At 32.5% G+C, this 418,772-nt stretch overlaps 1 protein-coding gene across 6 annotated transcripts; it reads left to right on the forward strand.

Annotated features, from left to right (window-relative positions):
* Positions 1 to 24,648: 24,648 nt before the first annotated feature.
* LOC124536407 (tyrosine-protein phosphatase Lar) lies at positions 24,649 to 411,035 on the forward strand. 6 transcript variants are annotated; one of them, XM_047112939.1, is made up of 26 exons: positions 24,649 to 25,020; positions 45,818 to 45,868; positions 199,409 to 199,514; positions 291,704 to 291,820; positions 297,594 to 297,725; positions 307,449 to 307,628; positions 350,168 to 350,362; positions 366,517 to 366,627; positions 379,910 to 380,035; positions 380,444 to 380,593; positions 385,697 to 385,830; positions 386,007 to 386,157; positions 386,856 to 386,879; positions 388,737 to 388,837; positions 389,506 to 389,568; positions 390,643 to 390,772; positions 392,000 to 392,150; positions 392,733 to 392,869; positions 393,819 to 394,115; positions 397,590 to 397,729; positions 398,674 to 398,876; positions 398,962 to 402,091; positions 402,333 to 402,443; positions 402,841 to 403,010; positions 403,836 to 403,971; positions 407,201 to 411,035. In XM_047112939.1, the coding sequence occupies exons 2-26, from the start codon at positions 45,848 to 45,850 to the stop codon at positions 407,267 to 407,269; spliced, it is 6,285 nt and encodes a 2,094-aa protein (XP_046968895.1). In that variant the 5' UTR covers positions 24,649 to 25,020; positions 45,818 to 45,847; the 3' UTR covers positions 407,270 to 411,035. The 6 variants fall into 6 exon arrangements, with proteins under 6 accessions (XP_046968895.1, XP_046968896.1, XP_046968899.1 ...); XM_047112940.1 differs by having other exon boundaries at positions 386,874 to 386,879; XM_047112943.1 differs by lacking the exon at positions 393,819 to 394,115 and having other exon boundaries at positions 24,651 to 25,020.
* The last annotated feature ends 7,737 nt before the right edge of the window (positions 411,036 to 418,772 follow it).

Raw genomic sequence — 418,772 nt, forward strand, 5'->3', positions numbered from 1 at the left:
ATTTATGTTTTTCGTAATGTATGAAAGGTTTTTTTTTTTAATTTCATTACAGACTACAAATCACTTGTTTAGATTTGGCGCCAAAATTTTACAACCTTTATTAAATAAAACTTTTTAGTGTCAAATACATTATTTGAGTTACGATTGGGGTTTGTCGGTAACAATTTTCTTTAATTTTGTTTTCATTTTTTTTTTTATTAAATGTCCGTAGCACAGCTCTCTAATCAGCCAGTAATTTTATTCCGCTCACTAAAATTAATTAGTTGTTAAATCGTAACAATTTAGTAAATTGCCATCAAGAATCTTCTTTATTTTTCTGCACATCTATCTTAAGCTCTTAAAAATAAGACAGGAACCGATTTTCTATGTGCAGCTATCGTCCCACGATCGTTAGGATAAAAAGGGCTTATGCTGTTAATTAATATATGTATAATATACTTAAAAAATGGTTTCTTTAATTTGTTAATGTTTTCATTAATATATAGGTGTAAATATTCATTAAGGATTACTTTTATCATAGCAATATTTAAGAAAAAAGAAGAGAAATGAGATTGATTAGAGACTCATCACTTCCAAGCCTTTGGAGTATCTGCATACAATAAAGCCGATAAATTTATCATTAATCAAAAAAAATCTTGAATGTGTGCATATGTTATTTCAAGTCCTATTTATTATTATTACTAGAAGAAAATTAATAAATGAAATCATTTTATCATTAAAAAAAAATAAACGTTTTGTTATTAATATACTAATGTGTACCTAATAGTTAAATAATTAAAATTTGGTATTCGTGTTTGTATTTTAATAACATAGACAAGTCATACGTGTTATTGACAAATACGTAATTAAAGTATAAATTTTGTGGAAAATTTTCTATAATTAGACTAAATTATCTAATTAAAATAATCTAATTAAATTTTAATTAGATTATTTTATCGTTTGAAGAATACAATTGTAGAAATTGAAAGAGGCACCGATTTCCTAATTATAAGATTAAAAAAACTTAGTATTATGTGTTCAACACATACTAGTGAGTGGCCCGCGAAACTTCGTGTTTATTTAATATTTTGTTTAAGAATTACCAAACCTATTACAAGTTTTGTTTTGATTTCAACTTATTATCTAAATTTAGCTCAAAAACGATAGAACATTTTTAAAATTATTTCCTTAACTTCAAATAGTATACTTTACTTCAGATATAATTAGGTTTTATTGATAACAATTTACTTTAATTAATGAATTAAATTAAATTTAGAATATTTTTTCTCAATTTACATTAACATTTACTTTTTTATTTTTAACATTTTACATTTACTAAAATATTTTTATTTGAATGAATTTAATTTAATAAAATATGGTCAATACCAAAATCAATGACGTGTGTGAATGGTCAATGGTGGTCCTTTAATGACACCATGCTGTTGGTTGTTGACAATTTGTATCTTCAGTGAGCTTTTTGAACTGATTTGAGATATGGCAACCTGTGAGAAGATATAAAAAAACCCTGACTTTGCATAAAGTTTCTTCTACACTTTTGTTAATCGACATGGCAAATGCCAACTTGACTAGCAATTGGCGATGCTTCAGAAGGTCTAGCTTCACGTTCTAAATGCGAAGCTGGCTGACAAAGTTGCGAGGTGGAACTCTCGATACGTTGAGCCTGTTAAAAAATTCATTTCGGTATCGAGTTTTCTCTGCCAAATCGTCCGTGAGCACAGAGTCGATGCTTTTGTAGCTGGAACTGACTCGGTAGTTAGTCCTGTTAATTGATTCGTTCGCAATTCTTAGGTGCAAGAATGGCACAGTCACGGGTAAATCAGTACCATAAATATATCATCAATGTCGTCTTGTAGGTACTATAATCTGCTTATGGTCACTGATAAATTTAGAATTCAAAAGGGTTTTTGCTCGATTATCACCGAAATGAAGAAGATACGCATTAAGAAAGTTTCTGCCAATGTAAACTGAGCTGATACTGAAATCGATTAAAATATACTTGCTTAGGCCTCCGATTCAAGTTCGCACTAGCAGTCAGTTAAATTTTTTTTACGTATGTCGTTGTAAGTTTGCACGTTTTTTTTATGCACAATCGTAGCAGCTTTTTCTAATCAGGATGTCACTTTTTTTTAAATCATTTCTTTAGAAAATTTCAGCTGTCGTCCCTTAATCACCGGGACAAAAATAGGCTTGCGATATTAATATATCCTTTATTAACTGTCAATTATCAACGCTTAGTATTGTTGTTTTCGGGTCTGATGGTGACTGATCCTAACTTGCAAGCGTAACTTGTAAGCATGGGCAGTGGTGACTTAACATCAGTTGGGCCATTTGCCCGTCCACAAACCATGATATAAATAAATACATATCCCGATTACAGGATTGAATTGATTCTGTAAATGATTGCCTAAATGTACTAATTTGATTGACTGAAAGTGTTAATATGGGTTCTCTTGTTCCATTAAGTTTAAAATTATAGCGAAAATTCTAGAGTTAGGAATGTAATTATCGTCTGCAGACTATTTAAATAAAAATATAATTTTATGAATTATGCTGTTATATTCTATTATATTATATTCTGATTAGTATTATTCCAAACCGTTTCATCGACATAGCCCACCGGATTAGTAAGCTGAAGTGGCAGTAGGCTTGTCATATTTGTCGTAGAACCGACAACCGTTGGGGAAAACGTGTTCTAGAGTGGAGACCGCGTCTCAGCAAACGTAGTGTAAGACGTCCTCAGGCACGGTGGAGTGACGATATACGCAAGGTGGCAGGCAGGAGCTGGATGCGAGCAGCCGAAGAAAAACCACAGTGGCGTGCACTTGGAGAGGCCTATGTCCAGCAGTGGACAAAAACGGGCTGATGATGTGATGATGTGAAACCGTTTCAATTTATTAAATTGTACCAGCACTCATAAGTAATAATTGCTTAACGAATACAAATATAAATAAATACAATAGTATTTATATTTGTACTAATTATCGCCCGCGGCATCGTTCTCGTTTTAGATTGTTGGTTATCATGTGTTAAGCCAAAAAAAGTAGCATGTCATTCCTCGGACTTCAAGTTTGCTTTATACGAAAATTCATTAAATTCGTTTCATTCGTAAAAGACAGACAGATAGACAGATAGACAGAGGTACTTTCACATTTATAATATCAGTATAGATTGATTGTTTCGGTTGTATCACACACCATGAAAATAACCGTCATGCATCTTAGAAAATTATGAAATAATTACAAGACAGAATAAAATAATCTATCCGTAATATCGTTAGTTTGCATAAAGAACGTTGTTTGAACGTCAGTTGTATTTCTATATTAGGTTATAGAAAACAAGTATCATTAATATATGTCTTAGAAATAGTTACTTATGTAGTTACATTTATATTAATAAGCCCGTAAATTTCCCACTGCTTGTCTAAGGCCTCCTCTTCTATTGAGGAGAAAGTTTGGAACGTATTCTACCACGCCATTCCAATGCGGGTTTGTGGAATGCACATGTGGCAGAATTTCGATGAAATTAGACACATGCAGGTTTCCTCACGATGTATTCCTTCACCGCCGAGCACGAGATGAATTATAAACACAATTAAGCACATACATACATAGATATAGTGGTGCTCGCATGTGTTTGAACACCGAAATCATCGGTTAAGACTGGGCTAACTCAGCTCTACAATTATATTATAATTATGTATTTAATAAACTCATATTATATTTTTGTATCGAATTTCATAAAACTAAAATCGTTTTTGAAATAGAAATTATTAGAAAAACAAAAAAGAGTCGCACATGGAATGACCATATGAGATTTTAGTTAATTGGATTTTTAACGAATTAATGATAATTATGTGTACTTGTGTATATGTGTATATGGAAACACGATCTTAGGAGATAGATATCGATAATATCTTGGCACGTCATCCAAGAGCCATGGCAGTAAATCCAAGTCGATGTTCCCATATCGCTATTGTTAAAGCTAATCTCTATAACCATTAAAGACACTGCCAATAAACCATATAATATGATGTCTATGTTTGTTATTATATATAAACTTATTTTATCCTATATTTCATTTACAATATTAAGATTAAATAATCTATATTTTTCATGTAAAAATATGTAAATGCGAATGTAACACTGTCTTGTGAAACAAGCTTTAACTCCATGGAAAGCCATAGACTAAAAACCTGACAAGCAATCTCTAACACCAAGTAATAAAATGAAAAACAGAATCATTGACGACCTCCGTGGTCGAGTGGTGTTAATCCGGTTTTCATGTGTACGCCACTCCGAGGTCCTGGGTTGGATTCCCGGCTTAGTCGATATAGATTAACATTAGTTTTCTATGTTGTCTTGGGTCTGGGTGTTTGTTGTACCGTCGTCACTTCTGATTTTCCATAACACAAGTGCTTTAGCTACTTACATTGGGACCAGATGTATGTGATGTTGTCTCATATTTATTTAGTTATTCATCGATGGCTGGGTTTTGCGCAGATCCGCCTGGATGAGTTCCAGTTTGAATAGTAAACTAGCCAGTGTACTTATTTTGTTACTAATCACAATATTTGAATTTTACTTACAAAATATATCATAGTAGTTGTTCCCCGCTTCGCTCGCTTTTCAGGGATTGGTTGTCATGTATGAGGCAGAAAAGTAGACTATGTCCTTCCTTCAAGTTTGCATCATACCAAATTTTATTACAAACCAACAACAACAGCCTGTAAATTCTCACTGTTGGGCTAAAGGCCTCCCTCCCTTTAAGTTGAAGGTTTGGAAAATATTCCACCACACTGTTCCAATGCGGGTTGGTGGAATACATATGTGGCAGAATTTCTATGAAATTTGTCACATACAGGTTTCCTCACAATGTTTTCCTTCACCGCTGAGCACGAGATGAATTATAAAGACAAATTAAGCTCATGAATCAGCGGTGCTTGCCTGGGTTTTGAATCCGCAATCATCGGTTAAGATGCGCACGATCTAACCATCTCGACTCATAAATTTCATTAAATTCACTTCCATGGTTTGTTCGTGAAAGACCGACAGACGGACTGACAGAGTTACTTTCACGTTTATTATATCAGTATATAATTCGTATAGATAATATTATACATAAATAAATCTTTTCAATGATAGTTTAAGCATATTATTAAAAAGCCTGTATTTATTTAAATCAAGTTTTATCTCAATGTTAAAACAGTCGTTTACTTAATTGTCAGCTTTGTATAATTTTTTTGTTACTGAGTTTTAATAGATGGTAAGGTTTTGGTAGATGGAAAAGATTTTTCCATTAAGAAATCACCCTTAAAGTGATGCTAGTACTCCTTTTATGCGTTATACAGGTTTTATATAAGAGTTCATTTATCTATCATTTGCACAAACTCCGACCTACTGGCGCCCGCTATATGAATTGTGTACCCATAAGTATCTCGGATGAGAGAGCAAATGATGTAAGTATTGTTGATTAGACAATATGACATTCTTGGGTATCTTGTAACGTATAAAATGTGAATATTTTTACGTACACTATCTATAACGAATCATGGATTAAATTAGCTCTTTCTTTCGTAACATTCGTATTTAAAGTAATAGCCGTTATGATAAATTTCTTAAAAAAATCGACATAGGTACTAATAAATTCTTCAAGGTAATTTTCAACTTTCATATCGTTGAATTAAATGTAAAAGTATAACAAAGGGCGGAAAGTAGATTCTACCGAAGGGAACCGACAAGGAACTCAGTAGTTAATTTTTTTTCCGATAAGAAAATCATCATGAAGTTTATAAAAATCAACGTAAAATTTCCTGTAAATATTGATTCACAAGGCTATTTATTCATAATTTTTGTAAAATATTAATTAATTTAAAAATTTATATATACTTATAGTACGACACAAATTAGATGTAGCATCGGAAAATGCAATGAAATGAAAATAAAACCGATTACTGCCGATTATGGCGACGAATAGCGTCGAATGGCGCGATAGGGAGCTATGTCTATTGGTTACACAACCAATAGACATAGCTCCCTATCGCGCCATTCGACGCTATTCGTCGCTATAAAATCTCGCTTCAGAGAAACCAAGTGCATATGAATCGACGTGTCAAAAAGATGAATATATTAGGTCATATGATATTACAAGTTATTACGTTTGTGTAAAGATCATATTCACATTAGAAATAAATATTGATAATAATTTGGGATAGCGTACTCAATTCGGATGTGATCGGTTTTACGAATTTTGCCGATGATCTAACTACATAAGCGGTTGTTTAATTTCCAGTTATTATGATTATAATAAAACGATTGTGTATTTATAAACGAGAACCTACCCAGTATAATGATCTAACTTTCCTAATTTCGTCTTAAAGTACAGAACTGGGCCTTAAGCCGTGACCTCAGTGTATTAGCTTTCGTCTACGTACAATGTACATATGACAAACTGTAAATTGCCTGCCAAGTTTTGTTTACTCGTTTCGAATTCAAATCTCTATCTATTTGGTTTATGAATCAATTTCAGAAGTATGAAGGGTAATCGTTATCAACGTATTTACTGAACATTAAATTTAGGTAGTAAGTGCTACATTTAATTAAATATATCTTTAAAAATTTTGATCATTGTATTTTTTTATGTATGCAAAGCATCAGCATGTCATTGATCAAGAATGTATGTCTAATGACTTTGCCGACTTTTATTAAATTAAGGTAATAGTTTCATTATATACGGCTTCATTAGAAATCTATTATATAGATAATATGATTGCGTGAGTATAAATAACGTTTCATAGCTTCTGATAACCTATAAACCGAATGTGCCATGTGCGAATATTCCATGCCAACATAGTGTCCAAAACCAATTATCTCCGCCACTTGGCACGCGATCTACGAGCTGCGTGAATTTATGAATCTGCTTCGTGATCTATGATGTCTTTGAGTCTACATCGTTATTAGCTAAGAAAATATTTTGAGGTCAACACTCTGTATCGTATTCTGTACAAATGTTAATTATTCTTGTTTCTTATAACCTTATAACTATACTAGCAACCCGCCTCGTTTATTTACGAAATCACATAACAAACTTTTAAAATTATCAGTCCATGAATTATATAGATGAACATTCCTCTCGAATTATTCTATGAATTAAAAAAAAACCGCATCAAAACCTGTTGCATAATTTGAAAGATCTAAGCATTCATAGGGGTATAGGGGTAGATCAAGCGATTTTATTTTATACTATCTAGTGATGATATCCACATCTAATAATATTGCTGGCCATTGGACAATCTCCTCACTTCTTAAGGAGAAAAGAGTACTTGGAAAGTATATATTTCATTCTTTTGTCGTGGTTTCTTGTTTCATGACGAAATAATGAAAAAAATCCTAAAACATTGGATTACGTCAAGTAGTATAAACAGGTTTCATACAAAATATTTTCATTGTCAACTCAAAAGAAAATAATGTCATGTTTTTTGGAACAAAGCTGAGCTAATGAAAAAAAAAATTCACAGAAATGTAAGTCGTAAAATAATACCGCCTTTGTAAAATATCTTCCATTCATTAAAATGAAATGTACGAACTACAATGGGACCTACGAAACTGCAATATCTTACGCTGTGAACAGCCGGCCGGTACTGTGAACTTGCGTTGTACCCTCGTTTTGTGTTTCATTAAAAGGTTTAGTTCGTTTGAACTTGAACTATTTCTGTTTGCATTATTATTTCTTTGCCTGTAGGCGTAGTATGGTGAGTATAATAGATTTACCTTGGCATTTCGCTCTTTCAATATTCTAAGTTGACTGCATATTTATATTATTAACGATTATCATTAAGATGATTTATTTTCAGCGTCGTTAATACTTTTGCTAGAGCTTTGCTTTTAACGTCTGCCTGAGTATAGTTCGCTTATCAGTTACCTATCGTCTAACAGCAATTCTTTGTTTTACTATGTAATCCGTTTGGAATGACGAGTGAGCCAGTATATGTACTACATGAGACATCATATGTATATTCAATTCTGTTATATCGTCTCTGTACATTAAGAGTGTAAAAGGTATATTCATATCTTGTAATTAGCAGTGCTACTCTGTGCACGTTTATCAATGCAGTGGCTATTTACAACCAAAGAGTATTTTTGCTAATCTTGCCTCAAATTGATAAAAAAATTAATTTAATGCAGATTATTGAGATTGTGGAATAAGGAGAATTTGTCCGTAAATTCTATAAACATAAGTTTATGAATATGATTATAAATGTTTCTTGATTACCGAGACATCAGACAACAATATACTTACCTAAACCCTTACCCTTATTTTTCAAATAACTACCCTTCATTACCTCACACTTTATAGAGAAAGGAAAGCAAAGAAATCATAACTATTCTGCAAATACAATGCAAGGGGTGGTGAACCATAAAAACCGCGATCCATTTACAAATTGCTCAGACGCTTAAATGGAAATTCAGTGGAATTCATGCGGTTGTATAAATTTGAATGAACGCTGGTTAGAGGTTTGTATGGGGGTTACGCTTTTCTGTAATACCACTAGATTGTGAATTGTTAAAGAAACCTTGAGAAAATTTCTTAAGTTTTGAAAAAATAAATTCAATCACCTTAAATAAAATGTTTCAAAGATAGCTTTGTTAAAGCTTACATAATTACTTATTACTCCTCAAGGTAACTTGTCTTTTAAAATACACGGTATTAATTATATCAAGAGTAAAATATTATAGCTAAAGAAAATATAATTAAAATGAGGCTAACCAAGTAAATGAATCATACGAGCAATTTGTCACCGACAATCATCCGACGGAGTAGAAACGTAAGAAATTGGAAAAATCGTTTCGACTGCGACGTTTGACTTATCGCAAAATTGGTAAATAATTACTGCTTATTTTTTATAAGTTAAGAATACAAATAAAACATTACAGCATAATACCTATTTTAATATTAGTCATTAAATATTTAATTGGCCTTTATTTTTTACAATGCTTATTATTCGTTGTCATCCATTAACCAATATTTTCAAATATGTTGGTAATTTAATTGTTTAGTGTTTAATTTTAAACCTTTCGGTTACAAGTTGTGAAATGCGATATTATTTACTAAGTAAAACAAAAATCGATAGCTGCATATTCTCTTTGCAGAAGGGCAAAATAATAAATACGACGGATTAAAGTTTCTTACACAGTTTCAGTGGTAACAATCGCAATCTTATAACAAACTATTTAGAGTTTTAACAAACGTAATAAACTTGAAAACAGCCTTCGGCGCGGAATTCCGCAAGTTCTACTTAAACTTATAATGACATTTAGATATTCTTGTCATCGGGGTCGCTAGGAGGCGGGCGGGGTGGCGAGCCTCGTGAAAATTATCGAATAATATTTCTGAATTTTCAGCCATTTTGACATGTAATTTAGCGGGACTTCATCTCCGAAATGATTTGAGAGTGTTATTGTCTGACGTTGACCTGAAATAATGTTATTGGAACTTCTTTCGCCCTTTTTATTTCTTGGATTGAGTGAACGTCATTAGAGCGGGCATTTAATTTGAATGTTTTATCGATAAGGATAAGGAGAAAGAAATGCCGACTTTTTTCATTAAGCAAATTGTTCGCGTAAATCTTGACAAACGCGGTCGGTAATGAGCGTTAAGAGTCGCGCTCTTGAATTATGAGACTGAGATGATGTATAGGCATACCTAGTATAATGCCGTGAAGTTTTTTAACTCCTAAAAGGTTTTCCCGTCTGACGCTTCTGACACTAGGGGGCGTAGCATCCTGTTTGTCATACTGTCGTGATACACTTCGCCCTGCACACTAATATAACAGTCTACAATATTTACACCCCGTTCCGTGACGACGTCGACTTTAGTGTACCTGAGTCATGCTCTAATACATATTAATGGTGTTGTTGGCATTTGTCTGTCTGAGAACAATGTCTTTTAATTGAAACTGTAGTTATAAGTTTGATGTGTTGGGATATAATTTTGCAAAATTTGCTCATCATGTTTTAACAATAAATGCTTACGATTTACGAATAAATCTATTTTGAAATGAAATTTGCCTATTATATTTTATCTGGTGTTATATTATATAATAGTATTAATATTTCATAAGCTTTTTATGTTGTATCTAAATTAATATAAACACCATAGATTTCGCAATAAATTTTATACATATTTATATTATAATACATCAATGAACAAACGCATTAAGTCTAGTTAAAAATGAAAACAGGTTATTTATTTATTTTTTCTCTACGTAATTTGTGGTTAGTGAGGTTAAGGCACGGTTCTTAGGAGTATTTGTATTTAAGCGAAAGCCATACATTTAAAGTACCATGCAATTAGTTAGCTTTATTATTCAGCTAGAATCCTTACAAGTACATTTTCAGTTTTACAAATTGAAATGTTGAGTTAACTTTAAAATTTATATTTTTTTTATTACCGATTCCAATCGAAGCAGCATAAAGATTACAAACCACAGACTATTGAACTTACTTCATGCGATTTGATAATATAGCTCAGCTATATGATGCAGTACAGTATTTTATGAGTACATCTTTATTTATAACTACCAACCCTCCCCGACTTCGCGCTGGTACTTTATATGTAGTTTGACCAAATTACATAAAATAATTATAAATTGTAGTCTATGTGTTATTCTAGTGTATAACCTATAAGTTATTGTAAAATTTCATACAAATTCGTTCAGTAGTTTTTTCGTGAAAGAATAACAAAAAACAAACATACATAAATACATACATCTTTGCAAACTTTCGCATTTATAATATTAATAGGGAACAACACTATCACACTTATATTTACTTTTGTTGTAATTAAAAATTCCCATAACAGTTTCGTTATATTTCGTCAAGTTTGCAAATCCATAATTAATATCATAGATTAACCATTCGCTCGACTAATTATATCACTTTAATTCGCCGTTAATTTTATTGTTTATATGGCTTATGTCTTCTATTCCTTGGAATACAGTAAATAAAGATGCATATTTAACATGTGAATAAATCGCTAGTATAACTACATATGTTATGTTGAATAAAATTAATTCATTTTTACAAAAAATGCAATAAATGTTGCAACATGCAGTGAAAGGTATAGTATATAAATTTGTGTAAAATATAAAGCTCTAAACTGAGTTTGCAGTTCAACCTCACAGCACGCAAACATTAGTTTAAAAAGCTTTTATCGGCCGTGATGTCATTGTTCCCGAAACTACATACTTTGGTTAAACGTGTCTGCATCGTTCCATCATACTTGTCCCATGAATCAATTCCGAGTGCATCCTAACATTACGTATAGACTAAGTAGCGAACAAAAATGTTATCGTTAAAACACACTGTTTTGCAATACATTGACGACATTGTTAGTCTTAACCAAGCCAGTGTCGTTCACGGTGAGCATTGAAATACTACCGCAACATAATGTAAAGAAAATGTGTTCCACCTGAATACGGTAGTCGGCGAATGTGTTAGCAATAAATGCCAATATTGGGCGGGAAATGTGAAAAGCGAGGAAACATGACGTTGCTGTCCAAGATCCGCCATTTTGTTTGTATCGTAGTGAATGGTTTGCGACCTCTGTAAAGAATATATTTATTAGAATTATTTTTTTTATTTAAAATTGCAAATTAGAAGCATGATATAAAAAAGCAAGTAATGGTTTTTGGTTAAGCCTACTTTGGGTTCCTTCAAAAATCTAACTAGTTAATCATCTTATAGTAAGTGTAGAATCCTTTGAAATCTTTCTACTTATAAGTTAACCAAGGATATAAGCTTTGATTATTTATATGTCTAGATAAGTGTCAAAACTAAAACGCGTCGAAAAATATAGAGGCTGTCTGTTGGCCACAAAGTACTACTAGACTAGACTAGACTAGACTACTATAGTAGTATGATGTCTACGCACACTAAGATAATAAAGTCAGCTCGTTTGTTCGAACTAAAAAATTACCAATATTTTGTAGTTTGACACTTTATCTAGACATATATGTAGATATCCATTTTATAAGATAAATGATAGGAGACGAAAATACAGACAATAATATTATATATGTTTACAACTCCGAGATGGATTGCTTTCATAGACTTTAATTTCTTAGGGAAATTGCTAGTGCTTGTTTTTAAATAAAGTTACATGTTATTATTATGTAATTATATATGAAAAAATAAGTCGCTTTCTGATACTGTCTGTATCTTCGCTGCCTTCTTTGAAACTACTGGACGGATTTTGTTTTAAATAATTTCTACAAAATGTCTCAGTGAATCTGTAACAATAATGCTTTGTTACAGACAGACGTTGGCTGTTAAAATTATATAGATTTGAATCTATAAGCCTCAAGTCCTTTTGATCTATGTTTAACAATAAATTTATAACTCAACCAGATTATATATTTTTTTGCTTAATGGTGCTGATGTCATTTTGATTATTAACAAATTATATTCGTGCGAAGCCGAAACGTGTCTACATATACTAAACATCATATAATCTAACGTTATTATAATTTTAAAATTTTATTTTGTGACCATAATAATTTGCGACGTAGAAGAATGCTATAAATGTTATGGACACTTATTTTTTACATAATTTTTACTTATTAAGTGAAAATATAAATTATGCGTTGATATGGTGAAATCATCTGGAATTAATATTTTTGCCGAACACCTTTGTTTCGCAAAATACAAACACACATACAATAAAACAAGATCAGATCAAACCGTATTTTTATTTTACAGTTGGCCAGCGCCCTATCATTTACTTCATTCTTCTAATATTACCTAATCTAAATAACGCACAGGTTATTATTTAATCCGCTCCACTGAAACCAATCAATACTAAAAAACTTATACCAATATTTTTTTCTTGAATGTCTGTAGTATTAAAGAAGGTTTTGCTATTGAGTATTATTATATAATTAGCATTGCTTTGTAGTTTAACCCGCTTCTAATCTAATTTCATGTCAAGGACATAAATATATATTTAAATTAACGCGGGTTGAATTGTGACACTTTAGAAGAGTTTTTTAAAACTAGCCAAAATAGACCTTACACTGCAATATATTATTATAAATTATAGGAAGAAATTATATTTAAGTTATAAATAAATTTCAGTAGGGACAATTGAGCTTGGCATCCATTTAGATTTAAATAAAACTAATTATAACGGATGAATCGCGTATATTAATTATTTTTAAACATCCCGACGTTTCGAGCACTTTGCAGTGTTCGTGGTCACGGGTAGACTCTACTAGAGGTTGTTGTAATTAGTTTTATTTAAATGTGTAATAATCGCGAAAATTTAAGACAACATTATCCATTTAGATCTCACTCCTTCTGTCATTGAAGTCAACAATCAGGATTCAATCATAATACTGAACTTGGCTCTCATTTTACATTTATGTTTTTGACGGGATATACTATATTATGTATGTCTGATACTGATATTTGTTTAGTTTTGAAAGTTCGTACTTCATCGTTCATTAGCTAGGCCCTTTACCTGGAGTGAACGTCTATTTAATGGGAATTTAATGATTTACGACATTTTTAACTTTTAACGCTCTTTAAATAATTTAAACCGCTGACAAGGATTTTAGCCTACATTATCTATCAGTATTCCTTAAGTGGTTTAGTAACTAATTGGTATCTGGATTAAGTCAACATAAACCTCGGATTAGCAGATTAGTGTGGATTTCGTCAAGTGTATTGAAATCGTTTTATTTCCATTGATCGTTAAATAACTCCAGTCTTTTGTCGGATCGTGAGGTCATTCACTCGCACTATCATTTCGTCTTGGAGTGATAACAGGAGCTGATATCTCGGATCTCTCGGTAAATTCATCATTGATTATCTTGTTACTATCCGATATACTCAAAGGTTGTTATTGCTGTATTATTTGTCAATTGTTAGAATAAATAAAGTTTCAACCGTTTTATATTACTCGCTATTAAATAAGAATACGGTCAATTCTGTACTTCATTAAATAACCATTATTTATTAATAATGAAGTGCAGAATTGACCAAGTAAAGTACTTAAATTATTATGATTTGAATTACTGCAGGGTATAATAAGTATAATATATTATACAAACCTGTTTGTAGTCCTTTGTAAGACAGGTATCTATTTAATTGTTTCATTGTTTCGGGCTATGTTGGTAAAGGGATACGTTTCCTTCAATAAAATTTTACACCTCCCTTCGTATAGGATGACATTAATCTGTGATTGATGTTCAATAAATGGTAAGGCTTTGCATACGCCCATCAGGGTAGGTATCACCTATTGATCACTTATTCTACCGCCAAAAATAGCTATATTTATCTTTGTCCTGTTTCAGTTAAAAGAGTGAGTAAGGCAGTATAACCGCAGCCACGGCCATCTACACATTCTTAGTTCCCAAGGTTGCTGGCCGTAACGATGATGAGGATCGGTAATCGTGTAAGGCGGAGTGGTAATAAAATACAAAAATATAATGCTAACATTCAAAGTGCATTTTAGCCCTTTTAGAGTTCACTATAAAAAATGCTTAATATACAATTACTATAAATATAATTTGTTAACTAAATCGTAGAAGGCTCTGGTAAGTATATTCACAATTTTATGGATGGAATAAAAATAATCATTTTAATGTTTATTTTCTTTTATAGGAATAAGATGTCAATTTTTAGTTCCAGTTATTTACCTTGGGTGTTGATCATTCAATAAAACGAAGCAAAGAAAACCTTAATCATTTTTGAAAAAAAAAGTCTAATACAGTGTTGAGTAAAAATTATAATAATTTTATGAACTAACATTTATATCAAGTAAACCTATTTGTCGAGATTATAAATACACATAGTTATAAAAGTAAATGCTCTCCAAAGTGTTGATGAGCATCGATTTTCTCATTTCCAGGACCCGTCGCGACACTTCTTAATAAGGATTCTTTCAACTTTTCATCTATCTCATCTCTTGAAACTGAGACGCTTAATTAATCATTTTGCTTTGCTTTATTCTCGGATGCTTTAATGAGAATTACATTTTTCTTAGCGTTAATACGTTGTAACATGGATAAAGGCATACTTAAAGGTATGTATTATAGTTATGATTCAATAACTATAATTATTATTAATCACTACATAGCATAAAACAAAATCGCTTTTTCTGTTACTATATCCCTGTGTATGCTTAAATCTTTAAAACTACCCAACGGATTTTGATGCTTTTTTTTAAAAGATAGAATGATTTGAAAAGAAGGTTTTTATATATAATAAATGGACAATTTAGTAAAGAAACATTGATAATTTTATAAGTATCCACTGTGATGTCATATCATTGCACCCGTGCGAAGCCGGGCGGGTCGCTAGTTATAAATATTTAAATTCAGTGTAAATATACTGTTGCCATTAGTCAATCTTCATAAACTGTATAGAAAGCTACGAATTTTATTTCGCACAATTAACAAGAGAATTTAACGAAAAATAGAGAATAAATCTGCTACAAAATTACATACAGAATTGATATAGTTTAGATCTCTCGTACGGAAATGACGACGCTGACGCTGGAAATCTTATGAGTACTTTTAAATAAGTTCAAAACTGTTTACGTACAGTTTTATACTGTTATTAGAAAATTATAATAGCCAATACTTTTTGTGAATTAATGTGTATTTGTGATTATAGATTGGGCGCAGTGGTCAGAACACGTGACTCTTACCCTCATATTGCAGCTTATAATATTCTGCCGGTAAGTGAAAACATCGTGTGAAAACTTGCATCTGAGATGAAAATTTTCCATGGTAGGATTATATTTCTCCTCTCTCTCTCTCTCTCTCACTGCAAATATATAAGGCATTTTTGCTCTCCAGTGGGACATTAAGACCTTGTTACTTTTTACACTACACAGTCCGTTTGGTCAGTCGATTAAAATACGCCTGACACTAATAGACAATATACTCAGGCCGCCTCTCTGAGACAGATTGCAGAAATTATTAGATCTAGAGGCTTGTTAGATGTGCAAGAACTTGGATTTTATAAATGATTTAAAGTCTATAACTATTTGAATCCTGTTGTAACTACATAGGTATTAGAGCAATTACTGCACGTAGAAAGATCTATGTATATCATCATATATATATCAGAAGTCAGATTTTTTGTCTTCCATGTAAATAATAAAAAAAAAATGTATTCATAATTTATATTTAAATTGTCTGCTTTGAATTTCAGTCCGCTGCGAGACAGCGTGTTATCCAGAACTTTCGCTCCATTTCCCGATGGTTCCTGCCGATCGGAATGCAGAGACGCCATTTTATAAGGTTCCACTGTGAAAATGTAATAAGAGCGCCTCTCGATACGATTGGAGACAGATCAAATTAATTAATTTGAAAGAAAAATACGAGTACAAAGTGAACAAGCTCGATTAATTGGTTTGTTTGCGACCACGAAAAAAGTAAACGAAGAAAACACGCCTCTGATTGGTTATAAACATATCGTTAAGAAAAATAATTTATAAATAATAACAATATACATAGTTCTTAATGATGTTAATCGAAAGGAGAGCCCCTTGCTTGACAATGTGAATTCAATACAAGTGTTGCAATATTTTAGTATTGGAATGTCAATGATTTAATTTATTTTACATTTAATCGCTACACTTAATGTTTAAATTATTTTATAACTAATATATTATATACTTATTTATTTTTAAACTTACCTTTTGACTATAAAAACAAAAAGAAACCCTTTAATTTGGAGTGGTGTTAAGAGTGCATCTTGCAATGGCATAAAAATAATTTCACAACACAAGCAAATTACAATATTTTAACTTTTAACTAGGTATATATTAATTTTGCAATTTTCACAACTTCGAAAAACTATTAAGGTATTATATTTATTATTGTATATAATAAAAATTCAAGGGAATATATTATGTCTCGGTTCTAAAGATTTGGAGTGAATAAGAATTCAAATCATATTTGTATAAAAAGTGCCTTTGTTGTATACCACGAGCTCTTTCAACCTTGTTTCTATTTGATTAAATCAGCGTTGTTGGGTTTTCAATATGATATGTAAATGACTTAGATTAAATGATGTTTAGCGAAAAGTGTAGGCGGTATGTAGTGACTTATAAAATTATCCTGAATTTGACAAAGTCGCAAGTAGTGTAATAATTAGTTTAGTGAATAGTAAACAGTCTTATTTCATCAGCTATTTGAAGACCATCTTATGTATAATGGCTTAACGAAATGTCATGTGAACTCTAAATACGTAGACCGTGAATACGTAGTCTATACTATTTTCCAGACTGTCCTGGAAAAAAATATTCCAGGACTTACAGCAAGGGGCGTGTCATTAATAAAAAATCAGAATAGCTCGAAGGAGCAAAAACTTTAGAACCTTGCAATCTTTCCTAGCCTGGTAGCTTTATACAACATGGCACTTTCAGAACATTTAATATAAGATGCAGGACCCTTGAGGAAATAATGTTAGCTCATTAACGTTGAAAAGATACATTAAAAGTTAAAGAAGTAATACGTCTATGGATAAAAATAGTTGAGCCTAGACTAGAGCAACATATACTCGCCCAATCAAGTTAATCTCTCAGAAATTTGGTAAGCTCGTGTAACTTTGAATGGTAATATTAGAGTATTCAATTCAGTACAAACCTACTACTGGTTCGGAATGTAGAGTCTACCAAAAATCTGATGAAAAGTGCAGTGGATATATCTTCAAACTATTATTAATCTTTAATGGTAAACTACGAATTATTACGTATTTATTTTGTATAATATATATTGTTGTTTTTTTTATCAAGTAATAAACCAGTATTTTAACAGTGCTGTAGTGAACATGATATTTAAATTTATTAATATATCAAGTTAAAAATATCAACGGAATTCAAATAGAGGAATATTCCGGGAAGGATGTATTGAGTTTGCAAAGTCGGAAACTTGTGTTATAAAAACCTTTTATCGCTGTTACCTTTAACATTTTTTTTTTATGATATAGGTTGGCGGCCGAGAGTATGGGCCACCTGATGGTAAGTGGTCACCATCACCCATAGATAATGAAGCTGTAAGAAATATTAACTAATCCTTATATCGTCAATGTGCCACCAACAATGGAAACTAAGATGTTAAGTCCCTTGTGCCTGTAGTTACACTGGCTCACTCACCCTTCAACAATACTGAGTACAGTTACTTGGCGGTAGAATAACTGATGAGTGGGTGGTACCTACCCAGACGGGTTTGCACAAAGCCCTACAAACAAGTGGATTTTGTGAATGTATGTGTTGGCCCGAAACCTCGAATTTAAGAAAAATACGTGTCCAGAAATGATTATTTTAATAATTTAAAACTGTTTGACTGTTAAATTAATATTTTTTATTGAATTGTGAAATGTTAAATTAGTCTGAAATATTTTAGCATTTGTAAACAGCTGTTATGTTGAGTGAATAAGTCTACCCACCTATTTTTGTTATAAAAGATCAAGTGCCCGTCGGTATCGACAGGCTTGGTCGAGTCGTCGGAGCGATCGGACCGCCTCATATTGGAATAAATCAGAGAAGAATATTCCCTGAGTTTCATTTCAAACCCCCGAGGATGGATGAAGATCGAAACCCTGACACTCGTCATGTTTTTTAAAAACGTGCTCGGACATGCTACTCCGTTATATATATTATTTTTTAATATATTGTTACGCAACTGTAACTTTACTAATTGTAAAGAATATCTTATCATTATTGAAATAAGAGCCGATTATTATATGTTATGGCCTATATGTATATTGTTCTATCTGGTTTGTCGAATAAAAACTATTTTAATATCTGTGTCACTTTAGCGTTACTCCAAAGCTATGGTTTGTGAGATATACCTAATACAGTTCAACATGTCATCTTACATCAGTAAGTTTTTTAAGAGCGTATGCTGCGCCGTTTTTCAGGGATCAGGGATGATAAATGAGGGTTCCGTTGTACTATCGAGTTTAAAGTAATTCCTAAAAATAGGTATGTTGATAGTATCGGTTATCTAATGTAATAAGCCCGTTATGAATTAATACTTGTAAAAAAATTGCAAATTATGTTTTTAGCATTTATTATTTGTTGCTACAATTTATCAATTCATTCAATTTCGTCAAAATTAATACCTGTTACATAGAAAGACCATTTATGTATGCTAAAAATAAAGAAGGAGTTAAAATTGATCCTTATGGGACACCCATTTTATGCACGTACGAGGAGGTTCTTGGTGGTAGGGCTTTGTGCAAGCCCGTCTGGGTAGGTACCACCCACTCATCAGTTATTCTACCGCCAAACAACAGTACTCAGTATTGTTGTGTTCCGGTCTGAAGGGTGAGTGAGCCAGTGTAACTACAGGCACAAGGGACATAACATCTTAGTTCCCAAGGTTGGTGGCACATTGACGATGTAAGGAATAGTTAATAATTCTTACAGCGTTAATGGTTGTCTATGGGCGATGGTGACCACTTACCATCAGGTGGCCCATATGCTCGTCCGCCAACCTATACCATAAAAAAAAAAAAAAAAAATAAATAAATAAAAAGGTTTTATGCAAAAGATGTTAAAGTTGATCTGTGCCGTTATCAGTCTAGAGATAATCTTATTTTAAGAACGAAAGATGTGTTGTGTTAGTAATAAGCTATTGTATATAGAAAAAATATGTAAGTAGAGACTGAGCCATGGCAAGGTAAAAAAAGAAAAATAGGCGGTATGAAACGGAAGCGTATTCGTAATAAAATAATTTTATAATACTTATTTAATTATTTTATTTAATTCAACAGAATGACATAAATTAATATGTTTTGTGTTTATGGCTTCTATCTGTGCATGCATATTTATCTCGGAAATGAGGGTAAACGTAGTTCCCCTACCCAAGACGTGTCTGCACGCTCATAATTAATCGTATGACGATGTCATTACATCGTAGCTTGTAATTTTACATTTAAAATTAACAAACAATACAATTTTAAATATTATTTTTATAAACTAATGACCCTCTTGGCTTCGCACAGGTGCAATATTGATACTAAATATACTTCAGAATTTGTTTATTAACTGATTAGTGGGTGGTACCTACCCAGACGGGTTTGCACAAAGCCCTACCACAAAGTAGTTTTTGTGAATGTATATATGAGGCTATCACCTTAGAAACTTCTAAAATTATCAGTGTTTTTTACTATATTTTCTATGTAATTTCCTTCTTCTTGAATCACTCTCTATTAAAAAAAACCGCATCAAAGTCCGTTGCGTAATTTTAAAGATCTATGGATACATAGGGACAGACAGCGGTAAGCGAGTTTTTATACTATACATATACTATGTAATGATGATAATGATTAAATATTAATATTTATAAGTACATTAATTACGTCGTCGAAGCGTAAGAACCTTGACGTTCTGTTTTATTTTGTTGATATAGAAATATTAAGTCTGCGGCCTAGACAAGAAACTAATTAAATTTATGACACAATATTATATACAGTAAATTATGACTCAACTAATTTAATGTCTAGTAAGCGTTTTCTTCTTTATAGTAGTCATCATGATTATAATTTGTTCTTTTTTTAATGTAGTGGCATATTTTATACAAATTCTATGGTCGTGACTTCGCTTGCTTTGACAGTGAATGTGAAAATATACTTTTTAAAATACAGAAAACATTATTCTTATGACCCATAATTTTTTTGTTTAATTTGACGTTTGAACAAAAATCGTTTTAAAATATATATGTATATAGCCACAGATCCCGATTTCCTAGGTTCAAAGTCCAAGTCAGAACTATAAAAAGTAATTAAGTTTTTTAATCGAAAAATCTGTCAAGGCGGTATTATCGAGACTACTAGACTAAACTACAATATTTGGATAATTTCTGTAATTGACATAACATAATAGCTAAAACGGAAATTACACTACTCGATATATAGTAAGTATTGTTCTATATGTATGTATGTGGGTATGCAACTCAACTATGAGTGCAGGCAATATTGTCGAAGAGGGCTTCAAATGCAATTATGAGGAAGTGTGCATCGCTCGGGGACAATCGCGTCCTACACATTCACATAGACACGACCATATGTGATGGTAAAGATAATTTAATTTATATGACGTTTTTGCAGTCATAGCGCCTTTCCATCCTGTGTATTGTTTATTAATAAATCTTAGATGAGGGTTACATATAGCGATTACAGCGATTTAATGCTAAAAACATGAATAGAGCGTGTGGCGTACTTAGCGTAAGCATCGTCAGTGCGGAATCTACGGTTGAATAACAAAGACTTAAACCTGTATTGATTAAGGTAATCAATAAATAGTTATTAATCAATAATTTGTAACGTTTGTAACAAATAATGTCTAGAAGTGATCTATACAATCAAAACAAAATAAAAAAGGGGAACTGACGTTCCTAAGTTAATCTAAGTAAATCTTTTTTTTATCATTATATTGTCGTAGCGAGTGGGCCACCTGATGATAAATGGTCACCACCGCCGATAGACACTGGCGCTGTGAGATATATCAACCATTCCTTTTATCACCAATGCGCCACCAACCTTGGGAATTAAAATGTAATATCCCTTGTGCGTGTAGTTGCACTGATTTACTCACCCTTCCATCCGGAACATAACAAAACTTAGTACTGCTATTTGACGGTAGAATATCGATAGGTGAGTGAGTGATTTAATACAAATGAATAAGTGGTACCTACCCAGACGGGCTTCCATAAATACTATAAGCCAAGTAAAATATTTCTATCATGTATTTTTATTCTCAGTTTTACATCTTTCTCCTAAAACATTTGAAATAAATTTAACAACTATAAACTCTATTTAAAATTTACGTTACAATTTCCAGTTTTTCCATTTATAACTTTTAAATCTGAAGCAGTGCGCTGCCACTTGATCGACTTTTAAACAACGATAAACTCTGAAAACTTTGATGGCAACCCTATCTATACTTTTATATATATTTAATAGGCTATTGAATTTTAAACGATTTTTATTAGGATAGCTGTTTTTACCGCTTTAAAAAGGTATAAAAATTAAGTGTAATTTAATTTAGACGACGACGATAAACATGCTCACCTAATATTAATAATCCACTGTCATTAATTGGTCAGGATAAAAGTTACATGCATTCCAATGCGATCAACCATTGTTTAAGATGACCGTAACATCTTGTGTTTATACACTGGTACACGAATTACAAAATAATTATATTTAAATTACAAAATCTAAAGCTACGGAACAATCACATCCAATAGATTCTACGCACACTGCGTCCCGGCTTCGCGTGGGTAAGACATTGCATTGAATAAGATAAACATTCGGTAACTGATCTATTATCAACACAGTGATTAAACGAAAAAAAAGGACTATAGATTTGTTATTTGCCCCTATTTATAGATAAGGATATAGATATAGAGTTGTCAGCGCCTGGATCGACAATTTCCTTTAAGGCTACATATTAGGCTATAGATGACAAAATATGCAACATAGCAACATACTTTTATATAATACCGCCCTAATTTCACTCTGAAACTATAAAGTAATATGATAAAAAGTTAGGCATCAATAGTAACAGCTTTTCGGGAAACTGGAAATAATAAAACTTACTACATATTAATTTTTAGTATAAGTGTCTATATTACTGATCGAATGGGGTAATAAGTAGGAGAGACATAGTGCGATACATCAAATATCAAACAAGGAATGGCTACAAATTTTAAATATAATAAAATACTACCCACAGATACAAGCTAAGTTCTGAAACATCTGACATGAAACAGGTGAAATATCACCCCGTTAAAGAGAAGATTTGGGACAAAATATTTCATACAATTCTAATATTGGTATCTATTGACCATGTTACTTAATAAAATCAAATCTTTGTAGCTTTGTAAAACAATAGATGTTCGTACTATTTCACACATGCTTGATTTAGTAGAAGTTAAGAGTATGAGCCGAGATGACTTAGCGGTTAGAACAAATCTTAACTAAATATTGGGTTAAAGCGCTTTATTTTCAAGAGTTTTATTTTTCTTTTTAATTCGTCTCGTGCTCGGCGACGACGGAAAACATCGTAAGGAAACTTCCATATGTTAGGTGAAAACCAGCTACAGCACACAAATTAACGGTCATAATTAAACAGTTCCTCAGACTCTAGCTTAGATGATAATAAACAAACGTACCCCTCGCCTGCTCTTATTGTTATTTAAAACGACACGTTTTTCGATACGGAACCATTGTAAGTTAGGGTGATACTTGGGCATATTTCCCGAGGGCACTATAAGCACAATATGAGAACGCAGGGATTCATCCTAACGAATGCACTTCAAGAGCTACGCGCAATCAAACGTGCTATGGTTTCGAAGAAAACCACTCAAAGACAACCTTATAAGAAGCTTATATGATGAATATTTCGCGAAAAAAGACGAAGAGAAAAATAATCATTAACGTTATATTCAGTGAAATAGAGAACGTATTATTTTTTTCCAATTTTATGTACGGAGTGGAAATATAAAGCATATATTTCTTGTAATCAAGATTCTAGACTCTACAATTGCTACACCAGCCTACGCACGTATACAATCATTGCGGAAAATATTTTAAATAGTTACAAATATTAATATACGTATCTACTACCACATACCTATTCTAATCAAAATGACCGACATATTCCTAAAATATATAAATTTATGGACGAATTAATATCGGATTCCCGTTATCGTATTAATTAATTACGTACGTCCTGAAAGCTCAAAAAGATGTGTGTTTTTGTTAGTAACTTTAGATATTTTCTACAAATTCGTCATTTTCTATTGAACACGCGATTTATAAATATTAAAAAAAAATCATAATGTAATTTGACTAGTACTGGATATTTCGGTACAAAAACAATATATATTATACCGAATCGTTGGAACGGATACGATCGAATTGTTGGAACGTCTCAGGTTCAGATATCAATACTTAAAATATAATGCAAAAAAAGATTGTAAATTAAAATAATCGTATTGGAAAAATGTCATGTTTATTCATTACTCTCGAGTTAAATAAAACCTACTCGTACGTTACGAGTGAATTAAGAGGTCAAGAGCGGAGTTCCAGATTAACGTAGATTTTTAAAAAGAGCGTTTATTTTTGGTTTCATAAAATTTAAAAAGAAATAACTGCTATATTTGTATAGAAACTACAGTCGGCGTAAAAACAAAATTAGTTATGTGTATATTAAAAAAAATAGCGATAAATAATAAATGTAATAAACTTTAAAATTATATTATAATTATTGCAATCAATTACAATTAATTAGTTTATAAATTAATTTATTTGCGGTTACATGAAGAGCGATATGAAAAAGCCACAGCTTAATAAAATGATAGCCTAGTTAATGCAGTATCTTCACAGAGGACGTTGACATAAAAAATATATTTCATTCTATCCCTTTCACTCATACATCCATACTCTTCCGTAAATCGAAATCAAAGCTCGTCGGGAATCAAGCGCTCTGAAGTTGATACAATATCATGAAGTGAGCTGCGAATCGGGGAACGTTCGGAACACATTTTCGTGAACTTCACTCATAACCGACTAAAAAAGTTTTTAAATTTTAGGTAAAATTAATTACGGATGTTATTGATTTCATTTGCTTAGATAATTTTGTGACGAAAAAGTATAAATCAAATAATTCATCACTTCGCATTTACAAATATTTAAGGTTCGTTTTCATAGAAATGACAGCTTTCAAACATGAAGTCACTTTGAGCCGAGTAAACGTTTTCAACAATCAGTGAATACTTTGCAATCTCGTATGTGCGGAACGTACCTGCATATGGCGGACGCTCAGTTTGTGTTTATGTCAATAAAAAACTGATTTTCGTTTGCGCGGGTGAGGATTTATTAAAATTTATAAAAGATTATGTGCAAGTGGAATCTGTGAATTGTGTGTATTTTTTGTGATAATGTTTTACGTAACTGGACTCAAAAGCAACTTCATATCTTCATTGGACTTATAAGGGTATGTATTTTGTATGTTTCTTTATATGTTTAAGGAATGACTGAAAAGTTTAAGGGTTAGGGATTAGGTAGGTACGCTTAGATTGTTCCCTGACTTTTGGGTGTCAATACTTTGTGAATACAACGAGTAAAGCAGAGATATTAGTCTTAGACCGATTGACCCTTTTCTCGTAGGTTATCAGACAGATGATAACTTTTTGCATATTATTGATGTCGTTATTGCAAAAATGCACAAGATCTCAACGTATTTCAAACATAAAAACAAAACACTACCTCTAGTTAGGATACCCTTGAAATGTAATTGTTTGTTATTAGTATTTAGCGTGAAAAACCATTTCGTATTTTCTTCGATAATTTCTGTCACCTAGACTATAAAAGATTTAAAATACTCTTTTATGATTCAAATTAAGTGAAATAGGCGTTTTTTATTCTAGTTCATATTAAATTTATAGTATATATAACAATATAAGGGTATGTTTTAAAAAATAATTATTTAATAAATTTGAATGTAATATTTATAAAACACAAATCACACTATTCGGTGGATTCCCACACAAGTAATGCATAGTAGTAATTCACAATTGTTTAATGAAACAGCTGTCAGTATTTCCAAATGAGTACTTAACTATGAAAACAAACAATGATAGGTTTTTTATTTATACAAGAAGTCTAATACAGAACACTGGTATGTTTATGATTGGCCACATGTGTATCATGTCTTTATACTATGATTCATGTGCCATGTGTGGCCAGTGATTTATGATTACCTAGTTTTAATTTTGAATTTCAAATATGGAATCCATTCAGGATATGGTGATTATTCAAATGAGAGATGGCATTTTTCAGTGATGTATCACACAACTCTGATGTATAACTTCAACACAGTTTTGACATTGTATTATGTTTTTTGTGATAACTTTTGTAAGAAAAATATGATATCCAAAATGTGTTTGAAGGCAGTTTATTCTAAATATGTCTTAACTAAACATTACAGATTAGTGTGATGTTCTTACTTAAAATAATTGTGCCAACATATATATATCTACTATGATAGGTTTAAATATTATGTGAGTGAATCTAAAAAATATATATGTATGAAATGATTAATGTTTTAATTGTTTTCGCAACAGGAAGTGATAAATTGTTGATAATTTCTATTAATATAATTTAATTATTTTATGACAGGATGTAGATTACTTATTATCCTATATTCAAAGTTGCTCTTTATTAAAACACTATTAAAATGAAATAATTGATTTATGAATGTCAAATTTTATGCTAGATTGTTTTGTTAACAGTACTTAGTGTTTTAATTTTCTGTTTCAGTTGGATGAAAATGGTTTAGATTCAGTTTAAATATATTACCTACTCATACTAACTAACTAAGTGAAGATTGTAAATTATTTCACGGTATGTAAATATTATTTGTTACATTCTATTTATATATTTATAATACTGGTTGCACTGGTTATTGATTATATCATTATTATGTTATTTACAATAAATAATGCCTTTCTATTTAGACTTTCAATATTCTCCAAGCAGTTATAAAAAAACTGATTCCGAGTTCCAACTAATCATTTGTCATGTATAGTAAACATGGAGAAATCACATTTGTATATTGTTTGAATTTTTGAAAGGAATATCCTAAAAATGATGTTGCATTGTAATTTTAATGTATTGCGTACAGTTATGGTGGAGAGAAACTATTTTTTTATAATACTATACCACCTGTATCTCTGTTCTGTACTATAATTTAAATCATAAAATAAACTTATTCAAGAAATAAGCGAACAATTAGAATTAACTTCTATCGCTGTTTTTTTTTTAATTTCCCCAGTAAATACAACTTTGTGTTTGTTTTACTACTTAGTTTCATTGAAATGCTCCTGTAAGAATTTAAGCACCTAAGCACCTGTAATACTAAAAAAGCAAAAGTACAGGTAGTGCCTGCTTTTTTGGTATTACATGGAAGAATTTCATATTTCATATTAATATAAATGAATGAATCAAATAATTTTTCATATCATATTTCTTAATTTTTTATTATATTATATATATTTATTAAATGTTTATATTGTTGAAAAAAAAAAAAAACTTCAATGTATATATTTTTTATTACTTTCTAGTCGTATTTTTTTCGTGTTTCCATAAAAGTAAATGTAGAAACATACTAACTTACATTTAATTCTTAAATATATAATATTCGTCGACTTTTAACTTTTGTTGCTTCATCACAAGACGAATATCTATGCCCGACTATGTGTTTAAATATCAAATTTAATATGTTTGATTAAAGTTTACGATGAATGTCTGTTCGTGTTAACTTAATCACGAACGGTGATTGAATCCACGATAGTTCCCGGCGAAGCCTGTCGTAGTGATCACGTTGTTAATCAGTCATTACTTCTATACGTAATAACAGAATACATCCCATTATAAGTTATAAAAGTGTTTATAAAATCAACCTGACTTAATAGGCTATTTCACAATGCGAAAAATAAATTGTGAATTACTGTAATCAGTGTATATTATGAGTTTAAAAATGGTTATTTACTAACGAAAGTTGAAAATAATACTTAATTTATTCAAAAATCCATAAACAAAAATGCATTTTTTCTAACGTTTGTCACGTGACACAAAACGATCCTGATTGGCCGAGCTTATGATGAAGTCACTTTCTTGTTAAACTTGCTTTTCTACTATATACACCACAGATTAAAATACAGGAAAGTGACGTCACCGACCCCATTGCAGCGCCATATTGTCCAAGTAGCGTTTTTGCGCGTTATTTAAAAATGGGATTTTTAATACGATATTTTTCGGCAAATATGTACTAGAAATAAAAAAAATCAATTGTTACTGGGTTCCTTAACTTCTACTAAATAATATAAAATTGATTTTAAAAACCAGTCAAGTAGCCTATTCTTAGTATTCAAAGAGGTCTATCTGTTTTTGAGACATTAAAAACACACACACGACAAACAATTAACCAATTCCCCTTCGACCGGAAAGGTAACTTGTTAACGTGTTGAAATTATTTTTGTTTACTATCAGTTGTTGCACGCGACTATGCTCGCGTTTAAACGTTGGGTTCGGCAAGTGTTGGGCATAAAAAAGTAACTTTCCTTGGAGTTCAAGCTTGCTGCTTACTTAATTCCATCCAATTCGGTTCAGTGGGATGTGAAAAAGTAGGCAGGCAGACAGAGTTACTTTCGCATTTATAATTATTAGTATAGACTACAAGCTAAGAGACAAACATAAGAGAAACATATATTTTTGGTGAATATTTAGGAGCTTTCAAGACAACACTCGTCAATATCTTCTGTTGCTTTTTGTGTGATGGTGAGTTTATAAAGTTACTTAATTATATACCCGTTAGTGTACTGCTTTCGCATAGTAGATGCAACGTATATAAAACGTTACTATAGACTATACCAATAGCAAAAGTATTAGAGATAAATAAACAACACTGACCTTGAATTTACATGACTATTGGTCGAGATGTTAAATGTAATCTGTGGTATTCATTATGGTATTGCAAAACGTTTTTTTTTTACTTTGGGTTTAATTTGTGCCAAGAGGAAATAGATTATTTCGCCTCGTAAAATGTTTCACGGATGTTATCGGAGCTTTCAATGTCAGATTAGAACGTTTGTGTACAAATAGTTTAATGGAAAACTAGTGTGTTATAAATAGCAAATCATCATATTAGCAAATCAATTTTTAAAAGCCGGCAACGCACCTTCAAGTCCCCTGGTGTTGCAGATGTCGATGGGCGGTGGTAGTCACTTTCCATCAGATGAGCCTCCTGCTCGTTTGCCACCTATCACATAAACAAAATAAAAATCGCATGTTATGTTTAAATCTATGGTTCATTCTTACTGCTTCACTCAGAACCATTGGAATCCTAACTAATATCTTATAATTAGGCCGTCGTCCCCTCTCCTAACACAAGTGATAAGCTTAAAAGAAGGTTTAAATAGGAATATTAATAATTCCTTAATATATTTGGGCCATTGCTACTAATTTAAAAATAATAATTACGAAATAAGTTTTTCTTAAAGAAAATAACGTAGTCTATCGATTGAACACCCCCCTCCCCTTCCTTTGCACGCAGCAAAATCATGAGTGGAAACTATACTCGTTTACAATACACAGGCATATGTAATTATTTTTATTGATATACTTATGTAAAGGTTTATTAATAGTACAACTACTGATTGCTTCGAAACAACATTCAACCTTTGACATTTCCAAAGCATTAAACTTTATTTACATGGAAGAAAATACTTCATACGAAATATTGAAACGGTGTCGGAGGTCGGAAATATAAAGTAATGCCCTCACTATACTCATGCCGTCAGTTTTATACGATTTCTCTCTACCTCTCGTCTTATCAAATAAATGGTGAATAAATCTGTTTGTGTAAATTATGGAGTAAGTATGTAATATTTTACGGTTTCGCATTATTTTCCGATTCGATTATGGGCAATTCTAACAAAACTTTTTTTGTTAGAATTGCCCACTATACATTTGTTGTAGACGTTATATAACTGACTTGACTGACTAAACTGTATACTTCATATTTTCAGCGCGCTGAGCCGCTGGGCTCAGCTAGTCTATTTCTATGCCAATCCACTAAACCGCACTATATGAATTGGCGGATGAGCAAATAGGCCAAATGGTGGTAAGTAATCACCATCGTCCAAAGCCATTGGCGCTATAAAAATTGTTCATCATGTATTATACCTTACGTTGCCAATGCGCCACCAATCTTGAGAACTAAGGTGTTATGTCCGTCACTCACCCTTCAAACTGTTACACAAAAACACTGTAGTATTTCTGTTTAGCGGTAAAATCTATATTATACTATTATAAATGTGAAAGTAAGTCTGTCTGTATGTATGCCGCTCTTTCACGATCAAACCAATGAATCGAAGTAAACCTTTACTTTAAGGAAGGACATACGCTTCGATTTTTGTCTAACACATGACAGCTAAATCCCTGAAAAGCAAGCGAATCCGCGGGCGACAACTAGTATCTCATATATGAGTCGGAAACCTACCAGAAAACCAGCGCTACCCACTCCGTCTCTTCGGGGGGCATCACGGGATCGTTTGCGTGCTAGCGTGACTATTCTAAAATAATAACTAGATAAATGTACATAAGAAAAACAAGGTAATACATTATTTAAATATTGTTAAATCTTTATAACTCGAATCTTGTTAACTGTTTAACTAGTTTCTAACTTAATTATAGCCGATATGGCGTAGTGGTTTGAACGTGTGGATTGGACGTGTGAGTTGCGGATTCAAGTCCAGGCCAGCACTAAATTTTTAATCGGAATTTATTACGGTTTATAATGTTATTAATTATGGCTTATGTTTTCGATGTATTAATATGCTTAATTTTATCAGTTATTTTTATTGAAATCGTCATTAGATCTTTTTTTAACTGTTTATAATATCAGTGAAAAATAAAAAATAGAAAAGATATCTTGCTTAAATGTGATACATACGTAATTGCAACTCATGATAAAAGCCACTTCCCAATACAAATCTATGATGTACATTGTACAAGCTTATACGTGCGATTTTTTAAATAATAAGATAGTATCAGTTATTCAACCGCCAAATAATAGTACTCAGTTTTGTTGTGTTCCGGTTTGAAGGGTGAGTGAGCCAGTGTAACTACAGGTACAAGAGACATAACATCTTAGTTCCCAATGTTGGTAGCACATTGACGATGTAAAGAATAGTTAAATATTAACTTACAGCGTCATTGTCTATAGGTGATGGTGACCACTTACCATCAGGTGGCCTATATGCTCGTCCACCAAATAATACCATAAAAAAATCTCCTTTCTCTGTAATCAATATCTAGTCTAATACTAAATATCTGGTAATATTTATAATACTTTCATTCGAAATTCAAGGTCTAAAATCAATTTATTTATACCCTATTCCAATCTAAGAATTAATTAAGATAAACAAACCTTCGATTAACATATTCCATTTGATTTGTTATTAGCTCCGATATATTATAAACATCAACTATAAACACTTCTTGGTTAATATACATATCTTTTATATAAAGAAGCTATTCCACTTAACTACTTTTATATCTTTAATACTTTTCCCAAATGACAACTTCGCCTACATTCGAAATTCTACTTTTAAAGAACACTTAATTAATACTTTGTCTTATCAAGTTAATTGAATATCGGGAGTTGTTTATTTGTATTTAATCCTATGGTTAGTCCATGCATAAAAAGTTTTAAATTAGAACGTCGTAATGTTTTCTTTTTAAAAATCAAATGGGTTATTGTAATATAGGTATAAGTATTTTAAAGTAAATAGGGAACTGACATACGTACAGACTTTATAATACTATTAACTTTGATTAAATGAAGTCGACTAATTAAACCGATGGTTCAATAATGTGTTTTAGTGATGGAAACTGAATTAGAAAGAGATCGATATATCGTACCCTAGAGATAAAAAATCCACTCCCATGCTGTATAAACAAACCGGTCTGTCACTTAATTGCAACAAGAAACTATTAAATTTAACTAAGCTGCAAAATTCCCATCAGAGGAACTATGTACATAATAAACGGAAGCCAGCTTAATAAGCTCCCGAGTAATTGGGTTAAAGTACGTTGTGCGGGGCACTCTACGCTGGTGCAACACAATGGAGGCATTACGCGATCATATTTTAGATTTTGTGTTTAAATGTCACCTTATAGTGTAAACAGTGCCTAATGTAAGTTTTGTTATAACAAACTTTTTGTTATAAGATCAGTTTTTTAATAAATACCTAAAGTTAAATAACTTCAATAAGCAATGTTAACAGCTGGTGGAAAACGCTGAAGCAAAAAAAAAAAATATCTGAATATTCTCGTCTTATGTCAAATTACTTTTTATTCCAATTGCTGTCGAAACGCTTGATCCTTGAATTAGTGGTGCAAAAAGCTTCATCCAAAGTATAACACCTCGCCTCATTGCCTCCACTGGTGACAGGAGGGCTGATTCGTTTTTTGCCCAGAGGATCGGAATTGCGATTCAACGGGGAAATGCTGCTAGCATAATTGCCACTATTTCACGTGGTCAAGATTTATACAGTTACTAGTTTTCGTTCATATTTGTATATATTTAAGCATCTACCTTTTGACTTCCAAGCAGGACATATTAATGTAAATAATTGTACTAACTAACATGACTTTTTGTTTTTTAAATGTTGAAAAAGAGTAACTACTGCGTTTCTTGCCGGTTCTTCTCGGTAAAATCTACTTTCAGAACCAGTGGTAGCTTCACTTAATTGTAAAATGACAATTCAAATATGCTTGTAAAAGCCTACTTGAATAAAGTTAATTTTTATTTGATTTGATGTAATGTTCATAATTTTTATGTTAATAAATACCCGACATAAAATGGGACCAAACGGGGAGGTAGCCCAAGCATAAAAAGATTTTTCCAAATCAGTTTATAAATGACAGACACAATAGTCTGTCTATCTAACAAACAATAACAAAATATACAACTGAATTGATAATCTCCCTTTTTTTTAAAGATGCTTTATATAAATTTTATATTTATTTTAGTTTTATAGGCTATGGTTCTTTTAGCCAGTTTTAATATCGGTGTGATAATATATGATGCAGGTAATCTTAAAGTATTGCTGATTTTTTTTTACATTGCTATTTAACCCCGATCTCAGTCTGACAGCTGTTCTTGTTTTTTTTTTTTAATTTTGACAGCTGTAACAATGAAGTTTAATTGGATATTTGTAGTCAGTTATGATAAAAAATATATCAGGTCGAAGGATTGGAGGTATTAAAAAAATCAAATAAATGTAAGAAATTTTGACGCATGGTTTTACTACCAAACTAGCTGTGCCCGCGACTTCGTGCGCGTTTTAATTTAACAAAATAGTTTTGTTGTTACACCAGCTTTCTGTCAGGTAATCTCCCAGCATAATCGGGACAGCCGTTCCAGAGGTTAGCCAGGACAAAAAGACAGACAGACGGACAAAAAATTATAAATAATGTTATTTTGTTATATGTACCGTCTTAGAAAATATCATACCCATGCATTTACATAGTTCAAATCAGTTATTTTAATATTACAGACACTCAATTTTATGGTATGTAGGTGTATAAATTAAATTATTAAATAATATATGATTTTAATTATTTTCTATTTTTATTTTAATAAAAATGTAATAAGCGTATACACTTTATAAAACTACCTAGTTATTACAATTAATCTTGCGTTATAATCATTTTTTTCTGCTTAAATTTCAAGTATAAGTACTTAATTAATATGCTTTGTTTTGATTGTAAAATATTGATGTAAAACATTAGGTAAAGTTTTTCAAAGTATTCCTGTGTATTCGGCGATAGGCATTGATTTAAATCAATATATTTTTTCTAAATACATAATTTTAATTAACTTCAATTGATTAATTAGAAACTACACATTCGGTAGATTGGAATATCTTGTAACTTGTAAGTCTATAAACTATTAATTCTTTACCTAAGAGTAGGTATTTAATATTTGAAATTGGAACAAAATCTCTCTTTCGCTCTAATTATCACGAAGGTCGAATTTACGTTACAATAAAGCCATAAAGGCAAGTATAAATAACAATAAATATAATTGTACTGTTTTCTCGGAAGTCACTTAGCGATTGACGATTATATTATAACTAAAGATTTTAGGTACACGAAACGTCTAACTTATGGAAGTGGCAAGGATCCATTCCAACCCAAAAAGACTTAAGCTCATTCCAGGATTTTATAAAAAAAGTTTTATATCTTTGGAGTGATTTATTACGAGCCAATAAAATTATTAATTACTAAGACTAAGAATTTTGGCGAGATTTAAAAGAACTTTGGGCTTGATGTTTTAAATATTTCATTTCAAGGATTATTAGGTTCTCGTGAATTATTATAATTATTAATTAATTGTACGACTGTTAAATAGTATGATAATTTTACACAAAGAAAATACGTATTTGTGTTGAAGCATCGCGTGAATTAATAATAATTTTGCGTCCCAGGTGTACATAAATATATGAAAATTCTCAGATAACATTACACAGACGGTGTTTACTGAGTTCAATGACTACGTTTGACAAATAAATAATATGGCAATAGTCTAACAAAATCTAAATTGCTAATAATCAAAGTAAGTATAATAGAGTTGCGCAAAAGTACTGTTCTTTTATATTATATTACATGCGGCAGCTATGTAAATAAACGAGCCATATCGTAACTAATCGATATTAAATACTTATACATCAGATACTGAGATTGTTTGCTACGATATCATATATTTATGATCTATTTATTTAAACACTTTAACAAATATTTTAGCAATATCTTTAGATGAGTTTTTATTTAAATTAATATTTATTGAACCTATCAAATAGATGTAGTATTTTGTACATTTAAACTCGAAGATTTTAATAAAAATGACCTTAATTTTTTTGTAGTAGTTAAATGGGACCAAACGGGAAGAATATCCTTTTTATGCGGTATTAAATATTTAAAAAAACGAAAATGACTACCTACGTACTTCGGTTTTTGTGATTCGGTGTCATTTTTTTTTTATTGTCTTGTCCCTTAATAAAGCATCTATGCTTATTATCGAATGACTCAAATGGAAAGATTCAATCATTGCCTTATATCTTGAAGAAACGGACAATTTGTATTTTTTTTTATGTATATTACTTGCATTTGTACACACACAATAGATATATGTACAATTATATAAATTGAACAGATTTTTTGTAAACGTATTGGCTCTCAATTTTTTTGAGTCTGTATATCTGTATATATGTAAGCTTATGTATTTTGTAATTACATTAGTCATCGTATCGAATAAATTTTTTTACATATCAATTTCGTTGTAATGTAACCAAGAATTAATATTATCCTTGTTACAATTTTATGATATGCTTGAGCGTATTATGTACGCCGTAGTTTCCAATTATATTAAATAGCTCATCAAGTGTAACTCATCTCGTCTGTACGATGCTGTCAAGGTTGCGAGTTCCTTGTACAATCTTTCGGTTGTTTTATTAAGCAAATGTGTATCGTTTAATGGAACATAACGTGTATTAATATATTCAAATATTAATAAACTTTAACGTACTCTTTAATTTTTTTATGTACGAAATTAAATTATAAGTCACCGAAATCAAATATAAATAATATTAAAAAAATCAATAATATTGTTACGAGTTTGTTTGGAATTGAATGCTGCAGAATTGATTTATTTGCAATATAGATTTGAACGATATTTTCTTCCTCAATAGAGTAAATTTAAACTATTTATGCGTTTGTATGAAATACCTATTGAATGCTGTGTTTAGAAAATACTCCGGTTGTCGATTATGTAAAATTTAACGTAAATTTCACTGCATATTAAATACTGAATAAAATTTTATAGTTTTGTATTAATATAAGTAAGTCTTTAATTCGATATTTAATAATAATTATATATATATATATATATATATATATATATATATATAGGCTAATAATAATTATATATATAGGCTAATGTTGATATGGATCGAAAAACAGGCTTATTTTACGTTTTGTCTTTAAGCTTCAATTTACATTTATAAAATTTGTGACGTGTTTGAAACAAACAACATCTTAAGTCCTTTATATAACAATGTTCTAGCAGTTTAAACCAACAGCATAAGACTAACTTCAATGTTTATATGCACTGTTATACTGAAAATAATTCTATGCGCTTAGCTTAAAACGGTATAAACTCGTAATAAACAAACTTACTCATTCAATATCTCGAATGTATTTTTTGGTCATATTATATGTATATACATTATGTACATTGAATACCCGATCGTCTGTTATAATAAATATATTTTACGTGTATTTTTTTTGTCTAAGAAATGACAGATAATGGCAACTTATCTTTTTTTTTACTTTTGTTCTGGCGCTATCACTCATTTATGTCTGTGGTGTACCAATCATTGACGATAATTTAACCATTTCTTAAGTTATTTACGTCAACAAAGCAACTGGAATTTGCGAGACGACTTTCTTCAAAACTAGTGAAGTATCGAATTTGCTGATTGAACACTTCATCTCGTTGGACCATTTGTCAAAATAATATATATACTATATACTAACTGAATAAAATGCAAGCATGATTGCGCACTGTTTCTCACGGATGTCAATTTACAAATTGTAACATTACAGTTTACGCTATGTAATGCTCAGTTATTCTCAAAACAAAACAAAACAACAACAGCCTGTAAATTCCCACTGCTGGGCTAAAGGCCTCTTCCCCCTTTGAGGAGAAGTGGAACATATTCCACCACGCTGTTCCAATGCGGGTAGGTGGAATGCACATGTGGCAGAATTTCTATGAAATTTGTCATATACGGGTTTCCTCACGATGTTTTCCTTCACCGCTGAGAACGAGATGAATTATAAAGACAAATTAGGCAGATGAAACAGCGGTGCTTGCCTGGGTTTGAACCCGCAATCATCGGTTAAGATGCACGCGTTCTAACCACTGGGCCATCTCGACTCAGTTATTCTCACATTTGTAATATGTGTAATACAAAACAATACTCGAATCTAAACTGTTACATTACAGGCAAATGCTCCCGTCTAGGGACCGCTCTTAGTAGTTGTTGTATTTCGATAAACACATAACAAAATATCATACATTTCAGTAGGGCCGTATTGAGCCCTTAAGAAATGATTTATATTTCTTATGGTTAATAATATACAGATGAAGTTATCCACCAATCCAATTTACTTGTCTATATACATATAATAAATTTAGAGTGTCTGTTTCTAATATTAAAATAACCGCTTTTTACTAAATATTTATGTAAGTATGTTTATATGGTAGGTACATATATCAAAATTACATTTATTTAACTTTTGTCTCTCTGTCTATCTCTTTGTTTCGGCTTATCTCTTGAATGGTTTTGACAGGATTTCCTGGCAGATAGCTGATGTAATAAGGAGAAACTTGGGCTACAATAAAAACCTTTTTTTTAAATTCAAATGCGCACAAAGTCGCGGGCACAACTGGTCTACAATAAAAACTACGTCACTGTATATAAATGTATCAAAAATAAAGACATCAAATAAAGGTATATTCAGTATTGATTACATGCATGAAATAACAATTTAATTGTAAAAAATTAATGTGTGCTCCGTGATTGTTGAGTTTATTGTCGGTTCTCCGTTCCTTTTCCGTCGAATTTGCGTTTCCAACTGGTGACTTCATATTAAATTGATAACGATAGGTTTCATAAACGAAGTGAATTGTTAACTGAATAACGTATTCTTTTAATTTAATTATTTATTGACATAACTGCGCTTTTCATCGTAACAGCATGTATGTCGCATTGCTGGGTTAAGGCGTCCTCTCCTTTTGAAGAAGAAGGTTAGGAGCAGACTCCACCACGCTGCCCCAGTGCCGGTCGGTGGATTCACATGTGGCAGAATTTCGTTGAAATTAGACACAGAATTGTAAATATGAAATAATCTCATGAAAAATCAGTGTTGCTTGCCTGGATTTGAACACGCAATCATAGGTTAAGATAACCACTGGGCCATCTCGGTTCTTCTACTTATCTTCACTTACTACGTGCCAATTATAATATATAGATAGTGTTTCATTCGTTTAATTTTCATCTCATCATGTTTGTTTAGAGTTAAAATAGTGGTTAATTATACCGGACGTCTAAGTTTAGATAATTACAGTATAATAGTGATAGGAGCTTAATGTAGCTTTATCATTTAAGCCCGAGTTTATATATGTTTATGAAAGAGGATGTTACGACATAGACTTATGTACGGTTTTTGACGAGAAAAATGTTAATCTTAAATGCTTGGTACATCAAATTGTTATGAAAGATCAAACACGGGGTATTATTGTATTAATATGTTTTAGTTACTAGATTATAACAGATTAAAAAAATGTGTATTGTAAATGTTTTTTATTAATGTGGTTACTCTTTTTAATAATTTGTTTAATTTTATTAAGGATAAATAAAACATATTATTTTGTTGTTGAAGATAATACCCACTGAAAATCTTTATTCCGAATCGATGGTAACTTCGATTTCAATGTGTTAATAAGTTTGCTTCCGTGCATGAATAAAGTATATTTTATTTGATTAATGAACTTCCTTAATAAAATTTGTATTGAGATTGTACGGTTACACAATGCATTGTTATAACTATTTCAGAATGCCAAAGCAGACGTATAACGTGAATTTTACTCGTTTTATAGTTTAATAGTAAAGCCGGAAGTAAAATGTGCGATATAAATTCATCATCTAAACCAAGAATTAGCTGACGTTGAAAGCTCATTAAAATCCTTCCTTAATTGTTCGCAGTAAACAAATAAAAATCCTGTAATTGGTTTCTTTGTTTTCTGAACACAATGGACCTGAAACAATGGATTTATTTATAATTTTTGTTAATATTTTTTTCTTATACTCAGTCCTTAAAGAATGGTTACGTTTATTTTGAGATAAAAAATGATATTAAAGCGATTTATTATGTGTCCAATTAAATAAACGTTCATACGTCATGACAAGGATAGTTCCATTAACAGCCGAGAAGTAGAGAATCGCTCGTCTCGCCCGACTGCACTGATGACTCGAACTGGGGATGATCGTCCACTTGGTTATAACAACAGTTAGGCGTCCTCAACACTGAAAACTAAAGGTCTTAACTATAAAGCATAGTGCGGGAATATCGCACGATACCCTATTTGTGATGTGGCAACGAGAGATTTATCAGCAGACTTCGTTAGAATGGAGAACGCGCGTCCGAGTGCGATCGTGGCGTTGAAGCGACGGGAACACTTAAAAGCTCAAGCGTGGCATGTACTTCGCGTGGAACGGTATGCGCGCAAAGGCTTTTCATCGACTGGCTTACACAGAAGTAAGATTTGACGTGAAACGACGGCCATGTGTCACCAGTTTGGCATGGTCCAATACACCTTCCAGTATACGCTAGAGGCGTGTACAACGTAGTGAGACGGATCTTGGTTGACGAGATTGAACAAAATTAATCCCTTGAAAATTGTGTGGTGTGGTGGCTTTGAACCCGCGATAATCGGTTAAGAAGTTTTTTATCAAAGTTCCATTTCGGCTCTCGTGCATTGTATGTTTTGTGAAAATAATAAGACAAAATTAAAAACGGCTGTGAAGTGATGTCGTTGAATTTGCAACGATGATTCAAATTAAAACAAGTTGTCTGATGAATCCGTTAATATGAAAATAACTTTATAAATATGACTGTTACATTTTTGAGTGATCTTACTGATTATTTTTGATTAAACAATAGGTCAAAACATACTACTAAGTTCATGTTAAAAATAAAAGCATCACAAGTCATTATTTTGGCGGCGTCATAGTCGAAAGAGGTGGTAAATGAAAACTCGACGCTGCTAAAATCACTTGTGTCTACACTTGTGCGAGGGTTTCCTTCAACAGCGTCGATTTGCAGAACCCCGAACCCTATTTCATGTGGGCGCCATGTTATTCCCCCAGGCGCTGTTAGACTGGAGTACATTCGAAAAATCCAGACGAACATGTATACCTACATATGTGTTTGGAAACTTTTTAATAAACTTTAATATGCATATGTCTGCGATGAAATTACTTTACTCGGTGTTGGATATAGTTTTATTTTTGTTTATGAGTGACTTCAGACGCTTATAAAAAAATATACCGAAAAAAAATGATTTTCAATATTTTAGGTTCAATAAGTTTTTATTCACATAGTACCAAAAGTGCAAACACTGTTTCGTAGTAGTAAATAATGTAATGATGGTCGGTGTATTTGTTTTTGTTGAATCTTTTGAAAGCAATCTATAAATATGTAAGATTAATGTTGTATTACAAAGCATTTTCATTTGTTTGCTTACTTTAACTTTCTCACTACTTACTCTTTACGGTTGTGAGACGTCGACGTAAGAACGATACATCTCGAACGAGATGATCACGTGTATAAAAATGATCGTAAACCCGAAATTAATTCCGTTATCCTGTGTAGCTGGAGACGGCTTCGAGATCAAACGAGAATAAATACACCGCTTATCTTTGTTTGAGCTTTTCTCGGTCAACTTTGAGATTACTGAGATGTGCTAGATCCAGCGTCTAGATAGATGTTTGTGACGTCTCCTAATGGCTCGGATATAATACTAAATAGGGTTACATGTGCCGGGAATATTTATCGAAACGGTTTTATTTATAGCTATCATATGTTAACGTTTAATAAATTTGATTTTGTTTACACGATTTGGTAGTGCAGTTTTTGTTGAACGTGGTTTTATGTTATCTTTGTATGTAACGAACGGTTTATGGCGTTTTAATTGGTTGTTAGTGGTTGTAAAATGTTATAAAAAAATTGATCTCAAGTTTCGCAATTATAAATGATTTTATTATTTTTAAAAAGGCTCGTAAGACTATCTAGGTGAAGAAAATATTCGAAACTCATGCAAAAAGATACCAATGGAACGTTAAGAGTAGAATTCAGTTATCATCTCTTGGCAATCGAAACTGTATGAAGTTTAAAGACAATTTAAATGATATGTAGGTCAATTTATCAGTTTTTTAATTCTATATTTAAAATTAAAATCGTTTTAAAATAAAATACTAATATATCCTTGATGATACTTTACTTCTAGGATGATGTTTTTTATTAGCATATGCATATATGCATATTTGTGTCATCGTCCCACGTACATCGTATTGTACATATGTTAGCGTTTGTCCGTGTACAAATGTTCCTCCTTCGTATCAATGTCCTTTAGAATTCTTTGTTGGCAACTAAAAGATATCGCAGTCTAGTCTCGCTCTCGTTAAGTTTTCAGAGGTTATTGACCCCCATATAAAGCTTTTTTGTAATTCTATCGTTTATATTTATTCGACCGAAGATTTTGTTTCATAAAACGGTTATTGTCGTATCGCTGAGTTAGTAATGAATTGGCTCTTATGGTTTATTCATTTCAAACGAAATTGGTACCAATTTGTAAGGAAGGGAATCGTACTTATTACATATGACAAAGTTTATTTGTTTCGTACAAGTAATATGTTCAGTGCACTCGCTAAAAAATACTGAAATTTAATTTACCTTAACGGCTATTAATTGAAGAATAAAGTTTTATTGAAACACGTGTTCGTTTATTATAAAATTGTTATTTTTCAAAACAAAAGATGATTCGAACACGCGTAGTATGTACGGGCGATAAAAAACAAAGTTTGGCTTTGAGCGGCGCTTGAAATATTTAACATTATTGAAGTTATTGGTTTGTGTATGCTTCGGTAATACAAGTTACTTTTCGTTTTGGATTCGAAATCATAAAAGATAATTCTACTAACGGACTACTCCTTTGTATTTATCAACAACAACAGCAGCCTGTATATTCCCACTGCTGAAGGCCTTGTATTTATCACTCAAGAAAAAAAAGTATAAATGCCAGATTCTTATTTTGAATAATACTTATTCCAATTAAATTAGTTATTTTTTATAACAGTTGTAATTTAATAAAATGATTATTTCACGCTTATTTTTCATCTTGCCACACGACATTTAGCACAATTATTTGGTGGCGGGTGGGTTAATGGGCTTCTTGATGGTAAGTGGTAACCAATAGATGTTGGCGCTGTAAGAAATATTAACTACTAGTAGTCGCCCGTGGTTTCGTTCCCGTTTTAGGGTGTTGGTTGTCATGGGTTAGACAAAAAATGTGGCCCTTCTTGGAGTTCAAGTTTGTTTCGTAACAAATTTCATCAATTTCAGTTCAGCGATTTAGTCGTGAAAGAGCGACAGATAGGCACACAGAGTTACATTCACATTCATAATATTAATATTGATTATTTACGTAGCCAATGCTCCACCAAGCTTAAGCTAAGATTTCCCTTATTGTACACTCAGTCTTCTAACCGGAACACAACAATACTATGTATTGGTACGTACCCAGACGGGCGTGCACTAAGCTAAACAAATAATAATCCTAAAATAAAATCACCTCAGACGTGTTACCCGTGCTTTCAGTGTTTCTCTTCTATTGTTTTGATTTACTTTTTTTTATTTTCCTGCATGTCTTCCCTTCCACTATCACAATAAAAACACTTGATATCTGATTACTGTACAAAATTGTAACATATAAATGTATATTGCATCTATAATACAAAATGTTAGTGAGTATATTAAAGCCTTATTACAATCTTGAAAGTATTTGATTTTATTGGTTATTTAAATATTGTTCTTTGTGTTGTGTGTTTTCACGGAAATTAACATCTCAGCAGCAAAAACATTAGCAGGATCCTGGCGGGCTGTTAATACGTTTATTGATCCCGAGACCAGATTGCATTTCGATTTTAAATTGAAGATTATATACTGCATGTACGTTAGGTCTTTTTTTTTAAATAATATTTATGGATTCATAACTTACTAAAGTTTTTAATTTATTTTATTTTTCAATACTTTATGTGTACAAAGATGTGATTAAGATGCAGGTAGATTTTGCCTTTAAATATAAATTATTAAACTTATATAAAACTAGTTATTGCTCGCGACTTAGCACGCGTGGTAGTAGGGTTTATGGTTAAGAAAGTATATCGTATATGTCCTTCAATTTTATTAATTTCGGTTCAGTGGTTTTGCCGTGAAAGCATAATATGAAGCGTAATATTCGCATTTATAATATTGAAATAGATTTACAATACTTCAATGAATATCTGAGTCATGAGATGTTTGAAAATGAGTGTCTATGCTTTAGTTGAGTGAGCTCTAGGCACTTATAAGCATTATGTTTGAAATGTTATCTAAGATGAACATAAATTTAACTGTCTAAATAAATTTCTACAGATGTAGAACATTGCATAATGATTTTCTTATCTTATTTAGTTATATATTTTACTGGCACACATGAGTGTCTGTTCGTAATATTAAAACAAACTGTTTTTACTAAATCATATGTATTTATATATACGGTACATATACCGAAATATATTTTTTTACAATTTTTGTTGTCTGACTGTTTCGGCTTATCTCTGGAACAGCCGGATCGATTTCGACGGGACTTTCACTTGCAAATAGTTGATGTAATAAAGAGTAATTCAAGCTACTACTTTTTTTTTAATCGCGATCGAAGTCGCCGTCACAGCTATTCATCTGATATAAATTAATATTATTTATGCTGCAGGATTATCTATGAATTATAATTTTTTATATGTCTCTTTATTATGAGTATTTTTTTATTATATTTTTTACATTAGTTATTGATAAAGTTAAAAGTATTGGCGGGATTTCATTATAAAATCGAATACTTTGCTCGCTTCGAAGGAAGGATATATTGATGTTGCGAAGTCGGAAAGTTGGTGGTACAAGTTTGTACTCACTTCTCGTGTTCATACAAAGTTTATCACGGCTTCTATCAAAATAATCAACATTGCTGTGGATTTAAGTAATATTGCTGTAAATGTCCTGTACTATATTATTTCAGATATCAGAAGGACTGTTCGAGATTGTAAACATACTAAAAATATAATGCAGTACTTTTCGCAAAGACCTGATACAGCTGATATTTTTATGTCATAACAATTACGCCATAGACTATGAAAGTCATATGAATAAGAATCTTTTAATCGATCTATATGAATATCTGTTAGTTTTCTTACTTTTATATAACTCGTACGTACCTATGCATTTTATTTCAAAGATTGAGACATACTGAGACAGATTTATGTGATAAATGAAAAAGGCATTGGATCATTGAATATAATTGAAATTATCACAATGCTTGTGTCACAGCTTTATTTTGATCATATATGCTTAAGGAGTAATTACGTATTTTCAAAATCTCACACAAAGCAAGATTTATGTTTAAACAAATGCAAAATGATCTATAATTTATTCTAAAATTTCAATGTTTAAATGCTTAAGTTATTTATTTACTCTCTATTGAACCCAATCTTTAAAAATAACATTTTTATACACAAAAGTTGCATGAGTTGCAACAGGCGGCAAGTTAGTCAGTTAGTAAAGGATAGTTTTCATATACGGAAACAAGTTGAGTTATTTTCTTAGGTATGTACTAAGAAGATTATGCACATCGCAGCAACGAGATGAAGAGCTTTCCCTTCAACACCGCAATGGTTATCTAAGTTTGTTAGCATTCTCACTTTTCCTACACAACGTTTCTTTGTTTAAGTTACGATATTTGCATCACAAGCCAGTTATTTTTCATTGAAATAAAACTAGTTATAACGGATTTGAATCGCGTATAAATATCAGTCATCAATATGTCAAAAATAATTAATATACGCGATTCAAATCCGTTATAACTAGTTTTATTTCAATGTGTAATAATCGAGAAAATTTAAGACAACAGTTATTTTTCATTCAATGTATTTTTCATTAATTATATTTATAATCATTTTATTTATAGTACACTTGTTCCATTTATTTAGCACAGTTTGTCTTAAAATTGTTTGAAGAAAAGGCCTGGCAGATTTTAACGGCTCCTTGCCAAATATATTTGGGTATGCTAATACTGGTGGGTTTTCCCATCATCATACAGATCGATGAGCGCGTTTAACACAATAAAAAACGCTTAGTCAGTCCTAATGACCCTCACGGAATATGAGGGGGTGCCGATATTCTGCTCTTCCGAAACCAAACACAGGTTTTTACAGGGAAATAAACTTGAAAGAATATATATATTGGAGACCTTTATTAAAGCGTTTGTAAAGTACAACACAGGAAAAACAAATATAATAATAAATATTTCTTTAGTGTAAGTTATTGCTGTAAAACACGACAACAGTGACCCTGTTTTGATGTAAGCGTTGTTGTTTTTAGCGTTTGGTTTTGACCAAATATTAAAAATATTGTTTCAGATAAAAAAAAGAGGTCTATGTCCTTCCCGGGAGACAAACTGTCTGTGAAGAGTAGAAATCAGGCCATTATTTTCTCATTTAAAGTATTATCTACATATATATATTAACAGTATGGCGATCGAAATATGGACGATACCTACATTTCTATTTCACAAAACCTCTTTATTTTACAGGATATCGCGATCGTTTTTATAAACACATGTAAAACAGATGGTAATGTTTTTAGACGTGTCAAATTAGCTCGTAGATCGGTACAACTTAATAGGACACATTATTTTTATGAATGTTTGAGTTATCTAGTTAACACTTCTATATTGAATTACGTATATTTACTTTTTATTATTATTATTTTTTGTGACACTAGACAAACTGGCATATGAGCCCGTTGGTAAAAGGTCACCACTTTAATGCGCCACCAACCTTGGGAACATATTCGTTCCTAGTTACGTTGGTTTACTCCCCCTTCAAACCAGAATACAACAGTAAAGTATTGCTGAAGGTAGAATATATGATGAGTGGTTGGTACCTGCTAAACATTATGTACCTAATTAAAAGTAAAAAAAATATTTATACAATGCTTCTTACTTTTCATTTTCGTGTATCTTTTTATCGTCTATTTTTTTATTAAAAATATTCAAATAAGAATGCATTGACCTATATGGCTGATGTCTCTCTAAATAATGAAATGCTGATGTACTATGTGTGTATTTTATGTTGTCTTTTAGGGTGTGTAAACAAACCTTTGATCAAAAACAAAAGAGCGGTACATGCACTCCTGTGTCCAGCCTTTGTTCTCGATTACAATGACGCTTGCCTTTGAGGGCATTTTTTTCTTTCCGAAAATAACATGTTTTTTTTTCTCGTTTTCAGACATTTAGTTGCAAAACGGTGCGGGCCACGATGTTTTCCGAGACCACACCCGTGAGTATTTAGTCATTAAAATAATAATATATATAAATATAAAAAAATTGCCACTTGCATATCACAACCCAATTTTTTAGAAAAATTGTACAGTGCCATCTATTGTACAGATCAAGCGATGCATAGGCCCTTTATAAAAGCTTAGGTTTGACTTTCTATCTAACGTAGTAAACGATAGATGGCGCTGTTAAAAGTACTAAATTGTTGTCACTAGATGGCGCGATTCGCCGACGAGAGTATTGTAAGGAATTTGCGATTCGACTTTTGAAATGTACAATTTTCACAACCCTTACACAGATGGCGTTACAGTCTATGTTTTACGTAGTATTAAAGCACGTAACCTAAAGATGTCACTGAAGTGCATATCACTGTAACTTATTACTTTTTTATTTTATGCAGCACATGTTAAATAAATGTCGCAATAAGTATGAAATAATTAAGATTAATGGTTTGAACTTGGTTGTAAATTTTGAAGTCGGTTATATATACACTTGTACGAATAAAATGACTATAAAAATATAGATAGGAAATAAAATAAATTGAGCAATTTTTTTTAGTATTACACTACCCAAGTAGGTATTGTTAAAGCTTGTTGGGGTTCTATTTTGAGTATAAATAAGTTAAAAGATTGCGTATGAACCAAGTCTCATGGGTGTATCCATTGTTCGAGGCGCGATAAACCATTAATTTATAGAAAGCGTTTCTGGTTCAATATTGTTCGGTATATCGGTTCATTAATAAAATATAATATGCTGTTACACTGCGAACAACAATAAGCGTCGATGGGTTTAAATTGTTAAATATGTCGGTTAGAATATTAAATATTCGTTACGAATCTTTCAGAGGCGGTTCCAAATAACTAAAGTTTAGTATGCGCCTATTCACACTCGCATGAACGTACATATTGAATGAAGTCTATGCAATAGACTAAAATCCTACGTGTCTGCGAATAAAGCTTTGTCGTAAATTTAAGCACGGCGCGAGGAGCTCCGCCCCGGGCGAGTCGCAGAGCGGCACCCAGCACGCCTGTTCCGGATATTCAACGTTACGAATGGCTTTATTAAGACTAAATATTACAATTTCCCAGCAACTATTGCGATAGTTGGAATTGCTAATGCGACGACGAAGGAACCGAGTGAAAAGATGCGATTGCACCCGGCCCGCCCGACGCTGCCGGTTTCCTGTTTTATGAACGGCGAAATTGCAGTTTCACGCCGAGTTGCTAACTAAAGCGGGATGTTGTTCTTTACACTAATTTAAACTATTCATTTCCGCGGCTGACAGCGTTGAAATTGCTCAGTTCGGATTAAATGCTTAGAATTTTTCCTCGTCTGAGATAAAAAAGTAACATTACTTTTGTGTAATTCCACTGCAACTTATCATCGTAATCGCTGAGGAGAAGCAATAATAATGTCTTGACGCGCAGTGAGATAGTCTGTTAGAAAAGGGGCCGCGTTTCGCAACCACAAATTACTATGATTTAATATTGCTTAGTTATCTGCGGGTCGGTAATTTGTTAGCGCGCCTCTCGGGCCTGCGTTGGGCGCCATTGTTGCTCCGCCGCCGTCTTTTGTTCATCGCCTGCCCTGCACGATACGATCTTGAGTTATTATGATTAGGATTCTTTGCCGAGTGAAGCCGACTCGCTAATTCGCTAATTATCGCTTAAGTTTTACTAATTTGGAAAGTGTGCCGCTATTGTTTTACGATTGTCCTTGTTAAGCAAAGGAAAACTTTTGTTTCATATTTTTAAATTATTTTACAAGTTTTTTATTTGATGTAAGTAAGATAAATGAATGATCTAAGTATTATATATTCTCTGATCAATGTTATATTCATTAGTTATGTTTAATATTGAAGTGTAAGAAACCCTTCGATTTGGTTTTTGAAAGAAAAAGAAAATAAATGTATCACTGAGAGATGCGTCTGAAATAATTTTACTAGATTAAAAAAACTTCGTTTCTTTATAATATAATTAAAACGTTTTTAAATGAAAATGAGCACTTGCAGTCGGTAGTTCAAACATATTAACTAAATGCACGAACGTCATTAATATGCAGCACAGTGCTTACCTTAATTAAAACATAGATAGATAACGCGTGCAGCGCTAAGTGTCATTTCATTAACAAAACACATATGTCCAAGTGACCGACTGTATTAATAAATGTCGCCTTGGTTCACGGAGTCGATGGGGTTAATATATCAGCTGGCGTCACGCGCTCGACATTCATTTCATATAGTGCCTGACGAATCGATAGCGGGTGGCTTTTTCAATTAGTGAAAACATCCAATTGTCATTGTGTTCATAGTGTAATTGCTGGTTTGTTATCCATCCATCTTGACCGGTGTAATGGGAGCCCATCAGGGAAATGAATCGCCCCGCCGTTCGTCGATCGAGCGATTTTGTATAAGTCTGCAAAATTGCTTTTAGTTTTCATTTCTAACGTGTCATTAGCAAAGTCTTAGTATCCAAATTTATGGTTGTTTACGAAATTGTTTTGGTGACTGTCTAAATATTTCATGTCGGAATTGAAAACGATTACAAGGGGATAGAAAATTCTAACTTAACTCGATCATAATTTTGCGATGACACTGTCGTACCATGAAAAACCTAATAAAATAATAGAATATTCATGTGTTTATGAATTAGTCTTGTTCATATAAAACACATTTTTATGTACGAAATTATGTACATTAAGTTTACTTATCATCCGACAAATACTAATAAGGTCATTTAAATTGTTAATTCTTATAACTGTTAAAAATTCGTAAATCATTAGATCGGGATCTAAAATATAGAGTAATAAATAAATTCTCTTCGTTTATATTTTCGCAGGCGAATCCGTGGCGTGGTTCGCTAGTGAATATATAAATTCCATATGTTTCGGCTAGAAGTATTGTGATGCAGGCTTGCAGCGCGCGTGCCACGCTCCATTCATTAGCCGTCGAGTGCTTCCGCGCATTTATCAATCCGCCCACTGGATGTTAACCTTTTATATAACTGAAATGCGTATTATAAATAAGATATATAACATTACGTAATGTGTGCAGTTCGAGATATCTCTGACACGGCCATTAGATGTGCGACGTAATCTTACAGCTTGCTCGCCACTCCCATTCATTAGCCGTCGAGTGCTTCCGAGCATTTGTCAATCCCACTATGTTTTATGTATTTACTTTTAGTAAGACGAAAAACGTTGCATACGACTTTAAGTAGCCAATTTGCAACTCAAACATTATTGTAACAAGGTTTGAACATGTTTTTAAATATGTATTTTTTTTAGTTATTCGGATTTAAAAGTTATTTTTTTTTTAATATTCCTTTTGATATTTTAGCAAGTCAAAGTAATAAAATATGCAACAGTAATAAATATATACATACATACAAATAATATGTATGTATTTTTTATTATCATAAATTCAATTTAGTATGAGAATAATTGTCAGTATGTGTTTTGAATGTATGTTTTTGTTTCATATTATACGTCTTATTGAATATTCAAGCTCTACACAGGGCACTGTAAACATTGACTATGCATACGCTGAAATAACCATAGGAAGGTACTAAGAAACAAGATTGGCTTGATTATGTCAATTGTTAATTAAAATTTAAAATCTCGTATCAAATTTTAAAACTAGCTTCATATTTTAAGATGATAATTTAAAGCAAAAAAAGTATCTAAATATGTAAACGTAACACGGTTTTATATTTATTCTTAACGTTCATGACATCGATATGCTTCTGATATTCTGCTACTGTGGTATAAATCAATATCTATAAGTGATCTTCCGAGAGGCTGAGCGCTCTACCAGAATACTAATGAAGCGAAGAAGTTAAAGGGTACAGAGAGTTCTTATTAAATTACATTCTAAATTATCACTTTGTTATGTACATTTTATTTAAAACGAAAAAAAGTTAATAGAAAGAAAGAAAGAACTTATAATAGACTAGTTATCGCTCGCGGCTTCTCTAGCGTTTTAGAGTGGTTGGTTGTTATATATAAGGCAAATAAAGTAGCATATGTCCTTCCTTGGAGTTCAACAACAATCAACAACAGCCTGTAAATTCCCACTGTTGGGCTAATGGCCTCCTTTGAGAAGAAGGTTTGGAGCATATTCCACCACGCTGTTCCAATGCAGGTTGGTATTCCACCAACCTGCATTGGAACAGCGTGGTGTTCAATTTCATAGAAATTCTGCCACACATGTGGCAGAATTTCTATGAAATTTGTCACATGCAGGTTTCCTCACGATGCTTTCCTTCACCGCTGAGCACGAGATGAATTATAAAGACAAATTAAGCACATGAATCAGCGGTGCTTACCTGGGCTTGAACCCGCAATCATCGATTAAGATGCACGCGTTCTAACCACTGGGCCATCTCGACTCTCGAACCTTGGAGTTCAAGTTCGCTTCATAGTAAATTTCGTTAAATTCGGTTCATTGGTTTCACAATAAAAGAGCGATAGTCAGACAGACAGACAGAGTTACTTTGACATATATATTAGTAGTATAGAAGTATAGATTAGTTTAACGATTTCTCAAGAACACCTGCGTCAAGATTTTCATTGTTACCTCGTGTACCCGGAGATAATAATTGAGCACTACTCATTAAGGCCGCTTGAATTTGAGTAATCGAAAATTGATACTTAAATAATCGTTTACTCAAATTGTTTCTTAATGTTTCGAATGTTGAATAATTGTACTTAATTGTAGTTTCCTTTAATTCGAACATAGAGGCATTGTTATGTAACTAATTTAGTTATCTTGAATTTGTTTATATATAGTTTTAGAACCAGAAGTAGGAAGTAGGTTAACCTCTAAAATAATCTTTACTTTAAAATAACAATCAATCTACCACAAAAGAAAAAAAATTAGTCTACAATACCATTAACCATCAATAATCACATTACACAGTAATAATCATATTCGCGATCTCAATGTGTCAACCACGAATCTCCCGCCTTTTTTTTTAAAGGGAAGTTGTGTGACTTGACGCAGATGCTGCTTGTTTATTACAACGATACATATAGCTATTTGTACACACAGGGGCGATGACGCCATTCAAAAGAAAATAAACACGTAGGATTCAAAACTTAAATTTAAATTTTATTATAAAAAATATGTGAGAAGACATACTCCACCTTATATAGGTAAACATGTTTCATCTAAGTGTTCTTATTAAAATCTTAAGTGTCCTTAAATTCATAATGAGCCTGGTGTTAGCTATTTTTAGTTTTTATGACTACTGACCAACAGAGCATATGCTTGATCGGATTGTCCTCATCCAAACCAGTGACTCTTTTTAGTAATTATTTAAACCGAATTATACCTTGAAGATTCTACATCTCTCATGATCTTATTTCGTAACCGGTTAAAGGACCAGTTAATACCATCTGGTGTGTTTTTAGCCTAGTCCTTTGATCAACGACGTGTGTGCAAGGGTTGTGATTTCAATGACATTTTACAAAAAGAGCAAAATTGTTTATTTTGTGATTCGGTTTATTCATTTAAATAAAGCGAAAATAATCAACCTGAAATGTATGAAGAATGACATCAATTTGTTCTAAATGTATGTATGTATATGTTTTTAGTGAGGTAGGTATCTATTAAACTTTATACCTATGTTTGATAGACTCAGCTCCATCGACTCTTGTAGTTCGTAATCCTGAATAATGAATATTACTCTTATTACATTTTTCATTACTCAACTTCTTTTTGATTGCGGCTTTGTTTGTTGTTGCTTTACAGCCGTTCACAATTTCATGGAACTGTCATTCTTACAGTGTCAGCGTATTTTGTTGAATATATGTCATCCATGAAAAGATATTTCATCGTAAAGAAGGCTTAAAATAAAAATAATTTCAATATAAAATGTAACGGTTCACATGAAATAATTTAAGTAAAGCTTAATGAATAAAAAAGGCATCAATTTTGGTTATCTAGTTAGACCGATTTGCGGGTAACCATTTGACCGCCAGCATACTGTAGCCGTACGGATCATAGATAATATATTCACCGATTAAGCTCCGTTCGTTCTGAGCCCAACTCAAAGCGGCTGCACAGCTAATGGCACCAATTTAATTACCTCCTGGGGTTACAGGACTTAATTTCCGTCGTGAAATCTCAAGATCTCTCAAGTTGTAGTATATTAAGTTCCTTAATCGCCACTACTAATTATCTCAAAACGTTATAATAACATTATAGTATTATTACGCAACCATTTGAGTTATACAGACGGTAGTTACATAAATTGTTTATGTAGTTTATAAAATATACACTCAAAAAAAGCCGAAACCAGAGATGCGCACATCTGATTAGTGATAATGAGATTGAGTACGTAATTTCTCATGTTTAATATGTAATGCATGGGGATAACGTATGCTTTACATTTTAACTTGGATTAATAATTCGATTGATTACATGAAACAGAAGACTCTAAAACAGTTTAAGAACTCTCTTAAGAGCACTAAAAATAATCCGTTATTTAGCGCTAAGCGTTATTTATTCAGCCCCGACAAAGTAATTTTAAAGCGGTAATTTCAAGTAGTTAGGCGGTTCATACTGGGCACTATATCATTGTAATCCCACTCATAGTAGATTTTAATATCTATTGCCTGACGTTATCTTAGTTTCTGTTACCAACGAGATACGATACAAGGGTCAATTCTCATTTAATATTCCGCGTCCACCTCGGTAATGGAATATCGTTGTGAACCCGACGCCCGATACGATCGATGTATATTTTATATTCGTAAATTGCACGAAATGATGTCCGTCCGTAACCCTTGTCAAGCCACTAAAATCCATCCAACGTATGCATTACTTTTCGTCCACAATCACCGGTGCTCGTTTTTTTTTTAGCTGTCCCATATTGGGCGCCAACGCAACGTAGCTTGTACAAATATTTAATTGCCTGAACTAGAACAAATTGTTTCAGTACCTTGATTATTTTGTATGTTGTGAGTTAAAATTTTAATACACGGCTTAAAATGTATTTAACGCTTTATTGAGCCGTTTTAAAATTTAATAGCTTTATCAAAAATATTCGCTACATTAAACGCTTAATTTTTTTTGTGCATGTCATGTATGTGTAACAATTTTATTATAGCCTATCTATATGTCCCCCACATAATACAAATTATATTCTTTTCATGTTCTATGTACGGGGAATGTTCATCACATCGCATTGATACATCGGTTAAAAGAATTGTGTCCCGCAGGAGCCGGTCGTAGATAAATTATGTGTAAAACACGACTCGACTGCCGCCCGTCGAGCTCTTATTTCATACTTATTGAGCCACCATTTTTATCTTCCCATAAAGCGCAATAATGCAGGACGCTTTTAAAATTATATGCACTGCCGGAGGTGGGTTTTATTCGAAGAATATTATTTCACTAAACACGTACAATGTACGACACGAATTTCGTCGATAAAGGTTTTTTGTCAAACAATTTTTTAAAGTAAGGTTTTGGGGTTACTTCATGAAAAACATTTTACATATATATATAGTCATTTTGTAGAATTCCCATACATTTATATAATAGTTAAGTGTTATTGATTCAAAGTTTAATTTTGAAATATATGTATAGATCTATATGTATCATTATAATAATAAGTATTCGTTTAGTATTATTTTTTATATATATAAAGGGTGGCATATAAAATCGCATTCGTGAGATAATTTTAAGGATGTGTAAAACGTTAGATAAGTAAAGAAAACATCCTCCTATTTCGTTCGTTTACAGGGTAAAAATAGAGTTAAATCAGAGGCGTTAACACGTCGCTCAAGCCGGGATTGCAGTGAAATTGTTTCGCTGTTATGTAGGGCGTTTAAGCGTTTTTACTCGGTTTGCTAATGGACGCGGACTTTACTTACCGCCGTTCCGTTGTGCGCTTGTTTAGTATTAATTGCGCCTTTTGTCGCTTACAGCTGCTGTCTCGCCAGTTAGGGGATGCTATTGTGGTTATGGTGCGAGTGGGACATCCTTTTAGCCCCTTAACGGCGTGTAGACGAACAGTACAAATTGGTCCGATTTTACCGTTTTGTTTCTTTATATAAAAACGCATTATCGCCTACCTTGTATACAGGAACGGAGGTGTGAGCCTATTTTTCGTTTTTAACTCATTATTTTTGTCGCTTCGGTATAGCATCTCTTAGCCAAATTAATTATTTCGTTATTTTTCTTCGAACAAAAGGCAAAGGCCATGTAAAAGACATTCATCTTCAGTACGGATTATGTAATTAACTTTTAAAAAGGAGTTTGTTTTTCGTATGCCTTTGTTTTTAACTTGCGGTCTCCTGAATGCGCAGCTGATGTCACTGTTGCTTTTTTCAGCGACAAAATAATTTTATTTATCGTCGCCAGGCTCCGCTGTTTCGGAGCTGTTGATACTAAGTTTTAATTAAATTATTCACTTGATAATTGTTGTACCGTTCCGATAGTGTCGTGCTTATGCATTGTCAGCGAGTCTGACACGAAATACTGGGTCACGGTATATTATGTATCATTTAATTACATTTTATAAAATTAACGAGTTTGTTTAAAGTCATACTTGTCTTATTTATATTCTGTTGAAATAAGTCTTTGCTCTAAGATATTTTTTTGGATTGTGCTATACTAAATATCTTGTAAACTTCTCTGGTAATTTCGTAATTGTAATATGTTCGTGTGATCACAAGAAAATATTTTACAACAATTATCGTTTTATTTACAAATTTAAAGAAATGTCAAAAATACACAGCTTTGAAAGTTGTAAGGGCTTATTAATTGATATGATATATCTATTAATAAGCCCTTAAAAACGACACTGCTGATTTAGGTATATCTATGAAGCTTCTCTTTGTGGTGAAAATGCGTAGACTTAATGATCTATGATTTTCATACGTACGTACATTTCTAAAATTAATTTGTGTATAGTTGGATTATGTAATTTGATCGTTGAAAAGACTAGGTACCCAAGTTGCGTGGTAGCTTTACATTTAATTTAATATCATAAAATGACTCAATAGTGCTCGTAGGAGTCTGCTGGAATAAAACGTAATTAGATTTTTATTTAAAGATAATATTTGAAGTTTATTCCATTGCGCTATTCACCGGGCAGGTAATTATCACTTAGTCAAAAATAATTCGTATCATATAAATGATTTTTAAACTTGGTAATGATTATTATATATCAATAAAAGCAGTCGTAATACTAATAATTTGTTATGAGAAATATGTAGATTAAAATTACATTAAAATAAAAAATCTATATTTTATAAACAGGTGTTTGTTATATGGTATGGAAAAGCATCAGAACAGCCTTGAAATTTTAAAAGATTTAGTCTTAAATCGTAAAAGTTTTTGAACATAAAACGTCTTCAGTACGAAGTCGGTTATACTATTTTTATTAATATTTATCGAGTAAGTAATTTTTAGACATAATATATCATTATTTGTTATCAATCAAATAGAGTTTACATTAATGCTATATGTAAATATTGTAAGGGTAAACATTTTAGTAATAATGAATAGCGCTTAACAAAGCCTGTCATGTGTTGTATAAATGGTAATTGTACAAAAGGCCGTAAGTTGTTATATTATCAGAAATAGGCTCTTTTGCGTAATTTAAATTTAACCATACGGCAATATAACAAGAACATTGTTTCGTATGTTAACTTAACTTTGTCGGTACATAATGCTAAAAATAGTATTTATTAGTAATTTCCAAAGGCATTATTCTTTATTTTTTGGCTTAAGCTTAACATACACTGTTTTATAACACCACAATATACGAAAAAGGCGAACTGATTCATACGACTAGCTGCGTGTTTCGACGGCAATCCGCGTCGAGAATGAATTTTGCAGTGAGTTTCCCGCAACCATACGAGTTATTGAGATGCTAAGTGGTGATAGTTTTGATGCATGCATTTCATATAAAAAATCAATTAGTTCGTACCACCCTCGGTTTGAAATGCCACCCCGGCGCTGTTCTCCCTTGAGAGAGAGTTGAGCCGAAGCGGATCGTGGCTCTGTGGGGGCAGCGTATGTGTGCCCATGTGAAAACGATCCCGCAATCTCTCCGATTTGCGCGATATAGTTGAATAGATTCAGCGCTGTCGCAACGATGTGCTATGAAAATTCGTAGTCGTCGTAATAAAAACTGTTGATTTTTGGGTGGAAATAAATAAACGATAACTGTGAATGTGCAACGAATGAATATTGATAGTAGGTACGTAGGTTGATAGCTTACAATTCACAGATTTAGACAGAGAAGAAAATAAATGTTGCCAACTTATAATAATATTGCGTTTTTATTTTCCCACATAAAACAAAAAAGTTTCTTCTGTTAGACAAAGATCTTAGAGATTTGTAAATGATATTTTGATTACCTTTAAATTTTTAGCAATGATCTATCTATCTATCGTAAGATAAAATACAGTAGAAGCCCGATTATTCGGATCAAATATATACTATGAATGTAATTCACTTTTTAATTTGAATTTGTATCCTCGAAAATGCATTTTCTAAGTGTAGGAAACTTGTTGAGCTAAATAAATACAAACTGCCGGCAGAATGTTGTCGCGATGGAATAATATACATTAACCGTATCCTGGGTTATTTATTAAGCTGTGCGGGTAATAGACTACACGGCCGGGTAATGGCGCCCGGGGTAAAAAAAAACAAAATGGGCGACGAAGTCTGGACACCTGTCGCCCTGCGGATGTTACTTAGAGCTGTGAGAGAGGAAAAAAAATATTTGATGTCTTATAGAGTATATATATTAGTCAAATGTATACAGAGTTGTTAATTTATGTGGAATGGTTGTGTTGGATTATAATGTGTTGGATTTTAATGCATATTTACGATGGCTTTTTTAATTTTTTTAACATTATTATTGTGTGTGTGTGTGATATGTTCTATAAATAATTGTCCCTATATACAATTAAAGTCAATCATCAAACTCGATTAACGTAATAAATACACTTTCATTAATACCGGGCAGGTTATGTTGTAGTAATTAGATAAAGGTATAATAAACAATATATAGTAATTATTTCTAAAGGATTTTTTTTGTAAATATATTCTATTCGAGCATGATTTGTGCTTCATTTAAATAAAAGATTTAAGAATTAATATTTCGTATAACAGAAGTAATGAAAATACGTACAGTATTATTTGTACTGTATTATTATTAATACAAATTGTTCTTGCATATTTTGTAAACGTTAATATAACGCTTTGTGTCGCCTATTTGTTGTAATTCAACTATTTGACCGTATTGTGCAATCAAATCCAGACTTAATAATAAAAGTAAAAATATTTAAAACAGCAAAATGTTATGTCATCATCATCTCAAGCGGTAGGCTTCCCCCAAAAATATCCACAAAAGCCTATCTTTCATTATTGACATCCATTTCCTTCCCGTGACCTTCACCAGATCGTCAGTACAAAATGTTAGGGCAGGTAAAATGCACATCGTTCTTGCCATCACATATATTATCTTTTTTAAATCTCTATTACTTTTATGAATGTAACTGACGATTGGAATATTGTCATATGGCACAATATGGTCTAAATATTCTACAGCCATTACCTAAGGATATAACTCTTTTGTTTTGTGCTGTGATTGTTCTATTTAATAATAATATATAACGTTAAATAAGTTATATTTAATACTGTGCCTATGTGTGAAGGTGATCTATCATCTGTAAACAGGCACACAATATGCTGCCTTCCAAAAAACTTTTAGGTACTCCCTTACTGAATATTTCATTAAGGTACTTTTCATTATTATTTAGTGTATATAAATATAAGTTGGTAGTACTACGCTAAATATATTTCGATGAAAGGAAGGAAAAGCGTAAATTGAGCGTTTCGCTCTTTATAAATTAAGGATTACATGAATATTTATCAACTAATGACTCCCTATAATAATATTAACATCTTAACTTCCCTATAAAATTTTAATGACACATCAATGAAACGCTATCGCTTCTGGGAATAAGGGAGTATTTTGTAAATAAAACCGTCGGCTGTAAAGTGCACTTTTATCTTTGTAAAGATACTATTTGTCGCCCGCGGCTACGCTCTCGTTTTACTGGTTAGTTGTTAGGGGAAAAAATGTTTGAGTTTGTATGAAAAATTTCATCAGATTTGGTTTAGAAGTTTGTCCCTGAAAAAGCTACAGACATATAGAGTTACTTTCGCACGTGTAATATTATACATTATATTACCACTGATGTTGTTTCGTTCATGGTAACGTGTAAGGAAATCTTTCATCCACTTATCATATATTTTACTAGTGTGAAGGGTGAATTATCATTCGCCAATCACAAACGATTATTGGTCATATACCTCTCCTAATGTGCGCCAAAGCTCCTAGTTAATCGCCTACCGTATCCAGTCGGATCCCACCACCATCAGTAATCGGTCTACATACGCTGCGTCTGGCGATTCACCGTCCATGAACGGGAAGCGGAAAAAAACAAAGAAATACCAAGTTTTCATAGGTTGTACGTTAGGTATGATGTAAAAGCCACTTACATGTAAAAGCCGTTTAATGGAAGGTAATTACATTTTCAAAATGTTTCTTACTCAACTCTAGCCGGCAGTATAAAAGTAACATAGAACGATAACATTGTATTAAGACTGGTTAATGTTAAAGAACATCATACCGAGGAAGTGGGTACTACAAAGTAATTGCCGTCGAAAAGGCAATTAACAATGAAAGTTTGGGACATGAAAGGAAAACTTCCAATTAATTAATACAATGTAGGCTTCAAGTGTCGTTTGGCACGCAATGTTGTCTGTCGTTGAGGTTTCGATGACTAAACGATATGTCGTACGACTTCTTTTAAATATATATCAGCAGGACTTTAAGAAATTTGAAGATATTTTAAAGCTTTCATATAATTCGCCTTCAATGAAATGGGGCAATGTTTCGTTAATAGTATCTGCTATATATTTCGATAGTGAAATAATAGTATTGTCAGTTTGTATAGTATAACACGCAAAATAGCTCCCTAGATAGCTCGCCGACCGTACGTAATAGATGCAGAGCTCCATGATTGATTTGTTATCGTCAGACGGACGGCGTCGATCTAGGCTAATGATTTTGCCGAATTTAATACTTCCATCGATCTAAATGAAATTTGAACCTAATTACTGAGTATTTGTCATGGAACTTTTATATTTATTTAGATTCAGTCTCGTATTACTTAGAATATCAATTGATCTAGGTTTGGAATTAATGAGTTTTTTGAGAAAGAAATCCGACATTATTGGATAAAAGATGGCCTTAACTTATTGCATTCTGGTAAACAGATTTACTTATAAACAATGACGTAATAATGAATTATTAACTATTAAAATGCCAAAATATGCACTCAAAATGGTGAAATATGCACAAAATATGTACAATAAAAATAACTTTTATAATTAGAATTTGACATTAACTTAAAACTATAACTTCTAATTTATTATAATTTATAACGCTAGAAATTATATCATATATAGGTTTTACATGAGTCATATATATTGGAGAAATGAAAATGAAATAATGGATATGTAACTGCGTAATTTTTTTATTGACTTAAAAAGTTGGTGAAGTTTTTGTAAGAATATCAAGTCATTTCAAGATATAACATAGCCGAATTAATAACCAATATATGTAGTGTGAAAGAATATTCACATGCGTCAAACGACAAATCGTCGGGAGTGCAGGGGATCCGTTTGACAATTTCTGCAGTTGTGTTTAGGAAATGTTAGTGGCAATGTTCGATTAAACGTCGCCGTCGTGATCATCAGCAACACAGATACGGCGCAGCTGCCAATACGTGCGGTCTGGTCGACTTCGTAATCTTGTTGTGTTCGCCGTTCGACGTTCAATGGTTCCTTGTTGATGAACCTATATTCGTAACTTGTAGGCCCTAAATCAAGTTGACAGTATGTTTAATAATATTATGGACCTCGTTCTTTAGGATTTATTTTTATTGAGTCAGGAAAGTTATCAAAATAAGAGTAGATTTGAACAAAGAACATGATCTTCATCTAGCTGTCTGGCTATTTGACGGATCAAATTTTTTTTTTAATTAAAATATTTTATTGTATATAGTATTACTAAAAGTCATGCGTGAGTCTGTTCACAGTAAACCTTTAAATTAGCTTGTACCAGTAGCTAAACTCAAGCTACTGGTTCAAGCTAATTTAAAGAGTACTTTTTACCACCTGGCTCTAACATTATATTAGCGTGACGGTTTTATTTTGAGTATCAAATATTTTATTTTAATTATTTTAGTTATAGTATTTAATAATAGAAATGTGCCGTGCTCACAACCATATTTGAGTATCGGGACACAAAGAAATCATAGTACAAACATGATTATTGGAATTATGGCATTTAAAAAAAATGTAGTGTTGTTTTTGCGATGTATCAAATAAGTTTATCAGACAATTGTAAGTAGAACCTCTTTTGACAGTTGTGTGTATGTACATAATTATGCATCTACACTAGTACCAGCGATAACGTGCGAAGTAGTGAACTATAGTTCAGAGTAGTTGTAGTTTTTTCAAAGAGAGATAGTTGTTTTCGAGTCAGTTCTGGCTTACGATATAAATAAGGTGCTTTTAGACAACAGATGCGTGCTAACAGCCGACGATTATTTCTTCTCGACTCATCCATTAGTACTGCATTCACTTCACTACGTTCCTTAAGATGTGTCCAGTTCAGGCGTTGTGTTATATTTGTGCTAGTGTTTGAACTATTGTCATTTAATACGTCTATGTGTGTGTGTGTGTGTTGGATTATATTTGTGTTAGTTTTTGAACTATTGTCATTTAATACATGTGTGTGTGTGTATGTTTCGATTATGTTATTACATGTGTGTGATATTTCGTACATATATTTGTTTGTTTATATTTTTTGTTTTGGCTAGTTTGTTTAACATTTTCACTTAGTCTGGAATAATCTAGGACAATAAAGAGTGTAGTGCATGCAGCTTAGTTTCACACTGATAACATGATAAAAGTTTAAGGAGTACCTAGACATTACGAGTTTTTAAGGTTTTCTTGTATAAAAATAATAGCACGCTGGTTTTTAAGGATTTCATAATACAAAATACTTTGAAGATAGTACAGATTTTATAGAAGTACAGATTAAAATGGTTATTAAAACAAACATATCTCGATGGGACAATTTTATAAAGATATTCTATGATATTGAATTTCCGTTATTTACTCAAAATCAAAATGTTCTTAATTCAAGTTTCTTTCCAACCAGTAAGTATGTAGAAGATTGAAAGAAGCAGAAAAAAATTGTGTGATTACGCTTTAAAATAAAATATGTGTAGAATTTTTAATTACATAATCTCATCACAAGCTTAGAGTCGGTATAGGGATTAATTCTATTTCCTTTATTATTAATATTAATTCTGTATGTTATTATATACATAGTATTTATGACAAGTATCACGTTGTCATGTTAACGTTACATCGAGTTGAATACACATCCATCGCGCAAAAACAAACACACTAACGTAATTACGTGTACGACCCTTGAGATCGTCGAGTTAATTAGAATTTTATAACGTCATAACAAACTCATATGTAGCCCGCATGCAAAAATTTAATATCACTAAAAATTTTACTAAAATAAACATTGCTAGAAATTCAGGATCTAATGGAACATAATCTAAAGAATATAGTTAAGTTGAAATGTTTATTGACTTTTTAGTTGTGGTAGGAATGTTTTTTTTTTAATGACAATACTAGAAATGAGGCTTTGTAAATATTGATAACGAAAATTGAGTCATCAGTGATGTAAGTTCTAGTAGCGTTTATTACTAGATTATGACTAGAAATTCTATAGCTAGAGTAGTGGTTGTACCAAGTAGGTACAACCACTACAGTACAGTATTTCAGTAAACCATTTTTAATTCAAATCAAATCAAATCAAAATAAACTTTATTCAAGTAGGCTTTTACAAGCACTTTTGAATCGTCATTTTACAATTAAGTGAAGCTACAACCGGTTCGGAAAGTAGATTCTACCGAGAAGAACCGGCAAGAAACTCAGTAGTTACTATTTTTTAACATTTAAAAATACAAAGTCATATTAGTTAAATACAATAATTTAAATTAATATATCCTGCGTGGAAGTCAACAGGTATTCGTAGTACGTACACTGCTTGTACACTGTTAAATATTTGACAATCGATACTTATATTATAAATAGGAAATTAACTTATCAGTCTGTTTCTTTGTTGCTCTTTCATACCCAGACCACTGAACCGCATGTAATGAAATTTGGTAGCAGTTTGGTTAAAAGCTTGAACATCAAGGACGGAAATAGGCTACATTTTATGTCTTACCTAAACACAAGCAATGCCGTGGGCAACAATATATTTTATTTATAAACTCAGTGTGGACTCCTCGTTTCGTAATATTATTCAATTTTATGCTAAGATCTGTTCTGAATAATAATATATAATATGATCAAATATTTGTGTAAACACAATATATTTTTCCGTTGCGATACAACGGAGAAATGCTGCAAGCGTTCTTGTCACAATTCCTGGCGGTTATGATTTGTACCGTAGCTATTTTCAATTTTGATTTTGTATGCTTATTTGTGTCTTCAACTTCTAATAATATTTATTTGAAGTTACCTTGGCACTTAGATTATAAAGGTCTATTCAGAATGTCCTTTCGACGTAACAGATTAATGTATGTTATATGCTTTTACTAACCGAATATGCGCTATTTAGCCTTTGACTCAATATCTCTTGATCGGTACAGCCCATGGGACAAATACCTAACGTCCTGTGCAGCCCATATATCACCCTCAACATTCCTACGACACGTTCGCTTTAAATCGCGCTATACGGTCGCAGTTAACCTACGAACTGCGACACTTACAAAGCTAGCAATACTTGTATATTGAAGCGTCCATTATCCTGATGAGACGCATCCACAGTTACGACTCAGATACACGGATCATTCGCATTACATATGCTTACAAACTGAGCAACGTATGTGTTTCGTATTGTTCTTTGTGTATTATAAAGGGCTCGAAATAATTATCAAAATGTCTCACAAATCAATGAAATAAAATAAAATTTAATAAGATAAGATAGATAAATATAAAAAAAATGTGTTACCTGATGAATTTTATGTTATGTAACCGAATGTAATTTAATAAAGAGCTATTATATAAACGATGTTATCTATGATGAATGACAAAAGACATTTCGTGAGAAGTGTTAAGTCAAATATAATTATGACGTCATTATAGCTTTACTAATAAATGGAAGAGTCGATTTGAGTATTCTGTAATGTTTGGATAAGTGACACGATATATTAAGTCTCGACGACGCTTGTGATTGCAGGTTTTAAATAAATTCATTATGATTTGTAAAACAAGCGATCCGCACCGGCTTCGCCCGGGTGCAAAGCTGATACTTAGATATACATATGCTACAGAATGTTTTACGACGTTCGCAGTTTTTCAGTCATTAAAAAATAAAACCGCTATGTCCTTACGTTCTAAAATTGGTTATATCTTCGAGAATAATTATTTATATTACATACTGTAAATGAATGTATTTATCTATGATAAATGCGCAATGTATTTATTGTGTATTTTGGTGCTTAATTGGATAAAGATTAATGCCGTAATACTTTAAATCGCCGTAAATTCTTTGTGTAATTTTAAAGATCTAAGCATACATAGGGACAGACAATATTAAGCGACTTTGTTTTTACTATGTAATGATATTTATCTATATGTTTGTAGTATAATTATATAAATATTGAAAAATATGATTTGTGTGCGAACTGCGCGTTATACCTACCTAACTTGAGAATGGTGGTCTGAAGAGTTCTTGTTAGTTATATCGTAAGCAATAAAAATAGGTTTCTTCTACCGCGTAATATTATTAGGTAATATTCAAATTTTGTGTAAAATATATTTAAAAACCGTTGTGATATATTTGTGATATATTTATACGGAAAAAGCTGCAGTCGTTTTCGATGAATCCAAATGAAAAGTTGCAACGTTTTGTATTACCGTTTATATTTACTCTTTTTAATGAACGTTTACTTTGACGGCGGAAAATTGTGTTTTTATTTAAAAAAAAGGGAAATAAAAACAATGCGACTTGAATAAATCGTGTTATTTAAGGATCAAATAATTCTTTAACATTTATTCATATCTTAAGAACTTTTTAAATTGCTATGATATATGTGTTTTAAATTTGTTTCGTTTGTAGAGACAACAGAGTGGTATAAACAATTTCTTTCCCGTACCCTTCGTGTTACATCACATCGGTGCAAACAAGACCCTTGAGGCGGCTAATTAAAACTTTACTCACATTAAACATAGAAAAGCGATTAATTAATCGATTATACTTATTCGTTTTTTTATTTTATTATAACTTAGATTCGAAAATTAAAATTTATATGAATGTTCGATATTTTTTTTTTTTTAATGCGATGTTATCCTTGGAAACTAAGATGTTATGTCCCTTGTGCCTATAGTCACAATGGCTCGTTCACCATTCACACCGGCGCACAATAACACTAATTACTGCTGATTCGTGGTAGAATACTTGATGAGTGGGTTGTACCTACCCAGATAGCCTTGCCTAAAGCCCTGCCAAGTAAACCTAATGCGTTTTATTTATTGTATAATTGGAACAGCCATGTTTTCTATTTCATGTTACACAATAAGAGCGAAATCGTTATCTTGTATATAAGTAATATGTAAAATTATAAGCACACAATACGTTTATACTACAACTTCTTAGCATTTTGATATCCTTTCTGTATTAAATTATATAGAATATTAAACGATCTACTTAAACTAAATAGGAAAGTTTTTACAATTGCTATTAAATGTTATCATTATTTTAGTTTTCTTATCCTTATAAACACTTAAGTATACCCTCGAGTCTAGACGAGCGAAACTCTTTACACTAAGGTGTAGTAACTCCGCTACTTTTTCTCAGACAGAATGGAATATGAATACACAATTATTATTAATTAAATTCTTTATTTTAAAAACTTAACAGACTTCTTAAAATTGAAATTGATATGTCGTAGTTATATTGTTGTACATAAATTGGAATGTCTTTATTTAAAATACGTTTTTTTAATAATACTCTGGAAGCTGTAATGCGGTCTTAGTAAATGAGCGTTTATTGTAAATACGCCACATAAAACGCTGTTGCTTATGGTCTGTGACGACAGCCAAACGTATCTTAATCAGCTACATCATTAAGGGGAGCACGTGATCGCGGAAGCTGTTGGAGCGGTCACAATATGTGAGCCTGAATTAACACTTACGGTTTATTTAGTATCAGCGATGTAAAGTTGATTCCAACAATAACGGCATACTAAACTCCTTGACATTGTCTACGGAGGAAGTTTGTGAGACTTGTTCACGGCTATTGAATTATATTTTAATTATGTTCAATACCTACAAATAGTTCAAATAATTATATTTATATATTAATAGCTTAAGCTGATTATTATATCAGTGATTATAGGACGATAGCTGCCCATTTAATGTCGGTTATAGTCTCATTTTGAAAGAGCTCCAGTCGTCGATGTGCAGAAAATTATAGTTTTTTTTTTTGGTATAGGTTGACGGAGCATATGGGCCACCTGATGGTAAGTGGTCACCATCACCCATAGACAATGACGCTGTAAGAAATATTAACTATTCCTTACATCGTCAATATGCCACCAACCTAGGGAACTAAGATATTATGTCCCTTCTGTAGTTAGACTGGCTCACTCACCCTTCAAACCGGAACACAACAATACTGAGTACTGTTATTTTGCGGTAGGATAACTGATGAGTGTATGGTACCTACCCAGACGGGCTTGCACAATGCCCTACCACTAAAAAAAAAAAATAGATGATTCTAAATGCAATTTATTAAATAGTTACATTTTAAAAACATTGGTTGATGTTATTTTAATCATCGTTTCCATTGTCATGGAACAAGTAGTGTAGATACCATCGCCGTCGTCGTCGATCGTTAGTAAAAGACGAATGGCTGATAGTCTGAACACTCGCGGTTCATTAATTATTACTATATTAATTGCTTGTATTAGTATAATGTTGAGACGCGATAATTAAATCTGTATTAATATTGTAGGGAGATGAAATTTGTTTGTTTGTATAAATTGGATGGTATCCGCAACTGATTATCCAATTCTTTCAATAGTAGAAAACTACGTGATAAATTATGTTAGTATTGCTTATAAAAGTAGAGTATTTTTTACGAGAGTATCAAAAATATTAATATAAAGCATTGCTTTTACAATAATTTCTTAATGCAAGTTAAAACATTAATCAACTTTAATCATACTGATGATTTGTTGTCTGCTGACAGTTATCAAGTCAGCGTGTAATTTGTTATAAAAAAATATTACGTGTGAAACGGAATAGATTATTTTTAATTTGGCCAAGTGCTCACACGCAGTAAATGAACTAATCACTCTTGGCATACGCAATCAGCTGTGTAGCGTCGCTTGATTGTTACTTTGCACGCTAATTCGTCGCAATTGTTACACGTTTTAGCCTAGATTATAGAATTATGGCTATATATTTATCATGGATTTGTAATTAGTCATTATTATTCCCTTTTAATACATGGATATACATCACCAGTTTACGTTCATTTGCTTGTAAATATATGTTGGTAACATGCAGATTATCATTTCGAATTCTTTATTGAAACTTAAAAATAACTATGGCCTTTAAAAATATAGTTTCCAATTTGTTACTTCTTTTGGACTATGTAGTTTCACCATAACAGTATTTTAATTATGATTGTACATACCTATTTTTGACATAAGAACCCACAAACAGTCAATGTAAAATTGTGTTCAACCGATCAAAATCAATATTTCAACTTTAATCTGTTTTACCTATTACCAGAATTTTCCTGAATAATAAAATAATTTTAAATCAAAACTGTTTCATTGGATTCGGGAAAAAGTATTTTTAACCCTTGTTTATTTTCATTTTATAGGTATATATTTGCCATTTTTTCGATGACTTGCTGTAATTTTATTAGGCAGTGACATATCCCCATTATGTAAACATTTTTGGACAACTCATAGAATTTTTAAATGACCAATATAGGTGAAATTCTGAAGGTGCAAGATTATACTCCAAGCTTTCTCAATCTCTTCTGATTGGCTAAAGATGTCTGTGTTGTGGTCTGGTGTTTTCATGAGGATAAGCCGAAACCTTTGATCATTTTGGGTGTTTTTTTTTTCTATATCTTGTTTGAAACTTATCATCTGTTAGCACTAGTGATTTAAAACAATGTTGTTGTCCGGTTAAATATCTTAACACTTCGAATCCCAAAATTCAAACAACATTAGCTCATTTCGTTAATCGATTTCTCTATAGTCTATGGAGCTTGACTGCTCTTTGACCATATCCTTTTTCGCGCGTTCTTGCCGTAGGTAATCCACTTTTCATCACCAATGTCTCTTAAAATTTGAATGGTTTTATTATATAAACACATACTCAGAATGAGGTAGTGGAACCCAAAAATACCGAGTTTTTTTGTGTGTTTCTAGACTGCTTTGTGGACAACCCTTAACTCTTCAACTATGTCGTAACTAGTAGTATGCCAATTGTGCACATTTTTTTCAAATTTTTGAAAAACTGGGCACGATTGGCATGATTGTTTTGTCTGCAGCATATTTAGAGCGATCTTCATCTTTGACATCATAATACTCGGACTAAAAAAGCTTGAACCAAGTTTGAGCCAATCTATCTGATACTTCGTTAAGTCCATAAATGGGTGCTTTCGTGGCTTAATTCTCTTTTTACCCTTTTTGTAATAAAACTTAAAAAAATCTTCGTTATATACTCTGTTTTGGGGGACCAAAAACTATAGAAAAATCACAAAAACAGTTTCCATTTTCCTATATTTAAAATGTTACTTTGTACTTAATATGTTATCTATTTATGGTATCAAAAGTAGATACAAATCATACCTACAATCAAAGCGATTTTACTGCAACTTTTTACTTATAAAATACTTTTTTGATTATAATTAAGGGAAATTAAGATTTTGTAACGGGGATACTCCCATTCGCACCAAACAGATGTTGCGTGTCTAATTACTGGTGTAAATACAAGGCTTGTATTCAAAAGTTATTATTACGCATATTAGTCTATACAAGATTATATAGGTGGTTTATTTAGGTAAGTTATTATTCGTCGATTTTCATGCGACGTTAATAAATTTGTTTGTGTATACTTGATGTGTATAATTTCATTGTTGAAAATGGTAACTACTGTTCCATGTTCAGTTTCTGCTCCGTATAATCAACATTTCGAATCGATGGCAGCTTGAAAACTTCTGCGTTAATTGACGATACAAAAGTCCTTTAAAAGACTTCTTGAATTGAGTTTATTTTTGTTTCGTTGAATGTATTTAAAATTGCGTATTGCTGATATTTTTCGTATGACAATTACTATCTGCTGAATATTTTTTGTATTGTTTTGATTTCATATGTTTTATCGTTATAATAAATATACCCTACATGTAATAGTTAAGTTATAAATAATTGTCTATGTTATGTTGATTATTACTTTTTATATATTTTATGGTGTATTCAAGTCGACTATAACCTTTCATAAGACGTGCAAAAATTCCTCATTTGAAAATAGCGTCGATGCTTATAAGTTTTTCTATAGATCTTTTTTGGGTTCAGTGAATATGAAATGGTTAGCCATCCCACGTCATGCATTTATAGCATAACGACATCTATATTCATAAGTATAAGGATCATAATGAATTGTACAAATCCATAAGGTGGACGATATGTTGACGAGCACTCTGATGGTCGGTAAACAACGTTATCTCGCGTCACTCCACCGTTTAATGTCAAGTGTCGTGATGTGACAGGGGGCCGGACGTCTCTGTCATTATGTGACGTAATGATAATGACATTTGCAGTGTCTCGATAACGTTCCGCAATGAAACAGATTCAGTAGTGACGTTTTAACAATGATCATTATCGTTAAATTAATTTGATTGTTTTTTTTTTTATCTTAAATTTATGTAAACTTTAAAACAACGTAAACATTCCACATAGGTTTCTTTTTCTCGTGAACAAGTCATTCATAGATAATATCAAAATATCGAGTTAATAAAATACCTGTAATAATTCCAAACAGTAACTCTATTGTACTCTGTATCTAAGTTTAGTTTTATTATTATTAAGAATAATTTTATTATTAATACTTTTTCCGTGTTATTTTATTTATAAAAAAAAAGTTTTTAAAAAAAATAACAAAATAACTTTGAAAGACTTCCCGATAAAAACTCTTTGGGTATCTAATTTATTAATAACTTATTCATGAACATATTATAACATTTTCTTTAATAATAACTTTGGTTATCAGAAACATCAAACCGAAAAATGTTACTTATCGTTTGAGTTCTAAAATGTAGATATACATCTGGGAATTATCCGTCCGTTCTGGGGTTCTACGTGAGATGAATAATCCGAAAAGTTCTAACTTAGACGTTGTCATTGGATGATGGTTTCTCAGGCGGGACACGTAGCTTTATAAAGAAGTGAGGCGCGGTCGTATAACATTATCATAGTTTTATCGCATTATGCTACGCCTACAAATTAACTGTTAAGTCTGATATTATTCGCTCTCTCTCAGCCTCTAAGGTCCAATCAATGCTAGGCATAAAAGTTAATCATATTCAAATCGTGATATATCTTTCTTAAAATACAAACATTGTACATCTCGCAAAATCCATTAAAGAGATAGATTCATACTTACAGCTTTCACTTTTATAATACGACGTCTGTGATACATTTTAAGTGTATTAAAAAATTCTGTAAAAAGTTTCATAGTATCTTAAATAAAAAAGCACGTAAAAAATGTAAACATTGAACAACTTAAGTGAGGAAAATCTACACTGGTCGTTCACCTTTCAACGGCAGCCTCCTTTTCAGGTGCCCCGCAAATTTGAGAGCAGGATAGGTATTTTAAATTGTCTGTCTGCTCCCTAGAGGCCTGTGCCATTAAAGAGAGTGCGTTTGAAGGCCTCGCTACCTAGGGGAATACCCGGAATATGAATAAACGCGGCACGGATGGGTGCTTCTGCATTAATCTGCCTTGCCTACGCTATTTGGACGAAAACTGTATAAGTAAATATAAAGTATAATTAGAAACGTGATTATTTATTAAAAGTAGAAATATTTTAATGGGACGTATTTATTGTAACAGTTTTAAAGAATGGTTCAAGAAGCCTATTTATTGGTTGTCCATCAATATTCGGTGATATATACTCGTCTTTAGTAATATTGGAAGAAATTTTTGCTTCTCAGAAAATTGTTGTAGTTCTGAAAATTTTAGATCTTCTGTCACAGGCTAACGTCAGAAGCTCGTTCGGCGTAACAAGTGTCTCTAACTACACGTTGGAAATGTTTTGTCAACACACGCTTTACTTCCTTTGATATTATCTGTACTATTATTATAGATACATGTTTTTTCGTCTTTCTTTCTTTCAATCGAAATCCCAGAAAGTTGCGATAGTTTATGTATAAACTTAACAAATAATTATCTACCAAATTGATTCTGATATTTCGGAATTGATATGGTGTAAACTAAGTACCTAATTTTGGAAATATAGAAATATTTTCTAGAATCACACGTTATTTCACAGACGGCTAAACGTTCTAAATCTTATTCCTGTACACAAGGAAATTGCTCGCTAAAAGTTGTCTAATTTATACGCTATTTCAGCTTCCGAGCGAGTGGAAAGGATTAGTCTTCTCGTTGCTTCCTGCGGATCGGTTGATAACTCCTCGCAACTTTTATCTTTATCACCTCCGGTATTTATGTCTCTTACCCTTGCAACTATATCACTAATACCTTTGAACAGATTGGAAATGGAAACTTCGACCTCCTCTTTGGTTCAAACGACTTAGTGTTCTTTTTATAGAACGCGTTGTTCTAGCCGTAGTTCGTACCACTGTGTTTACAAACTTGTAGGCATAATGTTTTTAAATAGTATTGCTAAAATATGTCTAGACACAGTATTTTTTGTGAAGGGAAAGTAGAAAAACGAATTAATCGTTAAAGTAACTCAATTAATTTTGGACCGTCGTGTCGTCGTCGTATCGTAAATTTAAAACGATATTATTTCCGCACTACATTAAAATAAACGGCTAAGCTTTAGATCTATTACGGTTTGACATATACGATTCAAAGTTTTTATTGGGTTATCGAATAAATCCATTTGCGACTAAATTAGGAATATATGCTGTGAAATTAAATGTGTCTCAAAATCAATATATTTTTAATTTCTGGAACAGTATACTTCTCCAGTAACAGTCTGTAAATTTCCCACTGCTGGGCTAAGGCCTCCTCTTCCATTAAGGAGAGGGTTTGGAACATATTCCACCACGCTGTTCCAAAGCGGGTTGGTGGAATGCACATGTGGCAGAATTTCGATGAAATTAGACACATGCAGGTTTTCTCACGATGTTTTCCTTCACCGCCGTGCACGAGATGAATTGTAAGACAAATTAAGTACACATATGGCCTATATGTATCTCAGCTCATCCATACTTCTCTAGACATCATAATAATTATAGACACATCTATGCGTTTAGCTTTACTATATCTAGTATTAAGGTATCATTTCAATCGTCATATAACCGGATTAAATTAATGTCAAACTACCGCCGCCGCAGCCACCCATAGAATCGGCAAGAAACTCAATAGTTAATCTTTATCTCGAATGTAATACGATTGAATTTATATGCTCTGTATGGAAATCACCGAATACGAACTCCATGGTTTTTTACGTATATATTTATTCATGTTTTATGCAAAAATATTATTATTAGGCAAAGTTAAAAACATCTGCAGAATCTTATTATTGAAATGAATAAATTCCTTGCCGAGGAAAAGATGTATTGTATACATTGACTTTGTGGAGTCGGAATCATGGCGTTACAAGTTTACATTTACTTTTCTTGTTTTACAATGATTGTCGCTGATTCTTTAAAATAAACTGTATTATTTATTTCGTGGTTTGTTAAAATTTATCTAAACAATTAAAAAAATAAAATTGGAGTGTCTGTTTGTAGTATTAAAATAGCCCTTTTTTACTCAATGCATATGTATGTATGTAATATCACAATAACATTTTTTACAATTTTTGTCTGTCTGTCTGTATGTTTGTTCCGGCTAATCTCTGGAACGGGTGGACTGATTTAGACGGAACTCATTGCAAGATAACTGATATAATAAGGACATAGACTAAACTAATATCGCTAAGTCGCGGGCACAGCTAGTACTTAATATAGTCTTGCACATTTTTTGAAGCAATTGTAACTATTCCTATACTAAAATGAATATTGTATCTGTTTATTGCCAAATTATAAATCTTTTCGTTCGTATCTCGTAGCGTTTATAAGGTAATAAAGTCAGGTTGAAATATTCGCTCATGTCATTCCAACGCATAGTACGTACACGGGGCTAGATCATACCGCCCTGTCCGCCCGGGTTGAGTGAATCCAGCTATACTTGAGGGAACTCCGCAATTTACATAATTAACTAACTTCCTAGCGACTTCGCATCAACCTTCGCTGGATAACATCTAGTCTTTTATTCCGTACATATTTTACTCGGGCGCGTCGTCGGGAACGTCATAAAATGTTTTCGGCTTTTGAGTGAATTTTAACGCTCTCGCATCTTTATGATGTTGTTTATGTTCGATCGAGCTTTTGGGATGCGGTCTTTATTTTGTAAGGATTATCTCTGGAATTTTCGTTTGAATACAAAATTAAGGATATACTGAAGTGAAATTTTGAACAAACCCTAAAGTAGATTGTACAGTTTGTTACTTTTTTTTGATTAGTTGGAGTGATTTAATAAATAATTCATTTCGTACGACGATTTTATTAGTCATATTACTTTTGAAATCATTGACCTGAATTGAAGTTGTATCTATAAATCTTATGATATCAATGTACATGAAATTAGTCTACATTATATCGTAATACAACGCTGTTTATATGTTTAGTTCTATTGACATTACTATCGACATATTACCATATCCGCTACATAAGCAGGTACATAGGCTGCATTTAGATCAAAGTCAATAGATTAAGATAGTCAATATGCAATGTCGTATCGAAATAAAACGTAACGTTTAAAACGCTAGATAATCGTAAGTCTCGTATACGGAAACCAATTTAAAATTCAGCATTGTCACGCTCAACTTATCCGGGATCTCGAAACAAACTACCAAACAAAATTTCGCCGCGACAACGAATGAGCGAAGTTGGTACTCATTCGCGATTTATGATTCCCTGAAAAATATATTTAAATACGGACCGTGATATACCGTCGGGGCGGAGTTTGGCAAAGTTACAGGAATGTCCGATGCCACGGAGTTACTGCGTGCTGGAATTGTAAAAACGAGACGATGTGGCAAATGAAGATTATTTATTGTTTTTATTATATCGTTTAATGTGTGTTCTCTGCATTTACCTATTTCTGATATCACAGAAGCTGCATTTTATACAAAACTATATTAACTAAATTCTATATATGCAGTATAGACTGATATTTTGTAATGCACATAAAAGGCTTAAAATGTCGTATAAATTTTATTTTATTATAAAATTTCTTATCAATTACATATATAGATTTTGACAGTGTCTTTATTAATATTGAAGCTTTAAGACAATACATTGAAGCTATTTCCTTCCAAGTGTGTCACTTGCAAATAGCACAGATATAATTTGAAAATTGAATTTGGTGCCGTTTATTCAATTCAGCATTTTCCGCTGTGACTCCGGTCCTTAACATTGTTTCCATAACATGAGACGGGGCCTATGTGTCAAGGCTTGTAACGACCCTCAAAAGGGTCCGTCCCTTGTACGAAGAATGAGCGTCAGGCGATCGGATATTTTGCTCTCATCACGTCTAATTTCAAAAGAGCTCATTTGAAACAGGAATACCGATGGTAGTGAAATTAATCACATCATTAAAATAAATGTGGCTTAATAGATTGAACTTATGAGATAAAAAAGAGAAAAGTTAGAATTACTATTACCTTTTACTAGGTTTAAAAGCGAATCCATACAGCTTTGTTCTTCACTTTTCGATACATTAACAATCATGCATATAAAATTAACAATTATTTATTAAGATGTCTCAGCGTAAGCCTTATCTATGTATAAATGTAAAACTTTTTAAAATATGTCTTCAACGAACTTACGTAGAATAATTTTGCGACATTCTTATTAAAGATGTTTCGGTCTCGGCGGCATTAATTTGGTAGCAACTCTCGGCTTTTTAAAAATTCATTCTTAATCTCCGTTGCGAGTGAAGCTGGCTCCGGGGCCGTATTCGAATCTCACTGGGTATTCCTCGTTGAAATAATAGTACTGATAAATGCACGATACTATAATTTGTTTGTCGCTGAAACAGATATGGCTCTTAAAATAAATGAAACGCCTGGCAAATTTACTTATTTATATTTCTTAATTAGGTTATTGTATTTATTTAGTTAGTACATAGTTTGGAATGCTATTGCAGATCTTTATTGGTTTATTTAAACTACCGGCTATTTGTTATAGATATACCAAGATATACCTAATACTTTTGTCGAAATTTCGCTTGTATGTATTACTTCTAAGCTTTGTTGATGTTAACATAAAGTAATAGTGAAGTAAATAGTGTAGCATACATATGAATGTGATATTGCATGATAAGTCAGATCGAATGCTGGTTAAATACGAGAAATTCATTGATAGTAATGTCTAGTAATATCGGTACATAATTATGTTTATATAGTACGTGGAAGATAAGTTTCTTAAGTTAGGCTGTTCTGTCGCATTATCTAGTAACAGCCTGTAAATGTCCCACTGCTGGGCTAAGGCCTCCTGTCCTATTAAGGAGAGCGTTTATGGAACATATTCCACCACGCCGTTACAATGTGGATTGGTGGAATACACATGTGGCAGAATTTCGAAGAAAATTAGACACATGCAGATTTCTTCATGATGATTTCCTTTACCGCCGAGCACGAGATGAATTATAAACACAAATTAAGCACATGACACAAATGAACCCAGAGTGATAGGTTAAGATGCACGCGTTCTAACCACTGGGTCATCTCAACTCTATTAAACTATCGCATGTTAAATTGTAAAAATGTCGGTCATAAACAGTAATATTTAACCGCACTATATACTGAAATAGAGATATATACATACTTTGTATCAGAAGGATTCTGATACAGCTTTTGTTTTTAAATACTATATCTACGCAGCCATTCGTGACTAATTTACTAACCGGCTAACTTAGCTCGGATGGCACGGTATATATGCTTTGTATCTTTAATAGTATAAGTATAAATTGTCCATTGTAAATTTATATTTAAGAAAATAGTCGATCGTGAAAAATGTTTAAATATTAAGTACGTCAGTTTTAAATTATTTCAGATTATTCGCCGATCGGAATTGAAATTTTATCAAACCAACCGTTAAATTTGATACAGCATCGAGTTGATCTATTTTATTCTCCTAGGCAATTTGTACGTGACCGCTGATCTCAAATAGTAATAGATATATATCGATTGAAATGTTATATTTCATTAACTTTATGTTTGAATAATATTTGCACTGTGGTTTTGTGTATAGATTGAAAATGTTCTTTCGTTCCATATATTTTTGTTAAATATTTTGTGATTATCAACAGGAACGTGTCCTTGTTTAACTTAATTGATTTTTTTTTATTGTCAAGTAATATTGATACATACGACTGAAGCCAAATAACTTATGTAACATATTATGTACTGTTGTCGTCTAATTTTGAAAACATTTTCTATAATCAGTATCTGTAATTATCGTAAGTGTAACGGAAATATTTAATGCTATTATTAGTAATAACTGCGGTTTAATTAGTAGTATATATATATTAGAAGTCCCTTGTTAATTAAGTTCCATACAATATATATACTATTGATATTCATTTACGTACAATGATCGAAAGTAATGTATGTTCTCTTAGAATACGCAACTCCACGAACGCATTGGATTCGTTTAAATGGAACTGGTTTATATATATATGTATATTGTTTATTCCTATATATTTTGTGTTAGACGATACTAAAAATTGCTAAAGAAAATCTTAGGTATTTAATAATAGGTATTATGTATATTGTAATGTTGTAGCAAATAAGCTTTTAAGAAGATTACTTACGTACAACAATATAATATAAAGCAAAATAAATGTTCTGTTTATATTATATGGAATTAAATTATATTTATATATATTTTTAATTTAAGGTGATTAAATCCAATGACAACGTAAAATTAACAAGTAATGTACAAGGTTCCTACCCTTTTAAAAACCAATCAGGCTCTCATTCCCGATTCGATGGACCCCAATTTTTGACGTGATTTCGTTTTGAAAGGGTTCCACGTCGCACTTTTCGTTAATTTTTCGTCCGATTTGCTCTAAGTCCAATTAAGTGCTTATGAAAATTAATGAAAGGCGATTTAAATTAATCTATCGAAGTTTCTTTTTTTACGTCTATTTTTGAATTTTTAAAAGTAGAATTTAGTAGCAGAATACATCTATAATATTTTTAAGTGGCTTTTTGTCTAAGGTAGGCTGTTAGTGTATTTTAATTTTAAGTAATGCTTTTCTTATTTTAGAAAATAATTATGATTCAAATATAGAATACTCAAGTAGGCTAGTTGCAGCACTTTTGAATTGCTATTTACAGGTTATGATTTGTGTAAACGTAGCTTTAGCACCGGTATAGAATGAAAATTCAACCGTACAGACATGACGATACTATAACGCCTTTTCTCAATTATCTACATGTAATTAAGATTATTATTAAATATATGAATCCTGTTCCATATGCATCTCGTTTAATGTTGTAGAGTTTAATAGAATAAGGCGCCAATGTATTCGTTCTTTTTTTAAATTTTCAATTAGACGAATATTAATTTATTAGTAAATGTTAAATTATAATGAGTAGGTATTCCTTGTGAATACAGTTTTGTGTAGGTATAATATGTAGCATCGTTTGTTCACTCGTTACATTTATCAATCGATTTATCGTTTGAACATCGTACGAATGAAGTCTGTTTCTCTTTAATTCTCCTAATGGAACACTTCGTTTGTTATGTAAATTGTTTCCTTTCCACTTAATATAACATAGATCACTTTGTTTCATAGCTACAATGTAACGATTTGACTAACGATTATTTTCATTGCTTTATGTATGTTATTTGTAGGTATATTCGTTTAATCGATATTTTATAAGGAAGATTCTATTAGTAATAATGAAAGTCACTACTGAAAAGAATATATAATTTAGAATCTTCATATCTAGTCATACAAATATAAGCAAACAATTAGTATGATTTGTTTAAATTTTTCGAGCCGAGATGGTCCAGTGGTTAGCGGTAGCGAGTTCAAAGCCAGGAAAGCACAACCTGAATATTCATGTGCTTAATTTGTATTTATAATTCATCTCGAGCTCGTGAGGAAACCTGCATGTTTGAAGTTCAACAAAAATCCGCCACAAACCTTCTTTCAAAGGGAGATTAAAACTCAGCCCAGCTGTGGGAAGGATGGAGAGTGGAGACTGTTGTTGTTTGAACTTTAATATACTTTTTTTTTTATAATAAAGAAATTTGGTAGATTTAATTTAACATATGCGGCAATATGGGTGTGCGTGTCAGTTTTTGTCGGTAGCGTTTCATAACAAACGTCAGCCGACGCGTGCGGTCAGTGCGGCGAACCCAAACGACACGGTGACCGCAACGCTCCGGATCCGGCTGCTTAGCCCGTGTACTGTTTAATGTCTTGTGTATCTTGCACTTGTGTTGTATAATATTACACTACAATACTTGTTGTAACAGATTTTCGTATTTTTATAATTGACTTACATACCTATATTTAGTACCAGTAATCGCCCGCGGCTTCGCTCCCGTTATAGGGTGTTGGTTGTCATGTCAAATCAAATCAAATCAAAATAAACTTTATTCAAGTAGGCTTTTACAAGCACTTTTGAATCGTCATTTAACAATTAAGTGAAGCTACCACCGGTTCGGAAAGTAGATTCTACTGAGAAGAACCGGCAAGAAACTCAGTGGTTACTCTTTTTTAACTTGACTCGTTTTTTCTTTCATTTAAATATAATTATTTAAATGAATATATCCTGCTTGGAAGTTAACAGGTATTAACTCTACGCTTTTCTATCATCTTTAAAATTTTGTATCGAATAATATGCTTAATAAATAATAAAATATATAAAAGTAGCTTGTGTCCTTTTTTGCAGTTTATGTTTGCTTCATACCAAATTTCATCAAATTCGGATCAGCGGTTTGGTTTTGAAAGAGCGACAGGCAGACGGACAGACAGAGCTACATTCACATTTATAATATTAGATCATTAATAGTTATTGTAACAGACTTTCGTATGTCTGTTTACTTATGTATATGTATTATTCTTTAGCGATGGAAGAGCGTGAAGTATTGATTATTTTATTGTGTTTTATTGAGTACGGCCAAGTGTTAGCGTGTCGAGGCAGTTATCACCCACTTATCAGATGTTCTACCGCTAGTCAGCATACTTGTTTTGTTCCAGTTTGAACCAATAATTGCACTCACAAAAGACACAACATCTCAGTTCTTATAGTTTTTGGCGCAGTGGTGACCACTTACTATGATGTGGCCTGTTCGCTCCTCCATCTACCTATTCTATTAATAAAAACTTATTAGTATACTATTTTACTGTAACTACATGTTGGTTGGTAGCTACCTATTTTATATGTAAATTTCATCCCGATAAATTGAAAAATACATAATAATACTGTAACTTACGTCACTTTGCAGTATTAAATTGAAGCTCGATTTTGAAATACGATCTTTTCCACTAACGGCGACGTTATAATATGACAAGTTTTTTATTTGATTGGAAGTTCTTAGTTCGATTTTGATAAAACAATATTTGCGCTCAGTAGTAGAAGGATTACTAATATAAAATTTAAGTATTATTACATAAAGGTTTTAATAATATTTTGTGTTATATGTGCGTTTTAACTATTCATATCTTCTTTTTATCTAAAAATAAGCGTCTATTTTTTTAGTAAATTTTAGTCTAAATGTGCACACAGTCCCTTTATCATGTGACCAAATATAAATCTGACGCTCATCTCGTTTTTGCGGTAACTTTACAAAAGAGGAAAATTCAGTATCCCACAAAGACCAGCCGACCCTTTACCCTAAACTAGCCATGTCTAAAACACATTTCCTTTCACCCACCATAGGATTAGACAATGCATGCGGGTCGTTGAGGAATCATAAATCACGGCCTGATTAATGAACTGTATAAGAATGAAGCCACGCCTGATAATGTGACCGCGAGTGTCCTTTGCGTTACAGTTTTTATAATATGTCACCGTGTACGAAAATTTTGGTCTGAGGGATCTGACGCACGATTGCGGAGTCACTTTGTTTTAATTATCCCGCTTGGTCGCACAGATGTGATCGCAGCTTTATAGATGTCACGTCAGGATCGGTTTACGCTTGATCGCGTAGGTGTGATTACCTCTTGAATGTAACAATAAAGGAACTTTTGGACTAAACGCAATATCGTTCTAGAAAAGAAAATATTGCGGTCATAAAGATTTTTGACTTAAAATCAAAATATACTTTATTAAAATTGCTCATAAAAGAACATTTATATTCACGCTCCTTGAATAGTTATATCACAATGTTATCTCCGGTTCGAAAAGTAGAGTCTCCCTAAAATAACCGCCAAGAAATTCAGTAGTTCAAACGTCAATAGCGCAATGGTTTAGTGGCCGATTAGCAATGTAAACAGTTTCAGGATCGATCCTGACCTTTTGGCCTTTCGTCTTCCATACAACTGATGAGTTTAACAGGAGGTTAATATGAATATTACTTCTTCCTTTATTTACTAATTGGGGTTTTTCCTTTCATTCATAATTTATCTGATTTGATGTTATTTTATTTTATTTTTATATTAAAATCATTCATACAAAATTATATACGTCATGATTCGTTCAGAATCTTGAACATGAGGATGTAGGTTAAATATTTCATAAAAATAAAACGGTTATTTTCAGCTTAATCAAGCAATTGACATCTATGTTTATAGTCGGAAAAGCTATCTCTATATACTCTGTGTGTCAAATGAACAACGTTTTTTCGTCCAATTTCCTTTTTTTTTTGGTAAAGAATAGTAGAAGATCATATCTACTTTTCTTGAGGCAAGTTTGTCGTCCGGGATCGTCCTATGTGCGTGTAATTTATACTAGTGTCAAACATCTCGCTCGTCCCGCTCAGTTTGCCAGACAAGAGTAAAAGTTACAGCAATATATTGTTAAACTTAAGGTTTTCTTAACTTTTTTGGAATGACCCTTTCCAAAGATATAAAAGGTACTTATAATGTTATTGTTAAGAAATAAAAATGAGATTTAATCAATTGCGTAATAGTTTTAAAGTAATTATATAAGAGTTTACGTTTTAAAAAGAAGTGAATTTGGAAAAATATATTAAACTAACTTTATCCTGACTTTATTACATATACGGCAAAAATTTTGTATACATAATCACATTTATTTTGCTAGACTGTATTGTTAACATCACAAAAAGGGTATGCAACATTTTAGTTCAATCGATTGAGTGTGTTTGGCTTAAAATTTAATTGCATGAGGATCTCACGTCCTACGCAATAATAACAGGTACTAATCCAAATTCCAATTTCATAGTAATATGAAATACGTTTAAAATAGACTAGAGCAATCAATATTTTTGTTCCCTTTTCATATTAAATGGTTCGCATATTTATCTATATGTCATAAAAAATCAAAACTATCTAACGTAATAATTAAAAAAAAGTCAATTTCATGCAAAGCAATCGTTAAGTTTAACTCATCGAGTTAATCGAAGCAGAAAGCAGACATCGATCGATGGCGAGACATCGAGCTATGCATTCGAAATCTATGAACTGATAACATTAGGTATCTGTTCGTGTCGTCAATAATTCGAACGTGGCCGCCGTGACAAACAGTGGCGCTTCGGATGTTTCCAATTTCCTACTTCCGTCGCAATAGCTGCTAACGCTAATAAATGATTCGGCTTCGCCTCACGACAGAATTAAGTTATGTTAAATTGATTCAATTAATGTTACTGTGCTGATATATTTTATTATATTACATGGAAGCTAAGTAATAGATTAATTCAGAATATTGTTATGATTATTTACGTGAATGGGTATTATATAAAACGTTTTAATAATATAATAATAAATAAATATTGGAAAACATCACATACAATACTCTGATCCCAATGAAAGCAGCTAAAGCTCTTCGTGTTATGGAAAATCAGAAGCAACGAAGGTACTCCAAACACTCAGACCTAAAATAACATAGAAAACTAATGATTTTTTTCTAAATTGACTCGGCCGGGAATCGATCCCGGGACCTCGGAGGGCCATGAAAACCAAAACGTAAGTGACTACCTATAGGTCTGGCAAGCCAGACATAAAATAGGTTGATCGAGTAGTTTTGAGATCAAGTCTTACTTTTGAATAGGTGCAATGTTATCGTTAGAATTGAAATATCGCAATAATATTCCTAACTATATTATATATAGTAAAGAATATTATTTTAATGCTACATTATAAAAATAAGGTATATATATTATCTGTACGATAATAATATCAATAAATGATGAGATATTTTTTCTAAATTCAAGATTTTGTTTTTGATTAAATATAAATTATGTTCTTGACATTCGAACCAAAAATCTTAAGCTGGTACTTCTCAGAGATCGGATTTTTAAGGAATATAAAGGAAGATGCAATGTGAACATGGTTTCGGTGGTATTCTTATTTATTCTTGTAACTCCTTACTCTCGGACAGAGATTTTCGTCGTAACTATGAATAGAATTCAAATCATCATAGGTTTTCAGATCCTTTGCAGCAATTTGAATGTGAAATTGTATCTTATTGAATTTTTTAAATTCTCAGTGCTTAAGTATTTTGGAAATATTGTCCGAATCAGATAGAATGCTTTGAGAATTGCACAGTTTTGTAAAAAAATTATCTAAGTTGACAACAAATTACAAAAAATAAATATCAGTTAAAATGTACGAGTAAAGGATTGAAAAGAGAACTTATTATTTGTATTAAAACATTTAAGACACGTTGGACATAAGTTACACGAACAATTAGAGCCTTATTTAATTATAATGATGGGTTTAATCAAAGAAATGTTACTGATTTTTACGGAAGTATCCGAGAGTGTGGCGACTTGCGATATATCACGATCGATATAACACAAATATAGTAGTTTTCGGTTTTTGAGTTACTTCCAATTATATTAGAGTTTTTTGTAGGAAATTCCAAAATATATTATAGATATTTTCGATATTTTACTATAATTATATTATAATAAGGTCAGTTTTATCTCGAGTATAGATAGATAGATGTGTATTTTATTTAACTTTAAAAAATTGTAGTCTGCAAGCACTTTGTACGCAAGTTATTCCATAAATTGCACTCCGTTTGATGGGCTGCGTTAAAAATTTAGGTGAACCTGCGGTAGCTCTTACCGAAGTAGATGCTATGAAGGTAAACATTTTCGAAGCAATCTTTAAATTACAATTTTTATACGACTAAAAAATAAATCCTTTTACTTAACTTAAAGTAAAGCATAAATAATCTCTCTTCTTTAAAATTAGAAATGGTATTAACCGTACATAGTTTAGATTGTAAATAGTTCTAATATTGACAGCTTATTATTACTCTTAAAATATTTCTTTGCTTTTCCATATAAAGATCTTCATTAGAATAATTAGTGAAGTTGACGTCTTCGTCGCCAGTTATTTTAACTTTCCCGGATGACGTCATACTATTTCTAATATAAAAAGTTATTTTAAAATAAATGGAATATTTCATTCCTCCATACAATATCGTTTTTTTATCCCAGAGGATATTTAACACAGTGTAAATCATTTGTTTTCGTACAGCAATCGTGATGGGTCTATTTACTTTTAACACTAACTACGTTAGGCCTGATACAAATTGTATTTGTTTTGTTATACGAGTCTCGAGAATGTATGAAACTCGCTGGGGACCCCGCGACCTGATGACATAAATATGGAGGTAAATAACCCTTCCCACATGTGACATGGGATTATTTTGACACATGCCAAGTGTGATTTGTGAGGGCATGCATTAGCTTTTTAATTACGCAGAAAAAACGCGCATAAATATATAGATATAGAACAAATTCAAAACACACATTCGATTTTCAAAACGAATAACTACATTTCATTTCGTTTGCGATTGAAACAATGTGTTTAAAAGATACTTACATTACACTTTACGTTACAATAGACGTTAATTATGTATACGATACGATTGAGACGATGATGTTAATACATATGTATGTATGTGTGTGTGTGTGTACAGAACTAAAGGCCGGTTTTTTATATTTTTTACGATCTTCTATCTGTAGAGTTAGATAAATTGACAAAACTTCCAATGTATTTAAATATTTAATGTACTTTTTTCTTGGCAGAAGATATTTCCAGTCAGCATTTTGTCTTGTAATTTCCACCTTATATTTCGTACAATTTTATCATAAGTTATAAAGCGATTTTAAACAAATTTTCAAGAGCGTAAAATAAAATTAAGGTACTAATTTGTTCCATTCAAGTTTGTCTTCGAGTTGAAATTGTGAATGTGTTAAACATTTGTGAAATAAAATGTCTAGTTCGTTACTTTTAAACTCAGTCTCTTGGTGTATTTTTTTTTATTTCGTGTGCTTATTGGTGCTCGTGGACCGGTGTGGACTTTGTGTAGATTTAATATGTGGTACAGTTGTTTTAATATATCATTTCATTAATATATAATACGAATTTGTTTCGATTAATAATGTAACCTATCTATAATACGATATATATGCATCATTCAAAGGCGCTTTATATAAAATTGTTTAAAAATAGAATCGTCATCATACCAGTCATTATACTAGACTGATAAGAGACGTTTTATGTAAAAAGATACTGAGCTTAATATGGGTAACTATGCTCTACTTCTCTACTAAAAGTATATGATTTCATTTAAACGTTTTCATTGTATTTCTTTTTATATACGCTTGTGTGTATAGGCAAGGATCATAATTATTGTATATTGCCGATCTGATGATAATAATACAACATCTTGTCACTTCTTTTGTCAACAACGAGGTCTAAGATTACGACGCTGGTTCCTGTTTTATTACCTTTGTTCGTTCATTCGTCAAACCGAAATGCAGTCAAAGAAACGATCGCTGTTTGAAGAACAACTGATGAACGGTAAGTCACAGACGAGTAAGCACAAAGCGCTACCATTGATTTTCATTACAGCCCTCAAGCGCCCTATAATTTTGTCTTTCTTTATTGTAATGCGATTTTTAATATAACTGAGTTTCAATTGTCGTCTGCCCTTTGAGAGTTATCGAGATCGAAGGACTTGTCGTGTAACTTGAAATATATTCAGGTGAATTATTGTTAAAAGATTGAATTAGCTCCGGGCGTAGCCATCCGACATAATTATCCTTTGAGTATTCATAAACATGATGTTTTATAAAATTGGTATTTCGATATTGAGACGGTATTTAAATTTCGAATAGTAAATCTCTTTCTCAAAAACTATTGTATCAAGTAATATTTTCCTTTATTCTAGAAATAATGTTTTGAATTATTTTATATTTTAGCGTCGGTTACGTATGGCTAACAATAATAAGTTAGTTAGTAAAGACTTAATCTTTTATTTTGGTATGGTTCCACGTTCTTTTCAGAGTGAAGAGATACGTAGTATTATAATCGACTGTTCTTAGAACTATTGTTTATTAAAAGAACGTTGTTGGGCGCGCCTAACTAGAAAATGGAATGTTAAATTTAAGCATTATTTTTTACCGACATTAAAACGAATTTAAAGTAGACTACAAAGCACTTTTGAGTGTCATCGAGTCAACGCGGTTTCTGAATATCAATTCTAATAAAAGTAATCTCACCAGTGTTCTTTTCTTACAAATCTTGTATATACATATGTTCTTTACTAGGAAATTTGCAGTCTTTTTATAACGCAACGTGTAGTATATTTCCTAGTATAGGATACGTTGGCTTTTGACCTGACAACATCTGAGTGTTACGGTTAATTAGTTATGTTTTTTCAGAAATTGGTTCACATTTCTAGTGACCCATGAGCTGAAGACAGTCTTGAATTTCAAAGAGGTAATAGTGACAGCTGTCCTGGTTACAATGCAATAGGACATTCTTTTGGTTGACGTGTTTTATTTAATTTATGTTATTTCTGTATTTCTTTTATCTAACTGACTCTCTATACCTTTAGCTACTTTATACGGTTTTATTTATTATTCGAACTTCTTTGTACTATTTTACGATTTTATGTATGTGCACATAGTTACACTGGCTCACTCGCCCTTCAAACCGGAACATAACAATAAACTACTTGATGAGCGATTGGTATATACCCAGACGGCTTGTACAAAGTCCTACCACCAAGTAATCTTAGCTATCTTAGCTAAAGTATCTTTGATTTTTATAATTTTCATTGTATATTCTTTGAATTTAAGTTTGTCAGTAAATATGCTTAGTTATAATTAATATTATAACGACTTATCAGAATGTCTCACTAAACTATGTTTATGTATGTCTTGTTTCATAATCGTGTTAGAGCGAGCACGTCAGGCAATTGCTGCAATTGACATTAAGTGGATCACACATCGATGTGTTATAGCCCGACAAGTAGATAAATACTAGTAAATGGATTAACTAAAGTAGCTTCGGTGTTTCGTTGCTTATAAATAAAGGATTAAGAAGCCATTCTTCTACAATGTTCGATGGTTTTTTAATTGCTTAAAAGCAGGTTAGGAGTTCGCGTCTTTATAAAAACTCGATGGTACTTACGTCCATTGGTTCTATGAGAAATATTAAGTAATGTGTCTTTTGTGTACCTGGTTCGATATCCCGTCTTATTTTATCTAGTGCTATAGTTAAGTAGTAAATATTAACTTATTCCATTTTGAAATTTAGTAACAATTATGAATGAACTAATGCTTTTAAAAACTAGGTAAATTTACGACTATCGTTGATTTATTCTCGAATTTAAACCGTTTGTTATAGAAAAAATGCGTATTAAAATTTATTGCAAAAAAAATTTTGAAGCTTTTATTAAAAGTCATAAATGTACGCGCTATATCATTCTACACAAAATAATGGACGGTAAAAGTGTTAAGTTAGTATTCGTTAATGGAGGATGAATAAAATATATCGGCAAATATACACGTAAATAAACATACGTACGTACACATTTATATTTGTGTAATAGACTAACGGCTGCGGCTATTGGCTAACATTATTTTTTTCTGTTTTTTGTATTTGTGACCTCACTTCGAAACAATTCGTATTGTTTTAAACCCTTAAAGAGTTCAGTATTAGTTGTTAATTTGAAGTGTTGAGTGATAACGTGATAGTGTAACTAATCCAATGAATATATAAATAAATCAATAAAAAATTTGCTCGTTGATATGACGCGATGTACTCGTGAAATTTGTCTGCTTGATTTATATTCACGAACAGAGATAAATGGCTTAGTAAATGGAACGCACATAGATCTTAGCCGTTGTTAGTTAAGATAAGTTTTATTTGCTTAGTACCAAGCAACTCTGAACCTTGTCTTTATACAGAAATAATATAATATAATGAATATACTGTCAAAGATATAATCTAATTACAAAACACTCAAGAATAGAAAACCTTTTACAACAACAACAACAGCAACAGCCTGTAAATTTAGCACTCTTGGGTTAAGGCCTCCTCTCCCTTTTGAGGAGAAGGTTGGTGGAACACATGTGGCAGATTTTCTATGAAATTACACATACAGGTTCCCTCACGATGTAGAAAACCTATTAAATAGTTTAAAATATAAATTATAAAATGCTTTCATTTTATAATAGACTATGTACAAAGCCCCGAGCTATCAGTCGATAGAGCATCGAATGCACTACGAGCTATAAAATTTTGATGGCCCCATAAAAACATGAGTGCATTCATGTGATATGTGTATGACTTTGCATTCACGCTGTAAGTACATTAGTGGTATTAGGAGTACTTTGTTGATTGCTATTTCGCGGTTTTTTTCTTTGTTTTTAGAAATTACATTGTCGTATCGAAATAAACTTTGAATTAGTAGTTATTATTGGTTAGTTTATAGTGTTAGGGCAAATTTTATAGCGAAGTAAAAATCGATTATGTAATGTTAGTAATATAGGAATAAAGTAATTGTAATATACAATAGATGCCTTGGTTTTGTTACTCGCGTCAATGGATATTTTATTTGCGTTTCCATTTTGCAATACAACATGTGTGAAATGGAATTTTTTTTTTTTAATTTGAATAGACGTCCTTTTTTCTTTCTTGTGAAAATAAAAGTAATGTGTGAATGTCAAATGTGGTTTAGAAATGTTTGGCTTTGCATTCTTATTTATATTCAATTTTTGATTTTAATCACATTACATAATCACTTTTGTTCTGGGCTTTATTTGGAAGAAATATAATTATTTTTTGTACGCTTTTAACATTAATCTCGTACAATGCCTTAATAACGAAAGAGAGGGAAATGTTGTAAAATTTAACGGTTCATTAAGTCGGGAGTGGTTTGACGAAAGTCGCATTAAAAGTTAAATGAACTGAGCCCCGGGCACGCAACTTTTGTCTATGATTGGATTAGAGGCTTACTGGATACTGGTAACAGGCGATTTGTTATTGGAATTAGCTTATATTTCGTAACCGGTTACCGGAGGCGTTTTGCCTTGCCTCAATTACGTAGGTATATAGATTATTTCGTTCTTATTGATTGATATTTAACTTCGCTGTATTCATTTACATTTTTTATGTATGCTATGAAAACTTTTTATTATATAAGACAGAATGCTTCGTATATGTAATTTATGACCTTTTTAAATATAATTATATTAAAGTTTGTATTTTAAGAGAGATTTTGTCATGTTAATTTCCATGAAGTATTTATTTGGATTTATAGTGTTTGCACAAATATATTGATTTAAATGCGTAAGATTGCTTCGGTATTTGAACTAGCGTTCGACCTTGAGTTATTGCTGACTGCGGGACCCATGACATTTTCTAGACACTTACGAAGAAAACTGACAATGGAAAAAAAAGGATCGCCTACTACGTAAACTACAAACTGGCTTGTACGATCAAAAATGTTACTTCAAGAGTATAAATCATGTTCTCCTTAATTCGGGCTTGGTGTAGATACTTTGGCGTTATTTGACCGAACCGGCCCAGTCTGATTTCGCACTTAGCCCCAATGGTTGGTTGGGAAGACCGCTTGAAACATAAATTAGCGTATCCAAACCGCAAAACGGTGTTCATCTTAATTCATTTCACATTCTCAAGTCCTCGTTGAATCTAAAATAACTCATGAAACCCTCATCATAGTTAAATGATTTTAATACGTTTTGTAAGACCTAATAAATTATCACCACGGCTAATATCGTTACAAACGTTTATTAACACAACATGACATAACTAACATTACGAAGATATTATGCCATTAAGTTTATAATAATTCTATTAATTTTTTAAATAACTGAAATTTGACCGTTTCAAGTCTGGGTAAGCACCAATGATAATTGTCAGGATATCTTAGTGTGCTAATTGATTTATTTAATTCATGTATTCAAACAAAACATATAAAAACATTTTTGAATAAGCGTGGGTCATGGATGAATATGTCGATAAAATATTGACGAAATATGTCATATTACGTCAATAAATGTAGCATTCATTATAATTCAAATTTATAATGAAATCAATATGTTTTATAGTACATTGATGATTTTTCTCTATGAATATAATAGCAATAACGTGATATGGCTCGTCATTAATGGGGCTATTAATATATTTATGACACTTTAAATGGGTCGCTGTGGCGCCTGTGAATAATAGATTCGATTTGTTAACAACATATTATTATACTTGACATTTATTACGGTTATCGCTGCGAAGATAATAATTAACACCAAAGTATTCCGTACGTACCGTTTTGAATTCCTTACAATGAATGTATTAAACTAGTTTTGCCCTGTGGTTTAGCTGTATTAAATTTTGATTATGCATGCCCGTAACATACATGTTCCTACGTTGTTTGACGTTTATGGTCACTGTTTCGCTTCTTATGGTCGTAGCGTTAAGTTATATCGCTTATACCTTACGTAATAAAGAATTGTTCATATCAACGTGGTTGTTTCTGATACAACATTCAACAATACAAACTAATCAGCTAAACTATATGTCAATATAAATAGAGTCTATACAAAAATGCAGTTACGAAGCATAAAGATTGAAGTTATGCTTTATAAGTTTGTAAGCAGTTGCATAAATTTTAATCCTAGTCAAAGTCAAACGTCGCCAGACTATCTCAAGTGTGACGTCAACATAATATACTCTGATGTTTAGAAGCACTATGTTGTATTAAGGCTGGATTAACCATGTCGGGGCCCCTAGGCAATGCACGTCTCGGGGCTCCTTTACCCTTTTCTAGCTTCCAACAATATATTTTATCTTCCACAACGCAATTTTGTTCAGAATTAGGTGCGATGTTTTTTTCCAAATAAGAGAAATATTTGTTTTCAATTATTTCATTAACAATGAGGAAATAGGGGCTATACTATCTGGCCGATGAGAACTTCTAGGCAGTCCTTAATCTGCCTAGTTTATAATCCTGGCCTGGTTGTATCGTGTGTTATTTACACAAGGATTATGGCGCACTACTCGTAACACCGGAACACCACAAAAACGCTCGAAACCTTTGACCTTTCATGGTCGCAGTATCGTTTTTATTTGTAATTTCTATATGCTATCATGATTTGAATGTGAGGATAATAATAGTTAATAATAAATGTGTTTCAGATATAACAACGGTATAAATTATTCGTTTGCAATTAAATGCGACGTCGAGTTTAATGTTTCACTTAAAAGTGAAGTGAGTGACGTCACCTTTGTTTGTTCTATAAAGATTACTGGACACTGTTGCTGGCCGCTTTTTTTTAATGACTACATCGAATCCATCTATCCGTGCCTCAACACTGACAATGGATATAAAGGCTTATCTGCGAGGGACAAATAGCCCGTGGCGATGAGATGAAAGGGACTTAACAAGGACGTGTGAATTTCGTCCTGTCTGCATTTATATTATGTTCAAATGTTATTGTACTTTATCGTCGTAGATTGAAAATTATACAATGCTTTGAGGTGTACGGTAAATAGGATTATATTCCATCGTCTGCAATTTGAAACTTTGCCGGTTTAATATTTCGTTACGGAGGATACAGATGATTCAATTGCACATTTGATTCATGACTTCAATTTTATTAGCAACGAATCAAATAATAATAACATTAAGCCACTAATAAATATAATTCATAGTAATATATCACAATTTTAAAACGTCGTATCGTTATGCAATTTTCATAATTGATTCGCTTATCTGTAAAATTAAAAGATTAAAATATTGTTGAAAAAACCGACCTCTCATTAAAATAAATATAAAAAATAAATTAAAACAACGGTTAAGGGCGGATATCACCGCTATATAAATCCAGCCAGGGGCAGGTAAACAAAATTATGTTTGTGGGCTTCAATAAAAAGTCGTATCTGATTTATAGTGAGTATTACTTACGGGGTGCGGGCGTGAGATACAGCTACTAAATGTTGGTTTTCGCGTTAAATTGATAACGCACGATCTTTGGCGGTTGCGGGGAACCGACTGCGGTCTTTATGGATATTTATTTTAATGTTCGATTTAGTGTTTGTGAATAATGCGTATATCTTTCTTACATTTAAATTGTTTGTCATAGCGATACTTCATTTTTCATTAAATGTGTTTTAATTATATGATTATGAATGTGAATTGAGATAGGTTGTTTTGAGTTACATATTTAATATTTTACATGATTTTTGAAATTCGAACCGAGCTCCCCCGAGTCATTTCGCTCAAATGTGCTTTGCCACAACATCGAAAAACTTTGTTAATTTAACTTAGTCGAAACAGTTTCTAATTTTAGTATTATGAAGGAATTCCAACCCTAGTTAGGCTTGCAACTAGAATTAAAATAGTAATTACAAAGCGCAGGTGTAAACTACCTATGTTATCGAGTAACGTGTTTGAGATAGTTGAGGGTATTCATGTGTTTTATGAACATGTTAACGGGACCGTGATATCGTGATAAAGTCGTATACGTTAATTGCAAGGGAATTTCTTTATTCTCGAATATGAGTTTATTCACTTAGGACACCAATATTTTGAATACACATACATATTGTTGGTGCTTATTATTAAAATGTTTGCTTGCTTGGGGTGTATGTGTTGGGTCAATTAAATTAATTTAAATTAAGGTGAAAATACGTTTATATTGTAATAGGGTAGGGTAATATATCTCTAGTAGTCCAGCATCGGAAGATGTGATCGATGTACATCTTGTTCGTGCTCAGTAATAACCAGTCTGTAATGATTCGCAATCTCTCGTCCTGTGGCGCATTAGAGAGCCCTTTTAATGTTTGAAACATTACATTTATGTTGACATTCTTACGACGAAACATAGTGTTCGAACCGAATAAAGTTACGCCTCTCGTAGATATTCGAATAGTAGCTGTTTTTCTACATTGCGTCGGATTGTTTCCGTACGACGAAATAACAGCCTACATAATTATTTTGAAAAAATATTTCCATATTTCTTTGAAGCTCATGCCTTTTGAATTTTAAAGCAGTCAATTATTAATTTACATTAAAAAAAATGTATTGAATAGCCGGTACAATAATAAAATAAGTTCTGTTAATTCTGTAACATAGAGGAGGCACATTCTGCAATCGCAAATTGCTTAGCTCATCATCCATTTCCATCGCTATTATTATAAGCAATGCGGTGTTTGCTCAATGCAATTTGGTATTTAGTTTTGATTTAGTTAGCTCTTAATTAGAACATTAGTCTTTATGAGTATAACATAATTGTATATAGGATAAGATTTTAATATTCCTTGTATACATTGTCTACTACTTTGATCAAAACTAGAAGTGATTATTTTTTTTATATATATCATTTATTCACTTTGATTTTTGTCTATTGCATATATAATTTATTAATATATATATTTTTTCTGAATATGCTATTTTATATAACAAAAATGTTAAAAAATTGGTTATCTTTATAGGTTAAGATTACGCGAATTTCGAATTTTTAAATACTACACGATTTGATTGGAAAAGAGCCTGTTTTATTAATAGTTAGTTTAATTATAAATTATTATGTAAAACAATAAAATTCATATTCGAAAGCGATGGTTCATTCTTGATAAAAATATTTTAATAAAACACATAAATTTCTTGTATAAAATCCAATAGCGAAAATATATTAAAATCTAAGAGTAACTGCGGTACGGAAACTCCAAATAAATTAAGTGCTTAGATTAATATAACGAACGCGAAGGGATGTCTGGGACCTTAAACGTTCGGGATTCCACCGGCAAATGAGCGAACTATCGGGATTTATTGCAATTTCCTCGGTTTATAGCGGAATGCCGTATCGCTGCTGCTTACTTTTAATTTACGAAACGAAGTTTGCTTTGCCTAGCGCCGAAATTTGTACCACGTTCCCGTAATTTGATTTTTTTTTTTGCGGATTTTAAAACGCTAAACGGTCTTTTGTAAAATTTATGACCAGATTTCGTAATTTTTATGAGCTTGGTTTTATAGCAGTCGGTGAAGTGAATTAATGAAATAATACCGACGAGTTGGGAGTTAATCGAGTCTTTAATAATGGTTTATTAGCTGGATTTGTGCTTTCTTATCGTTTTAGCATGCATGCAATTGAATTTAGCTTTGTAATATATGTGCTCTAAGAATTATTCGGTAAATATTAGACGCAATTAACCCAGCTGATATGAATGGGCAGTGTATAATACGCTATTCATAATTGAAAATTCGATATGGCTTCAATTTGTGTCAAATGTTTTATAACTAAATTGTTTAATAGCGATTGGAGGCCGAATTCAATGTACAATTTTGCATGATTACCCGTAGATTTGGTTTTACATTTAATTATATTTAACACAAAATCACTTTTACGATAATTTTGCGCTAGATTAGATAATCTATATAGATATTTACATCAGTAGATACTTTATTTATTTATTTAGTAATAATTTTAAACTGACCCGTTCTTTAGTCTATATATGTATATAGCAGATAGTTTACATGACAGCGAATTTCGTCTGGGCTCAAATCTCCAGTTGGTTATCATCGGTATATTTATATATACAGTCAGTTGTTGAATTTATTATTTTTAAGTTAAGAAATTCCCAGTTTCAACTCGGATAATAGGCCTTTATTTAAATTCCTTATTTTTTGTATCGTATTTGTAGTAGTGCTGATGGCCCTACTGGCCTTTACACCGGTCTTTGGAGCGAGTGCTAGACTCAGCCTTGGAATTTAAGATCGCACCTCGGTTCAGAACATAGTCGGTGGGTTAAAATTCCTGTGCCACGGGAAAAAACGTACAGCTATGAAAACCTTTCCATTCTTGTCAATATGTTTAAAAAAAATACTTTAATGTGAAATTTATTAATTTGATTTGATTGATAGCTCCATAAAATAGACAGACTAAACGAGAAACGTTTGTACTAAATTATAGGAACTCGTAACATACGTCTTTCGCTCAATTTATAATTTATAAGCAAACTCATCGCGGCAACTTGTACAATGGTCTCGGAATTAACATTTATATCCGAGCTGAGAGCACAAAGCGCGATCGTCGAAACCCTAGAACAAGTTCCCTGTCTTGCTTAAATTATAATGTACAGAGCCGTGGGACCCGGAGTAATACAGATTTGTTCCGGCTGCTGGACAGAACACTTTAGCGTTGACTCCGACTGTATCCAAAAGTTTTTCCAGCTGTCTCTGGGATTTATTCAACTAATTCAACCTGTTATAAATAAGTCTACAATTGACAATCAAATTTGTGTCATAACCTAAAATTTGAATAGTTTAATATAACTAAACAAATAGAATTTATATTTTAATGAATATTAAAATTATGGGTACCAACAAAAACAGCGGTGCAGCTGAGTAGATAGGTTATCACGAGACGCTATTGGTCCAAACAGTGACAGCGACGATGATTTTTTTGAATGAATTCATACGGTCTGAAGTAATTGTAGCGTATTCGCCGAATCTTTTAGTAACAAGGAAGAATCAAATAAATGAACTTTACAATGTCAGAACTGTGTGTGTGTTACTTCACTTGTATATGTTCTTGCTAGCAATGTATTTTTTATCACTTAAATGTAATCTTAACTAGAAAATAAATTAAGTTCAGTAAGTCGAAAAGATATAGATATTTTTTGTACGACTTTAATATTAGAAATTAATGTATGCTCTTTCCTATATATGTCTCATACTTTTATTTTTAAAAAACTATCCGAAAAGTCTAGTCAGGATTCAAGCGCAGGATAATTGGAAGATAATAAAAAATATCGGGCCGATGCATCCAAGGTACATAAATAACGCAACGTGATTTTTTTTAATTCTTATCCTTTTCATCGCATTGGAGTGCTTTGCTGTATCTGAAATGGGTCAAGTAATAAAGCGTCCACAATCCCCTTATGATCTCTCGTATTTACAATACTTTTTCTTTGAATCCTCAAAGTTGAATACGACAATCGGTCGGTTAGTTGTATAGCAGGCGGCTATATAGTTTTCTTTGTAATCTCTTTTGTGAAATGTTTTTGCAAAATGCAATAATATTCTAGAACTATCGTCAGCCTGCAAAGAGAGTAACAATGAAAGACTTCTCTTTCTTCCTTTTGTTGTTTGAGTCGGAGTTGATTTTTAATAGTTTTGTTTATAATATTACGTAACTTAGTAGTTATTTCATTTATACTCTGTATTGAACTGTTCTATTCGCGACTGTGTTTGTGTTGATTATTTGGTTAATTGAAGTGATTCTTTTTTTGAATTAGACCAATTATATACCTTTCAATATAATGTCTTATAGTTCCGGTAGAATAGATTAATCCTCGCCGTGTGCAAAGATTTATTTTAAGTTCCTTCACAAATAACATTTCCATATGAATGTTTTTATACGGTGGTCTGTTAACAGTAAGGGGAACTACACTATACACAATAGATAAGAAAGTCTTCAGATGATTACTGGTACAGAAAGTATTAAGCAATACCTGTCTCTTCTTTCGAATATCAAATCAATGTTATCTGAAAGAGGGAAATTATTGTTGAACGAAACTCTCGACGAAGCCGTTAAATTTTAAGCCTAAGCTAAAAATGGTGACGGTGACCAAACCGTTATTTTGTATCACAAGGCTGTCGATGCGAGTTTTTATTATTGGTATAAAATGTCACCACGATTTCAATAAAATCGAAAATTAAAACTTGCTCTCTCAAACAGGTAATAATGTCGGTTAATGTTATAATAACATTTCCTGGTTTTCGGAAAAAATAACAAACCAAACTAATACAAAGCAAATGATATACAATTGAAATTAATAATAACATAAGCTTATAAATACACAAATAAAACCACATTAATCTTCATTTGACAGTTCATAATTAAAGTTGTAAATATATTTTACAATATACTCGTGGAACTATGGAAGGTTCCACATGAAAAAAAATAGTGTACCGGATAATCATGATGCACGACATCTGGCTGCCATCGATCATTCCCTGCAATTTTCCGGAGCCGGCCCAAATCTCGCCCTTGTCGGATTGATCTGACGTATTAATGCGTCACTTCTACTCTTTTTACAAGCCATATATTTTACGCGTATTGTTTACATTACGAAGTTTTTATAAAGTCATTTAGATGTATATTTTTTCTATGACTTTGAAAAGCCGATCACCGTTAAAAGTATTGTTCGTTTTAAAAGATTATTCGTGCTTGGTTTATACGTTATAAATATTATATGTATTGTAAATGGATTAACCATTGTAGTAAACATTTTAACGTAAATGAAATTTGTTTGTTAAAATCTAAAATCGCTGTAAAAATAACATTTCAGCGGTTATAGTGAATAGCGGTTGCGATAGAATATTCTAAAGGTTTCTCGTAACGGTCTAATTTCCACGCTCTTTGCAAACAAAGGCGTGTTGAAAAAAAATGATTTAGTTGCATTTTATGTCCGTTCAGGGAACCATGCGAGAAATTATATTAAAACTAAGGTGTTTAGGGAGCCGTATCTAAAAGAAAGTAGTTTTTATAACGCAGTTATAATTGCAAAGCAAATTGTAAATTATACGAGATATAGAAATTAATAATTATCTATGATTTTTTTCGTTACATATAATTGGTATTCGATTCGCATACGAATCGATTAATAGCAAAATAAAAGTCGAGACTAAAATCGATTTCACGCAGCGTCCTTTGTTTGTAAGTTTAACATCTCAAGTTGCTATAGCGTTTACCTCAATCATATACATATACGTCGTACATTAAACGATAATAACGTTTAGGATATTAGCATAATGTGTCGTGGACCATTTGGCGATTTGTATCAGAATTGAGCATTTCTATGTAAATACTAATCGTGATTGTTGCTTGCGTACGATAGTGGAATTGACTATGAGTCCTATTAATTACGGTGATTGAATATATTCAGGTTAAGTTATTGCGATGTTTGGACAATAGTGGCTTGTGTTTGATCAACAAATTGCTACGTGATTATGATGTCCGTTAAAGCATTTTAAGTTTCGATTATTCTTAGTCTTATGTATATTAATATTATAAATGTGATAGTAACTCTATCTGTCTGTTTGTCGCTCTTTCACGACCAAACCGCTGAACCGAATTTGATGAAATCTGTTATGAAGCAAACTTGAACTCAAAGAAAGGACATAGCCTACTTTTTTGCCTGACACATGACAACCAACACCCTAAAGAGCGAAGCCGCGAGCGACTATTAACTACCTATAGGATATCGAGTATAACTTTACCCCAATGTGTGAAACATCGGGGTAAAGTTATACTCAATATCCTGATATTGATACAAAATAATGGTTTGGTCACCGTCACCATTTTTAGCTTAGGCTTAAAATTTAACGGTTTAGTCGAGAATTTAGTCAAAAAATAATTTCTCTCTTTCAAATAACATTGATTTGATTCTGATGAAATAGCAATATGATTTCCGTGCACCGAATGCGAGTAAAAGTTGAATTTACGCCGAACCATCAATATTCGTAACAAAAACAATTTCAACACTGGTTGAAGTTTATACAAGCACCGCTCAATTATCGTGTGCTTAATTTGTGTTTATTATTCATCTCGTGCTCGGCGTTGAAGGAAATCATCGCGAGGGAACCGGCACGTGTGTACTGATATTCTGTCACAATTGAATAGACCAGACTCCGATGGTAGTCACGTGATAAGGTAATACTCTAATATTACTTTCATTAGTCATTTTGGTTTGCAAGTTTCCTTATTGTTGAATAAGTTTTTTAAAGTAATGTAGATTACCGTGGTCAGATACGATTAATAAAAAAACGGACGATCAATCGTCATGTTTTACTTTATCATTTGTTTGAGTGCTTTAATCGCAGTTTAAAACTTCAAAAAATAATAATAAAAGTGTTAAATATTTTTACTACTTTTTGACATGAGAGAAACGAAGGTTCTAATCAATAATAATTTCATTTGAAAGTTGGTATTTTTTGTAGCATTTTTATAGCGACACGGCACTTACCCATCGCAAGTGCCGTTTGTCGTACTTTTCCGTACATTTCCGTCTCTCAATATATTAAAAAAATGTAAATAATATTATGAAACATCTTTAAAAAAGTTGTTTGTCATTTATATTTATAAATGTTATGAAAAATGAATAGTTGACGGAGAAGAGTAAAATTTAAATTGATCATAACCTAAAAAACTTTAAAAGGCGCCGTTGTGCTGAAAATATCTCAATTATGCAAGTATGTTTGATCGGAAACGTTAATGGAAAATGTGGTATTTTATAAAATAATAGATATAGTAAAAGGATGGCATAATTCTTATTTATAAAGGCTGTATTAAAATTGAAATAAAAACACAGATTGTTGACAGTAGCTTTTTTATTTATTTAAAATGATATAATGTAAATGAAAACAGTCGAAAGACTGGCTATTTGTTGACAAAAATTAAATGGCACTTGTGAGGGTCACAAGGATCCTAATAACTTCGGTTGACGGCTATCTCGCAGGGTTGACGTTTAAACTTAACCCGTAAATGTTTACAGCGGCTCCCAGTAGATGCCACTTACGGGACAACACATAAAACTGTCGACCTAAAGACGCTGGACAGGCTACGTACGATTCTTCACTGAACTTTAATACTAGTACTACTACTACTACTACTTGCTCTTGTACACACACACACAAACACACACACACGTACGCTGTATTTCGTGCATGCTTTTGTGTAAAACTAGAACTATTAAAAATGTAATAACTGACGTTAAGTGTTTGAGAAATTTTATTGAAATAAATATTTCAAAATAAATATTTAATTGTTTATATAAATTTATAACTATTATGCAATCAAATAGATGTGTCATACATTTCAGGAATAAATTACTATTACTTTTAAATTGACACCAATATTTAAAACCTAGACAACATTATAAAACCTTTTTACAGAATTATATGATCGGGACGAAATTCGATTTATAAACTTTTTAATTTTTAATCTGTGATTTCTTTAGTTACTTCCAGAATTTTATTTCACTGTAGAAGCTTTAAGCAGATAATTCCGGCTAGTTGCGTCTGAGTCGTCACCTGGGGACGCCTAATTGCTTCAACACATTTCCCAAATGCTACACGCAGTGTTTTACTCGTACTCGAAATATTTGAACGAGACTCGTGTACTTTGACGAGATTTCATAATTTTTTTTTTCGATTTATGAAGCTTGTTCTATAGAAATATTATAAAAAAAATATAAAAGTAGATCTCGTTTAAGTTACTTACGAATCATAAAAATTAATAGCATTATATAAGCCACAGAATACTCGAATAGCATTTTGTTATTTATCTTCTCTCATTCTCTTGATATTTAGTTTCGAAATTTGTTCAACTCTATTTTGATAGTAATAATATGTTCAAGTTCAAGAAATATATTTAGATTATCTTGAGATAATTTTTATGTGCTATATCATAAGTGTATGTGACTATGATTATGGTTCCTCCTTGAGGCAAAAAAAAATTCTAATGTAAAGCACTCTCCGATGATACGTATCACGTGTCGTGCAATTACGTCATAATAAAGATATATTATTTGTTTACTTCATGTCACTCCTTGTAAAACGCCTCTAATTGTAATTGGAAGATGAGAATCCTCTTCATAAAGTGATAGGATGTAAACCTAACAGCTTCTCTTAATACACTCTTATTTTATTAACGAAAATCGAAATATACTTTATCCAGTAGGCAAACGTAAGCGGCACTTTTGTATCGTCATTCTGGAAAATTAAATTTAATGTTAAAGCAGGTTCGGAATGTAAGAGGTTTTACTGGAATGAAACGGCATGAAGATCAGTATTTATTTTACTTTACCAAAATATAAAATAAATTGTATATAAAATTTATTTTCAGGGCACAATCTTAATTGTAGGTATATAAGAATTCGTAGTTAGAATATTTTGTTAAATTCCTGGTTTTCTACTTCCTATTTACAATAAGCTCTGGATATTCCTTTGTAATGGAAAGCATAAATCTAAGAGACAATTTAGGGTCGGGACAGCTGAGGCGACCGCAAGCTAAAGACATGGCAGTGTCCAGCTTTAATGCTTCTTGACAACGCCTTACTCACTACGCAAACATACTTACGATCATTTCCTGTTTTAATTAAAGCAGGGTTCATTTTTGATTGCTCCGCAATATTTTTTCTGCAACTATTTCAACCTTTACAAGTACAGGTATTTACAGTGTAATGTCCAAAGGTCGAGACGATTTTTGTCGACGAAGCAAATTAACGTAATTAGAAGCTACAATTAGTGTAAGTAATTTGGATCTCGTATATTTACCACTCGGATCGGTTAGGCAAAAATGTGTTACTGCTGTCAATACAGAGCTATTATAATTGTTTTTTGATTGTTTACTTTCATTTTTGTAAATATAACATCCAGAAAATGCTCCATTTTTTCTTGCTTGCTTAATGAAAATGTCACTTTATATATCGGCTACAAATGCATGTTATAAGCGCACGTGACGTGCCGAACCGACGTAGTGTATTGATTAAATTATGTAATGTTAAAAGTTACTCTTAGGAGTTTTTTTTGACACAAATTCGATTGCGATGCTTTTGGACGAATTGCATTTTTTCTCAAATAAATGGGAAAATCTGTAACGAAGTTTTATACCTCTGGGAGTAGGTCTGATGGAAATAAAAAGATAGAGAAATGCGGCAGTCCGTCGCTTTCATATGCTCCACCTTTGCCGCAATACCGCTGATTACGATGTAAGTCCAACAGCAATCCAGTAATCAAACGGTTAAACTCCGCACCGTATTTATTCTTTGTTCGTTTTCTAAATGTATACACACGTACAAACGATTATGGGGCTTAATCAACATGCACTAAATGTAATGTTACGACGTAAGCGATAAAATATTGCCATATTTCACTTACAAATCGATTTGAATTCTTTGAGTTTTGAACAGTAATCGTCGATTTGACGCAACGTTGATCATGAAGCAGAAGACGTTCAATTTGGCTAAATTAGAGTTTGTAGTAACTGCTAGCGTATCTGCCTTCAAAGATTTCTAAACTGCAGATGTGACTGTAATTCACTATTAAACGTCATTGTTCTTGCCGTACTTTTGACAAGAGTCAGCAGTTTCACTAATAGGATGATGATCTTCAGTTCTGTTAGCTTCAGAACTTTTTGGCAGTATATTAATCATTTTTATTAATTAATTTGCTACGAAACTTTTCAAAAATGGAACGATATTTTTTTAGCACAAATTTAATCAAATGTTTCTTCTTTGATTTAAAGATCAATACTCATAATTTGAGATGGAATGGAGTAATTTTTAGTCCATTATAAAGTATATTTGACGTTATTACATAAGCATATCATATAGTAATAACCATATCGCCGTACAAAAGTGCTCAACGAACTATAAGTGTACTTTACGTTTTAGTTTACAAGTTGCATTATTCAACTATCATGCCCTCGGTGATGTAACTGAAACTTGATGTTATTGTCCTCGAAGTTTTCTACTTCGTGAGTTGGAATGCGTTCCTTAATAGTGTGTCTCAAACGTGCTCCACTGGTATTTGTTAATTTCGCGGCATGTTTACTTTGCACGTTTCTCTGTATTAGATTTAGCGAATTTATCCGGTTCCATATGGCCATATGGCGCTAATTTCCTTTTTGCAAGATAATCTCGGATAGTACGTGTTGATATTGTTTTTGGTGAAGCTATATAGTACGATGAAATAGGATTAAATGCAAATTACATGGAGAATATTAAATTAAGATGTCAAAATTGCAACGTGTAAGAGAATTCTTGAATTTTTGACGACCCCCATGGTCGAGTGGTGTGTACACCTGTTTTCATGGGTACGCCATTCTGAGGTCCCGGGTTCGATTCCTGGCCGAGTCGATGTAGATTACAATTAGTTTTCTATGTTGTCTTGGATCTGGGTGTTTGTGGTACCGTCGTTACTTCTGATTTCCATAACACAAGTGCTTTAGCTACTTACATTGGGATCAGAGTAATGTATGTGATGTTGTCTTATATTTATTTATTTATTTATTTAATTTTACCGCGATATTGCAATAAAAAATGATGAGGGTAAGTGATTCACGGCTACCAATCAAATCTTTAATAATGGGCTGGATTGTTGCTCGCTGCACTCTTTCCAACTATGCAACTAATAACGGAGCACTATTTATGACTGCCTCGCCGCAGTAATTGCAACTTATAATGATTTGTGGTCGCCCCTGTCTTAAAGTTCCTCCATAAGCTTACGTGTTCCCATTTAATGTGACGAGTTTATTCCTTTAGTTCATGAACTATTCGTATTAGCAAGACTACTCGTGTCAGTTATCGAAGTGTTTCGAGAATTATCGGTATTAATTGAGGACGGCGGGGGAGTCAAGTATCGACATTAGGTTAATGTAGTATGTTAATGCTTACGTTTAAATTCTAGAACTCTTTAAATATTTCAGAAAAAGTAAGGACTAGCTTAGATATATTTGGCATATATATATTTTTTTGGACAATGGACAAACTATGGACCGATTTAACTGAAATTAGGTTTCTAAATAGTCTTCTCCCTGAGAAAGGATATAGGCTACTTTTTAATTGAAAAAAGTGTTGTAAACATATGAACATAATATTTTAAGTTAATTCGTGAATATGTATTCATATTTTCTATGAGCCAAGTCGTAGATAACGGCAAATTTATTATATGAAATCAATTTAGACATAATAAAATGAAGCATTTTTATTTGAAAAGGCATAGAAACCTCCTTTAAACTAATTCACTGGTTATTCTTTAACAATTGTTCTGCGGGAGTTTATTATGTTATCTTTCCCCTCCCATTTGCTATCCGTGTAGGGCTGATTGCCTCCCCATAAAACACCTCGTTCTATGGAGATCCTACCTGATACGATCTCTGATGCTCCATTTCGGTTTATTGACTAAATAATACCGCTTTGTCCCCTTATAATTGTTTCCCTTTCTGTCCTTTATTTGCGTGACTGCGGGCTTATGAGATGGAAGACGAAAGTTATTAGATTTATTCGTTATAGATAATCGGCGTCGATATTTTATTCGTTAAACTTGAATAGTTTTTTACGCATAGTTTTGCAAATGTCTACTTATTCTTTTTAATTGGAAACGAAACTTTATTACTTGATCAGCATTGTTATAAGTATTATATTTTATATGTTAACCTAAATAATAACTAATTTTGTAAATGTAAATTTGTTTAAAATTTATTGTTTTTTCGCATGTTTTCATCTGGTTAAGTTTTAGTTAACGATTCACGTGTAAAACGGGTCAGGTTAAATGCAGCAGCCATTGGACACCTGCGCTTCGATCTATAGCGGGGACATGACTTTAATGTATTGGCTGGACCACGCTTAGAACGAGTTTTTAGGATAATGGCTTAATTTAGATAATGCTCTGGACTTAATTTTGTCTTATAAATGTACCGTTTTAAGATAGTTTGCTTCTAAATTTTTAGATATTGTTACGTTAAATCCTTTATAGTCTCATGAGATTGTTTGTAACGATTCAGTTTTATGATAATCTTAAAACTATAATGCTTATAATATAATTTCTAGTATTCTTAATCCTTCAACAAAATCTTTATTGAATGCTATAAATCTCTTATTTTTTAATAGTTAATTGGTCTGGCCACGCAGTGGTCGGAGTTCGAGCCATTGCTTTTAAAAATAAAAATAAGTCTTGACATTCCTAAAAGATGCTTACATAAATTGAATTAATTTTTCCCGTAAATAATTTCGAGTTATTTGAAAAGAAATTAATGCTTACCCAAGTAAAAACTGGTATTGAACCACAAACTATTATATGTGTGACATGTGTATTATGGGCATTAATGTTTTTTTAAAATTTAATATAGTTTATTGTTAATAATATGAATTAAAATTTTAAGTTACTGAACTTCTCCAGTGGATTTTAAATAGGCGTAAATATATTTAGAAATGTTTTAACTTATTCTTCATTATAAGGTTTCCAGTGTAAGAATGTATCTCAGTCATTATTCTAGTAACGATTGTGTTCATGTGTTTTAAAATGATTTGTCGATTTCAAAGCTTTCCTATTTCATTTATTAACAAGCATCTCAAATGTTCGAGATTACAAGACTTGTCCTCCTCGTTATTCCCCGTTATACTCGAACTTTGAGAGTCATACGATCCAATTCTTTTCAAATAAATTTTATTTCACCCAAATTAAAGGAAAATAAACATCAAATATTGCTAAATCAATCAAGTTTTGTTTTTCTTTTGCGGAGGAAAATAAATGATCATACATTACATGCGAGTCATACCTACGTTTCCCAATATCTCAAATTGATATTTGACATAGTATCTTCCTCTGGGTCATTTCGTGACATTTACGGTTCCATGAATAGTTATACGTATATTATCTGAATTTATGTTTGTATATTATGTTGATGTTATACTAAATATGGTATGAAAGTTAATATAAATAAATATTGTACACTAGAATGACAAAAATGAATACTAAAAATGTGTTGTAATCTTACATGCAAATTAATAAATCAAAGTAAATTTACATGCACCCGAATACTTAATTGTGATATTTACAAGATCATATTAATTGAATTAATTTACCCTTCGTTTCCCATAATATACGAAAAAAAAGGGTTTGTTACCCAATTTATGATGATGGAATATATAATATAAAATGAGTATATTTCTTTAGTCACTTACTATTCTCGAACAGCAGTCACCTTAGGTGGGAAAAGTGCCAAAGATGTTTTATGAAAGAGATATCTAGAAGTGTATTACGATCGAGAAGTCGCATTTCGATTCGAAACGTAAGGCGTTCATAAACATCACACACGATCACTCTAAACTTTCCCAATGCCGTGTGGGGCTCGTTATTTTCTCACAACGCTGCAAGCGCTTGCAGCTCTTGTCACATCCTACGACATTTCCTATCCTTCTCTTCGCCGTGCAAAAACCTGAGATAGATGTTCCTCCACTTAATTTTTACTCAATTCTCGGCTGGCACATATTACGTTAATTCGTTCCAGGGTGCGCACTCAACACTAAGTTAGGGCAGACGTGAAAGTTGTTTTTCTTATTTATTTATAGTTCCATTTGAGCTATAATCCGTAATCAACTCTGTCTGTCACGAAAGTGACTCTGTTTGTCTCTCTGTTGCTCTGTCACGGCCAAAAAACTAAATACACGAATTTGATGAATTACATAGGCTACTTTTTATGCGTAACATTTGACAACCAACCCGAAAAATGGGACCGAAGCTGTATTTGTATTTTCTTCGTATTTTTCCTGAATTTATTAAACTTTTTTTGAATACAGAAAGAATATTAGGAGGGCTTTAATGGAAGGCGTTGAAGTTTTAGTGTACAAAATGAACACAATCTAGGCGTAGAGCTTACGGCGTTCGTTGCACAGAATATTGCAACGGTCGATATAAGTACGTTGCAATGAATCTCTGAAATCTAAATGTTTTGGATAAGGCACGTCTTTAATTTTATAATTATATTGAATAAAACATATTTGTGTTCTATTTGTGAGTTGGACACATAATATATTTGAATCCAGTTTGAGTATTTTTAAAGTTTTGCTTGTTTATTTAATAATTTTATTCATCTGGCTGTTTTATTTATGATTATTATTCGAAGTAAAATATCTTGAACATTTACTTTAGTAGCTAATCTACTTCGGCCATATCTTGTCTAATGTTTTCTACCTCCGAGCCTGCTTATTAGTACCGGCTTCCGCTTACTCATAAACGCTGTTCGCTATTTTCTTTCTTAGTGCACCCCGCAAAAATAGGTTTAACGTGCGTTCAACCCGGCTTACAGGGTGTTAAGTTTAAATGAGAATCACCTTTTAATGCGCTACGTTTAAACCACCTTGGAAGCGAGCACATGGAGTATACAGAGTGTTAAAGCGTTCTGAACTCAAAGTCTACGTATGGAGATGACCGCTTAGCTAAAGTGGATTATCCTCTTGTCAGTTTTCATTTCAAATAAAAGGCTAATTTTAGATGTAATAAATGCGCACGTTTGGCTAAATTCTTGGAAGACTGGAGGACTTTTGGAGGACTGAATGTCGTCATAATATTTTTAATGCAGTTAATGCTATGTTTTTTTATTTTTTATTGTATAGGTTGGCGGACGAGCATATGGACCACCTGATGGAAAGTGGTCACCATCACCCATAGACAATGACGCTGTAAGATATATTACCTTACATCATCAATGTGCCACCAACCTTGGGAACTAAGATGTTATGTCCCTTGTGCCTGTAGTTACACTGGCTCACTCACCCTTCAAACCGGAACACAACAATACTGAGTATTGTTATTTGGCGATAGAATAACTGATGAGTGGGTAGTACCTACCCAGACGGGCTTGCACAAAGCCCTACCACCAAGTAAATGTTATTATCTAAAATAATAAAATAAGTAAGTGTTATAATCTAAAATCTTTAAATCTTTTTGTATTGACATATATGTGTATTTGATTATTTTTCTTTTTTTTAATTTGTGTATACCTTTTCGACTAATGAGTCTTCATTAGCATATATTAAAATGTGAGTTTATTTATGATCGTGTCATGTTTAACGACATGTTTTTTCTTCGTATTTCGCTCTATAGTAATTTATTAATGATAAATTAAATGAATTGTGATACTTTGAATACGTTCCAATAGGTCCTGCCAATACTGCTGTTATAATCGTAAAATTTTATCGCATTTAAATTTTTATTTCGACTGTGATTGTTGTTTTATTTTATGAATGCTTAAAGTTATTTTTATAGTATTACTACTGTTTTTACAAGTTCCTACTAAAAAAAAAACGTTTAAATGACTAAAGTCTGCAAAACGTAGCAGAATTTAGTTTCCGTATCATTTGTTTAAGCGAATCTCGAATAGATTTCTTCGTATCAAAAGAAGTTTTGGAATAATATATCGACATTAAACTCGAGTCTTACTTTAAGTAAAAGCAGGGCTTGGATGCTCTAAAAAAAAAAGATTCATAGATCTATGCGTATCTCCGGATTTTCAATAGAGAAGCTCAGACGGCTAATGTGGGGTTTTGAATACACAAATGTAATTCTTTTGTTCCCTTGATAGTTACAATGGCTATTATATGTTATCAAGGCCCCGTGTTACGTTGAATATGATCTTTTTATTTGCCGTTTGCTTTAAATGCCCCTTGCTCGGGATAAATTCTTACTGTGCGAACACAAGGGACTAGACGTTTGGTTTTTTTTAATGGATTTAACATGATTTATGCGGGGAAAAGTGTATTGATAGAATTAATGTTGCTATTTAATAATGATTGACTTACATTTATTTTAAACTTGCTCTCCAGGATAAAAATAACTTTAATGGTCTTACGTTTTGACGATTGTTATGTCGTGTTGCAGTGTTGGCGTCGGGTTTAAATATTAATTAATAGTTCTTGAGAAAATGTATGTAAAAAATTAAAAGATGTTCATTCAATGTAAAACTCACAATTGCATTTTTAATTTTCGACATTTAATCAAATCTTATATGCACACATAATGTAGTATGTGTACATCGTATGGTTGCTAGGTGAATATATAATGAGTTAAAAGTGCTGGAATGCTACGTGCTAAAAATAAGTTGAAAATGGGTTAGCATTTTTTAGCAAATCCCTCTAGTTTTAATTAAAACTTGGCGCTAGTTTGGCGAGAATCATATTCATTGCGTACTGTAACCGTCCCGGAAGGGGCATTAGATGTAACGTTGACATTTATTTCGAAAATTCGGACTGCGGATAAATTCGATTTTAAAGACGGAACAGTTAAAAAAAAAGTATGTTCGTTAAGAATTTTTATATATTAAGTAAATCTCCTGATGATAAGCAGACACTTCTCATATATATTGGTATTGTGACGAACTAAAAAATGATATATAAATACCTTAATCTACATATTGTCGGAAAACACTGTATATTATATTTATGCCAATTTCTGGCTTTTGACTGCTGGGCTTAGGTCTATCCCGTTTAGAAGCAAATTTAGGAGCATGATATGGCCGAAGCTAGTTCAAATGCTTTTTAAACTTTCGAAAAGGAGTTTGGAATTCTTGGCATTCATCATATAATGCCATCCATAATTGAACTAATTCATAAATTGTATTCTAGACTTCTATAATAGATATATATGTATATGGATACTATTATTTTCAATAAATAATAATTAATGTATATATGTATATAACTGCATTTCTGTTTTGTATTGTATGTAGATTTGAAGTCAAAATTCTAAACATTATAGCCATATATTACGCAGTTACATGTTTGTTATGGGCCGTTAACATTTTCAATAAAAAATAATGCGCCCGTTATATCTGCTGTCCAGTTTTTGTTACGGTCAGACCGAGATTGCGCGATAAAGTCTGAGCTTTATGTCTAGATTACGTCTAGATTAAATTTATTATGAACATTGTGAACCGAGATGGTTTAGTGGTTAGAACTCGTGAATCTGGAGTTTTGGATCACTGGAGTTTCTAGTATTTTTTCTTATAATTTACCTACATTTGTGCTGTTGAAGATGGAGTCCATACATTGGAATAGATTGCTGGAATAAGTTCCAAGGTTTCACCAGTATTTATTAATAGAACCAACCAGCAGTTGTAGTAGTAATATTATGAAATGTTCCAAGGATAGATGATGAGTCTCGTCGACCGTAGCGATTCCTGATTTAGGTTATGCTTCGTATTTTCGAACTATATCTGACGTAGATACTGACAAATATCAATACTCCGTACTGCTGTTCCGGTTTCAAGGTTGACTGAACCAGTTTAATTACAGGCACATGAGACATAACATCTTACATCCCATAGTTGGCAGCGATGGTTGAATAAGTGGGGTAATCCTAGTTACGGTGCCATTGTTCGTAATTGAATATGCTCGCTGTCTTACGATATAAATAAAAAAATATTTAATTGTTATACTGCCTTAGTAAATCTAAGTTGTACCACTGTATACTTATACAGACTTGGCAAACATCATAATAAGATTTTTATACTCGCTTGTATTAAATTCGTTTCATGTCATAATTCGGTTATGTAATTTTCTTTCTTAATTACATGCTTTTATTTAAATAGATATTATTTGAATGCTTAATTCGTCTATCATTGGTATATACTTATAACATTATTTTTATATACGTTTTTAGCAATCGTATTCTTAGTAGGTAGATATATAAAATTGACTTCTTAATAAATAAAACTAATAGATCATTCATTTCATTTATAATATGGCTATGTCATTTCACGTATCAAGTAACTAGTTCTCAATGCCTCTAAATCATTAAGATGAGGGGTAACATGAAACTGTTCTAAGCACTGTATGCTTAACCCGAATTCATTCGAGCCAATTTCCACTATATCAAAATGTCACGCACGTCCCCAAGTTCGGTTGCCTTAATTCATCAGGCACCAAGTTCACGCCGATGCTGTATAATGAAACAAATCCAAACTTGGAATACCTCTAGGTTACCCCACAAAGGACTGCCCAATTGTTGTCAAATGAAGATTCGATTGGGTCATAATGAATTAGTTCCCATCCAATGTCCCTTCGTTTACAATCGCAGGGGCTCGAGATAAGCGTGTCTCATTGTTATTGCTATACGCATTTGAAAATTATTTATTGAATTGGTTTGTTACTTGTGCAAAGATCAATTCAAATTGAAATATTCAAATTCACTTCAAGTACTTACGTTCGAATCTTTCAGAGAACTCTATAAATTCGATCTTTTTAAAATACTTTAATCACTATTTACTTCACTTATTCAAATCGAAATGAATAAAGAACCTTATTTTATACATCTGTATTTGAAATACTCAATCGAATGATTCTTGACATTTATTTAATTTTGATTACTTTAGATTTTTAAAGAGACCAGAGATTTTATTTACATAAAATTCAGGTAGAGGTAATTTACGAAGGTTTTTTTAAATTCAACGTTTGTCTACATTTTGTTTTATTGAAAGGTGGTTGTTGCTTTGCTGTTTGTCGATAGATTTGGTTGTGTAGATATAGTGAATAAAATCTTACGGCCATAAGCCATTTTCTAATCTTGTTTAAAATACTTCAAACTTACAAATACTCTTGTGAATCAGATATTCGTTGCTGAGATCAAGGCATTCAAATTAATAAATATTTATTAAATGTACTTTGTTTGTATAAATAGAATTTATTAACAATGGAAAAGAATGTGTAGCTTAAGAAAGTAGAATAATGGCTTCGTTTTGTATTTTATTGGATCCGAAAATAATGCTTTTGTTAAGTCACTTGTATTTTTATAATTGTCATTGTCACATGGATGACAATCATTGTATGGGCGTTGTTATATGTGTTTTTACATATATTGGTATATGTTTAGAATATAATAGAAATATATATAACTCGAGATGGAAACAGATATTCATACATAACTATGACATTTAAATGCTTATTTTCTGAAGTGGTTTTTGGACTACAAAATGTAGTAGCAGTGCAAGCAGCTCTTTTTTCATGTATAGGTTTTTATTTAAATGTTCCACTGCTGGGCAAAAGTCTCTACTTCACTGGACTTGGGCCGCTTTTCCCAATAACGAGCATTGGGTTCTCACCAATGCGGGTTGTTGGATAAACATTTGGCAAATTTTCATCCGATATGGGTACGTTTGATAGTGATGTTTACAGAGTCACCAAACTCGAGATTAATTATCAACATTAGTTCAGGAAAATTCAGCTGTGCTTATTCAGGTTAAGATACATGATTCACAAGATCACGACTATATCCATCTTTTTCTTTATTTGAAAAAGTTTGATATAAATATTATACGGTAACGCAAGAAATAATAAATACATAAATTACATACATTCGAACATCAAAAAATATTTGTTATAACAAGTCGTCGTTATAATTGTATATATTATGGTAATGACGATATAATAACTGCTTCGAACGTAATGTTTACCGCATTATATGGAAATTCGTAAAACACAACCTAACACCCGGCTGTACCACATAAGGCGACAGACAAATTTATCTTTCCGACAAATGTGTCGTATGTATATTGGCGTATGTATTTAAACAGCACTTTTCTCATTAGTGAAATCCATTAGGCTATCGGCCACTGTACATTTACCGGACGTTCTGATGCGCTTTAAATGTCGGTTCGGATATTATTAGCAGACTTACCAACTGCTATTTCTTCGCGCCTGTTATCGGTATAAGAGTATGTGTGTGTCGATAGTGGTTCGGCGACAGGTCTGTCGGCGGTACTTAATATGAATCGACTCGTAAGATTTAATTAGTCGTTTTGTAACTTGTAAGTCAGATTTGAATTAATTCCATTCAAATTCTTCGCATAGGTCTCTTTGCCTAGTCAAATGGGGACGACGCTATCCATTATTGCCTTTTGAACAAACATTAGGGGTTTACTTCGCTGAGTATTATCTCTTTTGTCCTCTATCCTGATGCTGGAAACAATTGCCTTTTCTATATCTAGTGGCGTCCGAAAATGTTGCTTACGGACTTAAGTACCAAATATATATATTGATACTACAGATAGCTCATATTATTGAGCTATAAGGAAAATATGTCTTATTGGTCCGTTTCGTACAGATTTTCGTTTGTTTTGCGTGATATATTTGTTTCTCAGAGGGCAGAAATTCTTTCAAAATATCATTATTTTGTTTGCAATCTCTGATGCTGTACAGGAAAAGTTTGTTCTTTATGAAGTTATTGATTCTACTGACTAATCTTATCGTGCCTTACTCGTCGGTTTTTCGACATTTCGATACTTTTTTAAGCTTTTTTGAAAACGTATTTGTGAGTGTGATTTAATATGGCCGTATGAACTCACTGGCTCACTACAGAGTGACAGAGTATCCACTAAAACCACCAGTATTCTCTACGTCTTTTGTGAGGTGACACGTAACCGCTTGTGCATCCTACCGTGACGCGCCGAGCCTTATCAAACCTAGGGTAGATTAACACGTAAAAGTATGTCGATCAAGGGGTTGATAGTGTACGTTATTATATTACTTTAATAAATTATGTTATTGTTTTAATGATGAGCAACCGTGTCTTGAAATGAATTGAATGATCAACGTGTCCACTAAAGTAAATAAGTGTTTTTTCTGATTGTAATGACTTTCTTAAGCCATTGTTTTGTTATAATACGATGTATGTATGTATGTAATCTAGTTCATAATATTTTTTGGTTATTCCTTCGTATTAATTTTAAATATTTATCCGGAGCGAATAATACTTCATTCTTGTTTAAAATCAGCATCGTATGTCTGTTTGAGCGCGGCGGTAATATTTATAGCTCATAAAGCACGCTCCAGCAGAAATAATGACCGGTGTCGGGTTATATATGCTATGTCACGCGGAGCAGCGGTTTGTGATACACAATTCGCTTTAAAACAAAAATTGTTATTGTTGTTTTTACCTAAGGCACATTTTTTATCGAAATATTCGACTTAAGAAATCTCAATTCGTTGAATTGTTTTTTTTTTTAACAACCTTAGATACCAATATCCTCAGTCATGATACTCAGTCTATGAGATTAGATTTTGTATCCTATGGAGAAAATAAATTCATTCATTCATTCATCATCATACCATTCAATACACTGGTAAGACGTTACATATAGAAACGTTACAGTTGAAGTCGACCTTGAAAGTATTCAAGAAATGGAACGAAAGCTCCCTCAAAAATCTATACGAATCAATAATCAATAGGAAAATATATTTTTTTAAGATTGATGAAACGAAAAGCAAATATGTATGTGATAAACAAAAATAGACCAAAAGATCTCGACTCAGAGCGCTAATGAGGTCGTGTAGATGATTGGTAGTCTGCACTGTATTGCTTCCCATAAGTGAATTGAATAGCCCACTATGTCAAGAATCATGAAAAGGGTTCCAATGTCAATAGTTCCCACATATATATCGAATCTAAGTTTATATACCTACTGAGATTCTGAAGAATGACGTCTTTGAACGGAATGAGTGTTTCAAGGTCGAATCGGATTAGATGTCGATGCAGCGTTCTGTGTTTATCTTTTTACATCTGGTACGTATTAGATTATTGTAAAGAATGTTTGCGAGTATAAAAATAAATAAGTAAATATTAGACAACATTAAATACATTACTCTGATCCCAATGTACCTAAGTAGCTAAAACACTTGTGTTATGGAAAATCATAAGTAACGGCGGCACTGGTCTTGGTATTAACAAATTGTATTTATTAAAGCGTACTTGTTTGCGTTAAAAACCAAAGACTATTATTGATATAGTCGTTAATGTCACATTAATAAAAAAAATTGACCGATAACTAAGCTTATTTAGTTATAGATTTTAAGTTCGATTTTAAAACATTTAATTGCTCATTTAATATTTCTTTAATAATAAATATTTTATTTGTAATAATCTTATTTTATTGCGTCGCGTAAACGTTATCGTATATTTAAAATACTTTTAACGTCTAGACAAATTTATTATTTCGTTAAATATACTTTTAAATTAAGTATTTAGTCTAAGGATAATATTTTATTGCTTTTCAGAAAGCGTAAAGTTGTGAGACGGTTTTGAGTGTTTTTTTTTTGTTTTAATTTAAGTCTTCTTTTCTTATTGTTGAATACAAAAAAGTAAATGTTTTAAAAACTTTTATGTTATTAAACATGTTTAATTCATATAATACGGTTAAACGAAAAAATTGTGTATTATTAATTATTCTATTTAGTCTGTCGAACTATTTTAATGAAAGCAATATTATTATAATACTGTGTGTAGTATATACAACAGCTTTTAAAGTAAGGTAGTAAGTCAGTTACATATTGACAAACAATAACGACACTTGATAAAAATAGTTATTCTGATTTGCATTTTATATATCTTATTCATAAGTTTCTATCAAGAATATTGTTGAAAATGAGATCGCTTTAAGGTCGCCTAAGCACATTGTAAAGTATTCTATAACCTGTGTTGACGTTGTATTGTTGATTTAAAAAGTAAAAGAAACATATTTCATATAATGTTACAATACACTTTAACTATAACAATAACTCGAGCTAATCATGCAATTCAGATAATATCAAAATTATGCGTGGCAGTGCCGCCATGCCTCACTCGGTATCGGTTAGGAAGCTTGCCAGTTTCTTTGCTGGTCGTACGTCGTATGGTAATTTTACCTTCCTTCCATGTGGCCGCTAACATAAATAAGGTGCCAGCCACTGGCCTCGTTGAAAAATTACCAACTTGTACGGAAACAACGGCTTAGTCTATCTCGATGCAGTCGTCTAATTCACTTCGTGTGATATATTGTTATGTTAATTATATCTGTGCTCCTGTTAAGCGCTGTATTATCTGTACTAATATTAAAATACTGGAATGTTTGTTTGTTTTAAAACGCCTATCTTAGGTTATTCATATATTGTAATAAGCTGTTTAGGTTTGAAAGACACTGGCCGTTTATTTGGGAACAATAAACGTCGACCAGTAAATTTTAACTCACAGTTCCTACGTCAGTAATCATGTGTATTGAATATTTATAATCTATATTTGATGCGGTCAAATCTGGAATCATAACTGTTAATTGTTTATATTTGAAAAGCACGGTCCGCTATGTTGTCCGAACTTTAAAGAGTATTATGAATATCTATATACCTTAGATGTGATCAAATAATTTAGAATACATAATATGCTTCTCAGAAGTATACGATGTTATGGTAAGGTCCACGACGGTTATATGATTATATTAATCACTATTGAAGTTACTTTTAACATTTACAATACTAACAATTTAAGAAGTACGAATGCCTACTCGACTTAGAAAGTGATACAATTCTGAAGACTAAATAAACATAACAGTAACATTCGAATATTTTCAAAGCCTATTGTGAACATTGCAATGAAGCGAATTCTATTTTTTTAATCAATATTTTCGTAATCAAAATTACTTTCAATGTAAACACGATAGTATTAAAATATAATTCAATGAACACTCGTTTGAATGTAATGATTACTCGTATAGAGTATCCCATTTTGTATAATATGACAACTTTCTGATTGTTCAAAGTTCGTCCCTAATAAGGCAAGTTCGGTAGAACTTCGTTTCAGCCCTTTGGTTGAAGAGTTAACCAATTTTACGACTTGTAAATCAAAAATTATGGACTTCGTATGAAGTAGGTATATCCTTTGTTTAAAATATTATGTTTCTTTTATACGAATATATATTAATATGTTTTCTCACTATATACCATATTAATTTTTTTCAAAAGGTTGATATTTTGTAGTGCTATTCCGCGTCGTTTTATCCGTTTTAAATTTTACGACACATTATAAAGTATATTATTTTTATACATATAACAAATAAAACATGACGTTATATAGTCTGAAATATATTTCAATCACTGGGCTATATAACGAAAAAACATTGATTTTTTAATCGAAATGCTAGGATTCGGAGAGTATTTCGCTTAAACAAACAAACTAGATGTTTTGACAGATTTCTTTTAAAATATTTATATAGATAAAAGTCAAATAGTAGACTTCATATCTGATATTGAGTTGCTTACCACGTAATCTACCTCTATGGATGACTAGTAAACCGATGGACCAGTAAAACAACAGGCTGATAAACATAGTAATATAATTGCAAATAACTAATACCATAACGATTGAAGTATCATGGGCTACATTAGAAATATTCACCGTAATACTGTAATAACACTAAGAGTCATAATAATATTATAAAATGATTTCTCGATAAATATCAAGACTATTGACAACTTGGTATTTGAGTAAGGGAAATTTTGATTAAAACTACTTAAGGTATTTTGATTAAGTGAAGTGAAGCCGAGTGTACTGAGTTAGGCAGGATGGGTTGACGACGATAACGACCAACCCGAAGTTTGAATCAGGACTGGATTAGCCTGGAACTGAGGTAAACGCCGTATGTTCATGAATAGGATAGATATATGTAGAGGTACTAATCTATACCATGAATTGGGATACTAAAAACAACGTTCTTTTAATAACTCAATAATTTTTATAAGTCCAGGTATCCATGATATTTCAGCTGTTATCTTACCCAATAAATATTATATATGTCGGCGCGGAGCCACGAATTTAAGAAAAACACGTGTCCAGAAATTATTATTTTAATAATTTAAAACTGTTTCATTGTAAAATGAATAATTTTTAGTGAATTTTGAAATGTTAAATTACTCTGAAATATTTTAATGTTTGTAAACAATTGTTATGATGAGTGAATAAGTCTACCCACCTATTTTTGTTATAAAAGATCATGCGCCCGCCGGTATCGACAGACTTGGTCGAGCCGTTGGAGCGATCGGACCGTCTCATATTGGAATAAATCAGAGAGGATTAATTCCTGAGTTTTATTTCATAACACCGAAGATGGTTAAAGATCGAAACTCTGACACTCGTGACGACAGCTATGCTGACGTCATGTTTTTTAAAAACGGACTCGGGCATGCTGCTCCATTATATAATATTTCATAAATAATTAGGTCGTGCATAGGTCAAAGTGCTTATTAGTATGTTGATGATAATGCAATGATGTTTTCTTAACTATGTACATTTTTAATAAAACTAATATATACACTAGTTAAACCCCCGACTTTACTGGCGCGAAATTTGTAAAACTTTGCCTATAGCACACCAACGGTCAACCCTTACGCCCTCGAGGGATAAATTAAAAAAGGTTGCCTATGTCCTTCCCCGGTACTCAAGTTATTTCTATAATAAATTTAATCTAAATCAGTTCAGAGGTTTAGGCGTGAAAAAATAACAGACATTGCTGCATTTACAATAATGGTATTGATATTCATTTTCTTGTAATGAGATTATATTATAATGTTACTGGAAAGACTTGAATTGAACGTAACAAGTAAATCATCGATTCAAGTAACTAACTACTTTAATTATATCAATTATAGTAATGAAGGAGTTTTTGTTTCAATATTTACTTTTTAGTAAATATATGTAATTTTTTACAAAAGTAAAGGACTTAGATTTATAAAAGGTATCGTATACTATGTGTGATATTATTGTACTTATTATAAGTAGTTTAGTTCGAAATTGAATTAATGTTTATTTTAATGTCGAGAGTCGAAGGATTTATTATCCAAAGTAAAGACACAATCCCGGAAAATGCAGTTGTGTTTAGATTTATTTTGTAAGATTTTCATAGAAATTTACGCTAGAACCGACGACATTCCAACTGTTATTAAGCGCCTTAAGAATATTCTAATGAATAAACATGTCCACATGACTCGTTGTATACACGTGCACGAATAATTCTATCTCAAGAAATAATGCTTTGTTAAAGATCTTCATTATAAAGTGGAATGCTCTTTACGTATAAGTGTACAGTTCTATTCTTCTAAAATATATTAAATTTGATTGCAGCTATTACTTCTATTACAGCAGTGTATTTTGTTAATGATGATGTCGTTCTGAACGATTTATGTCACGGTGGCTCAGTCAAAGAAGATCAGCCAACTACGTTTGAGTAGTGCATAAGTGTTTGCAAAAATACAGGTGCCCATAATCCGATGGGACGACAAATACTACACGATTGGAAAGAGCTCAGGCGCAGGATCAACAGCTTTACGTGTTTTTCGAGGCACGAGAATGTTCACACATCCAACTCATATCGAATAGTTTTCCATCAAATTATGCAATAATTTTGTATCGACCCTGAAACTTAAACACAGGACCTCGGATCTCTCCGGCCTTATATGTAGCCATTAGACCAACTAGGCATTCTCTTCTGTTAATATAGGTTATGTAAACATCATACGAGGCACTGGCTCTGATCCAAGCTTACTCTCAATATATGGCACAAAGAAAAAAATCTCCAATACATGTGTTACCGTACAGAACGTTCCACTAAAGTCGCCGATATGCAAATCTCTATTAGCCTTCGGAGATGCCTAGCGCTCGTTGCTTTTTACAGCTAGAACTGTTAAGGTTAACTGCATTTCTTTCCCGTTTAAGCGAACTTAGGCGGCCTTAGCATGAATGGTCCCTTTGGAAACATTATCATTGGTGATTATGTCCATACCCTTGTAGGTAGAAAACTATCCGGACGCTTATGACACTTTCTAAGTCTTAAGCTTGTTTAGTTTAGTTAGTTACGTTTACCTACATCATAACAAAGTTTAAAGATGGTGATTATGATAATATTACTATTATGTACTTAAATGGTTTGGCTAACTGGGGTTTTTTGCTGTTGCAAAAAAAACCCCAATTAGCCAATTATTGTTACTATAAGACGTAAATAAAAATGAAGATATATTTAGTAGTAGGTAGATCTTAGAATAACTACTTGAGTTCGGCAATGCCGAAAATGTTTTGGTATTTAATTAAAACAAATATATACAAACTGTTTCTATTAAAGCGTTTGCAATTGCAATTCCAAATATAGTTTGGTATTGATCGGAAACAAAAATGTCTCCGTCGTGTATCCCAATTAGAGCTGACATTGATTCCGTCTGCAGGCTTCGGATGGCTGGACCGAAATAAACGTTCGATCGATACAACTCGCTACCGAATGTAAACTTTATGAGTTAGAAAATTCTAGCCGGGAGGCCGATATCCGGTTTTAACAACAGAAATAAAGAGGTCGTACCTCACATTTCGAACACACTTTTTACTTGGTTATGAGCAAACCGTATCGGATCTACAAACGGATTGCCAAGGTTTTTACTGCGTACAGTCGAAGCAACGTTTTCGTTTCAAGTTTCATTTTAGATTCTGTCCGTATTGCGCAAATTATTAATTTTATATGAAAGCTTAACTCCTTGTTAAATTATCTGTAGCATTGTCCGTGTTGGACGTAATGTTAAAAGTTGTTTCATCTACTTACAGTTTACATTTAAATTGTACAGTATTGTAGAAGTTGTAAGCGGTTTATTAGTTGCTCATTTGGTAGACTGCTGGAAATTTCAGGAATATCAAGAGTATGGCATTCTATACACGCCCCACTGTTGCGTAGATAACCCACTTATGAAGAAAGGATCCGAAGTTCGAATTCGAAGAAGCAAATATTGTCTTATCATTTTCGAAACAGATTTGAATTTTGCAGCTAACACATGAAGTTACTTATAAACAGACACAGTGACCTTCGAATAACATTAAATAAGTCCTCACTGGAGTTAATTATTCAACCGCCAAACAGCATCACACTTTGTATTGTCGTGTTGCGGTTTGTAGGGTGAGTGAGCAAGGGTAATTAAAGGCATGCGGGATATAATATCTTAGATCCGATGTTTGGCGGTGCATTAGTGATCTTAGAGACTGTTATGTATCAAATAGTTAGCGCTGATTAACCATCAAAAAAAATATCTTCAGCTATATGAATTTCATTACGTTTTGGATTTTTAATAACGCAATACAGAAAAAAAATCCATTTTTTCTTAATAAGGGTATGTCTTAGAAGAAGTGTATTCGTTACCTCGAAGAGATTAAATATATCAATAGTAAATCACAACGTATGCATTCAACATTTCAAAGCAATGGAAGCCACATATTGAAGCTGAGTTTCGATTGGAACTACGCTGCGGTATATCTGGCTTACGTATTTGAACAATACCTTTAAAATACAAAGCAACTTGCAAGTAACGATCGCGCGTAGTTACCGCCAATATGGCTCTTATGTTATAAGCCATATGAAATATTTGTTTTGTTAAACGGAATTTTACGTTTGTATCGACAACATAGTCTTTATGTTGGCAATTACGCTACAACTGTAATGTTTTCTACGAAACAATTTTTCGATTATCTATGATTATATTGTAATTTGAAATGTCTGTAAACTATTTGATTATTAAATAACTTGTCTATTTTTAAATTAAAAATAGTATATATTAAGCAAGGAGGAAAAACGAGGTCACAATGTATGAAGCTACGATGTCGTATCGCTTAACTTCTTTATTGCTTGGACATTCGAAAGTCGATGACTGAAATTATGATAGATAGAACTGAGTAAGTTATCTGTGCTTGGTGATAAGGCACAACGTTGTACGGAGAGATCTGCATGTGTAGGATTACAGTTTGTCGTATTTATATTTACCAATTTTCAATGCAATGCAAGCTACGTTACAAGTATTAGTTCCTTAAAAGAAAAAAAGGAATTTGGTTATATTGGGTCATCTACATAATTCAACTTTTTTTATAGCAATAATATTTTTTCCACGAATAATACATAGTAACCAAATTAAATATAAAATAGGTACTGGCTATAGGTATAGGCATAATGATCAACCCTAAAGTAGAACAAGTTACGTTTTACTATTATTTCATTCATTTTGAAGAGATCTATTTGGTTAAAAAAAAATTAAAATTAGAGCCTTTCTTTCTCTTTCTTTCATCTGGTTCTATCTCTCACTGCAAAAACGAAATATGTCAAATCGATGCACTTCTGCGTATATCCGACAATATAACATACCCGACGAATAACACCATTGCAAGCATTGTGTATCCAATGTAAAGCGAAAAAAAAACTGTTGTTTTATATCGAATAATAAAAAGCAAGCACGTCATGAATACACATTTTACGATACTTACACAAACATTAAAATAAAAACATTTGACTTTATAAAATTGAATATTCTGGTCGCATCGTCACTGATGCAATTGTAACCGCGAAACCACTTCGTTGTCAGCAAATTAACGTTCATTGTAACAAGCTAGTTATATTGTTATGTCGTTTTAAAAGTAATTATATAATACATATATCATCATTACATAGTATAAAACGCAATCGCTTACCGCTGTCTGTCCCTATGTATGCTTAGTTCTTTAAAATTACGCTACGAATTTGGATGTGGTTTCTTTTAATAGAAAATAGAATGATTCAAGAGGAAGGTTTTTGTATATAACACATGGAAAATATAGTAAAGGAACAATGATAATTTAAGTTTTAAATGTGATGTCGTAAATATCAAATTCTGTAGTATATTTAATATTGGTATTGCACCCGTGCGAGGCCGGCCGGGTCGCTAGTTAAATAAATATTTGTAGAATACATTTTAGTTTTGTTATTTTTTTTGATATTTTAAATATGAAGTTTTGTTAGTAGCATATCACAAATGTTTCCCTTGCTCCACTGGGGACACACATATGCCAAAATTTCTCTCCTGACACATGTCGGTTAGGTCTTTTTACGATGTTTTTCCTTAGCGACAAACGCGAGTTGTTTTTTAGTATGAACTTTTTTGCGTATGAAAAAGTCACCGATCAACCTTTGGCTGAAAGCATGTTATCCTTCGTCACAAGAATTCTATTCTTAATTTGAAAAAAGTCAATGTATTATTACGTCATGACAATATTAGACGTTTTTATTTAGAAGTAATAAGTAATTCAACGACTATAATATTTTACGTATTGTTTGTTAGTGTCCAATTATATTATTAAGTAATTATCGAAGGCCGTGTGTTAGACATATTAAAAAATAATTACCGTCTGTGATATTATCTTCCCTATTGTTTTCGTTATGTTAAGGGAACAGTTTCGTTATAGAATTTTACGATTCAGTATTTAACATCTGAAAAAGAAAATAAATTACTTTACGCATCGCGTATTTTGTTCTTACAAACACACTGCGCTACGAGAGTCAATTTGGGTTACTTTTATTGGTATTTGCTATTTCGGTTTCTCAACCGGTTACAATCTATTTATAAAGGAATATTTCAGTAACACTGTGGTACCTACATTGTCTATGGTTTCATCATGAAACAGACGCGTCGAAATCACTTCGTCTACACGATAATGGATTCCCGAAACTTGATGCATATTCTTAGATAAATAACGTTGTTGGAACTGGAATATTTGCTAACTAGCGATCAGGCCCGGCTTCGTACGGGTGCAATATTGATACTAAATATTTTATAGATTTTTTTAATTTACGACTTCACATTAGAAACATCTAAAATTATCAGTGTTTCATTACGATATTGTTAATGTGTTATATGCAAAAACCTTACCCTCGAATCACTCTATCTATTAAAAAAAGAACACATCAAAATCCGTTGCGTAATTATAAAGATCTAAGCATACATATGGACAGATAGCTATAAGCGACTTTGTTTTATTCTATGTAATGATAATAATTATATATTAAACATTTCCCGTGAAATTAAAAGATAAACTCCATACCAGCTTTACGTCGAAACTTTAAGTACATAGTAAATTTAACCAATAATGAACCGACACGAGCGTTGTCGCCTTCGCAAACACTATCTAATACTTTAATATTAATAAGCATACAATTTTCATTATTGTCAATAACGAAGCACTAAATCATTCATCCATATTTGAAGTTCCATAATAAATGAGCCACGTTAACGTTAATATATCAGTAAATATTGCAGGTTGTAGTGATCGTAGTTTGTTTATCTAGCCGAAATATAATCCTCTATTTGTTATGTATAGTTTATTTAAATATTGCCCGACCGTTTAAACAAAGATAGAACGAATTAATGTTTTTTTTCGCTAATTAATTTTATTATTATTTGTATAATCTGTAGAAACTTTGAACTGTAACTATAGTGTATATATATATATGTTGCTCTTTCACGGACAAACAACTGAAAGCAATTTGATTATATTTGGTTTAAGGAAGGAAGGAAGCTTCAACGCGAAAGGGCAGAGGTTACTTTGGTTATTTTTACGTAATAGGTAGGCCGTCAGGCACTTGGGACACCTAATGGTAAGTAGACACCACTGTCCACCCACATTGGCGTCTTGAGAAATTTTAATATTCTTGATTTGACTAATGCACTTCTAAGTTTGGGAACTAAGTTATGTTCCTTGTGCCTGTAGTTACACTGCTTCACAGACTCTTCTAAACCGAAACACAATATTACAAACTATTGATGTTTAGCACAATTTAGGGTTTGCTCAATGTCATACTAAAGTAATCTTACTTACAAAGTTTTTTATATTAATTCATTATTTTATATGGGATCCTTAACAATAGACGTTATAGATGCGTCTATATAACTATCTTTATTATCGATATAATCTATCTTTATTATACATCAGATGGCCCATCCATATGCTTATATCATAAAATGAATATATAATGTATCTCCTTATTTTTGCCTGTGTTTTTAATGCCTTCGTAAAAATGTTTTAGAATTTATTGGTTTGAAAATTATTGTGTTCTATACAAAAACTAGAAGCTGTGAGTATTTTATAAGGAATGATAATTCGTAAGGAAATGTAATTACTCAGTTCTTGCTGGTTCTTCTCAGTAGAATCTACATTCCGAACGAGTGGTAGCTTTTACGTTTAAATTAATCTTGTAAAGCGAGGCTTCGAACGTAAGAGCCTTCTAAAATATATTATATTTTGATAATGGTTTCCCAACTAAGGTATTTATTTACCTCCTAAATTACAGTGCACTGAAGTGTCAAAAAGAAATGTTTCTATAATAAAACTTAATAAGTTCATTCACGAAACAACTTTGTAACGCTCCATTACCCACACTTTGATATTGTCTTTCCTTATATATAATAAAGAAGGTCGAAATGTCTTTGTGATATATAAGAATACGTAATTTAATATACATAAATACATAAAGCGATCCTGATGGAATGTCGCGTCTAATATTTCATTCTAGGATATGTGGGCGCGTTGTTTTAGGTAATCTCTTATCTTTACAGTAAAATGTATATAACATTTCTGAATAGTTTTCTTTTCGAGTGAACAAAAAACAATATTTTAATAACGTATAATGTTATTAGTTTGAAAGACTCCTATTATAATTATAATAATACGAATACTCCTAGTTTGTTGCATTAATTAATATTGTGAAATGTAAATATACGTCTTTTTGGCAGTGAGGTATCAATTGGTGTTTAAGACTGTTATGTATCTTTTTTCTTTACAAAAAGTCGATTTCCAGTGACTCATTTCAAGTAATGATCCAGTCCTCAGATAAATAAAATTTGTAATAAATAACGATAGAGACATTTGCAGGTCACCCACTATTCTATCGCTTGATTGAATCGTTTTGATCATAAGATAAACAAAAACTTTTCAATTACTAACGCTGTTTATTTTAGAAGGATATTTGTTAGATTTTTCAGTTTCAACTCGATTCTCGTGCGCTATTACGCTATAGGATTGTGTTACAATGTTTTAACAATTTCAACGAGCATTAAGTATTTTATTTGTTAATGGGTTTATTGATCTGTCTGTTCAGTAAAGGTTCAGTGTATATATGGTTATGATTTCGATTTAAAAATGCTATTCTTTCCTGTCAGATGTATTCAATGAAGTTACTACATATATCTTCGGCTTGTATGCCTATATGTTTCAGTGCAGGAGATTATTTAGGTAGAGGATGTGATATAAAGAGGAAGTAATAATGTAGGTATATAAAATATTTTTTATGTTGCCTGTGCATATATGTAAACAAAACTAAAAAAAAATACCTTTTCTGTATTCCAATAAATATTATGAATGAATCAAAAATATATACACGCAATGACATAAATTGTGTATATTATATGGGATTTTTATTTTGTTATTTAATATTTTGTAGATTTTTTCGTTTATCTGGTATCATCAAAGCCTCTTTTTGTACTATTTAATTTTGCTTGTACCGTACAAGAGGAAACTGTTTAATATTTATTAATGTTAATAGAAACATGTGAACGACATCAATTTCCAATCTAGTTCCATCTGCCGACATTTTGAACGATAATTTTACTACAAAATGGCAGAGTTAACTGAGGATAGTCAAATATTGTATCTTCATATAAAACTGCGACGCAGTCTCGGGCACATCGCTCGTAGTCAAAATGAATTTGTTTAAAGTAAAGATACAACAAGTTAGTTATATGAGCGGTAATAAATTTAAAAAACGTCATGTATGAATTATAGCATAATAACGTTTTAATAAAACCGGTTAGAAAGCACCGCGTTAAATTCAGAAATGTTAGAATACTAGCCTTAATTTAGTGCACGCTGCGTTCCAAAATTGGAAACTTGCGGCTAATATCTCTCGCTTAGATTACCGATCTCAGATTAATAATTAAAAACAATAATCGTTTTATTTCGTGTAAATGTATCATTGCAAAGGACTGCCTGTTTTTATTTTTAAATTTAGTTGGAGTTATTTCTTCTCTATTGTGTTATTTTATAGGATTTATCTTGTTTTGTTTTGGTTCCACTTTACTCACACTTTTAATTAAGTGTTCTCATTTTCATTTTTTTTATTTTCTTATGTTTTACGTTGGCGGACGAGCATATAGGCCACCTGATGGTAAATGGTCACCATCACCCATAGACAATAAAGCTGTAAGAAATGAAATATTAACTATTCCTTACATCGCCAATGTGCCACCAACCTTGAGAACTAAGATGTTATGTCCCTTGTGCCTGTAGTTAAACTGGCTCACTCACCCTTCAAACCGGAACACAACACTACAGAGTACTGTTATTGGCGGTATAATAACTGATGAGTGGTTGGTAACTACCCAGACGGGCTTGCACAAAGCCCTATTATGGTCCTTATTTAACATTATAAAAGACGATACTTATGCCCAACTCTGTTATTTAAGATTTTGTAAAAATGTATGGTTTAATTAGTTGATTGATTAAAACTTAAATTAAATCCAAACTAAATATTATGTTGTGACGTTTAATTTCACAACGTAATGAACTACCGGCGCCCACTGTAAATAGTGCATCAGTTGATATGTCATATACCGAAGCAGTGCATGCCAATAAATCATGTATTGCTGATACACAAAGAGCATTATTGCATGTTTGTATTTGCTGTTCAGCTATTCCTCGCAGACTACAGTCCCAAATATAATTGCGTCGTTCGCAGTGCCGGTTTTATTCAGTTCTATCCGGTTCGTACTGGTTTAGACCAGTTCAGACTGGCCCGGAGCGGTACGTTGGGTCCGCGCGACTGCCTATCGGATTGACATGTAATTTGTGATCACACAACTTTGTTATCTACATGTCCTGTGAATGTTTTACTTGGTAGGCGAAGTTTTTTCTATATTGTGTTTAAATAAAAAACAATTAAATAGTTTTAAATGTCTCGACGAAAACTTTACGTTTTTATTAATTTTATTGGTACGTAGAGTACTTTCGCGTTGGAGTTTAGTTTCTTAAATACACTTGAGTAAAGACTTGAGATTTAGTAAAAATAAACCTAAGATCAACTGTTGAAGTTTTTTCATATTTTATTCAAATTATTTCTATTACTTATAAAACCCTAGAGACGACCTGTAAAACTGAAAGTTACAAAATTATGCCAGACTTCTTTTTATTTCGATTTCTTCGTCGTAGTTTCTCAAACTTTTAACGTTCGGGACTTTAATACATTTCTTAATTTGACATTTAAATACTTAATTCATTAAACAGTATAGAATACAATGTTTTAAATCTCTTTAGCACTAAGTAGGAAGAGTAATTTCTCATTTTCGTAAATAGCGATCCTTACTCCTTTCCGAATAGTCCCTACTACAGTTCTAATAAACACTCTTGTGCTGCGAAAAAATGAATTCGAGTTGAAAGTGTTTCTCGTAGTTCACAAATTCTTATCGATAGTTATATATTTATCTTGAAAATATCTTCTGGAATTTGTATGACCACAAAACAAAACTAAGTTGTAATTTTAAACAAAATATGAGAAGTGTTCACTTCTTGTGATCATTAATAATAATAAGATAATACATATTTAAATAAAATATTGTATAAGGATCATAAAATTTTCTTTTTTTTGTCCAGAGGACATGCGATTCTGCAAATGAAGTAAATTTTGTGGGCATTCTTGCCATCATTCCACGCGGTCATGATTTGTGCAATAACTATTTTTTTATATTTATTTGTCGAATATTAAAGATTAATTTTTTGTTCCATTTTAGAGTAATTAATTACAAATTAGAATGATACAAATATGTTTTATATCTTATTAACCATTAAAAAACAATTTCTTGTTAAAAAAAGCATTCGTAATCTTAATGACTTAAAAATAATTGACGATGTTAAGTTTGTTAATAATATCACAGGAAAAAACAAATATACAATATTGGTTATAGGATAGAATAGAGGGAAATTTATTGACGGTAAAAAAAACGTTATGAATAAAGTAATAAAGCCTTTCCTTTACTAGTTTTTATAGTACACACAGACAGAACTTCATTTTATAAGAAAAAAGATTCGAAGCTTCACTTAATCCCCGCGATATTTCTCTACGAGTTCGCGGCTATAAGAATGTTGAAGTTTTTAAAATACTCGAGAAATGCGGATAGTATCATAATAATACCACTATGGGATAAACAAAATATAAAAACGTGGCAAATTTATATACATTTGATAGACTTTACGTCCTTTAAGGTTGTTTTGAAATTAAAAATGTAAAACATATTTCGATGCAGAGAGAGTTACAACTTCATGATCAAATTTTATAGTAAAACTTTTCTGTCGCAATGAAAACCTCTCACAAGTAAATTACACGCATTTTTTTAACGATAATGTAATGCATATAAAAAAAATGATTGTACGTATAACTTGTAGTTATCTCAATGTACGTCATATTTACTTGGTTTTATGGTATACAGACACCACTAATTATAAGTAAATTGGTAGGTGTATCTGGCATCGTGTATCGGTGGTAGGGGTGAAAGCATTAGGTGGATTACACAGAGAGCGCCCGACGCGCGAAATGACAACTTAAGCACCTGCTCATCGTCTTAATGTCGAGGCGAAAACATATCCAGGGGGATGATAGAGAGCTATTAATAGAGGATTTAAAACACGATGTAATGAGATAGACATCGCTAAATGCATTTGTTTATTCGTAATTGAAAATCAGCTTCCAAGTTACAAGACGTTAAATCATCTATTTGAAATTGGAAATAAACAGTCGTTTAATACTATCGATCGATATTAATTATTACATATTTTATTGATTTGCATAGTTTGATTTTCTGTAATCCTTATTAATATTATAAAGGCGAATGTGAGTTCGTTGATTTGTTACGCTTTCACGTATCAACGACTCAACAGGTGATCGTGAAATTTTACACACACGTGGGTAGGAGTACAAATAAAATTGTTATATGCACCATACGAGACCACTGCGAGGCAGACTAATCCGTGGGAGGAGCTATTTATGAAAATAAATATTGTACTAAAAATACCTAAATGTCTACGTGATTTATTTATATTTAAGTTGAAATTCGATTTAACGTTTGCCATTAATAAATAATATGTACATATTATGTATATGTATATATTATTTATTTATATTATAAGCTAAAAACACAGATAATCATTAAAATTTACCACAGTACGATATTCATCAAATCAAATAGGTACGTCAATATTATTACACTTTATTTTAATTTTAGTCGCTACGGTATAAGAAGATATTACCATTACTTTTTATTTTACAAAACGTTACATCAAATAAAAGGAAAGTTTGCTGTTCATAATAAATGAAACTTAGTAACAATTTTTCTGTTATATGTTATTTTTACAAATAGGCGGAATTGTTTACTATAATATGGTTAAGTGATCGAATTAAACTGTTATTTAAAGATAAAGTAATTCAGGTTCCTTTTTAATAGAACAAGTGCTGAAGCAATTTTCGTCTAAGTTGGGTTACCTTTTACCCAAAAGCCAGGATCCATTTACTATTGAATGTAAGGTAAGCTTAGACATAAGGTAGATAAATGGGACGTTTTGCTAAAAGCTAGGATGATGTTCTCTTAAGTATACGTATATACTGAATTCGAGGTGTAAAATTTTAAAATACTAATACTTAAAAAGACACATAAACTATTACAAAATATCTCCATAAAATTTGAAATAAATAATGCTTAAAATATGTTTCTGATGTTCGTTTTAATATTAAAGCGACCTGGGGTTGATATTTAAAAATATTTCTAAAAAATATGATTCAAAGAGCGATCCCTAAAAACAAGACGTCTCGCCGCCACAAATGTAAACGGTTCGGTTAGTTTTTTCGTCGTGTTAGTTTTCACTTTTAACTTTATTCGTTTATAAAATCGCACAGAGCGTGACTTTTAAATAAGATCGCGTTACACGGTGATATTTTCCGAGGAAGCGCCCTCTAGCGGCGTGCATTGTTTCCATATGCAAATCGAATGCAGCGTCGGAGTCATGACGTTTCAACTCTACTCTCAAATGCAAGGGATGATAGTTTTATTGTTAAAATATTCTATATAATTTGAATGAATTTAATTTTCAGATTAATACACTTTGAACATAATTCTCATTAAATGGTTTTTGGTATTCATTACTTATAATGAGATTATTCATACGTTTTTGCATTTATGTGTTTTCTAAACTTTAGTTCAATATTATATTTTTTATACAGATTATATTAAATTATTTACACTTTTGATAGTAGAAATCGAAGAATATGTTTGTGTCATGTTATTAACTGAAAAATACCGTCTGATATGTATGTATGTACACAAAAGTAAACATTAGACAATCTGATATAATATAACTTTCACGTATTCTAAAACACGTGTAAACTCCGAACAAAAATGGTTTCCTCACGCAGTTTGTTTGTTCAAGTGCTTAACCCTTGCCGGATCAAATTTAGTTACAATAAATATTTTCACACAAACTTTTCGTACGCGTCTCGTGTCGGCTCTCAAGTATATATTTCGATGACACAATGGTGTGAACGATGGAAATACGTTTTATTTGTTTCCATGACAATATCTCACCTTTTGTTTCTATAGCATATTACAGTAATACCGGTGCTGATGAAAGGTTGTGTATCTTTATCAGTATTTCAATTTTCAGGAGGCGTGAAGTAAAGATTATATTATATTTAATTTATTTTTATTATATTCAATGAAATTATATAATTAATCTTATTTTTATGTACATATGTTCTCACTGCTAATTATTAGAAATAGTTGAATATATAAGTGATGAAAATCTTCAAAATATTGAAAAAATATATATCCATATTTTTTCCCTCAATTATATATGAAGATATCCCAATAGCTAACATCGCTAACACACCTTATCAAACATAGTCGTCGTATAATTAAATATGTATTATATACTAATAGCAATTAAAAGATAATTGTTTCTTCATTCTTGAAGTCGTATATATTCGATTTGAATGTATGTCACGAAAATGGTAGATCGTTAAACGACAACTCTACGCTATTTGTAGAGTTGAATTTCAACGTTATCGAATTTCTAATACATCAACACGGGCCAACCATGTACGAAAAACTTTATATACACTGTTTAGAAAATTGTTGAGCCTTTGACCTCACATGTTTTAGTACATATCTATCTCTTGTGCTCTTAGACATATTAGGATCATATATTGACAGGATTCAGCGACTATAATTACGTTTAAGTTAATATTGTAAAATAGGATTTAATTACATTTGAAAATATTGTTCCGCACTTTATTGTTCGGTAAAAAAACATTCATAAAAGTATATAATTTGTTAAGAAAAGTAGTCTAACGAAAAGGTAAAGGGAAAACAAACTATTCTATTCTATTTTTGTATGTAGGACGGTAACCGTTATCTTTATAAAAGTAATATTTTTAAACTAATAATAAACTGCATCTTTCTTGTAAGTATTTTAGAAAAATATGACGTAATAATAAGATAACACAATAACAATTTTTAGTTCGGAAAACTTAGGCCTCTCTATATTCTGTTTATATAAATGGATTAAATATACCATTTGAATATAAATGTATTGAGATAAAGAACTTAATTAATCCATTTTATGCATAGGCAATAATAAAACCAGTTTTAAAAGTTCGAATGTGAATTGCAAATAAAAAAAACGCAGTCAGTGAATTGGTCCTCATGAAGCCGGATGTCTGAAATCGAGTTAGTGTCAGCATTGGCAACTCTTAGATAAGGCTCCGACGATATCGGATGCTGTAAGAACGTGTCGAATGATAACATTGTTTTGTACAAACATTTTTATCATTAATCAATAAAAGCAATTATAAACACTATCGCAGTAAGCATTTGTGATTATCTTTAAAAGTATCCTGGACAAAAATAGCCTTTACATGGCGTACTTCCTTTGAGAAAAATGTTTGGATATAACTCCATCGCGATGCTCCAATATGGGTTGATACAATTTCATTGAAATTAGGCATATAATGTAGGTTTGCTCACGAAACCTTTTTAACGGACGAGCACGAGATGAATTATAAACACAAATTAAGCACATGTAAATTAAGTGGTGCTTGTATGAGCTTAAACTCGTAATCGTCGTTTAAATGCAACAAACAAACACGAACAATTTCTAGATTACGTTAAATACATTAATTTCCTTTTTAACTTGTATTATTCAGTAAGATCTCAAAACTGCTACCTATATACTACCTTACTAAATATATATTGGTAATTATTCTTTATTTAATAACGTTTCATGAACAGGAAACTTAGTTATTTAACTCGGAGCTTTCCTATAGAACCTTATGTATTATGGATGACGGGACTTGTAATAATTAGGCTATTCAAGCTCGCCGTAGGCGTACGTAAGATATCTTACACGAGTATTATTAAGAAAAAAATCTGTTTTAATATCGGACTGATGATTCTTATGGCAAATTATATAGATGGAGTTACAGATGATTAAAAATTTTTGTAGCTTTTGTTTGATAAATTATATTTTATTATTGCAATACATTTTTATTTTATTTTGCCACAATCGTTAACGAAATTGCTGATATGGTTATAAAACTTCAATTGAGTCTTATGAAAAATACGTGAAGAATTGATATAAGACTTTTGTGATCATTTAAAAAAAGTATCTTTCCTAAACCAGAAATGTAGTTTCCAAACAACACAAGGCAATAGTAACAAGTTATCATATGGCCTGTCCACTCAATAATATTCGCTGACTTTAGAAACATTCATACAATTTAACCAGTAATGTCGCTATCACACGCCGCCACCGGCTGTTTTTTTTTGTTATATGGCATCATATTGTAGTTTAAGCCCATGTGGAACGTGTATCAAACCATCCTTGCTCGTTCATTTTAAAGTATTTTAATTTAACACTATAATGTTTTAATAAAAAAATTGGTAGAATCTGTATTTTATGTTCGACATAGTTCAATACACCAGTGTATTGAACTATGTCGAACATAAAATTAAGTAAAACGCTAAACTTTATAAAAAGAAACATTGCACTGAAATTAGAAATCAAATTTTCATATAACCACAATCCAGAAAAATAATGCGTTGGAAAATAAAGACAAAGTAAGATATAAAAAGAGGTTCTATAATATATTTTTAAATATCAAAATGTACCTATTTTTGTATATTTAACATCTGTCCTCGCTATCCCGCAATCTGTTGGAGTGATTTCGTAAAAAGGGACGGAAGTGTGTTACAGAATTGACCAATGGGAGTGCGCCGTGCTGGAGTTAACGTCAGATGGTACCAACTCAATACGAGAGACTAGGATCTTTTTAGTTGACCTTCTACAAATGTTTATTTTATTTTAAAAAAGCAAAATAAAAAAAAAATATACCAAATCTGATGATGAACCAAAACCACAGTGAATGAAGAACGGAAGAAAGGTATTGGCCTAGATGTAGGGTATTTTAAGAGCTATAATAATAATAGGATACTAAACCTTACAATATATTTGAAACTAGTAGTCGTCCGTGGCTTCGCTCGCAGATAAATGGGGTTTCTTGTCATGTGTCAGGCAAAAAAGTGGCCTATGTCCTTTCTTGGATTTTAAGTTTGCTTCATACTAACTTTCAACAAATTTGTTTCAGCGGTTTGGTCGTAAAAGAGCAACAGACAGACAGTAAGAGTTACTTTCAGTTTTCACATTTATAATATTAAAATAAAACAGATTTTAAAAGAATAATCGTGTTATTAATTTATACTATGTCAGATAGTAATGTTATAAAGCCCGCTTGTATTTAGTGTTGTACCTAAACATTTTATTCCTAGCCTGTTTTATATTTTTTATTCAAAAATTGTTAGGCTATGTTTATCGAATGTGTATTTGTATGTAAATATTTTAAAAGTTAGGCTACTTTCAGAACGCCTTATCATAAAGGACGCATTCATAAAATTTCTCACTGAATAAGGGGATTTATATCAGACCTCGCCGTTGCACTGTGGTCACAGCTTTACCGATGGGTCGCAATAAACCGCCGGCTAGTGCTGCATATCAGAACCGCTCTCCATTACCGCGCATTATGTATTAATGCCCCGAATCCACTGCCACTGCATATTGAGCTCGACGAATATAACCCTTCATGATAGTGTTATTAATTGAGAACGTATTTTTTTTCATGAATATTCGAAATTTAAAATGTCATTAATTTGGTTTGTAATAAATTAAAGTTTTTTTTTTTAATTCCAATCTCTATAATGGACAAAAAATGTGGACGCGTTCCAAAGTATGCCTATTCAGTTGAATACCTTATTGGAATATTTCTGACCAGAAGAATCGTCATGAAGCAAATATTCGTCTTCTGTAGTCGACGCTTCACGACTAGTTATGGACAGTTACTCTGATGTAAATTTTTTCCCGATATCGATTTTCTCACAACTTATTTAGGTTATCGGAGTGTTTAGAACTTATAATATTTTTGGCATTTTTATCTTAAATGTTGTCAATTAAAAACTATACCTTAGTTTTCAGTATGATAGAAATGTCGCAGAAAAATCCAACTGACCTACAACGGTCCAATCAAATCAATGATGGTCTTATAGATCTCTCGATCCGTAGTTAGTTTAGAATATAAATGCTCGTGTGGTAACCTGAATAAAACTCATCTAAGAGTCTTCTTAAATTACGATACTTACATGATACTCAATAAACTGTACATTTGTTTTCCTTCAGTATTCTTCCATTAAATATTAAACGCGTCGAAAAAAATATCGTCATTGTTTTTAGCTTTAACAAATTTTCATGATATATTTTTTTATTCAACGTGTAATATGTATCGCTTTCAGCGTTATCGAAGGAATGGATGAAATTTCACATGTGATGTATTAAAAAGATGAATCGCCCCCTCACGTATCCGCGGAGGAGTGTAATAACGTCATTATACATTATGACTTGCATTATCCATCGAGATAAAATAATATGGATCCTTCGAATAATTTATCTGGCCCTCTTATGAAAAGACGAAACGAAATTTAATCTTAGACTGTGGTTTAATTTTTTTTTTCATTATTTTTGTCTGTCATTTCAAATGCTGGGTTGAAAAAGAAATTGTCGAACGTAAGCTTAACACAATGCTTTAATATTAGTTTATAATAAATATTCAAAAATGTATTTTAATTCGTAAGCTATAGGTAAATAAGACTTACTATTATGAGTATTTTATTAAATAATTATTCCTGTACTTGTGTAATTAATTTTTGTGTCCATAAAAGGCACGTCCGCTGCGTTTTTATTTCACGTAGAAATGAGTAATCCCACTTGAAAGTGGCAATGTATCGGTCATTTATTTAACTTCGTCGTCGTTTAATTAACATACAATATAATTTAATTTGTGGTAAAGATGAATAATGAGATTTTTGTGGGTACCTGCTATGGTATATTAATATTATAAACACTGTCTGTTCGTCTGTTGATTTTACATTGCCAAACCACTAAACCTAACCTGATGAAATGCAGCAAACAAACTACTAGACTATTTTTATTGACAACCAATCCTTAAAATGCAAGCAAAGCCGCGACATCTATCTATAGCGATTAGAAATTCTTGTGTCTTTCACGAATAAAATATATTTATAGACGTATGAGTTTCAAGTTTTGTAAATAATAAAGTCGTTTTCATATATAAATATGTTTAAAAATTAAAGGCTAATTTTATATGTTTTGTTTAATTGCATTTCGCATTTTCTTTTATCGAAAATTACACTCGTTTTTTTTTTTTTAAATTAGCAATCAGACTATTATTGGATTGCATGTTGCAAGTGATCATCCTGCTTATCAACATCGATGCTGATAGAAATATTAACCCGTACCTTTCAGCTTCAATGCCAAGCGTATAATGGGAACCACGCTCGTGGTTGTATAGCTGTGCCTATAATTACTCTAGGTCACTCACCTCAAAATATGAATTTACTAATATATTATCACTAGCGAACCGCCTCTTCGCGCGGGGCAATACTAATACTAAATATGATACAGAATTTGATTAATTACGATATCACATTTGATACTTCTAGAATTATAAGTGTTATATTTACTGTAGAGGCTATGTATTATATACAAAAACCTTCCTCTCAAATCACTCTATCTATTAAAAAAGAAAAGATCTATTCTGAATCCAAAATATTGTCAATATAATAAGTGTTACTTACTGACACTAAAACATTATTTTGAATTATGTTTCTGTTAATCTTTGATGATATTTATTTTAAACATAACAAATGGTATATTTTAATTGTGGCCCTAAGCATCCGTGAGTTGGTTTCATCTCAGTTTTCTATGTAAATCGGATCCGTGGAGCTTAGGCGGCGCGGGTAAACAATGAGGTTTCCTCCATATAGCGAGATGCGGAAAATTCGAGAAATATATGCCGTTGCTTTGAAACAGCTTTTTGTTTTCTGGGATTTATTATATAATTTTTTTTTCAAGTATGACATAATATCTCTGTTTATATTCTAGAGTTTCACTGATAATATATATTTGTATGTAAAGTAATATATTGAAAATGAGTATAGTCCTTGTCTTTCAGAAGAGGATCTGTGTAAAATTTTGAATATTTGGGATGTTTAGCTTTTATGTTTTTAGTTTTAATATAAATTAATTGTTACTTTTTAAATTATTTTGGGGAAAATTAGAATCACACATCTTGAACGCAAAGAAGCGTCGTGCAATGTTATCTTAAATAAAGAAATTGATTTTGTTAATTTTGTATTGTGGTGGAAAAAAAATACTTTTATTGACCAAAACAGAATGTAAGTAAATAAACAAAAATTTAAATTATTCGATTGTTCTGATTGGTGCAATAGTAAGAGCTACTGGCTGTTGTAATAACTTTTGTGTGTTCTATTTTATTTACGTCGATGGAAAATACTGGTTGCCATACAGTTGTCATGGTTTGGATGTCAATATCTGCTATATACATATTTCGTTCAAAAATACTGTTTAAAGAGCTGAGAGGTATAGTAATATTATTATGTTAGAAAGAGATGAAAGGATACGACGAAAATTGTATAATAAATAAGCTTTGAATGAAGTAAGTCTGACATTTTCTAAGATAGGATGTATCTATCTATTTTTCATTTTCGTTGAAATTTTAGTTGATTCGAACTTTGAATGACGTACGTCTTGATAGCGTGCTACGAGGTCGCAACTCGGTTTACAAAGTGGACGGTGGGGTGACAAGCGCATCTGCTCGTAACGTTCGGCAATCCCCGTAACAATTCATGCGTTCCTTTTGTTCGATGGTCTAAGTCATGAAAGTTATTTTAAGAATCAAAATGAATATTCAGATTTAAACTGATATTATCTAGATCTCGCCAAGTCTCCGACTCCGCAAATTCTATAAATCTTTCTTGGGGCAAGGTATCCGTTTCTATAATAAAATTCCACAGACATTTTTAACTTTGCCGTTTCGTAAATTCAAATCGTATGTAAAAAATACATTAGTAAAAAAGGCGTATTACTCGATACAAAATTTTGTAGATGATAAAAAAGCGTGGAATTAATACCTGTTGACTTCCAAGCAGGATATATTAATTTAAATAATTGTATCACGTAACATGACTTTGTATTTTTTAAATGTTGAAAAAGAGTAACTTCTGAGTTTCTTGCCGGTTCTTCTCGGTAGAATCTACTTTCCGACCCGTATTAGCTTCACTTAATTGTTAATTGACGATTCAAAAGTGCTTGTAAAAGCTCACTTGAATAAAGTTTATTTTGATTTTGATCTCTATAAATTTATTGTATCGTTTTTAGTGTCGAAAGAATCAAGACGTCCAAGATGTAGATAATGCATGTCTAGAATAAAATTCAGCTACTTTTTATATAGCTTGAAATTAGTTTCAAACATACTCTTAAGATTTAACGTAAGGAAGCCTCAGACCACCTGCGACCATTTACAGGCTGTTACATGACTTAACTACTTAATTTTAGAGTGTACAAAAATACTGGTAGTTAATGTTTACGTCAGAGTGAGGACTTATCATATGAAGAAGTTTAATGACTTAGAAGTAGAGTCGAGTGTGGGAAATACGTAATTATGGCGCATTATTAAACACGCTTATATAACATCTTAGGTAACTTTGAGCCTTTAAGAAGCGTTTATGGTACGTTACCTCAAATGAGATTCGAGTATTAAGAATTTTAGAATATTTTATCATAATAGCAAAAACTTATTTTGTGCGTTAGTGATCTTGTAATATGACTCGTAGTTAACGTTGTCTTAATTTGATTATTAGACTATTCAGTCATTAAATATCAGCATTGTAAAGTGGTTTATTACGTTTGGAAAACGTAGTTGCAGAACAGCGATTCATTTTATAATAGTTTCTTGCCGGTTATTCTCGGTAGAATCTTTTGTAACCGCAATGAAACTGAAACATGACGATTCAAAAAGCTATGCAAATGATTAGAATATTTTGTATTTTAATTTATTTAATCTTACCTTACTTACCTTACCTTCTATCATCATGTCGTCATGTAGTCATATCATGTGCTATCTGAATTCAAAACTCCGCGCTATTTTTAGTTATTTCATACTAGATAAAATCAACCACTGGAAATAGTAATTAATTTATAGTATTCATATATACATATATTTTCATATAATATTACTGTATATATAAGGGAAATAAGGAATAATTTGATATTACAGCTACACGTCAACGCGTTGCCATTAAGCTAATGCATTTCGCGAGATTATATTAAACGCTACTTAAGCCCTCCGTATCCTGGTATTAGGTATCGGAGGTAAACAAATGGTGCATGTGACATGTTTTCGTAAAGAGCTTTCTAAAATGACAGCTTTATAATACGACGAAAGTGACGATGTCACAAACAATGAGATATCATTTCTAATTTATGACTTTTCGCTTTGGCATAATTATAATGTTCAAGTCGTTCGTGTTTACGTATTCAATAAGACGAAACAGCAGTGTTGCTATCTGTTGTTGATTTTTATAAAAACATCACTTTATACCTATTCTGAATATGAGATATGCTCCAGTAATCATTACAATGTTTATATTAAGGTTTCATTTCAATGTAAAGGGATATTCTGATCGGGATGGTTTTGATTAAATATTATTGAGATTTACTGTATCTAGCAATTTTTTTTGCTCTTAATAATATCGAATGAAAAAGCCATTATTAGAAGGAATAGTGAAATATTAATGAATACCATAACTTATACAGGAAATTAAAACAGCTGTTCGCTAACGAACTCGCCGAGATAATGACCGTTGCATCAAGTGTAACGGACTAATAGTTGTGGACGTTTAATTGAAGATCCAATTCAGGAGCAAACTTCCCAGCTCCGGGCAAGACTATGAAAACTACTGGCTCTGCAAATCGTGAAGTTATCGGTTGAAGCGCTAAATTGTTCTTCCTAAAGTAAAACACCCGCAATTCAAAAGCGCCACAAAAATTATTTAATTTAAGACCGAGCGTAACGTTTAAGTAAAGGGTCAAATGTAATCGTACGTTTGAAACGATGAAAAAATATAATTCCAGGAAGCTTGTTTCGGCATTAGGTAATAAAAGATACTGTTATTATCAAAGTCGTAGTTATAATAATTTTGGTCGCATCTGCTCTGAAGTACGGCAACATTGTGTTTCTACCCTCGTATCGATAATAACTTTAAGTTTGTGAGTTTTAGGTGCCGTGGGCCGGTATATTATTATAGACAGAATTGCGTGAGGACGATAGTAAACATGTCAATGAATGAGAGTATATTGTTAATAGTATTCTGTAAAAAAATGTAACTTTATTGAATAACGTTCTCTTGATAAAAACATAACTAAACGAATAGCTATTATTCTTAGAATATTTTATAGTAAACGTCCTACTAATATTAGAAATTCGAAAGTCTGTTTGGATGGATGTATGTATGTTTGTTACTCTTTCACGAAAAAACTACAGGATGGATTAGGGTGAAATTTTCAGTAATATAGGAAATACATCACATAGGCTACAATTTATAATGATCTTATGTACTTAGGTTATAATATAACGATACATATAAAGTACCCGTGAGAAGCCTTGGCGGGTCGCTAGTATCATACATATCAGTTATACGATCTTAAAGGTTCTTGGTGTGAAATACATTTAAGGTATAAAAATGTATTCTATGCGATATAATTTAATGTGGCTCTGATAACGTTTAAGACGCGAATCAAATCAAAGGATCGTTTATCATTGTCCAAGTGAGACACAAAGCACTCGTCGGTCTCGCCTTATCATCGCCCGTGATATGGCGATCTTAATTACGATCGTCATCTCTGAAATAGGTTGGGAATAATAAATTACATTAATTAAGATTCACACTTTTTCTTTGACTCGTGTTAATAAATACGTTATTATTGACATGAGTTAAAAAAATCTATAATGAAAGTTTTTGACTCGCAAAGAAATATTGGAAGGATTACAAATAAATGTATGTAATAACGACTTGATTAAGAAGGTTACTTATGCGTATATTATAACTTGCACTATTTTCCAAATCAATTGCAGTATTCATTTGTACAATTTGTACTTTAAAAATCTTAGTGTCTATGCTGTCTCTGTCTTCTCTATTTTTGCTGTATCTCAGTGTCAATTTTCAAAAATTTAGTGTCAAAGTGTCAACTTTAGTTACGTAGACATATATTTATAATATTTGTTACGTAAATGACACTATATTATTTTCGATTTTATATAAATCTTCATATCATAATCATCTTCAATTGAGGGTTGTTTTTTTAAGTAATTCAGTCGGAATTACTTATTCAGTTCGGAGTGCTTATTTTGTTAGATAGTTTAGACTGTGATTCCATGATTTCAAGTAAATATAATTCAATTACGTTGTGAAACATATTCGACAAGAACCCAACAGTTATAATTTATTCAGGCGTAACAGTCTCTCATATCGTCTTAGTTTCCACGGTTGAAGCCTGATTTGTACGAAATAACCCGACTATATAGAATGCTTCGGGTGTCAAAATGATTATTGTAAGAATAGATTCAATTTCTTATATAATATATACATATATAGAGTCCTACCGACTTTAGGATGTTTTCCCAAAAGTCATCGCAAACGCTATATCAGAATCTCCCACAATGTGGTATAAGGCTCGGTTTCGGACGCGAATATAAAATGACAAGTCAAAGTTTTGTTTTTTTAAATCATACTTGTAAATGTCCAAATTACGTCGCAAGACGTTGGAGCATTAAGAGAAGTAAAGTGTTTTTAAGTATTAAGCATTCAAATGTTTTTTTATGCACTAAGACGATCATAAAATCTTTTTGAGGGTTATGAATGAGAACCATTTAAAAAAAGAGTGGAAATGACTTTACAGTGCACAAAGCCAAAATGATCTCAACTCAAGACTGGAAACTGGCTGTAGTGATGAATAAACATTTGAAACACATTCATTACGTCTATATAATTATACATACATAGTAATTTGGCACTCGGGGATCGTTTGAACGTTGATTTGATGTTATTATTATGTGCATAGTTAGCATTAGTGAACGCTGGCATAACACATAAAAAACAAACAGCTACGTCATAAAGGGATGGTTCACTCAAAATAATTTTACGAAGTAAAAATAAGAAAGGTGAGGCATTCAGTTTTTTCTTTGTTATTAAAACTTGTTTGTTTTTCAGCTGTGACCTTAACAAATTTTTTTTAATAATTATGTTTGTCTTTAAATTATACAGATCTATTTTATACAATATACACTGTTTTTTTTGTACATAACAAATGTCAGTGTTAGACTAAAGACTAGAGAAAAGACTTTTCCCCAGCTGTGGGATTTTACGGATGTCTTTTATAATTATGTAAAGTTTTTATTTTATCCTAGAGAACTAGGGCAAGCTGTAATTGAATATAGAATACTTTTCTCCGAGAAAAGTAATGTAAGGCTTCGCTGGAGTTGGTAAAAACAGTATACGTTACATAGCCACATGTCTAAAGCTAACATGAACGAAGAAGCGGGTGGCTGAATCTCGTTTTAATAGCAAAATGGTAAAGTTTATTGATTTTTTTACTGGTTTATTTGCCCATCGCAAATTCAATATGTCAACTTAACCGTAGTCAGGTAAATAAAAGCTTGGGAGAAAAAGCATTACCACATTTTCTTTACTTTTTTAAATGTTTTTATTTTAAACTAAAAGTAAATTTATAAATTGTATTATTATTTAGGTATCAGTGTTTGAAAACATATATTGATCTAATGTCATGTCAAAATAACAAATCTATGATAAAAAATGAACTCAACTATACCTATGTCGTTCGAGCTTTGCACGTCGAGTACTCTATGAGATTCAGCATAGTATAAAACTTTCTCGTTACTAAAACTATGAACCCTGTCATAGTAATCAATAAGGACTTATTTGCCCGTCCTAATAAAATATTGAGAAAATACTAGTATGGTATGGAATTGCACATTCGTTATGAAAGAGCTAATTTAATGCTAAGAGGTTATAAGATCTTTAAAATATTTAAGTACGCATCTACTATTTGCTATAAATACACATATTATAATCGATTTAAATGATAGCTTTGGTTTTTTTCCTTATTAATTCAATATATTCGTAATATAAGTCGAGTACGTTGCGATGTTTTTTTTTATTTTTAATTAGTAATATTTGATATTCGTACGTCTCCTATTTAACATTCATGATATTAAATGTATCAAATCTTCAAATAAGAAACAATAACAAATTGTAAAAAAAATCAGGTTAGTAGGATGAACGGATACTTAGAATACGTGCAAAACAAACATTTATTTTTATGATTGTTGCGTCATGTAACATTAGACTCCCAAGTCATATGTGCTTTTTTTCATTGGAATACACATTCGTTAAAATAAAGGAATACATTGTCTATTTATAAAATGTCATACAAATTCACTCAGCTTTTGAGAGTGTTATTATTTTGGGAATCAAAAAGCGTGTTAGAGAGTGAAATGTGATAACATTATACACGGATGTATAAATACACAAAAGCGAAACAGCCGAATTACAAAGATCTTAAAGGGATTCAGTTCAGCCGAAAATGGCTTCAGAGTTGAGAAATTTTCGACGAAAAAAAAATTCGACTTAAAATGACTTATTGTGGTCTCAATTAAAATATAAACAAAATACTCGGTAATACCGTGGTCCGTTGAAAAGGAGACGCGGATTTTAATTTTTATACGGATTCCGTAAAAAAATCACAATCCGCGGCCGTTTTATTTGTCTCAACAGTTTCTTACGTCTGTTGCTCGAAAAGCCTCTTTTCGAAAGCTGAGACAGACAAAAAAAGGTTTTGAAGGCGATTCCGTGACGGGCGTTCTTTGCGAATCGTTATTATTTTACTCGATCGTAAATATAGTTCCTTTGTGTGTTACGGAAGCTTGTCAAGGAAATCGTTAATCCTTTTAAAATCTTGAATTCTCGGATAGTGAAAAGTTTTCCGTAATCTGCTCTGATAGCAGAAATCGTTGAAAAGTCAATAGTTTTTATTGGTATTCTACGTTTACTCGTCTTAATTCGAAAAGGCAAAAAATGTTTAATTAGAATTCAGATAATGGTTATGTCATTTACTTTAAGATCTCTATATCGATAGGTATATGTTTCAAATGTAAATATAATATTTAAAAAAAAACCTATTCTATAAAATAATTTTCCTGAAAACATGTGAATGAGCTAATGTTTTACGGATGATTATGTTCATAATTTTTGTCACCAACATTTTTTTCTTCGCAAATATGGACGCTAAGCCGAAAGATAAGTTATAATAAATCCCTGAGCTGATCTTAAGCGCAGCTCAACCCATTTCAAATCGGCTTTTAACTTTCATTCAAAGAGTCCTCAAAACCGAAACAGAACAAATTCTCTATTTTTACTGACACTGAAGTTGAGACGGGACTCATTAAAAACTCGCAGGTCAACGTCGGAAGTTCTATTTAAATCTATATCTTTCGCAGTGAGATAGGCATATAATTGTAGTTCTTATTGCGATCGCCGTAAGAGGTATAATGGTGTAAAAATTGATACTGTTCGCAGAAAGTCTCAATCGTAGCAGTTAGTGAAAAACCGCAGGCGAAGTACAGGCAACCACAACTGACAACAAGATTATCGGGTTTCAGAGTTAAGAATTGTAATAGAACGGCCATACCAGCATTTATATTCATTTTATTTATGTATTCAATATTTCCGCGGTGATCATTTTATATTCAAAATTAAGCAATAAAAAAAGCATATCTAAGCAGCAACATAAATATAAGTGAAGTCATTTTTATTGGCATTATTAATACTTGAAATAATTGTAAATGTATCGATTCGGTTTACTAATTAATACTAATCAATTTCAGTGATAATAGATCTCGAAGAAGAGAGATTTTGCTTTTATTTCTTGAATCTTAAGATGTCACTCGGTAAATATATCATTCGGGCAGCTAAAACGTTCATCTGTCGTTTTTTCAGGAATTAGTGAGATTACACGGACACTTTGAAATGTTTTGGATAAGTTTACGTTTTATCTTGTTTTATTTTATACTATCACATTGATTCGTACATAATATAATTTAAAAAAGTTAAAAACTCTTTCGATGTGCAGATATTCGGTAAAAATATTTGCAATGATTTTTTTTTTTATTTAAATTTTGCCCATGTTGAAATTCAATAGAAAGGTTTAATAAGTATTATCTAAAAAATATTATCAAAATATATGCACTGAATTTTTTTGACGAAATCGCTCTTTCAATGACACGAAGCAACAAAGCAGTTAATTGAAACAGTGAGTGAGCGAAGCTACGGGCTACGGGCGGCGGCGTCAGTGCTACGTCGCTCGTCGCGTGGAACGCACGCTGCTACGCCGTGCTACTACGTAGCTGATAGAATAGTGTGTGAACGTGTTATTACATGTAATGTGCCAGTGTAACCGTGGTCGGAGTTGGAAAGCGCATTATTTATAACCATTATTAAAGGAGGTTTTTGTTTTTTTTTTTTTACAATGTGTATATTAAAAGTGAGGTTCGATGTGTGATTTCGGATAGCTATTGGTTATTCAATATAGGTATGATTAAGTAAAAACTATGTTCGAATAGTTAATGAACACGTTCCCTCATATATATTTTTTACTACGGTATATTTGACGACGGGCACATTTACTTGCTGTTATAAAGTTTAAAAGAAGTCAATTGTAGTCTGTGAAATATAAATCACTTATGTATTAAAATATTATATAATAAATAAATTTACATAAGTTATGTTGTTTGAACAAACAATTTTAAAACATGAATAATACTAATAATGTCACGTTAGCTCTTCGATATTACTCATCAATTCGAAATTGCTAACACTCAATAGCAACGGTAACTGCAATCGGAACGAACGCCAATTATGGCGTGTCAGTGGCGATTCAAGCGCTGGCAAAATAGCGAATTACTTGAATCGCCTCGAAAATGTTACTAAAAAATAAATCACTTGCTATTCAAAAGAAATGGCTATAGGCTATTAGATAAATTAATTTTCTTTTAAATTTTCACCTTGTTCTTAAAACGTAATAAATTGATAAGATTTTCTTGTACATTTTTTTTATTTTTTATGAGGCAATGGGTTAATCGTAAAAAGGATATTAAAAGTGTTCTTTTTTTAAATTTTATAAGTCGACATTTCCAAAAGTGAATAAAACGAATATATTTCACTGTATAATTGGAATGATAGGTCATTAGTGATTTGGTTTTAATTTAATTTAAAATAATTTTGTGCCATTATTATATGCTCAATGCATCACTACTTCGGCCACTTTTCCATACCTCTTTAGCTGATTTTTAATATGGTTAGCCATCATTATAAACCGATAAAATTAATCAATTTTATTAATGTTCATTCATATTTTCATTCAATTTGATATGATTACAAATAAGAAAAATAATATATCTACTTACATATAAAAAGTTCTAATTTGATTATTTAGAAAAAAAAAACATCTAAATTATTACTACAGCTGTATACGCGATTCTGTAATTAGTGTACGCAATTAAAACTCGTTCAAATGGTTTTATTTCAAAAGTGTAGTAATTGTTATTACTTATGGAAAATACTATAATTATTTTTGTATGATGTAATGTGTATTTGAAAAATGTTAGCATCAAGTAAAGTTGAAATATGCATTCTAATGCATATTACTGTATATATTTATATTTGCATAACTATATGGTTTTATTCATCATTTAAATTGAACCTCGGTCTCGATAAATGCTGATTTAAATATAACCGATAAAACTTTTTATTTAGACGTCAAAATTGCTTTTTTTTTTTAATCTTCGTTGAATTAGAACTATTTTCACCTTATCTAAGTACAACTATAATACTGAGAACAGTGAATAGGTCAGGGCCGGTACTAAGAGTCGAGTCAAGTACCGAAGGCGTTACTGAGTTGCTTTAGGGTCGATACACAAAGCACGCAACACTTGCTGTTAATCCTGAGAAACGATACTCGCTTTATTTCTTTGATTTTTCAGAATACGTGTGAATTTTGAAATAAGAAGAGTAGTAAGTACCTGCGTAGTTTATTTAAAGTGATTTATTTTTTGAAGTGTTTGGTTGGGGTTTTGATGTCAAATTTAACAGCTTGATACAAAATGAAATGTTTTTAAAACTAAGTTTCGTTTTTGTCATGTGTAATGAGATACGTACGTATGTGGTCTTTTTTATAACTTTGAAATCTTTTGAAAAATGCGTTATTTAAATATAAGATCTCGACTTTAACGTAAATTTTCAACTGTCAACTTTACTGCGACACAATATATAATGAGATAGTTTTTTCATGAAGTTCGCTGCGTTTTAAATGTCAATATGTGAGCGTTGATGATGTCAAATCATCATATAACTTATTCAAATCTATCTAGTGATTCCGTGATGCGCATACAAACACTTAGCTTACTTTATTTTTAAGTAACAATTTAGCTGTAAGAGAAACACAGTTAAATCGGTTTTTTGTAGATAAACATTAAACATTTTAATATATGTATCATCTTGTGATTTAAAATAAATGGTAATACTCTGCTTGAATGATGTAACCATGCTGACTTTGTTATATTAACATTGAAATGGTATGGTATGGTAATTTAGTCTGGTGTATTAAATTTACAGATATTGTATACATAACTTTCTACCATAAGAAACGATACGTCTGTCTGCATCTTATATTTTCAGTAACTTTTTGCCTTCGTTAGTGGAAGGGGCGCGCTCTATTTTTAAAATTGCAACCGCTTGGTAGTTGTAACGTTTATTTTAATTTTTTAAATATGACATTTAAAGTTTTTATTTATCATAAATTTGATATCTTAATGTTTTATCCACGAGATGTTAATGAAATAAATATTGATTTGTGATTAAGTTTCTCCAGATATTAAATGTTTGTATACATAAAAATATACGATATAATTTAGATTAAATCATATACAAACATATATTAAATCTTGATAAACAAAAATATTATACGATTACTGAGGCTATGTAAATACGAATCCAATATATGTACGTACAATGGATGCCTGACTATTGACTGAACGATAAGGAAAATATTTATAACGCAAATCTCTTCCGAAGAAGCTTAAATGTACGTACAAACTATTGAATATTAATACTAAATATTTACATAATATTTTTCAATTGTAAAATTTACAATACAGCGATGTTTAGTCAAAGTTAGTCTGATTAAACTTTTAACACAACAAGAAAAATGCTTAATATGAATTTAGATTTGACATTTTTTTATTACAGAATCGACTGTCGTCATCCTTACCCTCCTTAACACTTAATATATATAATTATAACTTGTATTTCATTAAAGAAACATTATCTTTAGCAGGAAACTAAGAACAGTTAATCGTTCTATATTTCGTAAACTGATACATTTCGTATAATTGGTATAATATTATAGTAAAAATTACACCGCTATCAGGATGGGGTCAGGCGTGATATTAGTTCATAACACGCAACTTACAATGAGACACGCGACGTTTCGAATCTTAAACGAAATTTGTAAAAAACGGTTCGATATTACTCATATTTTAATCATTCATTTACTTAATTTTTAAGATTATTTTATTTATTTGTAAATATTGCTATTACATTCTATGTTATTTTAAATATCGAATATTTGCTTATTAATGCGAACATCCTTTCAAAAGTATTTGTCTTCCCATGATCGATGTCAGCCTACGCGATTATACCTCCTTAAGAGAAATTAGTCGACTATGAAAAATATAATAATGTATATATATTACACAGAACAATGACACTGTCTCTTTTATTTACCCTCTTGTTCCGTTTAGACAACAATTAACCACAGTCACTCACTATCAGCCTCAAACTAGGCTACTATTAACTTATTATCGGTAATAATGATGATAGAAATAAATAAATTTTATGGTCCCGGAATTCGAACCCCGGACCTCGGGATCTGTAACTTCGATTCTCGATAGTCAAAGGAGTATCTGACTCGTAACTATTATTATACATCTTAATAAACGTGGTTTGTTAAGAGGTTGTATTATAGGTAGAGGAAACACTTTGTGGTATTAAAATGGTGAGCATAAGCTACATATTTAAATTTAAAACATTGTAGGATATAAGAAAGCAATATAAAAATAAGAATATAGCAACATTTTTATTTTAAACAACACAAAATCTCTAAATAAAGTTGTGTATTAAATATTTCTAAATCTTTTAAGATTGTTTTCTTATGACCTTTTCTAGTTTTTTTTTATTTTTTTTTATTGTACAATGTATTCCCGATGAGTTGTCTAATGAATGATTAAAAATTTCTTGTTTCGCAACACAGAGTAGGTACGAGCAGCGTACAGTTAGCGGTAGCTTTTAAAGATTTTCTACTAACTTATTTACGTGCTGTGCTTCTTTAAAAGGGATTTATTGCTTCACGTTACTTTTTTCAGAGAACAAGAATATACATTGGTTTTAAAAAAGTATACCTTTAGTTATTTTTTTACTATTATTCTTTATAGGGTAGGATTTTTGAAAGTATTCGTTTGTTTTCATTTGGAATTTATTACACCTAAAAGTTACGATATCTATACTTCTATACTAGTCGTATTATAAATCTGAAAGTAACTCTGTCTGTCTAACGCTCTTTCACTACTAAACCAATGAAGCGAATTTGATGAAATTTGCTGTGAAGAAAATTTGAAGTCCAAGGGGTCCTCCCTTGGACTTCAAATTTTAATAGGCTACTTTTTTCGTAACAACTAACACCCTAAAATGCGAAACTGTGGGCGACTACTAGTCTAACATAATTTGTTATAGGAGTTAATTATGATAGAGTGGGTGAGAGTTGTAAAAAGCTATATTTTTTATATCTAAAAGACTAAATATATAAAATATATTATTCATTATAAATGTAGTCATGATATTAACGACTAGGGAAGAGTGTTTTCTTGCAGTTATAACTTGTAAATTGAATCGTTATCAAACGGAAGGATCATACTTTAAATCAAATGAAATAAAAATCTATATTTTTCCGTATTTAAACAATGATCATTTTTAATAATGATATATGAAACTAATTATTATCAATAGAATCATTATCGAACCAAACGTTTTCATCACTAATATTGCTAATAATATTATCGTTAGCCCTTTTTTACTCGTTTTTCATCGTATAATATTTCCGAAAGTTCAGGTCTAAATTGCTAAGTGGTTTTAAATGGTCATTTTCATGTTCAGAAATCGGTATTTATTTTATCGAAAAATAATAATGCTATGTGCGTAAAAAATCTATTGACAATTTTTTTTCTAATTTTTAACTGTTTCTAGTAACCTATGTTTTAAATGTTTTATGTTTGAAGAAAAAAAAAAGCGTAAGTCCCTATAATAATTTATTTGGTAAACTAATTGTGCATATTATTCGTACTTCTTTGTGGAGGATGATAAAATGGAGAATGTTATAATAAAGTTGATGCTTTGATCAAACATTTCGCAAATATCTCAACAAGTTCTCGTGATTTACGTTTCGGAGATACGCTTGCTCAGATTAAATCGAGTGTTTTAAGTTGTGAAATCGGTCGCTTGTCAACAGATCGTTTTCATTCACAATCAGTTTTGCATACACACAATCTACTCTGCACACACATAAATTGTACGGAGGGATCTTTGTGTGTTGAGGCTAATTGATTTCGGCTGGGCCCTTGTTGAATACAATAGCCCGATTGCCCTTCTGTGGAATAATTAACACCAGATTATGGGCGCGTTCCGTACCCTTCGTTTACTTACTTAATGTATATCAGAATTGCATTCTTTATGGTTGCTTTGGTCTTGTATTACTCGTTTATTAAAATGGAAGGACTTTCTTCATTTTATATTGTAGACGTTGATTAAGTTTATATGTGCGCGCTAATAAAGTTTATGAATAATATAGTCTATTTTAGGCACTACTATTCTTGGAAAATATGGCTATGTAATTTAATACAGTTAAATTATTCGTCAGAAATTGATGAGTTAACTAAATAAATACTAATTTTATTCATAAATTAATCGATATATTGCTATGTGTTTGATATTATTTGTTATTATAACTTACAGATTTTAGTTTCAAAATTGTAAATCAAAAATAAAATATTTACATATAAAATAGTAAATGTCGGAATAATATTATAAAATTGCATAAAATATCTTCATCATAAATTAAAAATAATTACTACATAAATCATGACCGCGCGGAATGGTGACAAGAATGCTTGCAGCATACAATCCCGCCCGTTGAATCTCAATTTCGATTCTCCGAGCCAAAAAATGAGCTTACTCTTGACAAATAGTGACATTTTTTGTTACTACTTTTAGACTTTAACTTCAAATGGTATGAAATTAAAGTTACAAAATTACAAAGTTCAAAAATAATTATTCGTCCACCCACGTACGTTAATAACCCATTTCCATTATAATTATAATCCATTTCATTAATTTTTGTACAAGGCATTTAAAAAAAACGACTTAAAAAAATCTTTTCTCTGAGGTTCATGACATATATAAAGCTTTGATAAATTTTCGTTGAGAAGATCATAATAATTTCGATTCAACATACAAAAAAGTAAGTGTAAGAGAATGTTTGTGTGGCAGCTTAGAAGGATTTTTTTATATTTACCAAAATCGTAGTTATCCTTATTGCGACAATAACGCTAATATTTCTTTTGCTGTTAAAATATTCAGATCACTCAGACACCAAATCTTGAAAGTTGGTTTCGCCGAAGATTTTTTCTGTGAATAAAAAATAATGATCTGATTGGTAAGCCGAATAAAACAAAGTTTTTCTTATATCGTAATTCACAGTATCTGCGTGATTCAACGACTGCACGACAAGCTTTATACATTAAATAATTGTATAACAAAATATGGGATCAGTGCTATTAATTTTGATTTAAGTTTGAACTAATTGTATGAAACGAACTACACACGGTAATCCACATGTCGCAATGAGGTACTCTGTCAATCAAAAGCTCCTCTGAAAGGCAAACATGCCAGAGATCCGACAAACCGGCTCTAAACATTGTATGTTTTGTACGCCAGTCACGTGCGATCATCTGTAACCGACAAAGGAAAGGGGACAAAAGCCAACCTTCTTTATACCGGGATGTAATTTATAAGCTGGAAGCGGCGCTTCGAAGTCATTTCTATTCGTTGAATGAATTTATAATTACACCAAAGCTTTTTTTATCGTGTGTGTCAAATAGGTGTAACATACGTGCTGCGATTTAACGATTCTGGCGGTGTTTAAGAATAACATCTTCTATTATCAGAAATGTTTACTAGTATTAAGACTTTAATAAGTATTAAATAATAATTAAGATTATTATTGGAAGCAAATATTTAACATTCCCTCGTCTTGCTGGTATTAAAAATAGATAAATTTCGTCAAAATGACTTGTTATGTTTAGTTACTTTAGAACATTGTAGTTACATAAAATTCGAATTATTGTTTATTGTCACAATTTTGTTCTGAATACAATTAGGTTAATTTAAAAACTCGTAATCTTAATATGTAAATTTTATCGATATTAATATTTACGACATACTATTTAGCGGACCTATATAAGTAATATAAATTATATTAGCAATGTAAATATATGTTTTCGATATATACAACTGTTCATATTTATAATATTGATAAGATTATCACAAACGCTGATTTATTCATCGCTATCGGCTATAGCTTGGGCCGATTGCGTACAAAATCCGAGCACAGTAGGCACTTTTGCTCTACCTCCATACCGTCACGGTATTGTCTCTGCTGCATTATCGTAATTGTGAGCGCATCCTATGGGATCGACATCAGCCACCAACTCTGGATATATACACCATTAGTATAATAGAGATTGCTTAATTAAACGATGTCAATTCTCCCGAGGGTTAACTTCTTCGGTACGTTAACGTTTCATAAACAGTGCGGTGGCGTTTGGAATCGAGCTTCGGGTATCATACGCTTCACTGGGCATTCACAAATAAATGCAAATTAGTCAGTTATAGTTAATTATGTTCGGTTTCAAAATGAATTCGAAATGTGTTTTGAAAGTGAAACTTGGAGATGACCCATTCGTCGAGTGGGCGTATGATTTTATATTCATTTGTGGCCTTTGATGTCCGACCACGGACTTAATAAATTCTGCTTGTATTCTGTATTAAATTTTATATTTTAAAAGTATTATTTAAATCGTCTTTTCATATATAACTCATCTTCACTTGTGAGGATAAAGGTTTTAGGAAAATTAACAACAAATATATAACTTTAAAATTCCGAAATATTTATAATATCTTATTCTTATCTATTCGCATTTTTCAACAATTTATAATGCACAGGTTGCAAGTATGTAGTTTCAGTAAAACATGTTAAACTCAAAACAGGGTCGTTATTCTAGACGTATATACAACATATCGGTAGTTTGCAAAGGATGGGGGCCAGAGACAGGTGCGCTCGCGTTCGGTCCAAATCGTTAAGCTTGAACTGCTCGAAATAATAAGTAGTTCTATCGTTTGAGTTGCGGAGGACGTCGCCGGCAATTCCATTCAAAGGTAGAATGAAGATAAATGGTGGAGTCGGCTCTATAACGAGCCGGAGTAGACTGTTTTCAATTTGCCCACGCTCTTGGTTCGATTTAGTGTAAATTCGGAAAATTTCTTTTATGTACCTATGCTAGATTCAGGAGTTGAGTTTTATTATTTTATCTCGTTTGCCGTTTGGTTTTGCATTCCCTGTACATTTTCTGTGAAGATTTTTCCCTATGATATCTCTATGAAAAAAATATTTTCTTTATTCGTTATAGCATCGCATGTAATGAATCGTCGGATTGTGTTTAGAATTCATATTCGAACCAGTATTATATATTGTTTCTCAGAAAAGTCAAGAACTTTTTTCAAGGTTCATTTGAATTATTAATTAAACAGTAATTCTATTCAATTATATATTCATTCCAATATATTTGTAATTTTGCTTAGCGGGTTCATTACAAATTCGAAAAAGGCCAATTAAAACGAATGGGTTCGACGAGGCGGATGAAACATTTCGTGTCTCGGCTAACTTGGGATAGAATGAATGCCATGAATCGTGAATCGATCAATACATGGTTAAATGTTACGATAATTATTGCTCTCCGAGAGAATTGTTACGATAATTTGACGTCACATAAGTACATGATACAATGGAGCAATAGCAATAGTGCTTATTCGTTTTTTTTTTAATAATCTGTTACTATGACGTAAGATGAGCTGTAAAGTACTATTATGTTTTTGTTATCTTACATAGTTCATATTTTAATGTGTGCGAGTGAATAAATTTAATTGCCTTGCATTTTTATTGATTCATATTATTGATACATATGTTCTTTTTATAGTTTTCATCCATCCTAGACTAAGTGCCAGATAGATTAAGTCAACCCAATAACAGTATTTTAACAAAGCACAATAATGCATGTTTAAAACATATCGTTAAAGATATGTTATTTTAACTAAAAATTGTTGAAAAGTAAAAATCGATCAGTTAAAATTATTCAGTGGGCACCCAGCTATAGTCTGGTGCATAATTCATCTCAATATGGGACGAACGGAAGCTGCTAACGAGATCTTTTTACACGTCTCGCTTTGTGGGCGTTCGTTTGTTTCTTTTTGCAATTCTTGGAAATGTTTAGGTTTTTCAAGTAATTTTATGTAGTATGCTCTGAGTACGTGTTGTTATAATTTATGCGTATATGAATATAGCATTGCTTGTGTATGTTTGTTATTTATACTATGACTTTTTGTTCGTTTATTTATTTTATTGTAAATAAAATTACATGTCTAATAAAATATGTAATTTATTGCTTATATACCTTTTTGTATATGATGGTAATAATTATTTTCCTAATCGAAAAGTGATCGAAAAATCTGATTATAATATACAACATTATCTATTTTTATATATAAATATATAACGTCTCTTCGACTGTAAAAATCGCTATTGTCGTATACTTTTCGTTTTTGAGGAAAGGCTCTATAAGTACAAGATAGTCGATCTAGAACCCTCAGTAGTGGAACCACTCTAATAGGGTAGTAACCCTAATATTCAACCAACCTAACAAACTACGCAAGTCCTCATTATTTATAAGACGGAATCATGAATAATAATTGAAATTTATGTCGTGTGAAAGAGCTTTCGCTCGCACACGTTTTTGAGAGATTGTTTGTTGACAAGTTGATTCGGAAACATTATATTCGTATATGTAATTCTTGCTTTGCAAAAATATGTATATTTTTCAAATCCAGGCTTTTTCAAGTTAAGCAATCTGATTCATCTAAAACAGTGTATTATTTTGTTAGTAACAAATAAATTTTACAATTAAAATAAAAAAAAAAAATACAATAATAAAAGCTGAGTATTACAAACCTAAAACAGTGCATCGACAATTGCAAAGTTTAATTTTTAGACAACAGAGACCAAATGAACATTAATTAATAAAAAAATACTTTTATAACATAAATGTCTTAATATTTTAAAATTAACTGACACTTCACATGTCATTAAAAAAAATATAATATCATTTTTACTGAGTCAACCTCCTTCGACTCAACTGCACAAAGACAAACAACACAAAGCTTACATATATATGGGTGTGTGTGCTTAATTTGTGTTTATAATTCATCTCGTGCTCGGCGGTGAAGGAAAACATTGTGAGGAAACCTGCATGTGTCTAATTTCATCGAAATTCTGCCACATGTGCATTCCACCAACCCGCATTGGAACAGCGTGGTGGAATATGTTCCAAACCCACTTCTTAATGGAAAAGGAGGCCTTATCCCAGCAATGGGAAATTAACAGTCTGTTGCTTTACTATACTTATTCCTTTAGTGTATAAATTTCATTGAATGACCCAAAAAAAAGGCATGAATGTTTACTTTTTACCCAATATACATATAGTATATATAGCACATAAAAAGCACGATACTAAACATTTTATTTAAATTTTGTTTTCATATTAAGCGACCGTTTTTAATTAAAATTTTTAATCTTGTGACAAATGATTGAGATTCGATCCAATCATAAATCATGCAAGTGTATTCAAACGTTCCCAAAAATCGTCATTTTTTAAATACCTCACCGCGTAATCCAGCACGCGATCATACGTGAAATTAAGTGCCACTTTCAATTATCAACGAAGGACTTCAAACGCCCTGGGCTTTTTGGAAGCTATGAATTTGACGTAACTGGTCCAATCTTGAAAACTAATGATCTGTAAAGTATCTCGTCGGATCGAGTAATTTTTCTCCCCGACCCGTCCCTTCGTCTTTTAATTAGGATTATTATGTTTTAATGGGTTCATTGTTATCTGAATAAACCACTGATTTAAGAGTTATATTTCGTTGTACTTGTTATAGCTGTTCTGATTTGATTAAATTGGCTAAAATATACTGCTATAATGGCGTTGTGCTGGTGTGTTCTTTCTCGTCTACACACATATACACATCACACGATAATTTTCGTTTTAAATAGCGAGTTAGCCAGTGTAATTATAGACACATCGATTGCGGTGCATTAATTATTTTAGGATTAGTTTATATTAACACTTCAACACAAATATATCAGATCGCCTCAAAATCAATTTGCTCATTTCAATTGAAAATAATGCTAAACCTGTACCGAATATTGAATTGAAAACGTACTATGTTATTTTAATGTGTTATTTAATATTGTTTGTAATAACTGCTGATGTTTAGTATTATCAATGATTTAATAGATATTTTATTTTTAATAACAAAAAGCGATTTTACTGTAGTCTGTAGAAGTACACACTGTTTTTATGTAAGTACTACAATGATGAATGCTCTCATCTTTTCTATTCGATCCCTCTTATAGTGCTCACTACTGTCATTGTTTTGCAAACGATTTTCAATTTTATCGTCAAAGCATCGAGTCCATTTTCCTACAGAGCGTTGTTCATAAGTTTATTCGCTACCCCAGACATTGAGGCAGTTTTAGGCATTGTTATTTACTTAGGGTCGGGTTGGTAGCCTCAACAAATACAGTAGTGCTTGAATATTCGCTCCGGTAGCAAATGTCAAGTATAGTGTATGTAAACGCAGCGAAAACAGGAAAAGTTTGTATTGTGTTTCTACGCAATCGTACATATTCTAGAACGTACGGTTCCGACGCATGAAGTATGCATGCATCATCCATTAGATATTCTTTGTTTATTCATCAATAACATTTTTAATGTCAATATTTAATGTTGTTATTGTAGAATATCGGACGCTCATCGTTCTATTTTAAAAAATAAAATATTCGAAAAAATTGAATTTTATTCAGATAATAATAAATAAATAAAAAAAAAACTTTAAATTTACACGAATGTCGTTATAAGCTCTGAAAAATTTATGTTTTGAATTGTAATGCCTATGAAAACAGTTGTTGAACGTAGAATTTTAACAAGGTTACTAACAAAAAGCTTAATTAGTGGAGAGCGGAGGTTTGTTCAGATAGACAATGGAGTCGTGGCCTAAAAACCACATTTTTTACCGCAGTTACCAAGCCCTGGGGACCACATACTGGCAAAGCATTAGCAGTGCGCTTGCTTTCAAAGACTTTTGTTCATTTGTCAGTATAAGACTAACATGTATAGCTCTTCATGAAATATAACTCACATCTTTCGATGAGTCCCGTCTCAAGACTAAAAGTATAAAACGAAAACCGTTTTATTTATAAAACGTCTGAAACTTGCGATTTGTTTCAATGAAATAAATTATGAAAAATGAATTATTGATAGATACGAACGAGCTTCCTTAGTTTTGCGTGGTTATTTTGAGTCAGAAATATGAGTGATATTTTATTTATATTCAAAATTTATCGTGTACGTTATCTGTTCATTGGAAGGAAATTTTATAAATAACTTTTTTTTTTTGATAAATTATTTTAAGCAGGTATAAGGTTATTTCGAAAATATTTTTACAGGAACGTCGTCGTCGGGAAATTCACGAGGAATTTTATTTTTAGAAACCTTATCGTTGATTTAAAACGAATAAAACGTTTTCAAGTGTAACTTTACTGTTTATTCATTTTCATAATGGAATTCGCGAGTCACGCTGAGATATGAAAGAAGTTGCGTTATTCTAGGTTGTACTGAATATAGTTTAAACGAAACTTAAAATATTGAAATTCATCTGATAAGTTATATTAAAACTATCAAGTCATGATCTCTTTCTGAAATCAAAATATTCTTTATTCCAGTTCGTTCTTAAAATAATTCTAGAATTGTCGTACTGAATAAAATGAAAGCTATGAGCGTAGAATCGGTATGAAATTCAAATATTACCCTTTTTCACAAATGAAATGCTTAGTATGTTTTATCCTAATGTTTTAAATAACCTGAAGTGACTCTCACTTTCGCCGGTCTTCTAAAAGTAGGCTCGAACCAGTCGTGAACTGAAGAAAATAAATCATTCATCGCTAATTTCGCCAACAGGGAAAACTGAGAAAATCCAAATTCCGTGTCGGTAATTAGGAGTAAGTTGGCAACAAGTAAGGTACAGACCGTAGTTACGTAGGATAAAGCACACTTATATGTAACTAACTTTATGAAAATCATCCTTAACCCCTTGTGATAAGAAACAAGAAGTTGCACGGTGTACTCGTTCAAAAGGCACTAATCTGACCTTTTAGTCGGACACTAATGTGGGAATGTGGTTAATACTAACATTTTTAGTTGTGCGATGCTACTTTAGCTTTATATTATGTATTAATTAAGAACGCAACCAGTGGCCTGCATATTTTATAACGGATAGTAGAAGGTTCCTATCTAAATGATATATGATATTTATATTTAATAGTAAGGTATGGTTAATTGTTTTTATGGGAACGTTACAAAACAGATGGTTATATATTCAACTCCTAAACAGCAAAGTTTTTGACTTTATTAATATTTTGCATAAAAACTAATATTTTAATTATATATATTTTCATTGTTCATTAAAAGACCTGTTCGCTTTCAGCGAAAACAATTTACCGCGAACCCAGGAATAGTAACGATAGTCGTTAACGTTTACGACACCCACGAACGTAATAATGGCAAGTTTATTACGTTTTTACTCTCAGTCCGTTATCAAAATCATACTTAGCTTTATTAAGATAAACGGCTCATTTGCTTTTACGACTAGCATTGCTATTACGATTCGACACTTTAAAAACCTTTGCGACACTAAAATTTGAATCCGAAACTCAAATAATGTCGTTGCGATACGAACTATCGCGTAACTAGTAATTTGCTTGCAATTGATTTGCAGTTAAAACTTAAGAACTGTTTTGAGCAGTAAACACATCATCACAAATACACGAATTAAATTTGGAGCTAGATTATGCTACTTGTATAACCAATCAAAAATTTAAAAAAGTCACCAATTTGTGAATATAAGGTAAAGTTTTTAATTATTTAAGCATCGATTTCCCGAAGCCAATTTGATACGTATACACAATTAATTTTATTTACAATATATTTGAATTTTTTAGCATGTCATTCTTACTTGAAATTAATCAATATTTGGTTTACATGCTACGTACTATAAAATCTTCACAGTTTGAATCGTTTTGAAAATATCAAAACCTATTTATTTATTTTATATCGTTTAGAAAAGACTCAGTTTTGTGTTTTTAATTACTCACGTAGTTGCATTTCATAATATTAACAAGAAGTTTAAGACATAGTTTTCCTGTTTAACTAGCAACTCAAAATTGAAACTTAACCCGAAGACTACTTAACTAAGCGTGTGCAAAATGAAACAACGCAAAGTAAGTATACTAAAAGGCAAAACATGATACGGCGTAAAATCTTTACACGTCCGCATAAGAAGTTGAGAGGCACCTCGTTAGTACCATTTTGTACAACAAAGGCTAGTGTTAGTACCTAACAGTATGGCTACTGATACTATAAATAAATAGTGTTAGAAGCATTACTTTTATATATTTTCAAATTACTTGTGACATACGTACGAGACTGGGGACTTAAATATCCGAGTCCGTTCGCATCTCTCTAATCCCATTGACCATAAAGGATGGTTATAATTTCTTACGTAGCCAATGTATAGTGGTATTTAAACTGCCAACCGATTTTCAAGGAAAAAAAAGCATTATTAAGAATATTCTTTTGTACAACGTTATTTATTGGAACGACAATTTGTCTAATGGTCTGCAGTAATGGTCGCAAGATGTCAAAGAGTTTGAATCACTTTAACAAATGTTTTCTTACCTCTTACCTTACGTACATCACGTTGGTAAGTAAGCTTTCACATTATTTTTGTGTGTGTTTTTTCCTCTCAGATATCTTCAGTCGAACATTTGAGTATATAATATTTTTTATATGTTTCAAGGTTATGTGTGATTTCTTTGATTTTATCGTATCGTATTTTTTATCTAAAACGAATAATAAAAAATGGAGCCAAAAAATAGTTCGTTAGGCTTCGAAGTACGTTTTAAGATAACGAACGATTTCTCTTTGGTAGGGGCCGGGATCCTTCAATACCTACCTAAACAAATTACAAGCGCAGGCAATACAGTCGGAGGAGTGAAAAATAACCCCGACGTAATCAGCCGGTGGATGGGACGAACCGTGCTTGAAAAGAAACAAATTAGATCCGTCTCAAGAACACTGCTTTTCAAATAGATCCGGGGAAAGAGACCCGCACTGCTAATGAAGGGTTAGCTGACGTACGCAACCGAGAAATACTCTCGTAATATATAACGAAAATAAAGAAACCTTTTTTTTTTTTAAACCGACATGATATATCTTGTGTCTATTTTTAGTGTTATTTTTCTACGTCCCGTTTAGAATACACCTGCCTGACCTACCGTCTATGGTTACCGGAAATAAGTTTTTATATAAAACTAGTAGTCAGCGTTATTTTCACATCTATAATAATATTATTATTAAAAATAAAATATAGATTCTAGAAATTTCTATTTATATATGATTTGAAATCCTATTTATCGTAATGTCGTTTCGGTAGTTAAAAATGTTTATCCACCTATCATGAGCAAGAAAAAATGTAACATTCGGAAATAGAACGTGTTTATATTTATATCATAAACAAACCACCTAACGAGCAATCATTTAAAACGTTTGAGAAACAAATACGAGGGATTCGAAAAGAAAAGGAAAATATTGGTTTATACTTCGAATAATATTTTATGTGGAAATGAGTTCTCAATTCCGGTAAGGCTTCGTCGTAGTTATCGGGAGCTAACGGGAACGTTTCTCACACAGGAGATTTCACGTCTCGATACATCGAATGACGTTCTTGATGTATTGTTGATGAAATCGATATCGTTACTTTGCTCGTTGAATTTCGTATTAAATATGCTATTTCTCGTATGCAGTGACAATTTTATTTGAACGTGCATTTATACAAGGATTGTCGCTGTTATTCAGACATGATCCCTGGGTTTTATGCAGTTTTTTTAGACCATATTACCAATTATGTAAGTGTGTTTACTATGGTTATTAGATGTCTTTGTAACGTTCAAATATAATTCTAAAAATTAATATTGGAAGAGTTATTCTTTTCAAAAAAAGAAATCATTTCGGTTTGAAAATCAATACAATAGAATCAAATAATTTTCCACTCGAAAGATATTGCATTCCGTTGAAAACCTTCGGATTTATATATTGGGTGGATATCGGGGCTGAATTACAAAAATGAGAGAGAAACGATTCTAAGGAAAGTAAACCAGAATAAATTTAAAAGTTTGCCGAGGTCCGGCGGAGTCAATTCAATGGCGAATCATATCGCCCCAATTTGAGGGTTTCTTTCGGATTGCGTTCATGAATGGAGTATTATTTAAACTCGCTAATTGAGCTACCCGATAATATTGCAAATTAAATATTGTTTTTGCGGGAAAATATTGAACAATGCTTTTTTAAGATTTATTTAAACTATACGATAACATTTTTCTTTTACATTTATTTATAAGAATTTTATCCGAGCCGGGAACGTATAATTAATAAATTTTCTGCTTCATTGAGCGAAAATTAAACCGTGTGTACAATCAATCAGAAAATACTAACGAGAATACAACATAGTACGTGTACGTGTTTCACAATATTGTGTTCGTTGATTGAAACTTATAGCAGTCTGGGCCAGTGGTAAGAAGATGTGCCTTATTCGATGATTCTAACTTCAAATCCGAGGCAAACATCGCTGAAAGGACGTACTTTTTTTTTTTTAATTCGTCTCCATAGCGGTGACTGATAACGTGGAAACCAACATGTGTGGGATAAGAATCTGCGCAGTGTGTCCAAACAGCCCGCATCGTAGCAGCGTGGAGGAGTTTTGTCTGAACCTTTTCCTCTGATAGTAGATTTATTGATTTGCCCAACAGATTCTCAACAATGATTCAAGGCAATTTTTGTTAACATAAACAGTATACAGTAGAAGAAGTAACTGCTTCCTATCCAATTATTGTGATTGCTGTATATTATTGCTACAAATCAGTGTATTGTTGTATTAAGGTTTTTTTCTAATCCGTCGAAGAAGATAAAAGAAAGAGTGACGTGTGATAGTGACAGGGACCGCGATAATTTTTACTTTGATGAAGGTTAACAGCAGTACATGGCTCGGGACCGCGACCGTAGTGGAAATATTGAATTATTGCTAGAGAACCGAATAGCGTCCATTTTCGAATGCGCTGTGGTATGTATCTACCTAAATAATTTCACTAACTGAAAGAACAGTTGTTATTATTCTTATGTATTACTAGTAGGTACCAAAGTTGCATCAAAAAAATTGGGAACTATTTATTTCTTTGTTAAGTGTTTGAAGTTGGTTGGTTTTTACTGACAAATGGCTTGTTGAATCGCCAGAGCAATAAATCACGAATCAACTATCATTTAAATTAATAAAATGTATCTCTTAAAACTATTTAAAAATAAATTATAATGCTATGGTGTAAAAGTAAACTGAATAAGTAATTATTATTTTCTGTGGGAGTAGTAATACACGAAAATCCTGCACTATATTTGGAAGAATTCGATGAAATTTTAACCATTATCCAAACGATAATGGTAAATGGTATACTAAATATAATTGTAGCTCTAAATTTAAATCAACTTCCTAGACTCCCTTACATACATATGTATACATATATATGTATAACTTAATTACAATATATCGTTCATTCAGATTAACTTTAATATTTAAAAAAAAAAACAGTATCAAGTTTTTGTTAAGCTTGCTTAGTTTAATTGTTATATATTACGATTTTAACTCTGAAATCACGTGGTCTAACTTTTTCTTAATTTTACTATTATATAGTGTTATCTTCATAATTTCGTCGTATTATTTGACGCATAGGGCTTAGCTACTTAATCTTATTTACTACGGACGTTTCAAAAATAACTTTTTCAACTTAAAATTGCTGTTATAGTTGCCAAATACACACGCTCAGGCTATGTAATATAAATTAATAGTGAAATCTATATAAGTATAGTTATACCAGAAATATTCTTCCATAAATGTCATATAAGATTATTTGTTAACTGTATTGGTGATATATTTCAATGTACCTATAACTCCGCGTGCAAAGATTTTTTATATAAAAATATATTTATTTTTGATCCCTATTTTAGTTTCAATTTTCAGTACTATCGTTAGGACCATAAACATTTTCACGTAGAGTTTTTCCTTTAATTTGATGCAATAAACCGTACTATTGAAAATAATACAATTGATTTTATATAAAATACATATCGATACTGTTTTCACCGCTCACAATGAAGTATATTTTACGAAATATTATGATTCGCGTGGCAACGACTACTTACCGCAGCGGACGGCCACCGGAGCGAAGTAGAGTGCAGGAAAGCTTCTAGAGTGAGCTAAGCCAATCCCAAATGATGTTCCACATAGCCGTGAATTTTTCTCTAAAATATACGATATTTGCTCCACCAACTAAATTGAAGCAATCGTGTTTTACATCGTAACAATGTAAACTATCGAACGAATGAATAATATTACAGTAATTTTATACGGGATATTTTTATTTATTTTTTACTTTTTAATTTTTGAAGTTTTGTGTGCGAATATCTAGTTCACGATACTAAAAAATATGGTAAATATTCCATACTAAATAACTGTAATCATAAAAAAAACATATTAATTTAAAATGTTGAATGAATAATATATTGCATAAAGAGCATACAGTCATAATGATCATTAGCGAAGCCAACAATATTGCTACTAAATATCACAGATTAATAAAAATATATTTAGACATAATAACAACTAATAAGATCGTCGCTATAAAGTACTAAGTGAAATTTCAGCTTTATAAAACTTTACGTACAGCACACAAGCCGTCACACCCAATTTTACCTCTCAAGGAGTGATTTAAAAAAAATAGCCTTTCAAACTATCTCCATATCAAATTTAATCTAAATTGGTTCAGCGGTATTAGCTTGAAAACTAACAGAAAGAGTTACTCTCGTACTCATAATGTTAGTATATAAAGTGTTGATTTTACATATCTTATACTGAATTTTTATTCATATGCGAATATCCGATTATTTCTTCTTAACGCTATTTAAAAAGAGGATGAGAATAATTTGAACTATCTTCGTAAGAGCCTTGCATATTTAAAATTTCATGCTTGATTTATTCTAACATTTTAACCTTCCCGAAAATGTATTGCCTGGCTTCGTCAACTTAACGTTTAAGTACTTTAAAGTGGAATTTATGCGAAATTTTACTGCAGTTTATTTTAAATTAAAAGCATAGTAATAATTAAGTAATTTTAAGTTTTTTTTTATAGCGAAACTTTTGTAAATATAATTTAAACTTTTAATTATAATCAAAGATATGGTCAATAAAGGGTTGATAACTTATTAAAAACAACGACAAACATCCCCTAAGTTCACCGATTCAGGATTCACGTTAGCGAGGTTGTTTTAACTTTAGATTACTTACCTTCGAACAGCAATCTGCGTTACACAGTACTGGGCGGAGACAACGTTCGTATTTGTATTAACATCTTGATTATATTTGTACGTATGTAACTGTATGTAGAATGGATGCTGTTTGGATACTATTGTTGTAGATTTTGATATATCTAGTTTATCGAATATTGATTCCACAAGCATGCTCGGTTGCTAGGCGTGAATTGACGTATTAGAAAAACAGCTCTCAAGTGATATTTATCACATGTATGTCGATTATAATATGCTGAGATAAACTATCGCTGTAATTAAAGTATTTCTTGTTTATGAATGAAGTTCGTTACTTCATTGGTTAAAAGTTTTATATATATTTATTATATTAGGTATATATGTATGTCTACCGATCTCGCTTATTGCATATATTAACAAACGAAACATAATTTGTACCGTAAATACTAACTACTACCCGATCTCCGTTACACAGTATCGTTTTACGTTATAAAGTATTTTCCTATACGATCGCGACATTTGTTGTCGTTCGATGTAACAATGTCAGGAAGCTATAATATTAACAATAAGAGTTATTTAAAGTAGTGCGTTTACGCACATAGTTCGCGCAATTAAAGTAACTTATATACATGAATTGTTGCGAATACTGTGATGTATAAATAGGTGTTTAATTACAGCCAAGAAAATATTTTATATATAACACGATAGAATCAAATATTATCAAAATCTAAATAATACGAAAGAGAGCAACTGTAACGAACGATTAAAGTCATGGAAACCTTATAAAATATAACTAAATACCAAGAATTTTTACTCTTGAAATAGTTTCATAATAATAATAATGAAACTTTATTGTGAAAAACCAATTATGCACAGAACAATGTAGCCTCAGCTCTTGAACTAGATAACTGTGTTTCAGGAACTAGTAACTTCAGTCAAACTACAAAATATAATAAATGATAATACAGGAGTGCATTTAGCATTCCTGCGGTAACTTGTGTGTATTTATGTGGGTGTGTGTGGGTGTATGTGTTATGTAATTTAGAAATATTGATAATAAATTTAGTATTATTATTTTCTCCGCCTTCAAAAGTTAATACACAAAAAAGTCGCAGATCTGATATCCATTTCCTCGCTTTGACAAACTATTATCTCTTTTATTTCCTGTATCAATTTATTTTCGTATTACATTGTTTTGGCTTCGGTTCCATCTCGTTGATGACATCTCTTTTATTTGTGCATTATAATAAATTTATTATTTCGTTCCTTGGTGATTAATATGTTGGCGATAATGGCTGGTTTATTTTTAAAATATAAGTCCGATTTTTGATTTTTCGCTATTTAAATTTTCACTAGCTAGTGATTAAGTGGTAAATGTTTTAAGCGTTAAGATTATACTGCGTTTTTAAATATTTCTACCAGGCAATCATTAAATATAAAATAATCGTCCTTAATCAATATCAATAGAACTCAAATTGGACATTACATTTTTTATATATAAAAAAGAAGCTAAATGTATCTTTATTTTTTCGTCATTCTTACTCCATTAATTTTTAAAATATATTAATATGTAAAGGCACAATCAGAAGTTAGTATTTTAATAAAGCTATCAATGTTTTTCATTTAGAATGAATATGACTAATGACAATAAACACATGTATAAATGCGTTTTACAAGTTACAGGGTTGAAACGTCAAGGGTAGCTCGTTTGTACTGGTTTAATATAGAGGAAAAAGGGCCGATAAGTGAGGCAGCAGCAAATTGAACGACTCGTGTGCGAAGGATGGGTTACATTTTTCTTTTGCGTTGGTTTCATGCAATCTATAATGCGTATACTGAAATGTATGTATTGATTCGATATATGATGGCTCATTACAGGGCCGTAGCCAGGATTTCATTTCGGGGGGGGTTCGTGTTCCAGGAAAAAAAAAGCAACAGGTTTATTCTATAATAAACATAAATATATTAAAATTATACATAATTTAGACACATATTAATGTAAAAGACAACCGACGACTTATTTTATGTTATAGGGGGCAAACGAGCATGAGGCTCACCTGATGGAAAGTGATCACCACCGCCCATGGACATCTGTGAGGCTTACAGGTGCGTTACCGGCCTTTAAGAAAGGAGTACGCTCTTTTTTTTTTAAGGTTCCGAAGTCGTATCGGTTCGGAAAAAGCGTCGGCGAAAGCTGGTTCAACAGAGTGGTTGTGCAAATGTCTTAAAAATCGTGCTGTTGTGGATTTTTGAACATTAAGGTGGTGCGGGTGAAACTCTGAATTTTGACAAGATGTCCGAAAGTGAAATTCAGCAGCCGGAATTATTCCGAACAATGCCTACGAACATTTTCCGTGTAATATTCGGTCAAAGATGCAGAGCGATCTAAAATCTCTACGCAAAGCCAATAGACCGGGAGATGATAATGACAAAATATTTGGTCACTTGTACCAGTATGGCGGTTCTTCAGGGGTCTAATCACGTAAAGGCAAAAAGGAAAATGATAGTCGTAACGCTCGCACCGGCGGCCCACTCGCGTGGGCGTTAATCGAACGCGTCGGAAAAATAACGAGTGTCGAACGATTTGTTCCACAAAAATGCTTGTATTTTCAGATAGTCGAAAAAAAAGAAGTAGGCGGTAGAGTAATGCCATACTTCTCGAGTGTGGCTTACAGCCCGCCATACCGACGCGAATACGTTAATTTTATTAAAACAATTCAACCATTTGTACCAGGCTAATTTTTGCATAGCTAATCATCGCCGAGTAGCCATTCACGAAAATCCCAATGGCCGCCATACCACTGCAAAGAAGTAATTTTTTTTTGTCACCAAACGATTTTCAAAATGCAAAATGATTTTCGTGAATGGCTACTCGACGATGATTAGCTATGCAAAAATTAGCCTGGTATAAATGGTTGAATTGTTTTAATAAAATTAACGTATTCGCGTCGGTATGGCGGGCTGTAAGCCACACTCGAGAAGTATGGCATTACTCTACCGCCTACTTCTTTTTTTTCGACTATCTGAAAATACAAGCATTTTTGTGGAACAAATCGTTCGACACTCGTTATTTTTCCGAGTGGGCCGCCGGTGCGAGCGTTACGACCATCATTTTCCTTTTTGCCTTTACGTGATTAGACCCCTGAAGAACCGCTATACTGGTACAAATGACCAAATATTTTGTCACTTTCATCTCCCGGTCTACAAAGGATCAAGCAGGTCGAAAAGGGCTTGACCGTAGATAATTCGAGTCGCTCTGCGTTGGATACGGACAAATGGAAGGAGCTAGTACTGAGGAGCACGCACACAAGGGTGAAAGAAGTATTCGGGGCAGCATTTGCGCCTTGTATAGTCTTAGGCGATGGGCTGATGTGAAATACTGTCCTGCCTTGGTGAGCACATCGAGCTTTTATTATGCCAATTTGGTTTTGCGTTTCAATTGACTGCGGAACTGAATGAAGTTCGAAATATCCAAGCGAAGTATTCCGATACTAGCTGTAGCGGCTATTGGAATCTTGTGAAATCGTGGAGATACGAAAAATGGTAATTTTTTTAGCGGCTAACGCGCAAACTTGCCTCTTTTTGGGGTTGAAGTGGACTAATTTTAGCCGGAGAGTCCGAAACTTCTAAGTGAGAGAGTAAGCCTAAGGGACTGCTAAGAGAGAGCACTTCCCCGCCATCAAATATTTTAATAGCAAAATAGCAATCATATTGTATAAACTATGTTTAGCTGGCCCCAGTTCGAGCCGTTGTTTAATGAAGACTCGTCTGTATACCAGTGAATGTTACAGATTTGCAACAAGTCACCGATATGCAGAAGAAACAGAGATTAACGACTTTTAAATCAGAGCATGCACCATATATAATGACTTTAATGTTCCGATCTACCAAAAAGCTGGTGAACCAATTGCAAAATTTCCAGGGAAGCCCGTAGGGAGCTTCGAAAGAAGCGCTTTGTGCCATACACTATCGAATGCCTTCGCTATGTCCAGACTGACCGCCAATGCTTTCCTCCCCCATATGCATAATCCAAAAGTGAACCAATTTTAAGTACTCACGTTTATAGCTTTTTTCAAAATTTGTCAAAAATGCAACTTCAATAATTTATTTAAAAAAAGGTATCAATTAAAATCTAGGCCGGCAGATTATTTTAAAAACATAACCGTTTTCTTAACTTTCCAAAAATGTATAAAAAAAAAGAAAATGATTTCAAATCAATCGAAATAAATTGATCAGAAAGGACGCTGGTGGAAACTCGTAGTCGAACATGAACGAATTCGTACTAAAGGTAGACACGAAGAAGTCCCTGTCCAAGTCAACTTTACTTAAATTAACTTTCCTTTCAGGGACTTCTTAGTACCTAAAATGATTCATTTTGTTTAGATTTATTGTCGTACCAAGACCAAACGGCTTAATTTTCTGAAGAAACCGATAAATACTTACGTTTTGTTTGTTTAATTAGCGCAAAATATTTTTTTGATAATACGATAGCGGTTAGCGAAAAAATTTCGGGGGGGGTTTGAACCCCCAAAACCCCCGCCTGCCTACGGCCATGGCTCATTATTTCAATTAGTTTGTGATTTAAGTATGCAATAATTAATAATATAATAATAATACTCGATTCGAACGTCGAATAATATCTTCCAAGCTTTATAAAGCAAAGTATAGAGGAAAAATAGACTGGTTACATAAATATCTATATTACATCATATCCATAAAGCTACCCATAAATATATGAACGATCATATAAAAACAATATGTTTACTTGTATACAATAAGCAAATATATTTTACATGGAATTTAGATAGTGAAGTCATAAAACGTTTAATGAAATATTTTAGACACAATTTTTTTTTTGTAGGGCATTAACCTAGCACGTTCGGGTAGGTACCAACCACTCATCAGATATTCTACCCCCAAACAACAGTACTCAGTATTGTTGTGTTTCGGTTTGAAGAGCTAATGTAACTACAGGAACAAGATACGAAACATCTTAGTTCTAAAGGTTGTTGACGCATTGGCGATGTGAGAAATGGTTAATATATCTTACAGCGCCTATGGACCGTGGTGGCCACTTATAATTGATATAAAAAAAGACATTATGGTTTTCTTTACCTATTAGAATTAATTATGTAATATCGCTGAACTGATATTGTGCCTATAAATAATTCTTTCTTCGTGATCATTCAATTGTTACAGGCAGGTATAGATAATCCAATAAATATTTACTCTCTCTATTGCATTTTTTTTTATTTATTCACATCCCCGACGAGTTTGAATAGATACAAACACTTATAATCGGCGACCTTTTCAAGTTAGGCCGGGCTATATCCCTTTGTCCGATGACGTAATAATAGCAATGCGATCTTTTGTTGCGGGTCCAACCTTTACAAACATGAATGCGTGTTTGTCTTCATATGTATTATTTACCTCGGGGTTTACGATAACAGATAACTTATTTTGGGGACACTTTGATTTATTCGACCAATATTTTTCCATTGATGATAATTTATTTTTGCATTTGTCACACTCGTTTGGGTTTCTTTTTTATATATTTCATGCCATATTGTTATGTTATTACAATGTATAGTGCCATTAGTGGTAAATGTATCGAGTAAATTAAATAAAATGCGTCCCTAAGTGTCGTTATTTCATTCTCACGTATGTGATCTCAGGATTGTGTGAAATGTGCCTACGTCTGAGCAATTTTATTAGCTAGGTTTATAACGAGGTTACTCAGAGCGCTAATGTTTATTTCCTTACTCGAAATGAACACACAGTGAATAGGCTGTTTCAGCGGAATTGACGCACACAAACGACTAATATAATTCATCGTGCCGCGGCCGAGAAAAAAAATTACCCAATAACTAAGTAACACGGGGAGCCGAGGCAAAAACGGGATGGATGTACAAATTTGTGCTTAGTGACTTATTTATCTTCGGCGTTCTTAATTAACGATTTTTTTTTTTCGGGAGAAACCACCGCAGATTTCTTTTCGAATATTCTTTTTTTTTCGACCGAGGCCGCTCTTATATTCATTAGAGACGTGACAGGCAAGAAATCCTGCCTAATTATTCATCAGGTCCCGCGCTAAATCGTCAGTTTCGCGTCCTTTTAATGGAGTAGAAAATAAAAAAAATGCTTAAAACATAACAAGCGAGGCGTGTCCCGTGTTATTCATGAGTCCGTAAGTCCGAACAGATTTTATTCTTTAATATTTTGTAAGCCGTGACGATGATATGTAAATATCTTTCTACCGGTCAAGTTAGCCTGAGTCTAATCCATCACGCTTCTTTATTGCGATTTGGTGATTGATCTTTACACGAGCTGTTTATTAAATGCCTTATAAAATAAAAGTATATTTTTAAAATTACTCAACTGATTTTAATTTAACCTATACTGTTCCCTAAGTTGAAGTACGTATATCTTACTTAGATTAAGAATGACGACTTTTAGTTTTCGAGAAATTCGTGGACAAATATACAAAAGTACATACAAACATACACTTACTAACTTAAGCATACGTGCTTGGAAGACTAAATGTTTCAACATACTCAAATATAATTAAATTCTAACAAAATTACAAACATACATGTCGAACTGATAACCTCGTTTTTTAGAAGTCGGTTACTGATAAAAAATATATAAATCATTTGCAGTTCAAACAAGAATTACTTGAATAATCGTGTTTTGTTTAAATGTCAAGGAAATCTTTCTAATTCTCCTGTAACAATAGAGTGAGAGAGGAAATGTTTGCTAATAATTAATACAAGTCTAACTCTAACTTTGAGAACACTTTGCGAGCGAAGTTAAATTAAACGCTGTACATCGACGCGTATCAAGCGCGAGTTAAAGTGCAGCTGTGGTTTTACGCTGAATTGTATTGTAAATTAGTTTTAGTTTTTTTGGAATCTTAAACATTTTGATGATACTTTTATAGTCTGTTAATTTAGCTTATAATTATAGTATTTGAAAAAGTACTTGTTCAAGTTCAATTCATCAATGTGATTGTGTATCACTTAAACCGCTTTGTATCGAAGAACAAAGAATTTAATTTGAGCCCAAAGAGACCCCTTTTGATGGCCTCTTAAACAATAGTTAATTAAAACAGTTTTTATAGATAGTCCAAATACTAGTCTTTCATTCATAATCCGAGTGACACTCGCCGAGTTCTTGCTCAATTTCGTGGAACTGACAAGCGCGAACTCGAGTGACGTATTGATACTACGATAACCCAATGCATTTGCAACTGTTCAGTCCACGCCAAAACTTCGAATCCGAACCGAGCTCGACACTATTTTGTTAGCTAAATATAACATTGATATATTTCGTATTTGCAATGATGAAGTTAGAAAAATACAAATTCAAATTTTGTTAATAATTTCGTTCCAAATTTAATCTTAATGTGTACTGTAAGCTTACAAATTGTTATAATTCATGATTGCCGAAGAATAGTTTATTATTTTATTATTTTTTCCATTTATAAAAAACTAGTAGTCGCCCGCGACTTCGCTCGCGTTTTAGGGTTGAAGTTGTCACGTGTCAGTATAAAAAAGGAGCCAATGTCCTTTCTTGGATTTCGAGTTTGCTTCATAATAAATTTCATAAAATTCGGTTCAGCGGTTTGGACGTGAAAGAGCGACAAACAGATAGACAAAGTTACTTTCTCATTTATAATATTATTATAGATTAGCTCTTAATAGTAGTAATCTTAATTCTCATAACATGTCGCTCGATGGAACTAAACCCTCGTCTGTTTACGTCACTCGTGTCAAGATCTCCCTTAATGCCTACTGTTTCTGTATCGTTTGTTTCTATCAACCGATCTACCAAAATTCTCTCGATGTTAATAAATGTTGCTTTTTCTATTTTAAACCAAACATATTATAAAAAATAAATTCTTTGAATAAAATCTTGGATCAAATTACCGTGTAAATTCCCGAACATAAATCCTAGTGAGCTGTTGTTATGTATTCGTGACCTATTGTATTATTGACCCTTTTTGTAATGTATGTGCTGTGTGTCTTAGATTTTGAGGCACTACAGATGTGCTAGATTGAAAAACTAACATTAAACAGTAAGACAAGTGTTGACTTTTTGGATGTAATCCATTCGATATACCCGATCATATTTGTTGCTTCGATTTTGATTGCATGAGTTATATAGTCATCGTAAGAGAGTGTGCATGTTTTCACATTGCACACACACACAGATTAATATCATCAGATCAGGTTGTTATACCGAGATCACATGGAGGAGCATCAGCTTTTATACTATCCTATGTACATATCTAATCCTGGATTGATGCTTTGACTCTTTCTAGAAAGAAAAACACGTTATTTAATTATCATTCTAGAAATTTGAAACTATGGTCTTTGAATTTACAGCCTTATAATTAGACAGCTGGACTGTTTAAATTTCAAATGAATATGCTTCGTATAATTAAAGAGCTGGTATCAGTATTTACGCAGTTGTCAATTTAGCAATTAAAATACATATAAACTAGTATTACAGTAAATGTTGGTATTGATAATGTCTGGAAATATTTACATAATTACATACGTGATCGTTGTGAGTATTATACGATAGTATATTATAGTATACTATAGGTATCACAAGTACTATCATATTTATTACGTTAAAAATTACTAACTAGCCAATAATTCTAATAATTGCGATGTATTGACAAGATATTATAAATATGTTCTGTAAAATTTAGAGTAACTTTGAATGAAAAACAAATGGACTATCTGAGCTGTTATCACCAAATATCCGTCTTTCACATTGCTGTGTTTGGTTTGTAAGGCAAATGATTTTCTGCTTTCAGGGGTGAGTTTTTTTTTATGAAAGGAAATGTTTTTTTCATAACATCACACCAATTAGATGTTAAGGGTGTACTCATACAGAAGAAGACCATTGACGACCCTGTGACTTCTACATCGTTAGAGAGACCAAGTGTTGTGATAATTTACCATCAGATGGTCTATTTGTTCATCTGTCTTCCTTAAATAAATTATTAATCTTAATAAATGGTATCAACTTGAACGAACTTGGTAGGGATTATTTCACCAATCTTAAGGCGGAAAAGTTAATCTTACTTCTCCCTGTATTTTCTCATGATCTTGACATTTGAAAAACATCAATTTAAAATCAGATTTTCGAATCGGTCCAATAGATGGTTTTGTCTCAAATCTCACAGTTCAACTCAACAGCAATCGGGGATTAGGAATTTGAAGAGGTCACAGTCCCGTGCTACGTAAACGTATTACACCTTATCCGCGTCTTGCGTCTTGTATGGCCTTACGAAAAGAAAACCGCCGTGGAAAATTTTTGTCAGGAGTTTATTTGATGTAGCGACATCACGTGTATACAAATATTTGATAATCTGCTTGCGTACCCTTTCATCCGCTTAATGAAAGTCATGTAAATCGAGTGTGTATATAGAATGTAGTCTGTACGTATTTACTAGTTTCATTTAAATCCGTACCTACATGATTAGATTTTAAACCCTTTGTCGAATTCGCTTTTCATTCTATAGTTGATCCAGATCTCTTTTGTTTATGGAGTTTACATATGTTATATATATAAAAATACCTAAAAATTTTTTTTAATTCGTATAATTGTTTGTGATCCGATTTTTAATTTCATTCTTATGATTTATAAGCTACATAAGTCAATATCTATAATATTATATTCTATAATAAATACATAAATTACTCATCGTCATTCTTTAAACTTAAACCGCTGAGCCAATTTAGATAAAATTCGTTTCGGAGATAGTTTGGTTGTGGCCTAGGAGATACGCTACTTTTTTTTTTAAATTCAGCCCTCGAGAGTAAAGGTAATGACGGTTTGTGTTATATTCAGCTAGTAAAATTATAATTCTCATAAAACATAATGTAGTACAATGGTCAGTTATTTTCCGAATACTCTTAAAGCTCAATATTTCCATATTATTTTAATATTACCTCACTGTTTGACAGCGACCATGTAAATTGATGGATGAGTTCTATTATTTATGAATACACCGAACTTTTTGATGTAGACGTCAGGTTTAGGATGGCCTATTTACTGATTGCGTTGGTTGAGCCCAACGACCCAATTACTTTACAGTATGGGTCTTCAATTGTGGTGTAACTTGTATTTGTAACTCAAGGCTTAATTGCGATTGGCCGGCCCGGAAACTCCAAGACATTTGACCAATAGGACAACGAGAATAAAAGATAGACTCAAACATGTTATGACAAGCAAACAAATCAAGTACAATTTGATTAATTATTAGTAAAAAAAAGAAGCTTCTTTTTTAAAGGAAAATACCAAGTATTTCATTTAATATTTACGCTATTACCTGCCCATCTTGTTATCGTAAATTAGAATGAATCTCTTTTTTTTCTAAAGGTAACATAATTTATCCTATTGTTTGAATTTCATTATCAATTTGAATCTCTTTCAGCTGTTATGATATTGAGTAACAACGTTGAAATATTATAAATGGGACAAAATCAGTGAAAACAATGACAAAATAATGTAGAAACCTACGTTATATCGTTGCTGAAATAAATTACAATGTTAAGACTGGTCCATCAATAATTCGTATATTCCTATATCATCATACATGATTTAATTATTTATTTATAAATTGTTAAAACATATAATTTCATTGGAATGAAATAATAAACGCTGTGTAATCAATTTTTCTTGGTAGAATTGACAATCGAATCGACGGTTATTGCCTATGTAATACACTCTTGAAATTAATTCAATAATTTAAAATTCCTTAATTAATAATTATTTTAAAGTCCACTTTAATTACGGGTTATTATATTTTGCGAATGCGATTTTATTTGTAATGTAAGTTATCGATATTAAATTCGAATAAAACAATAATCGATGTATTGAATAATTGAATGCTGATATATTATAAATATATAAGATAATATATCTTGCTCTATAAATCAAGATGTACAAGTCATGTACGGAACTGTTACGTGGAATACTAAATGCGAATTTCAATTTTTACTTTCAAAATCTTCGTTTCGCATAAATCTCGCGGTGAGCTGTCGTAGATAAACGTGTCGGACGTTACGTTCTGTGACGTCACGCCCGAGATACGGAACCCCGTGACAATACATTTACAGTTAATTGATTAATGGGTTTTTTAATTTTTTTATGATTTATTTATATAACTTTTGAAAGGATATTTCAAATTGTGGTTATTATCGGGATCTATTTCAATCGAATGATAGGATAAAATTATTAAAATCTATCGAGCTGAGTTGTCAAATCTGTTTATATAAATGACTAATATTTATAGAGTAACGAATACCTATAGTCATTGTACATATAACCTGTCTGTTGTTCTTATTATGAATATGCGTGTCTGCTAACATATATGACTCACAAATAAATGAAGACTTAATAAAACCTTTAATGGTAAAGTTCTGTGGACAAAACAGACATCCTCTTTGGATAGTACGTTGATTACATAATACAATTAGATTTGGATGTCATACTCTTCTAAAGATAAAGTTGGTCTGGCTGAAGTAAAATTTTTTTTGTGATTACAAGAACAAGGTATCATAATTATCTTTTCGTAGCATCTGTAAGTATCATTATGTTTATCGTTATATTAATACAAGAGGTATTAAGCCCGACACATGAATAATAATTCTCTTATGAATATGATTAGTACTCTTTTGTACTTCAGAAGATTATGTAAAGTAGAATTTATTTATAAAGTAAAATTTTTAGATCAAAGTTGAGGGAGCATGTTTGTATGCAAAGTTGGTAATTGCTTCAAGTAGGCAGCTTGATATATGTACCATGTGGTTGCTTTGAAACGTTAAGCATTTAAATTATATTTAACGTGTATTTTTATGCTGAAAAAAGGTATTGGGAACTGTCTAGTCTTTATGTGATTTTATCAGAGAGAAATATTTTTAAAATATAAGTTCGCTGTACATGAATGATCGAAAATAAATATTTTTGTAAATAATTTATAATACATAAAGGTAATAATAAAATAAATATATTCTTAGTTCACTTGTGTAATCACTATGGCGTACTGTTAAATGATGGATCATATTTTCTCCCAAGTGGACATTTTTCTTTTTTTCAATAACTTTCTCGACTTTCGTATTTTCTTCAATATCGAAAATAGTCGATACAGCCTAGCGATAGATCACGTGGATCCTAAACGAATAATACGGTGGGTTTGCACGTGCTTTATTTGCGTTTTTAATCACATACAAGGCGGTGAAGGGAAACGTCGAATGAAAAGCGTGCATGAGGTACTTATTACGTCTACTTTAGCGCGGTGGTCTAAGTTCTCAACTCGAATCTTGATGTTTATTTCCTCGGAAGACAAAAGATAACTTAAAAAAACTCCTAAGAAACTAACGTGAAACAAATCTTGCTCAACACGCTATTTTGGAACAAAAAGTTTCACATCCCGATGGAACCTCATTAAATAAAAGTAGGAAAAATATAAGATTACTCTTCAAGGAAATAGCGGTCAAGGATGGATAATTAGGTATATATTGATTTTCAATTGTGTTTCGACTGTTATACAGTTCACTGTTGCTGTTTCTTCTTTCGAATAATAAATTACTTAGGATAGAAAGAGAGAAACGGTTGTGTAACTGCCTGATACAGCATTCATTATTGTTATTTTTATTAAATTCGTAGGGTAGTTTAAAATTAAATACCATCGTTTAACTTTCGTACTGGTTCCAAAATTAAAATCGGATCGAATAAGCGGATATTTTTTGTCTGAAAATTTTACATGAACATGAGCGGATTTCGTAAAATTTTTCGTGTAATTTGACGTAAAATTTTTCGTGTAATCTGAGACTTAAGTTTTTGTTCGAGCTTGCCGTTATTGAATACCTCGTGTATGAGACAAATTCTAGTTTTATTGCATATGCAATGCACTAAAAAAAGTCATATATCAATAATGATTGGAGTATTGTACTGTAAATAAAAGCGGAAACTTTTTTAATTACGTTATAACAGTCATATTTGTTTTGTCGATTCGTTATCAATATAATCTATTTTAACAAATGAATATTCAATATGAATGTTTTAACTGAAACTAAAATTAACGTTCATAAAAATGAAAAAAACAAATGCCTGCGCTTTGGAACGAGTGTAATATGTTATCATTCTTTAACGTAACTTAGGTACATTTAAAAATATATTTATTAACACGTGCTATATCGTTATTAATCAGATATTAAAAGAACGTTTTTTTATTTATCACTACATATCATAAAACAAAAACAAATGCCTGCGCTTTGGAACGAGTATAATATGGAATAATTCTTTAACGTAACTTAGGTACAATTAAAAATATATTTTAACACGTGCTATATCGTTATTAATCAGATATTAAAAGAACGTTACTTGTTTATCACTACATAATATCATAAAACAAAGTCCCTCAGCCGCGTCTTTTTCATGCGTTATTCATTAATACACAGAGGGGTTAATTATTAACAAAAATGTTATAGTCGAGCTATATAAACTTTTGTTTAGTATTTTATTACACGAATAATGTATGCACGTGTCATTTTGGTAAATTATGCAATATATTATATAAACATGAACCGTTTCCTCGGAGAGCATTTGAAGACGTAACGTTAATGAGAGAAGATTTTATACTTCATTACGTAACATAAAGTCGTCAATGATCATTTGGAGCCATAAAAGCCTGTTTACGTTGCCTGCAACGTATTTCATTCCAACCTAATCTGATTTTATAGCGACTTTATACGTACACACTCGAAGGATGGAACACATGTTACTCGTAAAGCAGATGGCCCTATGGATAACATTAGTAGATTAGGTAGACTGCTTAAACAATGATCCGCCGCACAACATGCGGCAGCCAATAAGACTTGATTAATAGAGCTCAGTTTTAGAATGTTATAAGTAATATTTTAGTGTTCGAATTTTGAATTTAATTTATATAAATTCAACATATATGACTAATCCAGCTATTTTAATTTATAACAATAGAGCTAGCAGTTCTGGTTGACTGAGTTTTAAAAATTATTGTTATTATTTAAAAATAAAACTGTAATCGAATTTATTACTTGTTTATTTTATTAAGATAGTACGTACATCATACTATAATAAATGTATGATGTATATAAGTAGTTTTATATGAAACATAACTCAGTGGAAATTCCATTTTGGGAAGTGTGCACCGTATCTTGGATAGTTTTTAAGGAATAAAGTTTAGCGAATTTAGCGCATGTCTCGCGCCGAGTGAGATTCTGTGATCTGGAGCATGCCACGAGTTTTGAATTTTGAATCATGTTCGTTGAATACTAGACAGATTCTTGTGAGTTTCGTATTGTTGTCGAGTTTATTTTACTTAAAATAATTTAATTTACAAAGAAGGGCAGACAAGGCGGAAAACCAAATGACATAAAAAAAATAACAATCAAATACCCTATGATGCGTTTTATAGTTAAATTAGTATATATTATTATACAGTCTTCAGTATTATCACTACATAGTATGTATGCTTAAATCTTAGGTATGCTTCCTTATGTACGCTTAAATCTTTAGAACTACGCAACGGATTTTGATGCGGTTTTTTTAATAGATAGAGTGATGCGATCAAAAGATTTTTATATAATGTGAATGTATTATGTAATGTAATACATGAAAAATTTAGTTAAGAAACACTGATAATTTTACAAGTTTCTACAGTGATATCATATCATTGCACCCGTGCGAAGCCGGGGCGGGTCCCTAGTTAATTATAAAATATAGTTCATCAAACATTCGCCCACGAGGCCACGACTCACGGCATGTTTGTTTAAGTTAACCCTTGAATCCGAGCTGTAGCTAAACATTTGCTTGGACGTTTTCATTACCGGTCTCACACCAAGTTTCATCAGCTCGCCTCTAAAAGCTTTCTCAATTGTGAATAATTAAACCTATTATTGCAAACTCCGAATTGGCTTAATGAAATCCTTCATCCCTTACTAATTCTCTTCTTTAATTTTGCCTTGTTTCGTATAATTTTTTTTTTTGATCGTCGCGGAATTAATTGATCTCGTCCCTTGCATTAATCAATAAAATAAATTGATCTGATTAGAATTGAGAATGAGCTGATGATGTTTTTTGTTTTGAATGAAATGTTAATGGTTTAAATTTTAAGTACGTAAGTTTGAAAAGGTTTTTTTAAAATTAAGATGACATTTCCCATCGGTGTGAAAAGCAATAAAATTGTTTTACCTTATTAAGTTTAAATTCTTAAATATTTATTTTTAATACTTTAAGGTAGACGCTTATTCAGCGTCTAGAGCTAATTAAATTCTTGTCAGGTCCGTTGACACCCCTCTCCTAAGCCCGATTCCCACTTTCTTTTAAAACTCCATAACTTGTGTTTTAATTTAATTATGAATATTATAATTTTCGCCTCGGGTTCACTCTCGGACGTAAATTGGCAAAGTTTATTATTTATTGTCCCGATCCGTTATGAAGTTGCGGCGACATCAACGATATGGTATCTCTGCCAGCGTGACGTAAACAACGACAATTTCCAACTTAATATATACTTGATTACTACTGCTCTATAAATAAATATAACATATCATAAACATCAATCTATCAATCCGCACTATCAATCATATGACTTATTATTATACATACAAAAATGTATAAAACATTGTTTGAAACGTAGTGACACGTTTTTTATTTAAATTTTCTGGATAAGGATCCTGTATATCCAGCATTATGCGCTTCGGTTGAATCAATCCGTATTCAATGAATATCCGTCGATTGATCAATAGTTCTGTATATATTGTATTCATGACGTATAATATATAGAACTTTTATCGTTTTTCCTGATTAACTAAGGAATAGAAACCAGACAACATAAATACATATTATATGTATGTGTGTACATGCCAATAAGCTTTGAGAAGGCAATATCCTGCAGATAACACTGATGTATCCCCCGTTATGTCCCGGCTGCTCTTAATGTAGGCCTGACAATTACTGTTGATATTCTTTATGGAAGAAGTCTAAGAAAAAGGTATTATCTTTGTTTTTTTTTTTTTATTTTATTTTATTTACTTCTTCTTTGTATTAAGTACAACGAGCACTTCTCATTTAGGGTTTTCGTACTAAAACAACTACTCATGTAAATAGGAATTATAACTATAATTTTCGCCCGCGGATTCGTTCACATATTGTCTTCGTCGTCAAGTATTAGGTTTATAAAAAAAGTTTAGCTTACCAAATGTTGTCAAATTCAGCGCAGTAATAAAGGTTTAGCTCTGAAAGAGCAACACATAGGCAGACTTGTTATTGACCATAATGTTTGAGATGCGGCACTAATATTAAAATCAATCATCTTAAGCGTTACTTGTTTTAGTATAAAGATCAAGTATTTTTGTGACCATGGGACATTTTATTTTTATTTTAAATTTAGAATTAGTTGTATAATCTCGACAAACTTTTAAGTAAATATTCCTAAGCCCAGTTTCCAGTTCGGTCAGCTCAAACTCAGCCTCAACTATGAGTATATTTAGCGCAAGCTATTTATTAAAGTCAAATGTTTATCAAAGTCTATATTAAAACTGATACTAAAGTACTTAATGCTTAAATTAGATATAATTTTTTACAATTTTAGAATTTTATTAAAACGAATTAGCGGCATCAATCAACAGTCACAGAACTCAATTTAAGGCAAGCGAGAATATAACTGTTTAGAGTTTGAGATTGGCCGCGAACTGTCATACACATTCGTCATCGTCACTGTCACTCCGATGGACAATTTTGTATCGTTTCAAAACTATTCGCGACTTTTATAACCTTTTTAACGTTCATTCTCATAAATACAAACTTTGGATGAAGTGTTTAAATTTATTATGAGCTATAAATAAAACATTTTGTCGGATAAAGTTTCCGTTTAAAAATATTAAAATATCGGTCCAATAACTCCCAAAAAATATCTCGATAGTACCAATAATATCTCTGTCAAAATAAAGTCTATTTTTATGGGTAACTTTTAACCATCCTATCAAAACCTTCCGAGTATATTTTTTATCGGGGAGTGTTTTGTTTCTTTGTAAGGGAAAAGTTGAAGCTGGGCAGGTAAGCGTCGAGAGTTTATATAACTCATGGATTTATAGAGGCCACCCGGAGAGTTCTAAATCTATATATTTTCTTTTTTTCCTTACAACAACATGATGTACGATTCGAGTTCCGCGTCATTTGAAATTCAAATTGATCCTTTTTCTATTATTTCTATATTTTTAGAACTCTCTTTTAATGTTCGTATCGTTTAAATATTTAATCAATGTATTTCATTAGTTAAAATGTAAAAGGAAATAATTAATGGTTGGAATTAAAATTTTCAAAGAGTAGGATAAATAATCTGGAAAATGATTTCCCATTTAACTACGTTTCCATAAAGGTCACTCGGTATGTGAGACGTTAGCATAAAGTTAACTTCTTTATACTCTCATTTCCTTTTAAAGGCACATTAACTATCTCAGGCAACCGTTATGTAAAGTAAAAATCGAGTGAAATCATTACACTAACGTAGCGAAAAGTCCCAGGGTCCCTCGTTATAAGTGTCGATGCATATAACTTAAATGACGATAGTTCCAAGTAAAGCTCTGGAAACGACCATTAGGCACCAAAGTTGGCGCATCTATGCGCTGCCTCCATTTTACCGTCTTCCTTCGTTCCCGTCGAAACGCCGACCAAGTTTTTGGAATAACTTTTAATATGGTTTCCTATAACTCTATTCTATCTGCATTACGCGTTGCTTTGCCTCTGAAAAGTTAATACCTAATTTTGTTTTGTATATTTACATGAAATATTAATCCACGAACATGTGTATTTCAATGAAATAATAATTCATAGGAATGGAAATTATTATGTTGTTAAGATATTACATGGTAATTAATCTGCATGATGAAATGGAATTAAAATGGTAATTTTTAAGAAAGGTAGGTTTTTTAAGGTAATTTGAATTTAATTTAACGAATGTCGACCTTTCTAAAATGAAATAAAACTCCCAAATAATTATTTGAAAATCTTGTAAAGAAAATAAGTTTATCTTTATTTCTGTGAGTAATCGAAAAGTATAGTGGTGTTGATATTTGGCTCGCGGCCACAGCTTAAGATCCAGCGCCCAATAATAAGCACCTGCAAGGAGAATGTGGTTAGAATTCCATTTCAAATGTTCAAAATGCATGAACTGTTATATTTTATTGCAACTCTAATGCGATTACTGCCGAGCCAATAATTCTACTAATTATATTTGTCTTATGTAACATGCTGCATGAATCTGTCTTGAGATATATATTGTTTTTAAAAATAGTCAACGAATCAAACATTAGAAGAAAATCTTTTTCCAGCTCCAATGTGAACAATAACGGAATCATTGTTTCACAACATTTTAATTATAGAAACTATAGCTAAGAACAACTTACCTGTAATTCAATTACAGTTTGCCTGGTGTTGTTTGTGATAGGACTGTATCAGTTTTTGCTGAATAAGGGGAGCTCGTTTATTCTCGGAACTCGACTAATTGTTACGCCTGAAAATTTTCTAATTCTTACGGTTACTGAATCTCTTTATTTGCTGGTTATATTAAATGGTTGTTGTGATCTTTTGTACGCAGAAGATCAAGTGGACCTGAGTGTAATCCTAAAATGTATTTACACATTAGCTTCATAAGAAAAATTCCGTGCATGGACAATTCGCCGCTACTGATGCAACAAAATGTTCTGCCCCAATATGCTGTAATTACATCGGCTTATCCACAAACCTCACACTTCAAATCAGAATACGGAGTACTTCTGTTCTGTGGCGGAATGAGTAATGAGTGTGTGAGAGCTCTCCAGATAAACTTGCATAAACTTTGCCACTAATTTAAGCCCTTGTGATCATCAATTCTTGATTTTATTTTTAAACATTTACATTTGGTTTCTTTATCAAAATAAAAGTATTTGCATTTCTGCAAATTCCTCTTAAATTTGTCAGCACTGCCTTATCGTTATCAAATTTTAGTTCAGTTGAAATTTTTAGTTCCATAAACTTTTCAAACAATAAAACATTTGAACATGCTGGATCCACAGACACTAAGTCAGACTTATCGAGGCGTATCTTACTTAACCATTTATTTCATTCTCGCCAGTGATTCTATCGTGTTTGCGATAGTGTCAAACACGGTTGCATGCGAATTTCTTACCACGTACCGTATGTATGTAAATGGTAACGCTTCATAAAATTTACGTTTTAGTTTATTACTCTGCTGTTGAAGTTTTAAACTATTCTCGGTATTGTTTCGAGTTTGCTTGAATGCTATAGGTCTGTTGGAGTGAATTGTACATTTAGTGAGAAATGACAATGTGCTTAAGTGTGCGCCCTGAGTGACGGCACCGACCGCGCGGATCCGCCAGCATAATGCAATTGTTATGCGCGTCCGCTCCCAGACCGGACTGTCTCAAACATTTCGAATATTTATTACGTTCGCAGCGAATTCGCATATGTCATGTGGGCAAATTTATATTAAATTATTTACAGTGAATGTGTTATGTAACACTACAACTGATATAAGTAATATTTAAAAAAATATGATTTAGTTGATTCACTTCTCTTAATGGTACATTTGGTACTATGTGAAGATAATTCCGAGTACTTGGTTCTATGTTTAATGATTTTTAAATGTGTTTTCCATTATTTTTAAAATAATACTGCTTTTATGCCAGACGTACCAGTGGATGAGCACGTTATGGATATTAACCGGATTCACCGACACGTACAATTGTTAACATTACGCAAAGCAAATGTTAACAGCAAATTAACCGTTTGTTTCGAATCAAAGAACATAACGGTATCGAAGCAAAACATGTTCGGAAAATCTGCGCTATTGTTGTTTGTAATTGCTCACGGTAATTCGAACTAAAGTGGATACTTATACTCCACGCATACGATAGTATGAAGCTTCCTAAACAAAAATCGGTCTCAGCCGTTTTCAAGGACAACTTAATTGCACAGAAAATATTGAGCCAATGTTTGAGCAAACACATGTGCGCTATATGCGCTCACTTTCATAATTCGATGGGAAATCCGACGCGATTAGTAAGAGATCAAGCGCAGAACTATTTGCGTTGCAAGGCAAGGAAGCGTCAAATTGTGATCTTCTTTGCCAACTTCGGTTTCCAGCTCTAGGCAACTATTGTTACATATTTTAAAAGAAAATTTCTATAACTTGGCCAAACAAGGAATTGGATCCAAGGTTTCAAATCTTACCACTAGACCAAAAAAAGTCAGTTTAATACACTTGTACCAATACATTCGTAAATTCTTGCTGTGAAATCTTCACCGTTACTTTACCGAACTGATATGAAACTCATAATAGAAACCGTATTTGATACGTCATTATAAATTCAATACGGGTAATGTAAAATTCATGAATTTACCTTGAAAATATATTGGACGGTTAAATTACGAAACCTGTACTATTGTAGAGCTTATTTTGAACCATAATATAGGTATTTTGCGTCAGTATAAATTAATTATTGAAGAGATTTTATTTAATGTTGGGGCTTTTTAAAAAAACTGTCTGCGTTGGTACCACTCACTCGTCAGATATTCTTCCACCAAACATCAATATCTGGTACTGTTATGTTCTAGTTTTGAAGCGTAAGTAATCTTCAGGAGCTCCCAAAGTCGTTGGAGAATTGTTGTGACATATGGAACGGATAATATTCCTTCGATCGTCATATTCTATAAGCGCTGGTGACCACTTACCATCAGATAGTTAATTAGTCCGTCCGCAAAAGGCAGCTATTTCATTTAGAAAATGAAATATTAGATTACCTTACTAAATAAACATTTTCGTTAAATAATTATATACATTATGATGACGTCATGAAACAGTACATATGTATAAAGTGACTTTAATACTAGTATTAATATTATTCGCAATGAACTCACCGTCTATTCTACCTTGGCTCGTTCTGATATATCAAAACAATGAATGCTAGTCTGCTATTCAAGATAAATGACATTATCGGGACGAGAAGTCTTGTTGTGCGAAGCGTTGCAATTAAAACGGAGTATGTTTTGCTGTAACAGCCGCGAGTATAAATGTGCACGATTTAAGTTTATACTTTTAGAAAATTTTATATTTTACTTAATTAAAGAAAATGAAATATTTGTTTTTGTAGGTACTACACCAAGTTGTTCGTATTTATTTACAAGTTTAACCTCTGCCTTTACCTGCGTGAAATTTATATAATTGTTACTTATTTTACGCGAAGCCGCGTGCGATAACTAAGCTATGAACTAAGAAATGTTTTGCGTCAGCATCTAATCCGACTTTATAATATATTACTAACTATTTAATAATTATATTCGAACTTTACTTGCGTAAGTAAACTTCCCAAGAATAGAGATATAATCTTCAGTGTAGTCCAAAGCACCAAAGGTTAAATCCTTAAATATAAGACGTTGCTTTTGGATCGCGTCCCAAATTGTGTTACGTTTAATCTGGGCTAATATGCCACGAAAACGTTGCCTCCGGAACGACTCATTCTCAGTCAAAATTCGCTTTGCTCGTTCGCTAATTGTCAAAGTTGGTACCGAGACCTCGGGCGTTTCTGATATCAGTCGTATGTTGAATAAAGTTTGGCGAAATTATCGTTTGTATTGCAATAAATTCCTATAGCGTGATATTGGGAATGAATGATGCATATACACCTGAACAGGGCTCATGGAGCATTGTTACGCAACTTGTTTGTTGCCTTTTTAATTTATTGTAATCGAGCTTGTCCCCGTGACTACGCGCGAACCTCGGATACGGAAATGCATTTTTATCTTCGGGAATCCTTTCGTGGTCCTACTTATGTAAATAATGTAGGACTAGCGGCCTATCCGGGCTTCGCAAGGGTGGACTAAATTTTTTTTGTTAATTGTTTACCTTTTATTTATATTTTTTGTTGTTTTCTTTCGACTTGTCAATTGTCAAACCTTAATATTTTATACAATCAAACTTTTCTTGAATGCCTCTGTCTATTAATGAAAACAGCATAATAATCCGTTCAGTAGTGTTGGAGTTCATCTCGAACATACAGACAAACAGATGCGGCCGGTTCTTTATTTTGTAATATGTAGTGATTTGCCTACCTGTATCATATAGTTACAACAACAACAACAATTATTAATTAATTAATTCGTATTATAAAGTATTTTTCGTTTAATATGAATAAAATCTTCGAAATTGCTCACAAGTTTTAAGCAATGAAGATATTTGTGCGGCGTATTTCATGTTACAAAAATATGTTTGGTAGAATTAATTCGTATACGAATATATATTAAAGTAAATTTAATTCGTTAAACCTAAATAGTTGACTAACATCGTCTTATTTCTCTATGAAAATTCTCTATAGACGAAAAGTTATATAATATAATACAGAGCACTCACACGAATTCTATACCAACTAGTAAAAAGGCCAAATGGTGTAATGATCGGCTGACCGCAATCAAACCGGTTTTATATCCCGCATATTGCTCCATTACCCGGTACACACGTTCTCACATACTATTTAACTACCTTACTTGTTGTAAATAACATCTTGCTGATTTTGCAGGTTGCTTGAACGACTTCGGAGTACTTTATGCCGAACTTTTATATGTAATACTTTCGTAATAATGTTTGATTATCATTTGACTTTTTGTAAGTATATATATTAATCTGAAATTATTTTACTTATATTAAAGTAGTCGGCCGCAGCTTCGATGGCATTTTAGGTTGTTGATTCTAAAGCCTTTCTATGTGCTTTCTTGGAGTTCAAACTTCCTTTATACCAATCCTAAATCCATGGTATAGCAAAATTTTAGCGTTCTGTCTTGGCAGCGATTTAGTGCGGTGCCATATTATTCAATTCTTTTCTTGCATAAAAGCTATCAAATAATGGTTTGTTTTATTTTTATGTTAATATTCTTATAAAAAAGTAAAGTAAGTAAAGTAACAGCCTGTAAATTTCCCACTGCTGAGATAAGGCCTCCTCTTCCATTAAGGAGAGGGTTTAGAACATATTCCACCACGCCATGTGGCAGAATTTCTATGAAATAAGACACATGCAGGTTTCCTCACGATGTTTTCCTTCACCGCCGATGAGTTGAATTATAAACTCAAATTAAGCACATGTATATATAATGGTGCTTGACTGGGTTTCAACACGCAATCATCGGTTAAGATGCACGCGGTCTAACCACTGGGCCATCTCAGCTCCTATATATAAAAGTATTTAAGAATAATAAAAGTCGTAAGCCAAGTGATAATATAAAATAATATACTAATCTTAATAACGCAGTTTTGAGTTTTAAACGTTTAAAGGTATTTTTGTTTGAGTTATAAGTTATATTAATCAAATTATCCAGAGAAAATGTGAGAGAAAAGTAATAAATAAAACACATTATCTTATTAGTACCGCAATACACAAATTGAAGTAATAAATCTTTTAATCTTAATATAACTTAGCGAAGTTAGCAGCGGCTTTTACGTGATGTAATAATTTCACATGGAATAGTATATGAGACTAAATTTGGAGCACCATTAGGCAAAATATTATTATCTCCATACGACCGAAAACAAGTGTAATTACGTGTTCGAATCGAGCAAGTTTCGAGTGTGTAATAACATTGGAGATTGTGAGAAGAAATATTATTGCCGTTGTTGGAACAGCCGTTCGACGTCACGACGTTATGATGATAATAATGTTTCTACTTTACGAGGTTTTTTTTGACATTCTCGACGCGTTTTCTCTTGTCACTTCTTCATTCATAAGAATTTAGTTGTACGACATGTTGGGGTTTACTTCGAAATTGTTATACGATATATCAAAATAGATACAATCCGCAATGCTAGAATATTTACAGATTGTTTTGGTATACGCCTGAAATATATGCAAAAACGTCGACTATTATTGTATTATGTTCAAGTACCATGGATTAACTTTTCAAAATAAAATAAATATGTTTATTTTAACCTCATTCGGGAAACGTGACTCTTTTATCTAATATATGTCTTTGTAATTTTATGTGGCTTTAATAATATATATGAAAAATTGTACTTTTATATCTGTATCTAAAAAAAAACTATTTTAATTTTAAAACTGAATATTTTCATTCGAAAATATTAATTGATGTATTGGTAAAAAAATATGTCTATAAAAGATAGTAAAAATAACAGACATAGACTAATGATGCACCAGAACATTCTAAAAAGATTTTTTAATAAATTCATCATTTGCTTTATCAACCACATGTATTATGTATTATAATTTAATAACTAAAACTATGAATTCAGGTATATAATTAAATACGTCTAGTTGAAGGAATCCTCTCGGGTTAGCACTCGTTTAGCGAAATGTTTGCATACGAATACCGGGTCTCATTAAAATAACAAAGATCACGTCTTCAACAGACTTACTCAATTAATCATTGTGTTTACTGATTAACATTCCTATTCAGACAACTTATCTAGTTAGTGGATTTACATCCAGATGGAATATCTAAGTTGTTCTGCGTTTCTCGAGCCTCAATTGTTGTGAACTTTCGAAATAGACACGCTAACGCTCTGTTTCAAACGCCGCTCCCGTCGCACTAGCAACAACTGAGAGCAACGTAATTAAAGATTTATATATAAAATAATACAAAAAAGTTATAATACTTATTCCATCTCATTCGTCCGCTATTCGCGTCTCTGTCACTCCTTAAGATTCACATGAAAAAATGCCAACATAAATCAATTTGATTTTGTGTTTCAAGTGCGACTCGTTATTGATACTTACTTACATCTTGCTTTCGGTTTGCTCGGTCTGTTGGGTTTTGTCGTTTGTTATTCTTATTTATTTCTATAAGTCCTGCACTACAATGCCCAGGAATCGGTCTTTGGTATTGTAGTGGAAGGGGAGAAATATATATTTTAAAAATGACAATGTCAGCATTCATGTTAATACATTGTTACTAGCTCAGTGTATTTACTCGTTCTTAATTTAAGAAAAGCCAAAACCAGGACCTACGTGCTCAGAATATGCGTGTACTATTAATGCTAATATGACATTATATCTATTTATTAATTAAAACAAAAATGATAATGACAAGTAAATAATATTTGAACTGTTTTGCTGACGCTACTACTAATTTAATATAAATAGTATCCATAATTTATACATTGTTTTTACATTATAATGCTATTTGTGTCATTCAAATGCGTTAATACGCTTTGATGTAATTATTATTAATAGATTAAAATTTTTCATTAAAATTTATGACACAGCTTATATTTAATCTGTACTTTAAGCCTAATGCTTATTACATTTTTAATATTATTTTTTGAAGTTATAATCTAGTCATTTTCTAGATATTGACACAATTTTATGATTACTTATATTTTCTTCATTCAGTATAATAATAACAAAAGTTATATATTTACTCAAAAAAATAATATCTATATCTACAACTGAAATTTTATTAATACCTACTGGGTCTTAAGAGTCCTAAGAGTCTTTTCCGTTGATTAAGACTTACGGTTTCGGTTTCATGGTAAAATACAATTGCATTAAGGTAAAATAAGCCATCTGTTACCTCCTTTTCCTCCTTTCATACCTTTAGCTAAGTAAAATGTTGCGTCCATCACACCCATGCCTCAATACGGGTTAATGGAATGTTTGGCAGCTTTTCGGCCTACACATACAGGTTTCTTTACCATGTTTTCCTTCACCGCCGAGCACGACGTGAATAGTAAACTCAGATTGAACACACGATTGCTCAGTTTTGCTCGTGGTTGTGCTGCGGGTTTGAACTCGCCGTATACGATTTCGGTGTTATGACTCAAATCTCACAATATGTTGAAATTCATGAAAATTGCTCCATTTTTCTACTGTTCACAAGATTGGTAGCGCATTGGCAATGTAAGGAATGGTTGATATTTATGACAGCATTATTGTTAATCGGTGGTGAATATCATTAAGCCCATTTGTTCGTCCGCTAACCTATTAAATTAAAAAATCGTAATCGTAATAATATTAATAGTAAAGTAAAAATAATAATAAAGTTCTTTGAAAGTTACGTATATTTGGGATGTTAACGTATATATACGTGTATATAGATTACGAGTAAAATGAGTTAATGATTTACTTTTCTGAAGTTTTGTTAAACGCAAAGAAAGTTGCTATTGCTTAAGGATACTTTACATCTAAAACATTTGTTCTTAGAAACTTCCCTTAGACCTCATCGAGATCTATAAGTTTGCGTAGGAAGTTTTTTTATGTACCTATAAAAGTGTTTACTTAGCGTTAGTCAAAAACACGCCTCGATCGATATGTTTTCATCGACGTTGTAATTACAAAGTCCAATAAATTAAACCAGTAATCACTTAATAAGGATTTGTAATGAATGAAAAAGGTTCGATTTTTTAAACGATGAAATACTAAAATATAGAAAGCTATTTATAGTATTAGATAAGGCATACGGGAAAAGGCTATTTTGTTAAGCCCTCTGTTAGACAAATAATAGACTTCATTAGTCCCTGAAGCCAGTAATAACTTAAAGCAAGCAAATAAATCTCAATCCGTAGCATTGTATTTTTACTGCATTCCTCGGGACTCTTGGACGGATATTGAATTTTCATACAGATCGTTTGTTATTGCGATCGTTTTTATTTATCGTACACTTTAACCGGCACGAATGTTGACAGGAAATTAATGCATCGGCTGATTCAATTTGTATTAACGAATCGAAATTTTGCCTCATACATTTTAAACCATTGTATTTGATAGCGTTTGCTTTGTGTAAGGACTTAATCAGGAATAAACACATACACACACATACTTGTTATATGTTAACTGTTAATACTTTATTTATAATCAAACGCCAGAACGAATTTGTGGATAGTTGTAATAAGTAAAAAATACGTGATTCGAACTCTGGTACCTCCATAAACAAGTCCGCTCACCAATATACCATAATGTCACCATGATGTAAATATATTATAATATAATATATTTGTGTGTTGAAATTATTCGTACGTATTATTCAGAAAGGCGTCTCTGAGTTTGAAAACTGGAGTGCTTAATTTAAATATTTTTTGCGAACTGCGGTAATAGCGAATACCGTGAGGAAATTTGCATGTCTTTAGACTTAATCTAGGATTTGAACACGCCAACAGATAGTGGGTTAATGTTGTGTACTATTATTAATAGAGAAGTTTGTGCTTCGCTAAGATTAGTTTGCAGTTTACGAATGGAGTACAAGAGATAACGTTATGTGTGAACTTTAAAATGATTATCATACAAGGATTTCTTAGAATGATTTACGTTATAGCTGTGCTTTGTCCAAGTTCCTCTGGCTAAGAACTCATTCGTAACATTTCTACTACCAATTAGTTTTTTTATGGTTGGAAAAGAGAGTGTAATTTCAGCCATAATAAAACAAAACATCTTTGTATGAATTGCTTTATTGATGATAATGAAAAGGAAATTTTAGTATTTTTTACGGATGGTGATGACCACTTAATACGTTATGGTCGGTCTGCATTCTTTGGTCAATTAAAACGGAAAAAAATAATAATTAAACAGATAATGTTGTTTTAAAGACGACAAAGTACAGTCGATTTCCTTGCGTTATACAATAATACCAGTATAAATCATTCGAACTAGTCTCTTACTTTAAATTATTATCGAATGTCATCTTCTACCCTGTATAGATATTGTACATGCCTATTCGTAAAATATACCGGCACCCGAAATTGACGCACCAGTTAGTTCGGCCGATAGGTTGTTTTGTTAGACAAACAATAACAGTTGTTACTTCGTGTATCGTGAATGCATCAGTTTGGAAACGCTGTTAAATATATGCGTACAAACAGACCGCTGACGTGGCGTTGTATCGGAACATGTCGCCGTTCCCACGCACGGTTACAGTGTTTTCCGAAACGTTGCGCACATCGTGCTGTCACTTTCGATGCTAAAGGAATGTGATAACGGCACGCGCCATCTGAAGCGATCTAGATTCATTCCTTCACGACATTAATGTTGTGTTTGTATGACGTAAACCAATATTTAAACCAATTATTTAAAATAAAAAAATTAATGATTCTTGCTTTGTATCGCAGTGGCGTACATTTAATATGTACGCCATGTAACATGATGTGACCACTTGTATCAGGGTCTTTGACATAATACATATGTTGTGACCACTTGTATCAGGGTCTTTGACATAATATCAACTTATCAATCAAGATATACTTTTGTTAATGTCGGCTTTTAATAAGCACTTTTGAATCGTCATTTTACAGGTTTGTTGTTTCTTAAAAAATTGGTACATGAGACATGAAGTATAAGAAAGATATAGATAGACTTTTTACGATTAGTTTATTACACAGATTATTGCTAATCATGTGATAAAAGTAATAACATACATCAATAAAACCCGTGACCACCTATCCAGTAGTGTGATATTCAATGCAATGATCAGTGTCGCAATCGATCGTTTAAAGCGAATCAGTCATGCAAGCAATTACACGTTGTCAGTGGTCATCTATCCACTTACACTTAGACCAACATTAACAAGCACGATCTCTTCAAACCCAACACCGCAGCCGAGCCTCGACCGGCTACAACATATGTCACACCTCATTAAACACAAACAGAACACGGCCGCCCATGTGAGTTGTCTAAACTGGCTCGCATGTCTAATGGTGCATAAAATGGCTGCCGGGACGACCATTAAACTACGCTGAAGTCGCTAATAGCTTATTACTACGACCAATTAAGATGCATATTGAAGATGGCTTTCAGAGGTCTCAGTCTCTAGAAGATTAGAGAATTGTGTCAGACCTAATAACGACGGAGACTTTAAACTTCATAAAGGATTTCTCTGAGTTTCGTATGATATAAATATATAAATATTGGATAACATCACATACATTGCTCTAATCCCAATGTAAGTAGATAAAGCACTTGTGTTGTGGAAAATCAGAAGTAACGACGGTACCACAAACACCCAGACCCAAGACAACATAGAAAAATAATGATCTTTTTCTACATCAACTCAGCAGGGAATCGAACCCGGGATCTCCAAGTGGAGTACCCATGTTAAACCAGTGTACATTCCTCTGCCGCGGAGGTCGTCAACTCGAATAATAGAAATTTGTTAAATGAAATATATTATGATGCTAGTAAGTTTTGAAAATATTACTCTTTATTAACTCGGATTGTTGATTCTACTTAAATGTTAAAATCAGATCATTCTATATGAGCTTAAATGAATTATTGAAAAGCGTGATTCTAGGAATGCTCATGTATTTTATGCAGAAAATATAGATTTCATTATCTTTAGTTTGATGTCTAAAAAAAAGTAACTTTCGAGTTTTTGCCGATTCCAGTGCCAGCAAACGGAGATATTTAATTTATGTTGTATAGTGAATATACAAAAATGCTTGTAAAAACCTTTTAGAATAAAGTTTGTTTTGGATTGCATGTAATATTGTTTTCTAAACATTTCCAATTTATCAGAGCCAAGTCTGTGTTGTAATGAAATAAAAATATATAACACAATATTCCGAAAACTTGTTCCTGTAGCTCCATCGGTTAATAAAGCGACCCTTGCTCATATTAAATTTCCATCTCGTATTCCTATACATTTCTCGGAAATATTTGCACCATACAAAGTTTAAACTCCCGTTTTACCAATTAAGGTTTAAATTTCGATAAACCCTTCAACAAACTTGGCTTACGTACAAGAAGCCTTTGTGTAAATATCCGTTCCTTTCCTTGACCCAGGAATTTGGGATACCGTTAATGACATTTAATCAGCCCGTCGAAGAACTTAAGATATTACAAATAGACTGATGTGTGTAAAATTATAACTCTCTCGGTGGTGTACAATTTAGTCAGATTTGATAATATTTGTAGATCAGTACTTTAAAAGTTAAATATTCCTATAATACTACCCAACAAAGTTAGACAAAGTACATGAAATAAGGCGTGATATTATAGTTCAAAGCAAAACAAAATCCAAAAATGCGGATTATGAGTAGCCTGTCTAAATGCAGATGTATTAACATCACCGATATATATTATGTAACGTACTTACTTTATAAATATTTGGTTGATTAACTTAAACAAATGCTAAATCAATACATTTTGTATTAGTAGTTAGGTAAAAGTATAGAAAGCCTCTTGATAAATACACTACGAATACAATCATTATCCCACGTAATACAGAAATATAGCTATCTTGATGACAAGGATATCGAAAAATTGGATTTATTTACGATTCGTTTATTTTCTGTTCCCATCATCAGCGTCAGCTGTCAGATCGACTACAGTTGTCATTGGGAGTATTTTCGATTAGTCTGCAGATTGTGAAAATAATGATTCAAATATTTAACAATAAAAATATTTATACGATTCGCGTTTGCTCCGAAAATTTCACGAAAAAAAAACGTACATACTCGTACGTCAGCCATCGTAGTTCCCGTATTTGCCCTGATAATACTGACAGGGAAGCCTAGGATTAGCCGCGGCGGTGACAGGTTGACATTTGTTTTCCACCACGAGATAATGTACAGCATCCCCGCGAACCTGCGAACCAATTTATCATGTAAAACATGGCTGACAGTAACAAAAGTCATATGCAATTTTAGGTTGTCGTAATTTGATTTATGATATAAATGTTGTGATTCTTTTTTCACATTTATTTAGTTGTAACGTCAGTGGTTTTGTTTGCGTGTGTTTTTAATAACACTAGCGAAGTTTTTCCTTCGAGGCATTAATGTTATTACTTTTATCACTCCAATAACAACAGTTGGGAACTTAGGAAGCGAATCGCTTCGCGGCGGCGCCTTCGTATACCGTTGACCTATAGACTTCATATTTCATATGGATTAATCATTTGTTACATTGTTTGTAGCTACACGTCTATAATAAAGATATTTTTAATGCAATAAATTTTAATTGTTCTTCATATCTCCAATGTACCACCAATATTTGGGAAAAAGTAGGGGTGACTCACTTTTAAACCCGAAACAATATGTGTTGAATGGTACCTAGACGGGTACTACTAATATAAGTTATTTACGAAGGTTAAATTGTTAATAGTTAGGTTTATTATTACATAATTGTTACTCATTACAAAAAAAAAAAGAATTCTTGCATGCCTAAATACGGGTCTATGGGATATCAAAGAGGTAATACACTACCCTAGACGCCGTAAGAAAATATGAAATCAAAAATGTAGTTGTTATTGAGGGAGTTCGCAAATGAGGTCGTTAGTCAGTTAATTAAGATCAGGCGTGATTAAACGTTTCCAAGTTGCCGCGTGATAGATGGCCTGAGCAGTTTCGTTCTTATTGTTAGGGAGTTGCTCGGTCAAAACTAGTTTTGACATCATATTTCTTGTGAGTTTTCTACATCACGTTATTTATGACTTTGATAAAAAATAATTGGTTAACAAAGTACTGAGTCAGTCACTATGTTTTTGTTTAGATTTACTTGGTTACTTCTAAGGAACTCTAGTGAAGTATACTGGTTTTTATGAACCGAATCTATGTCGCTAATTGTGTCTGAATTATGCAAAATGCAAACTTTGCCTTTTCGTAAATTCAAATCGTTTATAAAAAATACTTTGGTAAAAAAGGCATATTTGTCGATACAAGATTTTGTAGATGATAAAAAAGCATGGAATTAATACCTGTTGACTTCCAGGCAGGATATATTAATTTAAATAATTGTATTAACTAACATGACTTTGTATTTTTTAAATGTTAAAAAATAACAACTACTGAGTTTCTTGCCGGTTCTTCTCGGTAGAATCTACTTTCCGAACCGGTGTTAGCTTCGCTTAATTGTTAAATGACGATTTAAAAGTGCTTGTAAAAGCCCACTTGAATAAAGTTTATTTTGATTTTGATTTTTCGTAAATTTTATTTGAAATTTCGCCGTAGAATTTAAATACCGTTAGATTGCAATCTATCTTGCGAGATCGTTAACTAGTGAAACATCGTTAACGGTGATTCTACTTTTTACAAAATGTCTTCAATTTCGATAGTTAATATCTTTAAATTAGTTTTTTCAGTCATAGCAAATAATTAATATTTTGAAATGATTATAGTAAAAGTGATTTTTTATGGTATAGGTTGGCGGACGAGCGTAGGGGCCACCTGATGGCAGGTGGTCACCAGTACCCTTTATTCTTGTGTATTCTTTACATCGTCAATGTGCCACCAACCTCGGGAACTAAGCTGTTATGTCCCTTGTGCCTGTAGTTACACTGGCTCACTCACCCTTCAAACCGGAACACAACAATACTGACTACTGTTATTTGGCGGAAGAATAACTGATGAGTGGTTGGTACCTACCCAGACGGGCTTGCACAAAGCCCTACCACCAAGTAAATAAATGAATCTAAAAAATATCTAAAAATAATATATTTTTTACATCAGGTCTTCACGGTGTATATACAGAATTTATATTTATACTAGTTTTTAGGTATGGTCATAAGGTGTTATGCATACGTAATTGCTTATATCCTCATTATATTTGTTTCTGTGGATTTGTGTTGAAAGATCAACAAACAGACAGACAGAGTTACGTTCGCATCTAGATAAAATTTGCATTCACTGATATCTTATAATTACATACGAATAGATCTATTCAAACACAATAAAAATAAATCGTTAACACAAAGTAACCAAACAGTCGTTTGGGTAATATTATAACCAAAATATTTATTTAATCTAACCTTACCTTGAAAGAAGATCTCATTTGGTCGACGAGGTCGTCTTCTATGACATAATATAATTTTGTATTTATTTGTTTTCTATGTAAATGTTTTGTCTTGGCATCAAATTAGGTTACAAATATAACTAATCTTTGACACACAGACAGCGAACCAGTGATCCGAATATTCTTCGAATATTTACTTTAGCAGCCGTTTTGGTCGAGTACGTTTATAATAAAGGCGAGTTACTCCGTGCTATGCAAATAGCTCCAGTCGACGGTCACACCTGGTCCGTTCTTATTGAAAGTTATAAGTCGTGCAAACTGTTTCTGTCTCTATCATTCAATATTTAGTTATATAACTGTCTCGTTCTAACCGTGAAACTGAGAATTCTTTATTGAATTCCAAGGTGAGTTTCGTACTCTCGCTAGCTGCATTTATTCAGATACGAGAGCAAACTTGGATGAATGGTGGAAGTTATTTCAACTCAAACTTCAGTTTCCATAAATTATGGTGTCATCGGAATAGTCCTCGATATTGAGAGGGTGAACGGAGAGACTTTAAAATATAATGCTTTTCGATTGCTTTCTCAAACGATTTCATATATCATTCGTACGATCGAGGGTACATTTTAGTTTTATTTTATGAGTCTAGGACTTTACACGTCCCGTAATACGCGTTGAGTGTTTAATTCGAACGTCCTATTTGTTGATTTATTATACATGTATATATATTTAAAATGGTTAACTATTTGTATATATAAATTTTTACATCTCGCCTAATCACGTCATAATGAGAATAAATAAGATTTGGATGAAACGTAAATAATGGAATCGCTTTGAAGATATATAGTTGCACATTTTATTTGGAAATTTAACTGGGACTGGTCCTGTTCTTGTTTTATGTATTAAAAACTATTTCACATATGGCAGGGCTTTGTGCTAATATGTCTGAATTAGGCTACCACTAATTCATTAATTATTCTAACGCTATACAAATAAACGCTCTGTGTTTCTGTATTATTTTACGAGTGGGTGCGGAGTGCGATTACCAGAGAGTGATACGTATTAGAAGTATCTCAGATTACATAGTTTGACAGAACACAGAACCTGGAGATGAAATACAATAAATAACCCCTGTAACCATAAATCTTATCACCAAAAAAAATATACTTATTAAAAGAAAACGTAATAAACTTGAAATTTAATTAAAAGTGCAACATTTCGATTAAACAAACTTTGCTCATTATAGCGAAATAACCTAATAGTCGCGCGCCGCGATCACTGCCCTACTTAAGATCCATTGGGAACATTTCTGACAAAAACTTTCTTTAATTTAACTAACTGTATCGCGTTTTTGTATACTTTTTTTTTTTTAATATACCAGAAAAACATTGAGTGATTTATTGTTTCGAATCCTACGAATGTCTTTCTTTCGTAATACAGATTCCGAATCGTCCTTTCGCTTAATCATTTATTACCAAACGTCTTAAACTCTACTACGTCGACTATGAAAGACTGATGGCTACATAAATTTTAAAGAGAACAATGGCATCATAATGTTGATAAATTTCAACGACTTTTCGAACCAGGGTTCTAACAAAGACATACATCAACTTATGATTAGAACTTTTTAAATGAAAATGTAATGTCAATCAACTACAAGATATGTATTAATAATGTTTACGTCACATGTCGACAACAGATATCGATCGATATCTGCACGTTGCAACTAAATGTCCAAAACTAGCATTTCATAGTTTTCGGTTCAATTTTGATAAATTATCGCCCTTTGTACGTTACTTGCGGGGTCTTATCCTATTTATATCGGCGGATATATCATAAATCCCATTGTCAGCCCACATTGGGATTTCTTTTGGTGGTGGGTTTTAGAAGCATAGATAGTTTTGATGGATTTAAAAAAACCTCACAGAAGAAAATTCTCACAACATGAGTTCAGACAGGATGACATCATTGTCGTAGGTCTGAGACCATATTATCGTGGCGTATTATATCTCATAATAATGATCGTCATATATACTTTTGTTCCTGAATCTTTACATTATTTAACTTTTAGTTATCATGTTTTAAAATTTATTTACTTTGAAAGAGAACAATTTGTCAATAAATTGTATTCTCATTTCTTTGAATCTGACGGCACATATGTGATAAAATATTATATTCAATAGGTTACGTCATAAACGCCTACGAGTGCTACGCACGTTGCTACAATGTATTACGTTGTAGCACATTGCTACAAGTGACTTATGCATGCGCTACTACGATTCAACTGTTACCGATTTATGATTCAATACATGCCTTTGCATTTCATGCAGCCGTTCACGTCGAATTTCACTTTTATTTTATAAAAATAACCAAACCTTCAAAATCATTTAATTAAATAAAATATGAAACAACCATGTGAAAATATTGCTAAAATGTAGAATATGAAAAAGCGCTTTCCAATTCCGTTTTTTTTAAATGTCACATATCAGCGAGAAACACGATCATTAATTTCTGCTGACATGTTACAATCGGGTCAATCTCGTTACAGGTGCGACCTCAGGAGAGCAGCGCTTATGATTTTTATTTCAAGGAATAAAAAATGTGTTTGATGAAAAGAAGATTTCGCTGTAGTGTTAATAGACGAACGTACAAGTTTTCCGTGTTACAAAGATCCAGTTGAGAAGACAGAAACGCAATAACAATGGAATATGGTTGAACTATCGCTTTCATTTCAACCGAACTGTGCTTCCGGAAAATGATTACGCGCAGTGAAATACTCCAGCGTGAAACACGATATATCGAAGAACAAATAAAACGAAATGAAATATAGTTGTATATAAATTATATAGTTACTAATCGTTGTCCTTTACAATACTCTCTTAGCCTAATATTTCGAATTTTTTAATCATCGAAGCGGTTGTCGTATTTTTTGTGATATAATGTTGTTAGCCTAAATTCTTGAAAGTTTATCGTAAGTGGCAAAACTCGGTTGTGATGTGTATAGTGTGTAAGCAGTAAGTAATCTTGGAGTATCATTATTTGGATCAATTTTGCTCGCTCGGGGCAGAGTTGGTGGGTCTTGGGGCGAAGCGTTTGGAAGGTTTGGAGCCTTAACGAGGCGCGGGAGAGCCGCGCGGTGATGTTGGGTACGGTGCATTGTCACGTGGTATTTGGCGCAGGCGCAGCCCGGCGCCAGTAAGATGCGAGAGCGGCGACGCGCGCACCACCGCACCGCCGCTCTGCTGATCGCCTGCCTATTCTTCCTCTCTCAAGCCGACGCTGCTGGTAAGTTCTATCCTATTTTAGTTAAGCGATGACTCTCATTGTTTTCGATTGTAATATCCCTTGACAGCATTACTGTTGTAATGTAAGTTTCGTTAATTCTAATGAGCTAAAATTGTTTCTTGCAAAGAAAAATTTCCATGTAATTTGTGGTAGCTAAATACATTTAAACGGTCAAGTGAAATCGAAATAAATGAGAGTCTCACTAAGTCGCATGCTATTATTAAGTTGTTACAAAAACACTTTTGGTATGTAAAGAACGAACTGACGACGTACCAACGCGACGTTTAAATAATAAAAGTTTGCGGCCAATCATTTAAACATAGAACACACTAACTTAAAAAAACATACAAGGGAACCAGACATTTGTATCAAATTAACAAATAAATATTTACCTGTAAAATGTTACTGACGCTACATTTATAATTTGTCTTTGAATTAATAATATTCAACCTTGTGGGTAAAATGTAAACTAGGCGTAACTTCATACATCTTTAAATATAAAAATATACTTCATAAAAATCGGCCAAGTCGTAGTATAAGTATTTTATTTGTCATACCTGTAAAACTCGCTTGATTCTGAACTATTCATACGAGTATTAAAGTTGTACGAATACTAAAACTATCATTCAAATGTATTGTTAAATGTCAAAAGATGACGACTATCGTTAAAAAAACATAAGACTGAATTCGACCACAAGCGAAAGTACTCTACCGAAAATTGGCTTCAATTCAATATTTATTCTGTTTTTGATTGCAGTCATGCGGAATAATTGTTAGTAGAAATATTTTCTTCGATGAAATATTTTTATTTTCAGAACCATTGATATCGAAAGATGTATCATTATTCGTTCTTATATAACAGAAAGAGATAATGAGTTTAATTTCCAATCTATAAAATCCATTTCCAACGAAGAAATGCTACAATATAAGCTGAATAATAGAAGCTAATCAGTCGGCTACTTATAACAATGCTACTTGAAAGTAATTGAGATATTACGTAATATAAAATGTTGGATATTTCTGATAAATAAAAAGCTTTGGAAACGAGGAATGCTCAGTTCTGCATATTTGTTTTGAAAAGTTTTGAATTGTTTCAATTGAATAGTTCATTTTATTGAACTTCGCTTTCTCCTACATCGAATCCACAAACGCTAAATTAATATTACCCTTTTGAACTATAACATTATGACTTGTAACCGAAGTTACGTAATACAAAAATTTAATTAAAGTTTCGTATAAAACGTCACATAATGACGATTATGATGATGCTGCTGACTATTTCGGACACGGCGCAAGTTTTAAGTGAGACTTGTCAAACTTCACAGTACACATTATAGCACAGACTCGTATGTGATCTCCATTAATCTACACTTAGAAGCCTATGAGACGGTAAATTCATTGAGACGTAAGGATATGTTTTTCAAGGCACGGAAGTGTACATACTTCATTTCACACTTCAGGATTTTACTGGGATTTTTTGATGGAAAACCCCAATATTTTATTATACCTGTAAGATGAACCTAAGTCCTCGAGACCAAAGGCCATATGTGCTGACTAGAACGACTAAGCAGTCAAACGTCCGATGTTCACTCATTAGCATAGCGAGAAGGTTTTATTAACATAAAACTCGAACCAAAAATCGCATCCGTGTCCCGGGTCTACCCATTCCTGCATAATTATGTTTCACTGCTTTATGAAAATGATATGTTAAAATGGCTTCACGCTCTGAAATTAAACGTTGAGTTTTCAGATACGAGTTACCTTGTAACGGATAAAAATAAATAATGGGCCCGGTCTCGTACACGTCGATTACATGTGAAACTCAGACCAAATGAAAATTTATATCACAACCAAAGCGGTAATTGGAAATGGTTATTCTTTATGAAACACTCATTTGCGATACTTTCACGCAAAGAATTCGACACTCGTAAATATTATTCGGAGAAAAGTAATCACATACCTTACTCAAACGAAAGTTTTCATGATGGAATTATTTATGGCGTCAACTGCTGTGATGTGTGCTTATTCGGATCGATAATCGCTTTTATTTATTTGTATTTTGTTTTGTTTATAATAAACTCGATTTTAATTGGTCCTCACCAACCATTAGACGCTGTGCTTCAATATTACAGTCATGGCGATTAAGACGTTATGTTACTACTGTATCTTGTAACACAGGTACATTTGTTGTTTGGAGGGAGAATATCACGAGTGAGCTGTGCCCGACAGACAAGCTCGCTTCAGACCTCGTTAGCGCCAGAAGAGAAATAGTATTGCTTGAAACAGGCTCTCCAATTATAAGATATACAGTAACCAGTGTATAACGGGAACACTTATTGTTATTTTAGTTCTTAAATTGTTATAATGCCATCGTTACTGACACGCGGTGTCTCATTTGCATAAGCGGCCCGAGCCGCGGCTGTGTCGGCGATAAAACGACCCACACCGAACTTATGAACGCAATTAATGAACGAAATGATACAACAACGAAGCCAACTTCACTGAATTACCCTTTTTGCAAAACCCTATACAAATTACACTCGGCGCGGCTTCAACATTATTTTTCGATTAAGAATTTTATTGCGCTCGTAAAAGGCGTTAAAAAAAAATTCTTTACGTGTGCACATATTGGAATAAGTAAAAAAGATTTCGTATTAGAACTTTACGACAGCCAGAAAATATATTACAGACGTGACTATGTTCGTCGGTCTCGATTACGCCCGTCGATTCGATTCGACGAAAAAATTACGCCTCTGCTAGCTTTGATTTGCATTTTAATATACGCAAGAGGATAACGCGGAATGAACCTGTCATATTGTACCGGAGTGATACATTATGGACCGGCCGATTACAGTTAACCGTGTGTACTTTATTGAGCCGTGGACGGGCGGCGCTTGGAAGTAAATTGTATGCAAATTTACTTTTATTTTATTTCAAATATCACTTTTGAGAGCTAAGTAGCTTTATTTTTAGTACGGTCGATGTTTTGTCCACAGTGTTATGTATTCCGATGCCAGTGAAGTAATATTTAAACAGAACTAAATTTTACGAGTTTTAATTATATTCAAAAGAAGAGACGTTACGTTCCTCACGTGTAGTAAAGCACACAGGCAATCAATAAAGTAACGCATATGTTATAAAATATATAAAGAACCAGTCACACATGTGCGATCAAGCGAAGCGAACGTGGAATTTGTATAAATGCGAGCGAGGGCGGACTATGGGACTCTGTATGTCTGAAGTGAGACTGCGGGTCACATAGTGTAAAAATTGCGTAGCATATTCTCTTTCCGTTAGGTATTGTAGACGTACAAATAGTGGGTAATTTTATTAGAAGTCATCACTACATATTATAAAACAAAATTTCCGTTTCGCGTCTTTCTGTCCGTATGTAATGTAACTAAACGGATTTTCATGCGGTTTTCAGTGATAGATATATATGATTACTAAGAAAGGTTAAGGTATATAATTTATTAAGATTTTTGTGTGAATAAGTTGAAATTGAACGACAATTGTTAAACATGTCGTAAAAAATTAAAGACTTAATATTTTTATTTAAAAAAAAAAACATGTCCCGTGCGAAGTTGGGACGGGCCACTTGTCGCTTATATAATTTATTCCCCGTCAACGGGCAACTGCCAAACATGGGAACTTGATATTTTACTCCTTGTGCCTAAATATACTGGTCGACTCTCTATATATATAAGCCTAACCATCTCAGTACCTATTATGCCATGTTATGTTTCTACAATAATGTAGAAATTATATTAAAAACCCTTGACCAGTTCTGTTTGGCATGCGTTAAAATGCATTTTTCAACATATATTTTTTGTAAACAATTATCTGTACGACTCGCATAGCATATATTGTACGTCGATGGGACTGTGTCGAAAAACAAAACACAACTGCTAACCAACAACTGTAGGAAGTTGTATCTCTATTGAATAAATGCTATGTATTGGGATGTGCATAGTACAAACGAACATTACATATGTATATAGAAAATAAAGTTATAAATTTAACACGATTTTTTTATTCATTTTACGCAACATATAAAGCTATTCGTTGTAAATGATTAATACATAATATACAAATGTATCTGTGTGAAAATAATTCGTAAGCTAAAATAAAGCATATTCCGAGCAACGATGTGCGTTGCAAAGATAATCTAAATGCTAATACACCGTCACGTCGTATCAAGGATTTGAGAGCCATCGACTGCCGCCTTGTTTAGACGTTTCTGAGATTTCGCGTCAGTACGTTCATTGAAATTCATTAATAAGAAAAAAATATGAATATTTTTCAACAGTAATATGGAAATGTTTTTGATTGATTCGATCGATTGACGGCTGTGTTGTGGAATATGTAAGGAGTAGATGTTATATTTTTTTTATTTTATTTTATAAGGATCTCCACGTTAGTACACAAAAAACTTACACTAATACATTCACAAAACTTAACCTATACCTATGCACTCACAATTATGTATTATAATTTGTTTGCATCGAATCGAGAGCTTAGATGATCCAGTGGATAAACTGGACTTTAAGTAACGGTCGCAGATTTGAATCCTTGCAAGCACCTCGAGTCATCTCGAGCTTGGGGAAAGTATATGTCAAATTAATTTTTGAAAAAACCTCTAAAACTCTACCCATTTATGTAGAGCTGCACGAAAATTATTTTATAAATATATAACTAATATGAGTGGAATTTTTTAGACGTTTTGAATAAAAAATATTGAAAATTAAAAGAAACAAATATGAGCCCACGATGCTAATAATTCTACAGTCCCCATAAGCAATCACAGTTGTATCCCAAACATCCCCTAAACATACTCAGGGGGGGAACCACGAGCCGCTCCAAGCAACAGCTTCATGAATATTTAATAGCTATAATTTCGACGTACTTTTAGGTAAGTGTTATTGTTTCCAACACAAGTCTCGTATCGATGAAGTGTACTCGTGTATTCGCTCGAGGCGCAATATATTGTTATAGCGAATAATCATATGCGCGCCTTTAATCGTCTATGATAGAAAGTAAAGCGTGAGCGCTTTAGTAATCGACTATAATATTACTTTAACTATATTAAAACTACATACATACAGGTCCCACTGCTGGGCTAACACCCACTAACAAACCATATCCTCTGTCTCTGAGGATATGGTAGGAAGTAATTCCATCAAGCTGCTATAACGTTGATTGGTATATACAATTTTTTACTACGATATTTTTCGTAATTATAACCACAAATTAAGTACAAGGAAATTCAGTAGTGCTGCCTGAGTTTGAACACTGGGTTTTTTTGGCCTCCTAATATTACATAAGCTAGCAATGTTATTTTATTATTAATTGTAAATTTTTTTTATGACTTCCAGTAGACTAATTTACTTAAAGACTGAATAAATTACTTCAAAGAAAGGATATCTTATAAAAATGATGTTAATATTCCCTGCTTGAGATTTCTACGCTGTTTGACCGATTACTATAAACGTTGTAACAGCTTCTCTTTATGAAGAATATTTTTACTACATTTTAATGCAACTGTGATATTAAAATTTTTAAGAGAATAAAAAGACAATATAATTTTCTTCTTATTTCATCTAATTAATATATAATATGGTCTAGTAATTGCATAATATTTATTAAAACATCCCGATTGTATAGTTTTGTTTATATAAGATATTTATCCTACCCATTTTTATAAGATATAAATTGACAGTGGTCGTAAATGGTGTGAAATGAAATATGAAATGAGATGTGAAAATGGTAACTACACCATTAAAACGAATTGCATTTTGTATTTTAATTGCATTTCTGTATTTTCGTTAAATTTAATATAAAAAAATGTATTTGACCTATAACCATTATCTTGGACAGTACTAGTATAAAAAAATAAACAATCTGTTTCCGTGAGTAAACTTTAAATATTTGACTTAAAAGATAGTCGATAACCTGAAATCGTATTTCCTAAAGTATATTGGCGGCATCCGACCTCACAGTACACAACAATCTTGTCTAGGTTAAAAAACAAAAATCGAACACCACAAAGGATTTATCGTGAAAAATCTCATCTCGAGCGTCTGTCGGCACACCGACCGATAGATATTAATCCTGGCCCAATAATCGCTTCTGATAAGAGAGATTTCCTTTCAATCCCCAGTAATAGAAAGTTTCAGCTTGGATGCTCTTGCTTATGTAAAAAATATCCTGGAAAATCAGTTGACTGTGATATTATTTTATATTGACGTTATAGATAGGTCGATTTTTATACCCTCTGCTTTTAATTTTTTATTATAGTAGTAAATTTTTAGAGGTGAAGTTCTTTTTATTTCCTATTTTTGACGTTCTGTATTTGTTTAACTAGAAACAAGTAAAACTAGTGGTGTCTTTTTCTTGGATGTGAATGGCAATAAATCATTGGGATAATAAATCTATATTACCCAATATTGTAAATGTTAAATTAACTCTGTCTCTCTGTCTGTCGCACTTTTGCGATCAAACCACTTAACCGAATTTGATGAAATTTGGTATGAGGCAAACTTTGACTCCAAGAAAGGACATAGGCTACTTTTTTGACTGACACATGATAGCCAACATCCTAAAACGCGAGTGTAGCCGCGGGTAATTCCTAGTAGTAAATATAATTTCGATAATAACGACAATAGTTTTGTGATAAGACGTAAATCAATAACATTTTCAAGTGGCATTAAAATCTATTATCTCACGTTCGTCTGCGAAGTATTACTTCCAGGCCATTAATTTTTCATTTCGTTCTCGAGTGTCCCATTGACTCGACTCGGAATTTGAGCGACAATCATCCCTATAACTTGTTTGTTTTAAAACGTCGATATTAAAGCGTTAAAATTGCTTAAGGCAAAATAGAAAATTATTCGTTTCAAAGACGTCTCTTCAGATTCTATCTCGACTTGCGTTCGTAATTACCAACTAACGTTGGAAAAATTGGCGAGCGGTGAAAAACGGTGGGTCTTTTACGGAGGCAGTGAGCAAACAAGCCCGGAGATAAGGTGCATTCAAGACGAAATTGTGAAAGCGTTCAGAGTTCTTAACAAAGAATCTTATTAACCTTATACTAACTAATGAACAACGATAAGGTCACACAATGGTCCAAACGAAGAACCAGAAGACCTCTGTAACGATAATATCGGTACAGTCATTTTAAAACCATCCCGAAACATATTACACCGACCCCTCTGCGCTGTAATAATGTTTTACAAATTAATAAAATACATTTTTAATGACGACTTTATTAGAACGGAACAGCGTTACTGTGAAAGCAATTTGTAAAGCAAATATTTAACTGAACAATATGTGTGACATGCAATTTTCGGGCGAGAAAGTCGAGTGTTCGAGTACATTAAATGTGATATATTAAAGGGTTAATAGCCGATAACTTTGTATAAAGCCTTCAGTAGTCCCCCATAATTCAATTTAAATTTAATTTTGTATCGATACGCAAAAAACGGCGATTTAATCTGATTGTTACGCATTTTCCAAAACAGCGGTGCTAATGGGTTAGATTAACGATAAATAAATTGATTAATAAACTCTTTTTATGTACCAAAAACATAAATTCGTTTGAATATCACATCTCATTACATGGTTTATGTTAAAAAACTTCACAAGAAATATTTTCTCTTGAGAAATCTTGACCATGAATGTGCGATAAGTTTAAAGAATCGAATCGACACCGCGCTTCCTCGAAGTCTTTTGAAAGCGCGCTATTCAGCTTCACAAGTGCTCGTAGTGTAAGGCTTGTGGGTTGAAAGGAGATGTAAACACGATACATGCATAGTTTAAACTGTCTTTACTTTGCCAAAGTTAATGGGACCGGAGGTGCATCGCATGAAAGAGTGCCCTATCTGCCCAGCTAAAGAGCCTCGCTTGAGTTGTGTTGTCGGCCGTTTTAGTGCCTATGAATAGATGACTATGCTAAAATGTATTTTTTTATAGAGATTCGTTGGCAGATTTGATATCGACGTTTCGTTAGTTTTTTTTTATTTTTATACTTGTAAGCTTTTAGTAATACAACGCAAGGCTTTGTGCAAGTGTCTCTGGGTAATTGGGACTTATACTCACTCATCTCGATCGTCAGATATTCTACCGCCTAAAAGCAATTTGCATTGTTGGGTACCGATTTAAATAATGAGTAAGCCAGTGTAACTACAGCCACAAGGGTTCGTGTCAGTTCCCAAGAATTGTGGCTAATTTGTGATAAGTGATAGTTAATATTTCGCACAGCGCCAATTTCTATGGCGTGGTGGTGACCACTTATGGATTATTTATCCGTCTGCCATGTTATATTTTAATTACAAATTGTAAGAAAATATGATTTTGTTAAAACTGGCGTTATAACAATATAATAACAATTTATAATCTATTAATATCTATATTGTAATAATAAATATTTATGTATTTAAATCATAATCATATATAATGTGTGTGATTCAATTAAAAATCAAAATAATCAAAAATCGCTAGATTTATAATTTAAATTAATCCAAATATGTGCATAGTATAAAGTTGGTGTACGTGCAGCCTATCCTAATGGAAATAGGAATGAAGATAAACAAATCCTAAAATTACGCATTCCGAGCGATTTGCTAATAGCTCACGATTAGCAGATCGAATGAAATACTTTAATATCATATTGAGCACTAATAGCAGTTCCTTAATATATTATATAATATATAATTGTTTGTAGTTTCGATAACATCTTTGCCGACGTTCAAAATGATGTGGTTTCGTTAAGCCATCAATATATTTGATATTATATCAAAGTCGTCGGATTTCCATTAAAAAAAAATCAGTTTGTATGATATCGGTCGATTTTGACGATGAAAATAAATGTATTCTATATGTTTGGTTATAACTTTTTTATATATTATTTATTAATAAATTAATAATTTTAATTTTAATCATTTCAGTTTCTATGTGAGATTTAATAGTAATGATTTAATAAATATTTTATTATTACTAGGATAACATGACATCAAAGAAACGCTTGAGTGACGAATGTCTCTGTTGGGACGAAGATTTTAGATCGATCTATCTGTTACTTCATATCGAAGACCAATTTAAATCTTCGGTATAACCTTCGTTTCAAGAACGGTCCGCAGAGCTCGTTTTGCTTGGCTAAAGCCTCGTCATCTGTCGAGGAAGTTGTTGCTTATTCAAACATATCGCTTCACTGCGGATAACACAAGTTACAGAATTTCATAGAGTAATTGTGAAATATTAGAGATATGTAATCGGGTTTGTACCCGTGATGATCAGCTATAAGTTACTAGTTTGAACTGCTACGCCATCAGGGTTGAATTAATGAATGTAATGTTTAAAGGAATTAACATAAGCAGTTCATTCCAAGCGAACTATGTTGTTCGTCTAAAACTCAATATAACTTAGACAATAATATTTGTTATGCGTAGATTATGTAGCTTAAACTAGCAAGACCCGAGGCTATAATAAAGTTCACAAAATAATATAGTCAACGGCATAATGTATTTTCTGCTACCGCGCCCACTTTCTGCCACGAGTTTTGAGTGAATCTAGGGATCAAATGTGATGTGAATGTCTCGGAATAAAGCTAAATAAAAAATTAATCTCGAATCTTGCTCATAAGAAGTTGCATTTTTCATGAGGTTTTTTCGATTTTGAGTTTGTTGAAAATCAACATTTAAAATATTTAATTTCAATACTTCCCTATTCTATCATCTGACGTTTGTAACCATGATGTACAAAGTCACAAAAATACTTGTTAAAATTAAGATTAACAAGTCCAACCTCATTTTATTGTAACTCCTTGCTGAGTCCCTGTGGTCCACCTCCTTTGCTAATAAATAAATGATTTCATAGTCAATATATGTATGTTATTGACGAAAAAGACCCACTGAGTTTCTTTCGCTGGTTCTTCTCAGGTCAGGGTATTCTCTTTTCCGATCTGTGATAGTGTTTAATTTGACCATCAATAAGTAAGTGTAATGCTTCCATATTGAATAAAGAAATAGAGTTTGAGTTTGTCATACCTCATTATTTTTTCTCATTAATTGTGTAAAATTCTAAAATTGGATAAAAATTGATATCGATGGTTTTCTGGCACTTAAAAACTACACATCAGTTTTCTTATCCAATGCCCCAAATCCATTATTATGCATTACAATAATAGCCTTCGAAATCGCTAATTTTTTAAATAACGAAAGCATCGTTGGAAATGTAATAGCAAATTTCGCATAAAAATTCTCTTTACAGAAATTTCAGTCGGTAAATTAATATCTTATTCTTCGCGTACTGTGTTACTTTTTTAACGTTATCGCAATACCGCGCCAAAACCTCGGACGGACTTTATTAAAACGAAAAGATTAAAGTTTCACATAACATCTTAAGTTCCGCTCGAAATTCTTCCGTAATAGAGGGCGTAGATCATCTTGAAATATCGTCGGTTCTGTTCTCCGGCTCAGCGGAATAGATGAAACAAGTGCTGTGCTGGTTGCAAGGTAATTTATTGTTTAACGGGGTATTAGCATTGCTTCGACTGAAAGAGGTATAGTACGACACAACTTAGATGTAGCATCGGCAAAATTCGTAAAACCGATCATAACCGAATTAAGTACGCCATCCCAAATTATCAATATTTATTTCTTATATGAATATGATCTTTTCACAAACGTAACAACGTGTAATATCATATGACCTAATATATTCGTCAATTTGACACATCTATTTTCTTTCTCGGATTGAACTGACGTCAGAATCTATAGCGACTATAGCATCGAATGGCGTGGTAGGGAGCTATTTCTAATGATTGTATAAATCAGCAGTAATCGGTTGAAGTTGTGACGTGACAATATTTGCTATATATATATATATATATATATATATATATATATATATATATATATATATATATATATATATATATTTGTTTTGATGTATATAATATGTATATATTAATAATACAGGAAAATAAATAGCTTCGAATATTTTAACAATATTATATAAGCAGGTTTGTTTTTACAAAATTTGTTTGTATGTAGGGTTTAATCTCCGAACTAACGATCTATATATTTAATATTTAAAAACATTCACTTGTTTTAAATCTATATTAGTATGGATTATATTGATATATTTTGTTAATAAATTAATCCCGTGCTTGCTAGCTAAGCCTGGACCGGTCCTAATATATAATAATATGGTGTGTTTGTTATTTTTTTGTGTGAAATAGTTTTCTCACTTAAAGTACTTTATCGTAAACGTTACAATCGTGTTGTCGACATTTGATGCCGTTCCGAATGCATGTATTATAATATTATGAATGTTAACGTATGTTTTTTTTTCGTTGTTGATCCATCAATTGCATTCGTCTGATTGACAGGTTTTTTCATTGACTTCGAAATCGATGAAGTCGCCATATATAGCAAACCTTTTTTCTTAGAATTAAAATAAAATATAAGTCTTTTTTATCTCGATTTATTAAAATATAGCTTTAGTAATTTAGTAGCTCTTTATGGGTATTAATTTTGTTAAAACGTTTTTCGTTCTTCGTTCATTATTAATAGTTCAAATATTATAAAAGAATTCACTGTTTCGGACTTATTAATGTGTAGCTTACATGTTTATATGAATATTTATTAGATTTTTTTGTAATGAAAATCTATTTACTGAATTTTTTGTGTACAAACATATGTATATATAGCCTTAGTAAAGATGCACTACAGATCTAGTTATAAACCTTTCATCGAAACGGATGCACGGATCTCTTTGTGCTTTAATTACATTATAGACTCCAATCGTACATACAATATACTGTACGTTTTTAAACCGGTTTTAATGACATGTTCTGGCTCGAGTGAGTCCCGTATACGATGTTTATATTCAGTTATAAATACGGCCGGCGTTATTACATCCAGACAGGTAACATTTGTGCCTCAATTAAAACTTGTATACATTTCGTGATTATTTTATTTTGCTTATTAACTGATTGAAGGATCTTTGTTTTAAAATAATGTGTGTATTTTTTTCATTTGCAATGACTATCGTCGTCTTATGAGTTGACATTTGGATTGAAGATTACTGGTACACCGCTAATTAGTAGTTCGATAGAATATGTGTCGGATGTTAAGACTAATGTGTATAGAACGTAAAGTCGAGGTGGAATTATTTAAAAAAATAGCCTCGCGTGTTTCGTAACGGATGGCTTCCAAACGAGTGCATCGTATATACATACATATGTTATAACTACAACTGCTATAGATGTGACGTGATTGGGTAGCTGTTGTTTCATTAATATTCAATTACAGTTTGATCAAGGTCCGCTTACAACACGCTCTATTTATAGCCTTAACTAGTTGTCTGTCCCGATTTTGTATGGATACAATTCATATATAGTTACCTACATTTCTCATTTTACCCTTGTGTTTGCATTTTCAGCAAACTTTTAATAGTGATCGTCTTCGCGAAAGAAATAGTTAGCTTCAAACTGATACAATAAAGATAAAGAAAAATTATTGCGATACATTGCATTTTTCGGCTTCATTTTGCTAATGTGCATGTATTATGCATATAAACCTTTTTCCTGAATCAATGTATTTATTAAAGACAAGCGCATTAAAATCCGTTGCGTAGTTTAAAATATCGAAGCCTTTAAATGCCGGGAAGACTTTCTAATCTTATATAATGATATAAAGTAGAAATGTAATGTAATTTATCTATTACAAGACATATCGTAGAGTTCACTCAAATGTTTTAAATAATTCATGAAAGAAATACATAGATATCATTTAACAAAATTCTTATATTATAAATAATAGTTTTTTATAAATTGAAGTTTGAATGTTGTCACTTGACTTGAGGAATTTTTATTACAGCGTGATAAACAAATATTTTATTAAAAATAATCTTTATCACATAATACTGAAAGAGGTACGTCAGCATACTATCTAATAATTCCCCGTGCTCACGGCGCGTGTGATTGTTTACGTCACGGCTTACTCTGTTTACCCACGAGGGTAAGGCTTTAAGTTTACAATATGCTAAGCGTTTTCGAAAAACAAAAATCTTATTTTACAATCTTTATGTTTAAACTACTATTTTATTATATACCAGTAACTGATAAAATAGTAATAATAATACAAGTCTATGAAGTTTGATAGAATGTTAACCTACGCTATACCTCGTAGCGGAGATTAGCAGTTTTAATTAAAAGCGATTCCTTTTTAAAAGCTTTGTTAGTTATAAGCGTCTTGGCCACAATTTTAATTATTTGTGTTTTTATTTGGGTAGTACAAACTTTATGGTCAGTTGTAAAAGGCAACATCATTTATGTAGCTCTATATTTTAAATATAAAACCTTTTTAGACATGTTAGCCACAACATACATCAATCTATAAAAAAGCTGTAAAATTATAATGAAGAATCACTAGAAGCCACAAACTTTTATGCTTCAGCAGATTCTGAGGTTGGAGTTATTTACGCAGCACCTATTATTGCTTGCTATCGGCGCTTCCCTTTATGCTTTATTCTTAGAATATTTACTTAGATGTAGATCTTTGTGTAAGCCTATATAATTTCAGCAACACTTACTATTATTGTGTTTCTGTTTCAAGGGAGAACCATTGTTAAACAGTCGTAAGGGAAAATATATCTCAGTCTCAAATATTGGCGAGGCAACTGAGAATGCTTAAAATTACTTATGTTTATTGGCAGTGGGGACCACATCCAATCGTCGCACATTAAATAAAAATATACGCTGGCATCAGCATCATCCTCCTGTCCTTATCCCAATTTACTGGGAGACGGCGCAGCATGTCTTCTTCCATACTTCCTACCACCCCTCTCTACCTCTATTTCCATCCACATTCATGCTCAACGTCTTCCTCATTCCTCCACATAACAAAACATAAAATATAAATCAAATTGATATATAGCTTCGTATAGCTCAATAGTTCAAGTAAGTGAGTTACTTAGCACACGTTGTAACCACTTTTGGTCAGAGTACGTCGCACTCTGGAATTACCTCTTTCGTCGTAAGATGTATGACGTGGGCGTGGGAGGTGACCTATTTAATTATTTCGTTTCGAGTGATTACGAAGCAAGTCGTACGGAATAATTTGAGTTTATAAGATTTCCTTTATAAAGTTTCTCGGTTGAGTATTTTTTTATAACATGTAAGTAATGTTCAGGGAAAAGTTTGGTATGATATAATTAGAACTTTTTTAAACATTTTAAATTAAATTCCGGCATTTGTTGGTCGTAACAATAGGGTTTACGAATTAAGAAATATTTGTATACTTTTTTTTTTAAGTTTGTTTCCGTAAAAGTATAAGGTTTTATTTTGATGAGAATAATTATGCATGACACATTTTGTTGTGTAATCGAGTGCTTGGCCTCTTGAGGATAATATATTGACTGTGTGGAGCCGGAAACTTGGAGTTATAAGTTTATCCTCACTTCTGTAGTATATACATTGTTTGTGCCTGCTTTTATCTATAATGTGCCTAGTACTATTTTTTTTGCATACCTACATATGATTTGTAAAACAAAAATATAAATATATATTTTTATGTTTTTCTTAATAAACAATGATTTTATTATTTCCTAACATCCAAAATATAATAAAAGGGAGGCTCAATCAATATTGCCCTCAATTAATGACGACATCGTTAGTAATGCATGACGTCACACATGATGACAACGGGCCAATTTTAGTTTTAGTCAACCAAATTAAAATCTATTCAACTATGCTAACTTTAATATAAATTTTACACTATTTCGGTGATAGTTGTAGTTGAGGTTATAACAGGAATCAGAAGTTAAAATTCACATATGTTACATATGTTTTTAATGAAATATATTGGCGGACGGCAAATGGGCCTTGAACTAATGGTAAGTAGTCACAACCGTAGACAATGGCACTATAAATTTTTATAACGATTCCTTGAATCTATTGGAGATTCTACCTTGGGAACAAAGTTGTTACATCCTTTGTGCTTGAAGTTACACTAACTCACACTGCAGAATAGAACACAGTAACATAAAGTATTGCAGTTTAGCGCTATATGTATGTGTTTATGATAAGTAAGTGGTACTAACCCAGACGGGCTTGCACAAAATCTTCATCATCATCATATCGGCCGTCCACTATTGAACATAGGCCTCTCCCAATGACTTCCACCCTACCAAAAACACCAAAACACCCAAGCACCAAGTAAATATGCTTTTAATAATTACTATTACAATACATATTGTAAATTATAAGTAAATAAACAAATTGTAATTTTACGTTTTGTATGTCGTTACGTATAAAAGAGCATAGTTTATCAATATAAAAGATTTGATTTGAGTAAAGGTGTAAAATATAAATATCGAATATACAAATAATTGTTATAGTTTTAAAACGATCATATTTTTGCAGATAAATGAGATACATTTGCAACAAAAATTCCGCCAACGACCAATACAAGAGCAACATCAACGATCAAACACAGACTTGTATTAATATTAATCATTTATTTCACAATTGTTTTAAATTAACTTTTCATAAAATATGGAAAATTAATACATTTTAAAACTTGATTAACCAACCAAATATAATTAGCATTTTCAATATGCAAGCTTTTATTATACTTACGTTATATTGTTTACTGAATGAAGTTTAAATTGTTTTATACCAAACGTATTTATAATAATTTAATATTATGTTAATATTGGCGAAGTAAACAATGATAATAACTTAAATACGCAAGTTTTAGTGCTCTACGTCCTAAATAACCAGGAAAGTAGAAAGTATCAACGAATATAAATACTTAGTTTTAATGTAATATAATTTGTCAATTATCAACAACAGCACAATTTTTAAGACATTCTCTGCCTTGCACATCCACTTCGTGGAACTAGCTCTCGCCGTCTGTTTCCGAACCGATACGCCTTGGGAAGCTTCAAGAAAACAGCATGCTCATTTCTTAAAGACCGGCAATGCATTTGCAAGCTACAACGGGGATTGTTGCAGATGTCCATTAGCGGTGGTATTCACTTTCCATCGGGTGAGCCTCCTGCTCATTTTTCACCAGAACATGAATTTATATAGTTTAAATCTAAAAAAAAAATAAACGCCGTTTTGTAAAAAGGTTCGATCTTACATAAAATACAATTTCACTTATTTTAATTTTATTCGAAATGAAATTGTGAAAATAAAACGTAAAATATATTTTGTTTTTTTTTTTCTCTACAGTTTTTATTGAATAGTAAATTGTTTTCGCATGCCTCAAACTACGTTATATCAAAAAATTAAGCCAGTTAACTCAAATTTAATATACTACGTTCAAATTTCGTCCACTTCGTGTATGTAATTAACATCTTTTCGTGTTGCTAAGAGTGAAAAATATTCAATTTTGTACGAAAAATCAAAATTGACATCACAAGCCACTGTAAAGAGAAATAGAATTATCCTACATTTGTTCATCAAAGTCTTCTGTTACACTAAAACTATAACATGATTTCGTATGATTTTAAAATAGAAGCATAGTTATGCACTAGTTAATGTGAATATCTTGACATTTTTGTAAGTTGTAACCAGAATTTGATGATACTTGATTCATTCAGTAGAGCTAGACTTTGAGGGACTAATTTTAAATTGAAGACCTTCACAAATTGATCTTTAGCGTAATACAGATAGTTTACAGTTTTAATTGTACATAGTACATGTAAATTGATGAATGTATTTTTATGTACTTTATTATGAACTGTAAGTATATATGTACCTATTTTTATGGAACATGTTATGAAAACTAACAGATGAAATACGATAACAAAAATTATGTTTTGTAGGTCACGTGTATTAAACACAATAATTACCTAACGTATATAGTATGAATTAAGGTGAATTCAAGAAAAGAGCGTACTCCTTCCTTAAAGGCCAGCAACGCACCTGCAATCCCCCTGGTGTTGCAGATGTCCATGGGCGGTGGTAGTCACTTTCCATCAGATGAGCCTCCTGCTCGTTTGCCACCTATGCCATAAAAAAAATTCAGTTAAACACGATTCATGGTTCATCTATTTCATTCTTTATAATAGAGTTACGTCATCGTAATCATATAATAAAACCTTTTTTGTAGTTTTAACACAATTGACATTTAGTCGCTAGTTTGGTTAGTGGATTTTTTATAGGCTCTATTAAAATACATATGTGGGGTTTTGTTCTATATTTTTTGTCGGACGGGCAAATCAACCAGGCTTCATCAACCATAGCAACTAGGATGTTATGTACCTTATGGTTTCATTTACACTGGCTCGCTCATACAAACAGTAACACAACACCACTAATACTGAATACTACTGGTTAAAACATGTATGGCGGTTTTAAAGGGTAGCCTGATGGTATTCCGTCAGTTCGGCTATATAAATTTTTAACGCGAAACGTATGAACCACTTCTTAGAACCAAAATATATCGACAAAAAAGATATCTAATTATACTAACACACTAATTTATGTTTTAGCGCTTTGGTGCTATGATTAATTGTAAGTATTGTTATCCATCCAAACGGCCATGAAACCTATACTATCGTTGTAAAACTGTTATGAAGAATTTAATTAATTGCTATCAGACCGATAAGTGGTTACCGCAAATACATCCTTTTAACTTCGCTTTCGACCCATAGATATGCCAAGTTTTCATATATCATTCTCTATTTTTATGGGTTTCACATCCGCGCTCATTCGTACATGCGTGACGATTACTTAACCGTTAAGTTATAATTTTAACCGTTAAGTCTAGATAAGTGGATTATCCCTATTATATAATATATAACGTACGAATGGACGGTATTATAATTAAATATTTGTCATCAGCTAAAGTAATAACACGAAAATATACTTAAATATATATTAATAAGTTATACGAAGCCTAATTAATATTAGGAAATTAAATAATACTCGTGATTAATGTAGAGTTTCAGTTAAATTTTGTATAACATTCGTAATTTTATCCCAACACCGTTCTAAATAACAATAGCTTTAATATTTAACGCCACACCTGAAGTCTAGAATTAAACACACCAATCCATTTAGAACGAAAATAACTCGCTCGGCCATCAACGCGATTCAAACTCGTTTCCGCATCCATTAAAATTTATGAAATCACACAACTCAAATGTTACTCGTTCGAATGCCTTTATATTTATATGCGGTTTAGTAAACTACAAAATACGAAAATTAAATATTCCATCACCGTTCGAAATGTTTAATTACGAAAATAATTGCCCCTGAAGGAACGTTGTTAAAAATTTAAGAAAGAATTTTAATTAGATGTTTCTGTGAGACGCTTCGAAATTACGATACGATACCGGTGTACCTAATGAATTGGAAAATTTGTAATTTTTTACACGTCGTTTCAATGTTTAGTCATGATTATATCATTTTAATTCATAATCAAAATAAAGTTTTTTAGCAATTAAATCTGAAATATTTTTTTAGAATGTCAGTTTTATTTCTCGTCTGAAATTTGCAATCTGTTCTCTATCTATCAAGGTTATTTTAGTCTATTGCTGGATGTTGGCCGCTCCTAAAGTGTATCAAGTCTTCTGTCTTTCTTATATACTAAGTGAGAGCTCATCCATCAAATCGAAATAATCTTTATTCAAGTAGGCTTTTACAAGCACTTTTGAATCGTCATTTTACAATTAATTGAAGCTACCACCTATACACCTTTCTAAAAAGTTTTTTTGTATAAAATTCAGACTTTTTATAACGAAAGCTTAAACTACACTATATTGTTATATACTATATTGCATTTATAATATTATTAAGTAAGATTCTAAAGAGTGTTGCAACTTTTATTTTCGAATGAATAAATCAGAATCAACTCCCATCTCATCCCGATGTATTCTTCTATATTTATCATTCTAACTTTTGCATTCTGTAAATATAGCAAAGTTTTACTATTAAAATGACACAATATTCTGAACTATTCCGTACGGACGCTTGTAAATGAATTATACAATGCGAATGTGTGCGTGAGTATAAAGTCGTATGGATTTATATGTGTGCGTATCGCTTGTTCTATTGTTCAGTTTCCAAGATTTATGTTATATAATATAATACGATCGCCATAATGTAATATATATTATGTAGTACATATTATGCCTATTGCAATTATATATTTATAATTATGTACTTCTATAGATACTCAGTCCTGGTAATAATCAAGTATATAACAGTAGTCAGAAATAACAAATAATTTCAAGTACAAACGAATCTTCAAGACTCGTGTGCAGGGAGCGCGTTTTAAAATATGACTCGGGAAGTCATATCTATAAAAGTTCACAACAGGTGTTAATATTATCCAGTAAATTGGCTGACGCCTCACTCCTTTGAGGAACTCATGATATTACACTATACACGCTCCTGAATATTATAGTCCATGTAAAATTCTATAGTGATAAGAGCTTTTCTGTCTTATTACTCTCTTTTATACACTCCATTCTATATAATAAACACAATTTATATTGTGTTCCAGAACGTTCTAAATTGTCGTCATTACTTTAATGGATATTTTATATATTACTACTTTTGCCCGCGGCTTCGCTCGCTTTTAATGGTGTTGGTTACCATGTGTTAGGAAAATAAAATATTTTTTCTAAAAAATAACATCGATTTCAAAGTGATCATTAAAAAGTAATAAAATAATTTGATTTAAACACGTATTATTGAAATCAGCCGATCGTATGTAAATATTTCTACATTTTCTTTTTCGCTCAAAATCATCCGACTACACGATTTCTCCAGGATCACATCATCAGACTTTGATATCCTCATCATGGTACCATCCCAGAAGTATCTTCTTTCTAACTAAAAAAAATCATCAAAATCGATTCATAAATGGCGAACAAACATAAAAAATATATATATACCGGTCAAATTGAAGAACACTCCTTATTTTGAAGTCGCTTAAAAAGTTGCCTTTCTTGGAGTTCAAGTTTGCTTCATACCAAATTTTGTCACATTCGGTTCAGCGGTAAATGTCCCGCTGCTTGGCTATATCCTCCCCTCCCTATAAGGAGAAGGTTTGTAGCCGATTCCACCACCCTGTGGATATGCGGATTTTGTGAATACACATTCGGCAAAATTTCATTGAAATTAGACACATGCAGGTTTCCTTACGATAAACCGAGATCAGATTTAATCTAAAGTCTAATCTGATGGATTAATTAAAAAACTTTAATAGTTCAACATTTTTGTTAACTAAATTTAAAAAAAAAAGTATGCACTGTTATGTATAGTCCGTATAGAACTTAACAAGAATTTCAAATATCTCGAAACAAAGGTTACCTAATGGTATATTCGAAGAAGCGAAAATGTCGTTTAATATCTGTTATTAAAATGAAATTTTTAGTTTATAAAAGGGAATGTACATTCGCAAGAAAATTATTTAGTCGCGTGTGTCATTAGTTCTCGACAGGAAGACGTTGCCTGAAAAATTGCATGACTAAAAGTTTTACTCCTTTTGTCAGCTCAAAAGAGTAATGCGGTACAATTATGCGACTAAATTTAAAATACCATGTTGTCTACTATAATGTTACCTTTAAATACTTCTTCGAATTTGGCTGTATTAAATCTGAAAATGAATCAGCTATTTTCGGATGAAATTAAGTCTTTGACGTTTATGATTTACTTAGTTTCGTAAATGCTTCGTCGTCTGTTTATAATTATTGAAAAGTAGGTTATGTTATAATTTAATTACAGTTATATTTAGATATTATTTTTAATTGGTTCCAAATTACAATACTGTTTATTCTAGAAGGATCTTTAAAACATTTATGAATAGTACATATAGTGAGATTACTTTGAATGTAAGGTTGCCAAAGCTTCGGAATTAAGATTATATCTGGCAAAGACGAGAAATGCTGTTGTGTAGAATCTAGATCTAGGCAGGCTTCCTAACCCTTCAAATGCAAATACCTTTGGGGCATGCATTTAGCCTCAAACCCGGTATTACATACCTAGTTTAATTAAATTTCATATACTACTAATGTATTTTTTGGCTTACTTTTCGAATTTTGTAGAATAAAGAGCTATTTACCTTGATCCAAATAAAATTAAATTGTAATGATAAAGAAGATTGTAGAGACAAAGAATAAAAATATCATTATCGATAATTGTAAAATATTTGAAAATAGATTAATAGTTAAAATATATATATTTGAATAAATTTCTCGGGTGTAAATGTGAAGTCCAAAATATTTAATCTCCAGACGAATCGGTAAAGGTTTATTGCATTATATCTATATCTAAAGTTAAATAACCCAAGATTATATTAGGTTATCGGAAGCGAGGTCGTCCGGTGATTTCCCGCCCGATAACCGGGTAACTAGGTAAAACTGTGTTAAGGGTTTAGCTAGACTCCTTATTGGGTACGATTACGCCGTCGACGGAATTAAATGTAAATATAATATGTCATGTCTTATCGGATATATGTTGCATGCACATACCAAAACTATTATTATAATTATTATATAAGTATGCTTATTGTTAAGTAACTATGCAGTTTTATATTCACAACGTTCAAGGTTGTACATTTTTTAACGACATGTGTTTATGCAAAATTCCTTCATGGAAATTTAATTTTACGTGTTTTATGCTAAGTTACCAGTTTACTTCGTTTAATTAAAATATATGTACAGTTTTATGTGTCATAATTTTTTTTTATTATGTCTAGTTGTTGAAAGAAATTGATTATCTTTCACAAGAAAAATCTGCTTTTGAAGTTAGCCGTGGTCGTAGTTTTAGATCATTATCTAAACATAGAGTTAGTCCTTACTGTCGGCACGTGGAGGCCTCACATGCGGTCGATGCCGCCTTCTTAAGTTAGTCAAGTATATTATATATTCAATATTAAATTAAATATGATGCAGAAAATATAAATTTGATTTTAGTTTACTATTGAGTTTCTTCCTGATTCAGTGTTTTCAGTTTATGATGAACTATTATTAGGAATACGCTTATGCGTCAAGCACCGATCCATGTTGTCTGAGATAAGTTTACTCAATGCGAGCTGACGAATGTTGCATCACTAAGCAAAACACGTATGGGAATTCAAACATTTGGGTAGAATCGGAAATGCGTCGTGAAGCCTACAGGGAGCTTGAAATCTCGAAACGTTCGAAATTTAAATTTTGGCCTAAAAAAATTCAAATAATTGGAAGAATTTGCCATGATTTTCGGCATACTCATTTAAATAATGATGACAATTTTGTTATATTTTTGTAATGTAGTTTGTGGTGGTTCGAAAGTTTTTCTTAAGAAACCAACGCTATATACTCGTACTCTAATTATTTTTTATTTTATAAAAATAAGTTAAGAAAAGATCATCTAGATCTTCCTCAGGATCAAGTCGAGTATCAGAACTTACGGTTCAAAATTAGTTTTCGGAGCTCAGTTAAGATACGTCGCATTTGCACGCGGATCACGTATCGAGATACGGAGATACGAGTAAATCGGAAAAGCATATGGAGGTTTCCCGGGAGATAAGAATACGTCATCGACTTCTTTGAACCCGATGTTGCTTTAAGTGAGCGAAAACATTCAAAAACATTGGATATAAATTTACGCGATACTATCTTACTTGTTTGGTGTATTGATTTACTATTTGTAAGATACGATAAGTGAGAGTGAATTAATTTCGCTTACAAAGTAAGTAGTATTAACGTTTGTAAATTACTTATTAATTAATAGACTTTTAAAATTTATTAATAAGATGAAAATATATTTAATACTGTCAATTTAATATGACAATAAATCGATTTAGCGATCGTCTTTTTTTTAGGTTTTTTTTATTATTATTGAGATCTCAGAGTTCTCAGAGTTATATATTTGAAAGTTTCAAATTCCACACGAACGATTGCAAGAGCACAGCTTGTGTAAACACAAAAATTATATTGCTTTAATCTATCAAGAGTGACTTTAGAGCAAATATTTCAAAATTTGATGGATCACATTCCTCTTTATACGGTGAATTTTCTCAGAGCTTTCAAGTAGTTTCGGAATATTCTTTAAAAAAAAACTGAAGCTTATCAACATCAGCCTGTAAATTTCCCACTGCTGTGCTAAGGCCTCCTCTCCCTTTAAAGAAAAGGTTTGGAACATATTCAACCAAGCTGTTCTAATGCGGGTTGGTGGAATACAAATTGGTAGAATTTCAATGAATATTAAATAATAAGATACAAGCTGGTTTCCTCGCGATGTTTTCCTTCAACGCCGAGCACGAGATGAATTAGAAACACAATTTAAGCACATGAATACTCAGTGGTGCTTGCCTGGGTTTGAACCCGCCATCATCGGTTAATATCCACGCCTTTTAACCACTGGGCCATCGCGTTTCAAAAAAGCGTATCATTTTAAAACATTTCACGAAAATGATTTAGTAACACGTATACCAAATCAAATATCTTGTATTTCGTCGTTGAGGAATCTGATTCGATATATTTTATAAAAGTTTAACTGAGAGTACACAATAAAGTAAAGCAAGCCAGTCGATCAGTCTCAAAACGCTGGTGACTAAGGCTGTAACGCGAAGCTGACGCCGAGTTTTCAAGTGAAAAGCTAAATAGCTGAATTCACAGTGGCTTTGTGAACATTTCACATATTTTCTCGTACAGTCGACGGATATTGTTCTCGATATAGCAGCTGAGCCAACTGAATTGCCACGACTTGACGAATGGGTAATGAATAGTTAACGCGTTTCGAAATGGATGCATTATGGATACGCTATTGTCCGGGGATTTACTTGCCGTTACGAATATTGCCGGATGTTGAGAGTTTTAATTTAGAAGATAACACTTTCTCTTAAATAAATTCTGATTATTGTTAAATTGCGCGCGTTTTTTCAATGTATTTATTATTATTAAGCCACCTGATGGCAAATGGTCATCTGACAATAGACAATGGGTGCTATATGAATTATTAACTATTCCTTTCATTACCAATGCTCCAGCAATCTTGGCCTCTAAGATATTATGACCCTCGCGCGTGAGTTATAATGGCTTAGCACCCCCTACCTAAACTAGAATACAAAAGTACTAAATATTGCTTTATGGCGGTAGATTATTTTGTCAGTTGGTATTACCTACCCAGACGAACTAGCAAAATAGTAATGTCAAAATTTAGTAGTTGGTAAATACAAAACAAATAGGCATACAGGAAAATCTATAGATAAAATTAACCGGTAACATTTGCAGTGAGCTAAAAACTCGCACCGCTTGAAACCGATACACAGGAAAATATAATTACGAGTGACGAGATAAAACAATCGAAACTAAAAATAAAAACGACTAAGTGACCATTTTGCCACTTGAACGGCTTTTGTTTTATTTCTCGTTAGTTTTATAGATCCACGGTTGGTCGGATCGGATGTTTTGCTTATACAATTGTACTTTTTCAACCGTGACATTCGAATAGAATATTCGGAATCCGTTATTCAAATTTTCAATATTAGACGGCAACGTTGTGGAACGCTTGGACCGGAGCCAGACGATTAAGTAATAGTTAGACCCATATACATTTTTTATTTCACTTTTTAAGAGGCTCCCTCGTACGGGACACGTAAGCCTCTAGGAGTGAGCCTAAGAGTTTTGAAAACACGAATAATTATTAATTTTGCTAATTAAATTTGTTTGTCATCTTACTTATTTACGAAAAATTAAATCCTCTTCCCTTACTGTTTCTCTTTGACGTAGCGAATAATAATTGTCTAAGTCGTTACGTTTATATTAGTCTTAAACAGAAGTCGCGAATAAGATACTCTTATTAAATTTTATTATAGAACTGTGATTCGTCATAAACAAAAAGCTTGTACCAAATTGCCCATCCACAAAGTCCTTACTCGTTTTAACAAAGTTAAACATTATATATTCTTATTTTGCTCCTTTCCGTACGCTCCGACCCTGTTATTACGAACTCTCGAGCATTTCGACACTCCTGAAGAAACATTACTTGACTCTTATTAATCGCGTCCTGTTTCGCGATTTTTCCGTCCTGACCGCAAGGAAGTAATATTTTTTTTGCCTAATTTGCATTTTGGTTTTATCGAACAAATTTCAACGTTTGTCGTCATCTTTTTAATTTTTAATATCTACATACATACCGTACATTCCGTAACCAAGAAATGCTGAAAACATGTGTTACGTTGAAAATTGAAGAAATAGTAGTTGTGTGTAAAATGATTGTGATGGAAATGTTTTTGGATTCATAGAAAACGGAATATAAAAGCTTACGTTAAACGTGCTAGAAAAATGGATAGAAAAATAAATTTTCGAAGCAAATCCGAGATAACCGGTCAGCCGTTCGATCTCATCAATCATTAGCCCGGCCCAGGGGCTGATAGATGTAGCCCTGGACGAGATTGCGGGCCTCCCTTGACGTATCAATTTATAAGACAAAGAATGAACTGTCAGTCTCCCAGCGGATTAGCGTTGAACGTTCACTCAAACGACGCTAGTTACTTCCATAAAGACACTAAAGTTTCATAAATCAATTAATTTTCCAGAACAAATTATTTCCTTTTTTTGCATACAACTAATTAAATATCAAAGAGGTGACTCGTTTCGTGAAAATGTTAGGTTAGGCAATAATCCAAATCGAGTTGTGTAATATTCAGAGGAAACTTTATAATTAAAATGTAATCTTTCTTCAAAACGAAATCTTTGTTTCGTTTTGTAATAACTAATCTTTTAATTTGTGTAATTCTCATTCGAGAATTTTGTAGATCTAATCTTTATCCACGGAGCTATAAGGACCTAAAAACATTTATGTTTTTATGTAACAAAGCGGTGCTGTTTTGAACATTGTTACTATTTTCTGAGAAGATACAAACCTTTCGGCTTCACCGTATATTATTGTAGAGGTTACTTGTAAAATATTATGTTTCCGCACTTCCGTGGCTTTAACCTGCGGTTTCATCTATAAACTTAGTTATTCAACAAACTCGAACTCATAAACAGTGCTAACATTATTACCTGTGCCGCACATAGTTCGAGAAAGCCGGTTGTATTAAAAACTCCTTTCAGTCGAACCGAAGTTTGGATAATGTTCGCATTTCGAACTTATTAGTATAACAACAATGAATCATCACGCGTCCGCAGTTCGCATATATCATCGTTAATTTCAATTATTTCGTGAATTGTTTTATTTATTGTATTTACATGTATACAAATACAATAAGTATTTGACTTATTCAATTACAAATAGAATTAATGATTATTGAATTATTATTCGGAAACACGCGGGAGTTGGAAAACATTCGATATTATCGGATATTTTCGGAATTAACGTACATGGATTAGGTTTCTATAAAGTTTGATGTTATCAATGCGGTGAAGGTAATTATACGATAAGGTCAAATTTTATTATGGTTACGTTTGAGTATTAAAATTGGTTAAAAATTAGATATTTTATTTAAGTTGATTCTGAACTGTTATTCGGGCTGCGTTCTTTTAAATTTTGTTTTTATCCAAGCAAATTATATTAGTATGTAGAAAAGTATTAATAGTAACATTTGTTTGATTTTTCAATCTTATTCATCTTTAGGTATATAACATTTATTATGTAATCTTCTTTTCGCCTACATATTAAATAAAAAAAAAACTTTCTCCTTCAACTTCGATTACATTGTAATTTTTCTTTTCCCTCTTTTACAGATAATATTGATAATCAATTTTATAAAAAAATATATAATATATCAAAATTTTACCGTCAATTTCAGTCACAATTCGTTACTATAGTAAATTGGATTAAAAGTAGATTTTTAAAAAAAGCACTCAAATCTCAGCACATTTTGTAGACGATGAACAAGTTAGGAATAAAAGAAAGATGGTAATGCTACGGACATTTCCAGGAAATGTAACAAGGAAAGATAATTGTTTTCTTGATTAATTCTGAATACGAAACCGTTCTTCCATTCCCGGCGGAGATCTGTCTGTTTATACCGACTGAATTGAAAGAATCAAAGAATGTTTTCTTCGACAAACCAAAAATTTGTTTACATGTGTTCATAAACTTGTACAATATGTCTTCCGTCAATTGTAAAACAATAAGATTTTTTATTAGATGTAAATTCCTCAAAATATGTTTTAATATTATCAAATGTACACATGGTGCCGATTTAATGAAAGTTGTCCTTCTGTATATCAGAAGATGCATTTGCACAAAATATTTTTCTCATCTTACCTTCGATGATCTTGCTCAACTCTTGGAAATTTAATATATTTAAGTGCTGCGTTCATTTTTACGTACTCTCCGTATATTATTATGTAGGTAGGGTTGAATGAAAAGGCCATACTTTTCATACCTTTTCATTCAAGATAAGAGTCAGCTCGGTAAAGAGTCTCGATACTACAGAATGATTCTGTTCATTTCCTGTGATTCCTCTAAATGCTTTTCCAGTCTCTTTTGAGCGAATGTATTTGGTAACCATAAACGTTCGATATGTGAGGTTAAATCTTTGTTACATATTAGCCTTCTTTATAGAACCTATTCACTCACACACTCATCTTCTAATTTTCGTATGTGTACGTGTGCTAATATGTGACATGATACATCATTGAAATCAGAAATGTTCAGTTTGGTGTATGTAACAATACACGAAATTGCACATTTCTGTATTCTGAGATCATATTGGATATTAATCCAGACCGACATTCAAATAACCACCCAGCTACCGATTATTAGCCTTTGTTCGGCTGACTGCTGTGGTTGTGACTATTATTCTTTTCGACTCGAGATTGTTCGACTTTCGACTCGAGAATTCGAATCCTTTTTGTAATCAATATTTGTATTTTTAACCATTCAACATTGCCGAAGTTTATTAATGTAACAAAATGAAGTCTAATTGTAAAAGGCTGGATGCTATTCAAATGTCAGTGAATGTTTTCAGGCTCATTTTAGTCCCTTGAATATATCGTACGTATATTCTTCATGTTACATTTTTCGTAAATATATTGGAGGCGATATTAATCTAAAAAATATTCAAATGATTTACATTTTCAATACAATTACGACGTTACTATAAAAACATATCATTTTGGCAGTACAGCTCTTGTTTAGTAAGTTTTCCGTCTAGCTTCGAAACTTGCTCACTAAATGATGTCGTTGAAACGCAAGACTCAATATTTTGACGCTCGATACTTTGTGAGCGGAACAACTGAAGTTGTTTGTTTGTACGTGAAAATGGTTCCGTATCTGCATGATCAGAAGTTTTGAAAGCATACAGCGAGCTGAAATTATTTGCACGATGTTCACGTGTTTGTTAATTGTTCATGACACAAAATTAAAATGGCCGTAAATAAAGTCACTTTACATAATGAGATCTATTTGATATCAAATTAGTGTTTCCAATATCAAATGTCATTCAAGTGTTCTAAAGTTTCTCGCGTTTACTCACAATTGTCTAGCTAATGGTAAAATATTTTCATGCCCTAAAAAAAGCCTCACAATAAGTACGTAAACATAAATAATCCATTCGAAAATAGAAAAAATGTAAACGGTTTTTTGGAATGATAGAAATGAATTCCTTGACTGAATCGTACTAACTTTACCAAGGTCGGGTTCGGCTTACACTTAGCGTACAAATGGCGGGTAAATTGAACTTCCTAAAGGAGGCTCGAATCAGCAATTGAATGGTCAATTCGAGGGCTAGTTATGATACGAGAATAGTTTAACGATAAGAGGCTCTTAAATATTACCTCCAAAAGACTAATCGCTCGTTCGTTACTGCTCGGGTATCTAGACGATAAATAACACGAACAGTTTATGACCAGTCGTTTCCATTAATATCAATAAACTAAAGCAAATATTTAATGGAAAAAAAATATTTTATCTTTATTGTAGGTAAATTACAATACAATATTTTACATCTATTCACTCTGTAAATGTTTCTATATGATTAGACTCGACTTTAATAATATTTGATTATTGTATTCGAATATCGTTAAGCGTAATTTTAGCGCTATCGCTCCAATTGAATGGGGCTGTAGATTTTTATGTGCTGTTTCGCGATTACTATCAGTTTTATAGTTACCGTTTGTATAAATAGGCCCTTATGTTATCTTTTATCGGTTGTTCCACTTTTGTCTACGTCCAATACGCTTCGATAAACATTATGCATTTTGTTTAAACTGTTCCATCGTGGTGTATCAATACATTAATTATTAATAGCTTTTGTTACTAGTTGGTAAATTACCATTAACGCTGTTGTTCGATATGTTGTAATTTAAATGGTTAGTTTTGAAAATATTTGTATCTGTTTAAATAAAACCATTTCGTATCAAATCGAATTATCATGAATAATTATGTAAAATGTAATAAATCAATAAACCTAAACAAATTTACAATAATCCATAATTTATCTTTTTTTAAGAAAACTTGGTTGATCTATAAATCCTTCCGTACATTAATTGCATTTTAGTTTAGTCAGTTAGTCAGAGCAACAATGCAATGAAAGGCAACGAGATAACTATTTCATGACACGAGATGCAAGCCTCGTAATGTCTATATTTTAAAAACCACAATTAAGCTATAAATTGTCAGCTACCACAAAAATAGAGACAATCGCTGACCAATTGGCAATTCGTGCTCAGAAATCTCTAACCGTTAATTAAATTAACATAGCCGGTACTAGTTCAGCGTTTCGAGTAATTTTTTTTTGCGGGTCGCTCCTCCCTTTACGATCGCCCATAAAAGAGAACGGTCAATAGTAACTAGCTCGACCCGCGAGCAGTATCTAGTTTCTGTTGGAAAATTGCAAGTGTCCAGATTCAACTTTTTGTAGCCCAGCGTGAAATTTGTTATACAAAACTGGTACTGAGTGTTCGTATTTCGCTTCTGTTATCTCTTTAGCCATTAGCAAACGTTTTATTGTTTTCGACTGCATATTTAGTGCTCAAACTTATATTTGTTCTAACTTTTTTTATAGTTCAAAATTGTTTTGTTCAATAGTTTGCATTTTATTTAACTGCCGAAACTTTAGTGTTGTTTTAATTTATTATAAAACTAGTCGTGTAAAATTATTGTAGCGTTGGTCTTTTACTTATAAATAGAAGCGCAAATCCTGACGTCCATGTTTCTTACTTAAGAAATTGAAAACCTCCTTTAAAATGTTTACTTTTAATTTGCATCCCTTTGGGTTATGGATTTTTATAAACGAAGTGATTGAAAACCTGATTTAATTCATTAACATAATCCTGAATTATGACATCTACCATAAGAGGTAGAGGACCAATTTCATAAACAACTTGAGGAATTTCACAAAAAAACGTCCTTTAGTGGTCTTTTTGACGTTCCTTAAATAAGACTATGCCAAATTTCTGTGTCAGTTTTCGTTTTCGATTTTTTTGTTATGAAGATGTCTTATATTTAAGTCATAGGTTACCATTGGTTTTATCGTTAGCTACTGATGTTTCGGATTTCCTTCGCTAAATTAATATTAAATCACGGCCAACATTTCCCTGTTTTAATGAAACAATGCGATCTGCCATTACGATTCATTTCGCTTCGGTAACGTACTTTTTTTCTCCTCGTAGTGGTCGTTACGAGTGGCCATAAATGGAATGGCCACAGAAATGGGCGGTCGAAGTTGCCTTACGGACTTTCGATGGACTCAATCGTTCCGCCTTTTTCGTTTTCAGAAGAGGGATAGACAGTTCGAGGTGATAGCGAGTTGAAATATTAATACAGTAGAATAAAAGCATCGTATGTACGTGAACGCAATTCTTGCAACTACTAAGAGATTCTAAATTTGACACCTTTCTCAACATGAGAAACATTACAATGTGCTATACCAACCCAGTATTGTTTAAGTAAGTATGATTTTGCGTGTCCCGTATTTATAGAAGCATGTAACGCATCAAAGTTGGCTTAACATTAAATCGCCTTTTGCTTGTAAAACATTTTCGTCATTACAATTAATGTGATACATATTAAATTATTATTATTTTCTGCAAAATATACAAGAGCTTTAAAAGTGTTCTTAATGGAAACAGTATTATAATCACTACTCAGATAGCTGAGTAATGATTTATATTGGTCTGTTTTGGCGGATGGCAAATTAACGAATTATAAAGTTCTTGGGATATTAAAAAGTTGTTGCCCATAGCTGCGATTGTGTGTAGAAATTGATATTTACTTTTACATGTTATTCTGACGTTTTCGATCATGAAATTGACCTTCCTTAACCAAAAGTAGCCAAATACGCGGGAGTTATTAGTATTCAAATGTATGCTCCAACAAAGGTGCACTGTTTATTCTCTCCCATAATCCAGCGCGGCAATCCGATATGGCCCAAGATAGTTCTGGCGCAGCACCAATAGCTTTATTACGTGCTTTGCGAGGCTTGGAAGAATAAACATTATATCTTCCATATTCCATTTTACTGGGAATATCACAGATAAATCCTATGATTTGTTACTGGTCGGAACCGGTTTTTAAAACTAGGTCTTTAAGGTTTGTAGCCTTATAAGTCAATATCACCAATGAGCTAGTTATTTTTTACGGTAATAGTTAAAAGAAAAAGTTAGAGTCAGTCAGAATATTTACTGTTATTAGATAGTATATTTGAATAAATAAATTATAAAAAAACTATTTGAAACAATGTGCGATAGCCATTTCTTCACTCGATCATAGCATGTATAGATGAATAAGAAAATATCACAATTTCTAATAGAAATAATTAGAAAATAAGTGGTATTTCAATTTAATGTTATACGAATATACTTACATAGAATATTTTCATAAAATTTACTTCATTTGTGTTGTGCCTTTGTGGTTATATACTTTGCATATATATTAATAGCTTATACTCGGCACGTAGCCAAAGTGTATCTCTTATCGTATGAATTCACGTCTGAAGGTTGCATTTTAACATTATCATTAAATGTATAATAAAGTCACTTGTCACCAACTTAACATATGACAAGGTATATTAATTTTGACAACCGGTACGAATGCGTGACAGTTTTAATTTGATGACGTCAAATGATGTCTATATGATTGAACTCTCGTACAGTTGTGAATAAAAGTACAATATTCTATCTTTGTCTTCTTTCCAGGTATCATAATTTTAACGAGAGCACATATAATCCATAAACATCTAGATAGACAGACGTTCTATAAATATTACAGAAATCAGAAATACATTCTTGAAAGTATCTTGTCGGCTCGTACATTAAGCTAATTTAAAACTTTTCAAAATGGAAGTTACTTTTTGTTAATGTACAGAATTGATGGAATGATGAAATGCTGTAATAAATCTCTTATCTGAAACAGTACCGAAAACCCATAACGTCCAGTTACCACCTAATCAATTGGAAAAAGGAGATGGATCCGCCCTGGGGACTGTACCTTGCCACGAAATCCATTACGCACTTTGTACTCTGAGACATTCTAGTTGTATACGATCAATGTGTATAACCTTTATCTTTGAAAGATCATCCATTACTAAGATAAAAGGTTTTATTAAGAGAGCGAGATTCAAAGATACGAATTTATTCATCTTATATAATTTCAATGATAGATTGTCAGTTTTCTGGAATAAGTTTGAGTACGACCTATTTGTTACGAATATTCGAGTAACAGGCGAAAAGTCGTTTCGTCTTATTAATTTTGTAAAAATACCACCAATATCTAAGTGTAAATGTGAAATGTTTAATAGAAGCCAGTATGATGTATTATTTTTTACTATTTCACGCCTTTAGATATAATGTCGCTATTGACCATATTCTGCTACAATGCAAATCTGACAGAATGTCATAAACAAAAATTTACGAAGTTGCATACACGCTCTGGTGACTCGCTGCCTTATTCAATTTTAGTCTCAACTTTTGGCTCCGTGCCCAGATGAAACGACAACCCCGCGAAATCCAGTCGCATTTTTATTATTTATTTTAAAGAAATCCATCAGTCTATCTGGTTCAACATAACACATTTATCAAACACGTTCATTAATCATAAAACTGCAGGATGGTATAATCTATTTATGCAATAGTGTAGAATTTAAATCTTGATAGTTGTATAAAGTCATTTCTGCCATTATATATACTGTCATTATTAAGTAATACTTAAAGTAAAATATAGTATGTATGTACATGTAAGGTCTTACATAAGTTTATAATAATGTATCTGTCATACGATAAGATGTAGAGCCGGCAATATAATAACATGATATAATATGATAATTAGACGTAATGTAAGTGAGACTTGATTTAACATGCGTAATTACAAAGTTCATAGACCTCGTAGGAATGGCTAGCGCAATATCACGCAACCCATATTCCCAGAATTAACTTTATACAATAAGTTTGTAAAACGCCTCGTCTATCATCCGAACTCACAAAGCCTTCTCAGTACTTTAGAAGTATTTAATGGTATTTTACGGTACATAACTTCTAAGCGAATGGTTTCAATCTGATTTTTATGTTCACATTATAGTAATGTGAACGAACCAACTACAATGTAGTATTTGGAACAAATTAAAGATATATGTATACCAATTTAGATGTACAAATAGCCAAAACGACCGCGGATTTATTGATTTCCAATATAATAATAACTTTGTATATCAGTTAATATTGCTTGCGTTTGACTTCCAATTACCCTAATGAGTGGTTACAGTGTGGTTTACATTGTTGCTTTCGAAAATTGACCGCTGCCTATATGATAACATAGTACCGTAGGAAATGGTAGTACTTTTTATTACGTAAACGCGACGAAGTACCTACTTTAATAACGAATAATAAAGTTTTTTTCAATTTTATATTTATTCGAAAATAAAACTAAATGAAAATAATTTAATAATCTATATCTAAACTTTTTGTTGCATTTAAAATATTCAAATAGTTAAGGCCTCGTGTTCTCTACGCGTTAAATTTACTAATCATATACGATTGCATAAGATCATCTTATTTAGAAAAAATTAAGTTACTATAAAATTTTAACAAATTGAATATCGTTCTTTTGCCAAATACGGTATCAAAATATTTTTTCCATAAATATATAGTACCTAAAACTGCGTTTATTTTACGAACATTTATATTGGCGCCCAGAGTGGGACACGCGTTCAAAGAGTAGATAATAATTCAATTGAAGTACTTCATAAAATTATTTATTGTATGACATATTTTGATAGAACCACGAACATTATTTAATGTTTTATTTGAAGTGAACTTATGTTTGGATTTCAAGATAAATTATTAATACTAAACGTTAATAAAACAGGAAACTATTAACGTCCTTACTGTACCAGATTGACATTTTATTATTTACGCGTACAATTTTTGTTATTTAATCATTTTAATATTTAATAATCAAAGATCTGTAATTTTTAGCATATTAATCGTATTGTACGCTATATTATTGATTGATGTTCAAATATATAAATGTAGTAAAATGTACCATAAGTAGAGAATGGTAATTAAAAATGGAACCGTCGTATAATCACATAAATTGCTGTAGATAGTAACGGTCCAAGGACACTTACAATACAAGTTGAAAATTACGAGTATAGTTGTTTTATTTCACTGTAGTCGATCGCCTATTATCATATAAATAATATATCATTAGAACATTGTCATAATTATGAATATGATAGTGATACTGTACTATGAGCTGTATTATTTTGTTTAATAAAACGTATAGTCAACGTAATATTTTACGGGCCGCCTAGTGACGTTAAAAGTCGCAGATTCGATTTTGACCCTTGATTAATTCCTTGAAATTAACCGTTGCTATTAATTATTAAAAAATGTGTTTTTTTAATCATCTGTTATTCCATACTTTGTGATGATTTTTAGTATATGACTGTTATATGCCAAAATTATTGGGCGCCATATATATAAGCACTTCCAATTTCGAAAAACTGTAAATATACATCATCTCGTATTGCTGTCTCAAAGACAAGACCAACCCTTAGTCAAAGGTAAAGAAAGAAAGCGACGAATCTAATAAACGGGCCCAACGTCCATTCCGTTTGAACCGACATCCACGATACAAAGATCTTTGGGTTACATCAATTTACTGTTCGTTAGCGTCTATCAAAATGACTTTAAGGGATCGTAGTGGGTCAAGTTAGGTTGGTGTCGATACACGTCCAATTCTGTGAAATGGAAGGATATACCCTGAGGACGGGCTTTCACAATAGACCTTTCAGAATGAGGCCCATTAATTCGCATCTTTGTTTTATAAAACCCGATGTGACAAGAATCGACGTTATGTGAGCTCATTTAACGATAATTCAGGCTAAATGTTCTCGCCCAAAAAAACGTTTAAAGCATCCCTTTTGAATTAATCGAATCGAAACGCAGATCCTAAAAGCCGAGTTACACCGTCAAATGTTTTTCACGTTATTGTTGTATAAAACATTTAATGTGTCGTAAATCACATAGAAACGAGCCAAAATATAATCTCGTTTTCAATATGTCCGTCGGAATTACTATTTAAAATTATGTCATATGGTACTCATTGATGGACGTAAATAATCGTTATATTCATCGTCGGTATATTTTTGAATTCATGTTAAACCTTTTTCGATTCATGTTAAAACGCACTGAAATTACAATACTGATAATATTCATACAGTCTTTAAACTTATTAAGATAGAAATTGTTTTTTTCTTTTATCAAAAAAATTGTACACGAAATAAATATAGAGTTTGTTGAGCCAAAACGGTAGAGATAAATCAATTGATAAGTAATTATCGTCACGATTTAATAACCCACTTTCCGAAATGATCCGAAATGATCTCAATACGAACGTAATCCATTCGGAGATTATCTGTCACCAGAACACGCCATCCAATACGACACGTTTATTGAAATAAATCACGTCCACAACGAACAATGCCGTTCCCGTTCACATGTATCCGTTTTTTTTATTAAGCAGGACGACGGTCCAGGCCAATGTTCGGGGATTTACGACTGTTTGCGGAACGACGAATCTGTACGTACAGACCCAAAGTGGCCCACGCGAAGGAACATAAAATTTGAACTACGATTGAGTAATACGATAAAAAAATGTTTTATTATCTTTTGGGGCTGTGATTACTTGTTTTGGTATTGGGATCTCGTATATTTTGTAGTCGCTTAATCATTTGTTACATTTAACGTTTGTAATAAATCAATTATTTAATCCTGTATTAGAATTGTCAAAAGCTTTGAATGATATACGAGAATATTCACATGATATACTATATAAGAAAAATGAAGGAGTATTCTAATTTTTATATTTAATGACTCCGGAAGTTATTTCTAGTTAAAGTCAAATAAATAATATAATCATAGCAGTGCCTTTATATCAACAGCGTGTGCATTATACATATGTCAAGATAAGTTATGAATACCGTAGTAACTTGAAAAATGGTGGAGAATCGGGGACATATTTGCTGAGCTCTCAGAGCTGAAACTCGATTAAGCGATTTCATAGGGAACGTAGTTAAATTTTTTGATTGATGTTTTACCCTCAAAAAGACAATATTTGCAATAGTATAATAAAACTGAAGTATTAACCATCTGAATAAGTCAGTTAGAGGCATGTCAGATTCTGCATATAATTAAGAAGTGGTTCTTAGATGACACTTTTCTATGCTGTATTCCTTGTTTATATTCAAAAACTATATTATATGGTAATTGCCGTCAAAACTCAACGTATTTCCCAAATATGATATTATTATATAAACTAAATAGTTTACCTTCTGTTGCAACCATTTCCATACTAAAGCATTTCGCATATAAATTGTAATGAATACACGAAATTTCTTAATATTCTGTTGATATAGGTTGCAGTTTATATAACTTAATGTCATTAACCAATTACAAAGAATGACAAAGTCAACTAACATAAACAGCAGAACAAATTCCGTATTTAATAGGCGCTTGTGCTTTGTGCAAGCCCGCCTGAGCGGGTACCACCCTCTCATCAGATATTCTACTGCCGAACAGTAATACTTAGTATTGTGTTCCGTTTTGAAGATTAAGTGAGCCAATGTAACTGCAGGCACAAAATCTACCTATAACATCTGGGCTTCGAAGAACGGTGGTACATTGCTAATGTAAGAAATGGTTAATACTTCTCACTGCGCCATTTTACCATCAGGTATTGCGCCGTGCGCCTGTCTATTACATAAAAGATAACCTAATAAATGATCATCAGGTAAAAGCAAATATCTAATTGTAACAAAATAATAGTCATTTTTATTTGTAAAAAATATTTTAATGTTAGCAAACTTTATCGAAAAATCCGTATATAAGTATATGTATATTTTTTTTTACTACCAAAACTCTTTCTGATCAGCATGTATGCGTACAAAGTAGCGCATTTGCGTTTGTCCAAAAAAAAAACAGGAAATAGGGCAGGGGTTGAATAAATTCCTTTTTTTTTTCAGTTACATTTTCGCAAGTTTTACGGAACAACAATTTATTATCAAAGGTTTTATCTATTTGCATTCTTTTACATTTTGTTGAAGATTAGTTAATGTCGCTTGGTAAAAAAATGTATATAAGTTTAGTTTTGAAAAACTATATTCCTTACAACTATATTATATATTAAAATTACGCCGTTTGCAATGTAACGTGTATTTGCAATTGTAAATGTGCTTCCCAGTAGTGTAATTTAGTTACTTTATATTAAACTCAATAGCCTACCACAATATTATTTATGATTATAGTTTTAAAGGATAAATAATCGCGTCGAGATTGAGAGATTTTATTATTAAATCTTTAAATATAAGCAATTTACTAAAGCAAAAAATATTTAATATTATCCGGTTGAGAGGACCAAAAAAGATTTGTCTTTGAAAAAGATAAATATTATCTTTAAAAATAATCATAAAAATAAACTATAGCATATTAAATTTTTATGTAAGTAGTTGTCTTAGGTTTGCATTTAAATCCTTAACTGTCAAATTCCACCTTTAAAATATTTTTTTATAGTTAAATATCAAAGAGTAAACTTCGCTATGCAAATAAAAGACGTAGCTTATATTTTCCCTATTTATGTACCAGCAAAATATATTTCACATGTATTTGTTTGTATAATTCGAATTTTATCATATTCACTAACGTATGCAAAGTTCTCCAATATGAGAGAATTCGATGAGATTGTTCTGAGAATTTATTAGTACAAATTTCACCCTTGAATCTACATTGAATCTCAGATTACTAATGAGAGGGTGCTAAAGGAAACGAGTTCGCATCACTTCCTACCTCGCATTCGATAGAGTAATGGAGCGTTGGTTTACGCTCAATATACGCCAAATAAGACTTTATCATTTCGCCAATATTCCACATCCGAGAACGAAATATGCTTCTTGACACACTGCCAAGAATAAATCAGATTGAACCCGCAGTAACCTTACGTTTTCTGATCCTTGGTGTGTATTCAGTGTAACTCCTAAAACTCTTTTATTACGTATGTTGAAATATACATTGCTTTTTTTCCTATCTTGTTTATTTCATGAATTTACTTGACTATAGTTTATTTAACGTAAAGTTTAAATGTAAATTAATGTATTGAATCTATTAAACATATGCACGCTAAACGCTCAGTTTAAATTTAATTCAGAGCTAAAGAAAGCTTCATTGTGCCGCTAGTTATTCCCGGATTGTTACCCAACTATTGTGGGCATAGTCTGCATCTAGTGTGAATAACCACCGGATAGTATTTGCATATTGTTTCCACTTGTTTTTGAGAATTTACATTCCGCTTAAACAAATATCGTTGAACAGCTATTATGTACTTTTCACAGTAATACAGCATCGAATGAATTGCACTTATCATTGCTAATTCGCTGTCGAAACTAAGTAGTTCTTAGTAGTTTATATTGAGTGAGTGAGTGTCTCCGGTGGCTGGTGAGCCAATGTAATAAAAAGCGATGCTAAATCTGAGATTTTGTAGCTGGTGCGGCATTAGTGGTACAAAGAGTGATTTATATCTACAATGGGCACAATACATATAGCGCTGGTCACTTTAGATATTAACTTTGCTCATCTTGTTTCGATTGTGTTGTATTGATTGTTGGGAATAAAAATAAGTTAATTATTCAACAATTCACTTAATAAAAATAATTCATATAAATCAGGTATCAGTAAAAAGAATTCATTTTTAGTCGTAGAATTTTGTTGAATAGATTTTAAGTCTATTGTTAAAAGTGTTACTCGGAAAGTATAAATCCGTCTTTAATTTTTATTCATCTGCTACTCAATGTAAGAGTTCCTTATTTTTTATTATTTTCAACATCAACACGAGATGAAAACTTTGCCGAGAGGCCTTCGAAACTTTTCACAGACTAATCCCGCGGCAACCTCGCTAAATTCACGATTTACTTTGTTGCACAGTTCGGGCTTAGTCGAAGCCATATTTTTAAAGCTATGGCAGAATTTCTATCGCGGATTTAACGAAACGTTTGTTATCATTAGTTTGTAAACTTCGCTTCCAGTTATCGTCGATACCCGCGTTCCCATACAATAATTGATCGCGGTCGCAAACTCCCAACGCCGGCTCACATTTCATTTATACCTCACTGACCGAGCAATTTGTAAATATGTCCAACTAATAAAACTCGCTTCCGCTCGAGTTTATAAAGAGATACAGTCCCAAGGTGAAATTACTTTCGGACTTTTATTGAGAAACTGAGCGAATCCCGACCGTAACAAAGTTTGAACTGACCGGCATCCTGCTGTCCAACTTTTGCACCAGTTCCCGTTATTGATATCGGCGAGCTTGGGAATGTCCCTATAAAGCTACAGATGCCGCGGGAACGGTCCCAATACACGCTCTAATACCAACAATAAATAACGCGGAAAATTGTCTCCACTTACGCACCCCCCATTTGTCATTTCTAGTCTATATCGTCTCATTGTCTTTCGGTTTACGTAACTTTGCATCCCGAATGTAATACGGTCTAGCAAATAGGGCGTAGTCTGTTTATTTTTATTCTGGTACATTTAACGTAAAAAAAAAGTTGCAGGATAGGTGCTTTTACGTATATGAGGTAATATGAAAGCCTCACATATCACGAACCGTGTCATGACATTTTTCACACACAGTTGCCGTACGTACGCTTTTACGGAGCACTAACCTAGCTCTGCCACCATTTAGCGATACTGAGTTACGGACTATTTGCGAAGAACATGCGATGGTTCCGTTTAGAAATAGAAAACGTACCTACCATATTTGGCCGTATTTAAAAATAAAACAAAAATATATCGTATACGCTTTATGATGCAGTACTGGAAACAATTTTTCATTTTAAACCTTTTTGGTTGCTACAAGAGTTAAATAAAATTGTATAGTCGAATTTTTGTGCAATTTTTCTGTATGAAACATTTAAAAATAAATTATAACGGATAATTGTTGCTGCGTTTGCAACTTATATAAAATATCTTTTTTTAATTTTGATACAATTTAAAGGTAGAAAAAACAAATAAAAACTCTTTGATCTAAATCTGCAAGAAATGTTTATGTTGTTTTGTCAACAGTACCTTTATTTCTCACTCGAAGTCGTTCTCTTCCCCTGCCGCGTGCACGTGCCGATTTGATTTATGACCCACTGAATAAATAACTTGGAAGACTTTACAGATTTTTTTCACAATATTAAACGGTGTACATTTTTATCAACTCATCAACAATACAGTCACGCACGTTGCGGTAAAGCAGGATTCCCTTTGGAATTTGTGTACATGCCAAGAGAAATTATGTAACTGAGAACGAAATGAATAGGATATTCGGTAAACAATTCGATTTCAATATACTTTACATGAAGGCTTTAACAATATTATTAATAGTTCCTGCTGATATAAGACGTTGCCGAAATTAAACACTTTACCAGTCTTAACGAGATCAAATTATTTTAAAAAAGTTTTTCCTTTGTATACTTGGATAGGTAGGTGGGTTTCTTATGTGATATTGGTAGGCTGACTGGCAAATAGGTCACCCCATAGCAAGTGATCACCGTTTCTCATAGATAAGGGTACTGCAAGAAATATTAATGTGAATACTTTATACCTCTTACTCTCAGTTTAGTAAAAAAGACCGCCATCTTCAAATGAGATTCATGAATTGTAGTTTCATCGGCTCTTATCGCTCAATAATACAAAACAAAGTCACTTCCCGCTGTCTGTCCCTTTGTATGATCCTAATTATAATCTTTAAACTACGCAACGGATTTTGATGCGGTTTTTTCTATAATTTTTAATAGAAAGATTGATTTTTTTAATAAATAAATAAATAATAAATATGCGACAACATCACATACATTACTCTGATCCCAATGTAAGTAGCTAAAGCACTTGTGTTATAGAAAATCAGAAGTAACGACGGTACCACAGACACCTGGACCAAAGACAACATAGAATACTAATTATAATCTACATCGACTCGGCCGGGAATCGAACCCGGGAACTCGAAGTGGCGTACCCATGAAAACCGGTGTACTTACCACTCGACCACGGAGGTCGTCGTATTCAAGAGTAAGATTTATATATGTATGTAATACATAGTGTAGTAGAGAAATAACGATAATTTTAGATGTTTCTAATGTGACGTCGCAAATATACACATTTTTTGCGCTTACATTGCAAATGCTGGCTGCATCATACAAGATAGATTAAAATAGCGAGCGGATCGCTACTCATTAATAAAACGAAGTATGTTTTTTTTATTTTAAATATGTGTGATTTGCGCTCACTGCGAATTCAAAAATAATTGAAACATCACGTAAAACACTTTGCAGTCAGGAAACGAGTGCTAACAAAACATTTGGACAACATTTCACCTGTCATTTCATCGTATTTGATACGGAACCGTTAAAATGTTTCAGATGGCCATTGTTAATTGATATCAGATGAAATGCCTAATAATTTAACCGAATATAATATCGCTTGGTCGCTCGTTAACCAAATCCGAATAATTAATTTACGTGGCGAATACGTCAGTTTAGCGCACAAAATTAATTAGTGCGGATGGATTGTTTCGATTTCATTACGAATAAATAGTTTTTTATTTTATATATTCGATTCTAATAATGGGAATATTTAGTTGTTAAAAGACGTGTATCATTTTTATAAGAATAACGAATCATTTTGTCTTATTTATTAAGTTTATAGGATATTCGTTTGTACAGTTCTTTTTTTTATAATTTAATAATTGGAGTTTTCAAATTTAGTATGATGAACGCAATATTTCTTTCTGATTTATCACGAATCCCGGTTCATTCCGATCAATGTTCATTATACTTTAGTAAAGTATTTTTTTGAAGCTACCACCGGTTCAGAAAGTAGATTATACCGACAAGAACCGGCAAGAAATTCAGTAGTTACTCTTTTTTTAACATTTAAAAAATACAAAATAATGTCAGTTAAATATAATTATTTAAATTAATCCTGCTTGGAAGTCAATAGTTATTGACTTCACGCTTTTTTATCATCTATAAAAACTATTATATATATCATCACTAATTGTATATATGTATATATAGTAATATATAATACTAAACTTATATAATAATTTTATTTAGCAATTGATTTTAAAATCCGTCGCAAAACGATCGTATGCATTTATACCGTAAATAATTCATAACTTGGCCAAAGCAAACTCGATATTGAAAGAGTTACTGAACCGTATCTAAATAATGTTTGTTTACTTTACCTGACTTTGCTCGACTTCTTCGAAAATGTTCAATTTACTTTAAAGGAAAATTGCTTTTGGACTGTTAAATAAAAAATATAAAGTTCAACCTTATTTCAGAAGTATCTCTTTGTATAAGTATTAGTTTTATATTTAGTTTGATATAATTTATTAGTGTTCTATTTATAATTTTTTTTTTAAATTAACTTTGAAGCCAAAATGTAAGTTCGTTTTTAAACAAAGGTTCAGTTGTTTGACATGAAATGCGGGTCACAATTTCACAAAATATATCACTTTAATTCCATTATAAAGCTTTTAAACAACATTAAATTGAAATTTGACTACACAGGAAGCGTTCTTATTAAAGAACGTTCTCTTCAGAATAAATATTAAAGCATTTTTATTAGATCTGTGTCAAATAACTTAACCAATATAACGAGTTAATAATCAAAATTATGATATTGACGTTTGTTGAAACAAGTCGTATTCAAAGCCATTTTTTTTTTAATTATCGGTCAGTGTATTTCTCTGATCATTTGTTTTGATTCATTAGCTTTAATTCTTGCAACATTTTGTGATTTATTTGTACTAAAAGCAACTAGTATCGGCTTAAGAAGAAACTGTGATACCTAAATCGATTGAGTTGCCTTGATCATCGGTAGAGATTAAAAATAAAAGAGCAGTATAATAAAAAAGTTACCTACAGCGACTAGTTGCAAAAAATTTATGTATAATCTATATATATTACGTGTCATATTGATAATATAACAAGTAAGTTAATGTTACATTATCAGAGTACACATATGTAAGTAGTAACTTATTCCTACAGGCGAGGCCAGTCATTGGTCAAAACAAATAGCTCGCGATGTTGGCTTTCTGTTACACACTTCCGTCCCTTGTCATAAAGCACTCCCACTGCAGGAAAGCGAGTCAAACGATGTTACATATCAAAAACATATTATAACTTTGTAATCTACACAGCGAAAACTTTCAGGTGAAAACAAATTAACATTTACGTATTTTGTTCCCTTCGATCAATCTCAAGGGTTAGACTGCTAACAGTGCGCCAAATGTTATGACATATATCATGTCGAATTTTGAATAGAACCCAATAACCTTACCCAATCACCAATGACCTTTAATCTTCAGTCTTATAAGCTAGCACCTGGACTAATGAGACGAATAATTATAATGACATAATTAATAAATATTATTATCTCGTAAATAAATGGCTTATTCAACGCCGAATGACTTCAAACATACACTTTTATTATTTTCGCATTAATCTACGTTATTCCAATTCATATTGAGTACAAATACTGTTCACGGCATTGTCAGGTAAAAGTTTTCTATTTACCCGCCTCTCTGGGTGATTTAAAATATGTTTTGACACTCGTTCCACCACTTTGACGCAATTTGTTACAATTTCCCCCAATTCCTCTTATTCTTGTTGCCGGCTTTCGTGTCAATAGACTTATCTGTAGCAATATTTTTGACAACGTTACGTTTTTGAGGAACAGATAATGTTTAAATTTTATACATACCGACAGATATAACAAAATTAATTTTATTATATGATTATCTGTTTATATAAAATAAATTAATAGATGGCATATTTTGTAACGTTTTGATCGTAAATATTTTATTAAATATTTCATAACATTTAATCAAAATCAAGATAAATCTTTGCTTAAGAATGCTTTGAGCAACAAGCTGTTTTCAGTTAATTACCTTGATTAAAATAAATATTAAGCTACGAATACCACGAGCTCGAAATACAGATTATATTGAATAGAATCAGCAAGGAGTTTATATATTTTTTGCCATTCAAATTAACATTGATTTCCATACATTTTTAGTTTATATGCCCTTTATGTCAATGCTGTTTTTTAAGGACATATTTATTTATATACTGAATATAATAGTGTTATAAAATTATTATCAAAGATTACATAAATGAAGAAAAAAGTTGTGCTAAATGTTATATATATTATATTGAAATATTCAGGTAGAATCTAACACAAAACGACTTGAATTAAAAAAAAAATGTTTGATATAACAAAAAACTCATGTGATAAAAGGAACAGTTTTAAAAATAGAATATCGATAAAAAGTAATTAACGCAATGAAACCTTCTTTCGCATTTTATATATAATAAAATGACATTGAAAATTAATTTTAACTGAATACATAACATATATACATTTAAAGTAATGCTTATTTCGTTCAGTAGCTTTGCGTTCACAGCTAAAATATTATATATAGCCTTTTATTTATACGTGACGGAAGGAAAGCCTGCATTTTGAATTGCAATAATCGCTTTGTGGATTAACCTCATTGGCTACGATATTGCCTCTGCACAAACACATATAAATTTAAGAAAAGTACAATTCCGAAAAGCGAGTAATACTTTATGAAAAGTTTATATATTCGCGTAAGTTATAGAAAAGAATATTGTCAAGGGTTCAAACCTCGACAGTTCCCGTATAATTTTTAGAAACATCTGGATTTCGTTTGTTGCACACGCCTTCTTTAACTATTTAAATCGATGTCGTCGTTCTATTTTCGACTCTATTGTGTTGAAGTTACAGATTATTTTAAAGTGGAACTAGAATAAAGACTTAGATACTCTTACACTTGAATATTGAGTCTCGACTCGAGAGAATTGGTAGGATAAAGTTCTGCGTACATTGTTCAAGACCTAGTTTTCAATAAGAATACATACATTCAGGTACAGAGAATATATCTTTGATTTTTTTGTTATATATATTGTTAGCTTGTAAGGAAAAACGTAAAATAATCTTATTGCTCTCATAGTTATCCATACTTATCCAATTAAACGTAAAGCTTGCCATAGGAGCGGTGGGTTGTAGCCCAAGGGGCCGGATTGAACAGCAACTTATACAACGTAATGCGGCTCGTATGAAATTAAGCTCTTAAGATTTAAGATATTGTTGAAATATATAGAAATATGAGACAACATCAACATTACTCTGATCCCAATGTAAGTAGCTAAAGCACTTGTGCTATGGAAAATCAGAAGTAACGACGGTACCACAAACACCTAGATCCAAGACAACATAGAAAACTAATGATAATCTACATTGACTCGGCTGGGGATCGAACCCGAGGCCTCGGAGTGGCATACCAATGAAAACCGGTGTACACAACACTCAACCACGGAGGTCGTCAATAGAAGAATTAAACCTTCTCTATTTAGGATAATATTTTAGTGATTAAAATAGTCGGGTAGGTTTGTGAAGTTATTTGTATTATTGACATAATACCAATTAAAAATTATGTCGTATTCATTATTTAAAATATAAGCATTAATTTTAAATTTAATACAATTAAAAGTCAAATTATTGTTAGTTTAATATTATTTAATTCAATTTAAGCCATTGGTTTTCATAATTTCAGCTTCATCTATCACTTCTCAAATGCTTGTCAGCCTCTTGTGCGTGTGTTTATATAAAAAATATATATTCTATATTTCACGTGTTCATGATTATTTATATTTAAATTTAAATATATTTTAACTGTTACAATGCCGATATTATAAATTTATTGAATAATATTATTAATGGGTTAACTTAACCGCTGTAAATTGCAACATGTGTAGGTAATTTTCTTTAAACGCGACGTAATTATATTCCTGAGCCCGGTAGAACATGATACCAGGTCGCCCGGGACCGCAGAGACATGAGTTTTAACGAGTCTGAGACCAGATTCGTCGTATACCTGCGCTTTTAAATCATCTCTCGAACCACCCTGTATACTCAGCACGACTATCTCTTCCATTGCCTCATTTCGCTTAAGCTAACAATTAAAACGAACGATGTCTATGTAAATGTTTGCACAGTTTTTTTATAACAGTTTTCAGGGAACTTTATGATTTTTTTTTAACATTTATAGACCTTTAAAATGCATCATTCGAGTTTTATAAGACCGGCACTATAAAGATGTTTAAGTATGATGCGATATTTGTGGACGATAGAAGAGTTATTTGATTTGAAATGTATTAGATTTTCATCTTAAATTTGCAGAAGAAAGCTTGAGTCAGGTTTGTGTTTTTGTTTTATCTTGATTATGATATTGATGTTTCTTTATATAATAAGCAATAAAAATATAGGTGAACAAAACGTTTCTGTAAACGTTAATATTAATTATGAATTAAAATTATTTCCATTAAAGATATGTATAAAAATAAACATTTGAGGTGTTTATATGTATATATAAGGAGTATTTGTTTTCCGACAATCGGAATACTGGAAGCGGAAACCGTCAAACAAACCCGGAAAACCGTACATTCGGTGGCCGTAACAAAGACAAACGCAATTTCGGTCCATTTTCACGGTTGCGTACAAAATCACTCCGCACCGAGGACCGTTAAATTTATATTGGATTACCCAATTAATTCAGCGTAATCGCCGGACAAACTAATTAATATAGCACTTCATACACGGATTGAAATTTAATAGCCTACACTGATCATGAAGGACGTTTATCCCTTCAAAACTCGTAATGAGCTTTGAATGCTTCTATGAATGTGTTCCGTGATAGAGATGGCTATGCGATACGGACGCTGAGGTTGTTTATTATTTAAAATCATTCGTTATATCAAAAATCATATATATTTTTTTTAGATTAAATCGTTCGTGATAGAAATTTATTTAAATGACACAATTAAAAAATATATTTTATAATGTAAACGGTACTTTATACATATTATATTTATAATTTTATAATACCCGCCATTGCAACTTCAATTTTTTTTTTTAATAATTAATCGATACGACGCTCGTGCCTCTTGATATTATGCCAGCAACCTTCACTCTAATGAGATTTATACAAAATTTAATTTGATCCTATTAATGAAGCGTGATGGTATGATAGAAGAACCACTAGAACCACTTTACAAATAGTATATTTAAACTTATAATAGCGACCCGCCCCGGCTGCGCACGGGTACAATACTCATACTAAATATACTACAGAATTTGTTCATATACGACATCACATTACAAAGTTATAAAATTATCGGTGTTTCTTCACAAAATTGTCCATGTATTATAAAAAACCTACCTCTCGAATCACTATATCTATAAAAGTAAACTGCATCAAAATCCGTTGCCTAGTTTTAAAGATTTAAGCGAACAAAGGGACATAGGGACAGAGATAGCGACTTTGTTTTATACTATGTAGTGATGATTATACGTCATAAGCGAAAAACAGTTTAAATATAAATCAAGCATCAGTCAAGCGTGAAGAAATTGACAGGCGTTTTATTTATGAACACGTTACGTAACCTGTTTCATTCCCCGAGACTCTGAAACCCCCATTAGAGCTATTAGCTTAATTACAAGGTCCCATACCCTTAGTTGAATATGGCTAAAAACCGAGCGTGTAGAGGTTTGCCTAAAATAAAATCGACTCTTTCATGCCCCTTTCATTCGACTGTATTCGTGATAGGCGTCACATATGGTAAATACATTTTGTTTTAATGATTGATATGATTTTGAAAAAGGAATGCTATCTATTTTTTTTTTAAGATTAATTGTCGTTGCACAATTTTTGCAAACACGACAATTAATACAATAGTATTATTCATATGATATATTAAGGTACTGTTCATCCTTATAATGTATCTATAATTATGTGTATAGTATATGACTAATATAGCTACTGAATTTTTTGTTATTCTGTTCATGTTTGAACAGAATTCATATAAGCAAAAACTAATGTATAAATTGTTGAAATATTGTCGATTTTGTCGAATGGAAAGCAAAACACAATAAAAAAAATAAACTTCGTTTAAAAACAAAACATTTATTTATTTGCTTGGATAAACAATATACAAAATCTTTTTTTAGTTTATCTACCATTCATTCTGACCGTATAATGTCCAATAGTCCAATTTGGCTACATATTAGAAACTGTGCTCGAATCATGGATCTAAAAAGAGGATTTTTTTTTTTTATTCTGACAGCAGTGTTAACTGTGTCTTTGTTAGCTGTGGTTACAATCCAGTACCTCGAAAAATACGTACAGCTGTTAGTCCTTTGTCTGAACTTTTTTCCATTCGTACTCAATTTTTTGTCTGATTATGTAAGTGATATAGAGTGCATTCGAGAGTATGCACACACATATCCTGCGCAGATAGCGTTAATTGGGCTAAGTGACGTCATCATCAGCTGTGTACATGACGATTGCCTTTGACTAGTACTTTTTATCATTATTATTATCGCTAAACATTATAAAACAAATTCCCCGGCTGCGACTGTCTGTATGTATGTTCGCGATAAACTCCAAATTAACAGTACGGATTTTTGTGAATTCTTAAGGAAATTTTAGGTATTATAATTTATTAAGTTTTTATGTAAATTAGTTGAAATAGAACGACAATTGTTAAACCCGTGCGAAGTTGGGTCGAGCCGCTAGTAAATATATAAAAAAGATCAAATTCACAAATATAGTTTTATATTAAATATGGTCATAGTTATGTGGACTATCTGAAATTAATTTATTTGGATATTTTGATAAAATTATAAACATTAAGATGGCTTCTAATTGGAGGCGATACTTTGGCAGATTTATTACTTAATTATTCAACCCTTACATGCTTCGGGAACTTGGGTAATTTGCTAGCTTTGTTCGCGGTGAATTTTCAAAGTTCCAACTTCATTTCGAAATTTAGAATTATGAGCAAGTATCTGTTCTGTTTAACGATATTAATGCGAATTGTATCGTGTTGCATTTGTTTTATTTCCGTTATAATTACACTTATTGTGACATATTTAAGGTGACGTTTTGTTTTATAGAAATATAATTGTATAGAAAAAAGGTTGATATACGTTCTTAGCGATTCGTTTTTCTTCGCAAATTGGTGGCACATTGTTGACATCTAATGAGCAAATGTAATGCCTATTTCTATATCGTATGAAGAATATGCCTTTGACTTTGATATTCGATTTTGTAAATGAGACATTTATTGAACTGTTCCCGCCCACGTAGCAGGCGTTTGATATGAAAGTAATATTTTCTCTTTTACAACTCTAGTCTATTTTTTTTTTTGTTTAATTTATACAGGACATTGACCTTCGAACAAAGTATGAATCGTCACGCTTCTACTAAAATTTAACCAGTGACTGCGTGATGCGTGCACAATAGTAAGACAGACAATATCAGTAATTATTTCTAGGCACGGAGCTGTTCTGTTTTAGTATTAATTCTTCTTCTTATATATTGGTGAGTAGTTGGTCGAAAATATTCTTATCAACAATATGTAAATAGCTGATCCTCTTTTTTTTCTCCTTTGAAAATGTTTTGTAACTTTGGTACGCTCAAGGGCAAACAATTACAAGTCCAAACTGAAGTGATATAACTAAAAAAAATTAGCTCATAATTAGGAATTTTGCATTCAAATTCTAACAAAGAAGTTTTGCTTCTAAATTGCGTAAGGTCTAGTCACTCTCTGCCTGTGTCTCGTCTCAATCTTGAGACAAAATTGATACACTTATTGAGTGAAACTAATTAATATCTCAAACTAATAAATTGTCTAATTCTAATATAATCTTCTGATGTCTGACAACGAACCGAAGATTATTATTTGTTTCCAAAACACAAAATTAATCTCAGCGAGTTTCCAATTCAGCAAATGGTATTTTGGATATCTTAATTTATATTTAATGGCATATCGTAACACAATTAAATACCCTCAAGCATGAACCTGACATAGTTTAAACAAAGCTATTTGACCATTGTTTGAGTTTGATCTGTTTGAATTTATGTATAATTCGCTGGTCTTCGCTGTTTCAGTCGCGGTAAATTTTGATTATAAATACATCCTGTGTCCCTTTTAGAACCGGAGATGAAAAAAATATTTTTAATGCTATTTTGATTTCTCTCTAGGCGTACTTTTCATGCCGTCGTTATATCACATTATTTATAAATTTGATTATGTTATTTTAATGTGCCTGCATTTTAGCACCAGACAGTATCAATTGAAGTAAAAATACATTCATTTTGAGTTGTAAAAACAACGAAAGTATTTCAAACGTTTCTGCTATTTCCATAGGCCGATGAAAGCAGGGACGTTCGGAATCGCATTACGTCGGAAGAAAACGCGGATTAGGTAAACGACATCGTCGTTCTATTTAAATTCTCCTCTTACTGTAATTGAAATTAAATTCCGGTTTCGACTTATCTCGGCCTCGGTTAGGCTGATTCAGACGGACAGGCAGCGAGGACCTATATCTAATAACGCTGGCTGCTGTTCAATTTTATGCTATTTTGAATGCGAAAGCGCTGTGTACATGTCAGCTTTTATACGATTGTTATGTAAAGTAAAATGTTTGAATTTATTGTGTTAATTGTAATAAATTACTCTGTTTTGACAAGAAAAGTTTTAAAAATATATATGATGATAGATTGAATTAAACCTTAGAATGATAATTGCTATAAAAAAAAGATTAATAAATGTATTAACACACAATTTTTTTTTTCTTGAAAAATGTTATTCTTGTGTAGTTACTAAAGTAAAAAAAGTAAAAGTAACAGCCTGTAAATTTCCCACTGCTGGGCTAAGGCCTCCTCTCCCAGACACATGCAGGCTTCCTCACGATGTTTTCCTTCACCAGCACGAGATGAATTAGTGGTGCTTACCTGGGTTTGAATCCGAAAACATCGGTTCGTTCTAACCACTGGGCCTTCTCAGCTCTACTTACTACTCTACTAGTTACTACTACTATTATATATTAATATCACTTTTATTGGTGGTCCAACTGAACCAGGAGGGCTGGTTCGTTTTTTGCCCAGAGGATCGGAATTGTGATTCAACGGGGAAATGCTGCTAGCATTCTTGCCACCATTCCACGCGGTCAAGATTTATACAGTAACTAGTTTTAGTTCATATTTGTATAAATATATTTAAGCATTTAATGCTGTTAATTCTTATGTTAATAAAATTTTATAATTAAAAAAAAAACTGATCCAGACCTTATATGGTCATTCATTTCAATTAGTATTTATTTTGGATAATATTTTAAACAACCTAGCGCATCATTATACTTTAATAATAGATAAAAAAACAAAACTGCAAATTAAGCTCCATTATTAGAACTAGACCAGCAGATATTTTAATTAAATTGTACTAGACGTTAATAGGTTAACTCAGATAATTGTTGAAACCTGTTTGCGATTCTAAATAGTTTGGACTATTCCATTATCTATTTTCCCAGCCGTAGCTAATTATAGATTAAATAATAACATGTGATTGATACTTATTTTTGTTTGAACATGTAACTGTTATTTAAAAATGTGTACGAAAGCATGTCACTCAGAATGTCAAAATCGTATCAACGAAAATTTTCAGCGTATATTGCAGTATTAAAAATTAACGATCGCTTGATCCACAGTGTTAACAATGATTTTATATCCAGTACAGAAACAGAAGGCAATTTATTTTTAAATCTGGTCATACTGACTTTTTTTTTTAAATAGTTTCTTTATATATTGTCTTTATGTCAGCTTACTATCTATAATGCGCAAATATGTGCCCAAACACAGGTGCGATCAGTATGTAGTGATGAGAAGGCAATCCGCAATGGCGAAAGAAAGTTTAGGCGTTGGACTAAGAGCTTGAGAGACGGAATTGACAACACTGAGACCGCTACTGAGAATCCTTGAAAAAGTCACAGACTTTATTATATGATGTGAACATCTATTGCTCGAGGTCGGAGCGATTGGTCGCCACATCATGCCTCACCACGCTATATTATAGACTTTATTTTAATAACGATGTCAGACACTCATTCCGTTAAGGATATTTATTTTTAATTTATAGGAAGTAGAAGAAAGCATATAATAGTAAGATGTCTATTAAAAAGAATAGATAATATTATATCTATGAAAGAAAATATTAGTCCAGCGGCTTATCCAAAAAACCTCTTTCGATCCTTTTATTTGAACTTAAATATGCAACCTCTTTGTCTCCTCTCGTTTAATATCCTAAGTAAATTCCACTGTTCCTATGCTTTTTTCTCTTTATCATGCTTAAAATACGAGTATTAGCCTTAGCGTTAATGCCTTTCCCTAGAAATTTCGTTCATTCTTTCGACTAGCGCTTAATGTTGTTATTATTCACTTTTATACCGGTGATAATGGAAGTTTTTGCGCTTACTCACACGATGTCTTCACCTCAAAGCAGTTTTATTCAAAGATAAAAGTTCTGGCGTTTTAATCTATACTCCTTGTAGTGTTAGATATTGTCGCTCACTTTCAGAGGCTCAGAATAAAAAGTGAACTAAAATTGACGTTAGCGGAATACAAACTATTTTGAACTATATCTTATGTTTGACATGTAAATTCATAGAGAGATACGGAAATCTTTTTCCGTTTCCGGAAACCCCAAAATATGGGAATTCATGAGAAAGTTTAACAAAAAATCATACTTTAAACAGTTTAAACTCATCTAAAATATAACAATGAGCATTGTATAGATGTACTGTATATGTTTACTTAGGTTTTGTGCAAGCCCACCTGGGTTCCTACCCAAGATTAAGTTCCTACTAGAGATTCATCAACTATTGTACTATCAATCAGCTATACTCAGTATTGTTGTGTTCCGTGTTGAAGGATGAATGAGCTAGTGTAACGAGAGGCACAAGGGATATATACATATATCATCTTAGTAGTATTGGCGCATTGGCGATGGGTGGAAAATCCTAACAGCTTAACAACAGATGTCACTTTTTCTCATCCACCTAACAGTTTTATAAAAAAGTACTAAACCATAGAAAATTAATTACACATTTTCATACGAAGTGTTTAAAAAATTTACATTGCTGTTTTACTTGTTATGATAATCATCAATAAGATATTGTCTCCGGTATATAAACCTCTCTTATTATTTTTTAAATGAATATGACATACTTACATATAATGATGTAATACAGGAAACAGTAGTTTGTTAAATTCAAACGCCAAAAATATTAGCTTCGCCGAAAAAATATATCGCGCGCGGCTACGCATAAATTGCTATCATAAATTTGCTGCTTCGGAACAAACATCCCGAATGCTCTCCAATTATGGAGATCACTCCGTCTTTCTTCCAGATAGGTGTTTTATATCACCTTGCTTGCTATATTTTTCTTTTATCTTGTATCGCTAACGAAAATAATCCATCGACCTTCACTTTCCGATCGTCTACCGCAGCGACGGTTCATATAAGCCCGATATTACTGAGGGAATTACCGGGTAGGAAAATATTTATATCACTTCTATTTTTAACCTCCGATAATATTTCTAAAAAGAAAGTGATTGTTAGAAAAAAATAATATTATTTTACTTATTTTTAAAATAAGTCAATTGTATGAAAGAATAATATTTTTATAATGTAAATATAAAAAAGTACAATATTTTACGTGGTGCTATTTGGCTGCTCTCTTACGACCTTTTTAAGTCTTAGTGTCATTTATCGTAAACTATTTGTTGCCCGCGGCATCGCTTGCGTTTTAGGAGGTCGGTTGTCAAGAGTTAGGTAAAAAAATGTAGTCATAGTCCTTCCATGGAGTTCAAGCTTGCTTCACAACCAATTTCATCAAGTTCGATTCATTGGTCTGGTTGTGAAAGAGTGACAGATAGACAGACAGAGCTACTTTCACATTTATAACATTAAGTAAAGATAGTGTTAATCATTTAATTAATACAATGACATTTTAAATACAAACTAATTATATGAACGAATAAGGTTATTTATGTAGCAGAGCAAAGCAAGCATTTAAAATTTATAAAATATGAATGTCCCCTTTGTTCTTTTTTCAAAACAATTATAGAAGAATACATTCACGAGAAGATGTATTGATGTTTTGACTTAACATAACAAAACCCATATATTGTACCTCACTAGCGTGCTCTTTTCCTGACCAGTCCCCCAAAGCATAACAAAATTAAAGATGCTTATCTGAATTAATTGAATTCGTAGACTGAAGTTCGCGTGTTTACATTTCCTAGCTATCAAAGAAAATTTACATTTCGGTCCTTCTCGGGAACTCACTCGAGCCTCTATGGATTGTACTTTCGTTATTTATTTTTTTACTTTAACATTTTTAATTTTATTTTGCAAATATTGAATTGCCTTAATTTGTATGTAAATAGGCAAGATGATAAGAAGGTAAGGGATTGATTTTGACTCCTAATTAGTTAAAGTACATAAGTATTTAGGCAAACACAGAGGACTTTCTTTATACGTTACGGTCTTGTATACTTATCTTTGTAGATATTAATACCAATTATGACATATTTCGCCCTGAAATTATAGTACTATCATAGACTATTTACAGTTTTATTTTCGAAACTACGTGTGGCAATACATTCACAAAATGGCTTAAATATTCGTCTAATTAATAATATTATTACTAGTAAAAAAAATCAACAATGCTGGCTTTTCATACGGCCACCAAACGGGATGATCACCTCGCTATGGGGGAAGTTATGACATTGTTCCACTATGATAATTGAAACCTTGAATATCACAGATAATATTAATTATAATGTTTCTTGCTTACTTACATTATCTTATAATATTAATAAAAATGAATCTCTACAAAACGTTTAAACTTTGAACTGAACTAATGTATATGGTACAAAGAGATATATCGCTAATCGTGTATTTTGATATGTATTTTCAATAGAAAATGAAGCTCTACAAAAAAAAATATTAGAAAAACACTGAAAGGCGTTGTTAATTTCCTCTCCTCGGATTTTATAAATCTCAATACGGATTATAGATTTAATTTGAAGGGAGCGTTGTTCCGTTGCCTTTATCGGGAGCATTGTCGGTGCGCTTAGCCAAATTAAAGGTAAACTAATTCGCAAATGGAAACGCGAACGGTGAAAGGACTGAAAGATAGGCGTCACATTTAATTAATAAATTTTCGCCGTCTGTTTGGAAACGCTCTGATTATTAAATATGAAGGACTGTCATTTTGTTCCGTTTCGTATTATTCGAGTCTTCGATTTTCTTCGTGCTGCTTCATAAATGTTTAATTAAAAAAATATCATAGAACTTATCGATCGGGACGGCGGACTTATTACGTGTCATTTCTGTCGCTTACGAACCTAACTGCATTTTGGAAAGGTTTTTTGTATGCGAACGAAAATGGTACCTTTATTGCACTATCTTGATATCACGATTCCCGAAGAGGTTCGCTGGACTCCCTTGAAAGTTTACGATAGTAAACACAATAAACAAGAGTGTGTGAATATATTTTATATAATATATTACTATTATGAAGAATTTTAAATAAGGTTTTCAAAGATAAGAAATCGAATAATACATAACTATAGCAAAGTGTGTAGCGATAAATATTTATTAATTAAATATATTAAGGGGACTACAGGAGCTAATTGCCCTTGAGAATCACGCGCACACACTTACACCAACGACAAAAACGGCATGTCCCCCCGCGCACTACGCTTAGCGAGGCGGCGAGGTTACGCCTGAATATTCCAATAGATGGCGCCGAACCGCCGCGCGCCGCGCCGAGCGAAAGCGAAGCGAAGTCAATTCTATCAATTCTATCAATCATAGATTTCATAAAAATAGACATGACAACAGAATTATTTTAATTTCTTTGTGTCATTTAAAAAATTATGATAAAATTAAATTGAATTAATTAAACTTAAATTATTATTATTTTATGTACAAAAAATAGTTAATTTAAACATTTTTTTCTTTAATTTTTACTGTATCAATTCAATTAGTTGTAATACTAAATATTAAATCGTACCTATTTTTAAATTTTATAAGTTTGTTAAGCGATTTATTAAATAAAATTGGAACTGTTCGTAATTTGTACACTGACAAAAAGCGTAGAGTTTGTTCGTTTTACTAATATCGGTACACAAAGAAAAAAAATTAAGTTAAAAAAGTCAGCATCAAAAAGTTACTATAAAAATAATATCGTCAAGTCGGTTTAGTAGAATTATTGGTTAACTCGGTCAATCACAGTGGGTTTAGTCATAAATCTCATAAAAATAGTTTGGATATTAGAATTATTTGTATTGTTTTTGACTGATATTTGAAATAAAAGTGATTCAATTAAATTCAAATATTTTTATTTATTTTTGGTTTAACAAAAAAACAAATAAATTTCGTTTCAATTTTTTTATTAAAATATTTTTTTTAATTATTCGTTCGTCGTCGTTCGTTATTAAAATATCTTGGATACTTGCAATCAATATTTCACCCACTTTCACTGAAGCTACGAGCTAAAATTTTTCAATTGGTACTATTTCCAATCTTTAAAAAATATTGAATTACGTATATGACACTTCTAAATATTTTAGTTCACAACAATTACATATTTCAAGATGGCCCAGTGGGTAGAACGCGCGCATCTTATTGCGGGTTCAAATCCAGGCAAGCACCACTAAATATTCATGTGATGTGCTAATTTGTATTTATTTATTTTTTTTATTATTAAATTTCATCCATACATAACTATATTTCCTATTATAAACAAAATTGATAAAATTAAACTCTAACGTAATAGAAATAGCTTCCGTGTTATTTTTTTTCGATTTTCTTAATTCTGAAAAAATAAATGCATAGTTGTTAGGAATTAAATTTTAATAATTATAATATATATATATATATATATATATATATATATATATATATATATATATATATATTTTTAAATATAGTCCTTTAAAAATAATAAAATTTTAGTTCAGAGTGCGGGGATCGAACCCGCACATTCTTCTTAGACTTGCTTGCATTGACCAAATACTCCATGGTGACTGTGAGAAATCTTTCGAAAAATCTGATTCTATGCGAACTAATTGCATTGTTTTTAATAAATGTTTCCAAAAATCATTATTTATAAAATATATGTATATATATATATGTTTACTAATTAAATACTCTTACCTTTTCATATTATCTTTCACATGTTCGGCTTTTTAATTTATATGAACGTTTTTTAGTTTTCTTCACAGATTGTACTTTATTTCCCATGTTTACAAAATTAAACTTTATAAAAAATAACTTAACAAAAAAATAAATGGCTAACTACTAGACTATTTTAACTTAATATATTTATGTACATAAAAGAATAATATTCGACAATTAATTTACAATTAAAATTACACAAAAATAAAATCTACGAGATTTTATTCGCAACGATGCGGTGAAAAGAGCGACACGTCTGTATAGCAACAGGCCTCGGCCGGCAGTGTCTGTACGAGGCGCTCACGCACACATGCTTACGCAATTTGGTCGAAAATAAGAAAATCTGATTTAAAAAAAATCTATTGATTTTACTAAATAATTACGATAATAAAGTTTTAGTATATTGTTTGTAGAATAATCTGACAAAAGACCAAAATTATTGAAGGTATATAAGTGTAGTTAAAAAACAAAAAAAGACTTTTTTAGAGGTAACTTTGCGATTTTTTTCTATCGTACCAAATTAATTACATCATGTTTTCAACACAATTAATAACTAGCATCTATCCTGAAGATTAACATATATTTTTTTCATTTGGTTTATTGCATTGGATTATATACTTTTCGGCATTTTAAAACTTGCATTTAGCTCATGTAGTCCCCTTAATAATAACAATACAATTACAATAATAAATATAACATATCTAAATTAATATAAATGCATTTGAAAACTTTCTGTATCCTTATTAAACGGATTTATATTTAAAGTAGTTCTAAACGGAGAAACCAGAAAAAAACCTATTGCGGTGCTCCAATATGATATGTTGTAACAATTGTGGTAGATAAAAGACATTTTCCTTCGCCGCTGATTATAAAATTGATCAATGACATCTTAAATCTTGTTCAGTGTATATCCACAATATTCTCGCCTCTAAATATAAAAGAAAAACTAAATTTAATCTCTTAACATTCGGCACATGATCACTACACTAATTTTGATCATAATAAAAAATATTTTTCTACCTCTTAAACAGAATAAAATTCGTAAACTAGATTCTCATTACGATACACAGCTATGTATGTATATATTTGAATACATTCATAATATTTTTGATAAGTGTCAAAATGTAAGTGACAATGTCAGATGTAAAGGCAACATGGCGCCGCTAGATACGGTAAATGGTCGTATTCTCAGCGGCCTTAAGTGTGCTGAAGTTTAAAGCGCGGTTCTGTCTCACTTCGTGTTTAATTAAATCGGATAGTTGTAAGCCTTTGTCTCGTTTTATGCGAGATATTGACGCAGATGTTTTTCCCTTCTCGATTCATCAATATTGTGTTATAAAACGTTATTTAATACTTCGTACCCGTATGGCGTTAATTAGCCTTTTGTTGTTATTTGATGTTATATGATGTTATTAATTTAAAAACGTATCGCTTTCATGTTTTATTAACGTTTCATTGTTTTTATATTGAAAGTTAATAATCTATATTAATATTATTATTAAACATGAAAGTAACTCTATCTGTTTTTCTGTCGCGACCAAACCGCTGAACAATATTTGACTAAATTTGGTATGAAGCAAACTTTAACACTCAAGTAAGGACATAGGCTACTATTTTGTCCGCCTGACCTTAAAACGAGCCGCGACCGACTTCTAGTCGTTAATAGATTTATTCTAATAGTCCAATAGCCTGAAAATATCTGACTATTGAGCTATCATCATATGTCTTTGAGGTTTGCGAGCAATTCCACCACGTTCAGTCCAATGCAGGACACGTGCATGTTTTCCCACGAAGTTTTCCGAGTACTACATGAATTATTAACACAAATCAAGCACATGAAAATTCAGTGCTACTCGCCCGGATTTCAAACCGCGATCTTCCTATAAGCACAGCTTATTATTAGTATTGTTAGGGTATAATTTTGCATTTGGAAAATCATTTCCAATCTCTGATAAAGCCAGATGAATGATTAGATGACATAAAAGGACTCAAATTACCATCAGTAAAATATATGACAGATTGAATATTGAGACAAATGCAATACTTTTTTATTACATGATCACAAACGTAAAAACTCACACATACCAACACAAAATTAAAATTATGAACAAAAAATAACGTTTCAGAACAGGACATAATTTGAGTCAAATAAAAAGTTTTCACAGCCGAAAATTACAAATGCAATGTGTTAAAGAAAACTTGACCGCATCTCCTTAGTAATTACGGTCGCCTCAGTGGCAACAATTTAAGTTTTTGACTCCAATTACAGTTGGCTCTTAAGTGAAGTTGTTCATTAAGCTAATTGTGGCCCGCGGCGCTGTGCACATTTTTCTATTAAAAATGTAGGACTACAGTTTCAAAGTTTTCATGTCGCTTCAAAAACGTTGAACTTAGCCATTAAATATTCCATTTGTTTACTCATCATCGTGCCTTGAGTCGCTTAACTTGGGGCTTAATGCCAGACTAAAGCTAAAACACACTGTCTTATATAACTCGAATGACATCCGATGGAAGCTAAAGTTTTAATGTTGTATACCATGCATACTAATAGGGCGACGTTTTTCTGTAATAGCTAACTGTACCAGATACGGAACAAATATACATATTAATATTATAAATGTGAAAGTAAGCCTGTCTGCCCGTCACTCTTTCACGATTAAACCAATGAACCAAATTTGATGAAATTTAGTGTAGAGCGCACTTGAACTTCAAGGAGGGACATTGGCTACGTTTTTTGCCTGACATGACATGACAAACAATACCCAATAGTTTTAGTTTTTTATGTGAAAATAATGTAGGTGGTAAAAGAAGGGACCAACTTAAAAGGTATCACAGACAATCTATTCGGTAGAAAATTCCGATGCTCTTCTTGTCGCTCTGTGTGAGAATGTAATGCAACTAAACTAAATACGAGGTGCAAAGTCTTGTTTGAATTGGGTACTGTGGCAAGCGCTCCGACGACGTATGGCTGACCTTACTTCGCTAACAACTGTTGTTTGATAATTAACGTCAAATCTGTTTTCTATTATCTACACATATAATAAAATTGGACTGTCTGTTTGTAATATTAAAAGAGCCCCTTTTTACTCATTGCATATGTATGTATACACGGTACATAATAAAATAACATTTTTTACAGTTTTTATCTTTCTGTCTGTCTTCCTGTTTGTTCCGTCTAACTATGGAACAGCTGGACCGATTTTGATGGGACTTTTACTGTCAGATAATTTATATAATAAGGAGTAACTTAGGCTACAATTACATTTTTTTGTTAAATTCAAACGCGTACAAGGTCGCATGCACAGCCAGTTTTTAATATAACAAGACTACTATTCCTCCTTATTTTTTACGGTACTTTATTTTAGGGGACAATAATTTTTTCAATACGAATTTAGACGATAAGGGTCAAAGAGATTAGACTCGAATTTGTGACTATTTTGTATAACATTTTGCTAATGAAGCTTTACTATGAAATATGATTTTTTTATATATATTTAATGTCCACATTTTGAATTCTGAATAATAATAGTGTAAAACAAAGCACACAAGCCCATTAAGTATGCATATTATGCAGAAAGTTCTATTAACTTTTACCATCGTGCATTTGTAACTAAGTACCTAATATATGCATATAATAAATAGATCTGTTCACTCGCGAAGGCGCGCGCTTCGTAAATTATCGGCATGCATTAACAAATTATGCTATTTTGTATTTTTTATCATAATAACAAAGATTATGATATCTTTCAAGACAACGTCACTTTGTATTTTTTTCTTTGATGAAACTACCTAATACTATTACATGTATCAAGTCGATGTCACCTCGTTGAACGCATTCCGTAAAAATAACGTACAGTATCGCTCTTTCTTAATTAAATAGATCTATACGTACAGATTTAAATGGTTTTTCTTCTTGTTTGTAATTTAAACCTTTGAGTCGTATTCCTACATCATTTTTAAAATTAGTATAAAGATTCGTCGTGTTTCCTTCACTAGTGCCAGTATCTAGTATTGCATGCTTTATTTCCACATTTCTCAAGAATCATTATTTTTACAGTAGCTATATTACAATCATTCTTACGTGAATAAATGATTCACAATAAAAACGTAAATATATATTTATTGATGTTATTTCTTTTGGATTTCAGTCAATGGGCAAAAATGTGTGCTACTAATGCGTTTTAGCGTACATATTCTTTGTGTGTATTTTTTTTTTATTTGATTTCTTCATTTACTTTACTTGGCTTGGTTAGGAAGCAAGGTTCTGGTTTTCGGTACGAGTAATAAAAAGTAATTCAGTATTCCCGTTCAAAAATTCTTCGAAGTATCTTTTAGAGTTCCGGAGTTGGCAGCGTACACTCGGCCACGGCACTACGGCTCGTCTCCGACGTGTCTCCAATCACCATCGGATTATGAGAGTGGAGAAATAGAGAATGCATGCGTGTTTTGGGTACAAGCTTGTACACTGAAACATGTTTTCGCTCGTATTTGTGATCGGCGGTTCAAAATTCGTTTGAGCGTCCTTTGAATATAGGATATAGATCCCTTTTTTTTAGTCTTGATTTTGGGGTTTCTGATAAATCTATTTTTCAAATCTTAAGGAACATTTATCTGAAACATTTGATTATTATTATACATAGATATATTATCTTTCCAACGTAAATGTATAGGTATATAATAAACTTGACATTTTGCCTTAAAACTAAAACTCGAGAGTACTCTTAAGATTACACCACCGTCTCGATTGAAGTTTAATAAAAAAAAACTCGATTGATTTTGATAAAGATGCTCAAACGAAAATTTGTCTTTGTATAGTTATTTGGTCCGAGATTACTTTGAAATTAATTAAAAGTCATGTCCTATCCCGAACGTCCCTCGAGCAGCCGAAGTGGCTCATACTTTACTTAGATCTGCTTAAAGGTAATCGTCCAATACCTGCGCGATTAAATTATAAGCAAGGCGAACGCGCTACGACATTGCTTATCTCAAGAGACTTTAATAGAACTATATTTTATACGTAATAGTCAACAAAATAATCAGTGACGTCAAATATGAAAAAATGTGTTAGTTAAGAAATTCCCATAGATTTTAAATGTTATGAATTTATTATTATAATGATTTTTTTTTTAAATTAAGTCACGCCACGGTGCAAAAGAAAAGTAAAGTATTAGCATTGCGCATTTGCCGTCAGTGGACGTTCACCTTAAACAACATTATACTCGTAACATTGTTAGACCTTACCCACGTCGAGAAAATGTTATTTTTTCATATAAAAAAGTATTCCCGTAAACACTTAGCTCTCTCTGTTGTTATAGGTTAGTTGTATGCGTATTTATAAAAGTTTATTTTTTTTTTCTTTATTCTCTTATAAAAGGCCCTCGATCAAGTTTCTTGGCAACTTTTAATGTGTATGAAAGCATCGGCCGTCGCTTTTGAAAGTATGGAGAGAATATTTTATCGCCTTTCGCAGGAGTTGTTTTTAAGTTGCACGTTATTATTTATGATTCTTGTCTTTACTGTTTATATGATAAACAATGACACTGTTTATTTTTATTTCTCCAACTAAGGGATACTAGAGTGTACTGACAGAAATCGACGCGTCCAGTCGTCTCTCTCTTGCTCTTGTTTCTATCTCTTTCTATTAAATGTAATATTATTTAAACTTATTTGTTGTTAATTCAAGTAAACATATTTGTCATACGCGGTACCATAAAGGATTTTAGTAAACATTTAAACGATAATTAATAATTAATGCATTATATTAGATAGCGAAGGCAAATTCATTCCAACTGGGATCCCACACCAAACATTTTTAATATTAGAATATCGTACAATATGAACTAAGGAACGACGTACAGACTGTCTTATAAACAAGGTTTCAATATATTGGTCTCGGTTTTGCACAAGCGTGATACAATATAAAGCAAGACTTTCTTTCACGTCAGATACATACGTTTAAAGTTCATATTTTATCATAAAACTAAGCGAACACTTATATAAATATATATGCTAAGCATAAATATGGTTTACTTTGCTATGTGTTAAACTTTCACCAATTAGACATCATTTATTTTTTTAATTTATTTATAAAAGTGATGAAAATATATGCAACAATTTTAAATACTGATTTGAAAGAAAATTACTACAAAATAGATAGAACGGACTTTATGGTCAAATACAGGTTCCGTGTCTGTCGTCCTTAGATATTTTTATATATGTAAAACGTATAAATAATAAAATCAATATAACCCAAACGAATTGCATTTGCAAAGACGTTCAATGTTGATTTGAATTATCACTAGAGAGTAAAATATAAGGTAAAATAAAAAAACAAAAGGGTGGTTGGTTGATATAATTCAGAGGTCTATCTTAATTGGTGTTTGACAATCTTCCTTCCTCCAACGGCTGTTACTGCTAGTTAGCTTAAAATATTTTAGATTATATTAAAAGTTCAATGTTTCTTAGTATTAAATAAAATTATAAATTCCAAGACGGAACCCCTGTTAATAAGAAACGACCATAAGATCAATTGAATTACAAGTTTCCGAACAGACGTTTGTAGACGTCACGCGCTGTTCGTCTTTACTATTCATCAAACAGACCCATCTGACATACCGCTGTACCGGACCTCTTCAAATTCACTCTAGTAAAAGATATTTATGATACCGTAAAATTGTAAACTTGATAGTAGGACTTTCTCTAGTTTCTTTGTAGTACCATCTGATCCCTCTGACTTCTTTTAATGTGAAAAAATGAGGTGATAAATATACGTCATTATTATCCCAATATAATCGAGGAGCCCAACGAGAAGAAAAATGTGTCTTAGATTAATGAATAATGAACTAAGAAAACCATTTACTACTTACATTGTGGGAATACTTGAGTTATAAAAATTATGCACAATTCTTTAATCACGTAATGTAATCTAAATGTAACGAGCGAGTATAAAGTACCACTCGATTCTTGTATTTAAATGTATATCTATAGCCCACTTTATCATTCTTGTTCATAAAAAATATATTTGTAAATTTGAATGTAATTTTTTTATGATTCTAAATTAAATTTAGTCGTCAGACACAAATTTGTGCTTTTGCTTTGCTTTCGTTAGTAAGATTTTACAAGCTGTGTGTATAGTATCTGATTAAAAAGGAAGTTTTTACGCTAGGAAGGCACTCCTGCTTGTCAACGTTTTCTCCTAAAATCGCTCGTAAAACTTTCCGTAGGGTGCCTTCCATCTAACTTGTATTCCTCTAATTAATTCTCTCGTTCGTTAATCCGAAACTTTTAACTTGGAAGGTTCATGACTGTATCGTTTTCGGTTCGTCGGATGATCCATTAAACAAATGTTAAAAGTCGAAATAAAACTAGTTATAACGGATTTGAATCGCGTATATTAATTATTTTTTGACATTCCGACGTTTCGAGCACTTTACAGCTGCTAAAACGACTTTTAGCAAATGTTAAAAGTCGTTTTAGCATAAAAAAAAACTCTTTAGATCTTAATATAGGTCAAAGTACTTTTGTCCTTTGCATATGTTATCACATATCACAAAAGTAGTAGATTCATAACATAACATAACATATGCAGTGCTACCTAAGTCGAAAAATTACAGGCTTCAGCCTGCAGTTAAAAATGTTCTTTCATGACTTCAATTATTATTTCGGAATAGGTGCATACTTATTGTTCATTTCTCGTAAATATTTTTACCACGTAATTTTACCTCATTTACAATTACCAAATTTTAATAATTTCTTACATAAAAATCAATGCGCCAATAAGTTATATCTCTTCTTGCCCGTAGTTACACTAGCTCACTCACCCTACATACTGCAACACAACAATACTAAGTGCTGCTTAGCAGTAGAATATATGATTACTGGGTAATACCCAGATGTAAAATGTAAGTTAGTCTAAGCTTATTAAATACCTACATATATTTAACGGTTCAAGGTATAGTGGTTTAATTACAATCTTTTTATCTCCAGTTCACGTTTCGGCACGATATTTAAAAAACTGTTAGAAAAAGTATACACGTTAATCTTGTAACATTTATATTATACTAACTATATAATCAATAAATAGTATTATATACTTGTTGTTTAGTATTAGTAACCTGCATAGGATTGTTTTTCATGTTTAAAATCTCGTGAAATCAACTCAGCTCGAACAATAAGTTTCTATTAAAATGACTAGTACAAAAACATTCTAAATTAAGATCCGGAGCAAATCACATCGCCCACAATCCAAGTCCAAGAACAGTAATGAGTCAGCAGTTCTTTTCAATTCTAAAACATTTTTAACTTCCATTCTACATTCTACGACGTCTTAAGACTTAAATGAATTGTCTGGGACTACTCCGTTCCCGGTTGACAATCCCTTGACGTGTTTTATGTCCTAATTTAAATTGCTTTTATCGCGAACATCGCAGTTATGCGTACCCGAAGCTCTCGGTTTGAACCCTCATTTTTCTCGACTTCCATAAGAAATCACTGTCTTTCTTTTCCAGTGTCTGTTTTGATATTGTTTTTTTTTTTCGTGAGAATTGTCTTGACCTTCCGTTCCTTATTGTAACAGAAAAACATTTTATCCCTTAGAAGTCGAGTTCTTAATAAAAAATATGTGTTATAAAAGGTCAGTGAAAAATAGTATTTGCTTTTATTAAACTTGTTCAAGCCATACAATTTTTCCTCTAGCTTCAAGATAACATTATATACGATTTATTTCAAGAATAAGCGCTAAAACTCAGGTTATGACCACATATAGTTTTATGTCTTTCCTGATCTAGCTCGTAAAGATATGATATTGGGAGATAGCTATATAGGTACATAGATAATGTATCTATCTCGTTCCAATCTTATAATAGCGAGCGAAACAAAGTATCTGCTAAAAGATCGCAATCTGAAACTAACTTTTACTCATTTATATCAACAGATATTAATAATAAGAACATTGCGAATATTATCGATTTTAATAAAGTAATATCTGTGACACAAATAATAATGTTCATATCATTAAAATCGGATCATCAATCATAGAAAATGACCTAAGAATAAATAAAGTTACGTAAAGGAAGGGAGGTATGACGTCGTTATCGAAGAAGTAATTTAAAATTTTCAAGATATATTGTATATGAAAAGTTGATACGGTATCAAAACAAACCTTGGCTTTACATATCCTTTGCGAATATTTCCAAGCGGCGTAGATGTAAAGAAGGAGGCTCTAAAGAAAGCTATCGGAGCGTGAATTCAGAACATACTTCATTACGGCCTGTGTGGGGTTCGCCTTTTTTAATATCTACAACTACACATAACCTACGTTCGCGTAGGATTGATTTTTTAAAAAGGCGTTTTAATCTCGAAAGTCTCATTCGATGTACTACGATTTCTTCGTCATTAATGTAAATAAGATATCACGTTTTATTATTTATCGAACGTTTGTTAGAAGCGACTTTATGAAAGATATGATGATGGTAAAAATGAGACAGCTCTTGTTTTAAATGAAATTGGTAGACAGACGGATCAACTAAAATGGCTCACATTGTCCATACTACCATTTTTGCGGTAAGAAATATTAACCATCGTTGCCAATGCGCCAACGGCTTTGGGAACGAAGATGTTACATCCTTCAAACCAGAACACGATGTTACAACATTGCAACGTGTCGGTATATACTTACCTAAAACTTTTGCACAGAACCACCTAATTCCATGATAATGAATGCTCATCACTTAAATATTTATTATTTAATTAAAAAAAAAACTGTTATTACTGTTATTAGGGATTGTATTGATGTTGATATTATACCATATGTAACATGAAGACACATACTGTTTTTGTTATAACACGTTCACGTCTTGTCCAATTTTCGTTTTACTTAAGAAAATTCTCTTCTTTAATCAGTACTTTTACAATCCAAGGGCGAACAAAAGACGATAAAATGAAACATGAATATTTTGTACCGTTTTAAGTAAATGAATACACTGATATTCTGATTAACGTCAGAACCCGTCAATTTCATCAATGGATTAGGTTTAATATTCGTGAAACCTTTCGTGAAATTCGAGATTTTAGAACATACTTGTTGTATATATTCCATAACTATAAATAGATTATCTTAATTAATGTCAGTCTTCGCTAAAATTGTATTTTCGTTACTCCTTTGTCAAGAATGTTAACATTTTTTTTTAAATACTCCAAGGAGATCATATAAAGTTTGCGTGTTACGACTTAAAGTGTATCAATCCGACCCGCTCCTTGCTTGTACGGTCCCAGATGCTAACGTACGAAGTACGTAGTACGAAGTATGAACGAACAAAGGATCTCGTAAAGTAAACAGTTCGACGCAGGTGGCATGCAAAGCGCTTTTATATCGAGCACTATCGATTCCCTGTAGACGTTTTTAAAGCCCTCACATAAGGAGCAAGAAACTTGATTTACCTTTAAGTTTATGTGCCGGAAGAATAAAGTACCCCCTTGTATTACTGAAACGGTCGCTTTGATTGCTTTTTTGTAGACCGGCGGATATTTTTCCATACATGTGTTTTAAATCTATTTGCATATATTCCATCCAATCTGCAATAAAACCGCGACGTACATCGACGTACACACCTCACTAAATCGAACTAGCATTTTTGCGACTTGTTTCCTTAATATAAATTACGGATTCTCTTATAATATCTGATCGGCACCATAAACCTTTAACTAATCCTCAATATAGTTCGAATTTCGTTAAATTATAAACTTAACGTCATCAAGCCCCATTATAAAAAACGAATGGACAAAGTTTTGGGCGGCGAGCGACCTCAAATCCCGCTTGAGTTATGCTATCACAATCCTCTGCAGATTTTGGCTCAGTCGATATTAAACCGGGTTCGATCCTGATGAAAATATACGATCAAGCCAGAATTAGTGGCTTTGTTGTGCCCGTTCTGAACCGTAAAATGTTTCACTTCAAAATGTATTTGTATGCAACTGGATTTTAGACGACGACTATATTTTTATCAGTCAAGAATGTTCGACCTACTTTTCGCCGACATTGTAGTTAATGTCACTCGTGTAGTTATCTATTTCGTATCTCGAACGTTAAATGTAATGACTGTCGCAGGTGAATTCGGCTTGTCCCATAAAAATGTAATTTTAATATCGACTCGGTTTTCACGAAGATCATGAAGTCTACGATATTAAAACCCGTGACTAGTTTACTGGGTTAATTTATTCGGTGCGTTATTACCGTCCCTACTGATATTTTGCCTTGATTGGACCTGATATTGTTCCATTGTAGCCACGTCACGGTGTATTTAAGGATTAAGAGTTCTTGAACATCAGTTTTAATTAAATCATACCTGGGTATCTAGTATTTATTCAATTTAATCGTCATTTGTAATATATATAATTACGAATTTATGTAATTTATATTCCATTTGATTTGTTCTAAGAAATACCGGTGTAGGAATAAATTTAATTCATTAATTGATATCTCTGTTATTTGTGTAATTATTAATTGAAAGGAAACTGTTTGCAAACGATATATAATATAAATATAATTTCTAGATTATAATCAAAGATAAACCTCATCATATATATATGTACATATGTATGTGTATGTAAGTCTTTACTATATTTAAAAACTCAAATTCCGTTTTCCTTTATACTAGCAAGCCGCCCCGATACGTGTATAATTTAGTTATAAAGAAAAGGATTGGATATAGATACAAATAATTCTTAACTAACAGCAGTCAGGTATGATTAAGCTTCCTACCAGTTGATGTAAAATTACCTTAAGAAATACAAACCAAAAAATTACATCTACTTAGTTAATTTTTCGTGTTATAAAATTAAATTAATGATGTCAAGGCAAATTAGACACAGTCGGCTCTATCCATTTGTTCGGAACTTTAATACCATCGTCCTTATTATTATAGTGTTGAACGCAACGCCGCCATTTTTCCATTCGTCACGGAAGATTCGACGTCACGTGATGCGATGATTACGTCGCCTTTATTCTTTATGATTACACATTGTAGTCGGACTTTACGCAAATCGTTGTTGTAGTTTATTGTTAATTTTATTTATAATTATCTCAGCTGACAGGCGTTCGTGCTCGTTATTTTTTTTTTCTTATGTAAGTCGATTGTGAATTTGGAAATCGAATATATTCGATTTCTTTTTTTTTTTTTTAAAAAAACACTTGTTATACAAGAATTATTATTATGAAATCTTTTAATATATAAAAAATATGAATGAAAACCAATTACTGTACAAATTTTGACCGCGTGAGAAGCTAGCATTATTTCTCCGTTGAATCGCAATTCCGATCCTTTGGGCAAATAATCAACCAGGCCTCCTTTTTCCTAATTGTATATTATTACATTTACATATATGATTATATCTAATGTGCTTTATGTATGTATGTATAATACAATTCTATTGATCTTTTATTTTGATTTACTTCATTTACTTTGAATCGTGAATTTACATGCTTTGTTAAGACCTTAAGATAAAATAAGTAATATGACTAAGATTACTTTTGGTCTCCCTGAGTTTATTAGAAGTTCTCTTTATGTAATAATAATACGTTATTAGTTAAACATGTGTCGTGTCGAATAGTAATTTAAAAAACATAGCGAATGAGATATAGTTGAACATTAAATGTAATCAAAACTTATTTTGCACAAGCTCTAAAATAACATGTTATACTGAAAATAAAAATATGTCGTATATTGGATACTGGTGGACTAGCTTGGTATTGGTGGTGTCAAGGACGAGTGAGCCAGTGTACACATGTGGTATATTTGTGATTGGTAGAGTAATATATCGTTAGGCAATTAAATCTTAGTGTGTGAAGTCTCGTCGGGTCATGGTTCATTGAGACGCTTTCTTGATATATGTACTTAAGTTATGTTGCTATGAGCGACTATGCAGTATCGAAGGTTTTTTTAACTAATTTATATAAAGCTGTAATAGCTGTAGGTACCTTATTTATTATGACTGCAACATTTTTATACATTTATAAGAACTCACTCACTCAATTTGTAATAAACTTATTTAACACACCTTTTGTTATTTTTTTTTTCAGTTAACAGTTTTTAATTTTGTCGAAGGCGTTTTTTTATGTAGAAAATGTAGAATTAAATCAAATGTCTCCTTCGCACGGGTGTAAATAAAAAATCGACGTAAATAACTTCAGAGCTCCCCAGCTTGTATTCTAATGAGTTAGAGGAGGCCGGGGGTAAAATTGAAACCGGTTCCCGAATAAACCATTTGTATTCAAACCTTCGGTCCGACCGGCCGCATTTTAATTTACTTACTCGAATTAAAACTGCGCGTGATTCGAATCCGATCCGATTTTTATTCGATACTTTATTTTTATCGTTGATTGAAGACACCGGGACTAGACTGTTATTATTGGAGGTTTTCTTAGGATTCCACTCGGAATTCGATTGTATATTCGATTCGGTCCGTTCCGGTGTACTCGTCGAATAACTCGGCTCCGAGGCATATTTCGCAAATTGACTATAAGTCTTCCGTGATGAAGTCAATTGTCTTCAGTTCTTTATTCTTTCAATTTGTGTATTGAACGGTCTCCGCTGAGACGGCGGGCTTCTGAGTTATATTTCCAGGGCTATTCACTTTAAAAATAAACTCGGAATTCGATTTATAACACAATCTCGATTCAGTGATATTTAATACATGCAATTGGTTTACTTTTTTGGTCGTATTAAAACTCGTTTTCTTTCTTCATTTCAGTATAATGAATAAATATAACATTAAAAAATTATATCATACTAGCATTTGAATTAAAAAAAAATGCAATATTGTACACTAAGTTACTCCTATCTGCCACCGAAAGTCCCGTCAAAGTCGGTCCAGCTGTTCCAGATATTAGCTGGAACAGAGAGGCAGACAAATATAGTAAAAAAATGTTTTGGTATATGTACCGTGTACATATGCATATGCATTGAGTGAAAAAGGGCTATTTTAATATTACAAATAGACATTCCAATTTTATTACATGTATAGATGGCTCGGTCATGTGTAAGAATTAACATGAAATTTTCACATAAACAAAAAATTAACGTTCAAAAAAGGAAAACAGGGTAATAAACACTATACAACAACAACAGCCTGTAAATTTCCACTGCTGGGCTAAAGGCCTCCTCTCCCTTTGAGGAGAAGGTTTGGAACACCACCCTGTTCCAATGCGGGTTGATGGAATACACATGTGGCACATGCAGGTTTCCTCACGATGTTTTCCTTCACCGGTGAGCACGAGATGAATTATAAAGACAAATTAAGCACATGAATGCCTGGGCTTGAAGCCACAATAATCGGTTAAGATGCACGCGTTCTAACCACTGGGCCATCTCGACTGAATACTAACACTATATGTACATATTATGAGTACGTTTCGTTTACGTAAACAAATTAGTTAGTAATTAAAGGCATAAAGATATTATGTACGTTCCACTATCCTTCTAATATTATTAACGCAAAACAAAAGCAACACGTTTGCGCTTTCGGTGCCCTTTTTTGGTTTTCTTGTGCCGCTTTTATCGGGGAATTCGATGTTTATATTTGCACAACAATCTCCTGCAGCGCTGCCGGCGCTTTGTTGTGGTAATTTCATTAGACGGTCGCTGGCCGCTGAATATTAATTGATGCCAACGCGACTGTGCTTCCTGCACTTTTGCTTTTACGTTATCTTTTGTGTAGCACTTTTTTTTAATATGAATTATTTTATGTGCATTAAATGATACGTAAAATCTGTACTCATAATACATTTTTTTTCGGATATTATTATTGATAGTATTTATTAATTATATTAGCGGTAGTCATTTGCTAGAAAGGTTAATATCAATGACTTATTTTGATAGTCTAAAAATGTCTAAAAATTTCGTTTTATATGACATATAGGCATATTTCCGTAATATTGTGGATATAATATTATTAGTGATTTACAATTTAAAGCTTATGCCGTCTTACCACAAATAAATTTATAAATTTTTAAAATGGTTTGGCAAATAGCAAAGTGCGGTTTACTCAAAAATGCACTTTGTCCTTTTCAACACCAAGCCACAGAATTATTTTGAAAACCGTTTCGTTTTTAATATTGAAAAATTAATCAAAACAAAATATGGAAATTATTATACTGTACTGAAATATACCACTCCGAAAAATAATTGGTACAAGTCAGTAGTTTTTTTTTAATAGTTATCTAATAAGGGTTTCAAGTACAGTGTAAACTCTTTATTATAACGTTATCCTTTATAACGATAAACTCTCTATAAAGTAGAAGGGAGCACGACTTGGTTCGTTTGCGTTAAAACCCACATATTGATACACTCTTTATATACATATAGCAATATAGCCATTCTCTATTACGAAGAAATGTGTTCATAATTTTAGACAGATACTGTTTATTATCCCGCTCACCCAATCATATCTAATGTTCGAAGCATAGAGTTAGCATTTTTCGCTGCTAATACAATCAGTATTTTTTTAATTAAGAAGAAGAATAATTTAAAAAAAGATGTATTAGATATTATCTAATATTTGCAATTGAATTGTATCTTGTAAATAAGTCGATAAAAACTAATTTTATGGTACTAAGTTGAAAATTTTACACTCAGTATAGTTCAAATTCATTATATGGTGAAAAAAAAAGCAGCCTTGTTAAAGAGTTGTGTATCGTCCCGTTAAGGCTGTAATTGACTCGAGGAGTCAGAAACTCTTGTAAGTTCATATTTATTTCTCATGCTTAAACTAAGATAAAATGATCTATATCAATAGATATACTTTTATGGATTATTATATTGGTATGTATATATATGTTTAATAGGAGAATATAATACTTTTTATCGATTGGAATTGATGCTGATCCCATAATCAACGGTTTTATAAACTACGAAAAATTTATTAAATTAAATTAAAAATAAACGAAAAGGTTCGATGACTTGCCTTTTTTTTATAAAAAAAGGCTTTCAGTATTAATGACTTCGTAACTGAATGATAACGATTATTAAGAAGTGGGTTTCGTTTTTTCAATTAATAGTTACTTAATAAATATTATGCATTCAATACTATTATACCTAATATCGAAATACGAATATATATTAATATAATATGACTCCTTTGTTAATTATTTTCATGTTTCAAAAGATTTTTTTTCAGTACATTTATACCGATAATGTATTTAAGTTTAACATCGAACGAACCATGAATCTTTTTCAACATTAAGCAGAACACTATCTCTTTTTATTTGTAAATACATATGTACATAATTTATCAGCAAAAAAATAATAATTAATAGCAGACGGTCGATTTTATGTATTGTATATTAAAACTTTCTATGAAACTCGATTTATCGTCTGGCAAAACTTATTTGTAAACCAATTTACTGGTTAAATATAGATTATTGTTTATATTTTAATTATTCATAATCACGTAAAGGTCAAGCGTAAGTCAGACGCATAAAAAATTAAGTGTAGTTTTCTATATTGACTTTGGATCATCGAGTAATCTCTGCTGTAATCTGTTAATCAATAACAATAATATAAAGCTATTTATGAATACTAAAAAATCTGATTATTGTTAAAATCTTTTGTATTCTTTAGTGACGGTGAAATGTAACGGACTTTCTTCTTAATTGTCATTAAAAAAACAAACTCTATTTCGTTTTCGTTGTCATACTCACGTCATCCATAGTATTTTGATTTATTTAACGAGCTCGTAATAATCGGTATTGTTCGCTTCCCCACGTGTTCTACAATATTATTTAGTTATTATTCATATGATTCATAAGCTAATAGTATTATTTAATTATAATAATTAACAGTTATTTTATAGTCATACGTTCAACAACAACAACAGCCTGTAAATTCCCACTGCTGAGCTAAAGGCCTCCTCTCCCTTTGAGGAGAAGGTTTGGAATATATTCCACCACGCTGTTCCAATGCGGGTTGGTGGAATACACATGTGTCAGAATTTCTATGAAATTTGTCACATGCAGGGTTCCTCACGATGTTTTCCTTCACCGCTGAGCACGAGATGAATTATAAAGACAAATTACGCACATGAATCAACGGTGCTTGCCTGGGTTTGAACCCGCAATCATCGGTTAAGATGCACGCGTTCTAACCACTGGGCCAACTCGACTCTTCATACGTCATACTATTGTTTTTAACAAAAATCGAAACACATACTTTATTTATAATAAGTTACAGTGTCTAAGTACGTAACGATGTTTTATAAATTAATTAATTATCCAAAGCAAAAGTTACCGTTACGCTAGAATATCTTGAACGTGAAACATCCAATTAGGATTTTATGCTAAGTACAAAGAAGCAAGACGAAGCAAGATGAAGCATGATGTATGATCTCACGTCGAGGTAATTACATTCAACAGTAAACACTCCAACAGCAGGTGCTCGTAATGTACCCATCGCGCTGATGGAACGCAACGATGTTTTCGTTCTTTTTGGAAGATCTTTGAGATACCAAGGAATTAAATTCCCGTGTGAAGGTAATCTTTATTAATATTCAGGGAAAAAGTTAAGGACACAATTCCCGTACGACATATAATAATCATCCTTATTCTTTTGTACGTATAAATGAAGAGATAAGATAGCTTAAAACTACTGAACCATATTTGATATATTTATAGCAGAAGTCGAACCGTGTTTCTGAGAAGATTTTGGTCATATCATCAATGCATTTGTTTTATGTTCTCGCTTAAAAGTATAGTCATTATTTGTCGATATAATTATGATATGTATTTAAATATATTTCACAAAATATATGCGGAATCTACGTACAAATTCTCGTTAGGTGCAACAGGCCGCCTTATCGATAAAGCAACGATCACTTCCAAATATGAGCGTAATAGGTACATTAGTTAAACGAATAAATTAGAATACTTCTAAAATAAACATTAAGTACATATATGTAAATACAAATATTCCTACTAATATTAAGTGTAACAAATTGACGACTGACTGACTTCTTTGCATATACATGCATAATTAGGGAGAGTGACGTAAGCATTTTAACCCGACAAAAAAAAGAACGGAGCTACGTGTTAGAACTGCTTTAAAAATATATTACAATTTTTTTTGGTACATTCTGAGCAAAAGAGGTTATTTCATAAACAATTTTAATTATTTTTTTTCGATCATTGTACGAAATTAAATACGCTTACCTTACTCAAGTAGGTATTGATGATGAGGAATGTTGAATATTCCCTCGTTTTAATTATAAACAGAGGTAAATATTTCGGTATCAGATGTTGCTAATGTACTTACGTCAGCTGAGCACATAACGGCAACGTTCAGGAGTTTTGAATTTCAATGGCCTTAATTGAAGGTCTTTCCTCGCTTTAATATATAACTTAGACTACGTTAGGTTTTTAATCAAAATTTCTTCAATTTACCTCGTAAATTAATGTGCTTATTAATTCTGTAACGGGATCACAACTGTTTAACAAAAAATGAGGTTGTGTGTTTGTTCTTTTGGATTAAATTCTTAATATAAAATGTTTATTTTACTTTTTATTCTTTTGTGAGTGTCATTAATCCTTTTCTTAATTTCAATGTATAATTTTTAATAAAGCAGTCTTAAAAAGCTGTAAGATCATTTTGAAACATTATTATACGACTATGTTCAATGTTAAAACACACCGATTGAAATTGTATAATATGCAGAAAAGAACCGGCAAGAAACTCAATAGTTTCTCTTTTTACAACGATTTACAAAGTTATATCAGTCTTTATATTTAACAAGATACTTTAAAATGACGATTTGACTTTTATTTTTCCAAAAGTCTTGCCTCGAAATGTCAGTATATCCGTAAATGAATCGAAGATTTTGACGAATTGCTTTTTAGAATTTCGTCTTAAATGTAATAAATCGTCTCTAAATATGCATTTCAAATTCATCGTTGTGTGTGTAAATGAAAGATTAAACCGTCTGCGTCGTTAGGCAACAAGCAACCCTAAGATATGTAATTATGACTGTCTGATGGGGTTGTCTATCGTGCAAGAGGCGAACACTACGCGACCACCGCAAGTTATCAGCGAACTAAAGCTATAATATTACGATCAAACCGATATAAAACCTCTTTGTTGTATAATTATGCTACTTGCAGATAATTGCGCACCACGATTGCTTTCATTCGTTAAGTTAGAAAAAAAGTCATTTTTACAAATAGAATAATAAGTACTGTATTCTTAATGCGTCTTTGCCAATGATTAAAGGTATTTTTCTTCACTGATGACCCGATGGAAAAGTGAGACATAAGAGATCTTGGCATAGCTATTTTAATTTCAATTTTTTTTTTCTGTCCTGATTTCTCTTCGACGCTATTTATTATATTATGTTGGTATGTACAATAAAAGTAAACAAACTTCGCAAGAACAGTGAGATACCCAATTACTAGACGAGGTGGGGGTTATAGGCGCGCTGTGTTTTTTGCGTTGGCGTATTAGCATGCATATTGCATGAGAGGCAATAAGGTGTCAAAGTTGGGAACCAGTGGAAAAATACGCGGTGAAATATCGCCGGCTGTTTGAAAAGACATCAGCAAATATGATTTTAATGGGATATCGGCAAGGAGGAATTAGATTTTGCAGGGATTTTTTTTCCTTTGTGTGCCAAGAACTCGTTTCGGTTATGGGTTTATGGTTTTTTTTGTATTTTATGATGAGAGCGAATCATTGGAAAACTCAAATTTCATTTTATTTATTCCGTTAAATATTTTCTACATACTTCGTTATATACAAATTAATTGTATTTAATTTTAAAAGTGACTTACTTTTCGATATAGTCGAATTTTATAATCAATCCATCAATTTTACAATCCATCTAGCGAGGTTAAGTAACAAACAAACCGATATTTGCATTTATAGAATGATTAAAGTTTTAAATACATCACGAATTACATAACTAATCAATCAATTAAACCTCGGCAGTTACTACTTTGTTGCCGGACTAACCAAAAAACGATATCAAACATACACGAAGAACGATCCCGTGAATTGTCCATCACACAAATGCAAATTTAAATGTCTTTATAACTGACTTCATAGAAAGTTAAAGGTCAATTCGGTATAATTTTAATGTGTACTGGTTTCATGATTGTGAAGAGTTTTTAGTCATTAATCCTTTGTTACTCTAACGGCCTCGTTGGTCTAGTACTAGATAGGCAACAGATCCCGAAGTTCTAGCTCTTGTTGTTCAGGCGATAAAAGTTGTTGGATTTTCCTGTCGAAAAATTCTCAGTATGCATTCCCATGCCTCGGAAGACACATGAATTAGTCTTGAGACTGAATTCTTACCTGTCGTGTTAGACTGGCCGTCCCATCAAGTCATGAGAGAGAGTGAACGGAGCGAGGCAAAATCTAATGCACCTATGTTCACAATCTACCTATTTGTCTGGTCGTTAGGCCTACGCTGCTGTCACCGAATGCGGTTAGGACATTATCGTCATCTTAATAAGTTACATTAATAATATTTTGATATTGCTTACTATAGAGCATATACATTATTGTTATTCTTAGTCATAACTTATTAAAATGGCTGACTGAAAAGATGACATGTCATACGTATTTGTTGATGTTCGTCTCTGCAGCCTGGAAAAACTGCGGGATGAACTCATGCAGCTCGGTATACGTGGCAGAAAACTTTGCATGAAAAACGAATAGAAATGTTATAACTTCTGATCGCGCCCAAAGAAGTTTCACTTCAAAACGACTCACACATTGAAAGTCAAAAATTCCATATTAAGCTTATTCCGGGAATTTTATTTCCTACAAACCCCGGTTATATGTTCTTCAATAAATACGAATTTAAAGCAATAATACATAAATTAGATATTAAATAAGTACTATTTAGAATACTTATATCAACTATGTTATTTATGGCACTATTGACTTTATTTCGTAATGAAAAGCAAATGTTTGTCAAATGAATCTACCTTTAAGCTCGACATTTAAAAAATAATCGAAACCACTTTTTCCGGAAACTTCGATGTAACTTCGTTTGTTTTATTCGAGTTTGAATTTGTAGTAACTGGAGGCTAGGGTTGACAATATCTATTTACTTTTGTTTTAAATCGTATATGACACTATGTTGAAACAAAGCATATTGTGTAGATAAAAAAAAAATGTATAAACGATATAAGTCGACCCAAATATTAAATCGAAAATTCGATTGCTTTGCGGTAACACTATAACTACTATTGCTAAAGTTATTATATTTTTTTTGTTTGTAAGGTTGTTGAATGTTTAAAAATAAATACTGACTTATTACAAACTTATACATAAAAACGATTATCAGATTATTTTTTGAATAATAAGTAGATCTAATTTAATTTGAGTGAATGAATATTACTTTAATTTATTGTTATCACATAAGTGACAATATATGTCTTTGTTGATAACAAATTCTTTAAACCACCTAATATATATAATAATTGCACTGTCCCGTAAATTCGAATTCGAATTTACGGCGTTTATAAACCGCAGGCAAAACGTGGTTAGATCTAATTTAATAATGTTTGAGAGTACATATAGATTGCAACCCGGATTATTAGAGCGTGAACTGCGTGAATATTTAAAAAATGTTTTGTCAAATCTATATTAAAGCACATAAAAAGCGAGCGAAGCCGCGGGTGAATAGTAAATGGTTTTAAAAATGAAAGTTTAACAAGATACAACCTACGGTTTAGTATGAGTTGAAAATTAAACGTCACGTCACGTTATACATACATTCAACAACAACAACAACAGCCTGTAAATTCCAACTGCTGGGCTAAAGGCCTCCTCTCCCTGTGAGGAGAAGGTTTGGAACATATTCCACCACATGGAATACATGTGGGAGAATTTTTATGAAATTTGTCACATGCAGGTTTCCTCACGATGTTTTCCTTCACCGCTGAGCACGAGATGAATTGTAAAGACAAATTAAGCACTTGAATCAGGGGTGCTGGCCTGGGTTTGAACCCGCAATCATCGGTTAAGATGCACGCGTTCTAACCACTGGGCCATCTCAGCTCTATACATACATTTGCAATTATCAAATAAATAACAAAGGCAGTGCATCAAAATGCATCTTCATTCATTCACGAAGTCATTGTTGCAGAACGTAAAACTAGCATAAAATTAATGCACAAAAGTAATTTTGGCAGCGAATGTACACGCTCCCGTGCTTCACTATAATATTGTTTATGGTAAGCAGAAAATCTTGTCACGCCTTTATAAGGCGTATACATTCGTATGTTTAAATGCAAAACTCTTCACTTGAAACGAAGGGACGTGTCGAGTTGACTTTGAATACCTCTTTGAGATATTGCAATATCTTCCATTTGTATGTTTTATTATTTTCTACCTCGTATCCCGCGACTTCTGTCCATAGCGTATTATTTACGACCAGTATACTTTTTACAACGTATTTCAATAGCTTTGTTTTAACATTATTAGATTACTAGAAAAGTTTAAAAGAGCCTTATATAATGAGCCCAATTTAAAAAGTCTTATCGTCAGTGATGTTTTGTTAAAACACACTTTGTAGCTTACTTGTAAAACGTTGACAGTTAACTCGTTGTGATAACCTATTTTGACTCTTATGGCATTTAATTTTTATAATTATTCTTGTCAATATCCCATATCACTTTCTGACATTTCGCGATTGTTTTCCACGGTGACTATTGAATTTGTTTTCGTTTTTTTTTTTGCGCAAAGGAACAATATATGTTGTTGTTTTTATGGACAAAAATAGTATTATTGGTACAACGAATTTCTTATAAATACGTTATTTTATTGAATTTTACTACGAAATCAATTTTCGTTAAAATTTTGCAATAAATGCTTGGATTTTAGGGAGCGCTATTAGAACAATACAGCTTCTGGGTATTAGAAATTGTTTTCATAAAAACATGAATTTTATTTGTAAATATTGATATATTTAAATACATTGTGAACTATTAAATATATCTACGTGATATGACGTATACGACTCCATGTCAATATTATTCTTCAGCGCATATAAAAGCGAATAAGCCTTATGTAAAATATGGAGTGTACCCGTTTCATATTCCCACCATCGGTTTTTATTGTGACAATAAACAACCGACACGTAGTTCCTGTTACAAGGACGGAAGAAGAAGGTGTTCGTTGTATTTACATAATACTAGCTTTCTTCAGTCGCAAAATTCAGCTGATGTACTGTAAATATGTTCCATAAATAACGATATTGTTCATCGTGACGATATTAATTAAAAAAAAGTAAAATCGTGTCTGGATCGAAACTATCCGCGAGGTCATTGCCTAATGAATATTTGTTCCATTGGTTAATAAAAATATTCACCATCATTATCACAATTTTATTTAGGGTTGACGCAGCATGTCTTCTCCTTCCATACTTCTCTGTCAGACGTCATCTCACAAGTAACATTTCCTAACCATATCGTCTTTCACACAATCCATCCATCGTTTGTTCGGTCGTCCTCTACCTCTATACCAATCCTCATCCATGCCCAAGGCTTGCCTCACAATATATTCCTCTGGAAATATTATTGATAAAAAATACAATATTTCAGACGTCATCTCACAAGTAACATTTCCTAACCATATCGTCTTTCACACAATCCATCCATCGTTTGTTCGGTCGTCCTCTACCTCTATACCAATCCTCATCCATGCCCAAGGCTTGCCTCACAATATATTCCTCTGGAAATATTATTGATAAAAAATACAATATTAAACTTGATGTCAGTGCATTTGTAGGTAGATTTCCAGAAGTACCAAGTGCATTAGTAAGCTCAGACATTGGCCGAGATAGCTGCTCTCGAGTCCCAGTTGACGCGATAAGTCGTTTCGTAGCATTATAATGTAATGGCAGCATTAGATCACACAACCTCTGATCCTAATGGAAAATGTTATTAACTAACTTCAGGAGAAGGAGGATGTCGATGCAGTTGTATTTTTGTAACTACCGAACTCGGCTATTTACGAATCAATTTGGATTTATAAGTTTGTTTGTGATGCTTCCAAATAATCTTACTTATTTACTCTTGTAAATGTTGCAGGTTATTTTTTTATTAATTTAACTAAATGAGCTGATTGGACTTTTGCAAACTCGAATGGATAGTTGAGATTGCTCTTTAGTTGCGCAAATACTTATGGACTAAATTATGTCTTACTCAAGTATTTAGTTTCGTTTAAGTTTCGATCGTCCACTAATCATCACTTTCTTAGACAACTAATAAAATATTAAAATTCGAACAAAAACTTTTTGATACAATTACCTGAAAACTACTTAATTTATACTGTCAGCAAAAATTGGTATTAAATGAAACTTCACTAAAGGACCTCTATTAACACTATGTGTGTTACTTAATACACACTAAATAAATATACACTTTATCACTACCACTTCAGTATATACTATAAAACAAAGTCCGCCTGCCACGTCTGTCTGTCTGTAGGTTTGCTATAAATTCCAAAACTATTATTATTAAAGGGATTTTAATGCGATTTTCATTAATATACAGAATGATTCACGAGGAAGGTTTAGGTACATTATTTTCTAAGGTTTTTGTGTGAATAAGTTGAAATAAAACGACAATTATTAAACATATCGGAAATAATCATGCCACCCGTAATTTTACATCTCAATAATAAAGACATTTCAATATATATAATAAAAAAAAAATCATAATTTTTTTTTCGTGAGAAGCCGGGTCGGGTCGCTAGTATATATATAAAAAAAAACTTTTACCTTATGAATAAGTTGAACGTTGTCAGTTCTGTTCTAGTGTTGTCTATTCGAAGTCATAACTTTGTAAATAAGTTAATAATTTAAGTTAGTTTGTAAGAATTGTTCGTGCACAAAGAATAACGTTATATATTAACGTTGACATTGTTCTGTTACATAAAAGGCGTATTCAGTTAATGTAAGCAATAAATAAATAAGTTTATTGTAATTGTATATTATGTTTATTCTTGTATGTTTGGTTTTGAGTTGTTTAATGTTTGGTGTAGTCACTGGTTTTTCAGTGCGTATTATTGATATAAAGGCAAAAATTAAACGTACAGTATATTCTGTAAGAAATGTTATTATTTCTGATAAGTCTATGTTATCACCAGACGGATTTGCATTAAAACATATCACCAATTTATTTTATTAAAATTTATTTGTATAAAAGAGAATATTTAAGTATAATAGAGAATATTTGATTTCATAGATTCGTGTTTGATTGCATAATGACATTTAATACGAATCTATACGTAACGCTTATATTCTTTTAATACTGCACCACTTTATACTCCTTGATTTATACCTTTAAGTGTAGCTTAACTCTAAGTTACGTGTAAGTAATGGAATATACGTTTACTTACGTAATAGATGTAATTAAAATTTATGTGCTTTTATTCTGGTCAACAAAATTGAAGTGATTTTAACTTGGTGGTCAGAGTAGAACGAGCTTTGCGCTGGGTTGGGTCATCACATATTTCACTGCCAAGTAGTAATACTAAGTATTGTTGTGTGCCGGTTTGAAACGTGAGTGAGCCAGTGTAAATATAAAAACTAGGAACATAACATCTTAGCTTCCAAGGTTGATGGCGCATGTGCAGAATAGTTAGTTAATTTTTCTTACAGCGCCTGTTCTATGGACAGTGGGGATTACATATCATCAGGTGGCACATTTGGGTGTCTGTCTACCTACAATAAAATTACATATGTATATAAAGATAAATTAGGAATGAACTCGTTATCAGGCTTGATGATATTCGAAAAATAAGTCAAGTCGTTGTCATTTGTTATATCTTTCCCTTCTATATTCCATCTAATCTGAATTTTTAGCTGTCATGTGTTCTACGTTATACTTAGGTTGCCAGCATATACGATAAAAAAAAAAAAATCGTAATTAAACTTTTTGATGCTGCCACATATGTATATATGTCTATATTTATACAATGTAAGGAACTAGTAAGCGTGAAAAATACTCGCTAGTATAATGTAATATAAATATGAAACGTTAAAAATTACAACCTATGTTTCCATGTACCTGATATTTTTTCAGCTACGTAGTGTTACGTTGTTAAATCCAATTTAGAAACATATATGCATAGTATGTCAGAATGCGACACTTTCCCTGCAGTTCATTGCACATATGAAAATAAACGTTAAATTCTTTAGTAACGGTGCCTGAGCACGAACTGTGATGGACTGCCTTAAGACCATTAATCTTGTTGAATGCATATTCTACGCAAGACTCTATCTCACGAGAGACCGCACGTTATTGTTATAATCTCGAGATAAACAGTACGCTAGATGGTTATAGCATTTGTTATAAAGTAATTTATTTTCGCAGCACAGCACGGGGAGTCATTTAAATGTCAGGTTGGGCCAATAACTTATTGAGTTTTAGAGAAATATTCAATACTGATTGCGGCACGCGACTTCGTTAGTTTTTGAGGTTGATAGGCTTAATAACTTATGTTCTTGTAGTTCAAGCTTATTACTCAACTAGTTGGGTTGTGCTTTGTCCCTGAAAGAGCAACAGACATATATAGTTATTTTTGCATATATAACATTTGTAAAGAAGTGTAGATTAGCCGATATTTGTAGTAATTTAAAAGATAGCAATAACAGCCGACCTCGAAAAGCACTCATCTTGTTATTTTGTCATGTCATTCAACTATGAGAATGAGGACATGTATTTACTATTATTTTCAAATTGTTTTAACAAAACATGTGATATTTTAAACAAACATATCATAATTTTTCAGAAATTTAAATAATTTGTAGACGGTACAAAACATAAAAAATTCCATTCCAGACTTTTTATTCTAATATATAATTGTACAGATAACATAATAAGTACCTAATAATAAAATTGTGAACTTGACTGACTTGTCCACATATGCACTCGATTTATTATTTTAACTTTTATTAATACTCCAGTAAAAAGGCTTAAAATATTTGAATACATCAAAGCGTACACCACTAAAAGCATCGCTTACATCGTATTTTTATTGATAGCACTTTCGCAGTAAAAACTAGGTTTAAAATTTCTTCTCTCTTTAGTGTGATATAAAACTATGTATAAATTAAATTCACATTGGCCTGAAAATTTATAAAATGTTATTATATCACAACGCGGTATCCGATCGTGGGGCTTTGTACAGTCCCGTCTGCCTGTATAATTAATAATCAATTAATTCTACCGCCAAACATCAATACTATGTAACGCGGTTTGTAGTGTGAGTAAGTTAGTTTACAAGCACAAGGAACGGAGTATCTTAATTGAATAGTTATCTGTATATTAATAATGTGAGGAGTGTTTTAAGTTACATTAACAAAGTTACCCTTACTATCATCCAGTAGGCCTAAAATAATAAATAAGCATGTGTCCGATATATCGAAAGTAATCTAAATTCGAACATCGTCCGAACATCAGATGTCATAGATTTGATGATGATGATGTAACCGTTTTCACTGCATCTAAAAACTATAAATAGTTTTGGTACGTCAAAGCATTTAAAGTACGATAACATTGGACTCATGAAATATTCGCCCTATCTCTCTTTAACTTTACGGTAACCCATATGTGTGAAAGAAGAGAACCGATGTCACAAAATTCGGAAATCACCCATTCTTAATGAGTACATGGGTATAAAGTAAAGTAAAGTAACAGCCTGTAAATTTCCCACTGCTAAGATAAGGTCTCGTCTTTCATAAAGGAGAGGGTTTGGAACATATTCTACTATGCTGTTCCAATGCGGGTTTGTGGAATGCACATGTGACAGAATTTCGATGAAATTAGACACATGCAGGTTTTTTCACGATGTTTTCCTTCACCGCCGAGGATGAGATGAATTATAAATACAAATTAAGCACATATATATAGCTCAGCTCACTGGGTCATCTCATGGGTATATTTAGATATTTTTTTTCCGAAATAAACTCTTTTGGATAAAATCTAAGTACAATGTATCCATATCCATTTTATTGATCCGAAAATTCGAATCCGTGTCCGTATGTACACATACGTACATATCTATTCTAATATATAAAGTTGAAGAGTTTCTTTGTTTAAACGCGCTAATCTAAAGATCTACTAACACGATTTGGACAAATATTTTGCGTTAGGTTATCCTCTTATTGAAAAAGTTTAAAGACAATGTATATAACAATTAATGCAGTTTCGTTGAGCAATTATTATTCTATATTTTAATCCTGATAATATCTTCCAAGGTAAGAATGAATAGCTATTTTCTAGAAGTGTTTTAATATTGATATATCATCGAGTACACGAAAGATATAAGTGATCTCATACAAATTATCACTTCTGTCATTGTATGTACTTTTGACTGATGGGGTTTTTTGTCGAAGAAACAGTAAATCTGTAACAGTATAGTTAAAATCTACGCTGGTTAAATCTCAGTTTTTGAGAGAATATTTACGAATAATATGTTTACTAACGAAAATATAAATAGTGTGAGCACTAACTTGTATGAAGACAAAATAATACAATACTCTAATTGCTGAATAATTTAGAGTGTAACCTCTACGGACTTTATTTTGACAAGGAGGGATTATTTCGTCCAATTAATAATTATTTTCCAACGTAATATAATAAAAATATGTATTTCGTAACGTCGCATAATGTTGATACATACATATATTGTTGTAAATAATACAATAAGATAAGTTGAAAATAGACCCTCACGTTGTCGATCATCCCCGGAAATTGACCCAATGAAGGCCTTGGCTCGTGTTTAATGGCCTCCGAAGACGGCTCTATTAGTTTCATACGATGTTTCTGATTTATGCGCCATTTTCTTGTATGTATGGAAATTCTTGCGATTTTCGCTCCGTTAGATGTTTATTCGAATATTCTAGTTCTTTTCGTATTATTTTATATAAATTATTTGCTTGGAATAATTACAATAGTATTTTGGACAGCCTGTATAATGTACTTGAATTATTATCAAAATATGTGTGTGTTCGAGAGTTCAATGTGTATTCAATGATTCGTCAGCCAATCATAATATATTTCACATTATATATTGTAGACGGTATGTATAAAACAGGCCGTAAATGTTCCCAGTTGACATTTGGCAAAAGTCCTTTCCTCTTAAGCTTATTGCTCGTCGCTACTCCTCACTCGCGGGACTTCACCGCTTTGCTTGTGAGAATTCTTAACAAATATAAAAAAAATATCACAAAAAAACGTAATTTCACTCTGTAATCAATGTGTCTTCATTAAAGCTTCATATTTCAGAGTTTTTTAAACGGACGCAAGTATTATTTCCTTCCGCGTCCGCAATGCTCTGTGACGATTTTTCCGCTTTTCCCGACGTTTTTCACAACAGATGTCCTTTGATGCCCGCATTGTTTGCCATCTATTGTTTGTCCCTGTTTATTCCCGAGGTCTAACCACACTTTCGCCTGAAACGACAAGGCGATACCCGCGAAGGAACACCGTCCAAATGCAGGGATCTTTTTTTTTATTCGGTTAGAATTTGTACCGAAACAAAAGTACTTGATTTTGTATTTTTAAATAATCGTAGAGTTTATCGTTTCGAATGTAAAATAGAACGAACTCGTTTTGAATACTAATTAAATACTTTATAATGTTTTACTTTTTTAAACCGCGTTTTAATACGTATATTTATACATAATATAAATGCGAAAGTCGTTCTGTTCATCTGTCTGTCTGTTAATTATTATATAATGTTGATGTTGATAAGATGAAATATCATTTCACTCAAGCTTAAGCCCCATGGAAGAAAACAGACTATCTAAACTAGTCAGTCTATACTATGGTCTTAAGAACTTCTACCTGACAAGATAATTTATTCAATATACATAACATTGTAGATATATAATTAATTATTTTAAAAAATATAGTATTTTCTCGCCTGCTTTTCTGTTGGTGCCTCGTAGAGAGTGTAATCTCACATTATTATTTTTTCCTTCATTCATTAGTGGCTTTGTTAGGCTTTCGTGAAAGTGTTTTAAAGGTGAAATATAACGTTCGCTGAGTAATGGTCATGACTACTTACTTATCTTGGCCTTTTCCTTTTTTTTAAACAAACGACTCCTCGGAAAAAGGAATTGTATATGACCCAAGAGATTGTCTTTTGCTTAAAATTTTTAAAAATAATGACTTTATTTTCTTTTCAAATATTTCATTTTCGTTACGAATTTTATAATTATTACCTCATTGTGTGTTTTCTCGTATCGGGCGAAATGTTCACAAAAATATGTTCACGTAAAAAATTACTTGGATTTTAAAGATAATGTGAACAATGAAAATAGTGTACGCAAAAATAGTACACCATTAAATGAAAAATATCTTACGCGACGTTGAAATTGGTTAACATTCGTATTCATTGAAAAATATTTTCTTAAATACAACCTTAAATGTATTGTTTGCGCTGTTTCTCTCATTACGTGCAATTTCATATTGTTGGCAACCAAAACATGATTGCATAAAATGTTTAACACCCGAGTTCCGACATTTGAATGCAAATGAGAGCTAAAAACTGTGAAAACAGTTGAATTCTTTTGCATGAAGTGAGAGGAAGTCTCCTCATATGTTAAAATGCAACTGTTTTATTGCATTTACAGTATAACAAAGGTTTTTTTTATAAAGAACTCATTTTCACTTGCTTTCTAACAAATAGAAATATATTACATATACATTATATACAGTAACAGCCTGTAACTTTCCCACTGGTGGGTTAATTCCTCATCCCCATTTGAGGAGATGTTTAAGAGCATATTCCAACACGCTGCTCCAATGCGGGTGGATTCAAATGTTGTAGATTTTCGTTGGAATTAGGCCCACCTCACGACGTTTTATTTAACCGCCGAGATCGAGTTGAATTGTAAACAAAAATTGAGCACTTGAAAATTCAGTGGTACTTGCCTGAGTTTGAACCCGCGATCATCGGTTGAGATGTACGCGTCCTAACCACTGGGCCAAATCGGCTCTCAGCATATAATACATGTGTATATAAAAAAGACGTCAATGAAATTTATAGCTATCATTTACAGAGTAAATGCCTGTATCTACACTTAACAGATTAATTAATCAGATTCGAAATATACTTCATTCAAGTAGGCTCTTACAAGCACTTCCGAATCGTCATTTCACAAGATTAAATTTAATTTAAACTTACTACCGTTTCGGGATTACTGAGTAGTTACTCGATCCTGACAATTTAATTATATAGATTTTTTTAATTAAATACATTTCAATTATTATTTATCTTGCATAAAAATCAATGAATACAGTAAACAGTAATTGACTCATTAGACAGTATTATTCGTCTTTCTAAGCAAAATATTAATTATCATTATTATCATCAGAACCCCAGTTTGTCCACTACCGGACATAGGCCTCTCCAAAGAAGAAGAAAGACCACAGGGGCGTGCATTTGGAGAGGCCTATGTCCTAATATTTATATTATTACATATTTTTTAATATATTTATTATCTAATGGGTACGGTGCATAATTTCTTCTTACTTCTCTCTAAGCAAAAATATGAATATAAGTTAGTGTTTGGTTATGAAAGAATACTATAAACATTATCGATAAAAGTGTCCATCACTATTAAATATGTATTATAAACTAGCTGGAGATTACAGCGCTTAAATCGTTTTCACATTCTTCACTACGTTCCCGATAAAAGCAGCCTCCAGCCTCTAGTATTCTTATACACAATAGATGTATGAATAATGATCGAGCTCTCTTCACACTGAGATATAAATCTCTCAATAATCGATGTTATGTTGTTTATTTATTGTATCGATATCGTATCGAGAACTCAGTTTTTCTCGGCTCTAACAATGGGCTGATTTATGATTTCTTATTCATATATAAAGAAAGAATAAGTTTAAGGCAATGCTTGAAATATGAAATTTTATATTTATGATTTGAAATAATAGTGGCCAAGATATTTGTTTATTCCGTATAATAGAAGATACTTTGTAGTATGTTTTTGTGTAAGTTCGTTTGAGTAGGTATGACTCAAATTAAAATATATCACCTAATGCATTAGATCTACTTGAAATAAAAGGGATATTTAAGTATTCTTGAAAATTTCTTCGCCTAGTAATGACTCGTGTTTGATTACATAATGACATTTTTATAGGACTCTATAAGTACGCTTATGTTCTTTTAATGCTGCATTGATTTCTGTTCCGTGAATTATATCTCTAATTGGATATTGAATCTAAGTAACGTGTAAGTAATGGAATTTGCTTTTAATTAGTAATCGGTGTAGTGTAAATGTTTTTATACTGGTCACTATTGTTGAATTGATTATAATTTGTGGTAGGGTTTTGTGCAAGTCCGCCTGGGAAGATACCCAGTCATTAGAAATATTACTACCAAAAAGCGATACTTAATATAGTGACTAGTGCAGCTCATTCTTGCTGTGCGTACTAGTCTTCTTCGTGTTTGGATTCCAATTCTAGCTGGAGTGGAGTCATATGCCTAACCGGATACTATAAAAAAATATCGTTTTTTTTAAGAATGAGTGAGTCAGTGAAACTACAATCTTCAGATACATAAAATCTTAGCTCACACGGACGGTAACGCTTTGGTGGTGTAAGGAAGAGGATAGTTAATATATCTTACAGCTCCAATGGTTATGGGCGATGATGCCCACTTACCATCAGGTGACCAAAGAAAAAAGATTAATAATTAATCTGAAAATCTTTTATAGTATCTATCAGTTCATACATTCTCTACTTTCCGTTATTTGTAGCTTTCCGATCCGTAATTAGTAAAACAAGGGTTGTGTCTGAATAAGACATTGTAGTCAATTCTACCATCCCTAAGCAAAATGATTGATTATAGATATATTCTCGAATATTAATGGTAAACCTGAAATGTTGTTAAATTTTTCATTACATGTTAGTTGAGGTGATATGTATTGATTTTACCGTATGTTGTTATGAGGTAAATGTCAATTCGTTTCCACCGGTATTATCCAGTTATAACCGCCAGCCATACAACCGGTGCTCACTTGCAATATCTGTTAGTCTATTCTGTAACAAGAAATTCGAAATTCAAAAGCTTGTAACGTCAGAATTGAATATACAACATTGACTGTAATCATTATGAAATTTATAGGATATACGTATCAAAATGGCGTATCACTGTTAGTCGGTTGTCAATATTTCAGTAATGATATAAGACGTGATTTCTTACAGAATCGCACTGCGGTAATCTAAAATTTAATTGAATACTTGACCGAACTTCGTCAGTATTGTTTGAAGGAAAGTTTGAAGTGGACGAGACTTCCAGTACTCAAATTCTCGGAGCTTTATTATCGATACTAATAAGTATTACAAATGCAAAAGTAACTCTGTGTGGTACCTGCCCACGCTTAACCGGTGGACCGACTTAATTTGCTAAGGAGATACTGTGTATCCCTGGCAAGGATAAGCTGTATAAAGCTATATATCCTAACCGAGATGGTCCATTGGTTAGAACGCGTGCATTTTAACCAGTGATTACGGAATCAATCCACGCAAGCGTCACTGAAATTTCATGTGCTAAATTTTTGTTTATAATTCATCTCATTTTCGGCGGTGAAGGGAAACATCGTGAGGAAACCTGCATGTTTCTAATTTCAACAAAATTCGGTCACATGTGTCATGTGTCACGGTGTGGTAGAATATGTTGCAAGCCTTCTCCTCGAAGAGAGAAGAGGCCTTATCCCTGCTGTGGGAAATTAATCGGCTGTTAATGTATGTATAGTACATACAATCTGTGTATATAACATATATTCAATAGCTCTTTCCAATGCGTACATCGAGGTATCACGAAGTAAACCGCAAACGATCAAACACTGCCGTTCAACAAAGACAGTTCAATCGTGTTCGATTCGAGATTAACAACTTTATGTCATATGCCTCAGTATATCGCAACTTGTTTCTTACGACTCGACTGTGTTGTTCGTCTAGTGGCGTCTATGGCCGAAGAGCCCGAGGACTTGGGTCGAAAACGCCGATAGATACTGGAATAAGTTCAACCTAAGCTGATTCTGATAGTGTCGAATTTATTATCTCATCGCGCTTTTGAGAATGACAGAGAGAAACGATACACTTTAATCGCACTGCGCACACACTTGTATACTTAATTTCTTACGAAATAAGCTAGATTCCTTATAGCTGAATAGAGAATGTTGCTAACACCGAAACTTGTTTTTTAAAATGCGTTCGATTTTTAAATAAATGAGTACCTAAGCGCTTTTTGCTAGTTTGTCTTATTTCTTCAATCGCGTTCCATTTGCCTCGCTGCTTACATTAAAATAATAAATATGTTACATTTTCTATAAAATCTGTATACGCCTTTTATGTTTCTTTACGTTGTTTAAAATATTATGTAAGTGTTTTAATAGTAATAATGTTAAATGTTTTATTAAAATTTAATTTAACCTAAGATAAATTAGTTGTAATTAAGATGTAAGGTATTATTTATATATTACGAAAAATACGACAACCGCTACGTTTCATAAAAAATGTTAATTATTCTGGGACAGACGAGGGAACAGAAGGAACAATACCCCCATTGGATATAGTGACAGAAGAACCGATAATCGGGATACCCCCCCTCCCGGTCAACGATACTGGCAATATATTTATACAGTACCTAACACGTAAGTTACACATATAATTAATTCTTCTGTTTCAGAAATGTGACGAGCGTCGGTGACTACGGATGAAAAATATTTTTGTTGTGTTTTTTATATGTGTAAAAAAATATTGTTGTATTTTTTCTTTCAATAAATTTTAGTTACTTATACGAATGATAATACTGTTTATCCCACGATCCAATTTTATTAAAACACAAGAATAAGCGTAAGTAAAAAGTGTTGTGAAGTTTTCTTCTCTATGCAATGCTTGGAAAATATATTTTCAATCTTTGGAATAATTTCACGCGTCACGTGATCTACTTCTCGAACTCGCAGCTCTAAAATATTGTCATTGAAATTATGAGTAAAGGCGACGATAAAAGTTTGATAACCTATCGCGTTCAATTTATTACACACAGTTAATGGATATTGAACTCGCTTTATTCCAGTCTCTCACAAAAACTTGATGATACCTCTATATTAAAAGTTTTTTTTATTTTTTATCCAGACATCGCTATCAAGTTAATATAGTAATTTAAAAACATGTACTTTACTTTATTCTACTCGACTGTTTTTCGTATTTAAATCCGAACAAGTACAACAGAGCTGGTCTAGTTGTACCTATAGTATAGGTAGGGGAATAGCCAGCTGATGGTTAGTGGTGACCATCGCCCATAGACAGTGCTGTTATAAGATATTTTAACCATTCTTAACTTCAGCTACTAACCTTTGAAACTAAGATATTCACTTAACTGGTTTACCCACTCTTGAAACCAGACCCGACCAAAATACTAATAGTATATACCTATGATGAGTACGGGCTTGAAAAAAGCTCTACCACCAAGTAAACCATTTACTGACTGTATCATTTTGTCGCCTTACCGTTTCTTCCCTTCCGCAGATAACAATATGCCTAATTAGTTATTATATTTAATTTTGTTATTTGCAAATACTAACGTTATGGATTATAGAAGCATTACTAGCACCGATTTGTAAACTACTTGGTGGTAGGGTTTTGTGCAAACCCGTCTCAGTAGGTACCACCCACTCATCAGTTATTTTACCGCCAAATAACAGTATTCATTATTGTTGTGTTCTGGTTTGAAGGGTGAGCAAGCCAGTAACTAAGTGCACTAGTGACATAACATCTGGGTTCCCAAGGTTGGTGGCACAATGACGATGTAAGGAATATTTAATGTTTCTTACAGCTTCATTGTCTATGGGTGATGGTGACCACTTACCATCAGGTGGGCCACATGCTCATCCGCCAACCTATACCATAAATAAAATAAATAAAGAAAACACACTGACTTTGATATAAACCGGCAACGTTATTTGATATAACAAAAAGTTATCTACCATTCATGAAATTTATATTAAATCGTTCTCTAACAATCTATTATAAAATTGCCAACAGAAGCATTCAAAATGCTTCCTGAGTTCTTGTTGCACAGTTGAATATATGTATGGTTTTACCATATGTATATGTAATGATTAATTATTATTTGTATAATGACGAAATAATTGATTAACGAAGTTCATAATCAATATTGATTGCGAATATGACAAATGCTTGCAAAGTGAATACTCTTTATTAATATTAATAAAGCAATAAATTCTGATGTCCACAACTAATACTGATTTACAGTGACATTTGATATCAGCGAAACGGTAATTAAAACTTACGGTTGGTATCTTTGTCAAAGATTTGACTGTTGGTAAAATTTGTATATAAATTATTGGATTCCAAGGTTGGTTATGTGGTGCACAGTATTTTCATGCACTAACTCAAATTAATATGGTATAATAAGTTTATTAAAATTAATTACATTGGTACCCAAATACGTCGTAAGATTATATAAAAATACAAATATATTTGTCGTTTCTACACCAAATGGTGCAGCCCGCTCGGAACATGTAAATGCATCGTCAATGTAATACCTGGGATATAATAAATTTTGCCCAATTTCTATTTGACCCTAACCTAACACCGTGGCCGAGATTATTGTCATAAATTCTCTTTGGGTAGATTGCATTGCATGCAGGCCTAATGCGATATATCGAATAATTGCTAATGCTGTGATCGTTATGTCGATTTGAAAATCATTTTTTTGGGTATTAATTTTTTTTGGAACGTCTACTATGGCTGAGATATAATTGATATTATACTATTTTTGCGATTATAGCAATACAGTTACGTGTGATTAGGTATTTTATCGATAATTCATCGATATTTTGTTTGCACTTTTGATGCTCAATTCGGTAACCCTATTTGAGCTATAATGAAATGTTAGCCGTAAAATTAAATTAAGGCAACGATACCATGAATCGATTATCGGTGTATATTGGCTTTTGTGATTATTGAATCGTTTAACAACTGTAATGATAACGTTGTTTTAGATTTTCATCAAAATCCATAAACAAAATTGGACACTACAATACCTCCCATCCTTTTCACTTTACACGTGTGAGAAAGAGAAATAATATAGAAAGTTTTTTCTAAGTAAAGTCTACTTTCATTTTGGAATACATCAAATACATAACGCATCGAGAATGTATAATGTATGCAATATTTAGAGGGCCATACCACCGGTAAAGCTGTATTCTTTCAATACAATTGTTGTTATTAAATGAACAACAACAAAAAAACAGTAATAGTTGGTTATTTATATTACATTTAATGAAACAGTTTTACTATCTCACTGTAAAAACAATTAAATAGCAACTTAATTGACTTCCAATTGAGTTTGTAAATTTTTTTTAGTTGAATGTATTAGCCTTAGTTCATAATTATACGTTTAAATTGTTCATTTATTTACGCTATGCACAACGTGTGCGAGACGCATATTTAATAAAATGAAATATATTTAACTGCAATTTTATTTAAATTATAAATTATTATATGAATAGAGAAGCCCTGTCAAACTTATTTAACTTTGATGTTATTAGGTATTCAGAAAAACCAAGTGGAATTTACGGTACAAGTTTTGGGAGGCAGCGAGTTGATCTCGGAATGCATTTTATGATTTAAAAAGCCAACAACAAACATAATCAATTAGTAAATATTTCAAAACGATATACTTATTATTATTATCTATTATGATTACGTTATTTATTGTGAAATGAATAGTAAAGCTACAGAATCCCAATTGGATCGATCGATGACGACAAACTAATAATAATATTATAAGTACTGATATTTCAATCGTTAAGCAATATAATATTCTCTTTACAGATACTTATATTTGTGGTATTAGATTGCCTTATTCGAATATAGCGTAGCCTGTTTCAAGACTAAACGATTCTTAGAAGTTTACCAAATCAAAGCTAAGATTTCATTGGATACGACGAAACCTGTTACAGTCAAATATTTTATTACATTTTAAGGAGTAATATAACGCCGTATATATTTTCGATCGTTTTGAAAGCAGTTCCCCATAATAATTACTTACGGGTTTGAGCAAAAATTTCTGGCTAGGTGTCTCATCACATATTCGACCGCTAAACAGTAAGAATTAGTAATTTTTTGCTCACGTTGGAAAAGTGAGTGAGCGAGTAAAACTACAGTCACACGAAACGTAACATCTTAGTTCCCAAGGTTTGTGCTGTATTAATGACGTAAGAAATGATTATCTGCTGCAAATTAATATCTAGTGCTGACCATATAGCAGGTGCAGCACTTGTACCAACGATGTAACTATAGCACAAATTAATAATAATTATTGTTAAACAAAATTTTAGCCACTACGATGACGACAGCCCATTTGTATCAGACAAAATTCTGGATTCACGATTAAAGTTATGCTGATAAGGAGTTGTCGCGGAAACGCTGTAATCGTTAAGGCAATTACTGACCTATTTGCCCCCAAGAAAAAGCGCCAAGATAATAGCCGCAAACTGACCCAGTGACCTGTTGGTCAGATATGAAGGCTGGAACGATACAATGTTTGTTCCACTTCAGTTATGTGTGGCGCATGTTGATAAATAACTAACGTAGTGTCGTTACTTTGCGCCATTATTTAAATTATGGAATAAAATATTTTATATTCTATATTTAAAAGTTGTTAGTGAATTATAAAATAGACTATTTTTATTTAAAAATAGAATAATACAAGATGTGTAATGACTTTAAAATCAACAGAAGTTTACGAATTTAAAGCCAAGACGTACTTGAACTAAATCGAGTATTTAAATTTGTGGACATTAGATTGCTGACCACTTTAATGATAAGACTTTTATTATTATAATATGATTATTATTATTTGCACCATTCACCAAGTGAATAACAAGTTTACAAGGAAAAAGTGCCGACTCATACTTTGGGGGCGTTGAGCAAAGCGCGAAATCGCTTCCATGAAGCAATTTAATTTCGCACATAGCGACGTCTAGGCTTCGCGTAATTTAATCCAGCTTGGTTGGCGCGAATAGCGTAAAAAAAAATGGTCGACTTTTATTTGTATTCCTGCGTCGGCACGTCCTGATGCCCGTTTCAATCCCGCGTACATATAAAACGTGACCATTCACATTCTCATCCGTCGAGGAATAAACATAATCTGTCACACATCAACCAACGACCGCCCCCCCCCCCCGCCTCTGCCTCTGCTCGACGTGATTCAAAAGCAAATATTTGAATCCTGACAATTCAGATAGTTAACGAGATCGCTATCAACGACTTGTAATTGGACGTCGAGTGGCGGTCATTAAGTCCGCGCCGTGACGTCGCCACGAATATAAATTGCGTTTCACTCGAGGTCGGGGACGGCAATTATGTATGTGTCGAAATCGCCCGATATGATTGTTTTGTTTTCGAGCTCAAAGCTTATCCATCTTTTTTTGATATCTCTAATCTCGTCCCAATCTCTGCGGTGGCCGCTCCATGAATATTTTAACTCTCTGTGTGACAGTCTCCAAAAATACGTTACTGGCGTTCGTTTATTAATGTCACATTGATTGCTGGATAGCCACCCCGGGGGAGAAGCCTCGGATACGTATAGAGAACTAAATGGGATTTCATTTTCTAGTTCAGGAATCAAACGCTCCCCGCGGCGCGGGTCCAATGTTCTCTCCGAAGTCCCTTTAGACATTTTTGTTCTGGTTCGCTTGATGCCGGGATTCGCATCGCCGGCAAATTCACGTATCTTCGCGAGTGTAATTGTTTCGGTCCCCGACGCGCTTTTTTCGCGAAATACCAAATACAATTAATCTCACTCCGGGTAATGAAAATGTAGTACAGCGCTTGCACTCATTATGCATGAAAACATTTCTTCCGCAGAATTTTCACCGTTCCTCATCCGAACTTTGGTTAAACTTTTATGCATCTCGAGAGATAAAACTTTTTGAGTGAGGAATTAAGCGTTTTTGAGATTTACCTGTTCGAGTGTGTAAACATGTTCACCAACCAACCAACCAATGAATTGCTTCATGTGATTTGGTTACAGCCGAAATAATTTTATAATAAAGATGTTGATTATAAATTAATTGCTAATAGTAAAATTGGATCTAACGGAGTTTGTAGTAGCGATCCCATTGTGGTATTTGAAGAACCAGTTGTAAGCCAGTAAATAACAACTCTATACGGTACAACAGTTATAATATTCGTATGAGTAAACATATATTTATTTGATATTATTTAATTTTTGTATGTTTTATTTTATGTTACAACTGTTTAGTAATAAATTATATTCTTATGTTGTACGTTTTTTACCTTTGATTTTATTTGCTGTCATTTTCGTATTTGGTATTCAATCCAATTTAGTCTTTATACTGTACTAATAAGGTTTTTTTTTCTTATACGCAGATCCGCCCGAGATCACAATCCGACCACGCAATCTGCAGGTTCGCGCCAACGGCATCGCCGCCTTCTACTGTGCGGCTCGAGGCGACCCCATACCCAACATTCAGTGGCGAAAGAACGGAAAAAGAGTTTCTAGTAAGTAAACGATATATACACATACTATTTGTATAAGAAAATATACATTCGCTACACGATAATTTAACTAATAGGAAGAATAATTATTTTTAATTCCGAAAGTATATTAAACATTTTTATGTGTAAGTAAACATTTGTTTTACTGAGACTTTTTAAATCATTCTATGCGTGCTTAGCTAAACTAAATTTTCTTTGTTATAAAGAATGTAACATTCAATTCTCAATTCTCGTGCCTATCAAAAGTCATTTGTTACGGTGTACGTAACATATACATTTATATCGTCATCAGTCAAGGTACGGAGTGACAAACGCTCTACATAAAAACACAGACCATTGAATCCGGGAATTCTGTTCGTGATTGAAATGTAAAAATGGCATTTTTAGCCCATAAATATGTGAGACCGGTAATGACGTCTATAAGCCCGGAGCAATGAGCTGGAAAAACGTATAGCCGCGACCACGCACGCGAAAACCCCACCCATAAAACCATTCAGCCCCCCCTAAATAGTTTCATCGCCCGCTATGAAAAATGTAATGTTATCAATCATATCCGGAGTGCGAGGAACGTGAAAGAATAAGGGTCACGATCACCTCCGCGCTTTCCACTTCCCATCCGCCTTATCAAACTTTATTCTCGATTTGTCTATCTGTCGGCGCCAGTGATCTATCAAATCGAGTCCCTGACTCGTATAAGCGTGTGACGGAAAAACATTCGGGTTGTGATATCGGTACGAAGATATATTAAGAATGGCCCGAGTGGAAACTCTATGAATTAATTATTTGCTGAGAGTATGGGAACAGATACATCCAAGATGTAGCGTAAGTGACGTGTAATTGAATAACAGAAACGTGTCAATCTTTTGGACGGCGTCAATTTTAAATTTTTTAATGGGGGATGGAATGAAATAAAAAAAAAAACAATTCACACAGGGAAGAAAAGCATGTTATGTGAAAGTCAATTCAATCTATAACAATTAATATTATAAATGTGAAAGTAACTCTGTCTGTATATCTGTCTGTTTGTCGGTCTTTTAAGACCAAACCGCTGAATCGAATTTGATGAATTTTTGGATGCAGCAACATTAAACTTCAAGAAAGGACATGGGCTACTTTTTTTGCCTAACGTATGACAACAAATTTCTTAAAACGCGAACGAAGCCGCGAGCGACTACTAGTATTATTAAAAAGTTCATTGCTAAAAAACTCTAAATAAATAATTTTAAGGACATACTCAGAAATATTTTTAGTCTTCTGGTTAGAATACGACAAATAAATAGATCATTTCAGTCATACATGATAAATATAATATGTTTTTAGTTTATACGACTCGTCATAGACGTTCTATAACTTTTACTAATACAATTTGACGTAAACTTTACTGAGGTTTATTGGATCTTTTCATGTCATAACTTCGACGATGTGCGAAATAAATTATACAGAAGTTATTTATGAAATAAAATATATTTACGTGCATTTCTTTTTGTATTATTATGTCGTCTTATATTTTTACAATAGTAACACTTAACATATCATAGTAACACTACGAGAAGAGGTAAATATAATTTTTATTTAACTCAAACTGATAATTTGATGTACCTATTCTAACAATGTACATAGTAATTGAACATAATCTGAAATACTTGTCCATTATTCAATAAAGATTTAGATGAAATTTATACGGGATCAATGTGATTATTTGAATTATATGTATGTACGTAGTCGGTCCCAAAGTTCTGTCATATATGAAAATAGTGATAAAAAGAAAAGTACCAATCCGTTTTTTATAAATTATATATTATATGAAAGAACATTTAATAAGGAATTATATTAACTTAAAATTATTCAAAATGACCGCCCTCATTTTTAATACAGGCCTTTAGTCGCCGCGGCCAGTCGTCTATCGCAGCACGCACCATATTAATGTCTATTTCAGCGACTGCTTTTATTATAGCTGACTTTAGACTGTCCAAATTTTTATGGGGCTTAGCACACACCTTCCTCTCTAAGACTTGCCAAATTTTATAGTCCAGAGGATTAAGGTCCAGACTGGAGGAAGGCCCATCTTCATGTCTGATGAAGTCGATGTTTTGACGCTCGAACCAGGCTTGAGTGGTCTTGGCTTTATGTGCAGGTGCAGAATCTTGCTGGAACACAAAGTGATGTCCTGAAAATAACGTGTTGGGCAGGTCTTTGACATGCTGATCCAAAACCGTCTCTTGGTACACTTTTGCACTGGTTTTGACCGCTTTTTCGCAAAAATGAACCTCAGTTGGTCCGTAGTAGGAGACTCCTAACCAGACCATCACTGAAGATGGATGATGCCCATGTTGCAGCCGCGGAACTCTTTTTGCTGCTTCTTCAGAGCTCCCAGCATACACTCTATCATTCTGTTTATTGTCATTTTCTTCTATATCGAAAATTTTTTCGTCCGTAAAGAGTATATCACGATGTCGATTTTTCGCGTACCGTTTCAACAACACCCCGGAGATTTTGAGTCTTATTGCTTTTAGACGAGCATTAAGTAGGTGTCCACTCTTTTTTTTGTAAGCTCGCAACTTAAGGTCTTCGTTTAACACCTTTTTGATAGTTTTTCTACTGACCCCCATCTGCAATGCCATCAGCTTCTGTTTTCGGACAGAATTCCTTCGTATGCGTGCCTTGATTGCTTTGATCACTGCTGGTTTCCTTGCGGAGCGTGGCCGGCCAGTTCTTTTATTATCCTCAACACTTGAAACTTCATTGTACCTATTTATAGTACGATACACAAACCTAAGCGATATTTTTAAATTTTTGAGCAACTTGAAAATGGTATTCGGCGAGTGCCCACAGCGGTGCAACGCTAAAACTGCTATTCGGTTTTCTTTCACGGTCCACTCCATCGTGAAAAATCGCGCCAAATGATAACTATTTGTTTTTTAATAATTGACAAACCTTCAAAAATGGAATGCAATTAAACTTTTTTTAAATCGTCTTCGAAATTGGAAAATAATGTGCCAGTGACAGAACTTTGGGACCAACTACGTATATAACAAAAGACTAAGTTTTTAAGAACTGAAAGTTAAGTCGATTACTATTATCCTTAAATTTTAATTGAATACAAAAAAATAATGTATTTCATTATATGTCACTTCATTATTTCAATATGAGACTGGATCTTCTGTTTATTTCAAATAACAACTTGTTTAATACATATATGTTTTGTATAATTTTGTTAACTCGATGTGTGGGTTGTGTGTATGGGTGTGTGCGTGTGTATACATATTGTTCCATCTATTTATACTTCCGAACTCGCGATGCGTATCTTAAGTAAATATTTTGCCTGTTTCCTGTTTGAAATAAATTAATATCGATATTATAGAGAATATTACTTGTATAAAGCATACAACATACTTATATCTTTACAAAATTTGTATTTTTGATGATGATGATGATTCTTATATAAATTAAGAATCGGGGTGTTTGTTTTTTTATAGGCATAGAATTTGGGTCGAAGAGATATAGATTTATTTTTATATCAAACTATGTTACTGTAATATTTGTCTGTACTCTATAAGAAGAAAATAAAAACTCGTAGCAGAACAAACAGGTGAAATGTTACAAGTTATATGCGACAGTGACTATAATAATTATAAACATTTATAGGATAGGTACATGTAAGTCAATTATCGTCATTATCACGAAATAGATTCCTGCTAATCGCACTACGTATTCGTACGTGAAAAGTATATTTGTAAAAGTAATTACGCATTCATAAAATTCCTTGCCGATTCTTCTCTGTAGGATCTACTTCCGAACCGGTTGTAGCTTCACTTAATTGTAAAATGACGATTCAAAAGTGCTTGTAAAAGCCTACTTGAATAAAGTTTATTTTGATATTTTGATTTTGAATAAATGCTTAAAATTATCAGAAACTAAATAGTATCAATAGTTGTAAAAACTATTTAGAAAGGACTATGAATAATTAAATTATTTTCAACTTAGTTTAATTAGAAGCAGAAAGATGAGGAAGTATTTGCAGTTCACTGGTCGAACAAACAAACCGCAATATTGACATTTGGCGAAACAGAAATCGACCTCAAACAAATTGTTTAATCCGTAGTCTTTGAATACGCTCGGGTTCCGGACTCCGGTTTTAATACAACGTGTATTCATTAATAGATTTTGATGACGAATGTATCAAAAATGTCTACAAGTGATTTGTAACTTTTTATAATTAAAATTGTTTAGATTTTATTCGTATTCAAGTAATTCTGTTCATGTTGAGCTGAGATGGCCCAGTGGTTAGAACGCGTGCATCTTAACCGATGATTGCCGATTCAAATCCAGGCAAGCACCACTATATATGTGCTTAATTTGTGTTTATAATTCATCTCGTGCTCGGCAGTGAAGGAAAACATCGTGAGGAAACTTGCATATGTCTAATTTCATCGAAATTCTGCTACATGTGTATTCCACCAACCCGCATTGGAATAGCGTGGTGGAATATGTTCCAAAACCTCTCCTTAATGGAAGAGGAGGCCTTAACCCAGCAGTGGCAAATTTACAGGCTGTTACTTTACTTTACTTTACTTTTACTTTATGTTTTGTTCAACTCTGGAGTTTTTTTCGTACGACCATTAGGAACTGAGGCTTTTTAATATGTTATAAATTACTTGTTTTGACTTTAGTGGTATAATAAACAAAGCATTATAAAATAATATCAATTTAAAAAGGCATTATTGCTATTCGATATATTTATTAAAATAATATTTCTTATGTAACTTTCATACGAAGCAGCTAGAAGCAATTTTCATTCTATAAGATTTATTCTACCACTAAACATCGATATTTTATGATACTCTGTTCCGTTTTAAAATGTATGTTAGCCAGTGTAATTGTAAACAAGGGACGTGACTTCTTGAATTCCTTGGTTAGCAGCGCATTTGCGGCTTAAGTATTGCTTTTATATATTTTTTACAATGGTTTGTAATACTAACGAGTCATTATCTTATTGAATATTTATCCGTTAATCTTAATATTTACTAAAATAGTTTATCAAAGAATATGAGACTATTCTAATTAATGCCTTTCAAAAAAAGTGTCACTTAAATAATATGTATTTTAATATTAGAGACCGCATACATTCAGACGCTATAAGTAATGCTAAACGATTTCTCAAAGCGGAATGAAAAGTTTTATTAAGTACACAAAACCTCTGTTTTTATTCCCGAAGCAAGATAATAACCGTTGAAATAAAATAGAACTCGAGAATATGCATTATGCTTGGAAATTAACATATTTTTATCGTCGGAATGAATAAATCCTGGTTATGTTGGTTCAAATAAATTGTTGCCTCAGCTCCGGGTTGAGGTAAAAAGCGTCGTAAATACAACACGTCGTGCAGGAATGCAGGGAAGATTTTAATGAGTTCATTTATCGAATTATGGATTGTTTGCTGTATAGATTAGCTATACAAACCTTTTTTTTAATTGCTAGAATAAGATTCGAATAAAGAACATAAGGCTTGCAAACAATTCGTAACAGTTAAGACATAGATTTGAATTTCGAAAGGCATTGTCTTAATACGTGTGTCATAGTATAAAAAGTCTTTATATATAATTAAAGTTGCCTAAAACCGGCGGTTTAACTTCGCTTTGATGTGTCATTCATTCAACCATTCATCCAGTCAACGTGTTCTTTTATATACAGGTGACATCTCCAATAATACGTTTCGTATTTTTTTGTAATATCAAAGGTATGAAAAATACTTTACTTAAAATAATGTTTATTTCATGAATTTCGATAACACGTTTTTTCATAGAACAATAAAATATTAAGAAGATAATTTACGCCTTCGATGATATTAATATATTTTTTATTCTTCTCACCGTTGTGCTATTATATGAAAGTATACTTATGATGGTAAGCACCAGTAACTGTATATAATAGTGGTCGAACTGTAAGTTCTAACAATAACTTAGGATTTCCTAAGTCCACTAAGTCAATAAATAAATTAAACAATATGTTTGTATTATTTTTTTATTGATGAAACGCCACGCGCGCCACGCGCGTATGTTAAGATGATTTTGTTTTCAATGAAACGAGTACTTTGATTTTCTTGTGTATGTTATGGTATATTATGGTGAGGAATACATATTTGTAGTGTAAAAATGTTAATTTATATAGGCTTTATTTTTTTGATTGTCTCTCAAAAAATGGAATTACATTCTACGTCAAATATTTTTTTAGTACACACACTTTTTTCGTAGCGACCCTCTACGAAATCCTCTACGAAAGTGAATACCTTGAATTATAAAAGAGTATTGTATGAAAATATTATTATATAAAATGTTTCATATTTTTATATTGTAATTTTCTTTTTGCCTTACCATTACCATTTCTTAACAAAGAAGGTAAATCCAAGCAAGGCATTATCTTTTTAGCAGCGATTGTAGAGACAACGATTACTCTCACTTGTTGTAGAAATACATTTCTCTGGCACTTAGTACGAGTGGCGATTTAGCTCTGTCCCACACCAACTCGTATCCGACCAGCTTTAACGAACCTAACTCGTTACAGCGACAAGCGAATATGAACTTTATTCCATTCGATTAAGATATAGAAGATAAGGACGACAAGTCTCTGGTTTTGTTGTTTTTTACTATCTCGTGTTGCAAAATGCAAACGACGCTCTGCAATGAATCGCGAACATTACGTATAACATTATAAGATTCTTCATGGAGGTGCGACGGAGAATATTGTTCACACGAAACGATATACTTACGTACCTATTGCGAGCTGGCTTATAAGTCTTTATATAAAATAATATCTCTCAGGAAAAAAAATTAAACATATTGAATAAAAAATATGATACAACATATATTTTAGAATTTTGCGATAAGACTTTCTGAGCACTTATTTTGAAACGACGGATAAAGGGTCCACGAAATTAAGTACTTTACGAAGCGTAGCACTGTATCACTGTATAATGAAGTTTAACTTAATAAGTTTTTTTTAACATTGGTCACCGGTAGATCACGATCGTGTTAAGTTAAAGATATTTGAAATATTCTTAATTTTTAGTCTATAGTGGTACCAGAGTTGCTACTACTACTACCTGCTTACTTTCAACTTTACAGTTACTTTTATTATTAATATTTAATGGTACGATAATAATTAAAGCAATTAATACGAAATACAAGAATGAATTAATGATAAAATGTGTTTACTTGGTGTTTGTTAATTTAAAAGCTGTATATACTAATTGTACTTTATTGACGTTAAAACTAATTAAAATGGGCGAAAAGTGTAACTACTGAATTTCTTCTCGGTAGTAATTTGATATTTAATGAATTACTGTTACATAGCGATTCAAAAATGCTTTGATGAGCCTACTTGAATCTATACTAATATAAAATGCGAAAGTAATGTTGATTCTTTCACGGCTAAATAACTTAACTGAATTTGATGAAAATATTATTACATAATGATTTTTTTTTTGACCGATCTCCCGCGCTTTAACACGCGTTTCTAGTCACGGTAAAATAATAGCAAAGGATATGAGATATGATATAATTTAGATAAACTATCATGATAAGTTACATTCTAAATCTATTTGTTACATAACATAACGGCGAATAAAGTTTTTGTTAAAAAATAAAGCAATCAAAAAACATTTGAAATCGTTTGAAATATGCACTAAATTAAAACAACGTTTCGTGGTCGTTTTCAATAAGTACTAGTCGAATTTTGATTGCTGTATATTTTCTAGTTGACTTTTATATTTTTGATTCATCACTCGGTACGTCAACCGCATATAATAGATTCGAAAAAGGCATCTCGTTGGTTTTTTTTTCATAATTATTGTCATCAAACATTAGTTAATAACAAATAAGAGTGGCATCGAAACATGTATATCTAAAAGTACAATATATTTGTTTATTATCGTCTGATTCACGCAAAAATACTAATGGAATTTAGGTCAAAATTTGACTTTACAATAATCTTCAGTTTAAGCACATACATTGGTTATATACATGTCGAAGCGCCGAAAAGTCTAATAAGGATTTATTAGTTTTTTACCGTATATACTGGCAATGTCAGTATGACGTAGAACACATGCCAGCGGAAAAATAGATATTTAAAAGAATATTGAAAGTAATTAGATTACGAACGTGAACGACTAGTCTTATATTTCGAATATCATCTTGTCTGATAACCAGCTGATGCCCAACACCTCGGTATACTTACATATATTTATACACTATACAACCAATCCTTAAGCTTAAGTCTATCATAAGCAACGCACTCGTTTTTAGTTGTATACTTTTGAGACTTAACGTATTATGTCAACGCAGTAGGTTTGTGTCGAGGCTTGTTTAATTCTAAACGTGGTTTAGAACACACTTATTTCTGCTTATCTGTCTTCATTAATCTGACATTCGAAAGAAAGAGACAACATTGTTTAACTAATTACTCCTCTGAATTATTTTAATATCATTTGGTTTGATTTATATAATAATAACAATAGGTCATACTTAAATTAGAGCTACATCTGACCGAACCGGTATTATGTGTGTGTGATAGTAATTATTAGAACCGATGTAATTGGTAATTAATCAAACGGTAGTTAATCAATTAGTTCATCAAACTAAATAGATGTTCTCATATTTGGTATATCGTAAAATGTGTAACTAATGATAATTCGTACACATAAGCTATCTTAGTATGATAACGTAACAATATGATTCTTAAACACGGAATTTCTTTAATGCTGATATAATATATAAGTGACTACAATCTTCTTATCGAAATATAGCTTTATTAAATAACTTTAAATCCTTTACGGTTATTCATTGATATTACATTGATATTCAATAAAGTCACAAATTAAATTAACTTAGAATCAAATTCTCATTATGATGAATCCCTAGTCCTTTTTTGAAATCTTACTATATAAAATAAACTCCATATTCGCTAGTTTTGGCTATGTTGATAGCCATTCAGAATGCGAGATTTTTTTTAAATGAAAACAAATATATCTTTAGACGGATAGACAAATTGTAAATTGTTATGATATATATTATACCCTTAACTTTGAACGTTTCATTTTTCTAATCACTAATAACTGAGTAAAATCCTCGTTAAAAAAAATAAATAAATGAATTGTTTTAATATTAAAATGAATCATAAAATCACCTTAAATCATTTCATCTAATTTCTAACGATAGCAGCTTGGTGAGAAATTGAAGGCGAAATGAATAACCTTGCAATTATTTAGACGACTGAAAACGTAGCTCAGTCCAAAATCTAATTATTTTACAAAGTTTGCGGACCTGCAACAGAGCAGCGTATCTCATTAATAACGGAAGGTATTTGACCAGCGATGCAACATTTATATACTTTAAAGCACGCAAATTTGTATTAAGATTTCAGTATCAATATGATTACAAAAATATATAAATCAAACGATAATGATGGAATTTATCGCAACGGATAGATCTATAGTCTAAATTTTTACTGTGATAAATACTTTTCAATAATTATCATCGTAAAGCTGATGTGACGGAAATAACTTATACACATTTATATAGCCTTAGAGTAGACTGATAGACTGGCTTAGTTTATAAACTTAGTCCAGTAAAGAGTATACTCTTCGAATAAAATAAGCCTTTCACAAGAAGTTTGTTTTTATTTTTATTATTTTATTAAACTGTATATACTTAATTAAAAATATTCCAACAGGTATGCAGTCCCGTTACCAAGTGTCTGGAATGGACTCGGCTGCGGGACCGAACGCGAATGGCGCGGTGCTACGGATCGAACCGGTTCGAGCGCAGCGCGATGATGCTACGTACGAGTGCGTAGCCGAGAACGGCGTAGGCGACGCGGTCACCGCGGTCGCTACTCTCACTGTTTTCGAAGGTAAGCCTTTGTCTATAACATTTGTGATCTATACATGAATTAGTGTCCAAATACGTGAAATAAATAGAATTAAGATTGCGAAAGAGATAGAGACTGATCTTGCCAATTCATAACGAAAGCCCCAACGGCAATTACACTAGCTACATACATTGTTCAACTAAAACTTGAAATAAAATTAAATACACCTCATAACAGGCTATATTAAAATACGTTTTTAAATAAATAGAGACGGTCTTGTCGCTAATGAAGTTATATCTTCTAGGAAAATAATTTGCAGAAATAAAAGTTGAATTAAAAATTAAATTGTATAACTCTATACTAGTAAGGTTTACACAACAATAATTCCAAATTGCGATACAATTGCAAATATTTCTCTTATTACCAACATTAATAATTGCGTTAAGAACTTTTTTTGGTTATGTAAAACCTCATCAGTGGCGGTTCAACGCGTATTCGACTCTATGTAATCGGATTGGCGAAGCTTGCAAGCAATCCGACACGTAATGAATAATATATAAGAGGTTCAGAGACAATAGTTGAGTTCAGAAAATTTTCGCATAACCATTGACCGCATAAAACAGTCATGGCGACACTTTGATCCCAGCACTAACTCCGGTGGAGACAACCTTTCAATAAATAAGCATTAGAACCGATCCGACTCCGATCGCCAGAACCCTAAATTGGGTAGTGAGATCCCAAGGAAATATCAAGACAATTTCGATAACGAGTTTCAGTTATTACAGTGGCTTAACGCTTTACTTCGTCGACTGGTAATAGACGATTAAATCGCGATAATTATGTCATAATTCAGCTGTTGGCGACACACTCCTTTGCATATATTTGCGTGGAATTACGACTACAGTTGCGGTGTATCTCGGAACGTTTGCGACAAGGAATTTAAGAGGTTAATTGCCTCGTTTCTTGTTTATGCTGTTTGTTCGTGTTTTGTTACTGGTTACGCTTTAATATTTTGCGCTTTTGTATTCATTTCACGGAATATCATTTGTTCGTGTTTCGTCGTTTTTCGACGAAATTGATTTAAGCGAACAATTCGAATATTTGAATACTTGTAAAGTGTCATATTAATTTCGGATGAATCGAAATATAATACTTCATTTGAGTATTTCGTACTAAAATGTTCGTAAAATATAAGCGCGTAACGTGACTTATTTATGTTTTCTTTAAAAACTATTTTTAAGTGACGAAAGTTTATGAGTCTGAAAATATTATTTGGTTTCTTTTTCTTGGAAAGTTAAGAAAACTTAGTCTCGAGACGAAATCTCGAGTCCAGCTTCAGTATTTGGCTTTTTTTTTATAAGAACATTTTATTTTGTCTACTAATTACAGCCCGAGGCTCTTAGGCTGTGGATGTCGTTGTGATAACATAAATACTTTGGTACGAATGCTACCAGATGTGCAACTCGACTTTGTACACATAACTATAGCATTTCAGTTGAATTTTAAGGGTGTAGTTTTATTAAAATTCATTGAATTTTAATTTAAAATTTAGACCAATAACCAGTCTCTATTAGGGAAACTAATTAAAATTTAATTTTATACCATTAACTTAATGAGAAGTTATTTTTTCAATAAAAAACAAACGTTCTTCAAATCTCTCAGTCTATAGTCCATTGACTTTTCTCTCTACCACTATATATTGATTTTTACAATAATCGTACAAAAAATCTCTTTCAAAATCTATTCCCCTTTTACTTTATGTTGTTAATACCTTACTTTCAAAGAAAGACACCCTTATCTACAGTAATCTATACTAATATTATATATGTGAAATTAAGTCTTTTTGTCTGTACGTTTCACGCTGTACTCTTTCACGTTCAAACCACTGAACTGAATTTGATGAAGTTTGGTATGAAGTACGAACTCTAAGAATCGACATAGGCTGCTTTTGTGTGCCTAACACTCGACGAACAACGTTGCATATAAATATAACGCAAGTCTCATAAATCGATTTTATTGAAACGACTTTGCGAATCTTTAACACTGAACAACTATAAAAGTACTCAAACTCAAATTACTTTATTCAATATAGAAGTATTACTCTTTATTATTGATGGTCAATTGAAACAGTACCACCGGTTCGGAAAAGAAAATACCCTGATCTGAGAAGAACCGGCGGAAGAAACTCGGCGGGTTTTTTTTTGTAAGTACCATAAATATTGCCTGAAAAGAATTATGCAAGACATATAAATGCGTGATTATTATTCGGACGATATAATGATATATAAATAACATTTGTAATAACATTCGGATATATGTAATTACTGGCTGTGTCCTGTGTTTAATTCGCTTTAACATTAGGTTCTATATGCCTGTAACTGTTGGTTATATCGTTTATCGTTATGGTTGCTGACTCTAAGAGCCTTTGGACTAGCTCTAACACTAAAATAAGTTTTAATAAGACTAGCAACACCTAGGGTTTAGGGTTAGTTCCATCATACAATCTCTCTAAGATCTCCTCTTTTAAGGTGAAGATTTGAACGTTTCCCAGCAAGATTCTCTAATAAGGTTGTAAAAACACATTGCCTGTTTTTATCCGAGACGTGTATACATTGTTTCGAAAATTTTACATTACGTGACGAATTGTAAATATAAATCGGTGATGCTTTTCTGGGTTCTTCCATGTCATCTTTGACGTATATGTACATGTAAATATATGTTTATATATTCTGATTCTATGATATATATATAATAGGTTCAGTACATGGATGACTTCATGACTAAACAGCAATCTGTGTTTATATTGTATAATACAATATGTGGTCTTTAGCATAAACACGCAGTGTTAGTCTACCACACACTAATTAAATAAGAGTAGTACGTCAATTCAATTGCACGCTATGCTATTTTTACTTATACATAGCTGAAGATTAGAATTAATAACTTTGAATATATATTAAAAACATTCAATCAATCGAAAGGATAATTTTTCATATTCCTATAAATGCAACTATTTGTCGTAAGCAGCTTCAATATCGTTGATCGTGTTCGTCAAGTGTTAGGTATATAGAAAGCCTATGGAGCCTTGGATTTCAAGCTTGCTTCGTACAAAATTTTATCAAATCGATTCACTGATTTGGTCGTGAAGAACAACAGACATAGAAAGTTACTTTCGCATTTATAATAATAGTATAGATTGCAAAAGTAATATTATATTACTTTCTCAGAGTTTTTGAGACTTTGAATAGCGGGTCTATTTGACTAAGTATTTTGAGGCCAATAGATTTCGATGATGTTTGAGTGCTCACAATGGAAATCAGCACGTATATTTTTCCATAGAGTACATTTTTTTAGTATCGTCGTTGTGGTATTACAATAGGAAATTGTTAGAACAATAATTATAAATATAAATTCCAATAACATTTTATTGAAAGCCATGTCTGATAGTTTATAAAGACATTGCAACCCACACCGAGCACCATCTGGTATACTATGAAACTAATCTTAATTTCGACGATAAATAAATAAACGTAGATAATCTAATAATGTCCTCGCTGATCTATTAAGGAATGGCCTTATTCCTTCCGCTTTTCTTAATTCGACTTTATGTGACAGTCGAGTATGGGAACGAATTGTTCCAAATAACATTACCGCTTGTTACGCAGCTGGTTAAGGGAGACTGGTAAATTTAATTTGAACCGCTGTTGAGTTAATCTTACTGCATTTATAACAAAGGCGCTTTTAACTGTGTTATATGAGTTTGTGATTTATGGTTTATTAGGTAAGTTATTGGATTCTTGGTGCTGATTACGTAGACCTGTAGTTACACTGGCTCACTCACATTTTAAATCAGAACACAATCATACTTTGACGAGTGTGTGGTAGGTACCCAGACGAGCTTGCACACCAACTTCATTTCATTTTCATAGTTAGTAAGTTATGCCACTCGTCTTTAATGAATTAAATGAACGTTCAATAGCTACATACAGATATTTAATGGCTGATATTTTATCAAACAATTTCGACGCATCGATTTGCTATACATTAACTAAGGCAAGTCAACTGATGCAGATGGCGAATTTTTAGCTTGCTATACATATAAAAAGATATGAGGGCAATATAGAAGCCGATATGGCTCACTAGTTGGAATGTGTGCGTCTAAGCCGTTGATTTCAGATTCAACGTCAGGTAAGCATAGCTGAATTTTTTGGAAATATGTTCAACTTCAATTGAATTCTGTCACACGTGCATTCACCAGTCCGCTTTAGATTAGCATTGCATAATACGCTCCAAATCTTAAAGTGACAGAAGGCAAAGACTTGAGTAAAGACTAAGCAGATTGTTATTTTTTTATAGATGAATTACTATTCGAATGCATGTCAATTAGTATGGTCTATTTTGTTGTATTATATTTTTAGTTTTGATGGGGGATTGTAATAGCATAGAATACATTCAGACGATTTGGTTCCGCCTGTATTCAGCCGGCGCATTAGTAAGTGCCTCTGTTATTACCGTGTAATTACATTGACTGATCACTGATCCTTTAAATGTTATGAATAACAACGCTGTTACTTATCATTTTAATGTATACCGGGTGGCTGTTTTACGAGCGCAACAAGTTATCGTCTTGTGTTAAATTTTTACAACTTTTGATATTAGAAACGTACTATTAACAAATGTAATGTTTAACGACCTTACTTTTAAATATTATTCAGGTGTGATATCTTACTAATACAGCTTATAAACCAAACTAAAGCATTAAAGCAGCATCTTCTTTAAGCGCAAATACTCTAAATTTTAATATAGTTTTTTTTTTTGTTTTTAAATAAAAAGTGCAAAGATTGTACGTCAGCCTTGTGAAATATTTCAACATGAGTTAGTATATTTAATATGTTTAAACTTACTAAAATCGTGTTGTATTTCATCGCAGCCTGTGAATGAGATGTGTGACCACTAGTTCGGCATCTTCATAATTTGCGGTGTGTGCATTATATTGCGAAATTTATAATTACATAATAACGTACGTACGTATATGTAATCAAGTAAAATTCGAATGCAAATTACAAATATGAATTTATCATATTTTGTATCTCATTTCCAACTCGCTCGTAAAGTAAGTACAGTTACGAGCGTGAGTTTTATATCGAATAAAAAGTACCTTTATAATGCTTTGTCTTTTGCTCTCGAATGTAAAATTACGTATGACAAAAAGAGAGGTGTGGAACTAATGTTGATTAGTAAGGTCGTAATAATTTACATTGAAGAGTACTGTTGACGCTTAAATGTTTTAGCTGACGGACTAGCCCTAATTTTGAACAAAATATTATGTTAATGATTTAACAGCAAATATGCAACGCCACAGTTAGAATCGCAGACTGTTTCTAAATCTATTTTTTGGTTCATTTTAAGTAACACAAGTCATTGCTTTCCTTTATGCAATTGTTCAACTGAAGCCGACCCGAAACACGGTATAAGAATCCAAAATACTATCCAAGGAAATATAAATAAAGTGTTAACCTGTTCAAAGAAAATAAGGTGATTGACCTTTCAGCTCGAGATAGGATGATAGAAAATCACTGTAGATCTCCAAAGCAGTTGTGTACATATAAAAAAACACCACATTGAAAATCGATTACGGAAAATAAAACGTTGAACAATATTTTCATAAAAATCACTTTTCAAATAGGAAGAGTAATGTCAAATTGTATAAAAATCAATATATACTATAGGTTCTATTTACATAAGACCCCTCACTTGCGAAGTCGTGAGCAAGACCAGTTAGAAAAATGGGTGAACTTCTCAAATCATGATATATGGTGAAGTTTTTCGATTTTATACACAAAGAGTGCACACTGGATTCACTGGGCGAGGTAAAGAGGTAAATAAAAGAGGTACCGTGTATCTCATAAAACCAAAGTTCTTCGCTTCACCTAACAAAGTAAGGAATGGATATTCTACGTACTCAAAACTTTTACTCCATAACTTCGTTTGACTGATCAAGATTTAAGAGTTGCTATGTAATATGGTTTTGCATAAATGTTTTTAATTATATTTATGTAAAAACATTTATGCAAAAAGCACAAGTCGTGTAAAGCTCGATAGACTAGGACCAACAATTTATATACGCAGAGGTGTGAAACAAGGAGATCCACTCTCACCTAAACTGTTCATTGCTGTCCTACAAAATATAATGAAGGGTTTCCAGTGGGAAAGAAAAGGAATAAATATAAACGGCAAGTTTCTCAGCAACTTAAGATTTGCCGACGATATAGTCCTTTTCTCGACGTCATCGAAACAACTGCAAGTAATGCTTAAAGATCTAAGTGACTCTAGCAATACCATTGGTCTACAACTCAACACATCTAAGACTAAAGTAGCTACAAACAGTATAAAAACCCCCATAATAGTAAACCAAACACCAATCGAATATGTCGACAGCTACATATACTTAGGAAAGCTCATTTCATTTAAAAACACACGGCATAAAGATGAACTGGACAGAAGAATTAATATGTCTTGGAAAAAGTTCTGGAGCCTGAAAGAAACATTGAAATCAAAACTTCCATTACATCTTAAGAAGAAAATCATGGACTCATGTATACTACCATGCCTGACATATGGAGCACAGACCTGGATCTACAATAAATACACAAAAACAAAAATACGTACATGCCAGCGCTCAATGGAGAGAAGCATCCTAGGCCTAAAGCTCAAGGATAAACAAAGAAGCAGTGCTATAAGACGCAAAACCAAAGTTATAAATGCGGTAACGCATGCACTGCGGTTAAAGTGGAAATGGGCTGGTCACATGATACGAACGATGAAAGAACGATGGACGAAACTCGTCACAATATGGAAAGGTCCAACAGGCAAGAGAGCTAGAGGCAGACCTATAGACCGTTGGACTGATGACCTACGAAATGTAGCAGGAGACAACTGGATGGATACAGCAAGAGATAGAGTACACTGGAAACAGTTGGAGGAGGCCTATACCCGAGAGGGGCCATGACTTAATATTAAATTACTTTACTATTACTTTTTAAACTTTTTTTATATTAGGAATAGGTCAACTTTTTGTATAATTATTTTGAATACTTACTTTAATATGTAGTAGGATTAAGTCAAGGAAATAAATAAAGGCTTATTATTATTTATTATTATGTAATATGGTTTTGGTATTTTTTTGTTGTATAAGTAGGCGTACAGGCGAATTGGCAGCCTGATGGTAAGTGGTCACCACCCGTTGACATTAGAGTTGTAAGAAGTATTTAATATTCCGTACCTCGCCAATGCACCATCAACATTGATGTTTTATGTCTCTTGGGCCTGTTATGACCCGGCTTACTCACTCAAGTATTGCTGCTCGATGGTAGAATATAGGGTGAAAGGGTGGTATATACCCAAACAAAGCCCTATCTTCGAGTTAAATAGTATGTAATGTATATTCATTACATTAAATATATTAACATATTAATGATTTCGTCATTCAAATGTTCCTTACATGTATAATAAAACAATGTCTCTTTCTCAAAATCGAATATAATAATAAAATATCCGTAGTAATATCTTTATTTTAGAAGGTGCAATGACGTTTTTTTTCATTGTCATTAAATTCCCCGTCATCTAAAGATATTATAATGTGGAAAGTTAAAATAATTATTACAGTAAATGATGGTTGTAGATCCGGCTCGTGACAAATATTTATTTGTAATATATTATTTGATTTGAAATTAATCCCAGTTCAATGGATACACAATATTCTATCCTCTTCTTTAGAATGTTACATTACTGATGCCAGAAAGAGTTAAATCTATTTTAAAGAATTCGAATCGGTAACGCAATGTTTATTCCGTTTAATATTTACTGTATATTCTGGGATTCATTTTATAATTGTTCGATAACTATTTTAAGCTTATTATCACATAAAGGATGTTTATTACTTGGATCATATTCAAACTAAAGACACCGTCGACTAGAATACATAATAGACGAAGATAAATAACACTTGTGCGAACATTGCCTAAACTATTCCAGTGCTGGATCCCGCATAAATCCCAATAACTGCATATTGAAGTCACGTACGGTGTATAATAGAGAGCCGTAGAAACGCCACGCCCCGCCCACCTGGCTTTAATCTGAATATAAATTATCCATAATTAAAGAGGACTCGGACACGGGGAGAATAAATGCGACCACTTGAAACAAAGCCTCGGATAGCGGTGCAAGTGTGAAACGAATTGTTATGAAACTTTAATACATTTTACTATCTTGCGTTGCTGTGTTCTATATTTGAATGTGCAATGATGTTCGATTTTTTTTTTGTTTTGTTGTCTGTTAAATGTCTTCCATGGAGGTTTATTGAAATAGTTCAATACAATACTTCATATTATTAGTGTTTGATTTGTCTTATCTTAAAATTTTAGACATAATTTTTTTTGTCTTTTAATGTGTCGCGCTAAAACTTAAGTTTTTTTCATTGCCTCCACTAATATTGGCTTTAGCCTTTTAAATAAACAACACTTATTTATTAAAAATATGTAACTGTTACGTCAATTATGTTGAAAGTAATATAATTCCCGCTTTTTTCTCTAGCCTTGTACCGAGAATAACTGACTAGGCCCTTGTAACGCGAGCTCAAACGGCACCATATTTTTTCGAGAAGCTTTCGAGGGTAATGGTACTAAATTCATTCTTATGAGTCTCCCTGGGTGACTATAAGATAGTGTTACATTGTAACTAAAAAGTCAGTCTCTAATTTGACCGTTTCGTGCAAAGTATAAAATCGTTCTCTCATTAGTTTTTGATGAAGTAAAATTTTTTAATATGATTTCCGTATTTTAATAAGACCGTTGATATTTTTAGATCGAGTTGTATGTTTTGTAACTTATTTTCATTGAAATTTGCTACGGCTTGAGTTAACTGTTTTGTTATGAAACTTTGTTTTCATTACAATATACTTTTTTAATGTCATTTTGATAATACCAAAAGTCTAAATAAAACGAAATTTATGTATACTACGCAAGAACTGTTTTCCGTGTTAAGGAGAAAATTTGCAGTTTATTTGACCAAGTTACTTGATGTAATGGGTTTTAAGGTAATCATACGATCATACCCGAAGTCGAGATGAATTATAAACATAATTTATTTGACCTTTTTTTTGCAGTAGAATGGCCTTCGATTATGTTCCAAGAACCAATTTATCAATTGGTCTATCATTAGTTCAAATAACTCTAAACATATATTCAAATGTATTTTGAGATACATGAACGAATATTAGATAGCCTGTATAGGTATTTATGTAAGTGTAATGCCAAAAACGCAGCTGGCGTGTCCACTCTGAATATTAAGGCTGTTCCATTTAAAAATGTAACTATCTCCGCAGTAGATAACTCATGGAAATGAATTACATGATTATTGAGTTGCATGCAATTTTTATTTGGCGTTTTTATGCCGATTGCTAAATGTAATGTATTATTTAAAACGTTAAAGAAATCAGCGATTGATTATATAAGGCAGTGCGAATAATTATGCTCTGCTCAGAGGACGAATCAAAACCCCCAATCGTTTTTGTTACTGTAGTCCAATTGTTTTTCACGAGAAGATTTGGTCGAGACATTTCGCAAGGTAATTGATGAATTCTTAATCCGAAATTAAAGACGTCGTTGTGATTATTATATCCTTTGGAATCGCAAAATACGATTTATCTATTACTAGTAGTCGCCCGCGGCTTCGCTAACGTTTAAGTGTGTTGGTCGTCATGTGTTAGAAAAAAAAAGAAGCATATGTCCTTTCTTACAGTTCAATTTTGCTGCATATCAAATTTCATCAAATTCGGTTCATCGGTTTGCTCGTCAAAGAGTGACAGACAGACAGACTAACAGAGTTACTCTCACGTTTATAATATTAATAATATAGATTATAAATCTTTTTTAAACGCTTTAAAAAAATACAGGAATAAATACTCGAACGAATATTTGTTTTCACAAAAACGGATTGTAAATATTTTGACTCTTAGATCCGCAGCGCGTTGCGAACGATTTCCATATAAAAGATCGAGTCAACAGCGCCGTAGTCCGTTACACTCCCGAGTCTTTTGTACGGAACAAAGTGTACATACGTGAAAGTTATCGATCCCGCGCCGAGCAAACTTTTAAAGTTGCATCTCTCAACATATTTTTCGAACAAATACCCGATGCGAAACGTCGAACAGTATTGAAACTGTCGTATTTTCATACGAAACTTTAATACGCGAATAGTATAAATATATACGATATCTATTTAGTGACTCGAGAAACATATCCATCACTCGATTTTCTATCTATCTGTTTTGAATTTACATTCGCCACAAATCCATCGCAGTTCATGGAATCTTCTCGCGCGGTTTTACATCGTCGAGAGTGTGTATAGCTCGTGCGGTTTTACTCCATTTCCTATGTAATTTATAATATGGCCCGACCGGTGGCTTACCCATTGACCTATACTTTTATTTTAGTCTCACGACTACGACTACGACTGGTGTTTTTTTCACATTTCATCGTCAATATCTTATTCCAACTGAAGATTATTCATTTATTCCTGTTTGTCTTTTACGTGATAGATGATTGATGATTTAACATGATGATTACATTCAAAGCACATGGCAAGGGCTTGGGTTTGAACCCGCATTCATCGGTTAAGATGTACGCGTTCTAACCACTAGGCTACCTCGGCTCACATGTGTATGTTAATCAGGAACTATAATGTTTCAATAATGATACGTTATCGTATCGAATTTCTTTATTTATTTTTACTCCTGTAAATCGCTTATTGACAGAAAATTGAAAATTTAATTTTATGATAAAATATTTGCCATCTTAGGTTTTATTTTTATGTGACGAAGGCGCAGCTTAGTGTGTTTCCTTGAAGCATGAAAATGGAAACTATAATTAGTACTACGCTATAATTCATATTCTAGTTAATTAATACCTTCTCTATGTTTTACTCTATATTCTTATAATTTATATAACCTACGTAGTTTAATATTTAATATATTAAAATATCTACTATTACTATTACGAGGCAAAATTTGTTTATCTGTATGTTTTAGTATAGAAATAAGTTCAAGTTGGAAAGATACATTAGTCTAAAGTTACTTAAGATTAAAATTATATCATTTTCTCTTTTTTATAAATAAGTTATACCCGTGCAAGTTAAAAAGTGATGTCATTTTCGTTTGCCTCAAACGGAGTGTGAATCAGTTTGATCTCTTCGTAATCGTGTCGTGTGCACCCGTATTTACTCACAAATCTGATCGTTATTATATCTCCAGCGCAGATGACAATTGCTTACCATCTGACTTATTAAGATGTGGATACGTGAATTCATAGTCTATAACAACATCACCATCATGACATCTGGGGAAGCGCAGTACAAAACATGTTTGCTCAGTTTTCACGAACTGCACTATACGCACACACATGCTCAAGTGCGCTCGCGGTTGCTCGAGTAAACGCGAGATTATTATTATTAGACGCTATGCTTTGATTTAATCCCGCCACCAAAGCTTTAAATAACGCTTACGAGTATTAGGCGTTACATTAGTTAAACTATATGTGTCGCCTGCTCTGATGCTTCTGAACGCTATGCGTACTGTCAATGATTATTATTTTTAAATTGACAATATGTCGAAACAAGTATGATGCTCGTAGCACAAGATTCAAGTTAGTATGGTATTATGGTAAACACTGATTGAATGTCAGAGAACGCCTAGATGACTTTACATCGCCTTTTCAAATATACATTTGTCGCTACATATTATAAAATTAAGTCCCGCAGCTGTCTGTTTGTATGTTTGCAAAAACTCCAAAACTACCGAACGGATTTTCATGCGGTTTTCACTAATAGACAGAGAGATTCATAAGGAAGGTTCAGTATATAATTGTTTCATTGGTTTTGTGTAAAGAAGTTGAAATAAAAGGGCAATAGTTAAACATGTCGGAAAAATACAAACAAAAGGTAAAAATATTTTAAAAAATGTAGTACAAAAGCAGTGGTGACAAAATATTCTAGATAAAAATATCACTATTCGATCACCGAATTATTACGAACCGCAGCAGACAATGACTCAAATAAAACTATTTCCAGCAAAAAGTCGAGACTATCGCGCCATAATAGTAACTTAAAAAAAGCGTACGCATTATTTTTTCAGTATTTTCAAACCGTTCAAATAATATTTTTCCGCATTTTATTAGGTAATGTACGCAAAACAAAGAATATTCAAAATATTCACACTCGTACGTCGCAAAGTACGACACGTAGCTACAATAAAGCCGGTTTACATGTATATAAAATATGACCGCAACAAAATTGCTTTTCGATTGCATGCGGAACATCATCTCTTAAATTGAATATATAAAATGTGAATTGAATAAATGTACCACTTGTATTTGAATATAAAATGAAAATATATTTAGTGTAAATAAGAGATTTTATGAGGTGCACATTATTGTAGTTATTTATTCATATAACATGGAGATCGGTCATTGTCGCGGACTTGTTACTAGTACGACCACTATGCGTGATCATGACGTCATATTCAGTGTAAACGGCGTTTTTTGAGAGGTTTTGCTTTTGCTTCCGATTTGTCTTGGGCAACAACTACTAAATAAAGTATGACATATTTATTTCAACATGTGAATAGCTGGTACAGAACTGATAGTATTAAAAATACCAAGATTAAACTCGCTTAAATCGAAATGTATTCCTGAGCAGCTACTTAATAATTCCTTGTTATCGTAAGGAAACTACGATTTGATTATAATATTCAAAGAGTCATTTAATAACTAACTATCAAGTTGGTTAGTTTCCATTATTATTATATTCATAAAACTAGCGACCCGCCCCGGCTTTACACGGGTTGTAACTTATAACATTCAAGAATAATGTAGCTCTCCACGAGTGATTTTTTTTTGTATATTCCTCTAGTATAGATGGTCACTAAAATAGAGTTTCATTTTATATTACAGTATTCATACCGATGTATAATATCTTAGCTTTACCTACATTTAAATATATTACGAAAACCTAACAATACCTCGTCTTATTGCCTCCACTGGTGACAGGAAGTCTGGTTCATTTTTCGCCCAGAGACTCGGGATTGCGATTCCAAGGGGAAATTCTACTAGGATTCTCACCACAATAGTATCCAGTTTCTCAATGTAATTATATGTAATGTTATACATGATACATTTGAAACTCGCTAAAACCTGACTAAATATATGTATGTGATTTAAGTCATTTTGGTTCGGTAAAGTAAATTATTATTTTTATTTATATTATATACCGTATCTCGTTTATATAAATCACAAATTAGAATGCCTTTATACAGTATGACACAATTAGTTGTATCTGAATTATTATTTGAGGCATAATACCTCTCCGGCCTATTTCCATTGATATCGTCTAATAAATCATAAACAACAATGACCTTTATGCGAACGTATTAACAACTATATTGATTGAACGCTTCGTTACAAGTGTTACGCATAGCGTCGTCCTGTATACATTCGCTGATTCGAAGTAATTAATTCACAAACGGATTTCACATTAGGCAATGGAGTATTTAACTTGGAACACGCTTTCGTATTAACCAACATCATGTTTGTATCATTAATTTTATGCAATCGCCTTTACTAGCGGTGGAATACAAAAATGCTACTTAGTTGTACTTATGTTGTAATTGTGTGTTTGTTGTGTAATCTTCTTTATTGCAAATCAATGCCATCGCACAATCGAAGTTATTGCAGATATAAAGGACATAACGAAATATCCCCAGGATGAAGGCGCCATGCCAACGCTTGAGATTTGGCAACTTGTGACGATTGCCTCTACCAAAGCTTTAATATTACATAGATGACGTTTCTTTGTTTTTAGAAATCGAGAACCTCTATGAACATTTTCCTTACAATTTCAGCGTTTGAAATACTTATTTATAATTTGGTAAATAACTAAGAATTTATTGTAATAATTACATGATTTTAGATGAGTCTCGTTGTTATGAAGAAAATAAATGTTTTAACACTTTGATTGAAATTTAATTAACCTTTGATCCAATTATGCGTCTGTAATTGATTAACCCGTCTTCACGACCGCAAACCACGTGACCTTGGATGAAACTAAAATTAGTTAAATGCATATATTTTAAAATATTAATTATTTATAAAGAATAATTAAATTATTAATAACACAATTTCATCAGGAAATTGAATAACACCAGTAAAACGGATTTGCGTTAATTAATCTCATAAAACGATGACACAGAATAACAGCCTGTAACGTTTTTTTGCGATTTTATTCTTTTTGTTTAACAAATAATTAAAACACGGGTAGCTTTGTGCAATGCTGTCAGATTTTATATTCAAATAAAAAAACTAAAATGCGGCGATGGACCTGTCGATTTAAACAAGCCGATTTCGAACAAAGTGGTCGCTCGTTCAAGTCTGAGTAAGTTAAACTGAGTTCCTCGCGAGCTGTGTTTATATTAACTGGTTTAATGGATACCTAGGAAAAATAATTGTGTCAAAGAAATTCATGGTAGATTCTCAAATGTACTCATATGCTGTAGCCATTGGGAGAGCAGCTTGCTAGAGTAAGCTCAAAATCCTCCCCCTTAACAGCAAAATAGCTAGGAGAGAGTCGCACGTCGTATCCAGTCTTGTCGGATTAACGTAACATCGGATTATGAGAGTAAGGAAATAGAGAGCACAACCTTTGTTTGCATAAACACGCCTGCACTAAAATATATCCCGAGGAATTGTTTTAATCGAGAGAGAACCGTCGTCGAAATTCGGTCAGAATTTCTATTCGGTAGTGAGATATTTGTAATAATAATTTCACTTCACTTATCAAATAATTCATCAATACAATTTGTATTGTTTGCTTATTTAAGTTTTCACTTCCTTTTTGTCTTTTAATTTAAAGTATTTTTGTTCGTGGTGACCTTATGTTGGCATATTGCGTTACTAAAAATATTTTTATTTTTGAACTCCGGTTAGATTTAAATCTCCGAACTCTATAAGAAGTATAAGTTTTGATCCTTCATTTACAAAAGATTAATTTTCAATACTTACTATAAGCATGTTGCTAAATACTAACTTCTTTAAAAGCAAATACTTATATTAATACTGCAGGGAAAGGAAATTTACTACATAAACAAATTTCCATGAACTCTCGATTGAATTCTCTAAAAACCGACAACAGAAAGGCCCGCATCACTTACTTGAAAATTATTAAAAGAAATAGGTAGTCTCTCGGTAGTCTTATAGAATTTTCCGTAAAAGCGAAACGTGAGATTGAAGTCAACCAATCCAATCCAATTTTCGTTAATGGGTTAAAAAAAAAACAAGGCGTGAACGTCGTTCACCCTTTGACGGGCACGGTTATTGGAGACACCTTCCTCAGGATGTTAAAGAGATTTTCAGGCGACACTGTTATGTTGACTATATACTTTTATTATATATCTGTTTTATGTGCTGCTTTTATTTCGAACATATCCGCCATTGTTAAGAATGTCAAGAAAATACTCGTCGTTAATGATGCCCTTTGGACTGGGTCACTAACCTAACCTAGAGTATAGTTTAGGTGATACCTATTCACGATTTGTTTAACCTAGAATGTCTGTAGGCTATTCCAATCATAAAACGATCATAGACAAATACATGACTTTGACAATAATTTGATATGTTACCTTTTGTCGACATCTTGAATAATCTATGGTATTTATTAAGTAAAAGTAACAGCCTGTAAATTAGGTTATTTAGGCTCATCCATTAAGGAGAATTTTTGTAACATATTCCAACACACTGTTTCAATGCGGGTTGGTAAAATGCACATGTGGCAGAATGTCTATGAAATTAGACACGTGCAGGTTTTCTCACGATGTTTTCCTTCACCGCCGAGCACGAGATGAATTATAAACACAAATTAAGCACATATATATAGTGGTGTTTGCCCGGGTCTGAACCCGAAATCATCGATTAAGATGCACGCGTTCTAACTACTGGGCCATCTCAACTCTCTTTATTAAGTATTTATGTGGAATTATATTGTATTATAAATAAACAAATAAACAATTATTTAATTAAGAGCTGTTTACAGTGTTTAAAATAAAAGAGCTATTAACAGATCGCATGGAATGTATGTATCCGTTGGCTCTTTATCTAAGCATCTGGGATTGGAAAGTTATATACTTTTATTTATTGTCGTGTTCGGAGTTCAGATACAATCGTTGGAAATAATATATGACATTCATAAGTCTTATTTCTCTTCGCTAATTTCCAATAAGAATAATTAATTATTTATAAATAGTCTAACAGTAATAATTAGCTAGTTCCTGTCATAGCACATATACATAAAGCAATATATTAGTAATTTCACTTGTATTTGCTTACGCGTAATTAATGATGTTAATAAAATCCACAACAACAAAACAACAGCAACAAGACAACGAAACAGCCTGTAAAAAAATCCACACTGAAAAATATTCATATATTTCCCTTGCTCCACTTTTAAATTTAAAAAAAAAATAGTAGTATTGCTTGAAGATTCTACATCGTTATTAATGAAACACGTTCGTTGCCTTGTAATTTGTAAAGCAACTTATATAATATTCATAGAGGTAAGTATGCATTGGCATCTTTAATCGATTATAAATCGACGATTTACATACCATTCGATCAGGTTGACATTGCTTTTGCAATTTTTACAATTTTGTATCGTCAACTTGAATCGTTCGAATGCTCTAAAGTACATTTCAAATAATCGTATCCTTAATGGTTTTCTACTTCGCAAAAATGTAATTGAATTTAGAGTGTGTGTTAGGCTTCATTAAATCGGTCTGAGCTGAGATTGTTCAGTGGCTAGAACGCGTGCAACTTAACTGATGATTGCGAGTTCAAAACCAGGCAAGCACCACTAAATATTCATATGCTTAATTTGTGTTCATATTTCATCTCATGCTTGGCATTAAAGGAATACGTCGTGAGTAAACCTGCATGTGACTAATTTCAACCACAACAGTGTGGCGGAATATGTTCCAAAACCTTCTCCTCTAAAAGGGAGAGGAGGCTTTTTAGCACAGCAGTGGGAACTTTACAAAATGTTGTTGTTGTTAAATTGGTCTGAAACGTTCAAAATACAATCTCTTCGAGACATTATATAAGTATACTAGTATCTGCTCACAGTTATTCCCGCGTTTTGAGGAGGTAGGACTCAATAGTAGGTAGGTATCCTTTTCTGTACCTTTGATAATATGTCGTAATAATTTTAATGGTAAATACTATCGTTTACATGTAGTCCCTTTTAGGCGGGCGATTCAACAACACCTACTGCCGTGTATGCTCATTGAAACTGCAAGAAACACAAAGTATTTCTCAGTTTTACACCGCAATATATCATGTAAGCCATTGGGCTTACTCGCCATTTCATCTGGAACGTAACAAAATAAAGTAAAGCTGTTTGATGGCAGGACAACCGATAAGGCTTTAAGATCGCATCGGATTGTGAACTTTTCTCTAGAACTGCTCGAGATCTTTGATTCTGAGATAAGCGCAATCTCACATATAGAAGCGATGGTCCTCAATTTGTAGTATAAAAGATAAATATTATAAAGTTTTACACAAAATGAACCGAGATGGCCCCGTGGTTAGAACGCGTGCATCTTAACCGATGAATGCGGGTTCAAACCCAGGCAAGCACCACTGAATATGTGCTTAATTTGTGTTAATAATTCATCTCGTGCTCGGTGGTGAAAGAAAACATCGTGAGGAAACCTGCATGTGTCTAATTTCATAGACATTCTGCCACATGTGTATACCACCAACATGCATTGGAACAGCGTGGTGGAAAAAAATCCGAACATTCTCCTCAAAAAGTGAGAAGAGGCCTTAGCCCTTAGCATTGGAAAATTTACAGGCTGATGATAATTGATGATGATACAAAACATGCATAAATCTATTGATTAAAAGGTATGTTTTTTTTTAAGAGTGACCTATATTTCATCAGAACATTCTGTCATAATGTATGTCTGAGTAATGTCGTTCGTACAAAATCATAAATCTCTCGTAACAAATCCGCTTTGGTTTCAACAAGACTATCCTATTAGGCTCTCGGTGACTTCAGTGTAATGTTTATTTATTCATAAATCCTCCTAACTCAGACTAATCGTGTGACTTGGGTGCGTATATCCATAGTGAAAAATTTCAATGTGTCAAGACTTAAATATTAAAAATCGCCTGTTTCAGCCGTCGTCTACGTTATATATATAACTAATAATATATATATAATGAGGAGTTAAGCATCAGGTCGTTATCCGACATGATGATAGTCATAATATAAGTCTAGTCGTTCACGTTCGTACTAATATATGTATTTTTCTCGATATTTGGTCAAATATCTTTTTTTCGCTGTCATGTGTTCTACGTCACGTCACGTCGCCAGTATGTATAATAAAAAAAATCCTAATTAAACTTTTTGATGCTTCGATACATACATGAAGTTCATCTATATCTATACATGTTATAAAATTGGAGTGTCTGTTTGTAATATTAAAATAACCCTTTTTTACTCAATGTATGTATATGTATATACGCTACATATATCAAAATAACATTTTTTACAATTTTTGTCTGTCTGTCTGACTGTTTGTTCCGGCTAATCTCTCGAACGGCTGGACCGATTTTTACGGGACTTTCATTTGCAGATAACTGATATAACAAGGAGTAACTTAGGATACAATAAAAATTTTTTGTTCAATTCAAACGCGTACAAAGTCGCGGGCACAGCTAGTATCAAATAAGCAAAGCAATATGTTATTCAATCGTGAACAATATTTGTGATTTCAGTAACAATGCTTTCAAAATACACACGAATCTAATAAAATAAAGTGCGCTTGATTGAATTTAAAATACATTTTTCAAAACGGAATCCGTTCGATGCGTCGAGGGCTCACTGTCAGCCAGTCTGAGGGTTTAGAGAGCAAACAAAACATGCGATTCTAGTGCAATTGTTGTCATAGATTTTGTTTTGATTATAGTATGCCTGTATGCGCGTCTGAATCATGTATATTTTTTATTTACACGCTAAGCATTGCTTTATGTGTACTGACATTATTTTCACGATGCTAGGCAAAGAAATTGTCGACCGACGTCTTTGGTTAAAGACACGCTGTAAATAATGAAAAAATATATTCGAATAATATCGATCGACAATTATGAGAACTTTATAGTTGGTTATTTTGATTGTAATAACATGGAGTTAATTGACTTTATAGTTATATGCCAATTATTTTGTTTTACGATAAAATAACTTACGAGTAGGTAACTAGCTCGAACAAGTACTACAACTACATGTCATATTAATCTCTTAAAACTCATGTCTAAATCGTAAAAGGTGTGTGAATTATTGCCCTATTATTAATATAATTTAGTTTTTATTTTAACTTCCGTCATTATTTTTAAAACTTACATACATATATTTTACCAACTCGACAGTTTGTGTATACGAACATTCAATCATTTGTCCGTTCATTCAATCACGCGCTGATTTTAATAACATTTGACGTACAATTTGATTAGTTCGACAATAATAAAACTGTGTTAAAAGTTTTTTTTTAATTTTCGTATAACATTTAACATTTTAATTTTGGTCAAAGAAATCTTCAAAAAGAAATACCGTTAATATATTTTAGATTGGTTTCTTTTGTTCTCGAAAGTACAGTCGAGTGCAATTGCGTCCGAACAAAATGTCTGTCGACGGCACTAGTTAACACTATCTCAATGGGAAGAGACGTGTACATTCAACAGCAAAACACATTAAAATAGGTTTTCCTTTTTTACAAGAAACTGAAAGATAGAACTTTGTAAGATGTAATTTTAGGTTTTAGTGCGAAATACTAAATCCATTTCTCACTCTTTGATATTTTGCCGACAATAGTTATTTCGTTTTTTGTGTTTTGATGAAACCTTTTGAAAACCAAAGCGAGTGTCTATTTATATTTCTATTTTGAGTGAGAGCTTCTATTTTTATTCTGAGTAAATTTATCTATTCTAATAAATGAAAAGACGTTGTCTGCGTAACTGAAGAATTTAACGAAACTAAAATTTGTACGAGAGAATGCAGCGCATTTTGGAGAAAGTTTTAATTTATAATGTCATTACATGAGTAGCTTCGCTTCGCGGTTACATACCGCTTAAATTCCGTCTATTCATATGACAAGTTTGAGTTTCATGTTCCATTCTTCATTCAATGAATATCTTTAGTCTCAATGTTGATACTGTTACTAATAAAAGTTATTTACTATCGATGTCAATTAGCGAAGGCAATCACTTATCGTCAGATGGCTCGTCGTATTATATTACAACGCCCATCTCTTGTTCAATGGAGATGACTCCATTATAAATAGGTTATTCTTATAATAATCGATTTCAAAGTAATTCGCCTATCGATACAAAAAATACTGATTCGATGTTTGATGGTAGCTTTGCTAATATAGTTTGTTAAATGACGATTCAGAAGTACTCATTTGATGATGACGCTAATTATGATGCTAACATTAACTATGTGATCAATTATTACCAAATTGACCGTTTGGTAAATTATTCGCTCCGTTTAATTACAAGTTACATCGTGAAGATGGAAAAAAAAAACAATTAAAAATCGATGTCGTAAAAAATTCGCCATGCCATTTTTCATGGGAAACTAAGCAACTGGTAATGTTACAGTTCCTGTACAAATACAAGTACACTCACCATTTGCTCAGTCTCATAGATTAATGACACTGAGCAGTATAATGGCAAATCTATCAACTGCCAACGATTTTAACAATATACAAAGGTGTGGGCCACACACTACCATTTTCTTAACAAAATTCCTTTCATGGGAAATAACCGCAGTATCTTGGATAAATATTACATAAAAAAAACTTTATTTTCCATTTTATTTGAAATAATACCCATCTATTATATATCTTTATTAAAATGGGAATTATTATTATTTACAGTACAATAATTACATTGTCTAACACAAAGAACGCTTACCGCTGTTTGTCCCTATGTATGCTTAGATCTTTTAAATTAAGCAACGGAAATTCTGTAGAATATTTGGTATCAACATTGCCCGCGTGTGAAGCCGGGGCGGATCGCTAGTGTTCATATAAAACTTAACCAAATTGAATAATAGAATTTCCTCATTCCAAGAATATTCGCTTATTTGTAACATCCGAAGTTTTCGGTTCCTATGTACAAGATAATATTATATACATTTCAACATTTCTATTCGAACCTCACGAATATTCGGTATCGAAATTTTGTTTTACTTTTTTTCTACGTAGCAGTTGTTATCTAGACTTATAATTAAACTCGGTACAAAAATAATATTTTTCCGACCGATGAAGCAATACGTGAATTTTCTAGATATTGTACATATTGTTTTTCGTAAATCCTTATTACTAAGGTTACAATTAAGAAATGTGATTTAATTAAAACATTTATATTAAATATAAACTCGTACCTATTCCTGCGCGTGAAGGAAAACATCGTGAGGAAACCTGCATGTGTCGAATTTCATCGAAATTTTGCCACATGTGCATCCCACCAACCCGCATTGGAACAGCGCGGTGGAATATGTTCCAAACCCTCTCCTCAATGGAAGAGGAGGCCTTGTCTCAGCAGTGGGAAATGTACAGGCTGTTACTTTACTTTTTTTTACCTATTCCTGAGAACAAATGAATAATATCACTTTCGTTCAAGAGGCACAAAGATGTATCGATGTTGTCAAGCAATGGTACAATGGATTTATATTTAAACTATTACCGCCCGCCGCTTTGCTCGTGTTATAGGGGTTGCTTATCAGGTATTCACGTATTATCTTTATAAATTATAGCCTATGTGTTATCCTGATTTTTATGAAAAGTGTTCCCGAGAAAGAGTAAACATACACGCATACAAACTTTTACCTTTATATACTATTCGTGAGTATATAAAGCGTTGTTGTGAATTGGGTTTTGACTCTCTACCAGAACGTTTGTATCGCCCGGATCAAAATTATCATTGTTCTATTTTGACTCTCGCTATGATATCACTAACGGAAATCCTTGAAATTAAGTCAATACTTTCTTCGTTCATACATGCCATATATTATTGAAAGTTTTTTGTTAAAACAATTCATTCATAAACATCTGATAGACATTAATTGTTGTTTGAGATGATCGCTGTATGTAAGTATAATCAACTTTGTACGCCAAAGGTCTATGAGTAACTGGGCACATTAAAACATGTATATTTTCGTTTACACATACTCATTATATAAAACCGTTACTAATAAACATATGTATTCATTAATGTATATATAAACGTACCGCGTAGGTTTCGTATATATAATATGTTAATTTAAGTAATGTTTGAACCTCGCGGTAGGTAACAACGGATTGTGTACATACGTGAAATATTTTATTATTCGAAATGAAAAGACAACAAACATTGACAATATAAAAATCTACTTTAACGGGAGAACGTAAAATAACATTGGTCTGTTTTTTTTATTCAAAATCGTGTCGATATATTTTTACGTATTAATGTTTGTGTGTTTTTTTCCATATATTCCTTGCGGGTAAATTGAAGGTAATATTAAGCCTGTTTGCCGACACACCAACGCTTTCAACGAGGTCTGAGCTCATATCCGAGCTTCGCTCTGAACCGCTCTTATACCCAAATCAAATATCAACAGTCACGTTCCACTGTCTCGTCTCGAATTACATGTGTTTTAACTCATTTCATGTTTGTTTAAATAGTATCTTATGTGCAACACCCCCCCTCCCCCTTCTACTTTGCTTATATTGTTTTGACAAGCAAGATTTAAGACTACTTAAAAAATATATAAGACAAATACTTTTTTATACCATATACGTTAAATTAAATAAGTACAAATTGTGAAATCAGTTTTAATTTTTTGGTTGTAATAATTCATTAGATGGTCCATCAAATGGACCACCTAATGAGAGCTGAGTGATCACGGTCCATAGCTATTAGTACTGTAAGAAATATCAATCATTCATCATATGACCACTTCGTTTCCTACCTTGGGTACTAACATGTTCCTGACTCACACACTCACTGACTCAAAACGGAGCACAACAATACTAAGTATTGCTGTTTGTCGGTAGTGTATTCTACGTAATCACTAATGAGTGATTACTAACTATACAGGAGGACTCAAAGCCCTACTAACAATTGTATTAATCAATAATTAATCGATTCAATCTGTGTACTAAAGTATTTCCACATTATCCGTGCAAATGAAGATTGTATTTAAAGATCTGTTGAACAATATATATTAGTAGGTATTTATAGTTAAGTAACGATTTATCAGTTAAGATACGCTTGCATAGCAAACGAATTGTTACTATCATTATTGATATTTATATCATTTTCGACACTAAATACATAGAAATAAGTAAATGTACTTGAGATTAAAACCACATAAGTACATGTATGATTTGGAGTTATCGTTATTTTACTCTGAATTTTTCGGGATAAAACAAAATCTCTGATAATACGGAGTTTCAAGGCGTTATTATGTTTCCTTATCAAACCTATACCTACCTCGGGCGGGCATAAGCACATATTCATTTCCATACGAGATAATACTACAAGCCCCTCGGGCACGAACGTTTCGCTACAGTTGTACGTAATATGAATTAATGCAAACATTACTGAATACCTTGATAACAATGTTATGCGGAGTTAGTTTTATTTTTTTAACATTACGACTGAATCTGTCATTATTAATGATTAAATTATTTTGTGATATTTGATATGTAAAACCGTCTAAACGAAATGTAAATGGTTTAATACACTGGTTCAATAGTCTGGTTACTCAAACAACAGACTTAACGTACGATATTCATGAACGGTGTTGAAATCGCTGGTGAAAAAGCCTACCAACTCGTAGGAACTACTGTTATAGCAACTCAGTTTTCGTATTTTTTTGTAATTGAAGTGTGTTAATAATATCATAGTTCACCACTAGCTAATACAACGGTATCAAATCAGTACTTATTTTGAAAAAATCTTTGTCGGGTCTTATGTTACTCACAGATTAAGGAGGAGCTGTTCTGGTCGTATTCTACTATGGCGGAAAAGCAAAGCAAAGCCTATTTATTCTATTATATTTATTTAATATGTATAAAAAATATATTTGTAGCATACATATTAACCCGTCATACATTTTCAGGTAATGTAATAAAAATAAAAGTAGCTTTAAAGAAAAACAGAAATTAGTATATATTACTTACTTATTATTATTAATTCTTTTTTTTTTTTTTTCTTTCTCCTTAAATAATTCGTAGGTGATCGAATATCTTTTTGATCTCAGCGTAATATAATTTAGTTTTAAATTTTAATCCATTGTGCTACACGTCCAACCTCCACTGCCGCCGCGAGGTACCTGAGGGCTGAGCGCATCATAATATCCTAGACTTGTTTTGATTTCTGTTATGTTTTTACTTTTATTTTTTATTTGATTTTAACACGACATAATAGTGGACTATTGTCAATGTCGTTCACTTGACGTACGGAAATAAGGTGATCACTGAAAATCAGTGCTGCCGTCTTTGCGAATTTCACACATAGTATGAATCGCATTTTAATTTAAGTCGTTAAAAACTATATAATTTAAATCGTTAATTTTTTTTTTTTTTTTGTGTGTGTGAAATTCCTAGGACGACAGAAAATGCTGAGTGATTTCCCTTTTTGTGGCATCGTACTGCTATGTAGGCAGCATTTTGTTTTTATTTATTTATGCCTCTTTTTAAAATCTTTCTTAGATATTATTTAATTGTATTGTTATTTTAAGTTTTTGTTTTTTATTTTTTTGTATTGTTTATGTCACTGATGTATCAACACGATGCTTACAAATAAAAATTCTTTCTTTCTTTCTTCATCTTCTTTCTTCTTTATTTATTTGTAAACGGAATCCCAAAAACCTTTAGTAACAAAAAAAATGTAAATGTTTTATTACAACAAATTCGATAAGAACCAAATGTATCGTGTATACTAATAAAATAGAACATAAAAATATGAGCCTTATGTCCTTAGATACAAAGTATATTGTGCAATAAAGCGAACTCATATTTTATTCTATAGCTAAAAGAGTAAACATTATCCAATTTCTGTCGAGATGTACAAAGACAATGAGTCGCGATATTGATGCCGTTCCACCGAATTGAGTTATGCCTCTTCTTTACAAAATGGCGGAATGACGTCTACGTTATTTCCGCTGCGGAATCAGATACAAAAATCTCATTTAGTATTTAGTTGAGATTGTCTACTTGTGTGTGTCTTGTTACTTTGAAATTTTCTTGTTCGTTATGGCCGTAGAAAAACGTCAATAATAACCAAGAACAAGTCTACTAGCTGAGGTTGTTGTTATTCATTTTAGCGTGCTGCATCCTTACAATCAATACATTTATAAAGCATAAGACCTAAACCTGAAATTATGAAAAGACATTTATAAATATTTGTATATTTTTAATGAACGGCACTTAAATATAATTTAGCGGACGTATGGTCTTTTACGGAGTAAACCTTCAATCTTGAACTTTATTATTTCGGCACAACAATACAAATATGTATTATATATTTTTTTATTCAACTAATGCATTGTTTAACTTGCCATATATTAAATAGTCACAAACATTGATTATGACATAACGATGACGATTCGATGATTCTGACGTTTGACTTTAAAAGGCCAACAATCGTTAAGTGGCCACTGCCTACTGCCTAAAAATGTGGTGCCACCAACCGTGATGGTTTGTCCACCCTTCTGTCTTTAGCTAGACTAGCCCAAAGGGAGAGCCTTAAAACGGGAACTGAAGAAATATATGATAAATATACGGAATCTACCCAGATAGGGTAAAAGACAAAGAGACTATCGAATTTTAAAAGAAAGGATTTATATTTCTTATTTAAGAGGCGTTTTGGACGAGAAGATAATTAAATTAAATTAATAAATTTAACACATTCAATACATATACAAAAACAGAAGAAGAAAAAGTTTTTTTCAGATATCTCTGTGAATGTATGAGAATAAAACTGTACGTCGCTTCTCGAATGTTGTAAATTCATGTGAGTATTTTAAAGAGAGCATACCATTTAATTAACATTAGGACACTAAATTACGACTGACAAAGAAGCGTCGTTAATACTACCTACTTAGTATTGTAGATCCTTCAGTCCGGACTAAATGCGCCGTTGCCGCGGAATTCGAGCGAAATGAGGTTATGAGTGCAAAGAGCAGGGGCTAATTAATTTTTCGTATTCGTTCGTAATAATGGATCTTATGTATTATAATTATAGAAAAAATATTCTGTTATGTATAAGCACTCTAGTCTGCACGATATCACATAAATAATATATTCTAATATGAATATTTTACGACTTAACTATTCGACCAATCATCATGAAAGTTTTCACTTTGCATATAAGTTGTCCGGGGTCCAGAAAAGGTCACAGGGTACTTAACAGCTACCCATCCCCCTCAGATGTGAGAGAAACCGATTGGACGAAAACAAATGAAAATTATTTAGATATTCAATTATTTTTCTAATACAAATTTATTAAAACTGTTCGTTATCAAAACTGATAGATTCGGGAAAAAGTATGTGTTTCAATTTATTTGAAATTTTTTCACAACCGTGAAATTAAAAAAAGATGTTTTAAAAATTGAATGGAACTTTCGGAACTTTAAGAACTCAACGGAAATCGTTGAGTTCTTAATAGAAGTTACTTCATCCTTACTTTCAGAAAAATCATTCAACGCTTTTAGCTGAATCAAACATTACTATTCATGTACATTACTTATTTAATTATATTACTTGTACGTTTCAAGTTAACTGCTGCTGTTGAAAGTAACCTTATAATTAAATCCGTTTTAGCTTACACGGATTATTTCATACTAAATCACAAACAAAGAAACGTAAAGGATTATCAAGAACAAAGACAAAACTCGTTCACGAAATCTCCGTGTTCTCGCGTTGAAAAGAATTTTAGGCGCGAAAAGCGTTATTAACTTTCACATACGTTTGTTTTATTGTCCAAGATACAATTTTATTCAGCCACGTGGAATTTAGAAGCGATGGAAATGTTTATATTGTATAAAGAAAATATTATATATTATAATAAAATGTTTACGTTCATGACGTTGACACTGAAATATTTAAAAAAAAGAACTGAAAATATAAGATCCAATGAAAGCAATTTTACCGAAGGTGTGGCCTAGCTTGTAAAATATATTTCCGTCATCTTGTCATAAAAATATCGCGTCATTACACATCGACCCCACGCAAGGAAGGTATAACATACGACGCGTGTCTCCAAGAAACATGATATATACTTTGACACCGTCATTTCGTAGTGTCACTTGACTCGCTAAGCACGTGTATTCGTCATAATGTAATCCCTTGACGAGAGCCCTGAAATTGCTCTTCACGTTTCACAGTTATTGTTGAGATTTGCACCGGTACCGGGGATGACCCTAACGGGGACAGAGCGCCTTGATACTGTGCTGCGTTCGGATATGAGGCGAGTGGAATTGATAAATAACCACTTGTAAAATGAAAATTATTGAATCATCATCATTATCATTACATAGTATACAACAAAGTTTCATGCCGCTGTCTATCCCTATGTATGCTTAGATCTTTAAAATTACATGACAAATTTTGATGCGGTCTTTTATAGGCGTCTTTTTATAGATACCTAGATTGATTCAAGAGGTAGGTTTATATGTATAATAAATGAACAATATAGCAGAGAAACACTGATAATTTTAGAAGTTTTAATGTGACGTCGTAAATAACATTTTTAATATCACCATTGTACACGTGTGCGAAGCAGGGTCGGGTTGCTAACAATTGAGATTAAATTCTCTAATAAATACACACAATCTAGACAAATTCATACAAGTATTATCCGCTAAAGCTTTTCTTTTATGAACAAATGAATACCGTATATTTAAAAACTAAATGCGACGTAAACGTAGGGGGACCCTTTCAAGCACAATGGCGTCACATATTACAAATAGTTACCCTTACAAAAAATAATAATAAAATTCTTCGCTCATTTAAATAATTGTACGAGTGCGCTGGCTAGTTTGAACGAAGCATAACTATAACTATGTAAGAGTAAATTGTACGGTAGAATATCAAGTTGACGTTGTACACATGTCAGGACGCCCCCATCGTTGCGACTGTAATGGACGTATCGTTCTTTATATTACCCTTCTGACGTGAATGGCTTGAAGCAACATGTTAGTGCTTTGTTTAATTTATTAGACTTTAGAACGGAGCGAGGAAGAATACTTTCATACGAGCGACTTGTCGACTTTGTCGGATAATTTCGAACTTCTAGATTTGACAGTTTGAATTTTTTTTATAGTGTGCGTGTGTATGTATGTATTCGTGTGAACTCATTTAGTTATGGTATTCGTCGGAAATAATAAGTATGCTGAGTTTAAATAGGCTTCATAATTAATTAATTTGATTGGATATTGGTAATTTTCCATGGAACTAGCTAGTGATATAATATAATTTTGTATGGTTTTTAATAAATTAATATAACAATTATGTCGAAATATAAATCAGCAAATAAATGGTTCCGAAAAGTGAAAACTAAATTATTTTTATAAAAAATATTGAGATGAATATGAGAAAACTTTAGTCACATCATCAGCCCGTTTTTGTCCAATACTAGACATAGACCTCTACAAGTGCGCGCCACTATGGTATCACTCCGGCTACTCTCATCCAGCTTCTGCCTGCCGCCTTGCGTAAATCCCCACTCCACCGGCTGATGGCGGTATAACCATCAACAAAATAGGCGTAGCTAAATACCACAGGCCAGTGACGGGCAGTAGCGTCACCGGTGCGAGAAGCTACGTTCTGCGATCGCCAACCCGCCTGCTCAGAGTGGCGCTTACGGGCAATTCCTCCATACGCAACACACGTAAAAATTTAGTACAGTTTGTCAATTGTTTTTATTTTTGTTTCGTTTGGCTGCGATTGTTACTAAGGATTATTAAAAAATATTTTAGAAACAAGAGTAAAAAAACTATTTTTAAACATATTTAAATTCATACGTTTTCCCTGAATTTGAAATGATGATTACAGCCGAAATTCGATTTTTGAACGAATACTCTTAAACATAAATTGGTAAGTACCATCGAGCGTATAATATTATTTTATCTGTATCACAATAAAGCCTGACACAAAAAGCTCACGTCGTTATTAAGCCGTCGAGAAGATGACGTCACGATCGACGAAAACGAAATTAAAAGTAGGACAAAATGAAATCGTTCCATTAAATCCGAGTAACGCGATGCGAACGTCGAATTTGTCCCGACATTTTAATATCCAAATCCTTAAAGTACGTATCGGGTTGCGTTATTGTTAAGGCGTACCTATTACTCGAATGTCGAATGGAACCCGAATATAAACCCTCGAAGAATGTGAGCCCTTGAAGTAATACGATTCCTATTGATCTGCTCGAAGGCATTGAATTGTATATAAAAAAAAATCAGCTACACTAATTATTTTTGCTTAATCTATGCGCTTTTCGGGTAGTATATGTTCCATCCTGTTCCATCGAATTTGAATATTTTAGATGGATGGAAGGAAGATTGGAGGAAGAGTGCATCTGTGATCCCACTTAAATTCGTAATATTACGAAGTTGCTTAATCTCTAAGTACCGTGTGATTTTGTTTTGGAAATTATCGCTACGTCATTTTGAGTCACAATTCGTGAATGTTGTGAGAACTCAATAAGGGAATTTGGTTACGTAGGTTTTTATATGTATCAATAGCATTGGGTACTTAAGTACCTCAACGGACCCGTGATAGAAAACCGCCCAACAGGTAAAATCATTACAGGTAAGGGTGAGTCGGTTACATTGGCTTGTCCTTTCGGAAGCAGAGCCATCGGTTTACATTATTTATTAAAAAAAAATATTATTGATTAATTACTTTTTCTTAAACTGGGTAGCTGGGTACCACTCACTCATCAGATATTCTATCGCCAAGTTTTATCAATAATTTGATGTTGTATTCAATAGTATTAATGAATACGTACACCCCTAAAATAAAAACTAATATTTTTTCTTTAATTATGTACAAAACTATAGAGTTAACTTTTTTATTCAATTAATTAGAGGCATTGAAATGACACGACGTATAATTGACAACGAGAAAAACTTGGCCATTAGACTTTAAAATTACAGAGTCTTGGTATAGCAGATAATGATGGTGTACGCCTGTTTATATTATACTTAAACCACGTGCCACGTGCTACCTACATACGTAATTTTTCCGTGCAAATATTAATGTTGTGTTATTTAAAGTTGTATCATACTGAGATCTGGAAATAGATACGAATTACCATATTATTGTTATTTGATGTCCTTCCATAACCAAAATCAAGGCATTGATTAGAGAAAAAATTAAGGATCAACTACATATTAGACCGAATTGTGCAAATTAAGCTACATTTAAGATCGTAGCTTTAAACATATTTGCTATAAATGAAAAAGTAGTTAACACTTACTAGTAACTGTTTTCGTATAAACCGGTATTAATTATTCATAAATGTATTCCGATTAATTATATTACATAATTAATCAACGAATTGATTTATAATGCATATACTAACGTAAGAAATTAACAAATATTCAGATTGATGGTAAAGTATGATTTTATACGAACAATAAAATTTTTAATATAAAACAATATGTTAAAATTTAATAACCTCATCATCGGGGTAATTGAAATCGAGTTTCGTCCTTTAATAACTTAATTAATTTTAATAACCTAATTAAGTATACTTTTCATCGTATTACAATGTCGATAATATGAATATAACAAATGTTAACTTGAAATATGTTAAGGCCATTATTGGAGTTAATAACAGGGGAAGAACCGTAAACGATTTTTATTCATGAATGATGTGTCAACAATCGATGTCGAAAAGTGGGTGAATTACCATAAAATTACTTTGAAATTTTAATTAAAGAGGAATGCACTCGATACGTCGGAGAAATTAAATTGTATTGATCGTTTCCATTCCGCTAAAACATGTAACGTAACCCTTATTGTTTATGACATAAAGTCGATAATGGAAACGATGTACCCGTGGTGCTTATCATCCCTATTTATTTTTATAAGCAATATTATCGTAACTGTCCAAATGTCGAAAGGTGATTTTAAGCAGATATCGTTATTTTCTAATTCAAAATTCTAGGCTCAATAAAATTGATATATTTTCTAAATGGTAAATGTAAGTGGGTTGTTCCCTGAAGACAATAATTTTTGTTTCTTGCAAGATTCACCTTAGGCCGGTTATCCAATGAATGTGTGAACCCACACGTTGCCGGAGCTTATAGAGCCCGGTGAATAGAACTCGTGAATCAAATCCTGGTAAGCCTTACTGCGTTTCGCTGGATGCGTGTGTTTATAATCTCTCACACGACGATTGAGATAAATATTGCTACCGTATATTCCAACCGAAGAAAGAATGAAAATAAACAAACCGCAAAGTTGTGCATTGTATACAATTGACTAATAGCTTAGCTATATTTTATAATTCAAGCACTTCTTGATTTATGTATATATCTCTATTAAACCACTTAACTTCGTATATACACTTTATTTTTACTTTGATAACAACTTGGCTGTTCAAAACGACATTTTTTCGGAAATCCATACTACATATTTAACTTTTGCCTTCTTATAGTTGGAATAGACTAATAGGACATGTACATATGTATGTCTTTGTTGAAATTTTAAAAGCAAATGTTTTGAACGACTCCTATTCGCCAGCCTGTTTATGACACTTATTACCATCGTGCGTACTCTTCATCGTACCACCCAGTTATAACTTATTCTTTCACTAAATAGCAACCATTTTTAATATTATCTTCCGTTTTGAATTATGAGTGAACCGGGCAGGAGCACGTTACATCTTCAGAATCACGGTTGGCGACGCATTGACATGGTAACAGTGAGGATAGTGATTTATTGTCTTACTTAAGTAATGAATAAATGTATATTTCACTTCACTGTTAAGTACAATTGTATATCTTAATGTATTTCTAGGTTCCATTTATAAAAAAAAAATTTAATCGGAGAGCTTATTAAACAACATTTTATTTTATATAAATTTGTGTACAAAGAGATATAAATAGGAGAATAAAAAATATAATCTCCCGCCAATTTTAAATTTAAAACCGTACTCGTTGGAACATTCTTTTCTAAATTAAGCCACGTCGTGCCGCAAAAGACGTTGCCGCCATTTTCTTTTTTCCACTCACTATCTGGAACTCGCAGCGTTCTTAGTATTTCATCGCTTTGTTCCGTTTCGTATTTCAACATTTAATTACTACTGTAAGTTCGACGGGAATTATTTATTTAATTTCAATTTGTCCGTTGGTTTTCATTTTTGGCTGAAATGGGTATCGTACGCGCTCAATCGTCGTGTGAAGCATTCTGTAAGGAACGGACACTCGATATTCGATCCAGTCCTATATAATGTTGTTAGTAAACTTACAGTACAAAATCCCAGAGTACCCAGATGTATGTACGTCATTTTAGCAAAGCTGAAAATTTAAGGGTTTCTAGTCTGCTATGTAGTTAAGACAATATGCGTAATTACTAGCTAACTAGCCCTTTCACAGGTAGCGCGAATTAAAGTTTTGTAAGATCCTTGCTTATGAGAATATGAGTGTGGCGTTAAAGTAGAAACACTCATATATAAATCTGTTTTAAGAATATAGTCAAAAATTGATATTCATTATTGCCATCCTATTTTCGTGGGGCTATACATCCGCCAGACGTTACAAAAATTGTTTTTGAATTAGATAAACTACGTTATACTAGCTCCGGGATCTTACTCTATTACTCTATTCGAGTGCGTCGCATGCGTTATAAATGATATATTTATTACAGTTAATTTCACATAGTAACACATATTTGAACATATCACGAATGTTGTTTTTTAAAAAACATATTACAATTCAATAATGACAGGCAATCAGTCCAAGTTCCGTGAGGCGGGTTTGTCATTGTGTTGTTACAAAAAATAATAAGTTTTTAAATACATTACACTTATTAATTACTATATACTTGAATTATTTTGTAAAACTGACTGATTTGTTGTAACGATAGCATTAATGACTTTATAGTGGTTTTTTAAATGTAGCACTCTGTAGATGGTGCTGATAAGATTTAAGTGTAATTTGACACGATTCTAATTTTAATTAAAATAAATACACAAAACTCTTGTTGATTATCAATTTCGTAAATGTTGAAGTACCATAGGAAAATTTATTTTTATTTATTTTTTTATTATATAAAATGGTAGAGGCGCTAACAGACCCCTTGATGCTATATAAGTATTGGTAGTGTAAGAAAGGTTAATTATTCACCCCTGTATAACATCGATGAGACACAAACCATAGGAACAAAGATGATATCCCTTGAGCCTGTAATTACACCGCCCCACTTACCCTTCATACCGGAATACAACAACACAAATTATTGCTGCCTGGCGGTAGAATAATTGATGAGTGGCTGCTATCTAACCAGAGTATCTTGGCCTGGAGCAAAATAAATCGCATTTTGTATTTATAGCCAGTATTCTTGGTATCCGTATAAACTTTATAACAATACCTCGTATGAATGCATCCTTTTATTTTTTTATAGAATAGGTTGGCGGACGAGCATATGGGCCACCTGACAGTAAGTGGTCACCATCAACCATTGACAATGACGCTGTAAGAAATATTAACTATTCCTTATATCGTCAATGTGCCACCAACCTTGGGAACTAAGATGCTATGTCCCTTGTGCCTGTAGTTACACTGACTCACACCCCTCAAACCGAAACACAACAATACTGCGTACTGTTGTTTAGCGGTAGAATATCTGTTGAGTGGGTGGTACCTACCCAGGCGGGCTTGCACAAAGCCTTACTACCAAGTAATCTCATTAACAATCACAAAAACGTTCTAATTGAAGATAATATTGGTGCATTCACATGCATTAGAAAATTTCTAAAGCTTCGGCTACACAAGCAATATCAAAGAGAATTTCAAGACCAAGCAGTGCACATAGGTCTTTGTTGCAACCCAGATGGCTCATCATTTTCCCTTTTACATACAAATTGCATTTGAATAGCTTAAGGCATATGAGCTTTTATGCATTAAATAGGTCATCGTTCTAGACGTCTCGTTGCGTGGATATTTGTGTAACTGTTCGCTGATAAGTTGTCTTATAATGTTTGTCATTTATATGGAATTGAGATTTGACGCCATTTAATTCTCCTTTTAATAAACTTTAAATGGGTATTTACTATTACTATTTTAATCTAACATCACAACGAAAAATGGTGTGGTCACATTAAATATCAAAAACTATTTTGTGGATATTTAGTAGAGAGTTTTTTAAACATAAATAATATGTTACTATTATTTATTAAACCGGGTAACTTGTTTGGTTTTGTACTCCTTTGAACATTTTTTTTCTACATAAAAATAAATAAATTTCCCACTGCTAGGCTAAAGCCTTCACTCTCTTTGAGGATAAGGTTTGAAGCTAATTGTACCACGCTGCTCCAATGCGGGTTGGTGGAATACACATGTGGCAGAATTTCGTTGAAATTAGACACATGCAAGTATACAGGCGCTTTCCTTCAGTGCGAAGTACGAGATGACTTATAAACACAAATTATTAATTCAGTGGTGCTTGCCGGAGTTTGAAATCGGAATCATCGGTTAAGATACACGCAGTTATCACGGCTTTTTTCATAGTACATTAGTATAATACTTATTTGTAAATATACAAGCTTTATTTTAAGTATTTACTGAGCGATTATTTTTCTACTGAATATTTAAACGAATTTACTTCAAGATTTTAATGACTCTTGTTGTCTTTGTATATTTCTGTTCGCGACAATTAATTATATTTTAAAAGTCCTTTAAATATTTTGTAATCTGTCAATTGATCTTTGAAGATTGCTAGAATCGCTATTATTTATCAAACATCGGTATTTAATTATTTTTCCAGTTTGAATATTGTGCAAGACAGTATTTTTAAAAACAAAAAGAACATCGAATCAGAGATTCCATGTTATATATTAATTTATAAATATATCGATCTTTGGAGATGATAAATAAATTGGTACTGTAAGAAATGTTCACGATTCCAAACACGGTCTAAGCGCATTGCGCCATATGTACCTTGTCTTGTAATGACGACTACAGTAGCCCACTTGCCCGTCATATATAAGAATGTAATAAAAAGTTTGATGATCGATAAAGTGATTAGCAAGTTGGACTTACATTTGTACATAAACGACATCCATATTTGACACTACTAAAATAACAGACTTCGTAACGCTCTCCGACGTATTTATCGAAAACAAATTTGATTGATTATTTTAGTGCAACTTAATTGGCTCATAACGCGATATAATATGATTACACATGTATGTTAAATCGCTTATTAAATAACACACACTACGAGCTCGCACGCACACATACACATACAAAAACATTGATTAATTTTTTAAAGTCCTCTATAGTAAGTCGCGTGATGCGATACCCGAACTCGTATAATGAAAGCGTTATATTATCTACGTGTATATGCCGCCCTATCCCTTTAAACCTTTGTATAACCCAGAAATACACATCCCCGGACCGTTACAACGTTTCCGTGAAATGAGATGAAAATATTTAATGTTAAAAGCGAAACGCAATATTTCTCGCCTCATTTTACAACTCGCCGACCCCAGCTTCGACCTTAAATTATAATATTATGTAGTGTAAAAATGTACTAGGAAATACTATGGATGTTTACTAGCGGTTAAAGTGAACATAGCTCGGTTCGCACTTTGTTTGTAGTAATATTACTAACGTGACGTCATGAAATGTATCACTGTTATATTACGAACAAAATAGCGATACACGTTTTCCTGCCTTTGTATTTATGTATACCAATTTTCATGACGATCGGTTGAACAGTTGATTAATTGATGAGCTGCAACGCCATCTAACTTAAATTATTTGTACTAACTTTTATGGTGATCGGTAAAACATTGTTTTTTTTTGGTAAGTAGTTTGGTAGGCAATATTGTCATCATTGGACATTGGCGCTGTAATATTAAGCATTCATTATATCGCCAATATGCCGCCAACCTTGGCGAACTAAGATGTTATGTCCCTAGTGTCTATTACACTCGCTTATTCATCCTAAATTCTGGAACACAACGATATTAAGTAACTACAGTTTGGTGGAAAAAGTTTTTTTTTTGTGATATAGGTTGGCGGACGAGTATATGGGCTACCTGATGGTAAGTGGTCACCATCGCCCATAGACAATGACGCTGCAAAAAATATTAACTATTCCTTACATCGTCAATGTGCCACCAACCTTGGGAACTAAGATGTTACAAGGGACACCTTGTGCCTGTAGTTACACTGGCTCAGTCACCCTTCAGACCGGAACACAACAATACTGAGTACTGGTATTTGGCGGTAGAATAACTGATGAGTGGGTGGTACCTACCCAGACGGGCTTGCACAAAGCCCTACCACCAAGTGTTTGTGATGTTTGCGCAACCTAAAAGTGCCCAACCCAAACGGGTTTGCACAAATCCCACCACCAAATAATTCCAAGTTCAATTGTATTCGAATCGAAAACTAGTTATAAATTAATAATGCTTTGTATATTTCTATATATAAATAATAGCCGTTTAATAATTGTATAATTGTATAAATTAATCGACTTATCTACCAGTTAATTAGTATTGTCTACATTCTCATGCTAAGTTTTGATCTTTGGTGCCTCCATATTGGTTCCATATATTATACTATTTGGTATTTTCAACACGTGACGACTATGATTTTAATTAATCGAACGGCAAAATTAATTTCACGTTAATTAATTTACGAAACCTATCAATTAAGACAATATTATACATTTTCTTGTATATCGTATTTACAGCTAAATTGTGGAGCGTGTTTTAGTATTATTACGCTTTTATGAAAAAGTGAGTCTTCTTTTCTTTTATGCGAAGTAATTTAAAACCACCTAATAAGTTAACATTGTGTTTTGTTTTAAAGATTTATGCTTTATTTAAGAGTATCATTATAATATAAACTAATGATAAATATATTTGGTAACATGGCTTGGCGGACTATAAAATGAGGAATTTCAACCATAGCCAATGTGCTACGAACCTTAAGAACTAAGATGTTATATCCCTTGTGCCTGTGCATGATACTGGTTCATTCAACTCTTCAAACCGAAACACTATACTATACTGACAATCGGTTCTAAAATATATGATGAGTAGGTGATACCTACCCAGACAGGCTCTTGAGAAGAAAAGATCTTGGGTTACATATTCAAACTTTAACAATATAAAAGACTTATCAAAATATAGTATGGCTTGATGGTCTTTTATTGTGGTATAAAATAATATTTATATAATAATATAATAAAATATCATATCGAGATATTCTTATGAGGAATTGCATGTTTGGTTTTCTGATCTATGAATTTCCGACACATGTATCCACCAAGCTTTGCTACAAAGCTTATCAAGAAGAAGACGAATCCTAAGCCCAGTAGTGGAATGGTTACGGGATGTTTCTTTTACTTTATTTCATATGAATTTTTAATTTGGAACCCTATCTCAAATCTCAAACTTTAGTCACATTCCGTCGAACGTTGTTTACAATGTAAATAACGAGAGTATTCGTTCTTATATTTAAAAAAAAGAAACTTCAGTGATAATTTCAACGTGAACTTAGTTTCAAATATGCATCCATAACAATGCTTCAATATTTTTTAAGTATGAAATGCAAACAAGAGTTATGTGGAAGTTCATCATTCTGCGGTAAAATTTCACTCAGTCTATATTTTTAGAACGTAGAAACCGCCACAAAAGATTCGACTTACAGTTACATGTAATAAGGCTCAAGATCGCGTGATCGTTTCAAATTTTTCGAGCTAAAGGTTTGAATTAACGTCAGCCTTATCATTAGGTGTTAAGGTGCATTATCATAAAACCTGGCACGAGTGATAAAATTTACCCTAACTTGATATTAATTACGCAGCCTGCTTCCAGACTGGCCGCAAATTGTAATATATAGTACCACTCGTTATATTAACTGCCCATATAAATTAATCTATGATTGTAACATTGATACCGTATTGTTTGATTTGATCTTGTGTTATAATAGCAATATTAGATTTTTTTTTAATTAGGATTAATTTCATCTATGTATAAAGTTCGATGTGCTCAGTAAGGCGAGACAGTATTTCAGGTCGGCGTATAGCCTTAGACTTTAGAAGGCGCAAATTCGGATACACATATGCGCAGCCTCTGCCATTAGACCGAATTATATTTAGAGCTGATCAATTTGTCGGCGATCAAGCTATATCTTATCGACTCAATATTCGTAGAGGATGTGGAATCACTCCACTGATCTTTGCAGTTTTCACGAATAACTTTCCCAGATATTGTGCCAGAATTCCAAATTCTCTCCACAACTCCTTGATGTCCTAAAAGACACAACCTCCCTCTACCCGGATTTAGAATTAAAACTTCTTAACATATAATATCATCAAATTTTGTTTTTATTTAAACTCTGATACAAAAATATTTATATATAAAATAATAATGTTATCTTAAATATAGTCGTATATGACTATTTATAACTATAATACGATTTGGGGAAGCCAATTAAATGCTACTCTGACATCAGAAGGAATGAATTAAATAATCCTTCGTAATGAAGCTAACTATAAAGGCCATACGAGGAAACCAACTAAGAAATGACAAGAGTTTGAGGATAATTAATGTAGTTTGACTAAGTCTTATAATATATTCTATATATATTTTAGTCAGTCGCTTTTTCATCATATGTATTAAATTAATTTGACCATAAAGACCCACTGAGTTTCTTTCGCCGGTTCTTCTTCTAGGTCAGGGGTGTTTCCTTTTCCGAATCGGTGGTATTAAGTGTAATAGCAGAGGCTATTACACTTAATACCACCGATTCAATTTAGTTTATTCTTACTTTATTAATTACTTTATTCAATATAGAGATATTGAATAAAGTAATTTGAGTTTGAATTTACAGGCAAGCGTTGCCGGTGATCGACCATGGGTTGTTTTAAAACATTAATGTATGTATGCACATCGTTGCGATCATCAAATACTATTACGGTTATAGCGTAGCAACTGTTATTATACCTTAATAGAACCCCTGGTATCTTACTGATGTTTTATACACACAAAAATGACAGTTGATTGGCTTGAACGTCTATGTCCACTAATATTAGACTACTTTCAAAGAGATTTATGTATGTGGTATACTATGAAGTAAGGTTTGAAAGGATAAAATTTTACTCCAACGCATTTTTTTCTTCGTAAGCAATAAACTTCCCACAACAGGGTCAAAGACCTCTGATGCACCATGCCGCTGCATTATGGATACGTGAAATAATTTGACACGTTCAATATTGTCATGTGTCGGGTCACATGGACGGTCGGACACAAATTGAGAACTCGATGCTTGTTCGGATTGGAACGTGATCTATCGTTGGGCCGTCTTGCCTCGGTCGTTTTATCAGTGGACGTCTCATTTTTGCGTATGTTGAAATGATGCCGCAAACTCTTTGATATGTTCCAAGTACTCACTTGGTCGTAGGACTTTTCGAACGAGTAGGTAAGATTAGTCACTTAATCATCAGATATTCTATCACCGAACAATAATATTTAGTATTGCTGTGTGTGTTGTTCGACTGATTGGTGGTGCATTGATGATGTATGAAATAGTTAATGTTTGTACCAATGTCTAAAAGTGATTCCATTCATCAATAGATGACAAATATGATCGTCCGCCTGCCTTGTAAAAGAGCCATCTCATAGGTTTTAATTGGATACAAATTCCATATGACCTGGCACCAGATCCAGTGCTATAAATATGCTTGCCGGCGAATGAAATCATTGCTAGCAAACCTACATATTATAAGTGAAATTCTGCTGCATACGTTTCTGCACCATAACATACTTAAGCTGCAAGCTTTCTCAAATAAAAAAGTTTTAAACCAGAAGTGTAACATTTACCGGATGTTACTTTATACAAATGCGTTACTCCTATAACGCGCCGTTGTCGAGTAAAAAGTTTTCAATAACGAAGTTACGTGCACTTCACAGAAGCACCGCGTAATACGTAGATTTAACCTAGTTATCCGATCAGTTGCCATGACAACGAAGTATACCTACTCACACGAGACTTTATCGTGTAGAAATTTGATTATCATAGATTGTTTTTGCTCAAGATTGTTGTTCGATATTACTTGTTCCCGTCTACATATCCTGTACTTAATATAAAGCTTATCATCACTGTCGTAATGGACTAACATAACTCGCTTATCAAATTACGATTGGTCCCTTTCTTTTCGTTTTTTTTTTCAATGACATTAATAATCTAGTTTTAAACATACACATTTGTGTATGTTCAAAACTGTACTTGTACATCAATGTAATTAACAATAATTGAGTTTTTCAAAAGAATTTTCAGTTGCTCCTTTTTTTTTAATATTGCAGCATTATGGTATATGCTTTCCTTAAAAATTTCTTATGTTAAGCACCCAAAAAAAAAAAAATTTATTAAAAACTATATTTATAAGGTTCTCTTCTGAAGTAAGGACGTATTTTTCGTTAATAATTCAAACGTTAGTGACGGTAAATCGTAAAAATAATTGTTATACACAGTAACCGCCCCGTTACAGTTTGAATATATGTAAGTATAGATGTAATTACATTGTACATAACCCGTAATGTTAATGATAGCCAATGACAATAGCCAGGATCAGGCCTACACGTTATTACCCCATTATATATCATCCCTCGTAATGTAAGCCTTATATTCATGTCGTAGAGTCCAATTTCGAAAACTCGAAATATTCTTCCGGTGATCGATTGCGAATTGTAACTCAGAAGACATCTTTACTTTTTTGTTACTCAAAATGAACCTAAAAACAGGACGTATATGGTTTACATTAGTTTTGATGAAATTATACAAAATTAAAATTTACGGTCATCAATAATACGGGATGAATCAAATAGATTATATTCAACGAAGAAGAATGGAGAATTATATATTAAATTATCTAAACATAGACCAATAGAGGAAAATTGAAAAGAATGCATTGTCTATATAATTATTGTAGGCGTTACTTACGTAGGCATCTTTTAATACGTATATTTTTTTAATGAATTAACTATAAAAGAAGCACACGCTGTTATATACCAACTCATCGTACATAAGCGTCAAGTATTATTCGAATCCCTTAAGCAGCTTAGACTTTTTTATGTTTTTTTCTGTTAATTTGTTTTTTTTTTTCAATATTTATCGTTACTTGAATATCTGTTTATATGTGTGTCCTTATTAGTAATGCGTGGATGAATCATGACCTGATGCTTTGGTGTTATTATGAAAAGTTAAAACGTGATAAATCTTTTAGTCCGTTTCCATTGTCCTAAGTGAAATTCTTGCAATAAATATAATTAAATTAAATTTCCTCACATAAGCTATTTTAAAATGGAATATATCTACCTAAGTATTAATTACCGTTCAAAACTTTGTCCCAATCGACCAAGAACCGAAATTCAGTTCAATATAGGTATATCTTAACCGGTGGAAACGAGAGAAATAATGTCAGTTTTGTTGCTTAATCAAATTTCGTTCAGTTCGACCGAGGGTGGAATTTCATTTCGGGAATTAACATTTCACTATCTTCATTTTACTGGCGTTTTAAGATTTGGGAAGATATTTCCACAATTCGCAACTCGATGTAGGATTGTCTTGCAAATCGCTTTTCGGAATTCATTGTTTTGTTCAAGGTTTTGTACTTTCATTATGAATTGTGCATTCTAGTCAAGTTCTAAGTTAAATGTAATCATAATTAGTACTCAAGATAAGACTTACCTATCTTCAAATTTACTTACATACCAACAAAATAAACAAAACGACGACCTCCGTGGTCGAGTGGTGTGTATACCGGTTTTCATGGGTACGCCACTATGAGGGTTCAATTCCCGGCCAAGTCGATGTAGATTACCATTAGTTTTCTATGTTGTCTTGGCTCTGGGTGTTTGTGGTACCGTCGTTACTTCTGATTTTCATAACACAAGTGCTTCAGCTACTTACACTGGGATCAGAGTAATGTATGTTATGCTGTCTCTTATTTATTTATTTATATAAAAATATGCTTCTATAAACATGGTCTAACTTGTACTATTTGAAGATACAATTCCCAATTGTCAAACTCCTTACTTGTAATTGTTCAATAACTGCAAATAATAAATGAAATATATTTTGTCAATACATTTTGATGATAGCTTTTAGTACCATATCCTCTAAAGATCCTCATCTAATAACTACGAGAATTATAACAATTCACTAAAAGCAATTTTTCTTTACAGCCGATAAGGTTCCACCAGGATTCCCCAGCATCGTGCCGCCCTCGTCTACAATGGTGGTCGAAGTTGGTCACACCGCGACGCTGCCATGCCAAGCCAGTGGTAGCCCTTCGCCTCGTGTTCGCTGGCTCTGGAACTCGTTGCCATTGGACGTTGCGTCCAACCCTAGATACGCCCTGCTGAATGATAAAATGCATGGTAAGTACTTTTATATTAAATAATCTATTTAAATTAATCTGATAAAACGAGTAGTAGAAAGAGGCTGGCTATGCCGGTTGATATAATGATTACAAATTTTGTACTGGACATTTTCTCAACCCTTGCATAGTAATGCAATATCTGATGATGTACCTTGCGGGAAATGCAAAATCATTTTCATTAAGTTTCATGGAATATTTTGGACTCTGATAATTTAAATTAAACGCTTGCTCTTCAGTCGCTTGACACCGGCTATTAATGATTTTTTCGTTTTCGAAGTATATTTAAACAAAAGCTTTCCGACCAATTAAGTTAATTTAAAGAGGTCGTATCCTAAACTATGATCCATAAAATATATAAACTTTTTTTTATTCGTTTAAATAAAAATCTTTCAAATTCTTTAATGATGAAAATATTTTCCTCGAGTCAACGAAAATAACGGACAGACGTTTTAGTGAGAAATGCAGCAGCTCCCGAAAGCTACATCCATCACCAGCGTCCGCGCCAACGCAATCTAACATCTCATTAAGAATAAAATGTCGTAAGCTGTCCCTTAATGAGACCGGCTTTATTAGTTCGGTCCGATTAATGAATCTATAAAATTCCTACAAAGCAAAACCCCCGTTATAATGAATCTTCTCTTGACGAGGTGAAACTTATTTCCGATCTAATGTCAAGTGACAACTCCGACTCTTTTGACCGTTATATTAAAAGGCTATTTAAAATTTTCCTTATTAAAATTCGACTTCGTCACCTTGTTTGATCAATGCCATCAATTAATTACATTTAATTAGTGAAATGAGGTATAAAAAATGCCTCGGAGCGAATTTAATTTTCGACTCCTAATAAAAGTTCGCCTGCTTTCGTGATTCCGTCGTAAGACGAAGACGACAAAATATTAATTATATCAAGTTTGCGGCGAACGAGTCCGTCTGCCTTTCGCTTAGTGCCTTTTAAACGTTTACTAGTAAATAGAATGAAATTGTAAATTTTAATATTTCAAATAAGCCGCTGCACACAGCGGACGCTGTTATAATATAAAATTACATTTTTGATAGTAAAAAAGGAGCAAAATAATACAATTTAAAAGACTTCTACATTAGGTACGTTTGGTATTCAATAGCATATTATTAGTACGTCCAGTCTTTTGAACGTCATTTCAAATGAACAATAATAAGATATGTGTTTCCTTTTATAGCATTTTACTAATATATGCTTTTTACTATAACAATAGATTTAAGATTAGTGCAATGGTTTGTATTTATATTAAGGTAAATCCAATTTTTTGATTAATGATGATACGAGATTTTATTTGTCTTCAATAAACTATCTATGAATAAAACATTCAATTACATGTGAATAAAAAAGAGAGAAAAAAAACGTCACACCGTGTACGTGGCTGCTTTTCATTTAACGATAAATATTTATTTACCAGACATTTATTTAAATGATTCAGGCGTCGCTCGAACTGAAGTGTCGAAAATCCGCCCCATATTCGTCGGAACGTTGATAAATTTAATTTTAATACTATTATGCACTTCACAAGAGGTAAAAGTAATTTAAATTCAGTTAGAGCAGGCCCACAGACTCGCCCTGGGCTCTTTTAATCTCATTAATTTTAATTTATTCGAGTGGATTATTTCTTCGGTCCCCAATATTTCATAGACACTTTATAAATGACTCGTATTAGATTGAAGAATTCACGTTACGGCCTATTAGTCCTAAATCTCGCTACGATAAAAGATGTATTCGAAATGAATGATGTTTTAAATTGGACGTTCGAATCTTATCAATAAATTATAAAGATTGACAAATCGTTCATTTCGATTCTAATACCTCGAAGGCCCCCTCTCGGTATTAGAATCGTTTATATTTTATTTTAATTAATATAACACATTAGTATGACTTATTAGCAAACAACAACAGCCTGTAAATTCCCACTGCTGGGCTAAAGGCCTCCTCTCCCTTTGAGGAGAAGGTTTGGAACATATTACACCACGCTGTTCTAATGCGGGTTGGTGGAATACACATGTTGCAGAATTTCTATGAAAATTGTCACATGCAGGTTTCCTCACGATGTTTTCCTTCACCGCTGAGCACGAGATGAATTATAAAGACAAATTAAGCACATGAATCAGCGGTGCTTACCTGGATTTGAACCCGCAATCATCGGTTAAGATGCGCGCGTTCTAACCACTGGGCCATCTCGACTCGTTATTACATTATCTAGTAAATGCATAAATATTTTTATTACTTTGTTAAACTTAGTCGCAGCATTGGTGCACCACATTAAATTGCTTTTTTTTTCATTAAACACTATCAATCAATAAATAAAATTAATGCAATTGACAAGTCAATTAAGTCATTTTTGTAAACAAGTGTAACATTTTATTTATAATTTCTATAAATTTCAATAGATTTTTTTTAAATTTTTGATTACTAATTACATGGTTTTAAAAAAGACCGCTACTACTCATGAATTATTGAACCGCCAAACAGCAATACTGAGCACTATTCTGATTTTAAAAACGAGTGTATCATTTGCCAATAAGAATATAAAATAAATACAACTTATTAATAAATAATTATTTTAATTAAACGATACAAACAAAAGCCATACATTGTGCGGTTATTAAATTAAATACGTAACGAGTAGAAATGTACGCCCAACGTGGACCCTCGGAAGACAACCGCCATTACTTTTATAGGGAATTATTATTTTATTATCTGTTATTGCGAGCCGCGTGTAAATTATATGCGGAACAAAGACATACTGGTTTTACGGTCTTTCACATAGCGGAATTAACAACTAAAGTTGTATACGGCTCTTATCCACGGATGTTGAGCCAATTGAAACGTTAGGAATCTTTTATGTAATACTTTTTTTTTTGGCGCAATGGGAACGATATTTAAAAATCGAATTTCAATGCATCTGTTCTGAGTGTAACATTTATATAAAACCTTTTTTGAAGCATACATGTAGCACTTTTGTTTGTTTTTTTCATTGAATGTTGCTTGTCTATGAGTATAAATTAGTTAGATATATATTAAATGATAAAAAATAAAATGCTTGTAGTATTACAAAGATGTTCTTGAAATATATTATACATTACTTAATAATATAATATAACTGTTATAAATAAATAATAAATTTAAAATTTCATTATTAAATCTCAAAGATAATGCCAATACGATGCCAGTTATCCACATGAGTAACATTTTAAACTAAGCACCAATTATATTTCAATAATATTAAAAATAAAAAAAAAAATAATATCACTTCTTAATTGAGCACTAAAAGCCAATAAATATTCTTAATTAATATTATTAATATTGCTTTATGATCGTATCCAGCAAGGTTATTATCATTTATACACACCCAAGGTAGGTAGCAGTGATTGCGGCCTACGGAGCGAGATTACAATTCATTTGCATACAAATGCCGAGTCCCTCCAAGTTTGAATGAGACGGTATGGTCGACTGTTGTTCTAGCAAAAAGCGGGTCTTAACTCGTACAACAATAACAGTGGCATGGGCGTGGTCAGACTTGATTGAGATCGTATGTCCTCGCTGTACCACGCCCCGTGCCGCTTCCAGATGGGGTCGTTTTTCTAAGTCTTTGTAAACTTTATAAGTGACACACTGGCTATAAATGCTGAGTTCATTCGACTTTGGACGGCGAATGGGACATTTTGATTTAATTACAGTGTCACTTAGCGGTCAGGCCTGGAAACATCTGTTCCGTATGTTTATGATACGGCCATGTCGAGTTGATAAAGGCTCTCTCGGGGTTGCCGGCGTAGTTTATAGACAAGACGTTTCTAGAATATTCGAGTATGTGATTTTAAAGTGGTACTTAATTGTGATAGCATTATATTTGAAACGTTTATGTTAATTATTTAGTTTAAAAATTAATAAATATTTTTCACGCCTTATTTTTAACGAAATATGTGTGTAAAAGAAATCTGAAAAGTCGATTAAATCTACTTCTAAGTTTCTCATTGATTTGAAACTTTGCAAGTAGTATGTGTGTGTGTAATTCGTACGACAATAATTTGTAGGTAGTGGATCGTAGAACTCGATGACTAGTAAAACTCTCGAGTTTGGACTCGTTCAGTTTGTTTGGTCGAATTAACGAGTCCCGTACATAAAACTCAGCGCGTTTTTTAGTTTATTTTTTAAACTAAAGTTCGTGATATGCATTTTATGTCTCCATACGAATAGGTTTTTTGGTAATTTTATAATAATAAAAGTAATCGGCTGACTTACTAACATAAGATAATATTTTCGAAGATAATATTATTTTAGATCTACAATTTATGCGGAGAATAATACGCAAATGTGTAACTAATAACGGATCGGGTCAGCGTTACGGCTTCAAAACGAGAAGTCACAAAGAAAGATGACATTTTCACGCGAAAAAAATGGGAACCATAATCACAAACATGTCAGAGCCGGTCCAAATCGCGGGCGGTACCCCTGAGGCTCTCCCTGTAATCAAATAAAACAGCGACGGCTACGTGGAGGGACCCGGGGATTACAGTAAGCCACGAGACGTAGGAAACTAAAATAAAGAGCACGCCGCAATGGTCTGTATTTTATTTATCGTAAATACCCGAATGGCTTTCACGATTCGACAATTTGTCACATTTCCGACGTACCGACGCGCTAAGGTGATTTCGAGTTGCCTTTTCATGGGGAATTATTTAACTTGATTGCGGTTAAGCGGTCTTATATTATTCAATATTTTATACCACATTTGAATTTCTTTTTTTTTATTCATGAAATATATAGAAGTACGGTCCAACGGGCCGTCGAATTGTAAATAGTGACCACATTGGTGCCGCAAATTTTTTTTAATCTTTCCTTATATCTCCGATGGGAATCAATCCTGTGAATTAAGTTATTATATCCCTAGTGCCTCCTTTTACTCTGATTCACTCACCATTTCAATACAACAATACAAAATATTACTTCTTATTATAAGAGTATACATTTTATACATAATTACCGTGTTATGTTATAAAAAGAGTGGCCCCTAAAATTAGAGATAAGGTCACCACGCTGCATGATTGTGAATAAAAGTACAATATACACATATGTGAGAATTTCGTCAGGGGTTATCAGATATTCTCGCGATGTTTTCTTTGTCCTTCTGAGACCGATTTTTATTATAAACACAAATTAAAAATCATTAATTATTTTTGCCTATCCGGATTTAAAGCCATTTTCTTCAAATAAAGTTCACGTGTTCACTCACTGCACGTGTCAACTCTAAATCAATTTTTATTTATATATAATTTATGTTTAATTGTATTTTTTTTAAATTGACATGTTTTTTTTCTATTGTACTAGAAAGTACTAATTTCGAAGTCGATATTGGTAGGAAATGGAATAAAACCATGTGAATATTTCGTCGTAAAGTTTATTTTATTGACAGACAGCCTATAAAACGCCAGGGAGCACAGTACTAATAAAAAAATATATATATTTTTCGTGTCGTTCTCTAAAACCGGTAGGCAGTTATTTTCATTTTTGACATGGCAGCTCGGACGCGGAGCACCCTCGACCCACAAACAAACCGAGCCAATTGTGTGTCCATTGGCTCGACTCCTTTTCAACACTTGGAATGCTTCTGTCTTTTAAAAGAACTACTTTTAATGTTGTATTTAGTGTTTTTTTAGTCGATACTCTTGACATTTTATTTCAATATTAATAATAACAATTGAATTCATTAAAAATAAATAAAATAACGTCTCCCTTTTGAGGAGAAGGTTCGGAATACATTCCAGCACGCTGTTCCAATGCGGGTTAGTGGAATACACATGTGACAGAATTTCTATGAAATTAGAGACATGCAGGTTTCCTCACGGTGTTTTCCATCACCGCCAAGTACAAGATGAATGACACAAATTAAGCACATGAATATTCAGTGGTGCTTCTCTGGGTGTCTTTACCCGCGATCATCGGTTGAGATGCACGCATTGTAACCACTGAGCCATCTCGGCTCATAAATTAATCACCTCAATTAAACGACCAGTAACCGCTTGGTACGTGCGATGAGGATAAAGCTAACCTTATAAAGACGTACCTAGAGGTCCTGGATTCAAATCCCGAGTCGGATCTTTAATAATTACTTCAATACATCAACCTCATATGTTAGTGGCAGTTTTTCTCTACCTTGCTTTGTAGAAATCTTAAAGGCGTCCTACGTTTGATCTTTCGCCGGTCGTGTCTGATTGCCGTCTTGTTTCATTATGAGAGACACTTGTGCACTAGAATCCTTGTTACTTTACGGGAGTTCCGTTTCGTGTGGTGCAAGCAGAGCGAACTCTGAGGTCTATTTTGAATGCCGTAAAGATTATATCATACCGACTTAGTATGAAAAACTTGCCATTTTCAACAGACAAGATTGCATATGATCGATCGACGTATAAATTTGCCTTCATTGAAATTTTTCATCTCTTATAAGACCCACATCTGCATAAAAAAATATTTATGAATACTGTCATAGTGTATCTTAAAATGCAATCTTAAGACAAAACTTTATAAAGTTAACATATGATAAAACGGAGGCATTGTTAAGACCTGAGCTAATTCTAATAACATACACTCTCATACAATGTTGCGGTCATAGTATAGAGCGATTTTTTTATGGAATAGGTTGGCGGACGAGCATATGGTATATGGTAGCATATTACCTGATGGTAAGTGGTAAATATTAAGTATTCCTTACATCGTCAATGCGCCCACCATCTTTGGGAACTAAGATGTGTCCCTTGTGCCTGTAGTTACACTTGCTCACTCACCCTTCAAACCGGATCACAACAATACTACGTACTGTGTACTGTGCTGTTTAGCGGTAGAATATCTATTAAAGAGATTTACATTAAACCATTAATCTTAAATTAGAAATAAACTTAGTTGTTGATTTGTTAAATCAAATAACAAATTAAAAAAGAAAGTATGATATAGACTTGTTTAGTCCTCGAAATTGCGCGGCTGAAATTGGAACCTGATATACTTACTTCATTCATTACTTATAATCCTTCGTGAAAATTCAAACAGCTTAGATAAATATATAATAACTTAAATTTCTATTAACTCCAAGTTGACAATTATTTGTAAGTGCTATAAATATTTTGAACACGTAGTGGTAAAAAAGTAGATATGAACACAGCCTTATTTTGTCACGATTAAAACAATTGCTACGAATCTTTCGTTCGTGTTAAAAATATTTGAATTTTATAGATGTAGTGCTTATTAATAAAAACGCAGGCTCATGAAAACTGAATATATAAATCCTCTTTTAGACAAACGAAAATGGATTTTAATTAATTGAAACACTGGACGGCTCTTAGTTTCTCGTTTAAAATATGTTCTCATAAAAGTGTCAAAGCTGATCTATCTTTGAGAATAACTTTATCGAGAAATGGATGTTATATAATGAAATCGTATTGAATTTAAAGCTAAACTAAAAATAAAGATTAATTGTGATCTGTATAATTTATTTGCCTTTTTTAGTTATATTTCGTTTAAGCGACGTTTTTAGAAGATATATTCTGGCTGTACATATTTATAGGGCTAAATATATTTTTTTAAATATCTTTTCTTTGTTTCTCATACTATGAGTACAATAGTCTGATGGATAAGATATAAATAAATGTATACTTACAAAAGTTACTTACAAACTTTTTACAAAAAAGTATGATTAAAATATTTGTAACAATCACTTACGAATCGACTTTTTACAAGATTTAATTCAGCACAGTTATTATCCCTTGTATTTAATGACAGTGGCTGTGTCACCCTTCAAACCGGAAATGAATACTAGAATATTGATATTTAGTGGTTGATCAGTATAATTTTTGAGTGGTACCAACCCGAACACAAAGTGTTTATACATACATGATGTTTAAATTGATTGAATCAAAATAAAAGTATATCGAATGAAACGCTATCAAAATCAAAAATCAAAATCAAAATATACTTTATTCAAGTGGGCTTTTACAAGCACTTTTGAATCGTCATTTAACAATTAAGTGAAGCTACCACCGGTTCGGAAAGTAGATTCTACCAAGAAGAACCGGCAAGAAACTCAGTAGTTACTATTTTCCAACACTAAAACAACAAAAAGATACAGTCATGTTAGTTAATACAATTATTTAAATTAATTTATCCTGCCTGGAAGTCAACAGGTATTGATTCCACGCTTTTTTATAATCTACAAAATCTTGTATCGAATAATACGCCTTTTTTACCAATGTATTTTTTATAAACGATTTGAATTTACGAGATGGCAAAGTTAAAAATTATATCGTTAAAAAGTTTAGACGGCTAATCCTCATTAAGATCAGGTCACATTAAATTATTAATAATGTATATATATTATATTATATCTAGTTCATAGTATGTCACAACGGATAGAAAGACCCAGATAGAATGTCGTTAAACCATTGAAATAAAACAAAGCTACATTCCATGACGAAAATCTTTTTCTCCTCGACATCCCGAGTAATAGAACATATAATATTCAAGTATAGTCATATTATTCGCGCATTACTTTTCAATTCATCATCCCCCGCTGAGAATTGATACGCATAAATTTTATCCTTGTGCGCCTAGAAAAGGTCTCGTGCTTGCTGTCTATCTAAATAAAAGTATAGCATAGCGTGGGGCTAGCTTTTATTAAATAACATTAAATTTATTAAATAACAAAAAAAAGACCCGCTGAGTTTCTTTCGCCGGTTCTTCTCAGGTCAGGGTGTTCCATTTTCCGAATCGGTGGTAGTGTTTATTTGACAATCAATTAGTAAGTGTGATGCTTCTGTATTGAATAAAGGAATTTGAGTTTGAGTTTTTGAGTTTGATTTTGAGTTTAACTAGATAAACGTTTATTTATTACACGTAGGTCGAAATATAATTTTGTTTTTATATGATTTGTAGGTCTACTTTAAATTAAAATACATATGTTCTCTTGGTATTTAAATAGTATATACATAGATTTAAATATCATATGCAATATTTCAGTTTTCTAATTTGAGTGGGCAAATACGATGTTATAGTTATCAGCTATGTATTCGAGGCAATCTTTCATAAAGGATTTTCGAAGTATTATACATATCTTTTAGGTTCCTTGCTGGTTTGTAAGAGGAATTTATATGGAATGAATTTAATATTCTTATAAGCGATTTCTCGCTATCATTCTACGCTCATTAAATTATTATTATAATAAGTTATTATTATTATGTTGTAATTTTATTTTTAGTATAATTAGTTATTGAAACTTTTAATATTGTTACAAAAATATTGCGTATTTTCTGACTTAACACTTCTGATAATTAACATTGATAAAATCAAAATCACGAAATACTTTATCCGAGAAAGCTTTTAATAAGCTTTTTTTGAATCGTCATTTTACAAACTATGTTAAGTGACTCTACCACCGGTTCGAAATATAGATTCTACCGAGAAGAAACTCATTAGTTACTCTCAACATCAGACAGCAATCTATACTTTAATATTAAAATAAATACAAACTTTAATATTATAAATGCGAAAGTAACTCTGTCTGTTTGTCTCTCTGTCTGTTAATTTGGACGTGAAAGGGTCACGCCCAAATTACTGCTACGATTTAAATGAAATTTGGTTATATTAGTCTAGAGCCTGAGACATATGCTTTTAATTGGAAAAAAAGTGTTGAAAGGGTTGAAAATGGGAGTGAATCGTTGTATGAAAGTATTGTCTAAAGAGTGTTTGTTATTCTACGCGTGCAAAGCCGCGGATAACAGCTAGTTTAAAATAAAAATACGCTTAAAATTTTCAACAAACAACTAATATTTTAATAATAACGTTATTTTTTATTAATAATTTAAAAAAATTGCAAAGAGTATAAATAATTCATAGCGATATTCCTAGCCATCTCACTTCATATCCGGTGGACGGCGAACCTAAATGTATTCGCTCGCGCCCAGAGACTGCCATATTTTTGCAACACCTTCGCAATATTAACTCGGGATGAAATAGTGTACAAAACTTCACTGAGAAAAATTGTTATCTATTTACTCGGTAAAGGGACTAATCAAAAGCGACATTTCTGAATATGAAATATATTCAGAGTGTCCTATCTTTTCTAATTTTAGTTATTTCTATGTACTGGTATTTTTTTCTCATATGTTATGAATGTGAAAACTAACCTATGTGGTTAGGCCATAATATCATATTATTAAAAATATTGAACAACATCACATGCATTACCCTGACCCTAATAAGTAGCTTAAGTACTTGTGTTATGGAAAATCAGAAGTCACGACGATACCACAAACACCAAGACACTAGACAACATAGAAAAGTAATAAACTTTTTCTGCGTCGAATCGGCCGGGAATCGAACCTTTAATGGGTAAGCCACTCCGGGGTCGGGACCCCGGAGCATTAAAGCCGGTGTACACACTACTCAACCACGAACCTCCTCCATCTATAATCTTATTCTTATTTTCATTCAACAAACAAACATCCATCCAAACATTCGCATTTATAATATGTACCTAATAATATGTTTGTAAGTATTTCGACACAATTTTGTTTGAATAGGAGTTTCATACAATAATATGATGTTGATAAATATAATAAAGAATCCTCAATATAAATCTCTTTGCTTGTTTTCTGTGTTTACGCGTCGTTCATACAGTTGAGTCGATACTTTGTACAGTTATTGTTTGCATATTAGCGTTCTGTAGGACCTCTGCTTCCGGATTGTTTGAAATATTACACTTCATTCGTAAAATATTATTCTATTCTATTTTATTGAAGATTACGCAAATATAATACGTTTGATTTTATTTTCGAAATATGTTAATATTTGTAATACTAGTTTTGATTGCTGGCGAAAGTTAAAATAATTTAACTATTAATGAACGCCTTCACAACGGTCAATGAATAATTTGATAATGCTGCATTCGTGTCGGGATTGTTTCCTTTTATTAAGAGGCAATACACATGAAATGAAAATGAAAGCTTGAAGGCTGTTAACGTATGTGCAAGACACAAGTGTGCAAGCAAGGTGTTGCACATGTCCTTGAACCTATGATCAGATAAGCCTCCTGCTCATTTACCATCTCATCATTATCCTTCTGCTCTTATCCCAATTCTATTTGGGCTCGGCGTAGCATGTTTTCTTCCAAACGTCTATATCTGACATCATCTCACAATTAACATTATTTCCAGCCATATAGTCTTTCACACAATTCATCCGTTGTTTCTTCGGTCGTCCCCTTCCTCTGTAACCATCCACGTCTATGCTCAATAACTTCCTCACAACATGGTCCTCATTCCTCCTATGACATAAAAATAACGCTCTTCTGTAAATATATGGTTCGTATCTTAGTTGATTATAAATGGAAAGTAAGTGAAAATATGTTCATGCAGAACTCAACATTTTTCGATTAAATTGATCAAACTATACTCATACAAACAGGTAATATTTGCTATATATACTTATTATATTCACGTAGATATAATATATAAAATGGTAAAACCGTAACAATCAATATCAAGGCTTCCATGACTAATTTCTTAAACTCGTATGATAATTTAAAATCTTACTTAAACTATTACATTTTTGAAGTATAATAATAATTGATGTTTAATAAAATTAAAAGTACTGGAGATACATCGATATCTGTATGTATCTATGTCTCGAACAAAGCATATATTGAATACTAATGATGCGGTCTTTAAGCAAATTATCACGAGATAGACTATAGAGATGGAACTAAGCACACAGTACCAATGCAATAACCGGCTTACACATGTGTGTACATAAGCGGAGATATGGCAACATTTAATTAAATTGTCTACATAACATAATAACGCATCGTACGACGTTAATATGCGAAATGTACTGCCGGCCACAGTCTGAGTTTGCTTTCGTTGCGTTTTATAGCTATAGATACAGTAGTTACTGCCAGTGTAATCGAATTCTATTTGTGGCTAAGTATAGCGTGAACGTAATTATTGTTTTATTTTTTTTATTTTAGCAACATTGATGAAGATATAAAATAATGTTTAAACCAAATGACGACCGCGATGGCTCAGTGGTTAGAGCGCTTACATCTTAACCGATTGCGGTGAACCTACAACTTTTCATGTACTTAATGTGTTTATATCGAGCTCGACGGTGAAGAAAAACATCATGTGTCTAATTTCAACGAAATTCTGTCACCTGTGAATCCACCAACTCACATAGGAACAGTGAGGTGGAATATGCTCCTAACCTTCTCAATGGCTGTGGAGGCTGTGGGAAATTGACAGACTGTTACTATTACTGAAGTAATATAGTAGATATAGTATCATTAAACAAATAACTGTTTCCTGTAACTACTGTCGGGTAGTTGTATATTTTATAATTAAAATATCAAAGAATTTAATTTTGAATTTGGAAAAAAATGTATAAGTATCTAATAGAAAATAACGTGTTTATTAAAAACGGTTTTATGATTTTTATATAAGCAATCTCCATAACAAATTTTATCAGCAACGCTTCTGATAAAATTCGGGGTATCGCAGTTTGTTTCATATTTACGATATTAGTATGAATTATTTTCGTACGTAATTGATCATATTGATTAACTCGACTGCCTCTAAATGATATGTATTCGAATCACAATTATTATAAGCTCATGTGTATATTTGTTTTAAATAATCGAATGATAGTATTATTTCATAACTGTTGTGACTTTGTTCAAAATTTCCCTCGTTTAATACATTTTATATTTAATAATGTTTAATCATTCTAACCCAATTCAATCTATATCTATACATATAATAACATCGGAGTGTCTGTTTGTAATATTAAAATAGCCCTTTTTACTCTATATACATAGTACAAATGTCAAAATAACATTTTTTACAATTTTTGTATGTCTTCCTGTCTGTCTGTTTGTTTTGGCTAATCTCTGGAACGGCTGGACCAATTTTGAAGGGACTTTTACGGGCAGTTAACTTGTATAATAAGGAGTGATTTAGACTACAATAATATATTTTTTGTTAAATTAAAACGCGTACAAAGGTCGCGGGCATAGCTGGTTTATTAATAATGGGACAATTCAAACACATAAATTAATGTGCACACTCCATATACCGACGAAACCCCACAGACAGCAGGGGACATATAATTAAAAGAAAAATAAGCGCTATTCATAAACGTCCAACGGAATAGCCGGCTCGTACAGGCATTACACGCGACCAGTTCACCTCGACCCATGTCGGCTCTCTGCGTTTAAGCAAACGGTACGTCGATGCTCGAAGACGTTAGATATCCCTGGATCACGCGTGAATGGACGAACACGCTCTATCATTGAGGCTCGTCTAATCTAGCTCTTAGGTCGACAGGAGGTAGGGTCGGTTTACTTTACCGAAGCGTTTGATTAAGTGGTCACACTGATCTCACGGGGACACATATGAGCTGCAGTAACTCCTAATGAATGACGTAAATGATTATTACGTGTACTGATTTATGTCACGAGCGAAATCTTAAGACGGCCGTCAGAAGTCGCCGGCATTAGGCGGTCGGCGCTTAAGCCGAAATGATTCGGAGTATCCTCATCGGATTTGACTGTAGTCAGTTTCCACATTGTTGTAGGGATAACATGTATTAAGAGCAAAGCTATGAAGAAGGGAAATTGTGTAATAAATAAAAAATCGTCGTTAAATCTGAATTTATTCTTCTGGATTTCGATTTTGAAGATATGCTTTAGTTGCAATGGAAACGTGGCTAACTAGAGGCTAACTAGAGCAGAGAGATGTTATTTAATTATTAAAATACCACCTATAATTTTACCATGAGATAACCTGTGTTATGGTATTCCACTTTGTCAATCAATATAAGTCAGTCAGTAAAACGATAGACGTTATAATCATTACTAATAATAAATACTACCGGGTACAGCACATTGATAGTGCATTAAGTTCCTAACTTAAAAATTTTATAGTGCCAGTGTCTCTGGACAAATCCGATTAATTACCATTCGGCCCATAAACAAGTCTTTCTTTCTAATGAAATTGAATCCTAACCTGAAATTCCCTATGTTATCTCGTTTTAATTATAATTAGATACAATTCGTAATACGAAATGAAGTCAATGAAATCGTTAAAAGTTCTTCGAGTATAAAACTCAGAATTCGTTCGTAATTAAATTCCCCTTTGTGAACACGGGAAGTACGTTGTTTACAACTCGCAACTTTTTATCCCTTTGACAGTTTAGTAGTTTCGTAGTTCTGGAGCACGTACGTCCCATCGATAAGCGCATACTAAATCGTCTGTGTGAAAACTACACGTGTTCGGTACTTATTCAATTACAAAGTAGACACGGTAGACACGGTCCGCGGATGTTCTGTAACTTTTACTGAATGTCTGTTTTAGTTTAAGGGAGAATTTTATGGACTTCTTTTAATTGCACTTTTAATGTATACTTTTTTATTTATTGACGTGAAACACTTATTGGGGTCTTTTAGCGCTAAATGCGAAACGTACACCATGACAGCCCAAACAGCTGTTGTTTAGCCGTTGAACATAAGTTTGAGGGGGTTGACTACAGATGAACTTGTCCAAAACCTTTTTAAAATAAAAGAAAGTCAGTGCATTGAAATAAATCAAATCAAATCAAAATAAACTTTATTCAAGTAGGCTTTTACAAACACTTTTGAATCGTCATTTTACAATTAAGTGAATCTACCACCGGTTCAGAAAGTAGATTCTACCGAGAAGAACCAGAAAAAAATTCTATGTAGTAGTTACTCTTTTTTAATATTTAAAAAATACAAAGTCATGTTAATTAAATACAATTATTTAAATTAATATATCCTGCTTGGAAGTCAACAGGTATAAGTTAATGCATTCTATATATATTTTAATTTATTTTCCAAGCCTACCGAGTCAATTTAACTCGAAGCATTGATTCTATAGTTCTTTTCTTTCTTCCTTTTAATCAATGGTTTTGTGAAAAAGTGCATACAAATCATTCGTATACGGAAATCTTCCCCATGCTTATTCTCTTTCGTAATTTGTTTTAATATCAGTTTATATTCAAAGTTTTATTTGATATTTTATGATTGTAATGAAGATCAAGAATTCTAGTTTTATAAATGTTTTGACCCACACTTAATAATATACTTAGGTAGGTGATTTTCATTACCATTGATGAATTATTTATTTTATATCTTGAAGAACTGAGTTTTATAGTTTTCATTACAAATATCGGCTGAATCGAAATAGAATGTTATGTCAAAAAATTTTACTGAAATACAAAGTTCGTGGTAAATTCGACTCACGTTCTGAAATCATAAAATATCAAAATTATTGTTAGCATTAAATTGTTAAGTAAGTCTAAACGGTCACGCGAACTCGTTGAATTTGCTACAATGTAGCATAAATAACACATAATGTGTATAAATGCACATCGTGGCCTCGTTGGCCTTAGACTAGCATATTAGGCTGTAAACCCTCAGGCCTTGGATCCAATTTCAGTTTAGGCCCAAAAAAGTTTTTTTTTTTTTTCTGTCAAATAATTGTCAATCAAAAATTTTGCAACCAACCAGTAATCTTGAAATTGTTAGAGTTTAATATCCAGCTAGTACTTCGCAGTTATCATATATGGATGTCTCTTGGGAATATGATATATATGAAAATATTTATTGCTTGCGCATAAATAATTAAAAGTAATTAAAGATTCTTATTAAATAATACTAATAAAAAAATTAAATGCCCTAAATCTTGACTCCTGTTCTCCTCAAATGCGGAGGAAGCCTTAACCCGAAGGGAACGGGCTGTAACGTGTTATGAATGTAGAACGCTACTACATCTGCTGTTGACTTTTTAACCTCGACCTGATTCTATGAGTATCAAATACGATATAAGAAATTTTATATATCTTTACTACTACTAGCTATGCTAGGCTATACATTAAATTCGGCACGTCTAGCCCCATCTTCTACATAACGATAGTTCTATTCAAAATTCACGGTAATACAACAAAAATATAACAAATTAATCAGGATTCTCCGAAACTCTCCTGGTGACTGAAAGAATAGAATACGAACAAAATTAATAATGAGAATTGGTGTTTCTGTCTTACTAATTAAATCATTTTATTCGCAGGAACTCTACAGATAGTGAAAAGCGAGGAAGAAGATCAAGGCAAGTTCGAATGTGTCGCCGAGAACGCCATCGGAACGGAGTTCTCTAAGCCGACGTCGTTGTATGTCAAAGGTAAGCCTATTAATACCAATATTGTAAAATTTCCTTGATCTTTGTATCCATCCATCGAACAGATTCTTTTAATTACAGGGTTTATTTGAAAATTGAAAAGACGTTGGCTAATTGTATGACGCTATTATTTGTAAATTAGTTATTATTAATGATAAATAAGTAGCAAGTTCTTTGTAAATAAATATTGTTCCACTGAAAATTACTATATATCAAAATGAGTCAAGTTTTCGTAGCAGTCATGACATTGTGATTGTTTGTTCGTGGTATGTATTAATGTAATGGATTCATGAGTTATCTTCTTAATGTTCTGTGTCATTTCCAATTTTATCAAAACAAACATTTTCCTTTGGAAATATTCGATCCGTTAACTTTCGTAACATAACGAGTCATTCACTTTTATAAATAAGAAATGTTACGACTCGTATTCGATGTTTACTTGTCCACTTGCCTCCGACCGCGATACTTCATAACAGGAAAGTTTTCGACTTTCTGTCCTTGAAGTGCCATCGATTTCAGCATAAATGACGTCAATAAATAAACCTATAGATTTCAAGCAAAGCCCTCATCAAGTTTACTCTAGTCCATAACACGCAATTTGAAACGGGGGCACCCAGTTGGCCGCAAACACTCATACGTTTGCGCCACCGAGCGCTGTTACGGCGCTGTTCAAAATTACATATGGGAGTCGTTATTTTCAACTGCAGCGCTTTATTATCAGACGGAAAGTAGGCTGCGGTGAGAATAATATTCGCAGTATATTCGCATGAGATAGCGTCGGTACGCTAACTATCTCGCTTCAGATTGCCGTGACTGATTGTACTTAAGTGCTAACAATTTATAAAGGCGTGTAGGGAAACCGTTTTTAGTTCTTCCATGAGACGCGCGATATTTTTTTTTATATAATTGTTCTATTTAACGTTAGTAATTATTTTATACAATATTTGCTACGCCCGTGTGTTATTCATACTCGTGTATAACTAAAACATCATTAACAATAATAATAATTATTGATTTTGTCAAATTTAATCCTTTTCTTCACGATGATTACGAGATTTAAGACATCACACCTTGTCGCATTGAGAATAAAAAGAGATTTGATTTTCGAAGTAATACTTCTTTTGGGACGTTTTGTAAAAATTATGATATTGAATATTTATGACACGCGCACAAGATGTCACGAAAACAACGTGATGAAGTTGCTCACAAACCACCGATTAAATGTCACGTCGCTCGAAATAGACAACTTCACACCCTCATCTTATTTTACAGTGTTTATTTTATTACACATTTAAATTGTGAAAAATGTGAGTTTGTGCTGTAGTAGTGGTATAAGAAGACACATGTATTTTATTGAAATTAATTTTAATTACGTTCTCTTTTTTTAATTCGTTTTAAATAATATATTCAATTAATAAATACTTTTTTGTACAACACAAAATATCTACCGGACCAAAAGTAAACATAATGCCAAAAGCGTTCTCCACGTCACCTTTGGAAGCTTTTCATAGTGCACGAAAGAATGCAAAGAATGAACGAATGAAGTGAACAACTTACTCATACGCTTTCATACATATACACATATATACAAATATATAGGTACACGTATAAAGCTATGTGTGTATACTTCAATAATAAAAAATATACGTTATTTTACAACATACATAAAGATATTATTATATTTATAATATCATTAGTTTTTAATTATACTAGGAATATGAAAAGTGAAAACAAAAAAAAATATTTAATTATACCTACTAGAAATATGAAAAGTGAAAATTTAAACGTTGCAACTCAATTAAAAGTTTGATTTCATAGTTTATCACAAGCCAAAGGTCTTCAAATGATTCGTGATAATATCGATGCTATAATCTGACTTGACTCTTAGTGAGGCTTGATTCGAATATAGGCGTCATATGATACATTCAAACGCAAAGCTCTCGTCGGCTAATAGTAATAACGCAAGAAGCTATATAGCGTAAGCCTAAGAAATACAATAGTTATTAGTTAGTTATAAGACATCTTGTAAGTAAATTTAATTATCATTTAAAAATAATTTATTAATAATAACTCCTTAATTGTAAAATAGAGGGAAAAATGGAACAGAAGAATTATAAAGACTATGAATATAAATCTAGCTGGCAATGGCCGTCTTACAACTGAAGTAGTTACTTCTTTCAGTCGAAAATGATTAACCGTGCATAAATATGCTTGCAAGACACATTAAATATACTATAATGTACGATTTGACCAATTATCTCCGTAAAAAGTTATGTCGATATCAAAAGCTGCCTTTAATGAAATGGTTCTTCTCGGTAAATAAATTATTGCCTTGTCTTGCTTATAAGACCATTTTATAATCAAATACAAATACCCCGTATCGTTCTGTCGTATTGTTGTGTTACATATCATCACTTAAACACAAACGCAAGATACGTAACGTTGTATATATGTAGGTGTGTTCGTTAGCGGTCTTCATATCTCGTCTTCGTTAAAGTTAGCATTACTTACTACTCTTACCTATTCTGCCTTCTTAAAACAATGAAAAAATAACTAGCAGATTTTTTTTTCATGAATAGCAATTTCTTGTAAACGTCAATTTAAATAAATTATATTTTTGAAATTACAAACTCCGATACAAATTTCGATGAGAAATAGAAAATTATCCGAAGTACAATGTTTGAAGTTGGGATAAAGTTTATTTAGGTTTACCGAAACACTTTCTCAAGTCGTAAACGATGTAATTTATCGACTTCGACGAAGTTTATAAATGAATAATTTGAGGTATTTAGGAAAATTACATTTAGACAAGCTACAGACCCTGACATCGGCCGACTATTAAAACTTAACCCCGACGTATATTATTAGCTAGCGACCCGCCCCGGCTTCGCACGGGTGCAATACTGATACTATACTAAATATACTACAGAATTTGTTTATTTACGACATCACATTAAAAACTAAAAACTATTCTCTCGAATCTCTCTATGTATTAAAAAAGAACATCAAAATCCATTGCGTAGTTTTAAAGATTTAAGCATGCATAGGGATATATCGAGTCGAGATGGCCCAGTGGTTAGAACGCGTGTATCTTAACCGATGATTGCGGGTTCAAACCCAGGCAAGCACCGCTGATTCATGTGCTTAATTTGTCTTTATAATTCATCTTGTGCCCAGCGGTGAAGGAAAACATCGTGAGGAAAGTATGCTGTATTAAAATTGAAATGGTGACTACCTCGATGGCTTATATAGGATTTCGTAGTGCTAGGTTAATATTCTAACATCGATAAATAGTTACCGTTATTTTTTGTCAAGAATTTCTGTGTAGTAGTGCGAAGTTTTGTTGTTGGTAATGTAATAACTGTGCCTAGGCACGTAAAGTCATTGGCGCTGCTTACGTTTGAACTTTCTGAAGTAGAGAATATCTGACCAATTGGATTATAAAAGTAAGTGAGAAGCATATGCCCTGTATAATAGACTATTGAGAATGGTTACAGGAGGATACTGTTATAAGTGCGAAGTCCTAAATGGATCATCTGATGGTAAACTGGCACAACCGACAATATACATTGATATTGATAACATATGAAATTTAGGTCAATCTACGTTTTTTTAAATCTTACTTAAACATTAAAAAATCGTTGTGATTTGTAAATATGATCAAAAAAGTTTTATGTTTGAATAGAAAATATATCTTTACCTGCAGAGATATCATTTCGTTTGGTCCTGCTATAGGTATCGTAATATCGTATCGAATATTTTAGTGTCGCATTATGTTACATAACGAATATTCTCTCTTGGATATCAAAGAAAAAAATGATGTTCCATTAAAGTCGGTCCATTAGTTTCTGATATTAGCGATAGTCAGGGCCGGCTGGGCGAGACGAGCGGCCGCCCTAAGTAGAACGGGATGTTAAAATCTATAGCTTAGAAAAATATATTTTATCTTTTTATCTAAAGTAACGTATTTTTCCTGATATCTCTTTTTTCTGCCTGTTAATATTTCTTGGTATAATTTTATTAGCTTTACCCGCGACTCCGACTGAAGTCATTACATACATACATTTGAAAGGAAGTTTAGAAGTGAGAGCCCACTCTCAATCCCACAGGCATCCTTTTTTGTTAATGAAAATGTTCTAAAGGACCGCATATAGGTACTTAATATTACTATAACTTTCATATTTTAACATCTACATTATATGGCTCTCTATGCTATTTAGAGTAATGCTTAATTCGTGTTAATTTGTATATTGATCATAAAAACAAATAACTGTTACTATATCTCTAACACGATTAAAATGAATAGAATAGTCCGGTGGGAAACGAGAATAAGTACGAAAGGTATAGTTGGAAGAAAGAAGAAAGATCTCTATAATGTAGTTGTAGTTTGTGCCGAAAATATTGTACAGAACAGATAAGACGTAATCTATACGAAGTCGTAATAGAAGCCACTTTAGTTCAGCCCGAAATTTGGAAACATGTTCAATTTTCCGGAACCCGAAAACTAAACTGATATATAAGTTTTGCAGCGTCTCAAGTTTCTTAAAAAGTTCTATAGAATCAAGATAACCAGAACCAGCATTATCCAGAAGTTGGATTCGCACGAAAACTTTTCTTAAGGATGGCTTTGTAGTTTTTATTTTAATTTGCTGGAAAAATCATTTGTGTGCTCTCTCCTTCTCTTCGGGATGGGACTGCTCACGCTCACTACTATGATCTCTTGTTTTGCTTTCAATCCCCAGCGGAATGCCAGCTTTGGATGGCCAACCACACATCATATATAGACAGTAGTTACCTCATATCATCGGAAAACCGTTTAGACAATCGTTTAGAAAATATACTGCGAATTCTGTAAATAGTATGTTCCAAATCCTTTGAAAGAATTTAAATAAAGAAATATTTGAAATAGACAATAAATTCAAATTGAATAGTTGGCAAATGAACTATTGGACATCTATAAATACTAATGAAAAGTTATTTTTAGTAATAAAACCTTCATTGATACCACTAAACCATTGTACATAAATCATCACGGAACGCTGAACTCGTTTCAGATGATTCGAAGAAGTTTTTAATAATCAAATCAAATCATTTTTTTTTAATCAAGTATTTTCGCGTCATTAATATTTAAACACTACAAAGGTTTCGTCTTTAAGGTTAGACTATTGACAGGACAAGCTTTAATTTGTTATTCTCGTAAATTGATATTCCAAATTTAAAAATAGACTCGGCGGGAAAATTGTTTAATTATATTTTATAATATAATATAATTTATAATAATGAGCCGAATGAAACAAGTAATTTGAGGATACTAATTATTTTGGTATCTGTTTGATAAAAAAATTGTATTGAAGTTAAAAAAATGGTTCCTAATAAAATGGTTCTAAAAATAATAACTTACATAGTGTAAGAATTTTTTTTAAATGATCAATTGATGTTAAAATTATATTATATTAATTATATTATATTCTGTTAATACCCACGCATTATTTGAAATTATTAATAAAAGAGTAGGTTGTATACTGTAACAGTAACAGCCTATAAATTTCTCACTGCTGGGCTAGGCCTCTCTCCCACTAAGTAGAGAGTTTGGAACATATTCCGCCACGCTGTTCCAATGCGGGTTGGTGAAATGCAAATGTGGCAGAATTTTGATGAAATAAGACACATGCAGGTTTCCTCACGATGTTTTCCTTCACCGCCGAGCACGAAATGAATAATAAACACAAATTAAGCTCATACATATATATATATAGTGGTATTTGCCTGGTTTTGAGCCCGCAATCATGGGTTAAGATGTACACGGTCTAACCACTGGACCATCTCAGCTCGTAGTTCGTAGAACGACATAATTTATTTACTTATTTTTTTATTAGAATAATAACATTTAATAAAATATTTACGGTCGATCTCTGTTAAAGTCCTTTTTTATCCTTGTTTTAATTTCTGATTTAATATCCTTTGATAACAAAATAAACTGTTAATTTAGACTTTATTACGTTATTTATCCGTGGTGTTAAAACAATCACAAAGGTGAATGAGGTGATTGAGAGTGTCTATCGTGAAAATTAAATAAAAGAACATTTATCTGTTCAATTACATCACACAATTAATTAAATTCTAGATACTACTCTATAATCGATAGATTTAAGTTAACTCGTTTAAATTTGCAATAAATACGAAGGTGATAGGCTTACGACGGATTAGAATTCAGTAAACCCTAACACCCATTATTGCTGTTAAAACTTTCGATAATAATCAAACACATTTAGCGTCTCAGTAACCGGTATGTTCCGGGGTTACTGAGCCCAAAAAAACATGCTTAAAAAGGATCAGAGCCAAGCAGGAAGCCGTCTGTTAAATCTCACCAATTCCTATTAACATTTCCATTAACAAATTCCCATTTGACGCTCTCAGAGGGAATGCTCATCTACTCTTTACACAGCGTTTAAGAAAACAGCAATTAACCGTCGAATTCAATTGGTTATATAGAGTCTATCATCATTTGTATACACTTAAGATGTATGAATAACACACACATGTACATCCTTCTGAAAACACTGAATCTATCTTTGAGGATACAAATTTGAATTTAGAATTGCTTAGTAACGGACGGAGTACAATATCTTTCAAATAGAAATTTGATAAAGATACGCTTAGCTTAGGATAGCGTTACTCTGAATGATGTCATTGCAAATTGTATCCAAGCGAAGCTGAATCAGATCTCGAGTAAAATTCATACGAGTTATGATACCGAAACGAAACGTAACTTTGAAATGATGACGCATTCAACACTTAGCAAGTCATCATTCACTGTTCGTTTATCTTGGCTACAGTTTTGGTCACTTGCCAAAACATTGGTCAAAGTGTTATTATTGATGGCTGTTGACATTACGAGTTCGACAACCGTGCCTGCGTACACAGTCGATGCCGTAAGCCATGACGTGACCGACTTTGGTAAATCTTCTGTATAACAAATGAGAATTCCGTTTTGTAGCAACTCTTTTATAATAATTTAGTTAACAGTATTGCTGTACAATATTAGGGCCGACAATACGACATTATTACGGTTTTTGGCAGAGTGCGATAAAACTCATCCTATAATAATACGCGGGCGTCATAGGATCCGGCTAAGGGTTTTTTTATGGGACGCTTATCCATTGATGCCATTAGCGCTTGCCCTATAAGCCATATGGTATACGGAAACCAATCCTATACGAAAAAATGAGCTAAATAAATGGCATTTAAGTACCGAAGTTTCCATCATACAAATATAATTAATTCAATTTAAGATTTTGATTTATATGTTCTTCTAAATTATGAATACTGTTTTTTTATGTTGTATGACCAATTGTCAAGGGAAAACCTCTTACGCTACATAAGCCTATCGATAAAGTCCAGTAAAGCAGAAATATGCAATTTGAGAATGTCATAAACACATATTTTCTACCCTTTTTCCAAATCAAAGCTGGCCTAATCAAACATCAAAAATGGTCCACTTTTCAGTACGTGAATATATAACTCACTGTATAAAAGTAGGTACGTCAAAATATTAGCAAATATTTTTTTTCATATTTGTTATCTTATTATAATTTCAAACACGCTCGTTTTACGAATTTTACGTTTTACTCACTAAAAATGAATAAAATACGTAACGCGTACGAATATAAAAGGTTCTTCGGATTTATGAAACCAAGGGAGATCGTGCTAATAAAGAATGAAACCGGTTTTTTGGGGGAATTTTCGAATATATTAACCCTTTACCTTTTACCATTTATCTCGTAAAAATAAGTATAAAATATTAAAATATTCGTTGATCTCATCCATGACAAGCTACATAACCTAGATCTAGATTACTTAATAGTAGGTACTATATTAGAAATATTATTCTGAACTCATGTAGTTTTACGTAAAGTAATTATCTTCTATCTGGATTTCGAGTTGCTCACGTAAACACAAGTTCTCTATGTATTCTCTCTGTCTTTATAGTTTGATAATTTGACGTAATCAATGAAGGAACAGGCGTCATCAGATCCATAAATTATGTCAACTATCTGGTAATTATTTTTTTTCTATAATAATATACCCAATAATTTCGATGGAAACAGAAGAAGTAATGGAGCGATCGCTATCGAAAGATGTCGAAGATTTCGCGGATCTTAAATTCTTCTCTATATAACTGAAGGACTGAATCTGCACCCATTAATAAGAATAATATAATAAACAGTCACAACAAACGCAAAAAAAATCAATAAACGTCGCCCTGAAAGCTACCAAATGCATACTTTGAGCAAAGGCTCAAAGTTACGTTATTATAACACACAATACGGGGTATAAATTACCGTATAGCCAACGAAACGTTCTCAAACTTTAAACATTACCGCCCGAAGCTATAACTAATTAACGGAATAACTACCTTCGTTTCAGAATTACTCAGATTTACTAATATTTGCCCTCTTCTGGAAAGTTTATTTAAGGTAAAATTGTTTGCCTTTCGACTGGAACCTTACCGACTCAAAGACGGACCTCACTTGTTATTTGTTCATTAACGTACATTAAATGCGATACTTAATTTGCTATAGTTCCATATAGCGAGAATTTCGCAATCGCTGCTCATTTGAACGAGATAATAGGAACCATAGGATACTAAATAATAGTTACACGATTGAGGAGTTACTGTTTATGTTTAATATTCTCATTTCAATTGTAGATTTGGAATCTTTTACCAGTTACTTGTAAATCGTCACTTTTGTTAATATTAATATCTTAATGTTCAAATCTGGATGAAAAATTATGTCGGAACGTTAACTTTACCAATTAACCCATTTACCGACTTTCCGAAAGAGAACATTGAAATTTTCAGATAGAGGATGACTTCAAATGTCAAACGCATTATTATATAGGTACGCGACATGTGTACGTAAAATTATAAAATATTAGTATAGAGTAAGTTGAATAAGGAGCAACATATAGGCTTATCTGTAAATCATCAGTCTGTTAGGCCTGCTTCACGGAAAAAGAGGGAGCGCAATAAATACCACAAATTTATAAATTTATAGTTTATTTTAAATAAAAGTAATAATAAAATAACAATATAAAACAATAAAACAACTAATAAGCGAGTTACATGTGTTGTATAAAATTTTGCAATTCAAGAAAAAATTGTGTTATTATTTACTTCCATGTAAACATGTAAAGAAACAGGCCATATTAAAATACAAAACCCACTTCTGGACTCTTTCCTCTTAAGGAGAAAAGTTGAGGGTTGTGGCAAAATTTCATCTAACAAATGCAGCTTATCTCGTGATGTTTCCCTTCACTACCGAACACGAGGTAAACTTTAGGCTCATTAAGCACACAAAATACGATTGACTGAACTCTTGAAGAGTATGAATACAGAAGAGTTGTATTACAATTCGAGACAACCAATACAATTATCGGTTATGTTGAATTCCCTATTTTAATTTCTTACTTCTTGTTAAAACGAATTGCTCTTGAAAAAATATTACACCTAAATGTCGTTTGTTTGTCACCGTCACGGCTCTCATGAAATAATCTACCGAAAAAAAAACAATTGCACCGGCCCTAATTATTCCGCTTTTAATACGGAAAATGGCATCTCCGGAACATTTCTCGTCTGGACTCATTTTAATTAAAAGCGAAAACAAAGTAGCGGAACGCGCCGGAAACGTTATACAAAAGAATAATTTTCCTCAAAACGATGGTGTAAATATTAAAGCGATTTGTGATAAAATTTCAAAAAAAGCCAAATTTTTGGTTAAAATTTATTAGATGCGTTAATGGTAGAAGTTTCCAGGTCCGTTGTTACCAATTTTATTAATGTTATTATAAATTATTAATTTTACTTTCAGTTTATTTGTTTTAAGAAAAATATTGTCCCTAATTTTTGTGAATTTGTAGATTTTCGACTATCAATAAGAGAGTGTAAACACTTCCATTTTGAATAAAGGTTTTTGCCTTTGACTTGACTTTGGAGCCTGGGGAATTTAGATCTTATGTTCCTTGTGTAGTTACACTAACACAAAAACGCCTCAAACCGGAACAGAACTATTTTAAGTATTTTTGATTGGTGATAGAAGATATGATGAGTGGATGATACCTACCCATATGGGAAGTCACAAAGCCCATTAAGTAATTTATTATTTATCTCGTACTTGATTGTAAAACAAAACATCGGAAACCTACTTGTGAATATACCACCAATCCTCATCAGAGCATCCTAGCGGAATAAGCTCCGAATCTTAGTCGCAAAAGGAAAGAAGGTCAGCAACGGGAAATTTAAAGGCGAGAATTAGAAAGAGTTACATTTATAATAAGACTTTATAAAGGAAATTTCTAAAAATTAAAGAGTGCCCTTAGAGCGACTTAAAATTATTAAGTCACTGAAACTTTTACAATGTCTATCCTTGCGGAACAGATCCGTCAGTCAGGAATGTAATTCTATACAATTTGCATAATAACGATACGAACAATGACTGATGTTATTCAGCGCTGATGTATAAATTGTACGAAATATCTCGACATAAGCACCTTTGTCGTGATTGATCTACTTTATACCTGAATTAAGTCGACTTCGTTAATTTAAAATAGGTAGACAGACTCGCAAACGACCACCTGTTTGTATGTCAACACAAGGACGATTGTCAGAAATATTAACATTTCTGTACATTGCAGTGCAAGTAACCTTGGGAACTAAAGTGTTCCATGTGCCACTGGTTACACTGCCGCTCCCATCCATGAAACCGCAACACAAAAGCACTAAGTTTAGAGTACATTACAAGTAAACAGTCGACTTCCGAATATTGAAACGATTTTCGCGTTATTTAGCTTACAATATCTAGAAATGTCTTCGCAACATGCGATCCCGTCTAATACTGTCCGACGCCCTAAATTACACCTACCTACATTTTTAACGCCTTCACACGAAACGACCATGTTTGCTCGCAAACCAATTTAGGTCTAATTCCTTTTTGCTAGGGGCTTAAATTGTTTGCGTATAACAAGCACGACAATGAGGGCTCGTGACTGTAATTAACATAATGGGTGGCGAGTAAATGTTTTTCCACCTTTATCTTTTCTTATTCTGTGGCGTTTACAAAGTAGGCGCTCAAGAGTGAGTGCAGTGGCCAGTTACGTAATAATAAATGGTAATTACTTCCACATTTCTACACCCGCTTCCTTCACCCGACGTGGCCTGAGTGAAAAACGCTTTCGAAACGGCCGGCTCGAATTCTTATGTTTGAAATTTTCAATATGCTGAACCTGATTGATAGTATGATGTCGTACTTTGCCAAGTCACGTACGATCTTGTCATTGAAAAACATGTGTTGAGTTTTGACAAACATTTCACGTCATTTTTCTGGTTAGATTTCAGAGATTGAAAGGACAAAGTTTTTGGTTTTGTTGAGGCAAGTGTAGAGAATTCTATATTTTTCTTTTGGAGTAATGGAGTTGCCATTACCTGCTTTTTTAATTTAACACATACCACCTTTGCATAAATCACATTCTTAATCTAAGAAAACAAGTGGAATTTATGAAGGTAATTATTTTACTAACTATTTTTTCCCTGCGGTTTTGCACGCCCGTCTTATTTTGTAGTCTTGAAAATATGTATTCGAAAATTCTTGATCTGTTTCGTAGTTCATGTGGAAAAGCGTACAAAAAAAACTAACTTTAGGATACGAACTGTTACTAAAACTCCATGGGCATAAAACAAGAAAGGGAATTATTGAACGTTTGTTTTCAAACCATTACTTCTCTCGAATACCGTTTCAAGCAAAGGTTATATTATAATCCCAGTTTTCTCATTTACAAAAGCAAACTAAGCGCATATTCAGAGCACGTCGACGAAGATGAAACTACAAGCTTGCAGCTTAAGAGATTCAGGTGTTAAAAATAACCCACACGTGCTTAGACAGACAATGTTCCTGCGTGATATTGCGGGTTAAGCGTTGATAAATTCAAGCGACAAACAAGATCTATTTCGTGTGCGATGGAAGGACTATAAGGTTTTACGGGAGCGAGTTAGGAATTATGTTCCGTTAAATCCAATTTGGTTTTGGTCACGTCGGATAGATTGTCGGTTTGTCGTTTTCACTATGCGTTTGTGAATTTGTTTATTTTTTTTTTAATATTTCGTTCTAGGAAATATGGACTTAAATATTGATTAATATCACTGATTCGATTTTCAAACCGATTCCAGAGTTTCATTATTTATTTCAAGTTCAAGTTTTCACTATGCGTTTGTGAATTTGTTTATTTTTTTTTTTAAATATTTCGTTCTAGGAAATATGGACTTAGATATTGACCAATATCACTGATTCGATTTTCAAACCGATTCCAGAGTCATCATTATTTATATGTTAAGATAGAATGCCAAAGTTGTAAACGCGTCGAAATAAATAAAAGCCAATAGTTGACCTCTAAGTACACGTGTAATAGTAAAGTAAGATGATGTTTGGTAAACGTCAAACAAGCTGTCAAGTACACTAACATAATAAAGCTGGTGTTGTACTAGGACACTGTTTACAAATATAAATAATCTTAGTGTAAATACAATAGTACAAAACAAAAAATAAGTTGAAATGAATTAAGGTCATATATTACTGAATGAAATTTTGATGTAAAAATGTTTTTACATTTTGAAATCGAAGTATAAATAAGTACCTTACGCGATTAGACTTTAGAAAGTCAAAGAACTCTTAAATTGGGATTTTCCGTTGCGTATTTCGGGAGTAGGTACCTTCAAGTTTAAGGAGGTTACATTACGGATGAACGAATCGAATTGACGACATATGTTCCACAAATTGGTCGAAATACTTGAATGCACTTATTCTGTAAATGCACAATGTTCTCTCTCTCTCTCTCTTTTATATATATTTCTCTATCTAAAAATAGTAATGAAAGCAAATATAAGACAAAGGATTATCTGATTAAGGATGTTGGAATCTGCTATCGACACAATAACCACCAAATTTCTGGTCGTGGATTTTTATACGTAAAGATGGACAAAGATCTTTCAAACACCAGTTTTTATAAGTAATATTAAGTATATTCATTGTCTAATGTATTGTCTTATCCGTAGATATAAAGACACCTTTTTCTGTGACAACTAAATGTTTGTATGTAACCTAATATTTATAGTTCCTAAATCATTGAATTTTATCTGTCTATTTTATTTACACGTATTATACTGAGTATACCAGGTGCGAAGTGGCGAAGTTTTCCTCTAATTCGATCTTAAGTTAATCGCTTTTGTTTACAGTGAGAAGAGTTGCACCGCAGTTCTCCATTCCCCCTCCCCCGCGCACCGAAGTAATGCTCGGAGGTAACCTCACGCTGAAATGTGTAGCCTTCGGATCGCCCATGCCCACAGTCAAGTGGAGAAAAGGTAACGAATTCAATTTTAAACTATAATTGAAACTGATATGAAAATTAACCGTTAATATTAATAGTGTATATGCTGAATAGTGTCGTTTTTCATATCTTAATACATTGTATATTGTATTTTTATCCGATATGTTTTATGTTTTTCGGTAAGGAAGTTTTCATTGGGTGTTGAAATATTTTTTTCAGTCAGAAAGTATTGAGCGACATTAACTATAGTCAACAAATACTTCCTCGATCATGTGAATATAATATATAAAATGTATATTTTACGTTATATTCGTATTACAAATAAGAGGTAAAGGATAATTAGGCATGGATATATTGATGACAAAATATAATACTAGGATACTGGTATGGTTTTTAAGAGTTTTAGTGATGTGATGTTCATCTATAGTATGTTTTACCAAAGGTCTGACAAAATGGCTGACCTCGGAAGACAATCCGCCACTAGGACTGAATACGCTCAAGCTGGAAGATATCAGAGAATCGGCCAATTACACCTGCGAAGCGGCCAGCGTGCTCGGCGTGATAGAAACTACGGCTGAAGTCAAAGTACAATGTGAGTATTATGATCATCTATACTAATAATATTAAAAATGTAAAAGTAACTCTGTCTATCTGTTGCTCTTTCACTACCAAACAAATGAACCGAATTTGATGAAATTTGATATGAAGCAAGCTAGATTTTCAATAAAGGACATAGGCTACTTTTTTGCCTAACACACGACAGCTAACCCCCAAAACTTGAGCAAAGCCACGAGCAATAACTAGTCCTTTGTATGATTGCAATGCAATTCTTATTTATTTTACCTCTGTAATATAGTTTGCGTTTATTTTCAATGTATATATACTACTTTGATATTTAATAAGTTTTATTCATTAAGTAAAATATTAGAAGCATCAAAAGCGATTTATTGCTTGTGATCGTGAAATTTATAAGTTTAATTTATTAGCCATTCAAATATTTTACTATAAAAATAACATGGGAACATTTTGACATTCGTACAATATATAATAATTAAACTATTTATACCTGAAGTAGTCGTTAATATTAACAAACAATTTAAGGATTTCGGAGAATCACACTTTTTTCAGAAAGTGTTTTCTATTTATATTTATGTGAGGAATTGTCGATTGAATTGCATTTTATGTATTTACAACTTTGTATGAATGAGAAAAAAAAATAAGGTTTTTTAAATCACTATTCGTAAAAGCAAGACACGATGGAAAAATCGTAGGAAACGCAATAAATGAGTTTTAAAAAGACAAAGTCAACGAAATATTTAAAATAATAAGCAGATAATATTGGTTCATTTAAAAATTATATATAATTTTTAATCTTAGCATATAATGTCCTTATAGCGATAAGTTTAGATGTTAGTAAGATGACAAAGTTACGAATTTATCTGCTATATTAACGTCATATTAAATTTTAAATCGATGTACCATTCATGCGAACTCATAAAATTGGAACCAACGCGATTGAAGAACTGTTTTCATAATATTTTAATCTGATTTGCGAAGAGTCGACAAAGCCCGGACTTGGATATAGTTCGGATAAATCAATTATTACTAGACTGTCTGAAGGGATAATAGGCTAAGTCGACGCTGCGTAAATAGTCGGCGATATTGAATTATTTACCAACTTTGCGCATCTTCGATTGTGCATTATTGATTCTTACATATACAGTGAAACCTGGTTGAGTGAGACTTCAAGGGAGCTGAAATGTTGTTTTACTTATAAAGGTATTCCACTAACCCAGTGTCTCAAGTACCCAGTTATAGAGGTGCGATCATTAAATAAAATAATGTGTCATGACAATATAGAAAAAGAATAAGTTAGCAAACAAACAAAACCATGTTATCACAGTTATAGAGGTTTGCTTCGCCCCCTAAAATAGGTAATTCAATGCCAAATTGATGAGACCTCAACATGATTTCCAATTATGGAGGTATTTCACTCATCTAGGACCCACTTAAGTTTTACTATATATGCTAACTGCAAAATAACTAGGTATTTAAAAATATGCAAAATTTTGCTTGAATTTATTATTTTTATCGCTTGCTCCAATAGCGTGATTTACGGCCTATAATTTGTCAATATCTGCACGAAAACCATCTCTCCAGTTTGAGTGAAAAATTTGTAGCTAGAATAATAATAAATTAAAAAATAATATGGTACGGTTATTTTTTTTTGAATCGACAAAATAAATACTGATTTAATTATTCTCTAACAATATAAGGTTTCCTTATAATACAAAGGAAAAATGATGTATTATTATCGCGTTCGAAAATGTTATTATATCTCATTAAATAAGAAAGCCTTAATTATTATTTGATGCTTATTAATATTTTATCAAATGTTAATGACTGCCTCAGGGAATGTTGAGGTTTTTTTTGTGTCCTATATTTAATGTGATTTTGTGAATAAAAAGTTAAGCAAGATTTTTCGCATTTAAAGTTTAAACTATTAGTAGATTATCGTAAGTATAAATTCTAGAAATGCAATGGTCGAAAAATCTTTCTTTAATTTTTTAAGTAATTAATTTTCTAGTTGGTCTAGTGGATAGGAATATGATTTTTTTCAGTCGAAAAATTCCTTTGGTAACACGAAAAGGCGTTGCTCCTACGCCTGATCTTGTCATTCGCATCAGACTGCCATCCCATCTTGTTTATAACAAAACAGAAATAAAGAGAGCACTTTTTTGCGCACACGCTTGTACCATACATGCGCAGTTGAATAGTCTCACTTGGGAATGTTCGCTATGGCCAAAATTAGTCAGGAGTACATTATCTATAACACACCACCAATGTTCTGACAATTGTATATATGTAGCCGGAGAAAGACCACAGTGACGTGCACTGAGTGGCGATGATGTTTTGTGTGATGTGATGATGTATGATATGTATGACCTATATATGATGGAATATGTTCCAAACCCCAAAGGGAAAGGAGGCCTTAGTCCAGCAGTGAGAAATTTACAGGCTGTTGTTGTTGTTGTTGCTGTATAACTGGTATGTCTGTAATTACGAAGGCTCGCGTGTCTTTTAAACTGCAAATGCAAAGCAAAGCAAATCAACAGTAACAGCCTGTAAATTTCCCACTGCTGAGATAAGGCCTCCTCTTCCATTAAGGAGAGAGATTGGAACATATTCCACCACGCTGTTCCAATGCGGGTTGGTGGAATGCACATGTGACAGAATTTCGATGAAATTAGACACATGCAGGTTTCCTCACGATGTTTTCCTTCACCGCCGAGCACGAGATGAATTATAAACACAATTAAGCACATATATATAGTGGTGCTTGCCTGGGTTTGAACCCGCAATCATCGGTTAAGATGCACGCGTTCTAACCACTGGGCCATCTCAAAAGCAAATCAACATAAACACTAAATTAAAGTATACGACCACATCAATACACTTGATGTTCAACAGCAGAATACAGGATGAGCGCGAGTATTGTTTTTGAGTACCCAATTTTTTCACAGTGAACAGAAAAAAATTCGCAAAGAATGTAACCAAAAAGTGTTCAAACTGTTTTTGTTAAATGTACTGAACACGTTTATATTTTGTATAAACCATTAATATTACTAAATCTCAGAAACCTTATCCTCTATCGGCTGCCATCGAGCTTGTATAAGATGAGTAACTGAATCAAATTACGCTCATAATTTCTAAGAATAAATGATGCTAATTTATGATAATAACTTTAGGGGTAAGACTCGGGCCGACGCAAAAGAGGATAGATCGTTGATTTTATTATTTAAATCGCAGTAAATGCTCGGTCTGATAAGAAATTTAAAACAAAGGCTTAAAAGTATGCATCCTCGTAAATTAATTAGATTTTTTTGTGGAGTAAGAACTTTTTGGTAACTTTTACAGAGATTGATCAAGTCAGTAAAGCGTTATAAAATCGGATGGGGCAACGTCACGAGCTCACATCAATTTGTCTTGAACGTGCGCCCTTATTTAAAGTGGCGTCAGTATAACTGTGACGTTGCTGTTCGAAACAGTCTATATTAGTTAAATAAATAGATGTAGCATCGACAAAATTCGTAAAATGGATCACATCTGAATTAAGTACGCTAACCCAAATTATAATTATTTCTTATGTCTCTATATTATATGACCTGATATAATCGTTAATTTGACACGTCTATTTACATGCACTTGCTTTCTCGGGTTGAACTGACGCGAGAATCAACAGCTAATAGCGTTGAATATTAAATAGCGACGCGATAGGGCTATTTTTATTGGTTTTATAAATCGGCAGTAATCGGTTTTGTTGAATGTGCTAATGTTACATCTTAGTTATGTCGTACTATATCTATTTTGTGACATAGGTACGGGCAAAGGGGCCACCTGATGCTAAGTGGTCACAAATATCCATAGACATTAGTACCGTATGAAATTTTAATCATTTCTTGCATATACAATGCGCCAACCTTGAGAAACTAACATCCCTTGCGCCTGTAGTTACGCTGGCTCACTTACCCTTAAAACCGGAACACAGTACTAATTGCTGTTCAACTCAAGAATATACGATTAGTGGGTGGTACCCATAAATATTAATTATAATATGAATTGAGGTCGGCAATGCGTTTTATAAAATTTTAATATCTGTTTACCCATAATAGGTTAGCTTGTTAAAACACTTCGCTCAAAAGGAGAAGAGGCCGTTATTAATCAACGAGACTGTAATAGGCTGTAAAACATGATGAGGAAAATTAAAGAGGTCGTTTTAAATGAATATAACGATAGCAAACATAACTGCTTAAGGCTTAAATTGCAATAGTCTTCGATCTAAGAAATATTCAATTACGAGCGACCCGCCCCGACTTCGCACGAGTGCAATAATGACACTAAATATACTACAGAATTTGTTTAATTACGACATCACATTAGACACTTCTAAAATTAACAGTGTTTCCTTACTATATTGACCATGTATTATATTCAAAAACGTTCCTCTCGAATAACTCTATTTATTAAAAAAACCGCATCAGAATCCGTTGCGTAATTTTAAAGATTTAAACATACATAGGGGAAGACACTAGTAAGCAACTTTGTTTTATATCATGTAACGATAATGCTAACACATAATATGAAAATTAGATAAATAAGTGATTCGATTAAAAGACAAGTAAACACGAACGATCATAGCAAGAGACAAGCGCGTTTTGGATTTCCGAAAATCAATTTGATAAATTGCAGTAAGTCGCAGACATCCATTATGAGTTAGTGTTATAATTCATAATTGAAAGGGCTCCAAAGTTGCGCGAAGCCCCGGAGACAAACGAATGTCGGCTTGATTAATGATTAATTATTGTTACTCGGCCCATTTTCTCGATATTACTCGAAAGGGATTAAGGGCTAGATTTTGAAATATTTAGCCTTTGGGCCGCTCGTTCGAAGTTTAGAACAACTTCGCTCCGGTACATATTTTCGGGTATATTTTGGATAATGAATAACTGAACTACTTAAATTTAACCAAAACAGACCAGGATTAAAGAGACATCAATTATTAAAGACTTTGTAATGACAAATAGTCATTAAATAAGTTTAAAATTTTACCAGTTAATGAATTTTGTATGAAGTTCTATACAATACTTTTTTGAAGCTTCTAAAGAATGATTAAATATGAAACTTATCTACTCAGCACTGCCTGGACCACCGACTGAGGTCCGAGCATCAGAAATAACGGCGACAACCGTTCGACTGGCGTGGACCTACAGCGGCCCTGAAGAGCCCCAATATTACGTCATCCAGTACAAACCGAAATACGCTAACCAGGTACGTAGCCACAAATATATATATTATTTAATTTTTACTCTCAGAGCATTATCAATTTACAGTGGAATTCAGAATTCCATTTAAAAAAAATTAAAAACAGAGTCTTCCATTCTATATTTACGGTTTTAACAATCTATTGTACATATACATTTTGTATTCCAATTTCGTTCCTGCAGGCATTTAGCGAAATATCAGGGGTTATCACGCAATACTATTCAGTTACAAATCTGTCTCCATACACTGAGTATGAAATGTACGTGATTGCCGTGAATAACATCGGTAGAGGACCGCCGTCGGCACCAAGGGTTTTTACAACAGGAGAAACTGGTATGTAGAGTCACTAATGTAGCTATCTAATATTAAAGCATGCCTTAGAATTAATTGATATATTACTAATGACGTATTTCGTTATTGCGTATATTCGTTATTTCCTTTTTGGAAAACATCACAGATATCAAGGTTATATATAAGTTTAGAAATTAAATTTGTATCTAAAGTATATTCTTTCTTTTTTTATGAAATCATTAAATTAAACTCTTTTTGATCATTACATCGTAACATCTTTCATTTGCTTGGTTCGATTTGATTATATTATCGCTTACGATTTCGTACACATGAGTAATTGTTTTGATTGCTTTGAATTCGGTAAATATGTAGGTTTTGTTTTCTTGCGCTGGTTCCTCAGTTTTAAGGTTATTTTGATCGTCTTTTCATGCGAACGCATTAACGCGACGTTACGAACAATCGCCGCCGCTTCGTGTAAGTTCGCTTTTGAATGGATTTTTTATTGAGATTTTGTGTTATTTTTTTCGTTTGCACAATTTTTTGTATTTCTTATTTTTTGTTAGATTTTAGTCGTAGTGCGTTTTTATTTTTCTCTTCATGCACCATTCCTTTGTGTTATTTATTACTTGATACCCATAGATGGTTCACGACTATACCCGTTTCTGCTAAAGCACCGTGTGATAAATGTTTTACGTCATATTCACTCTTCGTTTAACTAATAGTATGTTTTTTCCTTCCAGTGGATTCCCTTTATGGAGGTGCCAGTAAGTAAATATATGATAAAAGATTCTATGATTGTAATATTAAAGTATTTTTTTATACGAGTAGTTTACTTAACGTGTTTGAAGATTCGAATGGAAGAAATTCTTTTTGAACCGAAAGCAAGCTAAATTTATTATGTGATCGCTAGTCAAACATAATATTCTTAATGGTTCCAGGAGCAATGAGTGTACTTACCAAACTTGAGATTTACATAATTCCTACCGTAACATGACTAAGAAGACTAGATTTACTGAATCCATTAACAAATTTGATGCGATGACCAGGACGATGCCTAAACCAAATATACGCTTAAATATTCAGAACGTCCCTTTTACGATCTATTACGTAAAATATTGTTAGACCAACCCGAATATTTTGAATCTTTCGTATATTCCTTACTTACATGTATTTTCTTTACCTTGTCTATTTTTTCAAACAGTTCGCATATTAATTTCTTGTTATATTAGTCCAATATTGTATCCAGTTAGCTAATCTCTCAAACAGATTTTGATGTTATTACATTATCTTACCTTCTATTATGCATTACAACGTTCCCGTTTCTTTTCCTAGAAGCTATCACATCTAATTTACCGGCGTAAAATATTAAATTTGACTTGTCCCGCCTTAAATTACGCGCGGTGTCACAAGGCAGACAATAAAAATGGCGCCTGATGAGATGGTAATGAAAACGTCGCTACAGGCGAATAAAATTGTGTGCCACTGCTTTTTTTCTCCTGTGAAAATTCTCTTTACGTTTCTAATAAAAGAAAGTTTTGAGCCGGCGACCCGAGTTCTGGTCTCAACGAGATTATTGCGTTTTAATATAACACCGCTTTCGAACTTTTATTGTTTCGTTCATACTGTGTATTATGAACATCGAACGAGATCTCTCATTGAGTGATGTTCCGCTCTCTCGTGACGGGACGCGATTACAAATACTTTTAAGAGTATTCATCGTGTTCTGTTATTGTGCCGTTTCTCGTCGTTATCGTGTTCCGTTTGTAAGGGCACTTAATTGAGACGAAACGGACCTGACTTAATTCGATATTGCGCTGTTTGAGAATTATTATGATTATTACAACGGCCTTTTAAATTCCGAATCAAATATTGGACGACGACGGCGATGTATTTCGTTTTTGCTCGTCCTTTTCAATTATGAGGATAGAATTGTTGTTGGATATTTGTTTTTATGCAATTAGTCAAGTATGAATGACATTTTAAATTGTTTTAAGAGATTTATTTATTGTATTGACTATGTCGCTGGGTTCTATCGGTGGTAAAATGAGTAAATTGCTCGCGATAACTTACTTAACGTAAATGTGGCTATGATTTCGTATGAGCATTATATATGGATACTGAATATTTTGTTTCGAGGAGTTTGTCGATGTGTATCCTTTAGTATCAGAACGACATAAAGGCTAAATCGTCATCATAAATTTTCAAACAAAAACTGTCTTTATTCTTCTGTTGTATTAGTAAATCGGTGCAGTTTATATAAACTTCGTTAATAGCTATTATGATTATACACATCTTAGAGGTGTTAAGAATAATACAAGCGTGCTATAAATTCGTCTTTTCTTTATATGATAAAATGGAAGCAAAAGCTTTATCCACTTTGGCGCCCAGCCCATAACGTTAATTTATAATCGCGATATATTCTCAGAGACATGCAGAATTTCTGATTACTTTTATCGTCTTGATATTACGAAAATAATGGTAACATTTGAAAAAATAAGTATTATTTCCTACAATAATTCGAAATTGGACTGAAAGAAGGATAGCCTTGGTGAACTTTAGTTTATCCAGTAGATACATAATTTTTACTTGGAAAAAGAATATATTAAACGATTTCCTTTCAGAACCTGGGTCAGCGCCGAAGAATGTACAGGTTCGACCTCTTAGCTCGAGCACAATGGTGATTCAGTGGGATGAACCGGAGACACCCAATGGTCAAGTGACGGTATGATGTCTTACTAACAAGCTATCCTTAAAGGATCAAATTATACTGATGATAATTTTTAGGTCTTGCGTCTTTGTATGAATTCAATCGACCGTATTTATTAAATTAAGCGATTGTGTGGTAGTAGCATTAATATCTTGATATCAAATTTTATTCAAGTAAATTTCACAATGAAGCATTTTTGAATCGTCAATAATTAAATACTACCACCGTTTCGGAAAGCAGCTTCTAGCGAGAAGAAACAGCAAGAAACTCGCAGAGTTGCTCTTTTCAAATGAACAGATTTACAATGCTGTTATTTACAGTAATTAGTGTCCTATGATGGAACCCGAGCCTAACTCCAGGCGTTTCTTTCTAAAAAGCAGTCTTTTATTGAATAATATGATATGACTTATTTATTAATTTAGTCTTAATAATAGTTATAAATTTTTAAAATGGTAAATTGATAACATTTCCCGTTATCTTATTATATATTATGCGCATACCATTGCCCAAAAACGTTCTCTTTACCGTATGCAAAGGAAAACCAGGGGTTGTAAGTTTATTCTTCTATTGATCCAAGAATATCAAAGAAAATCTAATGCACTAAGGTATAATGCACTGTAATCACCATACAAAGGTTTATATGTGCCAAAATTTTGGAATTAAAATGTTCGTCTCTTTTCCAGGGGTACAAAATTTACTACACCTCAGATCCGTCTCAGCTTCTGCAATCTTGGCATTCACAAATGGTAAGTTACGAGAGGTTTTACTTTACAACGTTACTCCGTAGGACGTTGACGGCTTACAATAAAAAGTTGTTTAGTACGACACAACTTGGTTGTAACATCGGCAAATTCAATAAAACCGATTATTCCCGATTTATATTAAATAAAATTAGAAATAGCTCCCTATCGCGCCACTCTACGCTAATCGTCGCTATAGATTTTCGCGTCAGTAACGTGTCAAATTGACGAATATATAAGGTCATATGATATTACACGTTTGTGTAAAGATCATATTCACATAATAAATAAATATTGATAATTTGCGATAGCCAACATAATTCGGATGTGATTGAATTATTTTACAATATTCAAGAATAACAAGAATAACAACCAAAGCTTTGTAAATATGATTGTTTTGTCCTAAAAATGATCCTTTATTTGAGCGAGGCAAAAATCCAAATGATGTTTCACAGTAATAGAATTATATTGAAAAAGATAATAATTCGGTGTTTTCGAATGTATCAATTGTCATCGCTGCTGTTCGAATTTATTCAAGCGAACTTTAATACCGAGATGGCCCGATGGTAAAAACTCGTGCATCTTAACCGATGATTGCTGGTTCAAACCCAGGCAAGAACCACTAAATTTTTGTGTGCTTAAATTATCTTTATAATACAACTTGTGCTCGGTGGTGAAGGAAAACATCGTGAGGAAACCTGCATGTGACCAACTTCAACGAAATTCTACCACATATGAATTCACCAATCCGCATTGGAGCAGCGTGGTGGAATATGTTCCTATCCTTCTCCTCAAAGGCAGAGGAGGCCTTAACCTGTTGCTTTCAGATTCAGACTAAACATCTGTTTGCAATGCTCTTCTTTCTTCTAAAGAATCGTCTTGTGATGACAAATTTGACCGTCAATTTATAGAAACTAGAAGCATCGTTCGATAAGATATATTAATAGTATTCTAATTTACAAACAGAATGTCTTGCATATTACGAAATAGGTTTCAATAGACAGTTTCCACAAATGGAATATTAATAACGTCACGCGGACAAAACACGTTCCCATAGCAGTGATTTCAATCTCGACACAGATGGATAACAATCACCTGACAACAATCAGCGAGCTGACCCCACACACGGTGTACACAATACGCGTGCAAGCCTTTACATCCGTCGGTCCCGGGCCGATATCAGCTCCCGTGCAGGTTAAAACCCAGCAAGGTATGTACCGTACAATCAATTGTAGTACTGACCGAATGTCGACGCTATAGATCCTAGTCGATTAATTTTGATCGATAGATTTAGTTCATTTACAACACTCCAATTTTCCATCGTTTTTGTTAGTCCTATACTTAACACAGTGAGCGGAGATGGCCCAGTGGTTAGAACGCGTGCATCTTAACCGATGATTGCGGTTCAAACCCAGGCAAGCACCACTATATATAAGTGCTTAATTTGTGTTTATAATTCATCTCGCGCTCGGCTGTGAATGAAAACATTCGTAAGGAAACCTGCATGTGTCTAATTTCATCGAAATTTACAGGCTGTTACTTTACTATACTTAACACACATTCTAAAGATTAATCTATATAGAGTTTACATTATGGTATAGGTTGACGAACATCAAGGCTACCCGATGGTAAGTGGTCACTAACGCCCATAGACAATGGCAATGAAAGGAATTTTAACTATTCCTTGCATTACCAAAGCGCCACCAAATTTGAGAACTAAGATTTTATGTTCCTTATGTCTGTAGTAACGATAAGATGTGAAAAATTATACATTAAAATTTTAAATGTATGTAACATCTTATTGATTTTTCATATTTATATTAATAACAAGCTGTAGCCGCGATCTTGTACGCGTTTGAATTTAACAAAAAAATAATATTATTGTAGCCTAAGTTACTCCTTATTATATCAGTTGTCTGCCAGTGAAAGTCCCGTCAAAATCGGTCCAGCCGTTCCAAAGAAACAGACAGACAGATAGACAAAAATTGTAAAAAATGTTATTTTGGTATATGTACCGAGTACACATACTTATGCGTTGAGTAAACAAAGGCTATTTTAATATTACAAAGAGACACTCCAATTTAATTATATGTATAGATAAAGTCAAATCTATAGATACATGTTGTAATCAAACTAGACATTTAAGCGAGAAAATGTTTTGCGTAATCATGGAAAAAAAAATAAAAGAAATATCTAGGCTTTACTCAGGCAATTTTTGTACTTTACTCTTTCATAACATTGCATAACTCTAGTTTATTGTAAAGTATTTTTCCCGCTGAATAAAATGATAAGAATAGTCTACTTTCAAGGTATTTCTAATTTCCTCTTCAACTATGAGAGGGAACAATTCCAAGAAGCGAGGATGGAAACTGCAAAAGCCGTTATTAGTTCATTTCTCTGAAATAACAGTCAATTTATGTATGTATGTCGCAAACAGGTGTACCCTCTCAACCTTCAAACCTCGTAGCCGTCGAAGCAGGAGAAACTTCGGTGACACTCTCGTGGAAAAGGCCAGCTCATGCCGGAGACAATATTGTTTCCTATGAGCTATACTGGAACGATACATATGCTAAGGAACACCACAGGAAGTAAGTCGGAATATGCCAATCTGATCATGTTTTTGGTTTTAGTTTACTAAGATATTGAACATGGGAATAGGAAGCAATTTTTGTGAATGTTTACAACTTACTACTTACTTATAGTGGAAGCTTCTACCAAATCACCAATGATCGTATTTTCAGTGATATCGTTTAATATTGTTTCGTTTAGATTCAAACGGAGATATGTACCATGTCTGTGTGATTACAGACACTTCCGATTCCAAATTTAAAAATGTGTCAATTACATACTATTTTATAATGTTCAAATTGAAGTGATTAAACAATGTGACGACCTTGACGACCTCCATGGTCGAGTGGTGTGTATACCGGTTTTCATGGGTACGCCACTCTGAGGTCCCGGGTTCGATTCCCGGCCGAGTCGATGTAGATTATCATTAGTTTTCTATGTTGTCTTGGGTCTGGGTGTCTGTGGTACCGTCGTTACTTCTGATTTCCATAACACAAGTGCTTCAGCTACTTACATTGGGATCAGAGTAATGTATGTGATGCTGTCTCATATTTATATTTATTTATATTTATGTGTGTGTGTGTGTGCGTGTGTGCGCGCAGGCGGATCCCGATAACGGAGACGTACACGCTGAACGGTCTGTACCCCAACACGCTGTACTACATCTGGCTGGCGGCGCGCTCGCAGCGCGGCGAGGGCGCCACCACGCCGCCCATCGCCGTGCGCACCAAGCAGTACGGTACGTGCGCGAGCGAGCGCTCCCACGCGGGGAGGGGCCTTATTGTATTTCGCACGTAATGGACCGCATCCTCCTCCCTCCGTTCGTTCCGCCCGTTATTGGTTTAAGTGGAATTTCAATGTTTGAAATTGAATTCGGTAACCTTAGAGGGATACTCGCGAGGTAAGGCCTCCTCCCGCTCGACGCGATTTGAATATGAGAGAAAGTAATGTGTGAGTTTTTCAGGTAATTCGTAATGTAATATTTCACATAAAAGCACCTGCCCGGCACGCTGCCAGTAATATACAGCACAAGCACCAAGTTTTATATCACGATAATATGTGTTTTGTATTTGTAAATTCGTCGAATGGGGTAACGTGTACGCATCGGCGCGACCCGATCGGCTCGAATGTTTGTGAGAATTACGTCGAATGCGTACACTGTACCCGTAACTCTAGTAGCTTTATGTTGTTCGTATTTTATATCCGACGAGGCACCGCCTCGAGTGACATTTTGTTTTTTATTATTTTTTTTATACAACTGCCACGACACGAACAACATCGAACGTAACTTTATCAATCGCACTATTCGATTGTTCGAACGATGATTTCGATTCGAAAGAGACGCGCTTATAATGCTGTTCGTGCCGTCATAGAACATAATGATCACAATTTTCTTCCGACAGGAGAAAGTGTGACGGATGAGTCATAGAGATGTTTGGGCGAGCGGATCCTACACTCACACCACACAAATTTGTGCATGCTCGACTTTACTTTGACGACTCGCGTCGTTTTTATTCATTATAATTTCTGGGCACATTTCATTTTTTTTTTTATTTTTTTTTTTGGTTTAACAAATGGCATTCAGTGATTGCATCGGGTTCGGTTAGGGTCGCCGGGAAGCGCGACGTCATACTCCACAGGTGCTCAGGTCCTGGAATGTCCCCCCCCTCACGATTGAGCTTGTTTAGTTCCCGGAGCACCCCCGATGAATGTGACCGCCGTGGCCGTGTCCCCTACCGCCATTCGGGTGTCATGGCAGCCCCCGCCGGCCGAGCAGGCGAACGGAAGGATCGCCTACTACAAACTTCTTTGCGTGGAATCCGGGAGGGGAGATTCGGAGGCGACTGTGGTGAAACTGAACCAGACGAGCTTCGTACTGGACGAGTTGCGTCGCTGGACGGAGTACCGCATATGGGTGCTGGCGGGCACCAGCGTTGGAGACGGGCCCGCCTCCTACCCCGTCACCGTCCGCACCCACGAAGACGGTACGTTTCGATACAACACTACTCATTTAACTAACACGCTCGATTTTATGATATAACCATATTTAAAGGTAAAGAAAAGAAAAACAAAGACTATTATTTACAAAATAATCCTTTATTGTGAGTTTTAACATAAAATTGAGCCAAACCATTCATTGGAAATGCTACTAATGATGAAATTATATTATAGCTAACATACTGTGATGGAATGTGAGGGGTTCGGTGTCCGACAAAAAGTTTAAAGAGAAACAGACGTGAATAAAATGTTATAAATAACAGTAAATGCGAATTCGAACCGCTGACATTTCATTTCTACTCTGATAATAATCAACCATGATAATATTCCTCATTTTAATAAAACAATTGTTGTGTTAAAGCTCCGGATCGCTATGGAGGGTGGTATAATAAATTCTACAAAATCATTCATATTGAAAAATATTTAATTCGAAAGTTGAAAATTGCACTCATAATTATGGACGATTTTGTAGCGATGATTCAATCAGGAACGACGTAATGGATATAATTTGGCGCGTTAAACGAATTCGCGTAAATAATCGTAAGCAATTTCGCATCTCGGAATAGTCGCGAATTATTTCCGTTGCCGTCGTAATAATCTTGATATGCAAATGTTTGTTCATTACAAATTGTTGGTGGGACCCTTTTAATGAATTACGATTCCGCAAATAATTAACTTCGTATCTGATTTTCGAAATAGATTTTACTACCAAGTTTACTAATATCATTCTTTTCTTTTGTTCCCTTTCTATGAGCATATAGCAGGATTCTAATCAAGGAGGTTAAATCCCGTAACCAAGTTTTAATATGCTTGCCGATGAATTTAACTGTATTATTATTATTATTTTGTCATTCGATATCACTGTATATTAGTCGCTATTAAAAGCGGCATAGAGTTGATATTTACACTCACTTGTCACATGTAATGATTTTCATTCGATGACGCGTCTCATTGGCTCGTCATCATTTCGCTAAAGATGGCACTCACTGAAATGCAAAGTTATATTGCACCTGGTATAGTGTCGACGGCACCGTTATATATTGATTTTGACGCACAGTTGTTAAGTATTTAGCAATATACACAATTTTGCATGCTTTCTTTAACGACACAGCACCATTTTTCGTTCAGTTGATTTCACTGGGCACCCGATAGGTTTGTCTTGCGGAACACATTTACACATGTTTTCGATTATATATATATTAGATTGTGTGAAGCAAGAATGGCACTTTTAGGAGCACTCAGCACCACTAGCGACGAACAAGGTGAGAGAGCGAGTGCGTGGCATTACATGAGATGGCTAGTCCACCTACCGAGACCCATGAACCAGCGTTGCGATGCACAAGCCGCTGCGACGGAGCATCGAAATTCAGATGGCATTTACGAACGACCGCTAGTTTACATTTCCGTTCAAAGTGATCTCATGAAATTCAAACGGTTGATCAAATTTTAATTTGGCATTTTGCATAATTCGTTTCCGTCTCGAATCTCACGGCCTTTGCATCGCAGAGTCACGAATCGGCTCACGTTTCTGAGTGGGTCCGCGGTCATGCAGCCCGACACGCACCACGGCCCGAGCGCCGCATTTGAATACCAATACCGTCCTACACGACACGCGCGCATGCTATACTACTCACAACTATTCTCTACTCAATACTCTCTGACTATACTCTTAGCGTAAAAGCAGCGGATAAAACTTACAATGATCCCGAGGATCCTCTCTCGTTACTTGGTCACACCCAAAAAGTATCCAAAGGATCAGATCCGCTATGCTCTGCACCTATATTCCCCAACTGCTCAGCTCGGTCTAGAATACGCGCTATTTCTACTTCTTTCCCTCTATCTCTATCTATCTGACTTACTGTAAAGCTACAACTTCTCGCTGGTAGACGTTTCTCTTTTCCTCTATCTTCTGTATACTCTATCAAACTATCGTCGTGCATGCACACTAGAATATATTGTGACATACAGAATACTACGCCTAACGTACGCTAATGCCGTTGACGAGGAAAGAACAGAATCGAAGGGACGCTACGCGACAGTTCGGCCACAGATCATATAAATATATCCATCTAATTTTATACTGAACAGTTTTCGAAGATATACAGCAACGGCCAATGACACAGACACCTTCACAAAACATCACTGTGGATAGCAACACAAGGTACAATGGACCACACACACAGCAGCAGGTGGCGCTCAAAGAAAACAAGACAACACAGATGAAGCACACACACATAGACCGGCGCCGTCGCCCTAATCAATACATGTGCGTGTGAGTGAACCGCCTGCGTCAAGGGACATAAAGCGGCCTCTAACGTGCCTTGTCTTCTACTGCTCACAAAAACCGAAAACGTTGAATATTTTTACAATATAACATTCGTATGTACTAACGCAACGTATGAGAAAATTTACGCCCCATGCGAGAAATAAATTTATATTCCCAGTCGTGTCATGTACATGTGAGCAGAAAAAGGCGATGCACGCGAGCATAGACCGGCACCGCCGTCCCAAGCGGCTTAACCCAAATGCGCCTCCTAAAGAGCTCAAAATACACGAGGAAGTGAAATAAGAGTATCCCCTATTTGCCGACAAGCGTTCTACTCGTAATCTCTCACTTAGTAGTTCCGTTCGCCCTGCAATGTTCGCACAATTTGTCTTAAATGTATTTGAATGCGTTTTTCTCTTTTTTCTCTCGTCACTGACTTTGTATGGGCCGCTGGTAACCCGTACAGCTATCAAGAGTGAGTATAAATTACTATAGTGCTTGTATTTACGTGCGTTTGTGCTTGTGCCTAAGCTTTATGTAGTTTGTTCTTCCTAGCACAATTATCTATAAACCTGTTTAAAACAATCTGCAAGCGGTAACCCCAAGGACGCATGTTTTTGTGTCTTTGTCCGATAACTAAGACTTGGTGTGTCCCCTACCTACGAGCGTGGCACTGATTCTTACTCGCAGCCCGTGATCCCTTGCAGAATGTGTTAAGATTTACTGTTTAGAATAGTAATGCTGCCTCTGATAACAATCTTTATAGATGACTTACTAAATGTTAATTCTTTGTAAAGCTTGACGATTTTAGTTGATCTAACAGTGTGGATTGGAAGGTAATTGATTTTAATTGGTTTTGAAGATGTGAAAGGGCGTTAAATTTAATTTAATCTGTGTGTGTTGGTATTCAAATGCCCGATCGAGATGCTGAGCGGCGGATGCGTCGCGACCGAAATACTCTATCAGCATGACCGACGGGGACTACCGACCGCACATCCTGAACCCTTTTTTTTAATGATAAAATTTCGCAACGCTTACCGATAAGCCTACGAAGCTTTATTCCAATTTAGCCCTTTAAACGTTAAGCTTAAGGTAGATTTCTAGCACGCTCCCTTAGATGCTGATAGGGCATTTAGGTCTAAATACAGAATAGTACGGCTCATAATTTTCTTACATATTCCTTGTATGCTCACAGTGCCCGGAGAGCCTCAGGAAGTTAAAGTGACCGCCATCAACTCGACGTCTATCCATGTGACGTGGAAGCCGCCTCCGGAGAAAGAGAAGAATGGTATTATAAGAGGTTACCATGTCCACGTGCAAGAAGTCAGAGAAGAGGTAAGAATATATCACCATCGCAGTCTTTCTTCTTTACCTTCATCCTCCATCCTCCAACCTCCTCACCATCCTCTCGAGAAGAAAAAAATCTCGAGAAGTTCTCGTTCAAAAACAAAAATTATTGTTTATTTTATTAACAAAATAATTCAATATCCTTCATATTTAGTGTTTAACTAGTTTAATCCGGTAAGACCCAGGTGCTCTCTGCAATGGACAATAGTAGTAGTATTTAAAGTTTATATAATTAATTAATCATTCTTTTAATTCTACTTTATCGCCTTCTTCCAGGTTACTGGGTTTAAAGCAAATTTATTTGCCGGAGTTTAGTAAAAATAAAATGGCTGTGGTCCGTGTATTTTTACTAAAAATATAATTTTGTTTATTCGTGTATTGTTAAATTATATAAGAATACTCATCTCTCATTATATTTTACACACATACACAAAGGTACACTAATGAGTACGTCTATCAGATTTAACATAATGTCTAAAATGCCGCAGCGAAAATAAAACTGGCTAGCTTATGAGACTACATATTTGAAGTTCTGTCAAGATGTTTTCAGTAGAAACAAGACTTTGGAAATTGTCAGTATTTGCACTCGTGTGATTCACAGAACACGTGTTATCATTGATATATAATATTATACTAATATAATACTAAGTTTATAGTAAACTCAGAATCAAAGTAATCAATATACAGCGTCTTTTTATTTCTTAGACATTTACGTCAAGGACACAGACAATATACGAATCGCGATTTTATTTATATAATACTAAAATTACAATAATCAGCATAGTATAATTAATCGTATTGCTCATTATTAAGAAGCTCTGAAAGAGTATAAGCCTTCTATATAAAAATACGGTATATTAAATAAGAGTAATAAAAATAAGAGTATATTCTTTCACGTAAATCGTATTTTTAATATAGTATTATTGCAATAGGGTAAAGGGCTTCTCAATGATCCGATGCGTTTCAACGTGATGGACGACACGACCCTGGAGTTGAACGTATCCGGACTACAACCGGACACGCGGTACAGCGTGCAAGTAGCGGCTCTGACTAGAAAGGGTGACGGTGACAGAAGTGCTCCGGTATCAGTTAAAACTCCCGGTGGAGTGCCAAACAGACCAACGGTTAACTTAAAGTAAGTCATCGTATATCAAAATATGTCCAATACATCAAAATTGGCAACTCAGTTTTATATTTTAAATGTTTTCTTTTTGTTCCAGGATATTAAAACAAGACCCTATAGTATCTATTGAAATAGAATGGGCTAAACCCACTCAAACCTATGGAGACTTGCTGGGCTATAGGTTGAGATATGGTATTAAAGATCAACCACTCGAAGAAGTGAATTTTTCTGGAACCAAAGTTACCTCGCATAGAATAAACGATTTAGAAAGAGGAGTGCAGTATGAGTTTAGAGTAGCTGGAAGGAATCAAATCGGGATTGGTCAAGAAACGATCAAGTACTGGCTCACTCCAGAAGGTGCGCCAAAGGGACCGCCCACGAATGTAACATATCACTTCCAAACGCCAGACGTTATAAGCGTTACCTGGGAACCGCCAGTAAGAGCCGACCGCAGTGGCCAGATAAAGAAATATGACATTCAATTTTATAAGAGAGGCGATCAATCATCAATGGTTGAAAAAACGACAGAGTCAACAAAAGTCGTGTTCACGAGTCTAGAAGAAGATGCTCATTATGTGTTCAAAGTTAGGGCGTACACTGATCAAGGTGCAGGCCCATATAGCAAAGATGTTACGGCTCATACTGAAAGGGATATCGGTAGAGCACCCATGTCAGTCAAAGCTGTGGCGACGTCGGAATCTGGCGTAGAAGTATGGTGGGAGCCGGTTCCTTCGAGGAAGAAAATAATAGGTTATGTTATATTTTACACTATGACGCCCGTAGAGGATTTAGATGAATGGCAGCATATAAATGTTCATGTCACACATTCTGCAAACTTAGAGAATTTAGACAAATTTGCAGAATACGCTATTGCTGTGGCAGCGAAAACTGCCGACGGTCTCGGAAGGTTATCGGAGAAGGTTACAGTCAAAGTGAAGCCCGAAGAAGTGCCTTTACATCTTAGAGCTCAAGATGTATCCACCCATTCCATGACTCTATCATGGTCCCCCCCGTTACGCTTAAACCCGGTTAGTTATAAGATATCGTACAATGCTATTAAAGAATTCGTCGATTCGCTTGGAATGACGCAAACGCAAGAGATTCCTAAAAGAGAAATAATAGTTAAACATGACAGAACGTCATACTCCATAAACGACTTATCTCCGTTCACTACGTATAATGTTAACATAAGTGCCATACCTAATGATAATTCCTATAGACCACCTACTACAATATTTGTAACTACTCAAATGGCCGCACCGAAACCAATGGTAAAGCCGGACTTTTATGGTGTTATTGAAAATGAAATACTCGTGATTCTACCTCAAGCGTCAGAAGAATACGGCCCTATATCACATTATTATCTAGTTGTAGTACCCGATGACAAGACACACAATCATAAAAATCCAGATCAGTTCTTAACAGACGATTTAATTAAAAATAACGCTCGGACAGATGACGAAAACGCACCATACATAGCTGCTAAGTTTTTACAAAGAAATATCCTTTACACGTTCCATCTAGGCAACGATGAATTGTATGAAGGTTTTCTCAACAGAAAATTAAACCCAAATAAAAAATACCGTGTGTTTGTAAGAGCCGTCGTAGACACGCCTCAAAAACATTTGTACACTTCCAGTCCATTCTCGGAGTACTTATCTTTAGATATGCGAGAAGCTCCGCCCGGCGAGGAGCCAAGTAGACCTGATCCTAAAGACATCAACGGAGATCCCGAAATCAGAATAGAAGAAAACAGGAAGGAAGCTGGTATGCTTTGGGTCGTCGGTCCTATAATAGCAGCTTTAATGCTTTCCCTGTGTTTGGTACTTTTATTCATCGTCAAAAGAAGAAGACAGCCCTGTAAAACACCAGATCAAGCGGCTGTTACGCGACCTTTAATGTCTGCTGATATAGGTTTCGGTGCGCCTTCTGACCCAGTCGAAATGCGACGTTTAAATTTCCAAACTCCAGCCATGATATCACACCCTCCTATTCCGATATCCGAGCTCGCTGAACATATAGATAGATTAAAAGCTAACGACAATCTCAAATTCTCTCAGGAATATGAAAGTATAGAACCGGGACAACAGTTCACATGGGATCATTCCAATATGGAAGTAAACAAACCTAAAAATCGTTACGCAAACGTCATCGCCTACGACCATAGTCGTGTGATATTGCAACCAATCGATGGAATTCTCGGAAGTGATTATATAAACGCAAACTATTGTGATGGATACCGTAAACATAATGCCTACGTCGCAACCCAAGGGCCGCTTCAAGAAACGTTTGCTGATTTTTGGCGTATGTGCTGGGAACTCCGAACGTCCACAATAGTAATGATGACAAAACTAGAAGAACGAACTAGGATAAAGTGCGACCAATACTGGCCCAGTCGGGGCAGCGAATCGTACGGCATGATGACGGTTACCATCGCAGAAGTTCAGGAACTAGCTACTTATTGTATTCGAACCTTCCAAGTCACTCGAAATGGGGGCGCAGAGCGTCGGGAAATCAAACAGCTACAATTCACTGCTTGGCCCGATCATGGAGTACCAGATCACCCCGCCCCCTTCTTACAATTCCTTCGTCGCGTACGTGCTCTTAACCCACCTGATGCCGGACCGCTGGTCGTCCATTGCTCTGCCGGGGTCGGACGTACCGGTTGCTTCATCGTGATCGATTCGATGCTCGAGAGGGCAAGACACGAACGCACTGTTGACATATACGGTCACGTGACGTGCTTACGAGCCCAGCGCAACTACATGGTACAAACCGAAGACCAATACATCTTTATCCACGACGCCTTACTCGAGGCCGTTATTTGCGGCGACACTGAAGTACCGGCTCGCAACTTGCACTCTCACATCCAAAAGCTAATGCGTATCGATACGATTGAAAACATCACTGGTATGGAATTGGAGTTCAAGAAACTGGCCAATATGAAGGCGGATTCGAGCCGATTCGTGTCCGCTAGCTTGCCTTGTAATAAACATAAGAATAGACTGGTTCACATCTTGCCCTACGAGTCCACCCGGGTCTGCCTGACTCCGCGCGATGGCTCCGACTATATAAACGCTTCGTTCGTGGACGGCTACAGATATAGGGCAGCCTATATTGCAACTCAAGGTCCTTTGCCGGACACGACTGATGACTTCTGGCGGATGCTTTGGGAGCACAACTCCACTATTATTGTTATGCTTACGAAGTTGAAGGAAATGGGCAGAGTAAGTATTATAAACTGAATATATAGATTACTTATTTTATGATTGCTTACTTCAAGACTTCCGAAGGATTCCATTGGAATTGGAATTCGTAATATTTCTTACATGTGTATGTTACCAAAAAAAAGTAATTCGTGGAAAATTTTGTTTATTATTTTTTTTTTGTTTTCAGTTAAATGCGTTTGGTTATGGGTAGTATGAAAACAAAAATGGTATTAGTTTTTCACACAGTTTATGGTTTTAGGAAAAATGTCACCAGTACTGGCCTTCCGATCGCTCCGTTCGCTATCAGTGCTTCGTCGTCGACCCCATCGCCGAGTACAACATGCCTCAGTACATCTTGAGGGAATTCAAGGTCAGCATAATATATAATATAAATAAATAAGCATATCTTCATATTAGCTTTGAAATCACAGTTTGTTTTTCTCAACTCCATGGATTTTTTTTTATTAAAATAAATTGTCCGATTGACATTATATACATAGATTATTATTATCTGATATTCTGGTCGTTACATATTTCGAAAAATATCATAATAATCACAAGACGTGTAGCTACTTACTAGACACAGATCTAAATAGTGTCAGAGAGTACAATATTTTATTTATTACTACAATAAATAGTTATACTACAATTATTCTTGCTTTTGATATTAGTTTAGTCTTGCAAAATTATTAATATATATCTTATTGTATCTGTATAATAGTTTGATAGTTAACAAAAGGCTCTATTATTATATTTCGTTGGTGCAGGTAACGGATGCTCGAGACGGAGCGTCCCGGACGGTCCGCCAGTTTCAGTTCACGGACTGGCCGGAACAAGGCGTGCCCAAGAGCGGCGAGGGATTCATAGACTTCCTCGGACAGGTGCACAAAACCAAAGAACAGTTCGGACAAGACGGGCCCATCACTGTACATTGCAGGTCAGTTACCGACTAAATAATATATGTGCCTACAAAAACGGCAATGGTTGTTACAATTAGGATATATTCAAAAATGCTATTTTTAAAATATAATTGCCATTTCTATAAATGTATGTGGTGTTATATCTATATATATATTATATCTCGAAATATTCTTTAATAGTTTTTATGTTATTATTTTCCATAACAGTGTCCCTTGTAGTGCGTGTACCGAAATAACTTCAAAGGACCAAGACCTAGCTAAGTTGTCAGAACCAAATATTATAATTTGGTGTAGCAAGCAAATTGACATTTCGGTACCGAACTATTTTAAGACGCTGCTCAATATAATTAAATGATAACTAGATCATGTAACATTAATATTGGTATATATAGATAGTATCGTGGGAGTACACTAGTTAGAAATAGTTGGCAATTTTAAGACATATTTTATGTTAAACTAACTTGTGTTGACAACACAAAAGTTGTCAAGTTTTACGTATAGGGGGACGTAAAAAAAAAAAACATTTGAATTCAAAGAAATTCTAAAGTTTTTGCTGTGGGATTGTATTTTTTTGATATATTCTTATAATTTTTTGTTTTTTTTTTTAAACATCACATACATTACTCTGATCCCAATGTGAGTAGCTGAAGCACTTATGTTATGGAAATCAGAAGTAACAACGTTCCCACAAACACCCAAACCCAAGACAACATAGAAAACTAATGGTAATCTACGTCGACTCGGCCGGGAATCGAACCCGGGACCTCAGAGTGGCGTACCACTCGACCATGGAGGTTGTCATTGTAAGTTTTGATGATACTGATACATGGTCGTGTCCGCAGTGCGGGCGTGGGCCGCACGGGCGTGTTCATAACGCTGTCGACGGTGCTGGAGCGCATGCAGTACGAGGGCGTGGTCGACGTGTTCCAGACCGTACGCACGCTGCGCACGCAGAGACCCGCCATGGTGCAAACTGAGGTAACGCACACACGCACACACGAACACACGTACACACACACACACAGACAGACAGACACACACACACACACACACACGCACACACACACACACGCACACACGCACGCACGCACGCACGCACGCACACACACACACACACACACACACACACACACACACACACACACACACACACACACGCACGCACGCACGCACGCACGCACGCACGCACGCACACACACACACAGACCGACAGACACACACACACACATAAAAAAACAAAATCAAGGCACCGATTTAAAAAATAGCTAATGCCAATTACTTTTTTAATCTCGTTGAAAAAACGCGTTACGCATCCCACATGCAGTTGGAATATGTGAGACTCACCAGTGCCCAGAACGCCCCTGCCCTTTTAAGGTCGCTTAATAATGTCGCCTCTATCTTCTCTAATCGTATATTTCAGGACAAAAATAAAACCGGATTCATTCGATATCATAGTTTTGCAAATCTGGATTTTTTATTATTACTATTATACTGCACTTGTACTGCATTAGAGATATCACTGTGCACAATTGCACAATTTAATGACACAATAGAGAAGTATATATAACCATATGTTATGTTATGTTTGTGCATCACTCGCGTTTTATGAGAGCGCTCGTAGATTTTAGATATAAAAATGTCCTCCCTCGGTGTTCAAACTTGTTCCATACCAAATATTTATCAATTGGGTTCAGTGGTCTTTCCGTGAAAGAGTATCAGACATACAGACAAAGTTTCTTTCTCAATATTGGTTTGAATTACGAATGAATACTTTGGCAATCTTTAAGAACAGTAACTTACAACTGGCAACACTAGAACTTGCCATAACTAAAAAATCTATTATGATAATTATTATATTTTAATTATACAAAATAATACGAACAAGCGTTATAATTAACAATAATATTATTATGTAAATAGATAGATAATAAAAACACGAATAATGAGTGAGAATTTTGTATACACTGTTGGCCGAGAGAACTTAATTTACACGCAAACCTTAACATGCAACGTGTATTCCCACTCCAAAAATGCATCCCGCAAAACGAGTTCATAAAAAATTCGTGCATTCTATTTCCACATTTTTTTGAGTGCTTCCCTCAAATGACCGCGCTTTTTAATTAAATTCAATGCGCTTAGCGACGGCCGCGAATTTGAGTGCATTAATTTTAATTTTCGCCTATTTCTATGTCAGTTGTTTGCGACTTAAGCTTTTTTATGCAATTTGCATGAAAAATAAGTTGCAATTTTTAGACAATGACACAATCAAGACAAAAAAATATTTACATAATTCAGAACAATAATTGTTAGATTTTTGATAATAGCAACACTGGGTATCTAGATTTACAATAAATTGTAGTCTTGTTTAATGAAATAGATTATTCGATTCTCGCTTATTTTAAATCAACTTTCAATCAATGAATAATGTTTGGAAAAAAAAATGCGAAGTAAATTCTAAATTAACTTGCAAAGGTCTGAATACACTTTACACGAGGGAATTTTATACGCCGATGGCTGTAAATTCTGCGTATCGACTAAGTAATTATTTTTAATGGAATTGGCTTACAGTGTAAAGGTCGTTTGTAAAGCTGCCTTATAAATTGTTAGATCCGAACAAAGATAGCGAAGGTGTCTACAAACTCTATTACCGGTTAACCATAGACTAGTTTATTATTTTTATCATACTGCTCTGGGCAAGAGTTTTCGGTAATCTGTTTTATAAAATATTTAAAAATAAAAATGTATCGAAGAATTGCGTATGAAATACGTGTTAGTCCCAGTGTTAATACATATTTATTTGGATGGACAGTTTGTATTATATATAAACAGGCGCTTAATTGAGCCACTTGATGTTTATGGACATTTTTGCCGCCATTTCTTGATTTGCCAGAACGTCATCAACCTTATGAACTAAGATATATCTTGTGTCTCTTATTAAACTGGATCAATCAAACACAACTCCATCTTAGGTATTGCTATTTGGCGGTAGCAATATGTTACAAATGGGTAGCTAACCAAACGGTACAAAACCCAATAACATATAAACAATTTTAAAACGTATTTTGACAAATAACTTATTATAAAACTGTATAGCAGTATCCACCGCACGTTTACTCATATTACAAATAATATTTTTTGTGGGAACGCATTATCGATCTCTGTTACATTTTCTAGGAAAAACCACTGTACGGCTTTGTATGAATGGCAAGCGTAACCATCAGTCACGTTTGGAAACTAATACAAATGTTGCGTTCAAACTTTAGCGCTAGTTCTTAAAAAATACTATTAATACTTCTTCTTTTTCCCTTCCACTCTTCTTTGCCCGTGTCTCAGTCTGATCGGGGTCGGCAAAAACCTTCCAATCTTCTCTATTATTCTTCATCTAATCACACATGTTACACACTCCATCCATGTCTTCATAGGTTGTCTTATCCTTCCTCCCTACTTACGCCTCACACATACATACCAACTCAAACAGATTATGTATTTAAACAAAAAGGTATATTAAAATGCAAATTACATATATATACATAATATGTAATAAAGGTATAGGAAGTGGAGGCATTTAAATGTAAAATGGAAAGTCAACATTATTTAAATAAGATATTATATGATTACAAACTCGATCACTTCGCTCCTTCATAAAGTTTGTCGGAACTCGACAAACTTCACCTAATGGATTCATTAGAAGTATGTCTCACTAAAAGCATATTTAATTATGTTTATTTAATCAAACTATTCTAATTTGTTTCTTAATTCGTTGAATTAATTTATGATTTGAATTTCGTTTAATATTGACATGTTATTCTATAAAAAACTGCTTCCTGTTACAGATATAGTTTAAAAATATTTGTTGGGTTATGATCTAAATATTATATAAAAATATACTATAGTACTATATATTGTATTTACAAATTTGTGTTCATTTTTATGTACGATCGACTTATACGTACGTAAAGCAAGGTTTTCTACAAATATAAAGTAACCCCAGTATAAAGAAATTATGATGAAAAACGTAAAAAAGGCCTTCAAATAACATTTCAAACCTACCGTACTGTGATGCTATTTTTGCGTCTACATAAATTAACAATAAATCCATAGACATTACATTTGCCTAAATTGTTCCCCCTTTGCTCAGTAATTTGACATTAAAGGGGTGTTAATGTTTCGCGTCAAGCCGCTTTAAGCAATGCAAATATTGTTCCAGGACCAGTACGAATTCTGCTACCGCGCTGCGCTGGAATACCTCGGCTCGTTCGACCACTACGCCAACTGACGCTGAGACCGACTCGTCTAAACCCAACCTAACCTTGCCGCATGTATGTAAACGCCTTATTGAACGAAACAAAAAAAATATTGTCTATGGTTAAATGTCATATTGGAATGTACGCATGTCGTTAAAAATATAGAACAGTAGAAACGTATTATAGAATCTTGAAATTGTCATACGATATAAAATGATATGATAAAAAAAATAACTTAGATTTATTAATTCTTCGAAAAGATATTCTATATTCTAGCTACGTATTCAATTTTATAATAAGATTACCCTTTATGCAAGCGTCATTTTAATGGCGAACTACGCTCACAGCAGACGCTCTCGTACTAAAATTATGCTCTTTCAATTACCATATTGAGAACGACATTATAATACCGCGGATATATATCGGCTGAAAACGAGAATTTTTTTGAAACAATTTGAATGATTATATATAACATTCATTCAGATCCATTCGAATGAAACTATATTATTAATGATATGCGATATGTAGTGATATAAAAATGATTGAATGTATGTCTCTTTTTCGGTGAATTCACGTTAAATTAGAGTCGGCAGGGCTTAGGTAATATCAATTGGACGCAGTGATCGTTCAACCCAGTGTAGTATACCTATGAGGCTATTGTGTATGAGTGCCTAGGAAAAGTTACTTATGATGTATATTTACGAAGACCATTGTAAACATGATTGTGAGTCCGAAGGGTAAATATATTTAATGAATCATCAACTTACAACCCTATTATATTATAACATAGATAAAGACCTTAAGAGCACGGCTGTTCGAGCTATTTTTAAAATTGGAACAGTATATTAAAAAAAAAAAGTACGTTAATATATCAAATTTGGAACGACGCATTTAAATATAGAAGAGAATTCGATAATTCGTATAAAAATAACTGTCTAATTATGCCGCGAAATATATTATTTAGCGAAATATAATGTAATTAGAAATTGAAATCAGTGCGCTTAGAAGACGTTACGCGACCTTATAATATTTTAATCTGATCACATATATCTACGACATATATTGTAAAATGTATAAATAGTTATTGCAGCTGTAATTAGAAGTTTATTTTTCATATGTGGTGTTAAATACGTTAAGTAGTGTAAATTGTGATGACATCTTTCATTAATGCAATATAAAAACTCCTTAGACGAATCGGCTGTGTCGTGTGAAATTCGTTCATGTATGTAGTGTATTTTTTTTTTTTTTTTTTTGTAAATAGGTTTAATTTACGCCTTAACTTATCTTCTCTTGCCCGATTGTTCAAAAATATAACGCCAATTTGAAATGACGTACTGCCATCTTTAGGTTTATTACAAATGAAGCGTCTCTGGAAGGAAATAATTGTCAGTTTTGATTGTGTAGTTAATCGTTTAGTGTTTTTCGTTTAAATTTAATAGAATTAGAATAATAATTTTTCAATATCACTGCCACACTTTAGTGAAGACGGTGATTCGATGACATATCTATTATTAGGTAGAAAAAAATGTTTCCTCGGTGTGATGTAATGTTTTAATGAAATAAGGATGGATATTATTCGATTGTATCGAATTATAAAACTATATGAATGGTGTAATCGATTAGTGAAATCGATTACGTTCTGTGAAGAGTTTTTCGATAACGGAGCAGAATAATTTCGTTCGTTGACGTTCGTTTCCTAAAAAACAACGACATCGTTCTGTTTTTAAAAATTTGCGAACGCCCGATTTTATGCGATCAAATTAAGTTTGCGCTTTTTCGCCTTGTAATCATTATACTTTGGTAACCTACGTGTCGAGGCACATCACACTATGTTAAGCTATCTTTAAGTGTAGTCGTTATATATTTTACAGTAACCCCTTCGCCTAGAATCGTCTTAAGGTTATTAGGTTTTCCACTCGTTTTATACAAACTATACCTTGTATCAATCTACGTGTAAGTTAAAGTTGAGCTTTTGACTTAGATATTATTAATATGCGGTCTACGAAACTTATAAAATTACATCATAATTTTTAATGAAACCATTAAATAATCGTAAATTCAATCGTATCGATTAATTTTACGATGAACATTAAAATAAATGAACAATAAATAGGACTATCATTCTAGATGTTTCATTCATTCATTCGTCTTGTCTATGACAAGACGACGTATCTATTCGTTCGGTTAACACGGTCGACATCAACTGCCAATCGTTCACGTAGATATAATAAGGTATGACGCACATTGGAGATATTTTGTCGACAGCGCGATCGTTACGGGGCTTAGTTTTGTATCCAACCGAGACAATGCACCTTCTTATACGACGATTGACAATTTTATTAAACTAAGCAACGATAGAAGATCTGCAATGTGCGGTAACTAATATGAAAACGTACGTAGATTTTAATGAAGATATTGTTAAATTGGAGTTATAGTAAAATTTAATACTCGTTGATGATACATATGTAGCGAGGTCTGCTTACACGCTAGTGGAATGGTAGCTATATCTTTATTTCTTTGGCAGCCATTTTGTTTAAATTAAACGACCACTATTTATAATATATCTGTTATAATTATTTTACTATTCATCTCAAGAAAAACAGTTCTAGTTATGATTCAATTATTTGACTTATTTTGAACTTATCTTAAATGAAGGATTATTTAATTAATCATGATCGATGAAATTATCTAACACCGTTGCAGTTTAAATCAACAAGTTACCATCTTACTATATACATTATACAGCTCTAAATATTGAACGCATGTTGTAAACTTATGGTTTCGTACGCACATATTCGATCTCTAAAAAAAGTCTCACCTAACCTTAGCTCCACTCCTAGTTTATAATTTTAAATGCCGTTAATTGTTTATTAACAAACAGTGCATGCAAAACGTAAATCGTAATACCAGTGTGAAAACATATGTTTTCATTTTCGTTTAATTTTAGGAAGAATAACAATTTTCTTGTCACTATTTCAGGAAAAAAAAATGTTTCTATTGGTCTTACAATTTACGCGCGAAAATGTGTTTGCCATAAAAGGTGCTGTTTGAAACTAATTCCATGGTTTAGTACAAAATAATGTGTTAAATAAAATCAATGATTAATCGTTTTTGTCCGATATTTATTAATATGTTTATATAAAGACTGATTTGATATTTTCGATTGTGTTCTTTTAATTATTTTATAATGTATCGTCCTCCTGTAAATCTATTGCTCCGAATATTTTAATTTTTTACCTTTTATAGTTTTAAGAACCATTGTAATCTTAATGTATTTTTAATTAAACGACAATCACCAGGGATAATGGGGAGTTGAAATTATTTTAATTATTCAAAGAACGTACAATAAATAAATTTATGAAAAAAAAATCACATTCATTGTCGATAACAGCCCTAGATATAATATAAAAAGTATTTTTATAATAGGTTAAATTTTTTAAATCAGATATGAAATAAAATTTTTACGATATTTATATAAATAATATCAATTCCCCATCATTATAACGAAATGTTCAATGATAATTTGTATAAATAATTTCAATGTAATGTTGCAATCCTTAAACCAAGTAGCCTTGCGTTTTGTATATTATGAATTGCTAAGTCGGCGGGTGTTGCCATAGCTTAAATATATTTTAATGTAATGGCGGATGCAATATGGCGGGACGGTGTGTGAATGTATTTAGGAGTTTGTAGACTATTATTTTGTAAAGGAATAAGTCCCGCGCTGCGTTCCGGGACACGGTGGATTCGCAAATTATACATAATGTATATGAAGAAATAAATTTATGTGAGGCGATATTTAGTGTTTTTTTTAACGATATCCTCTACATCTTTTTTATAATAAATATTTCCTAACGAAATAGAAATATGTTTTCTTCCTAAACAATTATTAAATCAAAATCTAAAATTTAAATAGATTTTACATAGTTATACCAATGGGATATAGCCCGAAGTAATATAACCTCTGAACTCAATAAGCGAGCTATCTTACTCAAACGGAATTATTCAAATCGGACCTGTAGTTCCTGAGATTAGCGCGTTCAACCATCCCAATTCCGGATTTCTATAAATATCCCGAAGTTCTATCTCGTGTTTGCTGGGAAAGGGTTTGCAGCTTATTTTACCACTCTGCTGTGTACACTGTGGGTGAACGTACCAAAATTCTCGTTAGAATCATGCAGGTTGCCTTACGATGTTCATCTCTATCGCGAAGCACAACATCAGTTTTAAATTCTATTCTATTTGTTTTTGTTTTAAAACACAGCAAAGAAAAGAGTTTTGACAAACGAACGCAAATATTTGTCTTTGTGTATTCTTTTACCTGGGTTACATTTCTACCTATATTAATGGATACATTTGACAAAAATAACACCCTTGGTCGGTTGTTACAGCTCTCTCGGGGCTCTATCGAATACTTAAACTAACCACTAAAAATATGAAAAAAATTGTGATCTTCAAACAATGAAAATATTTCAATAAATCAAATTTTATTCTATAACTTTAAGTAAAAATTACACTAAATATAATTACTATTTACTATTATTAATATTCACATTTGCTTGTTCTAATTTGAAACCACAATTTTCTTTTATGATAAAACATTGGATTATTGATTACAATACAATGGATTATGCTTTTCCTTTTTAAAAAATATCAAAAGATTGTAATTCCTACAAAAAAATTAAAATTTTTGAAACATTTTCTCTTACGCAGATAATTAATCCATTATAATATGTCAATGCACAGATTAAATGATATACATTTTTATCGATAGCAATCACGTCATTAGCTACGAAAGGAAAAGAGAAAATCGGTTCACGAACAAAGAAGAAAAAGGTAGATATTTTATCATTGTCTATTTATGTTTAGATGATTTACATAATAAATTACCCTCAGGGCCACCAAACCTATTAGAAGTAACAATATTCTTAACACGTATCTTTCCTACTAACATTATTACGAAGATAATCATATTATCTAGAATTGTATCAGCATAAATTGACTCAATGAAAACGTATTGTTATTAATTGTTATATATTGCGATATGGTTCCAAAGTTTTAAGTAAATTAGTCGACAGAGTACCTTAACCCACTTATATAGCGATAGCTAAAATTATATTATGGGGAGTGTTTAGTTTCATTCACATAAAAAATAATGATGCGTTCGATATGAAACACTCACTTTGTAATTGCTTACTGTTTTAAAATCGATATTAGTTATTTACAATTGTAAATTACTTTTTTTTTTTTAATATTAAGTGGTCACCTCCACATTGGCGCTGTTAGAAACATTATTAACCATTCCTTACATCATTAATACGCCACCAATCTTGGGAACTAAGCTGTTAAGTTTGAACTAAGTTGTTTGTCCCTTGTTCCTGTAGTTACACCGGAACAGAAAAATACAACGTATTGCTGCTTCGCGGCGGAATATCTCATGAGTGGGTGTTATCTACCCAGACGGGCTTGCATAAAACCCTACCACAAAGTACAATAGAAGAGAAAAGCTTATAATATAATTGTAGTTTTACTTACTCATTCCTTAATGGCTGCAGAAGTCAATGGATGGTCCAAAAGCAGGAGGCTCACCTGATGGAAAGTGTAGTTACTCTTGCTCGTTAGCGACCTATTTCATGTAAGAAAAATAGTCACTTGTGGCTTAATAAGCTAAAACATCTATATCTTTTGAATATATTTTATTGATAGCCAATTAGCCAGAACAATTTTTAACATTTTTCAATATATCGAAAAATTAAAAACAATAATTAACCTAACTTATTTGTAATACATTATTTGATCCTTATAAATATTATGTATTTTTTATATATTTCACACACAAGTTTTGTTTACATTATTTAATGTCAGCCCTGAAATCCAAACTAGCTTTCGCTGTGTTTTGGAAGTCAGTTCCTTCCCAGATGTTACAAATTTGTATCTTATTATAAAAGTTAATGAAAAAGATAAAAAAAAGTAAAAACAATAATAAAAATCAAAAACACAAAAGAAATTATTTACCAAACTAAGTAGTGAATTAAAATAATAGTCACTATTATGTGGGCACGCGTATGTGTGTGTGTCTGTATATGTGTATTTTTATGTCTATATTTGTGTATGATGTTGCGTGCTATGAGTGTGTATTTAGTAATATGTGTATGCAACAATTATTTAGGATTCATTTCAGCTCTCTAAATTACAATAGTCTTCAGTCAACAACTGCTCAGTTTCCTTAAAATCAAAGTCCGTAAGCCATTCTTTAAATCTTTTTTTAATTTGAAAGTTAGACAAGTTCCTTGTTTTATCTTTAGTATTTTTATATAGTTTTATATTTATTATATAGCCTAGGCCTAGCCTAATAATTCCTTTGCACGTTTTATGTAAATAAAATATATTCTCACATTTTTTATGGAGCAATGCATTTGATTGCGATGTGATATCTATAAAAACATGCATAATAATTAAAAGAAAATACAATAAATACGTGTGTTTTTATAGGCAATATTTTCGGAATATATTAGTATTTTATTTATACAGGGAACATGTAAATGTAGTTAAAAATACAGGTCATGGTTAAAATACAATGAATCAAAACGCGAAAAGCGTATGCGTTTTAACTTCCATATGCTAAAAAATCCAACCTCTTTAGATGGTCTCCAAATAAGCCAAGACACTTGTCAAAAATAAAAGACAACAAATATATTTTTTTGTAATCAAAGACTTAAAAATGATGTTAAGACAAAGACAATTATTACTACATTTTAATGAATTGATATATTCCTATCAGGTTCCAACTGAAAAGGTTCCTAGTATTCCTTAGTAAACTTAATCAATTAAGGAGGGGACGTCTCAGTGAGTACTAATAAACCAAGTTCCAGGCTTCAAATATATTCCGCACAATTTTTTACTGAACCGAATGGCCAAGTGAATTATTACCGACGATGGCGGGTTGCAGCCCAAACAAGCACGCTGAATTTCTATGTGCTAATTGAGCTCGCGCTCGGCAATGAAAGAAAACATCGCGTTGAAACCTGTATGTGTTTAATTTGAATGAAATTCTTCCATACATGTATCCAAACCACATTGGAGCATGGTGAAATTAAAGACTTGAGCTGGCTATGGGACATAGACATTACAGGCTGATACTTCTTCTTATAATGAGATACTAAATCAAAATATTGAAAGCGAGGATTGCTTTGTCGTATGCCATTATACCGTTGAGTACTCAAAGGCACAATCTACAAGTACCACAGCTCGAAATCCTGGCAAATAATGCTCTCTATTGACAATGGCAATACAAAGCATGCCAACGGTAATGACTAGAGGTTTCCTCTTAGCATTAGATAGTTTCCTTTAAACTGTTACGGATAGTCTGATTCAAAATTCTAACTGTATTATATATCCAGTTAAATCTATAAAAGGTGCGCTTATATTGAATACGTTTAAAATTTCTAAATTGTAATTGTTTACATATCCATCAATGTTAGGTAGGTTTTTGTCACTGAATTAATTCTTACTAAGCAAGAACAAAGTAATACTCAATTATTCTTTTTTTTTCGACGTTTAAGCTTTTTAACAACTAACGACAATTTAAAAGTGGTTTTATTTTTTACATGGCAACACTTCCGAATTTTCCTTTTTGTGGAGACATAGCCTTAAAGCGCTTATAACTCTTCGCTTTGTCTCGCCGTTAATTCATTGGCAAGCGTATCTCAGACTTTGAATAGAGCCGTATATTCTGTGACAGCTCAAACCGGTCAACTTAGAATACGTATTACGGTTCATCCGATTGAAACGTCATGTTTGCATATCAATGCCCTGAGCTGCAGTTTGAAGGTGACTCTCTATTAATTAACACCGTACAAAGAGATTACAGATTGTAGTTTTGAAATACGATCGATTTCCTTGCATCTATCAAAGAAATTAAAACTATTATTACATTAACCGATCGAGTATACTATAGGTACTGAACAAAATTATATAGATAATAAAAGCAAAATATATATTAATATATTAGTCAACGTTTGGTTTAATTTTTTTGTCACTGAATTAAATCTTACTAGGCAAGAACAAAGTAATACTCAATTATTCTTTTAGTATATAATAGTTTTAAATCGCACGTGAGATTGTCGAAATAATCTGTGCCTTTTTGGCACAAATAAAAGCCACAAAAAAAAGAAAAAAGAATGGTTTTACAAGTCCAAATATATACCTCGTTATTCCAAATTATATTTTGAGTTAACGAATAAAAACTATATTGTATTTTTTAAATATAATAAATAGTTTATAACATTTCGTAAATTATTCCATGGTTTCTTAATAAGAAGAAGTAGGTATTTTGATATCATTCCAACGCAATGAATTTGGATTGGTTGGAATACTTCTCACTGATAGCTAAATTCTAATCTCTGCTAGTAAATAATTACAGTGACAGATTTATTTATTGTCCTCGAACAAAATTTGCTTTATGTTTGAAACAGTTTTGCATATAATTTTTTTTATTGTAATTTTTCATAAAAAAAGTAAAAATAAACCCCAGACATGATCGCATTGCGGATAAATGGTTTCCAAACATATTCCTAATTTGTTTCGGAGGAGCGCTTTGCAAAAGAAAACAATGGACGCGAACACTCCACCAGATCTGATTTAATTATTTCAGCCAACGAATAAAAGTTTGAACAAAGAGTTAATTAACTGCTGAAACATTTAAGTCAAAGAGAAATACATCAAAGAAATAACTAGTGTTTGACTATTAAAATGTATTAAAAACTGTATTATCTAAATATAGTATTTCGGCTAAATACTTTAATATTGTTTTAAATTAGTCATTTATCTTTTCAATAAACGCTTTTTCGTAAATATATTTTATGAAAGAATTCTTCATTATTTCTTCACAAAACGGCTTTAAGCCTACATTTCATCATTTTTAAACTTTTATTATAGCTTCCATTCATCGTTGAAGGCACTTTACGTTTTTCTAAAGAAGGCTGTAATATGATTAATTACTTTCACGTTTTACTAAATCGATAGGGCTATATGTTTAAATCATCGGCTTAGCCCGCCGGGTGCCATATTGGCCACCGCACCCGCGAAATAATCCCGCCATAAATAACTGACTGACGTTTGTCTGTGGTCCACAAAGAACAGATTATATTTATTGCGGTTCATTTACACAATCGTTTGTGTTTTTTTAATTATTTTTTAACATTCTAAGAAATTAAAGATCCACAATTAAATAACCGTATTCTTCTTCGATAAGAAAAAAGTTTCGGCCGTCACATCAAACATCGAATAATATATATTTGTCCGTTGTTCTTGTAAGAGAAGTATGCAATTTGTTGGGCCACATAATTACAGGGTAAAACTCGCTCCTTAATTCTTAAATAAGAAAGGCAAACGATGTCACGCAAAATAAGGCTTAATTTGACTGAAGTAATGGATATTACAGTGGGGTTCTATTTTGTAGAATGTAAGCTCGAATACTTGAAGCGGCGTGACAGCATTCAACTCAAATTTTATCCTAAAATAAAGGCTTATTTACATTGTTTATAATAGAGACGGTTGTTTTAAATACAGAGTAGTGATATATTGAGAGAATATTTTTTAAAGTAATTTAGGCTTTATACGTTTCGAATTAAAAACTAAAACTTTATAAATAATCACTACAAAATATATCGAGTTTTGTCAAACTTTAGTGAATTTCATAAATTAATGGACGATATAAATGCCATTTTAAAAAGATATAATTTCTACGAGTAATTTCTAATTTCATATTTCTCTGTATGCTTTGTTAAACAACACAAAATATCGACTGAATATAATTTTAACAGTAAGTCTTTAAACCGTTTGTTTTTAATTAAAGTTAGATATCAAAGGATGTTTATTTTAAAATCTTTAAACAATGAAATAACCGAATACTTGGTGGAGCATTAATTATTTATTAGTTAAGACCCGACTCCCTGTGGGGTGACGAAGATCTTTATTAAGTGGCACAATTCATTTGGTGGGGAAGAGAGAAAGATTAATGGCTTCGCTTATAATAAACAATATTGTCCTTGTAAATGAGTTCGTTTAGGTAATATCTGAGGCTCAGGTATGGTAGCCGCTGTGTTCTATTATTATTTTAATAGACTCGATTATGTCTACGTTCTGTTCTCATTTAAGTCACTTATCTGAACACAAACACACGCACATTATTCGAATAGATACTATTGAGTATGTGTTATGTACGATTAATTTAATTTCTAACTAAATCGTCTTCATGTGAGTGCCTATATATAAGCACGAGTATATTGTAATTCTGATCCTTTTTTTATTTGTTATGTGCCTGCATATTTTATTACCAGGCAACACCACAGTGTAAGTTCAATGATTATTCTTCTCATTTTAAAAATACATTTATCGGTTGAAAATGTTTGCTTAGGATCGAATTTATTTAAATGTATGTAACAGGCCACATGCTCATTTACATGCCTAACGATAAATAAATATGTCTCAATTTAAATAGCACAGCCTTCATATTATTATTGACATCATAGACTAACACGCATAGAAATATCCGAAATAAAATATTGTAACTTCTATTATTCCACGCGGTCATATATAAATCTTACAATAACTAGTTTTAGTTCATACTTGTATATATATATTTAAGCATTTAATGTTGTTAATTCTTATGTTAATAAATTATGATATACTTCTCTAAGTTACAATATCGAATGTTCGAATATGTAAGGCTACGGTTACAGCTACGTCTGCTACGAGCATCTACGACTAATGTATTCTGAAGATCCTCAAGATTTTTTCGACCAAAATCACAATGTGTTATAATCTGTTACCGTATGTATTGCTAGCAGAGCCTCATGAGGGTGTCAAACCTGTTAAAATTATCTGGTTCAGAAACACTGATGCTGTTTGTGTGGTAATAATTACTTTCACACCAAAAGTACAACGTTTTAGACATAGTGCAGATGTCTCCTGAGACAAATTGACTAATTGCGTTTTAAAGCTTTCCATCTATACATGTAGTAAAATGAGTACCCTCATTATGTATATATATATATATGTAATTAATGAAATAAGATTTTTTACTATTGTATGTCGGTCTGTCTGTTTGTTTCGGCTAATCTCTGGAACGATTGATACGATTTTGTAAATTTACAACACTGTTTAATGTTCGTTAAATTTATCTATATATTTTTTTTAGTAAAAAAACTAAAATGCTCTTAAAAAATAGAAGAATAACAAATATAAAAACAAATAGAATAAATACTACAGGCTATAATGGTTGAACCGAAATTTTTCAGCAGTGGTTTATATCTATACAATATACTCTGCAAGCGAACATGATCAGATTTATACTGGAGCTTACCCGCACCCTGCGAACTGCATATTTTTCTCATTATTGCGTATAAACAGTCAACATTAGCTGCAGAAACATTCCTGATGCTTTAATTAAGTGAAGCAACCCGATCAGCATTCTGAACGCGTTATTTAACAGGAAGCGGAGAGCGTGGTATAATTTCGACGTAAGTAGAATTA

The sequence above is a fragment of the Vanessa cardui genome, chromosome 16, assembly GCF_905220365.1.
Source record: "Vanessa cardui chromosome 16, ilVanCard2.1, whole genome shotgun sequence".
Lineage (NCBI taxonomy): Eukaryota > Metazoa > Arthropoda > Insecta > Lepidoptera > Nymphalidae > Vanessa > Vanessa cardui.

What these genes read in the sequence shown, in the direction of transcription:
- LOC124536407 (XM_047112939.1), top strand. Translation starts at nt 45,848, where the DNA reads ATGTTTTCCGAGACCACACCC. An exon ending in GAACGGAAAAAGAGTTTCTA is followed by an intron (nt 297,726 to 307,448) that starts GTAAGTAAACGA and finishes ATATTCCAACAG; the next exon opens with GTATGCAGTCCCGTTACCAA. An exon ending in CCGCCATGGTGCAAACTGAG is followed by an intron (nt 403,972 to 407,200) that starts GTAACGCACACA and finishes ATATTGTTCCAG; the next exon opens with GACCAGTACGAATTCTGCTA.